Source organism: Mchenga conophoros, linkage group LG22 (genome assembly GCF_057382185.1).
Source record: "Mchenga conophoros isolate Kocher_MC1m ecotype Shallow Benthic linkage group LG22, M_conophoros_male_GT1.1, whole genome shotgun sequence".
Taxonomy (NCBI): Eukaryota; Metazoa; Chordata; class Actinopteri; order Cichliformes; family Cichlidae; genus Mchenga; species Mchenga conophoros.
The window spans coordinates 5,694,735-6,221,836 of record NC_140546.1 but is presented as its reverse complement, the minus strand read 5'-3'; the positions used below and the strand labels follow the sequence as shown (position 1 = coordinate 6,221,836).

At 40.3% G+C, this 527,102-nt stretch overlaps 5 protein-coding genes across 7 annotated transcripts; all 5 read left to right on the top strand.

Annotated features, from left to right (window-relative positions):
- The first annotated feature begins 25,375 nt into the window (after positions 1-25,375).
- shisa7b (shisa family member 7) lies at positions 25,376-76,685 on the top strand. Of its 2 annotated transcripts, XM_085261625.1 has the most exons (10): positions 25,376-25,763; positions 26,142-26,220; positions 46,598-49,678; positions 52,898-53,137; positions 53,780-53,896; positions 54,871-55,013; positions 58,307-58,375; positions 61,854-62,075; positions 70,317-70,698; positions 71,482-76,685. In XM_085261625.1, exons 3-10 carry the CDS (start codon positions 49,266-49,268, stop codon positions 71,915-71,917), a joined length of 2,022 nt encoding a protein of 673 aa, XP_085117751.1. In that variant the 5' UTR covers positions 25,376-25,763; positions 26,142-26,220; positions 46,598-49,265; the 3' UTR covers positions 71,918-76,685. The 2 variants fall into 2 exon arrangements, with proteins under 2 accessions (XP_085117751.1, XP_085117752.1); XM_085261626.1 differs by lacking the exon at positions 58,307-58,375.
- A 2,423-nt stretch (positions 76,686-79,108) lies between these two features.
- Positions 79,109-94,258, top strand: LOC146548637 (uncharacterized). Of its 2 annotated transcripts, XM_085262373.1 has the most exons (3): positions 79,109-79,686; positions 80,067-80,172; positions 87,944-94,258. In XM_085262373.1, the coding sequence occupies exon 3, from the start codon at positions 88,337-88,339 to the stop codon at positions 92,486-92,488; it is 4,152 nt and encodes a 1,383-aa protein (XP_085118499.1). In that variant the 5' UTR covers positions 79,109-79,686; positions 80,067-80,172; positions 87,944-88,336; the 3' UTR covers positions 92,489-94,258. The 2 variants fall into 2 exon arrangements, with proteins under 2 accessions (XP_085118499.1, XP_085118500.1); XM_085262374.1 differs by having other exon boundaries at positions 79,109-80,172.
- A 3,778-nt stretch (positions 94,259-98,036) lies between these two features.
- dbpa (D site albumin promoter binding protein a) lies at positions 98,037-139,313 on the top strand. The gene is made up of 5 exons (XM_085261892.1): positions 98,037-99,394; positions 105,668-105,936; positions 107,471-107,669; positions 131,767-132,020; positions 134,321-139,313. Exons 1-5 carry the CDS (start codon positions 99,199-99,201, stop codon positions 134,534-134,536), a joined length of 1,134 nt encoding a protein of 377 aa, XP_085118018.1. The 5' UTR covers positions 98,037-99,198; the 3' UTR covers positions 134,537-139,313.
- A 69,740-nt stretch (positions 139,314-209,053) lies between these two features.
- On the top strand, positions 209,054-210,362 carry LOC146548635 (uncharacterized). Its single transcript, XM_085263383.1, has 5 exons — positions 209,054-209,183; positions 209,328-209,610; positions 209,738-209,920; positions 210,008-210,120; positions 210,305-210,362. The coding sequence occupies exons 1-5, from the start codon at positions 209,092-209,094 to the stop codon at positions 210,360-210,362; spliced, it is 729 nt and encodes a 242-aa protein (XP_085119509.1). The 5' UTR covers positions 209,054-209,091.
- A 55,057-nt stretch (positions 210,363-265,419) lies between these two features.
- Positions 265,420-526,657, top strand: grin2da (glutamate receptor, ionotropic, N-methyl D-aspartate 2D, a). Its single transcript, XM_085263506.1, has 19 exons — positions 265,420-265,721; positions 362,268-362,896; positions 365,046-365,183; positions 376,190-376,456; positions 389,913-390,100; positions 397,447-397,587; positions 443,921-444,035; positions 455,263-455,468; positions 462,000-462,168; positions 468,753-468,906; positions 484,220-484,345; positions 486,837-486,949; positions 491,091-491,207; positions 492,091-492,251; positions 496,319-496,388; positions 497,034-497,151; positions 510,833-510,894; positions 512,195-512,365; positions 518,434-526,657. Exons 2-19 carry the CDS (start codon positions 362,447-362,449, stop codon positions 521,599-521,601), a joined length of 5,934 nt encoding a protein of 1,977 aa, XP_085119632.1. The 5' UTR covers positions 265,420-265,721; positions 362,268-362,446; the 3' UTR covers positions 521,602-526,657.
- Positions 526,658-527,102: the final 445 nt, after the last annotated feature.

Here is a 527,102-nt window from a genome sequence, read left to right as displayed (position 1 = left end):
TAAAGAAGTCCAGACGCTTTTCTTTCCAAGCTCCTTAGACTACGATGACCTGGATGACTGAGAACCTTCACAGACACATGCAAGTAATTCTGTCCTCATGCACGCTAGTCGTCTTTTATGTTTCCATTTTGGTTTTGTTTTTGGCCTCCTCTGCTTCCATCAGCATCTGTTTGAACCTCATATTGACATCCTGTGAGCAGCTACCAAATCTGAACAACAGCAATCAACTCCATGGTTGTCACTCCAGCTGTGATCTTGTTACTTCTGGGACCTGACAGGTGATAAACGGCAGTGCATTACATCATCTGCCAGGACCTTTCATGGCAGGCTTATGTGATAAGAGCATCACGCTTTACCATTTCTGATTGTGACTGTATAATGTGGTGCCGTATGGAATCAAAAAGCTGCATGTGCTGCTTGTTCTCTGCATTTGTTTCAAGGATAATGTTAGAATCCTTTATTCATATGTTCTTTGTTGCTCATGGTTCTGTTTCTGCACCCAGAGGTCTTCTGTCTGCACGGGGAAAAAGCTCTTTACTTTTTCATTTACATTCATGTACAGTTAGGAGAAGCTTTTTCCATTTTGTGCAACACTTTTACTCATAAATGGCATTTCTCTACATTTATGGATGGTTGCATGTGGATTATTGTTCTGTTCTTTTACTTTGTTCCCTTTGTTAAATGGATGTAGGTACTGCTTATTTCATAGATAAAAAATGTATCTACTATATACTGTATCAAGTATTTATAATCACTTCCACTCAGACCTGCTGCGGCATTAAAATCTCTGGATGCTGTATGTTAAAGACTGTTTTACACTCGGATTTCTTTTTAGCATTAAGTCAGTTCATTTTTCTTGAAGTACTGAGTGTAGAATATCAAACCGGCCCACACGAACATCACATGACTCCACCGCTTTCAGCTTCACCTGGACGTCAGGTGAAAACGTTAACTGTTTATTGTCATACTTTGTTTTAGGACTAATGTGGGAGAGAACTTCTGTACAAAGGCAGTAATCACAGATAACATAAAGAATAAAAAATGTGAATCATATTTACAGAGATTTAAATAAGAGCACTCAGGTATTTGCACTGTTTAGGCATTTTGCCTGTTGTAAGAGCCGTCCTTGATTTGCCCCTGACTTCAGCGCCCCGAGTCCCCTGACAGACGGCGGCAGCTTAAACAGCCGGTGTCCCGGGTGTGTGCAGCCCCTCGAGATGCTGCGTGCCCTTTTGAGACAGCAGGTGGTGTAGGGGTCCTTCAGAGAGGGAAGGGGGGCGGCCAATCATTTTCAGGGCGATGTTAATGACCCTTTGTAGTGCCTTCTTGTGTGCCATGACGAGCTTGAGGCCCACACAAAGTTGCACTCCATGCACACACAGTCAGCAGATGCTTCTATATTTCTATTTAAAATCTGTTTATCTCCGCTCTTCTCTTTTTTTTTTTGCTGTTTTTCTATGTATGTTATTGAGCTACGTTGTTTTGTTTTTCATCTTTTAGCAGCAATTTGTCAACTCTCCAACAGGTGACAGATTAAAGGAAAAAAACAGTGTAATATATGCTGGTAATGCACTGAGCTACCATGTGCTGCCAGGTCTTTAATCTATCAAATTTGTGGACATCAACATTAATCCAAATGATCTTCTTTCTTTCAGTGTTTTGATGAAGATGACTGAGCTGACTGTCATTGGTTAAACTCGACTGCAGGGTTCAGATCTGGTGGATCTGAAGGTGATTACACTGATTCACATCATGTTTACGCACAAACCTTTTAGTGAACTGATTTTTTTTTTTAAATATTGCTCAGAATATTGATCAGAAATAAATACATTGTGCTTATCATCTCATGTGAACTCTGTGAGTTCATGGAGTTTAAAAAGTGGCAGGCAATAAAACGATAAAGGTTTTTGCTGATACTGTGTGTTGCTGAGTTTTGACCTCTTGAAGTTGTGTTAGGAAGGCTGACTGTGTTTCTACAACTCTGTTTACTGACATTTTCCCCACAGATCCAAATGCAGATGTCACTGAAGTCTCTGTTCCTCTCCAGACTTGAGCCAGCTGAGCAGTCTGACTGAGCACAGACCATCTGTGTTCAGACATTAAGCCCTCCTCCTCAAAGTCATTAAGATCTCAGCGTTTTTTCCTACAAGCATGATCAGATTATTACCGTTGAATCGTATCCTGCTGCTCAGCTGTCCACAAGCAACTGTGTTTATTGTTTTCGTGCTCTTCTGTTCTGGTTGTTTTTCCTTTAATTTCTCTGGATATTCAACAGAATAACAGGTATAAAAATCCAAAAGCCAACCACACACGCTCACATGGAACAGGGTTCATGCAGAGAGTGCAGACCATAAAACCTGGAGTACATCCAGCCATCATCCTTCCACAGAATCATCTGCACTTAAAGCAGCCTCATCATTATCATCACCTACCACTTTGATAAGAAACTGACTCATCCCGAGCGTTTGTGATGGAGACTTTTTACATCGTGCACCAGCTGCAGCCATGACCGCTCATGCTAGCAACAGCTCATTTCTACAAAATATAAAACCGAACTTCATGAACTAGACACTCGGAGTTTAACAGGAGCTCAGCTATGTCCTCACATCTTTGGGTTAATTTTATTTTACTGATGCTTAAACACGTTCTTATTATAAAGTGTGAAACGCTGTGGATTTGTCAGATGGCATCTACACCTCACCAGTGTGCACAAAGGACCCTTTGGTGACACTCTGTGACACAGTGACGCCAGCAAATAATGGTCCTGCAGATCAAAGAGAGTCATAGAGGTTGGAGGGATGGAGGCAACATGAGTCACAGGATTATCAACCAGGAGACTGTCCCTGATGTCCCATTTGGACCTTTGGGTTCTTCACTTGCTGAGTTGATTGATTCACTTTCTTCTTTAACTTGGTTAGCTTTAGGTAAAAAATTGTGTTTTGGATTTAATGGCACCATTTTCCAACAATAACGCTGTGCATTGTAATGGGTAATGTAACCCTGGGACAACTGTAATGGGTTTATACGTGATGAATAGCTCACTATTCCCATAACCCCGTGCTCCAAAAGACGCCTTAGGCTTGACTGCCAGTATACCAGCGGCAGTGACACATCTTTGATATCCTGGGAATAGGAAGGGTCTGGATTCAGATAACAGTCGAACTGTGGCTGTGGCTTAACTATTTTCTGTACTGAGCTGAACTGTTGATCATATTCATATTTTTCCATGAGCATCGGACTCAAACGTGCCTCTTATCCCCCAAAACCTCACAGTATGCAGTTCGATATTGAAAGTATGCAGAAAAACATTTCAGAGATCAAAAATCTGTGACAGTCACTGCTGTGGACACACTTCATAGTTTTTAACAGCCAGTTTCATTTTGTTCTTCTTCACAGCTGGTTAATGGACACACAGCAGTAGCCCATACACTGGTTGCTTGCGACACTGCCCCCTTGTGACAATATGTAAACAATGCTCTCCAAAGCTGTCCATAAGCCAGGACCGCTTCAGTCATGTTTCTGCCTCCAGTCAAATAGAGATCATCTAGATTGGCCACACCCTGGCAAAGTCTGGACATGCAGGAAAAATGTACATTTCCTGACTGGAGTGTCCTTGTGATCGCTTTGATCATTAGCAGATTGAAACAGTCACCAACATTTGCACATTTTGTACCCCATATCATATCCCTGCTATTTCCCCTGGCAACTGGCAGCAACCTCCCAACCACTTGCCACCTGATCAAGGAATACACAATTTTCCCTAGAAATTGGCTGTAACTGGGAGCTCGCTTAGCAGTCTCTAGGGTTGCATGAGTGGAAGTTAGCAATCAATTTCCAAGCAACTGTCCGCAGGCTTCAACAACTGCTTCTAACCAATCAGGGAATTCACATTTTTCTCTAGAATCCACTGGTTATCTGTTCGTCACCAACCAGTCTCTACCTGGGTGACTGGGTGACCACTAGTCATTGGGTGGTGGAAACCAGTGGGTCCCCAAACTCTACTTTGAGAACCAACTCTGAAGCATTTAAATTGTTATTATAAATACGCCTAATTCTCTACTTAATGAGCACAAGCTGCCCTGTGTCCTCTGACTGGTGGACTGATGCTGACATCCATGATGTTTACAAAAAACAAAAACAAGTACACATTTAAACAGTTTGAGTGCCGAACATTATGAAGTGTGACTAGTTTAAATTCATTTCCATGTGAGGACAGTAACAATAGATGTCTGTTGGCCTGATCTATTATCAGTGGAAATACATGGAACTGGTTTAGACTGGGCAAAGTAATGAAGCATTTGATCCCACGCTGAGCACAATGTTCAAAGGGAAAACCCAAATGCAGACAAAAACCAGGTCGGACTTCAAAGGGCACTTTAGTCACTAAAGTGCATTAGGCGCTGCACATTGATGACAGGAAAAATCTAAAAAGGGCAAACAGGACAAATACAAGCAGGAAGCCAACAAAAGAGGAGCAGGAACTGGAGGGAGAAATGATGACCAGCACAGACACTCATTAAATACACATCAGGGAGAGAACGATAATAAGGAACAAGCAAACTCAGTCAGGAGGAGAGCAAAGGGGAAAGAGGAGAATAAGTACAAACATAAACAACAATTATAAACCGTCCGTCAAAATAAAACAGGAAGTGATTGACAATGATATTATAAAATGCTGAAAACGTTAACTCATAAAGACAGTGAGATAAAGTCATTTAAGAGCCAGATAGAAAACAAGAAAAAAACAGCAAAGATTAAATTTAATATCATTCAATTTTACCCCACAAAATTATCCTGTTACTTTGCTAAACTGCTGGGTGATTAAAATATCTAATTCTTTTCTTCAACATTTAACTGTTAAACGTTTAAACACATCCTAACACACCCCGATGCCTCAAGAACCTTTACTGCACATTCAAATCTGTCATTTCTGAGGCTCAAACAAGTTAGACATATAACTGAAAAGGCCCAACGACGTGACATCCTGGTGTTTGAGAAGTCAAGACAATAACACCAAACATTCTCATTTCCAAATGTGACTCAGGATCTTTGCTGCATTTTCTTCCCCATCTAAAGCTTCTCTCCCCTTTTTTAAATATGTGTCCAAAAATGTATAAAGCTGTCATTTTCATCAAATTCATTAATTAATTCAATTCAGTTTTATTTGTACAGGCAGACCCTACACAACACAGGTACGCAGAGTGTTCCTAAAGTGCACCTCAGCAGTAAGTTGGTTCCACCCACACATACACCCACCCACACCCATTGCCTCCATCCTGTCCGTCACCTCTGGGCAACCGCTGCCCCACTTATTTACACTCTCTGTGCTTTCATGTGCCTGAGCGATGTTTGTTTACTCCTCACACGGTGCAAACCGCAGCACGACATATGGAGATGTGACTCCATATGTCCCTGTTTTGCTGTTTGCCAGCGTGACGGCTGCAGAGACTCGCTATCTCCTTCTTCTTCCTTGGCCATGTGCGCTACATTTTAACACGACTTAACCGAGGTCAAAGCCTGCAGATGTGTTCCCTGTTTTTTTGAACATTTCTCTTTACAAGTTGTGATGTCTCAAGTCCTTTTTTCTGAAGCTTATGTGTGAAAAGATTTGAGTTTGTGCAAGCAGTCGTGTGTGTGTGAGGAACATAATATGAGTGTTGAGCTGTGTGCATGCAACCATATGTCACTATCTGGTACTTCTAATGCGGCACATTTTTTAATTTGTATTTTTATTATGTAATTGAACATTGTAGTCTCATAAAATGTGAACTTACATAAAAAAACAGTAAAGGAAAATCCTCTGAGATGTACTCCCTGAAACCCTGTTTAATTAAATTTATCCAGTAGGTCTTCTTAGGCCTCAGTCATGCAGGCCTAGAGAGTGGTTGGTGACTCAGCGGCAACCACTTCCATTATTCCCCAACCAGTTGGCATGTGGTTGCTGGCTGTTGCTAGGTCACATGGTCCTGCATCAAAACCCTCTGTGTGATTGCTTTGGTTATCACCACATTGCCACAGACGCACATAGTTTTCATGAAAGACGCCAACTTATCTGCAAATATTTGTTAACAACTTGCCGAGCAGAAACTTACGCGATACACAATCTAATGTTTGGTAGCAAGTCAACATCTTCCAGGTCAGCAACCTGCTGGTTTTTCTGTGAATTATAAAATCATAATGATGATGATGAGGTCTGCAGTTCTTTAGATGTTGGTCTGGGTTCTATTTTTGATGAGCTCTGGAGATATTTTAATATGCCAGCCATCCGGGGCAGTTTTCTAAATTAGTGGATAACAATTATTTTTTTCCACTGAGGGCCAGGTGGGTTGGGATAGCTTTTCCCCCCTCTCTTTATAAATTAAATCATCATTTAAAAAAACTGCATTTTGTATTTTCTCAGGTTATAATATGCACAAAAAGAAGAATAAGAAGAAAGAAATCAGGAAGGAGGAAGATATTAAACAGAGACAGAAAAAGCTGCAAATAACACAAAAAATATAAAAAGTGAAGAAAATGAGACCAAAGTCAGAGAGATGCTGATTCACACTGCACTAAAATCAGGGGCAAGGGTACCTAGACCCGGTTCGTAGAGTACGCTTGGGGAGTGTGATCGTGTGTACAGCGTCTCTTTATGTCTGTCTCCACGTTGGTTGAGTGTGGAGTGAGTGCATATGAGAGCATGAGGGTGGGAATGGATGTTTGTATCTGTGTGTGCCTGTATGTCTGTGTCTATATGTCAGGTTGGGTATCAGACGCCACCTCTCTGGGAACACCTCAGGCCCTCCAAGGTTTGGAGGCCTATCTCCACCTACCACCACTTCCCCTGCCGGTGGCGGACTCCCTCAGGTGTCGGTGCGTTGGTGGTTCTTTGTGTCTGGGGGTGGGCGTCCAGGTACACACCGGCTCACTCCTTGGCGGCCGCTTATCGGGGCCTGGGGCTCGCTCGGGCCCCTTCGGGGGTGGGGTGCCCCCGGCCTCTCGGCCTGGGGCTCGGTCACTCAGGCACAGCTGGCGGCCGGCGGAGCTCACGGGCGCGTCACTGCAACTCCCCCTGGCTTCTGCTCCGCGGCTGCTGAGTGAACCCTCATCTGGGACTCTCCTCAGCTCTTGCTGGGACAGTGGCGCAGCTGCCCCTCTGTTGGTCTTCCATGGTCTCTTGTGTTCTGGGGGCCTCTGGATGTCTGGAGTTTTGATCTCCTCCATACCTGCTTCACACCCTGGAGGACGGGGCTGTGGCCCCCCCACACTCCCTAGCAGATCGTTACATGGAGAAACCTTTGGAATACAAGCGCGCTGATCCACACAGGTATGCACACGGGTGTTCACTGCTCGTAGACCCAAATTACACCTTTCTTGGCTGCTACTTCGAAGCACATCTGTCCTGCGTGCTGCACAACAACATTGAATATTTAGTATTTACTGCTGTTTACACTTAGCTAGATTAATGTGATGGTGTTGTGTTTAGTATGTTGCTTTTTTTTTTTTTTTGTCTTTTTTTGCTTGTTTTCTATTTTTCTCTCAACAGGTGATCCAGGAGATTTTTATTTTTTTTCTCCCCCCCTTTCTCACTGTCCCTCTCCCCTTCTGTTTTTCCTTTCCTTCCTCTTTCTTTCTCCCTTTCCTATCTCTCACTCATGTCTGTCCCGTCTGTAACATCTGAAAATAAAATATAATAAATAATAAAAACAAAGATCGACCAAATGGACCAATACGGCAATGCCACGATGATCCATTTGGCAAAATAAATCCATTGGGTATCCTTGTTGGTCTTCAGACAACAATTCTGATGGCTAAAGAACCAAATGGGACAGGCAAAAAAAACAAAAAAAAAAAACAAAAAAAAAACTAAAATCATCAGTAAACTCTCTGTTTGGTAGATTATGGTTGGTTATTCAAAGTGGAATTTTTATTCCATAAATTACTGAAATTGCAGATTCACCCAAGATTAATATTACAGGCAATTTTGGAAATTATTGCAAATTAGTAGAAGTCTCCAGGTAACACCAGTAATATGAAAATTAGGCTTTAGTGAGAATTCCCACCGATGTGAGTTTATTAAACACCTCCAGCTTCACAGCATTAGCTGGATGACCTATATTTGGGCCTCCTGGGCACACATTTAGGCACTTGGCTCAAATTTGTGCAACTAATCATTATGCCCAACCTAACAACACTTTAAAGTCTGTACTTTTCCCCCACCTCATGATCCTGGTGAAGCCAAAAGGAAAAACAATCAAGTTTTTTAGTTGTTTGCTACACAACGGCTGTCCTCAAACTGAGCTCCGTCACTACTCTCTCTTTTTCTTTTTATCTGCCTGTTTGTAAAAGTCTGATCTGGTTATGAACTAAAGAAAATACGTAGCCTTGTCAGCTTGATGTTTTTTTGTTTTCTTTTCCTTCTTAAACTCAGAGTCATTATTTGCAGAAGTGATTTTTCTAACATTACTGTGCACAGGGACGTTTTCAGTACCATTACCATTCAGTTCCGTTCAGTTCAATTTTATCTATTTAGCCACAAATCACAGCAACAGTCACCTTAATGCACTCAACATTTGAAGGTAAAAACCCTACAATAAATACAACTATGGCCACAGGTTGCCTGGTAACAAAGAAAGCATCGTTCACTGTGCCATAAGCTCCTGTAGCAGAATCGTCATGTTTATAAGAATCATAAACTAGCATCAGACATTTTCCAACGATACAAAGAGTCGCCTCTGGATGATAATTAATAATTATTTGAGTTATTATTGTGCTCCACCACTTCAGGCTTCACAGGAGAGACAATTTTCCCCTTCAAATTCACCGTGGCATTTCTCCCTCGGGTAAATTACTAAAGCCGACTGTTTTCTCAAACACGTCTGGTATCAAACAGCTACACAATAGCAAACCACCGATTTCACTTTAACTGATACAGCTTTACCCAACAAAAGAACACAAGAGTGGTATCAGTGAGCTCACTGCAGGAAAACGGAGTAGCACTCTGGGCACGTAGGCTACACCTCCACCTCCTTCAGCTGCTCCAATCTATTTATCATTAGAAAAAAATAATGTATTACCAATCCAGAAAAATCCAGAACATTTTTCTGTCTGAACGTGTTACAAAAGCTATAAACTCAAGAACAAGTGTTGGCAAAATTTATTTTTTATGAAAACATTTCAGATCTCTGGGATTCAAACTCCAAATGGACTCCAGTTACACTAAAATGTATTTCTCTTATCTACAGCTGAAGCTTAGATAATTTAGTCAACAGAAATATTTCAGACTTTTAGGTGAAGCTGAACAGAAAAGCTCATTTTTGGTCTCTAAAGCTGATATTTTAGACACAACCAGCACCTTAGCATACAAGTTATACAAGTTTGTGTGTTTCTGTGTGTTTCTGTGTGTGTGTTTGGTCATGTGTGCGGGTGACGCACTCACTGCTGGCCAGAGGACACTTTGACTCATTCCTGTCTGTTGACTGTACTGAGGTCTGGCAGGTCCACCACTGAGAGCAGCCCTGCGACGACTGTAGCGTCAAACATCACCCCCGCCCCAATCTGCCGCCTCCCACCCCCCTGCTGCCCTGGAGGAAGTGATGTAAAGGCTGAACACAATCAAAACACAAGTAGAAAACCAGGGGAATGGAAACAAAGAGAAAGAGATGAGCTCTCTGTGCACATTTAGAGGAAACCTGGTGACCCTTCACACTCCTGAAGGATTTTATTTTACATTTAAATAGTGAAAAGTGAACCAAAAACCTGAAATCTACATTTAAAAACCTAAAAAAGATTCCTCTCAGGTTCCCGAATACCTCGCAGCATGCAGGCATTCAAGCAAACGCCATCTTTGCGGTGACCTACATTTTACCGTCTTGACGCTCATCTGTTCAAACATGTTACTGCAGAGATGACTGTTGGAGGTGGTGGTGCTGAAGCAGATATTGGAAAATGCCCCAAGAAAGTTTCCCTGCCACGCTATCAGATCCTGAAGTGCCCGAGGCTCGGAAACAGCTGCTAACTGCAAAAACCACAGCTTCAAAAATCGCTCAGCCTCCTCCCTAACAGACACGCTGCTCTCAGAGCAGATCTTTCCCAACGTGGAGATGGGAGAGAAGAATAGGATGCGACACAGGTCGGGAGTCAGTGTGCACCTCGCATTAGGTTATTCCAGTCCACAGTCACTGATTGGAGAGTGACGTGAAAACAGCCTGCGGGGGAAACTAAACTATGACTCAATGACAGAACATCGCATCAGAGCAGGACAGCAGAAGAAAGCAACAAGCTGTCCCACAATCAACAGTCTTCACACCAAACAAGGCTGTAACAAGTTCAAGAGCAAAAATGTCCACAGAGGACTAAAGACTGGATACACTTATTTTATTATAAGATAAATAAGATATGGGGGCAACTTTAAGCTTATTCTTTAAAAAAAAAAACACCCACCTAAATTCTCAAAAAATTAATCAAAGATGTTATAACTTAGCCTGAACATAGATATTTATACTCATGTATCCGTCTAATTGAAAAATTGTTACTACTTGGCTACGATGTTAACCACCGAAGGTGAGAACACGTGGAAACCCTTGGGACTAAAGAAATGAAGCCAGTGCCAAAGACACAAAAGTTCAGTTCCTCTGATGGTCACTTGGACTGGTTAACACGTGGGTTCATCTTCATAGACTCCCAGATTAAAATGCACAAATGTACCATTACAGAGGAAATAAACATGATTAAAGCAAAAACAGTTCTCTAATGATAGTTTCCCCATTAACTACATGTTAGGTGACGGATTTTTGGAAAGCTCTTTGTTTGGATGCTTGTAAGGCTTAAAGTCAGGGCTGCAGCTGCTTTGATAGACTCACCTCTGCTAACTCACTCAGTCATCTGACAAAGCTCCACTTTGTCTTTGCTGTTTGTGCTTTTTAGAGCCTTTTAATGGAACAATCTGACCATCAACAAAGTTTGTGCTTCAGTTTGTGTTCAGCACTTCTCACTCTCTTCCAAATATGGTCACTTCCTCCTCTTCTTCTTCATCTTCTTTCAGTTGCTCCCTTTAGGGGTCACCATAGCAAACCATCTACCTCCATCTCACCCTATCCTGAGCATCCACCTCTGTCACACCAACCCTCTGCCTATCCTCCTTCACTACATCCATGAATCTCTTTGGTCTTCCTCTTTTCCTCCTGCCTGGTAGCTCCATATTCAATATCATTTGTCCAATATATCTACTCTTCCTCAGGCATACACATTCAAACCATCTGAAAATTATCTCCAAATGATCCTTTATGGCTCCAAAATACGAACATAGTGGGAGTCAAAGTGGGTGCAGAGTCTAAAACCAATGCACTTGCTTTCTCCAGTATTTTTTACAATGTGAACATACTTATCCATTAAAAAAAATCAAATCTAGGTAAAATTGCGATTGTACTGGGTTTTTTTTTTGTTTTGCTTTTGACCAATTGCAAGTAGGTGAAGCAACCTTTAGGCCACATGTGTCGAACTCCAGGCCTCGAGGGCCAGTGTCCTGCAGGTTTTAGATGTGTCCTTGATCCAACACAGCTGATTTAAAAGGCTAAATGACCTCCTCAACATGTCTTGAAGTTCTCCAGAGGCCTGGTAACGAGCTAATCATTTTATTCAGGTGTGTTGACCCAGGGTGCGATCTAAAACCTGCAGGACACCGGCCCTCGAGGCCTGGAGTCCGACACCCCTGCTTTAGGCAAACCACTTTTAATCACAGGGCAGCTGCACAGCTCCCCTGGATGGAAGCAACCTGTCACCAAACAATCACAGGCCAACTCTGACTGACTGATAAAGATTCTGATTTAATTTATAACCACAGCAAGAATCCTAACATGTTTCAATCGGTGTGAGTAAGTCTGCATCAAAGAGCGTGACAGGGGGCTCGACTGAACCGGTTGTATTCTGATTATATTTCTATATAAAAGAAAAATAGGACATTTGTTGAATTGGATAAATGGAAAAAGGCGAATAGTTGGATGGATATCAACAGATTTGTGTTTTTGGCTTATTTATCACAGTGAATCATATTATAAGATCAACCACTGCCAGCTTGACCCTCTTCAGCTGCTAACTTTGACTCTGTAAAATTACTGCAACCATTTCAAAGGCAACACGACAGCGATTTCATTGAACACCGTCAGAGTAATTTTGGTTGTGCTGCAGTCTCCAACCACTAGTGTGACTGTAGCATATAGCAGCTCTTCATAGGCGTTGCTATATTGGTCAAAACAGTCGCTACATTGACATTTTAACATTTTTGTTGTCTTGAATAAATTCAAAAAGAGCATCAATTTGTGAGATTTAGAGGTGTTGGTAGATTATTTTAACCCTACAAACACAGAGGACAGAGGCAGGCCAGCTGTTCTCTTTTACTTCTTATCTTTTTGCTATTTGGATTTTTAATGAACATACACTCATAACAGTGAGATTAATCGTATCACATCCCTCTCTGTACGATAGTTTTTATGCATATTTCCCCCAAATTTCAAATAAATAGCAGATTATCAGTGTGGGTCTGACTTTTGGCTATCTTGACCATCCTTTCAGCTTAGTGAATGTAATTGTGTCTGCATAATGCCTCTTACATCACCTGATACTTCACACTCATCTGTGACCTCATAAGTTATGTCGCAGGTCTTATGCTTGCTTTGTGACTTCAGTGATGTCACTCTGACATCTCCCTCTGCTGATGTTAATGTGTGTGACACAGTGAGCACAGCACTCGTTATTTTAAAACGTGTGAACATATTTTGGTTGCTGCCATCCCTACCCGACATAACCCTGCCTTTAACTTGTATAAGGAAATACAAGAACAGCTCTAGAAAAACTGGGACAACGGTGTAAAATGTAAATATTATATGTTTAAACATTTTACAATTTCATGAAAAATGTTAGATCATTTTGAATTCTGATGGCAGTAAGACGCCGCAAAAGATTTGGGACGGAAGGGTCGAAAAGTATGTTAAGTAAGTGTTACTAAAACAACAGATGGAGGAACATCTTTCAACTAATTAGGTTAACTGGCAACAAGACACAAGAAAATAAAAGACATCTCAGAGAGGCAGAGTTTCTCAGACATAAAGGTGGACAGAGGTTCACCAGCCTGCAAAAAGGTGCATCTACAAGTCGTGGAACAATTATAAATGTTCCTAAATGTTAAGGTTTTGAACACTTTAAAATCTCATCATCTACAGTTAGTAATATCCAAATATTTATCTGGATAAATCTCTGCGTGTGAGCGACAGGGCTTAAAATCAATTTTGCATGTGAAGCGATTGCATGTGCGAGTCAGGAGAGAAAAAGGACAAATGCAGCCTAAGTGAAAACTTATGGATCTGTGACATTTCAGGAGTATCAGAACAGCTGAGATGCATTTTATTTAAACACTGCTGGGTCAAAAATTGGTCACCTTCAAAGATCTGCTTCCTTTGACGAGACCTAACTCGTCATGTCAGGACTTTGCAGTCTATTTACACCTACAGGCCATGCACACTCTTTCAATGATGAGGATGTACAATTTGAGCAGGGAGTCAAGGAGGCCATTTACACGAGGAGGGGGCTGTCACCATCTTACAATGCTGTGATTGCAGCCATTCTCCAACTCTCTGTGAATGGTACTCATGGCCATCGATCAGTTTTCGCTGATCAATGGTCTTTGATCAGTGGTTATTGATCAATAGTCATGACAGTTTGCATAGTAATGATCAAGAAAGTGACCTGTTTAAAAGGTTGGGGGAACCAGCATTCAGCTGAGACAGCTGAAGAAATCGATTGGATGAGTGGATGAGAGATTTCCTTACCTGGACGAGCATGCATCAAACCATGCGCGTTACATTGTACTATTATTTTTTTTAAATTTACAAATAAAATGCCACAAAAATCAAAATATCTCATCGTACCAGTTTATCATTGTTTCCATCAACGGCAGTCGTTTTGCCTGTTTTATTATTTTCCTTATATGTGACTTTCATGTTATGTAGTTCTCATGTTGGACCACCCATTCAGTGTTATCACCATGTATTCCTTACCCATGCTAGATGGTAATGTGGGAATAATATGCAAATGTATATATTTTTAATGAGAGTTGATATTCTTGTGTTTTCATCCCCTACATGAGTCTTTCTCCTGTTCTGTGGTGCAGCCATACACTAATTGTAGAAGCCCTCAGGGTGGAGTTACTGATTTCCTGTCCGGGGGGTGGAAGGAGTGGGGGAAGTTGTAGAAAATGATGCTGTGCCGTCAGCTGCATGAGAGCTGAGATTTTGACCTTCTTCGTATAATCTGAACAGCGGCGTCCCTCCTCGTCTTCTGCTGTCAGTCTGACTGAATCCCCAAGACGATCATTAAAGGTTCATTTCTTCAAGAAATACCTCACATCACGCTGCCCCCTCTGAATCATATCTGCTCAGCCAAATCCTCCTCCTCCACATGCTCTAATTTTGCTCTTGAAAAAACATCTCTCTCTCTCTTTTTCCAGCTTTCTGTTGTTACATTTTCATCCAGAGCTCACAAAAAGAAAATCTTCTGTCTTTGAACCTCAGCTCTTTGCTGATGATCTACAAGGTCCACTCAGAATAGTTTTTTTTTTTATATTTTCTAAGGTGTTAACCTAAAGGAGGGGCTCTCCTGCTTTGTGGGCCATATGTTACTGATTACCTGACTGTTATTTGAGGATTTTCTGGAGTGATGTCCAGAAAAATACATAAATCCAACAAAGAATTGTGAGTGATTTTACCTCATTCTCACCTTATAACGAATCAGCGGCTCTTTTTGATTAATATTCTATTTTTAACAAGATGTTTACATTCAGCTCTAAAAAGTGAACAACTGTCCCTTTTGTTTATATCAGAGTTTTCTAAAGTTCTCCTCTGGGTGCCTAAGGCTGGCTCCAACTGCATTCACACACTGATTTAGCCGTTCTACATTTAATTCAAGTTAATTAGATACATTTTGGTTCTTTCAGGCTCACTTACCTGTGTGGTCTCACCTGTTGGCACTTGGCTAATTATTTAAAAAGGGCTTGGTGCAGACATTCTTGTGCTCTTCTCTCCAGCAGGTAGGGGTGCTGTTTGTTTGGCTTTGGTTAAAGAACATGTGTTTCAGGGTTGGCTGTAGCTCAGATGGAAGAGCAGGTCATCCACTAATTAGGAGGTTGATGGTTTGATCCCTGTCTGCTTCAGTCTGTGTGCCAAACTATCCTTGGACAAGATACTGAACCCTTAGTTGCTCTCTGATGCATTCATTGGGGTATGAATGTGTGTGAATATTGAATTGAAAGCACTTAGGCATAGGAAAAAAGTGCTTGTGTGACTGGTTGAATAAGGCATGCTGTATAACGTGCTTGGAGTTCTCCAGTGGGATAGAAAAGTCCTTTTATAAGAAACAGTCCATTCACCAGTTCTGCTGAGTGAAATTCTAGTATTTTATTAGTTTGCTACCTAGTGTTGATTAACCATTATCTGTATTCGTATGCTGCACACCTACAGTTATGAATGCAACTTGCCAAACAAACTAATGCTTGCTGGTAATTGAACACCCCTCCCTCTAATCCATATGAGGTGATTTCAGGCTCCAAAAAATAATCGTTTCAAAATGACGAGTCCAAAACCAATAGGTGCTGTAACTGCAGCCATGTCCATCTTTGGCACCATCGCTTGACTTCCAGTTCTGTAGAAGTCTCTTAGAAACACCTCAGTAAAAACTTTCCCGATTAGTTGATGAGCTCAAGTAATATTTTACACAGCATGAATACAGTTTTGTGAATTATGGTCCTCAGAGTCATGCAAGTGGATAATCCAGGGTGTGCTTGTTACTGACAGTAGTACAGTAGAATTATTTTCTTCAGTAATGCACTAACATGTGTTACTATAATAAATTCAATAATTACATTACAGTTATGATTATTAGCAAAAAAACATGCCTTTTTCCTTTCTGTGCACTTGCACTACAGTCAGCTTATTTCAGTAAAATATTGGAGCAGTCTACAGTAGAGATATGGACATTACTTTTATTTTTAAAAGGACAAGAGCTCAACGGTAAAATCCAAACTGCAGCCATGACAGAAAAAAACACATACTGCTAACAGAACATCAGCTCTTTGCTAGCACATGCACAGACAGCATGCTAACACAAAGCTAGACAAGAACCCAGAGTTATGATACAGCTGAGTGCCTGCTGAGCCGAGTCTAGCAGCCAGAGTGTGAGGGTAGAGTCCATGTGCTTTGTCTATTGATTCTGCATATTCCAGTGATGCTTGTCTAGTGAAATCTAAAACTAGAAATCAATTAAAATGCACCAAAGTAATGTAATCACTTTCCTTTAATCTCAGCATTCTATCATAAAGCTTTCATAACTGTTTGCATCCATCTTTCACATTAATGCCATCTTGTGGCTGCAGCTGGCTTTTGTCTCTAGAAGCAGGAATGACTCCGCTTGATTACATGCTACTGTAATCTTTATGGGTGTTCTCATGGGCGTGTCCATGACATCACCCACTACTAACATTATTTACTGTATCTTTTGAAAAAATACAGCAATTTTAACAGCACAATACTTAAGAATATTTAACAGGAGCAGGTTTCATTCTTCCCTGGTTTTATTATCACACTGTTCATCAAAACGGCAGCAAACCTTCACCATCTTATCCAGGAGGGTCACCTCTTCACCTTCACATGGAAGAAGTAATCTAATTGGCATGGTGGTATGTTTGCAGCAGGTCCCTTGTGTAGCACTGGAACCCAGTCACGATGTTTCATCCATTTCATAGGCTGGTTTGCTGCAATAATGCCAAATAATTAGCATCTCTATAGATAGAAGGTAGTTCTGCAAAATCACTCAGTAGGATGTTTGTTCTAATTTGCTATGACCTCAGAGCGCATCGAAAATAAAACTAATAGGCTATAAAGAGAGATATGAACATATTTAGAACTTACCGGAATGAAAATGTCTGGAGCACCAACAGATATCTGGAGATGGAAGAGAACTGCACGTCAGCTCGTCTCACAGCTGCTATCCAGGCTAGACGCCTTCGTTTGGTAACATCAATACACGAGCTGCCTCATGTTGCTTCCAGGTTGGGAAAGAATGAAAAGATAAACCATTTTCAACCTTATTCTCTTGCCGGTGTTGTGTGTGACTTCGCTCCCTTTTCACTTGCGCTAGACCCCCAAAATGGCGGATCGGGCCAAAATCCTTTCCACGCCCACCCCCCGTGACATCACGCTCCAAAGCCCTATAATGCAAAGAGCTTGACAAGCAGCCAGGCCAGCAGCTTTCTTTTTTTTTTATGGCTATTTGCACATGCGCATTGTGGATAAACTGGTGTTTGACAGGAAACGGATACGAGACTGGACAAGATGCCAAAGGCTCTGCTTTCACTTTTCTGAAATCAGTTACCATTTGTAGTTTGTGTGGAAATCTTTCTCTAAACTCAGATGCAGACAGTGTTGGGAAGGTTACTTTTAAAATGTATTCCATTACAGAATACAGAATACATGCCCCAAAATGTATTCTGTAACGTATTCCGTTACGTTACTCAATGACAGTAACGTATTCTGAATACTTTAGATTACTTAATATATTATCATGCTTTTTACAACAACGTGAATGTACTATTGCTGTGTGATTTATTACTGTTACTGAAGGTCCGCGACTCTGAACTGTAGTAAAGGGACCTCTGACTAATACGGCGGGGTCCCTGTCGGCTCGTAGCCGAAAAATAGCTTTACTTTGTTGTGTGGGTCAACTTTTCTTGCGAGAGACAGAGAGAGGCGTTGAAAGGCTGCTCCAACGGAACTTATTGTTTTCGGAGGAAAACACGAATACTGTGTACAGTCGAGTCTTAATAGCTTACTTACAATTGGGCTCGTCAGGCACTCTTCTTGGCTGCAGTGGTTATTATTATATTTACATGCTTCCAGCTCCCGTTTTTCCTCGATGACAACTCGTACCTTTCCACTCGCCTTTTTCTCCCTCCTCGCGCTCACAGACCCATAACGTGTATGGCAGTCCATTCTCCCTGCAACACGGACTACACTGCCCATGATGCTACATTCTTTAGAGCTTGTTTTTTTTTTTTTTCTCCCCATATCAGCATTTAATGGATACTCCTCTGTTCTGACTCTAATGACTGTAATTTGCAAGGTGGACTTCATGATTTGCTCAATAGGACATAAAACTAGTGATTGAGCCCATAAACTCACTAATAAAGTGCTTCCCATTGGTTTTTGCAACAGAAGAGTCGACCCCTGCTGGGTCTTAGAAAAAAAAATGCCGGTTTAAGATAATTTATACACAGAGAAAACCATTGGGCTTCAGGTTTGTTGAGCTCCTGTGACTTGGTGGATTGTGTGTTTATTGACATGTTATGTGTTTAGAGTCGTTCGGTCCTCTTGGAGATCTGAGTTGTTTTAACACGTTTCTTTTATGATTTCTGTTTGTGTTGATGCTTCACTCTGCCATTTTCAGGTCACGCTCATAAAACCGTTTTTAATCTCCATGAGGCCCCATGATGAAATAAAGATTTAGCTGATGCATTTATGTTGTTCTCCAGTACCTGATTCATATTATTCCCCTCGGGTGGTAAACTGCCACATAATCAACATTTTTAGGGTTATCTCAGAGTTTTAAAATCAGATTTTCTTTTAGTCACATTGAGGTTTGGGGACAAGTTTGTTTAAACACAATCAAATTGAGCAATTAAATTCTGTGTAAATAACGTTGATCTAATTTCTCTGTGTAGATATGGTGTAGCACAGTCTTAGCTGATGCAGAACACACACATACAAACACATGCACAAAGAAATCCATCACATTAGCATGCTGCACAGAATTGATCTCCAGCTGCGCATCGATGGCAACTTTAGTGAAGGTATTGATCTATTGATAGTTTAAGCTCTTGTTATGAAAACTCTCTGCAGGCAAGCCAATCCTAAATCACTGCCATCCTGAAATAACTACAGGGAGCCATGACGGTAATAGTAATATTTTGCCTACTACTCTCATAATCTGTGTAATGTCTTTTTTCTCCCTGTGAGCTGTGATATGTGCCTAATGCTTTGAATATACATATGAGAGGGTTACAAGAGTCATCTTTGGTGAGGGAACAGCTGGCAAACGCTCGGGCTGATCTGTGCCAACTCCTCTGGCTATTTCTGCAGAGACCAACATGTAGCTTTTCCATCTGCGGTTCCTCCACAGGATTTCTGTTGAACTCAGGTCAGCGACGCTCGTTCCACTGAAGCCTACAGACTTGGAAATAAAATATTCATCTGCATGAAAATGGATGATAACTTCAAGGCAGCTGGCAGGAATCTGAGTGAGGAGATTCATTACAAAACAGCAGATTGGAAGAGCAGGATTTCAGAGAAGATGCAGTGATTTAAACTGTGTGAGGTCACCTACTTTTCAGGGTGATAGCAGTGATATTTTCCAAAAGGAAATGGCATAATGTAAACATAAGAACAACTATAGTGATAATAATATTTCTACACTGAAGTCTGATTATTTGTTCCAAAAAATGTTTAGGGTGGGAAAAAAAGACGTCTAAAGGTAACGAGGACGTTTCTGTGCATACTCAGACCTGCGAGTGGAACAGACTGCCAGCATCTTTGATGAATATTTATGTAAACTTCTATTTTTTATACATTTAAAATTATATATAATTTTATTAAATATGTCTAAAAACTATGCAATAAAATACTAAATGTGTAAGACTGCTGTCTGGTCATTCTTATACGAAACCTGAAATGTGTTCCACTTCAAGTATTTTTCCTTTTTTCCTTTTTAACATTACATTAGTGTTTTTGTATTTGTAAAATCCCAGCTATCCTCCAGTTGCACTTATTCATCTGTGAGAGCGACTCTGGGACATGTTCTGTCTTTAAATAAAGTATTCGTTTGCATGAACATGAATAAATTAAAGGCTCAATGGGAATTTGATTCCATGTAACCTTGTTTATGTCAAATGAGAACAGAATCATAGATATTTCAGTTAAAATGGGGCAGATTTTATTGTTTATTTTCTGTATAATTGAACAAACACCAGCCACATCACAGCAACTTAATGCATTTAGGTGTGTAGATATGGTCAAGATGGCCTACTGAAGTTTAAGTTATCTTGAGCATCACAATGGGGATAAAAAGGATATTTATGTGACTTTTGTGGCATGGTTGTTAGTGCCAGCCAGCGTGGTGTGAATATTTCAGAAACTGCTGATCTACTGGGATTTTTCCCACACAACCATCTCTAGGGTTTGCAGCGAATGGTCCAAAAATGATAAAATATCTGGAAAGTGGCGGTTCTCTGAGAGAATGCCAGAGGTCAAGGGAGACCGTTTCAAGCAACTCAAATAATCACTCGATACAAGCAAAACATCTGAGAGAGCCCAACACCTTGAAGTGAAAGAGAGGAAGCAGGAGAAGACTACACTAGGTCCACTTCTGTCAGCTAAGAACTGGAAACAGAGGCCACAATTTGCAAGGACTCATCAGATGTGAATAGAGAGTCTGAGGAGTTTTTTGGCTGTAATACTTCAATGTTCAGCTCAGAATTTGGCATAAACAACATGAACTCGTGGATCTTTCTATCAGGGGTTCAGGCTGCTGCTGGTGGTGTAATGGTGTGGGGGAAATTTTCTTGGTGCACACTGAACCCCTAAGTATCAGCTGAGCATTGTTTAAACGCCATAGCCTACCTGAGTATAGCTGCTGACCATGTCCATTCATTTAAGATCACAGTGTACCCGTGTTTTAATGGCTGCTTCCAGCAGGATAACGCGACATGACAAGAAGCTCAAATCATCTCCAAATGGTTGCTTGAACATGACACGGTACTCAAATGGCCCCCAGATCTCAAGCCAAAAAAACCTTTTGGGATGTGCTTGAAAAGGAGATTTGCATCACACATGTGCAGCCATGTGTGTTAATATGGAACAAACTCTCTGAAGGCAAAAAGGGTCCAACCTGGTGCTAGGAAGGTGCAATTAAAGTGTCTGGTAAATGTGATTGGATGCAAATGATGAAAGCAAGTGAGCAAAACTGTGGAAGAATAATGTTCTGCACAAAGCTGCAAACACTTTGTAGACTGTGTAAATTAAATTAATAGACATATGCATAGAGTCATATGTCTCAAAAGTCAATTTCTTGAGAGAAATAGAAATTCAGTAAAATAATATCAAAAAGCAACAACCAGCAAAAAAAGATAAAATTAAGACCAATAAAATAAGTAAAAACCTCATTTAAAAAATGAGGAAAAACCTAAAACCATCAGAAATGAAATCAAATGTAGATTAAGTGTGAGCCTGATATACATAAGTTTGCTATTCCAGCAAGATAGAGCCTGAAAGCTTGACTGATTCAGTCGTACTCATGTAGCAGTGAGAGGGTCAAGTCTCCTTTTTGTATAAAAAGCAGTTGTAATGATTTATAAGAGCCTTTAACAAAGTCTCTTGTGTATTACATGATGTTTATCATCCAGTAATCAATGTTATCAAATCTGATATGTGACATCCTAAGAAACAGAAGAATAATCACATTTTATCTTCATTTTAGCTTTTAAACCTTATTGGAATTTTGCATGCAATTTTACAGCCTAAACCCATAACATTAACAAATAGTAATAGTTTGTAAGATAAATATCTAAATGTGAGCCTTATGAATGAGCTTCCACATAGCCATGAAATCACAGCGTTGAACCGGCTGCAGCACTGACAGGACTCTGCTTATTTACTGCCCGCTGACCTGCTGGGTCACTTATTTAATCAGTTATTTTCCGCTAACATGCCCGTGTGCAAGTTACAAAACTGACCCGCCTGCTGCATGCTACTGAAATTTCAACTCTCCATGGATGCTGCAGGGTTAAGAGCATGCTGCCTGCAGCGTTTCCACGAGCACTACCTATTTATTGCAGAGCAATATAAGCCTGGGCTTGAGGCAGAGTTGCTGTGGAGATTTGCATATTATATTTCACCCTTGTTGTTGGAGTCAGCAGTGAGTGATGGAGGCAAAAAACCCCGAGCTGCACAGGCCAGGCCAAGAACAGGGAACAAGCCTCTGCTAATTTCCTGGCAAAAAATTCATAATTAACACGTTTGATGTAGAGGCTGCAGTTGTCAAGGTAACTGATGACACCACATTATCACTTGGCGCTTCTGCACCCTCCATCCTCCCTCTTTCCTCCCATTCATCAAGCAGCCATTGAACAGCTCTTAGCAGGGAGGAATGGGGAGGGTAACCCCAGCTAAACTCATATCAAGCACGTATTTATTCACAGAAGCAAGTTCAGGCACCTTTATTAGTCTGGTATTAATCTCGTAAAGTCAATTACCATAATAGATGATTATGAATTACAATGGGGAGTGCAGGGCCAGGTAAACTATGAATAATAATTGCACATCACAGGGCTGCACAATTTATTTTCTTTAAAAGGCTCACTTCACTCACATTATAAAAACCTGTGACCTCACTTACCTCTAACCTCCACATTCAAAGCGTGCAGACAGCCATGGGTATTCTGAGAGTAGAATTACTTTAAATACTTGGTGCTGGTGCTTTTCATACAGACTATTTCTTATAGTTGCAGTGAAAACTCGTTTAATGTGAAGGGCAGTCCTTTAAAAATATGATGTTTTATAAGTGTATTATTCCACCGTATTTTACAGATGTAAGTGCTTGATAGTATTTACATTTTATGCACATTTGTATTCAGGTAGATCTAATTAACTTAATTTTAGGTTATTTGCACGCTCATTGCACATTGCTTTGAAGCTGATGGTTGGTCTCTAGTCGACATTGCTCTCAATGAGAAGTGGGCAGGACCTGAAATCAACTTTGCTTACCTTCAACATGAATGATGATACAACTGCCAATAACAATGCTGAATAATGAGTTGGTAGTAAATATGTTAAAGGGATGCCTAAGCATCTAGTGCATGGAAAGTCGTAGTGATCTGCTAAGTGAATCACTTCCTGGAAGCAATAACCACTGTGACATAAGGTGGGAGGGAGTTCTTAAAGTGACTACAGTTGGAATGAAGAATACCTGTAATTAGGGATGGGAATTTAACGATTATTAATATCACTTAGCAATTTGATTCCTTATCAATTCTCTTACTGATTCTCATTGAATCTGCTTTGAGTCGCCATCATCAGCAAGCAGCATATCAGAGATATTACATTCCTGCAAATTAATTCCATGTTTTTGCATGTTAGAGGTATTTCCTCTCTTTGTTGCAATGAGTGTTGGGGTCGTTACTCAAGGAAACTGATGTATTATAATTACACAAACATACGTTCCTATAAGTAATACAGTAGATTACTTAAGTAATTCCAGGAGACAGTAACTCGTTACATTACTTATTACATTACTTTCATGTTTTTTTTGTAAAATGACCTGAAACAAATTGTCTTGTAATTACTATTTAACAATATAAACCTATAGACTACACTCCCACATGACACACAAATCCCCATCCTAGAGGAGACACATATGATCTTTCTCTTGGCATTTAGGTTTGAACACAAAGTCGACAGCACAGAGCACAGATAGAAAACCAGCACAGAGACTTTGAGGCGATCGTCACGGTGATTCTACAATAGAAAAATGAACAGGTAGAAACGGAAGCTGCAGCCTGACTGCTCATCGCTGCTTTTGTTACCTGTTGAAGTTCAGGGTCTGACTGCTGGGTTTTGGTCAGCATTCACTCAGCTTTAATATCACTTGGCTCGTGGCTAGCTTAGCATTAGCACGCTGTCTGTGCAGATGCTTGCAAAGAGCTGAAGTTGTGTTAGCATCATAAAGCTGTTGTTTTTGTTCTGGATCCAGTTTGCACTTTACCATTGTGCTTTTATCCTGTTGCACAATAAAAACAAAAGTAATGTCCATATCCAGACTGCGCCACTATTTTCCTCCTCCAGCACATGAACTAAAATCAGCCAATTGCAACCACAAGTGGAATCAATCGGCAGGCAGACTAACAATTCAAAGGAATTGGATTACTGGCAGCTGGTTCTTTACAAGAACCTATTCCTATCCCTACCTGTGATTGACATATGACCTGCAACCAAATATGCTAAAGGAAACGAGAGACCTCAGTTTTAAAGTGTGCTACAGTTACCAGGTAACTTTCCAACTTGCAGTACTTTAGATATAACATAATGTCATATGGCAGTGTGAGGCATTCTTCACTCTCATTGGTAGTCGCTTCAGTCACTCAGCTGGAAGTTGAGAAAAGCTTATCTCGAGTTCCCAGCTTCCCACTGCCAGCAGTTAATTACGTCCTGGAATGTCATTCGCTTTCTGTGGTCTCTGGTCACTGCCTTTCTTGTGTGAATACATAAAACATTAAATGAATATTCATGCTCTGTTTTCATACAGGTGAGTTGTGATATGCCTGCAGTGCTACGCTCTACAAACGCACATATGCTATGATCGTTATAGTTAATGTTAACTGTTAGAAGGGCTGAAAGTTCATCAGTGCTTTGGAACCTCATTTCAACCAGTCACACCATTAGAAGTCAGCGCATTAATATGCTGCTACAATGGTCTGGGCTTTAGTTAATGTGCTTTTAGTAGGAACTCATAAGATTCACTGATTATTTCCCCTAACTTAGAAATGTAATTGTGCGCAAGCCCCTCATTCTCCAATCGATCACTTGACCGTTGGCACAGCAGACCAAGCAACTAAAAAACAGTAAATTCTATTAGCCCTGTTAGCACTTAGGAGCTAACGGTTAATAATTAAGGCTTGTGCAAGCAATGATTAGACCTGTGTGCATAAATACGTTTAGTCAGATTAAAAACACAAGACATCCATGCTTCGGGTAAGGATGTTATTGGTTTACAGTGTTTGTATTAATAAGAACTCTATATTTTAATGTGTTGCTACACTGTTGGTTATTGCATTATTACCTACAGTTGCTGTAAGTCTTAATAGATTTACAAGTGTTCCATTCTAACTTAGAATAAATTAAACCTGTGCTACCATGTGAGTCAGATATTAACAAGCCTATGACACAAAGTCATGTTTCCAGTAAAGCCTTTAAGTTAAGCTACATCAATGTAGCTTACATTAACTGTAAACAGCAGCGGGTGGTGGAATTTACCTTTTGGAACCCAGTCAGCCAAAGAAAAAAAGAGTATAAGAACTCAGAACATTAATATGTTGCTACATTAACGACCAGCGCATTAATATTTACATTAACTAAGTAGTCACAGGTGCGCGTGTTCCAGGAACTTACCGACGATTTCGAACAGGACACAGCCAATCAGATGTAGGCATCCGCTACAGGATTGGTCGATCATTTGCAGTACTTTAGAAAGGCGAACGTGGGCTAGTGCCATATTGTCCAATCAATGAGTTGGGCGCAGAGAGCAGCGGACCTCTGTGAGAGCAGTTTTTGTCAGAGAGGCAGAGACGCCGAAGCAGCATCAGCGCCGGGCGTACGTGGAGCCTTGGAGCATCACTGGGGAGAGCGCACACATCCACCACAAAGAGCAGGCTGAAATAACGCGACGACACTTGAACGATTATTTTATAAACGCGTCCTCTTACTGATTTTTATTTTTATTATCTTTGTGTTGGTTTTATTTTCATTCTTATACTGGAGGAGGCGAAAAAACAACCGAGCAAAGCTTCACTGCGGCTAATCAATTTCCTTTTTCCAGACCTGGGAATTACAATGAAACATGTAGGTGACACATTTCCATTCACTATCCGCGAATCACAATAGGGATCCCAGCGGAGGCGACAAAGAAGGAAGCAGGTAAAAAATCTATTTCATTCTGAGCACTGCTGCTTTGAGAGGCATGAAAATTGTGAACCGGAGTGGCATGCGATGCTTTTAATCATGCGTAACTTCAAAGCTGTAGTCACATTTTGGGTTTGCGAGTGTCGGAGTTTACATTAAGACATCTTTAACCCACAATTTGTTTTTGTTTTTTTATTGTTGTAAAATACGATTGAAATTAACTTAAAAGGCATCAGCAGTGCCACATTTTCCCTACTAGGGCGCATGTGTGGCATTGCAATCTTTGCGCTTCATTGGAGAGCCTGTGTTTATTTACTGATGGGGACAAAACTGCATTTTACTTCAATTTACACGTTGCTGTGCACACTGTTGTTTTTTCCTCTCTCTTCAAAGGGGAAAATGGTGACGGGTGCCGCATCTATAGGATCAGCATCCTCCTCTCCGTGGAGCCCCTGCGTAAAAGAAAAATCAGGTATTTGCCCTCTTTATTGTGTCGGTACTGCAGTGTGGTAGACAGGCGAACAGGTTTTTATCATGAGGCTCGTCTGCAGCCATTCATGCATACAATGCAGGAACGCCTCAGCATAATGCAACAAAACCCTCCCATTTTATGTCTTACTGTGATGCCCTGAATGCAGCTGCAGCATCAGCCATACATGGAGACACTAGCTGCATAAAAAGAGAGATGATTGTGTGCTTTTTGTCTGCATCTGCGACCACATTATAAGGGGGGAAAGAGGGCTGGAACACACACGCACACGCATGACTGGATAAAATATTGCAGAAATCCTGCAAACTAACTGCCCTTCTCTGCGCTGCACAGGTGTTGAGTAGCATTCACCTAACTTAGTGTGTGCCTGTGTGAATTTGCGATGGGTATGCATGCGTGTAGGTGTCTGTGTAGGTGCATGTTTGTGGATGATATCACCTTGCATATATATGGTTGCAGGGCCATGTGTGTGGTTGAGGATGTGTTTTAACCAGGATTTTTTAGAGCTGCACACCTACACCTGCCTCACCGGGTTACTGAAACCGAGGGTACATTAGAGAAGAGCTTCCCCTACCTCCATTATTTACGCACTTAGATTTGGCCTGTTAGGCCACATAAAAATAGTGGTGTGATACTTCACCAGCAGCAGAGTGACTAATTGAAACTTCAAATTAAATCCAGCCTGAAAACACTTTACATATATAAAACAGAAAGAAAAAGGCTTCTGGCAGTGCACCCTGCATTTCTAACCTCTTTGTTCTGTCATTACAGTATAATTGTAAACAATGACACATCTGCATATCAAATGCCACTATTTTTGGAATCATTAATTATCATTTAGGGCCATCTTGTTATGAGGCCACCATGCTATAATGCTACCATCCACTCTGACTTACCATCCAAGTCAAAGGTGTGGCCTGAGGGCCTGAACTGGCCTAGAAAACGTGTCCAATGTGGCTAACTTAATGGATTAACAAAGTGTGAAACTTGCTGTGAAGTCGGTAATTGCTTCAGGTTTTCATTAAAATGCACAGCTGTCCATCAAGCGATGATGATGCTAGCTTTATTACACAGGAGTGAACATGTGTGAGAAGTTAAAAGTATGTGGATCTTGAAGAAAGAATATGCTTTAGTTTAATTAGCATCAAATTCTACATGTAAAAATGTTGTGTTTTTTCCGCTGTGATCTCTGAGGTGTAATGTGCGAATGAACGAGTTTCAAATCTTCAACCAAGCCAAACAGCTACAAGATTACAGTAAAAAAAAAAAATTAATTTGGATGAAAAAATAAAGGAAAAACAGGGCAGAGGCACAAGACTGAGTACATAATGGCTTAAAACAGTGAAGGAACTACTCATCCCATAATGCCAATCCCAGATTCCACAGCAGCCAATTTCCAACCTGATCAAAGTGAATACTTCTATATATATTTAGCTTGTATTGTTTGAATGTGTAATAAAGCATTGCCTTAGTTATGGTACAGTTACTGCTCACAGTTTCTGAAGTTCTTTCACTAAGCAACCTGACATTTGCAGGTTTATACATTTCCATGGTAACTGCAACCTCCACCAACCGGAGACGTCGCTGTTTCAGTTTAGGATTGCAGGCAGAGTAGTTTTTTTTTTCTTGCACTGGATTGCTAATAAAATGTGTTTTTGCTAAAACGAGGTTGAGTCTGAAGGTTGTTTCTGCAGAAGCAAATAATGTTGCTCATAGTAAGTCATGATCGGAAGGTCGGGGGTTCGATTCCCCTGAACAGCTACCCTGAGGTACCCCTGAGCAAGGTACCGTCCCTACACATTGCTCCCCGGGCGCCCAATGGCTGCCCACTGCTTCACTGAGTGAATGGGTTAAATGCAGAGAGGGATTTTCCCCACGGGGACCAATAAAGTACACCTTCTTCTTCTTCGTCTAATTTGGATTGTTGCCACGTTGTGGCTCATAATCAAAATCCCCATAATCAAAAATGGGATTTTTTTTGCTCAATGTTAACGTTAGTAGAAAAAATACAAAACAACCAATCATATGCATCCATAGTCTGCCAATGAGGCACAAACTAGCATTTGTTCATGGGATTTAAAGTCAGTCAATGTCTCTGCAACAGAGGCTCCACTTATCTTGGGTGGCACCTTAAATTTTATAGTACCGAATATAAACTGGAAAAGTGCAGCTGAGGGTTGGTATATAAGTTTTCACCCAGTATCACTGAAATCCACTTAATAAGACACTTTTAAAAATGAATAAAGAAATAAAAATGTAGTTTTACTGGAGCAGTTATCGTAGCTACAACCAATCACTAACGCTAACAAGGCGATATTCATGAGATCGTAGCAGCGATATAATGAAATTTAGACACTTTCAGCAATGAGGGGTGAAATACCTGCTTCATTTTTTCTTAGACTTATTGTCATATTGAGGTGATAGCGTGTGGTGTAAAAGATTTCCTGTATCTGTCCATTTGGCAGCAGCATGGAATCAGTCTGTTGGATAAACTGTCCCGCTGCTTGTCCAGTAAGTGGTACAGAGGGATGAAAGTAGGAGAACATGCCTCAGTGTCTCGCTGGGGAAAAGAGAAGCGGTAGATCAACAGATTAATGGGTACAGGTCTGCCGTAGTAAACGGAGAGCTGAGTGTACTGGTTGATTTACTGGTTTGTGCTAACCTCACCTTCGACCACACACTGTGGGTAGTGACTGAAAGAATGAATTCATGGATACGAGCAGCAGAAATCGGCTTTCTCTGAACGATGTCTGGGCTCTGTGTTAGAGATAGCACGAGGGGCTCAGAGTACAGTCGCTACTCCTCTGCATCAAAAGAAGCCAGCTGAGGTGGTTCAGCATCTGATTAAGATGCCTCTTGGACAGCTCCTGAGGTGTTTCTGTTCAGCTGGAAGGAGATCCTGGGAAGACCACACTGAAAGGATTATTCTTCTTGGAATAATAATATTTTTTATTATAGTCCAGGTGATTGTTCTTTTGAGGGTGCCAAAATTTCTCATTAACAGAAAAACCCTTATCTTTAAATTCAGATGTTTCTAGCAACCTGTCTTGTTTCTGAGGTGTTTGAATATATTTTTCAGAAAACTATTGAACAGAAGTTGAATTATTAAACCAGGATAAGTGACGCATATATAGACTCGTTTCTGTTTCTGCTTCCTTGCAATCAGCTCTTTTACACCAACATGTTGTATTAACAGGGGGTAAAAGCCCCATGAGAGCTCACTGTGTACACCCACAGTGGCCTCGGTGGAGCTGAATGCAGTGTAGCTACAGGACACATCTGAGGAAGGGGCTGCAGATATAGATGTGAATAACCCCACAGCTTTCAAGCTGCATGTGTACCTATACACGCCTACCTGCCTCTGAGTGAAACCAACATGCTCCCGCCCACTCTCTGCGAGCTGTTGAAGGGCATTCTGGGAAAAGCAGGGAATCACAGATTGAAGTGGAAGCTGGGGAGAACGTGGGGATAGCAGCCTGATGACAAAATAGTTACACATCACAGAGGGATGATATAAGAGTTTGAGACTATCAGAGGGAGGGTGTTCGTAAAATGTGGTTTATTTTGGGCAGAGTTGCAGAGTTTAATGTCATAAAAGGCTCTAAGTTGCTGTCCTTTGTCGCATGGCTGTTGACTTCAGCGTGCTAGTGCACGTTGGGTCTGGCAGCACATTCCAAGTGCGGTGGAGGAGGTGGATCGTCTGCAGCTTCGCCATTAATCATGGTTGTTTCATGAGTCAGCGGTGATTAATCTGGTTGATGGTGGTCATGCCTTCAGTGGCCCCCTCCTCAGAGGGGGATGGTTGACCTTGAGCCCAACCCCGGATGTTCACCGGCAGCTTGTGTGCAGTCTCAGGTGTTCACGTCATCACTGGAGACGTGGGAACAAATGACTGATGGTATTCTGAGCTTGCAGCAACCTTCAGGAAGGAACAAGTTCTTTTGTGCTCTGCAGTGACTCGACCGGATCCAACACCTGTAGGTGTATTTTTAAAAGGATGATCTCAAGTTGAGCACACTCATACCAAAACATGTGCTATTTAAACCCAAAGATTTATTATACATTTTAAAATTTTGACTTTTCTTATTAGATTTATTTGTATTTTCCCTTTAGTTTCAGTTCATTTTAAGAGGAGGTATGCTCATTTAGTTTAGGTTTTATTGTTTTATTTATAAGACAAAAGACTAAAATTTGAATGTTACACAATAACATTTTAGTTAGTCTAGATTATTTTTATTTCAGTTAGCTAAAATTAGTTTAAACTAGTGCTGTGGGGCTGCATGGCGTCAACGCTTTGGCGCGGTTAGCGCGTTAGCAGCCCCTCGCACTGGGCGATCCATGCTAAGTCGCTAACGGAGACTTGCTGCTTTAATGCGGTTATGGCGTTAACGTCATTTTAACGAGATTAACGCTGACAGCGCTAGTTTAAACACATATTTTTAGTTTTAAGCTGAGTGATATTTAACTGTATCATTCTTGGCTATTGTATATTTCATATAATACTCTTCATTAGTTTTATCTGAAAAAATGGTGCAAAGCAGACGTCTTAATTAACAGTGTGAATGCTGACATGTGTCTGTCCTGGTTGGGCTCTGTGCTGGCTGATCCCGTATCAGCTGGGACCGACAGTGGAGCAGACTCAGTGTCTGTGGAGGTTATTTGGAGTCATTCACATCCCTTATGCAATGGCAAAGTAGAACAAAGCCTGTTATTCACACTTTGATGGATTTAAGTGACTTTCTGTTTTTTTTTCTAATATTTTTAGATGAGATGACTAATGGATGAAAGCTGCAGAGCTTCAGAGTGTGTGCACCTTATTTTCATCTGGCATATTGTCCTTGCATGAGTGGCTCAAGGTTTCTGTGAATTAGAGTAACCGCCTCCAACATAATAGATCGTGGTGAGATGCTAGTGGCTGGACTGTAAATCAGATTCAGTGAATCACTGACATTATCAATCTTCCACTAAATGAAATATCACATTTCCTCAAATAAAAACCCGTAGTCAGTTAAAAGCTGGGTTGCTGATAATGGCCAAAGGTGTGAGCGACTTTAACAGATTTCCCGAGCCCATTACAGGCTGGGAAATAAAACTATACCACCCAGCTGTTGTTGTTGGAGAGGGTATGCTTGAAAAGTAGAGCTGGTGCACTCTGGTGGTTTGACAGTAATCGATGGGAATATGCAAAGCTTCAGTGGGCAGAGCGGAGTCTGACAAAATCACCTTACGCATTAAAGATAATGTCTGTGCTGTGATATCAGCTATACTAATGAGTAAAATGAGCACTCAGAGTGAAAGTTAGAAGACATCCAAGGTTATGCCCACAATCCTTTCCCAACATTTTGAGGCTGCCACAGTTATAATTGGCTAGTGTAGACATATCAGACACACGGTCAGGATGGAGTTATGAAAAAGTGTGACTTCATTATTATAAAGTGGAGATTTTAGGTCATATTATCCATTTCTATTTGACTGTGTGTGGTTCATTTAATATTCCCCTACATCAAAAGAACTGAGAAGGTCTCCATGATATTTACCATCTAATACAGTTTGTGTTTTTGTGTGGGAGAATATGACTTTGTTCTAAATTAAGCAGTTGTTGTCAACAAAGAGACTTCCTTGCTAGATTTAATGAGGTTTCTGATGTCCTCTGTAATCGACGTGTAAATGCATTTCCTGGAAAAATGTCTTATTTTGCAGACAGTGACAGGAAAATGAAAAAAACATGGATACTAGGGCTGTTCGATATAACGATATATATCGGATGACGATATAAAAACGTATAAAATCATTTTACGCTATCGATTGTTTTGTGGTGTCGCAAAATAAACTGTTTACGGCAATATTTTTTTATCGTTTTGATGGTCACTGTAGTGACTATATTCATTTCTTAAAGTTCTCTCTTTCTCTTATATTTAATATAACCACACTACGGACGGACAAGCGCCTGTTTTTTATGGGTTGTCGTTAGCAACAACGACGGTAAAACCATCGCATGTTCACTTGTTTATTTTCCACATAAACCTTTCACAATAAAGCTCAAGATCCTGTTGAGACTTTTCAAAATAAACGGAATCATGTGAAAAAGTATTATTGACGGATGAGAAGCAAAAAAAGAGTCATCAGGTGCTAAAAAATAAACGTTAGAACAGGCTTTTCCCCAGAACACGCCGTGTAATCAATACTCACAAAGAAAACGGCGGCCGTTACAACTTATGTCTAAAAATGTATCGTTTCATGCATCGGTTAAAACACTCGACTCCAGGTACACGACGCCCAGCTAGAAACACTTCACCTACCCAAGATTCACAGAATTTACAGAAAATATTAAATTTTTTGTGTTTTATATCGTTATCGGACGATAGATGTTTTATATCGGGATATGAGATTTTGGTCATATCGCACAGCCCTAATGGATCCAATACTAAATAATTTTCTTAACTTATTAAGCTTTAACAGCCTCTCTTTGTTTTTTACAGGAGCTATGCCCACGATAATGAAGAGTTATTTAAAATATATTTGTTTATAGGCTTTGATGTTATTGTAGTTGCACTTCAGATCACTAGATTAAGTTTTGCAGTGATCTATGGATTACAAGCTGAAAGTACTCTGCAGAAAAAGCTTTTGTGTTTATGCACAATATTTAAAACATCAAATATCCATAAAATGTTTTTTAACTGATTTAAACAGCACTGTATATTCATTTTAATTTGCTGTTAATAAAAGTATTACAGAGTGACCAGGGCATCTATATTTTGGTGTTAACATGATGTGAACATGCTGTAATTCAAACATACCTTGTTTGTAAAAAGTAACACATGACGATTGTCTTGTTTGTATAATTTGTGGTTGTCAAAAAAAATTATTGAAAACCAAAATTAATAAATCATAGGTAAAGGAATCAGTGTGTGTATAATACAAGCAAAAGGAGCCGTTAAAAGATTCGGTGATACTGAAGAACTAGTCCATGCATTTATTACTCCTACAGTGGACTGTTGTAATTCATCATGTAAAAAACAAATTCCTAAAAACTCCTTGAAAACCCTCCAGTTAATCCAGAATATAAGGTCTTGAATCCCCATCTCATTTTACCTCTACTTTATCTCTTTTTGATACAATATGGGCATAATTGGCTCCAATAGCTAATTTCGCTCGGTTGCTTGGGGGTTAACCACAGTGCCTTCCACACAGAGAAACTCTCAAATTGTATCCATGTATTGACTTTCTCTGGTATCTTCCCACAACATCGGGTCTGAGACTCTTGGCAGAAGTGATTGTTGTTGCAGAGTGTCTGTTGACTTGTTTTGTCAGAGCTGCTTGCCAGTGTCACTGTTTGAGCTGCTCAAACTGAAATTATTTACCAAGAGGTTAGTCATCGCACTCAGGCCTCGAGTTGTGTACGACGGGCTAAATGAGAACTGAAAAAGCCAGTCGCTGCGCCGACACCTTTCAGTTGGCTGTGAGGGAGGTGCAGCTCCGTGCGGCCATTTTAAAAAAAAAAAATCATTCATTTCTTTTTTTCACCAAGTCCTATCCATCACCTTCAGCAGATGGGCGTGCGTGGCAAACATCCCACTGCTGCATGTACGTGACAGCAAAACATTATGTTTAATTTACGCCTTCTGAAACCGTCGCAGCAAAAACTGCACCTCTGTTCCCATGGCGCAGGAATGGAGATCGTCGAGATCCAACTGACTAATTATGCTCGATAATCTTTTGAGGAAAATATTCAGAGCGGTTTCGCAGGTCTGCAGCTTTGGGAGTAACAAGCGGATAAATCTGAGAGATATCTGTGAGATGTCTCACTATTCTCCTCATTCACAGTGGCTGTCACTGTCTGCTTCACAGTTATGAGCAGAGCATATGGTGCAATAAACTGAGTGCATCATGTAAAAAAGAACTTTTGCATACGGCATCCCATAATAATAACTGTTATACTTTTATTATTATTATTATTAATAATAATAATAATAATAATAATAATAATAATAATAGTAACAACAGTTTAATATCCCTTATAATTATATTTAAATATTATAATTAATTATATATCCTTAAAATTAATATTATCAAGCAACATTCTTCTATTTTTTCCTATAAGGTGGCTTTAAAATCAAAAGGTACTTATAGATGAGCAACAACAGGTACGTCTTATGCCTCTGAAAGTTCTTATCGCTATCAGATATCATGATTTTATCATGTTGCCTAGCAACCACCTACCATTGGGCTAAAATGACCCATTTGCAGCCTTCAAGCATCTATAACACCTTGTAAAACCATCGTAGCCAATTTCAGTTTTACAAAATAAAAACTTTAAAACTTGAATTGTGCATGATATAGTATGTGAGTGAAGCCTGTCACTGCTAGTGGCAACAATAAACCAGACCATGAGCGTGTCTTTGGCCAAGTACCTAGGTGTCTACAACACCGGTACCATAATAAAGCTATACCAAAATCTGAGGGACTCAGGATACATACCAGGCGTGGATAGGCTGTGGAGGTTGATAGAATAGAATAGTTCTTAAAAATGGAGAAACTGCCAAAAATCCAAAGGGAAGAGGAACACAGTAATAACAACTTGTACTACAGTGTTGCTACCCTGGATGCTTGAGGAGACCTCGGGCCAAAGCAAAGACAAAGAGGGCTGAATAGATCATTTCAGCCTTGTACAGAAATGGTGTTATGAAAGCCCGTGGTAGATTGACTACCAGGGCTGCCATGCCCATCACACCAAACCAAATGGTGACTGTGTGTATGATGGTACAAATAGTCTTGGTACTCTATGCGGGTGTGTACTCATTGGGAGTTAAGAGTTCCTACTGGAAAAAGTAACTCTTAAGGACAGGAGGAGTCCAGAAAGGATCTGAAAGACAAGTCAAGTCGTGCTTGAGGAGGTTGATCCCTGAAAGCTAGAAGCTAAAAGGAAGGTGAAGCGAATATTCTAGGAAACTAATAAGAACATGTATGAACTGAAAAGCTGACATCAAGGTCCTGGAAGAAATAACTTATTACAAATACCTTACATCTAGCAACCACCTAACAAATATACAGATCAAACAATACTGGGCTAATCTAAATGAAACATATTGGAATGTAAAAATCAGAACAATAATAAAAATAAGATGATTTTTGAAATAGGATAAATTCCAATCAAAAATCTGAATGTAGTAAAATTAAGTGTGTCATTAAAGTAAAATAGCTCAATAAATTCAGTAAAGCAAAATAGAATAAATAAAAGTAAAAATGTCTAAAATGTTCTTCGTCAAAGACTAAACAATGAATCAGTTAATCAAGAAAACAACAGGAATATTATTTCCATCTACATCTCATTTGGTTTATTCAGCATTAACTACTCAAAAAGGCAGGATTTTATCTCTGCTGCATTGATTTTGTGTCTTGCAGGACCTTCGCTTGATAAGCATGCAATGCATTTTTCAAGGTTCTGTTGGAATTAATCCAAATACTGTGCAAAAAAAGAGAAAAGGGAAATGCTATATGGCTCTAAAGGCTTATCCAACAGGTGCTCTAACACCAGCTACGAATTTAAAACATGTAAAAAATAAATGTATACCTCAAGCAATTCAGCAAGCAAGACAAACCAACACGTATCAAGTCTTTATCAGCGTCTCAGGCCCTGATGAAAATCGTTTATCCTGGATGGAGTGCCTCAGAAACTCCCAAACACTGTGAGCTAGTCCCTTTATGTTAGGATGTGGCATTTTCATGGTGTGTGTCCCGAGGAACTGGGACACGAAGATATACAGCGACTCTGTGAAAGTAGGCCAGATGGACCACAGTGAATGAACAGGATTTGTGTTCCTGTGCAGAACTTTAGAAATGAATGAATTTCACCAAATATCACTTAAAGTGAGACAAAGGAAATCATTTAGACTTTATGATTCATAGATCAGGTTTTCCTAATGCTAAAATGTATCTTTGTGGAGTGACTGACACACATGTAGGCTTGATTGATTGTTCCACATATAGTTATCACAATAAGTCCATGTCCCCTTACCTAAATGGACTCAATGCATTTCCTGTTGTTTATGTTTTTTACTCCTCTTACATGCTGCGGCACAGAAAGAGAGAAACACTTCTCTTTGTAACAACGGTGAGGAGAATAAAATATTTAAAAGTTGGAAACACGTCCCTAGAGTCAGCGCTGACAGTGTTTTGCATGTAAATATGGAAACGCAAATGTCCATAAGACAGAGAGAAACACAGTAGTTCATCTCTCTGTGCCAGGTGTGCTAGTCATTATAGCAGCATAAGCCCACACACAGAGGCGACTTAATTATATATAAATGGCTTAATGATTGTAAGTATCTATTAGGCAGCTGATTGTTTAGCTGTAGGAACTGTCAGTCACAAGTTCCTGTTCAGAGCAGGGGTGGATTTAGTGATTAGCTTTTAATTCAATGCAGTTCTGTTGAAGTTTGTTGCTCAAGAACGTTAATTTGTATACAGCACGTATGAGAAATGCAATCAATATAGATTGCATTTTTCCTCTTAAAAAATATAGAATAATGAAAAGTAAAGTTCTGATACGCCCGATGAGACTTTTCCATTGCTAGTTTGTAAAGTGACGTTTAAATGTTTGGCTGCTCTTGTCTGAGGGGGAGTTGATCCGGTCATAGAGAAGTTTTAGGATACTTGAATGTATAACACGCCCACAACGAAGATGCATTTGGAAACTGAGTCATGATCATCACAGCCTTTGGTCGGGTGTTTCCGAACTCAAGGACTCTCTAAATGCAGCGCTTTAGTCACGGTAGTTTTGAAAAAGAATTGGATAACAGTGCAGCTGGGCTAACAGTCGCACTACAAAGGCTGAAGTTTCAGGCAAAAAACAAAAGTGACAAAGGCAATTTTCACATCATCCGTACAGGCATGTTTTCTTCTTGGAAATGAAGCTGTGAGCTGTAGTTTGTAATAAGCAATACATTTCCTGATTGTAATAGCGTGTGCTAATAGCGCTAATAGCGTGTTCTTTTACAGTTCAAAATGGTTCCTTCCTTCAGTTCATTCTCTAAAACTCTAAGTTTTAGCTCCTCCCCTTTAAGCCAGCTGTCTTCTGATAGGATGCCCCTCATAAACAGCAGCTGTGTGGGGAGTGTTTGAAGCTGATTCCTGGAGTCAAATGCGAGAAGTTAAATAAAGTTTCATTAAAGCTATGTGCTGCCTGTAAAATGAAACTAAATCTCACAGTTATCGACCCGAGTGTGCTCTGTTTGTATTTTGCAGGTCTAAATATGCTTTGTTAAACTGTGTTGTAGTGGATCAGCCCACCAAACACCAGATTACTCAGCTCTGAAATAAATCATTATAACATTATGTTGTTTCATTGCGATGAGAGTTAATGGAAGCATGAGTCTCTCATAATACTCCCGACTCCGTGTTATCATCTGAAAACTAGGCTACATTAATGGATTTTATTTTTAAACCAGTTTTATTCCACTGCTGCATCACAAGGGCAGTGCACTGACCTTTATGGCCCGAGTTCACTGCAGCGACGGCTCTGCCAGCTTCGCCCCGGCCCACATTGCGATACTGAGCCATATTGCTCCTGTTTCTGCTGCATGCCCTCATGCACTGGAACTTTTCCCATCAGGCTTCAGAGAGACGGAAGTGTAGTGAATGGTGGGAGGAAAGGGAGAAGAATGGGGGGGGGGGGGGCAGAGGAGTTAAAGGGAGATGGTGTAAAAAAGGGAACGAGAATGATTTGAAACTAGTGAAGATGGATGGGAGAAGAGGAGGGAGGAGGAGGTGGAGGAGGAAGACAGTGAATGAGAAAAAGGAATCATGTATATATATTTATAAAAAAAACTCCTGAGAGATGACAGCCGACCGACATGGTTGATACGGACGCAAGTCAGCGGAACTGACTGAAACCGTTGCAGAAAACACACAAAAAAGACGATCCAGATAATAACAGGAACAAAAGTCGTTATTTTTCTTCTTCTTCTTCTTGTCCTCTTGTTTTTTTCTTTTTCTTGCTTTCTCTCTTTTCAATGCTGCAGTGCTATTCTGAGAGAGATGCTTCAGCCCACGCTCTGTCGGAGAGGGAGGGAGTGAATGGATGGAGGGATGAAGAGGAGAGATGGAGTGTGTGCACATGTGTGTGTTATGGGGAGGTGGAGCGGGGGTCTGCTGCACTAACTCGTTGCCTGTCAGGGAGCGTCTGTGTCTTTAAAGCTTGTGTGTTTCTGTAAAGGAGGAAGTCAGGCAGGCATGAAGCAGCGGGACAGACATACAGGGACATATACACACATACTGTAAGCTGGAGGCAGCCATCAGTGCTTAAGTATTTGTGTGTGTTGATACATAACACAAAATGATATGCTTATAACTATCGCTGTCTCACAGTAGATCATGAAATTCCCACAACTTTCAATCTATTGATTTCTGTTTCTGGATGCAAGTTTTCCATGTTTTCCGTGTTCTTGGATCTGATTTTTTTTTTTATCTGATCGATCTCAGTGTGGTGGCTCAGTGGTTATCAGTGTTGCCTCACAGCAGGCGGGTCCTGCTTGCAAACCGTGGCTCGTTTTTGTAGAGTTTGTATGGCTTCTATTCATGAGTCTATTTTCTTGCCTGGGTTTTTGCTAATTTTTTGCCACTGCAGGAAATCAGGGCAGGAATGGAACAGCCCTTGTAATTGGTTCTTGGAGCCTGTGTGCAGTGTGTGAACCACCAGATGGATGCCCCAGTCCCCACTGACATGCTCGTTTAGCTCATCCTATAACATAAGTACCAAAATGAGGGAATTCAGTTGTTTCAAGATGGCTCTTGGATTGTTTGACTTTGGATGAAGTGATATTTTACAACAGCTTTGATTAAGACGTCTGTTCTAAGTTAGAACAACAACTGAGGGAACATTGGTTACATATCATAACCTCCGATTATGTTTATAGCTGATGGTTTCAGGCTGTAGGGATGCTATCTATCTACATCTATTCTTCTGTCCTATTAATTTGTTCTTATTACTTGCTTCAAACTTGAGATTGGTTTAACTCAGCTCCCTGCTCCCTTTTTTGTTCAGGGCTGCTCAGGAGGTAAATGTTCTCCTACAGGGCTGGTTTCTGCAGTCAGAACACACAGAAAGCTGCAGGTATCTAAAACAGCTCACAGTATCCTTTGGCAAAGTGATGCTCATGACAGAGTTTGGGCCAAGTGGCTAATATCAGTGTTTAAAATGACAGCCAGTAGCAAATACTGTCAGGTTTGTTTTGTTTGGGTTGTTTTTCTGTTGCTGAGCAGATGAACCATCAATATAAAGTGTGGTGCTTGCATGTCTTTGCTCTATTCTGCACATTTAGCCAGCACGAAATCAATGTGGCACCAAAGTTTAACATCAGCAGGTTAAATGTCATCTCATTTCCTGATTTTTGTCCAGAAAACATCCAACTGATATCTTACTGCAGCTCTGATATGATCACTTTCAACAATTGTCCATGTCTGAATGCATCCTGTAAAGATTCAAAAGGAAAATACAAATGCCTGGATTCATTTTTTAAAATAAATTTTGGCTGTTTGAGAATGACTTTGTTCTCCTGTGAGGGCTGGAGACCTCATATCTCCCTGTGACCGGGGATTAAGTGCTCCATATGTGCCTACTGAACTATAGGTTATCTGGTTCATGGTAAATGAAGCACAATATGGCCGAGAGTCGACAGACTGGCACCACGCCTCTGAATGTTTGCATCACTCAGGGAGGCATTACTCATACATTTAGGTTTTGTAACACAGGGTGCTTAAAATAACTGCATTTTGAAGTACATTTTCCTCAGGATTACAGCAGTTGGCATAAATTACTGTAGATAATGTTCATTGAAATTACTGAATTTCCCAGAGGAACCCACCTGAGGGATTAATAACGTTTCATCTAATCTATTGGAAAAGATTAGAGTAGAATATTAAAGATTCTGATAGATTATTATAGTACTTTACTAAAACTAAATTCTAAGTCGAAGGTAAAATTCACTACTTCATATTAATGCCAAACCAGTTACACTTGACGGTACTTTTCTCTTGTATTTATGAGTCTAATATCGATGTACAATAGTTTCCCATAATTCACTGCATGAAGGAAATAAAGGAGCTACTGAAGGGCGCTTAAAACAGCAAGATTAATTAAAAACATTGCCTTTGAGAATCAGAAATCATTCCCTGCTAGCACAATACAATAGGGATGGAGTCCCTCGTTAGAGAATCACATTCTATCTAATAACGTTTATATCGCAGCTTCAGTTTATTTCAGATCTTAAAAGATAAAAATTTGGGGGATAATTTACCAAACCGGCATCCTGATAGGAATTTAAAGCTTAAGCTGCAGGTGATGTTCCTCCCTGCTTCCTGTCATATCACCCACTGCTGCTAAACAGTGCACTGCATCCACATAGAAACGGTTATATAAATTATACATACTGCATATTTTAGTGTGCAGGATGTAAATGGGACACAGCTGTACTACACCATCCACTATGTTAGTATTCTGGCGCGCACTCTTGGCAGGGAGGCAGTGCTGCAGGTATACAGGCAGCAGGACAAATCCATACATGTGTGCACCACACACAGCAAGACGAATGGCCGAGATCAGCAGGAGGACAGGAAAAGCAGGGAGACCAGCAGGGGTCTATGCAGATGGACAGATTCGCACACAGAGGCAGGTAGAACAAGAGCAGCTCGGGCACATGCAGGAAGATAGGAAGACACGGTGGGCAGAGAGGTCGCCGCGTGGCTGGAAGATGGAACAAAGGTCCTAATTTTTTAATAGCGTGTGTGTTTGGCTGCCTTAATGCCGCTCTGATTTCCTGTTTGGAATCGTTTATCTGCCGTGTATTGTAGGAAATGTTTCATTAGGAGGTTTAAACAGGGCACACAGGACATTTTGGAGCCATTTCCTTATGTTGCATTATATTCCTGACCGCTCTTTCACTGCAAATTTGACCCTTAATCACAGATTAATGCACAATAACAAGCAGCATATCCTTTGATAAACACGCTCGCAATGAATTTAAAATCCCCTCACTTTGACTTCCCAGAGAAGAGCGCAGTGTTAACCCCGCCATGTTAATCCATGAAGTCTGGACATCTTTATTTCTGTGCACGTTTTCACAGATTTTGATTTTTTATTATTGAATTAATACTCTTACTGCCTAGAAAGCCAGTGGAAGTCAAACTATTTGTCAGCGGAGGCTTCTTAATTACAACATCTGAGGAAGCGAGTCGGAAAAGCCCCCGGAGGGTCGAGGCACGCTGATGTGAAGCCAGGCTGTCAGGGCAGCAGAGCGCCCAGAACTTTCCAGCAGAGAGGACCGCGTTATTGAGGTTACTGTGACTCAAGAAATAGTTCCTGTCAGCTCTAACCCTAACCCTGGAACATTCTGTTCTCTTATACTCTTCTCTTCAACCTTTTATATTTAATAATTAATTCTGTTTTTCCTCTTCTTCTTTTTTCACTGTTGCTTGTTTTGCCTTTGGAGCTTTTGTTGGCTGTAGGTATTGTTGTTTCTCTGGGGACTGATTCTTGTCCTGCTGCTGATCTCATTTTTCTTTGCTCCAGAAAGAAGCAACAGTCAGATGTAGAAATAAAACAATGGAGGTATTTTCACAGAGTTTGAATTAAGAGAGTAACCTAAAAATGAGTTAGGTCAGGACTTTTGTGTTTAGTTATTTCCCGCAAACCCGTCTGAACCCTGTGGCATACCCTACTCTGGAACCCACGTGCTCCACAATTGTAACTACATGTCAGGTCCACGACACCCGAGCAGTCTGATCATGATGTTTATGTCACTCAGGCTTGCAGTGGTACAATCCTGGCTTGACTCCTTTTTTCTAACCACTTTATCTCAGACGTTGTGTTTTCAGTAGAAGAAACATTTTGTCACTCATCCAAGTCAGAATCAACTTTCTGGGATTTTCTTACCTGGATGATTGAGCATCAAAATGTGATCAAATGTCATGAGGTGATGGAAGGGTGTGAAGGAGGACAGTAAAATAAATTGTATTTTCTAATTTTTTCCTTCCAGAGATGTGATCCAGTGTAATTCTTTTTCTCTTCCATGTTTAGGATTTCAGTGACTGAACTAAAATTCCCTCCATCCATCGTTTCTCCAAGCTGACCCAAAGTAAAAATTAAATCATGATGGTCTTAACAGCTGTAATCCATGAATGGCTATTACTAATGGAAACTGAATTATACACCTTAAACCTTAAACACACTTTGTTAAACTCACATGTGGAACTTAAATCTATCCTCTTCACACAACGTGACATCTCAATAAAAGGCAGGTTTGATTTCAGCCGAGTTCAGCTGAGGGTTTAACAGCCTGTTAGTGAAGTCTAAAACATATCTGCAGGTTATGGCATGAAGTGCAAATGCATCTATAAGTAGCATGTACATGATTTGTCCCACTTTTTTATTTGTTCTTTCTGGTCAGAGGGTGTGCTGTTATTATGGAATTTAATTATCTCCTTTCCATCTCATGAACGATGCTCCAGTGTATCCTCTGCTAAAGGAGGTAATAGACGTGTGGAAGAACATTTCTTTAATGTTTGGAGAACTGATTATTCAGTTCTGCTTCCTGTTTTATTCTGAAGTCTTGTTTTTCTTACACTTCCGTGGGTTGGATTAGTGTCCTCAGTATTCACACCTGCAGATGTTCTCCTTTCTTTGCTCTTTTTTGTTACTCAAGCTTTGCAGCCAGCTTTCATGTTTCCTCGTGTGCAACCTTCTGAAGTGTTTACTGCACTTTTGCCTGTTTCTCTATTGGATTGTTCATCCTGCAAATTAATGTGGAGTCTGTCTTCCTCAAAAACTGTTCATTTGGATTTTTAACTGGCAGTCAGAACATCTGACTTGTTCCTCAATGGAGACTTATTACAGGGAAGATCACAAAGTAGCCTATTACAAATATAGTCTCAGAGTCAGTTATCTAACTGTAAAAGGCAAATCATTAATGAAGCTTCTCCAGAAGGGAGGGAATTGATTCTACTACTTGACTCTACAAATTAAAAGTTGGCGTCCTGGTTAGTCAGCAGCTAACTATTGAAATAAAGATGTTTTAGTAGTTAGCAAGACCTCTTTTCTATTATACACCGATTTTTTTTAACCCAATTTTAAGTGTTCACACTTTTGGACTAGTCAGCTAGATATTTTCCTCTCTCATTTAACCGTGCTGCACAGCAGTGTACGTTTTCATTGTGAGGCATGTAGTGGCATATGTCAGGCGAAGCGCCAGGATTTTGATTTTGGAGGTGCCAGAGTAATTTGGGGCTTCTAATTACAGAAGTTAAGGTTTGTATTCTAAGCTGCATTATAAACAAGAGTTCGCCACAGCAAATAGTTATTAATATGCTGGAATTGTTCCTGGTGTGACCCCAGAGTGATTTTTCTTTATTACAGATGGATACACGCACGTGTATAAATTAAGAAAACAATACCTGATCTGTTATTATTTTTTCTGTGGATTATGAAGACTAATATTTGCTGTCCATTCACGTAAACACTGAGATCCAAAATATATTTAGATCCTTTCCTAGTGGAATAACTGTAGATAGCAGCACACTGGGTTATAAATGAATGAACTGATTAGAATAAAAGCTGCCTTTGCTTTCAAGGAGAAAATAAAACTGGATGAAATTTTCTATTTTAACTCTTGTTTTGTTTGTTCTATCAGTTTTTTTTCAATATTTTGCTCCCTTCCTGTAATAGAAAATGTTGTTGCATCATTGAGTGACTCCATTCTTCTTCTAACCCCTGAGTTGCATCCAGTGCAGCCAGACACTGACCCAGTGAAGAAAAACCCTTAATACTCTTTCTTTCTTTCTTTCTTTCTTTCTTTCTTTCTTTCTTTCTTTCTTTCTTTCTTTCTTTCTTCTTGTTCTTCTTCTTGTTCTTCTTCTTGTTCTTGTTCTTCTTCTTGTTCTTGTTCTTCTTCTTGTTCTTGTTCTTCTTCTTGTTCTTCTTCTTCTTGTTGTTGTTGTTCTTCTTGTTCTTCTTCTTCTTGTTCTTCTTCTTCTTCTTCTTGTTCTTCTTCTTCTTCTTCTTGTTCTTCTTCTGAAAGTAAAACACATTTAGGCTTTAGTTGATTTAAATACTTTAAACACTTTGATAACTTAAAATAAAACCTAAGAAAATACTTCTCAGGGACAATTTGGCCATTAAGCTCCTCATCCACAGCCCCGTAGAGACATTTAATTCTCCATCTTCATTTCTGCTCTCTGCTCCTGCTCTGACAGTTATATGAAGTAGGATAATATAATGATCCCCGATTCCCAGATCAGAGATTTGTTACATGTGCATATGAAGAATAGCTGATGCATTGAATAACCTAAATAATATCTGTTTGTTTGTTGCTTTACATTAGTTTGTCACTGCATTATAATGCCATGTTTTTTATGAAACTTGCATGTTTTTTTAAACAAGATGACTGTAGACTTTGTGATGTCACAGGAAATAAATGTCAGTCAGAGCAGATTTAAGTGTAAACTGCAAGCATTAATTAAGAGCAAGAAAATGAGGGTGCGTTAGATTTTTTTTTCCTGAGAGCGCTCTTATGCATGCCTCCCACTCCCAACACTGGAGGCCTCATTTTGCAAACAGAACACACACACACAAACACACAGACACACATCTGTGGTCTGTCTTTCCTCTGTCCTTCTGTCAAATGAGTCCATATGGCATCTGTCATGTCGTCTGCTCTCTTTTTTATCAAAGTCACATCACAGCTGCTCCCATCTCCTCTGTCAGCTGATGTTTTTTGTGTATGTTTGTGTGCTGTAGCTCCTTCAGCTGAGCACAGTTTCAGTGTCAAGAAGCTGTACTCAATGCAAGAGTAGTATAGGAAATTACCACCAGCCTCCTGGCTTGTTTCGCAGTTGCCCTAATAACGGATTTCCTGCCTAAATTCAATCTCAACTTAAATTCTAGGGTTTTGTTTCTTGACACAGGAAGTAACAAAGCCAGTCTCAAAATCTCCTTGTGAACAGAAGAAAAAGGTGTGCAGCATTAACCCCTCCATCGTGTAAACATTTCAGACCAGGAGTGGTCATTTTAAATGAGCTGTGGCCTTGTTTTGACAATATAGAATAGAATAGAATAGAATAGAATAGAATGCCTTTATTGTCACTATACAGTTGTTCAGTGAGATACAGAGCATCTCCAACAGTTCTGCAGCACTATATACATATGAGCAGTATTAACAGAAACAAAATATATGAAATGTAAAAATATACAATCTGATGTAAAAAAGTAAATATGTAAATAAATAGTGTGATGTATATACAGTTCGGGTTATTGCACATAGAACATGGTATTGCACAGTGGTGGTTTATAGGGGGAAATGGGAAAATGGAGGGATGGGACTGTGTTATCGGTAAGTGTATGAGTTAAGGGTGGTTATGGCCTTTGGGAAGAAACTGTTCTTGAGTCTGTGGGTCTTTGTGTTGATGCACCTGTAGCGCTTCCCTGAGGGAAGCAGGCTGAACAGGTTAAAACCAGGGTGGGAGCTGTCTTTGATGATGTTTGCTGCTCTGCTGAGGCAGCGGGAAGAATAAATGCCCATCAGGGAGGGAAGAGAGCAGCCGATGATCTTCTGTGCTGCCTTGACTACACGCTGAAGTCTCGCTCTGTCCGCCTTAGTGCAGCTGCCGTACCATACTTTGATACAGCATGTTGGCAGGCTTTTTTTGGGGGGGGGGCTAAAAGCTTTTTTCCGCCTGTTCCCAGTGTTGTCTTTCGCTCTGTGTAGGGGGAGGAGCTTATGCACATGGTGAAACAGAGAGCAAAGCAGAGGAGACAAGCTAGCACAACCAAAAAGAAAAAATGCTTTGCTCGGTGCACACACCTCACAAGTATAACAGCAAATTCTGGTTGGAAACAGACACATTTTAAACATGCCACCAAACCCTAATATTACTAATATAGTTAATAATATAGTAATATTAGTTCAGCCACTAATAAATACATAGATGAAGTGCCTCTCTCTTGCTGTGTTAACCTGCTGCCACGTTGCTGCTGTGCTGCTGTGGTCAGATTGCAGAAGTAGTTCTTGTTTTGCAGTGAAGGTCATCCTAACCAGAACTTGCAGCGGGTGGAGCGCTGGTTCATGTGGCAAGGCTGCAGAGCAGAGCGAGGACTGCCAGCTGCAGTCTATGAATGTGGAATGCAACTTGATTAGCTTGGCCATTTATTTATTAAGCACAAACAACTTGGTTTAATTCTGAAAGCATCCTTTCACAGCATGCCCATCCCCCACCATAAGTTGAGTATATCTCTGTGGAGACGCTGCACCAATAACAGCCATCTCAGCAAAACGTCTTACAACACCCTGTGTTTCCTGTTCTTATGTTGCAGTGTGAAAGCCGGTGAAGAAGTGGACGCGAACCTGTGAGAGACGGGAAGACTTGAAGAAACAGAGTAAAGGATCTGATCCGGACCGTCCCTGTGCCAAGTGGAGGTTTTCCTGGAGGACTTTCTCAGCTGTTTTCAGAGCCGAGGCTCTGAACACTTCCTGCTCCTTTTCCACTCTTTTTATTTTTATGTGGTTGGAATCACAATTTCTGACTGCTCTTTTGTTCCAATCACAACCAAAACCAGGTGCCAAACCGACTGTGTCAAGAGAAGAAGCAAAAAAATCTACAACTCTTCATATAAAGAGTTTATTTAGTCACCCAGCTTTGGATACATCACCCACAAATACATTAAAACATCCAACGTCCCATTAAAACCACATTGAATTTCAAGATAACGTCTGTAAAAGTTTATATATCCATTCCGTTTGGTCGATGTTTGCTGCTTTTAATGTTAGAACTTCGTGATTTTTCTCACTGGGGCGGCGATCAGTGCATTATTGGTTCAAAGTGCTTTATAGACAAATCCTCCAGCTGTCGGTCTGCTCATGGTTATGCATAGCAGAGGAGGCGTGTGGTAAGCTGTGATAACTCTGACGGCGTTTGACTGACAGGCAACACGAGCCACGTCAAACAGATAAACAGAGGCAACACCACCGCCACCGCTGCTGCTATCTCAAAGGCTCGGAGGTACGCCGTCGTTTCAGTCTGCGCTGTGAAACACTGTTGACACTTTGCCTATCTCCTTCTTCCAGTCGCTTCTACGAGAGAGGCCTCTCGCCCTTTTGTCGTCTTCTGTTTCTTCCACACGTGGCTCTTGATTACGCCGCGCCGAACAACCTAAAAAGCCCCCTTTATCTACTCCCAGTGACCTCTTACACCTTTTTTGCGTTCTTCCTTTTATTCTATTAAAAACGTGCAATTTAAAACCTTTCACTGTACTTTCATTTTTTGTGGAAGGAAATCAAATTTGTAAAGATATTTAAAAATAACAAAAAAGAACATAACCTAAAGCCATACTGAACACCAGCCATACGAATACATTTACAGAGCTCACGATGTTGAAGGTCTCTACAACAAAGTGATCCTCAGTCACGTCGGTGCACGCACACACACATTCAGGGAGTCGATGAAGAAACTGCTAGTGACCCGAAATTTCATTCCTTTGGATGAAAGAGCGGCTTTGTAAGTTTTTTCTACCTGCGTGTTTTTAGATCGCACAGCCTGTGGTGTCAAGCGTGGCAGTGGTCGTGTCGAGTTCCCATCATCACCCTGCGTTCCTCTGTCTTGACGGATGAATCCGGACAGTTTCATGTCTGTTCTGTGGGCAGAACCTCGCTGCCCTGCTAGAACCGGGCCCAAGCCCTCCTTCGTCCTCTTCTGCTGGGCCAAGCTAAATTCAGAGCAAAGACACTCGCGCGAGGGTATCAAACGCACATAGATCCTCGCTTTGTTCTGTCGTCTCTTCCTGTAATTCATCCACCAGATCCTCGCCATCGATCACTCTTTTGTGAATGCCTTGACACGCTCGCTTAATGAACTGATGTCTGTCCTCCGGTAGCTGCTGGAAGGACTTCTTTCTTATAGATTTGATGCTGCTTAATGCCGTCAGTGATAGTACCTTTATTAGTTGCGCTCACAGCCCACGACTCATAAATTCACCGTTCCATTGTTCGAAACCAAAATTTCAAGCATACTGACCTTTACTGCTCCTCTTCCTCTAAATTCTTTGAAAGGGAGATTTGGTTTATTGGGCAAACTGTGAGCGTGGCGTAAGAGAAGTTTAAGTAACAGCTTGTGCCAAATTTACACGGACTTCCTCGCAGCTTGTTCACCAAACAGAGCTGAGATCTCTAAAGCTGCCAGCACTGTTGTTTACAGACACGAGACACACGGAGCTCGATGTTTAATTTGATTTCATTTCCATGTATAATTTTCACACATTAGTTCTCCACCCAGGACAACAGAAGTGCCAAACTCCGAGAAGAATACACCCAGCGTCTGTGAGAGCTCATTGAATACAAAGTTTACATTCAGCACTAAATGTTTACAGACCACAGTTTTCATTGCAGTTTCTTACATGACTTTTGTGCCATAAACAGCTCCCAGAACACCCTGCATTCAGAGACATAGGACTCTTCTTCTGGACGAGTCATTATACGACGAGTTTACAGTTTTTCATACTCATTTTGTTTACAGAAAACGTCTCAATACTGCCTGTTTTGAAGATTTTAGGCCAACGGACTGTAAAACGGCACTTTGTCGACCGACAGACCAAAATTAAACATTTAATACCTGCTGCCATAAAACAAACCCACATTATTCTCTATTTCTAATCAATTTTAAGTTAGATTACTTTAGGTCTACAGCCATTGTACAGACACATCGCATAGGGCCTAAAAAACTCTAAAAGACCTCAATGTTTACAAACGCTGCTTATGGGAAGGATTTGTATTCAGACGGAAATGTTTACATTCAGATGACGGAGTGACACGCCAAACGCATTCATGAAACACTGCTCGAACAACGTGAATCTGCTGAAATCCAACCCAAGGGATTAGTTCATCAGACTGCAGATAAAACTTTTCGTAATGGAGGGTTTTTTTGGAGGATCTCGCTGACATTTGAAGCTGTTTGTGACTTTTTTGGCTCGAGAACTTTGTGATAAAACAATGACGTCTAAAATATTAAAGGGGATGCTTTGCTTATCCCTTATCCTCTTGCTTTTCTCCTGCCTCGCTGTTTCCACTGTAACCATCACCACTCGGCGACGCGCTGTCGATGGTGATATCAGGACTCTGACCGGCAGGGGCGGCTCTGCTGCTTCTGGTAAAACGAGTACCACCTTGTTCCTCCTGACGGGCTACAAGCCGCCACTCCCACGGCTGCCTGCCGGACCCAAAGTGCCGCCAAAAGCGGCAGAGGTGGAGGACGGGGATGATCCACCGGTCATGGCTGAGCTGCCACCAAAGCCCCTCCCTCAGTCCATGTTGCCAAGGAACGTAACGGCAGCACTGAAGCCTCCCCTCGGTGCGGCCCAGGTGGCTCCAGCCCCGAGACAGCTGGTGGATGTGGACCTGTGCAAGTAATGTTGTCAGAAATTCTGTGTAGTGTTTATCACTGTTTTTGTTAAGTCTTAAAAGCTAATGGAACATGTTTCTGTATGTGGGCTCTTTTAGTTGTGAGAACTTTTAACTAATATCCATAAAATGAATATTAAAGATGAACAAAGTCGAGGCGTTTTAAACAGAAAGCCGATGCAATGGCGGCGCTTTAAACCTGCATTGTCTTAGCTCCAGCAGGGGGAGACTCTTGTAACTGCAGAGAGAAGTTAGCTGTTGTAAAAATCTATGGAAAAATTACTCGCTTGATTTTTAACTAGTTAGTAAATGAGTTTATAATCTCATTTTCTAGCTTTAAGTGTTTTTTTTATTGCATGGCCATTTAAATTATTGTCCCATGTTAGAGTCACTTGAACAGTAAAGAAGGCTGTGCTTTATGAGTCAGGTAACAGTTTTCTCAGGAGTTCTTAATAATTTGGAAAAAGTATACGGCCACATTTTGAACTACTCAGCTGAAACATGATGAATGTTGTGCTGAATTGTGCTAAACTCCATAAGTTTTAGTAGAATGGTTCCAAATTTGAAAAATCTTAGTGACTTTTATACGTCTATGTTGGCTTTATTTTTCAGACTAGGAAGCTGCATTCACATTTTACACTCTCTCTAATCAAATAGGAACGGAATGGGGTTGAGCCCATGTGTGCTGTATGAGCATGCAGTGTCCTTAGTCAGAATTATCCCTTGACTGTAATGTCTTTATTTGAAAGCAGACACTGACGGTCAAAAAACTGAACTCAAAGCTTCAGTACGGGACTTCACCAACCACTGAGTCATATCACAATGCCCACATCCATCCTTTATATACAGTCTATAATTATGTCAAAGAAATGTTACTGGATGAGACATCAGTATGAGCTAACTAGAATTACAGGACACGTAAAAACATCTTTTATTGTTTGAGCAGGAAAGGAGGATAAGTGCTAAATTATTAAGGTAACCTAAAATGAAATCTTTGGACATGGAAACACATTTTTGTCAGCTAAAATCATTCCAAATATCTATATACATTTTATATTAGATACATTTTTGTAACTGTTCCAGAGTTGAAAATTGTGGATGCAACAGTGTGGCCAATCTGTGGGGCTGAAGCCAAGGTCTCGATAATGTATCAGAGCACAAAAGCTTGGATCAGTGTAGCTCTAATCCAAACTATTTTAATCTGTTTTGAAAAACTATACTCCATTAGGAATAGCAGGTCAGCAGAGTGAGCTGTTAAAGCATCAACATGTGTTTTGTCATGGTACCAAGAGAAGCATCCAATTCTTCTACAGCTGACATAACTCATATTCCACAATCGGGTCAGAAATTAAATTCTTAGCAGCTGTTCAGGCATTTTTAGTTCTGGGGTTAAGTTGACATACAAAATGTGAATTAAAAAAAGTAAATTCTAGACAGAAACATCAGATTACATGAACGTAAATGGCTTTTAATAAAAATGTAGTTGAAATATCACGATTTTCCTTGTTTTATATCTTCCGCTGTGCTGAAGTTTTGCTTGTCGTCGAAGGCCTGCGGATCTTTTTATCGCCCTAATTTACATCCATCAATGTGATGGCTTGATCACTCTGGATGCCATAAAAGCGAGGCACATCATGATTCCCCTCCTTCAGCTCGGATCTTCATCTCACAGAAGCTCATATTTTTCACTGAGAGGCGTCTTGCTGTTGCTAAGCAACGTATAATCAGCTCTAAGTCAGATGTGTGTTGGCGAGCCACACGCTACGACTATCAACAGCAGCTACATTCAGGCACAAGAAAGCAGCACGAAGCGCTGCAGTGAAGACAGAGCTCCGTTCTACGTTTTCCTTTGCGCTACTCTGCGAGCCCAAAAAGCTCTCCGCAGAACAAATGCAGGATTTACCTAAAACATTTATCGCCTTTGAGACGACGAGTTTTAGCTCGGAGTGCTCAGAGAGGTCCTGCAACAATAAAGGTAATATCTCAGTCAGGGGAAGTCCATGAAAGGCTTCAAAGCCAGTTCAAAAGCAGTAACAAAAACCTCCCACTGCTGCATCCACACCTAATGTAGAGCCACATAACCCTAATGTGACTGTTATGTTGCCACTCTCCTCCCAGCAAATGACAAGGCAAGACAACAGTGATGTCACATCCTCTGCTTTGGTGGTGTTGTGCTCAGTTGTGCACCTCTCAGTTTTTGTAACCTCACACGGTTTGTGCCGGTACCATCACAGTTTGAAAAAAGGAGACTTTGGACAAAAATGTGATTTCTTTGCTTCAGCTTTTGACTTTTTCTCCTCCTACATCAGCACTGATGTGGAGGTTTTGTCTGAGTGGCGACAATAGCACCCTACATGCAGGCATAAATGCTACAGAGCTTTGGCGATGGCACTGTATAATGGGGCCCCAAAGCCTGAGGCTAGGGCCTAGCCTGGGATGCACCTACGTAAAACTTCAACTACACAATACAGCAACTGCAGGATTATACTGCAACTGCAAATATACCCGAGTAGAATTAAAATAAGCTTGATCACAGTTTTGAAAAAAATGTCCAGTATTTGACCAGTTGATCCATTAAATGGACCCAGCATGACCCTTGACAGTTGTCCTAAATCTAGAGTTTAAAACAGTGACATAAATCTCTGGTCAGACAGCACAGCAGGCAGCTAAACATAAGATCATATAGTGGATAAAGTCTGCAGAAACTGTCGAATAAGCATGATTTTAACACTGAGGAGCAGTAATGTCATATAAACAGTATACTACACATATGCAACACAAAGGCAGCTCACTCAGTTGTTTGCTGGGTATTGCATTCCTGAGATATGGAGTATCACAAACACTTAAAAGAGGCTCAGGACTGGCAGTAAATTTACAAATGGCTTTCAGATTTCACTAATATTTCAAGCTCCAGATCACAGCACTAGGCATCACACCTCTACCAGTTTGTGGACATTCACTCTATTCTGTTATTATTTTTTCACCAGTGTTTTAGTGAAAATAACCATTCTTTTTTTTTTTTAAGAGTTCTGTCTTTAATGTACTTTAATGTAGCGTCAGGAGGTAAAGATGTGGGAGAAGATTGTATTGGCAGAAATCGAAATTATGATGCATGCCAAACGCTCACATCCTGTGAACTTTCAGGGTCAAAGAAGAACCTTAAGCAGCAGAGGCGCGGTACACGACGGCATTAATGGTACGTTTTTACCAACTTTACTCCGCAGGGGTTACTATGATGTGATGGGGCAATTTGACAACTCGTTCAACTGCTCCCAGGGCAGTTACATCTACTGCTGCGGCACCTGCCACTACCGGTTCTGCTGCGAGCACCAGAGGAACCAGCTAGATCAGGATTCCTGCACCAACTACAAGTCCCCCGACTGGGCTGACCCGCAGGTCCCCGTCACTGTGCCCGCGGTGAAAACAGACCCCGACTTTGAGACGTTTCCGCAGCAGAGCAGCAGGTCAGAGTCTGGATGTGTCAGTCACAGAGCCATCAGAGGAAAAGTACAATATATTAGAATCATCTCGAAAGCAAAGATAAATAAAGAGCAGCATAATTTGTCAAAATAACCTCCCGATCTTGACAGAAACAAGTTAATTTAATGAGTAATATTTGCATTAAATGTTTTTAAAAAATAATGTGTTTGCATATTTATTATTTACAGATGAATTTCAGGGGTATAGAGTTGGTATTCTTTTGGATTTTTCATTTTGAGCACATTTTTAAGAAATCAAGGGTAAAAACAAGTTGAAGTAATTGCATAAGCACTAAAATCTTTCTAAAAATTTGTAACACTTTCTGTAAACGCTATTTGTAAAAATAAAAAGTTTGTGCTGTGTGTTAAAAAATTGCTTGAAGAGGAGCTAAAAACTTTTAACAATGAAACAGAGTTCTTGTTTGATCCTGCAACAATGAGGAAAAATAGTATCACCTATGAATTTCTATTGATGCACCCCTAATTGTACTTGAAGTACAATATTATTTCCAATTAAGGCTAGAGACATGAATCGTACTGAAAATTTACTATAAAATGAAAAAGAAGCTGAAAAGCGTGTAGTTTTTCCTGCTGAGTGCCCTGATGTAATTTCTTTTCTATAAACAGCACGGCCTATGTGATCGGAGGTGTGATCTCCTTCACTGTGGTGGTGGCCGTGGGCGTCAGGATTGCCTTCAGCAAGGTGGCTCGTCGACCCCGAAACCGAGACATCAACATGCCCAGGTGAGACTGCTGGACGGGTGCTTGGCTTCTCAGTTTAGACGTACAGCAAAGACACGAAACCCGATGCTATCCACGAGGAGCACAGACGGTGAAGCCAGATTCTGCCAGGCATTAAACGCTGCTAAGAAAAGACCATTCAGAGAAAAAAGTTAAATTGAAATGTCTTTCTAAAAATTCAAATGCAAAACGTATGCTTATGATCAATAAATATCTGTGAAATGTCTGCATATAAAGATGGGTGAAGTCCTAGTTTGAAGAGAATCATCTTAGTCACCTGTAGAGGTGCATATGGCCAACTTGTCAATCACAAGTCATTTCTGCCCTAAAAGGTACTTTAAGTAAGCCATACTATAACTTATAAAATACGCTTGTTGTATTAAACAAGAAACTAGTGACTGAGCCCCTAAACTAGTCAGGAAGGTGTTTACTGAGGTCATAAATCAGGTGACCGGTGGGCTCTTTTTTTCATAGACTTCAATGAACCTGGAAAAGCAGAGGGAGTCTCCCCCTGCTGGCCATTGGAAACAATGCAAGTTTAAGACTTTCAGTTACAGAAATTGTGTCTATGAAACCAATTATTCATGTCTCCTTTTAATCTAGTTGTTGCTATCTTGGTAAATGATTATATATTACACATGCGATTATATTAATATTAATAATAATAATAATAATAATGATCTTCAGCCAGAGGTGAGGTGTTAAAACGTCTCAGTTTGCAGCGGAACATGAAAACTTTTAAGACATGTGAGACTGAGGTTTTAGAAGATTTACAAACAGATCAAAGTGAAACGTAACTGCATTATTTTCAATGATAGGATTGCTTTGGACACATTTGGAAAGTGCTCTGAAGTATAACTGACTGAGAAAATGTTTCCTCCACATGATCTTTTCTCACTATTCTCCTCACATCTGTTGTTCCTCTTGTCTTTCTGCCCTCGTGCTTCTCTCCCTCCGTCCTCCCGCTGCTGCGTCAGATCACTGGTGGATATCTTGCGTCACCAGTCGAGCCCCGTGCAGCAGGGCGAGAGGAACAACAGCACAGTGCTGACGACCACCTCAGACGGACGCACATCCAAAAACCTGTACACCCCCATCCTGCAGATCAAAGACAACCGCAGTGAGTGACGATTATTATATTCAGGTTAAACGAGCATTCGAATGAGGCCAGCTTGTCTCGTCCCCAGTGGAAAAGGTGGTAATTGTCGCTGCTCTTGTTTCAAATATCAGCAACACACTTCTTACTTCAGGTGGAATACATTTGTTGTGAGTGAATTGTTGCCAGATGTTGTTTCATTTAAAAAAGCCCCCTGAGATTATTGTTTAACATCAGTAATCTCAGAGGGTCTTTTGAAATGAAACAACATGGATTCAGACTTTTAAAGGGTTGGCTTCCTGTCTGGATTCACCTTCTGCTCTTTATTACTCAAGTGATCTTGCAAAAATGTATTCATCTGAATTAAAACATAAAAGTATGCATTGAATTTAACAGTTTTTAAATCTGAAAAATAAAATGTTTAGAGATGTGTTTTATTTTTTTAAAGGTTAATTCTCATTCAGCTTTCTATATTTCTGCACAAACATGACCTGCACACAGATGAGCTGAAACATTTTGACCACTCACAGATGAAGGAAATAACTTTGCTTAAATTTGCCCATTGGGAGGATGAGGATACTTCCTGGTCTAACCACTCGCTCAATAGGACACCAAACTCCTTGCAACCAGGAAAATCTTGGTTGTCCAGTGATTGCACTTGGTTTTTTTTCCCAGTCTACAAATGATTGCAGCTAGTTGTTGTTGCAATCAAGCTGGTTACTTTCCACTTTCAATTGTTTTGCAATTGTAGAAGCCACCTGGTGAGCGTCAGTTTGTCTCCAAACAATCGAGGTCCAACTCGGACTGAATGCAGTCACTGACAGACAGACTGGAGAAGGTCTGCAAATAATTGGTGTAATGTTCAAACTCAGACAGACTGCAGAAATGTTGCAAACTTGTCTCCGACACATCTGTTTGCAATCAAGGATCTGATTCACTGGCTGCCATTTAGTTGTTCTCTGCTTATGTTTCTATATAAAAGAAAGGTTATGTCATTTTGCAATCAACTATGTCACTATTTGTGGAGGACCATCTGAGTTTCTATTTAATATGTATGAGCTTCTGGCTGGACTCTGACTGTAAGTAGTTAATATGAAGTTTTCTTAAATTAGGTTTTCCGTGTGTGTAGCTCAGCAACAGATTTGTGATTTTTAACATTTTACCAAAGTTAACTGTGGTTTATCATAAACAGCTTAACTGACATTCAATTGCAAACACACTCACTCCCTTTTATAAATAATTTAAGCCTTTGTGAAGATGACAAGATCATTGGACACAGTTACAATCCTTTTGGTTGTGCCGTCTCCAGCCAGTGTTTTCCGCAGGGTGAGTGTAGCATTTGGGGGACTTTGGCCTGCTATTAATTTGAGCAGTGACTCAGTCACGGTCACCTTTATACCACAGCATGCCAGCACTCTTTTCTCTGCAAAGCACGGGATGGAAACCTGCTTCTGCTGCAGCAGGTACTCCGATTGTTGCAACTTCATAATGTTAGCTTATCCTGAAACACAGACTGTGCAGCTCATCTGTATAACAAGACAAACAGATTTCAACCTTAAGGGAGTTTCCATATACCTACTAGTATCACAGATAACTTTAATAATTATATCCTAAAAAAGCTGTAAGTTATGTATGCACACTCTCTCCACCCTCCCTTCACTCTTCTATTGATTGTAATTTACAGCCAAAATGAGACACAAACATATCATGAAAGTGAATTCTTTTTATCACTCAGGAGAAACAAGATATGTTGCTTAAATAACACATATGGTTAGACTAAGTAGCCTGGGATAGAGTCAAATTCTCACCCTGAATAATTGTTTCAGTCTGCACGAACAGCCAGCTTTGCAGGGTATTATGTCAGGTATGGGAGAAATGAGCACCTTAAGCTGGTTTAGGCACACAGAAAGTACTAACAGGTTAATAGACTGGTGGTCCCAATGTTTTGGCTCATCAGTGTTTTAAAAAGTGTCTTTTAAAGGTTCCTTTATGTTGACTGTCACTTTTTTCTAAATAGTGCTACCACAGGGGGATGTGTTTTATATTTTGTATGAAATGTTCAGGTTGAATCTCATGATTTAAGCTTTAATATAAGAAAAACCTCCACTCCTATTTAGATGCTTATGTTGCCCACACACAGAGGAGCTTTGTGTTGAATCTGCTGAGGAAAAATGCTGCAAACACTAGAACACTAAAGTCAACACGATCATAGAATTAAACGCAGCGTTTGTGTGATTTCACAAAGTTTTTCCTCTCTGGTGATTATCAGAAGGACATGAATGTTTCTGTTTTCTCACACAGGAAAATCACAGAAATGAAACACACACACATTTCTCTCTTTACCTCTGCTTTATCTCTCTGTCGCTCTGTCTCGTCTTTCACTAAACCAGCTCTCTCTTCTTTCAGCCTCTCTAGGAATTCGATTGTTCTCTGACTCTGCAAATAAGGTTGGAAAATTGCAAATTCCAGCCAAGAAAAGATGAAAAATGTGCCAAGTATAGTGGATTTTTTAAATTATTTATTTAGCTGCTCTTGATTCTCTTGAGGTAAAAATGGTAAGAGCGCCTTGTAGTACCAAAGCTTCACATTTTAGCAACTGCAGAAATTATGAAACTAGATTTTTTGTGTAGTTTACAGACAGGAGCTGAGAAATCTTTTTTTTTTATTGTTGAATAACAATTCAGCTTTTGAATTGCTAGAAAACGGCAGTGTCTTTTCAGTCTCTTGTGTCCAACGGTTACTCTAAAGCTCAGCTTGCAATCATAAAAAGGGAAAGACGGTGAAAATCTGCACTTTAAAGAGTTGGAACTTTGCTTTAAAAGGACCCACTGTGCATGTTTCCAACTCTAGAGGTGCTTTGTATGAGTCACAGTTCAAAATAATTGTTATTTGTAACATTTGAAAAACCTTTATTCTCATTGGCTGCCACTTGCAAAGAGACTTTAATAGCAGGTGGGTGTGGCTTCTACACCTGAGATGACCGTTTAAGGATATTCGTGTGCTGCTTCACAATGCAAAGTAAAAACCAAACGACCTCACTTTTGCCAGTGTTGCATAAAAGATTTAATCTGGGGGTTGCCAGTTCGATTCAGTTAATTGCGACAACCTTTGTCATTTAAATAAGAAATGCAAAAGTCAGCTCATTCCTGGAGGGACTGAGTCTGTCTCTTTTCTGTCCTCCCCTCTCACTGTCCTGTCTCACCCACTGTCTCTCTCTCTCTCTCTGTCTCTTTACTGACACAAATGCTTACTCGACATGCCTCCCGTGTCTCTCGAGTGGCTGTCCCATCAGTTTGTCGGCTCTGCTCTCTTTGCAGCTGGGAACTTGCACCATCATTTTAACCAGCAGGGGTCTGCTTCCAGCCCCAAACACTCTGCTACCATCGGTAAGCCTCGTGGTTAGCAGCCCAGTGAGCCGGACTCGCGGCCTCACCTCCACCACTGTCTGTCTGTCTCGATGTCAGTATGACGGCCTGTTGTGCTGCGCTCTTAAAACAGCTGTGCCATTGTCAACCCCACCCTGTGGCTACGCGCAGATTTGTGCTCGAAATCACAGCGTGCTGTACGTTTCCAGTGATTTCCCCCGTCACACGGTTGTGTTGAATCTGACAGATCTTTCATAAGAGTGTGAGCTTAAACTTGTCTGGCCTGCCCTTTGCTTAATGCAAGCCCGTCTTCCCTATTCACTCACTCCCCCCCACAAGCCTGCTTCCAGATGTGCTTGTTCGTCCTTCCTCCTCTCTCTGTGCAGCAGTGATGTGCAAGTGTGATACCAAACTTCGAAGGAGGTCACCGCTTTAACCCGAGTCTGTTTTCGCAGGCTTTACACGAAGAAAACAGAAAAGCAATGCTAGCGCGAGTGATTCATCTCCACCAAAGGTCATTGTGCTGCACCCAGGAAACACATGAACTCCTACTGCAAGTCAGATAATTATCTGCGAAGGCTGATTTTATGCCTCTAACATGACTCTGACAGGATACAGGATAAGGTTGCCATGGAAATATGATGGTGTTGATGGAGATGAGCATGATTTCCATTTAACTTTTTAAGTTGTTTCAGTGCCAGTTTTTGCAAGCTATTACACCTACATGTGCCCCTCATGCAGCGGATTACACAAGAAGGCAACAGCAAAGAGTAAAACCGGCTGAGAGGACAGCAAATATTAACCAGCAAGTACAATTACATCATCATTTTCAACTTAATTCATCTAAGGAGCGACACTACGGGGCAAAAAGTGTAAACATTTTGTATTATTACATAAAACTAGTCAGTGACTTACATTAAAGATAAAGTTTTCTGGTCCTAGAAACACAGAGAGCACAGAAAAATTGAAAAGCAGCATATGCAAAAGACACTAATGTCTCTATTGGTGTATCTAAATATGCATGAGTTTTATTGCATAGATTTCAAGAGTAGAAATCTGAATATCAGATAAAGGCAGATTTTATTGGAGGAGTTAAAGGTGCAGTTAGAAATGTGTTTGTCTTCATCACTTTCTAAATCAAAACCGTCAATAGACAAAATAAAACATATTTTTAGGAGTAAATTGGTCTATAAATGAGCCGGTTTACACATCTTGGGGTTTTGATGATGACTGTGATTAACCATTAAGCTAAACCTGCCAATCATAAGGTAGGTAAACCCCAAGACATTTCCTACCTTATGCAAAAACCCGACACAGTCAAAAAAAACCTAAACAACACGGTTTTTGCTTTTTATGTCTTTCCTTACAAAGAAACTATTAAATATATAATTTAGCGTTTGCTGTATTTAATCTAAATTCAGCCATTTTGTGCAGCGCTGTGTGATTTAACAGGTCTAATACATCACAAGGTTGTTATAAAACTATGTGACATTTTAGGTATGTGATTGAGGGCCGCACAAGAAAATGCACGCGCCTTTAGGTTTGGAGTAATAGCTTATGTGGGTAATTATTGTTTTCTGTGCCGGTTTATAGTTTTAAACCATTAGTGAGGTGACATTTGTTGACACCAGCTGTGCTTTTCAGTGTTAGGAAGGTTTAGTCAGCTGTGATGACTAAAGAGAAATGTTCCCTTGGTTTGCTTCTGCACTGTTATATCATCAAGTGGATGAATAAAATGTACAGATTTAGTGTATTTGTTACGTTCACGTGCCTCACTGCTCCCCCGTGAACTGCATTTTGTCAACCCCCGGTCTAAGGGGGCATTACTTGTTAATGCAAATTATGGGGAATCGTCTTGGGCCAGGAAACAACCAGACACACAGGCACAAATTAGGAAGTACAAACCTAAAATTAACAAAATAAAAATAAACTGTAGGCTGTTGGATAAAGGAGATGCCCTTCACTTCAAGTCTTTGATATATTTGAACTTTCAGTCCCAAGAATTTTGATGATTTTACTTCAGTTGTGCCGGTTTGTACTCAATATTTTTGATTCTAAAGGTGAGATTTTAGACTTTAGAACCTCCTTTGCATCACTTGTCTGGTTCCCTCCTGTGTTAAAGTTACCAGCCTCCTGGTACAACACAATCACAAACCCCTCAACTCTCTGAGTCACATACTCGGCTCACACTGAGCAAAGTTCATTTTTCCCGGACACCATTACCAAACCTCTGTCAGCCATCGTAGGTGTTCAAAAAAAAAAAAAAAAAAATCAATTACCTCTCACTCATGGAAATTACCAGGCTAATTTAGCATGGTGGCACAAAAACACAGAGCAATTGGTAGGACATTTGATGCTTTCTACCTTTTATTTCCTCCACAGCCTGCATCCTGCTGCTCAGCTCCTGCTTTACAGCCATATGATCTCAGAGCTCAGAGCTAGCATTGCTTTTTCCCCACCGTGTGTGTGTATGTGTGAGTGTATGTAGAATTCACGGTACAGAAGTCGATGTGGCGTGTGTTCCCTGGGTGGCACTTAACAGAGACAACATTGGCCATTATTGCCCATTACTGTCAATGGTCAATGACCAGTATATGTCCTGCAGTTATCTTAACAAGATCGCAGCCCATAGCTGTTACCGCCCCGAATGGACTCACCATTGATTATATCTGCGTCTAAGACAGGAAGCAGCAGCAAATGGCCACAGTTACGCAAGCTTTAATCGCTGCTTCATAGTTTTTCCTCACATTTCTAACCTTTCAAACATCCTCTGCTGACATTTAGCAGTCAATCGAGCTTCTCAGATTCCTCTGTAATGCTAATCCAGCGATGGCTGGCATGTGTTTGTCCACTGCAGATGTGTCCCTCTGTCCTCTGTTTGAATGTACAGATCCGACACATGTCAGGTGACCTGTGCGCACCTACATGTTGGGTCATTTCCACTGCTGTTTGTTTGCTGTTTGGAAACTATGAATGTACTTGTACACCTTATGATGTAATGGATATGAGTATACGTGCCGCAAAACAGACACCCCTGCCCCTCCCCCATACCGCAAACCTTACATAAGACAAATCATTTTTTATGTCTATTGATCGCTGTGCTGCTTTTGCACTTTGCATAAATGTGAATATGTGCGTGTGCTTGAGTGTGTAGATTCCTGAAGCTATCAGTGTATTTCTGTGTATTTACATGTGGCTGATACGTTCGTCTTATTGAGCCTCAGATGAACAGCACAGAGTTGTATTAATAGATGGTCTCCATGGAGCTCAGAGACACTTCCTGTTTACTGATAGTTAACCAGCTTGTATAATCTTCTCTTGTTCTCTCTTTCACTTCTTCTTTTCCTTCTCTTTGTTCTTTTACACTTACACATCATTCCTTTCATCCTCCAAACCTTCTCTCTCCTTCATTCTCCTTTCTCCCCCTCATCTCCTCCTCACTTCTCCATCTATCTCTTCTTTCCTTTTTCCACCTCTTTCTGTCTTTCTCTCTCTCAAGAGCGTGGATCCCGCATGAACAACACCCCCCAGCTCACTTCCGGGCCCACCCTGATTTCTGGTAGCAGCAAAGGTGCGGGAGGCGGCGGCGGCAGCGTCTTGAGACACAACAGCAGCCACCCGTCTTTTTCGCACTCCTTCCACAACCTGGCTCAGCTGCCACCGTCCTACGATGCAAACATGAAACCTGAGATCAACCGCTACAGCTCGCTGAAGAGGCTGGGTGAGTCGCTGGGGGAGATAAAGGGATGGAAAAGGAGGAAAAAGGGAAACCGGAGTGAGGGATGAAGTGGGACTGATTGAGCGTTCAGGACCACTGGGAGCTTTCAAGTGAAACAACGCACACAAGGCCTCAGCTGTGTCTGATTGGTTCTTAAGTGTTGATGATTACACTACAAATTTTCAAAGAAATCATTACTTTTTATTATGAAAAAAAGCAAATGTAGTCATACAAAGATAAATTAAAAGTTTATACTTTGAGACTTTATAGGACGTAGTTGTGAATCACAAAAAAGAGCAACTATAGCAGATTGATTTGGAAGTTTCAAAAAAGACCAAGTTTGGCCAGAAGGCAAAGAAGGGGCTGTAACACCGGCCCCGCAAAACACAGAAGATAACAGTTTTCTGTGTTCAGAAAACTGCTGATTAATCTTCACAGCACCTACGATGAGGACAGAGCATACACAAAAACATTATCTGCATCTGTTTGTCATAAAGTGAGGACTAGTAAGCCGATGATGGACTCTCAAAACTTCGATCGCTACACTTTTATTCACTTTATGGCATCTTTCATTTGACCCTGCCTGCAGGAGAATTCCTCCATCTTTTAGTGTAAAATCCATCCATGTTCTTAGCAGCTTGTCCAAATAAGATTACAGAATGGCTGGAGTCTGTCCCAGCTAACATTGAGCAACAAGTGTTGTACACACTGGGCAGGTTGCCAGTAAACTAGAAGTGTGCAATTCCTGGAGAAATTGCAATAAAACATATATTCTATTAATGCAAATGTCTTTAAACTGACATTTAAATCTAAAATATCTCATAAAAACCAGAAAATGCCGTGCTCTCCTTTAAACTCAACCCTGCAGGTATCACAGGCAGAGAGAGGACGGCTGCTGTCAGCCTGCAGCAAAGTTTAAAAGAAATGCACCAAATTTAAAGTAGAAAGCTAAACAAGCAGTTTGTCAGTGTGACAGTGGAGCTGTCACGCCTTCCCCCTTTTCACTGTGCCCAATTCCCAGATATTGTCAGTGGAGTGTGTCATCACTGATCACGTGTGTTTCTGTTTTTGGTGTATTTTGGTAGCTGAATTCAACCAGACTTAATTCGTTTAATTGTTTTGCCTCTGATGAGTCCTCAGTGTTCCTGGGACTCAGCTGGTAACCAGTGGGAGTGAAGACATGTTTGATTAGGTCCAGAGCAGAGAGTGACTGGGGCAGAAGCAGGGGAACGTGAGAGAGTGATTTCTGTAGTATTTTAGTATTTTCTTTAGTTTTATTTTAGTTTCCTTGATTGATTTTTTTTTCTTTTGCTGTTAATTACCATGTTTTCGCACATACTCCTGCCTAAAGATTGACTTCTTCTGCATCCCTTTAAAACTTTTTGGTGTCAAACACAAACTGCCCGTCATCTGGGGTCTCTGCATAACAGTGACACACACTTTTGTGTTTGTTTCCTCTTGATTATACTGTGCTGCTGCTATGCTGATCAACCTGGGGGCAGACGAAGTAGGTGAAAATTGGCTTTTCTTGACGTTTAAAGTTACTGAACAGCTGAACAGGGGTTTGATTTTGATTAAACTAATTGCACGGGTGTTTACTTGAAAATGTTATGTTTCACTCAACCTGGATTGACTGTTTCAGTCGTGTCGCCTCCTCCTCTTTGCCGCTCACTGTCAGAGAGTCCTGATCACTGATGTCGTATTATTAACCTGTTGAGGAAAAACTGAGACTGATTGCGCTGATTCTCATTAAAGTGGCTGTAAATACATTTTAGTCCTCGCAGATCTGTTTTTAGTTACAGACGCGAGTGAAATGGTGTTACTGCACCGTCAGCTTTACTCTTTCCCATATTCACGACTTCACTTTCTTTATAAGTTCCCTTTAATGTGAAAATACTGACTGCATGAAGAAAGTATTTGCTAGGGAGGGTTCAGTTCAGCTGGTTTGCTATACGGATGAACTCATAACTGAGGTCGATAGAAATAGTTGGTTACGTTACTGTTTGATTTTTGGTCATCCAAATCCCAAATCATGTCTCTGCCAACTAAACTGTGAGCAGGTTTTATTCATATAAACTGGCCATGACTGTGTTTGCATTTTTGTGGCCTGGTTAGTAAAATTTCAGGCTGCTGATTCTGCAGGGAACCTAAATGATGGTACCAGGCATGGCCACCTGAGTTTGTGACAAATAATCATCTCAGTGTGTTGTCTGAATGTGTAAACTGCTTCTGCTAAACAGCCAAAGACATGGAGAAGAAGATGGAGTTAGATGGATGATGAGATGAGGGAGAATTGAGGAAACAGTGGGGGAAAAGAGGATATTAAAGAAGAAAGAAGGAAGGGAGGAGGAGAGGAAAGATAAATGAAGTTGAAGGAGATGGGAAGGCAGCATGGTAACATGAGGCAGGGTGAGGGTAGAGAAGCAGGTTTGTTAACCAGAAGAGGAAAATCAGGGGAAGGCTGGCTGGGTGAATAAGGATGCAGCATTAATGGGGGAAAAGAGATGGTAAGGAAGATGGAGATGCTGTGAGCTCGAGTGAGCAGACTGAGAAGAAAGGAGAGAGAGGCAGTGAAAGAAAGGAAGAAGGGATTTGAAGGAAAAAGAGATGTGGAGGCAGGGGGAGGGGCGTTGGCTGGCTGGTCCGCAGGGGCCTGGCTGCCTTCGACGGAGAAGAAAAGACGTTGGAGAGGCAGTGGCTGGTCGCCTCTCTCGCCCTGTGATTGCCGAAGACTGCAGGGGGAGGGGAGTCGCCTCTGCAGGCTGAGTGATGGATTGTTACTACGTGGGGGGTCATATGTGTGCGTGTGTAAGCGGTGTGGCGCTTCGTGAACATGGAAGCATTAATGAGGTGGAAGAAGAGTCCAGATGAGATTCTTTACTATTTCAATTCAATCAAAATAAGGAAACACTTCAACAGATAAAAAGGCTTCCTCACATCAGAGAACAGAAACCTTCATATTCATGAATGAGCATCTCGGTCGATGTCCTGCAGCCTTTTTAAGGAAATTTCGAAAAATCCCAGAGAGAAGCAGATGCCATTCCCATAATTCACCTCTTTATTTTCTCCTTTTTCTTCTTCTGTTTGGTCACCATGTTTTTTCTCTCTCTTTTGTTGTCCCTCCTTCATATAATTGCACTTCCTCAAATGACTGAGCACATTAATTTATATTGCAGGCGGCCGTGTTCCTGCAGCATGAATGAGCACTGCATTTTGTTTGATAATTAGAAATCACCTCTAGATAATGAAGAAAAAACCAAGGAAAACATTTGCAGTAGAGCTGTAGCATGCACTTCACTTTGACAGAGTGTTTTCTGAGGTTTGTGTGCAGGTGGCTCTGTTTTCTCTCTCTGCTCCATGACTGAGAGACGATGCGAGGGAATACGTGCAGGAGTTTAGAAAAACTGCATATTTTTAATTTTAAGTGAAACTTGCTGATTTTGTTTTGTCCTTTTTTCACACTCTAACCAATCGTGGTAGATGGCTGCCCCTCCCTGAGTCTGAATCTACTCAGAGATTTGTCTGATTGACTTCTTCCTCTGATAACGTAGGATCTTTTATTTAAAATATAACGCACTTATGGGTAGCTGTTGTTAACTGGTGCTGTATAAACAAATTGAATTTAACAGAATAGCTGGAACCAGGAAATGTACAGGGTTGGTGTGTTTTATGGAGGAAATTTCAAACTCACAATGACAATCAAAGAAGTGAAATTCAAACTTCCAATGAGCAAATTAGTTACTGATAACCTACACAGATCAGCTGGCTGTGTGTGAAAACGTCTCAGCCCATACCCACATGAGAAAAGAAAAAGGAAAAACACTATGATACACTAATGTAATGCTGAAAAGCTGACTACATGGAGTTACATGAACTGACTACATGAACAGAAGAAGCTCCACAGGTTGCATATACACGCGCACACACACACAGCTTAGCTAATCGTAAACAGGTGTGGCAGATTCAACAGAGGTGGAAGTGTTGCGGGAGAAGCAGACAGTTGGAGAAGAGGGATCACTAACAGAGACAGGAAGTAACAGTAACAGCAGGAAATGACTTAAACGTAAACATGAACAAAATCCCCCAAAAATGATGCAGTCAAAGACGATTTTTCATGGCAGTGTTTCCTAACTGAGAGAAGCGACCCGGAAGCATCCGTGTAGAGCTGGTCAGATTCTCCAAATACTGAGGAAAGGTGCACCAGTGCTTCCTGTGTTACCTCGTTTAGCAGTGGACTGGAGCATCCTTTATGAAAGGACTCGAGCTATTTCCATCCCAACGTTCATACCAACACACCATCTGACACATAAACTGATGCAGATTGTAGAAATGTTACTTGTAGTTTTCCAGTTCATGCCAGAGCTGAACTCAAAACTTCTGTAGTAACCTCTTTATTTACGCCTCATGTGAAGAAAGTGGATTTATATAAACTCTCTAAATCCAGAGTATGAGTTATGTTAATTAATCAAAGTGCATTTAAGGTCCAGGCTGCATTGGTAATGTCTGTTCTCCATTCAGGATTATCGTGAATGAACTTTCACTTCAATCAGCTGGAAAAAGTGGGGTAATATGCTGATTTAGTACTCTGAGGTTCAGGTCCTTCTAAAATCACATTTACCTTTTCTTCACCTGATGTTTTCCACTAATGACAAGAAAGAAGAAAAGGAGGTAGGAGCTATTTTTTTAGACTAACTTCACCCCAAATGCTGAAGTGCCCAAAATCTGCTTTTTTTCTAATGGCCAGCAGGGGGCGACTCCTCTGGCTTTGAAAGGAAGTGCAATGAGAAATGTACAGGAAAAACCGGAAACACTCTACCTTTCAAATTTCAAGTCATATGAGCGTGCAGTGTTTCTTTTGGTCCGTTGTCTTTTACCAGGTTTGATTTCAAAATGCTCAGCTAGAAGCTTTACATCACGATGTCGCAGCCAGTCATTGTGGCTACGTTTAACTTCAGTCAATGTTGCTCTTAAGTTTCAGACATCCCAAAGATAACTTGCCTTAAGCTGTAGCTCACGTTTGACATTATACTACTGAATCTACTAAGGACTGTAGGATCTGACTACACCAGACTTGCAGTGATGGCAGCGAGCACTTTAAACATGAAGCAGTCACTTTGTCTGTGCTGGATGATTTTATTTCCCAGACACTGATCGCTTTCACAGAGGAATGTAAAACCCTTTGTTAAGCAGATTCAGGCTGAATCATTCATTCACTTCTACTTGTCTGATTATTAGATTCCTGCTTTTTCAAAGAAAACCACCCTGAATGTCAGTTTTGGTGAAACACTCCTTCAAATGGAGAATAAAAAGTTGTCATTGTGACACATAAAGAGGGAATATGGCCTCCCGTCAGCCTTTCTCTGAAACGTGATCCTTTTGATGCCGTTCCCCAGACGGCGCTGCAGAAAGGACACTGATAAAGGCTTCTTTGTCTAAGGAGGGCAGCCAGGGAGAAACCTTGAGATAATTTAGCCTTATTGGAGGGGAGTAAACAGAGAGCGTGAGGGAGAGTGAGGAGAAAGACTGAGAGGAGGGAGAGGTTGAGGACAGAGAGAGGAAAGAGAAGCAGAGAGAAAAGCCTGAACAGCGAGGAGAAGGTGAAAAAGCAACAACAACTAGACTGAAAAAAAGAAAAGTGTGGAGAATAGTGAAGACAAAGAGGCAAACAGAAGGAGGGGAAGAGACCTGAGAGGGAGAGCAAAGAAAAGGAAAGAGGGAATGCAGAGGTAGAGAGAGGTGGCTGGTTAAAGGTCAGCTTTAAATTGGCTCTTGGGGAGCTGCTTCCATGGAAATGCTTTGAAGATTAAAGTGGGCTCGGGCTACGCACAGAAGCACTGCTTCTCACTGTTAGTGAAACTGACTAACTGCTTCCCTCTCCGTCATTCCTTTCTTCTGTCTTTACGTTGTCCCTCGACTTCTTTGTTTTCACATCATTTATGCTGTGAAACATCTTCTTTCGCCGCCTTTAAAGCCTATTTTCACCTCACGTCCTCTCTGTCTTTGGCCTTGAGCTTGTCTTCTACCTTTATTCTTTTATGCCTCATGCAATATACAGCGTATCTCTCCTTTTGCATTATCCATTTGTGCCTTCTGTCTTTGTCCTCCTGTGACAAAATGTCTTTCTCACTTTTTCATTTCCTCCTTTCTCTCTTGGATTCTTCTTTCTTCTCTTTCAAGACATTTAAGGTCAGTTTCTTGCTACACAAGACATTTCTTGCTCTAATTTGTTCGCCCTTTCTGATATTATATTTTCTTTCATTTTCACCTGCTTCTCCCTTTTTATTGCTCCACTCTTTATCTGATTCTCACAGTCTCACAAGACCATTTAGTAGCTTTATAGCTTTATTATGTCAGTGAATTTGAGCTCTTTGCATGATCTTCATGAGCAGGTCTTTGATACTTTTTTCCTGCACGGACGCATTAAAATTTTTAGTAAACGATTTTAATTTCAACATCTCTTGATGTTGATGAAGATCATAATATTTTATTACTGCTGCTCTCCAGCTACTAAATGGACCTCTCAAGATGTGTTTTCTCTAAATCTCTTGTCTTCCTTATTTTAACTGAAGCCATATTCACACATGAGTAACTAACAGTACCACCGAGCCACATTTTTGGGATCTGCAGTTGTCCTTTCTCACATGTAGCAGACAGCAGGGGATCGTTTGCTGCCTCTCGTGACTAGAAATACTGTTTTCATGAGGATGGAGCATGTAGGAGTCATGACACATGACGCCCACTTGCACACTTGTGAATTCACAGGACAGTTACTTGCACCATTGTCACATGTGCACAGTCGGACATTAAAACAGAGACATTATTTAAGGAGGCATTCAAAGATCTATGGGAAAATAGATGGCAAAGAGGCCATTAGGTAGCTGTTCTACTGACGGATGCCCTCATTAACAATTTAAATGTCATTGCTGTAGTAAACATGAATGTAAATGCAGTTTTTTAACCTTTTTAAACAAAGGCTTAAAAATATTGTATTGGAATTAGCACGATGTTTGAACTGAGTCATTAGGGACACCATAACGGTGTGAATCTGTACTTGAATCTTGTATCTTCCCCTCTCTGAGCCTGCTTCTGCCATAGGTTTCTTCCTGTTAAGAGTTTTTCCTTCCCACTGTCACCCAGTGCTTTTTCATAGCGTGCCATCTGATTGTTGGGGGTTTCTCTCTATTTTTGTAGCCTATTTACCTGACAATATAAAGCGTCAGGAGTAGACTGTTTTGATTTGATGCTATATACATTTTTCCGGACATCACTAAACTTTTGAAGCGGATTCAATACAAATGGGGTTTTGAACTGCACATAGATTGAGATTGAGCCGCACATACATACGGCTCACTCGCACGTCATATATCAAACACAGCCTCTCAGTTTAAGCTGCCACATTTCCCATCTCTCTTTCAGACCTGATGGAGTCGGTGCTGCCCTGCATGCTCTTTCAACACCTCCACCACACCAGCATCCACCTCCAGTGACATATTTAATTATCACTTCCTCCTAGCATATTTGTGCTTTGTCCTTTGTCTCAGTCATCCAGGTCATAGTAATCTTAAGTGTTCAGTCAAAGGCTTTTTGAAGAGGTTTCACCTCTCATCTGAAAGGCTTCATCATTTCTAAAAGCTGGGTGGATTCCTTTAGTTTTCCCTTATACTTTCTGTTTTCTTGGCCGGTTGAGTTTTTACAGTGAGTGATGACAATGGACCCTGGATGCAAAACTAATGGGATACCTCATATATGTGTACAGTAGTAAAAGATGCATGATACTGCCAATGTAGCCAGCAAGCTTAGATTATACATGAAGGCATTTCAAACCTAAACCTGTATTTTTTCTTAAGACTTGCAGGGGGTGTTGTATAAAAGAGAGACCCTTTCCTGATGAGTTCATGGCCTCTACCTTGATTAATACAACATGAGCAAATTGTGGTCCCCCTCTTTTTTCACAGCAAGCTTGTGGAGTAATGTGTTGTCCATGTTATCTCCAGTCCCATAAAGGCAACAACTTCTGATTCTGTGAAAGTTTTGTTCAGTAATCAAACTTTAAATTTGTAACAATGTATCTTTATGTTAATTCCAGAGACTTACCTGAGAATGACTACAGTGATTACACCTTTCCTATCAAACCAAACAATCAGCTGTATATAATCATCAATAATTATCATTCTGTGTTAATCATCAACATACAAAATAGCTTTTTACATATTACACATTTCTCTTTGTGTTTTTGTGAATCAGAGAAAGAACTTGATGAGTATTCCAGCTACTACAACTCCAAGCGCCGCTCCAACAACGCTCCGCCCTCCTTCTACTCCTCTCAGCACCACCTGCCCTTTGGAGGGGACTACACGCTGGGATCCAGAGGCACGCTACCACTCCATGGCTCTCGGCCCCACCTCCACATGCCGCCCTCCACCCCCAACCCATACCCGCTCCCCTCCCAGACACATTACACCAGCTCCAGCTTCGATAGGCCACCACGCCGTGTCCGTTCCCAGGACCAGCTGCTGGCATTTGGGGAAGGCAACACTCTGTCCCGCCTGTCCAAGAACCAGCAACACCAGTACTACAAAGCCATGATGAGCACCAGCAGGAGCTCTACATCACAGACGCTCCGCAGGTGAGATCGGGGATAAGAGGTGAGGTGTGATCAGATAGGACAAAGAGAAGCAGCAGATGAAATACTAAAGACAAAGGAGTCAGATCAGAGAAGAGGAAGACAAGAGAAAAGAAGGGATCATAGAGATATGAGATGACATGAGAAGATGGAGGTGAGATGAGTCAAATCCCATTAAGAAAACACAAGAACAAAGGGAATCAGGGTGTAATATTTAATCAGTATCAAGAGTGGGACAGTTTCATCAAAGTTTATAGAGTCTGGCAAAGTGAGGGTTCACGCTATTAAATTTAGGTAACAAAAATTCTGTTTGGGATATATTAGAGGTCCCATATTATACCTTATTTAACTAGTTAAAATCGTATACGTCCTAAAAGTAATCTTTAAAGTTTGAGCTTGACACAGTGTAGCTCATCCATCCTTCAAAACACAGCTTTGATTTTAGTGCTTTTCCTAACAGGCTGTCTCGTTGTCGGTACTCTTAAATAAAATGAATTCCAGCTGTGCCTTTCTGCCATTTCCATGAATACCCATAGACTAACCATTATCATCATGCAAAGCTACTCTAATAAATAAAAACATGGAGCTGAAAAAGTGCATTATACTTCAAATTTCCACAATTTAAGATGGTCCCCCTTAGAGTTGTCGTGATACTAGAACTTTGAATTCAATTCCAATACCCAGGAAAGTACTCTATACCATTTTCAAATCATAAAGCTTCCAGTAAAATTAATATTCAAATATTGTAATACTTTTATGACACTGACAAGAAGTCTGTGTTTCCAGGTCCCATGAGCGGCTCCTGGTCTCCCCTGACCGTCTGGAGGACCGGCTGATGACGATGGGTCTGCTGCCGGGAACGAGTGAGCGAGGGGGAGGAACCGGGATGGTTCCCACCATGGGCCGGCTCAGCCACCACCAGAAGGCTCAGTCACAGCAGAACATTTGTGTCACGCCATCCATGGACCGCCACCACATGATCAAGATGAACTCCCACCCCACATCAGGCCACGAGCACGACCGCAGCACCACGACCATGTCCGGCATGGGCATGCACGGTGGCTGGGACTCCCACGGCGGCACAGGTGGAGGCCACCCCAACGCCCGACGTATGGCTTTCGCCAGCAAGAGGCAGAACACGATTGAACAGCTGCACTTCATCCCCGGAGGAGGTGGAGGCCAGGGACTCCGGACTGGGAGTAAGAATGAGGTGACAGTGTGAGAGGAAGAGTGGTGGAGAAGAGGTGCAGATGAAAAGAAGCTGAAGACCAGATGAAGAGAGGGAAGCAGCGAGGTTTTTAGTGTGAAGATATGAGCAGGAAATGGCAAAGAAACAAGCAAGTGGTTTGATATCAGCTGGCTCCCTCACAGGGCTGCTCTCAGCTGCACACAGCCCCCTTCATAAAATAAAAAGTGGTGGATGGCAACATTAGTGAGTAAAGCCAATTGATTCTCTCTTTGTCACTTGTGTATTGGAAAAGAGAAATTTCACCTATTCTTTGTGAAGAGAAGACAAATGCCCAAGTAAAGAGCAAAAAAAAAAAAAGAAAAGAAAAAAGCAGTTAAAGGCTGCTGGGTATTCGCTGTGACTTTTATTGAAGGATATCCACTGAGTCAAATTTGTTGAATTGTCCTTGAGTTTTGTTGCGCTGTCCTCTGAGTCCTCGAGTGCTCCGACAGAAATTCATCCATCTTTGAATCCACTGTGGATGTCAGAGCGCCGAGGCAGAGGCAGACGGGTTTGCTTGTCAGTGTATTTATACAAGTATTTAAAACCAAACAAGTTGCTTTTGTATGAAATTAACCTGATACTATTACTACTACTAATAATAATAATAATATTAGCATAACTGAGCCCTGTAGGATTTTGTGTATACTTAGTTGAAAACATATTTATCCTTTAGCTATCAAAAGTAAAACTGCTGAAATAATGCAGCAGTTAACTCTCATTTGATTTCTTTATAGCTCGATTCACTCAAGCTAAAGATAAATAAATAAAATGAGCCGTTTAGAGACGAAAAGCAAGTCAAAGCGCTGCCATAAAGGCCCAGTCACACCAGCATTTCACGAAAACTCCCAAGAACTAAGTGCCAGTTAATGATAAAGGGAAGGATAAAAATAAAGAAGGTTGAGGAGCTATTGTGAATTTCTCAAGTTGCTACTTCTAAAACATTTTGAATCCAGATGTTCGCCTGTGTTTCTGGTGTGACCGGGCTTTACAAGTGAAGTCCACTTTGCAGTATGATTTTAGCTGACTATGCTCTTGTACAGTGAAATCTAGTGGGTGTATATCATCTATGAAACATTGTGTAATTCGTAGGCTAAGAAAGTTTTGAACTGAGCCAATCTCATACATTGACTGACTGACCAAACATTCTTCAGCAACTGTAGGGTTTCCGCCAGTCTACCATAGACTTAGCAGCTTTTTAATTGACCACCTCCCACACTTTTATAAACAAAAGCTACATTTGTAACGTTAGCTAATGTATCTTATTATCCTGTTTTTATTGTTACCCATTTTTCAGATCAGCTAATAGTACAATAATTTAAAAAAGAAAATAGAAAACAATGTTAAACTTAAAGCATTAGCTTTGGTGGACATCTACTATTTACAAATGACAGTAAGCTACATGATTCCTAGCCATAAGTGAACAACTATAACCATATTGTGGGCTCTGTGGGTGGTATAGCACAGTAAAGTGGGAAAAAACACTCAATTTGTATCCAGAGATATAAAGTGAGAGCTAACTGCATATTAAGTCTGACATCATTGGGCATTTCTGGGTCCCAAAAGAAAAGAGTCATTGAGGAAACTTTGAGAGTTAAAAAATTCCAAATTCCAAGCTTGAATAAAAGGATCTGTGCGCTCGTTCTCCCAGTAAAGTTTAACATTCCAGCAATCATGGAAAAGAAGGTTTACTAAGCTGGAGTTAGAATTAGGTTAGTTGATCTTGTCAAGTGAAGCTAAGCTAGTTGACATATAACTGGTGCCATTTGCCATATAGAGCTATGTTTAGTCTAAAACAAACTAATATAAAGTCCAAGTTGAGGTTTCTCGCTGAGACCGATGTCTTCATTGAATCAGACCAAGAAGCCAAGTCCATCTTTTGTTTCCTATGATTTCATTGACCGGAAGAAGGTAATAAAAATGGAACGCACTTCACCTAAGATAACATCTGAGCCTCATCCATGACACAAGGTTATGAAAAATGTAAAAAGTCCTGAGCCTAAGTTGACTGCTTACACTGAAATCTTAGTCGGCACGCTAAATATTTTGTGTCTGAGACACCGTTAGCTCATGGCTAGGATAGCTAGCTTTGGAGGAAAACATTTTAATAGTTTCTGATTTTTGGTAAAGTGATTTTGGATGGCAGTTATTAAGATTTCAGATGGAGCTGCAATCATTTTCAAAAACCAAAAATCCCATTTTAACACCATTAATTTTACATTTGGACCCAGAAACAGGGTTGTTTTGTTATCGCTCAACAAAATGGCCAAAATGTTTCTGCTATAGGTGCAACATCAGCAATGTTAAATGGTGGCTGGGGTCGACAACTTCTCTGGCGGAAACCCTGAACTGTTCAAAACTTTTCATGGCAAGCTTGTAGAGGGGTCGAGGGCTTTGTTTCTGCCGCCGATTGGTATTAAACCAACCCTCCTGTACGTCTACAGCACCACACGTTTTCCTGCAAGTTCAGCTGCTCACCTCGTACGAAGGGGAAGGGTGGCAAATGGGTTTTAGGCGGTGGGGGGGGACAATGGACACTTCACACCAAGGGCTAAAATGAATTATCTTTGTGTGTCTATGCTCTGTACAGTCTCTGCTTCTCATTTTCATTTTTTCCTGTGAGTCGGGAGGCATGCTCGTGCATATTTTTCACAGATATTTTTATTTTTATTCTTCTTGCTTAGAGAGAAAAAAAATTTAAATGCAAGGAAATTGTGCAAAGCAAAAGAACTTTTGTGTACCATGTAAAGACACATAACCATTTTAAAAAGCTGCGGGAGAAGCGTTGACCATAATGATGTCATATTTTGTACATTTTTTTGGTTTTCTGGCTGTGAGATGGACCTTCTGGCCACGCTGGCTGGATATACCCTTTCTGGGGTTTCAAGAGAGGCCTTGTTTAAGGTTCCACTCTCGGGTTGTATTTCGATAAAGACAGACATGATTGATTACTGCGTGAAGCTTCCTGCCAGCCAGTTTTAGTGTTTTAATACATGTGCTCACGTGTTAATGGTTTATGTAGAAGTTCCCCCTCAATGACACTATGAACGCTATCATCATGAGCTCTCTTTCTTTCTCTTCTACTTAAACATGTATTTATTTTTTTAATCTCTGTGAGTTTTAATGTATAATCCTGGATTTTCAGTATTAAAAACTTTCTAGTGGAATTAAAAAAAAAAGAATAGAAGAAGAAAAACCCTTTGTATACACAAGAACAAAAAAGAGCTGATGCAATCATAGAGAAAAGAAGAAACGCATGACGGTGTCAGAAGCCAGTGTTGGTGATGTCATAGTGCTGACTTATGATGTCACGGCGTGTATGTGCGTACATGTACATGCGTCTGTTTTAGTTTGTGTGCCCGTGCGTGTAACTTTCTGTGTCTTCTTATTCTTCTTAGGAATGCTGAACCTCATTATTATTTATTTTTCTTCTTTTTGTTTGGACCAAACTCGGAGTACGTCTTCAGCACTCGAGTCACTGCGTGTTCATATCAAGCTGTAATGACATTTTGAAAGCCTGTCGTTCTTTTAAAAATTCATTTTTTTAAAGGGACATCATTCAGTTAGCTTTTCTTGTCGAGCTATGTTCATCAAAGTGAGGACTTTTCAGACATTTGAAAATGTAACTTACTGAAGGCTTATATTGTGTCAGGTTTTGGTGTTTTAATAGAAGCTGAGTGCTTTAATTTATTGGTGTTTAAGTTTGTGTCACTGAAATTTGAGTTTAAAGGTACTTTTTGTAAACTTTGATGTTTAAAAATTATTTAAAATGTTCCAAAATAAACAAAACTATGAAAAAGAAATGTGAAGAAACAACCACTGTGACTTTATATTTAAAACATGCACTGTTTGGGTGCATCAAGTGAAGCTGGAATGGGGTGCAAATAGTCTTACCTTTATTTGTCAAAAACAGCACATTTTTATTTATGACCAACCAACAGTTCGACTGCCTTGTCTTGATCAACAAATAGGTCCAAAATTATCAGACGTAACCACCGTGACGTCGCCCACTAGATGAACATTTTCAGTATCTGACCTGACTGAAAACCTCAATCAAATTCTCCCAAGGGTAATTACAAAAAGTACCTTTAATATATGTCCACAAAAGCTGTTTGTCTTTTAAAAGAAATGTTTTCATCTGAGAAAATTTTAAAGGCACAGAAGGTATAAAAAGCAGCTTTTTTTAGGTTGCAATACGGCCGAAAGAGGAGAACGTTAATTGCATTTAAAGGTTGTTTTTCTGTGGAGAGCAGTTGTTGCCGATGTGGAGCAGAATGTAAAGTGACCTGATTTGGCTGATTTTAGAACCATAAAAGAGCACGAGGCATAAAAATAAGAAGGGAGGGTGGATGTAAATGACGTGGGAATTCAGTTATATTTTTAATGTCTCGCTCATTTTTCCTCATACCTTCAAAAGTCTGATGCAGATGTTATAATCCATGTTCAGTTAATTGGTCCTCTGATCAAACTCTGTGTGTGTGTGTGTGTGTGTGTGTGTGTGTGTGTGTGTGTGTGTGTGTGTGTGCTAACCACTGGGGGGGTGTTGGCAGGCTTGGGCATATTTGTATTCTCGAAGCTACTCTGCATACCTCAAATTGTATAATACATTTATTTATTACATCCCCTTACATGTCTATTTCCAAGAATATCCAGACAAAGGTCTCACAGATGTGCAACCCTTTTGTTATTGGTGATCGATTCTTGCGTTTGTAGAAATCATACTGTTTAATTGATAATAACAATAAAATTAAATACCACTAAACTTTGTTTTTCTGTGTGGTGTGATTAAATATTACTTTTTTAATATTTAGGTCACATTTTTATGTTTAGAACTTTTTATTAATATATTTAATGTTGATCCTGACTCCCTCTGCTTTTTACAATTTTTTTTTTTTTTAGTAGATTTCATTTTTCCCCCTTTTTTTTTCTCCCAGAGTCACAGGCCCTCTGAATAAATGAAGTTGGAATGAAAATTTCCCCTTTTTTTCCAGAATTATTGACCCTTCATAAATTCCTAAGTATGGAGACATCGACATGAGATGTTCAGGGTTAAGAAAAAAACTCCACAAAAATGCATTTGAACTCTGCTAAAAGTTACAGATCGATTTTACATCAACTATCTACATACATTTAAATTGTTAAGGAAAACTTCAGAAAGTACATTTTGGTTACATTTTTCAAGGGCCATCTATAACTGATATATAGCTGACACAGGCTATTGCATATCTTCTCTTCTACCTAAATCAAACCTACACCCTTGTTTCTATGGCATGTCTTCTTTCAACCTACATTGAGGGGCTCTCTATTAAAGCCACATTTTAACATTCTGAATATAACTCACAGTGTGAAATTAAGGAAAAAAAGAGCCAAACAAGTTCTATATAATAGTTTGGACACAGTACATTTTCTCTTTTATATGGAATATTAAAACCTTAAATGATCTCATCCAGTCTTCATTAAAGGTCTACTGCGTAGAATTCAAGAGGCTCTACAAGTATAAATAAAATATTCACAATTATGTGTTTATTTTATTAAGTTTTAATAAAGTGACAATGAACGCTAATATACCAGCACACTTACAAAACCTTTTCCATACAGTGTCCTTTGTGTCTAAAGTAAAGCAAACACTGAATCTATGGACTGCCTTCAGCAGTTTCACCCACTAACACTGGTTCTCCTATTCACATGCAAAGGGGGATTTTATGATGGGTATTTATTTGACTGTGGTTTCCAACCGTGCATCTAGAGGCCACAATGTACTGCACTTTTAAACATGTATGCAGTGTTTACACTGACAGAATTTAAACAAAGTTTGGATGCACAGTCTAAGTTTGAAATGACTGACCCATGAATAACAGTATATGTATTTATATACAGTTGTACAAAGCATTAACCCCTTCCTATTGTGCAAAAGTGATGAAAAATATGGTGTAAATGGGCACTACCATATAAAACTGCTGACTTGTGAATCTATTCAATAGTGACTGGCGTTTAGAGATCCTTTCTGTAGAGGACCACAAGGGTCACAGAAAAGGTAATAAAGCATTTCTTTAAGTATTAATATGAATATTACAACTATGCAATAATGCCTTGATTTATAAATAAGGAATTAATCTGGAAACAGACTAAAATATAAAAATGTACTTCATAAATATAGTCATGTGAGTTAGAACGTTTTCACAGGACTCTCTGCAGCTGTGTGAAAAACTATGCTCACCCCACAATTCAAGAGCTTGTAGAACCACCTTCAGCAGCAATAATTTTTTTTGCTTGGATTTATGAGTCTGTCACATCGTTTTGGAGGAATATTACCCATTCTTCTTTACAGTGTTGCCACATTGTGTAAATTGGTTGTAATCATAATCTGTGAACATCATAGTCCATGAAGACTGCTGTCTGACCTCATCTGACCAGACCTGTCCATCGCCAGTCCAAAAAAAAGTGTCTCAGAGCCGATTCCTGATGTAATCACACACCAAGAACTGAATTAAACGGGGGGGCGGATTACTGACTGAAAAGATGTAAGCTGAAGCTTTAACTTGCTACGCCTTCTTTTTTTCATGCCAAAAACACTTTTACAACATGGTTTCACCATAAACAAACAAATACAATAGCAACCAGGTGACAAAAACAAAATGTTGATAATCACGCCCCTTTTACAGATGCAGATTCGCAAGAAACCTCAGGAAAGTTTTCTGAATATTTAATAAGGCGAGTAGCGTTTGACTTCCTTCAGCTGCTTTCTAAATCAAACCTACACCCTTGCCCACAATGTGAGTGTGCAAACAAATCCATGTGCCCACAACACGAGCAGCGCAGCAGAGTAAACACACAGTCAAACACACCCACACAGGCAATAGGCAAGAATAATACACTATAATAATAACTTTAATTGAATGCAAATGAGGCACCAGGCACACAGCAGCACTTCCATGACGCGCGCACACACACACATGTTGTAATGTTATGCAGCATGCACCCTAATGATATCTTTAATTGACTAATTAACATTTCACACACTTGGTGTGAAAACACACACATTCACACACACAGTGACACGCAAGGGACTTGATGGCTTACGGTGTTTGAAGGCAGTTTTTTTAATGGAGTGTAAAGCGTATGCATGCACGCGCACGTACACGAACGCTCTCGCGCTCACATACACACGCGCGCGCTTTATTTATTCTTGAGCATCATGCTGGATAGGATACGGATTTTGGGCAAGAGGTGGATGTGAGCGTGGTGGCGGTGGTGTGCTGGATGTGGTCGCGGCCGGACAGACTAAAACCTGCGCCTGGCTCTACCCGGAACCATTATGCAGACAGGAAACAACCATTTTAAGGCCAGGAGCATCCGAGGAGCCGTCGTCTACAGAGGGGGGGACACCTAAAGCTGACACGGGGCGGAGAGCAACCAGCCGGGGAGAAAAGAGGGAATAACACGACGGGAACAAAACAAAGGCTCCGTGTGAGGGAAGAGGAGCAGTGAGCCACTCCAGCTGCATGACTCTACTGTCACACAGACAATGGACTTATCGGGGCAGGCCAGCGGAAACAGTTTTTGTTAGCGAGAGAAAAGCAGCCCTCCCGGGCCGATGGAGAGCCAGGCCTCTCACTCCGCTTTTCCCTGGATGAAGAAAAAGGCCCCGCTGACAGGCTTTAGGGACCCCGTTCTCGCGGTGCACAGCCACCTTCGTGTGTTCACATTTTTACTTCCTTGGTTCTGAGTCTGTTTTTTCGCACCCAGACGTCGCATGCTACGAGGTAAAAACAAAAACAAAAGCCGTTCTCAGCAGGACTGTGTCGCCTAACGAGCTAGCTGCCGAGCTAACGGTCCGAGCTAAGCTTTAGCATTGCTAGTTGTTGGCTAGACAACCAGGGGACCTCATTTAGCATCACCTTAACCTACTTTAAGTAGTGTTTTTTAATAATTAAAACTATCGTAATTAAAAAATTAATTTAACTATGTATATGTTAAAATGCGAGTAAAACAGCGAGACAATGTTGTTGTTTTTTAACGATTAGAGCAGGATCACTAGTTAGCTAGCTGAGGGATTGACGGATGCTAGCAGAGTCTGGCGAGTGGCTGGAAACGATTATTTCCATCAGTCTGACCCACTCGGTCATCGGTTCATCTATTCCAGATTGTGGACCTGAAGTCACCGGTTTTCCCCGGACTGTCCTCCCCCCTCATTCAGCGCCGTGGTCCAGCCAGCAGGGTGCTCCAGATACAGACCTGTGGATCAGCCGGTAAGATGCAAGCAGCATGCAGCCACCCCGCTCTCAATTAAGGCTCTATAGTCTTATTCTTGTGTCAGCTACATTAAAAATTGATACGTTAAAGGAGATCAAAGTAATTTAAACTCTGCAAAAAATCTGAATAATCTTTGCATGCTTTTTTTGGTGCAAATTCTGGTGCTCGGTTTGCAACTTAGAATAATTACGCGTTTCTGCAGCGATTTATTTCCTATAACTGGATTTAAATCTTAAAAACAAAGTGTTTGCTGCCATGACATTTAATAAAATAGGTTTCATAAAAATATTAGGATGCTAGCCTCCCTGGTACTTAACGTTGCAAATTTCTCCATAATGAAAAAGTTAAAAAAAAAAAAAAAAAAAAAAAAAAAAAAAATATATATATATATATATATATATATATATATATATATATATATATATATATATATATATATATATATATAAGAGAGAGAGAGAGAGAGAGAGAGAGAGAGAGAGATAGATAGAGAGAGATATATTAGGGCTGCCACGATTAGTCGACTAGTCACGATTATGTCGACTATTAAAATCGTCGACGACTAATTTAATAGTCGACGCATCGTTTGAAGCTTTGTAAGATCACAAAGGACGCAGGAATGAGTAGTAGGATTTAAGAGTGTAATAACGGACTGAAACAGAAGATGGCAGCACTGCATGTACAAGGATGCCAGCTGCCATTAAACCCCGAAGAAGAAGAAGCTGTGTCCCAGAATTCATAGCGCAGCCCAGCGCAGTTGTCAACAATGGCGGCAGCTAGTTAGTTTTAACTTTACTCTTATTATTCTTTCTGGGTCACAAAATAAACCTTTAACATATTTTCAGGCGAGAATGTAGCTGTGTAAACCTCAAATATCTGCTCAGTTTATCAAGACACCACGTATTTTCAAAAGCGCTCCGACGTTTTCGGAGACGTCTGTTACCCACTAGCTCGTTAGCTAGGCGGGGGCAAGGCTAACTAGAGCCGTGAGAACACCGGACTCCCGGCAAATCGTTTTCAAACCCACCGCCATCTTTCGCTAGTCAGGTTAAACATATATATATATATATATATATATATATATATATATATATATATATATATATATATATATATATATATATATATATATATATATATATATATATATATATAAGTCACTTAGATAACTTAAAAATTTTATTGTTTGGCTTTCTTTAGTATTTTATTTGTTCCTGAGTAAATCGGTTTGGCTGAGATTAAAGTTATAGTTTTTGCACAGCTAAAACTGTCAAGCAGACAGCTGATTATCAGAAGCTGGAGAATATACTCCGGTGTCCTGTTATATTTTAGAAAGCAAGGAGTTTATTAAACTTCACCGAAACAATCTGCAAATTTCATTAAAAATTAATAAACTACCATCTTGTCTTTATTTTTAGTTAGCACAAACACTTCAAGCTGTAAGCTAATGATAGTTGTATAAGACCAGATGCTGCTGGTGCAATAAGCTGTACGCTGTACCTCCAATGGATGATGATCTGATTAGTCGACTAATCGCAAAAATAATCGGTGACTAGTCGACTATCAAAATAATCGTTTGTGGCAGCCCTAATATATATATAAATAAAAATAAATAAATAAGGCAGTAGCAGCTCCTAGTGTCCTTTAAACAACTGATGCTCGTGGAAAGAAACACCCACTGTAATAATGCTTTTTATTACTTGTTTATATCCATTATGAATAACTGGACCTGGATTTTTTTTTTTTTTTTTAATGCTTCTTTTTTTCTATCCACCATCTTTCCTTTTACCTCCTAACAGAAGTGTACTTTGGATGCATATTTTTGTTCAATATCTAATGTTAATCTATTTGCTTGAATTTTTGTTTAATTGGGTATAAAGGGAGACAAAACTTAAGAAGTAAAAAAACAAACAAAACAAAACCATTAAATTTTAAACATTAGAAATGGCTTAAATTGCTGCTATTACTGCTGTTTCTTACCGCATTATAAGTATTGTGGTTTTGGGGCTGCTGGATGACAAAATTAACCTTTTAATGACAGCTCCTGCTGTGAGATGTTTGTGATGATATTTTCCAGAAGACATTTTCTAAATGCTTTCCTTCAGCAGACATTATTGGTAATAAATGCACTCAGTTGAGCTCTTCCTTAGTAATGCCACCTGATGATAGACGAAGCAGTGCAGTCTACTTTGCATTGTCACGGGAATTTGCATGTATTGACCCAGTGAAGCAGAAAACATGTAAATATGATTTTTTTTTTTTTAATCCTAATGTTCCACCAAATCTGTTTTACTTTTCTGGAGATAAATATTTAACTTTACCAGTTCACAAATTTTAAGATTTTCTGGTGTTGTGGTTGCTGTTGCATTTTTTATTTTTATTTTATTTTTGCAGCACCATTATGGCATTTTATGCTTTACATTGTTTATAGCTCTCTATTGTATGTTCCTCTGAGTTTTGTGCAGAATAAGAGTGAAATGAGCGTCCACCACAAGTGCACAGAGCCTGGAAAGCCTGTGTTGACATACAAATCTGATAACCACCAGTGGGATACCTGTTATCTCTGACCTGGGTTTTAGCTGTTGTTGAACCAAATAACAGAGAAATCCTGACTACGTTGAGCTTGCTTCATAGTATTCACCCCAGATACAGGCAGTTTTTTAAATATTTTAGTGTAACATAACTGATTGAGTGGAGCCACTAAAGCATGTTGCTCAAGTTCTTACATTCAGTAAGAATTTGTCCTTATGAATGTAAAAGGCCTTCATCAAACCACCTGTGTGCATAGTTAAAATGTGAAAGAAAATGGTATATTCTCTGCTCCTATTAACCAGAGGTTTGTTTTTATTTTGAACAAAATATAAATTGACTAATGAACACTATAAGCTAATGTGGATTTAGAAATCTTTATTTAAAGTAAGTAAACTAGCTTTTCCTATTTATTTTGGGGAGCAGTGTGTAGGGACGGTACCTCAGGGTAGCCGTTCAGTGGATTCGAACCCTCGACCTTCCGATCATGGGGCCACCACTCTACCTACTGAGCTATCCCTGCCCCAAGTGCCTGTTATTTTCCATAAATGGATAAAACAGGATTTTGTTTTGTTAATGGTCAGTGTGACATTTAAACATTGCTGCTGTTGCTAGTTGGTGTCCAAAATACTAGTTGGTTAAACCTATTATTTTATTTACGACACCATTGTGGTTGCAGCTCACTTAGACATCTGTCCCTTGTTTCTGTCATTTATATGACTAGTAAATTAGTTACCAGGAACATTCTCAACTCCGACCCTTGCCTCTGGCTGGATACTGAGTGGGGTGACAGTAAAAATCAAATTGAGCGTACAAGTGGCTGAAATGCATGCCGACACTTTTAGCCACCCAATTACAGTCTTCAAAAAGAAATGGCACACACTTATGCCTGGATTGTGGACACTGCATTGGTTGTGCTGCACACCAACTGTTGTTACAACAGTTTTATCACAATTTATACTGACAAGCAACGCTTGCTGGATTTGCTATTTTATTTATGTATTTAATTTTAACTGGATGCTCTCATCTTTTCAAATTGTTGCAGCTCTGAATCTGAGCTCCTGCAATGATATATCACTGAAATTAGGGGTGGGGGGGAAAAAAATCGATACTGTGTAGTATTGTGATATTTTGTTTGCTAATAATGTATCGATACAGGGACAGCAGAAATCGATATTTTGTTACAAAAAAAGTTTTTGTGGACTGGAACTCTGACTTCAGAGCATGTTGATCCTTTTTCTGAGCAAGAATCCTTCACTGTCCAAATGTGTTTAACTTTTTTTGGCAGCAATAAACATGTTTTATTTTAAGTTTTAAACTTTTTTTATTTAATGTAAAATTATATTTTGTTTTAATTTACTTTCAAATTCTTCAGTTGCTGAATGGGCTGCATAGTTTTCATAAATTGCATAGTTCAGAATAGCTATAATTGTACCAGATGGTTGCATTCAGTTAAGTTGGACTAGACTGTAATACAAACCGTTCAGTTTGTCAACAATAAAACTGACTGAAATGAGAGACTGAGTGTGAGACTTTGATATTAGATAAAATGAATATTGATAAAGTTTACCTTTATGTACAGAATCTGAATATCGCAAAGTATTTTTTTTTTTAAAATTGCAATAATATCGTATCGTGGGATGTATGGTGATTCCCACCTCTAACTGAAATGATGGTAAAGACCAAAACAACTGTATACTCTTGCCTGCAACCCAGGGTTGAATTGCTGTAGTTTTTTACATTGCTATCATTTGCATAGCTTGCAGCTGGGTAATCTTCATATATTGTGCTGAACACAGAAACCCAAAGACCATCGGCCCAGTTTCTGTTTGGGTGGGGAGGCAAGATTAGGGTTTAACAAAGAGCCTCCCTTTGGGAGAGTGATCGCTACCAAAAACATTTTAAGGACCAAAATTAGATTTATTTTACTAATAAGTCTCATTATTGTTTGTAGCCTGGCTGGAGACACAGAGCATTTGGAAATTATGCTTTGTGTGATATTTTCCACTGTTGTAAATACATTGAGCATGTTTTTGAATTTCATCGTATTTGTTGTGCATTCTAGGCTTTATGTGAACTGGCATGGGATTGGAATTGGCTTTGTTATGTGTTCCTTAGCTGTGAGAACCCCCCCCCCCCCCCCCCCCCCCCCCGGTATTTGATTGAGTTTTGCTATAATCGAGCAGACCTACGTCGGTGCTTCTTTTTTTTTTTTTTTTCTTTTTTTTTTTTGGCTTAGACTGTTAATGACTGTTTTCTTAATTTCACAATTTGCATGCAGCTAAACTGAATGCATGATCATTATGCTTTGTCTGTACAGACAACATACAAAATCCTTCCTGGTTTTATATCTGACTGTACACAGATGTGACAGCGCATATAAAGACGTTTGGCTTCTGTGGTTTCTGGAGTCTCATTCACATCGAGCGCTCACTGCAGAGCTAGAAAAAGGTCAGAAATAAAAGCAGATTTGACCCTAGTTTTAAAACCCCCCAAAACAAAACGAAGTATTGGACAGAAAATGCGATGCTGACACAGGAGAAGTAGCGACTTGAATTATTTAGGCTGATGTTTTGGAGAGGTTGAAATGATGGCGGGTTGTTGCATGCAGTGAACGCGAGAAGCATCATTAGTTAAATTAAAGAGGGTTTCATTATTGTTAGATTATGACAGGAGTGTCATTTTGCTGATGTTTTTGGCAGTATTAAGTTGAAGAATGAAGAAAACTGGTGTTTCAAACGATACAGCCTCAAATATTTTCATTTGTGTTTTTTGAGATAAATGAATATGAGCGAGTGCACTTTGTCCTCTTCCTTTGTTTTTATGGAGCTAAAATATGTTTTCTCCTTTTTAAAGGAAAGCATATCAGTAGGTTATTGATTTATTTGCTGTAATTTACTTCAAGTCAAGTGCTTCTTTTAGGCTGTCATGTTGCACATGCAAAATTCAAATATCAGACAAGTGCTTGCTTGGTTCATTTTCAGTCTATCTCTCCTTCTCCCTTGTTGTAAATCAAGCCCCCATCCCCCTTTTTGCATCAGTGCCCACCCTAAAACCTCAAACTCACTCACAGTTTAGATCAGAGTGAACTAAGATATGATGGAAACTAAATCCATCTAGAAGAAGTGAAAGTTGTAAAAGCTTTCTGAAGGTGAGGCTGTGGAAGGATCTTTGACTCTTCTTTGCAGATGCCTTTGTCTCCAAGGGTCTCTAATCCAGTCTGCTTCTGGAAATGTTGTTAGATTATTGACTTCGGCTCTCTGTTTCTATCCCTGTGGCTTCCATGCAAATGTCTAGAGTTCAGTGGTGCCTGGGCCTCTCTTCACTCCCTGTTTGAACCCACAAACATCCCACAGCTCTGGGCCTACAAGGACTGGCAGTCGTCCTTGCCAGACAGATTTCACAATCAAAAATGCTCACTAGCCTGAGCATAACCTATCGGACAACACTGTCTTCCACTACCTTCATATCTTTTTGTATATGTTTTCATTTTGAGTTGTATTTAATGTGAGAGGAAATCTGCTTTAACAAGACAGAAATCACACTAAATAATGTCACAAAATAATTAGGATTGCAATTTTTGTTATAATGGAGCAGTTCTAGTCTGAATTGTACAGTACTATGTTGTGTATGTTGTGACGTATTGCATTCCTTAAGAGTTTACAGTATCACATCAGTATCACGTCACTCCATACAGAGAGAGAGAGAGAGAGATGGGCGTTTTGTGTGTGTGCATTTGTATGTGTTGGAAGTCATTTTATCCAGCAAGAGGTGGACAGGAGCCATCTCTGAATTCCCAGTGAGTCCCAGTAAGGGTGACAATTCAGGGAATTTGTCACCCTTACTGGTGTCTCTAAATTGCGAAATGGTACGGTTCCTCTTATAGTATTAAATTTTATTTTAAAAAAAATTGCAGGCTGACACACATAACTGGAATATGTCCTAATATTTGATTGAAGTAAATATTACTGTGTCTAGGCAGAATTATTAATTCATATTACGGTTTTAAGGGTTTTTGTATTACATTTTCTCTTAACACACATACTTACACTGTCACAAACAGAAGAGAGAGGAAGTAGAAGTTAACAATGCTGAGGCAGGAAAAGAGATGCAAGACTGAGAAACTTTTAAAAGTACATCAACAGGAATTGAAGCAGCAAGTCACATAAGAATTGATTTCTGAAACAAAATGCTCATAATCAGCTCCTGTTGACCCACAAGTGATATTTTGGAACATGTAAACACATTTACTTCTGGTAATTTGCTCTTGTTCTGTGAAAATGTTTAGGTCTTAAAGTTTGAATAGGGAATGATGTGACTCTTTGTCTACGTGATCTTATTTTTATTTTTATATTTAGCTCAAATAGAGAAGACTCTGCTTCAACCAGACAAAGGCTTTGAGTTCTTGATTAATAAATAATTGGAATGGTCAGTAATCAAAATGGCTTCTTGTTCATTTCCTCTCCGATTTCAGTTGTAATGCTGATTATTTGACTGTAATGTTTATCTGCAACACAGACAGGAACCATTGAGGATTGATGATTTCTATCCTGCTTACATTTATTTCTCTGGATTTCCATGTTTGGCTTATCGCTTTTCTGCCTGCCAGTAATGATTTTTTTTTTTTTTAACTAAACACTGTGATTGGAACTGCTTTCTCACACTACAACAGAAACAAATTACAATCTGGTTTCACAGCTTGGCCACAACAAGGATTTAAAGGAAATCATCTCCTGAGAAACTCAAAGTTACAGCAGCTGCGGAGCTTTAGGTTCACTGGGTTCGAGCTTGATGAGATTAGAAAACCAGCTGAAGAAAAGTTTACCTGGTTGAATAAACATTGAATGCAGTACGCTTTCCAAGATTTCCAGAGTTGTGCAAAAATAATTGTAGAACAGCTGCTTTGATCCTCTTGAGTGGATAAAACAGGAAGCCAGTGACCTGGTTTTTACACAGTAAAATCAGTCTGCTTTTCTAAAAACACTAAAAACTAGAGCTACAGAAACAAACAGGTCATCTCTTCACTGCCAAAAAACTATCATCAGGGTAACATGAGTGCAAATAATCAGTTCTGAAGCAAGAGACTGATACCTGCGAAAATTTGTTTGTCCTAGCTGTATCAAGTTCCACACTGTAATTGCTAAGGGAGAGGCACTGAGGGCAGGAAAAACAATATGTTGTTATTGTTTAATTTATACAGAATTACTGACATTATTCTTTTTGATTGTTTTTGTTCAGGCTCCTCGAAGATCTCCTTGACTGGATGGAAGGCCAGTGAAACAATGGTTCAGCCTGCACAGAAATAACGGACACACTCCACTTTATGGGACTGCTATGGAACATTCTAAAGAAACACTACAGACTCTGTTTTCTTTTTTATTATAGTTTAGTATATTTATGACATTTTTTTTTCTTTTTTTTTTTAAAGAAGCATTTGACGCTTCGCTCTTTAGCGACACATTCATGTAAGGAAAATCAGGCTCTCGGTGGATTATCGTGGCCTGTTGGACGTTAGCAGGACTACTTGTGAAAATCAGACCGCCGCAGGTTTGATAAGGGCTCACTGCTGTTTCCAGCAGCTGCAAACGGGTTGTGCCACCCCTGAGTGCATTGTCACAGCTGCATTGGGAGATGTTTCAGTTCAGCAAGTACCCCATGGACATTTTAGAAATGCTAAGTGGACACCAAGCCCACCAGTTCAAAGGCCTTGGATTAGAACGACAACTGAGCCACCAACAGCAAGTGCAGCTGCAGCACCAGCAGCAGCTGCAACAACAACACCAACCCTGTGGTGACACATCTGGAAGCCTCTTGTCGGGCCTCGGCCTTGGGTCCCTCCAAACCTCACGGAGCAATGCTTTTGCAGACTCCTCATCATTGTTTGCCAAAATGAGTGCTCCTCCTCCATCCATCTCCCACCAGAGCCAGTCGTCCACGTCGTCTCACAGCTCCAGGAAGTCGAGTAAGATGAGCAGCAGTAGCAGCAGTGGCAGCGGGAGCTCCTCGTCGGGGTACCCCCAGTTTCTGCGGCCTTTTCACCCTGCTGAGGCAGCGCTGGCTCAGGAGCAGCTCCACTCTGGGATGGGACGTTTCGACTTTGGTGGGAGCAGCAGTGGAGGAAGCGCAGGAGTCATTGGGGGGGTTGTCACACCTGCACCCCCGCCTCCCCCGCTCCATCCAGGTCTCTCTGTGCCCCAGCCCTCTTCTGGCCCTTCTTCCTCCTCACCCTCACCCTCCACCTCTGCTTCCGGCTCCAACAACCCCTCTGGTAGCACTGCGGTCCCCTTAGTTGGCCAGTCCGATCCTCGCAGTCTCCACCAGCAGTTCAGCTGCATGCTTGCTGCTAATCAGTACTTCCTGTCTGGTGTTCCCACCAGCAGCAGCCTAGAGCAGTTCCTCGTCCAGCAGGGCACTCACAACCACCTAGGTTTGGGCCTCGGGCAAGGCGCCTCAGAGTCAAACTCAGCACTGGCTGCCCCTCCTGCACTCCACTCCTCCCACAGCCACACAGCTCCACAGCCTCAGCAGCAACAGCAGCAACTCACCCCACACGCCTTATCTCATCCACACAGCCACACTCACCACCCGCACCCTCTTCACCCAGCCCCGCAGCCGGCCCCACTGGGCGGTTTTGATTTCCAAGGCATTCCTGTCCTCTCCTCTAACCAGATAGCATCGCTAATGCAGCAAGAGGCTGGCCTCCCCCTCCCGCTGCCCCTGCACCTGTCCCTCTCTAAAGATGATGGAGCAAAGTCTGTAGACAGCTCGTCTACGTCAGGATCGAGTGGGGGTAGCAGGAGAAAGAAGGCAATGGCGGGTTATCTGCCCCAGAGGAAAACGGACAGTAGCAGCCACAGTCACAGCAGCAGTAGTGTTAGCAACTGCCACAACAGCAGCTCGAGTGGGCACAGTCAGAGCTCCTCATCGGGCCTCGTAGGAGGAGGAGGGTCTGGGGGCGTCAGGCTAAGTGGAATCGGAAGTGAACCGCAGCATTCCTCTCTCCTCTCACCGTCCTCGCAGCAGCAACAGTCATCCTCCACTGTGTCCTCCTCCTCATCTGTTCCCACCTCCTCAAATCCCACCTCTGTGCTCGTTGCCAACGGAAACCAACAGCTGTCAAAATCCCAAGAAAATCATAACAGCATCTCATCAGGCCAGACAGAACCAGAACCCCTTTACCACTGTGGTGAGTGTGGTAAAACCTTCACCCACCTTTCGAGCCTACGAAGGCATCTCCGCAGCCATGGGTTGACACCAGAAAGCCAAAGCAGGAAGTCAGACTGTAACTCTCCCAGCCCGGAGAGGATATTCTGTTGCGGCGAGTGTGGGAAGAGATTTAAAAAGAGAGGTCACCTCATCCAGCACAGTGTCACCCATTCAGAAAACCGGCCTTTTGTCTGCAGCATCTGCCAAAAGTCCTTCAACCGTCGAGAGTCACTTACGAGACATGAGAAGATCCACGACGAGAAACCTTTCCGCTGCCCGGCATGTGGGCGTTGTTTTCGTGAGAGCACCTCTCTCCTGAACCATGCCGCTTCAGGTGCTTGTGGCAAACCTCCACGCAGTTCAAAAAACAGGGCCAGCAGTGCAGGGAGTGCATCTTCCAACCCTAGCAGCAGTAAAATGGAAAGTAGAAGTGACAGCGTAGGGATTTCAAGTGATGGGGCAGCGATGGCCAGTGACAAATATGCAACAGATTATTCCAGAAATCGCTACCAGAGCCAGTCGTCCTACAACAGCAGCGGTGTCGACGACTACAGACGATCCCAGCCTTCATCTCTGTATCCCCCAGAAAGCACATTAGCCAATGAAATGACCAACCAGACCCTCCGGAAGGCCCCTTTAGCCCCAACTCTTCACCCCCACCCACAAAGTCAGCAACATCACCACCATCAACAGCAACAACAGCCGCACCTTCCACTCTCTTCCCTATTGGATGATTCAGAAGATGAGGTCACCAGCAGTGCAATGTCAGCCATCGCTGCTGCAGCCGCCGCCTCGTGCGATATAAACACAGAAAGCCGGGAAGGAGAGAGGAGGGATATCATTGGAGGCCTATTGGGGGGGTTGGGGTTTGGTAACCTAGGTGGACCGTCATCCACCTCCACCCTGAATGGTTCCACCATGCCGCTGACCCACCCCAGCCAGCCGCACACAAAGCCCAGGAGGCCGCGGAAGCCCAGAGAGAAAAGGGATCCCAATACCATCGTCAGGAGGAGGAGGAGCCCAGCACCGCCAGGCGACGGATCGGAAAGGCCGTACGGATGTCAGATATGTGGCAAACGCTTCAGGAGGGCGGAGACTCTGAGGCGCCACAACCGTGTCCACACAGGGGAAAAGCCTCACGCGTGTGACGTCTGTGGCAAGATGTTCCGTGAGCCTTTCCACCTCACCAAGCATCTGACTGTACACTCGGGTCAAAAGAACTACAAGTGCAATCTTTGCGGGAAGATGTTCGCCTACGCTCAGAGCCTCGTGAGACACGGGAAGCTGCACAGAAGAGGAGAAATCGACAACCAGGGGAGGAGAATAAAAGGTGCTGCTGCCGCCATCAGCCAAGTCGCCAACACAGGGAACTCTGACTTCTTCTCCTCCTGCTCTCAAGGAGAAAAGTCTCCAACGTCTGGCACGCCATCACAGAGGCTTTACACCTGCACCGTTTGCTGGAAATCCTTCCGTCACTATTTCCACCTGACAGCACATCAGCAGACTGTCCATGGCGGTAGGGTGGGGCTGGAGAAGTCTTTTCGCTGTGAAGTGTGTGGCAAAGCCTTTGCTTATTCTAACAGCTTAGTGCGGCACAAGCTGTCTCAGCATGGCATTGACCGCAACGGTCAGCGCGTGAATCAGAACCAACCCTCTGGATACTCCCCGCTCTTCTACGATTCTAATTCAGCTCCCAACTACGCTGCTTCCTCCCACATGCCACAGGGGACATCCGGACAACAACCAAACCCACAACAACAACAACAACAACCGCCGCCGCCGCCACCACCACCACCTCCTCCTCCGCCACCCCCACCACAACAGCAGCAGCAGCAACAACAACAACAGCAGCAACACCCGCACCCTTTTTACTACCGCCCAAAAAACTACCAAAAGCGTCATGGGCAGACAAGAAAGCACCGGAAGAAAAAACGGCGAGTAGTGATCCACAGCATCATGAGGGACGGAAAGCTGGTGGGCGTGCCCCTGAGTAAAGACACGCGCAGGAAGCTGATGATTCTGAGAAAGAAGAGGGGCAGACTACAGGCTCAGCTCAACAAAAAAAAGCTCCTGGCACAGTTGAGGATAAAGGGCAGTGTAATGAAGGTGAAGTCATGGTGCGGTGGCGCCGTCAGGGTCACGGGGCTTACATCGATGGACGTCCCCATCAAACGCTTCCCCTGCCCCATCTGCCCAAGCACCATGTATGCCAAGCAGGGTTCTCTGCTGGTCCATCACGCCATTAGGCACCCACCTAGGAACTCAGGCCGCCATGCCCGTCTGCGGTGCCAGGTGTGTGAGAGGCGCACCAGTTCGTTATACAAAGCCTTGAAACACAGGGGCCAGCATCTTAAACAAGCTGCATTCCAATGCCACAAATGCCGACACAGTTTTTGGAACCCGCGGCTACTCGCCCGCCACAAGTTCTGCTGCCGGGCGACCACCAGCAGTGGGGGTGGGAGCTGGGGACTGATGAGATCTCCATCGTCAGATGATGAACATTCACCAGTCCAGCTGCCAGTCCCAGGTCTGGTCCAGCCTGAGAGATCAACGGTTCTGACTGACTACAGTCAGTAAACAATTTTTTTTTTTTTTTTTTTTTTTTTTTTTTTAAGATTAGATTAGATTGTTTTTGATGTTTATTTTTTTTAAATAATCCAAGAAGCAAGCAAGAGCTAGCAAGTTTTTAACAAAAAAGAAAAAAAAAAAGGTGGAAGTATGGGGTTTAGTGTAACTACAGTAATAACCTCGAGCCTTCCTCCTGTGTACAATCCTAACTTACCACAGCAACGGTGGTCGATAAATTAAAGTGGACTTCAAAAGGCCCAAAATCAGAACCACCATCACAGGCTGTTTCCTCTTCCCCAAAGGTGAAGGAACTCAAGACCACATGACTTTAGTAGCATCTGTTATTAAAAACAGATTCGGCTTCCTGTCCATCATGTTTCTGTTTTTTTTTTTTTTTTTTTTTTTTCTTTTTTTTAAATCCCCGGTCATCAGTGTTTGGGCATAAATGTGGATTGGATGCCTTTTGTAGAGGGGATGTATCTCCGGTAGTAGGGATGCACCGATATTAAACAATTTGACCAAAAGAAATGCAGATTTATACCTATATATATTTTAGTGTTTATTTTTATTTATTACACAGCTCAACTATGAAACAAAAGTTTATTTTTATTTTTTCCCCTGTAATTATGTTCTGCCAGGTTTGACCACCAGGGGGCACAGTTTTATCGGTTGGTGTTTTCAGTTAACTTTTGATATTTTCTCAAGTGGAGGGATGGGTGGATGTTTGTAATGAGTTGCCAGGTTACATGGACTCACTGCACCATCTTGTGGCGATAGAGGAAAGTACTAAAAGCCACTTTAATAACTTTAATAAGTGGCTTTTAGATATAAAATCTTTTAGATATACAATCACTTTTTTATTTATTACATTTTGGAAAGTTTCAAATTGTTTTTCCAACAGAGATTTGCATAAAGTTCCGTTAAAGTCTTCTGTTCTTCATCACACTCAGGCAGCACAAAAGTAACGCAACACAACACACAAATATCAGTAAATGCCTTCTTGTGTACTGATATCCCTCCAAATATCGGTGCATCTCTATTTTTTTAGTTCTAGTTTGCGTTCACATTATTCACCGGTAAACAGTAGCGTGTCTGTCTCTTGGTCTGTGTTTATTTGTTGCCCCTGTGGAAGAACTCTCTTTTTATACTGAGATGAAATTTGCCCTCAAGATAAATTTATCTTTAATGGAAAAAAGAAATCCTGATGTGACACTATTGTCATTTTTAATGAGCTTCTTGGGACAATAAAGGGTTTGTTTGTCTAAAGAGACTGAAGGGAGACAGTTGGGACAAACAAAGTGTTGATCTTGTTTTTAATGTACACTACTTTATGATGTTTTTGAAGAAGCGTGAACAGAGAGTGAGAACAGGAGCTGTTAGTGTGTTCAGGATTTGAAAAGGAAGAAGAGAAATAACCGAAGTGTACTGTACAATTCGTATTATATTTTATTATATATTGATTTTTTTTTTTTTTTTCTTACACCGAGTATCATTTCTTTTATCATTGTTGCTAATGTTTGGGTGGGAGGGAACGAGTCAGGGTCTGACTTTGTAAAACAGCGGGATGAGTATATGTATCGATGTGATATCCTCCCCCCTCCTCCTTGAGCCCCCTTTTACCTACTCCCTCATTGCCACACTTGATGCCCCATTTTTGTAACAGAAGCGTGTACACATAGTTCATTACTTAGGTCCTGTCCAGATGTGTGTTTTCTTTTACCTGTAAAACTAAAACATGTAATATTATTACTAAATTACTATCCTTTTCATTGCCTAAAAGTGAGTTGTTGAAAACCCTCAAATCAAATTAAAAAAAAAAAAATCTGAAACATTGATTGTTGTCTTAAATCTTCTGTTTCATGCACTCATCTCTTTTTAGTGTATATTTTAAATGTTCCTGAAATGTTGGTTATTTGATAGTAAATGGAGCATAAAGGAAAGTGCATCATTTTACATGATTAACTGATCTCCCTCAGATGACAACATTGTACTGATAAAACTGAGCTTTCAACATCTTTCAACAAGTTTACCTGCAGTTGAATCCAAATGAAGTTGGAGAGATGTAGATAGCATTGAGGAAACTGTTAGTTACATGAGAAGACATTCACTGCCATGGTTTCCCCCAAAACATGACAATGGTGTTTTAATTAGTCACATCTTTGAACCATGAAGTCCACAACTGAAAACATACACTCTACAGTCACTTCATTAGTTGCACTTTTACTGTACTGGGCTGGACCCTTGTTTTGCCTTCAGAACTGCCTTAATTCTTCATAGCATAGATTCATCAAGGAAACATTCAAGAGATTTTTTTGTCCACAGTAACATGATAGCATCGCACAGCTGCACATCTACAATGAGAATTTGCAGTTCCAATACATCCCAAAGGTACTGCTGGATTGAGATCTAGTAGCTGTGGTTGTTCAAGAAACAGAGATTATTTAAGCTTTGTGGTATGGCATTTTATCTTAAATTAACTTCATATGTGCAATAGTGAAATTACATAACTGACAGTGAATATATCTAAAATAACTTTCCTCTTCTTTTTTCTTTTAGAGTAATATTCCACAACTTAAAACATGCTGTTAAAGTTTGTTTTTCCAGCAGTAAATATGTCACAGTTGCCATTAAACTTCTCAGCTATAACCCTAACCCCACGCTCAAGGTCCAGCATAGGACTTAAGTGGGTGTCCATCATGTTTCTCGCACAAAGACAAAAAAAACTTCCATCCCCTCAAAGTTTGTTTTAGACAATTAGCGGATTAAGGATATTTTTATCCACACTTTCTTCCTGCAGGGACCGTGAAGTGGTATCTCTCTCATGCTGCCTGTGAGAAAACACTATGAAAACAGCCTGGCACAAGCTGAGCACCCGACTCACATACAGCTGTGACAAAGCTAGCCTTAAACACCCGAAACACGCAGACAGGTGTGCTCTTTCATGCACACTCAGCTGATCTTCCCGCTCTCAAATCCTCTGCACGTCACAAAATCTTAGAATGAATTATTAGGTGTAAACCCTTAAAAAAAAACACCCCACTTCCCACTGGTGTTTTTTTAAGTTGTTGCAATACCAACAACCAGTCACTAGATGGCAGCATTTAAATATCCTTTAAAACATGGCTGAGTCCCAAGTGTTGGAGGAAGGGATGAGAGGAAAATAATTTTGATTCGAAACGCCTCATGAAACTCAGATCACACATTAGTGGAGTCAAGCTGTTGTTTCACACTTTTTGCTGATCCGTGCCAGCGTGCACGCACTCAGCTGCTCTGTGTGTGTCTGTGTGTGAGGCAGATTATTTTGGCTTCTTACTATTCACACATTCCTGTCATGTATGTGTAACATCACTATATCATCATAACATAAGATGTGTAGGCGCTTCCAGGAACCATGAATGACAGCAGCAGAAGTCACGTTTTAAACCAGTTGCATTTTTCGTTCATTTACAGGATGTTGTAATAATGACTTCTGCTAGTTTGGTTTGCAATGCTAGCGTATGGCTAACATTTAAACAGAAATGACTTTGTTTTAGAAGACAAAATAAAGTACACCAGTATTTTGAGGTATGTTTCACATCGAAAAGAGCTCTTTAATAGCAATAATAGTATTATTATAGCCCGCTTTTTATGTAGTTTATTATAATGATTTAATGCTTGCCAAAACACTTGGGTTCTTTTCTAAAGGCCAAAATCACACATATGGTTTTTTTTAATTGTTACGTGTCTGCTAACTTGACTTTTGCCTGGATAAAAAAAGAAGATGATAATAAAAATGTTTTTGCTTCTTTCACACTAAAGACAGGAAGCCAAGTTGCAGGTGGTATCTTAAGTGGAGTTAAGAACAAGTTAGCTTTAGAGGTTTGGAGACAAAGTTAGTGAAGTGAGTCTGAGATGGTTCGGACATGTGCAGAGGAGAGATAGTGGAAATACTGGACAACAAGGTGTTGACAAAGACCACAGAGGAGGTTCATGGATCTAGTGGAGGACATGCAGATGTGCTGGTGTGACAGAGGAGAACTATAGGGGTGGGGTGGGGTGAGATAGAGACAGATGATCGAAGAATAAGAAAAATTAAGAATTTCATACAGACTGGTATGAAATCCACTGATGTAGATTTAGAACTCAACTTTATCTGTCTGGTAACATAGGAAAAAAGTTCAAACATGTAACTAAAAAGCATACAAAACAAAACACTCAAAATATGACGGAAATATTAATAATTAATAATCAGCAAAAATACTTCATTGTAGTAAAAAATCACTGAAATGCTAAAAATGGTTTTAAAGTGTAAACAAAATTAAGAGCTTTTGGATCATTTATTGTTTATTTGCTGTTTATCCGTTTTATTAACGTTGTCTTTGTTTTATGAAGTCCTTGCTGTATTTTTTGTTTACTTTGCCTTAGTTTGTCTGTGCCTTCGGAACATTTACGATGAAAAGGTAAATATGATCTTTAATGGATCCTTCAGAAGTGAAACATAAACACCCCCCTCCTTCCCTCCAACCGTGCTCTCACGCGGCCATGGCATGGGGAAATCTGTGGGCGGAGACTGTGACCTATTTTTAGCCAATAGAGCGCTGAGAGCCGCAGCGAGTGACCTAGATTCAGCCAATAGCAGCGCTGCACAGTCGCCGGTAGGCAACAGTCGGCGCGTGCCGGGTCCATGTGCTTGTTGTTGAGAGCGCGAGAGTCAGATGGGGACATCCAACAGGGAGAAAACAGACGAGGTGCCGCTCCTCGGGTGGTTTTATCAGATTTGAGACAATTCAATGACTTTTATTCTATTATTTTGAAGCCTCGCAGCAAAAAGTTTATGTATGAGTTAAAACATACTCACAATATTCAAGGAAACAGTTATAAATTAATGGTTTCGGTGTACTGCCAGTATAATAGAGCGGGCCTTTATTTAAGTGTCTCTTTTGTTAAAAAGAATAGCGTGTATATGTTTTTAGTGTGGAGGAAATGGTAAGACCGTTTGTGTTTGTTCGCGTTTGAACTCGGGGTAAAAGTAATCGTATTTTCCCTTATTGCTCAGATAAGGAAGTGGAAAAGGTAAACATCCTGACGTTTCAGGAGCTGCATCTCATTTTAGTACACACACACACGCGGCGGGCTCTGCTTTCGCTGTTTAAGTGACAGCGTGAGAGAAGAGGGGCGGGGCGAGGCGTGTTCACGGGCCATCCAGGAATTATCACATGCGGCCGCTATTGGCTGAAACTTCATGGAGGCGTCACGTTTTAGTGTCAATGTGTGTTGCATTCACGAGAAGCGGTAGCGTTTTAGTAATCTTGTAATTTTACATTTTTATAACATTATTTTCTTGTTCTTTTTATTAAATAAATGTTATTTTGCTTAATTTTTTAATAACATTTACCATATTTTTTATCTGTTGTTTTCATACTTTTATGAAATTTAACATATTTTCTTCCATAAAAGTTTATTTTATATTATATTTTCTAGCTGCCATCGTTTTAGCTTGTGTTTTATTTTATGCATTTACATTGTTAGGCCTTCATGTTTTATGTTTGCACTTTAACTTAATTGTTTTGCGTTTTTCCCTTTTTTTTGGTTTATTTTGTTCAGCTTGAATCTAGCATGTATTGTAAGCTGATAGCAAAATAATATAATTTATCCTTGAGCTGCATCCTTGCTTTTTAACATTTTTAACATTGTGTGATCGTTTAATCAGAAACATTTTCAACATTTCTTAATTAGTAACCACATTAACTGTCAGTCATAGACATTCATTTAATTTCTTGACTGCAGTCCCAATAGTTTTTTGTTTTTGGACGACCAGAAGGACCTCTATTATACATGGGAATGTCAACATCGGGTACAGGACTTATTTTTTGTCATGAGATTAAACGTTTTGTTCAGTTTCCCTGAAAAAAAACAAAGGAGAAAGAGCAAAATAATTTGAAGTTCACATTTACCAAATTTTAAACTAGTCATAAATGCAGCGCCGAGACTCTGAGTACACGGGAGGGAGAGGCGTGGTCAATTGGGCTGTGTGGGCGTTGCCGCTGTATGCAAACGATCCACGCCCCCAAGCGCCTTTCCCCCGTGAGCGGTGACGTCACACGAGCGGCCCGTGTTGGTTCCAGCTGACTGGCAGAGAGGGAGAGAGAGGGAGAGAGAGGAAAATAAGAGCCATCAGCCCCATCTATCCGTCTCTCATACTACTGGATATTATTATTTTTTCCGGGGGATCTCTTTATTTCCGTCATCTTGTCATTTTTTCGCCCCTCTTTTTGTTCTTCGCTCTTTTCTGTCTTGGAGACTTCCCACCGCCGCGACTCGACTGTACTCCGCTGTTTCTACTGCCTTTATTTCTGCTCTCTTAATATTGTTTATAGCTCCCTCTGGACTCACCGAGCGATCGACCGACCAACTAACCGACTGACAGCTACTCCTGGAGGATGAATTAGACTCGGTCAACATGGTGCCATTTTGGATATAAATCCTCCCTCTTTTTTCTTTTTTGTTTCGTTTTTTTTCTTTCGCACATTTTCTTGCATGGGACTGGCGACAATCAGGTGGACACCCTGAGCGCACACGCGTCACCTGTCCGCGCACCTTTTGAAGGCGCGCCCGTCAATTAGCATCACTAAGTGGATTATTTTGATCTTACGGTCTCTTGCAGGTTGCCCCACTCCACTTCCTCCTACCCTCACCTCCTCCTGTCCTCCTCCTCCTCCTCTTATTCCCCCCGAGAAGTTATGTCAAGGCCTCTCACCCAGCTCCTACCACCGGATCTCCCTGCCGGGGCCACAAGCCCTCAGTTTGGGGCCAGCAACCCGGCTGGAAGCGGCCCCCAAGGTGGACACCTGACCTCTATGACCAACCTGAAGTCTCTGCTTCAGGTGCCAATCAAGGCAGACCAGAGAGGCCCCAAGGACTGTTGCGAGATGAAAGGTGAGTGTGGGCACGTGTACCCGTGTGAGTAAGGGATCCAATAGGAACAAACTCCTTAAAGGGCCACTAGGGAAATACCTCAGCCTTACAGAGGCCAATTTCATTGTATTGCAAGCGCAGTATAGGCCTGTATTATGTATGTGTGATGCATATAGGAAATGTCCACATTAAGTGTACTAAAGGAGAGTAAAGATAAACTTTATTTACAAAGCTTTTCGCACACATTTGCAAAATTTATCTGTAAATTTGTGATTAAGGACTTATTGGGCCACGTTTTCAATCCCTTTACTCAACTGAAAAAGCCAGATTTGGCCTTTGTTCCCAACATTTTCATATGTGGAAAAATGGCTGCTTGATTTTAAGCTGATTATATTAGGGTTTTGGACACATTACCAGCTGCTGTCATGAGGATTAAAAAAGAAGAAGAAGATAATTAAGAGATATTGAAAGAAATAAAGGGCTGCAGCTCTGATTTGAAAAACAAACAATAAACAGTAGCTTATATTCTTTGCAGAAATGTCACAGGGATTATTCATGAGTGTGTGAACGTGTGTGTGTGCATGTGACTGAGTGGGTAGGTGTGATTGTAAAACACAGAGGAGGCCCTGCTTATCCAACACACACTCACATGGACATTGTTTTCTTTGCAAGCTTTCCTCCTTCTGGCCTGCTGCATTTTTATATTAAACGCTTCCCTTTTGCATTTGGTGGTGGTGAAGTGAAATGATCTAGATGAGGAGGAGGAGGAGGAAGAGGAGGAGGGAAGAAGAGGGTGTAAAAAAAGAAACACAATCTGGAGTGGATGCCATCAAAAATCCAGCCAAAGCAGCAGAAGCAGCAGTCGTTTGGTTTGTTTAAATAAAGGTTACTGAGTGGGATTGAGTTATTTCCCATCCTCCAGCTGCCACAACAAATATTAACCAGCCTGCTTCTCCTTCCTCTCTCTTGCTGTGGGGATATTATAACTCCCAGTCAGCTGCTGTCACACGCATACGCACACTTGCGAGGCAGCGATTTGCATTGATTCTCTTCCGCTGAGTACCAGTAAATTAAGTTAAACCTCAATTAAAACACATTTATTTAACACGAAGAGATAAAAAACATGTCCTCACAAGAACAGAAGGTTGTCAAGAGTCAGTGCCTCATGAGTGTGGATACAACTGAACACACACATTCACAGAGAGGGGTCGGGGGGCAAAGGAATGGCACTGTCCAGTGGCTCCCTGCATGTTGTTGGCCCCTGGTGGCTTTTTGGTGCCACTACAGCTCCTTTCTGTGGAGCAGGAAGAGGAGGAGGAGATGATGGTGAACACAGTTGACAGTCTCTCCATGGAGTCAGAAAGCAGCTCAGTACAGTATCCTCCTAATGAGAGGAGAGGCATTCAGGGGCATAAAGAAGATGTTTTTGCCCCTGATTTAGCTGCTGTTCCCCTTCCACAATGCAGCCCTTTGCCTTGCCCCCCCGGCTAGCTTTGTTTGACGCCTTCACAAACACCCACTCTATCTAGCACATCTCCCTCCCTCTCTCTCTCTCGCTCTCTGTATTGCATGTCTTTGAGTTTTCCCTCTCACACTTTCCTGTCTTGCTCTCTTCTCGTCTTCCACTCGCTTCACACAGCGGTCCCTCCGCTGATTTATATTTTCTCAGGTTTTTGTCTCCCTTCCTCTCTGTCTTCATCTTTTACTCTCATCACCCAGACTTATTTTTTTTCCAAAGCCATTTATTTGCATCCCTCTCCTCTTCCTCCCCTTGTAAATCTCTCTCTCTCTCTTCTTTTTGCACATTTCACTCCTATTTGCATGGATCATCTCTTCTTCCAAGCCTCCACTGCCACGTTTCCTCTCCTCTCTGCTGTGCTGCGGGTCAGTTCGCAGTCTGTCAGATTTTAATGACTTGTCCACTTGAGTTCAAAGTGTCACTTTGATTAAGCTGTGTCACTTCCACTTATTCCTCCCATCCATTCGCCCTCTGGTCCTCCTCACGCTGCTTTACAGAAAAGGGATTTCCCCATGTCTTTTAATGACTTTGCCCTCTGTTGCTTTTAGATTATCTTTTCATTTTCCTTTGCACTTGAATTACTTCACTTAAGCTCCTGTGATATCTTAGAAGTGTCTGCTCGACACTGTGGCTAGTTTGACTCAGCTGAACTGAGTATATACTTGAGAGTATACCATGTTTATTTTAATGCAAGAAAAAGATCTGCTGCTACCACCTTTATGTGTTTTTGCAATGCTTTCATGTGCTAGATACTGTCTGTCACAATGCCTGATAGTCACTGCAAACCTTAAAGCTTATGCATTGTTGCATATTGTATGCTCAAGTTGGATGGTTGCTTTGCCCTTTTATTTCTTATTAGGAAGCTCTCGGCCTGCTCCAATCTCACTTACTGACCTATATCTGTCAAAAAAGTATAAGAAGTCATTGAATTTGATCCCAAGACTTTTTTTCTTTTGTCTGTCCCTAAAGCTTGGATTAGATTTGGAAAAAGGACATTCCAATTTGCTTCTCCGTCGGCTTTAGATCAGTTGCAAAATCAACTAACTGTAAAGGAGCTGCTTTTCCTGGAAAAATTTAAGTGACCTGGAGGCATTTAGGCCGGATTCTCATTTATTTTGAATGACAATATGTACCGCCAAATAGAATTGTGAGTTCTTTCCTTCACGTTGGTCGCCCTGAAAAGTTGAGAAAAGTTCAACTTTGCAATTACCGACACCACTGCTACCAGTCACATCATCCATCCATTCATCTCATTTTCTTAACTGCTTATCCACTTCAGAGTTGTGCTGGCATGCAGCCTATCCCAGCTGTCACAGGGCGTGAGGCAGGGTACACAGTGGACAAGTCACCAGACTATCACAGGGCTAACACACACAGACTAGTCAAATCAGGTCAAGTAAATATACAGAGAGCGTGAGGTGGCTGCTTTTGCAGTTTGGCATCAACACGTTGGAGAAATCGATCATTGTGGTGAATAATCAGCCCGCTATCTACGAACAAATTTCACAACAGGCAGGCCGATGAAAACTCGCTTAGCTTGCCTTGTTAGTGATTGGTTGTTGTTGCTATGGTGATTGCACCACCAAACGTAAGGAATAGCCATAAATCAGGCTGCAAATGTTCCACCTGAATGTTGTTTCTGGGATACTTCACTTATTTGTCTTCTTGGACAAATAGGCTGGAGAAACTGATCAGGAAGGCTAGCTCTGTGGTCGGCATGAAGCTGGACACTCTGGTGACAGTGGCAGAGAAAAGGACACTAAAGAAACTGATGGACATTATGGACAATGCTGGGCATCCTCTGCACACGGCCATAAACAATCAGAAGAGTCTGTTCAGTGACAGGTTGCTTCTCCCCAAGACAAGAACTAACAGACTTAAAAACTCCTTTGTCCCACACGCCATCAAACTGTTTAACTCCTCTCTGGAGGGGAGAGGGAGGGGAAACAGGAGGACAAAGGAGGGGGGAACAACTAAGCTGCAGTGCCTCTGCACCTCACTGTACAATACCTTGTGCAATACTTTTTGTAAATAGTCAACAGTGCAATAGACTCAATACTTGAAATGTGCAATTCACTTGTATTTTTATTTTTTATTCCTATTTATTCTATTTATCCCCTTTGTATATTTTATTTATATTTGTCTCTGTATTTATATATATGTGTGTGTGTGTGTGTGTGTGTGTGTGTGTGTGTGTGTGTGTGTGTGTGTGTGTGTGTGTGTGTGTGTGTGTGTGTGTGTGTGTATATATATATATAACAGTTCTGTAACTGTAACTTCGGTCGTTGCTGTGCTTTTTTTGGAAGTCGAATTTCCCAGAGGAACCCACCCGAGGGATTAATAAAGTTCTATCTTATCTTATCTTATCTTATCTTATCTTCTTCTTAAGTTTATTTTGCATCTCTCTTTTTTTGCTCTTTTTATTTTAAAATCACGAACATTAGCTTTGAAGCATCTTAAACTACAGAACCAAACAGTCTCCAGAAAGCAAAGATTGTGAGTTTTGTGCTCTGGTTGTAGCTAAACTTACTACACTGGCAGCCAGATGATTAAGATACTGCCAGAGACAGATTATTTTCTACTCCTCCCACCTTCTGAGTACCTATCTGTCCATCCACTGCTGTGATCTCTCACGTCTTTATATACTTTAATCCGTTTAAATATAAGTTTCCAGCCTCACTGATACTCTCTCCAGCCTCTCACTTTTCTTCACAACTCACAGTCTGTCTCTGTGTCATTCCAGCCCTGTTAAATATGCTCTTTTAGTGCTGTTTTATGGGGCTTTATTCTTCAGCGTGCCACTTCCTCAATATGGGCTTTTGGCAATGTAATCCTTTTGAACAATATAACCAAAGGGGCAGAGTACAAAGCTATCATTGTCTATATTTCCATGAAGTGCTTCCCTTTATTTCCTGTTCTTTTAACAATCCCTTTTTTTCTGGTGATGGTTTATTGATGGTTAATCTTTCCATCGGACTTTCACGATGAGGTCAGAGTGCAAGGTCGCTCAATTTATTTATAGGTGCCTTTTAATGATTGTGGCTAAGTGCTTTATAGGGTGATAAGGACATGTGTGCCAGGCAGTGGCACAAGCCTTTGTTGGATCTTTGTTGGCTTGTGTGGCTTCTCTTTTTAAAATTATTTTCATGCTTTGTGAAGCAAAAGTCATGTCAGTCTGATCCTCTTTGAGCCGCAGTGAGCTGAATTGCACAAGAAACCAACCTCAGGCTGTATATCGATCAGATGTTACTTCAAATTCTCAAAGGATTCTTTTGAAATAAGCATGAAGCCATTGCTTTGTAGCTGACGGCAGGTCACCAGGGGTGTAGGTGACGCTATCATGTGTTTTTCAGCCAGTCATATCAACTTTATCTTTCGCTCCCAGACATTGACATTCAGTGATACATCCATGCTAGTCTCTTCCTGTGTGGACACCCCTTAATACTACCTGTATCCATGTTAAACTGTTTAGGATGCAGTGTTCAGCTCAGGATAAGCGATTCTTATCTTAAAGAAACCATTCTGATGTTTCCTCAGAAGCTGCCAGCTGGAGCACGTGACATTGTTGCTCTGAACTGGATGATACCACTTATGGTAGAGAGAGAGACGGGTCTTTAAACCAGGAAACTGTGGGTGGTGTTAGGGATTTTTGCATTTTGCAGTTTTGGTTGGTTTTCTGCTTACTTTTGCTGTCACTTGTGTTTGATTAACCTCTTAACATCCATTCGATCACCAGTGACTTGGTTAGGGTTAAGTTCAGGCTCCCAGTGGTCCATCTGTATGGATTTGTTTTCACCTCTTTTACCTCTCAGATGGAAATCATATAAAAGACGTTAAATGCATGGAAGATAATGTTGTCTAGTTTCTGAAATTAGTCTTTAAAAACACGTAGCTGAAGTACAGCCTAACCCTACCCCTCAGTGGTTTGTCAGTGATACAGTGGCTGGCAGGAGGTTAACCTCGATTGTGTTTTGTGTTCTGGGAAGTTTCCTGGGTTTTGTTCGGAGACTTTTTGTAGTCCGATTGACCAGACATATTTGAGCAGGCTTTGGTTGTATGCATTTAAAAGGTCTATGTGGCGAACAAAAGAGGGCTGGTAATTACTGAATTGCATTGAATAACCAATGCATGATGACGATTCAGTGTTTTTCTAAAGATTCATCTGCATTCACAAACAATGTCTGGCAGATAGAAATAGAAGATGTGGCCTGAACATCTGCTAGCGACAGTGGAAATCCAGAAAATCTGTCAGAGTCCCCCAAAGGAAAAACCAGTAGTTTCCCAGATTCTTGTTTGCTTACATTAAGGAACTGAAAGCAGTGTTTTAGGTTATGAACCTTCACAGCTGCACTAGTAAAAACGATGCTTAGGGGTCCTGAGCTCTATTGCCATTGCTGAGTCATCATGGGAAGAACATGATAAGTTTGTGCAGATGCACAAACCTATCTGTGCATCTGCAAAATAGCACATGCACAGATAAGTTTTTAGGTGTCTAATATATAGAGTTCTTTGTGATTCAGATTCCACCAAAGGACTGCAATTAAACTACATAAATATGTGGATGAGAACTTTAGGGTTTTATAGTTTGAGCCATTTTTGAAAGAAAACACTGAAAATGTTTGTTGTCTGATGCTGAACGAATATGAGTTATCGTTGCAAACACTTGAAAAAGAAGGATGAATGAGTTTCATTGCATACTTTAGTCAGAGCAGACGAAACAACAGAACTAATGTTAGCAGCTTAATGGAAGATATCTCACTCTCTTCTCTCTTCAGACAAAGACAAGCCTCTGGACTCCGATGAAGACTCTCTGGGTGTCAGTGCCGGTGGAGCAAATGGGGTGGGAGGAACCCCGGGCTCTGGCGCACTGCGACCCAACTCACAGTCAGCCTTCCTGGGCCCGCTGCTGTGGGAGAGGACCCTGCCGTGTGATGGAGGCCTGTTCCAGCTGCAGTACATGGACTTGGAGGAGTTCCTGACTGAGAATGGGATGGGGATGCACAGCAATGGGCCCAGCTCTGCTACTGCCCAGATCCCCTCGCAGGTAAAATAGATGGAGATCAAAAACCACAGGTTTATGAATCATACCTCAATTTTGCCAAACCAAAAGACGTTATAGTGGAAGAAGACAATTTAATGTTTATTCAGCACAGATGTTAATGAAACAGTTGCAGGAACATCATCATTTCCTCAAGAGAAAACCTCAGATGAGTGAGCTAATGCTAAACTGTGCTAGTTTACCAGTTATCTGGCCAGTCATCGTTTAGTCTTCATTGTCACAAAAGGAGCCAGCTGATTCTTCAATGCTTGCAGTGCAGGAGTGTTTCCAGGATTTTTTAATAAGGTGGAAATGCTCTTGTTACAATGCGGCTTCAGTTTCAAGATAAACATTCTTAGCTCGCTGTAACCCTTCAGTGTTAATTTGTTGTCAGCAGCCAAGGTGGCAAATGGAGCAGTTCAGTCTCTCACTACTCTTATCATATATATTTTTTTACCTGAAAAACATCTTTGGCGTTCTGCAACTCATTCTGGTGGGAACTGCAGAGACTTGTGTTGATAAACTGAAACGACCTTCACTACGATCACTGGAAGTCAATTAACTGCAATTCAGATGTTTTTTGGAGATTTCAACGGTTATGTTTTTTTAAAACTACGTACGCTTTCCCGTTTATTTATTTTTTAGCTACTCGCAGTGTTCACTTGCAGTGCAGGCTCTGCATGCATTGCCATCCACCTCTTCTTATTTGAATTTGCAATAGTCTGAGCAGTAACCATATTATAGCCACGGATTCACTAGCAGCTGCAGCTGCTCACAGCCTGCGGCTGCATCCAAAGGAGGAATGAGCGAAATAAAATACATCATGTAAAGAGCGACATCATCTCTGCTTTCTGTGGCATCTGTAGAGCATTTTTCTTAAACCTTGTAATATATTAGAACTCTACTGGAATAACATAGAAACAGTCCAACAGACTAGCAAGGAATGTAAAAAATATTGAAATGCAATGTAAAAGTAGGAAAAGATCCTGCTGTGAGCGTTTGGACGCACTTTGTAATTCAGATAATTAATGAATATTTCAAATATGAAGCATGATTTTAAAGTTGAAATCATGCTGGCATGATGTAAGCGCACCTTTAACCTTTCTCTGCACAGCTTGCTAGCTGCTTAGTTTGCTGGCTAATGTCTATCAGTCCCATTGTTTCTTCTGAATTGTGAATAAGTCACGATCATAGGGCCATGCACTACACTGTGAGATTAATCTTTGGACTTTAAGCTAACCTTATACTGCCATTGCTCTGTTATAAGCTAATGAACTATTTTAATTTGAAGAAATCCTTAAAGCACTAATGAGATTTCAAAAGAACCATTCCTGGACACTGCTGGAGCAGCACTGCATGATTCATCATTGAAAATAGTACTTTCATATCACATACTTTCATTTCACATTCATCTTATCCTGTGTATTTGTGTAGCACCTCTGTTCATCTTCTATTTGACACAAGCTGTTTTAGCTCCTCCCGCTTTAAGCCAAATTTCTTCTGATTACAATTTCTGCTTTTGTTTGTGTTCTCCTCCCAGAGCTCCCAGTCTGCGGTGCCTAACCAGAGTTCTCAGTGTCCTCCCACGTCTCCTCCGCCCTGCTCCTCCTCTTCCTCCTCCATGTCCTCCTCATCCTCTTCTTCTTCACTGCTTGGACTGGAGACCGTCCAACCACAACCACAGCCGCCACCACCTCAACAGCAGCAAAGCATGATGGGAGGACCTGAGTGTCTACATGGTGAGTGATTGGGAATTTTAAAACAGTCCTTACATTTAGTTAATTCTTGTGTGAGAATTGTATGTTATTTATTTTTTATAGTGTGATGGTAAACTGAATATTTTGTGGTTTTGTTTGTTGTGGTCAGGCATAAAATAGACATTTGAAGGTTCTCAGTTGGTCCTTGGAAAGTAGTTTCTGTGACATTATTGAAAAATGAGCTACAAAGTTATTTACAGGCTCATCTATAACACAGTTTTATTGAATGTGATGTTGCTGCTGAGCAGTTTTATACATTTTTGACCCATTAAAATGGGCATTATGGGAAATTAATATAATGCTGCCTGCTAGTTCAGCACTATCTCAGCTATCTCAGCACTCAGTAGCTCTGTAACTTTGAGGTCTGCCACTTCATGGCTGAGTTGTTGTGCTTCTAAATGCTTCCACTTTGCAATAATAGCAGTACGAGTTGATCATTTATAATCTAGAAGGAAAGAAATGTTCACAAACTGACTTGTTGTAACAGTGGAGTCTTACAGTACCAGTTCAAATCCAGTGAGCTCGGCTCTTTCTTTCACAAATGTTTATAAAGGCAGATTGCATGGCTAGGTGCTCGATGTTCAATTCAATTCAATTCAATTTTATTTATATAGCGCCAAATCACAACAAAGGTGTCAATGGGAGTAAAATCACCGAAATTTAAAGCTACTAATTAGATATAATTAAGTTACTAATTATGTTACTAATTAAATAACATACTAATAACATACTATTATCTAATGAGCCACAGCTAGAGAGCAGACTTCTTGAATCAGCTGTTGTGAAAAATTAACCAGATATCAAGTCATGTAATTTTGAAGATAATTGCATTAAAATGCTTCAAAAGGCACGACAAACTGTTCAGAGCTGCAGTTAAGGGTCAACCCTGTTCCTAATGTTAAGTCTGGAAAAAACTTAAAGGTTGAAATTTCAAAATTTCAACCCTTGTACAGTTGTTATGAAGGCCAAACACCATCCACAGACACTAAAAGCATTTTCCACCTGGCCGCAAACATTTTTACTTCTGTTGTAAAGCAGGACTTTTTATCGTGGGTGTCCATGAGGACTGGCTTGCTTTGGAGCCTGCCTCAAGTGGCCACTAGAGGTATTGCAATTTTTGGCAAGCTGCTTGTTAATCCATTTAGCTCTTTTATTTTATTTTATTTTATTTTTTAGTCTATTTAGCTTGTCAGATATTGTTTACCATGTATAATGGTTAGCTGAATTTTGCCCTCCTGGTCAGAAAAAGGGAGACTTTCATTACCTCTGGATGGATGATTTTCATGACTAAGAAAGTCATATTTTATTTATTTATTTTTTTTACCAATTTTCACAAATTAATATGTTGTCCAGAGGTTATTTACTTAAACTACCAGTCAAAATACTACTAACCAGAATGTATGGAGCCCCGCAGGGGACATGGGAGAAAAAAAAAATTAAGACGGACTTTTGCGAGATCTCGCAAAACAAACTCAGGATCTCGCAAAACGAACACGGGATCTCGCAAAACTTTTGCAAGATCTCGCAAAAGTTTTAGCCGCATTCTTCGGCCTTCGACCTCCTGTTAGCTCGAAGCTAACGGTGGGTCGAGACCTACTACAGCCGGGAGGAACACCGCTTTCCTGGCACATCGTGCCTCGACCTCCCGGTCGGCTTCGAGCTGGTGTCCGAAGAATGCAGCCAAAACTTTTGCGAGATCCCGAGTTTGTTTTGCGAGATCTCGCAAAACCTTTGCGAGATCTCGCAAAAGTCCGTCTTAATTTTTTTTCTCCCATGTCCCCTGCGGGGCTCCGTAAGAATGAGGTTATAAGGGGAAATATTTAAAAATATATATTTTTAAGATTGTTATGAATCTTTTTAATGATTAACAATCTTAAAAATGAGCAAGCTTTTCTTTTTCTGCAGTGAGTTTAAAACATCTTCATGTGAGAAGGCAGCATTTGTGCTGCAACTAATGCCTTCAGACATATATGAAGCTGTATGTGCAAGAGGCCTCGATGTGATCTGGCACTAATGAGCATCGAGGCCCACAATGCATTATATTAACTCGCACAACTCAAGCGTTCGGTGCCTCTAACAATAACCAGATCAGGATTCTCTCTAATTATATCTCAGCGCGATGAATGGCTGACACCCTGTTCTCTGGCCCTCCTCGGTTCTCTCCACCAGGCTGTTATCATCCGTTATATATTCATAATTTATTGTTTCCTCTCTCTGCTGCATTTGATGTGAACCAGAACTGCCAGAACATCAGAACAACCTTTCTGTCCATCTGTCTTTTTCTTTTTTTCGCTTTCCTTTTTGAGATTTCACAAGCCTGACAACTTCCAGTTTTGACTAATTGAAACCACAAAGCCGTTCTTTCTAACGCTGACCGTCATGTTTTTTTGTCCCGCGAGCCATCCAGTGATTCATCACAGCTAATTTTATGGTGATTTATTGACAACAGACTGCCACATTCTTTGTAAACGTTCAGGCATTATACGATAATGATTGTATGAGCATGTTAAGATGTGTGGAGACGGAACAAGAGAGCCTAATTTTGTTTGTGTTATCTATGCTACAATTATTTTAGCATTTTTTTACTCATTTGTGAAGCTTCGTCTTGTCGTCAAAATGTCACCGGTTAGACAAAGAGCGAAGCTGGGTCTAATCTGTGAGATCATAAATGAAGGCAAAAAGTGTTTGTCTTCGTCTTTGCATACAGCACCCTGTGGATTGGACGGTTTGCCATATCTGTACCTAAAAATATGCATAAATGCTCTTCTGCAAAGGCCAAGCACAGTCATATAACAATCTCTCATGTGTCTGCTGTATCAAGAAGACTTAAGGCTTTAACTCAATGCGTTTATACCATATGCCAGCATAGTCTCTTTCTTTGCTCTTGCTCCATAATCTATAAGCTTTGTAGATGGGTATGAATATGACATATCACCAAACAGTTGTTTATTTGTACATCCAGGTGATACAGAGCAGCATTAGCTTTCATTTGAAGATGCATTTCTGTACACCATATTAATGTAAGTCCACTACTCACTCTTCTTTTAGCTCCTCTGTGGTCTACAGCTCCTGGGGGAAATATCTACCTCTTTATCTGCTTAACTCCACTGTTTTCAAAAGCCAGTTGTTCACAGCTTGCAGCTAAATTTTTGTTTTTGTCTCTGCCTACAGTGGATGAAAACAGCTCTAATATTAGCTGTAACCACAGTAACGATGATGTAATAATTATACCAAAACAATGAGCTCAAAGATGCTAAAATGTTTTGTAGCTGAAACGCATGGTTATTATTTGCAGGTTCATCTCCTTCACATTACACATAATCCTCTGAACCAGTGTTTATGTTTAAAATCACAACTTTTCAGAGCTAAAGATTCAGATGTGCAAATAACTGCAGTTCCTCTTTTGTCCACTTGAGGCTGACTGTAAAAGCGAGTCAGTCCCCATAGACTCCCATTTTAAAATGTCAGCAGAAACAAACCTGTTTACAGCCTGCTTTAAAATGTAGCTGTGTATGTAAGATTTCCTCCTTCATTCTTGTACAGGTATTTTTTTTCTCAGTCACAAATTTGAACTTTGTTAAGGGTTTAAATAAGACGTTCTTGGATCATTGAAATGGTTCTCTCGACCACATTTGTGGTGTTCGTGCCTTTTGGTGAATTTCAAATGCAATAATCAGACAGATTATACAGCTTTTGGGGTGCTTAAGGGTATTTTCACAGTTTGTAATTTTGTAGCTTTTTCATGGCTTGGTTTCTTTTAATCCAGAGAAAACTACAAGCAAATTTCAAGTGAAAGAAAATGCGTCACTATGTGACAATGTTGAGTCCACTTACTTGCTAGTTGTGTCTGGTGTGGGAGCAGCACACACAAACACAGGACAAAGATGCTGTGTTCTTGACTGGTGGATAACACAGAGACTTTATTTAACATTCATATTTATCTGGACAATTTCATTCATTTTACAGGAAGTTGCTACATTTTACCCACACAGATGCAACACTGCTTTTATTAGTTACAGCAGCAGAAAATTAACCTTGTGGAGCTCATGAAAAGCTAAGCCACCATGATGGAATTTCAAAATCGTGACCTCTAGCTTTATAATCCTTGTCTTACTCTCCTGAACGATCTGCCCAGCACACTGTTAGCATTAGCTGTTATCTTTTCACTCCACTCTCTTGTCCAAATACACTCAAAAACCAAGGTGGTTGGAGCTCAAATTCTAAATGGATGGGGCTTTACAAACTTATAGCCAAGCACAGTGGCTATTTTTTAAATAGCCCAGCCTTAAAAAACCTAGCTAACTACTGATGCACATGCACAACTACATAGGATAAAAATGAAATTACCTTAACACATAATGAGATTTGAAGCTGTCCAAACATGCCTGTTTAACCCTCTTCATGTTCTTCTGTGAATACACTCGCTGATTGCTTTTGTATTCGATACAAAGTGCAGAGAGTTAACTGGAGTGAACAAAAAGGATGGAAAACACAGTATATATATTTGGGAGGAAATGAAATCGTTCTCCCACACACTTTATGACAGTATCTCATATATTTTCTATCAGCTTGTTGCAGCTGCTCATTGAAGCTTTGCATCACTTTTATTACCATGCACTCAGAATTCAGCCTGACACATAATGTCAGCTCCCAGAGAATTTAAAAATAATATTCTGCAGGTCTGAACAGTGAATCTGAAAACATTGGACCCACCTGTGGGCGTTGCGAGGTTTGAATTTGCTCATATCGGGTACTGCTCCTCACGTTCCCTTTTGTTTAGAAAATGCCGCCATGATCAGATCATTTTGAGGGAAGGTTGCGTAGCTTCCCCCCGTGTTTTATTTATACTAGAATCGAATGCTCTGAGTATGCAGAAAGAGGGTTTGGATACAGGAAAGAGGGGAAAACAGAGCGATGAGGTGCCCAGCAGGATCAGATTCTCAGAAATCTGCCTGGGACATTGTGTTTGTTCTTTCATTCTGAGTCATAAACAATAAGACAGGAGATGTTTCTCTGTGCAAACAAGCTGCAGATACTGTGAGAGAGAACAATTGGAAAATGAGATACAGAGAAAGAGATTCACAAGGTTCAGCCAGGATAGAGCTGCAGCTACAGAGGAGAGAAAACCACTGCTGCAAATCTTCATATCTGCCCTGAGTGCTTCTGTGCGAGTCTATGAATACACACCATTAGTGTGTGTGTGTGTGTGTACATGCATGCCTTTAGTCTTTCCACCTTTTGGTGTGTGTATGTACAGTATGCTGAGCTTCACACATGCATATGAGAATGCCGTCTGTTTTGGCATTTGCATGCAACTATGTGGGCTTTAATGTGAATATGCTTTCATCTATTTGTGTGTGTGTGTGTGTGTGTGTGTGTGTGTGTGTGTGTGTGTGTGTGTGTGTGTGTGTGTGTGTGTGTGTGTGTGTGTGTGTGTGTGCGCGCGCGCTCGTGCTTTTTATTCTGAATTATAAACACGTGACTGGGTTGAGGATGATGCATCCATCCAGAAATCCCTGAGGTTGTTGTGGAGCTGAAGTATTACTACAGAGCTGCAAAGAGAGGGGGAGAGAGAATCAGCAAGAGAAATAGATGGAAAATAGACTGGAAATAATAATCTCATCCACATGCACATGTTTTACTTTGATTTTAATTCATTCTGGGCAAAAAGGAGAACAGTTCAGAGGGAGGGGAAAACACAAAAATATGGATACAGCTGGGGTTTTACAAGCAGCTCTGGTGACATTTTTCACCTGTTTCCTCTTTAAAATGCTGTAAATCTGAAATATTCATACTGGGGTTCTTTGTGGCACACATAAAACTGCACCTGTGATCAGGAAACTGTGGGACGTGGACACAATTAAGCTCCAGAATGCAATGTTGTTTATTTCATCTCCTCCCTAAAATCAGCCTCAAATCTCGCAGGCTCATTTTTTGATTCGAGATCTTAGCCCGAAAACCGTCCGCTGAGCCTCAGCTGAGCCTCGGAGCAAGACCAAACAGCATTTTGATGTCTATCGCCATCTTCCTTCCCCAAAAAAAGAACGAAAGAAAAGAACAAATTCTTCTGAATAAAACTGTGATTGTTAGGTTTAACTGACTTCCACTTGATTTTGTGTAGTTGCAAGAAATCACCATAGTTTGCTGTGCACATGGTCCTCTGGGGACGCCTCACAGTTCAGCTGCTGAAGGAGGAAAGCCTTTGATCGTGTCCTTTAAGGCTTTATTATGTTTGTGGTGGAAACAGTATTTTTGTCCAATTGGTTTGTTTCAGTGTTTAAAATGAAAGCAAAAGAAAATAGAGTTCTCCTCATTATGTAGAAATCATAGTGTTACATAGAAAATGAAATATGATGGGTTCTCAGGAAGGTGGGGGCGCTGGTTGTATTTATTTATTGTCTTCTGTCTCCTGTGATAAATGACTTCAATCACTCACTCATGCTGTTTGGATGAATGTAACAACCCACAGTTTTCCTGTTTGGCATGTTTGGCTGAGAAAATCACCCAATCAGCAAGTGCATTCCTGTAGCCGTCTGCTGTTCAAAACCTTAATAACTACCTGCATGTTTACGGGACGTCTGCAAATGTCCTCTGCACGGGTACCTCACTAGCTTAGGTTTATGAAACGAATCAGACTCAGAGAAACTGAGATATGGATGGAGATGTATATTTTATGTGGCGGCTCAGAGAATAGGTCTACTTCAACCTTGATTTAATGCCTGCAGTGTGATTCTGATTTCCACTCATGGCTGATGCTTCACAAAAGCAGGAAATTCTCATTTCAGTGCAATTATTAGAAAAAAACTATAAGAAGTGAAAGACAGACCACCAGGGTACTTATCATGCTGCAGTGCTGCTCCGCCTTTTTTTCTGTTTAAAGAGCTGTCCTTTGCCTCATAGCTTCAAGTAAATAATCATGACTCACCTTTGCTTGTATTTTAAATCAGGCTGCAGCTTTACTTCAACACTTCCAGGTCAGTTCACTCTGAAGATGCATGAACTTGTTGAACTGCAACGCGAAAGCGTCTAGCGCACATGTTTTCTCAGCTAAGGTGTTTTGTAATGAACTTTTTTGCTTTTGAGAATTTTGACAAATAAACATCTGACTCGCTGATGTCAACTTGTCACAACAGACAGTTTAACACACGTGGAGGAAGGATAACACGAGACGCTTGGGAAGAAATGTGAAGATGAAAATCAGAATAACCACCCACATCTAATCAGATGTTCTTTTGCCTGAGGCTGATCTGTCAACCAGACTTCATGGGAATCTGTTCAGTTTTTAAATCCTGCTGACAGACAGACAGACGGACGCATGAGGAGAGCAACACTGAAAGCAGAAGTGGTGAAGCTTGAGTGGGAAGTGCAGATAAAAGCAAACATGGGAATATGGCTTTAATGCATCTAAAGAAACTTAAACAGGCAAATAAGCTAGCACCTAAACTGGCAACTTTGATTTGATTTGATTTATTTGTGGACTAGACTTGAAGTTTGAGGAGTCTACATTTAATTATGCTTCATCCTTATGTGGAAACGCAGTAGAACTCTATTTATTAGATGGGTAGTTGCCTTCAAATTTCTCTTACTGTGCGTAATAACGTAAAATTAACCCAAATGAGGCACTGCTCAATCACTGTCTGGCTTGGGAGGTAAAAGCCACAACGTGCATGGCCTCACAAGTCAGTGTGGTACCTATTTCAGGGTGTTTTTAATACTGAAATAAGGCACCACTATACAGAGAGTGGTGGATCAGAGAGAAGCTCTCTTCTAAAAGATAAGCAGGTATAGTTAATGGATGGATGATGAATCCTAGCTGAAGGCTTTTCTTTAGCTTTTAACCTCATCGCCGAGTCTTCATCAGCAGATGGAGTTTGGATCTGTTCACATTAAAGCTCGGCGGCTTTAAGCCAACACATGCACTTCTGAAAATTCCTCAAAGCGCTGCAGCTGAAGGCGTCGACAGTTGAACAAACACCGTCCTCTGATGAGGACCATGTGATGTTGTTGAACGTAGAGCCGATGCTGGATATTTGTGGCGCTGTTGACAGTCGGAGTGTTTTTTTTCCTTTTCCACTGTAGGTGGGAGTGAATGACTTTGAAAAATATGGAGTGGAACTAAGTTGAGGGAATATGATTTTTCTTTGGAAATTAAATGGAAGGTTCAGCTGATGTTATCATGCCAAACTGTGATTTTTGTAAAATAAAACTGGGGCTCTTTTGTGCTGTTGATGGCTGATTTTAAAAAAAGTAGGGTGTTTTTGTACTTTTGGTCCAGGAAATTGAGAATCACTGCTCTGAAGCCAGTTTTGGCCTCTGCTCTCAGGATCAGACCCTCTGGGGCCCATGGGTGGGTGGTCTTAGGTGCTTGCCAACAACCTGAGTATTCAGTCCTGTTTTTCTAATCAATAGACATAAGTAGAATTACATTTAGTACAGCCCCTCACCATTTCACATGCTCAGTGTTGCTCTGTCAAGTGCAAGATGGCCTGACACCTTCTCCAGCACAATAAGGTGGTGAGACATGGAGGAGCACTGGACTGCAGCTGCAGTCGGCTATGAAGAGCGAGCTGGGTGTGAAGGTGAGACTATCCCACCTGATTTGGTTCCCTACATTTGGCTGTTGGTAGTGACTGAGGGAATAAGGAAATTATCTTCCTCTGAAAGGTGACTGGACGCGCATACAGATCTGTACCAATTGAAAACTATTTGATTTTCCCAAATAATTTAGTTGAATCAGTTGAGATTCTACCATAGACTGTCGACTATGTTGAATCCACTGGCAGTCAGAAATCGAGGATAAGCTTGTTGTCCATGTTTGTGTGCAGAGTGATGTTTGATTCTTGAAGAAAAAAAGGAAAACTGTCAGACTTTGGTGTAAGTTCTGAAAATTTCTTCTTCTTCCTGTAGTCGTTCCTTTTAGGGTTTCCATCGTGTATCATCTTCCTCAATCTCACTCTATCCCAGACATCCTCCTCTGCCACACATCCTCTTTCACCACATTCATGATGCTCCTCTGAGGAGTTCCCGGTTTCCTCCATCCTGGCAGTTCCATATCCACTGTCCTTTGTCTAATGTATTCCAGTGTATGTGCTATCCCTCCTCTGCACATGCTCAGACCATCTCAGCCTCGCCTCTCTAACTGTGTGTCCAAACTACTCAACCTGAGCTGTCCCTCTGATGAATGCTTCTGTTACATAATTCCAGCTATTGATCGTGCTATGGAAGGAAACAGCAATCCCATTGGCTGTCAGAGCAGAGTATTTGGCAGATGTGAAATGGACCAGAAACACTGGCTATATTTGCAAAAGTAGCAAGAGGTGAAATGCATTTGGTGTAAAATACCTTCAGAGTAAGGAGAAGACCCCGGGAAAGGCAAAGGACACACTGGAGTGATTATGTCTATTAACAAGGCTGGAAAAACTTGTGTCCTCTGGAAAAGCTGTAGGTGTTAGTCAGGCATAAGCAGTAGAAGCTGGATCAGGGGTGGGGAATTAACTTTCCCAAGGGGCCACATGAGAAACTGGGATTGTTGTGGAGGATGGCACCAGTAAGCTGCACTCTCTCCTTATAAGCTTGGAGAAATTGACTGGATGGATATTATTTTTTGTCAAACTTAAAACAACCACGCTGATGAGATTCAACCTGAGTGGAGCATTTTACATGAGAGAAATCAGCTTATGTGATGAAGCCATTATTTCTAAATTACCGCTGTGCTGCAGTTTTTTGTAACTCGATGCAGTAACTCATGTTAAAAGTTCTGAAAGGGAAGGAAGTGGTGCTTGAGATGGGGTGGTTTCAGTAGAGTAGTGTTTCCAAAATCAAAACTTTTATAGAGTCAAGATCTCAAGACAATATCATATAAAATCGCTGTCTTTTTAGCAACAACATCAGTCTAGCTTAAGCAGATTTACATGCGACTTTTTATTTATTTGCAATGATTGGTCAACAGCTTGAATAAGAACAATTATTTTACAGCATTTTGCATTTTGAAATAAATGTAAGTGCATTTTATCTATAGTTCTTATAGCCAATCTGAATATGTTGCTAACAGTCTGCAGTCCAGCCACTGCAGCACATATTTCTGCATTCACTTTCCCTCAGAGAGACAAGCTAAGCACTGATTAGGTCATCCCTGGCCTTCAGAACAATATATATAAATAAGAGTTGTAATCTGCTTTTAACTAGAGAGCTGTCTAACTTCAAGCTGAAACCAAATACCAGCATCTAGACTGGCAGAATCCAAGATAAACCCCTCAGAAATCATCACCAGTCAAATGAAATGTCTAATTCTAGATGATAAATTATGAATTTGAATAGAATATGAGCCGGGGAAAGAGTGAAAGAAATGGGCTCCTGTGCCTTTAAAAAAGAAGGAACGAGAGAGAGAATGCAGGATAACACCAGGCTGAGGCATCAGGCGGTTTAACATTCAGGATTGTGATTAATCCTGGCGACAGAAGGGTTAAAACCAGACACTGACTCTGCACAGAGAGAGGGAGAGAGAGCGAGTGAGGAGTGCTGGAGGGGGAGAGCGAGCACTCAGTCAGGAGAGTTGCTTTGCATGTTTTGAAATCTCTCTCTCTCGCTCGCTCTCTCTCTCTCAGTCTCTCACACGCTCAGGCCATGTGCGGCCGCCACGTCACGTGCCGCTGCAGAAAGCATCAGAGCGAGAGAGGCAGGAGAGCTGTAGAGGGAGAAAGAGTAAGAAGGGAAGGGAGGGGTTGGAGGAGGAAAGAGAGAGGTATGAGGAGAGCGGTGGGAGAGGAAACAGTGAAGATTACAGAACGAATAAACACTGAGGACAAAGCAAAGCAGAGATGAGGAGGTTTGGAAAGAGAGAGTTTAAGGGCAGCAGAGCTAACGCAGATTCATGAAGCAGTGCATGTATGATTTTTTAAAAAGGCTAAAGATGATAGAGTCACATTTCTGTCTTATTACAATGCCCAGATAATGTTTCCCCATCTAGACGATAAGAATTTAGCACTCCAAAGAAACCAAGAAACAAACCCTTCCATCAAAACGAGTTTGGCTCTGATTCCAAATCCTCTGTTTGTGCGTTCACCAAAGTGCGAATGACCTTTAAAAACACACGACCCCTTTTTTTCTTGGTCGTCCTCTTCTGTGGGTAAAAGCTGCACACACCGGTGACAACCATCCGCCTCCTCTTTCCCCTCAATGAGATGAAGAGGCTAATCACATACTGCACATGCAAGCTTTTCTTAAACAGTGTTATTATTCTTTACTATCTGAGCTTAGGAGGGAGAAGGACTGAGCCATGAGAAAACGTTTTGTTAGTCACGCACCTTTGTTCACAATCTGCTCTTTTCCATCTGAACATCTGGCTAGCACTGGTTATGTCTGATCTGATCACTTTCATACTGCATGTGTCCAGCTCCAGTGTGAACTGGAGTGCTGCCTGAATTGTATGCCGTTTGGTTTGAGTAGTGGCGGCCCAACAAGTCGGAAACTTCCAGTGATCCTGGTCGCTGTTGTTGGTGTTCTCCGTGTTTATTTTTACTGAGCTTTGAGGTCCGAACACTTAATGATTTATTATGATGTTCTGATAAAGCTGGACATCGCATGAGAATCACATCAAGCATGTGAAAGAGGCTCAGATCTGACATGGATTGTTGCAAATAGTCTGCTTCGGACACATTGAAACTCCTGCGTAGGCAGAGGAGCTCTCTGCACGCTTGCTAGCGGTAAATGAACCATACTATTATATGAACTGCTCATAAATTAGAGCAAATTTGTGCAAGGGAGCAGTTAGTTCAGAAGTGAGCTAATGTCCTATTTTAGTTTGTCAGACATTGTTATTCTGACATGCACTTTGTCAGGTGACAGCTGCTGTGTGATATAATTTAGTAAAATCAGAAATAGAATAAAAATCCTCAACACTTTTAATGTTTCATAGCAGCAACAAGATTTGTCAATCAGCTGATCACACCAGGGTTACATTGTTCTCATTCGTGGGTGCTCGAGCGGCTGAATTTACCTTCAAACATTGACCACAAGGCTCCTTTTGAAAGTCTGGGTTCTCTTCAGTTTGTTATGGTAGCTTTTCTGCCAAGCAACTACAATGCAGGGATGCCTACTGTGCATACTTCCTCCACGCCAATTAGAAGTCAGTATATTACGAACAATGAAAAGCCTTAGAGAGGACAGTCAGTATCTGCACAGCCACATGGAAAACATTTTTATTCTCTGCTGTTCTCTATTCTCCTGTCGTCAAAAGAATATCGTGGGTCTCCTCATACAGAGCCGCATGTCCCAGCATTAATATGTTTTGATTTATTTTCTTTGTGGCACAGCTGTACAAAGCATATTTATGTTCACTTCAGTGGATTTGAGTCCTGTTGTAGTTTGCATAATATTTATGGCAAGCCTTTTTGTGCATGTGTCTTTAAAGGAAACTCTGGCACAGAAAACCTCTCTTCATCTCAAGCACGAAGCATGACGGCAGATGCTGTTTTCAATCAACAGCCGCTCTTCAGGGTTACGGGGAACCTGCAAAATCCCGTGCCACATGGGGGTCTTTCTACATGTCTAGTCATGTCCTGTGCTCAGTGTGCCATAATCAGATCTGACCATTGGCAGAGCACGAGCAGTGATTTGGAAAGAGAGCAGAAGAGGAGGTCACCGTTATAGCCAAACTGCTGTGACATAACTCCCAGCCAGTGTGTTGACAATAGGAACAAGACTCCCGGGGTGTGTCACCTGGACTCAATTGTCTCTGGCATGTGTGTTTAGGTGTGTGTTGCGTTTCTTCGCCCTCGTGAACGTGCACGTGGTCGGCTCTGTTTGTTTGTGCGTGCAGCGGCGAGTCCGAGCCTGTCTGGGTGTGTATGTGGGCGTCGGTGTGAGTTCAGAAGTTGACAGTGAAGTGAGACACAGAGACAAAAGCCAGATGCACAAGAATCAGTGAGTGGAGACAAAAATAAGATCTGAATCATGGGACACTCGCAAAAATCGCTCCAAGTTAAAACGCCTAGGTCTGTTTATTTCTTTTACCTGCAATTAATTTAATTTAATTTGTAGTTTTGAAATCTTTTTTAAAAATACAAACATGAAACATGAAAATGCAAATTATAAGACTACAAATTTAAAAAAATTATAAAAAAATTAATTCCAAACTATAATTGAAAAGAGTGCATCAAAATTTTCATTAACATTATCATAAAAAACATGCGAGTGTCCAAAGCCTGCCGAATTTTAATTTGATAACTACTCAATTCTGACTCTTTAGAAAGTGGAACCAACAAAAAGTGAGAAAAGTTATTTAACTATCAAAACTGATTATTGATTATTGCAGTAATTTACTGATTTAACCTCCTAGGACCTGGCGTCCACATATGTGGACATCACATTTTGGGTTATTTAGACCAAAATATTCAGTTTTGCTCTACAAGGGCCTGATATCCACTTACGAGGACATAATACTGCTACTGTTCTATCAAAATTTTAAACAAATATCCTCATATGTGGCTCTTATTTTTCTTAAAAACTAAAATAATGTAAAAAAAATAATCTGGTAATTCTTTGTTTTTGCATTCATCGGGCCCCAATATGCCCAAATATCAAAGAGAAATAAAAAATGCTGCTGTGGAAGAGTTCGGGTCTTAGGAGGTTAAATTAAATTCATATCCGGCTCTAGCACAAAATTTATAATTTGGATAAATTAATTCAATTTTAAGCATTGACTTCCATTAAAGATGGAGGTAACTTTTGGGTCTGTAAACGGAAGCTAAGGGAAGTGCCTTAAGCCTGCATTATCTCACTTCCTGTGTGACCACAGAAAACTCTGGATGGCTTTTGTTAGCCTCAGTTGCTAGTGTAGCTCTTATTTAATGCAACAAGATGATTATTTTATGAATGATGGTTTCATTTAGCATAAAATAGACGTTTTATGCTAAATGAAAAGGTCTTGTAATCAACAAGCTGCTACCCTGTGATCACCTTAGTCTAAGTGAGGATGAAACTGCTCAGCTTGAGGCTTCAAAACAGGTCTTTACTAATCAGTGGGTCGCTGTCACTGGGAGCACGTCCGTCTTTTATATCCCATCTGTGCTTTTACATAAATGTGAAGTTTTATTTCTCCTTGAACTCTGATTAATATTCAAACTTGTGTTTTAGTAGCCATTGTTTTTGCTATTGTAAATTTATCGACCAGGCAAATACGTCCTATTATTAAAGTACGTTAGCTGCAGCCCTGTGTGAGTGTCAAGCAGCCATATCTGTAAATTACGTGAAAGATAAACCTTGCAGTTAGTTGTATAGATTCCCTGATGTGTTTAACCCAGATGGGCAAAAGTTAAACTTGGCAGCAGACAGCAGCAGCGATGAGGAGTGTGAATAGTTGCCTCAGCGTTTACATTGCAGGGAGGGGATCCCGCTTTATGTAACGCACTTCCTCGTCTGTATTGCGTTGCCAGCTAATGCTCTTGAGTTAAAAACAGCTGCTGGCAGAGCTCACAGTTCATGTCCGTGTCATCTGTGACAGAAGCAAACCAAACAGGAAATGAATCGCTGCTCTGGACCTTTATCTCATTACTGCTCCCAACTGGAGGAACACACTTGCTGTATCTCATAGTTTGTTTCCACTACTGCTTTTACATCTGCTACCACACCTTTTACTGGCTGGACTCTTCGATTGTTATCATAACTTGCTGAGTAAAAGGAAAGGAGCAGAAGAACACGTCGTTCCTGTACAAACAATAAAGTTAAACCAAGCAGAAACAGGACGAACGCTAACATTAAATGAGACCACCAACCATCTAACTGCACCCTCAATGTGGAGTTTAATGGCTGAGTGTTGTTTGTGATAAATTTCTTTCACTGGTGTATCTGCTCTGAATTATTCTAAGTTGTTTTTCATAACTGATGTGAAAAACAGCTGGTGTGCAATAACAGGAAAGGTTCATCTGATATAGTAACAAAAACGAACAAATAGAGGTTACAGTAAAACTAGTAAACTCTATCATAACTGTGCGTGCGAACACGAGTCTTTCACTGAAAAAACTCCCAAAAAACAACAACAACAAACCAAATAAGAGAGAAAGTATCGGCGTTTTATTACTGCCTGTGGAAATCGTGTACATCACTCCTCTCTGTTTGCTGCAGCTAAGTGGCCATCTATGTATGTTTGCAGACTTTTCTACTGGTTGGTTTCTATATATAATTCTCCGCTGAGGCTGGTTCCCTCTTATCTGTGTACATACAGTGTATGTGTAGCAAATATAACCAGTCTGGCCTATGCCATCACAATATTTTACAAATATTTGTCCCCAAAGTCAGAACAGAATAAGAGAAAAAAGCTCATAAATATGCAGCTGGGGTAATCTACAGAAGAGACTGAAACTGTCAAAAGTGGCTGTTGAGGAAAAATCAGGTTTAAAGGGTTGGAAAAATAGTTCCAATGCTCAATGTCACTGCTATGAATTCATTTGAAACTGTGACTTTATTTTTATCTCCCTGCACAAGGTCTGGCTGTTGTGTTCACTTGCCTGTACCTGCAAAGATTCAGTGCTTGCTCTCAGGGGATTTTCTCACTGTTGGGGATTTTTTGGTGATATTCTACGGTCTTTACCTTGAAATATAAAGCGCCTTGTTGCGTTGTTGTTGTGATGCTATAAAAATCTAATTGAATCAAATTGAAAAGAGAAGCATAAATTAAGCTTTGCACCTAACAGCCAGTCTGATGAAGAGGAGTGCAACTGATAGCTGGAGTCAAGTTACAGTAACATAGTCTCTGAACTTAAGAAGTTCTACAGTTTCACTCCGAGCCGTCTCCAGTTTTTCCTCTCTCTGTATATAGGCAGAGTTTAACTAGCAGCACTGGCCGCCCTCGAACAGTGTTGGAGAGCTCCTCCTCTGTTTCTGATTGTCGGTTGCATCAGTAGAGTCCCAGCTGATGTGTTTTGCGACACAGCATGAGGCAAATTTTTGACTAAAGTTGAAATATTTTGACTCGTATTAACATGAATTTGCATCACATGCCGTGAATTTGCCGCATTGCATAGAGTGTGTATGTAAGCACCATGACCGTGTTGGTAATTAAGCTAATATATCCTGTGTCATTTCAGAAGTCATTTGCATTTAGCCTGTTCTATTGTGCAGTTTGAGAACAAGTCATGAAAACTGAGACACACAAGAGAGGGCGACTGGGTTGCAGCAATAAAATGCCATGTAGGATCACTTCGGTGCTGGGAAAACCAACAATAACGACTACAAAAAAAACTTTAGCAATGTGTCTTTGTCATATAAAGCTAAAAGTAACAGCAGAGTAACAGCTAAAGCAAAATCTGTGCACAGGACACATGCGAGTCAGAGTTAGCAGAGCTTGTAATTGCAGTTTAACTACAATGCCGTATTTCACTGTAATGAAAACTCGCCGAGGATGAAAAACCGATGAAAGCGTACACAAAAATCGACTCAATTACAGTGATTGCAATAGATGTTAATTGTTACCTCCATCCTTGTATAATTAGCATAATTACTATTCTCCTGGTAATTGCTTTGTTTCCCTTTATTACACAAGAAGCTGCTGAAACAGGAGAAGATTGAAAGGGAAAAAGTTCTGCGTCAGAGAGCAGAAGTTGCCGCCGCCGCTGTCGACGATGCGTGCACGAGGAGGATTTTGTGCCGTACTAACAGATTTTGTTCCGCCTGTTAAGCTTTCCTACATTTCCCAAAATGCCTCTTCCACACAGAGCAGCTCTTAGTTTGTTGCATTCCACTTTACGTGTAGGTGGACCCGGTGAAAGTAAAGTTAGATCAAACAAGAGATTAGTCAAGAGGAAGCGTTGCTCACCTGACTCTCAAACCTCAACCTGTCTATTTTCTGCTGCTGTGGGCGTCTCTGCCCACGACAGCTGATTCCTCCCGGTACGATTTCTGAACATCCAAGCAGCTCAAGGACAGAATCTAAAACACTTTTCCTCAATTTTTTTAAGATCATTGATGTTGAAAATTCTGTTTGACTGTGAAAATAAAAAAAAACCCCATCTTAGCTGTCTTAGAAGAGGACCAAAATGTTTTTGATGTTTTTAAAGTTAAAATACATCACCCAGATTCATCAGTATGCCTCGGTACGCTCCATCCGAGGATCAGCTCTTCACGTCCTGAGGCGATTCCTGTGATGGAGCTTTCACACGATGGAGAAGCTGTTTTAAAACGAGGCATTTTTCTTGATTTGACGACAACATGAATAAGAAATGAAAGGGCTAATCTTAAACCTTGAATTTCATGAAATGGGACCTTCAGAGACCTTGAAAAGTCTTGACTGTGTCGGAGTTAATGTAATAACTTTCTTGTTGGTCCTCAGGTAGAAACGTCGGATTTAAATGTGATATTTGTGGAGTTTTAGCAAATCTTTTGGGTACAACTTGCTTCAATCCAAAACCACTTCAGTTGAACTCCTTGTCCGGAGCTGGAGGATGACAGATTGACAGGCAGTGACATGCAGAGAGAGGAAAACGCATAATCTCAGCTAAATTAATGAAAGCAGAGAGGGAATCCGCGAGTCAGTGGCTGCTTCCTCCAAATGGCTCCCGCTCTCAGACAGGAAATGAAGCCAGACGAATCCTCGCTTGGCAAGTGTTTACCCAGCAGCAGCGGGAGTCGTGTTCTTGGAGCAGTTTCAACTTTTTGCCCAAAATGGTTGTTATTAGGACGGGGCTTTGGGCAGACTTATCCAGGATCAGCTCCGTCCAGCTGCCAGAGACACAGATCAAGCCAACAGCACTTTATTTGATGGTCTCACTGCTTCCTGGGCAAACAGATGGATCAGAGGATAGAAGAGATTGGAATATACAGTATGGTGCATTGCATTTAGAAATGATGAGGGTTTGCAACTGTGCAAGAAGAACCGTACAGCTTATAGCGAAGGGATGTTTTCACTGTAATTCAAATCTTTTCTGTATTTTAATATTTTATTGGGCATTTTTTAAGTTGTTGCTGTTATTTTGGAAAAAAATCCAAATAGAAAAATAATTATCATTTTTTAAATGCCATTTCCTGTGGCCAAACTGCAAATAAGAAAATATGAGTTTGGTGTAGCATGGAGACCCTCACAGCAAGAAGGTCCTGGGTTCGACTCCAATCCTAAATTGGATATTTGGAGAAAACAGTTGGATGGATATGAGCTTAAAAACAGACATAAAGAATGCCTTGTCAAAATAATGAACAGTAAGGTCTATGCAGAGCAAATCACCATGTTAAAACCACACTCCTTTTGTAGGTGTTTGTTGACCTGTTGAGGCCCAGGTGTGGCTACTTTTGTCTGGCATCAGATATAGGTAGTGTATCCTTTGGGTCCTTTGGGTGAGGAGCCTCCGTGGATCAGACCTTTTCTCGCTCTTCCTACAGCAGCGGTCCCCAGCCTTTTTTGCGCCACGGACCAGTTTATACAGATAAATACAACAAAATAAAACTAGTACCGGTACCAAAAAAAAAAAGATTTATTCATAACACACGTGAAAAGACCCAGGAAAACCGAGTTAACGATAAAAAACGATAACAAAATAACGCTGAAAACCGATAAAAACCCTGAAAACCATACATTTCAGACCTGAGCCTCAACTCTCGGGGCCCGGTACCAAACGACTCACGGACCGGTACCGGTCCGAGGCCCGGGGGTTGGGGACCGCTGTCCTACGGTGTTCAGTTGCAGAGGGATCTGGTTAGTTTGGAGGACTGGTGACACTTTGGGCTCTTTGTTTTGTTGATCCAGCGGTTCCTGAGCAGTTTTTGTGAGTTTGAGTGTGGAAGGATCCACTGTGGATGGTACAAGTCAAAGGAACCAAGTCAAAGGAATGCATTTTAACAATATGATCAGTTCTATTCACTTTACCCGTCATCAGTTTTGTGTTGGGCTCATTTTTAAATCTACGGGTTCCAAATAGAGACAGAAACGCCTCAAATGCTGCTTTGATTGAGAAATCCAATTTGAATATGTTTACTGATGGTGCCTGTGATTCAAGTTTGATTAACAAATCACAAAGGTAGAGGCCATGCTTTTGATTTCCAGCGAAGGCCACAGTAGGAGGAAGACTGGGATCTTTTGCATTAAATTTCTTTTTCGTGAAACACTTTAAGAGAAAGTTTACACAGCCACACACTTTGTGCACAGAATTTGTTAGCATGTGTCCCATTTCACTAAAAACAAATATTGCGTTACTATAGCTGTGTTTTCCTCCACAGAGGTATTACTGTCAACAGATACATTAATAATTACTTATATGGATTCAAAGCTGTATCTTTTATAAGATTCTGTTTGCTTATTCCATGCTTTATTTACTTTCTTCGTCTACTTTCTGACCCTCACTTTTACAACTAAAGATGTTTCAACAATGAGAAATTAGTAAACAGTTTTATAACTGTAAGTTTCCATCTGGATTTTTCCATCTGTTGTTTATGCCTTCAGATTCTACACTAAGATCATGAATGTTTGCAGGGATTTATTTGCAGCTTGTGCAGGTCAGTTCTGTCATTCATGTATTTAGGAGATGACAGTGGTGTCATTGGGTTACGGCGCAGATATGGGTGAAATTCAGTTTGGAGCTCAAGTCGCATTTTGTCTCCTCTGCCAAAGTGTCAAACTCTGCAGGGTGACATGTCGCCTACCCTCGATCCAGTAAACAAACCACTGGGTCTGTGGGCCCATGTGACTTTTGTATACAAACCTTGGTTTGATTGCTATTGGGCACTGGAAAACCAAAATAACCAAATACACAAAAAAGTCATCTTTTCCACTCAGGCTTGGAACAAAGAATAGCAGCTCTGAAGAATAACAGCTGCAGAGGGCAGAGCATAGTGATGCATGCGTGTCACACCGGACGCTTATGTAAATCCAGCCTCTCATTTCAGATAAAACAAAAAAAAAAAGAACCAAACAAACAACAACTGTGGGATGTTTTGGCAACAAGTTGTGTAAAAGTGGAGGCGAATGTCAGATCGACATCGTGGAGTCATGATTGGATGTAAACAGTCGTAAGACTTTTTTTTTTTTATCTCCGAGTTCAGCGCAAGTTGAAACCTGAAAAAAGCCACCATTCAGAAAGTTTACATACCCACAGCCTCCCACTCGCCACGCTCAGCGTGTAGTCAAGTGTTTTCAGCTGGATTTTATTGGGAGAACACGGTGTGGCGATTTGACCCTTCGCTTACCTCACATGTCCCGCCTCCTGCCTGTCATAAAGCCTGACTTCCCAGAGCCCGTGGAGGATTTGGTTGTGGTATTGTGGCTGACATGAAAACATGAGGGACTGCTCACAGCAGCAGTTTGAGTAGAAAATCAGTGTCAGTCCTGCCGCTCTGACCGACATGTCTTTCCCACGTTTCAAAAAAAGGGAAAGAAATGCTTCAGAAGCACAAAGGCTGCGACAGCTGAGGGCTTTTAGAGGTTTTCTGTCATATGACAAAATTATGTCATTCTATTAATGCTAAATCTTCACAATCTCTCCTCACTCTTCCTGCCTCCTATCTCTTCTCTGCTTCATTTGCTCAAGTGTCTGAAATCTTTCCACGGCTGTTTTGGTTGATTTTGGTCACCAGCTTTGAAGTTATTTATAATCTGTGGCGCCGAGCCTGGAGCTCCAAAAAAGCATCTTACAAATGTCGCCACAGTGGAGGTCTGAGTAGTGGCGGATGATTGCTCAACTAGCATTTTTATGCCTCTATTCCAAGGAAGAAACATTTGCGGGGGGGAATATGTTTTTTCAATCAGAAACGGGAAAGAAATGAAGCAGCCGGCTGAAAATAGAGCCGCTCTTCTATTATAATGTTACATTCAGAAATATAGCTGCAGGGAAAAAGCTTCACTGCCACACAGTTTAATATCCGCATCCAGGAATCGCTTCCACAGATTTTGCCCCCTCCCCCACTCTGCCACACTTCCACTTCCCAACATTTAAATAATTGTGTTCATTCTTAATTATTTGAACCCCCTTTTAGTGCTTTGGTAGCTCATGTAAAAGTGGCGTTTGAGTAAAGCCAGCTGGAGTCAACACAGGGGGAAAAAAGTCCACTGCAGCACCATCTCTGAATCATCTGCTCTCTTCAAATAGTTTTTTTCTTTCCTTTCTAACCACATTTGTCTAAATGTGTGGCTCATGCATAATCATTCTAAATCTTTAGCCAGCACTAGGATGTTCTTTTAAATATCAGACACTGCAAAGGGTTAAAGAAAAAAGCTCCTCTCTTCTGCATGTCGTAAATCGAGTATGACACGTTCCTGGCTCGATGGTGACACTTGGTGGTGACTTGGCATCACTACGGAGAGACAAGATGCTTCTTGTCGTCGAAATTTGAAGTCGAATGTGAAGAATTAAGCGCGTTGTTAAAGGTGTAGAAGAAACGGTGATATGTTCAGGTTTAATGGGGAAAAGCATTTGAATATATTGTCCACTGTGTATGGGATAATCCTACTTATCTCAGTGGGAATCATTCCTGGCTCTCTGCTGCTCTCTGGATAAAGGATGAGAGGCAGAGTGTGCAGCACATGTGACTCTGCAGCCAGCGGCCTCTAGAGTCCAACAGCAAACACTAAAGCTGGAGGGGTTTGACCTGAGTGGGATTTAAACACTGAGACAAAAACGTCTCCCCGTGCTTTGCTGCTTTTTCCCAAAACCTTTTTTTTATGATCTTGAACATACTTGAATTAGATATTTTCATCGCCTAAAAGAGTTATAAGTGCATATCTTTGTATATTCAGTCCTACCAGAGGTCCTGTCATGTTTAGCACAACACTGGACATCAAAACCTCAATTATTGAATTTAAATAAAATTTTATCTTGATTTTATTTGCTTGTAGGCAGAGCTCTCTAAAGCTTCTGTCTCACCTTCAGATTTAGATATTTAGAATTCAGTGACGCTGATTCAGTTTTATCTAGCTGAAGGACCGATGCATCTGTCCGTCCAATGAAAGAGTCGCTACTCCTCTCAGGATATTGGTCCAATTTTAGTGAAGTGAGATACATTTGACTTTGATGTCACTGTTAGTGTAAAGCTGCTTCTCAAAAATCATTTGTCATTGTCACTGGATTTGAACTTTCATTAGTTTGTGCAAAACAGCCCAGAAGGCAAGAAAAGATCCCCCCCCCCCCCTCGTACAGGCACATTACAATAACCTGTGAACTGTGATGGATCATGATCAGAATCAGAATACTTTATTGATCCCTGGGGGAAATTATTTGAAGTAACACGTCACTGACATATTGTAAAAATGAGTATTTTTAGATGCATCTGTTTCTTGTTTAGTTATTAAAATGAAGATCATACATAGACTTGGAGAGGCTGTTACCTTTTTGCATGCAGAGTGGTCAGAAATCACCCACAGGCAGAGGGGCTGTTTATTTTTCATCCCATAAAAACAATAAATTATTAAAATATTCTGAGTTCAGAAAGTTTGATCTACACTATAAGTCAAAGTTTGCAGAAGTCATTGCAGTTCAGATGGATAAAAGCTGAATATAAGACAAAACAAACGATATTAAAACATAACCAAAAATATACAATAATAAGCTCTTTAAAATAAATTCAAAGGACATAACATCAAATAAATGACAGTGAAATATCAGCTCTACAAGTAGAAAAGAAGTAGAGTGAAATAAATTGAGAACAATCAGAGCGTACTGGAAATAATAAACTAAAAACACATCAATAAATAAAATAAATGTATAAGGATAATAAAAACATAAAATAAAATAAAAGGTACCGTCATCCAAAATGTCAGTAAATAAATATAAAGCAATAAAAAATGCTGGTTAAAAACAGTTTAAAGTTGAAAAGTCTGTCGCCTGGTGTTTCATAGGGCAGACATGTCAGGCTGTATTCAGAGTGTAGTCATGTTTGTACATCAGCTAAAACTAATAAATTCACTGTAACTATCGAGAACAAATGTAAGTGTGTAAATGAATCTAAATGTAATTACATTGTTACTCCTTTAAATATAATACAATTTAACAGAGTGTTTTTCCAGTGTCCTGATTGGTGGGGATTGTTTCATGTCGTCATCTTCAGTTCGCATCTCTGTGGCGTGCGACCGTCCTCGGTCAGGGCAGATGGGCTCTAATCTGCAGATAAAACTAGATGCTGATGATTGGACAGCTAAACGAGTAATTAAGCTGCTGATTTTGGACTGTAGTGCAGATTATTGTTCACTGGAAAGACAATTAACAAGCGCTCGTATTCTTTCTCTCTGCTCCCTTCTTGCCTCTTTTTTAGTTTATTCACACAACAAGTGTCACATATTGCCAACAAAAAAATTTAATTAAACTGGCAAAAGTAACACATGAACAATTAACGAATGGCACCATAAAAATGTTGCACTGGCAGGGATTCTAATAACTGATAACAAATTAAGAGGCAGTATGATTTTTAGTTATGTAATAAGATCTAATATAAATATCTGAGACACAAAAAAGGAAGTTCAGAGAAAAAGCATCTCTGAAGAACTCAAATAGTCTGCTTCATCTGGAAGTTTACATTGTGATAAACGCTACCATGAAAACATCATCAGTGCTCATGTCATGTTTGTGTATCTGTGTCCTGTCCACACTTTAACGTGGCGAGAACAGCCTGCAGGCTAATGTCACAGTCCGCTGTCAGTAGCTGTTTAATGATCCTGGTGCTGTGACTCATCTTAATCTCAGTGTGCGACCCTCTGTTTTATATGTTACACACAAAAAAAATGATTTTCATGTCAGTTTTCCGGGTGGCACGAGCAAATTTACATGTGAGAAAGAGTTCTGATGGCAAATGTTGTACTTTAATTCTCATGAGCTTTTTATTTCCAGTATGATGATTAAGACAATTTTTAAGGGATGCCAGAATATAGCTGACATTACTGAAACTTGATTTATTTTGTAAGGAACCGTGTGGATTCATGTATATTATATATAACATGTTCCTGCAACTAGAAGCTCACTAACTCACTAATCTGTCCAGGTACTCCACTTCTCATCCTGTAGAAACTGTGATGGGCTTCAGCTGATAACTGGAAGATTGATTATAGATGGGTATCTTAGCTGACAAGCTAATCATTTGATCTGAGATAACCAACATTTTCTTTCGCTTCCAGGTGGTCAGGCAGTGCCTCAGGACCCGTCACCCCCTTCTACCTGCCCTCCGGCCCCCCCTGGACCTCCAGCCGGCACCAACGGCAACAGCGACATCATGGTGAACTTTGACCCTGACCCGGCGGACCTAGCGTTGTCCAGCGTGCCAGGCCAGGAGGCATTTGACCCACGGCGGCACCGCTTCACGGAGGACGAGCTGAAACCTCAGCCGATGATCAAGAAGGCCCGCAAGATGCTGGTTCCTGACGAGCAGAAGGTACTACATCTCCCACAATCCTTTTGTTTCCTTTACGTCCAAATTCACTACAGGAAAGGATTTTTAAAGCTATTTGGGGAAAGAAAATGCTCCGCTGCTTGCTGTGTTTCTAATTTAATGGCTAGTAAAATATATATATATCCATAATGGACCAGTTTCCCGTTTTAAATTTAGTTGTAGAGTCTACTTTTTAAAAATCTACTTGCAATTTCAAAATTGTTTTTGCAGCACAAGAACACAATTTTAATTGTATTCAAAAATAGAGTTTGGGATAAATTATTTTATAAGATGAAATGAGTAAAATCAAATTAAATACTTAAAATAAAATAAAATAAAAATTAAAAATAAGGCCCACTAGTAAATCTCAGGTGTTGTAAAGGTACCTAAAGATAAAACCTGCATAAAGATTCACATATAGCTCAGCAGAAGGTCACATTTTCCTTTAGTATCTGTCTTAAATAGAAGCCACAGCCACGTTGTTTCATTTTAAACTCTAAACTTCATCATAACAAAAGGCCACGGCTCTGACAGCTCCTGTGCGGAGTGGAAAAAAAAAACGAAGGGAGCGTGACGCCCACTGGTATTGATGCCTCCTGACGGGAATCCTGAAATATTTTGTACTCAGCTCATTGCACACTAGGAAAGTCTCTGATCAATGGCTCGTGCTTTCATAGTTCAGTGCGGAGCAGCTGCAGCTCCCGAGGCGTTTATAATTTATGGAGAGATGGAGGCGCTCACCTTGCTCTGTTCAGCCATTGCCGGTTTTATAAATCATATATAGGAAGGTTGGAAAAATGATCTCCGGCCAGAGTTAAAGATGAAGTTGAGAACGGCTTCTCATAAACGAGCTTTAATATTCCGCTCTACGGTTAAGATTTATCTGCTCTCATGAGCAGGAAAGTCTGGCTTGGATTAAAAGTTATGAAATAATCCAGGATCTAATTAGTGTTTATATTTACACAAATCAGAAAGCAGCAATATTCCCAAGATCTCTTTAAAAATGTTGCAGAGGGATACAATAATAGCTGTGTTTAATTGTGGAATGATGCTAACTTTAACCAGATGTTAAAGATCCTTATTAAAGCTCTCCATGAAGGCAGTGAAGCATGTGGGCTTGCTTCCCGGCATAAATCTTTCAGATAGATATCTCTACGAGGTTGTATTCTCAGATTGACCTCCTATTTTGCTCTATGGGTCCCAAAGTTTAACACAACATCAGGGCTGCTTCCAGTCTTCTTCTTGTGAGACTTTCATTGGCCAACAAATTCCTTTCCTGGCAAAAAGTCCCCAAAGTAACGTTGCAGGCTTTTGTGGGGCCAGAGGTCATGTCCGCGGCGTATTTATTCATTCGGCTGAGGCGCTCGGCAGGTCAGAAGAGAGCTGCATTAGGAATGACATGCCTCATAAAAAGTTATTGATAATGTTTTCACAAGCACTTACTGGTGTTTTCCGTCAAACTGATTCCTTTTGTAGTCATTGCAAGATGAATATTATTGGTCTTTTGTGTATGCAGATCAGTATATTGCTAGATGTCTATGCGTCTATGTGTGAAAAGGTGTTTTAATATAAGAAATTAAGAGTTAGAGTAGCTTATCTTACACCGTGACCTGCAGGCAATAAAAAGCACAGAAAAGCTGTTGTTGGTAATTCTAACTGCAGTTTAAAGGAGTATTTCATATATATATATATATATATATATATATATATATATATATATATATATATATATATATATATATATATATATATATATATATATATATATATATATATATATATATATATATGTGTGTGTGTGTGTATATAAACCACAGCTATCCTAAACTACTTTCTTCACTCTGTAAATCTGTTTAATGAATGTTCATCTTCTCTAAGCTGCCATAGCAAACATTTACTGCTGAGAAGCAGTAAATGCTAACCCCTGAAACATTTTAATTTATCTAGTGCAGCTACAAGCTTTAGGATAAGAAGTATAGCACTTTTTATGTGGTATACGTCACACCTGTGTTTGGGATGTTTTATGCTTTTGAATCCAACCACAGTCTGCTGCTCATAACTGAGTGTCATCATGGTGACGTTATAAAAATGGCAGTCATAGTTTTGTTATTTTGTACCTGTGACTATTCAGCTGTTTCCACCTTTCGTTCCTTTCTCCCATTTTTGACACCCTCATCAAATGACTGAACCTTCTCATCCCACTCTCTCCTCTTCTTTTGTTTTTTTGTTTTTTTTTCTTCTTCTCTCCTCCCTCCACCTTCCTCCCCACACACCCCAACATACCACACCGCCGCCGCCGACAGGATGAGAAATACTGGAGCCGGCGAGTGAAAAACAACGAGGCAGCGAAGCGCTCGCGGGACGCCCGGCGACTGAAGGAGAACCAGATCTCAGTGCGCGCGGCCTTCCTGGAGCGAGAGAACGCCGCCCTTCGCCAGGAGGTGGCTGACATGAGGAAAGAGCTGGGCCGCTGCAGGAACATCATCAACAAGTACGAGAGCCGGCACGGAGACTTGTGAGGAGACGGACGGAGGCGGAAAAGGCGGGAGGGGCATCGGAGATGAGACAAGGGTACAAGGCAACCCAGCAACAGCAGCACTTTAGTTGAAGTGGCGAGTCGGGGGTGGGGGGAGGCTGACGTAGATCTGCAGTAAGCACCGTGCGACACCGGGCGCAAACGCCACAAGCGTCTTTTAGCGCGCGCGCTGTGCTTCAGGATGTCATGACAGGAAAGCACAGCGGCGACACAGTTTATTTTCCGAGTTTGACTCTGTAGATGCTGCTTTGCTGAATCCACACACCGTACTGTATCACCACCTCGTGACACCTCGGCAGCTTTACCCTTGGTGCTGTGCTTACGCCCGGTGCCGCATGGCGTTTTTGCAGGTAGTGCGTTTCCATCCGCCGCTCTGGCCAGTTCAAACAGGGTGTTGAATTCACAATATGCCAGTGAAATCTCACTTTTTAAGCTCAAGGCATGGACACAAGCCAGAAGAGGTCAGATGTGTAATTTTTTGTTTTCTATAAATAGGAAAAAAAGAAAACATGTATATTTTTGAACTGGGCAGGAAAGCAAGACTAGTCCAGCAAAGAGGAGGACGGGGGGAGGAAGAAGAGCAGGGCTTTCGTCAATAACGCAAAGAGATTTTGACATAGGATTATTGTATATTTTTCTATTAGCAGAGGTATTTAGGAGGAGGATTTTGGAGATAATCTTTTGTATATTTTATATATGGGGCGGGAGGGGCTGTTAGCTGGACAGTCACGGGGCCACATAAAGCGCTTTTCCTCCCAGCTGTTTATTGCTAAACAACAAATAATCTATTTTCAAATTTACAGAGCTGGTTAGTCAGAGGAAGAGGTGTAACAGAGAATGTATCACGGTCGAATCAGGTATTTCACACAGCGTGAGACAAGGCGAGGTATTTTAGACTGTTTTCGGCGCTGAAGGGGGGAGGAGGAGGGTGGGCGGAGGCAGGAAGAAGGCAAAACAACAAAAAAATTGTATAGTTTAAAGAAAATCTTTGTGTTTGTTTTCTCTGTGAGCTCGTTCAAGCACTTCAGTTTTTATCTTCTATTTGATTCCGTGTCTGATTCTGACATAAATCGAGGGGCTTTTATTTTTCTTTTTGAAGCTGAAGGAGGAAATAATAATTAGCCATCCGAACAGCTGGATGTGAGCAGATGTGCGAGGATAAGTATAAGGGGAGATTTTCGCTGGCGGGTTTGCGTTTTATTTCGGTGAATGTGTCTTGCTCACATGTAAACGCACACACACTGACAAACACTTTTAACCATCACGCAACATGATTGCTTTCGGTTTCTTTACTCATCAATCATGTCTAGGTGCAAAAATTGAATACTAACTGGTTTAAGGTTGATCTGCCCAGATCGAACAGTGACTGAAACCTTCAGCCACACACACACACACACACACACACACACACACACACACACACACACACACACACACAGTCCTCACCAAGGTTTTAACCCTTATTGTTGTTGTTGTTGATGTTGTTAAGGACTTTTATGGTGCTGATCTAATCTGATCCTCGACCTCACACACACACACACACACACACACACACACACACACACACACACACACACACACACACACACACACACACACACACCTTCTCAAACACAGTACTGAACTGCCTATACCCTTTCTTTGTCTTTATTCCTTATTCTTTATTTTTTCTCTCTTTTTGTTGCATATTGTATTGATGAATCATATATTTAGATTTTTCACACACATACTTGTCTATACCTCTCCTTCAAACTTTACCCAATGAGAAAGAGAAATGCACCCTACTGCTACTGTACCATACAACTGTACTATTGACTATTAAACTATTCTCTCACTAGATATATATGTGTATATGATATATGCTTGAATTATGTGATTATAGTTGTAATATACATAATTGAATATATTTCAGAGAAAACTCATTGGAATCATTTTGTCAGTTTTTTCTCAGGTGTTGTCTGAGGTATTAAATATGCATATTAAAAAATAAGAAACACTAAAAAAATCTTTGATCCGATCACAGGATTTGTGGATTGGTTTGTTATTATTATTTTTATTTTTTTGGTTGTATTTTACGTTTGCTGTATGAATTTATTGTTATGATTCCGTTTTAGCCCGTTTTTGTTACTAAGTCACCAGCATGGGATAGAAACTCCACAGACTAACTGTAGTTGGCTAAGCCTCGCTCCCCTGTTGCTACGCCTGTCACACTTTGCATTCTACAGTAAAGTTTAACCGAGGGGGTTTTGCATAAAACCTTCTGGTTTCAGAGAGTTATTTTGACACCACCATCTAAATACATATGAGAGGTCCATAACTGTAAGTGGTAGAAACTCCAGTCCAATCCAAAAAGAACTGCTTCAAAAGACTGGTGACTACCACCCAAAATAGGGTTAAAAACACTATTTTTCCTCCACAGTCATAGACGGTATAAAAGAGTAACGTAGCTACTCAGATATCATCAATATATACTGTTGTGTGAAGCCTCCTGATGAGTGTTTTCGCCATCTTGGTGCTTTGTAACCAGGTGTGATGACAAGATGCCGATTGCAGTCTAAAACTGCCGGTCAGTCACAAGCCAGTAGCCAATGAGTGTGCCCCATGTAGTCATTTCAAAAACACATTGTGATTAAAATTAACAGAATTTAAAAAAAACAAAAACATTTTATTCTCCATAACTGAGTGGTAAACTTTAGAGAGATGTTTTCCTGTAGACTTTAATCGGACCAAAGCTATTGCCATCTAGTGGCCTTTAGATAGAATGCAGGATTTTGGATAATTCTGCATTAGCTACTTTTTCCAACATGGAAGCTACATCCGTCTTATATAATGTCTATGCACACAGCAAAAGAAGTTCTGAAACTGTGTTTCGAATGCCATTTAATTAAATGTAATACATTTCTGAACACCATGTTTCCTCCCTGTAAAATTAAAGCAGAAAAACTTAAATTCTGGGAGATTAATTAGCTGTAGCTATTATCAACCTAGCTAACAGCTTGTTAACATTAAAACGAAGCTGAAATGAAACTGGTACTTCTGGAAACTTCTTTTTCAGGGGTAAGAAAACCTAAAATCCCAGTCTGACAGTTTTAACTATAAAATAGGTCAAACTAACTGAAACTAAAAACAATACAAATTTACCCAAGTGTAGGCCTGTGACATTAGCTGATTTAATGTTCGCCTCCTACTATACAAAAGATTACTGTTGTAATACTGGAATGTGTCCAGTGAAAAGTTTGAGACGCTAATGTGCAGCCATCACCTTGAAAATAGACAACAGCACCAAGTAATTAACTTGAATTAAAATGTTTTTCTTTCTTTATGAGCTAAATGCCAAGATTAATGATTTTTAGCAGGATTATACTCTGGTTTTATTCGTAAATATTTTTATAGAATTTTATCACCATTTTCTCATCATCTGATGACATCTGATCAGAGTGGGCAGGACTCATAAGGGATCATTTTGTGCAGATGAAAAATCATATGACCTGCAAAATGCCCATTTTGAGCCTGGAGCAGGAAGTCAATAACCTTATTGTGATGGCTGTTATATCCGACTGAAGCTTTAGGTTTTGCTGAGCCAGATAACGCAACAAACCCTGGATGTGTTGAACTCTAGTTCCTAGTTCCTCCCTCCTGTTTAGACCAAATATGAGCACACACCCCTTGAAATTCAAGTAGCCCAGCCAGTCTGGACTATTTTAGTGTGTCTAAAAAAAAACCCCACAGCATCTGCTAATTTCCTCCATATTTAATTTAATCCCTCAAAGGCAATTAAAAACTCTTCAAATGTTTGTTTCACTATACTAAGAACTCAAAAATTTGACAGGCTGAATTCGCTACATGTGCTAGGCTGTGATTGGACAGTGACTGAATGGGGGAGGGGCTTAGCTGACTGTTATATAGAACTGTTTAAATTTACAGAGAGCACTGAAACCTTAGCTCTTGTTACCTGCTATACAGTCACACTTGCAAGTATTATGATTGTTCTTGATATTTCTTTTGTTGTTTTATGCAACAGCTTTTTTTCCTTCAGGTGATTTTAGCCTGACATAACTATATTTTCATTCCCAAGGCCGACTTTCACATATCCCATGAGCCTGTTTGCTGCTGGCCTCATCCACAAAGACTTAATCAAGCCACAGGTGTATAATGGGAGTTGTAGGTCTAGCTTTGATATACAGTATGTACTGTATGTTTTCCTTTCCCTTGTCTTCTTTTTTGGGGGGAACATGTTTAAACCTGAGACACAAACTTTTGAATTTAGATCCCTGGAAGAAACTCAGAGCTTCTTACACTTCCATCAGTTGTTGGAAGAAGGAAGTCATCTTTTTTTCTTTTGATATCTTGGATTTGGGGATTTCTTCACAGACCTTTCTGAAACTTTTTGACAGTGCTATTTTTCTATGTAACTGTGTTGTTTTGCGTGGTACAACTTTTTCTGGCGGGTGTTTGAGGCCTGCTCTTCATGTGGCAGCAGTGACAGTCTGCTGCTGTGTGATAAAACGGCATTGCGGGTAATAATGACAACAATAACGATGATGATAACAATAATGTACACAGCCTTGTTATTTCTTCTTCAACTTTGTGGATTCTCAGCTAACTTCCTCTTGTTGTGACTGACTGTTATAAACTGCAAATCCCATGAGCTCGACACTACCCCGGCTCCTCACCAGTATTGTGTGCTGTCCACAGGGATGATGGCATATGTGGTCTTTTTCCCCCTCCAAACACGAATAAAGGCTAATCCTTATTCACCAATAGCGATCTTCTGGTGTCTTGCTGTACGATCTAAAAAGCATGTACAAACCAGCTAGCAACCATGTTAGCAGTAGTTGATGGTCATGTGTGAAGTGACAGCATCTGAAGGGTCGCCACCTGCTGTACAAAACATTGCTGTGGAAGAAACCCTATAGGAGTATTCAAAGGAATTATTAGTTCCTGGTAGCTGACACTTTTTTTTTTTAAATTTACAGTGTGTTTATTGGTTTTAAATGTAAAAAAATTATATGATTCTTTTTGATAGAAAATCTTCATAATCAACAATCAAATGAACCAGCTAGCCATCAATCCACCTTACACCAACTTTCCTTAAGTGTCAAATGTAGATGAATCCACCCCACCAACCACCACCAAAAAAAGAGCATGTATTATTCTTGATCTTCATTAGGAACGCCAACCACTGACTAAATGAGGAAGGTATGAAAGTGGCCTCCCCCAGATAGGTTGTATATAGTAAAGACATGTACTTGTATAATAAAATCTGCTGGAGACACCTTTTACATGTGGTGGACTTCAAAATTCTTGACATAAAAAAAATGAAGCTCTGTAATGTTTTACATTGTAAGAAGGTGCATTTTAAACCCAAACTAACTTTTTACCTTTGAACAAACATTCTGCTTGACAAGCTTGTTTTGATGTTCATGACTTAAAAGTAGAATCACTCTCTTTATATTTCAGGAGGGCTTATGCGGCTTGTATCTGAAGGTAGGAACAATCAACCAGTGTGATCACTTAGATGGAGCACTTGATGAAAGTTAAAGATATCGAGACACACGCCGACTCTTGTGTTTTGAACTTTTCGTGGCATTTGTTCATAATGGAAGAATATAATTGAAGAGTTCCTCTGCTTTAAAACACCCACCAAATAATATCAACTCTCCAGTCTAAGTGCTGTATTTTTAAAAACAAATGTGTTTTGCCTTGTAGAGTAAACTCTCATGGTGGAAAAGCTGGAAAGGGGTGAGAAACAGTATTGGCTTAGTCTCTTCATGGTATTATTTATTTTCTAATATTTTTTTACATGATAACAAAAGCTTTAAATCAGGGCTGTCCAACTCCAGTCCTCTAGAGCTACCATCCTGCAGCTTTTAGAAGCATCCTTGTTCCGACACACCTGAATCAAATGAATGGCTTGTTACCAGGCCATTGCCTAAATTGATGGCTGAAGAGGTAATCCAAACATTTGATTCAGCTGTGTTCGAGTAGGGATGCATCTAGAAGCTGCAGGACAGTAGCTCTGGAGGACTGGAGTTGGAGACACCTGCTTTAAATATTGCCTTGATTGCTGTCAACCATTTTGGTCAAATGTCAAACTGCTAAAAGTGAGGTGGTGTACAGGATAATTCAGAAATCAGGTAACTTCACTGCAGTGTCCATGCTCTTCTATAGTGTAGTGAAACGCTTCTTTCAAGACATCTTTGACTCAGTTTTGTCTGGCTAGTTATGTAGAAGAGTCTAGAAAAGTCAGTTTTGTTAAAACCTCTGGGCAGTTATTTTGAAGCCTTCATTAAAGTGAACTTTAGTTTCAGTCTTCACAAACCTGCATGCTTATGTTCACTAGCTGAATCTGACTAAAGGCTTAAAAGTATTCCACAAAGTACAGTTTTAAAGTCTTATACTGTATTGGTAAGCTTTGCACTACATATGCAGCTCTCCTGCAATCCAGGACTTTAATGGTATGTCTCTTTCTAACAGTGTCTTTGACGAAGTCTCCATATTTGTGATGGAAGCATGAACGTGTATGTCTAAAAGGCTGGATTCTGTAGGACTGCGCTGCGTTTCCAATTCCATTTTGTGTAGATTATCTAAATGTAAATGCAGGACCTCAAAATGATGCTATTATTGTGCCCTCTTCTGCCTGTTTGTGTGTGACACTGAATTACAAAATAAATGCTGTAAACAGAAAGTGCAGCAGCAGACCATTGGGAGGCACTCGGACCCTTCTGACAGCTTCTCTTTCCAAACATCACAAACAGATCTGTGTGTGTTTGTTTTTTTTATGTGCATTCATAGTACCTGTGTGTTTTCATCCAAGCTATTGTGTGTTTCCATGACTACTTCTGTGAATTGTGGGTGTCCTAGAGATTCATCTGTAAAGCCCGTCAACTTCAGTTACATAACAGACACACACACGCTCACTCAGACGAGCAGTTTGAGTGCCCTGTGTACACGCGTGTATGCATGTGTGGGATTGGATCGCTGCACCACCTGTATGTTGTGGGTTGTTTCAGCTGTTCGCCGGCGTTTGCGTCACCAGCGCTCCTTCATCACGCCGCAGACCATCTGCCAAGGCTGGTGTCGATACTCCAAGCCAAAGCGTGCTACGTCGCCCCACTGTGCCAAGCTGCGCCAGGCCACGAAACCCTGCTGCTGCTTCACAATCAGCTCAGGGAGTTCCAGCAAATAGACGTTTGGAATAATTTCATAAAAAGCAGATGCCTTTTTTGTTTTGTTGTTGGTGAGGATTATGAGGTAAATCCATGGTGATTTTGTGATGTTTTTCTCTGTTAGGGTCTTGCTTGAAGTTTGTATGCGTGGAAACGTGTTTTATGAGGTGAGTGCTGTGGGATGATGGGACACCTTTATTTACCTTTTAAAATTAACATTTAGCAACAACATTGTACCTTTAAGGACTCACTATTTACTCACCATTTCCTTTCATAAGAGCCAGTGGAGAAATGATTGGGCATTGCGTATTAACTATATTGATAAGAACAATGACAACTGATTGATCAGAAATCCATAAATCCTAATATAATTGAACTAAAAGTAGTCCAATACAAATAAACTCCAGGTTTTGTAAACCACATTTTATTTTCAGTCGTGACCTGTCAAGTTTTTGTGAAACTTTTAGAAGAAGAAACAGAGCGAGAAGCCAATTATTGATATTTATTGCTACATAAAAACATTAATCTGGATTTGCGGTTGAAATGTAGCAGCATATAGGTGAAATCACAAAGAAAGAAGCGATCCACACTTGTGTGAGGCATCTTTTTGTGTAATCACTCTGATCAAAACAAAGCAAAGAAACAGACTGAGCCTGAAAAACAGTTTGATCACTGCATCTGCCTCCCTGTAGCCATTAAATTTCCTACTGCTCAGGAGACTTTTATGTACTAATAAAGAAAATACAGGTGGAGGGGCAGGGTTATGAGTAACAAGGGGATGATTGATTGTGTGTCTCAGAGAAAAGAATAAATCCACCGAAACAAACGCACAGGGGGAAAGAATGAGAGAAATATCTAAAATTTAGAGTCTGTGCAGGAAGTACAGGAACATGTGTAGAATTGATGTGACTGTTTCGTGTGTCCACCTGTGTGTTTGTGAGTGGTGTCGTCTTCAGACCCAGAAGAGCAGTGGGTGAGAGGTGAGTTCGATGCTCCAACTCAAGTCTCAGAGGAAACCAGATGTTGTCTGACCAAAAAATGCAACCTTTGAAACCTTACTTTGAGGGAAACAAAATGGCACAGAAAAAATTCAGACACCTGAAATACACATCCCACCGTTCAGTTGATCCATCTGTTCATAGAAGCGTCATCAGAAATGGTCTCCGTGGACGGGTGGCTGTCAAGAAGCCTTTCTCAATGAAAGAACCATCAGATTTTAATTTATGGTGCAAATAGGAAAAAAAGGCTGAGTAATGGCAAATTACACAAGAACTGAACTGGATATCAGTGGTAACGGGTCTCGAATCCAAATAAGAAAATTTGTATTCAAATAGTCGTCGACACTTGTAGAGGACAGAAAACAGGCACATTTGTCATGATTTAGAGCTGCATTTCTGTCAGTGTTCTGGAGATCTTAAAAAAATGGAATAATCAAACCAGAAAAGAACCATCAGATTTTAATTCATGGTGCAATGCCATTTGAAAAGTATCTGATTGGCAATGCCTTCATTTTTTAGCATGGCACTACCGGTGCAGTAAAAGCATGCCTAGATGTTAAAATTACACAACTCTCCCAAGAGAGTTCAGGTTGTAAATGGTAAATGGCCTGTATTTGTATAGCACTTTACACATTCAGTCATCCACCCATCCACACACACATTCACACACTTTTATTGTGTTGAACAATAAAAGTGTTTTCCATGCACCTATTGCACCATTTCCCAGCAAAAAAGAGAGGGATGGCTCAAAAGTTTTGCACAAATATTGTATTTCCAGTTCTATACCAGCATAGAAACATGCCTGGATGTAATGAACACTGAAGTGATGATGGAGGCAGCTACAGTGCCTTGTGGTTGCTGACTGTGCTGCTGTGGTTAGCTGTCAACTGACAGCATGAAGGTTTTGGATTTAGAGATATGTTTATTTTGGCATTTGAGAGCCTTTGTTTCTGGTCCAGCTGTTGAGGGAAATATTTGTCTTTAGCAGTTAAAGTTTATGTACCTGTTTCAGTCTCAATTCATGAGCCAGTTTACTGACACAGGTCAGTGTTATTGGTCATGTTTTGAGGCCATATGACTTTAAGGTAAACTATTAAATTAGAATCAAATTAAGTAGTAAGTGTGACATTATTTGGCGCTCGGTTCAATCAAACATTATCCCTGTAAACAGTGAGGTGAAGCAGAAAACAAATCTGAGTTCTTTAAATTGTCTCCAGTTCTGACTCACTTGTAGAAGAAACTGAAGGACTTCTGCTGATATTAAAGGTCTTGTTTTGTTGCGACCTGGTAGAGTGACTTTACATTTTGTAGGTGGCAATAGGAACAGGAAATGAGTCAGGTTTACAGAGCACTTTTAGAGAAGGCTGAGGTAATGTGAGGCACACCCGGGGCCATCTTTTCAGTGAGACTGTTTTTCTTAGACACAAAGTCTGCAAGGTTGCTTTTCAGTGTGTTCTGTGCTTTTATCTGTCAAACACAGGGAGCGAGGGAAAGTGGCATTCACGGACATTATCAAACGTACCGCAGTCATTTAGTTGACCTTATGCATATTTGTGTGTGTGTGTGTGTGTGTGTGTGTGTGTGTGTGTGTGTGTGTGTGTGTGTGTGTGTGTGTGTGAGTGGACAGCAGGTTAGACCGGGGTTTAACTGTCACATCTGTTGCCGTGTCGCTCTCCGCCGTGCTGTGAGGATGTCACTCTAAATGTCTCTCTAAGGCTCCGTTTGCCCTCAAAAACCTTCAACAGCAGCAGCTCCACCTGATCCCAGCCAGCTGTCAATCATCACACTGCCTTCTCTGGCCCTGTGAGGTCCATGCAGGCAGGGGGGGGGTTCACGTAGGTGTGGGTACAAAATGGTGTATTAAGGCACAAAGTAGTCGTTTTTTTGATATTCCTGTTGAATCTGGAGAGTATTGCTGCCTGTTCGTCTGACACAGCCAGGATGCTGTTTGACATCTTTCACATCAGAAGAGCTGGTTAGCATTCAGAGGCAAGTGCAGGATGGATCACGCTGTTCCAGAGTATCTAATGCACTCAATATTTAGTAAACAGCCTTTTGTCTCGGGGGGGAATAACCTCTCTGCAGATTTTGTGTCACCGTTTTGCCAGAGATTGATGGGCGCTCCCTAAAACATTGGAGTCTTTTACCGAGTCTAACAGTAATGCTTTTTGCTGCAAATGGTCAATTCGTTGATATGTATCTGACTGAAATTGATGTTAATAGCATCAGCAGCCTTTGCAGCCTGTCACAGCAAATGGCTTTTCACATTAGTTGAACCCACAAGCCTCACAAACCACAATAATCCTGATCCTGTTTTCATAAAGCTGCCTACATACTTGTTTAAGTCAAAGTTGGTTTTCATTCTAATAAATTATGCTTTCCTGTCCTCTCTCCTTACACGGACAAGAAAGCATTTCACCTTCTCCAATATGAAGGATTTTATAGTAGCATATGAACACATATGTGAAACACAAAAACTCAGACAACCAATCAAACTTGCATCTACAGTCAATTTAGAATTATCACTTAACCTAACCCCGCTATCTGCATGTCTTTGGACTGTGGGAGGAAGCCGAGGTACCCGGACAGAACGTACGCAGACCCGGGGAGAACATGCAAACTCCACACAGAACTGGCTAAAATCTATTTTCATAATACAATGGACTTAGTAATTCCTTTTTGAAAGATGAAGCGTTTGGTGAACATTATGTACTCTGCTCCCAAACCATTGTTAGTGCCGCTGATAGACCAAAAGTGAAGTAGAGACTTCTTGGCCAAAAAAAACATGTTATTTGTCAGATAATTACATTAAAAATGCTCCAAAAGGAACCAAGTCAACAAATCCACTTCACTGAACTGAATAAGCTGAGGTGAGATAGCTGCCAGCTTGAGCCCTGTGGGTCAACTCTATGGCAGTCATGCCTTCGAGCTGTAAGCTGTAATAAAGTTAAATCATTGAGTTACAGAAAAACTTGCTCTTCTGTTACAAAGAGAGAAACTGCCCGTCTCTTTGGAGTGTCTTCTTGTACAACCAAACTCTGAACAAGATCAAACAACATATAGATTTCAAACAGTGTACAAATGTAACCTTTAATGTAAAGTCATTTAATGTGAACATTAAACAACCATCTATGTCTGTCTTTGTTCACCTGGCAATATTGTCCCTATTAGAAACACCTATTGGACTATTTGTAACTCCTGATTATCAAGCAGTTCTACTTCCCTCTACTCCCTGTTAAATACAAACTTAAATCATTATCCTCACATAAATCCTCTTGAATGATGATCTTAAAAGGTTCAAACTATCCCAGTAGAGCACTTTGCTCTCAGACTGCAGGCTTACTTGTAGTTCATCGTGCTTCCAGAAGTGGGAAGGGAGGCAGAGCCCTAAGCTATCACAGTCCTCTCCTGTGGAATCAACTCCCAGTTTGGATTCAGGACACAGACCCCCGCTCTGTTTTTAAGATTAGTCTTCAAACTTTCCTTTTTGATAAAGCCTATAGTGCATCAGGGACCTCCACCAGGTCTCTGAACATATAGAAGCATAACTAAGGTATACTTCAGGATCATCTGATCCAGCCCTGGGCATTTCTCCTCTTTTCCCTCCCCAGGTGTTGATATGTAACTACTGCATGTTATTTTGCCTGTGGTTTATAGTTTCTGTATGTGGATGGTCTCTCTGTGCTCTTGTTTTCCTCTTCTCTTTCCCCTCACGCCCAGTTGTGCTAATTATCTATGGCTGAGGGTAATGCGATTACTCTGAAAACTATAGTCTGTGCTCTGAAGACAAAGAAGAAAACTTTGGCTAATAGTGGAAGAGGTTTGTGCTGGCTGTTGATCAATAGGAGCAGCATCAGCCAGCCTTGTGGTCCATCAGCACTATACTGGGAACTGTGAAGGGTGACGGGAAGAAATGGGACTCGCTGTAGGCTCATGACAAGAAAAACTGACACCTTTCATGGGCAATTTCAATCTATTAACAATAAAACACACTTAACCTGCAACAGTCAATGTCTAACCCCCCTCAGCCTCTCCACATGCACACCTCCCTTCATACCTGCCAGGTCTGATGTGTTTGTGTGACAATGAGGCAGGCAGTGAAAAGTCAGCGGCAGCATACTGATGAGAGAATCAGGCAGTCTGATCTAATTGTCTCCAGGCTGCTCCTGTCGGGCTCCCCGGGGCTCAATCAGACAGAAATGCATAGTTGGACTTCGATCACTGAGATCTCTGCAAGCTTTTCACACCAGTATCTCTCTGATGAATGCCGCCTCATGTGCCCAGTTAGAGGCTGATTGATGTAATGTGAGTGCGTGCGCTCACCTACATACACAACATGTAGGTTGCTGCTGATGTGTATGTTTACGCTGCTGCTGTTTTATAAAAGCCTTCCAACTCTGTTTTTGAATTACTTTTACATTTAAGGACAGCATTTTGGAGGTAAATGCCTTAAATACGGCTTTACTCGTTCTCTGTGGTTAACTGCAATCCAGGTGTGTGAGGACATTATGTCAGGTTGATGAGTTGCTGTTAAATAAGTGGTTTTATATAGTTTGTGTTTGTGGATTTTGTCTGTGTAAATAATTACATGGCACCATCAGAAATGTAATTTTGCCTCTCCATAAAACTGGAAAAGCTTGGCACTGAACAACATCATCCCAGAGGTCCTCCACTCCAAACTCACTGTATCAGCTCCCATCTGTCAGTGGATCACAAATTTTCTGGCAGCAGGTGAGACTATCAAATTTATAACCAGCACCTGAGAAACCAGCGCTGCCCCCAGGCATGTGTCTTCTCCCTCCTTCTCTTCTTTCTTGATGTACCTCATGAAAAGTTGGGAAGTTTGCAGACCACTTGATGGTCACCAAGCTCATGAAAGACGGTGATGAGTCTGCCTATACACAAGAGGTTGAACAGGTTGCATTGTGGTGTGGTCAGAATAACCTGGAGTTTAATATGCTCAAAACTGCAGAGATGACAGACTTCAGGCTGAGCGTCCCTGCGTTGCCTCCTCTTATCTTATTCAACAGCACTGTGTCTGCTGTGGAAACCTTCACGTTTCTGGGATCCATTATGTTCTAGGACATAAACTGTGCATCCAAACCAGACACGGCTGTCAAACAAGCCCCGGAGGAGCTGTCGATTCAGTTCTTCTCTACAATAACCCAATCTGATCTCACGACACAAAAACATCCAAACATCTGCTCCTGTTTGTGTGGCAAAGTATTCCTGGGCAAGACACTGAACCCTGAGCTGCTCCCGGTGATTTTTTCTGAGTGTGAATGTGCGTGAATGTTACACAGAAAGCACTTAGACATTGAAAAAGTGCTTGTGTGAATGAGTCGGCACTTTAAGTGCTCAAGTACATATATAAGAACCAGCCCATTTAATTGTCCTGCATTTACGGCTTGTACATATCCATGTTCAGGACACAGTGATGCACACCCATCACACCTCATCTGACTCCTGCACTCTGGTATGTACTACACACACATACATGCAGTTTCTTCATCACTCTGAAGAACAGTTACACACACACACACACACACACACACACACACACACTGTGTGGGACACAAATACTTGTGCAATAAAACCTGTCAGCACTAAATATTTACTGTACCTACAAAGTGAATCAAAGCAGGCTGCATAAACACTGTCTGCTGTTCATGTCTAGATACTGTCAAGTTCACATGAATATATTATAACCAGTTATCAATTCCATATTTATTCCATCGTCTTTGAACTTTGAACTCTTGTGTATTTAAATCTGTACTTATGCTACACATATTTTTCCTGTATATGTTTATTCTATTAAGCACATCAACAGTAATGAAAAACCAGAGTCCTTGTATGTTTGCACCTACTCATTCAATAAAGCTGATTTGAATTATGGTGCTATGAGTTGCCTCCAGAACTGAGGGAACCAGCCTATTGCACAAAAAAACCCCCAACACATCCCCTATAGTAACCTCCACTGCACTCCAAATCAACCTCCAGACTCTAAGGAGGGAGCCTGTTTATAAGGTGTCATTAGTCAGGGAGCTTGATGTTAATTAATTAGTATAGCCTACCTTCCCTGTGCCCATGCTACATGCTCCTGGGGAGCCCACAGAGTTTTACCCCAGAAGCCTTGAAGGGGCCAGAACTGAGCACGAAATGGATGAAGGGAGAACTAATAATATAAGAAAAACAAAACAAGAACAAGGTGGTGATGCAGAGGGAGGAGGGATGGCTTGAATAGCTGGGCTAATAACGATAACAGCAGTTATCACTATTGTGTGACACTTTGGATTCTGAAGTGCAGGATGGAGAAAGCAGAGCTAACTACAAAACTGAGCCTTCAAATCAAATCAAATCAAATCAAATCACTTTTATTGTCACATCACATGTGCAGGCACACTGGCACAGCACATGCGAGTGAAATTCTTGTGTGCGAGCCCCACAAGCAACAGAGATGTGCAAACACAACAACACAAACGAGCAAAATACAAGAATGGCCAACCTGAAACTAATAAATATATGTACAATATATAATAGTGCAAAGACCAAGTTCAGTGTCCAAAACGGAGACGCAAAAGGACAAAAAATATTAAAGAGTTAAAACATTTCATAGAGCAATATAAAGTACACTACTTTTCTAGTCTTACTGATCAATCAAATCATTCATTAAACACACACTGACACAGCGCTTTCTTTATATTTCAAGCACTTTCTCTGCCTCGCTTTAATGCCCAATTTATAATCAGCAATTATCCCAACATGTATGTCTTTGGATCACATCAGCTGATGGCTCTGCTGGTATCCTTCTAAATATAGAAGTGATAAATCTCTTAAAGGGAGTGATATTTAACTCGCTTTAGCCTGCCTACTAGAAGGCAGCAAGAAGGTCCTGGGTTCATGTCCACCAGCCAGATGGAGCCCTTCGTTGTGCAGTTGGCATGTTCTCCCTATGACTGTGTGGGTTCTCTCCAAGTAGTCCAAGTTTCTCAGAATGTCCAAAACAAGCATGTTTAGGTTAAATGGTGATTCTAAATGGACTGTAGGTGTAAATGTGGGAGTGAATGGTTGTCTGTCTCTCTGGATTATCCCTGCAACAGACTGGTGATTTGTACCCAGCTTGGGAACAGTTAATAATCACACAAACCGACTGTGCCAGCACTTTATATTATACAGCCATAAACTCTACAAGTACTATGAGAAATAGTACTTATAGTCATAGCAGTATTTCTGCAACATCCTCAGCACACCTTTTTCTCACTGTAGCAGTTTGTGTTTTCCCTTCCAAATAAATTAGTCTGACCTTTTCTGATCCGTCTGATTAAATTCTGCTTGTGTTTTTGCCTTTTTCAGATTCTCTTTTGATGTTGCCTCACACTCACATTTCAGCAAATTAGTGTAATTTTACTATAGCTGAGCGTGGCTTTGGCTCTGTTGTGTAATTACAATAAATTCAATGTGTACTGTAATAAATTAAAATTATTTTTGAACATTGGGGCGCAAACACATAAGCTTGAACCTGTCTGAGTGAAACCTTAATTCTAAAGAAGCTGTAATAACATGTGATTCGGGTCCTCGACTCCGCAGTGCCGATGTGGCCTAGCCTGGGCCTTTTGACATTTCCTGGAGGCACCGGAGGCTCTAAAAGGACGAGAGTTAACAGAAAGGTGAAGCGTGATTAATGAGAAGATGGACAGAGAAAGACAGCAGAGGGAGAGATGAAGGATGAGGACGGAGGGAGGCGGGAGAGGGGGAGGGAAGGAGCAGAAACAGCAGGGTGTCGGTGCTGAAGTCAGAGGAGACAGACGTGATCTCGGTGGTTTGCTTTGACAGAGCAGCATGAAGTGCACTTATTCTTAAGCTAGAGTGATACTATTAACTCTAATTTCACACCGCAGGCCTTCGTTCTCAATTCTGAGTCAAACTGTTATCCAAGTTTGTTAAAAATTTCGATGTAATTCCCAAAATTGTTTGGTTTGTTCTTTGCAGTTTTTTTTCTGACTTAAACGTTGGAAAGTTTAAATGCCTTTATTTATTTACTGGGCTAACCCCCATCCATCCATCCATCCATCCCATGCTTGACATGGTGCTGGAGACTATTCCAGCTTTCATAGTTGGGTACTCCTTAGACAGGTGGCCAGTTTGTCACAAGCGTAACATAGAGAGACAAACAACCACACACTTTCACATCCAAATATCACATTCAAACATGTTAAAATATAATTGGATCCGAGAGGCCCGTGCTTAGCCCAGATAAGTTCGATAAGGTGATTTGCTCCATTTTTGCTCTTTTATTTTCACTGTGACTTTGATTTTCCCACCTGTCAAAACTGCCTCGTTCATAATTTCAGTCACTACGCTCTTGTCTAATGATCTATCTGCCCATGTCCTCTGAGACAATCAACTCCCTCTTTCAGGCCATTTGTCATGTATTCCTCCTCCTCCCCATTTCCACCTCATCTAGCTTTTCCAGGGGGTCTCATTTAAAGTCTCCATCAGCCACCTGCTTACACCAGTGTCTAAACTTCAGGGGGTCTAGTTATGTACTATCTCCTACCTCACCGACAATGTTGCTTTTCTTTGGAGTCTAACTACCAAAAATCCCTCCATTTCAAAGTTTTGCATCTTCCCCAAATGATCTGTCCTCGCTGAGCCGGTGTTATGACTCTGTGACATGCAGTGCAATGAGTTTACATTTTCACACATGAACTGCAGCCCTGAACCTTTCTTCACATCACTCTAGGGAGGTACACATGAGGGCATAAATGTCTGATACAGCTGGATTGGATAATAAATGGTCTTTAACCTGCCAGCTCTCTTTTCCAAAGTCCGTGTGACATTCGATTGTGGCCAAGTGAGAATAACACTGAAAATTAGCTTTTGAATTCCCAGTGAGCAAACAGATTCCTGTATCATCTACCTGGACAACACCCTTAGATAGAAAAAGAGGAGAGACAAAGTAATGACAACATATCTGAAACAGACTGTTTTGTGTAGAGATGGACCGATCCGATATTACGTATCGGTATCGGTCCGATACTGACCTAAATGACTGGATCGGATATCGGAGAAAAATAAAAAATGTAATCCGATCCATTAAATATCACGAAAGCACCTCACAAAACTTGCAACACGCCGTAACTCACCTCAGAACGTTAGCAGTCGGAGCAGTATGCATCACGTGATAGAGCGGCTGTGGCATGCAGGACCTGTGGTCTGGATAGCATTTGGAGCTTCGCTAGCAACCTGGCATTTCATCTCCGACAAAGTTATCCCCGAGAGAAGTAAAGCAAGTGTGTAAGTCCATCTCTGAATGTTTGTAAAGCATTCCTGCGTTAAGCTTAACGAGCGACTGCCTCTCGCTCTCCGGCTGCTACTTCAATCGTGAAACTGCTTAAATGATCAGCTGATCGGCTTTTCTGTCGCGAGTCCGTCTTTGTTTTTGGCCCACTTTGCACCAGAAAGAGGAAACCAGCGGCTGAACAACAGCAGCACGTTTAAGCTTGATCAGCTGTTGTTAGAATTTATTTAATATTACTTTCTACTCCAGGATCTTTTTCTACGTAGCTGACGCTGGTAACTGTGCAGGGGCGGATCTAGCAAAGTTTAGCCAGGGGGGCCGATAGGGCATGAACAGGGAAAAGGGGGCACAAAGACATACTTTTCTTTCTTATTCTCATTTAAAATGTCTAGCTTTTAATAAATAATTATCTGACACACAAAGTTTTAATTTGATGTAAAATGAATAGAAGTCAATTACTGTATATAGTGACTATTAAGTCTAATATATATACCCTAGTAAGCTATAGTACTTTTTCCTTTGGGAAGGTACCATCTGTGCAGTCTGCAATTTTGTTGAAGAAAGATGTTGAATCTATTTAATATTTCTTGAAAAATAATTGATTTCTGTGCATTTTTTTTCACACTGCATCAAATTAAGGTTGATTACGTCGATTAAGCATCATGAGGTGGCGCGTGAGGGGTGGTTCCCTATTTTTTATTTATTTATTTTTGTTGTTGCTGGGAGTTGGAACCCTATTAGTTAGGTTGCTTAATATTTACGCTAAGTACTCTTTAAAATACCAGAATAGGGAGGATGGTGTAGGTCTAAGTTTATTAGATTGATCAGTATTGCTGAACTATGAAATATTTTTTTTGTATACAGGTATAACAGAATAGCTTTAGTGTAGTTGTTGTTTTAAACTTGAGTATGAACTTGCAGACTTGCAAAATGCAGCAAGATATTTTAAAAAACAAGTTTTGTTGATTAAAAAACACTATATCGGATTCATATCGGTATCGGCAGATATCCAAATTTATGATATCGGTATCGGTATCGGACATAAAAAAGTGGTATCGTGCCATCTCTAGTTTTGTGCTGCGTTACATGTAAGAAAGAACAAGTTTGGCCCAGGCCTCATTCTCAACATTGTCAGCTGTTATTGTGTAAAAATGTCTATTAAATGCAAGACATCAGTGATGTTCACATTGTGTTGTATCTTTTTTCTTTTACCTCGGTTTCTACAGCTTCTACGGCTGCAGCTCCCCCATCCCCAAACTGAGGAGTAAAGGCAGTTTCTTCTCACAGCAAATGGAAGAATGAGTCACAGAGCAGAGATACAATATATGGTGAATGCACTGCAACACAGCAGAATGTGCTGGTTTGGCCTTTTAGTTACTGTAGTTTCTATTAGCAATCGCTGAATTCTTCTTTTAATGCCATTATAAAGAAGAACAAGTCACAAACTTTAACATGATTTTTATTTTTCGTCTGCACTGACTAGAACACAGTGAAGGAAGACAGAGAAAAACTGACTTTAGGCTATCTCAGCTGCAGTCTAGCTGTCTTATATGGCTTAGCCCAGGGTTGTCAGTGTTCTCCCCTTACAGTAGGTCATAAAGTTTTACTGATGTAGGCAGCACCACCCTCAAGGCTAGAAAGTGTGAGTGTGAAAGTTTAAATGGCTATACATTTCACATTTTGCAGCAGTTTTTCTCAAGTTCAGCTTTGTCAGCTTGTCTTCAGGTCATGATTTAATTAAACTGAACCACAGGGATCTAAACTGCTTCACCTACTTGACTCCGGATTTCCCATTATCAACAATTTTGAAATCGCACCGTTTCTGTCAGTTATTTACTGAAGGAAAAAACTGCAGATAAATACATGAAGGGAAAGGATTTAATGACTGTGGAAAGTTTATAGACCAACATATCCAAATGTTTACGCCACAGATCAAAAAACATTGAGTTAATAAAATTTTTAAAAACTCAAAGATGAAAAACTGCATTAATAAAAGAACATATCCACGTTCTCCGAAAAACAGGTGGTGAGATGTGCTCTGATCTCTGTATTGGCAGCAAATATATACAACATGCACATGAAAAGCAATAGTTGATGTTCATCCTCTCAACTGGAAGACGTTTCAGTGAACGCACATTTAATGCGATTGAAGTGAAGATCTCACTTTCTTTGTATTTTAACCCTTTTACTTAAAATATATAGATGATATATGATTGAAAGCAATCTTAAATTTGTCATTGGAGATCTGACAGATTAAAACAAATTCTTAATAAATGCAAATCTTCATGTTTTTGGATGCTGCATGTGGTGTGGTTTTGTCAGGAAGCTGCAGAACAATCCATCCAGAAACTGTCGTTTTATGTCAAAGAATCATTAGAGGAGCACTGGTTGCTTAGGTCCAGCGGCTGTAATAATTATGCAAATTGTGCATAATCAATGCACATAAATTATGATTTTGCATTATGATTAGCAGTTTGTATCCTTACATGAATACAGTCCTATGCCCAGTTTGCTTCCCCAAATGCTGCATGCGCATGTTTTACAGTGAGCTGGCTTACATCCCAGCACAGCAGAGGATACCATGTGGATTTAACCTCAGTCAGCAGTGAGTTTGCTTGCAAGAAAAAAGAGAAACGATGAAGTTTAAGCGAAACCATGCCTGTAAAGTGTGCAGATATCCAAAATTGGATTATTCTATATTTTCCTGAATATATAATAATCCACTGCTCATTAAGGCTCCAGCTGACACTATCCATACATTCATTCAGTTGTCCCCCATTATTGCCTTTTCATGTGACCACAGATAAGTCAGCTGTGCTTCTCTCCTGCACTCCAACATTTGCCCCTGAGTCTCATAACAACAGTGACTTGGTTTGGAGGCGGCTAACGATGTGATGGAGCGCTGGCTTCTGTGCTTCTGTGGGAGGCTGTATTCTGCTTGATTTATCCTCATTAGGTGCAGTGCTGAAAGATAGCAGCTGAGAATGCTCCAAACACGCGGTGAAAAGTGCCAATACAGGATGTCAACAAAAATTATGACACAGGGGAAAATGGGTAAATCAAGCACAGCTAAGTGCAAGTGTACAAATGACCAGCAGAGAGAGTTCTTTAATTAGTTTGTTTTCACTAATAGAGTGCATTAAATTAAAGCTGATTCAAGCTGCACGCAGTATAATAAAACACTATAATATGCGAGTGCTACTCTAATGTAAAATGCAAGCAATTTTGTAAGCTTTCAGGCATAACAACATTTAGAGAAAATTAAAATCATGAAAACTGGGTCTTTGTGTGAAAGGCAACGCAGCCGTGATGTAAACTTTTAAAAGCTGATATGCTCAACTTGGAATAAAATAAATGTACTTTCAGTTTAGCTCTCATTTATACCGACTAAATAGATTAATACAGCATCTACAGTAATACCAATCTGTTATGTTAAAGAGAGCTGAGCGTGAAGGCATTTTCCTGCCCTAATCTTGGCTACAAGGTGTGGGTAGTGAGCAAAACAATCATAGTGGCAGAAAAGAGATTCTTCTGGAGGGTGTGCGGGCTCTCCCTTGGAGAAAGGCTAATCCCACTTGTCAGTCGTTTGGGAGGGTGTCCGAGCGCAATTACTACACCAACCATATCAAAAGGGAGCCAACTCAGGTGATTCTGCATCTGACTAAGAAGCCTCCTGCATGCCTTGTAGGCGATGTGTTTCTGGCATGTCCAACTGGGAGGTGACCCAGGAACAAACCCAGAGTACAGCTCTTGGCTGGCTGGGGAACATCATGTGGCTGGGAAGAGGCATCTCCACAACCTGGAGTGGGATTAGTGGTAGCAGGCAGATGGGTGGATGGACTACAGGTTGACAATAGGTGGCATCCCAGTTTCATAACAAAATCTGTGATAAGTGGGTTCACAACACAAAAGATATTAGTTTACCAGTAAAGGCCCTTCCACTGTTGACGTGCGGTATTCTTTCATTCTGGCCTTCAACCTTACTTGACTATTAAGATAGATGAAATCTTAGCCTGCTAAAAGATGACTGGTCAAGACAACTGAGAATAAAAATGTTAAAACTAGTTTCCTTTCCTCATTAATATTCATAGATTATTTGACTGTCAACTTGCTCTTTGCAGCTTTCCAGGATTCCCATTCCTAAAATATGCTCAGAAAAAATATCTGAAAAGACTTGGCTGTGCTATAAACGGTTGAACCTTGTTATTATTGATGCTGTGTATTTGGAGCTGACTCCATTTGTTGAGCTGCTACAGTGTTGTTTGCAAAGCCCTCATAGTGTTGAGGCCCATTGGAGCCTTTTCAAGCTTGATCACCTGACATGGTGAAACAGATAAGTTTTCCCTTTTGTTTTGCTTCTACGGATGCATCGAGGACAACATAGCTGACTGCAGGGCAGAAATTCTGCAGAAGGCTGAATTTCCATACTAGAACAGTCATATCTGCTATAACATGTTCCCCTCTCTCTACTAAATGAAAGAGCAGCATGGCAGCTTGGTGTTTTGCACTGTTGCCTGACATTAAGAGGAACCTGGGTTGAGATGCATATAGGACCCATGCTGTGTTTTTGTAGATTTGCTTTCAGTGCTTTGGTTTGTCCTCTCATTGAACAACATGCTACGGTATTACTGTGTATTTAGGCCCGAGGCACTTTAGCAGAAAAGATTCCTAATCAGGAGTTTCACTTCCTGGTAAAATGAACGTTAAAAAAATAAAGGTTTGTATACTTTATAAATCTACATTCACTGCAAGATTATTTCTGGATGATGTTTAACTTGATCCCACCAATACTCCATAACAAATCCACCATTAAACTTTGTAGTGGTTCATGGATCATTACCCTGGTAATACAGTGCAAAGTGGTGCGATCGTATCTAAAAGTGCTCTCATTTATTTATATATGATGACTGGCCGAACATGTCCAAAATAGATTTCAGAGTTAAAACTCAAAGATTGTAAACTCTTACGAGGATAGGCGAACATTTCCTGTGGCGATTATAGATCTAACACGCATCCGTGATAGTTTGTTTACCACATCTGTAGAATTTTAGTTCAGCCTGACCAATTTCAGAGCACAGCTCCCTGGGAAACAATTCAGCACTGAGTGGATTATCCTGCGGTCAAATAAAGCGAAAGTAAATGGGACCAGAGGGAACACTGTAAGCAGAGAGTTAGGATACGCCCCGACTTCATCTAATTGGTCCGCAGGGAGCAGCTAAGGGTGCCTTACTGTGAAACAGAGACCTCTGAACAAGGAAACAGGGCAACTTCAAACATCATTTAAAATACTGGCCTATATTAACTTTCAGAGTCTGATTTGTTTTGAGGGCAGAGAGTCGACACCCACCAGTGTGAGCGTGGCTTCAGTCTCAGTTTGTGTGCAGTTCAGTGTCATTTTTTATCCAGGCTGTAGCAAACCGGGGTCATGGGAGCTATTTTGTTCACAAATGTGAGACAGGTGTGTTTTAGCTAATGAGCTGAGAGACAGCACACAGTTTCATTTGATGCATAGATTATTATTTTTTTCTCCTTTGACTTTTATTCATGTTTTTGGAACTACAAACATCCAAACTACAAACTTCACTGTGTTGATGTTGATTTATCTTTATCTTTTATCAACAAACAAATAACAGTTTATGAAAAACAAGTACGCTTTATAAATATTTTAAAGGGTGAGATGGTGAGTTTTCTTTTTGACTAAGTGCCAGACAATAAAAAATTAATTTAAAACCTATTCATATTTAAATATTTATATTTAAACACAGTTTTTGATAAAATCCATGGGCGCTAAAACCAAACTTAACAGGTAAATTCTATCTTTGCCCTTTTAAGGCAAGGTGAAGTCTGCTAATCCAAAAGAAAGCCTTTCTTCTTGTGTCCACCAGCGGTGTGTGTTGGATATGAGAATGTATTCCAGACCACCTGCACAAAATGACCCAGAACAGAAGAGTTTATGGATAGAAAGTGATGGATTATTGATCCCTGAATCCATACGAGAGCCAAGAAGAATGAAATGAAATCTTGCTTGGAGCAAAACCATATTTAGCTACCCTGAAACATACGATGTGTTAGTCCATCTATCAAAACTTTTCAATTTTACTTCTGTGTGTGCGAGCCAGAAAGTTTTGGCTTCTAGCTCACAACTAAACACTCAGTAATTTACTAATAACAGATGGTCAGTATGGTTTGTTTAAAATCTTATCTAAACAGTAAATGGCCTGTATTTGTATAGCGCTTTTCTAGTCCCTAAGGACCCCAAAGCGCTTTACACTACATCCAGTCATCCACCCATTCATTCACACACTGGTGATGGCAAGCTACATTGTAGCTACAGGGGTGCACTGACAGAGGCGAGGCTGCCGGACACTGGCGCCACCTTGCCCTCTGGCCACCACCAGCAGTACGCATTGGGTGAAGTGTCTTGCCCAAGGACACAACGACCGAGACTGTCCAAGACGGGGCTCGAACCAGCAACCTTCCGATTACAAGGCGAACTCCCAACTCTTGAGCCACGATCGCCACACAGTAGACAACTGAATTTTTCTGGATTGTTTTCAGCAGTTTGTTAATACAGGTTTGCTTTTAAAATGACTACTTTCCACAGCAAACTAAATACGCAGGGGTTGAAGTGGGATTTGGCAGGTGGGAGAACCTGGGGTTGGGTGTAGTGGTGAGGACAAGAATTACTCAAGAAACAAACTCATGTGAACTCATGATTTTTCATTACACACAGGCTGTGATCAACAAGACATTACCAGATTACCATATACATAAATTTCATTGTACTTCTATAGATAGATACCTTAATGTAGTGCATCACTGTAAACTTTATCATAGTACTGCAAACTATGCAACCTCTGAATAACTAGTTTAGCATGAACCTCCACAAAAACATAATTAAACCACAAATCTTCTAAGTTATGAATCCAATGAACTGATTTAAAAATTCTAAGATGAATTAGGCAATTACCTAGAAAATTTAAATTCCCAGTTCATTTTTTTTTTATATAATTTTCCACTCGCTGAGGGGTCAAAAATAATCCCTTTCTCTCTTCTTAAAAATATATTTTTCTCCATCTCTCAGTGCGGCACATTAATATTTGTTTCTCTACCGTAGGAACACAGCAGCTGTACTTTAAGCTCACGGACACATTTTGTGACAAATTGTGCAGAAACATTTTGTCTGTTTGAAGATATTTGTTTGCAATAAAAGTTACCTGCCACTTAAAAAAAGTGCTACTTCATGCTTTAGTAGCCAACTAGATGCTTCAACTTTACCATGAACTTGCATGAGAGAGACAGAGGGATGTGTTACAAAATGCTCAAAGCTTCTAAACCAGGATTTCACAAACCACTGGGTGATGCCTGTTGCTGTGGCATCCTTTGGTTAGGATGCATCACTGGTTAATTTGACCTGTTGAGACTTGTTGCCTCAACTTTTAATTGAATATGAACCACAGCGAGCAAACGACGTGCCATTCACAGCTGAATGTAGCGTTTAAATTAAATGTGACACAATGACGAATCACCAAAACTATGTTTACAAGCCCTGATTCATTTTAAATTAGGCAGTAATTAGACTAACAAGCCCAACAAAATAAATGTTTCCTCTCAGCAAAACAAAGACAACAAAACTGTGTGATTGCACCATAAAAAGTCTCTATCCGGGGGTCCTCAGCATGATAAAAAGAGAAAAGTTTGTAAACTGCGGTTCTAACGCAAAGTGGAGGTATTCGTTTCACACAGTGTTTGATAGATTTTCAAATTAAATTGGTGACTTAGGAATAAGGCGGTGATGTGAAGTGCGCAGAGGCTCAGTGATCCGGCGTTACACCAAGTGTTCCTCCGCTAATGACTGTTTATGGAAGGCTGCCTGCGTGAATCAATGTTAATGACTTTCTGGGAAAAAGCTTTTTGAAGAAGCTGTCGCCCTCAACGAATATGAGGACTTTCTTGCAAGAGCTCACACACATCTATGTACACACACTAGCGCGCGCACACACACACACACACACACACCACAATTTAAAGAAACTCAGTTCACATCGACACGACTGCAAAAGCACCAGATCTTCAAGTAAGAAAAATATTGCATGTGACAGCTTGTGTGGTTGTGAATATACGGTTTTAGAAAAAGTATCGTTGCCTGTCAGACTTCCACAACACGAGTAAACCACAAATGTATTCATCTACATATGCAAGTGAATATACACGTACAGATGCTGTGTGTGTGTCCTCTTCATCCAGTTTGCAATGCCCCATTTGCCATCTCATTTGCTCACTGAACCACATCTCTTTGTGTATTGCATTGTTTTCTTTCCCCCACCATCTCTAATTAATGTTGCCTCTGAGAGAGTCGTTTGCCTCTACATCACCGCTGCATGCTCTTTGGCTAATTACAGCATGGTACAGGGAGATAAATGAGGAGTGATGCAGGTCAGAGGCTTTGTAGTTAAAAAAGATCTCCAAATCTCACTTTCACGTCTCTGCTGCTGCAGTGAAAACATTTGCTCGTCAAAATATCACACAGAGAGTAAAAGCAAAGTTCCTTTGCATTGCTCACTTTGAGATATAATTACCTGTACTGGAGTAGTTTTGTGATGATTCTCACATCATTTTTCATCTGAGTATTTATTATATAGTAGACAATGAGTTCACCATTTTGTAGCTGTGTAGAAAGAATGGTGGTGCATTGGTTAGCATGGCTGTGTCGACTCTGGCTGGGGCCTTTCTGTGTGGACTTTGCAGGTCTTCCCCGTGTTTGCATGGGTGCTTTCCTTGTACTCTGGCTTCCACCCACAGTTCACAGACATGCAGTTAGTGGGGTTAGGTTAATTGGTGTGCATGTGAGTGCAAATGGTTGTCTGCGTTAGCCCTGTGTCAGATTGGGTATTCTCCAGACTTTGAGGGCCGGTGTCCTGCAGGTTTTAGATGTGTCCTTGATCCAACACAGCTGATTTAAATGGCTAAATTACCTCCTCAACATGTCTCAAAGTTCTCCAGAGGGCTGGCAATGAACTAAACATTTGATTCAGGTGTGTTGACCCAGGGTGAGATCTAAAACCTGCAGGACACCAAGTATGCAGGGTCAGACTGCTCTTCCTATTAAGTTGCAATAAGTCACTTTTTCCCCTCCTTATTTACCTTCATCTTGATTATGAGTATTGACACACTTGTATGTGTCAGGTGACGGCAGAGAGAGCACCCAAATACACAGGCTATGTACTATAAAGCAGGATGTATGGATTATCCAGGTAACTTCAGCCTACTGGGGTACATCACTATGGTAATTTGTGCTGGAGACCTAACCAACCCGGGAGTCACTGCAACATTTAAGACTGATAGATACTCAAGCACAACTTTATTCCTCTATTTTTTTTCTTTTTGCCTGCAAACAATTACTCAACAATTCCACTTGTAAATTGATTAATATATGATCCTGAAGCAGGCCAGCTATTTGTTGATCTTATATCAACTTTGCACAGCCGATGCCTACATTTGAATTGTATTTACACATTTAATCTTTAGTTGCTGTCAGACTAAACTCCACAGAGGCCGCAGCTGAAATAATAAAAACTAAAACTGTCTCACGCCCGTCTAAACATTCATTTAATGGAATAGCAATTGCAATCCAGATTTTCCCGTTTCTTAATGACAGAGCTGTGAGAAGTCCATTAACACACACAGTGTAAATCTTTGTTGGCTTCAAATAGGCTAGATTTACTATTAATATAGCAGGCCTCTTTCAGTCTCATGGACCAAAGATTCAAGCTCACACACACTCACACAGTGCTTTCAATACTATACTACTGTTCAGTGCATTTCCCGTCACATACACTCATACCACCGATTCATCTGCAGTTGTGTTGCTTTCAGTCTGTTTCATGTGTTTAACTTCTTCATATTTTTCTGATATCTTCTTTTTATCTTCCTTTGGAAGATCAGTCTGCTGCCAGTAGACCCGTCCATGTTTGTGATTGGCTGCTGACTCTGAAACTTTCAGGTAAATCTGCTCATAGCTAGATGTGACGAGACTCTGGGTTAACTCATTGCATTGATGGCTACCTTTGTTTGACCTCTTACTGCACAGGTCTCAAACTCCAGTCCTCGAGGGCCAGTGTTTGAAACTTTTCCATGTGTCCCTGCTGAAACACACCTGAATACAATTAGTAGGTCATTAGCAAGAACCCAGCAAGAACTGCATGCTGAGGTAGCAATTTAGCTCACAAATGAATGAACATGGTGCAGTAAAAGTACTTTTAGAAATACTTTTTTTCCCTCTTTTTAAAAACAAACAAAAAAACAAACAAACAAACAACTTAAAATTGTATTTAAATTTACTTGAGTGGGGTTAGGGGTTGCCACCTCGACATGCTGTCAAGTCTTCCTAATGACCTACAAATTTTATTCAGCTGTGTTGCAGGAGGGACATGCAAAAGTGTCAGGACACCTGCCTTCGAGGACTGGAGTTCGACACCCCTGATATCAGGCTAAGTGAAGCCAGATTATAGAAATATAACCTGGGTATTTCAAACTTGCTTCACTGTGCAGGGCCAGGTCTCAAACTCAAGAAAAATGAACAAGAAATGAGCCTCTATCAGAGATGCAGACACAGGTGGAAACAAGCAAACAACAAATACCAAAATAAAACAGAAAACTGAAAGATGAAGAAACCAGCAGAGAGAACTGTAACTGTAATAGTTACATGTATATTCTTAATTTGTTAATTTTTTACAGGGAGGCACAGTAACAAAACCTAAGAACTAGAAATCAGGAAACACAAAGGACTGTACCATTAGAAAGACAACATTAAAGAATACTGATAAGTCAAACTAGATCATCAGGCTCAGGTACCCTAACAATGCTTTGGTGTGACCCAGCGAGTATGTAGAAATGAAGGAATCTATTACTATAATAAAGATTTTCAAATGCCACAGTGTAATTTATATACTGTATTTTTTGGAGTTCATTTTGGAACATTTGGCTGTACTCTTCATTATTTCTACACTCTGAGTGTAGAAGACGCTGTCACATCACCTGAGTTTCGACTTCTCTCCACTGGCTTTACGTACGTCTTAGAATTGATGTGGAGATTCTACTGAAGCCCAAAGCTGCAGAGCAGAAATGTTGACCTCTTATATGCCAGTTTGAAGCTCTGGATCCTCAGGTGGATCCTTGTGGCTTCTCCCCTTGCAGAACTTGCAATTGTCAAATAATTGGGATCATGTTTTAATGTGTGAATAAAGACACAATTTGGACCCATGTTTCAATAATGATTTTCTCATGTTTTGATTGAATTGCTTCCTATTTTTGATTAATTCATATGAATGATTTACACGCACATAGTGATTCAGCACACCGCAGCAGCCTGTGGTATGCCTACAGGCACATTATTCTAAATGATGGTTTCTAAAACCCTGACAGTATGCTAAACTACAACGCAACATTTTATCTCTGCATTTTAACACATATCTCTATTTTGTAGTCCATACATTTTCAAAACAGGCCCTTTGCTTTAGGACATTTGAACAAAAACACATTAAAGCCACCACTGAATGAAGAGGCAGGAAATTATATCATTTATAGCACTACGCAGGGGTTACAGTGTGTCAGAACAATCCCAAACAGTGTTTTTGGTGCAGAGCCATATGGAAAAGAAATAGTAAAAACTTATATGATTTACTCATGAAAGTGGCCACTTTCTCATTACTTTCATATATTGTTTTAGTAAGTATCCAAAACATACAAGTTTCATTATATAATTTTTCAAGGGATCTTATGTGTTTTCACTCTTGTATGCTTTTCATACAAGTTTCACACAAGACAGATACAACTTTATAAGATTTATATATATATATCTTTTCCATATGGGTATGTACAAGTTGTAGTCATGCTAGCAGAACAGGGATGAGTATAAAGGCAGTAACATTTTTAAGTGGCAGGTAATTTCAAATCTATCATCTCTAAGAGCTCAACAAGAGGTTATTTTTAAAGGTAGGGACTGCAGTTACATGTGATTAATCTGATTAAAGCTTACAAGTAACATTCTCATTGCTTTATTAAAACACATATTAGATCTACACAGATTTTTTTTAATGTTTCATTTACATTGGACTGGTTCTTAAATCTCACTTTTCTACAGGTTGACTGTGGTTCATCTACAACTCAGCCGCAAAATGTTGAAAGTCCTGGGAAACAAACTGAAGTATACTAACTGTCTTATTCAAACGTTGCATGAAAACACTGGATAGCTTAGTGGTTTAAACTCGTCTGGGTAGTTTGTAGTATTTGGTCAAGTTTACAGGAATGTTGGAGTGATGCAGAGCAGCTGTGTTGTTCATGGTCAGTGTTAGATTTCATCAAGCGTAGCAGATATCATGTGAAATTTTAGGGTGATGATACTGATGTGATTCACTCGCTGAATTTCAACTTTAGTCCTGATAGCTGATGTGACATCAGCTTACAGCTTGTTGAATTCTGTTGGCTCAATCCACATAAAAGAAGGAACACAGGTGAAGTGATAAGAGCCTGTATGCAAATTCTACAGAAGCTCACAACAGAAATGATAATGACTTTTTCTGAGTGGTTTTTTTTCCCTGCCCCACTAAAACTGATTTTATAATTCCCCGACCGAGCTTAACTCCTGACACTGCTTATTTTCCTGTTTAAACGTGGAAGCAAATCATCCATCTCCACTGTAGGCAAGAGCAAATACAACTTGTTTGTGTTTTACATAACAGATACTCAAGCAGACCAAATTCATTAGAATTTATTTTTTATTTAATTATGGTTAAAAAAAAAGAATTTAAGCTGAATTAAGGTATTCTCATGTCTTAATATTATTTTAGTGTGATATTAATATGACGTGAGGTTCAGCTACTTTTTGCTTTAATACTTTAATTAGATTTCAGGGTGAATACGTTTTCACTTTTTCTTGAGTAAAGATGTTGTATCAGTCCTTCAACTTTCATCAGACTCTTTTTTCCAACCCAGATATCTGTACTCCTACGTAAGTGAACAATGTCTGTAATTTTACCACTTCTCTCAGGCTTGCTCCACTCTAGAAAGTGGAGTGAGCCTGACAGAAGTGGCTTTGCTCTTTCTCGAAACTGGCTTGCGGATTGGATGTAGTCATAGAAACTGCCGCTGGAGGGGTGTTGTTGCTGTTTGGGGGGGATTGGGGGTTGGGGTGGGCAGCTCTCGTCCTGCACAATTGGCATCAGGTGATGCTCTGTCCTGCACAGGCAGGTGCGTGAAGGTTTAAGTGCATGTTTGCACTGCGTGAGCTTGTAAAACTTTGGTGTACTTGGTGTGTGGGTCTGTGTGTGCATTCATGTAATGATGCATGGACAATGGATTTCTCACAATGTGTATGTGAAAGAAAGATCTTCTTGTATCATCACCTTGCAAAACAAGTGCGTGGGCCTTTTCTGGATGCAGAGTTGTGTGTGTGTGTGTGTGTGTGTGTGTGTGTTTACCATATTTGACAGCCATATCCCTTTACATTAGCATTCTGTTCTAGCCTGTGTGTGCATGATGCAGGGTTTTTGTGGCCACAGTGTTGTGCGGTTTTGTGTGTGTGTGTGTGTGTGTGTGTGTGTGTGTCAGCAACCCGTCTGTTATCACATCAGTATGCTGAATTTGCACCAGGTCATACATTCTGCATGCCTGTGTGTGTGAGTGTGTGTGTCCATCTGTGTGTGGGTGGTATTAGCTAAAGGCAAGATGAGCTTAGACTCACACTTAAGCCGCTTCTCCACATCAGGGAGCAGCTCACCTGGAGCTCAGTGTTTTGTGTGTGTGTGTGTGTGTGTGTGTGTGTGTGTGTGTGTGTGTGCGCGCAGAGCTGTCCTTAGCTGTCACAGAAGGACCAGATGTAGAACAAGGTGATGATTTGACAAAAAACAAGCTTGGACAGACAGAAAATGTAAATCTAACTAAGAGAGCATGAAAGCTGCGCTCGTGCTTTCTGCTAGACTAAAAACAACATTTAAGAGCAGCGCTACAACAGCAACAACAAAAACATCCTTAATCCTTAAATTAAGGAGCCATCTATTCAGAACAAACACAACAAAACGCTGAAAAACCTTATTGCGTGGAATTTCTTTTTAATGCAGTCAGAGAACATATTGAAATATTAATAATACAAAAACTCAGTAAAGTGGAACCATTATGAATGATAATAGAACAGGATGTCCTGGAGGTAAAAGAGTAAACCAATCCTCCAACACTGTGAAATATTTAGATTAACTTTATTGTTCCCCTGAGGGAACAGTGGTCCCGGAAACTGTGAAGTACAGTAGAGATAAAAACAGTAGAAATTGGAGTTGAAGTGGTGATTCGGATCTTGTTTCCGTCGATCTTTACTGCCTGTGATGGACTCCTAAAAACACGCATGAAGGGCCACAGTGCTTACAGTTACCGTTTAAAAAGGTGGTATTCAGAATACAGTTACTTTTTTGAAACAAAGGGATTACACGGCGGTATTTTCCTGTTTCGTATGTTAGGCTATGCCCTCTCTATTTTTGGTAATTCCACGCCGGTGGAAACCCAAACAAAACATACATTAAGAGGCTCTAACGCCTGTGTCTCAGTCTCGCCGCCCATGTCACCTCTACTTGCATAATAATAACATAAAGAAATATCATTAAAAATTATTATTCAAAAAAGTATTTAATATGAAGGTAATAGCTTATGAGTCGAAAAAGTACGAGTTGTCACCAACCAGAAACGGGAGATGGAAGCATGTAAATATAATAATAACCACTGCAGCCAAGAAGAGTGCCTGACGAGCCCAGTTGTAAGTAAGCTGTTAAGACTCGACTGTACACTGTGTTCGTGTTTTCCTCCAAAACAATAAGTTTCGTTGGAGCAGCCTTTCAACGCCTCTCTCTGTCTCTCGCTAGCAAAGTTGACCCAGACAGCAAAGTAAAGCTAGTTTTCAGCTACGAGCCTGACACGAACCCGACGTATTAGCCAGAGGTCCCTTTACTACGGTTTGGAGCCATAGTAAAGGGACTCATTTTATATTAAGATTTAAAAATCTAGTTGGTATTGGTATGCCGAGTAACCTTCAGTAATAGTAATAAATCACACAGCAATAGGACATTCATGTAGTAGTAAAAAGCATGACATCATATTAAGTAATCCAAAGTATTAAGAATACGTTACTCTCACTGAGTAACGGAACGGAATACGTTACAAACCTTCACAGACAAATACGTTACAAAATACATTTTGGGGCATGTATTCTGTAATCTTTAGTGGAATACATTTTAAAAGTAACCTTCCCAACACCGACTATCAGTGTCCTAAAATAGGGTTTAGAAATGATTCATACAGTTGGAATTCGGACAAATTGCCCTATCCATTGCCCATGCATGATAAAAAACACATTGACATTCTGAAAAAACTAAACTTTTACCAAGTACGTTGAATTTAAAATAAATCTCATGTGAGTGCAATAAGTACTGAGGTGTGTTCAGCCTGAGAAAAAAAATATTAGAAAAAGGCTAGAATGGCACGCTCCCAAGTTAAAAAACCCCCCCACAAAAAAAGAGATCACAATCTTCATAGCAGACTGTTAGGCTGTATCTCATTAGGTAAATTGCTTTCGGATATGAAAATGTCCAGTCATCCATCTGGACTTAGAGCACTTTGTGGCTGAGCAGGTTGATCTCTCTATTGGGTGTAATTTTTCATTATCTTCCGTGCAATTGCAGGGAATACCCAAGCCATCTGGAAATTAAAAAACACTATGAAAGACAAAGAATGCACGAACCAGACTGGCTTTCTTTGATAATACCATATCAGAGTGTTTGTAAGCGCCACAGTTAATTGACTTCAGCAGGTTCATGTGCTCACCAAGCCTCCAGCTGAGACTTCCTAATGAGGTGTCCAAATCATCCTGTGTGAAGAATGGGCGAGTCTACTCTGAGCCCTTGGTAGAGCTCTTCGCAAACATGCATACTAAAATGGTCCGATGCAAGTACGTTGCATTTATGATCTGTCTGAACTGCATGTAGAGTGCATGCAGCATTGCAAACCCCTTCTCTGTCAAATTTCAAACGTCTCTAAGCGAGAGCAAACCACTGTTACTTTACGTATTTAGGATTCCAAGATTTCTTGAAGTTATAAACATTTTTGGATATCGGTGATTTCTCCCACACCCCTACAACAACAAAACACCCAAATGTTCCCAAATATAGGAATCACACACAAGCTCATTCATGGCCCGGTTGTTCCATTTTCCTCCCACTTTCTCTCATAACTGCTTGTTTGGGGGTGGGGATATGTTGTTGGTGCTGGTTGCATGCTTCATTAAATTGCTGTGTAAAGTGCCAGACTGCTCTGTTAGCATCTAAATTTAGTTCATGGAAAATAAAAAAAGAAACATATTTTAAACTAAGCCTCAGTGAACTCTTTCAGCTGCCTGCCTTCACCCTCCTTCTCTCGCTCTTCTCATGTTTTTTTTTTGTCTCAGTGGGGAATCAATGAGCGATTAGAGGGAGGTGAAGTTTCATATCTTGTTTGGTCTCAGCGGAGCAGGCGCATCATCACTGCCATCATCGTTATTATGAACAGCAGTGGTGTAGCATGAGGCTGCTGGGGTTTAATTGGCTGCTCCGCTACATGAGGTTAGCCTCATTTGCGGGCCTTGTTATCTGGTTGAGTCTGTGTGAGAATGTTTGCGTGTGTGTGTGTGTTATGTCATCGAGGTGAAGCTGTAACAAGGTTTGCTGTTAAAGACAGAACAAACTTTAGCCATCTGGCTGCTTTGGCATCATGGTGAATTACAAGTTAACGCATGACTGACTCACAGGATAGTTCAAGACCTTTACAGAGAGATGCTGTTTTCAATTAGTGACTCTTAAAGAAATAAAACATAACCAGACTGCAGCCGATCAGCATGTTCGACTGTGTTTGTTTGAGCTGGATTAGCATGCAAGGCAGGCAAACGTGTTTAGTAACATGCAGAGTTAAAGTTCCCATGTTATTGAGGCATGCATGATTTCAAAGCTCAAATTAACAGCAGGACCAAGTGCAAAAACGTATTTCTAAGACTCACACCGGGCTAAACCGTGCTCACATGCATGTTGCTAAATAAAGTGCTTAATTAAATCGTCCCCTGTTATTCAATAAAAAGAAGCCCAGCAGGTAGCACTTTATTGACAAATTGGATTATCTATCACAGGGCTCAAATACTCAGTTGTGTGTATGGTACTTCATGAAATATGCAAGTGATGAGATACTTGCAGGTTGGGAGCAGTCAAAGGGGATGAAACAACAAATCTTTCACGCCCAATTCACTCACAGCAAGAAACAATGCAAGCATGGTTAGATTATGGGAATTGATTAAACACATTTTAATAACTTCTGAATGTTTTTCTGTGTTGAGAACAGGTCGCTCGATCTGAAAGTCACGTGCTGGGAAGAGTGAAGCCAAAGATTGAAGACTGTTTTACGCAGCATTCACAATAGTATGGACACCGTACCCGTCTGTTGTGGTGAAGGGTTAGGGTTATGACGATGTTTGCCACACCCTCTCCTCTTCCTTCAATTTGTGTCCTCATACACTCATCATAGGCGGAAGAACAAGTAGTTCCAACCATTCATTCAGACAATCCCAGTAATCGAGTTTCCTTCCACTGTGTTCCTGTTAATCATAAACTACAAATTTACCCCAAATAACTAAAATATCAGTATTTTAATTTTAGAATTGATTCTAGAATCTGTATTTCAGTAGCTGAGAGTGAAGCAAGGCAGTTAATTTTTAGTGGTTGGATCCGACCCTTACCTATGGCCATGAGCTGTGAGTTAGCAGATGTTCACACACACACACACACACACACACACACACACACACACACACACTTGTAACTTTCGCCTTGTCTCCCTCATGTACAATAGTACCAAATGCAATTTTTCCAACTATAATAAAGCATTTTATTCTATTTTGTATAGTATGTTATCCTGTTCTATTGTGTTTTTCTTTATTTTTACTGCTCTTAACTTTCTGTTGTGACCAAAACATTTCCCATGTGTGGGACTAATAAAGGTTTAACTCATCTCTTATCTTACTGAAAGAATAGGATAGTAGAGGCAGTAGAAACAAGCTTCCTTTATTTCTGGCTTAGTTTAAGAGAAAGGGTGAAAGCCTTCGTCATTAAACACCTCTAAAAAGGTCAGTTTAAGTGGTTCAGGTAACTGATTTAAATCTGTCCAGGACGCGTCCTAGGTGAGGTGTTTTTGAGGCCCCTACATGTACGTTGCATGTAGGTTGAAGCTGTAGTTATAAGACATTGTTATATAGTTGAACCCATTCTTGAACCCAGCATGCCTGTTAGTGCTGTTGTGGTTCACCTCCAGCTCTCTGACGCCTGTGCCCTGATGTTCTGGGTTATGGCAACAGTGAGGCCAACTCCTGACTTCTGAGTGAGAGAAAAAGATGAGTAAAAAACACACACACATAAATAAATAAATAAATAAATAATGAAAATAGTAATACTAATAATAATTAATATTACAAAAAAGTAAAGATGAAAAACATACAAGGGTCCCAGTGACACTTGAATCAGAGTCTCTTGGCAGCTTCAGTCATCGTGACCCTTCAAGCCTCCTGTTTTGTACATGAACATTATTTCCCAACAGAAATGAAAAAGGGATTGGACAAAACAACACATTATGTTCCAGGATAGGAACACTCTGCTGTTATCAAATACAACTCCCATGGTAATTTAATAGTTAATATGAGATTTCAGTCTGGACTAACAAGCTGATCAACAGTGCCATTCATAATCGTTGTATTAATCTGGTTTGTAAAGCCCAACTGCTGGTGGGACCATTATTTTTCCTCCATATTATATTAAAATCATATTTCTTGTTGTGTTGCCTCAGAAATAACTGTGTCTTGCAGACTCGTGCAACAAGAACATTACTTCTAGAGCTTGGTAGGAACATTTGGGGATTTAGGTAAGACTGTGGGTGTCTGGCTGTATGGACGACTGGGTGACTGGCTGGGCGACTAGCTGTGTGTGTGCTCTTGTTGTGCTTCCGCTCAGAGCCGATTATGGTAATAAGACCATCATGGGATTTGGAATATGGAGAGAGGATACAGTTGCAGTGAGCTGAGCCACAATGCTGCTGGTTTCAGAGGGGATTTATGCGTCTGTACGCTTTCAGGGTGAAGGCACGAGCTGTGTGTGTGTGTGTGTTTGTAGATTTCCTCTCCGCTTTCACTCCATCTTACTACACTCTCCTCTTGTTGTGATCTTCAAAATGCCACCCGTCTTTAAGTGTTTCTGCTTTCCTTCATGATTTTGCCATTTTCTTTCATTCACTCTCCACTTAAGATGAGTCATCACTCTTTCCATCTCCTCTCATCATGTTGCCTCATTAGCCTTCATCTTGCACCTCCGGCCTCCTAAAACACTCTTTCACCTCCCCCCATCCCCCCACTGCATTTTCTCTTTCTCTTCATCATCCCTTTGGCTATATTACTCCCTTCAGCTTGCATCTGTCCACTGCAGGATTTCTGATGTGGATTTCAGTGAGTAGAGCTGGTAGTGAGAGAGAAGGAAGGATGGGAGGAATGCCAGAGCAGAGGAAGAGGAAGGGAGGCAGAGTGAAGAGCAGAGGATTCATCGGAGAAACCCAGTGCCAGATGAGACATTGAGGGGGAAGTTTGGAGGGCTTTGCCCATCATTGCCAGATGTCAAACATGTTTCAGATGCTCATTACCCATGAATGAGTAGGTTTTTTTTCTCTCTTTATCTTTCTCTCTGTCTCTTTTACACACACACACACACACACACACACACACACACACACACACACACACACACACACACACACACATTTGAACAAACATCTGTGTTACCACAGTAGATTTCCTAACACCCATTTTGCCTGAATCTAGTGGTAGAAACAGTACAGGATGTTCTGTTCAAGCAATGCAGCATGAAAGGAGTGCATTTCCCAAAGTTAGCATCTCCTCATCTTTACATGAAGGCTGCAAAGAGATTACAGAGCAGCACAGTGTCTGCACACACTGAGAAATTAAGAAAAAAAAATTGCCGCTTCAGGGACTACACATAGTGTTAATGGGCGACTCATATTATGACACTTACGGCCCAAGAAATAGCTGGGTTAGCATGCTAATAGTTGTATTAATTGAACTAGAAGTCTTACTAGACAGTGGTGCTTTGAGCTAACTACAAAATGACCATAAATCCTAAAGATTACAGCGTGAGGATGCTGTTATTTAGCAGGTATAATGCCCGCAGTGTTTACCATCATTGGGTTTTAATTGGCAATAAGCTGAATGTCATTGAATATCATTTTGGGAAATGCAGCACTTTGCATGTTTAGATTCTTATCAGTCACAGAGGGTCATCAGGTAGGCATAAAATCCATTTTAGTTTCCTTCTGCAGGAGGACAGAAAGCCCAAACACAGAGAGTAAATGCATCCAGTGACAAGAAGAGGGAGTCTGTTAATGTGCTAGCTCTCCCAGAATGATTCCCTGATCTTAACGTCAGGAAGTCCTTCTAAGACAGCAGGTCTTACTTTTTCTGACAGATCCCATTTATATGCTGAGTCAGCTACTCGTGTTGCTGAAAAGCCAAGACTTTGCAAAAGTTGTTAGAATTCATTGTTTGCGTGAATATGAATGCATAAAACAAATTCAACTTAAGACAAAGCCACATTGGTGGTTTCTAGTCTTTATACTAAACATCCTAAAAAAATGTATTTGGTCAACACAAGAAATTTTTTTTACTTTTTCTCCAACTTTTTAAAACTACTCCAAATAGTAACAAAAATGGGAACAATGACAGGTCCTATCAGGCAGATTTGTGCTCTCTGCATTCACCTTTACCTCTCCATACTTGGCCAGTTCCTAGTTCCTGTCTGTCATCCATCCATTTTCTTCTGCTTGCTGAGCACTGATGGTAAGCAGGGTATTCCTGGCATATTTTCCAGTTCCTCCTGGGGCATCCTGAGACACTGCCAGGACAAATGAGATGCATAATCCCTCCAGTGAGTTCTCGGTCTACCCCAGGGAGTGTTGGATTTACATAAGGGAGCTCCGGTTCTAGCTTGTGGGACTTGAAAAACTAAAATGCACATAGAAAGGGGATTTCTGAAACTTGTGTTTCCTCTTCCAGATCTTCAGATTTGTCCACTTTGAGAATTAGCCAGCTGTGTGAAGACATAGACTTAGACATAGAATGACTGCTGGCATACATCCAGTCATCCACACAGCCATGGAAAGAGGTCAACATTTTGAAAAGATCATTTGCATTTTGTCCTACTTTCTTATTTTTTTTTATTCATTCTTCTTCCAATCATGGCCATTTTTTCCTTTTTTTCATCAAGACGCAAAAGACAAATTATTCCAATCTTCTTCTTTGCTTCTATTTTCTCTTCATCCCCTGCTTGATTTCACACAAATGCAGAATAATCCCTTACATATAGGTCTATTATGATGTTTCGCCACTTTCTCTACATCTTTGCTGCATTCAGCGGAAATGGAAATGTGGGTAATGGGAGTTCAACTCATATGTGATATGGAAATAACAGGAGAGCTATGTGGAGGTCAATGTGAGCTCAACTGGCAGACAGGACCCATTGTTCAGGGATTTCAAAAGGAAATACCTCACAAGTGAAGATTTCATTTCCTGTATTGTTGCTTTGTAATTTTTTAATTTATTTTTTTGTTCTTATGAGTTTTATTTTGAAATAATCAGCTCTGAATTCTCCATAAACAAACAGTGTAATTTTTAATTTTGCAGTTTGCACACAGTATACGTATGCATACTGTATAAGTTAGCTAATGTTGGTGTTATCACAGTGTTCAGTAACTAAAGTAGCAAAGCTGAAAATCTATGTGCAAAGTAGCTTGTGTGCAACTTGAATTAATTTAGTCGTAGTCCAAACCACTCAGTAAAGACAGATTTCCATCTAAAGCTACAACTTCATGCATCAGTGAGATGTAATGTATTACTTAGAGAAGTGCTGGTAGGCAGCTTTTACTGCCTTTGGAGCCAATTTCCCCTATTTTGAGTTTTTGTCATGGTCCCTGGGTTTTGTGTTGCTTTTTTAAGTTTTGGATTCCAGTTTTGATTTCATTATTATTCAACTCCATAGACTGTATAAAAGATGGATGTAGCTTCTGGGTCTGAAAAGTGAAGTCAACGGAGAGACTCAGTGAACCTGCATTCTTTTTAGTGGCATTACCTGTGGGTGCAGAAAGATTTCCCATCCAATAGAAATCTGTGTAAATTGCCATCTTATTGATTCCTGATGAGCTCTGGACTCAGTCACCCATTTCAGATGATACCGAATAAAACTAAACGTGCATTTTGTAAATGTTGGTGATTCTAAGTGTGAAAAAAGAGGATTATCTAGGGCAACGGTCCCCAACCTTTTTTGCGCCATGGACCGGTTTATGTCTGAAAATATTTGTAAATGCTGATAAGTAGTGTTCTGTGTAGAGTTCATGATGTCGATGATTGATTCATAATGGGTTACATAATTTCATGACTATATATTTAGTGTTAAAAATGTCTTTATTTGAAATGTAAAGTGTAAGAGCTGATGTTTCGTGAGACACAAGCAGATGTCTCTCATGAAGCGCGTTAAACTAAAGGTTATTGAAAGAAAAGCAAGAAAAGGACTTAAAGACACACAGGATCAGACCCAGGGAAACTTTAAGTTAACGATAAAAACGATAAAAAAAATAACGTTAAAAGCCAATAAAACCCCTGAAAACCATGAATTTCACACCTGAGCCTTAACTCTCGCTGCCCGGTACCAAACGACTATCGGTCCGTGGCCCACGGGTTGGTGACCGCTGATCTAGGGCAGTCATTCTCAAACTGTGACTCCCTCTAGTGGTACGCAGGGAAGTCTCCCAAAAAAAGTTATCACTTCCGACATAAAAGAAGATAGAAAACCAAACAGCAGTGACGTTTGTAGGGTTACTGAAGTTGGACTAGCTAGTATATAATGACGTGCTATGTGGTGGCTAGCTACTCAGCTATGTTAGCATAATATAAACACAGTGAAGCTGGAGGATGAATACTAACTTTTTTCCGCTCGATAAAAGTTAACGTGAGAGTTTCTGGCAGTTAGGGAGAAATGTAATCGCATAGCAGGATGCTGTAACTGGACCAAACTTCAGTCAACTGAGATAATCCATCCACAATACGAGGCCCAGCAGACTATGTATGTTTTTTTGGTTTCTTTTCAGTTTGTCCTACAGACACTTGATAAATGTACTTTAAACTTAAATCTGAAGCACCACCGATATGCAATATCACTAAAAAGTGATGTTGGCGTTGAGTGTAACATACCTGCAGCTGTCAGATTTGATTAAATATCCACTGTAAAGCAGTGTCAGTGCTTTGTTTTTGTTGTTTTTTTTTTCTAAGTTATCGTTTGCTGTTTCATCTTTTATGGCTGTTTATTTTCTGCCTTCTTTTCATCTGCTTCATTTCATCCTTTCTTATCTTTCTCCATATGAGAGTTTGTTATTACCGAAATTAAACTGTCTTCATATCTCAGCACTTTTGTCACACATTATTTTCGAGAGACATTATAATTTGATTGTGATGAGAGTGTTTTGATTGTGCTGCAGAGTCCTCCTCAGTACATCTCCATGCATCCATCTCTCCCGCTTTCCTTCTGACATGCAGTCTACACAATTTACTCTGTCTTCTTTATGCTGCAACCATCATAATTTCCCAGGCTCCTCTCTGCATAAATTCTCTCTCCCATTTGCTTGCTAATACGCAGCCCCAGCCTGCACATAATTGTACTCATTTAAGCTTTTCAGAAGCTAAGCTTTCTTCCATCCTTCCATCGCTGGAGTGCCTCTGTCTCTTAGAGATTTCATATTTCTGTGCGCTGAAATAATCTACATGTCGACAATGGGGAACATTTTAGCATGTAAATGATACCCCCCTCTCTGTCTCATAAGCTCCTGCTTACCCTCCTTATTTGCATTACTAACTGCATCTGAATAAACGTGCGATGAGAGTGTCAGTGGGTTTGTCATTTCAAAGCCATTAGCCAGCCGCTAACACAGTGATTGAAAAGGAGATGAAGGTGCTTCTGTCCCCCTCATGGCCTCCGTTGATCTGTTGGTCTGTTTGTCCCTCCATCCTGCTGCTCTTCACATTCAAAATGTGGTCACTTCAGGTTACATCAGATATGCTTTTAACTAGAGCAGGGCGATATGGCCAAAAATATTTATCACGATATATATTTGAAAATTTGCGATAACGATATAACCGACGATATAATTGATGCGAGACAAAATACAACTCCACAACATTACTAGTGCAAAAAGACAACCTTCCATTTATTTTCACTTAAACAAGAAGCTGGTTTTTATGTACATTAAAGCTTTATAAAAATGTAACAGTGCAAATGCAAATTCCTTGCTGAAAGTTTAACCAAAAGGCATTTCTGGCTGACATATCCTGAGCATAACCATGTATAATATCCACTGAAGTTAAAAAGAGGTGCTTTGCAACATTAAACTGCAGTGTGCAGTACACATTTTTCGGACCATAAGGTGCACAGGATTATAAGGCACATTAAGCGAAACAAAGCAGTCAGATAAATCAAACTTTATTAAACTCATTCTTCTTGCTTCCTCCACTTCTGTAACATTGATTCATTAATGTTGAATTCTCTGCAGCTGCTCTATTCCCATGTTGTTGCAGTATATTAATAACTAACCTCGTATTGTGGATGGATTATCTCAGTTGTTCTCCTGACTGAAGTTTGGTCCGTTTACAGCATCCTGCCATGCGATTGCATTTGTCTCTAACCATGAAGAACCTTCACATTAACTTTTATAAGTGGAAAAGTGTTAGTGTTCGTCCTCCAGCTTCACTGCTTATGTTATGCTAACATAGCTGTGTCGCTAGCGATCACGTAGCACATCATTATATACCAGCTAGCCCAACTTCAGTAACCCTACAAACGTCACTGCTGTTTAGTTTCCTGTCTTCATTTATGTTGGAAGTGATAGCAGAGCTGTACGTTTGATTTTTTTTCAGAAATCTCTCAGTCAGAACATGCTATATCATGCTTAGGTAACTAGCGAAACTAGCGAGCTAACTTCCGCTAGCTTCCTGCTAACTTCTAACTCCGTTAAATGTAATAACTTTTGTTTTCATGGATGCCTGGAAGTTAAACTTTATAGTTACACCTGTTAAAGCAGCAATGCTGATCGTTTTATTAAAGATGAAAGAATTTAGACAGTTTTTAACTCTCAGTGATGCTGCAGAGTTGTTTGACATGAAGCATACGGAGCTTAGGACCCAGATTACTCCCAGATTTAAGAGCATCTTAGTCCGACAAATACGACAATAACGACGGCCGCTTGCATGTTCTGCAAAAAAATGTGCTTTGTTGTGTATCTGACGGACAAACACCAAACCAGTTCCACATCACTGAAGTTGCACCATTTTTACAAACCAATTCTGGTTCATCTGTTTCACTCAACGACCGGCCATGTGCGTATGAAAACAAAGGCACTGCGCATGCGCGTTTTACTCCCATTCTATCGCGATATTTCATTTTCCTATCGTTGCCTAACATTATACCGGTATTATCGTGAACGGTATAATATGGCCCAGCCCTACTTTTAACAATATTTCTTTTCAGCAGCAGTTTTTTTTTTTACTAGCAGCATTGTAGAGTGAGTGAGTGAGTGAGTGAGTGTGTGTGTGTGTGTGTGTGTGTGTGTGTGTGTGTTATTTTATCTACACGTATATCAAAACGTCAAGATTATCTACATCGCATTTTTTGAGATAATCCAGTGTGAATTAAACTATAACAGGGAAAGAAAAGCTATTTTTTCTGATTATTTTTGAATTGGGACTGTTTTTTCATTCAAAACTAAATGGCAAAACGATGACATTTTTTGGAGTTGGTATAGAAATTATGTAGCAACCTGTTACTGAAGCCTGCAATAACTTATTCTTGGCTGTCCAGGCGCAGTAGAGAAATACTATGAATATAGAATCTACATATTAGCTATAAGCTTTTCTGCTGGGTGGGGAAAAATACCAAATGCATTTCAGTAAGAAGTTTGCATAAGAGAAGGACATGTCTGATGTTTGGGGTGGGATCTTTGCTGGTGGTGGTCATTACAGGGCAAACTAAAGCCCTTTTTCCATTAGTACCTACTATCGATTCGACAAGGATTCAGCTCGACTCGTTTTCAATTCTATTCGAGTACTGTCTGATGCACATAGGTTCGTTATAGAAACGCAGTGAACATCCCGTGACATCATTTTTACCCGACACAAACGGCGATGTGTTGAGGCGATGTTCTACCTGCTGCTCAGTCTGTAGCTTTTTGTCAGACTCGGGGACCACAGGGTTGCTTCTGTGTGGAAATTTCCCTCGTTGTCGGGTTTCAAAAATGGTGGTTTTGAATTTTGTGAAGGAGACGCTCTCACGACTCATCAAGTGACACCACTGAGTAGCCAATCGTTAGCTTGTAGTCTGTTGCAGTCACATTTTTGGATCGCGCTGAATCGCTTGCAACCCTGGTCTAAATAAGCCTTTTTTTAAGAGTATTGACTTACTAAGTACGCTCTCTTTTATTTGCTCTAACTCTAATAACCTGCATTTGACATTCACTTTATCTTCTTGAGCTGTAAATATACAACTGAATTGCTCTGTTGCATGCCAGTCCAAGAAGACCCATAAGGAAAAGATATATATAAATCTTATAAAGTTTGTATCTGTCTTGTGTGAAACTTCTATGAAAAGCATACAAGAGTGAAGCATCCTAGGTGCTAAACCTGCCTTAGTGGATATTATACATAGAAATTAAAATTACCAAACAAATTTGCAGTTGATCAAATTACAAAAAGTAAAGCAGAAACTTCTGGGACCGCTACAAGGCTACCAGGATATACTGTCCCATTCTTTCTTCTCTCTTTTAAAGTTTCCTCTTCCATATGTGTCATTCTCCTCCTTGATTCCTCCACTTTCACCCTCCATCTGTCCGCTCTGTGTTTTTCATCATGACTATAATGCATCTGGGACCTTCTGGACCCTCAGCACCAGCAGTAAACATCAAACAACTCCCTCCGTCTCATTTCTCCCCACACTCTTTCTCCTACCTCCCATGTCTCTTAATCTTTATCTTCTTCTTCATAAGGAAATAGTTGTTTTTCCTTCCTTTCTATTAGACTAAATTAGAAACTGTAGCTTTGGCAGCAAGGATCATCCACTAGTTATGAGCCAGTAGATCTGGCAAAATTAAATCATCGCTATTAAATGTTAATGCTGGAACTGAAAAACCACATGATAACACACTGGGAAAAGTATTTTAAAGGCATAAAAGCTAATCTAGAAAGTCCTTTATTATCATTAAGGTGCCACATTGGTGGTCTCCAACAGCATTTTACTGTTGTCACGAAGAGATGGTTTCCTAATTGAATCTGTCACCTCTTGCTGTTTTGGAGGTGCCAACATGAGGAGATCATTTTCTTCTTCATTTCACTTTTCTCTCACTTTAATATGTTTGTGATTTAATGGCTGTTCCTGGTCTTCATGGAAATACAATCAAAATGTAACAAGTTCTGAAGTGAATGAATGAAAAAGTTAAAGTGTGAATGAATGGAGTTGGAATGGTGGATGTTATTAAATACATTTAAAAGCACCACAACAGGTGGTGCCTTACCTTTGTATTTTAAGGGCCCATCACTCAGTCGACTTGCTGGCTCCTGTCCGTCCATTTGACCACACCACTGGACATCAGCCTCCCTCGTCCAAACGACCAAACAATGTCCCTCCTCAATCCGGGTACACGGCACCAAAAAACTGTCCCGACTCGTGATTGAGGTGTGAGACAAATGACTACTGGTCCAAGTGCGTCAAAACAATGATTTTATTAAACACATGTGTGGAAAGATACAGCTCTATATTGTCAATGCAGATCTTCCGTCAAAACATACTTTCAGCATGGTTTTATTATGTCAGGGTTCACGCCCCTTCTCACGTCAGAAAAAAACATCACATGTATAGGTTATAATTAACGACAGTTCAACAAGTTTCTGTGTTCAACAGCATTTTCTCCTTATGTGGTTGTCTGGCCCCCCAGATGTTTCCTGTGGACCCTGGATCACTAGTTGCTAAGCAGAGACAAAGCTAGATGTCTTTCACCTTTACCCTACAAATTATACTTCATATCTATGTGTATGTAAGCGTGTTAGGCCTTCATTCACAGCATACAGGTCATTTCATCAATATATCAGTTCAGTCATAGCGCTGAACAACGCTTTTAACCTTCCTTAGACTATATGCTCAACTCTATCATAAGCACAAATGCAATGTGTAATAACCTGATTGAAACTGTATGTTTAATAAATGGAATAAATGTTTAATCAAATGACTCTGCTCAAAGCTAAATAAAAAGATATAAAAGAATCAACCTGATATAAAATGATATAATCCCCACAATGTTTTATAGCATTTCTGACATTACCGACTAAACTCGCTCTTTGTTATGCTAAAATGTATTGATTGAGAATAAAAATGATTATCATCACTGTCTGTGAGCCATACCAAAAAACAAAAAAGCTAAGCTACTGTACTCTCAAAGTCACAGCTGATTATTAGAAAATCACATAGATTCATTTTTCCTGTGAAAACACATCCATAACAGATCTTCAGACGGCACATGCTCCTTAAAAAAATCTACTATAAAGACTAAAAATGTCTAGAAAAAGTTTTACAAAGAATAACTAAAGAAATTTTCCTGAAGTGGAGATAAAGCACAAGAGATGGTGACCCTTTTCAAAGTGTCGATGAATTATATATGAAATAGTATGAAGGATTCAGACACGATCGCGGTTGGAGGATTTTCATATTCATCTGCACGATTAAAAGAAGGTGCTTAAAGCTGCACATCATGTTTAATTTTAAGGATGAATTCAGGGAACTTCACAACTTGTAAAATGACTGTACACTCTGTCCTGTGTATAGGTAAGTTAATGGGCTCATATACTGCAGTTTAATCAAACTTCAGTAAGTTGCACAAAGTCTATGTTTACACTTTAGGTGTTTTAAAGGTGATTTTAAGCAACTGGTGTGAAAAATACAAAGTTCAATTACAACAAGCTGTTGCCTCCTTGTGTTCTTCTACAAAAAGCATCAAGCCTGTTCGAGTGTCTGCTCAGTACTAAGACATCTGAAAGACAGACCTGACTTTTCTATTAGTCTTACAATAATAATAATAACAGACCTTTATATCCATTAATACATGCATGGTATTATGCATGGCCATTTTCTTAAAGGCAGATTCAGGTGCGTCAAATCATTGTGGGCTCATTACTGCCCCTGGTGGCCAGAATACTTTAGCAAGCTGCAGAATAAAAGAGGTTTTTAAACCATGTTCAGATTGTAAGGATGATGACAAAGAGGTTGATTTAACAAGCCTGTCTGAACGCCACCTCTGGCAAAGCTAGCTGCAGCTTCTATGGGAAGTACAGAGGGAGCAAACTGGGTATGAGCCTCCAAGCTTTCAAACAAGCTTAAACCATATGAAATAGTTTTATGACCACCTTCTCCCTCTGCTCTTGTCACACCTTTGATCTCTTTTTCTATTCTCCTGCTATTCCCTTGTTGTGCACCCTCCACGCTGTCTTTCTCCTGTTTGTCACCTCAGATTGTCAGGCTTCAGCTTGGATGCTGAATTTGGCAACGGCCCCATCCCATCTGTTAGAGGCAAGGTAGCTGACAGAGAGATATATAGCGAGAAAGGTGTGTAAGTGCGTGGGTGGGTGTGTGCATTGTGATGGCGTCTTGGTGTCAGTTTGTTGCCACGGTACATCTAATGTGTCACAGTGTAAAGATGCACTCATGGTGTGTGTGTGAGTGAGTGAGTGAGTGAGTGAGTGAGTGAGTGAGTGAGAGAGAGAGAGAGAGAGACATGGGAACACACTGCCTGTAGCATTTCAGTCCTGCAGGAGGCCCTCACAGGGTGTTTTATTGTATTCATGTATATGCTAAACATGCTCTCTTTGTCTATGTAAATAAATATGTATGAATGGAGGTGCAGGAGCTGTATCATAGCCACACATACCCAGAATAGACTACAGACATCACACATGCACAAGCACACACACAAGAATAAATAACTGTGCGTGGTGTCTGAGTTTGTGAAACAAAACATGGACTGAAGGTGTGAACAGTGAGAGTGCAAAGTTACCTCTGCTATTATATAACTTTGTGTAATGTTTACAATATTTCTGTAGTGTATGTGGCTCCTGAACGCACGCACGCACGCACACACACACACACACACACACACACGATCATCTTTTAAACTGATCAAACTTGAGGAAATGTCAACCATGCATCCTTTATCATGTTGCTCTGTAGCACAGTGCTGCCACTCTCTGGTGACTTCTAACCACTGCAGAAACACTTGGATGTATAGAACCGCTATTATTAATCCTCTTTTAATAATACACTGTCATTTCACGCGCCCCTTACAATCTATTTGCTTTTAATCTTTATGTATGTTTTTTTTTCTAGCAAATGAAACAAATTTATTAAGATAATTTTAAAAGTTTTAAACTGTGTTGTCTTATACTGAAGACATTCATTTCTAGAAATATTGTGAGACATTTATAATGCACTGACATTTTTTCCCGCTTGTTCTCACGCCTTTGAGAGATTCTTGTATCTGCTCAAACTCACACACCATCCAAATTCAGTTTGCACTATCCTAAGAGGACTTTTAAGAAGAATTTTATTATTTAGATGCACAATGAAAAATGTAAAAATTCAAAGGATTACTGGAATGCAAATTTATTACTGACCATTTTCTACTGTTGCTGGCAGCCTCCAAAAATCAGTCACCAGATCAGAGAAGACACTGAAAAATCTACTGTATCAAAGAAACAGTAGATAAATCCCCAGATTTCATTTTCTCCATCCCAGTGATGCTGTTCTGGGTTCATATACAGCATTTTCTGTTACAGTAAGATCATATTAATGAGCCCCATGTCCCCGGTACCGGGGGCAAAAAGGAGGAGATCACGTTTAATCGGTTATAACACGGGGTAAGAAATATAAGTCCAGACATGTGTGGTATCCACAGAAACCTCTGAATCTCAGCTAAAGTGTCATATAAACCATTTCTACAACCACCAAACACATCAAAAATAAGCTGTGATTAAACGAGCAGTTACGGAAATGCACAAAAGTCCGCTAAACAAACAAAACCGAACAAGAAATTCTGCAGACTTCATGTAACCGGCTAAAGAAAGGCTGGTTATCTTCCAGAGCTATTACTGACTCCACACACCAAGTTTCACCACGATCAGACCAAAATTCACTGAATGAACCGCAAAAGAAGACCACAAAAACACATTGCGGTGCAAATGCGCTAAGACAGAAATTGGCTTATCATCCCGATTTCCTCTTTATTTTCGCAGGTAGCCGGTAGCCACGTGATTTTCAGCAGTTACCACGGGTACCTAGCTGCATCAGAGCTGTTTTCCGTCAACAACCTCCATTTAGACCCACCTATAGACACGTGACTGGACAGATGTCACATGCAGTAAATTTGGGCCCACGTTGAAATGACATGAACGTGGCATTGTTACTGTGATCCTATTGGCTCAAACAATTAAAAAGCGGTGTCAATCATGCAAATTGACCAAAAGAAACCAAAGTTGCAGCCCCTCAGAGTTTAAAGTTTAAATCTGTGGTTAATTCTTCAAAAATATATATATTAAAAAAAGTATTTTTAGGCCTGTTAATAAAATTAATTAACTTCTGCTCTTTAATACCTAAAAATTCCAATTCCAGTCCAATTGTGTGCCAAAATTGGACATTTTTGTACAATGTGTGGATATGTATTGACAGTGCTGTAATTTTTCACCGTTTGGCATTAGAAACAAATATTTGCAAATAAATATTTTTAAAAGGGTTATATGCTAAAAAGTAAAAAACAAAAAACAAAAGGCAAGGATAAAATCTACTTACTTTTTCTGTGTTCCAGTCTCAGTAACTTTGACACAGTAATATCTGCTTCAGTATTTACACCTCTGATGAAATTTCACAAGTGTTAGCTTTATTTTGATACCAAGATTGTAAGCACAGAGTTTGTAATTGCAGAGAAATAATCAATTACATTTGGGCATTTCATTTTTGAGCAGGAAGCTCAGAAACCCCTTTGGGGCTTAAGAGGTTAACTGTACGACAGCCTCTGTGTTTCTCCTATGAAAATTTATTACCAGTGTGACCACCCTGACTCTCTAAAGAAAACCCTTTCTCCAGTCCAGAGTAATTTTTGGGGGGTGATGTAATATTGATGTAAGGCATAATATTATGATCTCGGAGGTCTTAGAAAAATGTGTGCTGTCCTGATTTAAAACAGCACCTGCTTGGGGCTTAGGATGGACCTGTTTTAAACTTTGTTCTTTAAAAACATCTGCTGTGAGCCAGATTAGACTCTCTGCAGTTAGTCAATGGTGCACGGAGGAGGACATGCAGGAAGACACCATAGTGAAACATGACTTTGCTTCAGAGACAAAGTATTTTTGCAGCTAAATGAGGGGTCCAGTAAAGAATTAATAATAAAAGGCTATGGGTGCTCAGGGATCCTTTATTATGCACTTTATTTTTTTTTGCTCTGCGATCTAAAACCCAGTACACGGTGTTCCAGCTATAAGAGACTCTAAACAATTCATGGAACTATATCAACTGCCTTAATTCTTTGTGGCTTTCATTCAACAAGCTGTTAGAAACATTCCTCAGACATGACGTTGACATGATAGCATCACACACTTGCAGCAGATTGGGCCAATGCTGCATATCCATGATGTGAATCTCCTGTTTAACCACATCCCAAAGGCGTGGAGGCCATTTGAGTACAGTGAACTCGTCTTCATGTCAAAGAAACCAGTTTGAGACTAAATGAGCTTTGTGACATGGTGTTTTACCCTGCTGGAACCAGCCATCATAAAGGGTAGGACACGGTGAGTAGCGATAGACACGATGTGGCATTTAAACAATGCTGAGGTGCTACTAAGGGGTCAAAAGTGAGAACTGTCTCTTGCTGGATATTTTCTTTATTTTGCACCATTTTCTGTAAACACTACAGATGGCTGTTTGGGAAAATCCCTGTAGATTAACAGTTTCTATAATACTCAGATCGGCCCATCTGGTACCAACAACCATGTTCAAAGTCAACGTTCTTCCTCATTCTGATGCAACTCTCAGTTTGAAGTTCAGCATGTTGCCTGGACCTTGTCTAGATGACTACAAAAAGTGTGAAAAGGTATACCTAATAAAGTGTCTGGTGATGATTTTTTACACACACACACACACACACACACACACACACACACACACACACACACACACACACACACACACACACACACACACACACACACAATCAGTGGACCGAAGAACAGACCACAGCAACAAATGGCCAAATTACCAAAGCTTGGATCTGATTTCCCTTAACATGAATACTTGAATACTTAGCCCTGTACAAGTCTAACAGTACATTCATAACGTTAATCAGGACGTCAGTGTGGATGAAAACACCAGAGTGCAACCTCAGTGCTATTGCACAAATTAAGTGCAGAATGTACCAAGGTAATGCACTGTCCCCACTGCTGATCTGCACATGGGGGTTGGGACCTTTGCAGCTCATCACTAAGAACTGTTTCAAATATAGTTTCAGAAATGGAGCAACCATCACCACTTCCGCTACAAAGATGATATCAAGCTATATGCCAAGAGTGAGCGAGATATTGACAGGATGCAGTGAGGACGCAATGTCATTTGAACTGGATAAATGTGGCAGAACATTCCAAAGAGAGGGAAGTGGATCCATCCTAAAGGGGTGTAATGCAGAATAACAAATATACAGGACAGCTACAAGTACCTGGGCATCCCCAACAGGAACCATGTTGAACATGCAAGAAGATCACCCACAGCCAAATACCTCCAGAATGTAAGACAGATACTAAGAAGCCAGCTCAGGGATAGGAATAAGATCTGAGCCATCAATACAAACTGGTCATCAGATACCCAACTGGAAGAATAAGTGAACCACAGTAGGAGATACATGACACTGATGTCAAAACACGGAAACCTCAAAAGCAACAGAAAGAGGGACGAGCAGGATTTGTGAGTTTCAGAGCCACAGTTCAGGAGGAAATATGGATAATCTACTCGGATGGCCCTCCGAGATTAGCTCTCAAAGACTGACTCGGGCAGTTCAAGTCAGCCATTGATAGGGAACAGAAGGAGACATTATCATGGAAGATCCAGTACTTGCATGGGATGTACCATTGACAAATAGAGGAAGTGGGTGAGAAATCCTACCAGCCTAAAGGACATCACAGAGCTGTGATCCTGGCAGCACAACAATAGGCCCTAAGCATCGAAGTCACAACAGTGCTAAGGTCCTGTGATCCTTCTAATTCCAGACAAACAAGCAGCTGCATAGTGATTTGTGAATAGTTTAGGACAGGATTTTCCAACTCCAGGCCTCTGGGGCCGGTGTCTTGCATATTTTAGATCTCACCCTGGGTCAACACACCTGAATCAAATGATTAGTTCATTACCAGGCCTCTGGAGAACTTCAAGACATGTTGAGGAGGTCATTTAGCCTTTTAAATCAGCTGGAGTTGGACACCCCTGGTTTAAGATCTATAATAGGAAATCTTTCATTGTATTAAAAAAAGGCAAAAAGAAGGAAAAAAAAAATGACTTAGCTACTGTATTTGCATAATAATAAAATTCCCTACAAAACAATGCTTGTGCTTGCAAAAGATATTTTTATATAATGAAACTGCAACTGCATATGCAGGAATGAATGATATAGCTCCATAATGTTGTGTAAATTTACCATCATGTTTAAAATTGGCAGCATGCCCCCTCAATCACATCAACTCCCATATTTAAAGGCATACATTTTCAGGCACTGTACATTCATTTACACATGCACTGCAGAGTGCAAGTGTAAATGTTTGTCAATGTGAAACAATGCAGTGCTGAAAATAAGGGCACTGCTGGCTTACCTTGCCTGCATGCTGAAGGTGGAAACAGAATTGCACACAGTCGATAATGTAGAATCAGATAGCGTTTGGAAAAGCAACCTTAATTCCCCAAAGGAGGTTTTATTTTTTTCATAGCACTCTTTTCGCTTGATCACATAATCACTGCCTGATTAATATCAGATATGAACAGGTCAACAGGCTGCTAATGGGAGATGATAGCTTGTTTACCAGACAACCGCAGTCTGGGAATATGTGCAAGTGGGTGTATGAGGTTTCCTTTTTGAGTTAGATAAAGAATAGTGTGTGTTTGGTGCTAATGTGTTGAGGTGCACATAACTTTTGGACCACATGATTCATATAATTATCTTCACTTTTGTCTGCGAGCAGAACATGCCAAAATGTTATACTTTGGGCATCAGCGGTACCCAGTTGTTTTTTGTTTTTTAAATCCAGTTTGATTGTTTAAATATTTAACAATTTCAAATTTATCTGCTTTTAAAATTTCCCTCAGTTCAGACCAGAAATAGTGGATAAAAAATAAATCTGTGTACATCTGTGGTGCGAGGTCCTCCCAGAGGCGTGGTTCCTCACTGGCTCCAGCTGGAGCGCTGGCTGGCACACCTGTGTTTTATTAACTAATAACTCACCTGCTGCATTTCAGGATGGGCCCAGCTATCCACTCCTTGTCTGGTCATTTCAGCTGAGAGCATGTTAGCATGTCTTTGTTTGATTTGGTCTTTCTGGTACTTTCCCTTTAGTGGCTAAGACAGGTGGCAAAAGTACAGCCATTGTTCACTTAAAGTTGCAGTGTGTAAAATCTCCCCACTAGATATCAGTAGATTGCAGTCAGTGAGATTGTGTCTTCTTACCCCTCCCAATCAAGAGTGTAATCCTAGCTACAGTATCTGCTGTAGAGAAGCAAACTCGGTTGTGTTTACTCTGAAGGAGACCGTAAAACCTCATGAATGGAGTCTGACACAAGTTGAAATGCCAGTGAAACTCACATCTGTCTAATGATAGTGACACTGTGCTGTGCTGTTAAGGACATCCTAAACCTTTCTGTCATTTTTGCCGCTGCTAGCTGGCAATGGGGAAGTAGATGTAACATTGCTAGAGTCAGACACTTATAAATAACACTTGTGAATAACCCCTTGATGTAAGAAATTCTTCAACATCTAGGACTAGCTAGATATTGAAGTATTGTCACTATAATTTATGGACATCTGCATCAAAAATGCATTTCTGGCTTCTTCTCACTTAGACTCCTGAGTGTAGTGCTGTAAATGATGCATAAATTATGCTAGTCTGCCTTTTTGTTTTAGCCTCTGTGTGTGAAAAGACATGCTCTTTTCCACCATGTGGAGAGAAGTTTAAAAAATGGTAATGATGAGATGATAACGAATGAAGGACACACAAACCAGGGAAGAGGAATTCAAAATAATAAGATAAAATCTCACATTTCAAAATAGCAGTAATGCAGTATTCCATGTCCATATCTCCAAAACCAAATCCTCAAATCATTGCAGCATTTTTTTTTCTCAAAAATCCAATGCCAGTTTCACCAATGCAGCTTCATGGCTAATCTCAGGTTTCCTTGATTTCTGTTCATTTTGCTGCTTTCCTGTAGCTCTGTTGAATCTCCGTGTGGTCTGGTGTATTGATCCTGCTGTGCCCACAACTGTGCTGGCCTTCTGTCTCCTTTTATACCAGGTGACTGAGCCGGTGCAGTTCATTTCATATTTTTAGCACAAAATCACAACAGTCACCTTTAAAGCACTTTATATTGTAAGGTAAAGAACCTACAATGAAATGAACCCCTCTTAGTAAGCATTTGGCGAAAGTGGAAAGACTCCTTTTTAAACAGGAAGAACCAGGTAAATTTTCAAAATAAAATGCAAATAGAAAACTATTTTGTACATAAAATATTAAAATTGGTTGAGCCCTACAACACATTAAGAATGGTAATGGATACACCATTACAACCTGTGTGCACTGATACAAAAAAAAAAAAAAGGGGGGGGGGGGGTTAAAATCGAGTTCTCAAGCAGGTAGAAAAGAGGAAGGGTATTAGTTATAAAGAAGGCAGGAGGTGGATGCTAGGGAATGGACACAAAATACTGTGGGAACCCCAAAGGGAGGAACCGAAAGAACAAAGTGTGAAACTTTACTGTCTGATATTATCTTGACTGTTCAGATGCAGTTCTTTAAAATGGGAGCGACTGAATACAGATGTATCAAAGAAAACAAAAATGACTACACATTTAGCTAACATGGGCTGGTGGCAGATATTGTGGATTAAAGTTTTTGGATTCTCTGTCATTTACTGTACATAGCAGATTCAAGTCTCTTTAACCCTGGAGAACCCATGGGGTCAAATTTGACCCCATGGTTTCCCCAGTAAACCAATGGGGTCGGCTCTGACCCCATTGGTTCTCCAGGGTTAAATTTAAGACCTAAGTACAGGTTGCTATAATAGCTTGCACAAACAACCTGTGTTGGTTGTGGTTGTTTTCTGGGGGATTGTCTCCTCACCTGTTGCCATGGAAAATAACCAGTCTAAAAACATGCACAGTAGCTGCAATGCTGTCATTAAAATTATATTCATACACAAATTTCAACTAAAACTTTTATAACAATGGGTTTTTGCACCCCCCTCCCCCCTCCTTATGTGCAGTCCTGCAGATAATACTTGTACAGGATGGCTATAATTATTTTAACATGCTGTATATTACAGCACACTGGTAAGTTTTCCATTTTAGGTGAAATTATGCCAAATAGTTGCTGGCCTGTCAGCTCAGCCCTCAGGTTTAACAGATAGATGGGGAGAGGGTGAGTCATGTACGAAGGAGTAAATTCATCCCACGGACTGAAAACCTGTCAGTATCACCGTGTACTCTGCCTAAATTGGCCAAAATGTCATCATCTTCCAGTTTGAGAACTTCTGTGCTCAAAATATAGTTCATTAAAAATGTTTCTGGAAGCTAGATGTTGCAGACTGCAGTTTAAGGTCCACTTTCTATCACAGTGGTCCCTTAGTATAGATATTACCATCTATGGTAACATGTCTGTGAAGGTTCTCAGACACAAGCTATGGTAACAGCAAGCTTTCTCAGGAAATCAGTGGACTTCAAGTAATTCCACTAATGGGAGAGAAATTTCCAGCAGGAGTCTCTGTTGCATGGAAATGTGAAGTGGAAAATCAATCTTCCAGTTCAATTGAATTGAAAAGTAGCTGCAGGAGTAGCAAATTGGGACCCTTAGCTAACCTTTGGAAATTAATTTCACAGGCATTTCAGATGTACATTTCAAAAAGCGCTTAATGAAAGCCCTACAGTCTCACAGGCATGTCCACGCATGCTTGAATCCACATTAACGAAAGTACAGTAACACTTTAGCCACAGAATGAATTGGAGCCTGCAGTGTTACAGTCTTGCTTCACCTATTTGGCTACAGAGGACACCTTGATAAATTGCTCCTGAGATAATCTCCCACAAGCAGTCATGACATGCTGTCAGCAAACAATCGCCCAACCTCATTAGCATTGTGTATTGACATCAGTGTAAATCTCAGTTGAGAACATTAGCATGCTGCGGAGTATTGATGTCCTTGTAAATCAACATTGGTGGTAAATACAGCAGGTAGGACAAGGACTCGAAGCATGACTCACTTCCACAAGCTAACATGGATACTGGAAAAAGCAGGCTTTTCAAGGATCACACTGGTGGTTTTGAGAGTTTTCTGTACAGAAAAATAACAGCTGATGATGTATTTTCTCTGTGGGCTACATTCCTGGAATTACCCATGAATGTGAAAGTCATCACTTCTGTGCAAGATGAGTGGGAATGGATATTTTAAACCACTTCATTAAAATCAATCTCACCTTTTGTGTTGCTTGTGAAAGTAAGTTTTCCATTTGGCACCATCTTCATTTGAGCATGCTGCCAATCTGTATTGCGCTTATTACAGACCGAGGGGCAAAACACATGCTTAGATCTTTGAGAGATTTCCCCCCAGCCATAAGGGGCAACAACAAACCCAATTTCACACTCAAAAACAAACTTGGAAAAGCCCAAGGAGAAGAGATTTATCTTTTTGTTTTCAAATGGCATTTTTCAGCTGTAATGAAACTAGATGCTTCAAGGATAAAAGGCTGTTATTTCTCTAATTTGAGCTTTCTTGTCTCCTCTGTCCTCTTGCCTCAAATCAATCTCAGTATGGCTTGTTGAAGGATGTCTCAATTCCTAAAATCCATCTGGAGGTTGGAGGAAAGAGGAGGGTAGCCGGAGGAGATAATGGAGGAAGCACAGGTGTATCCTTTGTGGAAGTGTTTTTACATTCAGTGTATACCCAGCAACAGTGCCTCGAGGCATCTGCTGTTGTGACTTAACACTATATAAATAAAATTTAACTGAATTAAAGTGTTGTGCTACATGCTGACTCCTCAGCGAACTCGTATGTCCTATTCATAAGTTGATTCCGTTATATAAGATGATCAACCACCTGATTAAATTCCTTCACAGGACCAGGTTTATGTTGTTATACTGCAACATGCTGTAAATCCAAGTAATTAGATTAAATCAAATATGAAAAGACCTCATGAGCACCCCTACACCTGAGAGCATAACACACGGCTGTAGGTGGTCCATAATGAACAATTGTCGTGTAATTTTGCCACATGTCAAATTTAATCGACATTCCTTTAAGCTCAGAGGCGAGGATGTTTCATTCCTGTTAAATACCTGTTGCCTCAACTCCTTTCTCTGCCACTCACATCCTTGGTGAAAGAGACTGAGACATGAGGGGAAGAGTTGAGGAAAGGAACTAAAGTACAAACAGAGAAATGGAAAAGGGGGTTTGGTAAATAGCTAGCCAATTACTTAAGCTTTTCTAAATGGAATAGAGCGCTTTATTGTCATTGTACGTGTATGACAAAATTGTTGGTGCTCCACACCAACTGCGCTGGAATAAATTATGAAAAGGCAGCAGGAATAAATAGCAAACAGGAGAAATATATACAAAAAACAAGAGAGAGGCACATATTAGAGAACAAGTTGCAAAGTACTTGGAAGTAGTGCAAAGAAAAAGACTATACAGGGCCTGAGTGATGTGGGGGTTACTGTGGCTCAAATGTCGTGGATGAAAATCAATTGCTATAAATACTTGTACCATAATTCTTTATGGCAGAAATCAGTCACAATGCTTTTAACATTCCTCAGAGAATTTGGTCATATTGACACAATAGCATCACATAGCTGCTTTAGAATTGTCATGATGCAAAACTCCAATTCCTCTGCGTTTCAAAGGTGCTTTATTGGATTGAAGTTGTTAAGGTTCAAAATATTGGGGATGGAGACAAGAGAAAAAACCACAATAACAACACTGGTCCGGCCGGGTTGAGTCAAACGATGATTTAATGATCACACACGTGGGAGATGGACACTGATGCAGACAGCCTCAAAATCTCAAAATGGTGGAGCATTGCTCAAACTTTTATAACCTCTGGTGCCTCCACCTTATCATAAAAAGCCTAAACATTCACATGCTCTCTCTCACACAGCGCCTAAGCTACGACCTTGGCTCCCTGTTTATCTGCTCCTGCTGAAATGGGGCAGAAAACTCCAGTATATTCTGTTCTCTTCTACTCAGACAAATTAGACAATAACCTTCTGCGAACAGTATTTCTTATAACTCAGCAATATAATGCATCATAAAACAATATCATTCATTCACAACAAGTCAGCAATTTAATGTAATGCAAATCAGTTTAACTAATGCAATAGTTATCAGCTTCTTCTAATTCAGGAGAATAATGCAAACTAAAACTACATAATAATTCACAATCTTTAATTAGGGGTCTAACATGGCATAAAATAATATCATAATTTTACAAAGTCTAGTAATGGTTGTTCAAGGAACTAGTTTGAGTGTTGTGAAGCGAGCCACCAGAAGATGGGTACACTGTGTTCAAAACAGGATGGGCATAATCACAACAACACACAGGTAATCAGCTGTGACATTTAGAATATGTTTAGTTGGCATTCAGAATCCAAATACTTTATCAAATCAAATCAAATCAAATCACTTTTTATTGTCACATCACATGTGCAGGCACACTGGCACAGCACATGCGAGTGAAATTCTTGTGTGCGAGCCCCACAAGCAACAGAGATGTGCAAACACAACAACACAAACGAGCAAAATACAAGAATGGCCAACCTGAAACTAATAAATATATGTACAATATATAATAGTGTATGCATTTCTGGATGTGTATACTAAATATTTTCCTACGTGTGTGTGTGTGTGTGTGTGTGTGTGTGTGTGTGTGTGTGTGTGTGTGTGTGTATACACATTTTTACAAATTAAATAGTAAAATAAAATAATAATAATAATAATAATAATAATAATAATAATAATAATAATAATAATAATAAAAAAATATACAGAGTTGAATATGTGCAAAACAAGTGGCATTTATATACAGTGTGGAGTGCATAATGTTGAAATGTTGTTTATTAATCCCTAAGGAAATTATGCAGTTTATTGTGTATCAGGTTATTAAATCCGTTGGCATCTGTGACCCTTGAGGGGCCCAACGTATGGCATAGAAATATTTCTAAGCCACCAGCCTGAGCTGTTAATACAAGGCAATCAGTTTGCTGTTTTTAGCTGACACGAGCGGCACTCCTGCTGCTGGAGCCCATCTACCTCAAGGTCCAACGTGTTCCAACAACAGGTTATTTGAGTCACAGTTGCCTATCAGGATGAGCCAGTCTGGCTATTCTCCTCTGACGTCTGACATCAACAAGACATTTTCACCCAGAGAACGGCTGCCCACTGGATATTTTCTCATTTTGGAACATTTTCTGCAAACCTAGAGATGGAAAATCCCGTATAATTACATTGTTACATGTGCAACTGCAGCTCTTAACTGTTCTAGGGCTTAATCGATAGTTTGAGCGGGCCAAATCTTCTTTTTATGCTTTGAAAAATAGTTGATGATAGTTTATATAGTGAAGAATATATATGCTTTGTAGTTCCCAGGTTGGATGGTATAGAAAACCTTGTTTCAAACAGGAGACCTGCTGTAGCGTTCCTAAACAAAAAGCAAATCTTCCGCTCTGCAAAGAAGACAAGGAAAAAAATCTAATTTAAAATGTGACATTTATTAAGTGTATTTCAATATCTTCACCTAATTCTGTTTAGTTTTCAAAAGTAGAGCTAGTGGAGCTGACTGCTTCACATATGCTGTGTTGCATCGTGAACTTGTTTAACATAAATTTACAAATGTGTACAGAACGAGTAAAGCGCTCATGCTAATCCGAACGACAGATGTCTTCTTTTGCAACAAAACTCTTCATTAGTTGAGCTTGCCATATAAAATGATTTTGATTGTGTTGTTGGTTCCTCTGGGCTCAGGGCCCGGGGCAGCTGCAGTCATTACCACACACACACACACACACACACACACACACACACACACACACACACACACACACACACACACACACACAGGCGTGGACACCTGCCCACTGCTTCTCCACTATAAGTGCACCATTTCAACATTTATAGCACGTTTCAGGGGATTTAGGGAAGTCCCCTCTGAGGCATTTTCTCTTTATCACACCTCTGCAGAGCTTTTAAGTCACCTGGTGGACACAAAACACTCATTCTCAAAAAAATGAGTTAATTCTCATCAACATTCATAAAAGAGCAATGAGTAAGAGTTAAAGTAACCCTCAGCTAAAGACAAATTTAATTACCATATCCATCTGTTGTGGTGGAATTCTTGACCAGTGGAAATGCTTTAACATGATGCTCGTTTTGGAATCGGCTCCTTTATCCAGCTGGAAGATTTAATGATGGAAAATAGGTTTTATCTTTATTATTCATTGCTTTGTATTATATATTCCAAGTTTTTACTGCCTTTTTAAATGTCCCGACTCTTTTCTCACAGGTTACAAATTTTGTTTGTCTGTAATGCTCAACATAAGCTTGCATTCAATTTCTTTGAGTTAACATCTCAACACTGATCAGATTTGAGACAACATTTCTGCTTTAGGTGAAAAAAAAAAAAAAAGTTCAGAGGCCTGAAGTAGGAGGAAAACGCAGATGATAAAATAGTTATATATTCTTTTATATGGGTTAGTGATTTATTTACTAGTCATTCCTCTAAATTGCAACTGCACTCTTCTCGCTTTAGAAAATGGGGTTTTCAATTAATGGTTGGCACATAGCTGGAGGGAAACAGAGCTGTGAGATAAAGGGCCTGCATCAGTGACTTTACTGTATCATCACACACTCAGACCTCAGTGATGTTTGGAGCAAATGAGATAAAAGAAGCTGTGCCCAGCTATATGAGGTTTTCATATCACTTAGATTGCCAAAAAAGAATTGGGGGGGTATTAATCAGTTTACTTTCTTAACCGTGTGCCCAATTCAGGGTCACCTGGAAGCTGGGGCATATCCCAACCATCATAGTGTGAGAGCTGGAATAAAATCTGGACAACCACACATATTCACATCAGTACTGAATCCCCTTCAACATCATCTCCTCCAGTTTCCCCACAGCCACTCACATGGTGGCTATTTTTAGATCTTTTCCTGGAAATCTTGCCTAGTTGCATTAAGCACTGTGTGGATTCGCCCTGAACCTCAAACCTGTGCGAAGAGCAAACATCAGGTTCTCTTTAAAATTGACCTGACTACTGACTAACTGAATTGTCTCTTTGGTGAGAGCATGATCTCCTGCTACAACCGAGCAGTTTTCAATTCAAGAGTTTCCACATCCAAAGACTGGGAGCATGTTCGCATTCTTTTCAGCATTCACGGGGTTGTGCACCATGAATTCTCACCTAGGGTAAGAATGATAATGTGGAGTTGTACTCTAACTTCCTGAGGGATCTGAGGGTGAACATTCAGGGGAAATTACCTGAATTGTGTGCAATCCAGTGCCGAGCCACTGCACATTGAAACCACATGTGTTCTTTTCACCACATAAACATAACCTTCACTCACTGATGACCCACTCGGCAAATCTGTCCTTCTGCAACTTCAGCGACATCCCAGAAATGAAAATGAGGTGGAAGGGTACAGAAGAGGGTACAGGTTGAAGAGGCATACGTATAAGAAGACATTACGGTACTTGCAGAGACAATCTGAAAATAGCAGGTACACTAGAAGCTTGTATGGATGATCTTAACGTAAAATTGGCCAATTACAATTCAAGGAAGGGTTTTCATTCATTTCATTCAATGCATTCATATAATAAACCAGCATTAAAAAAACAAAACAAAAAAAAAAAACCAATACAAGGCCCAAAATATTTCCCACATAAAAGCTGAGTATTTTAATAAGTAATTTCGATGGCTGTACCCAGCAGCTTTTACCCTTGAACACACTTAAGGGGAAAAAAAAAATCCTGAAACAGATCCTTCAGATACCAGGGTCTCTTGATGTCCGGGATTCATTTTGGTCTCCATATCAGCTCGCTCTTTCTGTTTCTCTCACCAGATTAAATATGGGCTGTGTACAGGAATGTGTCTCATTTGGTTTACCTCTGCCCATAAGAAGTAATAATGGGCTCCTGGATGCACAGCAAATGAGAGATTTTTATCCTCCTGTAGAACGCCACAAAGCAGCCGTGTGTGTGTACGTGTGCGTGTGCGCGTGTATATGCATGTGTTGAACTCATATTTTGAAAAATGGACAAAAGAATGACGTTTTATTCTCAGGAAATTCTTAAGAGAATTTTTCTTGAGTCTCCTTTCATCCGAGGAGTGCAAACCTCTGCACAATCCTGTTACAGTTTTTGCCCACTGCTTGAACACATTTTGCAAAACTCCGCTCTCTGTGCCAAAACTGTACACACAAGTACACATGACACAACACTGGGAAATATACCATTCACATCTGTGCCAAATTGAAACTCTACTCCCAAAACCTAAACTCTGCTGTCAAAACCTAACATTCCTTTGTCAAAATGTAACTCTGTTGACAAAATGACACATACTTGCGTCATATGCAAACACTTACAGATCAGGGGGAACACACTAGTCTCCTTTACATAAAACACTGCAGTCCTTGATTTCCATTGTTTATTCAGAAGGCACATTTACAGGAGACACATTTCCAAACAACCAAAAACGCAAATAGACCTACCCAATGTTGTACATTGCAGTACCATGAATTCAGATAAAGCAAAAAAAACAACAACAACACAATAATACTGCAATAGAAAAAACACTATACTGTAAACACAAAAAACCATGACAATTGTGCATAAGTGGGCTCATGGATCCCGCCGTCTGTTGGGGTCTGGCCACAGGACCTCATCAACATCGCAAGCAATGTCCTCTCCTGCTAGGCACCGGGGAAAATATCCTCCTGCATGTCGAAACCATCCATGGATTGCTGTCACCTGAATGTCGCCGCAGACCTGTTCCATTGCCTGCAGAAGAGGCATGCGGGCATGTGGTTGGCGGTCATATACTCGCCATCTCCAAGCCGAAAAAAATTCCTCTATAGGGTATAAAAATGGTGAGTAAGGGGTATACCACTTCAAATTGATTGTGGTTGGAGAACCAGGCCTGGACCAGAGCAGCCCGATGGAAACTGACATTATCCCATATCACCACAAACCTGGGCTGATCTGGTCTGTTCTGTACAACTATATCATGGAGAGCATCTAGAAATGTGAGTATGTGTTGGCTATTGTATGGACCTAGTGTTGCATGATGGTGCAGAAGCCCTCGAAGGCATATGGCGGCACATAATGTGATGTTTCCCCCGCGCTGCCCTGGGACGTGCACAATTGCCCTTTGGCCAATTACATTACGACCCCGTCGTCTTGTTTTGCTCAGGTCGAATCCAGCTTCATCAGTGAAAATGTATTCATGAGGCTGTGCAGCTCCATCCATGGCCGAGATTCTCTGAAAAAAAGGGGAACATATCACTGTACTACAGTGCTACACATGCAGCACCCTCACCCCATCACACAGGTACCTGTGTAGCTCTCAGGATAGATCCATGTGGTACTGATATGGTACATATTCAGCTGCTACTGGACTTCACCAATACTCTATTGTAAATGTAAGGGACAGTTACACGTACCCGTACATATTCAGCTCGAAGTCCTTTGACCCCGTCACTGTTCCTCTCGAATGGGACTCTGTAGAGCTGCTTCATGGTGATGCTGTGTTTACCCAAGATGCGTCTGATGGTGGTGATGCTCACATGGTCTATGTTGCTGAACACTCGCCTGTCTGCAAGTATTTTCCGTCATAGCTGGTGGAGACGGATGGCATTGTCTGCCCTCACTAGGTCCACAATGGCAAGTTCCTGCTGTTGTGTGAACAGGCGTTGGCGTCCTCCCCCAGAAGGTCTTCGAGTCATTCTAGAGAAATACAACCACATATTGTCATCGGTTTGCTTATTTTTCTTACAGTACTTTACTGTATGTACTGTGTCATCCACTGTACAACACTGTACTTCAATATAAGGAATCAGCCACTTTGGCTGCAAAAGGAGCATTAGCACCCCGTACACTTGATATGGTAATGTGATATACTGTAGAACAGTGCTATAAAACCATCTGAGTAGAGCAGAAGGTATGGAGGTGCAGACATACCTGTTTTCTAGTCGGAATGTTCGTATTACAGATGTCACTGTGAAGCGGCTTAGATGTGGGTGGACTCTCTGCCCAGCTTCCCTCATAGTCAGGCCATGGTTGATGACATGGTCCACCAAAGTTGCTCTTATTTCATCAGAAATATGGGTCCGTGCATGGCCTCTTCGGCCTCCTCCTCCTCTTCCTCTTCCTCTTCCTCTTGCTCTCCCTCCATCCATGCTTGCAAAGTTCTTGAAATGGCTACGCTGAGGGCTTTTTGTAGTTGGCTAATTGGTGTTTGGTTTTGCAAGTAAGTGCCTTCAGGTGTGTATTTGAGTGGTTGCAATTACCCGATGTGTTTTGTATTTTGGATACATGTGTTTTCCGAATGGCACCCTGAAATTTCATTTTGTGAACGAAGTGTCTTATGTATGAAATGGAGTGTAGCATGCAGGACCATGTGTGTTGCATAAAGGAGTAGGTGTGTTGCATAATTGGAACTGGGGTGCAAAGCAGCGCTTTTGTTTAAGGTAGGGGTACATGTGTTTGAGGTATGGTAACAAAAGCTTCAAGTTGTGTTACTTTAGTCTAGGCATGGGTTCATGGTGTTCAAGCAACGGGCAAAAACTGTAATCTCCAGATATATCTGTGCTGTCAGTTTGGCGATGGTGTTGCCATGTTTTTTTGTATATGTTGTATAATGTATTAGGTGGAGGCTAAAGGGGAAAAACGTACCTGCTGCTCTGCGTTCTTAGCTGACACCATGCCTGTAACCTGGACAAGCAGCTTTAAAAATAGATGAACAATGGAGAGATTTGTTACAGTGGTGCCATGTGTATACTGGAGCAAAATGTGCTGCCTCTTGTCTTGTGTTGTCTCAATATTCTCACATTACTTGTTTTCATCACACAAAATCAAGTCAATTTGTTTTTTTTATACCATCTATTAAAAGCTGTGGCCTCAAAATAATCAGCTGGCATTTTTGAAAAAATAAAGAGACCAAGCTACAAGGTCTTTGTGCCCACGTCTGTGCCCATGTCTTAAAGTGTCTGTGATGACTTCATTGCAATCAATCATTCTGGGCACAGGTGTCAAATGTGTTCCTCATTATTCCAAGAAAAGCCTCAAACAAACCTGCTAATTAAACTGACCCTGAGGAGAAAAGAGAACATGACTTTATATGTAAATTATGCAGCTTCTGTGAAAGCTGACAAAAAAAACATTGTTAATGAAATGCAACTTTAAAGCCCCAGTGTGCCACTTTTATAAAGGATATTTTGCATGTCAAAGTTCTCTTTTGCTGTCAGAGAAACCGCCCCCCAAAAAACAAAAATCATATACAGATGCAGTAGGGACAACAGCAGAATATATTCTTAATGAAACTTACTGCTGAAGTCATGATCAACTCACTTTCTGCAAGTGTGCCCCAGACCTGTGGCTGCAAAACAAGCCCACATCATCAACACTCCACTGCTGACAGTTGGTGTGAGATATGTGTTGATATGTGTGTTTGGTTTGTGGCAAACATAGCGTTGGTGCATTATGGTCAAACATCTCCACTTTGTCTCGTCTGTCTAATTGTTCCAAAAGTCTTGTGGCTTGTTCAACTTTGTAAACCTAAGCTGTGCTGCCATGTACTTTTTTTTTTTTTTTAGAGAGACAAGAGTTTCACCTGGAAAAGCCATACTTGTTCAGTCTGATTTTTTTTTTTTTTTTTTTTTTTTTTAAATTGCACTGTCGTGAACTTTTTAGAGTCTGAGATGTAGCTCTTGTTATTTTTTATTCAGTTTCTCTGAGCACTGCATGATCTGGCCTTGGTGGATTGTGACACCTTAATTATAGTGTGTTGTTTTACAGGAATGCAGGAGGACAAAAACAAGGATGAGGCCAAAATTAGACTTATATGACATAACAAAGGTGACACAGGTAGATCTTATTGGTTTCCACCTATCTATAAGGAGGGAAAGAAATCAAGGCAGGAAATAAAAACAAAACCCCCCAAACTAATATTCAAAAAGCTCAAAATAACTGTAATAAGCGAATAATTCAAACATTAGGTCAAAGAAAGGGAAGAACAAGAGAACGCAGAGGGCTCGAGGAATCTGAGATGCTAGAAATGCAAAGAACTACAACAACCCTGACTGTTACAGGGTCCATGGCATCACATGAGCACAAACTATTGGCTTTTGCTTGAGCCTGAATGAATGGGACAGGCCAATTGGATGTATCACCCCATTCACTCTGCTTTATTGATTAATTTATTACTGTAGCTAAACTACCTATAAATGTTCTTTTAGTATTGGATGCATAGAAAATGTTAGCAGTAACCCAGTTCAGTTCAATTTACTTTATTTATATAGCACCAATTCACAACAACAATCATCTGAAGGTCCTTTTCTAAGAAAAGATTCTGTAATATTTGTGAGGTTATTATACTATCTTATGCCACCTTTTATACTTCTAATCAAAGAATTGTTGAATCATTATATATATATATATATATATATATATATATATATATATATATATATGAGGCCACCTTGGAATAAAGATTGTGAAATCATTACACTGTTTTATGATGCATTATACTGTTTTTTTAGAGAATCATGGCCTTATTTGTCTGATTAGAAAGAACAGAACATACTGCACAGGAAGCCAACGTCATAACTTCGGCTCACTGAGAGAGAGAAAGAAAGTGGATGTTTAGGTTTTAAGACTTTGGAGGGTGTCTGCCAGACACTTCGAAATCTGGCGAACACCCTCCTGTCCACATCTCCCGTCCGGACGTTTATACTCAAAGTGTTGTATGGAATAATGAGAATTGTATGGAATAAAGAGATTGTTGATTGAGTATTTATACTCCGAGTGTTGTTCTTGCTTCAGCCCAAAGATCAAAGAATTGGGATATTTAACATATTAGAAAGAAAATCCAAACAATCAGATGACATCTCAGGGTCAAGCATGAGATGTTGTTGTTGTTCTTGTTGTGGTCCAGAGGTGATGGGGCAAGATTTTGTATGTGAGACTGATTTTAAATTCAACTTAATGAGGAGGTGGGGTGCCCCCGGCCTCTCGGCCTGGGGCTCGGTCACTCAGGCGCAGCTGGGGGCCGGCGGAGCTCACGGGCGCGTCACTGCAACTCCCCCTGACTTCTGCTCCGCGGCTGCTGGGCGAGCCCTCATCTGGGACTCTCCTCAGCTCTTACTGGAACAGTGGCGCGGCTGCCCCTCTGTTGGTCTTCCATGGTCTCTTGTGTTCTGGGGGCCTCTGGATGTCTGGAGTTTTGATCTCCTCCATACCCACTTCACACCCTGGAGGACGGGGCTGTGGCCCCCCCACACTCCCTAGCAGATCATTACATGGAGAAACCTTTGGAATGCAAGCATGCTGATCCACACAGGTATGCACACATGGGTATTCACAGACGCGGACTAAAGCTTTCTTGGCTGCTGCCTCAAAGCACACTGTGCGCTGTCTATCTTGCGTGCTGCACAATATCGTTTATTACTTAGTAAATACTGATATCTATGACTAGCTAGTTTATTGTGATGGTGCTTTGTTTTCTCTATTATTATGTTGCTCTTTGTTGTTTGCTGTCTCCTCTGTTTGTTTGTTTGTTTGTTTGTTTGTTTTTTCTCCATACAGGTGACCCAGGAGTTCTTTTTTTTTTTTTTTTCTCTCTCTCTCTTCCCCCCCCCTTCTCACCGTCTCTTCTCCCCTTTGGTTTTCTTTCTTTCTCTCCCCCTCTTTCTCTCATTCATTCCCCCTGTCCTATTTATTAAAAAAAAAAAAAAAAAAAAAATGACAAAGGATGAACTGAAGCTCTGCCATCACGTAATGTCGCATACTGCTGTTTCTGATGTCATTTAAAAAAAAAAAAAAAAAAAAAAATTCAACTTAATTTAACCTAGAAGCTAATATGGGAGAATTTTGGGCTGTTTCTAGTCTGTTAGTATTCTCATTGCAGTATTTTCGCTCAACTGAAGACTTTAAGATAGCGAGTTAGAATAATCCAAGCATGAAGTCACAACTAATAATGACTTTAACTGGTAAGTCAATGAATGCCATAACCTAACCACCACCCTGCAACTCTGCACCATCATTTTACAAAAATATTAATAGTAGCACTAAATACATTTTGCATCTCAGCTCATTAAAAGTTGGTGAGTGGGTGGAAATGTGACCTAATGACATTGAGCTCTTCCAAAACATCAACTTCTTCACAGAATTGTTGCATTTTGCATGTTTAAATATATTTACCGGTACATGCAATTTTTCATAGTTTTTACAAATCTGTGGTTCCACCTTTTTTGTGTGTCTATGAAACAGAAACTATCACCGTTCTCATATCTCCCTCTTTGGGGTGTTTTCGCCTGCTCATTCTGGGGTAGAACCTTTTCTGCACAGGAGGAATTTTTAGGTGACAAATTGTTGCAGAACCTGTTTATATCATATTTTTAAAAAAAGCAATAACAGTCAGCAGGTGCTATGCTGGTTCAAAGCTTTTGCTGGCAATACTGCTTGCCTTCCTACCTTTGGTATCCACAGATAGTGAAACAATGTAAAACAAACTTAAAGCAAGTTCATAAGAAAGTAAAAAAAATAACAGTCTTTGCACCATGTCACAAAGTTAGCCCCCTCTTCCCTGTTGGGCAGCTTGCAGCCATTGGCCTGCAAAAAATGTGGTCTCACAGTCTGTGGGCAGACCGTATGGAGCGTGAGTGGAGGACCCAAATGCAGACAGAGAACAAAAGGTGAGCTTGAACAAAAGGTGAGGCTTTATTGGGCTGATACAAGAGAAACATAAATACAAGGCAAGATAAACATAAGCTGTGATGAGACTGGAAAACTGGGAAACAACTATGAACACTTTAATACCTATGAAACTATGAGAACTACAACACGAGGTACACGACTAGACAAGAAGAACAGACATCCTGACAAAGACTAAATACACACAGGTGATACTTGGGGGCAGTGGAAACACATGGGGAAAACAGCTGACACTCAGCTAAATCCTAACTGATAATGGCAACACAAGAACTAACATTATATTCAATATAATATAAGAACTCAAGATGAACTCTAAATGCTGAGTCACAGACCCAGCCCCTGACATATGGCTTAAAGCCTGAGTTGGAAATGTGAATCCAAACCGACACGGTCTATGAGACATGGAGATCTCACCTCAGTGGCCAGGTATCTTAACTCATTCACTGCCATTGACGTCTATAGCCGTCAATTGCAGTGAATGAGTCAATGGGTTTAACTCATTCACTGCCAATGGCTGGCAGTGAATGAGTTAAGGGAGACCCTCGCACTCTTTGGTCCAAAAGAGATGGGGGGTTGTGGTCTCTGACACAAAGCAGCTGAACAGTAAAATCAAACTGGTTTTCATCTCCAGTTGGTGCATTTATTACACTTGCCTGCCTTTCCGCTACATGGACCTGCTAATATCACTCCAGTCCTTTAGAAGCTGCCAGCAGGTCTGTTTGAGAGTTGCTCTGCAGCTGCCAGTAACTTGACCTGTTTACCTTGCCTACCTGGCCGCTGTCTGTTTACACTAATGGATGTGTCCATGGACTAAAAATCTAAAACTCTCAGCTCTCTTTGTCTTCTCGAGCGTCCTTGAGCAATTTTAACTTGCATTCAGTCATTATCAGTCATCCAGGACGAAAGTGGTAGCTAAAAGCTTAAAAATTTTATTCTTTATGCCATTTAAATGCTACCTGTCATTCCTCTAAGTGAAATTCACAAAATGCAGACCTGAGGAACAACTGTGCTTTTTAATAAATTCTAACACAACTACACAATAACATGACAAATAGTAATGAGTTTTCTTTTTCTTCCAGATGTTCTTTTCTCTGAGTTTCAGAGCAGAGTTTTGTTTTCCCATGACATACATGTTAAGAGGCTTTTTCACTCTGACAGGAATACTGTTCTGGGAAAACAGTCACGTCTATCAACATCTGTGTCGAAAAACTGCCTGACTTTCTTCACATTTCTGCAAGAAAATAACACATGGTGCCAAAACACAAGTGCTGGCAACTTTAATTAAAAAAAGCAGCCAGTGCACGTCGGTCTTAGAGCAGCTTTGAGCACATCTAACCATTTTCTCTGCCTAGGATGACTAAACACTTTTCTTCCTATGACTTAAATAGATGTGTGATTACTTCTTGGCCTGTCTTTCTCTGTACTTTCCCTCTTTTTATCCTTCGCCCGGGGGAATTGATGGAGATGTGTCGGGGGTCCAGAACCACAGGTGTTAGGACCTAGCCAGTAATGAATGGCTTCCAGCTGAATGTTAATCATGATTAACGAGTGAGAATGGCCAGGAGGCAGCGGGGCCTGACGACAGGGAGCTGACAGGGTGTAGCAAACAGTGCACACAGAGCGGCGCAGCAGGGGGGCAGTTTGGCCAGCCAAGGACAGACATGTTGACACTCTCCCGCATTTCACGAATCTTGGATCGTCGCTTTATAGGGCACAAATCTGTTTTCCAATGAAGGTAGTGGTATGGCAAACTTTATTTTTGAGATGAGATGAAATATGAGTAATGCAATGCCTGTCAATTAATTTTAAATATGTAATATAGAACAAAATTCCACTCTTTTCATAAGAGTACAGTCTATTTTGACGTAATATTTGTGCTCAGAACAGTTCTTATCTGTGTCTGCAGCAACAACACCACAGTGGAAATGGGAAGATTGGTTTCTTGTGGCTCTGATTAAAAAAATAATCCCCACTGTACTCCCTGCAAAAGTTGTTTACATGCCAGAGGAATCACTTCAGCCTCACTGCAAAGAAAGAGGGAAAAACACGGTGAGAGAAAAAAGAAGAAATGAGCTAAAACGATTTGGTATTTTCAAAAACTTTAATGAGTGCACCTCGTCTTATGTGTTACACATGATAAGATGTATTTGCAAAACCAGCGACAAAACACAGCTGCTAAACCATTTCCATCAAGACAGAAAGATATATTCAGCTTACTGTGCACAACAGGAAAGGTTGCAGAGGTATTTGGCAAGTCCATGTTGGGACTCCTTTTTAAGGTATGTATCCCATACACTGAATATTCATGCAGAAGGAAGTCTTTACGCTACTGCTACTGAATGGGGTAAAGGGTATTTGTTGCAGATGTGATGTGAAGTAGGACTCCTGATGAGCTCAGTGGAAGCAGCCAGGGAAGCAGGTCCTGATGAAAAGTGCATGAGGGTCACATTTATCTGACACCGACGGCAGCAGAGAAAGGAACACTTTGAAAGTTTCACTGCAATGACATGTTTGGCTCAGACAGTGTAGCAGAGTCCGACTGTGTCATGCTTTCAGCTGAATCACTCAGTCAGATGAGTAGGAATATACAACCAGCGTGATGATCTCAGTGTTTTTGCTCACCTTTCATTCTGTGTCTTTATTCTAGATGTAACAGTTTGTCCTCTCTCTGCCATATATATGGGTTTACTCCTGTATGCCTACCTTATTATAGAATTTATGTCTCACTCTAAGCATAATCGGGTAACAACACTGACAGAGGTTCAACTCTTAGCTGTTGTAATGTGCCGTAAACAAGCTGCAACAACAACATCAGCTAGTGTTCCCATGGCTGTTTATAGGAAGTATTTTCCTATGTTGCTCCCAACATTACAGCTGGAATAACTTCAGTATTCTCCACTAATTAGCAGCTGTCAGTGTCTGAGTTGCAGTCATACACTCTATCCCTCCAACTTGTTAACCCAGTAATCTACTGTTAACTTAATAACATAAGAGGAATGCAAAGTCAGCAGACATGATGCTAAAGTTAAGGTTTTATGTTCTTCTATTTATTTAATTGATGAACTGTTGAAGGACTTATGTTAATATTTTGGTTCATTTTTTTTTAAATCTTCTAACCTTGTACTCTGTACTTAAGCCCTACTTCAAGTATTGTGTTACTATCGTGACAGACAGTGTACATCTCTTTTCATACATGAGGGGAAAACCACTCTTAATAGGAGAGAAATGCAAAGTGTACAACTTCTAGTGACCTTTTTAAAAAAAATACTTCCACTACAAAAATGTCATCTGTGGTTCTCAGAAATGCTACTTTAATTTCATGTATAATACTCGATGCCTGGGCTCCTATTTATAAGCTGTGGATAGCCTCTGGGGAGTCTTATTTCAAAAATGTCAGTTTTATCTGTCATGATGGTAATTGCATTTTAATTGCTTAATTGTTTTGTGAATAATCTTGTGAATTGAATTTAACTGAACTGATGTCATTGTGGCTACATGTTTTATCTACCAGAATGTTGTTCTCAGGTGAGCTTAGGTGGTATAATTTCTGATTTGTTGCCATCATAGAAATGATGCATGCAGTATATGTAGAGATATGCAGCATCAGGCTGCCCATCTACATTGTTTTCTTTTCCTTTGTCCCATGTGGGTTTGAGATTGTGCTCTGTGGTTATGTGATATAAAAGCGAAGGAGCCTCTCTGAATGATAATTTGCTGTCAAAGTGATTGGATCAAAACTGAAAAGAATGACTTTTCCCCATTTTGCATAGAACAAGCATACTTGAAAAGGCAAACTATCCAACTCTGTGACATGATAGCGCATAAAAAAACAAGCAGCAAACGGAATGAGAGAAAAATTTCAGGTCGACTGTGCAGATCATACTCCCAGAGGCATTCATGCATTGTTTATTTTTCCCTTCATAGGAGCCCTGAGGGAGGAGGAAATTACCTTGTCGCTCATCAGCGTGCTGCTATAATAGCTCTGTGTATTGGCCGTATGGCAGCAGTAAACATGGATGCTGGAGCGTGTGCAGCTGTAGGCGGGCGGGACAGGTGCTCGTATGAATCAAGTGGGAGAGTGTGTGTATGTTCAGGTAAGTCAGCGCTTGTGTGTCGCTGAACCATCTGGGCACACTTTGCTCCAAATGTGAGGATGGCAGAATTTCTGTGTGTGTGTGTGTGTTTGTGTGTGTGTATCTGTTAACGTTTCTACTTCTATGCAACTCTGCATCTGTTAGTGGAGAATCAGCACGTGTTAATGAGGGAGATTACACTTCCACGCTGCATTAGACACCATCACTCAGCCACAGTCAAAGGTCAGCTGATGTATTTTGTGAGGGTAGTTCATTGTGGCGGTCGATGACATTGACTAGTCTCATAGGTCAAATCCCAAATTAGCCTTCTGACCTCTCCACTTTGACGTTTACTCATGAACATTGACTGTAAGCGTGTCTGACTTACACTTTTCTGTTTTTTGTTCCTCTAGTTCTGTTTTTGTCAGCTAACTCAAAATCACGGTTTTTAAGGTGCCACTTTGACTTATTTTTCCTCACTTGCAGTTGGTTATGATTACAACCAATACTTATATGTGTCAGAATTTCAGAAGTCTGTCTATATTTGTTCATATGAGCATATTTTAATGCAATCTTCTTTACTAAAGGCAGGTTCAAACACCGGAATTGGTAAAATTAGGGTAAGTCTATGAGCGTCTTGACAACATAAACTCAATATTATCTGTTGTTTGGTTTTTCTATTGTATGTGAGTAAACATCTGAAGAAAAAGACAGAAGAAGCTTTTGAGAGTGCAGTCTCACAGTTTAACCAAAATTTATAGATAAAATGTCAATCAGGATCATCAGTATCTAAATCAAATAGCAGATGAAGAATAAGGCCAAACTAATTTGGCAAGCTAAATCTGTTTACAGTTTTTCTCGATTGCTTAAACACTATAACCAGGCCTCTAAACTAAAATTTCAAAACCGTAACGCTATTGTTCAAAAAGCTCACCCATTTCCCTGAACTATAAACACTATTCCCTGCTTTGACACATGACTCAAATTTGGTGAACTGTTACTGCAAAACTCTACACACAAATCCCTACATTTTACAGTGCTTACACCATGTAGTCATTTAGAAAGCACTAGCATGCAATAATGTTAACTTAAGTCAGCATAGCTTGAGCTCAATTAGCACACAATTAACCAGGTGGAAACACTAGGAGTCAAAATTTAGCACACACCAATCAGAACCTGCGATGGATAGATAAAAGGGCCAAAGTCAGCTCATTCAGGTTTGAAACAATGGATCCAAAGAGATGCAAAGGAAGAGGACGTGGTGGAGAAAGAGGACATGGTGAAAGAGGAGGACGTGGTGGAAGAGGAGGAGGAGGTGGTGAAGGAGGAGGACGTGGTGGAGGAAGAGGACATGGTGAAAGAGGAGGACGTGGTGAAAGAGGAGGAGGTGGTGGTCTAGGACAACAGGGAGGAGGGAGAGGTGGAGGAGGACGTGGTGAAGGAGGTGGAGAACGACGGCGACAAGGAAGGGGAAGAGCAAGGGCAACAAGACAGTCAGTCTCGGATGAAATTCGAGCCACTTTAGTTGACCATGTCCTTGTCCATGGGATGACTATGAGGGAGGCTGGGCAACGAGTACAACCAAATTTGAGTCGCTTCACTGTTGCCTCCATCATCAGAACCTTCAGGGAGGAAAACAGGTAGGTGTACTTGCAGTAAGACTGCTTTGTACAGTAACGTTTAAGTTACTGAACTTATGTGTCTTGAGTTTCAGTATGTTTCCATTATTTGCCTGTAAAATGAATGTGTGACAGTTACAGTAATGAGTGCTTCTATTTTTGTAGGACACAGAGACGACCACCTGGTGGAGGCAGGTTAAGGCTTTTGTCGGAGGAGCAAGAGAGGGAACTTGTAAACATGGTAATTGCAAATAATGTAATCCGCCTGCAAGAGATTCAAAGGAGAGTGATTGAGGATGATCATCTTTTTCGAGGCATACATGCCATCAGCCTCTCCACAATTGACCGCATCCTCCGAAAGAATCAATTCCGGATGAAACAGGCATACCGAGTCCCTTTCGAACGAAACTCTGACAGAGTGAAAAACCAACGTGTGGAATATGTTCAGGTATGAGTTTTGATACTGTATAAAGTATTGTGTACCATCACAGCATGGCAGTTTATGCTGCCATTTCAGCACTCTTGAACTGTGGTTCAGGGTACCGATTGACTCTACTGTGTTATGTGTTTTGCAGAGAATCTTTGAGATTGAAGGACGGCCTGTTCCCCATGAAATAATCTTTGTGGATGAGGCAGGTTTTAACCTGACCAAAAGAAGGAAAAGGGGGAGGAACATAATTGGCCATCGGGCTATTGTAAATGTCCCTGATCAGCGTGGGGGGAATGTCACTATGTGCGCAGCCATCAGCCAACGAGGGGTACTCCACCGCCATGCCGTACTAGGACCCTATAACACTATGCTTCTCCTTGCTTTTCTTGATGGTTTAAGACAACATATGTTCCAGCTGGACTACAGGGAACCAGCACAGCCAGAGCAGCCTCACTACGTTGTTGTGTGGGATAACGTCAGCTTCCATCGCGCTGCTCTGGTTCGTGACTGGTTTACCAATAACCCAAGGTTTTCTAATATCTTTCTGCCTGCATACTCTCCCTTTCTAAACTCGATAGAGGAGTTATTTTCGGCATGGCGGTGGAAAGTGACCGAGAACCTTATGTCCATGTTCACCTCCTTCAGGCCATGGAAGAGGCCTGCCTAGACATATCAAGTTTTTCCTTATGCTACCTTAATTCTTGCATGCCAGGGGTGGATCAGGCATGCAAGAGGATTTTACCCCCGCTGCCTGGCTGGGGCCAATATAGCCTGTGATGTGGATGAGATTCTCTGGCCTGACCCAGACCAAAGACAAGATGCTGAGGTGGGATAATGTTTCTGGTGTGTGTTGTACTGTATAGTACATGAATGACAATGTGCCACTGTACATACATTGGTTGCGTCTTTTGTGTTTATCATGTGACAAGGGTTTTGAAGGGGAGAACCATAAGCAACCTATTTGTTTTGGAACTATTGTTTTGAATTAATTGTACCAGTGTGCAAAACTCTGTTGTAGTGTGTGTGTTTTTGAGGGCTTGTGTTTGATGTCTGTGGGCAAAGTTTGGTTTTTCAGCAGGAGTGAATAGTTTTGGGTGTAGAGCTTCATTTTGACCTGGAAATAGGATGTTTGGGAAATTGAGTGAGATGTTATGGATTTGTGTTTACTGTTGTGAGGATATGAGGCGTAGTTTCAGGAAATGTGTTTTAGCAATCGAGAAAAACTGTAATATTTGCTGTACCTATGTAAGGATCAGGATTAGAATCTATACTTTTACTATAATCTCCTGGCACCATGCATGAGAGCAGAGTGTAGGTAGTGCTTATGACTCCAGCATCAGCATATATTTTTCCAGTCTTGCTTTTAGTTACTCAGTAACAAAGATTGTATATAAAAGCTGGACATAGTTGAAATGAGGTCAGTCCCTGCTCAGTGAAGTCCTGTTGCAAAACCATCACCATCCTGTTGTTTTTGAAACTGCATATGAAGAGTGAGGCATGACTCTGACTGTGAAATTGAGGGATAGTGGCTCACTGAGGATTTGTTAGACAACCAGAAGTCATTTTCCATTTAGAGGTGTCGCCCGCTGCTGGTCAGTCTAATGTAGTCTAGAAATGTAATTTTAGCCATGTCACCTTCACAGTTTGGTTTTTTCTGTCACACGTGTTGACTGTATGTTACCGAGATAGCAGTAAAAACATATATTCAGCAATTTGCTTTCATCAGTTAAAGCAGCATTAGATCAGACATGATGATCTAATAAGCCAGTTTAACATGCTTCATTTGCAACAAACAACACCAGCGATGAGCTACGTACAAACCCTGACCAAGAGGATAAATGATGAATGGTATGGATACTGAAAGGAAATCTTTTCTGCCTGCACCAATAGAATCAAGGCTTATGAGCAAAATAGAATCTCAACAGCAGCAATCACAGACTTCTGTTTTCTTTTCCTATCTTGTGGTTCCTTTAAGTATCACAGACCCGAGCTGCAGAACACGAGGCTGCTTTGTGGAGTTTAGTGACATCGGTTTACCAACCCAGAACAACTGTGGGTGACACCTACTGAGATTACCAAGTGCAGCTTTAAAACACCTGGTGTGGATAAACGTCACAATCAGTATGATTTTTCTTCATGTACATACAAAATATGATTTACTGGGGTAGTATTTGTGGAGACTTGTTGACAAGCAGATCACTGACACATTTGGTTCCTGGGAAACAAAACCTCGCACTCTCAATGGGGAAAACAATAAAAACTCGGAAAATTTCAAACTGTTCCTCAGCTACATCTAGACTAAAAGATGTGTCAGCACTCAGAAATCACAGATGCGTGTCCTCTTCCTCACGAGGAGTGCAGAGTTCTGTCAGATGCAATTGCCTTTTGTTGTTTTCTGATAACTTGAAGTAAGGAATGAAAAAGAATGACACTTCATACAGTGTGAAGCTGAGTAAACATAAAGGCGTACACACTCGGTTTCTCTCTATTGAGAGTCACAGACTAACACAGATACAGTGCTGTGAAATGCGAATACTTTCTTCCTGTTTTCTTAGTTGTTTTGCACATTTGTCACACTTAAATATTTCAGGTCATCAGGTAAATTTTAATATTAAAGATTTTCAGAGTCAATAAAAAATATAGTTTTTGCAGGAATCACTTTCCTTGGTTAAGTTGAGTTTAAATGGAACACAAAGGCTCATCTCCTCTTTCAAAAAACATGTTGATGATCCCCAAGAAAATATTCTTTTTTGGAAGGTCTGAGTCCTGTTGCATAAAACTAGCACAAAATTTCATGAATAAATGATGCCAACAGTCAAATGGTGGTGGAGGTGTGATGGTCTAGGTCTACTTTGCTGCTTCAGGACCTGGATGACTTGCTGTAATTAATAGAGCCATGAATTCTGCTCTCTACCAGAAAATCCTGAAGGAGAGAATCCGGCCATCAGTTTGTGGCCTGAAGTGAACTAGGGTTATGCAGCAGGACAGTGACCTGAAACACAGCAGCTAGTCCACCTCTGGATGGTCCCAAAAAACGAAAACATAGGAAAAGTAAATGTACTGTGTTTAAATATTAAACCTAAATTATAAAAATAAATCCATCCTGTATTAACATTTATTAACAATACCTTTTTGCTTTTTACTAAAGTGACTAAAACTGCAAAAGACTGTGTGATTGCCTTTTACATCCATGAGTGTTTGCAGACACTAAATATGAGTTACAATTGAAAGAAGATCGTTATTTCCATCCACACTAATTAAATTTGCCATTATTGCTCTGTTCTGGATGCTCTTTGCCCTTCCATGGTTTTGCACAGCAAGCAGAAGGTGGCAGCCAGACCCTCCTGTACAGAACAGAGCCAGCATCAATGACACTAATTAAGGGTGTACTCATGCTGGAATATCTGTAATGTGCCTGAGTGCGCCGAACTGCCAAAGTTCAGTTTGTTTGACTAGTTCAATCGCTGTGTGCTTTGTCTGGGCACGGTTACGTGAACCTGCTCTGCTTGAAAATGTGGGTCTGCTCGGATAGCGCCATCATTGTCCCCGAATGACAGCTGCCTCTGTAAAATGGCTTAATTGAAAAATATGTTCCGGGACAATGCGTTATCACGTTTCCAATTAAACTACAAAATGGATAAAATCATTTACTTTTCAAAGGTGTGTTGAGGGGTGTAGGGGATGGGAGGGGGTGATGATGTGATAAATGGATGTGTATTTTGGCCTGGATTGCTTTTTGGTTGAACCTGATACCAGGCAGCTGATTCTACTGCACGTTAGATACAGCATGGCGAGGAGGAGCTGGAGTAGAGTTGTGTTGCAAAGCAGCTTGTAGATGTACATTCATTTGCACTGGAAACTAGTGCATCAGAGGAAAACCACACCCATCCATCCATCTCCTTAACAATTTATCCATTTTAGGGTTGAGGAGTGTTTGGGTCTATCCAGCTGTCAGAGGGCAAAACGTGGGGTTACACCCTGGCTAGAACGCCAACCTATCCCAGTGGCTAATACAGTGAGAGAAACAATCATAGTGGATCACATATCTTCTACCCTTTTTTGGAAGATTATTATGGGGTTTTTAAGAGGAGAAAAAATAGACACTGTTATTAGAGCTTGCATTTGCATTGCGTTTATAGAACAAGCTCTTATCATGACTGCAACTTAAATGTTTCCAGGTCATCTAACTCAGTTAAGAAGCTTCCTAAGCAAGAAAGAGTATTCCACCACAACCTGGAGTGAATTTTCCACCGCACTGGCTGCCTAGCATCAGTTTGTCAATGACTTTGTTGATACTAAATTGAATGGGAAGAACTTCCAGGTGCGATATATTGTTGGATGGCATTGCTTAGCTCAGTCTTCCCACTTTTCATCGTTTTCCTCATCGTTGTCACCTGCTCTTTTTCTTGTTTCTCTGCCAAATATGAGATAACATCCTATATATCCCGTCTAAATTTATGCCTCACATCTAGTAACGATGTTGATGTGGGGTTTTAGTTGTTATGACAACACCAGAGTGTCGTGCGGCATGGCTGCAGCAGGATTGTGTGTTGAATGTCCAGCAGTGCGTTGAGCCACCGTCTCTCTGCTTGTTTGTCTGTCCCTGCCATCCTGTCTCCCCCCTCTGTCTCCCTGTCCATGTGTCTGCCCGTTTGCCCTTCCTAATTGTCCCCCGGGGACAATAAAGATTGAACTGAACTCTGTGATCTGTGAGTGACTGATCAGCTGTTCGTTGCTGGGCTAACGCAATCTCACTGTATGAGAACCTGTCGACCTTCGCAGCTGTCTATCTGCCCGCCCGTCCGTCCGTCCTTCTCCTCGAGTCTGTCAATCAGTCCCGCCGCCCCACCCCCACTCCCCATGACTCCATCGTCTGGCTGTCGTCGTGCCGGTTTTCCCATCTCCCCGTTTAATGTCTTCCCATCTCTGCTGCCTGCCTGTCTGTCTGCCCACATCTCCAGTTACATCTCCAGCTTGTCAGTCACTTCTTTAGCCCAGCCGCCTGCCTACATGGCAGGCTTTGTTCATATTTAATTCACAAACTCCTGGGTTGTTCACAGCTGCAATTTGAATTTGTTTGCTTTTTTATCACAGGCCATCAGAGAGGGAGAGTGTAGAAAGCGATTAATCAGGAGCCAGAGCTTCTATTACTGAATGGGGATCCTAGAAAAAGGCTTTCCAGCTTATCACTGGCTGATAGTAGATCTGAGATCAGGAGGTTTGGAAAATTACATTTTCACATGGCAGCTTTGCCAGCTGGAAGATTTTCTGAATGAAAAGAAATGATGTTTCCACAGGCTGTGGTGTGCACGCTGCCATAATACTGTGTCAAACGCTCCGTAAGCCTCGTTTGGTGCTTGTTGGCATGACATGAATCTATTATCACTATTGTAATCTTGAGCGTTTTTCACAGTTTACAGCAGTGTTGAATTGAAATTTTACTTGGATTTCAAACATTAGCGCCACATTATTCCTCAAACATTTGTATCTGCTCCTCTTCTCCATTAGTAATGCAGTATTAGAGAGCGACATGCAGACAGAGGCTATTTGGAAATTGGATTATTGCACCATTAGAGGAATTACTCCATTACACCAAAACACATGAACATTTCCTGCAGACTCATGCCTTCTTGTTTTCTATGCTTAGCGTTTCTGAAGATCAAATCATCTTTCTCCACATTTCATTATAAACGTGGCATCATAATGGGCCAGGTTCAGATTAAAGCTAAGGTGTTCTTTTTGTGAGCGTGTGTGTTTTTCCTCCTTTTCCATTGTTATTAATGATGAAAGATAAAACATGTGAACTCTAATGTGAAGGGAAATGCAGTACCATGAGGTGCTACAGCTGTGGTACTGGAGCTGGCTTATATTAGGTTGTAATTAGTTTTAATTCATCTTGAGTTTTTTCCAATTTAGTTTTACCCTCTTCAGCTCAAATCATCACAGCTGCACATTGGGCTTTATTAACTTTTCTTATTCTAACTCTGGTTTCAAAAGGTTTGATTTCAAAAATGTTAGATTAGATTAGATTAGACTTGGAACAGAGGGAAAGAGTATAGTCTAGTCTTGCCAAAAGTAAACAAAACCTTCAAACCAGGTGAGTCTTCTTGGATTTTTATTCAGACTAACAAGTGTGAAAACTTGGCAACTTTCAAAATGTGTTGTTAAAATGTGAAAACTAGACAGAAATCAGGGCTGTTTGCAGCAAAGTAAGCTTTTTCTTATTACGTCTCCCTTCAAGACACTGTGGATACAAAGACATGAAATGCAGAACTTCACATCCTGTCGTCCGTGAAGTAGCTTTGATGTCACTTTGTTAAGTTTTCCTGGCCATTTTAATGTACTTCAAAACAGCCATCCATCTCAAGAGCCCTCATTATTTCAAAGACGAACTATATTTCATTGAAATTTACTTTAATTGGCAAATTAAGAGTCTGTTTATCTACTGTAGTCTTCAAGTGATATCTGCATATTTAAATCTGGGTTAGATTACCACACTTTACAGTAATCCCCTTACAGCTTGGGTACAGTGAGAGCAAATGTGTTATTTTTAATAAACTTTACATATGTGGAAATCTTGCCTTGTGACAGTCTTCAAAAAGCCAAAGGTTGTGTCTGCATTAGCACTGAGAGAACCACTAGTAGCTGCTGTTATTTGTACATCAAAGGTTGTCAAATAATTTTAAAACTCCCTTTCTTTTAAAGATGTGGCTTTAAGAAACTCATAAGTAAGTCAAAGGCATCTGTTCATTATCAGAGAAAAGCACACAGACGCTGCACACTTAGACACACATTTTCTATCCATTAAGCTCCAGTAAATGTCGTGGGAGAGCTTGTTAAGGCCGTTGAGTGCCTCAATGTGCTGGGGGACGAGATGAGTGATGGAATAAAACAAAGGGAGGGTTGGCATTGTGCCTTTCATCCTCCTGTGTCTTTAGCAGCAGACATGTTATTAGTTTGTACTCTGATTAGACACAGGACTTGTCTAAATGCCCAAGAGTCACTCATTCTATTAGTCCTCACTATCCAGTATGCTTTATTCAATCACTACCTTCTTCACTACTAACCTTCTCCCTTTTTTCCCCCTTTGAGTCACTTTTGATTACTCTGCAGATTACAGTGATTGCTTTATTGATTAAATGAATATTAATTTTTAACCTCAGCCTTTTCTGTACAGCGGCATTGTTTGTGCAATGTGTTATGAAGAGACTGGTGCACAGATAACACTGAACCTGTGCTATTGGATTAACTCAGTAACAACTTCTTTATATCAGTGTGTCCCAACCTTATTGTTTCACATTAGAAAAATCACACGGCACATCACCAAATAAAAATGTTGCAGAAAGTATATTGAGAATTTTTCCCTGCACACCAGGTATTGGCTCGGTTTGTCCCCAGTATACCTGACCACACCTGATCATTTCTCACAGCACATAGTGGTTGGAAAACACTGCTTTAGCAGATGATTATTTATTCATTTATTATGACCACATTAAAAAAAAAAAATAAAGATGTGACATTAGACCAGGGGTCTCAAACTCCAGTCCTCAAGGGCCGGTGTCCTTTTCCATGTGTCCCTGTAGCAACACACCTGAATACAATTAGTAGGCCCTCGAGGACAGGAGTTTGAGACCCCTGCATTAGACTGTACAGGGTGGGCCATTTATATGGATACACCGTTGGATATTACATCACCAACAATTCTTCCTATTGAAATCTGCTGCAATGACCCGGTTACTGCGTTCACCAGATATCAACACAATTTTGATCCGCTCCTCACGTGTTAACCTCTTCGACATGTCAATGGCTGTGAACAAAGAGAAACTTGTAAATAACTCATGAAAGAATAAAGTTACGTTGAAACCAAGCACACCATTGTTTTTCTTGTGACATTACCAATAAGTTTGATGTGTCACATGGCCCTCTTCCTATGGAAAAAAACAAAAGTTGTATCCAAGATGACCGACTTCTAAATGGCCACCATGGTCACCACCCAGTTTGCCCCCTCACATATACTAATGAGCCACAAACAGGACTTTAATATCACCAACCATTTCCATGTTATTACGGTGTATCCATATAAATGGCCCACCCTGTATATTATTAGATCAATGATGAGCTGACAAAAGAAAAGTTGATTATTGTAGTGTGTCACATGAATAAAGTTTAATATATACAGTGAGTGTGTGTATATCTGAGTGTGTATTTCTGTTAAATTTTGTGTTTACTGAACATGAAAGTGTGCCTCATGTTTTAGTGTTGACCAAACAATCAATACCCAGATGCCTAGGTCTACATCTGATCGATTAAAAAGGGCATTACCTCAGGAAAAGCCTCATTCCTTTGTGGCCACAGATTACTACAGATCAGACCATTGGATTACTAGTACGAGCTGTCATACTGATCAATTCTGACAGAAAAATAAGGACAATTCTGTGCTTTCAATTTAGGGCATTAGGTGTTTCAGTGCATACCTCTTTCATATCTCATATCATAAAAGTTGACACAAACGTCATCCTACTGCGGCCATTATGTGTTCAGCAGAATCTTGATGAATTTATATTGAATTCAGCTCAGTGGTACCCCAGCACAGACTGCCATCTCATTTTAAAAGAAAGCAGGTCACACCGCAGCAGCTTCTGATTCTTAAAGATTCTGACAGCTACACTGCTATCAGCATCTAAAACTACACTATCGTTGTAGCACATTGTCAATTGTGCTTGTTTTAAGCAGTTTGACACAGTATTTGAAACGACGTCGATATATGCCACATGCGTAGACATCCTTTTGTGCACATTTGACATTTTCCTCACAAAGGCAGCTTTTTTCACTCTGAACTCTGTGCCTGCAGCTACCTGGTGATGAAGTGAAAATAAATAAATAAATAAACATAAAAATAAATAAAGCAAAATTGAATGTGAGATGTGTTTAAAGACATGTCATAGAACCAGAAGATAATGTCACTCCTGTCACGTCTGAGACGAGGGCAGTGCGGCAAGACCAACACTTGTCAAGACCAAATGCTGTAGTGCTAATATGGGTTAAGGTGGGATTTTTATTTTTTATTTATTTTTTGCTATGTTATGTAGTTACGTTGATAAAGTCTGACAACTCAAAATCTACAAGCTGTCAACGACTTACTTAGAGACTTAGAGTTGCTTGATGTTACTTTGCAGTAACATCAGTATGCTCAGAGATTTCTTTTTTAGATTTATGGTCAGACAATGATTATTTCAGACACAGCATGAAAAGTGTAGCTGGTGTGTTAGTGGGCTAAAAGATGTACAGACACTAAAGCCTCAGTCACACAGGCCTAGATACTGGTTGCAACATCCTGGCAAGCTCTGGTCGCTAATAAAACATTTGTATTCCCCAAATGGCTCGGGAGTGGTTGTTAAAAGTTTCGGGCCGTTGCTAGGTGAAACTGGCGGTAAGGAGGGAGCTACTCCAAAAAAATCCTTGTGATCACTTTAATCACTCACCCGTTGCCGCAGTTACCCATAGTTTGCATGGAAGATGATGATTTGTCTGCAGGCAGCCTAAAGCAGCTTAAACATCAGATTTTGTAACTTCATGATCAGTTAAAACTGGAAAGGTTTTCATTTGTGCCAATTGTTCTTACTAACTCTGGGTCTCGTGTTTGAATACATTGCTGTCCTATAGTATCCAGTCCCACGTTTGGGTCACAAACCGCAAAGGAAGCTGAAATAACAAAAATAATAATAAAATAAAAATATATGTCCATCCAATACCATTCTTGTACAAATATACTGATCAAAAATGGCATGTTGGACCTGTTTGAGAATGAACTTGTGCTTTTTTCACAGTGCAGTAAATGTTCATCTGCTCTGTCTGCTAAATCACTTTTGTCATTGCCAGCTTACCTGACATTGTGAGAAAAGTCCTGCTGTGCTAAACACCGCCTACCTCCTGAGATGATGACAAACTAAATGTTAAGAAGCATAATCAAAATAGCATTTAAGAGTAGAAAGGGTGGCCTCGGAGGTAGGGAACAGGAAGCTATAGGGTTTAATCTCTAATATCACACTGTACACCCAGCAGCAGTGCCATTAACAGTAGCTGACCACTGACTGACTCATGCTGTGACTGAAGGTTCCTTTACATTCACACAGCTTTACATCATCCACTCAAACAGAAGATGTTTTCCTCTTCAGGGTTACTGAGACTCTTTCATTTCTCTTTTATCATCATACCTGCACGTAAATCCACACAGAGCTGTGGGCAAACAGGATCACACTGGAGTGTCAAATTTATTCATGTTACATGAATATTTAGCTTTAGTGAGGAAAAAAGAAAAAGACAGCTTTACATCCTAAAATAAAGGTTACATAACAATGACTTGGTAAGGTTGGTAAAGTTTAAAGATGATGATCTTCTGTAATGTGGCGAGTTTCATTCAGCCCTGGTCTCCTCACTGCATAGATGTTTGCCACTTTCTAATAACATCACTTCACTTTTTTTCTTTATAATAAATATTGTCATTTTGTGGCATTTTTTTATTCACTTATTTAAACAGGACAGTCATGATAGTTTATGATTTATTGCTATGGTGTCTAGCACTAACAAAAGAAAAATGGAATATGCACTCTTAGAAAAGTATAATTGTTATATAATACACTCCCATCCTATAGCCTACCTTAAACCTTATTTATTTCTCTGACTTGCTGCTTAATAATAAAGTGCTGTCTGCCTACACCAATGCTTTATAGAGTACTTATTGAAATACTCAAACTCAAAACTTCATTTGTCTCTACTTAACTTATTCCAGTGTTTTTAGTAAAATTATGTGTTCACACGCTTGCACGTAACCTGCAGCTTTGCAGTGCACTACCATAATCCAGCACTTATTGCACTCAAAAAAATGAGTTTGTACATTATTTTGTTTAGATGTTGGACCACAAGAAAGTCTTCTGCCAGCAGCAGAATGCATACATTCCCAGTGCTGATGGTGCTGTCAGTGATTTGTGTTTTTACCAATATATCTACATATATGTTATAAGTAAGGATGCAAATTCATAAGAACTTAGTGATTCCAATTCCATTATTAAAATAACAGTTTGTCTCTTTATCAAGTCTCATTGGGTTCTTATTGGCTCTGCTTTCAGTGTCACCAGTATCGCTAAGCAGCATATCAAATTAACTGCATGCTTTGTGGTCAAATATTTGTGCTTATTGAGGGTGTGTTTGCATTTTCTCCCAATACAACCGTGGAGGGAACAACCAAACTCCAGAGTAAGAGCACAACTTGCACTGCTCATGTTCTACGACTCGCATATAGTGCAAAGTGTTCTGCAGCATGTGCACTAATGTGAGTATTCTGATTGAGGGAACGTACTCTTGTTCTCATTTTTAAAACTTTTTCCTGAAACCAAAGTTATATATTTGTTGTACAGAGTGGACAATAATTGGTCTATAGGGGTCCTGGAGTGGTTTGAGGAGACAGTAAAAGTAGCTTACAAGTTGGCAGCTCCAGGTGGCAGTAAGAAGATTCTGTTTGAAAATGTGAACTTCAAAACCCCCAAATCCAGTGTAGTCCATTTTTGATGCCTCATATCAAAGGGAAGTGAACACACGAGAGAGGCAGCGAGATCTAATGTTGGTGGATGGAAAACTCTCTGTCTGGGCTTCTTTTCAGCTGGTCAGAAATGTGAGGAAAACAACCACCAGACATTAAACTGAGCAACTGATCTAGATGGCCTTGGTTAAGAGAAAGATGACCTATTTATAAACTATTTAATGACACAATAAATGTCTTTTTTTGTACAACATGTTTGAGCCCTGAACTGACAGCAGGCTGCTGAAAACAAGACTTCCTCTAAAGAGCAGCCGCTCCTTCAGTAATCTCCCCTTTATTCACCACTAATTGCGATCATTATTCCACAGAGGCGGTGAGTGATTCCATTATAGCCATCTCTCCAGTCGAGGCTTCTCCATTTCGGTTGCTCTCGCCTGAATCTCCCCATGGCTGTCAGATCCCCTCAGATTTCCTCAGATCTATAAACATCCTGAGCAGCAGCATCAGGGGAGCGGGCGACAAAAGACTGGAAAAGAGAACAGTGCTGGGTATTGCTTTTTTTCAAGAGCGGGAACCGAGAGAAACTGCAGGAGAAAAATGGCTGAGACACACGTACCTCAGGGGGAATTCAGTCATCTTGCACAGTCTCTCCTTCTTGTTCATCTCTGTGACAACTTTATAAAGATGAATTGCACAGAGGTTAAAGAGGTGAACTTATGACTGAAAGGAGTCTGTTTGAGCCCCAGAGAGGCTATGAGGATATGCTGTAGTTCCACTGAGCAGGAAAATGGACCCAGCTTGCTAAAAATAATAGTCTGTGATTTAAAAGTGCCATAAGAATCAAGTCGAACTCAATTAAATCAAAGTGGTGCTAATGAAGTAGTCACATCATTTTCTGAGGATATATAAAACCTCTGTATGACCTGACTTAAGTTGCTCATAATACTACGCAGCAGGAGATGGAGAAGGCTCACGAGGCAGATAAGACTTAAATATAGTGTACACTGCATATAGAACCTGTTCTCTATTCTTAGTAAAGCGGGCAGAATTTCCTTTCACTGCTCTGCTTTGAAGAAAATATAGTCAGTTTTATCAAAGTTGGATATAAATATGTGAACAGAGCTCAAAATAAATCTGCTGTGACTAAAATGGATATTGAAGTGGAGTCATTATGTTCACTCCAAACTCCATATTTGTGTTTGTAGACTGATAGTAGCTTCATATGCATCAGCGTGACTTTGTGCTGAACATGGGGGGTCAAGATCTCTGTCTAAATAAATAAATCTGGGTAAATTTCAAGATGATTAAACATGCAACTATTTTGTTGGTAATAACTGAAATGAGTAAAGAAAATCAACAGCCATTTTATGCAAGATAATTCATAATTTTATTGGGGGGGGGGGGGGTTATTGGTTGGGTCTGATTTTTGGAGGGTCATGACCCCCCTAAACCCTTGGAAATTATGCCCCTGTTCATATGATTTTCACAATAATTATAATCACAATAAACGATATTTATACAGAAGCTTTAAAAACAGGGTAACATTATGTTGCTTTAATCTTATTCTGGGCCTATACTGGGTGCACTTCATCCACTGTCACCCCTCCTTTGAAGGCTCCTCCTCATTTACAATAACTTTCTTCTGACTGGCTGCCCATGGCAAACAGAAGATTTTAACATTAGATCGATGGGACTGTTGTATTTATACTGGATTCCATTAACCTTGGAAGTCAGATTTTGGAATTGAGAGTGAAGTCACTCCTGAGTTGAGTTGGACAGGCAAAGAAAAGCACGATATGTTTAGCGATGCGCTTGCTGTTGCATCATGCTCATGGATAGAGTCTGTGTATGGCTTATTTAGTGAGTCGCACACACACATTAGCAGCAGCAGCAGCAAAGATTACAAGTTTCACAGTTTTCCTACTTTTTACTTTTACTGTTGGATTGTTAAGTCGTGGGGACTCCGCATGTTCAAGTTAGAAATCGGACTTGAGGGGATGTTCCAGATGAAAATTACAAGTGTTGAATTCAAAAGGTGATCAAAGGGTGCTACCTTTGATGCTGCCTCATTATTTGAAACCTTTGCCATATACATGAAGTCGGTGAGTGACTAAGAAAAAGGGAAAATAAGGAAAAGTGGCTTCCCTGAAGCTGTATCCTGCATTTTTAACATTTCACTGTAGAGTAATGTCAAATGGTAAACACAGTTGTTAGTAGGACACTGAGTATCTATGGGGTGTTTTCAAGTAATATAGTAGTGAATTGATCACGCTTGTGAATGATCCCTAGAATCACTCATCATAAATAATTTAAAGATTTTAAGCTTCAAAGCTGCCCCGTTTTCAGTAACCATCACTCCTTTGCCCCAGTGATACATGATGTTACGTGATGACTGTTAATTATGTTAAAAGCCTGATTTATCATTAGAAAAAAACAAACAAAAAAAACAAACAACTCTTTTTGAATAACACTGGTGCAGCTAAAAATGCTGTGCTGATTAAAGAAGTAATAAATGTGACTACTGGAGTGTCTGGAGCATCCGGCTCTGTGGGTTTGATTAGTTCAAAATGGTCAAAAACAAACAAAACAAACAGAAAAAAGTTCTGAAACTCAAGAATGATTGTTCTCAGAAATAAAGGCAATCCAGGAACTGACTCTAACTGGATGAGAAAGAAAAAAGTTGGTGATGTCACAAATGAATATGTTTAAGAAGCATTTTGAGACCCGAAAACACCGGTGCTCCAGACGGAGACTAGCTCAGATTTCTCCGTCTTTAACATTTTTCAGCTGAGCTTACGTGATCGATTAGACTTCTAACATGAAAAACTGTCACTGAGTAACTCAAAGTGTTACTGGAACACAAAAATAATGGTTGGTGAAAATTGCCCACTTCACACCTACACATATATTCCATTAAAAATCATGAATGATTTATAATTCCATTAAATGATTAATTGTCATTAAAAGGTTTCGATCAATCAATTTCATGTGATATTACTACAGAAATATCTATCTATCTCATTGATAAGAAAGGAACAGAAAGGCTATTTCTAATTTTTTTTTTGTCCTTTTTCAATAAATATAGTGAAGAGTGACAGGAAAACAGAGGAAGAGAGAGGGAAAGACAAAGGGCCACAGGTCGGATTTGAACCCGGGCTGGCTGCCATACAGCATATGGTCTCCTGCTCATCCTAGTAAGCTAAACCGGCGTCTTGACTCGTGTCTATTTCTATCACATAATTTGTACCATGGATGTATTGACACGCACGCAGTAGGCTGAATATGAATGATCTTTATAGTGAATAAATTGAAAAAAATTGCTGCATATGCTGCTCCTGAATGTGTCAAGCTTATAAAATATAAAAGAGGCTGACTGCACAATAAGCTAAAATATCTCCGTTGTACTACAAATACTTTAATTCATCTTGAGGTTAAGTTATATAATGCAAATTCAAAACAATATTTGAGCACAATTTAGTGATAAGTAATGAAAAAACCCCAATTATTCCATTATAATTGACTCTGATAGTGAGACGAAAAAATACCATTTTAACAGTAAGATGCCTGAGATAGAACCAGAATCAGTACAATACCTATAAGATAAAAGCAGAGTACAAAGAATCAGTAAGGACAAGTATCTGATATTTCATTAAGGAGAGATCAATTTGAAGGAACTGAGCATGATTTATTGAAGAGTGAGTAATAAAATATTTGGTGATTAGACTCTGACAAAGCTAGATAGCCGAGTCCAACAGTGGTAGGAAATAGGACAGGACCCCCTGGAGTGTAGGTACTCATGGTGGCAGAGATGAAGCAGGTGGAGGCTTGTACAACAATGTGTCTGACCAGGGTGACGTGGAGATGGGGAGAAGGCAGGCTGCATGAATGAGAAACTAAATGACAGAATAACGGAAGAGTGCTGAGATTTAAAGCACATGGGACAGAGGCTGATTGGTTCACAGAAGGTGGGAAAGAAAGTGATTGGGCCAGAGTGATGTCGACAAAATGAAGTTTGACAGCATGAGAAACAGAGTAGAACAAAGAGGAATTCAGGTACATGGGTAAGTACACACTGAGCTGTAACACAAGCACTGAGGTCGAGTGTAGAGGAAACTGACAAATGAAGAGCATAGAGAAAGAAATTTACAATACACACTCCACAGGTTGGTCGGTACATGTACACAGCTCCTACAGACACTGCAGAGAAGTAGGAAGAACAGGAATAGAAGCTACATTTTAAAAACCATTAGCCACATTAAGTCTGTTAAATTTAAAATGTGGACATTGGTTTATTATTAATATTTAATTGTACAAGAAACACTCTTATGCAAAATATTGTGTAAAATTTTAATAAAAACAGAATGCTGGGAAATATAAACTTCCTCTCCATTCACACAAGAACACTGAAAACATCCAATCCTGAAACCCTGTAAATCCTGAAAATGAAGGTTATTTTGAATTTGATGGCAGCAACGTAGCTTGAAAAAGTTGGCACATGGTCATGTTTTCCACTGTGTGGCATCTCCTCATCTTTTAACAACAGCCTGCAAGCAGCCGCTGGACTTGTGGGACAGGAATGTTGTCCCATTTCTGACTGATATTGGATTCTCGCTGCTCAACAGTCCTGAGTCTTTGTTGTATTTTTCATTTCATGATGGGCTGAATGTTTTCAGTTGATGAAAGGTCTGCACTGCAGGCAGGCCAGTTTAGCACCTGGGTTGTTCTGTTCCAACGTTGTTGGAATAGATGCGATACGTGATTGAGCATTCTCTTGTTGAAATATGTGAGGCCTTCCCTGAAAAACACGTGATCTAGATGGGAGCACGATTCAGCACGGATGATGTCTTTCCAGATCTACAAGCTGCCAACTCTATAGGCACTAACGCATCCCTGTACCATCAGAGATGCAGGCTTTTGAACTGAGAAATAACAACAAAACAGATTGGAGCCTGTCCTCTCTCGTCTGAAGGGTGCCTTCCAAAAAGAATTTTATATTTGAATTTGTCTGACCACAGAATGGTTTTCCACATCACCTTATTCCATTTAAAGTGAGCTTTGAAACAGAAGAGACGGCAGCATTTCTGGATCATGTTCAAATATGGCTTCTTCTTCGACTGGTAGAGCTGTAAACTGCATTTGTTGATAGTTTAGAGAACTGTTTTCATGGAGATCACTTCTTGAGCTTATGCAGTGACTTCCATGACACAATCATGTCCTTTTTTGATGCAGTGCCACCTGCAGGCCTGAAGATGATAGACATCCAATACTGATGTTTGCATTCATTTCTAGTCTGATTTCTCCAGATTCTCTGAATGTGTGATGATATTTAAAGCCTTCTCACTGTTATATTTGATTATTCTGAATTGTTCCACACAGTTTTGAACATTGTTGAACCTGTGGGTATTTTTACTTCTATAAAGTTCTGGTTCTCTGAGTTGCTCTGCGTATATCCAATCAGATATAGAGATGTGTTGCTGCCATCACACTAAAAACGAGCTGATATATATATATATATATATATATATATATATATATATATATATATATATATATATATATATATATATATTTTTTTTTTTTTTTTTTTTTTTTTTAAATCAGATATTGAAATATCTCTGTATAAACAACAAATTTGTCTTTGATTCACTGCTGTGAATAAAACATGACTTTGAGATTTTCAGATCATTGAATTCGGTTTTTATTTACATTTTACGGCACTTCCGGGCTTTTTTGGAATTGGGGTTGTATGCAACAGTGATGATGTAAAGTGTTTTATGCATGTTATATAAACCAAAAAGTTACATCCAGGTAAAAGTGGTGATTCTAACTGTTACTGACAAAGCAGAAAAAATCAGTTAAAACCAGATACAAAGGCTTGAAAACGAAAAGTTATCAGAATCAGAATACTTTATTGAATTTAGACTTTAATTATGCAAAGGCACCGTGAATCAATACAAGCAAAGCATCCCTAATACATTTTTTCCACTCTGTTCAACTCAAGCGCAGCTTCAAAAAGTGCACGTGTTGTCTTACAAGATAAGACAAATCAAGCTTGCTTCATGTTTTATTCAAAACGTATGCCAGTACATTTTCGCCCGAGTCTGAACTAGATCCACATCTGAGACCGTATCTTGGCCGAGTATTACAAAAAAGCATCAGCGCCAATCTGTCAGGGACATGACCACTTCATCGGAAATCAAATTCATCAGTCCTGACATTAGCTGGAGGGGAAATAGAGAGTTTCATTAAAGAAGAGGCAGCAATATTGGTTAAATGACAGACATTGATGGAGTTCGCTTGCAGCATAATTCTCAAACTGCCTCTTATTTTTGTAGCATCTCAGAAATACCCAAACAAATCTCAGTTTGTAATGTTATTTATATACTTAGGAGGACATTTATCCATTTATGCCTCGTACTATAAAGTTAATTGGCACTTTTATATGACATAAAGTCTGTTCACCTAACAACTGTCTGAACGTAACTGTAACCACTTACATTATATTCATAGAGGAAACTTTGTTTTGGCCCCCGGATGGATGCAACTATTTCATGTCCCTAAAACAAACTGTAAAAATGTCCTTGGACCCACTGATGTTGTGAAAACCAGACAGCTGGTCCTCTCTCTGAAATTTCAGCTCGAGCGGTGTGCAAGCTCTAAAATCAAAAGGCACTGGATTCCATTTTCAAATTTTCAAACTGCATCTTAATTGCCTGAATCCCATTTTTAATAAGTGCATGTTCATGTGCATACAAGACCATAAGTACACACACACAGACATGCAAACACATGCACACACATCGCATACAAATCCTCCTACTCGTAAGAAAGTAATTTACATATCACGTCTTTGTGTGGACCAAAGAGAAATGAATAAATTAGAAAACACGGAGCCGGGATAAATTTCTCACAGAGAGAAGATAGAGAGGGTGGATAGAGGGAATTATTAAGAAGAAAGGTAGAATTAGAAAGTCTAATGAAACCGGGAAGGAGAAAGAAGAGCGCCTTATTAAAAATTGAAAGAAGATGGGACAGAAGACACAATAAACAAAGTAAAATCTGACACTCATGTTGAATTTACAAAGTTGTCAGCCAGCTTACACAACACTCAGCATTTCTGCTTCAGGACCTTGTCATGTTCTGTGATTAAAGTAGCTTTGAGCCCCCTCCACATGGTGAAATCATAGTCAAGCTGGAGAGAGTTGTTGAAGCCATCTGCCTCATTAGGAACGCCTTGGCATGCGAGGCGTACGCACGCTACCTCCTCTGAGGCTGGGGATTTAGATGGCTTCCTGCAGTACCTGTGGCACGAAGGTTTAAAGTACAGCTCCAACTTTTCTGATCCTCAGAACCTTGAAATACTCATCACGAAATTTCAAAACACTCACAGGTGTCAGTAAGAGAAATGTGAATTCATGTAATTATACTTTCTTTAGATTTATGCTTTTTTATATTTCATTTGTGGAGACTTATTGTACCAGAATGGGCATGTTTCAAGAAATATAATGCCAAAATATTGATCTTTAGCATTGTGGTCACTGGTCCAAATAAAACAGGCTGAACAGGGAGTTTTCTCCTGGGTCTCACTGTACTGAAATTTGCTGATTATACCCAGATACTATAGCTGTAGACATGTTTATCATTCTTTTATCTAGAGAGGACTATCTGAGTATGTATGATTGATGAGTGAGCCTTTTACTGCTGAGGTCAGTACTTATCTCTCCCTGTGCTTGGTCTGTTGGCAGTCTTTATTGTTAGTCAAACTTAAGTGCTTTTTGATTCACACAGAGAAAATCCTGATTTGATGTTCATATGATAGGATGTATGTTGTAGTGAATGCTGAGCAAAAGTACAGTCTCTGAATTCAATTTCCTCTTTTCCCCTAAACACTGAGTGATTCTAACTACTGAGGATGAAATTCATTTAAATCATATTTCACATTCATTTCCCCTTTATAGCTTAACAAGTTTATATGATGGTGAACGATAGTGTTGGGGAAAACAAATTAAGGTGATAATCCAATTTTATTCACAGCTAATTCCCTTTTTTATTTTTAGCATTTTTATCTCACAAACAACTGAAAGAGTGTATCCAATTTGTTGGAAAATACCTAAAAAAAAAAAGAAGTTAAAACAGGGACTATATTTCTTGGTTTGAGGGGTTCAAACAGAAGAAAACTTGAATATAACAAAAGGCCAGCCATTTAATTAGGCTGATAAAAAGGTACAAAACAAAAAAGCAAATACACACTGGGGGTGGAAACTAAACGCTGAACCAAAACCTTGAACGTGGTAAAAACCTGAACATGGAAAACTCTGGAGACATGGAAACATGACGAGAACAACAGATGACCTGACACTGAACAAAGGGAATGAGGAGATGGGGGAACAGGTGGGAACACAGCTGGGACAAATCAGACCTAACAGACAAGGGGAAGCAAATCTGCACATAGGGCAGGGACTTTCACAATAAAACAGGAAACGGCATGGAACGCAGACACAACAATACAAACTTAACAACATGGACAAGAAGGCAAGAAACATAATTAAACTAAACTTGAGAAAACCAAATGATAATCCTGTTACTCAAAATTTAAAGGGATAACTTAAGAACTCAAAATGTAAACTGAAAACGCTGGGTCAGAGACCCAGAATCGTGACAATTTCTCCATTTCTAAAAGGGGGCACTCTATTGAGATTTGAATCCCCTAGGAAAACCACGGGCTTGTTAGCTCGGATTTTCCAGCCCTGCAACTTGCGGCTTATCCATGCTCGAAGGTACGTTGGCGTATGCAATCGCCCCACCCTCCGCTCATCTCGCACTTAATCCAAACTGCCCCGTCCACGCGTATCTGAGTTCATCAGCAGCTCCACTGCCTTCACTGTCATTACCACTCAGGTGGAAATTCACATTTAGATTAAAATAGTGGGGATATGTGTGTTCCAAAGAGTCATTACTCATATTGGCCGTTTGGTCCTGGTGTTGTGGGACCCCTATCGTCATTTCACCCACTTCTTTCCCTCCTTTTTGAGTGGTAGTTTTAATTTTTAACTGCTTTTGCTTTTTCGCTGTGGGCGGAAGGTTACCTTTCGCGTTCCTGAGGGAGGCCTCGGGATGTGACATTTTGTCGGTATGTTACGCGTTCGGAAGGAGAATGGTCTGGCTCCAAAGCATCATACTGCCTGCCAGGTGCCAAGTGTTCCCCAGATAAGTGACACTCATGCAGCCAGCCATCCTTGACAAGAAAAAAAAAAACACAAAAGTGTTTCACCAGATGAGACCACTTTCTTTATTGGCTTCGGCATTGTTGGCACTTTTGGTGGCGGACAGGGGTTAAAACGCCCTATGGAAGACATCCTGCATCGTCCCGGTCCCTAAAAGGAACCGGCCCAATGAGCTGAATGACTTCCGACCGGTGGCACTGATGTCACATCTTATGAAGACTCTAGAGCGGCTCTTCCTCAACCTCCTCCGACCACAGGTACAACATGCCCAGGACCCACTACAGTTTGCATACAAGGCGGGTGTCGGAGTGGAGGATGCCATCCTGTACCTCCTACACAGAGCCCACTCACACCTGGATGAGGGAAAAGGCACGGTCAGGATCCTGTTTCTTGACTTTTCCAGTGCCTTTAATACCATCCGGCCCTGTATGCTTCAAGAAAAACTGAACAGGATGGAGGTGGACCCCTGCCTGGTGGCTTGGATCTCCGACTACCTCACCGACAGACCACAGTACGTCAGGCTGAAGGACATCACGTGGTCAGCAGCACAGGAGCACCACAGGGAACTGTGCTGTCCCCTCTTCTCTTCACCCTGTACACCTCTGACTTCTGCTACAACTCTGAATTATGCCATATTCAGAAGTTTGCAGATGACACAGCCATCATGGGGTGTATCTGGGATGATCAGGAAGAGGAGTACAGAAGTCTGGTGAGGAACTTTGTCGCATGGAGTCACACAAACCACCTGCAACTCAACACCTCAAAGACTAAGGAACTGGTTGTGGACTTCGGGAGGTCTAGAGCAGGTCCACTGCCGGTTCAGATAGAGGGGGAGGAGGTGGAGGTGGTCAACAAGTACAAGTACCTCGGGCTGTGGGTGGACAATAAACTGGACTGGTCATGCAACACAGAGCACCTGTATAAAAAAGCCCAAAGCCGACTGTACTTCCTCAGGAGGCTGAGGTCTTTTAACATCTGCAGGAAGCTCCTGAGGATGTTTTACCAGTCGGTGGTTGCTGGAGTACTTTTCTATGCTGTGGTGTGCTGGGGGAGCAGCACAGCAAAGAAGGACTCATCCAGGCTGGAGAAACTGATCAGGAGGGCTAGCTCTGTGGTCGGCATGAAGCTGGACACTCTGGTGACAGTGGCAGAGAAAAGGACATTAAAGAAACTGCTGGACATTATGAACAATGCTAGGCATCCTCTGCACACGGCCATAAACAATCAGAAGAGTCTGTTCAGTGACAGGTTGCTTCTCCCCAAGACAAGAACTAACAGACTTAAAAACTCCTTTGTCCCACACGCCATCAAACTGTTTAACTCCTCTCTGGAGGGGAGAGGGAGGGGAGACAGGAGGACAAAGGAGGGGGGAACAACTGAGCTGTAGTGCCTCTTCACCTCACTGTACAATACCTTGTGCAATACTTTTTGTAAATAGTCAACAGTGCAATAGACTCAATACTTGAAATGTGCAATTCACTTGTATTTTTTATTTTTTATTCCTATTTATTCTATTTATCCCCTTCGTATATTTTATTTATATTTGTCTCTGTATTTATATATGTGTGTGTGTGTATGTATGTATGTATATATATATATATATATATATATATATATATATATATATATATATATGTATATATATTTTTTTTTTTATTTTTTTTATTTTTTTTTTTTTTTTGAATGTAAACTGACAAAGTGTAATGGGTGACCTAGCGTGACCATTTTTGACACATCAGGGATCACTTGGACTAAAGTGTCCAAAACGAATCCTTTTTTCGTTTTGGACAATAATTAGTCACATTTACCAATAAACTAACTACACGCTACATTATTACATGCTGTACATATGTTCAAGTTTTCACAGTAGCTTTCAGTTCTTGGAACACAAACACATAGTCTGAAAGAAACAGCAGTAAATCTACCTCGTCGATCAGCCATGGAAGTAATGTTACTTCTGATCTGGCATTTGAATCAGTCATTTCAACCTGGAAGGATGTGTGTTCTGCTCATAGTGTGTGGTGGCTTCATTTATTTAGTACCACCTGCACAGATTTGTACCATTATTATACTGACAAATGAAGCATTTACAACTCCAGAGTTCTTCTCTAAAACGTGGACTTAAAGCCATCTGCAGTGTGTTCTGTCTTTGCTCATTCAGTATTGAGTTACTCATCAGATGCAGACTTTGCAAACCAGTCTGCACAGCAACATGTGAAACAGAATATGAAATCTTCTCACCCTTTGATTTAAAATGAGAAAGCCACCAATCTGAAAAGCATGTTTTATTTGACTTTATATAAAACTGAAATAAATACATGAAAAGAAATAAAAGTTGACTTTTAAACTCCCACACTGTCTCCTTGGGGCACCACAACAGGCCGGTTTGCCCTTTTGCCTTGATTTGATTTCATAGGTCACACTTGTGCTGCTGATAATCACCTTGCTTTCAGTGGTGAGCAAGAGTCTCACATGATTGTCTCAGTTCAGAGACTTGATCCACTAAAACAAAATCACACACCTCAATTGTTCATCTGATTCAAAGGCCAGACTGGTGCTCAACAACTTGTTGAGATAAAGCTTATTTAAGATTTCAAACTTTAAAACCTAGTGGAAAGGTTTGTGATAACTGGGATTCCAGTTCTTATTGGGTGGTGGTGGCTCAACAGGGTCACCCACTAGAAGCTGGCTCTAGGTTTGATCCCACATTTCTCCAATCCACATTAAACTGAAATGTTCTTGCTTGTGATGTTTAGGCCTTTAAAAATCATTCAGTCTAACACAACAGCACTGCCATCAGTCCTTCATAAGTACCTGTTGTGTTATCAGCTGCAGTATAAATGCATGCATCTGCTTACATGAAAACACAGATAATCATTTTGACATTTACAAGATAAACGAGGAAGTCAAGAGTGTGAAAGGCTGCAAGTGAAAACTGCAGCGTCTCTGCTGAAGGAGGAGAAATAAAGTTCAATCCATCAAACGGCAACTAACTGCTACTCCTGTCAGTTTGATGACATTTCTATAGATCAGAGCTGTATGGGATTTGATCTGCCGAATAAGCATATTAGTGATGGTGGTATTCTTGGAGTTGCTCCCGTGGTGAGTTTTAAAGTGATTATGAAGGATCTTGAGGCAGACTTGATGAGAATTTGCCTGTGTTTGGTTTGGCTGGGACTTATTCCGGCTTCCTTCTGCTGCTATGCTGCTGCAGCTGACTCTCTGAACACTGACATGCTGTTTTCAAAAATGGCTTTTTGTCAGTGATTTCTCAGCCTGGGCTCTCCTGACAAACACATTCATACTCAGGGGAACCACCTAAAAGGAAGATAAATTGACCCTTGATATTCTTGTTGTTTGTCAGGATTTGGAAGCTCTGAATATTTAATTTAATTTCATATGTTTTTTAAGTTTAACTTTAATTTAAAATGACATTCTTATCTGAAAAAAGGGAGTGGTACTGCACTCCTTTTAGTATATTACTGATAAGAGTGAAATGAATGTACTGAAAGTTTGTAGGCAGCTTAATAACTTGTTAAACAAATAAAACAGACTCATGAGGCAAAATGACTACACTCAAAAATACATCTTATATAGACTGTTGTATAGTAAAGACCCTTTATTATTATTATTGGGGCGATCGTGGCTCAAGAGTTGGGAGTTCGCCTTGTAATCGGAAGGTTGCCGGTTCGAGCCCCGGCTTGGACAGTCTCGGTCGTTGTGTCCTTGGGCAAGACACCTCACCCGTTGCCTACTGGTGGTGGTCAGAGGGCCCGGTGGCGCCAGTGTCCGGCAGCCTCGCCTCTGTCAGTGTGCCCCAGGGTGGCTGTGGCTACAATGTAGCTTGCCATCACCAGTGTGTGAATGTGTGCGTGAATGGGTGGATGACTGGATATGTAAAGCGCTTTGGGGTCCTTAGGGACTAGTAAAGCGCTATATAAATACAGGCCATTTACCATTATTATTATTATTATTATTAATTCATAAAGCACTTCGAGGTTACTGCTGTTGTGATTTAGCACTATATTAATAAAACTGAACTAAAATTAAATATATACTATCAAATATGACATACTCAACATTTGGAGAGGTCAACCTTAGGATTTTTGTTTGAGTCCTCTCTGTATTGCTTTATTTTGAAACATGTTTCAAATATGTATTTTTGCTGCAAACCACTATGTACACAAATGCAAACTGTAACTAATATAACTCATTAGGTTAACTGATGATTCTAAATTGACTGGCTGTAGGTGTAAATATAAAACTGTTGATTGGAAACAACCATTCACAATCTTCTGTTGACTAATTTTGGTGAACCTGTGTGAGTTGTAGCCTCAGTTTCCCATGTTCAGCTGGGACCTGGTGTGGTCTCTTTAATGTTCAAGGTACTGCTGCTCGCAGGATTTTATTATATTTATTTTTTCATATCGTTCTCTTTGAACCTTAGAGATTGTTGTATCTTTCTAGGAGCAAACCTAGCCACCCTGTTGCCTTTGGAGCTCCTCTGTGGAGTTATTTAGGAGATACCAGATCAATATAAAAAAAAAAAAATGTGCAAGTTTAGAAACACCAGTCAAATCTAATCAAAAACATCTTCAGAAGATTAGAGACCAAAAAATAATAATCTAGGACATTTTCCATTCTTCTTTCTCAATGAGCTACTGTCACCGATGGCACACCACCTAATATGAAGGCTAATTCTATTAAAACAAGGTGCAGCAGCAGTAATAGCAGTGCAATAACTTGAACCACAAACGTAGCCTATGCAATTTTATCCTCTGGAAATTGTTTTAACAATAACTAAAGTGACTTAACCTTGTAACTTCAAGAACTCCATATTTTGTCACATAAAAAGTGAAACATGTTTTATACCTGGAATGTTGTCAAGCCTAACCAGCTGCTTTTCCAACACTAAACCGCATCAGTAAATTCCCTCGACTTTTGGCTCCTCCTTTCATATGAAGTGCAGCTAGTTAGTGGTCCAGTGACACTTGATGGAGTCATGTGTTTACATTTGGCTTGCACATGCTAGTATCACCTCCTCCGTAGCCTGGTTGTTTTCAGCGGTGTACATTTGCCTGAAGTGGTGAAACACATTGGATGCTTCCCATTTTGGTGGGAAAAGTTTTCTTGCAATTCTTTCTTAATTACTGTGCTTTGCTGGAGGTTTACGAAATAGCTTCAATTTAGGTACCAACTCACTGTAGGCCGATGTGCTGCTCTTGCTCCTAGAGTATTATTACAGATAATAGCATATGGCACAGCCGTAATACTCATGGATTCGGTTATTGCCATGACTTGGCTGTTATGTCTCTAGCCCCCTAACATTTTGGGAACAGCTCAATCATCTTATCTATGAAGGACTCTTTCTGGGCTCCTAGATATCTTGCCCATGCCTCATAATGTCTGGACTGTTACATAGCTTTTGTCTTAAGCACCTGGTTGCCTTTTTTGGCCCTTGTTCATGGCAGTGAGCTCATTGACTGATCAGAAGTACAGAAAAATGACAGCTTGATTCCTTTTGAAGACTTTCTGCTTTCCTAACAACTCTAAAAACTATTCTGTCTAATAAAAGCTAAGAGAGATTTGAGGAAATGACCTGGGGTGGAATTGAACCCAGATGCTCACAGTAGTCTTTGGCTTACAGGCCACCATCTCAACCATGTGAACTATAAAGGCACCGAGTCACTAACAGAGCAAATACAGGCTGCATAGTTTCTTCCATTATTCATTAAACTCTTTGCTGCCAACAGGGTTGGCAAACTGTAGAGTTACTGGAAACAGAAGGGCTTCTCCTTACAGTAACTTCAAATCAAATGAGCTTATTTTAGCAATCTCAGCAGCTGTGTAAGCAAATCTGAGAATTAAATTTGTAATTTAAAGTCAAAGAATTATGAAATCATAGTCTTACCAAGGATGGAAACGGATCATAAAACATTCCTGTAAACTGTAACTGTTTTTCTGTTAATTTTGAATACACTCAAACAACAAAGCTTATTATTTTTGATCACATGAGATGACACCACAGCTGTACCACATGCAACAATTTTACACCGAGCCCTTTTTAACTGAAGAAAACCAAAAATTCGAACACTGTTTTAATTTGTCAACTGTAATCCTCCCTGTAGACTGCAAATCCTTTAAAATGGACCAGAAAGGCGTTCATGTTTTCTTTGGCACACTTCCAAGGTAATTCATTTTCCTGTTAGTTCAATAGATTGTTTTGACTTTCATTTTGCTGGCTAAATTTTCAAGATGATAAATGTGCAGCTTTAGGATTAGCTTATGGTAATGCAACGTTTTTATTCATTAAGCACAGGCAACACACAGCTATACCCTCTGTATTTATTATGCTCTGATAAAGTCTTGTTTCTATGCTGTCAGTAAGGATTCAGACACTACTCATTACGTTTTTTCAGTAATTTAAAGTGATGTATGTAAGATTAGGTGACCTAAAGTTATGAACAGAATGACATAAGTCGTAATTGTTTATTCTTCACTGACAGTTTTGATGCTGTAGAAATATCTTCTGGGGTGAGAATGCTAACTTTAATAAAACAACTTTTTTCCTCATGAGGCAGCGACAACTCAGTGAAGGATCATGCATTCATCAATCCAACATGGCGGTGTATATTGCAATTTCTTTCACAATGTCAAAGTACAGGAACTGTGAGGATAAAACAGCAGGATAGTGCATATATAGTGCACTTCATGGTGACTGATTCGAAGTTGGCCTCCAGTGTTGTGCTCCATAGTCGCATTGCTAATGAATGTTATGAACACACTATTACCCACAGTGCCAAGCACTCCAGTATCCGTATGTGGTGCACTGAGTTGTAAGCTTTCTTGTAATCAGTGCAGGTGCTGCACAGGTTGATCTGTCTGGTCTCAGAGTCCTGGAGTCAGATTTACTGATGTGTTGCATTACTGCAAACTTGGTTTCTGCATTAAAAAAAAAAAAGAAAAGCACTGCTGGTATTTACAAAGACAGCCGAGTTGAAACATGAGAACTCAGAGATTTTTGCAACTCACCGTGTTGCAAATGTATTTCTAGGAGTTCCTTTCTCTAACAAAATATTTATAAATTTTAGGGAGGGAATCATTTAATAAAAACATGACACACATTTTTTTGCTGTGTTAAATATAGTTGCTATATTTTTTTGTACTTGACACCCAAATAAAGGCAAAGAGTAACATCCTTCTGGGCTTCTCTGTTTTTGTTTCCAACCTACTTTTCCACTTTCTCTGCATGCAGCCTTGTTTTTCTCTAGGATTACTGTGGCAGTAGCATAAATATGCTCACTGGTTTCAGCAGCACCGGTGGTGAGGATGGTTAGTAGAGCTGTGTGCAAGCACCTTCTCTGATGGGTGAGTGAGCTGAAGGAGTCATGCCCTTGGCTATGTGACTGTCTTGAGCCTGGCCACAATCTTTATACTCAGCTTAGTAGATTGATCTGTCAGTATAGGTGATTGTGCAACATCTAGCTCATTTAGCCTTTGGACCTCCAGCTTTGATAGTAGCTTTCTTTTAATGATGTTACAGCACTGAGCTATAAAGTGCATCTAGATCAGTGCAAATATTGGTCTTTTGTTGGCCCATAGTTCCTACATGCATTTTATTGAGTCCCTCATTGGACATTCTCAAAATAGCATCCAGTCACTTTCATGTTCTCTGTCCTCGTCCATGTAGCCCAGCTGCCAGTTCCTGACATGGATCTCTCCAAAGAAAAGAGAACTTCGGGGCCTTCTGTGATGATAAATAAAGAGCATTTTTGTTGCGAGATCGTAACAAGGTTAACATCTACATATCAACTTTGAATTAATGACAGCTAAGAGCAGGTGGATTTAGGGGTGAGACTCAGCAGGAACAGGTGTCTTGTAGACCAATTGCGGGGTTGGCAGTTCAGTCTGTCCACATTTTGAAATGTCATAAAGTAAACATCAGATTACTAGTGTTAGTCCAGCCAACATGTGTGAATAGGATACTCAAATATTAAAGTGTTTTAGAGACAGTAGAAGCAGCACAAAGGAGCACAAGAGTAAACAGGGCAGCAGAAGTACACTACCATCATTAAAAAGCAGTATTGGATTTATGTTGCAGAGAGAAGAGTATGCTATTCAGATGAACTGCATTTCAAGCATTGTTTCTCTGGCAAACATACTTGCTGCAGTCTCTTTCAGGTTCACTTGAGGTTCATGCAGGTGGTGTTTCTCTCTCTAGTGTAGTTGTGATGGATAGGGATAATCTACTGGCATTTCTTCCCCTGTTTGGAACCGTGTAATTTGATTTTGTTGTTTTTTATTTTATTGAAGTTATGTTTTTTGCATGGATTTGAACATTTCATTTACAAAGCTTTTTTTTTTTTTTTTTTTCTATAGAATTATTTTTCTTTTTGCTCTTTTTTTCCTTTTGAGGATGTGAATTGCTTTGTGTTGAATGCAAAGATTTTTCTTCTTTTTATTTCTATTTGTTTCCCTGTTTCTAATAAATTAAGATATTCTCTGAAAAACAAATCTACATTTGTGCAATGGCCTGGATGATAATGAAAATATTCTCTTTATGGAAGCTATTTGTACCTTTTGGCCACATAGGGCTAGATTTACTAAACAGGGCAAACTTGTGTGTAATCTCCAGAACTCTACAACTTGTGTTAACAGTATCAGCACAGGTTTTCTATAAGGGGATTTTGTGGGGGAGTCGTGTTTGTGTGTGTCACACAAACTGCACACAGCTGGATTTGTGTTGGTCCACCACTAAAAACAGTCAAACGTCAGAGCAAGAAAAAGGTTATTAAATCTTGCCCTTGATTCATATTGTTCCTGTCATTGACTCATTAATACGGAAATGAGTTATTTCTTGCAGGAGCTTTCCTCTCTTCAGGAACTCTCTCTGCAGGAGGGGGAGATACAGGAGAGGTGGAGGAAGATCTCAGCCTGGGCGTTTACTGTCTTATGTAGTCTGGAAGATGAGTGGATGGTGGGGTGGGTGCAGTTTTCTCTGTGGTGGGGTTGGGTGGACTGTCCCGGGCTCTGTGGGGCCGGGGGGCGCTGCTGCACTGGGCCCCGGTCTGGATGGGCCTGGGCCCCCTTTCCCTGGTGGGTCGCGGAGTATGGGGGTGCCTACTGGGGTCAGCGGGGGAGCTGGCCCCAGGGAGGGGTTACCTGCCCCTCCCTTCCTTCCCTCCCCATCTCCAGCTGCCTCCCTCTTCCCGCTCCACCACAACCACCCACACATGCAGGGCCTTGGAGTAGGGGTATGTCACCAGGGTGCAGAGGAGGCTACCCCCCCCCCCCCCCTCTGCCCCCTTCTGGCTGCCTCTGCCTCAATTTTAACCCACAACTTAGACATTCACATTATTCACACTCTCATTACACATACATATAGGATCTTGGGGGTGGGCACAATCACGGAGTCCAAATTACCATCAGGGTGTACACCTCACCCCTGGCGTCGTTGCCCACCTCTCAATTTTAAATACACTTAGACATTGAGGGCTAGCAGGAGGGACTATGCACTTACCTGCTGCTCTCTGGCAGGTAGCTCCATGCCCTCCTGGGTTTTAAATGCACCTTAGAACACACATGCATCAACATTACAATGAGCGGGTGGAGGGAGGTTTGGAGTCTTCTCCCACCCCCACTCTCTGCGACCTGCTGGAGCGGGGGGGCTAGGAGGAGGAGTTGGCCGTCCGACTGCGGTCTGGGGTGTGGGGCCTCCCTACTGCTGCGGAGTTGGGGCGGTCTGCCTCTCCCCACCGCAGGGAAAAGGGTAACACCACCTGGGTCTGGGTGCAGTTCCCCCCTCCAGGGGCAAGGGTACCTAGACCCGGTTTGTAGAGTACGCTTGGGGAGTGTGATCGTGTGTACAGCGTCTCTTTATGTCTGTCTCCACGTTGGTTGAGTGTGGAGTGAGTGCATATGAGAGCATGAGGGTGGGAATGGATGTTTGTATCTGTGTGTGCCTGTATGTCTGTGTCTATATGTCAGGCTGGGTATCAGACGCCACCTCTCTGGGGACATCTCAGGCCCTCCAAGGTTTGGAGGCCTATCTCCACCCACCACCACTTCCCCTGCAAGTGGCGGACTCCCTCAGGTGTCGGTGCGTTGGTGGTTCTTTGTGTCTGGGGGTGGGCGTCCAGGTACACACCGGCTCACTCCTTGGCGGCCGCTTATCAGGGCCTGGAGCCTGGGGCTCGCTTGGGCCCCTTCGGAGGTGGGGTGCCCCCGGCCTCTCGGCCTGGGGCTCGGTCACTCAGGCACAGCTGGGGGCTGACGGAGCTCATGGGCGCGTCACTGCAACTCCCCCTGGCTTCTGCTCCGCGGCTGCTGAGTGAACCCTCATCTGGGACTCTCCTCAGCTCTTACTGGAACAGTGGCGCGGCTGCCCCTCTGTTGGTCTTCCATGGTCTCTTGTGTTCTGGGGGCCTCTGGATGTCTGGAGTTTTGATCTCCTCCATACCCGCTTCACACCCCGGAGGACGGGGCTGTGGCCCCCCCACACTCCCTAGCAGATCGTTACATGGAGAAACCTTTGGAATACAAGCGCGCTGATCCACACAGGTATGCACACGGGTGTTCACTGCTCGTAGACCCAAATTACACCTTTCTTGGCTGCTACTTCGAAGCACATCTGTCCTGCGTGCTGCACAACAACATTGAATATTTAGTATTTACTGCTGTTTAGACTTAGCTAGATTAATGCGATGGTGTTGTGTTTAGTATGTTGCTTTGTTTTTTTTTGCTTGTTTTCTATTCTTCTCTCAACAGGTGATCCAGGAGATTTTTATTTTTTTTCTCCCCCCCTTTCTCACTGTCCCTCTCCCCTTCTGTTTTTCCTTTCCTTCCTCTTTCTTTCTCCCTTTCCTATCCCTCACTCATGTCTGTCCCGTCTGTAACAACTGAAAATAAAATATAATAAATAATAAAAACAAAGATCGACCAAATGGACCAATATGGCAATGCCACGATGATCCATTTGGCAAAGTAAATCCATTGGGTATCCTTGTTGGTCTTCAGACAACAATTCTGATGGCTAAAGAACCAAATGGGACAGGCAAAAAAAAAAAAAAAAGAAAGGAAATGAGTTATTTTGCTATTCAACACATGACCAGTCCAACACCAAGACAAAAAATAAATAATAGCTTGTTTTTGTGCTTTCACATTCAAAGAGCCACGTACTGAATGAGATTTAAAATGTTATTCTGTTTGTTGACATGAGCAGGAACTGTATTAATTAATTTATTAACAGTTCCTTTTGCTGTGTATAACTGGATGTACTGGGAACTCTCTCTGGATTACTTTAAAATGAAAAACCTGAAGGATTCTCAGACAAGTTTTGTGTTTCCATACATGCCAGTACATCCATATGAGCTGTAAGTTCACTCTTTTTTTTCTTTTTTTAAAATTTTTTTTTACCAAATTGTAGACAGTTGGCAGACATTAGATTCTAATACACACTTCATCCCACTATACGTCCTGTGATACGTTGTATGGACTGGGCTGTTTATACATTACATTATACAGGACCTGCTTGGCATTAGAAACTCATGGCACGGAGTCTCCAGTGCACAGTTTTTGTTATGTTAACAGCTTTGGCTGTTGGTATATATTCAGAAATACAAATTTAATGTAATTTAATACATTTTTAATATTTATCAGTATATGTCCCTACCCTCATGTCAAGGTCACGAGCTCTGGAAAGTGACCAAAAGAATGAGATCAGAAATGGCAGAGGCAGAAATATGATTTCTCCCAAGGGTGGTCGGCCTTTCCCTTAGAGATGGGGTGAGGAGTTCAGTCATTCGAGAGGAGCTCAGAGTAGAGCCGTTGCTCCTCCAACCCCAAGGAGCCAGTCGAGGTGGTTCGGGCATCAGATTCGGATGCCTCCTGGGCGCTTCCTGGGTGAGGTGTTTCAGGCATGTCCCTCTCAAGGAGGCCCTGGGGCAGACCCAGGATACAATGGAGAGATTATCATCTGGGAACATCTTGGTGTTTCCACGGATAAGATCGAAGAGGTAGTTGGGGAATGGGAGGTACTGTATTTGCCTCTCTGCTTAGGCTGCTGCCCCCAAGACCCAGCCCCAGATAAATTGAACGAAGTGGATGGATGGATAGATACAGTCTTATTTTAGATTAAAGTGAAAGTTGTGGCTGGAAGCTGCTGTCATTTACAGTCACAGTAGTTTTTCCCTTTTCCTTTTCACATACAGGTGTGGAGCTGACAGAAGACAACGGGTTTGAGTTTAAACACATTAAGAATAGCCTGTTCTGTTATCATAATTATAATAAAAGCTTAGCAACAACTAGCATCCTTCTAGCTTCTTAAAGTCTCTGACTAAATAGGATGAAAGTGAACGGGTAAGACAGAGAAAAGATCCTCATCACTGGCACTCATGTCAACTCTGGTCAAACATGCAGTTACAAGCTGTTGGTGTTGCAGCGTAAAATGCCTCCAAACTGCTGTCCCTTTACTGTCAGACTCCTCCATGCTACGTAGTGAACCATGGCTCAGTTCACGGTCACTGGTATACATCCCAGCTTTTGGATCAGTATTGGACTGATATTCGATCCAAATGCCGGTTTGGTAGAACCGTACTGTGTGCATCACCACTTGATACCCCCGCTCTCCAATTTTACATTTGTAAAAGCAGACTGCATGAGGGACTTGAATTTATATATATCTGTGGGAATACGACTGAAAACACCTGAGCTCAAAGATTAAAGGTTTTTAAGGGGTTTATCATACTTAGCAGACAAGAAAACTTCAGAACCAGTGATTGAGAAACTCCTGCTGTTTTAAGACACAAAATGCAACTTGCTGCTTACCTGAGCTTATTGCCCAGAGCATTACTCTATAATATCCTAGCACATTAGTGCTATAAAAGTTGGTTATGCCACAATGTCGACACCTTATACAAAGAACACATCGATATTAATATGGCTTGGTGACATTTATTGGAAATTTAACTTCTGTCACCTATATTTACCTACTGAGAGCACAAGGAATAATAAAAAAAGTATCCCGAATCATAATTTCCCCTATGTTGACATTTCAGTGCCTTTCATTTTGTCCGTTACGTGTTAACATCTTTCATCAAAATCCATTGTTAATCAGGCCGACTCGAGCACCATTCAGTGAGTCTGATCCTGATTAAAACTCCAATTACAGATATTGTTTCATACACCTTAGCCTTTCTGTTTCTTCCCCCCCGCTGACATTTCACAAACTGCTCAGACATCTTGTCACTACTGGCAGTAATATTGAAGTTGCTACTCAGACTTGTATCCCAGACTTTTCGTGCTGTAAGTCGATTCCTATAACGTTAATTTCTTCCTCACTTCATTTTACTTTGCCCTTGGCTAAACTGACAAGCTTCTAAATGTCATAGTAAGTTTTGGTGGAGCTGGAAGGTGGTCCGTGTCCACTTGTTTAACACAATGGTTTCACAAGTTAGATTTCCAGTCTAAAAATAGAAAATAAATATAAAATGAATTAAATGAGACTCGACCTGATCGAGCCGTAGGGAACAACAGCCAGGCCTGACCTGATGGTTTTGGGCTACGATTCAAAATTTAAATATCTATCCTCAAATCCTCTTACACTGTTATGTCATCAGTCTGTAGGGTTCAGTGAATTCTTGTCATGTTTATGAAATGTTGTTCTTCTCAGTGAATATTTTTTCCTCAACCTAACCACCTTCGACATTTACCTATGTGCCTTTTTTCCTGAGAGAAATGCTCGAACATGTTGTGCTCTGTTTCGTATATACTGTATGTGTATCAGAGGAATAAAAGACTTCGCTGTGTATTAAAATCTCAACACTCACACAAATCAAAGAACTAGTTATGTTAATTGTATTCTAGGATACATTAGTTGCTTTCATCATGGTATAATGTTTCTTTGCTTCTCTTACTCATGCCTCATTCTTTCATCTTAGCTCTTGAGAGACAGACACAGAGAAAGAAAGATAAGCCTAGATCCTTGCTGGGAGCTCATCTCAAAGATTCATCTCTCCTTGCACCTCTCCTCCTTGAGGACCAGTTTAAAGAACTAGAAGATCCTCTGTGATTGCAGAGCAGAAACAGAGTAGTGGGAGGAGAGAGGATGTGAATGAGCATAATGGTGTTTATAGACCGAGAGCTAAGCAAAAGTTTTTGTGCGGCATATAAAGTCTTTGCAATGACACGAACTGCCTAAAAATTGTACAGGGTGATGCAGACAAGGATGAATAAGCCTTCCTGAATTGTAAGTATTTCAAATTTGTCAGAAAATTCACTTGACTGAGGCTACGTCCATGGGTATTTTTGAAAAACGCAGCTTTTTCTTTGTGTTTGGGTCGTTTGTCCTCACGTAAACGGCGTTTTGGGTCACTGAAAACAGAATTTAAAAAACTCTTGCCAGGGTGGACATTTGCAAAAACTTTGTTTTAGTGTTTACGTGTGGACGACGCAAACGGAGATTTATTCACGCAACGTCAAAGGTGTGCGCTGTTTTTGACGTCACGTTGTGTGTGCACTATTGTTTATATGAGATTGATTTCTACAATGGTGGTTAGAGGCAAAAGATTGTTGCTGTTAATCTTACTATCTGCAGTTTTTTTTTACACACTTACACACACAGTTACTGTTCCTCCATTTACAAAGACAGAGGTGTCAGAGTGAACTTCAGACATGGCTTCCAAATTCAACACACACTCTCACAACCCAAATCCTGACGCCAGCGTCACTGTCAGTTTTGAATACATAAAATAAAATTAAATGTATGCATTTTGTCCACTCCTAAGTTGTGAGTCTACACCAGCCAAAATAAAATTTTAGTAATTAACATTTGAAATGTTAATTGAAAAGTAACACAAAATTAGCTGCCTTAATATTTAAGGTTTTGTGAGGGCACAAATCCCCGTTTACTCTTTCCCCCCCCAGGCTTCTAGACTTCTGATCGGCAAACATTTCTACATGGTTAAGATTTGTCATGTTCTTGAGAGTTTGACTTTGTTTTTGGCGTTTACATGTGGATGGAGATATTTTTTTTTCAACACTGAACATGTGGACGGGATTTAAAAAACAAAACAAACAAACAAACAAAAAAAAAGCCGAAAACGGGAAATCTCAGTTTTCAAAAATACCCGTGTACGTGTGGACGTGGCCTGAGATTCTTCTTATAAGAAATGGAAGATGGGATACTTAGCACTTCTGTTTGTGAGCAGTTGGAACAACATTGTGATTCACCTTCTCGGGGAGCCGGGGGGGAGGAACAGGTAAGTTCTGAAAATGTGCTACTGTTACTTTGAGCCCTTCCTGCTTTTTTTCTTTAAATATTTGTCTCAGCTAAATGTTTCCAATTATCCAACAAATTTCAATATTAGACAATGGCAAGTTAGCTTTTAAAAGAGTGCCAGGTGTTGTAGGGTTTGTAAACCTTTATTTATTTAATAAATAAAATAATGGTTTAAAAACTGATAAGTAAAAAATCCCAGCACTCCAGCTATGCATTTTGCATCTTGGAAGAAAGAGTCTGTCTTTCTCCATCTCTACACGATAAAACACCACGAGCCAACAGAATTAAAGCACCTGTTATCCACCTTGTGCGCAAACCTTGAAGGTCTGTTTGAATGTTCACAGCCTTTAATTCCAACATGTCCAAAGTTTATCAAGTAAATAATATTTTATCCATGTTTATCAAGTAAGATTTGAACTTGCAACAAACAAACTTCAACAAACTTATTTTCACATATATTATATCTGTGCTGGAGGAATACTTTCACACTCACTGACTCTCATGAGTCATAGGGTTTCTCTGCAAAATAGGTAGAATTTATCCATTTGTTGCTCATGAAACCCCGGTGCAAAGATTTCTGTTCTCCTACTCTTTGCCTTTTGTGCTGTTGGTATTTCACCACTGAATGTCAAAAAAGAAATAGTTACTCTAAAAATAGTGAAGTGACTATTTCTGGGCCCGTTTGGCCAAAGTGTGACTTAAAAGGGAAATAGCTATTTTCTTAAATGGCACCTATTTCTGACAGAAATTCAATATGATAATGTTTTAATAACAACAGGTGATGTTTGAAATAAATGGTAACCACGTGTAGGCCAATATAACCCCTCATGTCTAGACATTAAGGATATCAACCAAGGGCACCAGATCCATTTCAAACATCGGGAAGCCTGTGTGTGTGTGTGTGTGTGTGTGTGTGTGTGTGTGTGTGTGTGTGTGTGTGTGTTATGAATAAGGCTCTAGATAGCATTGCAATAGAAATTGTTGGTGGTAGACTGCGGGTGGACAACAAAACATTTGCTTGTTATAATCAGCACTGGTCTTTTTAAGCACTGAGCCTTTAGTCCAGCTGTTTTTTTATTTTAAGTAGAAGATTAAAAAGTGTCTCAGTGACAGTGTTTACCAAGGTCTCAGTTCCATTAATTGTAGTTTCACAGTTGGGAAATTTTATATGTTACAAGTGTGACATCAACAGGTTGTTCTCTGCAGCAAAACTATGCTGTTTGTCATGTTGTCTGTCTGCCTTTATCTTCATCGTCTGTATTTTGTCTCCTGTTTGAGCTGGCTCCTTGTCTGTGGTTTGTAGTTTCCAATAGAATTGTTCACAATCATACTAGAAACAGTTGAGACTGTACTCATGACTGTCCCCAGGGTAATCCAGCATTTAATTTGCATTGTCAGATGAGCTTGTCACACACAAGTAAGATGGCATGTTCAAATGAATATGCAGCTGATTTAGTCACCCAGTATCCCGACTTAATAATGTGGGAAAGCTTTTCAAAGCTACAGAAATGTTTCAATTGTAGAATTCACTTCGGTTGGTACAAAAATCTAAGTGCATGTTAGTTCATTTAGCAGCATGAAACCTACCTTTTTATCAAAGTTTTCTTATGTTTGCTGAGCACAAATTCAGATATGTAGAAGTGGCAAAAACCATCTGCAGAATTAGAGCGGTACACTGTTGGAAGAAGGTCCTAGGTTCAAATCCATCATCCGGCCCTGTTCTCCCCATGTCTGCTTGGGTTCTCTAAAGGGACTCTCTTCCTCCCATTGCCCAAAGACATGTAGTTAGCGTGAGTGTAAGTGTAAATGGTTGTCTGTCTCTATGTTTTAAGCCTGGATTATACTCTGCATCCATTTTAACGGTTAAACAATATTCAGCTCCTCCCTCATTTCAGCCCGAACCTTGCTCCTCACTCCCGTGGAAAGACTTTAAAGAGATGGGGCATTTCCAGGCTTCCTCTTTGGACACTATTGATTCAGTTTCTTCTGTTTGACTGCCACAACATCTTCAGCTGTTTTCCACTTCATCATGACATAAATATTTCCTTACACAGAGAAATGGGATGTAACAGTATGCAGACTGCAGGTTCATGAGGACAATGGTTCACTAACACATGCACAGTGTCTTCTGGCTGACAAATCTTTTTCTCCGGCAATACCTCTGAGGTTTAACAGAGCCTATGAACTCTTAATTTTGAGTCACAATTTTAGCTTTGGCTCCAAAGACAGAGCAGTGTAACACACCTGAAGACAGGCACTACAGTCAAACGGACCCTTTCCAAATACTGATCCTTTCCCAGTTCTGTATTAGCAGTCCTTCTTTATCAGCACAGTAGCTCCCTCACGATATCCCCTCCTGATTCACTTCACTGCTTCTGTCATGGTCGGCTGTGTGGCAGGCAGGATGAGGACCCAATTGCAAAACTCACGGACTCGAGGGATGAACTCAAAAGGCAGCTTTATTGCTGACAAGATGACAGGAAAATACAAAACTTAAACTGGGCACAAGAAACTAATACTTGGAGAGAGACACAGGGAAATCCACGCAGCATGAGGGAGACTACAACACAGAACTGAGGGAGACGCAGACATAAATACACAGAGGGTTAACGAGGGAAGTGGGAGCACACGGGGAACACAGCTGACACAGATAATCATAACGAGACAGGGCAGGAGTGAACACAACATGACGCATACTGACGAGAGACTGTCAAAGTAAAACAGGAAGTACAGAGGTTCAGACAGGAGGAGAGAGCACGGGGAGAACACAGACATAACAGGCTGGGGAAAACATGGAATAAAACACGAAAGGGGACAAGGGCTCATGAATACATAGAGGGGCACACAGGGGGTGAGAGTCACAAAGGGAAAGCACACAGGGAACCACATAACAGGGCAACTCAGGAAACAGAACCTAAACAGGGAACTGAATACAAAAATACAAGAGAACTAAGAATACTGGGCCAACACGGCCCAGGACCATGACATCACCCCCCCCTTAAGGGCTGGCTCCAGACAGCCCAAACACAGGAAAACAAAAAACCAAACAGAAAACGACCCAGGGCGGGCGGCGGGGGCCCAGGACGGAGGGCACGGAACAGAAAACAAAGGAGCACAGCAAACACCGGAGCCCAAGAAAAACAACCCAAAACACAGTGCAGTTCAGGGGGCCGACCATGCGGACGGGAACGGTGGAGACGTGGAAACAGTTCAGGGGGCCGGCCGTGCGGAAGGCAACGGCGACGACGGAGCAGTTCAGGAGGCCGGCCGCGCGGAAGGCAGCGGCGGCGGCGAAGGAGACGACGGAGCAGTTCAGGAGGCCGGCCGCGCGGAAGGCAGCGGCGGCGGCGAAGGAGACGGAGCCGTTCAGGAGGCCGGCCGCGCGGAAGGCAGCGGCGGCGGCGAAGGAGACGGAGCCGTTCAGGGGGCCGGCTGCATGGAATGCAGCGGCGGCTCTCCAGTGTTAGGCATGCTGGCCGTGGCCTGGTGGGCACAGGACCAGACGAGGCAGGACCAGACGAGGCAGGACCAGACGAGGCTGAAGCAGAGGCAGGACCAGGCGACGCTGAAGCAGAGGCACAGGCTGGCCCAGGCGTAGCAGAAGCACAGGCAGAGGCTGGCCCAGGCGTAGCAGAAGCACAGGCAGAGGCTGGCCCAGGCGTAGCAGAAGCACAGGCGGATGCAGCCGGACCAGGCGTAGCAGAAGCACAGGCGGATGCAGCCGGACCAGGCGACGACGAGGCGGTCGCAGGTGGCGGCTGGACAGGCTCCTCGGGCCCTCCAGCTGATGCGGCGTGAGGCTGAACGGGCCCCTCGGACCCTCCAGCGGAGACAGGAGGCTGAACGGGCCCCTCGGACCCTCCAGCTGACGAGGCGTGAGGCTGGACAGGCCCCTCGGACCCTCCAGCGGAGACAGGTGGCTGAACGGACGCTAACTGTAGCTGCACAGGGCACGCAGTCTGCTTAGGATGCAACGGCTGGGGCTGTGCAGGGCAAACAGTCTGTCCAAAGTTTGTCAGCACCACGCAGTCCTCAGCTGGCGGAGAAAGCTCACAAAGGCTTCCAGCTGAGGTTGGCAGTGTCTGAGCGGGTTGCTGTGCTATGAACTGAGCTGGTGACAGAGGTAATGACAGAGCTAATAATGACTGAGCCGTTAACTGAACAGGCAATGGAGTAAGACACTGAGGTGGTAACAGAGCGGATGACTGAGTGGGTAATGGAGCCGTTAACTGTGCTAAAGACTGAACTGGTGACAAAACAGGAAACTGTGCTAATAACTGAGCCACTGACTGAGTTATGGACAGCAAAGCCAGTTGTAGTGGGAGTTGCGCTTGTGGTAGATTAGGTGTCTGGCTCTGGGCTGCTCTCCTCCGGGGAACAGGAATGGGTGCTGGGCCTGGCCGAACACCAGCCATCCCCACCCGAGGAACAGATACGGGTGCAGGGACGAGCTGGGCTCTGGCTGCCTTTACCCTGGGGGCTGGTGTAGGTGCAGGAGCTAGCTGGACCTCTGTCGCTCCCACCCGAGGAACTGAGACGGGTGCAGGAGTCGGCAGGGTCACGGCTGACCTCACCCGGGGAACCGGAACAGGAGCAGGCAAAGTCTGGGTGTCCATCAACCCCACCCGAGGAGCAGGTACGGGTGCCGGGATGATAGGAGCCTCTGCCAGTCTGGGAACAGAAGCAGGGACCAGCTGGACCTCAGCTACCCTCTCCCGAAGAACTGATACGGGAGCTAGGGAAGGCTGGGCCCACGCTGCCTTGGTTACAGAAACTGAAGCGGGAGAGCTGAGCTCAGGAGCAGAAACAGACACAGGGAAAACAGAGTTAGTGGAGCTAGAAACAGTGTTAGCGAACAGAGATTCATGGCGGGCCACTCCTAGCGACTCTGTAGGCCTTAAGCTGTCCATCTTAGGAGTAGCAGTCTCTAAAACAGTCATTGCACAGGAAGATCCAGGTTTAGCAGAGTCAGAGTCTGTAATACCGGGCACAAAGGGATCCGTTATGGACACAGGAGCATTCACACAGACCGTTTCTAAATATACAGGTTGGGGAGCAGCATAGTCCAGGAGTGGAGACACACCACTCACAGTCTCACACTCAGCAGGTACAGAGACCGCAGAACTGTTAACTTCACAGTGCTGTTCACAAGTATGCGGCTCAAAAACAGTCTTTTGCTTCTCTACGGTGAAATAATCTGTCTGTGAGTTAATTGCTGCTGACCTGGGAGGAGCACAGGAAACATAGTCGCTCTCAAACACGGGCGTGAGGGTAGGCACTGCAGGACCAGAATTAACAGACCCAGAGTTAATGGCCTCAGGGATGACGCGCACGGGGCTTATAGTGCCAGGATTCTTTAATTTAGCATGAACAGCAGTCTCTAGAGTGGTGATGAAGTCAGTCTCGTGCGTAATAGAAGCGGAGGCGAACGTAGAAACAGTATGAGGCCTAGAAACACAGTCATATTCAACCTCTTTGTTCTTCTCTGGTGAGTTACGGACGTGAAAAACAGCGGACTCAGAAAACGAATACTGTCCGAGACGGTCGGGCTTGGAACTCGCATGGAAAGAGCAGTCAGATTCGCTCACCACCGGAGCTTGCTCAGTAGCTTTAGCGTGGCGACGGCGTGAGCGTCGTGTTTTCCCGGGAACTGTGCCGTGAGTTCCCGAGGCAGTGGGCGCAGGCACTTCGGTGATGTCGGCTGGCTGAGCCGATGACGAACCAGGCTGCGCCGGAGAGACAGGGAGCTTGTGCAGCTCTGAGCGCGGAAGTCCCAGGTAGAGCGCAAAAGACTGCACGAAATCTCTCCTCGGCCGCTGAGTAACCCTCTTCTTTGCGCAGGACGTGGGCGGCGACTGGGGAGGTGAACCGGAAGTTGAGAAGGCCGGAGGAGTTGTGGCAGGCGATAGGCTGAATCCTCCAACTCTTATCACCGTGGGACGATGTGGGGAAAAGGCAGCAGCGTTTGCAGTTTGGAGGCTGCGCGGCCCATTTCACTTTAGTCAGAGCACTAGATTGGACAGTACATTTACTAATAACAAGCTAGCTGCAAACCACTCTGAAGCCAGCACGTTTACTCCTCGCCTGTCTGGAACTCCTGGTATCTTGGGATGTGTGTCACAAAAAAACCCATACAGGTCTGTAAGAAACTGTTTAGTAACAGTTGAAGTCAGCCATGATCTCTCTTTTTGGTGGTATAAAGCAGGTTGTAGTCATGCTACGACATCTTTCTTGCTCCTTGCTATTCAGTTCTTTGAATGATATAATTAAGGACAGACAAGGATAAGTAGCTTTTAGTAACAATGATAAGCATCCTGCTATTTGAAATCACCAGAGCTGCACTGAGGAAATACATCTTTGTAATGGCATCAGCTTTGACCATTTATCAAACCAGGGTTTCGATCTATGTGCAGGTCATGGGAGCACCGTTTACCAGACCTTTTTCTCTGCCAACAAATGCAGATGTATCATCATCTGAGAAGGCATTACACTGCACATTATACAGGATGTTATTACAAAGCCATTCGGCAGGTTAAAGGGAGAGCTATTTCCAGACTGAAGTGCTCACCCATCAACATCCACAAGTGTCAGAGAAAGTGAGGACACACACATATTATTATATGGTTAGCATCCAGCCTCCAGACACCCCCTGACAGATTCATGAGTATTTCCTCTGTTGTGTCCTGCGGACTCTGTTTTAGTTCACCACGTGTGGTAACGGCGCTTCTAGTCTTACTAAGATGCTGCTATTGAAATACTTTAATGATTCCAATCTGCACCTCTTCTCATATGTATCATCTACTAAGTCAAATATGATTTATGCTCACAGCTGTGGTTGTAATTTCTCACAGTTGTAGCCCACAACTGCTGAATGACACAAATGCACACAAGCGTGTGCACACACTCGAACACACTTTCTCACTCTGCAAGCTAGAGACATGACCCAATTTATCAAAGCTTCAACTTGTTGAATGTTGTTAAGACTGTAGCAAACCTGCTTTGGATCAGTATCCCAACTTAGCTGGAATGTGTGCAGCTTCCATGTTTTTTGGGATGCAGAATTATTTTGGATTTTGTGTGGAAAATGAATCTGAATTGTACCGTTAATAAGCTTTCCTCCAGTCTATCTGTGTCATGACATTTTTAACATTACATGTTTTATATGGACAGTGGATCAAATATTTTAAGAATGAATAAAGCAGTGTATACATGTAGCAAATTAGAGTAAGAGGGAGGTGGCTGAGGTGGACAGTAATTCTGAGTCGACTGGCAGATTTAAACCAACCAACCAACCAACAAACAAGAGGGAGAACCTATACATGTGACTCACAAAAATGTGAGTTGAGTGATCCACTATATTATAGCTGCAACTTTATTTAATTGAAATGCATTGTACTTGCTTGCTCATGGTACTGTTTTAAAGAGTGAAATGCACGTAGCAGGCAAGGAGCATCACAGGTTTCCTAAACTGCGATTTTGTGTCTCCTTGTTTGACTTTTTGATTTGTCTCTCTTCACACACAGCTGGGTTTGTTTTAGGCACCAAAAACCACTGGGTTGTATTTGGGTATCAGTAATTACTTAGATTTAAATGAATCAATTGTGGTTTGGGTTAGGATGTGATTGGTTCTGATGGGTCTATTTGTGAGTGAAACTCTTATCATTATTGCCATGACCAAGTATATTATGGCACCTGTGCCAAAAGACACTTTCTACACATCTCTGAGATGTCAGAGGGGCTGTTAAAAATGAGAACAAACTGGAGTGTCTGACATTATGAGTTATTTTTTCCTGGACTGTTTTTTTTTCCGGTAGTTTGAAAGTGTCAGTGTTTTGATAAAAGAAGAAATTATACAGTTTTTCTCAAATGCTAAAACACATTTCACAAACGTTACCACCAGGTCCCCCAATGTCCAAACACAACACCCTTCTCTAAAGCTACATAAACACAACCACACCTTCCCACTGCAAAACTCAAACTCCCACACCAAGAGAGCAGCTCGAAGCTGTCAAAACTATAAACACTATACACAGCATTACACACTACAGCAAAACAATTGAAAACACAATGCTCAATTTGTGAGAAGGTTCTTTGTTTCATAACTGCCAATGCATATTTTAGAAACTATACAGTAACGGATCGTCGTAGATCTCTGCAGAGGATTAGGCATTTAGATTTGTGAGTTTCATATGAGTAGTATAAATCTATAGAAAATCCTGCATGTACGTACACTACTGTAACACAACTCAATGCAAAAACAGAATCTATTGCACACAACAGTAATCTTGAAAACATGAACAGGGTGTGAAGTTTTTTTATTTACGTTATTCACACCACATACACACCACAATCACTGTGCGGCATCATGTCGCTGAGCTGTTGCTCGCATCTCGTCCGTAATGATGGTGCGAGGTTGTCTTGCTCTCCCTCCTGGACCTTCTCTCCCATGTTGGCCTTCTCCTCTTCCTCGTTGGTTGCTCCTCTTCCTCCTCTCATTTGAACTCCTCTTCCTCATTGGCCTGCTCCTCTTCTTCCAGGGCCAGCTCTTCTCCCTCCTCTGCATCAAATTCCTCTTCCCCTGACTCTGCCTTCATCCATTGTGTTTGTTTGGAACCTTCAGCATACTGTGCACTCTGAACTTGCTTTTACATGTGGGTACAGCATTAGCAACAAGTGTCTTCAATTTTGAGTCATTGTGTGTAGTGAACAGAGATGGGCAGTAACGCGTTACTTGTAACGCGTTACTGTAATCTGATTACTTTTTTCAAGTAACGAGTAAAGTAAGGGATTACTATTGCAAAATCGGTAATTAGATTACCGTTACTTTCCCGTAGGAACACTGCGTTACTAAAACCGTGATTTTTTTTGCGAGAATGTCTCATGACAGTGACGTAAGCAAGTGCGACGTTGGTGACAGCAGCTGTGTGCAGATCAACAATGGATAATATATCGAGTGCAGAGAGAGTATGAGCGTGCAGCGTTTAAAGTGTGGAAGTACTGACCTTACTTTGAGTTTGATTCCATAAAAAGTGACAAAAACATTAGCGTCCATCGTGCGTGGGAAGAAAACTTCTTTTTACAGCGAAAAAAACCCCTAAACTTCCGAGCAAGCACCGAGTAGCTACGACGTGATGGGAAACTCACAGAGACACTCGCGCGGATTCTTCAACTGACCGCAGCACACCTACACCAGGGTAACCCTCCGCCTACCCTGCTCCTGCTTTACAGGTGAAAATAGAGCAAAAGGACCGCTGAGTCTTTGACTTTATTTATTTTCTGCTGTGTTTTACTTGCATCTGTTTGAAAGAGTGAGTGAAAACACAAAAAATATTTTATTTTATGTGCTGGAATGTGTAGAAAATAGGTTTAAATGTTAAACTAATTTATTCAAGTCAGAGAATGTTGCATATAATTAAATGTTTTGCTTGATGCATAAAGTTAAAAGATTAAAACTGATAAAACAAGTTAAAAAAAGAGACTTTTCCATTTGATTACATTTTGTATGATGGATTATGTAGAAAAAGTAGAATTGGGCTGAAAGATCTATCACTTTATCACCTCTTCAGGTTGTAAATCGTGTTTTTAAAAAGTAACTAAGTAACTAAGTAATTAATTACTTTTGAAAATAAGTAATCAGTAAAGTAACGGGATTACTTTTTGGGGGGAGTAATCAGTAATTAGTTACTGATTACTTTTTTCAAGTAACTTGACCAACACTGGTAGTGAATGACGCCAGGTGTGTTCCCTGTGTTCAAAGATTGGTGACTGTGGCAAGCATTTTGCATCACATGGGCTTTCATTTGAGGATATGAGCAGAGTTGTTTTGCAACATGTGTTTTAGCAAGGAAAAATGTGTTTAGATTTATGAGTACAGAGGGTTGTGTTTTGTGAATTGTGTCTTCATGTGACATGTGTTTATGGTACTGGAATATGGTGGCTACATTTAGTAAATGTGTTTAGACTACTGGTCATTTGGGTTACAGGATTGCCTTTTGTGTTTTAACATTTGAGAAAAACTGTAAAGTGTTTTTCTCCTTTCAGTGATGTGCCTGGACATCTATGTCTAAACTGGCTTTATATAGTTGACAGGTGAATGTTTGTGCACTATATTGGAAAGTGGAGCACATCTGACAAGCTGCAGCACACATACTGAAATGCCACTGAAACAGCAGACAACTCCTTATTAACATTATGGGTAATTTGTTATTTAGGAAGTCAGTTTTAATCATTTAAACCATATATACTGTTTAAACATAAGACCACAGAGCAGTCTGTGACATCACAGTGATCCCAGGCCCATTGCAGACAATGGTAATTAAAGGCGACTCAACTACTGCTTGTTGGCTTGTTATTTTTTTGATTTACACTAAGACAGTGTCACAAGAATGCTCTAATAAACTGCAGCTTCACTGTCTAAAAGAAATTACTTTTTACCAAAGTTAGGCCTTATTTTTAAAGAGATGTCTAGACTTGTTTTGACCTTAAGATGCCTAATGAGATGCTGAGTCCAGTTGTGGACCAGCTGTGCAGCGATAGGAGGGAGACGTGGTGATATTAATGCCAGGTGTTCTATTTTAGTACTTGTTCGAGGTAGTAAACTTTATTATCACTTTATTTCATTTATTTAGTAGTTTATTTGTGAAGAAAAAGAACAAGAAAGCAGTGCATACATAGATTTATACATAGATGTAGAGTAATATTACAGAGTCATTTGTTTCATGCTGTTCAATTGTGCAGAAAGATTAGTATCTATAAGCTGCTGGTGGAAAAATAGTGGCAGGAAAAATCCAAAATAAAACAACTGATCACTGAACATTTCTAGAGTTCATGTACACAACTAGCTAATGTTGTTTTTGCATTTGTGGCCAGATTTTAACCAGGACTTGACTGTTTTACAGAAAGTTTAAAATCCTGACTTTGGCTTAAACTCACAGTTTGGAAGTTCCAAATTTTTCTCCTTAATTAAGAATGAAATTTGTGCAAAGGAAGGCTGCGTTGTCTAAATCTATTTATGATGTATTTCATGTGACTAGTATGGTATAGAGACGTCAGCACTGACAGCACCTAATGATGAAGAACTGTAAATCACACGAGTGACTGATTAAGGTAATGAATAAACGGATCAAAACTGAGAAAACTGCATATTTTTATTAAAAATTTAGAAAGTTGAAATATGTTTGGGAACATAGGTATGAAAAATTAGATTATGTGAGCTCTTTGAAATGGTGAGCAGGGTCTGATTTGCTTAAGTTTGAAGATTGGCCCTAATTTTACAACAATGTTGTTCATAGATAATTCCAATTTTCTGTATTCCTTTATTTTTGTCATCTCTCATTCATTACCTTTAATCTCATATTACAGTGTTTATATGTGGGACTTTTTTGATTAAGAACCACATAAACAAAAAAACCCTTCTGGTTTCTTCCATTTCATTACATTTTAAAGAATCAATATAATACATACGCTTAACAGGATGAGCTTAAAAGATGCAATTTTCTGCAAGCTTGACAACCCATTAGCAAAGTAGTTAAAAGCAGATGAACAAACATTAAAATAATGCTTAAATATGAGTGCAATTAAAACAAAAAACATAACAGTTGCCCCTAATGAGTGTTTTCACTTTTGATATTTAAAGTAGATATTTTGCTAATAATTCAGTGCTTTGAATGCAGCTTCTCTTATCAAACGCTAATGATCTAGATACTAATGACAGGTTAACATCTATTTGACTCGAAAAACAAAAATGGATGAGTAATGGAGCTAGTGTCATCCCAAGAGGGGGATTAGTCATTAGAAATAGTTGTGAAATGCTTGCATGAGTGAGCGCCTGCATGTGACAGTGTGTATTTTGTCTATTTGCCGATGCACAAGTGTGCGTACGTGCCATCTTAATCTGTAAAGTGTGTGTATTTGAGTGTTACCCTCTTTGTATTTTGCCCACCAGTCTCTCTCCACTTTATTTGTACTCTGGCAGGCAGGCGGGCTTTTTCGTTTCGAGCCCAGAAGTCGATTCCCGGAGTCCAATTTACAACAGCACCGCAGCGTAAACAAGAACCAAGATGGCCGCCTGTCTGTCCGCCTGAGCCTTCATCTGATGATTAGGGCCTATTTTTAAATGTCTGCGAACCGGCTGACTGGCCGGGCGACCGGCTGCTGCTTGTCTTTTCTATATTTATGCCAAGAAGACAACATGTACTGTGGCAGCCATGGAAAGAGCAAGTGTTGGGAGGAAAAAGAATGAAAACACACACACACGAACAACAACAATATCTCTTTCTGTCTTTCTTTCTTTCTCTCTCTCTCTCTCTCACACACACACACACACACACACACACACACACACACACACACACACACACACACACACACACACACTCGCTCAGGCACAGGTCCATTAGCGATGATGGGCTGGAAGATAACAGTAAGGCTGTGGGATCATTCATTTCTTACTCTCTGCTGCTGTGTAATAGTTTCAGTCCAGATAAGGCAGAAAAAAGCTAATTTTTCACCTTTTAGCGCTGAATGTACTGCAGACTTTACAATGAGGTTGAAGCTAAAAATAAACCCCGCGCACTCACAATTACAAGCATCTTACAATGAAACGGCTTTCGAGCATTTGATGATCAGTCAAAGTGATAACAAGGACGCAGTTTTCATGCAAATATCTTGTGGTGGGAACATTTTGTAGTAATTACACGTGAATGAGAGTCATTCTGACAACTGAGGAAGGTAGTGATTTACAGAGATACAAGCGATGTTAAATTAAGCTAATTGGCTAAAGATTTTTCTCATTTTGACGGCTAAATCTGAAACTGCAAGCCGGTGAATGTGACAGGAATCTGTTAAAGAGAGAAGAGCAAGCGGGGAACTTGTAAAGAATAAACCACAGCAGCAGTCGCTTTCTCCGCTCTGGACGGGAGAGAAAGCAGCCGTGAGAAAGAACTCTGGTTCCACAATTAGAAGATAAAACGGCAAAATGTCAAGTACATGTTTTTCATCACACCTCATTAATTATGTTTATAAGCAGCGAATGCTGATTCAAAATCAGAATATAAAATGAGAAATGCATTGTTTCACATTCATAACAGCAGAGTCCAGAATAACAACTCGATTTGAGAAACAAGTGAAATGAAAGAAGTGTGAGGTGAAGAGGAGGCAAACAAAAGCCGGAAAAACTAACAAAGCCTGGTGTTTTTTGCTTATCTGTGTGTTCCTTTTTACACAGCGTATATATATATATATATATATATATATATATATATATATATATATATATATATATATATATATATTATGGAATGCCCTTTAGGAAAATATTATATATATATATATATTCCAACCAAAGTCTGAATATATAGAATGAAACTTGAATATATAGAATGATCTTCTGAATATATAGAATGAAGCTTGAATATATAGAATGATCTTTTGAATATATAGAATGAAACTTGAATATATAGAATGATCTTTTGAATATATAGAATGAAACTTGAATATATAGAATGATCTTTTGAATATATAGAATGAAACTTGAATATATAGAATGATCTTTTGAATATATAGAATGAAACTTGAATATATAGAATGAAACTTGAATATATAGAATGAAGCTTGAATATATAGAATGAAACTTGAATATATAGAATGAAACTTGAATATATAGAATGATCTTTTGAATATATAGAATGAAACTTGAATATATAGAATGATCTTTTGAATATATAGAATGAAACTTGAATATATAGAATGAAACTTGAATATATAGAATGAAGCTTGAATATATAGAATGAAACTTGAATATATAGAATGATCTTTTGAATATATAGAATGATCTTTTGAATATATAGAATGAAACTTGAATATATAGAATGATCTTTTGAATATATAGAATGAAACTTGAATATATAGAATGAAACTTGAATATATAGAATGATCTTCTGAATATATAGAATGAAACTTGAATATATAGAATGATCTTTTGAATATATAGAATGAAACTTGAATATATAGAATGAAGCTTGAATATATAGAATGAAGCTTGAATATATAGAATGAAACTTGAATATATAGAATGAAACTTGAATATATAGAATGATCTTTTGAATATATAGAATGAAACTTGAATATATAGAATGATCTTTTGAATATATAGAATGAAACTTGAATATATAGAATGAAACTTGAATATATAGAATGAAGCTTGAATATATAGAATGAAGCTTGAATATATAGAATGAAACTTGAATATATAGAATGAAACTTGAATATATAGAATGATCTTTTGAATATATAGAATGAAACTTGAATATATAGAATGAAACTTGAATATATAGAATGATCTTTTGAATATATAGAATGAAACTTGAATATATAGAATGAAACTTGAATATATAGAATGAAACTTGAATATATAGAATGATCTTTTGAATATATAGAATGAAACTTGAATATATAGAATGATCTTTTGAATATATAGAATGAAGCTTGAATATATAGAATGAAACTTGAATATATAGAATGAAACTTGAATATATAGAATGATCTTTTGAATATATAGAATGAAACTTGAATATATAGAATGAAACTTGAATATATAGAATGATCTTTTGAATATATAGAATGAAGCTTGAATATATAGAATGAAACTTGAATATATAGAATGAAACTTGAATATATAGAATGATCTTTTGAATATATAGAATGAAACTTGAATATATAGAATGAAACTTGAATATATAGAATGATCTTTTGAATATATAGAATGAAACTTGAATATATAGAATGAAACTTGAATATATAGAATGAAACTTGAATATATAGAATGAAACTTGAATATATAGAATGATCTTTTGAATATATAGAATGAAACTTGAATATATAGAATGAAACTTGAATATATAGAATGATCTTTTGAATATATAGAATGAAGCTTGAATATATAGAATGAAACTTGAATATATAGAATGAAACTTGAATATATAGAATGATCTTTTGAATATATAGAATGAAACTTGAATATATAGAATGAAACTTGAATATATAGAATGATCTTTTGAATATATAGAATGAAACTTGAATATATAGAATGAAACTTGAATATATAGAATGAAACTTGAATATATAGAATGATCTTTTGAATATATAGAATGAAACTTGAATATATAGAATGAAGCTTGAATATATAGAATGAAACTTGAATATATAGAATGAAACTTGAATATATAGAATGATCTTTTGAATATATAGAATGAAACTTGAATATATAGAATGAAACTTGAATATATAGAATGAAACTTGAATATATAGAATGAAACTTGAATATATAGAATGAAACTTGAATATATAGAATGATCTTTTGAATATATAGAATGAAACTTGAATATATAGAATGAAACTTGAATATATAGAATGAAGCTTGAATATATAGAATGAAACTTGAATATATAGAATGAAACTTGAATATATAGAATGAAACTTGAATATATAGAATGAAACTTGAATATATATAGAATGAAACTTGACTATATAGAATGTATGAACCTCTTTTTTAGAGATGATGTGTTTCTGAATTCTCTGCCTTTACAAAATGGCATCAGCTGAACTATTTCAGTACTTTTTAGAGCTTGACAACTGTTTTGCGACAGCTGTTCAAATTGCAAATTTCCATAGTCCACTAGTTGTATCCTGTGGTTCTCCAGTGTACATTTACTGACAACATTTGAGATATGGCCATCCAACTAAACCCCAAGTCTCGCATGTCAGTCAGCTGAGTAGCTGGTATGTTGTACCTAAAAGAGTTAGAAACAAAAGAAGAAATATGTTAACTTCTTTCTTATTTCTTGCATTCATTATCTTGTTTGCCATCTCTTGACTCTTTCAAGTGCCATACACATTATGAATGAATTTGTTTCCATTTTTATCACTTACCTTGACCTTCCTCTTTGAGATGTAGAATGATATAATGAGCCCATAACATGTGCTTCAGCTTCTGCTCGAAGTGTTAGCTCAGTTGACATCTCCATCAGTGATTGATAAATTCCCTCAAGAAGTGTGCATAATCTTCTCCCAGAAACATTTTGTTGAACATTATTCATGAGCACTAGAAATGTTGCAATAATGAAAACGTGTTCTTCAAGGTGACGTAGTATAAATTCAAATTATTTCTACCATTTGCAGTTTGAACAGCTGTCGCAAAACAGTTGTCAAGCTCTAAAAAGTACTGAAATAGTTCAGCTGATGCCATTTTGTAAAGGCAGAGAATTCAGAAACACATCATCTCTAAAAATGAGATTCATACATTCTATATATTCAAGTTTCATTCTATATATTCAAGTTTCATTCTATATATTCAAGTTTCATTCTATATATTCAAAAGATCATTCTATATATTCAAGTTTCATTCTATATATTCAAGTTTCATTCTATATATTCAAGCTTCATTCTATATATTCAAAAGATCATTCTATATATTCAAGTTTCATTCTATATATTCAAAAGATCATTCTATATATTCAAAAGATCATTCTATATATTCAAGTTTCATTCTATATATTCAAGCTTCATTCTATATATTCAAGTTTCATTCTATATATTCAAGTTTCATTCTATATTTTCAAAAGATCATTCTATATATTCAAGTTTCATTCTATATATTCAAAAGATCATTCTATATATTCAAGCTTCATTCTATATATTCAAAAGATCATTCTATATATTCAAGTTTCATTCTATATATTCAAGCTTCATTCTATATATTCAAAAGATCATTCTATATATTCAGACTTTGGTTGGAATATATATATATATATATATATATATATATATATATATATATACATTTAGAAAAAAAAAAAAAAGGAATATATATATATAATATTTTCCTAAAGGGCATTCCATAATATATATATATATATATATATATATATATATATATATATATATATATATATATATATATATATCTCCAATAAATCAACTTTAAAAACTACCAACCTACAAATCCCCATTTTTATATCACTAAACTCCTTATTTTTCTTAGCTTAGAGATTGAAATAGTTTATACATTCAGTATCTTTTTTAATTAAAAAATCAGCCTTGAACTTCAGCTATTTTCTATTGTACTGAGTTAGACGCTATTAGTACAGCTTCATCATATTCTGCAAGCTGTGTATTAATTATCTTATATGAATTATGTCTATTTAGTAGATTAAAGAGTTCTAAACTACATAGCAATAAAGGAGCATGAAATAAAAATACTTGAGCAATATGAAGAGAAATGATATCTGATTTATACACGTCACCCTTCTAACTTTAATCACTGTGTTTTTAATCATTAGTTATTATTTCTGTCTGGCTCTCTTCCACAGCGTGTCCTCACATCACCTGGTGGCTGTAGCTCAGGTGGTAGAGCAGATACTGCCTGGAAAGTTGGTGGTTTGATCCCAGTCTGCTCCAGTCTACATGCCAAATATCCTTGGGCAAGATACTAACCCCCTGTTTCTCTGTGATGCATCCATCGAGTATGGATGATGTGTGAATGTTAGTTAGGAAGCACTTAGGAAAAACACTTTAGGAAAAAGTGCTTGTGCGAATGGGTGTGATTTGGTGAATGAACAAGTTGTTTAAAGCACTTTGAGTGTTCAGATGAGTAGAAAAGCGCTATATAAGAAACAGTCCATTTACCTCCATCCGGTCACAGCAGATGGCTGATTGAGCCGGAGGTGTCTTCCTGTAGAAAGGGAGTTTTTCCTCCCCACTTTAACTAAGTGCTTGTTCAAAAGGGGTTTGATTGTTGGGGTTTTCTCTGTATTATTGTAGGGACTTAAGGTTGCAGTTGTTGTCATTGACTTGAACTGAACTATGTGGTGCAAATCAGCACTTCTCTACAAAGCAGTAGTTGTTAGACTTTGGGGAAGACCACAGTGGTGGGAAACAGAACCACTGCAGACAGGGATGCTGACCACCAGGAAATTAGGGTTTAAACTATTAGGAATGTTTATTTCTGTAGAAAAAATATGGTTTATTTTCTGTAGGGAAGACAAACCAAAAGGAATTTGTGATGATTATTACTTTTTTTTTTTCAGAAATTCCTCTTTGATTCTCATTTTTCTGTTTTGCTTGTATGCAGAATATAGGTTGTGATCTTTTTTTAAGCTTCTGAAGCTGGGCATGCCAGAAAAGGACTTCTGAGCTGTGTTTGAGGAGGCTTATACTGGAAGCAGGTAAACAGTTAATGTGAAGAGCAAAAAGAGGATTTCAAAACCACCACCGTATTAATTTTTTTGTATGCATGTACATCAGGTAGCAATGACTGGAAGACAGAACAAGTCTTAGCGCTGATAGCGCTGATACCCACATGCTACACTGTAAGCGCTGAAAACTGGATTACATTTGATAATTTACCAACTTTTTCATTTACAGAACCTAGGGACTTAACATATTTATATTCTGCTGGGTTATACAGCATCAGCAGAGCTGTGTTGTACATATTGAGGCAAAAATCCCTGAAAAAATGACTCTCACTTTAAGACCATGAGTCAGTATTAGTTATGTTTAATGATTGCATCTTACATAACTCAGTTCATATAAACTGAAACTTTGTGGTGGACCCAGGTGCTGATGGTGCTGATGAGGACTGCAAAAATACATCAAAATGAGTTTGCTATGATCATTAATCATCATGAAATTAAGCTTTAACCCCTATTTTTCTATGTTTGATTGACATTGATTGATTGATATTTGTTGTTACAAAAAGTTTGAGAAGTGCCACTAAACTGATACCTAAATGTTTCCATCTGTAGTCCAGTACGACTGACCAATCATGTTTGAACAGATTTTTGTTGGATGCTTGTAAAAAGTTAATGTGGAGAGAAACTGACAGATTTCAACTCTAAGATATTTATTAAAAACAAAAAAAACAAGCAGACATGAAAACATTGACAATCATCTTTTAATAAGTGTCATTTTATTATTTTGTTAAATGCCTCATCATGAATGATGACTGATAGACAGATCAAGAACAAAAATCCTGGTTCTATTATCGCCACTGGAGGCCATGAAAAACTGGCTTTTGCCCCCAGAGTCTAAATCAGCACACTAGCCGTTGGCTTCCCAAATTATAAACATCTGATTATGCAATTATGTAAAAATACTATCTGGATGAAAGCAATAACAAAGGCCAGCCAAAGTTCTGTTCTAGGCTAATGAGCTGCCTCTCTATTTCTTAATTTCCATAAACAGTGATTACCAAAAAACAATCTGTGTGCTGCACTCAGCAAGTGCACTTCTAAAATACATATTCAGTCATCAGAATAAGAAATATACTAGTGTAGATAGATACAAGGTTAAACTGAATTGCATAAAACATATTTGGATTTTTACCTTTTTTTTCTGTACATATGTTTGTGTCCCTCAAATTTTAGTGTGGACTGAAAATAGGAAGATCCGCACGAAAACACAGGTATAAAAAAGACGTTTGAGTGAATTGGTGAAAAATAAAGGAAGAGGAAAAGCATCCCTGGGGAGTGATGGAGAGACAGAGGTGGAGGATGAAGGAGAGGATGAGGTCTATGGTGGGGTAGGGAGAGAGATTAGTGATGAAGGCTACAGGAAAGAAGAAACAAATATTTAGGTGAAGTTAAAATAAAACAGTTTACATCGGACAACTTAGTTTAGCATTCAACACGTGTCGTGAGGAAGTAATGAGGACCCAGAGAGGTGGATGGGAGAGAGAGGGAGGTAGAGAGACGTTGCTAGGTGACGGAGCGTACATACTGAATTTTAACAAAATAACGGGAGAGGAGAGAGTGAGTGAGAGGGACAGAGAGGTAGCAGTCAGCAACATGTAGCCTCGCCGAGTGGAGGAAAGGTCGAAACTGTGCGTGCGCGCGATTCTTTGCTATTTTCTTTTTTGTCGGGAGGGGTGAGCTGTTTCGCTTTCATCCCGAGGACATTATCCCGCAACATTAGAATCGATCAGGCTCTATGCCGCAGGAAATGTCCAGCGGAGGGATGGACGGATGGATTGTGGTGCACGGAGAGAAGACGCGGAGAGCAAAAAGAGAAGAAAAAGAGTGCGGGGCTCCTGAAAACAGTGAGTAGATTCTTGTCATGTCTCAATTTGGACCCTCTTCTCTTCCACCTTTTGCTTTCTTGTCTTTTACGCTGAAGGTGAAAATGTTGCGCCGTGTCTCAGACAACTGTCTCTGGCTTTGCCCTTCACATTCCGGCTGTTAGATGTGAGATGTTCTGCTGCATTTCTACGGGGCTCGTTGTGCACGTATGTGAATCCCGAGATACTTTCTACTGGCTCGTGCTGTCACGGCTAGGACGCAGCCTGCCGGTGCGCGAGGCTTTGACCCCTCTGTCATTGATGCGCGTGCTTGGCTACATGGCCGTGCGTGTCTGTCTTTCACCCGGACGCGCACACACGTAAGGACCGGTGCGCAATCCTTCCATCCCTCCTCAATCAGCCTGTCACGCGTGAAGTCAGAGCGCAAGTTGCTGCCAGTGACAGACAGATGAAAGCAGCTGTGATTCAGATGTGACATTTCTAAAAAACCGCATACATGCCTTTTCGCGTCCTCACCATACAGGCATTTGCATTCTGCAATTTTCCAACCGGTTGTTGCGCATATGTGCGTTTTGCCCTCTCCAGCTTCTGTCTTACTGCACCTCAGGGCTCTCACATATCTGTTACCCTCCACCCACTGTTTACCCCACCAAACCTCGTCTTTCTCACCCCTTTTGCTCTCCCTGCTTCAGTATTATTAGCTGTAGGGCAGCTATCAGATCCGGGATCATTCGTCTGTGTGTGCGCGCGCGCATCAGCAGCTGGTGCACCAGCAAGCAGCAGGCTGTGTGCGTGAAGATCACTCCCCAGGACAGACAGGGGAAATTGGGATTCAGAGCTAGGAGAATGAACCCCTCCCTGCTCCCTTCTCCTCCTCCTGCTCCTTCACTCCAACCAACACACACACACACACACACACACACACACACACACACACACACACACACACACACACACACACACACACTTCCTTAAAACATAATAAGATAAAACACTTCTGGCACTGATGATGATTTAGTTCCAGCAGTGTGTGCGTGTGGCTGATTCAACAGTTTGGATATACGCTTGGCTTGAGCCCACTGTGAATTGAATTTCTAGTCATGTAGTATAAACACACTATTCATCCCGTCTATTTCTATACAGCAGACTGTATGAGTGTGGCTGAGTCTGTAATTGAGTTACATGGCAGAGTGGGAGTTGATGGTCAGTGTGACATTAACAGTAAAGACTCCCATTTTCTATTCCCAGGGAAATAGAAGCCTTTCAGATGCGTGAAACAACTAGATAGGAGTGTGGATATGGATTCCTTTCTTACTTATATGCTCATAGGTATTGTTTACTGCCTTTCACTATAAGCTTCAAACTGAGATGAATGGATATATGTTGGCATGGTTCCTTTTTAATTTCATGGTTTCAGAAACTAGAAGTGCTGGAGCTATTGAGGGTCTATACCCAAGCTGAGAGCAACAGTATCAACATTTCTGTCTTATATTCAATCACGATTGACATCTTGGACATGTTTGTGTGACCTTATGCCCCTCGTAGTAGAGGAAAAACATCTTGGCTGTGCTGATCTCCTGCTTCCACCGTTCAACTGCTGAGGCAGCAGAGTTTTTTTATGCTGTTTCTGACGCCAGCGGGCTGTTTGGCCCGATCCAGGCGTTTTATCTCTTGTTAGGTACTTAAGCTGGACAAGGTGTGATGGATAAGGATGGTAGCTTTTTGGCTCAGACTATCACACACCGCAAGTCTTATTCCATATTCATCCCCCCCCCCCCCCCCCCCCCCTTCCTTTTGTGAAGCCCTCAACTTGCCAAAACATCATGTGAGTCTGAGGTCATACACGCAGCATGACTTCAAAGGTGATGAGGATAAGGCGGCCTTTTGTCATGTCAGGGACCTTGAAATGAAACAAGAGAATAAATGGGGCAACTGCAGTTGCTGTCAGATTCACTGGAGGTTAGACCATGACAGATAATGGTCCAACAGCAGAAAAGGTGATAAAAAAAACCCAGAGACTACAAATATTCCACTTTATAGGGCAAACACTTGTGATGTTAATTAAGTTTAAAATATACAGCTGCAGTTAAAAAGTTGACAAAAAGGGCACCATTTCTTCTTCTAAATGTACAAACTGTCCTTTTTCCATGACAGCCAGTAAGACTTAGAAACTTACTGTATATATATATATATATATATATATATATATATATATATATATATATATATATATATATATATATGTGTGTGTGTGTATATATGCATCACATATGTTTACATCTGTAATTCATCCCCTCAGAAGATTTTCAAGCTGAAAAACTGACCTCTGACACAACTGATAATCGCTGTATTTTAACCCATCCATCCATCCATTCGCGTCTGCTTATCCTTTTCAGGGTCGCGGGGGGCGCTGGAGCCTATCCCAGCTGTCATAGGGGGAGAGGCGGGGTACACCCTGGACAGGTCGCCAGTCTGTCGCAGGGCCAACACACAGAGACAGACAACCATTCGCACTCACATATTCACACCTATGGGCAATTTGGATTAACCAATTAACCTATCTCCACTAAGTGCATGTCTTTGGACAGTGGGAGGAAGCCAGAGTACCCGGAGAGAACCCACACAAACACGGGGAGAACATGCAAACTCCTATATTTTAACCCAAAGTGTGATATTTTCCTAATGCTAAAAAAATCCCTGATCTTCAGTGATCCATTTGAAATAACTAATGTTTCTTGTAGTGATCTGTAATGAAAGTACCGTATTACTATAATGACTTCTACCGTAGTTAGCATGTGCATTAAAAAGAAAACACTGAATGTTTGTGAAACACTGAATGCCTGCAAAAGTCTGGCAATAACCAAATAGGAGCTGAGCAAAATTGGAATTAATTGGTGGTTGAGCTGCACAAGAAAACAGAAGGTGAAACTGCTCTCTAATCTCCAGTGTGCACTGCTATCCAGTGGTCTTTATTGCCTTGTAGGTTCTACACCAAGGAGTACTGAAATCAGTGTAAACACTGCTTACATTTTGCTATTTTTAAGGGATTTTTGTCGAAGCAAGAAATTTTTTTTAGGAGCTTAAACATATTTAACTTTTTAAAAGACACAAGCAGTCTGTGGCTGTAGACCAGTTGCCTCTAATTCTTAGCAGGGGGAAAAAAGGGACAAATCAGGTCTGAAGCTGCAACTAGCAGCCTTTAGTTTCAAGAACAGCAGGATCATTATAGCTGCTCTACACCACAGAGCCATGATCTCCTGCACTAACAAATTAGCACAATCATTCATTCTTACAATATTCATACTTTTTCCACAATGTTACTGCACCAGAGCACGAGATTTAAAGTAGATGTCTACAGGTAGAGGAATCTGTGGGCTACGAAGTGGTGCATGTTTAAGCGAAAGGAAGAATTGCAGACTGTACTGTACTGTATTGAATTCATTATTTGTGAGGATGATGTTCTGGGGATGTTTTCAGAAAATGTGTTTTATAAAGCCTGGTTGCCCTGCTGACATTACTCATTTCTCATGAAGGAGATATAGACACGAGGGCAGATATAAACTCTGCACAGCTATGCGCAGATGCAGCCTCTGCACACATTAGCATACTTTAAACAAAAACTCAGGATTCAGTGATTGCAAGGCCAGTTATTGTTGTACATTTTAATTATACTGGGAAATATAACAGCAGACATCAATGCAAATTTTGATGTGTAACACCACCTGCACATGTTCACAGAGGCCCAGTGTGATGGATACCCACAGCTTCTGGGGGATTACATCTGTCAGTGCATAATTCTGGTTTATTACAGTGTTTTACACACCAGAGATGATGATCAGACAGGTTGTAAACAAGACAAGAGATTAGCCAAATTTACTTGGTGAACTGTGAAATTACTATCCAGTGCTTGCCCTAGGTTGAATGCTTTAGGGATGCGGGTGGTTCACCATACTCATGGGCAATGAGTATGCTCTCTGTTGACATTTCAGATGCACATACTGTACTTTAAAGATTATCAGTACATAATTTGCTTTATGCAGTTCTTATACCTGCATTGCAGTCCCAAACCTTTGAAGGCATTAACCAAAAGAGCTGAATGTGAGAACGCAAATGTGTAGTTCAGTCAAATTGTCCATCAAATGTCTTTTTCCTGCCAGCTTCCTCGTACAAAGTTCCATATGCACAAAAAACAGCTGAAGTAAATGTGTGTTCTTCATGTGTCCCACATCCTGAACATTTAAACATGGAGGACCAAAGTATTTCCAGACACGAGGCTGTCTGGTAAGCGGGCTGCCTTCTGCTATGTGTTATATTCGTGAAAGAGCAACTTCAGTCGATGTCTTGAGAAGCCTCAAGTTTGTTAGTTTGTTTGCAGTCTGCTGTTTTGGGCAGCAGGCTTCAGAAGTGTTTCTGTGAGCCTGAATGTTGAGGGCTGACTTTCAGTACAGCAGACATTTTACACTGGTGCAGGGAAAACAAGTGAAATTAACCAGGACTCACTACACTGTGACAGTGAACCATCATGCAAAAAAGGATGGGCCCATCTAAGTGGAACTGAGCAATACCTGTACCTTCCTTTGGGACAAGGCCAGGTGTCTGCTATGGAAAAGGTCTTTTGTGAGTGCAGTGTTAGAAACAATAGTTAAAGCCATTAAAATAAGAAATATTTCTTATCTGTAATTTTCTTTTAACTTGCCTTGAAGCCACTTAGACTTCCAGGTTACCGAGCGAACAGACTGTAAAATTAGTTTTAAAAATTGTGAGGCCAACAGAGTTTAACAGCATCTGGTAGCTTGTTAGCTACAGCTGTCGGGATGCTGGTAAGGCTAAACCGTGTGACTGCTGCCACCACCTGTAAAGTAAACGAAGAAAGAACGAAATAAGAAAATCTAAGGAGTAGGAGGAGAAAGGGAGGAAAGAACGGGTCAAGAAAGAAAAGGGGCTACAGAAGCAAACTGACAAGGAGAGAGATATGACTCAAACCCCCCACTTAGTGTGCAGAGGTGCCTCTCTGAAGTTGCCACCTGGTCTGCTGTGTCTCTGTGTATGAATACAGCAGTAGAAGTTGTCATGTGTCATCACTTCCCACAATCCATCACAGCATAGTGGTGGCAAAGCAGAGCGAGTGGCAGACAGACAGAGCGACCGAAGGTTGACGCTGCCCGTCTGTGTGTGTGTCTCTTTCACTGTTCGCTGTCAGTCTTCCTCTCTCGTTCTCCGTCTCTTTGCCAAAATCACACACATTTAATTGTGACACTAAGCTGTCTGAATACTTCATTTCAGTCACATAATCCCCAAGTGTTGTTGAAACACATTTACACACACACGAGAGTGGGAGAGAGAGCGCAGGAGTGAGTGTGTGGCAATGACATCATATCCACTGAAGGGCTGCGACAGGCTAAATGAGTTCAGCCATTTTGGGTCATTTTCAGGAGTCGGATAGACTTTATTCAGTTTTTGCTTTATTGATTAACTTTGTTTTTTCTTGTTTTACCTTTTTTTTCTTTCCCTGTCTTTTCTGTTTTCCTGCTGTTGTATTCTTTCTCTCCCTCATTCATTCCTACCTCTCTTCCAATATCTTTGTCATTTTTATACTTTTTGTTCCTCTTCTCCTAACTTTGTTTATTTTTTCTTCTTGCTTTTTGTGTGTTCATTATGCTGATTATTTCTGTTCATCTTTGGTCTCTGATTATACTGCCACCATCATGCCTTTCATTCTTCCTTCCTTCTATCCTTCACTCCATCCTTTTAGTACTCGTTCCTCTATTTCGTCTTTCATTTTCTTCTTCTTTCCTTTGTCCATTATCTTCCTTCAGTTCTTCATTTTTGTCTTCTTTCCTTTTTCTTCTTTTTTCCCCATTTCCTGCGTGATATTCCTGAATTACCTGTGGAACATTTCTGTTATTTTGTGGCATTAAAGGAAGGTTGGTGTAAGGGTCAGGTCTAGGTTGTCCTTAATTGAAACCACATCCTTAAAATGTATTGTGATTGCATGCAGTGGTTCATATTTCATGCTACTCGTCTTCTATTTGCTTTGACCTTTGACCTTTTCTTCCTTCCGTTGCTCCACATTTTATGCTTACTTCAGTTCCTTTTGCATCTCTCTCTACTCCTTTTCAATAAATCTCTCCACTTCTTTTCCCCCATTCTCCCCATCCCTCATCCATGTTTTTTTCCTTCACCTCAGTACTTTTCCCTCACATCCTTCATTCATTCCATTTTAGACTACTTGTTGTCTACTTGTTCCTCGCTCCTCTGTTCCCTCCTACTCACAGTCAGACCGTTCATGTTTGCTGATTTTATTTTCTTCATCCTTTTTTATCAGTGCGCTCCATCAGCCTTTGTGAATGGATGCCTGAGAGCAAGGAGATGAATGGACCTGCATTCATCTCTAGGTGTGTTTCATCATACACTGACATGACTTCCCTTGTCCTCCATTGCCCCTAACACACACACACACACACACACACACACACACACACACACACACACACACACACACTCTTTGAGCATATCTGATTCAGAACCTGTGCCACTGTCAACAGTGTAGAGAGGGAACTAAGTAAACCTGCAGTGCCAAATCAAGAGAGATTGGCATGGAGGTGGGAGGTGAAGGAGGAGAAAGAGAAGGAAAGGCAAAAAAGAGATGATGACAGGACGTTGGAAGATTAAAGGACGTACTGTACTGTGGAAAAGTCTGGAGTCATCCCTCATGTCTTTAGATTTTGCAGGGGAAAATGGATGCAACAGTTATGTGTGAATATAGTTGAACCTTTCAAATGAATTAAGCATACTTCAGTCTTTTTGTTTCTCCCTGTTTTCTTTCTTAAAGAATGGCTTCTTGATACCCACCCTTCCACTGAGGTTTCTCATGAGGCTTGGCAAACAGTAGTGGATCTGTTGAAGGGCCTCTAATGTCCTCTAATCTTATATGTATGTAAATGGAAAAAAAAAAACAACTAATGTCAAAAAACCTTTGGTTCTCCAGGCTTTCCCAAGAACATTCATAGTTCAAAACCACTTCAGAAATTACAAGAAAGTCTGGGTTCTTGGAGACAAAATAAAGAAATGAGGGGTGGCTCCAAACTGTTACACAGTACCGTAAACAGTATGGGGGCAAGAAGAAAAGAAAAGGCAAGGAAAAATGCAGAATTGTAGCAGAGGAAGCAAGGAAGCACTGAAGTTAAGTGAAAGAGGAAAATTGATAAGGTCTGATGGGATGGCAGAGGAGGGAGGAAAAAAGGAATACTGTGATAGAAGAAGGATGGTAGGAGTAGGACAGAAGTGATGAAATGAATGAGAAATAAAGGAATACTATTAGAAAGAAGTGGTTGCAAAAGCAAGAAGAGGTGAAGAAAAGAAAGGTGATGAAGAAGGGAAGGAAGAGAAATGGAAGGGATAAAAGACTGACGTGAAAGGAAGGACTGTCAGTAAGCAAAGGTAGGAAGAATGTAAAAAAAGGAAATGAATGATCTGCAAAGGGGGAGGGAAGGAAAAAGAGGGAAGAGATAACAGTGGATTGAAAACTGGATGAAAAAGAAAATGAAAAAAGTAAATTATGTAGGGAGACAGGAAGAAGGGAATTAAGTTGTGGGGAGGGAGGAAATAGAAAGAATAGGAAGAGTGAAGGTAGACCAATAAGGTGATAGATGACAGGTAGAGGAGATGGTGGGCACACTGTGAGACAGGTGTTACAGGGTCAAAGTTAATTGATGCACACCAAGTTAACATATCCCATTTGTGGACATGTTGTCAGGAATGTGTGTGTTTCTGGTTGGCTTGGCATGAAACAGTGGGTGAGGAAAAAAAAAAAGGACAACAGAAAACATCTATTGTACCAGAGTCACCAAAGACTGATGTGACACTTAATGACATAAATTTATGAGGTGTAGATTAAATTAGAGCCAAATTAAATTTGCTCTCTATCTTGATGATGATGATGATGGCACCATATGTTGGCAGGAGAGGAGGAAGGACAGGAGGGAGGATGCCTGATTCATGTCGTCCTGATTCATGACTAACAGCAGATTTCTGGTTGTCCCAGATGAAAGTTTGTGAAATGGTCACAGTGGAGACAGGTATTTGTGGCAATCCACAGCTCTCTATCAGTGTGACTCTTCATTAACCAATATGCATCATAATTATTAGGAAATGTAGCGAAAATCAGACATTCAGGGGCGGCTCTGGCTCTAGAGGCAGACTGGTTGCTCACCAACTGAGGTTTATGGTTCATTCTCTGGCTTCTCCAGTACACAGGATGATGTATCTTTGGGTAAATAACCCCACATTGTCCCTGATATATCCAGTGATGTATATGTGTGATAGATAAAGCAATTAGAATACAAAATAAAATACTGTATTATTGTGTGGGTGAATGCACCTTATAATGTGAAAGTGCCCAGAGTGGTCGGGAAGGCTTAAAAGAACTATTTCACTATTAGATTATTTGCCATTGGTTATGGAGACCAACTGTTCTGCTAATTCAGTGAGGGAAGATGAATTGGTGGTGTGAATATAGCTAGTTACCTCTACGCTGAAACAGCAAGTGCTGTCAACCACAAGAAAAAAGAAATCTTAAGTAACTTTTAGCTAACCACCTTCCTCAGCTGTAAGACTTTGGAATATTTACTGCATTCTTACCAACCAAGAAGAAGCAGGGAAACCATGTGTTTGGGTTATAACCCCAGGTCTGTCCTGTCTTTCCACTACTAGTATTTTATCCCCTCATATTACAGAGCAAAACCCCAAAGCTCGACCCTTTTTTAACTTCTGTATGGAGGGGAATGACCTCTTGCCATTAATCCTGATGTGCTATGATCTTTAGGGCCACATTTACTGACATATTGTTAGTATGTTAGTAAATGCCTTATTTTTTGTACTTGATAATGTAATGAAATGACCTTGTTTAATCTTAACTTAGTTTATAATGGCGGGACAGGGATATGTGTATGATTTTGGTTCTGTCCAAAATATCTCCCCCCAAATTGTTTATGTTCTAACGTGAATTGTGCCTTTTGAAACACACCAGAATTTACTTCACATAGACTTTGAACACTGCTGTAACTACCTAGGTTGTAATGTTAAGAGATTCTTTCTAGTTTAAGCATCTCGAACAACCAAGGCATGAACTGATTTGTGCAGCAGCCCCAAAACCTCTGTGGCTGCATTGAATCCATCCCTGCACATATTAATCAATACATAGGTCATCTTCAAAACCACTGACAGGTGAAGTGAGTAACATTGATCACCTTGTTACAATGTAACGTTCAACTGGGAAATCTTGGGTCTTGGCATTTGTGTTGAAGTTACTTACATACCTAATCATTATTTAAGATTCAATGAACCAGTGGTAACAGCACCTGTGAAGAGAAGATGACACCCTCCACCGTCCTTCACTCATCCAGGGTATTTTCACCTTTCTGCACTGATTTCTGCTGAAGAATTGTAAAACGTTATTACCTCTATAGTTATCTACTGCATATTAACTATTAGCTGAAAACTGCAGAGGAGTTTTTTTTTTTTGACCACTCCTATATCAAGTAGCTCCCTTTAGGATTAAACTAGTGATCGGTCACTGTTAGATAAAACTGTCTATTACTACACTATGGAACCACTATTGGCAAACTGTCCAAAGATCTCTACTATAAGAAGCATTAATGACGAATAAAGGTGGTGTATTAAAACAGCTGGTTAAAGTGATTACTCAGAGACACTAATCTAAAAGTGTTGGTGACACCTGCACCAGTTCAACTTGTCTGTTTTTTTTTCTTAAATTAAAACTACACATAGTAAGAGCTAACACCTCCTCTCTGTTGTCAGTGCTTTCTTTGCTGATTCCACTACAGCACAGATTTTGACCAAGGTGGTTAGTTAGAGAAAGAATAAGTGTTATGATGATAAATCATAAGATGATAATTCACTTTCTAAGGCTAGCTGTTTCAACATAGAGTGCAGATGTTAAATGATCTCAGATCAGTGAAAGCAGAGCTTGTCTAGCACACTAAGTACCATAAATCTCTTGTCGAAGACCAGAGGGTTATCTACAATATCCATGAGTCTTTCAACTTGACAAGCTCCAGCTCTTGTTAACAGGACACAGTTATCTATGAAATCTAGTGCGCTTGATTCCAGTAAAGTTGGGGGCAAGTAGTGTTAATCCTGCTTCCAGAGACAAAAGCCAACTGCAGCCACAAGATGTCAGTAATACAAAACATGGATGCAGACAGATGGGAGAACAAGTTGTTTGTTTTGTTACACATACAGCCTTGCTTACTTACCTTCTTATTCTTTAATGCATATATTTTCTATTAAATTTACTTTTTTTTTCTCTTCTGGCCACTTGGGCATATGCAGTATAACATGGGAAACTTTACTCAGCCGCAGATACATACCCAATTTGATAGTGTGTTTAACCACGTGTGAACTAGGTCTCCCTGATTTTGCCCCCCTCAAAAAACAAAAAACAAAAACAACTCTGAGCCTTTAGCAACTTTTGGGAGTTCCTGTATTTGTCACTGAGACATGTGGATAAGGCCTTTGGAGATCAGGTACACAGGAGCTTCATCAGATTTGAACCTTGGGAATTTGGACTTAGGATCAAAGCCTTGTTTTCTTTATCATGTTCCTCGAGTTATGCCCTGGCAGCATCGTCCTGCTGCTGGAGGCTTCTACCAGTAGGCAGCTCCATTTCCATGGGGTACTAACCATTCCGAAATAACATCCATATAACCATCTGGGCACAAGGGCTCTGAGGGGAACATTGCATTGGGGTGATTACCGTTTCACATTTAACTTAACAGATTGCTGTTTTCAATTGTTAAATTCTTTTTATGAGTTTAATTGACAAAAATATATAGTATATACAAATAATAGTTTATAGAATACTATATTGTAGTATATCGTTTTCTAGTAGTTTCTGGAGTTAACATCTAAATCCAGTAAAACATCTAAGTGTTTTCTGTTTTACTGCAAATAATACACATTGAATAAACCCATTGTGCCAGCAGCAGCCTATTCTGCTAAAAATTGGTATCAGATTATTTAATTAACCATCCTCTCTGTATATTTTCCTACATGACACAAATATGTGGGCATGTCAATATTTAGCAACCTTACAATTTTCTCAGATTGCTTTGCAGCTGCTGATGTGCTCATTTTGCCTTTTGAAAATTACCAAATCATTAATAACTATTGTACAGCTGACCATTATTAGATGTTGTACTACAGGTTTTAAATTTGACCAGCTGTTATAAATATACTCTTTTTACACTTACGGGCAAGAACGATGCTGTGCTTTTCTAATAAATATATTTATTTTTTCAGCTTTCTTTTATTTTGTAAAACATTTCAAGGTAAAAAGAGAGTGAAGGATAAGGAAGCAATTCAAGTGGATGTCATGCAGTAACATTTCTGGGAGGGATTTAAAACCAGGCCATCACATTTGCACAGTGCATTATGCACCTTAACCAACAGACCCAAACTTTATTACCAAAAAAATCATGAAAGCAATGACACTTTTCTGTATAAAATCTAAGACTATTGGTGGTTGTTGCCTCTCAGCAAGCATTAATTCACCTTCTTTCCATCAAAAGATATAATGGCAATAAGACTGAATACGTGTGCAGAGTGAGCTGCTCTTCATCTTTGGTTTTACTTACTGACTGGGTCAGGTGTCGCACTAATCCTTCACTTGGGATTAGCCAAGCAGCTACATGAAATATTTGAAAGAAATTTGTCAAAAGCATCAGTAGCAATGAGAAAAAGGCACAACAGCTTGTGGAACATGAGAAAGGCATCTTGAGCAGAGGAGGAGGAGGAAAGACCAGGGTAAAAAACAAAAGGACACTCAGAAGAACATTCTAGAATTGAAGAGAACTAACCAGGGGCTCACCGGGCCGGCCTGTCGCTGTAAATCTACATCACTGGATTAATGTGGCTTGAGCCAGCTGAGGAGAGAGTTGGGGAGGAGGGAGGTGAGGGATTTGTTCGTTGCACCTGTAACCCCACCTGATGTAGCTCTCAGAGACAAGGGCAGCAGGGAATAACAGAGGGCGAGTGGTGAGAAAAAGAATGAAGGATGAAGGGAAAAGAAAGCGACTGAGCATACTGAGGTGAGGGTGAAACCTGCACCTGTAGCATTGCATCAGCTGAGGATTAGCAGTCTTTCTCTGTCTCTTACTTCACCTCATTTTTGTTCATCGCTTTCCCTCTCCATGTCATCCTATATTTCCTTGGCCTTTCTTTCCTTTCTTCCTGCTCATGTCTCCCTTTCGATCCCTCTCCTACCAGCCTTATTTCCTTTTCAGCCATTCAGTCAGCTCAGCCGCGGCTGCCTATTAGCCTGCAGCCACTGTGCATTTTTGACTTTGTAGGCTATTAGCCCACAGCCAGCCTGAATACCCTTCTCTCCCAAAATCAGAGCTGAATATTGTTAGAGGAGCTTTGGAGAGGGAGGCAATTTTTGATGTGTTGTTGAGAAAATGCCTGCGTGACTCTTCCCAGTGTCAGAGGCTTAGGGTGCAGTTTAGATGAGATCCTTGCCTCACGCCACATCTCAAGGTTGCAGTGACTACAGTGCAGTGAATGCAATGTAGTCAATTAGACAGGGTTCGAATCCTTGCACAGGCGCGGTGGGGAAAGCTGAATGAATGATACTTTCACCTTGCTTAAAGACTCCTACCCAAGTGCAGGCACGCAAGGCACTTAGCCTCCAGCTGGTTTTTGGCTAACAGAGGACAACTGGGGTTCGTCCAGCCAAAAATGAGTGAACTGCATTCGAAGTGGGTCAGTGGTGGAAGAAAGTCTGCAATATAACCAGTGATGATGCTAAACGTGGATGATTTCTTTTAATATATTTGGTTTTATTATAAAAAATGCTTTTCAGATTTAAATCTGTTTGTTTTTGCTACTTTAATGGGCCTGGGTGCATTGATCTGTCTCTCCATTTTAACATCATTGCTGTCATTTTGTCAGTGCTACCATAAACACATGCCAGCAAGTGTCTCCATTAACACAAAAAGCAAACTGCACTACAGGCTCTCTGAGTTAACTTTTCAAGCCTGATCAATTTATAAGTCTGAAAAATGTGGAAAGAAAAAAAGAATCTACAGCCAACAATACACTGTTAGATAGATATATAATTTTTGTCAACCCAAAGCTAATTGTTCATTTATGTTGGTAAAATTAATGTTTTAAATTAACATTGACATGCCCGCTCCATTAGAAAAAAATATACAGCTCTTAAAACGCTCACCCTGTGCAAAAATATTGATAGAAACAAATACATGAAAACTCTGTTAATTCAAGCCATTCATTTACTGTTTGTAGTCATTACTACATCTTTTAGGCCTGGCAATAACAATATTTGATGAGGAGGAATTGAATTTGTTAAAAAATGCTTTAGTTTTAATACAAGCATGTTCCCTCAGGTTTCATGTGAGTGCTCTGTTTGATACAATTCATTACACAAATGTCTTTCTAAATATTAAATTGCGTGTTCTACTTTATGATTTTCTAAGTGGAACACATTCACAAAGCTTCTGTGAACTTCTGTAAATAAATTTCATTCATATAGTCAAATGAAAAAGAAAGTTGTCGGAGGACTTTGTAGAGTCCTGTGGAAGATAAGTGCAGCGACGCTTGCACAGAAATTAACCAGCTGCTGCTAATAAAATGCACTTGAATAATTGATCATCAGGAAGTGTGACAGTTTCATTCGGGTGTGTTTTAACATTACAGTGGACATGAACAATTATCAGAAAAACTAACACCCCCCTCCAAGAGACTCTGCAGCCCTCAGTTAGTATTTTAAATATTAAAGTTCGTCCTACTAAAATTAGAAAGACAGACTGAACAAGTATGGCTTATTTGGAACAGAGAAAGCCTTTTGTCTCGCTCTAAACGACTGAAAATTTGATTTTGGGTTTCGAAGTAAGCCGCGTTCAGAAAGCTTCCATTTACATCTTTGCATAATTTTCACTTGTGCACGATTTAAATGTTTAACATAAATTCAAAGTTATGCTGATGACACGTGTCTAATTTTTTGCAGAGCCAAATGGCATGCATGGTTTGAGTGCAGCTATAATTCTTTTCCAAGCAAAAAAGTCAGGAAAACTCTTTTAAAGTTCAGCAAAGACAAAACAGAAAGTCCTGGCCTCCGGGTGAAAAAGAGATGCACCATCCAGGGATTTGGAATTGGTGGTTTCTTGGGTTCGATCAAAAGCTATGAGCCTTTGTGTTATCTTTGACTCTGATTTGAGATTAAAGTGATCAACCTAACATCTTGAAAGTATGCCGATGGTCTAATCCACATTTCGATCTCATGCATTTGAACTCCACTGGCTCTCAGTGTCTTTTGGTTGGTTTTAGTGTCTTAGTGATGGCTTATACAATAAAGCTCTAAATGACCTGTAGCCTAGATAAACTGCAACCATTCTGCTGTTCTATGCAAAGAACCACAGTCTTAAAAAAGCCCAACGGGGAGACTTTTTTTTAAGTCTGTGCTCACAAGGCTTTTGGTGTGATAACTTCATGAGATACTTGATTCACATTTGTTTTATATTGTTCTGACTTGTAGTCTGAAGCTGTAGTTTTGTTCCTGTGCTTTTCCTGTTTGACTGTTGGGAACATAAAAAGGAAAGATTAGTCACAAAAAATTAAAGGCCCTACTGTTGTAATGAATGTGGTTTTTAAATTAGAGAGTATTAGAGTGATTAAAAACTGAATAGTTAATACACATTTTTAAAAACCTACTTTTGCATATGCATGTAGATAAGAATTTTGTTTTGGTTTTGTTTGGGTTTTTTTGGTTTTTTTTTTTACCAGAATATGTATCTAAAGATTGGAATCTAGAGTTATAAAATTGAATATACAGTTAATTTATTGTAGGGTTTAGTCCCAGTTGCTAGTGTCCACTGAAAAGCCTTTTTTTGCGTATAATTTAATTAAGGTGGCTTTAATTAAAGATGGATTTGGCACAAATTATTGAACATAATCAATAAATTGTGGACTGGAAACTGTCACATATCATTCAGTTTGACAGGTATTCATTATGAGTGATTGAATTCTATTATGGAGGGAGTAATGAACTGACTTCTCTGTAAGATATTGTGATGAGGTGGATAAACAACACTCAGACTGATTGATAATCACAGCATAGCAGCACATGCAAATAATAACTCTGGAAAAAAAGTAGGTTTCTTCCATTGCCAAACAGGCAGCATGTGGCATTTGTGTGAGCAGATGAGGAAAAATCACTTTGGCATTTAGAGCACATAAATAGCTTTGGTGCAACACAAACAGAGACTATAGGAAAAGATCAGGTATGTTCAAGCACATGACCTCCAAACAGCGAGCGTATCATCAGCCTGCGGGATAAGCAATGGTGAAGCAGCTCTGCAGCAATGTTTCATTTGGGTCTTTAGTTAAAATGAGTTTCTGTAGACATCACTGACTGTAACTGTAATTTAATTTCACCCAATGTCTTCTTCTGCAGCTCCAGAGCTTTTTGCCCAAAGCAGTTTCTGCCCCCTAGCTGCCCACAGTCCAGCCGGCTAATAAGATGATAAGCACCATTTGCTTGAGAAGATCTCTTTAGTTCTACCTAAATCCCTTCTAATTTGCTCATTTACCCACTTTAGTAACAACCTTTGTTCACTTTGGGCAGAGATGAAAATGCTATTGCACAATCAATCAGCTGTGCACAATTGACGATTACATTCAGACAGACTTTTGTGCCTCTTACTTTCTGTATTTCCTGGTGTTTCTATCATTGTGTGGAAAACGGATAAGGAACTTTTTTTTTTCTTTGCTTTCCCTGAAGCTGATGTGACCTGTGCATTCTTGAATAACTGCCTCCTTGTAATATTAGTGAATTATAAGCTTATTATAATCGCTGCCGGGTGTTTTGGATGACTGTGTCGGCTATATCCATGAACCCAAAAAGCGACGTTCCCATCTTATTTGCTCCAAGCTCTGCTTGTGACAGGTATTAAACTCGTCTGCTTCCTTTAAATCCTTTGTTTACACACAAAAGATTTGCTGAACATTTTTTTTGTTTTGTTTTCAACAAAGTATTAAATCTCACACAGTTTATAGTGTCTATAATTTTCTAGCAAAACATTTAGGATTCAGCGTTTTGTTCAAAGGCACGCTGGCAGCAGTTGTTAAAAACATGGAGCTCTTAAACTGTGATTCATGTAAAAAATAATTTGTTCACTAGACTCTATGCAGTCCCACCATTACTGCTTCCATAGAAATTAGTAGTATATGTAGCCGCTAAGTGCTTGTATTTAAATATGCTTAAATAATTGACAATCAGCATGTCTGACACCATAAAAGCTGAAGTTTTATTGATTTGCTGTTCCTTTCTGAGCAGAAACCAATTCAATTCAATTTTTTGTACACCAAAATCTCCCCCAAAGTAGATTGAACAAGTATGGTTTGTTTGGAAGGACTGACCTGAAAAAAAGACTTTCCTCTCAAACAAGAATATGGTAACACAGCTTAGATTTGCAAAACTGTATCTGAACAAACCACAAGCCTCCTGGAGTAATATCCTTTGTACACACCAAAAGACCAAAGTCATGATATTTGCATGTGATGCGGTGGTGTGTTCAGAGAAAATCAAATACAGCATATTTCCTCATACAAACTATTATGCACAGCCTTAGAACCTGGGCACTTTGCAGTCATTTAGTTGACCACCAACTCTTCTGCATATCAATGTATTTTAAAGGCCATCTGTATAAAAATATAGCTTGATAAAACTAGATCTTGGTAGAGGACAATGATCCCCTGCACATCAACAACTCAGAATGGCCAAAAACGAAGATAGATAAGGTGTTGCTGTGGTGAAGTACATGTCCAGACCTCAGCCTGATTGAAATGCTGTGATGGGACCTTAAAAGAACTGTACATAAAACACATGCTTGGAAAGCTCAATCAACTGAATGGGCATTGGAAGCAAGGAAGTAAGAAACACAGAAAGTCATATAGAAAATTATTATTTTTCTCAGTTCAATTCAATTTTATTTATACAGCACCAAATCACAACAAGTTGGCTTAAGGCGCTTTATATTGCAAGGAAGACCCTAGATTAATGCATACAGAGAAAAATCCAACAATCATAGGACCACCTAAGAGCAAGCACTTTGGCGACAGTGGGAAGGGAAAAACTCCCTTTCAACAGGAAGAAACCTCCGGCAGAACCAGGCTCAGGGAGGGGCGGGGCCATCTGCTGCGACCAGTTGGGGTGAGAGGAAGAAGACAGGATAAAGACATGCTGTGGAAGAGAGCCAGAGATTAGTACACACAAGTCTATGAAAACTTTCTTCTTCACGTCTAAAAAATAAGACATGCTTGCAGGGTGTCGGCTAAAATGTGAGGGCTACTGTTTTTCTTTTTTTCTTTCTTTCTTTTTCTATTTTTAATTAAAACTCGTGATTACATGAAATGATAATATGAGTTTACTTCAATGCAGGGATGCATGGCTGTCATGGCTCCAGACAGGGAGCAGTTTTATCACATTCACTTGCAACAGTGCTACCTTTTTGCCATTCTGCCCGTGTGAACTGGAGACGTCATCTGATAATGTTCTGACCTGATTATCCCAACATTGTCAGGATTTCATGTGTGAAAATGGATTTTGAGTTGCAGTAGTTACTAACAAAAGGTTCTTTTAAGCAGTGACTAACAGCCAGATTCTCCCAACTCTGATTCAAACTGGTCATTACCCCAGTCGATTCTCTGGAGTTATAAAGGTCAAAATCGCTGTTTTCTATGTAAGACCATTTACTGGTGGCAACTACTATCCTATTTTCCGCATTAAGCAATTTTATCACATTTGCCTGACATGTCCTTTACTAATGGACATTTGATGCCATCTAAATTATTTGTGTTAACTCATAAATGATACAGAGCTTACAGGTAAAAATGAATCAGCTTGTTCTCTCAGACTCTCAGCTTGTGAGCAGGCAGGTCAAGCTCAATCACAAAGAAGGTTCTTCTATCCACGAGCAATCAAGTGTATGGATAAAAGGCTGTTAAAAAGTAAAAGTAAAACTCGAGGCAGTCAAGGCTAGAGGAGGTAAATGTTGTGTCAGCTCCACTGCTGTAGATGCAGATGAGTCACAATATGAAAGTGCCGTTGCCTTATCCAGACTCGTAATGGTTATGAAGCGCATTCTCTAGATAGCTATCCGAGCTCTGTGGTTCTCAAATATTTTTGACATGAGGCCACATCATTACTTATAATTACACCTGTGTAAATCATAACTAAGGCTAATTACAAAGTGCACCTGGGCATCATCTAAAGGCACATTTTAACTTAAATAGACCAGAATAGTGCATTCATATTTGATTTTTGCATACTTTGATGCTGTCTTTGAATACTATCTATATTCAAACAAATTGCTAAAAAAATTTATTAATTAAAAAATGAATTATATTTTATGATTTAAACATTACCCTGCAAAATGGGGAATCTGGTGAGATTTTGGGTGGCATATGTTGACTGCATCCTTTTAATGACCAGGACTGAAGAGAGGAGGAATAAAAGGCACGGGGGATGAGGAGTGTGAAAGACGGATGAAATGGAGCTGCTGGAGAGGTGACGAAGAGGACAGTATCAGACAGATAGGACACAGAGTTAACAGTTTGTCACAGATCAAATTTGTCACAGTCAAAAAGGAGCCCTTGTAACATAATAGAAGCACGAGGTATGAAACCAAGGCTGGTCGGCTTTCAGAACCGAACAAGGTATTGACACCATACTATCTGAGGGGACTTATAATTTTCTTAGCATTTTTTTTGCCTGCTGATGAATGCAATAATAACATGAATCACTTTCCATTCAAACACAAATTTGCAGTAAAAATCATGTAAAGTGCTTCTGGACTCATGTAAAGGTTCAAAGTTGTTTCGGCAGCAGAGGTGGGTGGGGGGTGGCGCCATGCAATATAAGGTAGGTGGTGATGTTATGTGTCATCGGTGTATCAAAAATCTTTCACCAATTCATAAGACATAAATATTGGTGCCACCAATAAGCCTGTGAAATGCACATATCAATAAACAGTATTCACTCTCCCATCCAAATCATTGAATTCAGGCGTTCCAGTCAAGTCCAGGGCCACAGGTGACGACAAATCTGCAGAGTCAGAAAGTTTGGTGGAGAGGGGGATTATGGTGTGGGGATGTTGTTCCAGGAGTTGACCTCGGCCACTTAGTTCCAGTGAAATGAACTCTTAATGCTTCAGCATACCAAAATGTTTTGGACAATTTCATGCTCTCAGCTTTGTAGCAAGAGCTTGGAGACGACCCCCTTCAATTCCGTCATGACCGTGCATCAGTGCACGAAGTAGTTCCATAAAGACATGGATGAGTGAATTTGGTGTGGAACAACTTGACCGGCCTGCACAGAGTCCTGACCTCAACCCGACAGAACACCTTTGGGATGAATCAGAAACTCCGAGCCAGACCTTCTCGTCCAACATCAGTGCCTGACCTCACAAATGCACTTCTTGAAGAATGGTCAAAAATTCCCATAAACACACTCCTTTTTTTTTTTTAATTTATTTTATTTTCACTTACTGAATACGGGACAGACTTGACTGGGGGAAAGAAGGGGAGAAAGAAAGAGGGAAAGAGAAACAGCTGAGAAGAGGGACGGGGGAGAAGGGCAAAAGACAAAAACCAACAGAACGGGCAGAGAAAAAAAATGCATATATCGATCACCTGGATCACCTGCTGAGAAAGAAAAAAGAAAGCAAGCAGAAGAGAACAAGAGTAATAGAATAAACAACATCACAATGATATATGGGAATATGACAGTAAATACTAAATGTTAAACATTATTGTGCAGCACATAAGATCAACAGAACACAGTGTGCTTTGAGGTAGGAGCCAAAAAGGGTGTAGTTTGTGGGTGTGATCACCCGTGTGTACACCTGTGAGCATGGACGCGCTTGTTTTTTGTTTTTTAAAAGGTTCCTTCATGTAATAATCTGCTAGAGGGTGTGGGGGGGCCACAGCCCCGTCCTCCAGGGCATGAAGCAGGTATGGAGGAGATCAAAACTCCAGACATCCAGAGGCCCCCAGAACACAAGAGACCAAGGAAGACCAACAGAGGGGCAGCTGCGCCACTGTCCCAGAAAGAGCTGAGGAGAGTCCCAGATGAGGGCTCACTCAGCAGCCGCGGAGCAGAAGCCAGGGGGAGTTGCAGTGACGCGCCCGTGAGCTCCGCCGGCAGCCAGCTGCGCCTGAGTGACCGAGCCCCAGGCCGAGAGGCCGGGGGCACCCCACCTCCGAAGTGGCCCGAGCGAGCCCCAGGATCCAGGCCCCGATAAGCGGCCGCCAAGGAGTGAGCCGGTGTGTACCTGGACGCCCATCCCCGGACACAAAGAACCACCAACGCACCGATGTCTGAGGGGGTCCGCCACTGGCAGGGGAAGTGGTGGTGGGTGGAGATAGGCCTCCAAACCTTGGAGGGCCTGAGATGTCCCCAGAGAGGTGGCGCCTGACACCCAACCTGACATATAGACACAGACATACAGGCACACACATATACAAACATCCATTCCCACCCTCATGCTCTCATATGCACTTACTCCACACTCAACCAACGTGGAGACAGACATAAAGAGACGCTGTACACACGATCACACTCCCCAAGCGTACTCTACAAACCGGGTCTAGGTGCCCCCGCCCCTGGAGGGGGGAATTGCACCCAGACCCAGGTGGTGCCATAAACACACTCCTAAACCTTATGAAAAGCCCTCCCCGAGGAGCTGAGGCTGATAAAGCAGCAAACTGTGGGCCAACATGATATGAAATCCTTTGAAGGCAGACCAGTGAACACTTTTGGCAATATAGTGCAAATATTAAAATTTTAATAGAAGTGAAATTAAGTCAGTATGGCCATTATTTTACAACTGACCAAATTTTAACAGACTTTCCAAATATGCAGCTGCTAACTCGGCAGAGACTTGTCTTCATTTTCTCTTTCTGAAGACTTAAATGACACACGTCTCTCTCGACACTTTGTGGCTTGTTTCACCAACTTAACTCCTTTTCACACTTCACAGTTCAGCACCATTGCAGCATATAATTTGCTATTAATCTTATGTATATGAGTGTTTTTAATCATATCACTAAGCACTGCCCACCATGTGCCCTGGCAGGAGTTTAATTGGAGACTAATCATCTATTATCATTCTTTCGCAAAGTGAGTCATCCACTCTGAGGTAAAGCTGCCAAAAGCCTGCAGACTCTTGGCCTTCCGAGGTTTGTAGTCAGCTACACCTGCTTCGGTGGGCTTGGTCAGGGATTTGGGAGATGCTTCGTGGGCGGGTGATTAAATACGGTGATGGGCCACAAAAGGAAACTTGACAGCTGCCAGTTAGTGAGCCAGTGAAACGTGAGAGGTGTTTAAAAAACAAAAACAAAAGCTGTTTTTAAATTCTCGTTTAAGCGACGAGCACAGAAACAAAGCTACAAAAGAATGACAAAGATGGGAAATTCCAGAAAACAATGTGTGGTTATAAATAAATTTAGAAGCTTAACCTCGGCCACACACATTTCACAGTGATGTATAAACATTTTTCTGTATTACTGAAACATAAATCAAAGGTTTCCAGTGCTCCTTCTCTTAAGGCTTCCTTTTTTGTTTGCTTTTGTTTGTTTTCAAGGCTCCTGAGCTGACAGCTTCTATTCTTTAACCTGAGATAAAAATGACCTTGTGAGTTTGTGCACATCCACGACGTGTCCTGTTTGCTAATTTGTGAAGAACCAGTCTGATTATCTGGTGTCTGAGGTAAATAATTCACATGTTTTCACTCTGCATGGCCACTCCTTCGTGACTATGTATTGTGTATGAGAATTTATAAATATGGACCAAAGCAGTGTTCTGTAATGATATTCTAATCTTCTGACTGCTGTAAACAGTTGGTGTACATCAAAAGATACAAATACACTGCATGAAAGGAGGGGGGGAGGGGGTTATCAGGCGTATGCTATATTTAATATACATGCCGTGAAGCAACTTGAACGATTTTAAAACAAGTAAATATGTCAAAAATGGTATTATGCTATATCTGTGGTACACCATGAATTATGTGAACAAATATTAATCAACAAAACTTAAATAAATTTTGCCTTAAGTGCTCTTTTCCATCTATATTAACCATGAAAGCATCATAAAATCCAGTTAAGGTAATATGCAGGTCATAGCAAAGACACCATCTCTACACCTGTGAAATGCTGGTATTTGCTATCTGATATTTATCTTCCAGGTGGTATATTGTCTGTGTTCAGTGCTGAGTTTTGCCAGATACAGTTTAGGGCTGCGCCCTATTTTTCTGAGACTCGTTTTTCAAATCTTGTCTTCTTTTGGTTCGCCTCCTTTGCTCTTTATTCCTTCTCTTTTCTGACAGCGAAAGACTCTGAGTGACAACAACAGACACCGTGGAGCAGATCTCAGTCCCTAAATCACCCATGGCAAATCTTTTTTCTGCCTTCACCTGTCTTTCTCTTTTCCAACTTTGTGTGAGCTTCCTTGTTCGTGTCTGAGATTGTCATTCTCTTGGTCTGTCTTTCAGTCTTTATTTATCCAGCCTTGGGTTTTGCTGAGCTTGCAGCTCTTTTATTAATTCAAGGTCCTCATTCACATCTCTACAGTTGCACACGTCATGGGTAGGAGCTGAATGTTTCAATGTTTTAAGTCTTTTTGTCCACTAAGGATGTAATACCAGTGACTTAAGCATGTGTTTGCCATTTCAGTTGCTAGGCGTCTGTCAGTTAAAACGAAAACAGATATTTATGAATGAATTCAATACATTCATAAATATCAATTCATGCTACATTTAGTCATATATGCTCAAGTAATTTCACTCAAATGCATTAACTGCAAATAGATAGCCCTTTATTTGTCACGTGCATATGCAATGAAATTAGACCCCTTCCGACATTACTTACATTTCATGTACATCACATTGGGAAAACAGGTCGGAGAGAGGTAGGATGGAAACAATGAAATATGAGGAGGAGAAAAAGGAGCTCCACCCAGACTGAGCTCCTACAGGAAGACTGTTTGAGAACAGGAAAAACCACGTCAGCACAGAGAGCTCATGAAGCTTCACACAACATAAAGGACGTGCAGTCATTTGTATGTGATCAACTGAAGAGAGTCTACCTGTGGTCAAACTAACAACTTAATCAATGAAAAAATTATTTTCAAATTGTTGTATTATTATCCAGTGTTAATTGTTTAGAGCATATTGCCATTTACAAGCAGCCTAAATTTTATCCACTTTATTTAATTGTATTAATTGATTTCTGAACTTACTTATACTATGTTTCTAACACTGATATGTATGAAATTTCCAGGGGGAAAAAAAATCACACATTATGTTTAAATTAAACTTGTGCACTTGTGTTAACTAAACCCACCACACTGTACAGGCCACAGCACTATTCTCAATACAGAGTTTGCAGCTTATAAAAGGTTACGGGTTCTTTTTTGACCTCGTTTCCTGCTCACCTTAAACATCCCCGTTTATTGACTCTGCCTTAAAAAAATAGGCCTTGTGAGTTGCACCTGTGGCCCTTGATTTTCATCAAATAAAGCTGTGTTAGCAAAAAAACAAGGAGGAAAAAGTCCTTAAGAAACGGTGTCTGGTGCTGAAGAAAAAAAAAGCAACTATAATTCAAAATGTCATCTCTATACCTCTCTAGTCTCTGTTGTGAGTAATGGTGCAGAAAAAAAAATCTTCCTGACCTTCAAACTTTAAACTCTGTATTATTCCTCTAAGTTAGGTTTTTTTTTTCCCATCACTTCTTTTCTCTTACTCCATCTCTTCCTTTCCACTCAGATAATTTTTTCTTCAGAGTTTGTTGATTGTTCTAAAACTACCTTCCCTAAATTTAACTTAAGGATCTCAATCATGTTTTCACACACAAATGGAGCAGGATGGAAACTTTGGTGTCTTGAGGCGGACTATGTAAAGATGTACAGCAGTTTGTTCTACAGAAAGAGGAAAACAGGAAAGTGTCTGAGGACATTTTAAGGATTAAAAATGCTCAAAATATTCTGCAATACATTCACTGTTTGAATGATTGTTTTTTCGCCTCACATAACTGAAACATAGTCCCTCATTTCATTTTAATAGATGTGACCTTCTGGGGGACGCACTGTTTGGCCTTGGCAAAAGGTCAGAATCTTGATAGTGAATTAAAACATTTTAAAAAATGCAGTAATACAAGATTCACAGTAGGGAAAAATGGTTTGAGACCATGACTGATCAAAATTATGAACAAATGTTTTATCACTTTGTTGTGATCATGTCGTCTTCAAAATGTTTGCTGTGTTTGCGAACACTTTGGTGCATCAAGACAACAGTGAAACAGCAATACGATGGAGTCAGTTGTTGTTTGAATTCGGTCAAATTGGCACACAAATGCATAGAAATTCATTTTAAACAGAAATTTACATAAACTAGTTATAGTCAGAGTCCAGCCGAAATCTCAAAGAAATGAAAAAGAAATTTCAGAAAATCTCTTCTTGCAAGACAAGTTAGATTCATCAGTGCAGACTGAGTGTGAATGATTGCAATGTTTTGGCAGTCTGTATTAGAGATGGACCGATCCGATATTACGTATCGGTATCGGTCCGATACTGGCCTAAATTACTGGATCGGATATCGGAGAAAAATAAAAAATGTAATCCGATCCATTAAATATCACGAAAGCACCTCACAAAACTTGCAACACGCCGTAACTCACCTCAGAACGTTAGCACTCAGAGCAGTATGCATCACGTGATAGAGCGGCTGTGGCATGCGGGAACTGTCGGTGGTCTGGATAGCATTTGGAGCTTCACTAGCAACCCGGCATTTCATCTCCGACAAAGTTATCCCCGAGAGAAGTAAAGCAAGTGTGTAAGTCCATCTCTGAATGTTTGTAAAGCATTCCTGCGTTAAGCTTACCAAACGATATATGGAGCGACTGCCTCTTCTGGCTGCTACTTCAATCATGAAACTGCTTAATGATCAGCTGATCGGCTTTTCTGTCGCGAGTCCGTCTCTCTGGTTTGTTTTTGGCCCACTTTGCACCAGAAAGAGGAAACCAGCAGCTGAACAACAGCAGCACGTTTAAGCTTGATCAGCTGTTGTTAGAATTTATTTAATATTACTTTCTACACCAGGATCTTTTTCTAAGTAGCTGACGGCTGGTAACTGTGCAGGGGCGGATCTAGCAAAGTTTAGCCAGGGGGGCCGATAGGGCATTAACAGGGAAAAGGGGGCACAAAGACATACTTTTCTTTCTTATTCTCATTTAAAATGTCTAGCTTTTAATAAATAATTATCTGACACCCAAAGTTTTAATTTGATGTAAAAGGAATAGAAGTCAATTACTGTATATAGTGACTATTAAGTCTAATATATATACCCTAGTAAGCTATAGTACTTTTTCCTTTGGGAAGGTACTATCTGTGCAGTCTGCAATTTTGTTGAAGAAAGATGTTGAATCTATTTAATATTTCTTGAAAAATAATTGATTTCTGTGCATTTTTTTTCACACTGCATCAAATTAAGGTTGATTACGTCGATTAAGCATCATGAGGTGGCGCGTGAGGGGTGGTTCCCTATTTTTTATTTTTGTTGTTGCTGGGAGTTGGAACCCTATTAGTTAGGTTGCTTAATATTTACGCTAAGTACTCTTTAAAATACCAGAATAGGGAGGATGGTGTAGGTTTAAGTTTATTAGATTGATCAGTATTGCTGAACTATTAAATATTTTTTTTGTACACAGGTATAACAGAATAGCTTTAGTGTAGTTGTTGTTTTAAACTTGAGTATGAACTTGCAGACTTGCAAAATGCAGCAAGATATTTTAAAAAACAGTTTTGTTGATTAAAAAACACTATATCGGATTCATATCGGTATCGGCAGATATCCAAATTTATGATATCGGTATCGGACATAAAAAAGTGGTATCGTGCCATCTCTAGTCTGTATGCACTTATACATTAAATGTCAATTATTTCTAAGTTGAACAAAACATTTTTTTGGAGACAGACTGACCTGCAAGCAGATGCTGAATGCAAAAACCTAAATCACCAAACAACCACTGATTTTTAATATTTTCAAGCAGCTTGTTTTTTGTAAATTATGAATCGGAATTTCAAGAGCGGCACCACGCCTCCAAACACGCTCCTTCCGGTTGTCATCTATATAGGTTTCACCAGTTCATTCTCACTTACGTGCCCCACCCTCCCTCCTTGTTTTCAATTATTTAACTTCTTCACTTCTATTTAGTACACAGGGATCTGCCAGGCCCGGGAGCCATCGCCAGTCCCCTTCGAGGTCTTCCCCAAACTGCAGCTCAAATCATGTCCAAATATTCACTTTTACCTACTAAAATGCTGTCAAACCTAAAATGAGGACGTGGTCCCAGCTAGTGCATTTGTACTTTTTTTTTAAACACCAGTGGAACTAAGCACTGGGAATAAGAAAAGATCACTGAAGAAAGATGAAGACAATTAATTGAAGCAAAGAGTGCGATGATTAAACTAGACTCCAGTGAAACTAATTAGCAGAGCGGAGGCCCAACAATGGTAGGAACCAGGATGCACCTCCACCTCATTCCCCTGAGAGCCACACATTTGCCGTGGTGAAGATGAAGTAGGTGGAAACGTGGATGAGGGTCTCTTGAACAGGTTTAGGTGGAAATGACGAGGATTCAGGTCACACAAATAAGAGCCTGGATGGCAGAATGAACAGAGGCTGATTGGTTTGCCAAAGGAGGGCAAGAAAATTATTGGACCAGAGTGATGATAACAGAATTGAGTTTGACAGCGTGTGAAAGTGGAAGTGATGTAAATAGTAGTCTAGCAGGCCAAAATGCAGATCTCCCTTACCAAACTTAAGTATAAGCTTCATTATGTGACTTTTAAAAAGAAAGACAAACTTTGTTTTGTGTGGTGGCCTTCTGGAGATTTTCTAATTTTGAAGATTGCTTTATAAAGATCACATACTTCTCTGTGGTTCAAAACAATGTCACATGTACCCTATAAGTAAAAAATGAGGAGTCAGCAGCTCTGTTCATTCCTGACCTTTAAAAAGGAAAAAATATTCCTAATTTTGTTTGTGGATTAATGAGATGTAGGTGGAAGAAAACAGAAAGTGGGCTTTGAGTTTCATTATGAAATCATTTCAAGGTCAGCAATGAATTGGAATGATTACTAAAGCAGAGAAGTGCTTTAAGTGCTACGAAACTTAATAAAGGTATTGTTTGCTTCATTTGAGACCTTATTTGGAGACTTATGGAATGACAAATAAAAAAAGCATAAACTATCTGCTGGGGAGGATTTTTAGCCTTCTTTCTGAAGTAAAATACTAGACAATGTTCAGCTGCAACTAGCCTCTTTAAAATTCAATGAAGGTTGGCGGCATCCAGCTACAAGGTCACACAAAAAATAAATAAGTAAAAGGACATTACTTGATTGCCAGAGACAGAGTAATTTGCCCGGCCTTGTCCTTGCATCCGATGCCCAGACCTCTACTTTAACATTCCCCCAAGTGCAAGTAAAAAATGACTTATTTGGACTTCATATATGTAGCTGCATAATACCAGAAAAATCCTTAGTGTTTCCTGTTTAATTTAATGTTGCAAAGGGGCTTGTGGTTTATTTCTTGTTTCTGTCCTTGTTTTGGCCCCAGTCTAATGCAGGATGCAGTTCTAAAACTCTTTGTTTTTTATGTTACATCATAATGAAAATAGTCATTTCAAACATTATGATCCAGCCTACGTTTGCTTTACTGGGAAATTATCCTCAATTATACCATCATATTGTTAATTTGACATTCTCAGCGAGGAAATGAGGGGGATGCCAATGACATATTGGACTAGACTCTTTCAGTACATACAGAGGAAAGCTGATGTAAAAGGCTTCTGTCTGGAAGCAGTCAAAATGTGCCATTATTCAACTAATGACAAGTTTCCAGACTCATGCTCAACTCAAGGACGTAAAAGTTAATATGTGCGCCGTTCTGTGAGTCAATAGCCAAGGCAATATTTTTTCCACTATCTGAATTAACAAATGCAGCAGGTTTTAATCGCTACCATTTCTCAGCCTTAGGTCAGAGCAGAGTGACATTAAAATATGTTTAACGATAATTACACCGTCAGTAATTGTTCAGGTGTTGTACCAGCTCTTTTTCTTCAAGGAAGGTTTTGCAGGGTGAACATAATGTCTAACAGTTGTGCCCTGCTTCACCATGTTCACATCTGTACGGCCCTCTTTTACTGAGCAAAAAGCTGTTTCACAAGAGAAGCTGAGGGTTTACTGCATTGCTCAAGGGTACATCAGCGCAGTACCAGCTGACTGAAGATACTGCTACACAAGCAGTCTTGCTGTTCAAACCTTAGAGCTCTAAAAGCATTTTTTTTTTCACATTTAAAAGGATTATATATAGTAATTTTGAGAATTTGGGCATTTGGGAATCTACTGTTATCTTCCAGATATCCCATGAGAGTTGAGTTTGTGTTTATGTTTTGGAGGTGCTGTATTCTCAGAGTTAAATCATGTGGGGTATTTCCATCTACCAGTTGACTAAATATAGAAAGCCTTGATATTCTCTTTGGTAGGGTTTCCAACTTTAAAGCAGCAGATTTTTTTTTACCTTTATTTTTCTCTGCACTTGGAGGCAGAAAAGAAAACAGAATAAAAGAAGAATGAAATAAAAACTTGGCATAACACAGTCTAGCACCTTTGAATTAATAAGAATGTGTTTGGCCACATTTGCCTGTTAACACATTCCACCTCATCATCACTGACTTGTTTCCGTTGGCCCAACAGTTGGGCTACAGCTCCAATATTCACTCGTCTTTAATGCGTGGTTTGGCCTTTATCAGTGTCTGACAGGGAACTACTCCCTGCATTGAACAGGCTGGCACTAACCTTTTTTGCCATTGGGCAGTGCCAAGAAAAGAGATCAATTTAACCTCTATAATGTCACCTACTGGTTTTTAAACTTGTGTTTTTAGTAAGGCTGTTGCTTTTTTTTCTTATTATTATTATTATTCAGTTCAGTTCAATTCAAAACACCCTAACACAGAGAAAACAGAAAAAAAAAAGCCAAACAATCATATGACCTCCTATGATCAAGTGCTTTGGTGACAGTGGGAAGGGAAAAATTCCCTTTTAACAGGAAGAAACGTCTGGCAGAATCAGGATCAGGGAGAGGAAGCCGTTTGACGTGACTGGCCAGGGTGAGGGAAGGAAGGCAAGAAAGCGACATGCTGTGGAAGAGAGACAGAAATTAATAATAACTAATGATTAAATGCAGAGTGGTGTATAAAGAGGGGTGCACATAAGTGGTCCGCAGGTGCGCATTCGCTGTCAAAATAAGACACGCACCAGATAAGGAGTTGCAACGCCCGTTTGCAGACATAAGACTTTTAGTTCTGATGGAATTCCAGTGGTTCCAGTGTTCATGAACAAATTCTAAAAGAAGATTTTGAGCTACTAAATGTTTGATTATGTTCATCAGGTAGTTTCTAAAATGATCAGTTGTTTATTACTGGGCGGGCGGCCTGTGGGTGCCAAAAGTTAGTAAGATCGGAGTGTTGAGAGTCATTTTGTTGAGCACCAAAACAAAAAAGTGTCATCACTCATCCTTCTCTGTTTGTTCTTTTTGCTTCTCACCTCTCCTCAAACGTGTTTTGGGGCTCTTTTGTAGTTGTTAATTTTCCCATTGCAATTTTAAGTGTTCCTGTAGTTTTGACCACTACCTACTGAAATCTACGTCTGTTCTTGTAGTGATGTAACTGTCGGAACTTCCACTGTAACCGTCTGAATATGTAATCTTGTAAGAAAGTTCCTACTCTGCAGGCCTTTGAGGACGTGCTCAGAAAGCTTTTGAAGCAAGAAATTGTTTCCCCCAATGTTGCTACTCTTTTACAACCTTTTGCAATGACAGAGTAGATAAGAATCCCAAGCCATTGTTGTGTTATTTTGTTAATTGCCTTGGCTGCATAAGTCCCCACCAGCGTTTGTGGTCTCTTTGTGAACGTCAAGCACAAATCAGACCAGTTTCAGTGTGGTTTCCTAATTAGTGGAAAGGTGGTGCAAATCAATGGATGTTTGTATAGCAGGAAAGCAATTTATTTCCAGTGTGATATCAGGAGGGAATTAAAAAACTGTTACTGAAAATGACTGGGGCAATTTTAAGCCAAAGACAATTTACACTTTGTTTCCCTGTTGCTTAGGCCACATTATTCACGTTGTTTTTGAGTAAGGAGACCAATAACCATTTGATAATTGTTTGGGGTTTGTTTACCAGTCCCTTTGTTGCTGTTGACAACACTCTAGGCTTTTGTGCTGCCTTTACTTGCACAGGGCCAACATTAGTGGCACACTAAAAGCCCTACAGCAGAGAAACTAATTCTAATACACCAGTGTTCCACAGACATTTATTGAGAGACAGTGAAATATGAACTATATCCAGTTTTATCTACTTTATATCCTTCAGTCTCTTAAAAAAGTTCTTTATTTTCTTTCAAAAAGGGGGAGACAGTGCTTTGCTGGTGAGATTTTGGGTTTCTTTTCCCTAAATGGAAAGTTCTGTACAAATCAGTGTAAAGCTTTTTCGGAGAGATATCCTTTATCCAATGATGAAACAGTTCTATCCTGATGGGAGTGTACTCTTTCATAATGAAAAGGGCCCAAACATAGGGTAGAAAGAATAATTTGGTAGGTGAATAAGTTTTGTGAATCTTAAGTTTTGGACTTTTCAGTCATCTGTTCTCAACCCTGTTGAACACGAAGGTTTTGGATTCTGTGTTTATAAGGTGGGGGGCCAAAAGTCCCACCCCACCCCACCCGAGTTTTATAGTGGCATCTGAGTGCCTCATCAAATCAGTTCAGTTTCAATCCACTATTTTTATTTTTTTTTTGTGAAAATTGGGTTTGTCTTGACCGTGGTCATAATAAAAAAATAATGTAAGCTTTTGGTCTGAAGTCTCTTATACCTGAATTATTTTCCTGTTATTCATCTGCAATATTTTGTGACTGCAAATGAATAACTGGAGACTTTACATTACAATGTACCAAGCCCATATGTGCCTCAGTTTACAGACTTGCAAAAGCTTAAACAGGAATAACTACTCAACAATGGTGTCCAGGCTGTTCATATCAGTGTCTGCAACAGCAAATAAATCAATAACGTGGTACTCTTCTGCTGGGACAAGTGCATTCCTTTGAGAAGTAAGTGGTCCAATCTAGGACCAGTCTGTGAAGGATTTAACACAACTGGACCCCTAGTTTTTCCTTCCCCAACTTATCTCGCATATGGCTTGAACTCCTGTCACAGTGAGTGATGGGTCCATGTTGTTTTTGTCTTTTTTTGAAAAGAGCCTGAGTAGGCCACCGTATATTTGCATTCAGGACTGAGTGCTGTAGCTCCCTTTCCACCAGTTTGTTTTGCTACTGTCCTTCCCCCTCCTGTAACCAGTTTGTATTGACAGACATTACCAGGACACAAGAATCCATGGTGGGTCTTCAGACAGGTGAAAAAAAGTTCACTGACAAACAATTTGAAAAAGCAAACTATTAATATAATTTGGCTGGTCCTTCAAAGTGGACATCATGGTGGAGTTCTCTAAAATTCTTTACAAAAATGTCCAAATGTGAGCCAGTAGCAATTGGACAGAACACAGATCACTGGGGAGTTTAGGCCACCAGAAATCCAGGGCAGCAGCGGACTTCAAAGAGTTCAGCTTTCGCTGTGGATTCCCCACCACCCCCATCCACCACCTCCCATGGCTTCTCTGTAATATCAAAGCTGTTGACAGCTTTGGCTCTTGTTCACACAGACCTTTAAAGTATAATGATACATGTTGCCTCCTGAATTAATGTCCTGTTAAATTTTAACACCTATGTTTGGAATAAACTTCTACCCCCCTAGAGTAAACTCCATCTCACATGAATGTGCTCTTATCAGTGCTTTGGTTACGATGTGAAATAAAAACCTTCACATACTTCAGACGGTCACATTAATAATCCGAACACACTTTGATGACCTGTCATTCTGACAGTTTACAGAAGTCTGTGGGAGAAGGTAAGTAAAATCAGTTACCTTTCCTGTAACTGACCTCTTCTAGAGTGTACAGTATAATACTGACAAAAGTATTTCAGTGTGAGCAGTAGATTACACAGTAATCCACAGATACTCACTGACATACACACACACACATGCAGACACAATCACAAACCAGGAAGAATCAGTCCTAATAGCAAACAAATGTCTTTTTGCTGTTAGTGACAAAGAAGTTAGAAATGATTCTTAAACCATTTACAAACAAATTAAGCTCATCACATTAGATTGTTCCCATAAGTTTAAAACATATATGGTCGATGTGAGCATTGTATTTTGTGTATACTAAAGCTGATGTTTGGCATCAGTTGGCTGTGACCGTCAGAGATGGGCAGTAACGCGTTACTTGTGACAACAGCTGTGTGCAGATCAACAATGGATCACATATCGATTGTGGGAGAGAGTATGAGCATGCAGCGTTTAAAGCGTGGAAGTACTGACCTTACTTTGAGTTTGATTCCATAAAAAGTGACAAAAACATTAGTGTCCGTTGTGCGTGGGAAGAAAACTTCTTTTTACAGCGAAAAAAAACCCTAAACTTCCAAGCAAGCCCGAGTGCGCAATGACGTAATGGGAAACTCACAGAGAAACTCGCGGATTCTTCAACTGACCACGGCACACCTGCACCAGGGTAAACCTCCGCCTACCGCAGTCCTGCTTTACAGGTGAAAATAGAGCAACAGGACCGCTGAGTCTTTGACTTTATTTATTTTCTGCTGTGTTTTACTTGCATCTATTTGAAAGACTGAGTGTAAACACAAAAAATATTTTATTTTATGTGCTGGAATGTGTAGAAAATAGGTTTAAATGTTAAACTAATTTATTCAAGTCAGAGAATGTTGCAGATAATTAAATTTTTGCTTGATGCATAAAGTTAAAAGATTAAAACTGATAAAACAAGTTAAAAAAAGAGACTTTTCCATTTGATTACATTTTGTATGATGGATTATATAGAAAAAGTAGAATTGGGCTGAAAGATCTATCACTTTATCACCTATTCAGGTTGTAAATCGTGTTTTTAAAAAGTAACTAAGTAACTAAGTAATTAATTACTTTTGAAAATAAGTAATCAGTAAAGTAACGGGATTACTTTTGGGGGGAAGTAATCAGTAATTAGTTACTGATTACTTTTTTCAAGTAACTTGACCAACACTGGTGACCATGTCACTTTCTGAAAGGATACTCCAGCATGGTACAGTGGAGATTAAGGAGTAATGACAATAACTTCCAATCTACTGTGCAGGTGGATGCAAGTGGTGAAGTGGGCCATCTGAAATGTTGTTAAGGACAATGGCAGCAGTGTTTGTAGCTGGTACAGCAGTTTCAAGCCAGCAGAATGACAGTACGTACAGCTAGCAACGGTTGTTTTTGGTGTTGAGGTCCTAGCACATCTCAGAAAATTTACAACATTCAGCTCTATACCTCATCTTAAAAAGGAATCCAAATTCATTTGGCTTCATTACAGACCATTCATCCATCCATCGTCAGGCTAGAAGGCTAAGAAGAATATCCCACTTGCTTTTCAGCAATATGTTTCCAGTTCCTCCCAATCTCCAAATTCTAAAGCCTTCCCACTCCAGTTGAGATATATCTTTTCAGCAAAATGCAGATCTACCCTGAAGTTTCGTCCAAGTTGTGTGTCCCTAGAAAACCTCCAAGAGAAGGCGGCAGCAGTTATAATCTGAGCTTTTCCAGATGTACAACACTACAAGGCTGAGGCCAGAAACTCTACAGAAGCAAATGCTAACTGTTAGCTCTTTGGGGTTTTTTTTCTCTTTTGCCAATGTAGTAAAAGCACACCTGGTTAGAAAACCACACGATGGAACGCTATCAGTCATGGATTGGCCTCCCCAGAGAGTTATTTTTTTGTTAGCTCATTCTTTAGGTCAGTACATGCATCATGTTTGCTTCTCTCCCTTTAAGTTGGCTTTTTTTTTTTTAAAAGATTGGATTCCCCTCACAAATAGCTAATTTGAACAGTAGGTAGATTCTACTTCTACAGTGTGCCTGAGATGACCCACTAAGGATACCCCACCCCTCCACACCCACTGACATCATACAGAGCCAAAGTATAAAAAAAATTGTTAAAAACAAAGCATTTAAAGCAGCCAGACATCTGACCTTCTGGATCACAGGGAGTACCTGACCTGATATTATATGACAGAAAATAGGGAAATGCTTGAATGGGAAAATAAAGGACCAAAAATAAAGGATCAGTCACTGTGGAGAAGACTTTAGCAACTATTGATGTTTAGTGTGAAAGCATTTTAGAGCATTGAGATGTGCATACAACATGGCATTCAGTAAAGTATATCACCATAAAAATACCAGAACAAAGCATGCTAGTATTACTACTGTTTAAAACAATATTTCTAACTGCTCAGAAAAAGGCAATTTTCACTTTGGTCAGCAGGGGCTCCGCTGTATTATCATACCTGCAGTCAGTCACACGTGCAGGATCCTTTTTCAATGCAATCAGTGCAATCAGCTGAGCTGCTGTGGCCAGTGTCACTTGGCAGTGAGAGAGCGACATGTCCCAGGCTCAGATTAACTCTGCAAATGCATTGCGAGTACCTCGAGCTGTTTTTCTGTGTTGTCTTATCCTTTCTCCAGTCCTTTGACAGGCTCGTAAATAATGTAGGACGACTTTGCAATGATAACAAGCTTGGAGGCAAAGCAGGCACACACAACAACAACATGCTCACACACTTTGTTTTTTATAGGTCTCCCCATATCACTTTCTCTTGCTCCAGGAGTTTAGCTCATTTTAACAGTGATTAAATTTACACACTGACAGTGTTCTCACTCTTTTTCCTTATACTCAGTTTGTTATATTTACAGTTCACACCTTTGTTATTGCCCTGCTTATAGACCTAAAGGAGAACCAGGTTCTCTGTAGTCCAGTGGAGCATCGTGGTTATGGCTATTTCAGTCAGGTCACACACATATAATCATGGCGTGGAGTTTTGCAGTTGGATTCTATGTTCACATGTGCATTAATTAAAAATACTTGCTTTTTTTTTTTTTTTAGCTTTATAGTGAAGTTGAGCTCGCTGCCTGGCAGTGCATGCAGGCCTCTATCCAGAACCAGAGCGAATAACCTTGCAGCTTATTGATTTTTGCTCTTGTTTTTTTCAAATCCTGTGCAAACACCTGGATGGGAGCTCTTTGTAGTGTGCTGAGAGAGATATTACACTGAGACAGGGAAGGGTCCATAGAGGCCATCAGGAGGACTCTCACAAGTGAAGGAGTAAAAACAGCTACGGTTCCTATGGATTAGGATGTTCTTAATAGAGCATCTTAATCCTGATATTTAGTTTCATTGTTGCTTTGTTATAATAATGCTAATATAAAATTGATTCATTTCTGAATAAAACTCACTCATCTGTCCTTGTTATTATCTGATATTTACATTATTACATTTCAGGTATGACGGCAGCTACAAACTTTTGTTGACAAGAGAAAGCAACCATGAAGTCCTTAAGCAGGAATCCACAAACACCTCAGTGCCCAGCATGCAACTATTTTGTTAAAAACAAAGGCATCATTGTTGAAAATGAGCGTGTGTAACAAACTTAACAAAAAAGGGAAAAGACAGTTTGCTATTATGATGACACTTTCGTAAAAAAGATTAATTGGTTCCACATAGTAAACTAGAATCACAATAACAATATTACAGACACGTGTCAATGAAACAGAATGAACGCGGTCTTAATAGAGGCATTTTGAATTGAATATTCCAGGTGACCTGACTGAAATAGCCATAACCATGATGCTCCACGGACTATGGACAACCTGGTTTCTCCTCCAGGTCTATGTGTGGCGTTAGACCGCTGACTTTTACAGATTTATTTTAAACAGCATAAAACATAAATAGCATAAAACTGAGGAAGCACACTAAATAATAATGAATAACTGGTGAAAAGGACTCGCGTTCTGGTAAAATATTAAAAAGTTGCTGCTGCTGGTTTCCAGAAAAATGATGGCATTCAGTGACTGTAACTGTTCAAATGTGGTAACATTTGTGAAGGAACAGCCAGAAAGAAGTGGGGAAAAAAAAAATTTAAGAAGAGATAAGCCAATGGAGAAGTTTTGGCAACATAGATTGTAAATGGTAGAAAGAAATTGGAGATCGTATGGGTTCAAACATGCTCCTCTACTTGGGTCTTTGTGTTTGGATCTTCCAGGTTCTCACTGTGCCTGTGGGGGTGTCCTCCAGTTGCTCCAGCTCTGTCCACAGTCAACAGACATCCATGTTAGGTTAACAAGTGACGCTGAAGTGTCTGGTTCTCTTTCCGTTAGCCTTTGTGATGAAATGGTCACTTGTTCAACGTATACCCGATTCAGTGTCATCTGGTATAGCCTCTACCACTTAGCTGTATGAATTGTTAAGAAAATGGGGACTTCATTGATGGATCAGCGGCAGTGGTGAAGTGAGGAGTAGCCAGATCACAGCAAGACGTTTTTGTGAAACTTGTGTGTCAACACAGGTTTTATGTGGATGCTCCAGCTTCTTCTGAGAGTCAAAAAAAACATGTGTCCACAATGAACCTAAATCTCCCACAGGTGTGTAAAGTAGACAAAGTGTTAGAATAAAGTGCTGCATTAAGAAAGGGGATGTGGTTTTAGTGTGAAGCATTTGAAGATGTCTGTAAGACCAGAAAAGTGCTATTTGAATGCCAGTTTATTCCATTTCATAGATGGAAACCTTCTCAGCACATTTTTATATCAGCTGACCTGACCAAATTGGTCCCATCACTCTTCACTACCAAATCGTCCATAATTGGCTCACCAGTTTTATTCTCTGTTCCTGCCGTAAGGCAGAATGCTGCAGTTTCTTGAAAAAGGGGACTTGTAATGGAATCATTTTTAAATTAACTCTCTGTTTAGACGATTTCTTACACTTGTCTTAGAAAAAGAAGACATTTGGGACTCAGTAACAGAGAAAATTAACTTGATAAGATAAAATTTTGCAGTATTGTTTACCCTTTTGCACTTTGACTTCATTATTAAAACAAATAAGCAGAAGATAGATGAGAACATGTCAAAGTGGTAGATAACCATATTTACAGCCGAACACAGCTGCAGAATGTGTGTTATCCCTCTTTTGTTACTTTTCAGCCTATGTGTGGAAGATTACTGCATTTAGGTAGCTGTAGGCAGATGATGTATGTGTCTTTATAGCCACATTAAATTTCTCTCAACACGACAGATTGTTTCGGTATGAGACACCAGCTTTCCCAGCAAAAACACGACATTCAATCTGTGTATTAAAAAAAAGAAAAAACTAAAGGAGCATATTTTCACAAAGCTACACACATTCAGAAACCCACACATAGCATAATCCCCTTTGGCACCTTGTCTTCACCTTTACCATCTGGTTCAGCTGTGTTGATGAGGTAGCTCCACAGCTGTTAATGCAGTATCAGTACAGTGTTCAGTGCTTGGGTTGATATCGTCTGTAAGTGCTTATGGCTATTAGGGAAAGAAAACAAGTCTGTGTCTGGTTTTTACCAGATTCTTTCATATTGCTGGCCCCCGATAGAGCGAGAAATAACCTTAATACCCCCCCCAAAAAAATTATATGTCTGACCTAGCTGGCGTAGAAGCTACTGTGTTTCAAGTGTTTACACAAAACAGATGCAGTCCAGATTGCTGCATATCTTTTGTACTGCTCTAAATCTGCACCTTTATGTTTCTTCAGTTGGTCAGTCAGTAAAGAAAGTATATTCAAATAGAGCTGTGCATATTAGTCCACTACTTTTTTTGCATTTGCTGACTTGTAAAAGCCTATATGACATTTTTTATTTCACCATTCATTAACCGCACAGTGAAGCCATCGTTTAACTATGTTAAACTTTTGTTTAAGCAAACAGTATTATTTAAGTTTTTTATGACTGGGCCAAGTGTCCTCTACTTTGGAAATCAAAATATGGTCACCCTAGCTAAGCTAGAAGTTGAAACTTTTGATGCATTGGTTGTTCAAAGTTGGAACCCTAACCTATGCTCATTAGCTCTTGGTAATGACCTAAAAATTAGCTAACAGTTAAAATGAGTTTCCTCTGTAGGGTATCTGGGCTCAGCCTTAGGAAGTAGATTAAGGAGTTGTGCTACTGCCCCAATGCAATGAAACGGTACCAGATGATTTGTTTCCAGCATCTAATCAGGAAGTTATCATTTTTTGAAGGTTTTCCAGGCACACACAACTGGAAGATGACTCCAAAGTAGAAACTAAACCCACTGAAAATATACTTCAAATACTTTTTGCCCCCTTTCTTTTGCATTTTTCTCACACCTAGATTTTCGGATCACAAAACAAATGTTAATATTAGACAAAGGTAAACTGAATGCATACGAAATGCAGTGCTTTCAAAGGCAAAATAAGGTATTCAAACCTGCCTGGCCTTGTCTGAAAAAGTATTTAACCCACCACTCCCTGTTAAATGATGGATTAGCTGCAATTAATCACGTTGTTTGGAATGCTAAGTGCAATTTCCACATCTAGACCTGATTACTGTCAGAACCTTTGTGACCCGTGTGCTGAAGTAGTCTTAAAAATCTCCAAAGCAGCACATCATGCCACAAACTAAAGAACCAGCTGAGAACAAAGTCATTGACATGGGAGTTGGAGAGCTATTATCCAGAAACAGAGAAAACTTGCAACAAGTGGCCAGGTCACAAAAAAATCCCAGAACAACATCTAAAGAGCTGCAGGGTTTACTTGCCTGAGTTAAGGTCAGCGTTCATTATTCAACAATATGAACGAGACTGTGCAAAAATAACACATGTGGGAGAGTTGCAAGGTGAAAACCACTGCTGACCCCAAAGGAAACACAAAGGCTCATTTCTCATTTGCCAACAATGTCATGATGATCCCCATGACTTCTGGGAAAGTTAAGAGAAAACGTTGAACATTTTGGAAAGTTTGTGTTCCATTACATCTGGTGTGAAAACTGACAGAATTTTCCAGAAAATGAACATCAGGCAAACGAACATGATGGTGATTGGGTGATTATCTGGGACTGCTTGGTGCTTCAGGATCTGGACGACTTGCTGTAACTGAAGGAACCATTGATTCCAATTTGTACCACAAAATCCTGAAGCAGTAATTAGTCATTATAAGAAGCGTTTGTGAACTAAAAGTAAAGAATGTGGGATACTGTTTGTCTGTGGTTTGCACTGCCCAGCGCATTCTCCCGAAGCAGGGGAAACAAATTCTGCCGGGGAGACCTACCTTGGCACTGCTGTTGTGCAGGTGGAGCCAAAGGCAAGATCAACACATTCTCATCCCAGCTGGTAACATACTGATGCTATTTAATGCAAATCATCGGTTACGCCGACGATTTGCATGTTACGCATTCGGAGGCATGAATGAATCTATACATGTAAATGTGCTCTGATATGGCTGTATTAAAATAAAAGTGTGACCAATATGCAAAAACCTAAGAAATCAGGATGGGTACAGGTACTTTTTCACGCTATACTTGTAATCTCGTCTGGTCTTTTTTTTTTTAGCTTTTTAAACAATGAGTAATGTTTCGCTCATATTTTTTCTCTGGGCACGCTGGAATCAACAAGTCTTTTGTTGAGTCCATTTGGAGTTTGGTGGGTAAATGCTTTGCTTATCTGAAGAAACCAAAGAAGATTGCTTATTTACAACCTTAAGTCCACTTTGCTTTCATTTCTAATCATGCATGAATAGACAGTACTGCATCTTTGCTTTCTATGCTCAACTTCTTCAGGAGATTCATTCCAGCAGTGTTACCAGTGCTTACCCTTATGCCCCGTGGATCAACAAAACTGTGCAATAACCAACTGCTCCTATTCACACAATCAACCTGAAGTTGTTCATCCCTCCAAGATACTGTCAGCGTACGGACTGCAATGGGCCTGTTCTGACACATGTGAACATAAGAGGGCTCGAGAGTGGTGAGCAGATGGCTCCCCTCCACTGTTTAAATACTGTGTTTTAATAAAGGGCCATAAATGGCCTAGCTGTGCCACAGTTTGAACATTTGGCTAAAGGTGCTAATTGTAAATACCCCTCCCACACTCCTCCAGTGTTTCTCTTCCCAAATGTACGAAGCCTTTTCTATGGCACACTTACCATCTTCTGCCTCTGCCAAAGTCATTAAATGGCACAGGCAGAAGATGGTGACTGATAGTCGAGACAGAGAGAGAGAAAAAGCATCACTTTCTGCAGGCAGATTCTCTTGTTTGACATGACCTTCTGCAAAGTGTTACCACAGCCGTCTCATCACTCTTCCTCTCACCGCTTCCCAAATCAACTGTCCGTTTCCTCAGACATGACGAAGTTGGTGGGGGTGGGGGGTGTTGTGGCAGGCCAGATTCTCTTTTTCCCCTCTATCGAGTGCCAGGTGGTTTATTGGCTGCTTGTTTTTTGACTGGCATCCTTGTGGGCAAATCTGACAGCAGGACGATGAATAGTGTTGAATGATGAATCAGTCTGTTTCCAAAAGGTTTTCTCCTTTCTGCTCAACCTGAAAGATGGACGAGCTGGTGGAAAAAACCCACTGCAAAATGAAGGGGATGTGCAGGAGGAGAGCGAGATGCCAGAGAGGAGCTAGGCAGCAACTGTGCTGACTGTATTAAAGATACTGAAATTACAAAACTGCGATTTTCCCCTCAGGATTATTTTTGTTTTTCCCCTTCATCCATTATCTTTGTCACACCTTCCTCCTCCTTTCACCCTGTCATTCTGTTTATGCTTCCTTCTTGTTCCTACATGATCTCCTCTTCCCTTACTTGATTACTATTCTCCTTTCCCCTCCTCTCCATCATTTTTTCTTCCATCCTGTGTTTCCTACCATCCAAATTTCTTTTTTATCCTCAATTTAATTTTCCTCCTTTCCTTCTCTCACCTACAGTGACTCATCTTTCCCTCTCTTTTTCTTACTCATCCCTCCTCCTGATTATGTTTGTACTTTTTCTTACTTGCTGTCTCCATCTTTGTCATCTGACTTTTTCTCTGTTCAAGGTGGCTACAAATTATATGAGAAATGGGGAGAACTAAAACAGTCTTATTATTGGATTTAGGCAACTAGATGCTGACTAACACATATCATAATACAAAAAGTGTTGGTGCCAGTTTTGTGCGTCAGACCTTTTGTTTTGTACCAGAAGTGACAAATGAAGTCCTGAAGGTATAACGATTGTTTATCTTTTTAACTTGGAATTTTTTGCAGTTTTCCCCCTGTAATACTACGCCATACTGGATTTTAAAATAAAAAATCTAGATGTGACTGAAATGCAGAGTTTCACTTTCAGTTCAAGGGGTTTAACAAAACCATTGCATAAACTATTTAGGAACTGTCGGGGCTTTTAGAGACAAAGCCAAGCCAGCAGAAAATATTTCTTAAAGACTTCTTCATAATCCTAACTCTAATTATGTTTGTTTGAGCTCTGAGTCACTTGACATTGTTTCAAGATTTCAACAATTCATTGTACTTGCCAGCTAGCTAATAAGGCTAAGCCTAACCAAGCTACCCAGCAGCAGCAGGAATATTTTGTTACACCATAAGAATTAGTGATTTCCTAAGCAACTGATGTGACGGGTTACAATCATGAGTATTTGTCAAAGATCATTAAAACAAACTCTTGCATTAAAACACAAAACAAACACCCCCAACAAACTGGAACTGTTTTTTAACAACTTCGGGAATTTTTGAAAGCAGAAGACTAAAAATGTTTTCCCAGTTTCTTAAAAGAAAAAAACATTTCTTCAGTGGACTGTTAAAATGTGTTTGTGTGCCTTTCTCCTGAAACCAAACAAACACGAATTTAAATTAAATACATTAAAATGTTACCTGATTTAATTATTAAAATATAGTGGATGTGATAAATGTCATGTAGAAAACTACAAAACACATACTACAGCTAAAGGTGACACAGTCACACTAATAAAACACTAATTGTAAAATAATTAGGTTTGGTAGTTACTGTATATGGACTCCTGTAGAGTTCAATAAGAGTCCGCCCTCCAGAGGAAGTGGACTGTCAAAGTAATTTAAACCACGACCACAAATAAACACACACACACGCACGCGCACACACACACACACATCAGTCCTTGAGACCTGTAATCTTGGCTCCCCTGAGGTTCAAGTTTAGCATCCTGAGCTGCACAAACACCGAGTCATTAAGTAAACAGACAGAGCCAGAGAGAGATGCACCTCTCTCACACTCTCTTTATCCTGCACATGAAGTGGTTTATGTTTACTCACCTTGACTTTGCTTCAACACCCATCCTCCACCCCCACCCCACCCCACCGATCCACCATTTCTCAAATTACAATTAAGGTAACGACCGTTAAAAATGGCATCTGTAAGGTCACTGATGAGCTTTTCGTAATTACTTTGAAGACGCTTCAGCAGAGAGAAGCACCCGTCAACATCATCTTTCTTTCTGTGCATGCTGTTTTACTGCATACTTATGCATGTCTTTGCTTTTATCACCCCAAGTTTTTCTCGGTTATGAATGGGTTTTTAACAAGATGCTGTGCAAAAATACAAAGAGACAGAAAAAAATCCTCCTCACACATTTGAACTAATACTTTCCTTTTCTACTTTTATTTCAATCAACATTTACAAACACAGTTATTTCAATTATAAAACTGTGTAGCATCAAAACACATTTTGTTAATTAGAGACATTTCTCAAAATTAGTTGACAAAGTAGAGAAAAAAATCCAATGTATGAACGATGGAGAAAAAGATGACACAACAAAATTAACATCTTCACAGTATGTAGAATAATTTGGTCTGATCCTAAGTGGTGCTATTAGTTTTTCTTAGCTACTTTCTTTAATTCCTACTTCACGTGGAGGTTGGAGCACCCATTGTAATTGTTTTCATGTCATTCATCTGTTATTCCTTGTCAGCCATCATCAGACACTGCTACAGCACTGAAATCATCAGTCATCATGCACAGTGAGGTGCTGGAGAGGCTTCACGATACTGGCTTTCTGCAGGCACTAGACCTCAGTGTTGCCTGATGCCAGTGCTCGTTCATTGTTTTATTCAATGACTGTTGGTCCATCGATATGACTGACAAGATGTCAGAACTTTAGACTCTGTAAAAATGTTGGACTCAGTAATTCCACACTCACTAGTGGTTGGATACCCAGTGGTCTGATAGTGTGGGATGACCAGAATTATTTCAACCAGTAAACTTTTCATACTGATGCCTTTTAAGCGGTTGCTTTAGAGGCAGAGACCACTTGCAGTAAGTTAAAGTTGCCATCTTCAAAGTGATTTTGGTTCATCAAAGTGTTGATGAAACAGCAATAAGACAGATTCACTCCAATCAGACTGGCGTTAGCAGTCACATGCAGTACACTGTATGATTAATCTGAGATGAACTGTGACAAATCAGCAAGAATTGCTGCATAATGACATGGGCACTTTGCTTTTATATGGGTATATACAACCAGTTGACCACCAGTTCAGTCTTTCTTTGTTTCTTATTTGTTGCTAGATATTTGGATCATTGCTCTTTAAAACACCAGGTCTTATCCAAGAATGAAAATAATTTCAGCATAATCAATAAAAAACACAATTGGACCAATAATTGTATACAAATGGAGTAATCATAGACAAACCAGAAATAGAACAGCATCCCCCTCTTTGTAGGGTATTGCTTGCGCTCTACCAACTCTCTGGATTGTGTTAAAAAATAGCATACTGTGAATGTGCTTGTTTATGCAGGTACATTTTCTAGTCTTAGTTTGAGAGCTGAATATGTGCACAAAAGACACCCATTTGTTTGCTTTTCATGATTTGTGCAAATGCTCGATTGTGCATCCTTTTCAAGTTGCTTAGAATCATTGAGCTCCCATCACCCAGGCAGCCTTGTTCTCTGTGAACCACAAAAGAAAGGATTTCACATTGGCCTGCATGGTCATCCATACATTTGTTTGTGATAGATCCTAACACATTGGTCTGCATGCACAGCTTTGGCTCTCTGACACCATTTCCAATGCCAAAATTGCTTTCATACAAAGATGGTGAAACACAACGATGTGGATCCAGCTACATGAGAAAAATAATAATCTGAAATCAGAATATGAAATAAGCAGAAGAGTTTAAGCCAGTGGGTGAAACGTCTGCAGAGATCCTCAGCCTATAAACTAATGTTTGCCTGTCATTAAGATTAATTAGCATGACATTTATGTTCAGATGGCTTAAAGAACCAATCTGCATTGCAGTCCTTGGTGCACGAGAAGATTTAAATCATGTGAATGAATTAAAGATTAGACTGGCTCATCTCTGCGACTTTACCAGAGTTTAGATCTTTTTTTTTTTCAAACCTCCGGTTTGTAAAAAGTTAGACTGAAAGAGGACACAATACACTGAATGAGAAAATGTGAGCTTCTCTTGACTACAACGTTTGACAGCTAGGCAGTGATTATAAACATGGGAATGAAGACATACAGTAGCAGGATGTCTTCATTACCATCTTCAAACTGAAGATGGATCACTAGAAGGCAAGTGTTAAAAAAAGAAAGAAAAACTAAACTTACTTGAATTCACATTCATGTCACAACTACAATAAAGTGAACAGAGTGTGTTTGTGTTTCAGTTTGTTCTGGTGTGTTGATGCTGTGGTTGTTGCAAAAGTCCAAACCCACAGAAGTACCAAAGGCACTTTGTTAAATATTCACCAGATGTTAATGTAAGCCACAGTGTGCAGCAGCAACTCATGTTTCATAATCAGTTTTACTTGCTGCAACATGCTGTCCTCAGGCTACCTATTTATTTGAAAACATAAGGAATGAGAGGTTGCTCTGAACCACACGAGAAGCACTCATGATAATTATAACTTCATATCATGAAGAAACTGAACATTACGTGTTTTGCAAACATTCCACAGGAGGTTTGTTTCTCTTTAAAAAGTTTTTAATTCAAGTAGCAGTGCAACCAGTGGAGATGGAAATAGTACAGGAGATGTTTTTGCCCAAAGTTGTTATATAAAACTAATAAAAATAAATCTAGATTTTAGAGAAAGTGTTTTAAAAAACGATAGCATGTCAAAGTAGTCGGGAGCAAATGCATGAGGAGGCTTTAGTGAATGTTTATCAACCCTCTTCCATCAAATGTTGGTGTTTTGTAGTAGAATATTCAGGAAATCTGAATACTGTAATGAAACAAACACTGAAATAGTGGCTTCCCTGTTTTTCTGTATCACTTATAGAAGAGAGGTGGAAGTTGTTTCTTAAACAAAAACAAGCAAGTCACAAACAAACATCTCCTTTTTTAATTCATTTGCACGTAATTTTCATATGAACGTAAACTTCAGGTTTCTGTTGTGATGTAGGCAACAAACATATGTTAATTAGCTTTCATAGAAAGTTTAGATCAGAAGGATCTATGATGAAGTGAAGTCTGGCTTAAAATCACCTTTTCAGGGATCTGAATCTAATTAAACATATACAGTAAGTAACACGTGTTAATACAAGTAAAAAACAAATGAAACTGCATCACTGAATACACAGTCCCTTGTTATATTAGCAGATACATACTTATATATTAACAACTAACTTTAATATGTCAGTATATACAATTGTAGTATATAATAGAGATGGACCGATCCGATATTACGTATCGGTCCGATACTCACCTAAATTACTGGATCGGATATCGGAGAAAAATAAAAAATGTAATCCGATCCATTAAATATCACGAAAACACCTCACAAAACTTGCAACACGCTGTAACTCACCTCAGAACGTTAGCACGTCGGAGCAGTATGCATCACGTGATAGAGCGGCTGTGGCATGCGGGAACTGTCGGTGGTCTGGATAGCATGTGGAGCTTCGCTAGCAACCCGGCATTTCATCTCCGACAAAGTTATCCCCGAGAGAAGTAAAGCAAGTGTGTAAGTCCATCTCTGAATGTTTGTAAAGCATTCCTGCGTTAAGCTTACCAAACGATATATGGAGCGACTGCCTCTTCTGGCTGCTACTTCAATCATGAAACTGCTTAATGATCAGCTGATCGGCTTTTCTGTCGCGAGTCCGTCTCTCTGGTTTGCTTTTGGCCCACTTTGCACCAGAAAGAGGAAACCAGCGGCTGAACAACAGCAGCACGTTTAAGCTTGATCAGCTGTTGTTAGAATGTATTTAATATTACTTTCTACACCAGGATCTTTTTCTACGTAGCTGACGGCTGGTAACTGTGCAGGGGCGGATCTAGCAAAGTTTAGCCAGGGGGGCCGATAGGGCATTAACAGGGAAAAGGGGGCACAAAGACATACTTTTCTTTCTTATTCTCATTTAAAATGTCTAGCTTTTAATAAATAATTATCTGACACCCAAAGTTTTAATTTGATGTAAAAGGAATAGAAGTCAATTACTGTATATAGTGACTATTAAGTCTAATATATATACCCTAGTAAGCTATAGTACTTTTTCCTTTGGGAAGGTACCATCTGTGCAGTCTGCAATTTTGTTGAAGAAAGATGTTGAATCTATTTAATATTTCTTGAAAAATAATTGATTTCTGTGCATTTTTTTTCACACTGCATCAAATTAAGGTTGATTACGTTGATTAAGCATCATGAGGTGGAGCGTGAGGGGTGGTTCCCTATTTTTTATTTATTTATTTTTGTTGTTGCTGGGAGTTGGAACCCTATTAGTTAGGTTGCTTAATATTTACGCTAAGTACTCTTTAAAATACCAGAATAGGGAGGATGGTGTAGGTTTAAGTTTATTAGATTGATCAGTATTGCTGAACTATGAAATATTTTTTTTTTTGCATATAGGTATAACAGAATAGCTTTAGTGTATTTGTTGTTTTAAACTTGAGTATGAACTTATACAAAATGCAGCAAGATATTAAAAAACAGTTTTGTTGATTAAAAAACACTATCGGATTCATATCGGTATCGGCAGATATCCAAATTTATGATATCGGTATCGGTATCGGACATAAAAAAGTGGTATCGTGCCATCTCTAGTATATAATACAGTATTTTTTTTAAATGTAGCTCTCCTCTCAGCTCATAAGTGCACTTTCTGTCTGAAAGTGTTATTTTCTAATATTTTTTGTTAAGAGATTATTTCTGGCTCTGTGCATTATTTCACTGCTTTTACCTGATTCACACTTTTCAACATGTTGAACTTTACAAATAATAGGTTTGTGTGCAGTGGTCTTTTGTATGCTTTTGTATGTGTTACCTCATATCTCCACACAATAATTCAAGTAAGATAAAATCGCTGAACATTAGTAATGATTTCTGCTTCAGAATGTGCCTTTTTTCTCCAGCACTGTGATGCTCTCCATGTCTAACATGAGCAGATTTTATGGTCTAACATTACACCCAAAAATGTGTTCTCACACATTCTTTCTATACATACAGCTTCTACCATTATTTACTCAAACAAACCACTGTTTCAGTATATTCATTTCTGTTTTGTTTTCCTCTTTTAATAAAAGCTGTCGTAAACTCTCACTGGACAAAAAGATATTTGTATCATTCATGATTAATATGAAGTTCAGTGTTCTTGAGACTTTTCAGTAGTAATACCAAATGAAACCCAGATTTAAAGCTAATGCAAATACAGACTGGATGCCTGGCATTTGTGCACATTTATTTGCTGATGCAGAAAAATGTACGAGTGTTTTTATGAGTGATCTTAAACTGCTGCTCGGTCCATTTCACATTGTTGGAATCGCAGCTACACGAACACAGATTAACATTTTCAGTGTAGACTTTCATGTAGCTGTAGATTATTAATCACCAAGAATATTCAGTCAATAAAATTTATTTCACTTTGCTTTGGTGACAAACTAAAGTGTTTTTGGTGTCTCTTTTATCAGGCTATGAGAGACTGTCAGATGTGAACACACTGAGTAACGTTTAATGTTTAAAATTCACAGTTCTAATATGCAGTTGTCACAGTAGAAATAAACAGCATCACTGATAGTGCACTAAGTGGTAAAATAAATATTGTAGCTTGAGATAATGTTTCCTTTTTTCCCTGCTCGGCGTGCTTGCTATGACCATGAATTCATAAGATTAATGATTCTCTGTAGTATTTCTCTCATGTTTTAATTGCAGAACCAGTGTTGCATTTCACTGTTCCTCAGTTCAGCTATTCCTTTTAATTTTTCTCTGACCGAAATACCCTGTGCTTGGATCAAGTTTGTGGAAAAGAAGAGTCAAGTGGTGCATCAAACAACTCCTTTTGTACAAAGCAGAAAGTCGTTGAGGTTTTAGGCTCTGTCAGGCCAAGTTTGTGGAACTTGCTTCATAGTAAACCCTACTGGTTAAATAATCTTATACTTTTTACTGGATCATACTCAACACATCATCATCATCCAGACCTGAACTACTAAAAAACATGAAGTTCTCATGAGCTGATATTGTAGATAAATCTTGTATTTCTTACTGTAATAATTGTTTGTAAATGCATAATCTAGGACATAGGGTGGAGCAGAAACCTCCTCCTCCTTCTCATTATATAACAGGAGACTAATAACACATCATATTCAGCTAAAGATGTAGGTGAGCCACCCCAGGTTATTAACTGATGCGACAGAGAAGAAGACATCGGGTTCTTTATAAAAACCAAGGCTGAGTCAGTGTTGTCCCAGGTAATGAGCTCGAGTTTTTACAGGGTGATTGATGTTAAAAGCAGGCTTGTGTTCACTTTCCATCCATCTATGTCACATTGGTTTATTTTGAATTTTTTATGTGGCTATTATCTGCAGTGATGTCATTGGGTTTTTTATATTGACTTGCAAGCTTAACAAAATATTCTAAGTAAGTAAAGTTTATTTATAGAGCACTTTTCACAGACACAAAGTCACTAAGTGGGTTAGAATCACAATAACAGTTTAATAGAATGGAATAGAAAATTAAAACACAGTTAATAGAAGTGAAAAAACATGTTAAAACAGAATAATGTTCTACTGCTTTTTGAAGTTTGATTGATTTTTCACACTGGAAAAATCTTCTAAAAGACTCCACAGTTACAAATAGTTCTTTAGGTATATAAACAATCAATGCTGGATGCAGGCGAGAACACAAGTGGTGGAAAGTAACTTCATTTTAGAAAAGAAGTTGAAATTAAACTGCAGAAGATCTTCTCTGAATGTATTATTAAACAACATTCACTCTTTGAATGTCTCATTAAGAACCATCAGCTCTGCTCCGTCTGACAACTGTTTAAAACGGTTTCAGCATCACTTTGACTAATTTAAGATGTCGCAGCAGAGTTAGTCTTGTTCCCATCCTCATATAGCTGTCATCTCTCTCTCTCACTTCATGTTTCAATGTTTCCCCTCTGGACAGCTTTTGATGCATTTAGTAACAGGCCAGTCAGATAGGAAAATGGAGCTTTGTGGGGAAATTGGAGCTTCAGTTTTCAATCTTAGCCATCACTGTCAGGCACAATTTCAGTGATAGTATTAGTTTTAGTTTATTTGCAATATATCAACTCTGATCTATTTAGCAGAAACGGTTTGTCAAAACAGACCTCTATGTCTTAGAAGTTTATTTCTTGGGAGCCATGTTGCCTTTGCTACCACAGAGTGCTGTGATTTAGTGTAACTACAGCCATCACAAAAGGGCCCTGTCACATCTCTTTTTTGTGCTTGTGCCTGTGCTGCATTGAGTAAGGCATTGTTCTTTCTTCGATATTGCAAACTCAAATTCTTCCCAAATTGTTGGTTTCCATAGATTTCTGACTTGAGGTTTTTTGACTCGAACCTGCAAATAAAAGTCATTTCTTTGTAAACAGCAGATACAGAAACATGAAACAAGCTTGGTGGCTGCAATGATAAACTGAAAGATAACCTCACATCAAAGTGCTAATTACCTGCAGATAATTGTAGAAGCGGTATTTATGTGTGCAATCAGTGAGAGAGCTGCAGAGTTAGATGTTTTGTTGGACTGATGCATTTTGGAAGAAGACGTGGAAGATTTGAGAGCAGCAGATGTCAACTCTGCGTTAAAAGCCAAAAGCACTTTGTGGTAACTACTGTGAACTAAAAGCTGCATAAAACAAGAAGAAGTTAGAGTGGACATTAATGAAGATGGGACATGTTTTCACTGCTAAAAGCCTTTTTATGCCTTTTAGACCCGATGCTGTAGACTCGGACAGCAGTTTGACTGGAAACAGCTGAAGAAAGGAACAATGTTTTGTTTAAATGACAAAGATAAGATCTAATGTCTGTTCTTTCTGTATACAATATATCTTTGTGTTCAGTCCGTGTGGCTTTAACTGACACTTTTAACCTTGATTTGTTACAATTTTAGGAATATTTATATGCCCCTCATGACCTCATTTAGTTTGGTTTTAAGTTGTTTTAATTCTTTTTCCTAGGGTTTCACTCTCTATAGCAAGAGGGTAGATTTGTAGACATGCAAGATTCACTCTGATATTAGCCAGGAACATGACAGCACTCACAAATTAGTCAGAGTCTAATTCTGAGAAAGGATTACAGCCAAACTTTCAAGATATTACCCTGGAAAGCATCCAAAAGCAAAAGCAATTGACTTAGCCTGAATATATTAAAATGTAATAATGATAAAACAAAGCAGCACTGAATAAGTGTTTATAAATGTCTACACTGGAAGATCTAAAAGGACTGCTGTTGTGGAACTCCAACAACAATGGTCTGTTGTATCTTTGTACTCTTGATGCAAAGAAATATAAGAAAAAACAGACCCTCTCCCTCCTTTTTGTGCTTTTTTATGAAGCTATGCACATAAACGTTACAACAGTATTTGGGTGAAGAATGGACTGAGTAAAAACCTGACCTTACCACACTGGGTGGGGTGTAATCGGCTGAATGTGGCTTTCTGTTGGCAGACTGTAGGGAGCCACAGATACCCCGTCTGCTTCTATCTATGGCCAGATAGAGGCAGTGTCCAAAGTATGTGGTGTAATGGGCTGATCTGTGGACTACTCTTGCTTGTACTGTTGTTGGACCATCACCGAACTGCAGACGGAAGCAAAGTTAATGAAACCAAGTGTTAGAAACAATGTGTCCCAGTCTTCTGTTCCACTTGAAACAATGAACATTTAAATTACACACATAGGTCTCTGCTGAGCTACATGCTGTTGGGTTTTTTTGAGTACTGCACGGGAGCACATTTGTCAGGAGCCTTCTGCTGGCTCTGCAGGCAAATACTGAAGCAAATGGATGCAACTGGAGCACCACACAACAAGCATAACTCGTTGGGGCAACATGAATGTGTAGCACCCCACTGGTGAAGTTGTTACAGGGTAAAAGAAGCACAGATGTCTGTGTGCAACCTCCACAGGACAACTAAACACTTAACAGAGGCAAGGGCTAAAGTGGACTGGTAACTGGGCCTCAAAACTGGAACAAGCTAGTTAAAATATGAAGAATAAATCGAAGAAAAACACATTTTTAGGATGGATGTCTTTTTGAGAAAAACTATTATTTTTAGGACATACTCAACCTGTTGAAAAACGGCTCCAACACATAAGATGACAAGTAAAACTAAATCAGTCTGGTTTGCATAATGACTCAAGGGATAAATGTATCACAAACACTGTTTGTCATAATCGCTGGCACATCTATTAATTTCAGTTGCTGGTCTGCTATAACTTTCAGTTGATTGTTTATGAAGCTGAGCATTTGTCATTTTTGGATGTGATGGAAAATGAATGCGCTTGAGACTAAGCTGCTTGCTGATGCTGTTTGTGCTGTCGGGTGAAAACAAAAAATTAATAAAATTTTAAAGTTTCAAGGAATCTGGAGTTTTCTCATGAATTGTCAGACTCTCTACATATAGCACCCTGGTATCAATCACTTAGTATCACACATTTACTAGTTACCACATGCGTAACAGAATATGAGAACCAGTCAGTGATTCTGCACTGGGAGTTTTGAGCCCATACAGGTGGTAAATAGTTTTGAGTGGTCCAAAAAAACTTAATGAATGTGAGAAATTATAGTCCTAATATACCCTCATATCCTTCTGTGAAAAGATTACATTTGCTACTCAGATAATGAGGATTTATAGCCTACAGGACTATTCTAATAATGCATCAAATTAAGTTGTATGAAAATTGGAAAGAATGACTCATTTTTGGCTTCTCTTTTATTGTAGGGTTGTCATTAGGTTTGCATGCATTACTAACTAGAAGAAAAGTTAGTTTAATTTTGGTGGAACTAATGTAACAAATCATTGCAGAGACTTAATTCTGACTTTTACTTTCCAGGAGTCTCGAAATGTTCTCCTGGTATTTCAAAATTCTGAACTTTTTTTCTTCTAACATTTAGTTTTGTCAAAACTTACTTAATAACTCAAAGTCAATAAAAATAATTGGTGTATTATATTATGATAGTTGTAATAAAATAATTTTATTTAATTCAGTTTTACTAATAGAGCTCCAAATCACCACAACAGTTGCCTCAAGGTATTTCATATTGCAAGGTAAAGACCCCACATTACAATAATGCAGAAGAAAAATAAAACCTCTTTCTTTTTGTTCATTATTTAGTTTTCCATGAGCCGATCATCATGATGACCAAAAAACCTTGAAATAAATACATAACAATAAGATTTTAAAGCTACATGAAACAAACACTAAATGGCTCATATTATTGTATCTTCTCTTATTATTCATTAGCCATGACTTACATCCTCCGTCCTTGCCAGCTTCCCACACATAGAGAATATGGATTTTTTGGTTTTTGTCTTTAATATTTTTCATTATTTTCTCATGTTTGCCTGACTGAAGATGGACTGTAGTACTGATTTTCTGTTTTTTCTCTGTTTTTTATCAGCTTTGATGTCAAAATTATTTTTACTTGAGCAGCAGCAGGGGTCTCATATGAAGGTATTTAGTCATTCCGGTGCAGGGATCGCTCGTATAACATGATCACCACTTTCAGGATTTTACCCTATATGTCAGTGTGTTTCCACATGAAAAGAAATAGGACCGTGGCAGTAGACAGATCGGAGGTAGAAGGTGCAAGGCTGTTGATTCAAAATTGTTCTGATTCACTCAAACACGTATGATAGTAAGGACAAAATTGGCTGGTGCACACGTTTTATGAATCCAGAGGTGGTTTTGTTCATTTATTCTTTTGCAGGGTAAGAACATTTCCATGCACATATTGGTGAATGAGGATTGATAATAATAATAATAATGGATTGCATTTATGTAGCGCTTTTTGGGGCCCTCAAAGTGCTTTACAATTCCACTATCATTCACTCTCACATTCATACACTGGTGGAGGCAGCTACAGTTGTAGCCACAGCTGCCCTGGGGCAGACTGACAGAAGCAAGGCTGCCATATCGCGCCATCGGCCCCTCTGGCCATCACCAGTAGGCGGCAGGCGAAGTGTTTTGCCCAAGGACACAACGACCGAGATTTTCCAAGGTGGAAAATACGACATGAGAGAAGAAAAGCGTGTACGTTTTTTAGAAGAAATGGCAAATGAATGCAAAAATAAGTGGCTCAAGGTGGAGAGATGTTCACAGATCAGATAATTGGAGGCTGAACTTAATCAATGTATGTCGACGGGGTCAATGGAGGCTTTGCATTAGTATTTCAACTCTATGAATGACTCTATAGGAAAAGAGGACAAATAGACATTTTTTCTAGATTCCAAGACAAGTCCACACATCACCTTGTCTAAAATGTGAAAAGTAAAATGAAGCTTTTTGATGGCTTTTTGATTGACCTCTCTGTCTGTACATTGCAATTAGTGCAAAGGCTGGATGCAGAGCAGCTCTGGCAGACTCATTAGTAGTTTCTTTAGAGGTCTTATTAAGCAATCAAACACATCGAAGTGACAGAACCGATTTCAGTTATTGCGAACTAAGCAAGAAATACACCTACAGTTCCACAATGGTCCTTATACACTAGGCTTTTGGCTTGTAACTTGTCATGTAATCTAGGAATATCAATATTTTTGCATACAAATTGCAAGTAAAGGATTTGGATTCTTTAATCAGTGCACCTGCCCCTATAAAATATGCAGCAGCTACTTTAGCAGAGCATCGGAGAAAGCGTTGCTCAACACTTTATAGTCTATTAGTTGGGTAACATCGCTGCAGGCAACTGGTTTATTGAGCTGCCAGTTTACACATCAGCGGCACTATGAATAAAACAGCCTGTCTGGTCTAATTTCCTGCTCCTTGTGTCCATTTCAGTTCTTTATGGACTCAGAAAGGGAGCAGAGTGTCACTGAGTGTTCATGTGTCCAAGAATGATTATTTTTCTATTTGTAACAATAATAAAATCATAATAATCTAATTGCTATAAATTATAGGTAAAAATACAAATCTCTAGTCATGCTAATAGCTCTGATGCCGTACGTTGTCACAGTGAACCACACTACTGCTTATAACGGCTTCAGTTACATTTTAGCTGGTTTCACTTCCTTAGTTCAGCTGATCGTCATAACAAAACACATCATTGAGTATATTTGATGATGAAACAAATGAGTAAGATAAACTCGAAATTTTAAATCCAATTGATTAAGATTATTCCAATATATAGGACACAAATATTGGTGATAAATGTCAAAATCCATTTAATATCAGGTAAGACTTTTGGAGTCACAGCTGAGCAGATCACTAAAAACATTAACCAACACTGACCAGATATTTCTTCTGATGCTGAACCAGAGTTGTCATCCTTAGAGCTACAGCTAAAGAAATAACTCAAAGCCCTGTTTTCCATGAGTTCACTCTGTTGGTGTGCTTATTAAGCAGTGTCAAACACTAATGGGGTGATGAGATGAAGTTAAAACACGCAGGGTTAAAAGAAAGCCATTGGGGGAAAAACTGTGTCCAGGCATCACTTGATTAGCAAAGTCACGTGTGGACTAGAACCTCTAGATGAGTAAGATCTGCTGGCACTGGTTTTTACACTAATTAAGCTGCACAGTGTGTTAGGGTCAAAGAGCAGTGAGTCTGTCTCAATTACTTCATCACTGCGCTGCTAATGTGGCCAGAAATTTCCACAAAAAAGGCAAAGGGGGGGGGGGGCTTAATCTCAATGAAGACAACTATGGAAGTCTCACAAGCTTTAAACCAACAGGTGTGAAACTGGCAGAATTACAATAAATCTGTGTTATTTGGATTTTCAAAGTTGAACTAATCACAGACCAGTAGCCCCAGCTGACATTATTCCAATACGACAACAACGTTTTCACTGTTATCATTCACCAGAAGCCAGTGGTGGCCTTATCTAGGTTGTAAATGTCAAATGACCAGTCCAAATGATTAAGCATAGCGTTGGGCCTACAAACTGCAAGCCACTTTGGGACCCAGTGTACTGTAGAACCAAATATAAATGGCAGCCACTGGAAATAACAGTCTTCTTTTGACTGTGTCTTTCCTGGCAGAACTAACGTTTTCAACTAGTATTTAGGAAGACTTGAATGAATTGCTTGAAAAGTTTTCCTGTTTCTTTTGTCTATGAAATCTGAAATGGTTTGATTAAAAAAAGCATCAGCCCAAAGGTGAAGATGTGGGCTTGTCAGCAGGAAGATAGTAGTAATGTCTTTGTTATATTAGTTATACTGGTAAGAGTTGCAGGTGTGTCTTTGTGTGTGAAGGAGAGCGAAAAAGAGAGTGAGTAACACTGAGTGTGTAATGGATGTGTGACCTTCCACGTGTGCTATTATGTGCTATTGTGTTTCTGGGGGTGTGGCTGGTTTGGCGTTGTCTTGGTACATTATTAAGGAGGCGGGACTGTAGGAGGCTATTGGTGTTTAGGGGGTCATGGAACAGGATGATGGATTATTGAATGTGTTTCCTCTTTCGAACAGGCAGCTTCACAGCTGCCGTTCTCTGCACTGCTGTGGTTTCTGTGGTTTCAAAGCTAGTACATCTATTGTAGCCACCATATGTTTCCTCTATAAAGACTTTTTCAGCCAAACTCATCATGAAATGTGAGGAAAAATTCATTAGCAGATTTTAGCCTTTTAGTAAATAAAGCGGTATTAAGAACTGGACTTTCCCTGGTTGCTGTGAAACATTTAAACTTAAATTGTTTTCCTCATCTTCTCTGTCATATTTTGTGTTACGTGAAAAGACGTGTGATCTGTTTCCTTTTAGCTGTGTGATCGTCTAGCTTACCAGCCTTACCATAAAACACAGTCATGTGAAACAATTCAACAGAGGCCTCAGAGGTTTTCCTGCAAGTGCAGGTTGTCCAGTATGGCACTGTAGAGATCCAACGTCAATGCAACACACACATGCTTTTCTACTGTCCACCAACGTTCTGCCAACTAAAAGCCAAAGCTCGATTTTCAACAGAAAACAAAAGGAGCAGCCATATTTCTACTCTGCAAGACTGAAGCCTCCAATGCTAACCTTACATGTTTTTATAATGCAGTCAGTGTAGCCATAACAGTGTTTTTCTTCCTAAGATCTCTTTGGGCTGTTTTTCACAATCTTTGCTGTTGATTTCACCTGAAGAGTAAAACAAATACATCATGTGTCTCTGCTTATAGAGATGTATATGATTTAGTGTGAAGCCTGAGGTTTGCATTATTAACTGTTTTGTGACAAACAGACCTGTTGAAGAGAAATACAAAGGTAATGCAATAAATAGAGCTCAGAATGACCTTCTACAGCGAGTTAGTAAGCATCATAATGCAGCACTGTTTTGAACTCCAGCACTTTGAAAGACAAATATTTAACCTGCTTCTGAGTGTATTGCTCTTTGTGGATTTGACCAAATACATTCTACAATTTATAAGGACATGTTTCATGAGTCATCGTGGCTGCTTTCCAGCCTAGAGCCAGTGTAAAGCTGCTATGAAGGAGGAATTTGGAAAGTGTTACAAAAGAATATAAATGTGTTTAATTCAATTTGATTACTTCTGTGAGTTCTGTTTTTCTGTAGTGATACTGAAACACAGCTGAGGATTTATTTGGGCATTTATTTTAAACCTTAATCTAATTTAACTTTAAACTCAATATTCAACATTAAAAGCTGCATATTCAGAATATCCGTCTTCTAATATCCTTATAAAAGATGGTAATAGGTTTGCTGACTGTACACATGCGCTTTTTTATGTCTTATTATGTTTTCTGGACCTGACCTAGCAATGATTGTGGATACTACAGTCTGTACTGCATCAGTCCATCACTGTGAGCCGTACCACAACCCTGAAACTGACCCAGTTTAGCCTGCACTTTCTGTCCTGCATTTATGAATGAGAAGATATTATTATCATTTAAGGTTTTTGTTTTTTTTAATAAAAGACATTTTTCAATATGAAATAATCGGAACATCATGCACAGATTCGCTGTCTGATTAAAGAAGGCTAAGTGATTTTGGATATTACATGAAAGATGAGATGTCACTCACAGAGCGGTCGTTACCTTCAAAATGATCTCTTATCTTCACTCTCCTGTCATCTCTTTCTTAGAACTTTCTTCATCTCTGAGTTCAATTTTTTTATATTTGATGAAATTTTGGATTTAAAACGTACATAGTTCCCCATGTTATGCTCAGTCTTGTTCAGTAGAGCTGTCCAGATGCAGAAGTAGTTTAATGGGACTTTACTGACATCTGCATGCATGAACATATGACAGGGCCAAGAAGAAAATAAAGGATGTGTGCAGACAGGACCATGCAGTGACTTAACTGACTCTGTGGCATCTGCTGGAAGGACTGCCAGGCATGAACCAACCATGAAAAATGAACTTGCTGTACGGTATTTTGTTTTAAACAGCCTATCACATTCACATGCTCATTGAGTGCCAGAATGCCATTCTGTTCCACCCTACTGTACTTTGCCATTTGATGGAAGCTTATTTTTGACAATGTTAGAATTCTACAGTATGTCTTTTGCACCTGCATCTTTGTAACTACATGTCCTTGTTTAGGCAGACACCAACTGTGACAGTATGCGCACACGTTTTTACAGTGGTGTGCGTGCGTGCGTTAGCAGTCATGCAGACACCGAGACAGGCCAGACAGCTTTCTGTTGCTCTTTTCGATGAGAGCAGAGTGTGTTTCAACATGTCGACACGTTCGCTGGCAGAAATTCTGGATATAATCACAGCGTCTGGGCGCGTAGGCTCGCGGCTCAGAGTCGTGTCTCTTAGGCTGGCTAAGTGCCTACAGTACGTCCAGTATCTTTTGGACTGCAGCTTTGGGATGACCACAGTATTAGCCTTCTTATTTATTTATTTATTTATTTATTATTCTTTTATCCACTGCCCTCAGGGAGGAGGTCATCCTCAGAGTGAAATGTGGCATCTGGGTTTTGTTTTGTGAACAGCAATATTTTACATTTTACATGCAATATATTAATCCAGTTGACAGCTATGTGTAGAGTACAAAATCCTCCAGATGCCAATCTGTATGTGTGTATGTACTTGTATTTTCTCTGTGTGTGTGTGTGTGTGTGTGTGTGTGTGTGTGTGTGTGTGTGTGTGTGTGTGTGTGTGTGTGTGTATCTGCACTGTAGCCTTCCTGAGTGGTGCCTGTGTGAGCCAGTGACGTTGCCATTATCGTAGACGGAGATGGATAGCCATGCAGCAGTGAAGGGTCAAGGATACAGCTGGCTCTTCCCCTGTGCACCAGCCGCACAAACACACCGAGGACAAGTCTTTTCCTTGTATTTAAAAAAAAAAAGGAATCAAGATTCAAATAGATTCATATGCAACAATATGTATGAAAAAGATGAAATATTTTGTTTCTGCTATTAGCCAAGATGGATGTAGTGCCATGTTAAGCCAGTGCAGACTCTGGAGACAAGGTTAAGAAGGATGATTACACGAGACATTGGTTCACATTTAATCACCTGACAAAAATTATTATTTACTGCAATTACTTTTTTCTAACCTCCACCAAATGGTTTAAGGTTCTTACAATTTACAAGACCTGAGGATGCAGTTTGCAGATCATAAGATACCTGTTATTTTTGGAATGGTCACCAAGGTGTTTGAAGTTAGACCCAAAGTTTAAAGAATTCTCGAACCTTCTTTAATAGCAACAAACTCCAACACTCATGATAAGGAACAATTTTGGAGGATTACAAAACAATTTCAGTTCGTGACGTATCATGTCAGCTGAGTTATTTCCAGGATTCTGGCAATCTTTTTTTTTCCTTTACATATAATAATGTTTGCCAAAAGGTTGACACATGAACTAAGATTGTTGTGCTTTTGGTGTGATGTAGGATGTCTACTGAACTGTGGAGAGTAGCCACAGTTATTGTGCAATGTTGGACACCCAAGCATTTAGAAATGCTTTGGGGCTTTTTCCAGCTTCTTTAGAAAGATGCTGGGATTGAACCAGCATTCACACCACCCAGTCTTTTATGAGGACAGCGGACTTTGTCAGTAACCAAACTTTGTATGCTTTTATTTAGGGTAGGAGCACCTCCACAACCCACATCGAGTAATCCTCTCCATTATTGAATTATATGTCTTAGAATAGGATTTGGTCTCCTCTGCTCTGTTGACTTTCCTTTTTTAGCTTTAATTACAACTCATTACAAAGCACTTTGTTAAACATTTTTTCATCTAACAACATTTGAAAAGATTTTAGGAGTATTAACAACATACAAACTTTGTAATAATGTCTAAAGTCCTTATAAATGTTTAGAAATAGTCATGCAGTGTAGCTCAATCTAGCAAATGTCTGAGTGCAGATTTTAAGCTTCAGCAACAAATAAACAGGTGAGCTGCAAAAAGAACAAAAGAAAACATGAATGATATATGAATGTGATCCGGACACTAGGCTGTAAATGTGTTCATTCCAGCGGTTAACATGAAAACCTGGAGATCTACTTGATTTTGGAGAAACTAAAGTGACCATTCAAAGAACTGCAGTTTTTAGCACTTTTCAGTTTTACCCTTAGTGGTTGCAGTTTGTTACAACATCATATAAAGTCCCTTTATTTAAGCTCCAAGTGTATAATTGGTTCCAAAAAATGTGAATCCTATATTTAAAAAGTTTTCTACTTTTCATTAAGGTACAAAGGGAGTCGCCAAATCATCCCGAGTGACAGAAGTAAGATATGCAAAGACCACAAAGATATTTCCTATTATCCATGCTTAAAGTGACGTTGATCCCTCAGTGTGAAATAGCACTGAGCACCTTCATGTGAATAGTGTAGACAACTTCCATCTTACACACACACACAACACTTTATTTTTTTTTTCATTTTTTAAACCCAGTCCAAACAAATAACTTATCTGTAGGTTTCCTTAATTGCCTTTATGTGTCCTGACCTCTTTTGTTCCTTACAAATGTCATGAAATTGTCTCTTTCATTCAGCTTTCAGTTAAGGAATGTGTCCAACCATAAAAATAATGTGTTCCTCAGAGGATTTAATATTGAACTGTCACGCAAGATCAGTTTCCCAAACAACAGCCGATCCCCCTCTTCCCTTGCCAATAAACAAATGCACAAAATGATAAATCTGTTATGGCCTGGAGGCTGGTTTCCAAGTTCTTTTTTTGGGGGGTGGAATTCAAATGAGACTATTGAGAGAAGAGACTTGAGAATTAAAATTAGGTGAAACTATTTAAGGTAGGAGTCAGGGAGACAAAGTTGGTTTTGCACTGCAGTGCACGAACCAGCAGCAGCTATTCATTCTTTTTATGTTCTCTTGTTTCTCAGTCCCTTCACTTTAATGCAGTTTAATCAAACTGTCAATATCTATCACGGGTTAAAATGGAAATTGATTTCCATACGTCTTTTACAGGATGTGAGGACATTTCTCACGAGCACTTCATAAGGATGAGGGGTCAAGGGTCCAGGCACACACACACACACACACACACACACACGTTTTATTGTTTTGTCAATAGCATAAAATCTCGCTTATAGCTTTGCCGCTGTCATATATATCTACACATAGACACACATGCAGATAAGGAAACAGCTGCCTCAGCGTATGGTGCAGGCCAGGCTGCTTGCTAAGCCATAATCCAATCTGCTGCTGCTGGATATGTTCAGTTTATTGCCAGGGAGTGGTCCTTCAGGGACTCTGGGACTGTCACATTTGTTTGTGTGAATGTGTTTGTGTGAGTGTTTCTAGAATTTAGCTAACAGAAGTGTTCAGCTATGTGGTTGTTTGTAAAAACCTGCTATGACTTTAGGTTTGTGTGTGTGCGTGTGCGTGTTTGATGATTTAGTGTGTCGAGTGAAGAATTTCCTGCTTTCTCTTGGGTGTAAGTGTGTTGAACTTCACATGACCGCACAGCTGTTTTGTTAAGTTAGTTGTTGTCGCTGCCAGCCTGTTGAAGCTCAAATGGCTGATACTGAGCAGATTAACTCAGGCTACACAAACTACCCACGAGCAAATCCATGTAGTGGTCAATATTTGGGTCCCAGCTTGGTCTGGTGGTTACAGATATAGTCCTGTAACCAGACCAGCATGGGCTGGATCTGCAGAGCAGTCACCGAGACCTGCAGCGAAGAATTTCACAAGGCACCAAATGCCGGCTATGACTGCAAGAGTTATTTATGCAAGCTCCATTCAGTTTTAATCACGTAACATCGTTCACAACAACAATCATCTCAGAGCACTTTATATGTAAAATAAACCAACAATATCACAGTAGATTTTTTTAGAGCAAGTGTTTGGTAGACATTTACTAGAGTTATAGAGCACACACCATAGGGGAGCGAGAAGGTGTAGTTAATTAAATATGCTGGTGACTTATGCATGCATGGGGAGTAAAACCATTAAAACCATTGGGAGGGAGAAGTGCTCAGTGCATCATAGGAGGTCCCTCAGCACCTTTACCCTATGGTAGCTCAACTATATACATTAAGATTTCAGGCTAATCCTAAGAGTCTCTTCTAAGAGCTTCTAATTATCAGTCGTCACTTGAGACAAGAGACAGAAACGTGATAGCTAGAGGCTATACCTCCCAGACTACTCTTGGGGTAGGGGTCCTGTATTAGGATAATATGACACTATAGGGTTTTTAAGATATGATTACATCTGATCAAATTTAAGAGGAGCCAATGAAGAGAAGCTAGTGTGGGGGAAAATGATCTCTGTCTTATTCCTGTCTGTACCGTCACTGCAGGGTTTTGGATCAGCTTGAATGTCAAACATTTTGGGTGTAACAGAGATCTTTGGTGGTTAGTAAATTAGAGAGTCCCACGTGCAGGTAAAAGATAGAAGACTGCAGAGTTTAGTAAAGAAGAGTAAACAAATGGCTGAAGAAAAGTTTGCTTCACTCCATAGACATTACAAAACATCAGCTGGTGATGCAGAGAAGGATCACTGCAGATTAGATCTGAAAGTGTGCACCTGTCCTCACCCACAAGGGTGTTTCATGTGAATTTTTATTATGACCTATAAGTGCATATAGAATAGAATAGAATAGAAAAGAATACTCCTTTATTGTTAATGTACATATACAACAAAATTGAAGATGCTCCACCTCAACTGTGCTGGAGTAAAATATTAATAGTAGACAGCAGGAATAAATAGCCAACAGGAGAACTATATACAGTCTTGAGGGATATATACAAAAGAAGAGAAATATATACAAAAATAAAATAAAACATGCTGGAACAAAATAGTCGCTGAGTGCTCAGAGGTAAAATAGTGCTCAGAGATAGAGCAAAGAAAAGACTTGGTCTGAAAAGTGTCACGGTTTGCGGGGCAAGCCGTGTGGAGTGTAGAAAAGGACCCAAAAGGCGGCAGCTCTGGTGCAGGTGAATATTTATTTACAATGGTGGGCACAAAACAGCACTGGTGGAAAAACAAGAAACCGGAAACCTAAACTGGATAAGCTAATAACACAAACCAGAAACGAGGATGCAGGGAGATCCGGGGAAATACACAAGAAGAGCCGCAGGGAGACCGAGGGGAAACAACACAGACGAACCAGCGATTACTAAGACAGAAAATACAACTTAAATACACTCAGAACACAGGGAGATTACACACAGGTGGGAGACACAGCTGGGAGTGATTAACATGACGAGACCAGGGAGGCAAACTGAAAACACTCACATAAGACGCAGACCTTCACAATAAAACAGGAACACACGGGGGGAACAGGGTAAACACCAATTAGAGAACAGAACCAAAATCGCGAAGAGAAAACACAAAACGCTGGGTCAAAAGGACCCAGGATCATGACAGAAAGAGTGTGTGAGTGTCATGACTGATGAAGGTTACTATCACATAGGGTTTGCTGAGAGCCCAAATGGCCCAGGGAAAGAGGCTATTTGTGAGTCTGGAGGTGTGGGATCTGATTGACCTCTGCCCCATCCATCTGAGATGAGCCCGTCCATGGTGGTTTAATTGGCAATGATGTTGATTGGGTGGGTTGGTGTGCAGTCATAAGTTTACTGGGCATACAGCAGGTGCTTGAGAATGCAGGATGTGCTGAGCAAAGAAGGTGTTGAGCTCCTCTGCGAGTTTCAGGCTGCTGTCGAGGGTTGGGGGGCTCTGGCCTTTGCAGTAGGTGAGGGCTTGGATTTCTCTCCACACCTGATGAGGGTTGTTATCAGTGAGGAAGCCCTCTATCCTCCTCCGATAGGCCTCCTTGGCCTGTTTGATGCCTCTCCTGAGGTTGGCTCTGGCAGTGCTTTACAGGGAAATGTCCCTCAGCCTGAAGGTTGAGTTACAATTTCTCATCAGAGCTTGAACTTTGCCTGTTGTCCAAGGTTTTCGGTTAGGAAAAGCCCAGATGAGTTTGGTCGCTGTCACATTAATGTAGAAAAGGACAGATTGAGCGAAGGTCTCCAGTTCCTGCTGTTTATAGATGGATCAGTCTATCAGATCAAAACAGTAACCGATAGAAGAGTATCATCTGGCAATGTTTTAATAACCTGGGTGCTTGGAGGTGAGAATGAGCCTCCTAATATGCACTTTCTCAGTGTTGTGAGTTGGAAGGCTCGGTACATGTTGCTTCGGGAATGGTTACATAGGTCTTAACTGTGGAAGACCTATAGAACATAATGCTGGGAGTTATTAGAGCTGTCCTGAGTGTACCCTGCCTCTCGCCCTATTGCAGCTGCATGGCAACAGGCTCCAGCCTCCCACCCCTGCACAACCCTGAATTTGATACCTGTTAAAGGATGGATGGATGGATGGATGGATGGATGGATGGATGGATGGATGGACTACTGTTATCTGTTACAGTTCTGTTTCAAACCGTGATGCAACATGACGTTGCATGGTGTATATTTCTGAAATGTAAAGATATTTGGGTTAAATTAAATTTCAAGCTTAAGTACTTCATTTTCACATATGAACAAAGGTGAAAAAAATGCATTTTCTCAACGGGGTTGTTGTATCCCTGCAGCACTCACTAACACCAACAGGACTAAAAAGTCACAGACCTCTTCAAAACGAATGCTGAATTAGTGCCTCTAAGTGAAACTCAGTAAAAAAAAAAAAAAACCAAGAGTTCAAAGAGTCAAATGGAAAATATTAAAACCCTTCATAAATATTTAATTTCTTTTGTATTTGTGATTGTAAAGAAAGTATAATTAATGAACAAAGTGTATAATGACCTGCAGGAAACAGCTGACAAAGCGAAACATAAATACACACTGCAGGCTTTCAGCCTGCTGTTTATTTTATGTAGTAAATAAACACAATTTATAGAATCTGGTTTTCAGGTTTCTCCAAACAAATGGGGTGTATTGTAAAGACAGTTGGAGAGCTGCTGCAAAGACTGCCAACTCATGATTTGAAATGACATTTAAAAGTTTGAAAAGGCAAACAGAGGATAATGCCTAATTTCTGACAGAGCTCTGACATTTTATTTTTTTAATGTCAGCTAGTGGAAAAAAGCCTAGTGTGTTTTTTTTTTTTAAATAGCCAGTAAAAAGTGACTACAGTTGTATGAGGCTGCATTAAGAAGGTAAGAGACAAATATAATGGACATCTGGTGTTTATCTTTGTTTTTACATCCGCATAATTGCTTAAGTTGATTAATGCTGAATCTCAGGAAACTCTCAGCAGCTTTCTGAATGAGCTGCACTCAGTGACAGTGTGTTTTCACATTCCAATAATTCATCCTGGTTGCGATAAAAGCATGCATTAGTCCTTCAGTGGCCTCGGGAGAATGGAAAAGTCTGAACTTTCCAATCTCTCCAAGGTAAAAGTATGTTTCTACACCTTTAATGTATTGCTAACATTTCAGGTCAGCAGAGGCAATGTCACGAGAAAGTCCAAAGAATTTCTCTTACCAGGGGTAGAAAAGCACAGTAATTCACTCAGTAGTGTTATAAAAGGGAGGTATTCACTTGTTAGTGTTGCACTCTGTTTATTTTTAATTGCTTTGGTAAATTAAACCAGATGACTACACTGCAAAATAACTAAAAACTACTGAGTTTGACCCCAAAGTCATTGATTGAAATCCTGTGCATGACCGCCATCTTTAGGCTTTATTTTTGACTTTCCATCTTCAGAAACTGTTTGTAAAAGCAACTTGGCTTGGACTGGTGAAGAATCCCAAAACAAATCCATCAGTAGAAAATATTTGGCTACGTTCTCATGCTGCCTATATTTCCAGTGTTCAGGGGCTTACACAGAAACGCTCCATGTTGAAAAACACTTTCTCTGAAAGTCTAAATCAAGCAGACCTGCCCTTATGCCACGAGTTGGGAGTAACACCACACCCAGTTTTTTCTGATAAATAGACTGATTTACTCATTTCCTGTCCCAGGAATTGAACCTACAATCTTCCCTCCACAGACTTGATGGCAAAAAGCTTAAATTGTAATTAAAGCCTTTTCTGATATGATCTCTAGCTGCTTTTCCCATTGATCAGCCCTGAAGAGAACATCTGATTATTGGCTGCAGAATATCAAGCTGAATGTATTAGACTCAACATACTGTGATCATTAGTATTAACTGTGATTATCCATCTCAGTGAATCAGCTAAAATTGCTCTATTATGCTAATCTTGACTTTTTTTTTCAACCACAGCTGCTGTGAGTCAAGTGAAATGTCATTTAATGCATGATGCGATATGATGCAGAATTCTGCAATTACCAATTATGCTAACTTAACACGCACTGTCCATTTTTACAAATCAATTGTGCAGCTCTGTGGCAAATGAAATGTATAATGTTGGCATTCATCAGCACAAAATGTATTCATAATCCTAAAATGCAGGCTGCCAGAGCCGGGAGCCAGACATCTGGCAAGATATTGGCAAGATATCTCAGCTGTCACTGGCAGGCCGGCAGAGCCAAGGAGATACTGAGAACCATAACCAAAAGGGTAATTGTAACATCTGACAGAGTGGGTGTTGTGTGAGTGTCTACAGAAAATCCAAATGAGAACATGTTGTTTTTTGGGGACAGTTGTATCAAGGTGTAATCAGAAACAGTTAGTTTAATTAGTCATGACGATTTGCTGGGGTGGATTTATGTCTTTAAAACCGTAACATGCATGATGAGGTTTGAGGAAGACCACACATAGTCTTCTTAGTTATTTAGATAGCCGCAGTTTGCATCTACAAAGTGTGTCTGGAAGGCTTCATTTAAAGTCATATTCAATGCAAACCACATCCAGAGTTTGCAGACTTTACTCTAAGCTGCAATTTTTATTTTAGTTTTTTTCTGAAATCTGTACTTCTTCCATGATTTTTGCTGCTTGTAAAAAATTCCCATCGATCTCAGTTCCGGAGTCTTTGCATGCCATCTCCCTTGTGTCCTCTACTGCCTGTCAGCAAGTCAGTATGAGTAAATGGTTAGTGCATGTGTGAGCATGTGGATGTGTGGCACCAAGTGCACATTAATAGTCAGTCAGTCAACCGACCAGTGGAAAAGATCTCACAGGGCTGCTTTATAACCTCTTGAGCTCGAGTAACAGCAAGAGGCCTGCCCAAAGACTGTCAAGATACCTAGCATGCTGATTGAACTGCTAACAGGGTGTAAAACAGCATGTGTGCTCAGCTAACCTCTGCAGTGTAGTAAAATACATTTCTAAATATGGCCAACGGTTGGGGCTTTAGTCCGTTTTTTCCAATAACAATCCAATTTTGGATTACTGGCTGCTTTGCCAGAAACTGCTAATTCCTAATTTTTGTAAACAAAACTCAGAGTACAGTTTCAGACAGTGAGCAGCTGCTGCAGCCAGCAGCATTAGTCTTCTGTTCTTTGTATCAACAGCAGCACAGCACTACTTTTAGCTGGCTCTGTTCACCATAGCCAGTATGCCATGCTAATGCAGGGAAATCAGCTCATGTATTGTCTACCTCACTATGGTTTCTTTAGTTTCCATGGTCACATAGTGTGCTGTGATGGAGTTGAAATTTGTAAAGTCTGCTTCCAGAGGCACAGAGTCTTGCACGCTCACTTGCCTGCAAATCAGTTAGAGGGTCCAGCAGCACTGAAGCGCTGGCATGGAAATACAGTATAATCTCTGAAGCACGTTCTGGGTATGCCCTGGTGTCTCTTGTTTGAACAACCCTAGAAAAGCATCCTGAACTACCTCAAGCATTTTCTTTGAACACATTCTGTGGAGTTTTTTCCCCCAACCCATCTTCAAAAGGAGAGAGTGAAGAGGTTTACACCCCCTCTGTGACCCCAAGAGCTATGTGACCTAAAGCAATAGCTACTCATGGTTGCTTCCAAGACAAAATCTTCATAGGAGAAGAATGACTCACAGGCCTTCATTTAAAGACAATTGTTATGAATGAAAGGCAGAAACTGAGTTAAGCTGGTGAAAAGGGGCCACTGATGCCTGTCAGAGCTGGCAGCATGTTGCCAAAAAACAAAGTTGAAATGATGTGCAGCTCCATTGTTTTGTGAAGCACTTCCAGCTTAGTGGTAATAGATGGGTAAGACCCTTACCAATGTTACCAACATGGCAAAGCCTGGAATTGACTGGCTTATGATTTTAATCAACATTTTATGTATTGAAGTTTTGTTTGAATGAATAACAACACTGGCTGCAATCTAGATACTTTTTCTATTTTTCTGCTTTTTTTAAACAAAGTTCTCTGCATTGGCATTGATGGAATGGGTCCATTAAACTGAACGAGGGAACTAGAATCATGTGGCCTAAAGCTCTTACAGTAATCAGGAAGAAATCCCAGCGTACAATGTCTCGTGGGAAATCTTCTCAGAGGACTGAGGGCTGTCACAGAAGCAGACTATTATATTACCTGTGGTTTTGGAACACAACACATAGGTGTAGTGTTTGTGTGCCCTTTGACTTATCTTTCTATATTTGCAATGCAGTTCATTTACTCCTTCAGTGGGTTTCAGGGAATTTTAGAATTGCTTTAAAAATGTTATTAATCATATACAAAGCACAAAGCATTGACAGGCCAGTGCTTACAGGATCCACCAGTCAGTCTTTCCAATCATCTGATCAATACCTTTTCATTGTTTCATGTTCTTATTTTAAACCTAGCCAAGGTTGTGGGCAATATAACGGCCCATTGATTAGCACTGTTACCTATAATGTCCAAATTCACCAAGTGGCTGACTGGGGGCTTTCTTTATGGAGTTTTGTAGAGTGGCATTTTCTCTCCATGTTAGCTTGGGATTTCTCCTGAGTACTCCAGCTTTCACAGTCCAAAGACTTGCAAAAAATCTAAATTGGTGATTCAGAGCATGAGTGGTTAACAGTTGATCTTGTTTCTCTGTGTTAGCCCCGTAATAGACGGTGATAGACTAGGGACCTGTCCAGGAAGGAAACGGATTGATGGTATATTTAAATGTCTGCTTTGCTTCACGTCTGGCTACAGCATACGTTCTTTCACGAGCATGTCTGAGCGCTTGAAAAGACACGTGCTTTAAAGTGTTTCTTTACTGTGAGAATTCTGAAGCACGGTGTCAGAATTTGTCTTTAAAAATGCCATCATTTTAAATTATTATTATATATTATCACTGCATAGAGTACAGTAATGAAAAAGGAAGATTTTCATTTTTATTTAAATTCCTTGCTTGATTGTTATTCTGCTCTCAAGCAAGTATAAGTACCTCTTATTAACTGCTGTTAAGTAGAGTCCAGCCTTGGTGGTGGTGGAATGAATAGTAAATATGGCAGTACTGCAGTGTATGTGGACAGTAGTCAATGAAAAACACCAGTGCTGATTCAGGCAGACCACAAAGTCAATCTCATCTCAGCCGATGGTCTTAGTTTATACTTCTCTGTACTTTAATGCTGCTTTCAACTGTTCACAATGGGTCGCCACAGCGAGTAGCACCACATGTTTGAATTGGAAGATTGTAAAACAATCTCTCTGATGCAACCTCCAAGGAATTTCTGTCTCCTCTAGGGATCAAACTCTACACTTATAATTTATCTACTGGTGACTTTAACCTCTCTGTAGTTCCTGCACATGGGTAAAGAAGACCTCCGGTGTTGGCAGTTCCCTGAACATTGCAACTCCCTTTTTCGAACCAAAACAAAACATGCATTAAATTCACAAGTGCACATTATGCACACAGGGTTCACCGCAGGCACAGATCTCTTCTCTCACAATCCAGAGCCTATAAAGCAGAAACTTCTCAGTCACACACTTATACACAATCACCAGCCTGGGAGCCAGAATGCCGTTTCTCACAAACAGGAATGCCCCCCTTCAGCATCTCATCACACTAGCAAGTCATGGGGAAACCTCACAGTAAAAGTGGATAGCAGTTGACAGCCAGCAGGAGACCAGTGACTGGCTGTTTTTGTTTTGGGGGATGGGGGGGATGGAGTGGGTTAATGGTGCACTGCAGGGCGTCAGGGAAGGAAGAATGGTGGAATGAATCAGAATGCGTGGAAGGTTGGTAAATTGGAAAGGAAAGTCATAGATTCACTGTTTATTTCCACTGCTGACATTGCTTTAAAGGCTGCATTAAGTGCATTCCAGGAGCAATGGATCTTCCACGTTTTTTCCATTCTGCCTGCTGATCTGGGTCAGTTTTTCCTAAAATTCAAAGAAATGATTTTGACCCAATTAAACTTTCCATCAGTTTTCTCATATTGTTTGTGTTCTTACCACACTTGTGGCGCTAACGAGGTTTCAGTGAGAAGCAGAAGTCTCCTGTGACTGAAAAGATGAGTTGAATTATAACTGACAGACATATCACTACAGACAAATATTAGAATCAGCAGTTATGATACAGTGGAGCAAGTATGCTTGAGCAAAGGCTGAATTCATCTGAGGATCTTATTTAATATCAGTGCAAGGTACTAGAAACTGTCCTGTTTAATTCACAGGAAATGAATCGCACATACAAGCTCTGTTTATATGTCTAAAAAGCAACTTCACACTCTGATTTACATATGATTTTTATTAAGTAAGTTTCCACTGCTGGCATATGTTGACATGACTTAACCGGATCTGTCTGTAACATCTAAAAACATGTTATTTTTTTGCCACCTTGAGACTTGAGAATGAACAGTTACCAGCTCCCAAACAGATTAAGTGGTTTATACCACAGCATTGTCCAGCTTTACTAGCACTATCATCAGGGATGGACTGGTATATTGGGCATTTTCCTGGTGGGCTGATGCACTTTTGTGTGCCTGGACCAGCCTGAAGGTCCCCTGTGCACAGGCCCTACAAACACTTCTCTCGGTTACTGGCTAAGTGGTGAAATTTTTTAGCTGGAAAGATGAGAGAAAACAATAAAAAGAAACAAATAATAGATGCAACAAAATGTGTCAAATTAACCGACATGTTGGGTCTGCAGCACCGTGAATAGTAGTACCAGCAACAACTAGGCCGCAAGGCTGCTGCTGTTAGCACCAGCTGTGGAGGAGTGAGGAAGAGAAGGAGGAAGATGAAATTAAAAAAAAGTCCCAAAAAAGCACCACACAATTTCTGTCAGTAGCTGCTCACACAGCAAATTTCCCAAAGGTTTGTGTTGATCACAGCAAAATACTAATTTTTCTTGTTGGCTGAAGTGAAATGAACAGATACCTCAGTAGACCATGCAACAAATGGATAAGACTTGATTACTATAATCTCAAAAGAAATTAATTTACATAAAACATTTCAGACACCCAACTTCATCTTCTACAGCCTGAGCGTTAGCACAGTCAATAAAGGCTGTCTTTATATGGAAATGGGGTTTCTGTCATGTTTAATTCAGGCTTCTGTGTGATATCTAGTCATCCCTGTGGAGAAGCAAAGCCTCCTCTCTCTGCTTTGAAGACAACCACCAGAGAATGAGCTGATGTCATCAGTCAGGACTCACTGAAGCCATCTGGGTGGCCTGTGTTAGCCTATTAAAAACCCTTTATGTTGGGCTTTTCAGCATTTTGGCAGGTACATCTATCGTGCTTTTATTGGCCTAAGGGATGCTGCTGTATTGATTAGCTGGCCTACTTCCCTTTTTTGAGCCAGCAGGATAACCCAGAAAAGTTTGGAGCAGCTACTGGCATGTCAGTGATAGTTATCATGATAGGTAACTATAGTTGAAATATTTTTTTCCATTTTCGAAGACAAAAAGGTTGTTTTGACCTCTATGAAACACATTTCCAACACAGCAACTCCTGAACTGATCACAAAATGTTACATATTTGATGTTAGTTTGTGTTACTCATGTTTGCAGACGCAGTTTCTTGCAGCATAGAAATGGAAGTTTGTTAAATTGTTATAAATGTATCAATTCATGATCATGGGCACGTATTGCTGTGCCTCCAGTTGAGCTGCACAGTCAATTGAATTTTAATGGCAATCATTATTTTTGGCGTCCACAATTAAAGTAATATAATTAACGAGTACTGAAAATGCAAAGAATAAGCAAATCTTATGCCTGTGCGTGCATGAGGCAACCAAAGCTGCACCCTGCACCCATGAAGTTTCTTGAACGTATTCTGGACAAGTAACATGACATTAAAAGGCAGATACAAATCAAATGTCTGGCACAGCATAAGGAGAAGAGCCTGTCCCTCCAAGTAAATCATCCTCTGTTGTTTAGAAATCCTTTGGATTTAGCACAAGTGATGTTAATCAAGAACAAATCATATGCAAAGAGTGATGTAGTAACTGCGCTGCAAAGCAAACAACCAAATTATTCAACCGCCTGAAAAAACACTACAGGCTGCAGTATGATGAATGGATGAAGGTCAAGAAAAACAATGCAATGGTTGCTAATAGAAAGTGGCAAACATCTCCCCAGCACACCTATGTAACATATCATCGTTACACACTGAAATCACCGACCAGCGGCACTTAGCCGAAGATCTGTGTCTAATAAACACAGTGACTAATGGAGGCTTCAAAAAAATGTTCAACATACTGAACAAAAGATGCTAACTCGATGTGCACTCGTTTTTCCAAAGCTATAAACACCAAGGCCCTAAGCTTGTTCTACATAGTGTGGTCTTTTTGTGACAGTGTAACAAAACAGTCTGAATAATAATGATTAATTAGTGTGATCTTAATACTGATTAACAAAAAATGTTCTAAATATTTTGGCCATAAACTGTTTTCCAGCTTGAACAAGCTGAAAGTTCCTCTTTGGTGGCAAAATGTGGTGGAGGTGAAATAATCCTAAATTTGAAAAAAATAAATAAAAAATAAACGAGACAGTTTGAATCCCACAAAGGGTCAGTCACTTTATTTTTACTGTTTCAATTTTTTAAAGCACCACAGTATTTGTATTGCTTCTCTACACTGACAGGCTGGTAGCGTTTCTTTGGCTTCTCTCTCCTGTGATAGTATAGCTAAACATCGCATAAATCCTATTTTACATCAGTGATTTCTGTGTGGAAGAGAACAAGATGCATTGCTTCTGATACAGAACTGAACCAAAGTCTGGAAAATCTGTAATTTTGCAGCTTTGCAACTTTAAAATATAATATTAAAAAAGTAGACTTTGAATGCCCCTACCTAATAAAAATAACAACTATATTAGTGCTATCACTTTTGTTTTATTGAAAACTTCAATATATTCGCAAACGTTTCATAGTTTCACTTTCTGTGTGTGTGTTTGTAGAAACAGGGCAGCCATCCGGCTTATCCAGTCCAGCACCAACCAAAAATTAATCCTGTCAGGCTGTTGTTCCAAATGGTGTGATTGCAAATTCTGCATAACAGAATCATTGTTATTAAATGAAGGCTTTCTTTTCACTGACATGAGTGAATTAACTTGGGAATGGTCACACGAAGTCTTCAGGTTGTATCGCAGTATCCCAGCCTGGCATGTCCGGTAAGTCAAGCAAAACTGAAATGTGCAATGTGTTAGTAGATGCAGATGATTGCGAGTGGATTAACGTGCAGCTCCTTGTTAAAAATAAAGTGATAGGTTTGCTCGCGGAAGGTTTTCCAATCTAATATGCTAGTCAGTGTTTGTTATGCTGTAATAAGTATGAGGCAGTAACTTAAACTGAGCAAATAGAAGTGTATCAGAGGTAATCAATTCATCCTGTGGAACAGTGGGGCACAGGAATGAAAGCCTGCTTGAAGTGTACGCCCGGCTCCCTTCTGCTCCTAAACTAAATCAATGTGCCGGTCGCTGTTTGAGGAAATGATGTAATATGACAGCACTCTCCTGCAGTTTCAAGCCTGATTAGATTTAGTGTGTAATTTTATTTTGTTTTACTTTATTTTACACGTGTAAATACATTCTGAGTTAAATTAAAGACAATAAATAGAGAAGATCTAATTTAAATAAAGTAAACAAATTAAACTATGTTCATGAGCTAACTGTTTACATTATTTCATATTATTTTGTGGCACTGTGTTTGGATCTGATTAAACTCTGACCCATGAAATCCAGTGACCTATTTTTCCGATGCTCAGCTGGTTTAACAGAAGGGGGAAAGTCACTTTTCAAAAGCGTGTGAAAAGGGACCTAACAAGGGTAAGAACAGTTCAGTGATGTTTCTGGTGTCCCGATATGCAGTATCTGTACACACCTGTAGTGTAACAGACACAGGTATTCTCTGTGGCTGTGGAGCAAACAGCAATTACAGTCTTTCTGCTTGTTCTTCACTGTTTGCAGTTGCTCTTCAGTGAGTAGGGTCAGTGCAAGAAGTGTGGAGTAAAAATGGCCACAGAGTTAAATATTTTACACAACTTACATGACGCTGGAAACAATCTGGGAAGATTGGAGCTCTGGGAGAGATGGATTTTAGAAAGACAAGAAATAAACTATGGGCTCTATCAGCCAAGATGGTTCTGCATAATTAAGTTGTTTTTTAACAACAGATGATGGTACATTTATGACAGTTATGATGAAGATGATGATGATGATGATGATGATGATGATGATGACAAGATTATAGACAAATCTAAGGATCTTAGAAAGAAAAGTGACTAGACTTCTTTAAGTTTCCTGAAGATGTTTCACCTCCCATCAGTTCTAAGAGCAAACGGTGGAGACTCCCAGGTATTTAAGCCCTAGTGGGATACCTGGCTTTTCTTTCCAAGCTCCTTACATTATCATGACCTGTATGACTGAGAGTGTACACAGACATTAAAGACAAAGTTATCTACTAGCCCAAGTGATGTATCCTTTTCATCATTAAAAGCAAACACCGATTTGTACTTTCCTGTCGATGTGGCCTCTATTTCCAGGTGTGTATTGTACAATTATTTTCTAAATTTCATTTTGAGTTGGAATTGGGAGCATCCCCTTCATAGCCAGCAACAAGCTTGTTTATCTCCAGCTTTTGCCAAAAGAAACCCACTGAACATGTTCTTTTTGTTTGTTTGTTTTGTGGCAACTGAAGGAAAGATCTAATTACTCTAAAATTATTTCTGTAATCGATCAGATATCTGAAAGAGGAACTAAGAAATCGATTTCTCATGACAAACCAAACGTTTTCTGAGCAGATCAACGAGTCTCTTTGTAACGACAGTCTTTGTAACTTTGTAACTACATTATATTTTTGTCTTTTACAATGATCACTGTGACAAATTGGGCAATTGTAGTCTTAAACTCTCACCTTTTCATCCCTGAGAGATGGAAAACTATAATAATATAACATACTTCAGTGTATGATGTTTTTAAGACATGAACAAAAAAAGAGCTTTTTCCAGGAAAAGGGTGTAAACAAAGACAGAAAGTAGCCATTTCTAGTAGCCTAGTAACTTAAAGTAGCCAATAACCTGCTGGAAATGCTCTGAATATCATCCAGGTCAGGCTCATATCAGTTACACCCAGTTCTGCTCATTGTTCACCCTGTTAAATATTTTTCATGACAGTTAGTACTGTGCAAAAGTCTTGAGCCCCCTCTCATTTCTTTATATTGTTCATCCACAGTAAAGACTTTCTTCTAATATGTTAAGTGGTCTTCACAGTTCTCCAGCTTCTGAAAGGTCTTTCAAAGTTTGTCTTTGGACATTGACTACTTTTGATTTATTTTTCAGTCCAGACCTTGTATCTGACCATTTTCAGAGGAATGCATTTTCTTTATTTGTTTATTTGTTATTCAGGCTACTTAACACTGACCTGTGAATCATTCAAGCATTTTAAGCACCCAACTCAAAGAATGAGCCAGTATTGTGTCATCTACAAATAACAGATTAGCAATGAAACAATCTATTTTTTTATTTAGGCAGTTTGTTTAAGCGTTTTTCCATCAGCAGCCTGCTGGAAAAACACATTATTTGCTCCCATTTCTTAGCTGTATCTGTGAAAAATGCCTAAGATATGGAGATATCTCAGCATGGTGTGCTGTGTGTCAGACATTAGAAGGATAAAAGGGAGGCCTGAAAGCTTTTAATGCAAAGAAAAAGTGAAAAAAACAAACAAAAAACAGGGGACGTGAGAGATGCATCTGCCCTTCAGCTGATCCATTAACTGTTCAGTGAAGCCTCATCAGAAATGGTGACAGTGGAAGAGTGGCAAACCTTTTTAAAGGAAGAGAGTAATGGCTGTTACGTTACTCTACAAACGTGTCGCGATCCTGATGTTTCTAAACAAGAAACGTAAGAAACTTTGATTATGGGTTCATCCTCACAAAAAGGTAACAGCAGAGAGAATTTCATGGTTCGATACAAGAATTTAAGCTATATCCCGACTGCTTTTGTGCATATTATGGGATGTCTGTGGGACAGTTTGAACTCTTGTTAGTAGAGTTAGGGCCACATCTGAGGAGGCAATTGACCTGGATCACCATCCAGCTGTGTGTCTGAGGTAAAATAGTACCATTTAACTATTTACATCTCATTGTGTAAATGAATTGTTTGACTTGTGATCAAACTTGTTGACAAATGAAATGGTCTGATTGGTGAGATTTGTTTATTCGGATCAGAAAAATCAAGCTTGGTTCGAAAAAATAAACGGCCCAACCTCCGTCCAGTAAAATGATGTGGTCGGTTTGAACAACTGCATTAAAAATATAAACACAAAATCATAACTTTAAGTGGAAATGGGTCTTATGGAGTAACAAATCTAAAATATTCCTTTTTTTTTTGTTCAAGTAGGTCAGTAGAGAGGTACAACAGTGACTGTCGACAGCCGTCAGTAAAATACAGCGTAGGCTCTGTCTTGGTATGAGGCTCCATTTCAGCCAATGGCTTCAGGTCAAAACTGAGGGAATTATGAACACAGAAAAATACCATCAGATTTTCATCCAGCATGCTGTACCATCTAAAAGCATCCGATTAACAATGGCTTCATTTTTCAGCATGAGCCCCAACTATGCAGTAAAAGCATGCCTGAATAGAAAAGCACACAATAAAAGGTTCAAGATGGCGCCGAGTATGGCAGCCTCGTCGCGAGCCCCCCCAAGCAACGGCTTTCTTCTGTGTTTAATTTTACTTTTCCTTTATTTTTTCACGAGCAGCACTTGTCTCCTTGTGTACGACCGACAAACCTTACTGGACATAAAAGACGGTCTTTCTTATAACTTTCCGGAGTTCAAGTTTTGCAACACGGACGCTCCGTTTGCAGACCCCCCATTCATCTCACCTGAGACGCCTTTGTTCTCTGGCCCTGGAGGCCGCAAACGCCGACGCAGAGGGAGAAGATCTGGCGTTCTGGTTCGACTGAGACGGCGCACTTACAGACCACCGTTACCCAGTTTATTACTGGCTAATATGCAGTCTCTGGAGAACAAGCTGTGCGAGCTTCGGGCACGGATCTCATTCCAGCGAGAGATGCGGGACTGCTGCGTGATCTGCCTCACAGAAACCTGGCTATCGGACAAAGTACCGGACTCCGCAATACAACTGCCGGGGTTCTCTGTGCACCGCGCGGACAGGTCACAGGATCTTACTGGGAAAAGCAGAGGCGGTGGTGTGTGTTTCATGATCAACAACAGCTGGTGTGATTATGCGAACGTGCACCCGGTCAAATCCTTCTGCTCACCGGACCTGGAGTACCTGATGATTAAGTGCCGGCCATTCTGGCTACCGAGGGAATTTACAGCAGTGATTATTACGGCTGTTTACATTCCCCCACAAGCCGACACTGACCGAGCACTCAGGGAACTGTACAGCGCGATCAGCAGCGAGGAAACCGCACACCCAGAGGCAGCGTTTATCACAGCCGGAGACTTTAATAAGGGAAACCTGAAGAAAGTCTCACCAAAACTCCATCAACACATCCTTTTCAACACACGTGGAGACTGGCTACTCGACCACTGTTACACCTCTTTCCGGGATGCGTATAAAGCCCTCCCCCGCGCCCCATTCGGCCAATCAGATCACTGCTCCATCCTGCTCCTGCCCGCCTACAGGCAGAAGCTGAAACAGGAAGCTCCAACCCGGAGGGCGGTGCACTGTTGGACGGACCAATCGGAGTCTGCGCTGCGGGACTGTTTTGATCACGCGGACTGGGAAATGTTTCACGTGGCCGCCAGAGACATTGATGAATACACAGACTCAGTCTGTGGATTTATCAGGAAATGCGTGGAAGATGTCGTCCCATCCAGAACAGTCAAATCCTTCCCAAATCAAAAACCCTGGATTAACGGAGATGTTCGCGCAGCACTGGCAGCACGGAACACCGCCTTTGCCTCTCCTGTACTCACTCTACACCTACGACTGCACAGCCACTAACAGCTCCAACATCATTGTGAAGTTTGCGGACGACACTACAGTGGTGGGTCTTATCACCAACGGTGATGAGACGGCTTACAGGGAGGAGGTCAGCGCCCTGACCCACTGGTGTCAAGACAACCATCTCACCCTCAACGTCGCAAAGACAAAGGAGTTGATAGTGGACTTCCAGAGGTGCAGAGAAGTACACACCCCCATCACCATCAACGGCGCTGCTGTGGAGAGAGTGAGCAGCTTCCGGTTCCTTGGAGTACATCTGGCTGAGGATCTTACGTGGTCAGTACACACAAACAAAACAGTGAAGAAGGCGCAGCAGCGCCTCTTCTTTCTCAGGAGACTGAAAAGATTCGGCATGAGCCCCCGCATCCTCAGGACCTTCTATCACTGTGCCATTGAGAGCATCCTCACTGGATGCATCACCACCTGGTATGGCAACAGCACCGCCTACAACTGCAAAGCTCTCCAGCGAGTAGTGCGGTGCTCTGAACGGATAATTGGAGGTGAGCTTCCCTCCCTCCAAGACATCTACAGGAAGCGGTGCCTGAGGAAAGCGGGGAGGATCATCAAGGACTCCAGTCACCCCAGCCATAAACTGTTCAGACTGCTTCCATCAGGAAGGAGGTTCTGCAGCATCCGGTCCCGTACCAGCAGACTGAGAGACAGCTTCTTCCATCAGGCCATCAGACTGCGAGCACGTCATAGACACCTCAGCTTCACTACTGGAACTTCAACATTATGCACTCCACACTGTATATAAATGCCACTTGTTTTGCACATATTCAACTCTGTATATTTTATTATTATTATTATTTTTTTTTTTTTTTTTTTATTATTATTATTTTTTTACTATTTAATTTGTAAAAATGTGTATACACAGACACACACACACACACACACACACACACACACACAGACACACACACACACACACACACACGTAGGAAAATATTTAGTATACACATCCAGAAATGCATACACTATTATATATTGTACATATATTTATTAGTTTCAGGTTGGCCATTCTTGTATTTTGCTCGTTTGTGTTGTTGTGTTTGCACATCTCTGTTGCTTGTGGGGCTCGCACACAAGAATTTCACTCGCATGTGCTGTGCCAGTGTGCCTGCACATGTGATGTGACAATAAAAGTGATTTGATTTGATTTGATTTGATTTGACAATAGACTCCTCCCCACAGCCTGGACCTCCTGAAGACTATTTAAAGAAATTAGAAGCAAACTTGGCTAAGAGAGTTCAGTATGTGTTTAAATACTGAGTTTAAAGCTTGTTAGAACTGTACAAACTCAGCTAATATCTGCGTCTCATTATGTCACATTACCTAGCAAAATATAACAAAAATCAGGTGTGGCACAATATTTTTTACAGTACTGTAAACTGAGATGATGCTTTGTGTAATTTGAGTTCTCGAAAGTTCAAAGTGTTCTTCTGTATAAGACTGTCTGGTAAGCATTAGGTACCAAACAAGTGTAATGACCTGAAGTGAAATGAAAGAAGAGGCCTAAAAATGCAGCGTTGGCTTTACTCTACAAGGTGATGTTTCCTGAGCTCTTTTTCTTATATGCTGTCTAATGAACACTGAGCTACAATATTTCTGCAGCATAATCACAAAGCAACACGCTTACAATGAAACACTTCAACTTTGTGGATGAAACGCTCTGAGGTAAAAATTGAAAATTATGTTCGTAAATTGGTTCAGCTCGGAACAACGGTATTTTTGCGAGTTGAGGAATAACAGCTCCCCTATTTTCTCACATACAGACTCAAACACATCCATTATTGCCATCTCCTCCCATCGTGACCAACGGCTGTGTGAGTCCTTTAATATCTGCCTGAATAATGCAAAGGCATTTCACAAACCAGGAGTCGTTCCTCGCCTTATTCCAGGCCTCGCCGCTCGGCACAGCCTCGGCGAGAGATATCAGGAATATTTCTTTTTCTCCTGTCTCCTTAATATCTCTTTTCTCCCTTTTCCCTCCCTGCCTTCCATTTCCTGTATCTCACTCTTCTCCCCCTGCTGCTCTCCTCATTATATGCTGCACTTACTGTAGTTTATTGCTCCAACCGTCTTCTTTCTGCTCTTGGGCTCGCTCGTCCTCTCTGCAAAGCAAGTGAGTGAAAATGTGTTCATGTGAACATGCTCGCCATTGCTCTGATTTCTTCAATCAGTCACCCTCTCTGTCTTGGCTAAAGCATATCTTAACCATTCTTTATTAGATTTTCCCCAAAGCTACAGTACTTGTTTCATCATCTGTTGCGGTTAGTGCTCTTAATTTCCAAAATGAGAAGTTTTCATCACCTTAATCCCTGTGTCCCATCTGTTTCTTCACTCTTAAGGCTCCTCACAGACTGGAAAAGCCAGGATAAGGGATGCAGAAATGGAATTAAGGGGAGAAAACAGGAGGAGAGAGGTTGGAGAGTTGAAAAGGAGAAAGATGAGAAAGTGAGGGAGGCAGACTTTGTCAAGAAGCCTGCTTGTTCAAAGCAATAAGTGATGTTTGGAAAACAGCCAATATGGGAGAAGGTGACAGTTATGGATTGTGTGTGTGATTGTGTGTTTGCAGCCAGAGGAGTGTGTTTGAGTGTACATACACTTGTGTGCTTTTCAGTAAGCACACATTGTATATACTATATACTTTTAACTTCAGTTTAAACTTACACTTAGAAAAAAATATATAATATTATAATATTATATTCGTGATATTCGTGATATCAATGAAACATTAAAAAAAAAAAACTAGGATAGGCTCTAATTATACCTGTGACACAGAATTGGATAAGCATTTAAGAAAATGCATGGATGGGCATGCGTGCACTGACCCTTAAGAGGCAAAGCCATAAATATGTGTGTTTGAGTCTAATATCAAAAGTTACATCTATCTTCATGAAGTTGATGAAAAACGCTTTATTTTACCAAGTTAGTGCGTTTCTCGCTGTTACACGCATTTGAATGGAGTTCTCGCCCAGCACAAAGTATAGGTTTTTATTTTGTGAATAACTTGAAAATCTTAGCTCAAACCGCTGCAAAACCTATTTCCTCAGCACGGGGATGCTAAGGAAAATGTAACATCTGTTGCATGTGGACTTTTTTACAATGACGCTTTTTTGTGTATTTGTTTATTTATTCATAAGCACAACGTAACTGAAGTGCACATGTTCAGCTTTAATTCCAGGGGTTTAAGGAAAAGCATGCACTGTTTAGCAATTACATATCCTTTGCAGTCAGTGACTGCTGTGTTCATGCTGCAGCCACCTTCAGTTGCTGCTTGTTTGTGGGTCTTTCTGTATTAAATGTTAAAGATGCTCTACTGGGCTGATTGGGATAATTTTTGATCAATCTCTGTCTTTTGATGCTCATATCAAATCTGTGACCCGCTCCTGTTTTTCTCATTTAAGAAATATTGCTAAACGTAGGACTGTTGTCTCCAAAGGTGAACTGGAGATGCTTGTCCATGCCTTCATCTCCTCCTGGTTACACTATTGTAACGCACTCTTTTCCTGTCTGTATAGGGCTTCCTTAAATCACCTTCAAGCGGTCCAAAATGCCGCAGCAAGGCTTTTAACCCACAGTAATATATTCTCCCATAATGTGAATGTGTAATGTGATCGTTTATATCAGGATAAAAGACCATGCCTTCACTATAAGGACTAATATCAGGATAGTAAATCTGTGGCTCCTGTTGCAGATTACATTCATCTAAGATATATACTTGTATGGTGCAAAGTTTGTGCTGTGTCTGTAGAAGTGCTATTTCATAAGGGAAATGCATTTCAGTGCTTTGGAATACTTCTGTGCTAGCCTGAAGGGAAAACTAGGAAGGAGGGGGGTTAATTAAAGAAAGTGACTGGAATAAGGGAGTGTGTAACAGATTGTAATGAAGGTAATAAGAAAGAAAGATGGAGGATGTGTGTAGGTGATGTTTAAAAAGCGTGTGTGCGTGAAGATGATACATCGACGAGTACTGCTTATGTCTCAAGTTCTAGTACACCCAGTCAGCCTCTCAGTTAACTCGCTTCCAGCCTCATAAATCATTCACATACTGAGACAGATGTAAGTACAAATGCATACACATATATAAACACCACCTGGAAACACATACACAACATTAACATTACTGTGTTTCTGCTGGCTGATTCGACCTGTGCTCAGTGAACCTACATTTGTAAGTTATGTGTACTTATGCTGTCCAGTAAAGTGCAAAGTTACTGATTATTTTATGATATTAGTGGGATTTTCATAAATGAAATGTAGTGGTAATATAGGCTGTGTATAATAAATAGCATAGTACCTCAAACCTGCATTCAGTTTATTGGCTGCCAGGAACCAGCGACTCTACCGGTTACTCTTTTGGTAATTTTTGCTCATGTTCACTTCGCGTTCACTGTTTTTATTTGCTGATTTGTTTCATTTTCATTCAGTTTTTACTTTTCTTTTTAACTCTGCTCAAGTTTGGCAGCAAAAAACACTTGGTTGTGTTTAGTGAAAGGTGATGGCTTGAGCTGAACCTTTTACCTTCAAAACATTATCCCTGGATGTTGGGAAACTCAGTAAGCATGCAAAACAACAACAACAACAACAACAACAACAACAACAATTCTCTTTGTTCTGGAACTGAAACACTGAATGCCCAGCTATGACATGTCAGAGTGTCCTCCTGTGAAAATGGATGGGCATAAAGGACCGTTTCAGAGAGGAAAAGTCAGAGAAATTGTTGCAAATCCTGAATTTCAGTTTCCCACTGCTGAAATGTGTGGTAGTAGGTGCCTCAACAGTCTCTAGATACAGTTACAGACATAACTTTGTTGAATAGTGATTCAGGTTTGTATTTGTACCTTCCCTTCAACCTTTATTATTCGAGCATGGAGGAATGGAGATGCCCCAGAACAGTGCCAGACTGTCAAAGAAGGAAATGTCAATAATCATTATAGTCTCTTGACTATATTTTATTATAGTGGTCCTGAATAAACTTCATAAGCTTTGTTTAGCACGTGCAGGAAAATGTCAAAATATTTGCTACTTTAGGTTGCATGAAGTCAACAACAGGCCCTTTCCACAGCAGTGGAAAACCACAGGTGTTATTTGGTGAATAAATAACAGTGAGCCAGCATCCATAATGCTGGGACCCTGCAACCAAAGCATCGAAACACATTTCAATCAGAATCAGTTTCTCTTTATACCTCGGTGTCTTTTCCCTACTTCCCTACCCCCCCAAAAAGCAAAAACCTCTGCTGCATCAGCTATTCCACCACCTCAGGCAAAGCATTGGTATGAATTGCGCAGCACAGTAACCTGTAATATGATGTTACATGTCAGCTGGTAGCCAAGACACTGATGAACGAGGCCCTGATGGATAAGCATGAATGAAGCATTTGATCCTGCATCACTGATCCATGCACAAATGTAATGCTCTGTCTGAATGCATTAATCCTTCACAATCATAAATAGTTCATGTCAAGAAACAAAGCTAAAAATGAGAGAGAAATGCATGTTACTGAATCATCTTGAATGTACTGAAACTCTCATGCATCCTTTTCTTATTTTTAATACTTAAACAGCATCGTGAAAGAGGGCAAAAATGCTGCTAGTACAGACAGAACCTACAACTTACCTAGTAATGGAATCATACTTGATTTCTCTCTCACGCATTAAATTGTGCAATTTTCACTGTGACTCTATGCACAGAGTATCTACACAGTTAAGAGACCTCAAGTCCCCCTGCTTGTCATGAAGCTGGAAGAGGAGTTTCCTGCACATGTGCAGAGCTGGATGCTCAGCAGGTTGCTGCCTGTGATGGTCTGCAGGACGAAGGCTGCGCGCTCTGCTGATGAGCCAGTGCGATGTGCATGTGTAACTGCATGCTGTGTGTAATAGTGAGAGGACATGTCCATGCACTAAGTTCATTTAGCCATGTCTTTGATATGCTGATAAGTATGCATGCAGTGTCGTTTTTGTGACACGGTGCGTGTTTGTGCGCATGTGTCTCTCAGTAGTGTGTAGATTTATAGGCATGCCTCCATGCTCTCCAATGATGTGGGACTGAGCCATGAATCAGCTCAGCCTGTAATGAATTCTGATGGCCCACAGGAGAGAAAGGGGAGGAAGAGAGGAGGAAGATGAAGAGGAGGCAGTGTAGGAGGGAGAGGAAGGGAGATGTAAAGAAAGGAGAGAATATGTGGAAATGACAGGAAAAGTGATAATGGGAAGAAAAAGAATGTAAGGAAAAAATGAGGAAGGTTGCCACGTATGTGTGGGTTTAGTCAATTTGGTCCTCACATTTAAAAAAAAAAAACGGACAATAGTACTGTATAAGCTCTTCCATCGTCAAAGTGAGCAGTTATTTTATTGCTTGTTTTTTTTTGTTTGGTTGTTGTTTTTGACAGTTACATACATGCACCGTCCACTTTGTTTGGTACATCTATTCAAAAGGTTGTTAACACAACTGTATAATCAGCCAATCACACGCCATGTCTACATGACTTTGAACTAGGCATGCTTGATTGTGCCAGCTGGGCTGGTATGAGTTTTTCAGAAACTGCTGATCTACTGGGATTTTCCTGCACAACCATCACTAGGAGAAGACAAACTAAAAAGTCAAAATAGTCACACACTCAGCAATATCCTTTAATTGCTATGTTGTATTGCTGTAATTGCTATTCTATTGAACATCAAATCTGTCTAATTTCTAATTATTTTTTATTACTAATTTGACTTCAACAAAAAAAAAAGTCACAATTTGTACTAAAGTGCTATCACGCATAGATCTTGTGGCGGTAAATTAAATCACTGTTAAATTAAATCTATTGTGTTTTTTTCTTATTATCTTATTACGGTCACAGTGGCAGGTGCAATATTTTATTGAGTGTAGAACAGCAACATTAGAGTGCTCTAAATACTGTTTCAAACAGGGGTTTTTTAAAATCCGTTTTTCTGTATAATGTCAAAAAAGTGGAAAACCCACACTAACTGTGAGTAAAACGGCCCCGCCCACCTCTTGTTCAAATCTTCTTTTTGCACAGTACAGCCAATTAGAAGCGGAAAAAAAAGGGGGTGGGGGGTTAAAGCAGCATGTTGCAGTCAGAGGATGAAGTGAGGTTTATGGGATAAGATAAGAGTAAGATAGAGTCCAAAAATAAAACATATATAAACAAGCATAATAGGCCCCTTTAATGATCCTAGTCATTGTTGTTTGGTACATCATATTGCACTAGTGAGAATGCCTCTTACTGTAGCAGCATGGTTATAAAAATAAAGGGTAGATTTTTTTAATCTCCTGCTTTTAATAACTTACTCTTTCAATTTCAATCAAAACTCCCATTGCTAACTTTCCTTGTTCTTCTTTATATCTAACGTTGTGCCCTACACACATTCTTCACATTCTTTACAAAGCAAGCAAAGAAGCAATTATTGAAACGTTCTGTCAATCAGCTTCTCCCATTCTGTATCATTTTGTATTGCTCTAAGCACACAATTACAGCACAAGTCCATTCTGCCTCTTTGCAGAACATGAAAGCCCAAATCAGACAATACAGCACCAAGCAAAACATTTATTTTCACATCAGAGAGCATATACTGGTCCACATCAAATCATCACGAGTGATTAAATAATTAGTGATTGATTCGTTTTTAAAGTAATTAAAGTCCACACTGATCTCATAACACAGTAAGCAACTATGGTAAAAAAAAAAAAAAGTTTATTTTTTAAATAAATAAATCATCCACACACATACATAATCTTTTTGTCACAGTTTATTACAAATTATTATAATTATTTGTAATTAATAATAATAATAATAATGAAAGTCTTTCTGCTACTTAAAGTAACCACATGTGGGACCCTAGTGTCTAATGTCTTAGCTAAGGTGTGACACTGAGATTACCAGAACAAATAAACAAACAAAACTACAAAATATAATTTCTTTATTTGTTTCCTCAAATAAATAAAATACTGGAATACTGGCAAAGAGAATCCAATTTCCTTAGCGTGATGTATCTATGAAAAGTTCTCATAATTAGCATTAGCTAAAAATGTAGGCAGAGTGCAGTAAAGTTAATTAATTTTGTAGCAGCACTCGGTGGAATGAGAGTGATTGGCTCTACTGCCAGCATGAGAGCAGTATGTTCTATAAGAAATGCAGCAAAAGAGAAAAATGAAAAGGAACATGAAACCCGTGGGTGCCATAAGTAGCCATAATCAATACACAGGGGAGTGGCCACGCTCGCTCTGCCCTCAGAGCCGGAGGTTCGTAGCTCCTAAGGAAACACACTGTACTCCACTTTGTGAGTATGCTGACATAAAGTGATGTTGATTGATCGTTGCGTACATTGCCAGCCGCTCCTCCCCCCACCCCTTGTCTGCCTTCCCCCTCTGCAGACGCAGTTGCCACTGCATTTCTGCATATCCTCTTTACACCTTTTCTCTGTCTGTGTGGTTTCTTTTTGGTTCTTGCTGAACATCTTCATCTTTCTTTTAGTAGTCATTATTTCTGTGCACACATAATCATACTCACACACTCACACACACCTCAACCTGCAGATCGTTGTTTGAGCACAGCTGTTGTGTTGGTCATACAGGGAATTTAAAAAATTTAAACATATATGGTTTGACACGTACAGGATTTGGTGTCTGCTTTCACAGCTCCAGTTGTTCCAATGCTTCTGGTGCATCCCACGGTTTCTAAGGCAGCAGAATACTGATTGATAATCAATCATATATTAGCAGCCTTCACACAGGCACAGAAAAACATCCATCTCTCCAGCACTGCAATGTGCTAAATGCACAATGTGCTCTAGCATCTTTCCCACAAGCCGCCGCTTTGACATTTCTTGTTCTCATCCCTCCGGAGAGTGTTTGTGTAGGATGCAATTTGTTTTTCCAACAACAGCTTAATTTGCATCCAGGTTTTGACACATTTACTGCCACCACAGCTGTTCACTTCAGATTTTTCATGCCTTTTTTTTTTTTTACATATTTTTTTTTTAATTAAGCCTATTAAATGTCAATTCCGGTAGCATCAACAAAAGCACATTCAATAAAAAAGGAATAATTAACAATCCTAATTCCACAAACAAGGTTTTCCTTTTTTTTTTAATCAGAGGTGCTTTTTCATATTATTTATATCAAGATTTTCAACAAAAAGGTTCATTTGCAACTATTTTTTTACTATTTTAAATCGATATAGGACCTGTTAGAATCAGCTAAGTTCTTAACAGAGGCCAAGTAAATTAGCATAAATATTCTTGAATAAGTCTCAGATTTGGTAAACTTTCACACAAAATTTAAAATGTAACCACAACATTGGCAGAACACTTACATGTATTGGACTGGTCAATCTTCTGGTCATTTTCCCTTCCAGAAGGGAAAATGAGATGGTTCACAGTCAGATATAAGATAGGCGTGGTGTTAAAAATGTGTAACTTGAAAAACTGGCATGAACTTTCTATCTTACTGTTTATATAAGTACCCTTTTCAGGATTTTTGATGTGTCTGAATCAACCTTTGATGTGTGGCTATCCGCAATGGCGACAGACAAGTTTCAGGAGCTTCCGGGCTTCTTATTCTTCTATGGCTTCCTGTGCCACCCATCAGTCATAATTTATGCATAATCACCTAAAACAGGGTAACATATAGCTAATTTGGCAGCAGGTAATAGTAATAATTGCTTTTCATGGGAAAAACCTGCTATCTACCTACCTTTGGTAACCTACCTAGTTACCAAACATAGTTTTCCTTGCTTATAATTTTTGTTTTGTCCATTCTTCTTTTATTGTGCTGCCATTGTCTTTCCTGTTCAAGTCAACTTTGCAACCAATGCGTGCCATCATTGCCATCGGGCTACTTCCTGTTGGCTCATTGAAGAACTGTGCACAGCTGTGTGGTTTAGCCCTGGTAGGTCTAATTCAGGTGAATTTCCAGTTTTACAGACACCAACACAGGACCATGAATACTGCATGACTTGCATGTGTTGTTTGCTGCTCTGTGTGCCAAGTAGTAGATACTGCCTCTAGGTTAAAGCCATATGCTTACACTGCTCTCACTGCAGAGGCCAATCAGTAAACCTCGATGCATCAGAAAACTGTAGCCACTGTATCTCCGGCTTTCTAGCACTCTCTTTTCTGCCTTTCATTCGTCCTTTCTTTCTTTGCTATAACCATGTAGACTATGACTAAAAGAGAAGTAATTTCCTCCAAAGTTTGAAACCTTTCAGCATTTCTTTTATTGCATTTGACAAGTGCGCAATGATCCACGTCATTTCATGTATATTTGCAGGAGTCAAGAACAATTTGATTCGCGGTAGAATATGTGGTAGTGTACTGTTTGGATTCGAGGTTAAATTACTGTATTTTTACCATTCACAACTCCAGAACAGCTCATCAAGTAGTTGATGTCACTTTGAAGGCAGGCTTAAGGCTGCGGAAGTCAAAATTCCTGCTACATGTACAGGATGCTAAATGATTTTCAGTTCCACACTTCTCTTTACACAACTGCCCTGTGGCACACGTTAACTTTAATCGATACAATGAAGATTATCTTGTCCTCTAAAAAGATAACACAACATAGAACAAGATGAAGTTTTAACGATGCCGATGGGAAAGTGGGTCACTGCAGCAGCAAAGAGCAATATTGAAGAAAATATAACAGCTACAACACAGTGAAGATTGGAGAAAAGATAACAAGCGACCTTTATCATCATTAATCAAATCACTGATCAGACTCAGCCAAAAATAGCTTCAAAGTATTTCCTTTCTTAACAGACTCTGTATGTGCAAAGACACAGCTTTTCTACATAAATTGCATAAAGTAGCACAGGTGACTTTGCTGCATCCACGTGTGCCACATGATGAAGTGTGTCCCTAAGATGTGCAGGCAAGAAAAGAAAATAAAATAAATTAAATGGACATGTTTGGTTCAAGCATTTACCATTTACTTTAAATAAACAGACAGTCACTGAAAGCTGTGATAATGCTGGTGTCTTGACAGCTTTGTGCGTCTGCTGTTTGGCAGCCTGCAGTCCTCATACTGCTTCCCTTTCTCCGTGTATTTAAGTCTGATAAGTGTCAACAGCTTGAGCCTGTATATACAGTATAGCCAAGGCCAACAGCATGACTAATGACTGGTATTAAGACTATGTAGCATAACAGGTATGATTCACATGCAGTCTCTCTGTATGCTCTTCAGCATTCATTACATTTTAAGCAGAGCGACTCTGATGGTTCACACAGAAAAATGTTACCTTACTGCTTTATTTTTCATACACTTGCAAGAAAATTTGAGCAACTTTTTCAGTTCTGAAAAAAACACCTAAATCCAAAAGAAAGTCATAAACATTCAATCAAGCCACTCATGTCTGACTGCTAAACGTTTCATTATAAAACCATTTGCATTGGTCTGCTCTTATAAAGCACCTCCAGTTTTCAGGCTTCAGGTATTTCACAAATCTTTGCTTTGTGGCTGAATAAATTTTGAGATTGCACTCGTGAGGTAGGATGATAAGACCTATGGTCAGGCTTATGTCTCAGTATTACACCAAGCTTTCAGGACTTAGTGTTTTACCAACTTTTTGCCAACGTCTTTTGGAAGAAAGTCAAGTCTCGTCACACACCTGCTCTCTATTTTCTGTTTTCCATATTACTATGTGACGGTGTCAATGTCACACTCGGTCTGGTGTTCATCAGGCTGAGTTTTAGGCTTTTTACGATCTAATGAACAACAACATTTTAATGTATCTTTGTAATGTTCAAACATGAGCACATCATTTTAATGTTTTTTAAATGCACGTCAATTTAACACATTATGAAGATGATCTTGCTAAAATAAAACATACACTTTTTATTTTATTGAACAATTTGTATGCTATGAAACACTAATCCTCATGGAAGAAACAAAGCCTCTGTCATGTGAAGAATTTTAAAGTGGCTACTAAAGAACATGTTCATAGGCTCGTTTCGTTTTTGCTTTTAATAAATTAAAAGCAGAAAATTAAAAATTTGCATTTAAAGGAGAGCTAAACTCCATATTTTATATTTGTGGACCCTACTTTCATATAGTGCAGCTCATTGCATGTGAAGACATTAAGTTCACAGTATGAAACAAACCATTTTAGAACCTGATATGATCATATTAATGACATTCTCAGTCAACATCATAAATACGTTGGGCTGCTTATTGGTAATTTGGACCATCAGCGCTATAAAAATATGTAAGTGGCAGAATATATTAAAGCATAATAGGTTTACTTTAATAAAGGCAATTATATCTTTCTTCATATCATTAATTTAATTCACCAGCTATGAAATGCTAAAAAGAAAGTAGAGTTTGGAGACAATATGGAACCACAGCGTAATATATACTTTATATCCTCACATTCACTGTAATGCTTAGAAAAAGCTTCTGTTTGCCGGACTGCTCTTGGCAGTATATTACACAGCACTCAGGCCGAAGGGACATGTTTAAAGCTTTGTTTTGTGCTGTGCATTGCAGTCCCGTCAGTATATTGCGGAATGTTCACAGGAACAGTTGCAGTAAACGCACGCAATCCCATGAATATTGTATATCTTAAATACAGTTGAAGGTACTACATTTCACATCCACATATTCACATATTGTAAAATGACTCCTGCTGCTGTTTCTTGATCCATTTGGGAACGACACATGGCCCTTTATGAAACTGTAATATAAATCCATGATCCCCTAAAATCCAGCCTTTTCCTTCACTGGCAGCATTGCACAAGAATCAGGATTTACTTTAGTGGCAGAGATCACATTTTTTCCCCCTTTCAGTCAGTTACATTCGATTTAACTCCAATTTTGACCCTAAAGCTAAAAACAGATAATGTTGTTACTGAAAAGAGGTTATCTGAGGGGACACCCAAAAAGAAAATTACAACACTTATCAACTTCTGGAATGTACTGAAGTGTGTGACTGATGGTGTTTGACAGCGTAAGAGAAACTAAAGCTGGATTTTTATGTGAAAGATACAACTGGGGTCTCTCTGTCCTCACCCGGGAAATCAGTTCTTGCAGACATTTTAGCAACCTAGTAATGCACTAATGTAGAGTAGATAAGTGATGTCTTAATATCTTATCCACTAGAGGATAGTACTGATAATGCACACTGCTCACATTAACATTTATTAATAGGAGGTGGTGTAACTAGGTCACAGTGCTCTGTACTGTAATATATACAATATATGCAAATTCTTGATTAAATTAAATCTCTGTGTACAATTATGAACTCTGAGACAACAGAGTTAGGAAATGCACGTAGCTGCCACTTTATTAAGCCTTAATTCTTTGAGGCATTGATTCAAAGAGCTGTTGGAAACGTTCCTCGTTGATTTTGGTCGAGACTGTGATGACAGTGTGACATAGTTGCTGCAGATTCATGATGTGAATCTCCTGTTCCACCACATCCCAAAGGTGCTCTGAACTGCAATCTCCACAGTCCATGGAGGTCATAGACACTATGACACCAACCTCACTGTCATATTCAAAAAACTGGTTTGGGATGATTTGAGCTTTGTCACATGGCACGATATCCTGCTAGATGCAGACGTCAGAAGAGGGTACAGTGTGGTCATAAAGAGATGGACGTGGTCAGCTGCAATAGTCAGTCTGTCGGGTTTAATTAATGCTTATTTGGAATTAAGGGACACGAAGAAAAAAAGCCCACACCATTACAGCACCACCAGCTTGAGTCACTGAGAGAAAGCAGGATGGATCCGTGCTTTTATGTTGTTTATTCTGATTCTACCCTCCAAAATGTAGAAATCAGAATAAAGACACATCAGGCCAGGCAACATTTTCTACAGCATTTTGGTGTCTAATTTCAGAGAGGCTGTAAGCTGTAACCTTAATTTCTTACCTGACAGCAGTGACACCTGGTGTGGTCTTCTGCTGCCGTAACCTTCAAAGGTCAATGTGTTGTGTGTGTGGAGATGTTCTTCTGCATATCTTAGTGATAACAAGTGATTATTTGAGTTACTGTTACCTTAGATCATAACAGTCAGACTGTTCTCTGACCTCTGGCTGCAACAAGGAATTCTGTTACAGAGAACTGCTGCTCACTGATATTTTCCCTTTTTCAGACCTTTCACTGTAAACTCTTCAAACTCCACTAGCTCAGCAGTTTCTGAAATATTCAGACCAGCCCATCTGGCACCAGCAAACATCACATTCACAGACACTTGAATCACCTTTGTAATCTTAGTCGCGTCTGTTTAATGTAAATTTTTGATTCACTTTCTTGTAGCAACCATGTCCCACTACGTTCGCTACCTTTTTGCCACGTTTTGCTTAGTGGGATTTCTCCACAAAGCAGCTGTCTTCTTTACGTAAATGAAACAATGAGAGTGACAGTAAACAAAACCAAGTGAAGTAAAGGCACAGCTGTAACAATAAACTAAAACTCGCTGTAAGCTATAGAGCCAAGGAGAGCCGTGGCTTCATGATTTCTCTGTAGGTGTATCTCTATGTACTCACATCACTCTTTGTATTTAATACAAGTCTGTTTATAATATCTTTAATTATTTTCTATGTTCAGTATGTGATTAATAAGGGATCAGTTCACAGTAGAATATGCTGCTTGAATTATTTTACCCAATAGTTGTATTTTTACGGTGGTAATGATTCTGTAATATGATTGTGTTCCAGCCTCACGGGTCTCTAAGCTAATGTTTTATTTTATCATGCTGTTTAGATGCTTCATCTTCATCCACATATTATTGTGTCAGCTGTCCTGATCAAATCTCTGATCTCTACATTTTTCCTTTGGTAAAAAGTGGAAATAAAATAGTGTCAGAATCAGCCTGTTAGTCTTCTACCTATTTCAACTAGACAGTGAGAGGGGAGGAAATGTCTGTGGTGCCTCGGTCAGGCAGACTTACATGTTAACCTGCTGCAGGATAGTGTTGTTACCTCTTTTAGCTCTTACATGGACATCTTTAGTAGAGCTGAGCACAGTGTACAGAGTCTTATCAAACTATTGTAAAATTTAATCTGTGTCTGAAAAACCATCTTTCTTGACTCCCTCAGCAATTACAGTTGAGGTGCCCTCGAGCAAGTTGTTTAACCCGGAACAACTAAGTCGATATGTTTGTGTGTGTGTGTGTGTGTGTGTGTTGGGCACTTCCTAGATGTGTGAACGTGTGCAACGCTTAAGGGCGATGCAGCCAACAAACAGTAAATGGTAAATGGCCTGTATTTATATAGAGCTTTACTAGTCCCTAAGGACCCCAAAGCGCTTTACACATCCAGTCATCCACCCATTCACACACACATTCACACACTGGTGATGGCAAGCTACATTGTAGCCACAGCCACCCTGGGGCGCACTGACAGAGGCGAGGCTGCCGGACACTGGCGCCACCGGGCCCTCTGACCACCACCAGTAGGCAACGGGTGAAGTGTCTTGCCCAAGGACACAACGACCGAGACTGTCCAAGCCGGGGCTCGAACCGGCAACCTTCCGATTACAAGGCAAACGCCCAACTCTTGAGCCATGATCGCCCCAGGTTCCTCGTCAGCTGTTGAATTGTGGCTTCTTTTTTTATTATTATCATCATCAAGTGGTCAAAGTGCACAACAGGCAGCAGAAAGGTGTACATGACTGTCAGGTGGGATACCTGATGATTAACCTGACACAACAGATGGTTTGTTACACAGAGCCATCTGGGAAATTGTCCTTGGAACCTGTATGGGCAAGGGTAGGCACACGAATAGTTGCTTTTCATTTTGTGATTGGACAAGCAGTTTGTTTCACCATCTACCATGAGCCAACGTCAACCAACCAAAAGGACACTGAGAGAAAAAGCAAGCTGCAGTGGTGCATATTAGTATATTGTTAAGGCTTATCTTTAGTTGATTTATCCAAATGGGTATTTCTAAGAGCCCATGAATGCCTACCTACACATATTTGCAACGACGAATCCTTGTCAGACTGATTATTTTATGACTGCAGACCTAAGACATATATACAGGGATCTGGGTAACCTCATGATGGTAATAATTTTGTTTAATGTGTAACGCGTATAAAGATAGGCAGCAATCATGGGACTTATAAGATCAGACAACTGATGAAGTATGAAATCTAGATCATTAAAAAAAAATTACAGACTTAGACTTTTAAAATTCACTCAAATAGAATAATTTTCATGAAATAAATTAAAGATCACCTGCTCACCAAAGACTACTGCATTTTAAGGATTTGAATTATTACAGTATTTCAATATTGGATAATTTTAATTATATTACAGTTAATGTTGTCAAGTTGCAAAGGAGACAAGTGTCAGATTTTTCATTTTTGTCAGAGTAAAAGTCAACATGTTTTCATTCATTGCAACTATGCAAGCAGGTAGTCCTCCTGGCAGAAGCGTAGCTTAGACTGTAGTATACAGAAACTTCAAAGTGTGCATTTGCATAATCAACATCTTAAGCAACTAGTAGTGGGAAATATGAGGAAAATAATCATTACTTCCCCCGAGGATTCCTCTGGAAAACCATCAACTACAGTGCCAAAGGGTAGCTCTGGAGAGAATTTGCAGCAGAGTCTTTATTGTGATTGCCTTTTCTGTGCATTTCAGCTTAGCTGGAACATTTGGACTTTGGTCATAATGTTAGATCATGCACAAATTATTATTATTATTATTTTATAGGTAGAAATCATTATATACAGTAGTATGCAGCTCATTGCAGTCATATTGTGATTGTGGCTCAAGAGTTGGCAGTTCGTCTTGTAATTGAAAGGTTGCCGGTTCGAGCCCCGGCTCGGAGAGTCTCGGTTGTTGTGTCCTTGGGCAAAACACTTCACCTACCGCCTACTGGTGGTGGTCAGAGGGCCCGGTGGCGCCTGTGTCCGGCAGCCTCACCTCTGTCAGTGCGCCCCAGGGCAGCTGTGGCTACAATGTAGCTGCCATCACCAGTGTGTGAATGTGTGGATGACTGAACGTGTAAAGCGCTTTGGGGTCCTTAGGGACTAAGTAAAGCGCTATACAAATACAGGCCATTTACCATATTGCCCATCTACTGATGCACTGGTTGGCCCTTCTTTATCTGTCTTTTGCACCTACTTATATGTACACACCAGTGCTCTGTGCATATTCCTAACATTCCTTCCTTTCCACTTTCATAAATCCACAGAGGTCTCGCTGTTCACCCTTTTGCTCTCCTTTACAAACACAAACGGCATGTTCTCTCTGCAGCTGAATCTACACTCCTCTATCTGAGGCTCTTCTACTCCTTTCATGCCTCAGTTCATCTTTTATACCATTGTCACCTGCAGGTTTTTCTTTGTTTCTTTATTCCAGTTGTTCTCTCCATTTATTATCTGTGGTCTTGCTCCTGCTTGTTCCTTTGGGCTCATCCCCACAACGCCATGCTCCAACTCACTTCTCTGTCTCTGCTTAAAGGTGCAAAAAACAAACCCCGAAAAACAATCCAAATTTGTTAGAGATAGAAAGTTCAGAAGACAGGTTTTTATCTCGGAGGAAATGACCTGACCTGCTTACTGTGCTTTTTTCCTCCACTTCTAGTTTCACTTTGGCTGGATTCCACACTAAACACTGCAATGGTTCTTTTCAGGATTATTCATCATTTATTCACACAAATCATGACAAAGAGGACATAAGGTGCAGACGAGTTGCAAAGCTGGTAGCAGATGTGCAGCAACATGAGTGAGGCTATAGCCACTTAAATGGTGGTGTGTCATTTTGTGACATGCATGTGTGATTTGCAAATGGGATGGGCAGAAGGGCAGGTGACATGAGCTGGCACTGAGACCAGTGAAATAACACTAAACTGCTGAGTTTAGACATGTTTTGTTACTTGAATAAAAGGACTTCAGATGCAACGTTGGCCTGATAAATATAAAGGAAACAAGGCACCCGGTGTTTTCTTATTGGTCCATAGACAGAGAGGATTTGATGGTTTTGCTTAATGAGATTTTTCTGGTTTAATTCTGTTGCTCCATTATGAATGCAAGAATAAAAGCCACTATCCTCTCCAGACTTCAGCCCCATGTTGTATTTGGAATAAGAATTAATCCACGAGATCCTCGTTTTGATATGGCACCTTTGATGATAAAGTCACTGGAGTTTTTGCACTGCACTCTGACAAATGTGAATCTTTTAACTTTTATGTGCTGTCCTATTTAATCTGAAATGTCAGCAGAATTTTGCTGTTAGGGATGCAAGCGGTGTTAAGAAAATTAGCAGCTTCTGCCTGCCTGAATCCTTCCTTTGTTTACAGACTTGCAGGATGTCGGAACAGAAGCATTAAATTCAAGGATGAGTAGGTGTACTGTGTCATTTATGTACATTGTTTACTGGAGAATAAGTGTTTCACAACGCCTACATAAATCAGCCGTCCCACTTGAGATAATGCATAAATGCATACTTGATATATAACAAAGAAAAATAAGTGACTGTTTGAAATGCGTGTTATGGTTAGAGAAGCTGTATGACAGCAGGTCAGCTGCAGTTCTTCATTCAAACACGCTCTTCTCTCTGTTCCCTCTCCAGGGTCTCTTCTCCTCATCAGGTGAAGCACTGTGAACCGCCGACCCCCTCACCACCCTCCCTCCTCTCCTCCTCCCCTCTTTCCCTAGAGGCACCACCCACTACCCTTAAATCCCCAAACCCCACCTGCCAACACCTGCCAAACTCCCTCCGACAGCTGCAACTGGCCCCCCTTTTACCCCATGGTGGCCCCAAGGCCCGCCCTCTCACTGCTATTGGCTGTCCTGGCCTGTACGGGGCCCGCGCGCCCCTCGCCCCCCCTGCTTCTCCGGCCCCGGGAGAGAGAGAGGGACTCAGGTGGTGTCAACATCGCCGTGGTCCACTCGGGCTCCTCCCTGCTCCCGGAGACGCCGGTGGCGGGAGGTGCGGGGGTCGGGGAGCCGGGGCCCGGTCCGGGAAACGGTCCGGGAGGAGGGGGAGGAAGGGGAGTAACAGAGACAGCTTCATTAGCTGAAGTGGCCGAGATGACTTCATTTTCCTCCTCGTCACACCTGTCGCTGGCCGCGCTCGTGGGGGAGACGGTGATGACGCCCTCGGGTCAGGCCAACGTCATCTACCTGGCTGTGAATGAGAGCAGTCCCGGGACCCTGCTGCTGCAGCTGTGTGAGCTGCTGGCCACAACACCACTGCAGGTAGACAAACAAGTACACAAACCTACTGTTACATTCCCAAAGACTGTAAGAGAGAAACTGTTAACATCGCCAAAATTGGAACAAAATCATCATAAATAGTGATAAAAAATTTTTTTTTTAAAAAAGTTCCCTTCAGGTCAAAATGTGATAATGGCTGGATGTCAAGATCCAATGTGGTTACTCTTAAACATCTTATATATGATAATGTACATGACTTTTTGTCCCCTATAAATCATTTTTTGAGACAAATTTAGTTCAAGACAAGTTTAGAGGCAGAGCGATAAAGACAGCAAAGCACTAACAAATGCAACAACAGTTCAAATGTAGAAATACTGATGTAAACAATGCTGGTCTTCAAGAAAATTAATTGACTTTGAAAATATTTTTTAAAGATAAGAAAGATTAAGATTATATGCAGTGTGTTTGGTTCAGACTGAATGTAATCTGAGTAGCCTTAATCGGTTTTGGAATGGCTCTTCAGTACTATGATAATCATCATCTGTATGACGTACAAAGGATTCTGTATCACTGCAGCTTTTGTAATTATCACTATTAGATTTAATGAGGATTCATTTAATTGAAATTACCAGTTGGTCACAGTGATGCACTCTGACAAAAGGTGTTACGGAGGAAGAATAAAAGGAGAACTCCAAATCCTGCATAATTACTCACATCTGCACAGTTGGCCAGTCTCAGTATGAAGCGCTGTGACTGTCAGATGGACTTTGTTGGAAAGCATGCGTGAGGTTCTTTTCATTTACCTTCTTGATAGGTCATGTGGCTTTAAATGAATCAGTGAATGCTTTTTCATGCATGGGACCATGTATGTGATAATTCAGGTACTCTTACTGTGACGCGTCACAGAGGTTTCTAGTAGAGAAATGCATGTGTTAGGTCGTTAGGGAAGTGTCGTGGTTTGGTGTTTTGTGCTTTTATTCTATTCATCCATGTTCACTGTTCATCTATTCACTCATTCATTCATAGTATGACTCTTGTGGATGGGAACAGATCTGAGTTTGCAACTTGAGAGCTGCTTGTGACCATACAGAGAGGTAATAAATGTGCTGCATACTATACTGCTGATTTATTTACTCGGCCATATATTAATCCATCCATTCATCAACAGAAAAATACATTATGCATGCATGTATCCAATCTGTGTCTCTGTCTGTTTTCATGTTAGCAGAGTGAAGGGTCTTGTTATGAATGTCTTCGATCAAGTATGATATTAACTATTAAGTAACACTTGCCACCCTATCTCCAGGTCCTGTTTATAAGCTATTTGCATATCAAATGCTTCCCTTTGAGAATTGAGCTGTCATCTACACTTAACTTCAATCCACTTCCCCGAATCGCTACAAGAAAACAAGCATTAAGTCATCAAGCCAACCTCAAATCACAATAGCTCCACCTCATATTATTATGTAAAGCAATAGCCTCACCAGAAGTTCATGCATTTTTCATGATTTTATTTATAATGCGACAGGGATTTCTAGAAAAAAATTGTCACACAAAACACCATTAGCAACACAGATTTCAATAAGAAATCATATATATCGAGAGAGAGACAGAGATTTTGCAGAAATAGTTCAGCATGCATGCAACAGCCACACCTAGCAGGCCCTTCAGGAGCTGAGGTGGCCCATAAGCCAGGAGCTTATCTGTTGTTTCTGTGGTGTGAAGCAGCTTAAGCAGCACAGGTACAACACACCCCATTGTCCTGACAGGATGCCAGTCCACTGCAGGGATTTAACTCTGATTATATCTCTGAACACTGATTGCCAAGCAGAGAAGCAAAGCCCAACATCTGATAGATGTTTCATGACTTCATTAAATTTCGGAAAGTCTTTGGAGAGATTCAGTTTCTGAGCAGGATAAGAAAATACAGTCTTCATTAGAATGAAGTGCTCTCAGGAATTTTGTGAACAGCATGTGAATGTACTTATTGTTCCATTAACTTTTGCTCACTTGGTTAGTCTTTGAATTATTCTCGGGGTTCGGCGCGCCACGATTAAAAAAAAAAATAATAATGGCTTTGATGAATATAATTCTGGTGAGATGATTATGAAATTGCTTCTCAATGAAGCTGATGTAATGTCTTCCGTCTGATGTGCCAGGTTTCAATGTGCAACCTTTGTTTTACTTCCAGGGTTTAGTGTTTGAGGAAGAGAGACCGCCACCGCCGAACCGCGCCCCTCTGGCCCCGATGCTGGAGTTCGTTTCTGCCCAGACAGGGGTTCCCGTTGTTGCCGTTGGGGGAGGAGCCAGTCTGGGAAGAGAGCCACAGGTAAAAATGGATTACCTATCATTGCATCACCAACCCAGTTAATTTCATTTGAACTAAACCAAGAACTTTCTGTGGCTTGGAAGATGAAACACTTTAAGAAATAAGCCAAGTGATAATTGCCTCCTCACCTCCTCAGACCATTTGAAGGGGGCCAGGAAACAGTTTTTGGTATTTTTAATTGAAAGTTATATTTTATAGTTAATATTTAGTGAAACCAAAATTAGAACCAATGAAAATGTTTAGTGATCTGCATGAAAAGAAGTTCAAATTGTGCCTTTTAGACCTGGTAGTATCGTGCAATCATGTCATGTTTTCTCCAATGCTCATTTCCACTTCCATCAGCCATTTTTATTCCTGTCTGTTTAAGGGCTCCCCTCCCTGAGTTTCATCTGATTGGCTGCCTTGTCTGCTTTTACGTTCACCTCTTGCTGTAGTATAGAGTTTTTTTTATTACTAAGACAAAGTTTACACACCGATGTAAACACTGGAGTCCGTTCACCAGTGAAATAAATGGCTGGTATGTCCTTTTTCTAGTTAGCATTTAGGCTTCCACTGTTTTGTGCTTTTGTATTTTGCCTTCTGTTTGCTGTTGTTCTACAGTTGGAGTTTTGTTTTTGTGGAGCTTTTGGGTCCCTGTTCTGATTCTGGCATATTGTGAGTCTTAATTCATGTGATTTTCAATCTTTCAAGCTTGATGTTACCATATGGTTATTTGGTCGAGATGTTTCCAGTGTCATGGTTCATGTTTAGTTGTTTTAGGCCTTTCTGGCTCATCTTTCTGTGCCTTTTCCATTTTCTCTGTTGTCATGTCGAGCAGGATTCCTCTTGATTCAGAGCTTTGTTTTATTCCTGTTTTACTTTGAAGGACAGTTTTCCTTTCATGGCTTCATGATACCAGTTTTACTTCCTCTTCATGTGTGTAATCACTTTCACCTGTGTCTCGTTTTCTAATCAGCCAAGGTTTTTAAAAAAAGTAGTCTGACATGGATGAAGTGGATAACCTCGAAAGATGCATTTTTACTGGGACAAAGTTCCTGTTTTTGTTGGAGCTTAACAGAGAAATGTGGGCTACAGAAAAGCAAAGCAGGGATTGTGTCTATATTTGGATGTGACTGCTTTAAAATTCACTTGTGAAAACATGAATCTATCCATTAACTTAAAGCATATTTATGGTTGAGTAATGGCTAAAGCTCTACTTGCCATTTTTGTTTGCACTGTCTTTTAATTAGATTATGTACGATCACTAAATTACTGGCACATTTGTTCATTTCTGCTTTTGCTTCTGATTAAGTGGGTGAAGAATCACACCTTCTGCGATCTGACACTGGATAAGAATGCTTTCCTAATGAGCTTTTTCTTCATGAAAATTACATTATTGACTTGGCAGATTAGTTTTTAAACATTTACTTTGATAAATAATTAAAAATGCGATTTCAAGCAAGAAAATTAATGTTTTGCCCTCAAAGCTGAAACTTCATCAAATATTATTTTTTAATTGAATTGAATTTTTTTTGCCACCTGAATGATGTCACTCCACTTTGTGTCTCAAGGAGCTGGGAAATATCAGTCCATTAGCTCCTAAAACCTCTAAGTTCGCACTGCCAGCCCGACTTAGTGTCTGCTGTTTGGTGCTGGGCAGGTGGTGTATAATAGGTTTATTGGAAGTCTTTTGATGGCTGCCTGCTGTGGTGGAAAATGAGTTTAATAAAAGCAGTGAGACTAAACCAGAAATTTGTGAACTGCAAAACCAAAACGAAGAAGCTCAAAACCTTAATGAACGGTACTGCGGCGTTGTGATCACTCTCTGCAGGTTTGGCACTGTGAGGGATGGCAACTATTGTGATTTGATTGATTGTTAATATAAGAATATAAATTAGAGCAGCATGGCACCTTTTATGTAGATGAGCCAGACATGAAATCTGAGAAGTTATTAAAAGTGTACAGTTTCTCCTCCCTTCTTTTCTCCACCTTGGTCTCAGCATACTGTAGAAGCAGGGCTGGCGCAGACTTGATTCAGAGCTCATAACTCTTTTAGAAAGAAAAAAAAAAGCTTTAGAGTTGACAGATTATCTAGGCGTGTGAGTAATATGGATGTAACTCTCTCTATATGAAAAAGTCGGGTGTATGTCATACTTCCGGTAGCAAAAAATAGAGCTGGTGAGAAATATGTAACTTCTATCCTACGAGTCTCTCGTAGGAGGCAGTTATTTTCTAAATACTTTAAAAAGTCAGAAAACTGCTCCTCTGATCTCCTTGGTAAGCATGATGAAGAGAAAGCAAATGTCTGCTCGAGCTGCTCCACTTTTGTTGGTGCTGCTGCTGAGCTCGTCAGCATCAGCAGTTTCACAGTGAAGAAAAATGTGTTGGATTTTTGACATTAGAAGCAGACTGTGTGAGTAACAATGCAATCCACTATCGTACAGCTGGGAAGTGGTGGATTAGTAATTGCAGTAACTGTGTTTTTATTTTTATTTCTTTTTCCCCACCACTGATGTATTGATCACCATTTTAGTGGCAAAATTCGTGAAGCTGTTAGTAACCATGACTGTGGCATCTTCTTTAAAACGATTCTTGCTTTGTTCATTGTTGTAGGCCAATTATTTGGTGTTTGCTCTCCAGCTAGTTAATCTGAGTGTGGCAAGAAGGTAATGCCTTCTGACGGTGATTAGCGATAAGCAGCTCAAGCTAACAAAGCAGTTCACTGCGACAGGTGTGATGTGAAATAAGTGGGCCAATTTATTTTAAGTGGATCATCTTGACAATACGATGTGGTTATTGTGATTTTTACATAAATGAACTTCAGTTGCAGTTCTGTGAGTAGATGAATATAAATACTGGTTGATGATACACGTTCAGGCACTGAACTGTCGGCATATTCGTAATCAAAAGCAACTTTGTTTCTAGAAGGCTGTGAGGTTCCTTTGAAGTAGCACAAGGTACAGAATCATTACAGAGCCAGCAAAGACTCCATATGTTTATGCCGCTAATTCAAATATGGACGCTTGGGTTTTTACAAAGTCTAATATGTATTTTACCTTTTAAATAATCTTATCTGTAGACTCAGTGACCTGAGGTTTTTAAATCTGTGGTCTTGCAATCAAAGAAGAGGAGCTGCTGCAAACCTCTGCCAGTTGATAAAATGAGATAAGAAGAGACTTTATTCATCGCCAGGAATCATGGTTCTGACTCTCTTCTTCTTTCACTCTGTTCTACTTTGTAAATGTTGTTTGTCGTGCGCTTCAGTTCATCATACATCTGCCCTTTGTTCCGTTTCCTGTCAATTATATGACACAGCTGTGCTCAATCAGTAGGGGTGCAACGATATTCGTATCGATATTGAACCGTTCGATACAGTGCTTTCGGTTCGGTAAGCATATGTATCGAACAATACAATTTTTTTCAATTTTTTTTTTTTTTTTTTGTGTGTCCCGTTTGGATCTATAGCCATCAGAATTGTTGTCTTGAGGCCAAGAAAGATGCCAAGAGGATTTATTTTAAGTGGATCATCATATTGGTCCATTTGATTGACCTTTATTATAATTATGAATTTATTTTATTTTCAGTTGCAAACGGGACAGACATGACTGTGGGATAGGACAGGGGGAAAGAATGAAAGAAAGAGGGGGAGAGAAAGAAAGAAAACCAAAGGGGAGAAAAAAAAAAAGAACAATACAAAATTTGTAATATATTTTATCAACTTTCCTTCTGACCATGCTGTCTGTGTTGAGCGCTCAGTGAATCTGCATTTGACTACTCCGCCTAGGCTGCACTCTCGAGCCTAGGCGGAGTAGTCGAACGCAGATTCACTGAGCGCTCAACACAGACAGCATCGTCAGAAGGAAGAGCGCAGGGCAAGCTAGCAAGACAGAAGTGGACCTCCCCACCCTCATTCAGATCTGGCGTTTGGAATTATTTTGGTTTTCATGTGACGTATGACCCTGAAGGTAAGTGAGTCATGGACTAAAGTAAAACAGTATGTTGGATGTGCCGTGCAATGCTCAATTACATGGGTGGGAGCTAGTGTGTTAGCGCAGTTAGCTCGTTAACGTGTTGGCCGTCTAGCCCCTCTGTATAGGGTAGCTCGTTAACGGAGATTTGCCGTGTTGTGGCGTTAAGGTTATTTCAACGAGATTAACCTGAAAGCACTAGTGGGAACACAACGAATATGACTGCACATTTACACCGACATCATCCTAGTGCAAAGACAAAAACAACAAGCATGCATGCTACAAACTTTAGCCGAGTCATTTAGACAGCTGTTAGCACAGGATTCTCCTTATGGAGACCTGATATGTTTAATATGCTGCTGAGAATATAGCCCAGAAGAAGCGGATAGTATAGCTTTTATTTTGGAAAGAGGCATTTCTCTGTAATAAACTCTCTTTTCCAAAGATGAGTGATTCCTCAATCAGATACAGGGCTCGCAATATCGCTAGCCCTACGTCCCGGGGCTATCTCTGCCCTGCCTGTCGGGCTATTGTAGGAAGGAAAAATATATGTCAATGCTTTTGCATTCTTTCAGAAATGTAGCTGGGTAATTATGTCATTGGGTGAGCCACTGTCAATATGTGACATATTGAAATCGTGTTTGAATTTGCGCTTGTTTTTTGCTTTCACTTTGCAATCGCGCGAACTGTGTATAGAGAGCGACAGCACTGATCTGTGAGTGATGATAATTTGTGCACCAATTCCTCTGACATCGTCTTATTAATCGTTAGCTTACTATGCAAACATGACAAGTGAAATCTCCCGCAGCTTAAACATGTGAGAGGTTGATCGCGCAGAGAATCGCTGAGCTTATGTGAGTGCAGCAGGATATATATTTCACTACGATGACCTGGATGACTGAGAACCTTCACAGACAGATATATATTTTAGTTCTGCTGAGCCAAATAAGACAGGTCAGGGTGAAGAAGTGACAGCCAAAGAAAAGCTTACCACAAAACGGAGAAGTTATGACAAATCAGACTGTAAGGCAAAAAGAAAGTGCAGCTTTATGGTTTCATGGACAAAAGAATTTCTGTGGCTGCAATATGACGAGCTAAAAAACAACACGCACAAGGGTTAGGATTAAATTTAAAAACTGTACTTTTGTGTTAAAATATATATTTATAATTTTAATAAATGACAAATTAAAAAGGCATGAACATTTTTTTTTGTATCGAAAAAATATCGAACCGTGACACCAAAGTATCGAACCGAACCGAACCGTGAATTTTGTGTATCGTTGCACCCCTATCAATCAGCTAATCAGTCACTCATATATACGCTGCAGCTTTCCCTTATTCAGATCCAGATTGTCTTTTACTTCCTGTAATCAACCAGCAGCCATGTTCAATTGTTGTTTATTTTCATTCATGTTTAGTGCTCCATGTGAATTATCGTGTTGGCTGCTCACTGATGGCATTTTCTGCTAACGGTATTCTTACTCCTGTTCTATAGTGGAAAGGTTAAAGTTCAAGGTTACTTTATTTATACCCATAGCTAAATTTGCTTTACAGAAACATGATAGCATTTGGCATCACTTCACAAAACACACTCCTATATAAACCTGACAGATATACATTTGGTATTTAGACAAGCTGAGTCAGATTAAAAGAAAAAAAGTTCCTATTAAGTTTAGTGATGGCAGCAGGGTTAAGTCAAGGCTGCAGGTTGTAGATATGACCCTGGGTCAACACACCTGAATCAAATGATTAGTTCATTACCAGGCCTCCTGAGAACGCCACAACATGTTGAGGAGGTCATTTAGCCATTTAAATCAGCTGTGATGGATCAAGGAACCATCTAAAACCTGCAGGACACCGGCCCTTGAGGCCTGGAGTTCCCCATCCCTGCTGTAGAGGAACCATTATTAAGAATTGATAAATCAATCAGTGTAACTGTTTGGGGTACAGGGAGGCTAAACAAGGCTGTGACTCGACTGGACCATCTCACTATCTGATTCAGTGAGCTTTTCTCTGTGATGGAGGTCTGACCGAACCATGCCACAAAACAAAAAGATAAAACAGACTCAATAAAAGAATGATAAAACAAAATAGGTTAATGAGTTGGAAAGTTATTTTGAATGCAAAGTCAGAGCTTTTAGCCTAATAAAGACAGTTCTCTCTTAAAATGGCTATCCCTGTGATGGACTGGTGACCTGTTCAGGGTGTACCCTGCATTTCCTAAGTTGTTTAACCCTTTAAAACCGGTCGGAGCGGACACGCTCCGTTTTGCGTAACTATTTTTAAATCCTTGTAAACCGGAACAACGTCAGCTAGCGCAATGATTATTATTATTATTATTTTTATTTTTTTTTGTATATGAAACCGGAAGAGTTGTACTTACATCTTGTGCCATAAGTTTGCCCTAGGTCACAGTTTCCTTCCACATATGGCTTTGCAAAAACTGCATAAAAAGCACTTGCAGCAACAAAAACACGCTTTGCCGATCAAAAACTGTTTGCTGTTCAAAACACTTCCTGTTTGACTTTATGCTTTTCTGAATAGTTTCTGGGATGCTTAAAACTCAAATTGCACTGCTGGAAATAGTTTCTTTTGATGCATATGGTGGAGTTTTTTTTTGGATTATAATATTTATTTTCATTTTTCCTGCAGTATATAAAAACTGGTGCATCTCAAATAAATTTTGTGTTTGAAACTATTTTGTGCAACATTTTTGTGGGACAAACCTCTTAAATTTCTCTAACTAGAAATATATGGAACAAAAACAAATTTCAATTTGTTTGTACTTAATTGCACTTTTTTGCAATTTATGTAGTTACTATGGACTTAATGCATATAAAATTTGGGCTATAATGGTTGTATTGATGTATAGTATAGTCCCCAAAATGGCACTACATGTAAAAATACAAGATAAGATGAGCTCTGGCGGACTTGGTTCTATGGTAGGTCTTAAAGGGTTAAGTAAGAAAGCATATGGATCATCATTGCAACTTAATATGCACACCTAACCTGCTCTGGAGGTTATGTTAATATTTTCAGTTTAAAACCTGCTGAAAGTTCCAGCTTTTCATGACATTATGCTCTCCATTTGCACTATTTGCCTATTTGCACTACTCTGCCTGGTTTACACCCAATGTCATTTACCCATTATATTGTATATTGTATAGCTTTCTTGTTATATGCAAAATTGTATTGTATTTATTTAAATGTTTACTTTTTAATTATTTTACCTGCATTTTTTAATCACTCTTATATTTAAATGTTCATTTGCTATTTTATCTAGGGATTGAGAGTAACGTAGTTTCTATTCTCTGTATGTCCTGTACATGTGGCAGAATTGACAATAAAGTTGACTTTGACTTTGACTAAGAGTGAAATAGATTCTTAGCTGAGAGAATGTGTCATATGCTGTGTGCTATGTGAGCACACAAAACTTAAAGCAAATAGTTTTGATTGACAAGCAGGGTGATACCACATCGTTGAGCTCATCTTTTGGGGGATTTTGTTGAGCTACCTGACACAAAGAAAGCATCATTATGTTCAGTGGTGCACATAAGTGGTCCGCAGGTGCGCATGCGCTGTCAAAATAAAAGACGCGCACCAGATAAGAAGTTGCAAAGTGCGTTTGCGTACATATAAAAGGCACTGTTTTTGTCTGCTAGAGTGGAATTTTCACAGCATCATTTGTTTGAAGCCAGCTCACCTCCTGCAACCACTTGTACGAGAATACGCGCTTCTTTTGTGGTTCTGAACACTGTTGTGGAAATTTATTAACAAAGCCTGCAGACACGATGAGCAGTTAAAACCCAACACTTTATTTCCCATGCATGAGGAGAGACATCAGTCAGGGGGCACTGAGAGTTGTCTCTGACAATGAACAGTTCAGGTTCCTTTTAAACACAGTCACAGAACAAAAGGCTTTTACAGTTGAGGTTCACACCTTGGCTCTAAACAGAAAACCCTCTATCACCTGTGAGACTCTCCCCCACTGTGGGGCCAAGCCTTCCTGTGTGAGCTTCTGTCTCCTGGGAGACATTCACCAGGTCCTCACCGTCTGTTTCCCAGCGTGAGTGAGGCGTGAACCAGACATACTAAACTAAGTAACATCAAAGCATTTCATCAAGACAATACATTAAAGAGAAATCCCACAACAACACCAAAGTAATTGCTTAAAGGAGATTGCTTCTTCGACATCTTTAACAGTTCTAAACAAATGTCTGTCCTCCTCCAGAAAATCTTATGTACGCAAACACTCGTTGCAACTTCTTATCTGGTGCACGTCTGCGGACTACTTATGTGCACCCCTGGTTATGTTGAACATCCCTCTGAATTTTCATGTCTTGGATGAACTTTAGTTCTTGATTTTCTGCGAGGCAACCAGGCAGAGCCCATGGGGCAATTTAAGGTGGTGCATTTAAGGGCCTAGAGACTTAACCTGGCATGTTGCTTCTAATAGTTTGCTGGTATATTGAGATGTTAAGTTCCCTATGAATATAAGTAAGAATCTATCTAGTTCTGGGAACCTAATTGGCAGTTTGTGTATCAAAACAGACTTTAAAACGGTATACAGCATACATTTAGTTTAAGTGACAGCATCTGTGCTTGTAGAAGCATGCTGGTTGGAACTTGAGAAATCAGTAAGGCTAATTTAACAAGAGTACATTGCAGTTTACTAGCACTGTACTAGGATTTAGCTTATGTCTTGCCTTTTCCACTGTGACTGATTTAAATGTTATCTAGAAAAGCCACGATTGTTTGACCCCGCCAATTGAGGTTTAACACAACAAATGGGTATTTTTACCTCCAGAGTATAGCTTTGCATTTGAGAAATGTCTGATAAGTAAACTCTAATCAGTTCTTAATTGCCTTCGGGACGCTGAGTCAAACATGTTTCCTAATACGCTTTAAGAATTAATCAACCTTGTGTCACAAGTGCTTCTACAGCTGTGATTTGGGACACTACGTCAGTCATTCATTGTTTCTGGTGAGTGTTTAAATTACAAGAGTGCAAGTTTTCTTTCTTCTCTTTTGCTCCAGCTTCCAAGGGGACACATGTGCTTTGATTTTTGTTTCATACACCCTCACCCAACTGCTCACTCGATGCACGTTCCCAGCACACTCTACTCTCAGCTGGGTTAAAGAAAGCAGACAAGCTTACATCATAAATCAGGCTGCTGGTTTGATATTTGACCTAGTTCAGTTTAGCGCAACCTGAGGTGAGCCCTGTCGACATGGATGGGTGGAAAGCTACGCCCTGAAGTTTCCTCTTTGATCATCCACATGTACCCGCAGATGCAGAGCCTTGATGATTAATTTAAACACATGTCCTCTACCTCTTTGTTTAATGTTGAGAAAGAGCCAAAATTAGTACAAGCTAAACCGATAAAAGCCTTGGACAGCAAAAGAGCGCTGGAATATGCACGCTGTCATGATACGTTTTTTACTATATATTCAGTGTTTAAGCTCACATTCATTCCAACTCTCAACCTTTATGGATTTTCCCATCCTGATACTTTGTTCTCATTTCAGCAAAAAATACAATGGCACAAAAGTCAATAGAAAAGAATTCACTGAGTAGCTCATCTGTCCAGATTAAGCATGAGTGGAGAAGCAGAGAGGACGGCCATCATTGTTTCCTTCATTGACACTGAAAGCCTTATTCAGAAACCAAGGACTTTTTTGACAGACTGTCTTATTCCTCTGAGTGCTCCCCTCTTAGGACTAAAGTCAGTCTCACACAAAGAAAAGGGCTAAGCTGGAAAAGAACTTGCTTAGACAGCTACTGTATGAATTTGCTCACTTTTACACACTTACAGTCCAGTATCACTGAATTACATCCAGAGCAGTTAAGCAGTGTGGATTTTAACTGCGGATCTTAGTGTTTAAAACAGGAAATTGTGTCAGTAGATGCACAGAAAGTAAGAACATGGTCATTCATTGTTGGCCATAAAATATCTAAGATGTGTTTTGAGTGCTTCGGGATAGGTTAATTGGAAACTCTAAATTTCCCATAGGTGTGAATCTGTCTGTGTTAACCTGTCCAGGGTGTACCCTGCTTCTCCCCCAAGACAGCTGGGATAGGCTCCAGCCCCCCCCCATGGCCCTAAAAAGGATAAGCAGCAGAGAATTGATGGTATATGAATGACTGATATTGTGTTTAACACGATATAGAAAAAGAGATAAAAAAAAAAAAAAAAAAAAAAAAAAAAATACAGAATCGCATGTCTCACGGCGGTGGTTCTACTGTCAGGAGAGTACAAACAAGACTTTCTTCTGGTCCAGCAGTTTACTGATTTGGTTTCATCTTGGATGTTTCCTGCTGCAGCAAACTGTTTTAATTTTTTAAAGAAAGCCCCAAAATCCCACTGTGCACTACCTCCTCAGCTCAGCAGTATGCAGGCACTGGTTTAGACTTCAGGAGTTGGTAGAGACCGTGTGTGTGTGTGTGTGTGTGTGTGTGTGTGTGTGTGTGTGTGTGTGTATGGATGGATGGATGCAGACTTGCCACTCATTTGTTGCCAGATTTAAAGCTTTTAACTTTTGCCGAACATGAACATTACAAGTAACACTGTATAATGTTGGCCTAACATCACTCATCTGTTCAGTTGGGTTGAGATCTGGTCACTGAGAAGGCCAGAGTGTATGATTGATATAATATTCACATTCAGACCATTCAGAGGGCAAACATTACATCTCATGCCTATGAATGGGTCGTCATCATCATAAAAATGATTTGAGATAAATGTGATGAGTCAACTTTGTATTAATTTGCAGAGGCCATTCCCTGAAAAGGACAAGTGGTGTCAATCCATGCCAGCAGAAATGTGTAAATGAAACACAAGATCCCCTTTAGTGTGGGGGGTCAAGGGTTTAGCTTTTCATTTAATTTGTCAGGTGTGTTTAAAGAAGATGCCATTTCCCGATTATGATGCTGACACTAAATGGACCTTTTAAAGCTATAATATTATTATTTAATTAACGGACATTTAATTCTGTGTTTGCTTTGTCCAAGTCCCCAAATAAATTTCTGTCTCATGGCGTCTCCTTCCTATCTTTTAGGAGAGCGGTTCCATCTACCTCCAGTTCACCTGCTCCACATTGCTCCAGCTTGAGGTTATCTTCGAGGTGCTTGAAGAGTATGACTGGACCTCCTTCTCTGTAGTGACCACTCGTCACCATGGCTATGAGGACTTCCTGGCCATGGTGGAGGGTATGACCGATGGCTCTTTCATTGGTTGGGAAAGGAAGAGTGTGGTGATTCTTAATGTAACGGACGACCCCGGTGGGGCACGGACGAAACGACTGCTCAAGGACAATGAAGCCCAGGTAAGGCTGGAAACACAAATGTCATTTCCTGCTGTACACATCCATGAAAAAGGTTTCATTTATCTTATGGTGAATAAAAAGGAAAAAAAAAATACAAAAATATATTTAACGAAAGATATCTGTACCACCTGCCACTCATTTTGATGAGCTGCCAACCTTGAAATCACTTCTGTAGCCCGAGGCTCAGGTGGGGGAGATCTGTGAAGGCTCCACAAGCCTTGAAGAAGCAGATGGTGATCTCGCCCTCAAAAATGATATTTTCCTCTATTGTTAATGTAACCTCATGCTTTCAGCTTCTAGGTTCATGTTGAAAGTCACAACCTTCAATGGTCTTGCCCCTAGACAGATAAAATGTCTCACACACTATAAGGCTGTACTGTTCGCTTAGGCCTTCAGCAGTTTTAAAAGTGCATTGCAGTATGTGAGGAAGATTTTAGCTACATACACAGCAATGGAGAGGTCTAGATTCTTCATCTAAAATCATCAGCCTTGACATTTGCAAAATACACTTTTGAAGTGTTCACATACTGCGGGTTCTTTATTTAGCTAACTAGCCTTCAACCCTTTAGCGTTCTGCTCAACCAATTGGTAGCACATTTTCAGGCCCTATATCTAACTGAGGCTTTCACTGAAATTGACCTACCTTGTTGAGTCTTTTTTACCAATTGGTTTACATCTGCAATGCCAAAAAAATCCTCCAGAAGGCACTGTGAATGGAAACTGTTGGGTCTTCTTATACCTCTCCAAACCAGGAAGTCAGAAACAAAAAAAACATCCAACATATTTTGAGTGTTTTTGATGAAACTAAGATAGGAAGATATAATTTTTTGATATATGATAGTGTTAGAGGACTTACTAAACAGATGTATGTCACTTGACAGCATTAAAAAAAGTCAAATTAAATGTTTAATAATTTTTTTAAAAAGTGGTCAACCAAACGGTTGATTTGTCCCTTTTATGGTGCTAATGCTAACATAACCTAAATGTTATCAAAATGTATTATTTGCCATAAAGTCAGACCACTAGACCCATGTTTATCCATTGCTATTGATAAATCACATTAAGTGTTAGCACAGCAAGAATATGTTGAAATAATTTCCTCAGTAAGTAATTTTTGTAACTTTCTGAGTTAATATTAGTAAATATTGTAAAAATCAAGAACAACATGTGGAAATCACAAATATCATGGGGATCTACATTCTTCAGTGCTCCCCTCAGTAAAAAGGAACAGAAGCGACCTCTAAGGGGCCAAAGTTGTAAAAAACACTATGCAAACCCATAAAAGAACCTCAGAAACCAATGGCTCTCAAAAGGTTTCCACCTGGCTGTGTCTGAACCAAGTTAACAAGCCAGCATCTAGAGTTGGACAACCATGATTCAGCTCTCCAAGACCACAGAATAAATGCTATAGACCCCAACGACCAAAACCACAAGCAGATGTGCTTGATTTGCACTGTTTTTTTATTTATTTATTTTTTTAAACAAAAATGATTTTGCACAGTAGCATTCAATCAGAAGTGGCCTGAATGTGAGTATTTTGTGCTGTAGCACATTTTTCACATTTGCAGATTAGAAAACTATGTATTTTGTTGCTTGAGATAATACTTTCCTTTGATGGAGTGAAAACAGCAATGTTCATCTGCATGCTACTAGAAATAAACTGTATCCAATGCTCTGGATAGTTTTTGTTATTAATTTAAATTTAATTTGGCCTTTTATTGATTTTTTTTTCAACTGTATTATCTAATGTACTTGTATTTTCATGACATTTCATACTTTTACCATTAAGTGACATCTCAACCGTTTGGTAGAGATCAATATTTTAAAAACTACAGGGTCTATTGAAAAATAAATATTGATTGTGATTATTACTCACCCAAATCAATAAGAAATGCAAACATTGCTTTTTTTCTTGCTGTGTACCTCAAAGTGATGTTTGTAGTGCAAAACAGCTAAGGTGAAACAAAACATTGAAGATCTAAACTAAAGATGGGGAGGAAGCGATTTTTTTATTTTTTATTTTTTTTGCATTGTGCCATTTGGAGGTCTGATTAAAATCATTCACACTGAAAATCTGTGGTCAGCTTTTTAAATGGGATGTGATTTAATACTAGCAACACTAATACTATTTGCATGAGTGTACACACACTTAGTTAGAATTGTGTGCAGTGCATTAAATGATGAATATGTCCCGCATTCGTCTCCTTCAACGACAAATACTCAGCTTACTTGGACACATGCATGATCAACTTCCTGACTGTTTAGTATGGTTTTGTGTTGCTTTTAATTTTTTAACAGTGCATATATATTATCACCGGAGGGGATGTTTAGTCGTAATCAGGGACAGGGTAGAACACCACAAAAGCCATTAGGGCTTATGATTTTATTTTTTGTGCCCTTGATGGGTTATATACTTTACCTCAGGTGCAGGTAGATTACGAGCTGTGGGTGGCCATTTACCATTTATTATAGATAGTGTTTCTCAGAGCCAGATGTAGACTTGGCTTCCCCTCTTGAACTGGCCCAGGGTACAGTTTCCTTAGCCGTGCCCAGGCATCAAATACTGGTCATGGATGAATGGAACTGTGGGTTAAATGCACTTTATGATATGGACCACTATTGTGAGTAAACCTTTAGTCGATAACAGCCTAGTTTACTGATACCCAAACTAACTGATGAATAAACGTATGAATAATAAGTAAGTAAAATTTACCTGAAGCGAGGATACGTTTTTTTTTTTTGTACCTGTGGTTGTGCTTGTGTCACACAAAATGTAACAAAATTTCCTTTATGGGTATTTAGTTTAAATAATCTATGGGTCGAGTTATTCTTCTTGTCTTTTTATAAAAATGGTTTCACAGCGTTGTGTGACTGAGGCATTTACTTTTTCTGTGATTATGATTGATAGAAATGCCAATCATAATATTAGGCTTCATGTAAATGTAGCCAATATGACAATCACCCACTCACATCACAGTGACAGTTACTTTATGTGAGGAATGTCGAATTCATTTTACATCATGGGCCAAATTGGGCTCACTTTTTTCCTAAATGGACCAGACCACTGAAACTCATCTTTGAGTCAAAGCTACATCGTACAGCTTTGTCTACATGATAGAAAATGCTGCTGTAGTAGATGAGAAAACATTTTCAGCATGACTCTTATGCTGTACAAAATGTTTAGAATTATATGAAAAGTGCTGGTAGCTTATTGGCCAGCCTGCTCTGTATTAATAAAACAAAGCTTTTGTTAATTTACAAAACATGTCCTTTTTTACTATAGATTTGTATTATTATTTCTGTAGTAAAGAGTAAAACACTTTGCCATTTTTTTAATAAGAATAGCTGTAAAACATATTTTCACAAAGTTACATTTGATTAAAACAAAAGTCCAACATTGATGTCCCCAGGTGTTATGTTTGACACCCTCGCTTTCTGTAATTATAGCTGTGAAAGAATTTTTTTTATTTCATTACTCGCATACATAAACGTGTGCCATGATCATACAAGTAAAACATACCCAAAGAAAAAATGAGTTTTCTTCTATAAGCTGCAGAAGGACATTTTTCTAAACAGAAATCCAGATTAATCAGCTTTTTCCCCCAGATCAGCATATCAGCAATAACTATGAAGTTGAAACACTGGCCCAGAACTTAGTTCTTTGAACATTTGTGAAGAAGGCTAAAGCATCGAGCCGTTTAAAATTGGCCCTTCACTTACAGTAAAAGCCCTATTTTGGGTCGACTGAGGATATGCTATTCATTTACTGTGATATCCTGGGGGTCCACTCACACCCACCTACACAGCATCTCCACAGATACATAGGAGCTTCGTAGTGTAACTACAACCTTTAGCTATTGCAGCTCTGCATTACTCTGCTCTTTTCACAGCTGGGATCATCGCTTTGCTAACTTCTGCATTGCTACTGTTTTACTCACTGAAAGGCTCGTGCACACAGCTCAGTGCAGAGGCTATTTCCAAATTCACTTTATATAGTGCCAAATCACAAATATAATTACCTCAGGGCACTTTATATTGTAACATAAATACCCTGCAATAACACAGGGGAAATCCATATGAGCAAGCACTTTGGTGATAGAAGGAAAAACTCCCTCTTAACAGGAAGAAACCTTAGGGAGGGGTCAGGGAGGGGCGGGCATCTGCTGGCGACTGGTTGGGGTATGGAGGAGACAGGACAAAGACACACTGTGAAAGAGAGCCAGAGAGGGAAATTCTCCTTCCTTCATTTGGAAAAGCAACACATTCCTGTTATATATTAAGCTAAATATTATGTCTTGGTTTGCAAACTTGAGCAAAATAGATTTGAGGAATTAGTCTGGTCATGTAGTAGGAGTGATGTTGTGCATTACTTTCAACCTTGAACAACATAAAAGGCCATGAATGGACTGCTGTTAAACATAAGTTGAAGAGCATAAACATCACCTACAGATAACTACAGAAAAATTAGAACAGACATCTTCTGAGTTGACCTTAGCTGTGGTTTAACACATCTGATAGGGGGAAATTAGTTTCTGTTTACCCAAGGATTGTTTCTTCCCACCATACTTCTCGTCTCTCACTGTATCCGGTTCATACATATTGATTCCTTGCTCTCATCTTTTTTACTGTTGTCAACTTCAATGACTTTTTGTCAAAATAAAGTCCATCAAAGGGAGGAAGAAATGTAGACGGGATGAGTGGACCAAAGAAAAAGGATGAACATGAGTGAACATGATGTAATCTAATGAAAGTGAGACGAAATTTTGAACAGCAAAGTAGCAGCGAATGGCCTTTAGATCTTCACATGTACATATTCTGAGTTATTTTATTTATTTATTTGCTTTTTGAGGAGATGACTGTATGTTTGAGGAATATTTTTAGAAATTGTGACAAAGTGTTTGTCAGTGTTTTTCAAAGCAAAAGCACTGAAATGTTTTTATATCTATGAACACCTGGTCAGCATTTCACCAGATTTGTGAAATGAGGCTTCTTAGTTCTGACAGAACTGTCAATGGCTGCCATTCATTTTAAACTTGACATCTCTTTGTTGATGTTGTTCATTTGTTTGTTTCTGTTGGATTTAAAGGTATTTTAAGAGCTTAAACTGGATACACAAACCACCTCAGTGCTAAAATTCAGATGTCAGTAAACAGTCGCTCCCCAAACTCCCTTCTCCCATTTCCTTAGTAAAGTCACTTCCATCTCAGCAATAGTAAATACGAACAGGGCTGTAATGGAAAGTTTGGGATTGTCTCCAAGGTCATGCATCTTTTTTTTTTTCTCTCTCTCTTACTTTCACTGAAATGTTGCCCTCTGAGGATTGTGTTCCCCAGTCCCAGGGTCAGTATCATCTATCTAAATTTTTTATTTTCAAAACAAATATGTGAGTGCACGTCCTTGGAAAAAGTAGCTTACTCCTGTTTTTACTGTCTTTCAGGGTGTTTTAGAAGCAGCCCAGTTAGTTTTTGGCTCATAGATGGTTTTTTTCAGTCTCCTCCTCCTTTTTTTTTTTTTTTTTTTTTTTTTTGTTTCTTGCTGCAACTGATCTGGTCTCTTTTACTATCAGCAGTATATTCTAATACGTGTCAGTCTGTTTTGGATTAGATGGAACTAACGTCCCCTTTGTTTTAAAGAACACTATTAAATGGGGTGTGCTGCCAGCAGTGTTGGGCAAGTTACTTTGAAAAAGTAATTAATTACAGTTACTTTTTGAAGAAGTAACTAGTAACTGAGTTAGTAACTGCATTACAAGATTCTAAAAGTAATTAATAACTTGAAAAGTAACTAAGATAAGATAAGATAAGATTCCTTTATCAGTCCCACAAGGGGAAATTTCATGTTAAGGCTGCCGACCTATTGCACGCAATGGCGGCGCCATCTTACCCTCCAACCATACATACATTACCCAAAAACATCACATGGGGAAGACAGGTCAGAGAGGTATAACATGGAAAATGCACCACATGAGGAAAGATAAGGAGAAAAAGATAACTCCCCCCAGACTGAGCTCCAACAGGGAGATCAGTTTGAGAACAGAAAAAAACACCTCTGCACATGAAAAAACTCTTAATACACCAAAGAAACACATGACAAGCAGCAGGGATGGGTAAAGGGTGAGAGACAGTGTAGACAGTACATCTGGGCCTGCAGCATAAGCGCTGGTCTCCTTGATCCACCGTCAGCATCGGAGGGGAATAAGCGTGGAAGGCATTTGGAGGGGGAGGGGGGATGAGTGTACATCTGCATGTGTGTATATATGTATGTGTGTGCGTGTGTGTATGTGTCCAGAGGTCAGCTGAGACAGTGTCCTAAGCAGTGTTGGTCAAGTTACTTGAAAAAAGTAATCAGTAACTAATTACTGATTACACCCCCCAAAAAAGTAATCCCGTTACTTTACTGATTACTTATTTTCAAAAGTAATTAATTACTTAGTTACTTAGTTACTTAGTTACTTTTTAAAAACACGATTTACAACCTGAAGAGGTGATAAAGTGATAGATCTTTCAGCCCAATTCTACTTTTTCTACATAATCCATCATACAAAATGTAATCAAATGGAAAAGTCTCTTTTTTTAACTTGTTTTATCAGTTTTAATCTTTTAACTTTATGCATCAAGCAAAACATTTAATTATATGCAACATTCTCTGACTTGAATAAATTAGTTTAACATTTAAACCTATTTTCTACACATTCCAGCACATAAAATAAAATATTTTTTGTGTTTACACTCAGTCTTTCAAATAGATGCAAGTAAAACACAGCAGAAAATAAATAAAGTCAAAGACTCAGCGGTCCTGTTGCTCTATTTTCACCTGTAAAGCCGGAGCAGGGTAGGCGGAGGGTTACCCTGGTGCAGGTGTGCTGCGGTCAGTTGAAGAATCCGCACGAGTGTCTCTGTGAGTTTCCCATCACGTCGTAGCTACTCGGTGCTTGCTCGGAAGTTTAGGGGTTTTTTTCGCTGTAAAAAGAAGTTTTCTTCCCACGCACGATGGACGCTAATGTTTTTGTCACTTTTTATGGAATCAAACTCAAAGTAAGGTCAGTACTTCCACACTTTAAACGCTGCACGCTCATACTCTCTCCCGCACTCGATATATTATCCATTGTTGATCTGCACACAGCTGCTGTCACCAACGTCGCACTTGCTTACGTCACTGTCATGAGACATTCTCGCAAAAAAAATCACGGTTTTAGTAACGCAGTAACGCAGCGTTCCTACGGGAAAGTAACGGTAATCTAATTACCGATTTTGCAATAGTAATCCCTTACTTTACTCGTTACTTGAAAAAAGTAATCAGATTACAGTAACGCGTTACAAGTAACGCGTTACTGCCCATCTCTGGTCCTAAGTAAACAGTCTTCCAGCCAACCCAGGTGGCCTTGCATAGAATGGGAAGAACAGTCTAAACACAGTCGTTATCAGGGTGTTGTTGTTCAGCTCCAGCATTGAGGCCGCAGCTGGCGCCGAAGTGGTAGCCGCATGAAGTGATGGTGCTTTTTACTTTAGTGGGAACAACTCATGAGAATTTCAAAGCAGTTCTAACAGTCCAACACTGGTCTCTCAATCTCCCGTGGGAGAGCCGTGAGCTTCTCCATGATGTTATCAAACTTACGCTCTGTGATGTTGTCATTCTTGTGCTCAAAGAGCCGATTCTGAGAACTCACGACCACAGTGAGCTGCTCCAAGATGTGATCCAATTTGCACTCAGAGGTCTTATTCTGAGTATTCACGGCACCCGTAAGCTTCTCCAAGATCTTATCCGTGCTGCACTCAATGAGCCCATTTTGAGAACTCACGCAGCCTTGTGGGGGTTTGAACAGCCGGTTCCGCTTTCGTAATTCTTCGATAAGCCAGGGCCAAGCCAGCTCCGATCAGCAAGAACCCTGTTATCATGGTTCCGAATAGGTAGATATTTTCAGCGTCTTCAATCGACAGTCCCGCCAGGCACACGACCCTTCAGTTATGCCACCCGTCCATCGTTCATCCGGCAGGGAAAGTACCTCCAGGACACTCAGGCTCACCCAAGCCCAGACTTCTCGCTGAGAAAAGGGTGTCAATAGCATTCAGAGACCAGTTGATCAAATCCATAATTCCTCTTTTAGGTTTTAGAGAACAGACTGTGAGAGAGTGTTCCAGGGAAAATGTAATAAAAAAAAACACGGGACTAGACAAGGACACAAGAGGCTAAGCAGGGAAGCTAAGGGAGAGGAGGAGGAGGAGAAAAGTGTGACCGCCTTCGTCAAGAGCAAAAGAAGAAGTCGAAACTATTGCATTACTTAAAAAAAAAAAAAGTTTAACCCTCTGGGGTCCAGGGTATAAATTGGCCATTTTTGACTACTTTCGATGTTTCCTCTACATTTCACCTTTAAAAACTATTTGTTTGCCTTGTTTGGTATCATTCTTTTCAGCACAACCTCACGTGTCTGAATTTACAGTTTTGTTTTCATTTTGTGATACTGTATTAACACAATTCATCTAAAATCAGACAAAAAACATCAAATCCCAGTAGAATGTTTTATTTTTACTGTAACAACCACAAACATGTTTAATGAATCATATTTCATAACTTTAAATGCAAATATAAATGGTCAATTTTAAAATCCTATGCACAAGTTTTGCAAACAACAAAATTATTTGCAGCCATTTACCTTTTTTTACCCTTTTTTTTAAATAACCATTTCAAACTATTTACAGAACAATCAGGTGTTCTGCATTCAATAAGATGCCACACAAATTATTTGTGCCACTCCAAAAATAATTTCTGTCCACTATAAAGGAGAACATCACAGCCTGATACCTGCAGGTCTGACAGCAGCAGGTGTATCACTCCTGTTTCTACCTGGAGACAGCAGTCACCACACAAAACTATCCACAACACTACACACTAACTACACAAGACAACACATCACCTACACACTCCAAACACGCTAAACGTCACAAATCTCTCACATCTCAAAACTCCCTCTCTCACCATCGCTCCTAAAACGTCCCCCTCTTCCTAAACAACCAAATGTCATGTTGCCATATCATTTTTGATTGGTTGACATGGTGCATTTATCCACCAACACAAACGGGCTCTTTTTTGTTTGCTCATAAGCAGAGAGTGCTTGCTGCGCTGTCCTTAGACAGCAAATGTGATGAAAATATTAAGGAAAAAACGCATATATATTGTTTATCATGACTCTGGTTTTACATGGCCTATCTGCACAATTTAAAAACTGGCACCTTGTTGCTTTGTCATCTTGAAGCAGTCATGTGATTGGCTTACCACGACTACTATATTCTTCCTCAGCCAAACAGCAGCACTCATGCAATCGTTTTGCCCCCTAGCTCCAGGTGTTGTGCCAAAAAGTGATCATCTGCCAGACAGTGATTGCCGTTTTCAGATCTTATGCCAACAGGCTGCACAGTAATTAATTCTCCACTATAGTAGGATACTTCCTAACGGGCAGTGTTGCTCAGACCTTGTCACCACCATCACTGGGCTGTTTCCAAATGCTGCTAGTGGGACTTGCATAATCCTCCCAAAATGTTCAATTCTTTGGTGGATATCCAAAAGGTTACTGTCTCATAATGTCTCTGTAGTGGTTTTGTAGTGCAGGTTTAGTACTGAATGGCATTTACAAAATGGTAAAAAAGACTGAGTGTCCAGTGAAGTACTCTACACAAACACACCTGATGCTACAATTATTGATTAAATTAGGTTAATCTTTACTGTGATGGTTCATAAACAACATATTCCCACTGAGGCTTTTATTACTGCTCTTCCTGGCTCCTGGTCCCCCTCTTTTTCTTTTTTTCTTCTGCTTGTTTCCCTCGCTGTTTCTCTCATCATACATTAACATGTCTCGCAAGCAGATGGTATCTGCATGTGAACAATCTGTATATCTTTAGACCTGTAATTAAAATTTGCCTCCAGTGCTTCCGGAGCATTCCACCACTCCCAAACATAAATATACCTCGGTGACCTGCCTTTAATCTTTCATTTTTCTTTTTTGTTTTTGTGATCTTTGAAGCTGTAGTACTGCATGGGTTATTGTTCACCTCAAAGCCGGCACATTAACATAACACAGGCATAAGATGAGGATTTGTGTCTCAATGACTGGTAAGTGAGACGGCAGGCTTGCTGTTTTTCTTCTGCATGCCTAATCATTACAAACCAAGCAGTGCACGAACAGAATGCAACGTGCAATGCTATTTTTAACTTTTCATTTATTATTATAATTATAACTTTCAAGGAACCAAATTACACTGTACACAAGAGTAGCAAAAATATTTTTTAAAAAAGTCTAGAGGTGAGTTTTGACAAGTTTCTTGAAGGACTCCAGTGACGGGGCATTGCGAAGCTCATATATGAGAGAGTTCTGGAGGGTGGGGGCCACCACACTGAAGGCCCAAAGGTTCTGATGTTGGTGCGAGGTACAGAAAACAGAGAAGGACCAATGCATCCGAGACTGTGTGTATGGTTTGCAGCAGGTCAGAGAGATACTGAGGTGCCAGGGCATTGAGAGATTTGTAAGTAAGAAAAATCTTGTGAGTAATGTGTGACTTGACCAGGAACCAGAGGAGATATTGGTATTAAAGTGTTACACCACAACTCAGACCATCTTCTGAGTTAGTTTCAGTGATTTAAAAATCCAAGTTCACTGCTTCTGATAAGTTTATATTGGCCCCTCTCTGATGTTCTAAAGTCTGCAATAACATGGACATCAATAATCTCTAGGTGATGCCTCCATTGTTATGGATCTATATTAGCATTTAATGGATCTGACTTTACATTGGGAACGGACAGAGATCAAGGGCTGATTGAATTTGATCAGTCATTAGCATTTGACGCTAGTTTTAAACATATCATTTGCAAAAAAAGTTTGAAAGTAAGTCAGTTCAAAGCCCAGATCTCAACAGCTGTAGATCTTGATGTTTACAGTGACATATTAGCGTTTGTTCACCTATAACTCCACAACATCCCAGTGAGCTCGTTACACAGCTGCTGGACAAATGTACCCTCTGAACAGCAGTAAACTACCACATTTGACTGTCTAACTCAGCTATGAGGCCAATGCAGTGCCAAACAGTCTGTCAAGTAAAATCACCTTTGCAAACATTTGTAAAAGAATGGGCTCAATGGATTCAAGCGTAGTGCAAGAAGTCAGTTTGCAATAATATCCCTTACTGCTGATCATTGATTATCAAGGTGTGAAGAAATTCAGCAAAGTGGAAGTGCTCCTAAGACTCACACCAGCTCACTGGAAAGTTATCCATCATTTTCAGTCACGTGACCGACTCACTGCCCTGGCAGACAAAGCAGTGCTCCACCTTTAAGCATAAACAGTAGATAGTACTGCTGGAGTAAAGTAGGGATTTTTTCACCTCTCCTTTTCACCTCATGAAGAAAAACCACAAATTTTGGGAACTGTGATCCATATTCTGCCCATCAGCTTTATTTAAATCCCTGGCGATGTCTTTCCCAGAGCTGGAGTTTAGTGACATCTACAGGTATCTTCTAGAGATTTGCTGACTTTACCTGCTGCCAGGATGAAGTTTTCACAGTATGGACAGCTCCATGTATTTTTAATCTGGATGGGTAAATAATGCCACTATGTTGGAGGTGAAGAACAAGGAATTGTTCTTCATTTATTAGTAAAGTAAAGCACTACATAGCTATCTTAAACGGGCTACCACACGTAAATTTTAGTTTTGTTGACTTGGACATTTACAGTGTCATAACAGTAAAGCTGACAGAGTATCAATCCTACAGTTTAATGAGCCGTCGCTGACAGCCAGGGTTGCTGTGGAGAAGCAATGATTGGCGTGATGAGTGTATCTGATAGGACAGCAACTATCAGGCATTTTGGTCAAGTTTAAACTTGAAGACGTTCAAAGGATGGCTGCAGAGCAAAGGACCAGAGCACTGTTTTTGTCTGCCAGGTGGGCGTGTCCCAGTAGCTTTGACGTCACCTGGAAACTCTGGCTAGAGCGGGGTTGTTGAGGGACAGTGTTGTGCTGACTGGACAACCTAACTCCAAACCTCCTCTAGCATTAACAACAGCAGAAGCATTGTGTGCTGGGAGCTTTGTGTCAGGGCTTTTCATAGCTGGACAGTTCCTGTAGGTGTAATGTGTAGAATATCCAGTGCACAGTGAGAGTAAAGAATGGTAAGAGCAACTGAAAAACCTAAACAATGAGCTGAAACCTGTTAAAATGTTGTATTTAACACAGAGGATTGTTACCGTAACTGTTTCATAATAAATAAAAGTGCATTGGGTCCTGCTAAGGTAGATGAAAGCTGTTTTTTATAATGGAAACTTTGACTGCTGAGATTATTAGTACGTAGGTAAGTCGTGTAATTACTCATACTAGCACTGCCAAAAAATATGATTATATGTGTGTGTGTGTATATATATATATACGCCATATATATGGTGTAAATTCACTATTTTTGTAGGGGACTTTCACTTCGACCTGGATGTTGACGCAGTTAAGCTCTGTCATGATAAAATATGACGACCCACAGGGATCTAAATGAAATGTTCTCTTCCAAAATGAGATGTCCAACATTTGAAAAATGAGTCACCTGTGCTAACAAAGTGATTGATGGGAGAAAATTATAACAAATTACATATTTTTGTGAGGGATGACAGCAAGCAGGGAAGCCAACTTCTTCCTTAGAAATCAGAGGAGGAGAACACTTTTAATTTCAGAGAAAGAGTGATAAAATTCGAGCTTGCAGATGCCATATGAAGGCTAAATATATGCTGACTGTTCAGAGGATGTGATTGATAGAGACTGAGTGTGAGCATGGACCTCATGCCGACTTTGATCCCATTTGCTGTCAACTGGGTAGGAGGGATCAGCGTCATCTCGCCATCCTCGGCGGTGAATGTGCAGCATGTGGCAGGATCCACACACTACTCGCCTGCTGCTCTCCCTGTGTGTTAGTAAAGCATTTCACATTTTGGTTTTGGCTAATTTCAGTTTTATAACCTCTTCAATTGTCTTACAAAACTGTGGCGCAAATTCTCCCAAAGTGCTTCCTGAGTAATCATCTGAAGTGCCCTCATCAACCACACACACAGCTGCTGTCCTCCGTCTCGCACTCCTCGAGTTTTGTGTTTTCTTACTCTCACTTTGTCTCTTTAATGTTGCCCCCCCTCCATTCAATTCCCCCTTTTTAATAATGTATGAAGAGAAAATGCAAGCAGGCATCATTTTTCAAGTGCAGTTCACTGTGTTCTGAAAAAATAAAGTGAAGTATGAATGTGTAAGTGTACCAAGTGCCTTGATTTATATTTGAATATAATCTATTTTAGTAAAGAAATCATGAAAGTGTATTATAGGACCACGCAGCAAGAAATGGGGAGGAAGAAAAATCTTTTTTTTCTGCCTCTTCTTTTCTCTTCCTTCTCTCATCCACCCACTGCAGTAACTGTCTTCCTCTTTTTCTCTTCCTCCAGGTCCGCCTTCTGTACTGCTCCCTGGAAGAGGCTGAGCTCATTTTCCGGGCAGCTTGGGCAGCGGGTCAGGCCGGGCCCAGCCATATGTGGTTTGCTGTGGGACCAGCCCTATCCGGGTTGGGTCTGGAGGGGCTTCCAAAGGCTTTGTTTGCCATCCGGCCACAGGGGTGGAGGGATGAGCCACGCAGGTACGAACCCAGGATTTAAAATATCAGGGGTTCACAGGCTGCGGGGGCTTCAAACAGGGCTTCTGCGGGTTCAATGAATCTGTGGATAAGGTTAAATGTGTTGCATTTGACTCTTAAGTGTTCTCATCCATGTCTGGCTCTGTAATACTAAAACACACAGCATACTTGCTGAAAGACAAATCTCTATGGGAATCATTGGCATGCCCTTAAACAGCCCTCATCATTAATTCATAAAGTTCAAATCTTAGCCAGTTTTAATTACTACTAATGATCTCCCGAGCCCCTCCTGTTTGTTGTCCATCTGCTATTGGCCATATAATCCATAAATATGTCATTTCCACTGCTATGTCGATGACACACAGCTCTACCTGGCATAGTTTGGCTTTGATTCATGTAAAACCAGGTCAGAACAGTACAAGATATTAATTTGTGTCAACTCTTCAACTGTTATGTGAAGTGCTAACACAAAGCCTGATTAAAGTCTTCTTTCACCCTCCATGGTGAAAGAAAAATTGACAAGACACTGAAGCCACATAAGGATGTGTCATATTTGTTGACAATGCTACTAGCTCAACCTAGTACCTGATTTGCATACTGAGATTTGATCAGATACTCCACTGAATCAAAGTAATTTGTATGCCTCTTATTACCAATGCCTCATGATTACATGACATTATCCAGACAACCCTTTTTAGAAACAGAATGAAAGTGAACACCAGATGCAGTGAGATCTGTCATATCCACTACACACCGGACACCAGACATCCATGCACTTTGTTTTGTGGGCTTGATCTGATTGGTCAGTCACAGTCTTTGAAGAAAGGAAAAAGAAAAATACATTTTATTATGTCTGGAAAATTAAAGATGGATAGTAATATTTTAAGGCTTTTACAGAGACCTGAATTTTACCTAACTTCAGTCATAGAGTCATGTTTACTCTTTTCTGTTTATTAGAGATCTAAAATACATCTAAATGGTAAACAACCACTGCGACTAAAATTGAATTAAATCTGGTTTGAAAGTGAAATTTAATAGATGTTTCAATTCTGTGTGAAATTGTTGTGATCTGCTGCACAACACTGACTCCAGATACACAGATTAATATTAAGCCTCAGTTGAAACCTATTGTCCCTATCCTGTTGGGGCTGTCCGTTAGTTGATGGAGTAGTGCTGGTTTACAACAAGAATAATCAAGAGGAGTGTTGACGAGGATGAAATGTCCTTTCAAACAAATTTTGATTAAAAAAAAAAAACAGCCTTTTTTTCCATACAGCTTTCCAATGACCTGAAAAGATGTCTTGTTTTTTTAATCTCAACATGTGGATATCCACCTGGATCTATGTTTTTATATTCGCAGTAAAACTTTAACATTTATGGTCTGCTCAGTTTGATGCTTTTTACGTGTTGCAGTGGAACAAGTGCAAAGCTTCACTCACGTAAAAAATTCTAGGTTTTTTTCTGTTTTATAACACATCCCATTCTAAGAGCATTCATGTCTATACTCTGTGAAAAACCTTTATTTTTGGTGTAATATGATTTTCCAAGCAGCTCATATGTGAAAATCCCCAAATCAGTAAAACCTTGAGTAAAATGACAAAATTGCTCAAATGTTAAAGCACATCAATTAGTGCTGCTACTGTACTGCTGATCCTTGTTAAAATGTTACATTTCTTTAATTAGGAATCTGTAGCTAAAGACTTTTACCTCATTTTGTGATCCTATATAAAGTATATGTTATGTTTCAGCAGACTGCTTCTAGTGCTGAAACTTTATGCATTATCAATTTTGTAGTTTCTTTTCTCTCTGCTGAATTGAGAATTCATTGAGTTTTTCTGTACGAAGCCTTGAAGATGGAGAAACCTTATGATTAAAAAATACATGAGAAGATAAATATTCTTCTCTTCATCCCTGAAAAGCACACTTTTTGCACATGAGTACACAGTTTAATTTTACAACCACCTGCATGTTCATCAATCAAAAAAAATCAATCAAAATTTATTTATATAGCACATTTTTTAGACCGAGGTACACCAAAGTGCTTTCCAGTAAAATCGCAGTACAAATAAAATCACAATAAAATATAAATTACAAATATATAAAATATAAGATAATTACATAATCTAAATACAGAGCCAGATGTAAATTACCCTAATTCGCCTTAAATGCCAGATCAAACAAATACGTTTTTAAACGTGATTTAAAAGACTGAATGGAATCTGACGCGTGAATATGAAGAGGGAGAGTATTCCATAGCCTGGGTGCAGCAACGGCAAAGGCACGGTCTCCTCTGGTCTTCAGCCGAGACCTAGGTTGCACCAAGAGCAGTTGGCCCGATGATCTTAGTGCTCTCTGAGGGCTGTACAGACAGAGGAGATCAGCTAAGTAGTCAGGTGCCATATTGTTTAAAATTTTATAAGTAAACAATAGAATTTTAAAATCAATTCGATATTTGATAGGAAGCCAGTGTAAATTTTTCAGAACAGGGGTGATAGAGTCAAACTTTCTAGTGCCGGTCAAGAGACGTGCTGCGGCATTCTGGACCAGCTGCAGACGCTGCAGAAGAGAAGATTGTAGACCCAAGTAGAGTGAGTTACAATAGTCCAGTCTTGACGTAATGAAAGCATGAATGAGTTTCTCCATATCTTTGTGTGGTATGTAGGGTTTAGCCTTAGAGATTAGGCGTAGTTGATGAAAGCTAGTTTTTACCACAGTAGAGACCTGTTTGTCAAATTTGAAGGAACTATCCATGAAAACTCCAAGATTCCTGGCAGTATCAGTAAGGTAGTTAGCAACAGGCCCCAATGTGCCAGTCAATTGTCCCAGAGGCATATTTCGGTCAAAAACAATAATTTCTGTCTTCTTTCCATTTAAAGTAAGAAAGTTACGTGATAACCAGTCCTTGACATCACTCAGACAGTCAAACAGAGGATGTGGTGAGGATAAAGCATCCCCAGTCAGGTGAAGGTAGATTTGAATATCATCAGCGTAACAGTGAAAAGAGACATTGTGTTTTTCAAAAATGATGATGATTCATGATGCACTCTCTGTAAGAATGACCTGATCTCTTCACTGGGATCATAACATTTACATCCAATCTAATCGAAATAAATTGACCGAGTGTATCCAGGTGAAAGATACAATTCTCTATTGATTTTTCTTTATTACCTTTAAACTCATGTCTGCCGCACCTCATAATGTGAAATGTGTGGTGGTTCTAACTCTTTATATAGTTCAATTATGCAAATATAAAATTTAGTTGCAACATAAATCCAAACAAGGTCAAAGAGATTTCCCTGGATACAAAACATTTTACACAACATGACGACACAGCCTTCAATGTGATTCCATATATCACCTGGAGAATGTTCACTTCACTCGCCATCTTTCTACCTTCACTGTCTACCAGTCATCTTGGCTCCTGTGAAATCCAGGATCCTTTTCTACCTTTTCAGTCAGTTTTTTTAATGTATCGTGTCACTGTCCTTGTAAAATGTACGCCCAGACTAGAAGGACAGTCCAAGTGAGCAGTTCACTTGTCACCACTTCCAGTGGCAGAGTTCATACTGAAACAGGTGCTGCATCCCAAGAACGTGGCTACATATGTTATAAGATGTACATGGAGTGGCTATTCTGACTGTCTAAATCCTATTAATCCATTCTCCAACATAAAGATTACAATGTAGAACGAATGTTTATAATTTCATTTCAACTAGTTACCACACATATTGCACTACAGTTACAGAGTTGAAAAGACAAGTGCATTAAGTTAAGGTTAACATGCACTTCACTCATATACACATGGCGAGGCTGCCATATCGGCCAGCACCAGTAGGGAGTAGATGAAGTGTCTTGCCCAAGGACACAACGACAGAGACTGTCCGAGCCGTGGCTCGAACCGGCGACCTTCCAATTACAAGGCGAACTCCCAACTCTTGAGCCACGATCAAGATTTACATTAAATATTGAAAACAGCTCCATACTAAACGAAGCCCATCTTCCTTGATATCTAGTGTGAGGTTTCTACCTGGATGGAGTGAGCAATCATCATGGTTTCCGCTCAGTGATTAGTAATTGAAGCCTGGAGCTGAGTGTTTACACTGTTGCCATGTTTCAATTATTGGATGCACTATATATGTCTTCTCCAGTTGTATATGGAATGAATCTGAAAAATAACCCCGTCACTATATCGGTGTTTATGCGTTTGATACTTTTGAGTGTTTTCCACACTTCTGCTGCTGCTTATGATGGATATTTCATAGAGCTTTTCTAAATACCAAAAGTATTATTTGATAATCCATTCAACAAAGAAATGTTATCATTGTACAACTCGCAAATCATGTAATTCATGGCCACAAAAAGCGCTGTCACTGTAGCTATGATATGGTTGACATTGCTGCAAAATTTAGAAAATTTAAACCCAAAAAAGAGATGACAGAAATGCAAAAATGGAGGACGTAAAAATCCTAATGACTGGGATGTGAGCAGAAGACCAACTGCACTGTCATTCTGTATTAGTCACAAAGGAATTTATTATATCAGCGCTGACAAGCAACTTAGGAAAATTATAAAAGTACTAAGAGGCTGTGAAGTACAGAGAAAGAGCAGCCACTGGCCCTGTGAAGGGTTCACTTCAAAGGGTGAGCCACAAAAGGATTTGTGGCTATTGTACGGATACTGAAGTTGTAAATTCTGTGAACTGTCCTTGATAACATTCTTGACTTTACATTAGCTCATCACAGCAACCTGTTTCACAGAAACCAAGAGCCGGACACTTTAGAGGTCATCCATCCTTCCAATTCAGGGTCGCAGGGAGCTGAAGCCTATCATATAGCAATGGGCAAGAGGCAGTGACTAGACAGGTCACCAGTCCATTACAGGGCTAACACAGAGAGCCAGTCATCCAAGGCCACCAATCACTAGTTAACTTAACTTGACATTTTTTGAATTGTGAGAGAAAGCCAGACTACGAGGAGAGAATCCACCCAGTCAGTGGGACAACTCCACACAGAAAGGCCCCAGCTGCTGTGAGGTGATGGTGTTAACCACTGCAACCTCTGCTGCCCTCAAAGGAGATGTATTGTTTTAAAATAATGTGTATTCCACATGTCACAGAGAAATACATTATTGCAGTCGGCACATGGACAAAAACTGTTGCTGGTTCAAAGCATTAAAAAAAATGTTAATTCTGAAATACAGTATGTCTCATAGATGAGAAGATTGTTTATGATATTTAACAGACCAGTGGGTGATTATTAAAGCCTACATTCTTTACCCCCCATGAGTGTGTTAGCCCCGAAAGGTCTAAAGCCATGACTCTCTGTTAGAGACGCGTACAGCTGGAGACTGTTGAGTAGTCACTCTTATACTTGTTTGAACTGTGCTTGAAATTTTCTGCCTCAGGTGCATGCATAATCAGTTCATGGTAATGTAAAGTCTATGTTGGCAAGTTTCTGTGGTCATATAAAAAATGAGCAGGCCGAGGCCCTAAGTCTTACAAAACTCACATCACAGGGTCATGGGAAGTTCAGGATGTGGAAAGTAAAATGAAGACCTGACCTAAAACATCGATAATAACTGCATATCAAAAATCTGACCCTGTCTTGAGGAAAAACAGGTTTTTAATGCAAATCATTTAAAAAAAAAAATAGCATAATAATAGAAAGTTAACACTTGGACCACATTAAAATTTTTAAACATATTTAAATCGTTAAAGAAAGAGTGATGGCTACAAAACTGTCCTGCTCACCAGCTTTTTTAAAGTGGTAATTTGCAGAATTATGGAAATGCTTTATGAAGCTGGCAGCATTCACATTTCGTGCTCAATTGGTAGAAGGCCTTGTCATCAAGACTAGAACAAGATGTACTGTTTATTTTACATAATATGTTGATGCATGCTCAATCATCCAGGTAAGGAACTCCCAAAAAGTTGATTCTGTTCATTTGGATGTAACATTTTCAGTAGGAGAAACGTTTCATCACTCTTTAAGTGACTTGTTCAGTCTGAAGTAGTCTTCATCAACTTTTGGGGATTTTCCATAATAAATAACAGCATTCTGTGTGATAGGATGTAAGACGTGGCAGTTGTTGTTTTTTAATGCAAGTTACAAATCAGTGTTGACTTTACAGCCACATTAAAAGCTGTGCCTTTTGCTGCAGGAAAGCTTCCAGCAGATCAAAGTCTGATCTATTATTAAATTTTCCTTAGACAAAGAGCGAGTCTGCTAATACTTATTAAGTCAAACTGAGAATACTTGACACACAAATAAATTTAGAAACTGGATATTCAGTTTTTTTATTGAAGTTGTGCTTGGATTGGCTTGTTATCAGCTGTTTTATTATGCCTTTCTGTCACTAGGACATTCATCAGCTGCTTGACTACAAACTGACTTACAATGTCCAGAGTGACATCCAAGCACATTTATAAAGTAGCCTTTATAACACTGCTTACCTCATTAAAGTTACGATCTCTATGATTCTACTGGAATTCAAGCTATGTAGGAGTAGAAAGATTTCCACTAGATGTAGGTTAGACACTTCAGACACCAAAAACAGAAATGCAGAGCTAAACAACGGCACTAAATGGCTACATTCCTTTGCCAAGGATGAAAATTCCCTTCATATGATGAGTGAACTGAGTGTGATAGTTGTGATAGTTTTCTGAGACCATCAAACAGGCTTATATTTTTTTTCTATTTCAGTGTATTTAAATAAGAAAAAAACCAGCACCTCTTGCTTGAACATGTGCAAAAGGATTCTAGAAGTTGAAATTTAAAAAAAAAAGAGTTCTTTATTATTTTGGAAGGTGTATATTTTCTCATGTCTACCTGATAAATATGTCATGGAATAATCTCTTTTGCCCTGGTAGCTTGATCTAATGTAATTCAATTAATCTGCAAAAGACTAAGAAACGAAATCTTTTCTGGTATGAGTAATATTTGTACACAATATAGGGTGGAGAAAGCAAATAAGTAAATAAAGTAAATAAAATAATCAAATAAATCTACTTAGTTATATTAGTCCAGTGGGATTACAATGGGTCATCAGGGAGGCTAATCATCTAGAGACAACCTGAACTGAATATTAAATGGTCAAATCAGCACAACTGTTTCCCACAATACTGAAAAAAACTGTACACATTCCAGCTTACCTAGTGGAGGAGTCATCTATTTTGTGAATTCACATTCATTATTTCAGGTTGTCATATGCATTTGAGTAGTTTTTCAAGCTTAAATCTCTGTCCTCTCCAGTATCTGTGCATTTCCTGGGACCCCATCAGGTAAAAAAAAAAGACCTTTAAAACGAATCTAGTCTCTCGGTCTCATGTTGTTCTCTTTGTAATCCTACAGGCGTATTGCCAAAGGTGTTTCTGTCCTCACCCATGGGGCAATGGCTCTGCGGAGGGACCAGGGAGCCACCAGCCGAGCGCAGTACGCTGGCAACTGTCAGAGCGACGGCAACCAGACCCATCGAGTGCCAGACAGAATCAAGTAAGTGGCAGGAAGCGCGAGGGACAGAGGGTGACTTTGAAGTTTGCTGTATGTGAGAATCTAATGTGACTGGCATCAGAGTGAACAAGCAAACAGTGCAACGGCATGGAAAGGCAAATAGTTGCCAACAGTTTTAATCAAATGTCCTCATTCAAAGCAAACCCAGAGAGCTGAGTCATTCTGGCCTGAAAACAGCTGCTTTGTTTTTATAGCAACATTTTACAGATGGATAAACTCCACATAGAAAATCCATGTTTTCACTGCTGGTTTCATTCTGCATTTGTTAATGCTAAAGATTTACTTCGCAAATCAGCCACAACATTAAAAACACTGACAAGTGAAGTGAATAATATTGATCATCTCATTACAATGCAATATGCTGCTGGGAAATCTTTGGCCCTGGCATTCATACTACTTTGACACATAAGATCTGTCTAATTGTCTGTTAGAGCTCAAGGACACTCATTCCAAAGACCACTCACTGACACTGGTGCCAGCAGCCTCCCCCAGCACGACAATGTGCACTGTCACACTACCAGAGCCACTGAGAAATAGCTCAGGGAACAGCACGAAGAACCCAAGGCATTTAGACGGCGTCCAAACTACCCAGAACCCAAAACCGATCAGGACCCGCCAAAATAAGACCAATCCACAGAGGCCCCAGACCGCAGCCCACACGACCCACAGGACTTGCTGACACTGTCACAGTGCCAAAAATCACAAGACACCCCCATGGATCATTTACCCATGCCCCAAAGAGTCAAAGGCTGACCTATTAGGTCTTTTAGTTTAGTGACTGATTGGAGTGCATTGCAATCATGCTGTCAAGCAAACATTGTTTTTGCTTTGCATTGACCATTAAATTGCATAATGAAGGAACGTGCAAATAGTTGACTGATTTAGCAACTGTGCAACATCGTTCTCAGTCTTAGTCCATTAGTGCTCCTTTATTCTGTATGACTGAATTGATGCAGTTGTTTATTTAAAAACGGGCTGTTTGTTTCAAGACAAAACTTAAATATGTGAGAGCTTCACTAATGTAAGAAAACAATTGATAGATTTGTGGGGAGTATTTTGAGTTGTGCACTGCTGATGTTGAAACTACTGCTTGGTGCTTAAAACACCAGCTAATAATGATATTAAAATACTGAAAACCTTTTCAGATGCTTTTAAAAGTCTGTTTATATGCAGATTAAAACCTAATATATTTTCTCCAGTGTTTAGTGGAAAGTCTTGACTCAGACTCAAGTTCGTTAAGTTCAGTCAGATGACTTCCATTTGAAATGGTTCATTACAGCAGCAGAGTATAGTTAGTTTGGTAGTTATAGAGAGTTTGGTTTATCACACGCAGATATGTTACAAATAACATTTGAGTGTGATGGTGGACGCTGATTGATGTCAGGCAGCAGATGCAGGGCAGCAGTAATACTTACATGTCCGATGGAGGAGGAGGAATGTTTTCAGCTTACACAGACTGCCATATTGATGTCTGTTTGGTATATTTTGTGAGGAGAGTGAGGTGTAGTATTGTACCCTGTGTCACACAAATGGCTGCATTTCTAGTTTGACTGTGAATATACTGACATTAGGTGCAATGGATGAGTTGACAAACTGGTTATAACCAAATTTACCATTTGCATTTAGGACAGTTTGCCCTTCACAATCAGGGAGACTTTAAATATGTGAAGCAAAGAAATAAAATAGCAGAAGTCCAACTTTTAACTACAAGCTTGTTTGACTGCTCCTGCTCTTTGGCACAGTTCCCTCTGGGAACTGTGTGGTGGAGTTGGGTTTTACTCTCAGCTGTGTCAGAGCTACAGAAACTGTCTGGTAACTACTGCTACTGTATGCTTGTTAATTGTGTGCAGCTGTATTGCATTCACAAATTAACTGCTATTAACTGTAACACTTAAAGACCTTCTCCATCTGTATAGTGTTCTTTCAAGGGCACAGACCATCATTTTGACCCTTACCATCTTTTACAACGTGGAGTTCCAGATGGTTCCATCTTTATAATGCCAAAAGAAAGTCATTTGTTCCGTCGGCTATTGGTTTTTAAACAGATTTTGAACATTTCCCCTCAAGGTTTATATACTGTTGTACACTTGGATCTAGTATTGTTTGTGGATGGATGAATGGGTGGATGGATGGTGTTGGTATGCTGTCTGCAAAGCCAAAGTCCCCAGAGTGCATTTAAATTGCATGCTAATCAAGACGAGTGAAATATATGCATGGAAAGCAGTTGGTGTAGTCATAAGTACAAAAACAATGTATTAATATTGTGTAAGTATTGAGCGAGAATACTAAATGAGTTGTGGCTGTGTCTTCATCACCAGCTGTTTCTCATATCTCGTGCCTCTGTCACAGCAAAATGTGTTGCTGGTATTAAATACTCCAAAGTTCATTTTTGGATAGTTTGTAAAAAAAAAAATTTTTATTATATTTTTTTTTCTCAACGCTGTAAAACTGCAAAAGATGCAGTTACAAACATTTACAGGTGTTTGAGATCAAAATGATGGTAACAATGGAATTTGTGACTCTGACACTTTGAGAATGGGTTTGTTTGTGGCTACCATTTTTAAGCTTTGAATTAGCATCATGGCATCAGGCATCTTGGGTTTTGTCCCCAGTGATGACTTTAATGGGTGCATTATTAAGTCATCAATTAATACTTGTTGGCTTACTGCAGATGCACTGAGCAGAAATAGCTCAGTGAAGGCATCTTGGTAGCAATACTTATACTGTTAACTGCACAGGAAGTCATATTTGTCAGATAATGTTTTAAAAGAAACACAGAAACACTGGATAGGCTCCAGTTCAACAACTCAAAATAGCTAAGCTGTTTATTTGTCCTGTGAAGTTGGGCATTTTTTCATGGACATTTACAGGAAACAACCTTTGCACCCAGCCACTAGTGGTCACTGGAGGAATGACAGTTTTGACACTTCTGAGTTTGCAGGTACAGGTGTCAAGGGGGGTATTAACCCCACCACTTTACTCCCACATTCTGTTTTTTTTTTTATATTTGTAACTGCCCATACGAGTTATCATCAATCCAGGTGGTAGCACAGAGCTTTGTAAGCCTTGTGCTCCTTGAGCAAGAAAATGAACTGACAAGTGAACAAAACAAAACAATTCTGCCACATTAACCCAGTGAAACACGAGGCAGGTTTAAGGAGAGACTCAACAATAAGTCTAAATTACAATACTTAACCACAAGAAAGAAAAAGCAGTTGTAGTTTGTACGTATATGACAGATTGATGACAATATCAGGGAAATCTTGCCTGCACAGACGAGCAGATCAACTGCAGATTGATGGTTACCACAGGTTGCCTGCCTGCACTCTTTAATGAAGTGAGCAGGTTCATTTTAAACTCGGCAAAACATTTCATGCCCTTCAGAATCTTGCTCTCCATCAGCAGCAGGGCTGTCTGTCACGCTGACGGGCGCAGAGGCTCATGGGACTCTCATCGAGTGGCAGTGATAGTCCTCGCTACAGCTGCATGAACGACACCTGTAACACATGAAGAGTTTTCCCCCCCCCGGGGAGATATACACCTTTCCAAAAATATCTCTGCTCTGACTGAAGTGGCACTGCGAAATAAAACGTAACCTGTTTTTAGCTGCTGTGTGGCCTTATTCACATGCAAACAACTTGGGAACACTTAATTGTGAATTAATAGTAATATATGAAAAGCCCACTGGAAATCTTGAAAGCTCAACTTGTCATTCATGGTTCAGGATTTAAACCATGAAATAAATTCATGCTATCTATGTTTTTATACAGAAGGAACCCTTAGCTTTGGGCTTATTAATGGATCTGCACAGCCAAGGTAGGGGAGGGGCTAATTGCATTAAGAGATTTGATTGGGCAATCCAGTGTCGGTAATGAAAATGATCGAATGGGCTGCTGTCAGCATTTGTACGACAGCTGCACAGGGGCCCTTAAAGCCAGCCCATTGGCCCAAAAGTGTGTCAGCCCACTGGGAAAACGGTATGCCAGATTCCCACTCCATGCATAAATTTCTTCTGTGTGGCTGCTGCATTCAGCCAACTCTCATCCTATGAAAAATCAGGTGGGGAAAAAGGATGTTTTTGAGCCGTTTTGCTTCATAACAATCTCCATTAGTCAGTCTTTCTACTCTTTGTTACTGACAAGTGAGTAAAACACATAATACACAACTATTGCTACAGAGCTGTGTTCATCCAAAAAAGTGAACAACCAGCTGCTTGTGTAGACAGACTTTGCCACACAAATATCAGGATGTGGAGAAAGAAGAAAAGGAGGGGACTGAAAGAAAGGGAACGTGTGAGATGGAAGTTTGGCAGGCAGAGCTGGAAGAGAGTCGAGAGGACGGATGGATGAGGGAAGAGAGAGAGAGTAAATTGAAGATGTAGATGACAGCAGACAAAGGCAGCGATAACGACGATGAGATGATGGTGATTTGGCTGTCTGCTTGGAAATCATTTTGCAGCTTCCAGCCATCAGATTGCAAACAACAGCAGCAGTGCAGAATGCGAACACGTACAGCACAACAGATCGAGCCATAACAATGACATTCAGTCAGTGCTGTAAACTCACTGGAATACAAAACTTATAAAAAGTTGAAATAAACTACATTTCAAAACATGCCGTGACAAGCAAGACTTTAGCTTTTATTCAAAGATGCGCATTTGTGATAAAGAGTATTAACAATGTCAAAAGATTTGTTTTTCAGCAACTTGAATTTATTCAGCTACAAAGGATTCCAAAAGTAAAAAAAATGGGTAAAAAAATGCCATTTTATTGTCAAACCACCTGCATGAATTTGACTTTAAGAGTTTTATCTGGACAGTCGTTGCACTACATTGGTGTAATCCATTAGGGGTCCATACAGAGCATTCAGATAAATGACAGCAAAGTGGACTTTCCTGGTAAAGTGGTTTGTGACATTTCTGTTAACGCTACAAGCCAAAAGATTCAGTTTACTTGATACCAAAGACTCTATGAAAGACTGTCTGAAATGTTAACCCTGTGCAGTCTTTCAACGCGGGTCGACCCTGCCTGTTGCAAAAAAAGTAACATCCCTGTCAAGGCAAACTGGAAGATAAGGAAAGGCATCTATGAGCTTGTGGGTACTTTGTGATTACTCCTGTATATGCATGCAATCAGGTGCACCCTTCACTCATCACTTCTGGCAACATCCAAAATGATCAAGTCGAGACATGTTTGTGGGTAAATTGTTGCTTCTCAACAGGATGATGATTCCAAAGTGCACATCTTACATCATTTACTTCACACATTCCTGAGAAAAAATTGCATCAACAGCCAAGAATTTCTACATTTTTAGTTTTTTTTTTTCTTCTGATAATTTTGACAAAGGATGCAATTTTTGGAAAAAGCTACCTCTGAGGATTGCAAACCAGTTTTCTTTAGATCACATGGAGCATGGAGGGCCAGCCAGGGTCCTGCTGAGCTAGTGTTTGGCTGGAGTGCAGCATTCCCTACTAACAGTGGGAAGTTACACAATTGTTCAGCCTGATGCCCCGTTTAACAATGTTTTTATTGTTATTTTTATTTCTTAATCTATTAAAATGTTAAAATTTGAGAAGATACTGACAAAGCAGATGCAATTAAACAGAAAGTGTGATGAGTAACTTTAACAGCACGATGGGGAGAACAAGTCATGTGTGAAATGCCAAGAAAACAATCTAGTATAGATTGTTTCCATTCATTTATTCACTGATTTATTGTCCCGACTAGGAAATTAGTTTTACAGAAAGGTCTCAAGAAATCGTCCATATATATATATTTTACAAAAATAAAAACAATACTAAATCATAAGACATAGTCCTGCAGTTATAAAAAACACATGACGGTAGGGTTCAGATTTAACATAAACTGATTTAACAAGTGGATGGGGAACAAAGTCTTTTTGGTCTTATTACACTTACTCATGGTGTTCTGTATCTGCAGCCTGAAGGAAGCAGCTGGGTGGGTCTGGCTCTGTGACTCTCCTCAGTCGCTCGGGTCTTTCTACCTGCAGCTCATATATTGCAGGTAGTGGATTCTGTGGGAGGCCTGTTACTTTGCTGCCTGTTGTGCTATCTTTGGTTCTAACATTTCCAAACCGAGCAATAGAGTCATCATTTCTCTACCTACATTAAATATGTGCAACTTACTCAATAATTACAGGCATTGATAGCGATTCTTGACAACTGCCTCCAGATTGGCATCAAATTATTATCAATGACCAATTCAAAGTATTTATATTATAAGATGTTCCACCGATTCAATATATCTACACTTCATATTGGTCTTCAATCGGGGGTGAGAGAACTTTTTGAACTTGATAACCATGTCCTTGGTGTTCTCAGTGTTTAGCCGTAGGTGGGTTTGGTCTCCACCACCGGCCGATGTTTATCTACATCAGTATTAAGCGTGATGATGAATGTGTTGTCTGCAGTTGTTGCTATTTCGAATAATAAAGAATAAAAACACTCAACACATTTTGGGTTAGAATATTTGGCTGATGGGAGTTTTCTAGTCTACTGTGAGTCCCTAAGCCCTCAAGGTGTGTCAAAAGGAGGTGAAGTAAAGTGATGCAAGCATCTTCTGCCCCCTCTCTTTGCTCAGCCTCAGCAGCTGTTGTTATAGTGCCTGACCATTGTACAGTCTTCTACTGCTGTGTCTGTTTTAAAGATACAGTACTGAGAAAATGCACCTGCAGGCTATGGGTTTGTTAATCAATTTACAAACAGTGCAGCGCTTAAACATTACCGTACTTAGTGCTGTAAACAGTACTGTAAGTGACAGTTACAGTGGTTTAAATGCTTTACTGAAGTATGAAGTTGCAATCTTTGTTTACTTAAGTTTCAAATCTTCAAATGATAGAGGCTTCTTTTCAATCTACTATTTTTATCAGTCAGACGCACTGAGCTATTTAACCAGATATACACTGATCAAACGTAACCTTATGAGTACTGACAAATGAAGTAAATAACACTGAAATTGGTAAGTGCAGAGATTTAAGCTTTAAGAGTTTGATGAGAGAAAAATTGTAACGGCTAGAAAACTGGGTCAGAGGATCTCCAAAACTGCAGCTCTTTTGGGGTGTTCCTGGTATTAAGTAATCAATATCTGGCAAAAGGAAGAATCTGGTCCAAGGAAGGAACAGTGGTGAACCACCAATGGGCTCACTGATGCACGTGGGGAGAAAAGGCTGGCCTATCCAGTCCCACACATGAGCCACTTTAGCTCCAAAAGCTGAAAAATGTGATGCTAATTCTGATAGAAAAGGTGTCAGAGTACACAGCGCATTGGAATTTTTTGTATATGGGGCTGCAAAGCTGCAGAACAGTCAGGGTGCCCACGCTCACCATTGTCCACTGTTAAAAGCACCAACGATGGCTGCAACAACAATGAACTTCAGACCTGGACCACGGAGCAATGTGGATAGCTGCGCATGTGCGTCGCCTACCTGGGGAACACTTGACACTAGGATGCACTATGGGAAGAGCTCAAGTTGGCAGAGGCAGTGTACTGCTGGGAAACCTTGGGTCCTGCCTTCCACGTTATGTTACTTTGACACGTAGTACCTTCCTAAGCATTGTTGCAGACCGTATATACCCTCTCATGGTGTTCCCTGATGGTTGTGGCCTTGCAGCAGGATAATGCGCACTGCCACAGAATGTAAATGGTTCACAAATGGATTGAAGAGCGCAACAGTGAGTTTGAGGTGTTGTCTTGGCTCACAAATTCCCTAAATCTCAATCCAATTAAGCATCTGTGGAATGTGCTGGACAAACAGTTTTAATCCATGAAGCCCCCACTTCGCAACTTACGGTACTCAAAGGATCTGTTACTAACATCTTGGTGGCAGATATCGCAGCACACCTTTGGGGACCTTGTGGAGTCAATGGGCCAGAGCACAATATTAACCCTCTCAGGCTCAAATTAAACTTTTTTTTGCTAATGCACAACCAAGTCCTGCAGTGGTACTTCTGAGTAAAAAAACCTCATAAAATATGTATGTGGGGTAATCAGGTTGTTAGTTTTTAACTGTTGCAAATCGGCAACACCTGCCTCGAGAGGGTTAAGCAGGTGGCCATAACAGCATACATTAGTACTGAATGAATTACTTGGAGATCTTAGGTTGAGACTATATAGAAGTATTATTGCACAAAAATTCCTTTTGCAATAACCGTATACTGTATATTTGGGGATTTGGAGCATTTCATTTTCATTATTTTTCTAATTTAGAGAGTTTGCTTATTGGTTGGATGAAGCAGAATTGCAGTCTTGGTGGGTTTTTTGGTTTTTGTACAGACCAAACCTGATACACAGCAGGTATACTGTATTTTCATCAATTACAAAAGCTAAATGCTGCTTTTATATTAATGCATGGGTAATACTAATATATCATAATCCTCACATGGGCTATTTTCCTTTGGGTACTTTTACTTAAAACATTCATTACAAGGGTGGATAGCACATATCAGCTATTTTACAGTTGTACATTTTCAAATGACTTGCTCAGACATGCCCTTAGAGAATCCTCAACTCAATCTGTGATGATAGTCGAGCTCTGTCCCTTGTCTTACTTGTACCCGAAGCAGTACATCGCCACCTGCTCAGCAACTTAATACCAATGAATTAGCCTAAACCTCACTTTATAAAGGCCTAAACTTAAAACTGTCACTTCACCTTTTCCAATAATCAGAATCCTTTTACCAGACTAATGAGGGGGAAAAAGCTACTTTAGCAGGACTGAAAGAAACACTAACTCCTGGCTTTTTAAAAACTCACCCAGGTGAATCCGGGTAAAAGCCAGTCATTCTGAGCATGGCGATTAAAGACACTTCATTCATCTGACATGCAGGGAAAGTAGGAAGGATTGGCTTAAAAAGGATTTAATGCCTTCAGACAGCTGAGACATGCAGTGCATTGTAACTGAATAAGTAAAATGCACAAGTGTGGACTGAGGGGGGGGTGTCTAGAGGAGGATCGGACAGAAGGGAGACAGTGAGTCGGGAGGACCAGAATAGGACAGCCAGGATGTGTTCTGTCTAATAAGAAAAATCACCGTAAAGGAGCACATCTTTTCCGTTTGACAGTTCTATTTGTGTTTTTCAAATTGCGTGTTGTAATTTTCACTAAATCAAAGCATTAGCTTAAATATAGAAACACAGACAAGCAGAATGTAGGCCATAACATGCAGGCAAGAAGGCAGAAGGGATGGAAGAAAATGGGTACTGTGTTATAAGTAGCTGCCGTTAATTGCAATATAGCGTATTGTTTCTCACTCAAATGATAAAGCTTAATGCAAAAACCTAATGAGATGAAGCCGAAGAGGAAGGTCAAAATAGGAAAAAAGTTGTAGATTAAAAAAAGGCTGAGAAAGGGAAAACTTAAAGCAGGGGAGGAAGCTGGAAAAAAGAGCATGAGGAAGAAATAAGGCAACGTGAAATACAAACAGGAGAGCAGGAAGAAGATGATGCCAAAAGTGGTGGGAGTAAAGGGAGACAGTGGAGGAGGAAGAGTCAGACTGAAGCTTATCCAGTCACCTCAAACCCTCAGGGGGACTGACTGCTCATCTGGAGCGGAGGAGTGTCATGCCACATGCTCGCTGTCCATCTCACTCTTTAATAACCACTCCACGTGAGCTTGATTAACCACAATCTTTCAGGATAACCGGAAAACCTGTCTAAACTCTCCCCCTGACTTCTGCAAGATTTCAGAAACTGCATCACTTTGTCCTTTAAATCTTCTTAGTTATTTTTTGATCATGCCATCACACAGCAGGTGAGCTTCTGATTACATTAACTAAAGCATTTCACTGTCCTTTTCAAAACTACAGTATATATTCATTTAACACTTAAACCTACAGTGCCAATAGCTAACAGTGGCATTTATGAAGTGTAAACAGTGTAAATAAATCTAAAAATATAGGTGACAAACATGTAGGTTGCTGTCAGATGTACCAGTGACTCACAGTGACTCAACTGAAACAGGAAATGTAATCAGATGAGATCTCTGGGAGCTGGAGGCCAAAGTTACTGTCAAATAAAATCCTAATTAGTGATGTGAGATGGGACTTGTTTGCACAGTTTATGTTGAGGATGAAATCTACACACATTTAATCTGATCAAACTGGTAAAATGTGACTTTATTGCTTTTGCTATCACATGATTTTGCAACCTTTATGCCTCTCAATAAAAAACAATTGCAATGAAAGACAGGAACTGTAATGGAGAAATATCGGGACTTTTCTCATCTGCCATTCCCTGCCTTTCCTTCCCTCCTTTTCACACCTTCTCTTGTTGCTCATCAAGATGTCGACTTGTCACCTTCCCATCTGTCGAGTTTCCTGGTCTCAATTTTGGCAAGGGCTCCCTCTCGTTCGCTCTCCTGGCTCACACATATATTCACTTTCTTTGTTTTTAATTATTGGGTGAGACACCTTTCCACCTTTTCCTCTCTGCTGGTTTTCTTTCCTGTTGCACTTTCTCAGCGCTTGTAGTTCCCTCTCTCTCTATATATATTTCTTTCCTTTATATTGATAGGTTAACACATATCTCAACAGTATCAGTCAGTATCAATAAATCTGAAATTGTCACTAAAAATGCTTCAATCTGAAGGTTACTGGGAGATTAGAGTCAGAACTAGACAAGAATACACCTGACAAAAGGTGGACCCGTTTAAACCCAAATAAATATCACTTAAAACTGTTTAAACATGAACATGCAACCTTGAACTCTTCTAGACATCAGACATCAAATAACATGGTGTATTTGCCTTAGTGCAAATTCATCTAAAGTGGACTATTTTGGTCCTGTGCTGGGGAATTCTCAGAAATATGTTCCTCGCCCGAGTAGTGCTTTTGAACACAGCATTAACCTTGATTCTTCCTTTAGCTCTCCATTCAGAGCTTGATTTTAAGGAACACCTGAAATCCATTGTTCAGTTTCTCTTGGTGTTGTTTCTCATTCTGGTTGCAGGTATGTGGAAAATGGAACTCTTGAACCATGTTTAGGGAGTTTTCTTTCTGTTGCAATCAGATCCTGGTGTTATAGCCCAGCTCTCTGTTTGGTTGACTAGTGCCTGGTAGTAAGACGAAGTCATCCTTAGCATGAAGTCCATATTGTTGGTTTGTCTGTTAGTTTGCAGTCTTTCATCCACAGTTTTTAAGATATCATGATCAGATTTTGTGTAATGGTAAAAAACAATAACAGCTTGAGTTTGTTGAATTTTGGTGAAAATCAGGTCAAAGTCAGGATGTGAAAATCAGTAAAAACATATCAACAGTTTTTATGGACTGTGTTCAAACTTGACAAGGATACACTAGAGGCCTTGGGGGATATGCGTACCTAGGTTTGCCAAGGATTCAAGTTTGATCTTCAATGTTAGTGCCTAAGATCAAAGTTGACCTTGGAAAAAATTACATTAAAACACAGAGTAAAATATCATATTATAGAAAAGGCATGGAGAGCTCAGTGTGACTCCATCCATCCATCCACACATCCATCCATCCATCCATCCATCGACAGATGGTGCTGTTTTAATTTTTGCCATATAATGTCACAGTGTTGCAAAATTACACCCTGCATGAATACATATTAAAATCTCAACTTTACTTATTAAAATGGTCTATTTGAGTATCTTTACCCATATGGTTGAAGCTTAATTGGCTGAAATCGCTTCTAGAAGCTGTAATGCTTCAAGGTCAAAGGTCAGGGTCACACAAATTAGAAAAAAGTTTAATTTCCATTGAATCATCAACAAACTTTAAAGCAACATATGAGTCACTTGGGGACACGAGTAGGGATGGGTATCGTTTAGGTTTTATCCGATACCAGCACCAAACCGGTACTTTTGAAACGGTGCCGGTGCTTAAACGGTGCTCGAACCGGTGCTTAAAGAATGGAGAACACAAACTTTGTCCAAAAACCTCTCATGTTTAGCTGTTTCCCACTTTTTCTTTGGTCATTTTAGCCTTTCTGGCCAGGGTGAAGGGAGCATCTGCCATCAAACAGGAAGACAGCCGCATTTAACTACGACGGTGTTTGCTAGTTCACCTTACATGCATTAATGTAATAACGTGGTTAGCTTACTCAACGTAAATTACACAGGAACAACATTAAGCTACTCACGCAGAGAAGAACGGCTGCTGCTGCATCATCATCCGTCATCATTTCTGCTACACTGGCAGGGCTAGGGGCCAGGACTCTCCTCTTCGGGTTTTTGGGGGATGTTGCTAACTCCGGGTCCGATAACAGGCACCACACCCGCAGTAGATGTGCTCGGTGTGAGGTCTCGCAGCAAGCTATCAGATACGGCGCATTTCTTGGTTTTTAAAAAAACGCTATGCGTTGCCAGGTGTTTCATCGGATTTGAGGTGTTACCTCCTTTGACAGTATCACAGTATCAGCTTAAAGCACTTGTTGCAGGCTGCTGAGTTTGCATCTTTTGCTGTGAAGTACAGCCAGACTTTGACCGCTTCGCCTTGGGCATTTTTAATCTGTAGCTCTGCTCTAAAAGAACGTACGTACCTGGGCCCGCCTACTATCCTCGGAAACGTAAAATGATTGGCTAGAATTCAAAGTGTATCACATCTCAGGAAAAAAACAAAAGCACTGAAATAAAGCACCGAAATGTGCGCTGCTTTTCGGTCTGTTTACTACAGTTTATGTCAGAATGGCACCGGATACCGGTACCCATCCCTAGACACGAGCACTTTCTGTCTTTCTTTAATCTCGTTATAACAGTTTTTTTATATACACTACTATATGACTTCACAATGACACAAAAACAGTAAATTTCAGTATCACCAACACTGACTTTAGCACAAATGATCTATGAAAACAATACTGATGCCTTCATTGGGGATTCCTATACTACCAATGCTAACATTAGCATAAATGATCTATAACAAACGTCGATGTCATCGTATTGTAATAAAAAAACAGGCTGACATCAGCACGTTGTAATGTAAACATCATAAAACATCAATGCTCTAGCATAGCCTTTGCCCCTAGGGGGTAGTTGCGCTCTCTGAGTGCTCTTGTGGAAGGATGGACTCTGGATATCAATTGTTTTTCTTTTTATTCATTTTTAACAGGTATTTCCTTCAGCTGTCTTGTTTTAGCCATTTTTAAATTGTGTTTTGGCTCTGAACTATTGCTTTAAATTCATTACATGTACAAGTGTTTGTATTTTCCCCTTTTTCTTCAGCCATTAATCTGCTTTGTTTAGTTTTTCCTCTTGCCGATGCTGCGGGCCACCTGTTACTGGTTTCCTTGGGTTCTAACTCATTTTCCTCTTTATGTAGGAGCTTCAGTATTATTTCTGACTCACTGGCTTATCTAAACTGTCTCTGCCTTGCCTGTAACAGGTCTGTATGCTTTTACTATGAGCTGGTAATATAACAAAGTTCATAGATGGCTGCAAAGGTTGTATAGTTCTCCTTCTCTTTTATCAAAAACAAGACTGTTTGTTGGGAACAAAAAAAGAGTTTAAATTATCTGAATTTGGAACAATCCCAGCATCTGTTAAGGAAACATGCCAGTTACAATTTAATAAGACAATCTTTTCCCTCATAAACTACAACAGCAGGTAGTGTGGGCTTTCTGTGGTGAGACACAAAGTAACTGGAGGTTGGGGTCACAGACAAGCAATTACCATTTGCCTTTTCATGGACAAGTAACTGAGCGTAGACTAATAATCCTGTTTTTCCTCCATTTTACGCCCTATTCAGATGGCCATACCTCACCACACTGCAGTGCGATCTTTTACCTGATTATACCAGTTTGTCAGAGCTGCTGGTGTCTTAACTTTTGTACAGGGCGGTGATTGTATGGTGATTCTCGTAAACCCAACAAAGCACGTTTTTTGTATTTAAACTTAACCAGTGAGTGAAATAAAAAAAAAATCAGAGCATGAATTATGAATGATGGTATCTAGGCATCCAGTATTGCCCAAGCCAGTAGCTCAATGCACCAGTTCCAGTGCACACTCTATGCCGTATTGGCATCTAACAGAACAGAAAATTCAACGCCTTAAAACAAATTCAACAGACGTGTACTGTTTTTATCCCAGGAATCTCTAAAACACTGTGTGACTTCTTTCCAAACCATACTGTGGAGCTTACGCTAATATTTTTGGGATAGTAGAAGTACATTAATATTTAGAGGTGTCTTTGTGCTCAGACATTCAGTGTCTACCGTAGCCCTGTGAAAGACTGCCAACCTGTCCAGGATGTTCCTTGCCTTACGTCCTACGACAGCCGGGATAAGCTCCATCCCTCCTGCGAGCTTGAATTGGATAAGCAGTTTGAAAAATTGATGGATGGATGCCATGTCTACCTTTACTGAGAAGTTTTTTTATATTTCCTTAGGACAGCACCAACAGTGTGGGTCTGAGCTTGCATTCAGCCCATGAAATCTGCCATACCTAACAGGGCTGCTGTAAAAGCATGAGAGGAGAGTAAAAGGATCTCCAGCATTTCAGCCTTTAACTCTCTTCAACTTTCTGCTCTTCTGAGCCTGTGGTTGCTTTTCTCTGTGTGTTGTTACCTTCTTCGCTTCTTACCTGCATAATTTTGAGTGTTAGTGCAAAATGTCTGCTTTGAAATTTGAAATTTGCTTTTGAATAACAAGTAGACTGATATGGCCTCAGGTCATGATATCTGTCCTTCTCCTCTACCCTCTGTCCTCCTCTGTGGCGTCTCTCTCTCTCGCTGTCAGCACTGACCTGTCATGTTCTGACTCTCTTCTTAAACATACATGAAGTGTGTCCCCGAGAGTCGAGTTAAAGTTACATGACTCGTGTCCGCGGCAGTCGGAATAATTTAGTGACATGGAATAACCAATGAGAGGGCAAGCTGAGAATGAGTTTGGTAAAGGGTGCTTAGGGGATTTTAAAGAGGAGGGTCAAATTTACTGCATAATTATACCAAGGGTTTGTTAATGGTTCTGCCTGGAGTAATGGTGGCTCTAATGTTATTTTGTTCTCTCCTCATCGTCTGACCAATTATGTGACAAGCCCTCAAAACACTGGCTCCATCTTCCCTTTAACCAACATCTCTCTAAAATACAGACAAAAAATAACACCACATTAGTAAATACACAGTGTTGTTAGACATTGTTAGACATTGTAGAAATTAGCACAGTGTTTTAAAAGTAGGCTTATTGGGTTATTGTTTTTAGGGCCTTTTTTGGGAACTTTCAATGTATTTTTTCTTTTTTTGAACTTGCTGTAGGTAAGCTGTTTTTAATTTATGGCCCTGGCACTGGGAAAACAATGCACACATAATAAGCACAGATGCCTACTAGGTTGTTCATTAAAAAATAAAAGCACATCCTTGTTCCAGGCTTCAGAGTTGCCCGTCTTACATTTTGTCTAAACAATATGAGCTTTTCCTTCTGTGTTTTCCCCATTGTTCATTAGACCGATTCACATTCCCTTTGTGTTTCTTCATTGCCCAAAACCCAATTTGCTTGACTCGCAGAAGTAAATGCCTTTGCCTTTGTCTTTTTACAATAATCTGGTGCATCAATTACATTTGTTATATATTTTTTTCTTCAGCAGAAAATTGTTTTTTTTTGGTGTTCTTTGTTCTTTGGTTATTGTGCTTCTTGGATTGAACCTGACTATTTGAATACTTGGTCAGGTGAGTTTTCAGTTTCAACATTTACACTTGTTCCAAATGAGACTTCAGCTCACCTCACTGTTTCATGAAACGTTGTTATTAGATTTGGTGATGTCTTGCGCTATAGTGGATACATATCTAGTGACTTTTTGAGCAAACAGTTGCAGTGCTGTCCTGGGAGTGGGGGTCTCATCCTTCAGTCCCTTCGCCGCAGGCGCACCCCCTTCGGTGTCTGCTCCGGTCAGTGAGCGGCACAGAGCAGCAGCAGTGAATGAGCTGTTTGCTCATACACAGTATCGTCTTGTGGTTTGTTACCCACACAGAGGTTGTGTACTCTGTACAGTGAAAGAAAAGAGTAACAAAGACATGTTGTCACTAACTTTTTCTTGCTGAAATCACGGAACAGCTGATCGCTGAACTTATTTTTACCTCGACTGGTTTCAGACAATATTATGGATAGGACTACCTTTTGGGGACAATAAACAATCTTATTATTGTACATAAAAAAAATAAACATTTAGAAAAATTACTTAGCTGTGGGTAATATTCAGGGTATGGGGTTAGACTGCATATCAGGAAAATCTTGCCTGGGGGTCAGAAACCGTCTCACCCCGACCCCTGACAGCCTTCAAGGAAAACAAACAGCCTCTAAGAGATCAATAGGAGGCAGCATTATGCTGAGAAGTTTCGAGGCACAAGCAGAGGAACTAAGTTAAGTAGCAGTAGGGACTGCCTGCAGTCAGTTACTCATGCAGTAGTGCATTTCAGCCTGCCGGCAAGAGCAGCTGGTTAGTTTATGTTGATGTAGAGTTTTATGTTTGCATTTTGTTCATTTTATATTTTTATCATTACTGTAAGGTGTTGTAACAATCTTTGGATTCAACTATGCAATTGTGCCCCTTTGTGGTAACACTTTATAATAAGTATTGTTAATTAATAATTAACTGATGATATCTGGAAGTCGTTGTTACTGCTCAGATTTTTTTTTTTAATGTTTATTAACAGTTTACTAGGTTTTATCGACATCAGTTGCAACTTTGAAATAGCAAGATTGTTACTGCTATGAAGTTCTTTGTAAACCATTTGTGAAGCATGGATTGTATTTACAATAAGAATTCATGCTAACTGGTTTACAAATAACCTTTAGACAATGAGACGTTTTATTTCAACAGAGCCTGTCTCATCTCTTGAAATCCAGTATTATCAAAACTAAAACATTTTGTAGCTGACGGTATGTAGTGGTGGATTTTTTTGTTTTATGATTTTTTTTTTGTGATTTCACAGAATTTTCTGATCTCTCTGATATTATATTTGGGTGGAAAATGAACTCCTCAGATTTAATTTCATTCATGGAATTTGTCGACTGATTTGAGTCTGTCATTCAACTGGTTTGCATCTTTCTCCATCATATTTTCTTCTGCTCCTCCATCTCTCCAGGTCTTATACAGATATGCCCTTTCTCTCTTCTTATACTCCTTTTAACTTTTGCCTTGTCTCTAATTTTTGTTAATGTCTTTTTTCATCTTTTTAGTTATTAAATTACCCCCCACCACCCCCTCCCCTCTGTCCAGCTTTCCTTCCATTCATCTATCTGTTCCTCTCTGACCATCTCTGCCCTCCATCTCAGCTCCTCTGAGAAACAAGTTCACAAAGACATCTGATGTGCCGCTTTTGCATGTAAATTGGATAATTGGATTTGGACACAATGCATAATGACGGCATGCAGGAAGAAAGGATGGAAAGAAGGAAATCTGGGATATGAGGAAACATGAAAAGAAGCAGGAGAAATGGAAGAGACGGGAAAAGTCAAAATGAGTGTTTTGTGCATTTGAATGAATCAACACACAAGTGAAGATGATGAATACAAAGTTAAAGACCATAACATGACGGAAAAACATATTTTATGTAAAGCACTCACTATCATTAGATTTTCAGGTAGTATTATCTTGTGGCTTCACTTCACGTTTACTTTGCAGCAGAGTGTGGGATGGGAAGTGTGAGGCTCTGGTTCTCAGCTGTAAAACGGTGGAGTGCCCACTCTAGGAGGAGAATGAGTTTCTGCCCCAAGTGGAGGAGTTCAAGTATTTCTGCGTGTTGTTCACACGGGGACGGGAGACTGCCTGACAAAGTGGTGCTGCATCGGCAGTGATGTGGAAGCTGTAGTGAAGAAAGAGCTGGTCAATCTGCATTCCTGCTTTCATCTATCGCCATGAACTGTGATGGCAGAAAGGATAAGATTGCTGATACAAGCAGTCAGCTGGAGTTCGGGCATAACTCAGATAATAGCTGTTACTACTACACATCAAAAGGAGCCAGTTAAGGTGGTGCTGGCATCGGACTAGCCCACCCTGTGAAAGCGCTGGAATAAGTTGCTGGGGAAAGGAAGCCTTGGCTATTTGATTTTACAGGATTTCTTAACTTATCTTTTCTTTATAGATGCTTGAGCCTAATTTAGGGGTAGTAATAAAAGCCCAACAAACAGCCTTTGCTCCAGGGCTCACTCAGAGGTTATTGTAATCGCAGTAATTCTTTTAAAAAATTTTTTATTAGAAGCTCCTCTGTTCTGTTTCCCTGTTGCCGTGTCTCGTATGTGTCATTATGAAATGGCTTTTTCCGCCATTTACACATCGCAGCATTTTTATGACCTCACACTGTATGCATATAATGATGGCCCGCCTGAGAACGAACGAGGACGAGAAGCCGCTAACAATCACATTACCTGAGATGTAATTTAATCAGTGAGGAATTGAAGGCCTCACTTAGACTCACCTTCTCGCCTCAGCTGAAGAGCACCGAGCAGATGCTGCTGATGTGCAGTTGACTCGGTGCATTTGCTGCATGTTAAATTACCAGTCGTCGGTAACGGGGAGCGGATCTCCTCTGGCCCTGTGACTTCCGCCTCCATCACCGTGAAAGCTGTCAAGTCTGTGAAACGCGTGCACACACTCTTACACATGATTGCACTCCCCTGTTATCCTTGCTGCGACCTGTGCTATCAGTGCTAATGAAGGTAGTGTGATGATGGCAGCGAAGCGCTAATATGAATGTGTGCCCTTCTGTTTTGTTTGTGTGTGTCCAATACAAGAGCTGCCACTCCTGCTTATAAACATGCAAATGAAGCTGTAAAAGGAACATTAAGTTCCTCCCGATGCTGTTTGATGTTGAAATAGCTACTCTTACTCCGCAGTCAGTGCTCTCTTTCCTCCCCTCCTCGTTCTTTCCTCCTCCCCCTCAGCATCTTTCTCTTCCCCATTAATTATCTTTCTGCTTCTCCCTGCCTCTCCATCACTTCATGTTTCCTCTGTCTGCTTCTCTTCAGCTGTTTCCTCTTTGCCCCTTAGCTCCTTGTGTCCTTCCCCTTCCTCCTTTTCTGTCCTCCTTCCCGGAGTTTCCTCCATCTCTCCTTAACTCTTTCCCTCTCTCTTTGCTCCAAACAGTTACTTCCTGTCTTCGTTCTCACCCTCTCTGTTTTGTTCACATTTCCCGGTACTCGCTCACTTTGACCTACTCTCCCTCCCAGACGCTGCTCCATTTCAAGCACTTTATTACATAATTATGCAAATTAAAACTAATTTAAAGACACTTTATTACACCGTTACAACCTGTTATTTAATGTTTTATTGATTGCATATTTTGACTTATTACTCCACCCTTAATTTGACATTTTAATATATAATATTTATGACTGAGTGTGGTAGCATGTAAGCCTCGACCTTCACAATGATGTGGCAAGGCCGTGGTGATGCAGGGAATTCGTGTGAGGGTTATCACAATGCCAGTTTACCAAAACACTACTACTATGATTCAGGTTAAACAGAACATATGATCAGTACAAATGCTTATATCTCAAACAGCCTCCACAAATGTATTACGTCCTTATTGCTGCTGCAAGGAAAGCTGATGAGGAGGCACGTTTGTGCGTTTCCTGCGCTTCCTCTTCACAGCAGACATTTTCACTTGTCACAGCAGAGAAAGCACAGGTACATTAGGTGTGTTAGATGAAAGCTGCATTTCACTTAGGGATGCCCACCTTTTCTGCACCCTGGTTCACTGTCATGGTTCACTATAAACCTCACGGCGCTTTTTTCTATTGTGCCAAGTCAGAGTGTCCTCCGTGAAACATGTTTATTGCATATCCTATATGCTTTAATGGGGACCTGCGCTGCTTTAGTGGATGCTCATATCAACTCTTACCCCCTCAGAGGTCTATTAGTAGAGTTGTTACATGCTGTCTTTGTGGAGGAAAGAGCTAAGCCTGGCAAAAGATTCAAGTAATAAAGTCAGAGTATGTACACATAATAGTAACTTGACACCCTAAGATGAGAACAAGCTGGTAGAACACCATGTTTTGTTAGGGACACGTAACATCTGTGGCATCCATTGTGTGCACATTTTGTGCTTTGGTAACACTTCGAACCAAATGACAGAAAATGCACACTTTTCCAAGGAAACGTGGTTTAACCCAGAATCCACACCAACCATATCATTTTTATGTTAAATATGCCTGGCTCAGTTCAGTCTTAGCTTTGTAATAGTTAAACTAAAACCACCTGAAATGAAAACCTACTTTACCACGAGAAAGCCCACTGGAACAAGCCAGTGATGGAACAAAAGATTAAGAGATGAAAGACAGAAATTGATAGACTTTGGTAGAGAATAGAACCAAGCAACTGGAGCATTATGAGATTTAAAGTGGGAGGAAGGGAAAGGAAAAGACAAACAGTTTAGAAGGGAAATGAGGGGTGAAAGACAAATAGAGGAGGAAGCAGTATGCAACAGAAAGGATGATTTGAGTTTCAGGTCAGAAATGGAATGGAATAACATGCTGAAGTGAGTGTTTCTAGTGATATATTGCCCATTTTCATCCTTGTTGAAAAAGCCAAATACTTTTGCATTTGGTGCACAGATGAATCAAAGGCCCGGCTGCATGAATAATTTCTTATTTGTCAGCAGGACTTTTTATTTTTATTTTTTTTTAAACCCGCATCTCAAAAGCACAAAATAATTATTCTGCTATGGACCACAGACCAAGGGCATAGTCCTTCCAGACAACATCTTGGTTTTTATTTGTTATCATTATTTATTTATTTCCCTGCTTACATTCTCTCTCATTCTTTTTTTTGACTGTTGCTTAGTGCTGCTCTTCCTCTCCAGTGACGGCTCGAGTGGTGAGCTGTGCACCGTGGAATATATTGATTATTTCTTATGATGTTTTTTTTTTTTGTTCACACTTTCGTTATCCAGCTCTCAGGGGCTCAAGATCCATCTGTTCATCATTTGTGTAGTGACAAATATACACAACTCAAATTTTTCAGTTTTTTTTTTCTGCAAAGGCTCGTTCAAGTCTGCAAAACTTTTTTTAATTAAAACTTTTTTTTAATCAATTTTATCTATGGTTCAGACATTTTGAACTAAATATTTATGAATTTTAGCAAAGGATGATAATCTCTGGCTCTCTTCCACAGCATGTCTTTATCCTGTCTTCCTTCTCTCACCCCAACCAGTCCCAGCAGATGGCCCCGCCCCTCCCTGAGCCTGGTTCAGCTGGAGGTTTCTTCCTGTTAAAAGGGAGTTTTTCCTTCTCACTGTCGCCAAAGTGCTTGCTCATAGGGGGTCATATGATTGTTGGGTTTTTCTCTGTATTGTTGTGCCGAATTGAGACGGTTGTTGCGATTTGGTGCTATATGAGTAAACTTGAATTGAACTGAATTGGAAACTGGAGGTGCCTGAGTCAGATGGTTCACATACAACTCACTTTCCAGGAACATTTTAACTATAAATTTAAATGAAACCATCACTACAAGTTCAGAAAACTACATACCTAACACAATTATATACAGATTTTGTCAAAAAACTTTTCGGGACCTCACAGGCTCCTCTGCAGAAACGCCACACTACAGTGTAAGCTAGGACACAAAAGCTGATCAAGGGGACTCTGACGAATTATTACAGAAATCACTTCAACTAGTTTCTACAACCAAATTATGGATGTAAGACAACATGTTAGACAACATTATTTCATATGTTACCAGAGTGCATAGCTCTGCTGAAAGTTGAAGGCTCTACTAAATACCACTTCAACAATACACGTGCACTGACAGACTGACTGGAATCTCCAGATTTACAGGAATCTCTGCCCTGAGAGATCCAATTATGAGCTAGTTAGTTTCATGCACATGCATCACACAGAGCGGTGCAGTCAAATAGCTGCACGCACACTTACAGCCACACACTAACCTTTTGTTGCACATAGGTGAGCAGCATGAAAATGTGAAATAAAGGTGGTTGTTCAGCAGCTTATTTTCAGCTCATTAGTTGGACCTCTTTACCGTAGCAGGACACTTTATTTTAACTTAGATGAGACACGATACTGTAACTTACTGCAGTTTGGGAGAAATTGTCAAGTTTACCAATTTACTCTGTTGTGAAAATACAATTGTGCAATGAGGAAAAGTTAATTTTTTGTATGCATATACTTTATATAGTTCTTAAAAATAAAATTGGAATAGGCAAAAACTGTGAATGGCAAGTCACACAGAAATGGCCAAAAAATTTACAATTACTGCATCTCTGTTGAACAAATCGTGAGTGGCCATTTTCTGGTGGAGGACAGTCTCCTTTAAGCCATTCTACTCATGTCTCCTCATTGACTTGCTGTTTAAATTCCAGCAATTCAGGCTTTGAGAGAATGGCTTTTGCAGAGCTTCTTCATGATGACATCTCTAGATGTCTCACAAAATATCCTGTAATGATTTATGAATATTACACGTAGCCCATTTAGTTCACACACCACATTCTGCGCTCCTGTAGTCTCCTTCACTGCAGAATCTGAATCACACAGGAGTCACGATAGCCTTTTCAGCTGTCAGGCCGCCTCTCCCTTTGGAGTTCATGGTCACAGGCCTTTCATTTGTGTTGTGTGATTCAACCCGAGCTTATTTCTACCTCTCATACACTGTGCGTGTGTGTGCGCGCGCGTGTGTGTGCACAACAGCATAAAATACAAGCAGTATTCTCCACACTGTAAGAGCAGAGACAGCTCTGCTGGTGCGTTCAAAACCAGAGGACAGGACTCTGGCCCATAGTGGCTCTGTCATGAAAAGTAATGAACTATGAATCATATCAGTCGATATGAGAAGGAGTGAATGAGTGAGAGAGTCCAAGAGAGAGCAGGAAGGAACAGGAAGGGGGGAGATACTGATAAAAAATCACATTGAATATTTGCTGCATAGGGCTAGCATTTCTTTCTTTATTAAATCTTCTCTTTATTCATTTTACTAACTGTTATGGCATGTCTAGGGTTGGCCAGACCACAACATGAGTGTGATCCATCCTCAGACCTCAAGCAGCCGCGGCAAACAGTTGGTACAATTTTACAACGATTTATTTGTAATATGTTATTTTACTTTGGATTTTAACACTTAGAAGGAGCTGAATGCAAGTTCACAGTGGACTTTATGCCAAAACAACAAACGCAAGGAAACTATCTGAATTATTTACCAAACATATCTAAAATGAATAAACCAGGTAACAATAAGGTGACTCCCTAACAAAGACAAACAGGAGAAAACTATGATCAGTCCACCCCTACAAACTCCTCGATGTAGCAAACAACATTAAAGGTTTTTAGAATATGCTTCACAGGTAAAGGTGTGGCTGTTTGGGATGAGCAGAGGATAAATGACTGGCCGCCCTCTATAGAGGGCCAGGAGTGACAAAATGAATTATTTAAATAGGTCATTAAATAATTTATTAAATTAAATTTACTAACTTGCTAACGGAGATTTGCCACGTTAATGCGGTTATGGTGTTAATGTCATTTTAACGAGATTAACGCTGACAGCACCACTATTTAGGTAACCAGTCTGTATCCCTCCATCTTCTGGGTCCACCAATCACAGAGAGGCACCTGTACACTTAGATTTGCATATTAAAAGCAGCACCTTACGACATCAGTCATAACTTAGCAGTTTTGTGATAATTTAAGGATTTAAAATAATGGAGAAAAAAAGTTAAATTGAGATTTAATTGGCGGTATCCTCTGTGTCAGCAATGGGAGGTAGGGCAAGTTAATTTGCTTGGTTCCCTTGAAAAACCATAAGTGCTTCTAGCATTACAAAATGCTGTTCAGTGTAAGGGCAACACCTAATTAGCACCAAAGTCCATCCAAAGAAAGCTAAAATAATATAGCACAATCCCATCATTGTAGCTGGGGAAAGGCTTGATCATGTGTAAAAGGTTGTCACACAACCAAGTAGTCCAACAAAGGCACACCTGACTACCATGAAATTAACTCTTATCTCCATAACTTACCTTGTAACTGTTTTGATGTGTTCACTGCTCTTACTGAGGCTACTGGCTTGTGGTTGGCTCTGAGTTCACTGAAGGTGACGGTAATTAGTGTCTGATTAGGTTTGTGGTTAGAAATGTTTTCACGGTGGACTCCTGCAGTTTACTTTGGCAAACTTTGTGTCTTTACTCACAGTGAGACGCTAAAGACATGTTAGTGTGTTGCTGTTGTGCGCCCTGTAGTTTGCTGGTCAATCACTGCAAGTCTTTTTGATTGATTGATCTATTTTTAGTTTGGTCAGTTTCTGTAGTTTTTCTTTTTTATTTCAGTAACAAACAATGATGCAACTGTTTTTTGAACACACTCCTGCATGGATACATCATTTCTCAACATCCATTTTAAAACTTCTTTGAAATGATAATTTATTCATGACAAATAAAGAAAATATTGTCGATTTGTTTCTTCGCTCTTTTCACAAAAAAAAAAGTACCTCTGTGGTCAAAGACTTTCATTTTCACCAACAACATTTTCTGCTTTTTTCCGACCACACTTCCCCAAGAGCCAGATGAGCAAGAGCAAAAGTTACAGCTTCCAGATGCACAGGCAGTGTTAGCAGGCTACATCAGCTTAATTATCCTCTATGAAAACTGGAAAACTTAGCTTTCCAACTGGATTAAGAGTATCAGCTGATTTTGGCATCACTAAGATCATCTCAAAATTCTACATACTTCATGATAATGAAGTGGAAAAAATGAAATTATTTTTTAGCTTTCTTATTAAAAATAAAAAAAAAGAATAATATGCACTTTGTTATCTGGTGTTTAGAATTTAGTCCATTTTGGAATAAAGCTGTAATATGACAAAATGTGGAACAAGTGAAGCACTGTGAGGTGAGGCGAGTGTCCAATTGAGCTTTTTACCTTCTTTCTTTGGGCATTCTTTTATTATTTTGCTTTTTAAAAAAAAAAAAAAAAAGTCACTATAATCCTGGGTGGGCATAACTTCCTTGTTGGGGCTAGGCAGTTCAGGGCGCCAGTTACCGACGTTTTTGCCTTTCAAGTTACTTCACGCCTAGCATGCTCCAGAAGATAATTAGGTGAAGTTTGGTGTGTTAGAGATAGGGTAAATTTGCATTTTCCACAGATAGTATTATGTTTAGACAGATGAAACCACGGGTAGTGGCAACTATCTCAAGCAAAAACCAAATACTGCTTATGCTGGACCCCCTTTTTCAGATCTTAGACAAGCCCCCACTCGTTATACTTATCTGACATTATTTTGTCAAACTGCCACAACCCACGTGTTTTATTTAATACTATTAACTCTGTTCTTAATGCACCATATACTGACTGTATTGAGCCCTCATCAGAAGCCTGTGAAAATTTTTTACACTTTTTTATCGAGAAGGTCTCCTCCACAAGGGCTCAAATCTCTCCTCATGCTCACGACCTCTCAGTCTGTTTCCTGCTCTGCTGTCTTTGACAGGTTTGAGCCTGTGACTCTATCCTTTTTAAAGGAGACTGTTGGTCATCTTAAGCCTGCAGGGTCTCCAAATGATGCTGTCCCTCCTCGACTTTTAAAAGAGGTGTTACCTACAGTTGGTCCTTTGGTGCTTGAGCTGGTAAACCATAGTCTGATGTCAGGTGTTGTCCCTAAAGATTTTAAACATGCAGTAGTCAAACCCCTGATTAAAAAACCTGCTCTTGATCCTATGGTTCTTGCAAATTACAGGCCTATCTCCAAACTACCTTTTCTTTCCAAAATTCTTGAAAAGGTAGTTTACAACAAAATAATGGCCTTCCTGGAAAAGCAAAATGTTTTAGAGGTTTTCCAATCTGGTTTTAAACCCTTTCATAGCACTGAATCAGCCCTTTTAAAAGTTTTTAATGACATATTTTTAGCGACTGATGCTGGGGACTGTGTTGTTCTTGTGCTTTTAGATTTGACAGCTGCGTTTGATACCGTGGATCATGCCATTTTATTCTCTCGTTTGGAGCACTGGGTGGGCATTAGGGGCACAGCACTGGAGTGGTTCAGGTCCTACTTGACGGGGCGAACTTTTTGTGTCAGCCTTGGTGATTATGCGTCGTCCTCCGCTCCCCTCTTGTGTGGTGTCCCACAGGGCTCAGTTCTAGGCCCCCTCCTCTTCTCTTTATATCTGCTTCCTCTTGGTTCTGTACTGAGAAAGCACGGCATTGCTTTCCACTTTTATGCTGATGACTGTCAGATCTATGTCCCTCTAAAGAAAAAAGGCAGATACCTTACACAGCCATTACTTCAGTGTCTCGATGACATTAAGGCTTGGATGTCTGTTAACTTTTTAAAATTCAATGATAAAAAGACAGAGGTGATGGTTTTTGGTAGCCCCACTGAGACCCCCAATGTGTATGTAGATTCCCTGGCCCAGTATGTTAAGCCAACTGTCACAAACCTGGGGGTCAAAGTGGACTGTGATCTAAAGTTTGATAATCAAATTAAGGCTGTGGTAAAATCTAGCTTCTTTCACCTCAGGCAGCTGGCAAAAATAAAGCCAATTCTTTCACGGCAGCACTTTGAGACAGTGATCCACGCCTTTGTTAGCACTCGGCTGGATTACTGTAATGCACTTTATATTGGGGTCAGTGCATTATATATTAGTCATCTACAGAGGGTGCAAAATGCCGCAGCTCGTCTTTTAACTGGCACTCGAAGGTTTGAGCACATTTCCCCTGTTTTAGCTTCACTTCACTGGCTGCCCATTTCTTTTAGGATTCATTTTAAAATTCTTTTATTTACTTTTAAAGCTCTCCATGGCCTAGCTCCATCTTATCTCTCTGAGCTGCTACAGCCTTATACACCCACCCGCTCTCTCAGGTCAGCTGATCAGCTGCTCCTGAAGATACCCAGGACTGGGCGTAAACTTAGAGGAGATCGTGCTTTTGCTGTAGCAGCTCCCAAACGGTGGAACGAGCTTCCTTTAGAGATTAGACAGGCCACTTCTTTATCTGTTTTTAAGTCACTCTTGAAAAGCCACCTCTTTACCTTGGCCTTTGACACCACGTGAGATGTTGGTTTTTTATTTTTATTTTAGTTGTTTTTAGGTGATTCGATGCTGTTTTATCTTGTTTTTGCTTTAACATAGGGCTGTTTTAATTTTATGTCTTATGTGTTTTATTTATTTAATTTGCTGTTTTTTGTTATTTTATTGTTTTAACTTATTTTCTGTACAGCACTTTGTTCCTGTGCTGGGTATTTTAAAGTGCTTTATAAATAAAATTGGATTGGATTGGAATTGGATATTCTCCTGAACTAATCCAGAGGATGTAGGGAAGCAACAAAAAGTGTCCAGGTAGAAAAAGGAGACTAAATGGTCAAAGCAGAGACTCTGTTCATAATTAAATTGAAAGAGACAGACAAGACACTATCACCATCATGAGAAATGAGACAAAACAAATCCCAGAAGCTGGTCAACCAAAGAGTAAGTTAAAAAGTCTGAATTACTAAACAACACCCTGTCTTGTCTTAACTACTGTGACCTAATTGCTGAGTAGAGTCAGCTGGACACGAGGGTGGCACCTAAGGTTGGAGACAGAACAGGACACACCTACTGGGTCACAGTATTTCCTGCTTTCTGACAGTAACAAGAAATATGATCCTGCCAACCCTGAACAAACCTTTCACTGAACTGTGTCATGTAGCCATGTGCTGTACTTGATTTAGATGTGATTTGTGAAAGAACAAAAAGTAAAAAAATAAAAACACAGAAGGACAAAGACTCTGATACCTGTTGGCGTGATTATTTAGTATAATTATTCTGTAGATAATAATAAATTTACAAAAGTATAAAGTTTCAATGTATACCCAGTACAAAATTAATGCCAGTATAAAAGCATAAATTTAGACAATAATCTCAGTGTCACGTGTTCTCTTGTAGACAGAGGGGATACAATCAAACATAATTAAAACAGTTAAATGCCATTTTAACAAGCCAGATTTTCATTCCCTTTCCAAATTGCATTACTCAACCTGGTGTGCCAACTTCAATATTTAATTTGAATTCTTACACAATAAACTGAATGTTTCAATCAAATACATAATTGATAATTTAGGCTACTGCCATGTTTTTCTGCTGGTCAGAATAAGAAAACAATCTGCTTCGTTGCAGTCTTTGTTTATGAAATCTGTGGAGCGATCATCATGCAAGAGTGGCTACTTTATTATAGCATCACCACCAACTGGAATAACTTACAATGGATAGGGGTAGATTCAGAATGGAAGAAATCCATTTCCAGTTGTATTGGTGTTTGCACTAAGTTGTTTCAAGTTTCAGTAGTAAATTTTAAAGATGAGTCGTCTGCATTTCTCTTTCAAAAATGCTGAATAATTATATCCATGGCCAAATGCATTCAAGATAAACTATCTGTAAACAAGGTTATTCCTATGTCAACATCCTAACAGACTTTTAATGTTTAGAGTTCTGGAACACTTGTGCAAGCTTTCAGTACAATATATTTTCTTTGAAAAGGTGGAAATCACAAAGCTATCTTCCTGTAATGCTTTGTTCATTTTTTTCTTTCCTCCTGAAAATATATTCAGGATTATGTAGCATCAACATGAGAGTGCAGATAAGAGGATATAAGATGAAGAGAGATGGTGAATAAATGCTGACAAATCTCTGACTTTCATTACACCGAGCATGAAATGATTCTTGATCATTCCAGCTAACTCTCTCTCCATTGCTGTTTTTCATCTTTCTCGTTAACTCTCCATCTTGCTCTCTACGCATCTCTTTTTTACTTTTGAATAAGTTGTCATGGTTACAAAGAAATCTTTTCTGCAACAGCCTGCAAAAAGGCTGAATGTTTTCACTGATGGAAAAAATCACACCAACCAGCTTTGGTGCTTATTAGGGCAGGACTATAAACCATTAGGACATCCGCCATATCAAACAGAGAGACAGGCAGTCTCTGTCATGGTCCTGGGCCATGTTGGCCCAGTGTTCTTAGTTTCCTTGTATGTTTGTATTTTATTCCATGCTTCCCCTGCCCGTTATGTCTAAGTTCTCCCCGTGCTCTCTCTTCCCCCTGTGTGCCCTCTATGTATTTATGAGCCCTCGTCCCCTTTCGTGTTTATTCCATGTCTCCCCTGCCTGTTACGTTGGTGTTCTACTCGTGCTCTCTCTCCTCCTGTACTTCCTGTTTCACCTCTCCCGTCAGTGTTCAGTTCACCCCGCCCTGTCTCGTTATGATTATCAGTGTCACCTGTGTTCCCCGTGTGTTCCCACTTCCCTCGTTAACCCTCTGTGTATTTCTGTCTGCGTCTCCCTCTGTTCAGTGTGACGTCGTCCCTCATGCCGTGTGTGGATCTCCCTGTGTCTCTCTGTGAGTTCTTAGTTTGTGGTTTCCCAGTTTGGTTTAGTTTGTATATTTGTTCTGCCAGCGAATAAAGCTGAGTTTTGAGTTCATTCCCTCGTGCCTGTGAGTCCTGCATTTTGGGTCCTACTCCTGCCTGCCGCACGGCGATTCATGACAGTACGACGTCACCAGATATGGACCCAGCAGCACTCAACCCACCTGAAGGACTGCGTCTGGACATTATCTACTCCGTGGAAAGACTCCTGCATCTGTGGCTCGAACATGAGGGAAAGGAATTTCGCCGTGCTGTGGAAATCAAACTACAGCGTTTAATCTCTGGTCTTCCCTGGCTACTCAGTGCGCTCCACCCACTCGAACAGGATTTAATCCGCAACGAGCTCCACCTTCATCCCCCAGCTGCTACTACCCACCTGCCTGAAGGGCCGGATGTGGAGCCGCTCGGCCCGTCAGAGCCATCATCAGAAAAGAAACGGCATTCACGCCGCCGACGCGCCACCCCACAGCCGGACATTCGGCCTTCTAATTCACCTGCTGTGCTACCAGAAGCTCCGTCGGCTCCCTCGCTGCTACTTCCAGCTCGGTCAGTTCCCTCGCAGCCCTTCACAGCTCAGTCAGCCCCCTCGCAGCCCTTCACAGCTCCGCTAGCTCCCTCGCAGCCCTTCACAGCTCCGCTAGCTCCCTCGCAGCCCTTCACAGCTCCGCTAGCTCCCTCGCAGCCCTTCACAGCTCCGCTAGCTCCCTCGCAGCCCTTCACAGCTCCGCTAGCTCCCTCGCAGCCCTTCACAGCTCCGCTAGCTCCCTCGCAGCCCTTCACAGCTCCGTTAGCTCCCTCGCAGCCCTTCACAGCTCCGCTAGCTCCCTCGCCGCCACCCTCAGTTCAGTCTCCTGTGTCCCCGCTAGCTCAGCCATTAACTCCACCACAAGCTCCATTTTCACTTCTACCATCGCTTCAGTCATCAGTTCGGTCTGCCACTCAGTCGCCCTTAGCTCCATCATCCACACTACCACCTGTTTCTCTTCCACCACAACCGTCACTACACCCAGCCACTCAGGCTGCTACTCAGTCAGTCATTCAACCCATAGCCCTGCCGTTAATATGCTCTGTAGCTGAGCCACTAGCCGCCCGACCCGCAGCCACTTCAGCCACTCCTCCACCCGTCACACCTCCACTACAACCATCACTGCAGTCTCTAGCGCAGTCACCTGCAGCTCTGCTTTCCCCAGTGCAGTCTCCAGTGTCCCCAGTGCAGTCTCCAGTGTCCCCAGTGCAGTCTCCAGTGTCCCCAGTGCAGTCTCCAGTGTCCCCAGTGCAGTCTCCCTTAGCACAGTCATCCACTCAATCACCAGCTCCACTTTCCCCTCAACTATCACTACCACCTCTAGCTCAGTCTCCTGTGCACTCACCTCTGGTTCATTCTCCTGTTAAGTCATCAACTCCCCTGCCTTCTCCACTCTCACCACCTCCGTTACAACAGACATCAGTTCAGTCCCCTGTGCCAGTGCAGACGCCCTCAGTTCAGTCTCCCGTGCAGTTATCTACTTCACCACCGTCAGTAGCTCAGCTCCCACTCTCACCCGTGTCTCCAGCTCAGCTCCCACTCTCACCCGTGTCTCCAGCAGCTCAGCTCCCACTCTCACCCGTGTCTCCAGCAGCTCAGCTCCCGCTCTCACCCGTGTCTCCAGCAGCTCAGCTCCCGCTCTCACCCGTGTCTCCAGCAGCTCAGCTCCCGCTCTCACCCGTGTCTCCAGTAACTCAGTTAGCTGCCCAGCAGCCACTCTCCGCTCAGTCTCCTGTGTCGCCAGTTTTGCTCATTCACTCCATGCAGAGAGGTAACTGGATTTCTACTCAGGGTACTTTCCATGGTTTAGCCGCCGTTGGCACAGTTTGCCACTCCAGGGCTTCCCCAGAGGCTAGGTCTCAGTCACCAGCTGATTCTGGACCCCTGAAGTTTAAGCAGCCCCCTAAGAACTGCACCATGTTCGCATTGCCTGGGCAGAGTCAGTGCTCAGTGCAGCGCCAGTTGTCCTCATGTCGGCCGAAGGACTTCATGCCTGTTGGCGTGGTTTTGGCCTCCGCTGGAGGGTCCGAGGGGCCCGTTCAGCCTCCCGTCTCCGCTGGAGGGTCCGAGGGGCCCGTTCAGCCTCCCGTCTCCGCTGGAGGGTCCGAGGGGCCCGTTCAGCCTCCCGTCTCCGCTGGAGGGTCCGAGGGGCCCGTTCAGCCTCACGCCGCATCAGCTGGAGGGCCCGAGGAGCCTGTCCAGCCTCACGCCGCATCAGCTGGAGGGCCCGAGGAGCCTGTCCAGCCTCACGCCGCATCAGCTGGAGGGCCCGAGGAGCCTGTCCAGCCGCCATCTGCGACCGCCTCGTCATCGCCTGGCCCGGCTACATCCGCCTGTGCTGCAGCTCCGCCTGGCCCGGCCTCAGCCTCTGCGTCCTCGCCTGGCCCGGCCTCCTCAGCCTCTGCGTCCTCGCCTGGCCCGGCCTCCTCAGCCTCTGCGTCCTCGCCTGGCCCGGCCTCCTCAGCCTCTGCGTCCTCGTCTGGCCCGGCCTCCTCAGCCTCTGCGTCCTCGTCTGGCCCGGCCGCCTCAGCCTGTGCTTCGCCTGGTCCCGCCTTGACTGGTCCCGTCTCGACTGGTCCTGTGCCCACCGGGCCTCGGCCAGTACGCCTGACACTGGAGAGCCGCCGCCGTCGCCTTCCGCACGGCCGGCCCCCGGACCCTCTTCTCCTGGGTGGCCGCCGTCGCCTTCCGCGCGGCCGGCCCCCGGACCCTCTTCTCCTGGGTGGCCGCCGTCGCCTTCCGCGCGGCCGGCCCCCGGACCAGCGCTGTCATCGTCGCCGCCGCCTCCCGCGCGGTCGGCCTCCTGAACTGCTCCGTCGTCTCCTTCACCGCCGCCGTTGCCTTGCGCACGGCCGGCCTCCTGAACTGTTTCCACGTCGCCGCCGTTGCCTTGCGCACGGCCGGCCTCCTGAACTGTTTCCACGTCTCCGCCGTTGCCTTCCGCATGGTCGGCCCCCTGAACTGCTCTGTGTTTGGGTTGTTTTCTTGGGCTCCGGTGTTTGCTGTACTCTTCTTTTGTTTTCTGTTCCGGGCCCTCCGTCCTGGGCCCCCGCCGCCCGCCCTGGGTTGTTTTCTGTTTGGTTTTGTTTTTCTGTGTTTGGGCTGTCTGGAGCCAGCCCTTGAGGGGGGGGTACTGTCATGGTCCTGGGCCATGTTGGCCCAGTGTTCTTAGTTTCCTTGTATGTTTGTATTTTATTCCATGCTTCCCCTGCCCGTTATGTCTAAGTTCTCCCCGTGCTCTCTCTTCCCCCTGTGTGCCCTCTATGTATTTATGAGCCCTCGTCCCCTTTCGTGTTTATTCCATGTCTCCCCTGCCTGTTACGTTGGTGTTCTACTCGTGCTCTCTCTCCTCCTGTACTTCCTGTTTCACCTCTCCCGTCAGTGTTCAGTTCACCCCGCCCTGTCTCGTTATGATTATCAGTGTCACCTGTGTTCCCCGTGTGTTCCCACTTCCCTCGTTAACCCTCTGTGTATTACCTGAAAAATAGGATCATGGCCAAGCTTGAAACCTGGATCCCCCGTAGCCGGTTACCAAGATTACGTGAAGTACCCTCAGAAGGTCTGCTAGATGATGTTAATGCAGCACTACGGGCAATACCTACAACCACGATTACCGACACTAACAAGCTGATCTACAATACGGCAGCAGTGATCAGTGAGATGCTTGGCTACAAGTTGAACAGCCACAAGGGGCAGTACCCTCCATGGAGAAGGAGGCTAGAGGGCAAGATCAAAGTAGCACGGAGGGAGGTTAGCCAACTAACGGAGTTGCAGAAAGGTGCGACAAATAAGGTGCCTAAGAAATACAGCAAGTTGTCCATACCTGAGGCCTTGGAAACTGCCAAGCAAAGACTCACAGCCTTGGCCAGCCGCTTGAGGAGGTACACCAGAGAGATAGAAGGCAGGAGAATAAACCAGCTGTTCTCCACAGAACCAGCAAAGGTGTACTCTCAGTGGCAAGGGAACAATAAGAGAACAGCACCACCAAGGCTGGAGACGGAGCAATACTGGAAGAGCATATGGGAGAAGGATGCAACCCATAACGGCAATGCTCAGTGGCTAGAGGATCTGAGGGCAGACCACAGCGACCTCCCTGAACAGGGTCCAGTAACCATCACAGTGGCAGATATCCAAGAAAGGGTCTCCAGTATGAAGAGTTGGACAGCACCAGGGCCCGACATGGTTCACGCCTACTGGCTGAAGAAGCTGACTGCACTCCACGAGCGTCTGGCAGCACAAATGAACCAGCTGCTAGTTAACGAAAGACACCCGGAATGGCTAACTGAAGGCCGGACGGTCCTGATCCCCAAGGACCCCAAGAAGGGACCGGTCCCCTCCAACTACCGACCAATAACCTGCCTCAGTACTACATGGAAGCTCCTGTCAGGCATCATATCGGCTAAGATGAACAGGCACATGGGTCAATACATGAGCGGGACACAGAAAGGAATTGGCAAGAATACCAGAGGTGCAAAACACCAGCTACTGGTAGACAGAACAATCAGCCGAGACTGCAAGACCAGACTGACCAACCTGTGCACTGCCTGGATTGATTACAAGAAGGCCTATGACTCAATGCCCCACAGCTGGATACTGGAATGCCTAGAATTGTACAAGATCAATGGGACCCTAAGAGCCTTCATCAGGAACTCAATGGGGATGTGGCGTACAACACTAGAGGCCAACTCCAAGCCCATAGCACAAGTTACCATCAAGTGCGGGATCTACCAAGGAGATGCTCTGTCCCCACTGCTGTTCTGCATAGGCCTGAACCCCCTCAGTGAGATCATTAACAAGACTGGCTACGGATACCGACTACGGAACGGAGCAGTTGTCAGCCACCTCCTGTACATGGATGACATCAAGCTGTATGCCAAGAGTGAACGAGACATCGATTCACTGATCCACACTACCAGGCTATACAGCAATGACATTGGAATGTCGTTCGGACTGGAGAAGTGTAGTCGGATGGTAACAAAGAGAGGGAAGGTAGTCAGAACTGAGGGGATTGAACTACCAGAAGGCAACATTGCAGACATAGAGGACAGTTACAAGTACCTGGGGATCCCGCAGGCAAATGGGAACCATGAAGAGGCCGCTAGAAAGGCTGCAACCACCAAGTACCTGCAGAGGGTCAGGCAAGTCCTGAGGAGTCAGCTGAATGGTAAGAACAAGATCCGGGCCATCAACACATACGCCCTGCCCGTGATCAGGTACCCTGCTGGGGTAATAAGCTGGCCAAAGGAGGAGATAGAAGCCACTGACATAAAGACAAGAAAGCTCCTGACCATGCATGGAGGGTTTCACCCCAAGTCCAGCACCCTGAGGCTGTACGCTAAGCGGAAGGAAGGGGGCCGGGGACTGGTGAGTGTCAGCACCACAGTCCAGGATGAGACAAGGAACATCCAAGAATACATTGGGAAGATGGCCCCAACTGACCGAGTGCTCAGTGAATACCTCAGGCAGCAGAAACCCAAGAAAGAGGAGGGAGACGAGGAACCATCATGGAAGGACAGGCCCCTGCACGGTATGTACCACCGGCAGATAGAGGAGGTGGCTGATATCCAGAAATCCTACCAGTGGCTGGACAAAGCTGGACTGAAAGACAGCACAGAGGCACTAATCATGGCAGCACAAGAACAAGCTCTGAGTACAAGATCCATAGAGGCTGGGGTCTATCACACCAGGCAAGACCCCAGGTGCAGGCTGTGTAAAGATGCCCCAGAGACTATCCAGCACATAACAGCAGGGTGCAAGATGCTAGCAGGCAAGGCATACATGGAACGCCATAACCAAGTGGCCGGCATAGTGTACAGGAACATCTGTGCCGAGTATAACCTAGAAGTCCCGAGGTCAAAATGGGAGATGCCCCCAAGGGTGGTGGAGAATGACCGAGCTAAGATCCTGTGGGACTTCCAGATACAGACGGACAAAATGGTGGTGGCTAACCAACCGGACATAGTGGTGGTAGACAAACAGAAGAAGACGGCCGTAGTGATCGATGTAGCGGTTCCCAATGACAGCAATATCAGGAAGAAGGAACACGAGAAGCTGGAGAAATACCAAGGGCTCAGAGAAGAGCTCGAGAGGATGTGGAGGGTGAAGGTAACGGTGGTCCCCGTGGTAATCGGAGCACTAGGTGCGGTGACTCCCAAGCTAGGCGAGTGGCTCCAGCAGATCCCGGGAAAAACATCGGAGATCTCTGTCCAGAAGAGCGCAGTCCTGGGAACAGCTAAGATACTGCGCAGGACCCTCAAGCTCCCAGGCCTCTGGTAGAGGACCCGAGCTTGAAGGATAAACCGCCCGCAGGGGCGTGCTGGGTGTTTTTTTTTATATATATATATATATCTATCTATATATATCTTTTTAATGTTTGATGGGTTCTCTAATTCCTTGATAACTTTTTTTTGTCAAAATGTAACCATTTTTTGCCTCTTTTTTGGCAAATTTTTCCACCTGTTTTTCCAGCATATTAGATGTGAGTTGCTGAATCTGAAATGAAACAGTATTGATTCATCATTTTCACCACAAGGACTCTGTGAATCTGTTACTTGCTTATTGTTTCTGTTGTGTAATTTGAAACAACTCCTGCCCTGACAGCTCCACTTGTAGTTGCCAAGCTGTTGAGAGTTTAGTGTGATTGGTTAGAAGAAACAACAGAGAGGTGAGTGTGGCCAATGATAGAACAGTGAGCTAAAGGTAACTGATAAACCAATAACCAAACATGAAGCATAATTATTCATAATCAGCATGGAATTAATATTCCTGTAAAGTTAAGACAAACAAACCAACAAAGACTTTTCTGCTAAAAGGAGCAGTTGAAACATGTGTTAGCCCCATCACCATGTACGAGGATCCTCACATCCACTGGCTACCATTTGGAATTTATTAACCTTTTATTGTTATGAAACATTTCTGTCTAAGCCTATTAAATACAATCAAAGGTTTCCCAGTCAACAAACTTGTACTTCATGATGCCCCTTCTATCTTCTCATGGTGACTTTGTTATCACATCACAGAAACAAAGTTTGACTTTAGTGGTAGATTAGGCTGTCTGCTAATCTGGAGGATCAGTGTGAAGTCCACATGGTGAGGAGTCCTTGGGCAGGATACTAAACATCCACTGCCCCTGATGGATCCATCAGAAATAGATTTTTTTTTTTTAAGTGCTTAAAGTGCATAGATTAAAGTGCTGTATGAATGTGTGCGTAAGTGGATGAATGTGGCTTGTGGTGTAGACGTGCTTTGAGTGCTCAGCAAGAGCAGAAAAGTGCTGAATAAATACCATTTTCTATTTTAAACAGGAGTATTACCCCCTTTTTGTCATGGCTGATGCATCGAGGCACAAGTGCCGAAAGCTTGTGTCTATTTCATGTTCTGAGATTAGAATAGGTTGTGTTTTTTTTTCTTTTTTCCCCCATTTATTTGATGTTAAACAACACAGTTTTTTATTTATTAAGCGACTGGTCAGTCAGTCTCTGGCCTTAGTGAATGATATACTGTAATGACTTTACCGTTAACTCACTTTTCTGCCATAGAACAATAGACTTGCTTGCCCCCTTTTTTGTGACAACTAACACAGTTATTATAAAAGAAGATGCTTTAAACAATAACAGAATTTAAACAATGTAAAAAAAACAAAAAACAATATGCATTCATTGTTGATGACATATAATTAGAACCAGCAAATTTGACCAAATATGTGGGCAGCCGCTGGCAAAATTCATGTCAGTGTCAAATCAGGAGAAGCCTTTGTGAATAGAAATAGAGGGTTTACCACAAGGTGCAAACCACTGGTTCCACTTTAGAACAACAAGAAGAGAATAGATTTAACCACAAAAGGCCTGCATAATTCTGAAAAAGAAAATGTTTGGACAGATGAAACCAGGATTTACTGGACAAGAAAAGTATGGAGAAGGAGAGAAACATGATCTGAAGGATCCCACATGATCTGCCAAACATAGTGCAGGCAATGATATGGTATATATGGGCACCTATGGCTCTCACTGGAATTGGGCCATTAATGTGTATTCATGATGTGAGTGCTAACATAAGTAGCAGGATGAATGTGAACTGTAGGACTATATACTCTCTGCTCAAAACTGATCATTTTTTCACAGTGCCAACAGATAATGGTCCAACACATACTGCAAAAGCAACCCAAGAGATTTTAAAGGTGAAGGGATTAGTTATTCTTTGATGGTCAAGTCAGTGTCAGTCCCCTGGTTTCGATTCAGTAGAGCATGGCTTTAGTTATCAAAGACAAAACCAAAGCCAAAAACACCCATGAGCAGCTGACGGTGGCTGTACTAAAGGCAGGAACTCCAGGCCTCAAGGGCCAGTGTCCTGCAGGTTTTAGATCTCACCCTGCGTCAACAGACCTGAATCAAATGTTTAGTTCATTACCAGGCCTCTGGAGAACTTCAAGACATGTTGAGGAGGTAATTTAGCCATTTAAATCAGCTCTGTTGGATCAAGGACACATCTAAAACCTGCAGGACACTGGCCCTCGATGCCTGGAGTTCCCCCCCCTCCATGGCCTAGGAGAATATCTCAAGGTAGACAACACAGAATTTAGCAATGTCCATTGGTCCTAGATGTCAGGCAGTATTAAAAAACATTTTTTAGCCTCTAAAAATAGTTAATGGATTTTGGGTGTAATACCTTGAATTAAAGCTGAAAAGGGGAGGGGCTGACGTTATCATGGTGGCAGTGGTTTATGGTGTACAGAGGCCAAATAAATTTTGGTTAATTTTCAGCTTCTGGCTAATGTTAAGGGAAAAATGGGAAAACATTGATTCTGACCTCAACATGCTTTCTGTGTTAATGGCACAGTTTTTCTAAAGTTAGCATCAGTATTGAATCAGATCTAAATACTTGACATCCAATTCATCCTACTGAAAATCAACGCTAAGATGAGCTTCTTTCTGTCTAGCCCAGGATTTCCACAATCTTTTGGCGAGCTTTTCTCTGCCCCTCTGTGAGCTGGAATAGATGTAGGCCTGGGTAAACTTTATTGCTACAAATGAAAAGGTGGATTAACCAGGGTGAGCCGAGTGTTATCCTCCACTGAATCCCTGAATTATTTCCTTTTCAACATTGATGGGTCTATTTCTTTCCCTGTCTTGCTTTTTTTCCCCTCCGCTGTCTTTCTGTTCTTTAATTTCTTCTTTTCAGCTGTAGCCCCATGATATTTATTTTTCTCTTGCCTCCCAGCTAGGATGCTCATAAAACGGGTACTAATTCCACTGGGAACGTTTCTTCCTCCACTGTTTGATGCACAGCAGTCACATGTCTCAGTAGCAAATTCATCGATTACATCAGGCTCCATCTGAGCTCAGCTGTTGTGTAGGTATAATGCATAGAGCCTGGTTTCCCGCTGAGAGTCTGTGAGAGTCTCCTGCTTCACTCTGTCATTCTTTTTTTCTCTCTTTTTTTTTCTTTTCTGTCTTCATGCGACTCTGCCTCCTTGGTCACAAAGTCACAAGTTGTTTGTGTTTTTTTTTTCAGGAAATCATGTTAATTTTATCACAGTCAACATTACTGATGTAAATATAATATTTACTAAAACTTATTTGCATTCACTTTTAAAACATATTGAATCTAAAAAATATGTATATCTGTTGACTTTTAATAGCTAAAGACCTCCTAGTGAATAAAGGGAAGTTGGCAAAACATTAAGAAATGGCTACTACAGCAGTGAAAAAGAACATGTAGAAGACACTAACAAAGCTGTGTAGGTGTTTTATGGATCAAGCTGCAATGAACTGCTCCTACAGAAGCTTCCTTGACAGATAAAAATTTGTGTCACTGGTTGGTCACTGTGTATCTAGCTAGCTTATGAAAATAAGATGGATATTTACACCCCTTTTTTAACAGAAATTTGCAAATATGAATAAAGTGTAAAACTACATAAATAAGGTGAACCAAAATATAAATTCCATCAGACTTCCATGTCAGTCCCATTAACCACTATCAAACCAAATCCACAGATATAAATCCATAATTTATCTTATCACATGGCTAGAGATATGACAGAAGAGAGAACGCTATTTATTTATTTTTTACAATTTGCATGATGAATTTTGGATAATTATCCCAACATTTATACAACCATAATATAAGAATATAAGATAATATAAGAATATAATAAGAATAAGAAGAAGGGGGTATTTGGATATTCATGCTTAACAGTGTGCAAAGTATAGTTAGCAGTTACCAGTGACCTTTATTCTTAATAAAGAATAAATCAAGTGATTTCTTTTAAATTTCAAATACTTGTATGAGGAGTGACATCAGAAGGTGAAAAAAACAAAACTGTGACAAAAATGTTTAATTATGTTTTTGTTTTTTTTTTAACAAAGGTGTTCCCTGAGGCTTCAGCAGATGTTTCTTTGGTACATGTAGAGGAAGATCTGGGCAGTTAGCATGAGCACTGGCAGCTCAGTACACAAACATTCACAGAAAAGGAACTCGCGGCTCGTCTGATTGACAAGTGGAACCTACAGGACAGAAAACACAAACAAAACCAAAGCTTTCCATTTAAGACGTCACACATTCAACAGCGATCTTGTAAGGGGTATAACAGAATAAACCATTGAGATGAAACCTTGCACTTACTGAAAGGTGACTCGTTACATCTTATCTCTGCCTTGAAAAGTAAAAATAATGAACTATTATGCTATTAACTATTCCTTTGATTTGACATTGTTGGGGAGAGGATTGGTTGTTAAATTTACATTGCGGGTTCAAGAGCTTCTTAAACTCATCTTTTGGATTTTTCCTGTAGCAGCTGCTGGTTCATACCGGTAGCCAGTGTTGGGAAGGTTACTTTTAAAATGTATTCCGTTACAGAATACATGCCCCAAAATGTATTCTGTAACGTGTTACGTTACTCAATGACAGTAACGTATTCTGAATACTTTGGATTACTTAATATATTATCATGCTTTTTACAACAACGTGAATGTACTATTGCTGTGTGATTTATTACTGTTACTGAAGGTCCGCAACTCCGAACTGTAGTAAAGGGACCTCTGACTAATACGGCGGGGTCCCTGCCGGCTCGTAGCCGAAAAATAGCTTTACTTTGTTGTGTGGGTCAACTTTTCTTGCGAGGGACAGAGAGAGGCGTTGAAAGACTGCTCCAACGGAACGTATTGTTTTCGGAGGAAAACACGAACACGGTGTACAGTCGAGTCTTAATAGCTTACTTACAACTGGGCTCATCAGGCACTCTTCTTGGCTGCAGTGGTTATTATTATATTTACATGCTTCCAGCTCCCGTTTTTCCTCGACGACAACTCGTACCTTTCCACTCCCCTTTTTCTCCCTCCTCGCGCTCACAGACACATAACGTGTATGGCAGTCCATTCTCCCTGCAACACGGACTATACTGCCCATGATGCTACATTCTTTAGAGCTATGCTGTCACGATCCTGGGTCTTATGACCCAGTGTTTTGAGTTTTAGTTCATTTTGATGTTTTAGTTTATGTAAGCCCTTCAGGTTCCTAAGTTCATTTGTTATCATGCTTAAGTGTTTCTAGTTCTTATTATTTCCCCCTCGTGTTTCCAACTATGGTAAATCTCCCCTGCTTTTCATGTGTTTCATGTCTGTGTCTTACATTGTGAAGTTTGGGTTGTCATGTCTACGTCTCATTATGTTTCCTGTTTTATTGTGAAGAGGTCTGGTGTTTCTGTGTTCATCGTGTTCAGTTTTACTCTTCCCCTGTGGCGTTGTTATGTTCATGTTGATCTACTGTGCCTTTCTGTTCCATGTTTCAGATCCCTATGTTCTGTCTCCCCCAGTCTGTTAAGTCCACATGTCTTGAGTTCCGTCAGTGTGTTTCCTGTTTTACTTTCACAGTCTGTTCTATGTTAATGTTTCTAGTTTTGCTTCCCTTGCCTCGTCCTGCTTAATTACTCTCAGCTGTGCTCTCCTCCTGTGGCTCATTCCCCCTCGTTATCCCTCAGTGTATTTAAGCCCCATGTTTCTCTTTGTCAGTGTTGCGTCCTCCATCATAGCTGTGTGATTTTTCCCTGTGGCTCCTTGTGCTTTAGTTTTTCCCAGTTTAGTTTATTTTGTATTGTTTTTCGTGTCCCACTCCACGCCAGCAATAAAGCTGTGTTTTTTGAGTTTAACTTTTGACTCTGTGAGTTTGCGTTTGGGTCCTACTCTTGCCTGCACACAGCCGTACTGTGACATATGCTTGTAGCTAGTGATGGGCAGATGAAGCCCCATGAAGCACTGAAGCTTTTCATCCAATTGGTTCACCCCAACGCGAAGCTTCATGAAGCTTCATTTGCTCTAGCAGGACACCTACTGGACGTAAAAATAATAGCTGGCATGAATTTGAAGAGTGTGGCATTTTGCACACAGCCTGTAAATGTCAACAACAAAAGGAGTGTGTAAAACATCTATATTGTAGTGATGGCAGTATACTGTGTATATTTATAGTGGCAGTATGGGAAATGATTATTTGGAAATGCTTGAAATGGAAATGATCATTTACTGTGAGGTGAGGTGTGGTTGGGGTGTGGACAGTAGTTGTGCTTTTGTAACGTTGAGGTATGGACAGCTACACACTGAGGCTTTGAGCCTCAGTCCTGCCTGTTCACATTTTATTCTGTAAAAACTAAATTTTCACTGCTTTTACGTCCTTTTTAGTGGGGAGAACATAGCTGGGATTTAATGATTTAACAAATCTTTTGAATCCTTTGTCCTCCACAATGCTAAATGGCTGTGAGTCCTCAATCACCATGCTGACCAGGTCTTCATCTATTTGAGATTGTTCTCCTGAGGAAAGACAATAAAGACAAAGCACAAATATAAATATCACACACGTAACTTATAACAGTTGTATAATATTGTTATATCATTTAGTAACATTACTGCATGCTATATTATCATTGCATTTGATGGCTCACCTGGTCTTGCTCCACAATCGGTGTTCCTCTTATTCTCATGCAAAGCTCTGTAGTGCCTAAGCATGGATGAGGTGTTGCTGTTATATCCCAGCTCCCTGGCACATAGCAAACACTTCACCTTGTACAAAAGTCAAGACAGCTCAACATAAATTGTATTGCACCATCAGTATCATGACAATACATCTTCTGTAGAAATTTACCTTGTTGGGAGGAATAAAATCAAAATGTTCCCACACAGGGGAGGACATCCTCCTCTTCTTAGCTGGCTCCATTCTCTCCTGACTTTCCTCACTCTCATAAACCTCCATACGGTCTCCAAACTCTCACTAACCGCAACTCTCCATCAAACACCCACATTTTTGAATGAAGTCTGAGGGGTTTATATCGCTGTCATATCTCGCGGCAAAGTTCGAACCACTTCATGAACCAGTCACGTGGTACAGCCGGGCAGCGAGGCTTCGGACGTCATCATTTTCAGCTCCTCCCATAAATGAAGCAAGCCTCGATACGCGCTTCGCGGAAACGCCCCCTCCATTACTCGACACACGCTCCGAAGCCTCGATACAGAACGTCCCATCACTACTTGTAGCATTCTGCCTGTTAGCTTAGCACAACAACAACAACAACAACGAAAAGGCGCTCTCTCACCCAGGAAACACACAGTCGCAGAAAGAGAGAGAGAGCGTCGCCCTGTAACCATGGCAACCGTAACGCTGCCGCCTGGAACAACAGAACGTAGCTGTCAAACAAAACCCAAACAGTCCTGACCCGCGACAATATGAAACAGGAAAGTACTGCAGTGTAATCCATTTATTTCAACAAAGTAACTGTATTCTGAATACCACCTTTTTAAACGGTAACTGTAACGGAATACAGTTACTCATATTTTGTATTTTAAATACGTAACGGCGGTACATGTATTCCGTTACTCCCCAACACTGCCGGTAGCAGACCTATTTGCTGGTACCCATTCTCAGTGAAGCACTTCAGTGAATCATGTTTCTGTGCCACGCAGCCCTCTTTGTCTTATTCTCTGTATTGCGTACACTCTCGCTGTCTGCATCTGTCTCCCTCTTCTGTTGCACTCTTCTTTCTCTTCGTCTCTCTCCCCGTCTCTTACTTTTATCCTAGTCACAGTTTCCAAGATGTTCTTTTTTTCCCTTCCACCTTATCTTTATTTCTCATGCTCTCTCTCAACCTCCTCCAGCTCCTGCTGCTCTTCCAGACTTTCTTGCTGCTGTCACTGCTGGTACCCTGCATCTCTGCGCTGTACTGTACCGTGTGTGTGTGTGTGTGGGGGGATCAAGAGAATTTGAGATGGTAGGGTGGAAGTAAGAAGCAGAGGCAAAGTAAAGGATAGTGGAAGTAAAAGGAAAAAAAAAAAGGGAGGTGAGGGTGGGAGATGTGACATTGTAGCCTACACTCAGCTGCAATCCAGCTTTACCTGGCAGAAGGGATGGAGACATTTCTTTCTCGTGCCACTGCGAGCCTCGAGGCAGACTTTTTCTCAGGTGTAAAAGCAGGTGAAACAGAAATACTGACGACCTCGGGGACCTGCCAGATGTCAGGCAACATCAGCTGCTTGTGGGCACAGCAGCGGGTTAGAAGCCTTCCATTTTCAGGAAAGTCAAACACTTTCCAGTCATGAAATAGGTACTCATGAATTCAGAGGCACATACACAAGTGGCTTCTTTTTGTAAAAATGCCATCAGAGGTGCGTGGTCTACGAGGTTACATCTGTAGCTGATGTGCCGAAGGTGTTCTCACTGTTTTGGCTGCTGAAGTTAATATCCATTAAATGAATTCTTCTGAATATTCAGAATGTGAAACAATTTGCAGTAGATTTGGCATTATTCAGTTTATTACGATAACTGGTGCTGAAAAAAGTGGGTTGATGCTTGTTTTATTATTTACAGGTATCTCTTCAATAATTATTCTGATCTTAGAGTTTCTGACTGGAGTATATTTGGAGTAGATTGTGCATTTGAGTTGCAGTTACATGTCAAAAAAAAAAAGGTAATGATGACTATGTCAAAAACATGAGAAGTTTGAAGTGTTTTCAACCAACCTACTTGCAAGGTCATGCAGTGTTGGCACTTTAACTTCACATCAAGAAGTTTCAAGGATTCTGGTCAGCTCAGGCCTTTCTGTTTGGAGTTTTCATGTGCTTTCTTTGGGTCCTCCAGCTCCTCCCACAGTCCAAAGACAGTGGCCATTGTAACTGTAGTACACTCAATAATTCCCTTGCTTGTGGAACCATCTTTATCAGCAATAACTTGAAGTAATCATTTTCTAGATGACTTTATCACTCTTTTTAAATCACTGTGGAAGAGTTTTGATCCACTCATCATAACAAGGGTGCTTCAGTTCAAGGTTTGCTGTCACTTGCAAGTTCCCATCACAACATTTGAATCCGGTTGAAGTCTGGACTTCGCACAATTGCATTACCTTGGTTCCTTTCTTTGTCAACCATTCTGGTGTGCACGGGATTGTTCTTCTGTTGCATAAACTTTTTTCAGCCAAGCTTTAGCTGTCGGACATTTAACTCTAGAATACTTTGGTATACAGAGATTTCATGATTGACGCATTGACTGCAAGGTGCCCAGGTTCTGTGGCTGCATTGGAAACCCATGCCATGAAGCTCCCTCTGGTGTTAACACCTTTGGCGTTAACACCAGAGGTGCTTTAGAGCTCTGCAAATACTGAGTCAACATGTCGTTTCCACCTCAGCACTCAGCAGCCTCACTCTTTAACTTGATGTTGTCCAACACTTTGTGGCTGAGATGCTGTGGTTTCAAAGTGCTTCCACTTTGTAATAATACCACTCTTTGCACTGTTGGTATCTAATTACAGTCCCATGCTGAAATTCAGTGAGCTCTTTAGAACAACCAAATCTTTCATAAATGTTTGCAGAGGTAGACTGATTTTATCCACCTGTGGCAATGGGCCCGCAAACATCTGAATTCATATTAATCAAATTCACCAAATTCAATTGAATTCTTTTCAGTATAGTCAGATGTTGGGCTGCTAATAGTTTAGTTACTACGGTATATCACTTTTTCATCTTGTTTCTGCAGTGTATATTTTTGTGTTTCCACGACTGATTACTGTTGATTAAGGGTTACTTGAGTTGTTAAGGCTTTCTTTCAGTGAGGTTGCTTGTTTTTGGGAACATGCAGGCTTCATTAGGATGCTTTGATGTGCTCTTTTCCAGGTGCTTTTAGGGTAGATGTTTCATTACAAAACATCAAAGGCAAAGCCTTCTCTTTCTCTCTCACTATCTGTTTTGCACCAATGCTACTTGCTTCTTTTCAAGTATTAAAAGTGCGCTCAAGACCTTCATGGCTTACACTCATATTGTTCTTCTGCAAGCCTCCCGCTGTTGTAGTTGAAGTCGGGGAAACATTTTAGCGAATTTACTGCTTTATCTTGCGTCCCCCTCCAAGCCTCACCTCATCTTGTCTTTGCTTCACCTCATGGTCTCAGCTCCTCAACAATGTCATTTCCTCTTAGAAATGTGTTTTGTCTTTAGCACAGAATCCCTGATGTTTGTTCCCTGCAGTGCAGGTCTCAGCCCTACCTTCACAGCTCTGATTACTTGATTCTTGTTTCTGGACTTTTTCTTTTTCCTTTTGCTTCTTTATTTCTTTCTAATAAAAAGAAGCAGAAATTGCTCAACGTTTCTGCTATTTTTAATTTCTATAAGAAGTAATAAGGTTGAAAATTGTGTGTTGCAGATTTCCTAGAACTTTTGCATTAGACACAGGATAACAAGGATAAGAATAGAGTAGAAGTGAGCAGAGCTTAATGCTGTGGGTTCATGGATGCACTCAGTAGACATCATGGAAATCCATCAGTGAAAAATAAGTTGGCAAAACAGACGCTTTTCTGGAAACAAAGAGAATTTTGTTGCAAATTAAATGAGACAAATTAATAACAAATTAATGCCTTAAAAACAGCAGAAACATATCATCATTCCCATTTTCTATTCCACTCAAATTGATTGATTTCATATTTGAGGTATATAGATTAAAGAAAAAAGAACTTATCTGCTCTCCAATCTCTGTTGCAGGTACTTCACCAATATATCCATAGGTGGACGGGACTACTCTTTCAACAGTGATGGCTACTTATCCAAACCGCTGCTTGATGTTATCTCCTATTCCAACGGGAGAGGCTGGGAGGAGGTCAGTACATATCTGTGTAAATTGGCACTAATTACCCAAACGTAGCAACTAGATAGGCTAACCACAATTTCACACACCATCAAACATGCTAACTCATCACTGCTCAATTTCACCTTTTATGCTCTCTCTGCCTGAAGCTCATCTCTTCTTCCTCCTTTCCTCTCTCCAATATTAGATCTCCCCTAGGCCCCCTCCTTTCCATCCTTCTACTCCTGTCTGTGTTTTTCAGCCTTGTTAGTAGGTGCTAATGCACAGTCCAATATCTTTGCCATCAGGAGCAGTTGTACAGTAATAGTACTAAATCCAAGGTCTTCCCTCTGTGGGTACTTTAAATTCCTCAAGCTTTCCTTCGACCTGAAGAAATAAGTAAACCTTTTTGTTCTTCCCACCCTGTTCCATTTGCTCCTGACCTTTTAAGACTCAATATGTTTACTGGCAAGTAGCAGACTCAAGGTCTCCCTAATTTTGAGAATGAAAACCTGAAAGGAAAAAAAATCAAAATTTTAAAGAAAAACATAAACACACACACACACACACACACACACACACACACACACACACACACACACACACACACACACACACACACACACACACAAGCACATTGTTTTAACTGCATAGCATCACAGTAAGTCCCTCATTGCTGTAGTGTGTTACCTGTCTACAGTCGCTCAACACTGACCTAAAAGTTCAGCACTATACAGCATTTAAGGAGTATTCATGTAAGAATCTGGACATTTAAAATGATTTAAGGAGCATTTAAAGAGAAGATAACACAAAATACTGCAAATATATATGTCTTTGAGGAACAAGAAGTACTGATATTTTTACAGCAAATTATAGTATGCAAACTAAAATAATATTAGAATCAAGTATTTTTGCAAATTACTTTTAACAGTAAGGAAATATTGTTTTGAACAAATCTGCCAAGACTGTAAATTTCAAAGGAAATTTCAATCACATGATTGTTTATGTTAATGTCTCTCACAGCAACACTTCTGTTTCTCATGTTGCTTCAGTTTATGAATTTTGGTTCATAAACTAAAATTTTGGTCGAGTCACTCAAAACTCTAATTATTGTCTTTTCCGCCATTCATTTGTAGATTTGAGTTGTGCTTGGGATCTTTGTCCTTTTGCATAACCCACTTTTGGCCAAGCTTTAGCTGTCAGACAGATGGCCTCACATTTGACTATAGAATACTTTGATGTACAGAGGAGTTTGTGACAGTGACAGCAAGGTGCCCAGTTCCTGTGGCTGCAAAAGCCCAAATTACCCCCCCCCGACCATCACTTTTGGCAATTAGTATGAAGTGTTTGAGCTATATTTTGTTTTCTGCAAATGTGCCGCTGTGCATTTTGTCCAAACATGTCCTCTTTGATCTTGTCTGTCCAAGGGACATTGTTCCAGAACTCCTGTGGGTTATGCAGATGCAACTTTGCAAGGCATTCTTTTTAGAAGTTGGATGCTTTACTCCTGGGAACCCTTCTAACCAGGCCACACTTATTCAGTGTTTTGTTTTTTCTTGCTTTCATGAACTTTCACATTTAGGATGGTAACTGTTTTTACCCTGCAGGCTTAAAAGCACAATGCGGTCACCCAGGTCCAAGATTGTGAATGCAATAACTCGAGAAAAGGATGATGTAGGAGTTTGAACTTTATACTATAGGTGCATCTGCTAAAAATCTTGGACAAGTTCGAATTTCAGTGACCTTGAGGACCTAAAGGTCGAAGTCAGAGGTCTTGTAAATGCAATAACTGAAGAATGATGTCACCTAGAATTTTGAAATTCTTTACCATATCGACTGAAAATTTCAGAAAATTTTAAATCTCAGTGGCCTTGACTTCAAGGTCGAGGTCAGATGTCAACTTTTTCTGAAAATCACCTAGAACTTCAAATTCATACCATAGGTGCATCTACTATAGGAGGCTGAGGCACCACTGGCACTCGCTGCCAGCATTTTTAGGCTTCTCAGAGCGTAGTACAATATGATTTAGGGGTGTATTTGCTGGGGGATACACGCCTGCAAAGATCAGCAAATAGCCAAAACATCTGCTTTTATAGAGGTGGCCACACTGCAATTGCAAGTTTGGTCCTCATTGTATTATGCTGATTATACAGCATATGATTATAGTGAACTAAACCATGAAATATGAACAATATATCAAAGAGACAGTAAGAAACTGTGGAAGTATTTGAGAGAACAAATGAAATGTTTTGCTCTGTTTGATGTCAGATTCAGTTGTACAATCTCATTTGGCCATTCTTTTGTCACCAGCTTCACTTCTTCTCTGTGTGTCATGGCAAATATATGATCTAAGAAGGCCTCTAAGATTCTCTCTTCACTTGCCCACATTCTTGATAAAACATATTAACTTGACAATGCTGCACTGCAATGCTTGCAGCATGCTGCAATGCTGGACTCTGAGGTTTAAAAAAAAAGTTATACTTAATGTTGGTGTGGTTTGAGGGTAGTGGTGGTGATGGTGGTGATTGTTTTGCAGCAGATAACAAGCCTCACATCAAGATTCAGATCAGTGATAATATTGACGATGCTTAGTGACTGCTGAACAACGGGCACTTATTTTGTAACGTCTCAGCTTTTTTAGTTATGTCTTTTCTCACCCGGTCTCGCTTTGCTTTTGAGCTCTGTATTTCTGCTGTATTTCTTCAGTCTTCTGGCAATAGTTAACCTTACACAAAAGCGACGATTTATAGTTCTGTCTGGTGCTAAGAGGCAGCAAACTGAAGTACTGCTCTATCAGTGGGAATCATAGTACAATCTTCAGCCCTTTTCTGAAGCATCTCACCTTTCCTGTATTGACTTTTTGCTGAATGAAGGCTGCAATATTGACAGAGGAGATAGGCTTCTGACTAGTTTTCCATACACTTGGGGTAGATAGAATTAAAAAAAAAACAAAAAAACAAAAAAAAAAACTGGCTGCAGCAAGCAGAAAAACTGAAAGATAAGAGGTTATGTTGCACCGTTGTGCTGCTCTTTTATATCTTATGCTCAGGTTATTTTGTAGAGAAATTCCCCAATAGAGAAGTTTACCCCAACTGTGTTGAGCATTTCAGCATTTAGCTCATCATCTTTGGTTTACCAGGCCACAACCACATCAAACAGCAGATTTAAAGAAATGCTAACTAGGTGTCAAACATATTGTACTTGGCATTTAGGGGTGAAAAAGCGCATTTATCAGCTTAAGGATGAGAAATGCAATGGAGATTAGAGATAAAAGAACAGTGTGTTTAAATTCATCATGGACAATTTCTAATGTTAGCTACAGAAGATTTTCTCAGTATTATTGTAGGGTCTTTACCTCTATCAGTCAACAAAATGCTGTGGATGAACAAAAGAGAAATGTAAATCAAATCAATATTTGCTGTGACCACCCTTTGCCTTCAAAACAGCATCAGTTCTTCTAGGTACACTTGCACACAGTTTTTGTAGGAACTCGGCTGGTAGGTTGTTCCAAATCTTGGAGATCTAACCACAGTGGATGTAGGCTTCCTCACATCCTTCTGTCTCTTCATGTAATCCCAGAGACACTCGATGATGTTGAGATCAGGACTCTGTGGGGGCCATACCATCACTTCCATTACTTCTTGTTCTTCTTTATGCTGAAGATAGTTCTTAATGACTTTGGCTGCATGTTTGGGGTCGTTGTCCTGCTGCAGAATACATTTGGGGCCAATAAACAATCATTTCTATTTCTGAAAGCATTCTTTGTTAACAGCATTTTTCACACCTGCCTGAAACTTTTGCACAGTACTGTAATATAAAAGTAATATTAAATAAAGAAAATGATATTGTTGCACACAGGCTTCCTTTTAGATCTCAAACAAGATGTGGAGGCTATAACTGAGACTGTTAGAACTTAATTTTTCATTTTGTTGTTTGCTGGATTGTTACTTGTTCAGACTTCTATTTGACTTATAAGCATGGCTTACATGGTTAAAATTTCTTTAACATTGTGCAAAAGTCTTGTGTGACCCTTAATTTCTCTGGTGTTTTGTATAAGAGAGACCAGGCTTTATGAAGGTTTTTCAGCTGCTTTTTAAATCATTTTCAGTTCAATTCTTGTACCTGAAGGAGAATATATTCTCAAAGTAGGTTTTAACTTTGCAAACATACAAATGAAGGTGTAGTATTGTCTGTATAAGACTCTTATTTCATAATCATTAGGAGGTGGTGATACTTTCAATGTAAAGTGCAGCAGCGGATCAACAAACACTAAATAAGAAAATAAAACATTTCTCATTTGAACTGAATCTGCTGTGATGCCGAGTGTTGGCTTTGGCCTTAAAATTACTGCAGAGATTTACCAGAAACGTGCAAAGCACAGAAGACTTTAAATAAAAAATACAGGTGGTTCACAACGGGCGATTTACTGCATTAAAATGATGCAATCCAAACATCAGTAAAACCACTGCTAAGACATCCACGTAATATATTTCACAAATCATGTTATTAAAGTTATGCTTCCATCATTAGGATTCAGACACTCCTCCAGTTTCCCATAGATTTTGGGAGGTTTATTCCCTACATTCAAGTTGAGGGGTCATATGATGACAATGATGCTTTGCTTCACAATCTCAAGAATGATATATCAGTTATATGAAATGGGTGTCAGCTGGTACTAATCTCTACATTGCATAGTTTAAAAAAAATTGTAGTCTGTGGGAGCAGGAAGCGTTGTTTGTAGTCACTCAATAGTGACTGTTAATTCTCTCCTCCATGTCAGAACATGCTCCATGCTCATAGGGAGATCATTTGTTGCTGGACTTTTCTGCTGGTCAATGTGAGCACAATAATCATATCATGTGATTTAAGGCCATATGTGCTGGACACCGTGTACATCAACAGGGATCTTGGTTCACATTGCTTGTTGGACTCTGCTGGGATGCTACTGATTCTAGTCCATACTTTTTAAGGGCCAAATTTTAGATGCAGCCAAGGGTGTAAAGTTCAGTCCTCTCAGGATCTTTTCTCTGCTTTTTGTAGATGACACAGTTCTGTTGGTTTTAAGTGATGGGGAACTGTGGCAGTGAATAGATGAATGGATTATAATGTTGTCTAATTTGTTGTAAGAATGTGCACTCCAATACAAATGATGCTGGAAATGAAAGGATTCTTGTTGATTTTTGATGTTCAGCTGTCAGCAAAGCCTTATTTCACATGAGGATTTGAAAATCTTGTTCTGTAAATTTTATGAAGTTGGCTGTTATGTGATGCAACACTACAGCAAGTCGTATTGCATTTGTTTGTTCTTTGAGAGAAGCGTAAACATTGGAGTTTACAGAGGATCAATGAGCAAATAAAATAAGAAAGATGACTACCTTTATAATCAATCTGATAAGAGACCTATAATCTTAAACCACACAAGTCCTAATCCAATTTCAGTTGAGTTTAAAAGTGTAATAAGAGTTTTACAACCTCACAACACAGAGGGATGTAAGTGCACTGTGGACTTGATAAGAGATGTGGATCGATTACAGTGATTCAGAAGGTACTTTGCGAGAGACCAGGCTTTCAGAGTGGACTTGTACACAGTGTACACTCCCAGCCACCTATAGAGGATAGGAAAATCAAATTAGGTTTTAAAAACGAATGCAAATTATTAAAATAATATGCAGACTAAGTGTGGCGACAATAAGAAAACCATTTAAAGCATTTTGGTTAGACTAACCAGTGATCGATAATGTCAGCACAGGTGATGCATGTATTAGATTGCATCACTAAAAAAGCTGCAATGTAGGTATGATTTTATCTAAGTTTAAAAACAACAACAACTCTACAGTTTTGGAGTTCACTGATTTTTTTTTTTTGTGCCATTGTTCCCCTTTAAAATCTCAAGGCGACAGCCTCAGAACTTTTCAAAGTCTCCACGTCTCTGCTCATCAATACTTACCTGTTCTTACCAAAAGCCTTTTTTCATATTTAATGAGAATTTAAAATACAGCAACTCCTGTTTGAGTCAGATATACACACAGACTTTTTATAGCCGGATCTAGAGACTGAATGCTCCCATCTTGATGTCTTGTTTTGATCTCTGTGTATCAGAATATATTTAATTAAATCACTCTTTACTCAAGCTTCATGATGTTGACACCATAATTTATAATGCTTTTAGAATTGTCTCTGCAGCTTTATGAGAGGTTTTGCTTGGAGAGCTTGATTACTACAATTTGCAGCTGTTGTGCACACATAACAGACCAGCAGAGTAAAATACAGCCAGACATCACTTAATAGTGGTTTTGAGGCCACTGTTGAAAAAAAGGTTGCATGTATTCTTACCGTTTTTGTTAGAAGGATTTTTGTCTTTGTGTGAAGAATCCATCTACATCTGCCTCTTTAAAACATTGGAGTAGGGTTTTAACTAACGCTAGCAGATGACTTTTTTTTAAGAAGTTTGGAAGTTTACATGACTGAGAAAGATCACTTGGAAAAGGAACAGAATTCAGGACAGTGACCATTTAACCAAAAATATAAACAATAATAAAACTGATGGTAGGACCAAAGAGTCAAAAATAACTTCCACAAATGAACTAAAACCTCATTTATTTATTGCCATATTTACTCATATTGATGTAAACTCATAGGCAGCTCTTATTTTAAGAATATTTATAGTCTTGTAATTGAATGTGCTTTGCTACTTAGTAAAAACTGACTGTTGTAACAGTGAGTTGGCCTGAAACAATCTTTGCAATTGCTACTCTCATCACTGAGCGTTTGAGTGTTTGGTCTTTGAATGAAAAGGTGCTCAGATAGTGATGTGTATTATCTTCGCAGCTGCAGCAGCAGTGGTTTGTTTTATAGTAAACAGAAGACACGCAGTGTTACAATGAGCTGTGTCTGTGTGTGTTTGTGTGTGTGTGTGAGAGTAAGCAGAAGTAAAAATATAAAGAAAATCAAATATTCTAAATATTGATTTTAAAAGCCTTTGTAAGAAGTGGTGGGATTATTGTCAAATTATTGACAAGAGAAGGGTCGAAAATCAATGTTCTGTATGATGATCGATCCTGCAAAGCATTTTGGGTGCAGTGACTGGTAGACATTGTCTGAAGAAATGTCTGAAGTGTTATGTTATGAAAAAGGTGTCTCAAACAGCGATGAGGAGGCGATGAAGTTGAGCAGGGCATAGTCACAATGGCAACTGTATGTGATGGTGTTATAAGTGCACATAATATAAGAGGACCCAATGAGGGCTGGAGCAATGTACCAACTACTGATATGGTGTAAGTGCAGGTTTTTCAAGTGTTTCTCTATGGAAAGGGTTCAGAAATTCAAATCAAAGACACAGATAACATTTTTGGTTTGTGATAAAAGGCCTGTTATTGACGAAATGAACTAACTTTGTCTTTGTTTATAAATGATCTGATTTGAAATATTATTTTTTTAAATTTAAAATTTTGTAATTTTGATATTGATATTGATAAAATCCCTATAAAAATCTCTGCTTTTCATCGCCAAGCTTTTTTTTTAGCATGGACTCTTATTTACAAGCATAACTTTAGTCCACACAGTTATTATATCTGGAATAACATTTAAAAGAAAATCTCTCTTCTTAGATAGTTGGTTTAGGAATAACATTATTTTAGTCAACCAATTATTTGATTCAAATGGTACGCTTTTCTCCTATGAAGAATTTTGTTTAATTTAGCTATAAATCGTCATGATTATACAAAAGTATTTGGCTCAATACCATCAGGGGTTTGTATGCTGTTTAAGAATCAACCTAATATCACTTCATTCCACAGGCCGTTGGCATCTCCCATACAAACTTTTGTTGGCAAGATTTGCTTTTCTAAGCAATCTAAAGACAACAATAAATCTATCAGATCTTTATTTCAGAGTACCATAACCACGCTACCATATGCCATTTTTTTTCTGGAACGAAGTTTGGAGACTCCCTAATCAGTTTTTAATTACCAACGAAATTAAAGATATTTCTTATAAATTAATACACAGAATTTATCCTTCTAAAGATTATCTTCAAAGCAAATTCAATTTAGACATTGATACAAGCTGTAGCTTTTGTAAAACTTCCAAGGAGAATAAAAAAGAAAAAAAAAAGTGTTTCTCTATGGAAAGGGTACAGAAATTCAAATCAGAGACACAGATAACATTTTTGGTTTGTGATAAAAGGCCCGTTATTGACAAAATGAACTAACTTTGTCTTTGTTTATAAATTATCTGATTTGAAATATTTTTTATTTGAAATGCTGCATTTAAAATATAGACACTGGGCTCACACACTCAATGGATTAGGGCTGTTCGATATAACGATATATATCGGATGACAATATAAAAACGTCTATCGTTTCATTTTATGCTGTCGTTTGTTTCATGGTGTCACAAAATAAACTGTTTACAGCAATATTTTTTCATCGTTTTGATGGTCACTGTAGTGGCTATATTAATTTTGAAGTTCTCTCTTTCTCTTATATTTAATATAACCACACTATGGACGGACAAGCGCCTGTTTTTATGTGTTGTGGTTAGCAACAACGACAAAAACACCATCGCGTGTCCGCTTGTTTATGTTCCACATAAACCTTTCACAATAAAGCTCAAGATCCTGTTGAGACTTTTCAAAATAAACTGAATCACGTGAAAGAGCAGATTATTTACAGATGAGAATTAAAAAAGAGCCGCCAGGTGCTAAAAAATAAACCTTAGACTCAAACGTTAGAACAGGCTTTTCCCCGCAGCACGCCGTGTAATAAATACTCACAAAGAAAACAGCGGCCATTACAACTTATGTCTAAAAATATATAGTTTCATGCATCTGTTAAAACACTCGACTCCACATGACACGCAGCTGGAAACACTTCCTGCAAGTCGAGCTGCCCGAGAGTCACAGAATTTACAGAAAATGTTACATTTTTGTGATTTATATCGTTGGTACGATAGAATTCTTATATGGATATGAGATTTTGGTCATAGCCTCACAGCCCTACAATGGATGCACACAGGATAGTAGCACGAATACAGTTTCAAACTCTGTTATAAAATTCAGTTCATAATGACAGCACAAATGTATACAAACACTATTCAACTGACTGCAAGTAACAACTCAACTAACATGAACAATGGCAGATAAGCACTAGCTACTTCTGAATAGCTACTTTGTGCATCCAAAGACTGGAGGGAAATATAATACATCGGACATGCCCTGATTTTTAAAACAGACTTTACTGTGTCATTCACACAAAGTCAGAAATGGTTGCATTTTGTCATAGATTACCTGTGTTTCCAGCTCTATTTGAACTACACAATAATCTTTAGAGATGGGATCTGAGAAAGTAAACGGTGTAAGCAGGGTGTCTGGTTTGAGAAGCTCTTCTTTTTGAATATGATGTTCTGTCGGCCTCCTCAACCTTCAGCTGACGCTCAGTTTCCATGTATGTGCGAATATACAAGGCAAAAGGAAAAACTGTGGAAAAGTGGGATTAACATTGGTTCTTGTTTACCAGAGACACTGTGGTAAAATAAAGCATGAGATGAAGAGGCTCATTTGATGCGGGGTCAGCACTAATGCTGGCAAAGAAGGAGCAAACCTGGAAGGCAAAGCTTTTCTCAATCAGTCCAAGCTTGAACTCTCAGTTTTTGTCATTAGCTGTAGCAGCGTCTTTATAATTACGCCTGTAGTGATGAAGTGCTTTGAGAGACTGGTCTGTCAGCACATCAGGGCCGGTCTGCCTCCCACTCTGGACCCCCACCAATTTGCCTACAGGACAAATCGTTCCACCGAGGACGCTATCACCATAGCGCTCCACACTGCGCTGAGTCACCTGGAGCACCGAGGAAGCTATGTGAGAATGCTCTTTCTGGACTTCAGCTCAGCATTCAATCATATCATCCCGGAGATCCTGGTCCAGAAACTGTCTCACCTGGGACTCTCCACCCCCATCTGCCTCTGGATCAAGGACTTCCTGACAAATAGACCACAGTCTGTCAGACTCGGCCCCCACCGGTCCAGCACCATCACACTCAGCACCGGATCTCCACAAGGATGTGTTTTGAGTCCCCTCCTGTTTACGCTCTACACATCCGACTGCTCCCCTACCCATCTCTCAAACACCATCATAAAGTTCGCGGATGACACCACAGTGGTTGGACTCATCTCAAGGGGGGATGAGTCGGACTACAGAGATGAGGTCAACAGACTGACTGAGTGGTGTTCAGTTAACAACCTCCAACTGAACACCACGAAAACTAAAGAACTCATCTTGGACTTCAGGAAGGGCAGAGCTTCCCCACTTTACATTCACGGGAGCTGTGTGGAGAGGGTACACTCCATGAGGTTTCTGGGCGTGCAGATATCTGATGACCTCTCCTGGACTGCAAATACTACAGCGGTGGTTAAAAAGGCCCAGCAGCGTCTCCACTTTCTGAGAGTGCTCAGGAGGAACAACCTGGAGGAGAGGCTGCTGGTGACATTTTACAGAGCCACCATAGAGAGCATCCTAACGTACGGCATAACAACATGGTATGCAGGGTGCTCAGCTGCGGACAGGAAAGTACTGCAGAGGGTCATCAACACAGCCCAGAAGATCACTGGCTGCTCTCTGCCCAGCCTGGAGGTCACTGCAAACTCTCGGTACCTCAGCAGAGCTGGCACTATCATCAAGGACCACTCTCACCCCAGCAACCAACTGTTTGAACTATTACCGTCAGGCCGACGGTACAGGTCACATAAAACCAGGACAAACAGATTCAGGGATAGCTTCTTTCCCAGAGCTATCACCGTAGTAAATAAGCACACAAACAATTGAACCTATTCCATACCGTCACTGTCATTATATTATGCTGCTATTCATACTGTCATTATATTAATGCTGCTATCCTGTATATATTGTACATACTATTGTTTGAGTACTTACGATTGTTTTTTTTGTACTTTTTATATTTTACATTTATATTTATTATTGAAACTTGCACCAAGGGAGTGGCACTCCAATTTCGTTGTACTCTGTACAATGACAATAAAGGCTATTCTATTCTATTCTATTCTATTCTATTCTATACCAGCTGCTTGAAATGAGTTTTCAACATAAGGCACCCAGTCTCAGTCTTAGAGATGACGTGAACAAGGAACTTAAACATTTTCTAATTATATTGCACTATATTTTAAACCAACATACAAATATAGAAGTGACCAGATGTTTGCAGCTACATGTCCTGAAATTAGCTGATTGTGGGTTTGAATGCTCTACAGGTTGGCTGGTGGGAGAATGGACACCTGCGACTACGGTATCACCCCTGGTCTCGCTATGGCTCTTTCTTGAAGCCCCTGGATGACTCCCAACATCTTCGAGTGGTCACATTGGAGGAGAGGCCCTTTGTCATAGTGGAACCTGCTGACCCAGGCACTGGCTCCTGCATCCGGGACTCTGTACCCTGCCGCATGCCCGTTAACTCCAGGTAATTCACAGCCACCACCCCTGGATGGACGAACAGAGAAGTGAAAACATCAAATAATCCATTCATTGCATTGCAAAAAAATATTCAATTATTCAAGTGTCTAGCTGTTTCCACACATCAACTCCACATGAGATCAGGAGAACATTTGGAATTGCCATTCCTCACAAGTAGAGGGAATACATACGACTCTGGGCTCAGTTTTCCTACTGGTAGCTAGGAATGAGGAAACATCAGATCACTGTGATTTTGTTAAAAAATGTAATGTGCTGTTCTCTCATGGGTATGAACAAGACATGCATAATTGCTCAGTTAAACACCATTTCATGTACAATCTGTCATTTACATTCTCATACGCTGCTCTAGCTGGTAATGTCAAAATGTTTGGGTTTCATGCATGTATAAAAACTGGTTGAGATGGTATTTTAGTTCATATGATTTATGTACAGAAAAGCAATCTTCTAAACAATAAACACAACTAAAAAACACTTCTAAAAACTCCACAAATTAAATGGTTATTCATAGCATCCAAAAATCCATCTTTAGCCTGAAAATGTGCACGTCTGTCTTCATCACTGCAGGGGTGAAACCTTTGGTTTGGCTCACAGAGAGAGATCATATATGGGATGTACGGTGGCCCTGAGACGTCAGGTGCACTGCAACTTACAACAACATCAGCAAATAGGAAAATATTGCAAAAGCATACAAAAAATAGAAGTTAAAAAGACAACAGCATCACAAAACAGCTGCAGAAGCTGAAACATGCAACAGATTGCACTTCAAAGAATGTTTGTTGGTGTTGTGAGCGAGAAAAAAAATGCAAGAATATTCTGTTCTTTTTGCATAATTCAAATAATACTGATGATATATGTTTGCAGTTAGTTTTTTCCCCATCATATTATTTTCTCCTCAAACTCACTTCTGTTGTGTTTACTGAGTCCTTTTGTTTATCCGTTTATTTATTTATTTTTAGCTTTTGATGTTTTTTTTTTCCCATTTGCTGGCTCTTGTTCTTGTTTGACCTCCAAGAACCACCATAGGTATACGCAAAAATATGAAAAACAAAGTAATTGCTATGAAAACAAATAGAAATAGTTGCAATATGTTTTTGTAACAATTTGAAATAGGTGGCAACGCAAGATGACCTGTTGTTTGGCCATAAGCTGAAAAAAACAGAAGACTAGATACCCCAATTTTCTATCAGCAAATACATCAAGATTGTTACAACAAGAGGTGCTTCAGTACATAATGTGTTTTCTCCTTGTGTTATTTTCTCTGAGCTCTTATCAGCTGGCAAACGGTAGTAGAGAGTGGGAAAGAAGTTTCAAAAAGTTGTTAGATAAAGACCATCCTGAAACCACAAGGACCTTTGCCTTAATCCATTGTAAAATTGAGCTGTCTGGCCACACATCAAAGAACAGGACAGTAAATCGTTATCGTTTCCAGGTGGAGTGTACATACAGAAAAAGGTTTAAAGAAAGGCTTACCTTCTGCGACCAGTAGATTAAAGAATAGAAAACAGCTGAATTATTTTGGCTGAATTTGAGAAAATACATTTGTGTCTCTGTCTCTCTGTGTGTGTGTATATGTATGAAGTTAGTTGACATCAGATTAAAACTAGAGATGGCACGATACCACTTTTTTATGTCCGATACCGATACCGATATCATAAATTTGGATATCTGCCGATACCGATATGAATCCGATATAGTGTTTTTTAATCAACAAAACTGTTTTTTAAAATATCTTGCTGCATTTTGCAAGTCTGCAAGTTCATACTCAAGTTTAAAACAACAACTACACTAAAGCTATTCTGTTATACCTGTATACAAAAAAAATATTTCATAGTTCAGCAATACTGATCAATCTAATAAACTTAGACCTACACCATCCTCCCTATTCTGGTATTTTAAAGAGTACTTAGCATAAATATTAAGCAACCTAACTAATAGGGTTCCAACTCCCAGCAACAACAAAAATAAATAAATAAAAAATAGGGAACCACCCCTCACGCTCCACCTCATGATGCTTAATCGACGTAATCAACCTTAATTTGATGCAGTGTGAAAAAAAATGCACAGAAATCAATTATTTTTCAAGAAATATTAAATAGATTCAACATCTTTCTTCAACAAAATTGCAGACTGCACAGATGGTACCTTCCCAAAGGAAAATGTACTATAGCTTACTAGGGTATATATTAGACTTAATAGTCACTATATACAGTAATTGACTTCTATTCATTTTACATCAAATTAAAACTTTGGGTGTCAGATAATTATTTATTAAAAGCTAGACATTTTAAATGAGAATAAGAAAGAAAAGTATGTCTTTGTGCCCCCTATTCCCTGTTAATGCCCTATCGGCCCCCCTGGCTAAACTTTGCTAGATCCGCCCCTGCACAGTTACCAGCGTCAGCTACGTAGAAAAAGATCCTGGTGTAGAAAGTAATATTAAATAAATTGTAACAACAGCTTATCAAGCTTAAACGTGCTGCTGTTGTTCAGCCGCTGGTTTCCTCTTTCTGGTGCAAAGTGGACCAAAAACAAACAAGAGAGACTCACAACAGAAAAGCCGATCAGCTGATCATTAGCAGTTTCACGATTGAAGTAGCAGCCGGAGAGCGAGAGGCAGTCGCTCGTTAAGCTTAACGTGGGAATGCTTTACAAACATTCAGAGATGGACTTACACACTTGCTTTACTTCTCTCGGGGATAACTTTGTCGGAGATGAAATGCCGGGTTGCTAGCAAAGCTCCAAATGCTATCCAGACCACGACAGGTCCCGCATGCCACAGCTGCTCTATCACGTGATGCCTACTGCTCCGACGTTCTGAGGTGAGTTACGGCGTGTTGCAAGTTTTGTGAGGTGCTTTCGTGATATTTAATGGATCGGATTACATTTTTTATTTTTCTCCGATATCCGATCCAGTAATTTAGGTCAGTATCGGACCGATACCGATACGTAATATCGGATCGGTCCATCTCTAATTAAAACGTGTTGAAAGAAACATGGATTTCTTACAGCTTTTTAATAGAAGAATGATGGAAGAAGCAAAGTAAAGGCAGGTTAATCTTTTCTTGTCCTGCAGAAATTGGGCATGTCTCTAACTGTGTGTGTGTGTGTGTGTGTGTGTGTGTGTGTGTGTGTGTGTGTGTGTGTGTGTTCTGCACCCCTTGTCTACCCCAGATAAGCTTCCTTCCTGCCAGTATATGACTTGGCCAACAAAGAGATAACAAGTTCATCCTCCATCAATTATTTTGGCTGAGAGTCAAGTTTGCTCCTTGTTAAGGTTCAAAATTGAGGAGGGAGAGTACAAACCACCCTTGGTCCAGAAGCTCTTGGTCAAACAATGATTTTAATGACTACACACGTGTGGGAAGACAACTCTGTACGCCGACAGCCAGTAGTCTTCAACTTAATCAAAGCATGAACAGATATTTTATAGCATCAGGGTTTGATTTACTGACGCCCCTTCATGCGTCACAGATACATTTTATACATAGATCAGATCAACACCACAATGACTTTTAACCCAGAAGATCATCTTCTATTTTCATGGCTGGTACTTTCCGTTCTTGTCTTAAAGTGAATTGTTCCTCTTTCTTGCCGAGACATGACTAATCTCTCCTCTAAATAAATCTAACTCATGTGTGTGTGTGTGTGTGTTGACCTCACATGCTCTCTGTGTCACCTCTTCACCTACTAACTGTCTGTGTCTCGTCCTCAAATGCTCTTTCTCAATTCACCTGTTGCACTTCTGACCTTTTACCAGAACAGAGGCTCATCCTTATGTGTTACAACCTAACTGAGACTATGTATATGTCCTCTACTAAATAAATGTTTTAACCAAGAACCTCTACTAAAACCTTAATATAAAATGACCTGATATAAGTGTTTTGTAAGCATGTATTGCAATTCCTTCTATGTTCTAGTTTTCCCTCAGCATGTATCACCTGAACAGTCACGTCAGTGAAGCTTAAGACCTTTAAAGAACCTGAACATCAACTCAAATAAGCACAGATATGCATTGTGTACACAATAGTTATAACTGCATCTAAAATACAAAATTAACATCATCATAAACATCTTAAGGCCATCTTAAAGCTATCTGTTACATTGTTAAAGCCTCGTCTTAGCCTGCTGCTCAAAATAACTTCCTGCTTCTGCAAACTCTCTGCAAGCCTGTTTCCTGTCAGCCTGTGACTTTTAGCCTTTCTGAAAGACACACACTGTTAAACCCCTGAATGCAATATAAACTCCAGATTATATTATTAATGCAATGGTAATAATGATGATTATTTAACAATAGCAGTAAAATAATTTCCCTGCTCCACATCCTTTACTAATCAACCCACTTCTTTTTATTACTTTCCATTATATGCATTTCTATACTTGCTTCTTACTCTCATTTTTCTTTTTTTAATTACACATATAAGCATTTTCTGTTTGGCTGATTTGCTATCGTTTTTCTTCACCTGTCACAGCACCCTTGATCTGCTGCACTGTGTTTGCGAAGTTGTTTTTCCTTTTATTTTCTCCTGTGATCACCACCAAGGTCACGGTTGTTTGCTCAGTTTTTAAAATAAACACACAAAAAATACCTGAGCACAAGCAGGCACTAAAATGCAACTGTATTTTTCTCAACACGTTACTTGTCCTTTTTCAGTGTCACATCGCTCCTGTAAAATGCCTTGAAAAATAACATGCACAAAAAATGAACTGTACTGTAAAAGGATCTTGAGCAACAGAACTGTAGATATTCAGTCATTGTACTTGACCAGAGGAACACTGACCAATGAATCACACAGCACAGAAAATATACAGCAGATGAACAGTGCCTGAATGTCATGTGTTTAAGAAATAGGGAAGAAAGATTCAACAAAGATCTGAGACAGGACCTAAGAAATGCATCTCGACATGATTCACATAGTAGCCTAATCAGAAATGGAAGGGTGATTGTCAAGAAGCCATTCATAAGCAAGGGTGAGGAATGCTGACACAAAATTACTGACCAAAAAAGTTTCAGTTCAAATTGTCAATTTGTTTTGGAGGAAGTTAGGAGAGAGATACAACTCTGAGTGTCTACAGCCAAGATCAAAACACACGGAGGCTCAATTATAGTTTGGAGCTACATTTCAGTCAGTGGTTTTGGGGATCTTGTAAAAATTGATGGAGTTATAAATGCAGAAAAGTGCCAGCAGATTTTGATCCGCCATGCAGGGCCATCTGGAAGGCATCTGATTGGCCACAGCTTGATTTTTCAGTATGACGATGATGCCAAAATGACTGCCAGTGCTTCAAACACATACCTGTATAGAAAAACACACACTATGAGCCATTGAATGGTCTCCCTAGAGCAGGGATGTCCACCTCCAGGCCTCAAGGGCCGGTGTCCTGCAGGTTTTAGATGTGTGCTTGATCCAACACAGCTGATTTAAATGGCTAAATGACCTCCTCAACATGTCTTGAAGTTCTCCAGAGGCCTGTAATGAACTAATCATTTGATTCAGGTCCGTTGACCCAGGGTGATGTCTAAAACCTGCAGGACACTGGCCCTCGAGACCTGGAGGTGGACATCCCTGCCCTAGAGCCAGGATCTCAACGTTATTGAAGCAATGTAGGGTCATTTTGACAGATAACAGGACAAACATTAGCAGTGTCCAAAGAAGAGCTTTAAATGTCCTTCCAGAAGCCTGAAGAACAATTCCTGAACAAAGCAATTATGTGAAAGTTTGCCTAAAAGAGCTCAGGAAGAGTTGAAGAGTAAAGACAATCATACCAAATACTGACTTTCTAAAAAAATAAACAAACAAAACCATTTAGATTTCACAAACATATTTTAACAGTTTCTTTAATAATAATGTTATAATCTATACAAACGTAAAGAGGAGTTAAATATTTCAATCTTGTGGGTTTGACCTTGTTTTGTCAGTTAAGACTGCCAAATGCACATTCTGCATTGTTAGAGAACAGAGCCAAGAGGGGGCCATAGCTAAGTGACTGAAGGACCATCAAATGGCCACGAGCTGTAAAGAGCTGATGGAGGGCACAGAAGCCACTTGACTGATAGTCATCTAAATGTGCTTTGGTAAAGTGTTTGCTGTATGAAGCAAGGGAGAAGGGAGACATTTGAAGGTCTTTGCAGGAAATTTGTTTCCTTAAATTAGAAAAAAATGAGTTTATTTCCATTTTAATAACGCAACACTTTTTCCTCCTGAACTGTCTGACCTGTCGAGCGTTGCTTCCCCTTACACAACAGCCAAACTGTCAGTATCGATCCACTCACAGTCCCTCGATAATAATTCACACCTTCCTCGCCTTCCTCAGCTTTTAGTTCTTCCTCCGTTATGAGCACCTCAGGGGGAGAACATATGCTCATTTTCTCACTCCCCAAGAACCTCACTTCTTTCATTTTCAATTTCTTTAACAGAAAAGAACCTTGTTTAGATCAAAGTGACCTGAAAAACAAACTTACAACATGTTTTTAAGAGAGTGTTTTAACTATGTCACCTTTCTCTCATCATCTCCTCAGTTTGGTGGTGGATGGTGTTAGACCCATGAAGCACTGCTGTAAAGGGTTCTGCATCGATGTACTAAAGCGCCTCGCCAAGATTGTAGGCTTCACCTATGACCTTTACCTGGTGACAAATGGGAGGCATGGGAAAAACATTGACGGGGAGTGGAACGGCATGGTAGGAGAGGTAAGCCTTCGAAACCTCTTGTATGCTGCCTGTTATTTGTAGGACCGGGGGGGATGTGGGCAATGTTGCGCTGCCGTTAAGTCGGCAGGAGATCTTTTCACAATGTTGGTTCGACATCTGTGTAAAAGGTGGAGCCAGCCTAGCAGGACAACAGGAAACAGGCACTGCTGTTGTAAATGTCTCTACATTTAGGAGACACCAAGGTTTTTATGGTCTAAGCAGAGGACTGACTCAACCAGCATATAGATGACATGCTTCTGATTACAGGGTGTTGACTAAAATTACACAGTGATAGACACTAGAATAGGCTGGCCCATCTATGCATTTATCCACTCATTTGTCCAGTCTCTTATTCAGGTTAGGACCACACTGCTACCTGTAATAGTAGGCATGATACTGAGTCAATAATCTTCATCGTGATAATTTAGGAGTTTTATATGTTGTTTCATAAGCATAAGAACCCGAGTTTTCTGAGTGACAGCTGTGTGCTTGGTTTCTCCTTGTTGAAATGAATAAATTTGATCCCTTATTTGTTTAAAACAAAGCATAATATTTTGTTTTGTTTAACTCTTGCATGAAAAAAGAAAAGTATAAATTTGTACTACATTTTTGCCATCAGTTCTTTTCCTTAGCAAAGCTATTTATGTTCTGTCCAAGGGTGTTTGTATTTAACGCACAAGTAAATAACTTGTATCTAACTCTTGTCACTCTCTGACAGAATGCAAATAGCAGCATGTGGGAGAGATAAAGTGAAAGTTTATAAAAATGTGTGCTCAGTAGCAAAAAGATCCAGCTTGCACACAGCATTTCCTCTGGGAGTGTGTTCTAAAATTTCGCAGCCCGGCTCACAAACACACCATGACCCTTTTTTGTGTGTCTCAGTAAGATATTGTAGTTATGTTTTTAATTCTCCGTTTTCCCAGTACAGAGTGCTGCTATCATTTTTCCTACTCTGTTTTTCTTTCTTTTGTTGTGTTTACAAAAAGGGCTTTGATTCGAGGGCTCTTGTGAAATTCTTTTTATCCTGCTTCAAACCTTTTAAAACGTGACCCATTGAGAGAGAGGATTGGACCTGAATCGAAGACGGAGCGAGGAAATATGGAGGGAGTCTGTCAGAAAGATTAGTGCTGGAGAAGTGTGTGTGTAAGTGTGAGTGTGCGAGAGAGAGAGAGAGAGAGAGAGAGAGAGAGAGGGAGAGGGACAATGCAGACTGTGAGATTGCTTGTACATGACCATGTGTGTCTTGGCAGATACCATGGTGTTTCTGTGATGCCAGTCCCCCCTGCGGCGGCTGGATTAATGAAGTTGGTTTAACATGGAGTTAAACATGGGAATGCAAATTATCACAGTCTATGTGTATTTGTGTGTGTGGACTTTGTGAGGGCAGTTTTATTTCATACAAATGAAGACAGTTTTGGAAAAAGTCATACGTTTCTGGTGGCTAAGGTTGAAGATTGCATGTCGTTTTGCATAAGCATTTACTCGACTTGGCATGAGCTCCACAAGTCTGTGCAGTACCTTGTAACATGTTATCCCATTTGACAACGTTCCAAAAACATTTGTGCATTGCCAGGACTATTTGGCTTTCCACATTTTCCAGTAATCGTTCGATGGGATGGAGATCAGGCGAGTGCAGAGTCCGTGGCACCTCCTTGATGGGCGACCTCAAACTACTGCAATGCTTTGTGGTTTGTTGGGTCTCATTTGTATGGTGGTGCACTGAATCCTTCTCAACAATGATTAATGTTTGACACTCCTGAGCTTCCAAAGTAATTTGCCCCTACCTTTGTTTACCATGGTCAAACCTACTCATGGTGTCTTCTTGAGACACTGAAGGCCTATTGACCATTGGATTACTCTGCAATGCTTTGGATATCCTGTAAGCATAATTTTTAAATATGCAACGTGGAGTCTACTGGTCCTGACAAAATATTATTATTATGTGATCACATTGTGAGGACAGACTGTGTATGCTGTGCTTCATTCTCAGATAGGCCTCAGAGATGCAGGTGGCCTTCTTTCTTGCATTACAGCTGCCTCTTGCTCAGCTTTGCTAAGTAACTCATTAAGCTGCCTAATTATCGCAGCAGACAAACACATGTGCACAGGGACAGCTCCGCCCACATGAACCCTCTTTTTTTTTTCTTTTACTTTACCTGTCATATGCACTTCTGTTGAAAATATGCAGCAGTGCACTGTTTTTATTTGTTTGTCCTTTTCCTCCTCTGTGCTGCTATTTCATCCTATTCCAACCAACTATCATATCCTGTCAAAGTTACATATCACCAAGACAAATGCGTATAATCCCTCAGACATCAGCAAACCAAGCAAACCAGCAAACCAAGATAAAGACAATGTTGGATAACACCTCCCACCCACTCCATGACATGCTGGTCAGTCACAGGAGCTCGTTCAGTGAGAGACTGAGATTACCGAAAAGCACCACTGAACGACACAGGAAATCATTCCTGCCTGTGGCCATCTCCCTGTACAACGCATCCACTTAACACACTGTTTGCTGCTACAACTACACATGTTTCTTTTCCAACTATTTATCTATGAGTGACTTATGTATGTATGTATGTATGTATATATATGTATATATTGTACTATTCTTAGTTAGCGTATTGTCTGTCTTGTCTTAATGTTGGTTTAAAATGGAGCACTGTAACAAAAAATAATTTCCCCCAGGGATCAATAAAGTATTCTGATTCTGATTCTGATTCTGAAACCTCAGTGACCTTGCTTCTCAAGTGAAAGACTTTATAGTTGGGCAGTTTTTCCTATTTTTCATCATTTCTATCAGAACCTATATTATTACCTTCTTCTCTGAATGCCTTCAATCAGCCAGTCATTTCCTACATTCTTAAAGTTATTTTTTTTTCTTCACCCTTTACAGTGAATCACCCTAGTATAATCATTTTTGTTCGCAGCTTGCAGCAGTGAAGCACTTCCTAAAGAGAAGTGTCACAGGTGTTGCTTTCAGACCTCGCTGTATTCAAAAATCTTGAAATTAACAAGTTGAATTAAGTGGGGTAATTACCATGGAATGATTGAGTTTGACAAGCAGAGAAGCAACTAATGACAGGTTATGAAAAGTGCGAAACCTGTGCGTTATCAGACTCTTAGAGAAGTTTATGGTCTCCAGAGGCTTCACAAACTATTTTTCCAATAAAAAAACTTTAGTGGTTGAACAGTTTCTGGCTGGATTTATTAGAAGAAGGTTGATTGATCTCATGCAGAGAGTGTTGACTTGCTCAGTATGTATATCATAGGCAATAAAGGGCATGAACATAGAGTTTTTCTTTTCTTTTCGGTCACTCTCATCTGTGCTTCTTTGAAGCTGTGAGGTTTATCTATTAACCAATAAGTATAAAGTAGCAAAAAAGAGAAGAGACAGAGTAATTCCAGTGCGACAGTTATAAACACTTGAATTCATTACATTTTATTTATTTGAATAGTCAGTCAACATCATTGTGATCAAGTGTATCTGCAGATTTTACTCCAAATAGTAGACTGTAAGATAGTGCTGTAAAAAAAACTGTCAAATACTTACACCAATATGCTTCCTGGGGTATATTTGCGCTCAGCAATACATTTTGAATACCATTACACTCTCGATGTTAAAAGTATTGGCTGTATCTCAAATAACTGAACCCACCATGTATTAAGCTGACTTTGGACTTTATTTTGAGGACTGTCCAATAATGTCCAGCAATGTTTTTCAAAAAAATTGGCAAGAGATAACAGTACATGGTAACTGATGAGTAATAGCTGGCAGTTGTTGTTATGTTGCCATCTGAGCTTGCTGGGTTGTAACTGACTTCAGTTAAAAAATACAACGTTTTTAAGTAGAATTGTAAGAAAAGACAGCTATATAATATAAATGTGTTGTTCATAAGCAAACAGAGGGGAAAAAGTGAAGGAATACAGCTGTGCACTGTAATTCAGAGCATGATATCATTTGAGTAGCATGAGATAGGAGAACAGTTGGAGAACTGTAATGCTAACCCACCGGCAGCATTGCTGCCAGTATTTTACTGATTATCTACACATAAATCTTTAACAGGGTGGATGTGGGAGTGAAAAAGGAACAGAAATAAAAAATAAAGATGTAACACTCTGCATCAATCAGATTTAACTGTATCACACAAACTTTCATTATTGCAGCTGCTGATTTGCTGCGTCTGTAGCAGTTATCATCTTTCACCATCTTTATAGGTGTAATTTACCATATTTAATCATTAGTGATTGCATTACAGACATATCTGAACAACATCAGTAACAAAACTGGAGGTAACTGTAAGATGCCATTTTACATGGGAGATAATCATCTATTACCAACACAGTCTCCTGAAACAACACTGATTATTATAATGCAATAAAGTTAAAGTTACTAGGTTAAAAAAAAACAATCAATGGATTGGAGTTTATTGTATGTAAATATCAACATTATTAATCTAAGTATAAAAAGATGAAATAGATAGTTTTTCATGTTGGTCCCTTTGCCAACCTAAAACCCTACCGTTCCACTGGCCTCTCTTGCAGCACCAGCCAGGAAATGAGCTGCTAAACTGTGACTGAAGTTGTCCAGTTGCAGGAGGTTAAAACAAATTAAAATCCTAATTAGAGGAATGTTGCTGCACTAACGAAAGTGGGAGTGTCAGAAGCAGCCAGTTAAACGCTCAGTATTTGGTCTTTTAATGTTTCTTGCAAAAAGTTAAAAGACCAAATACAAAGGATTTTTAATTATTTCAGCAATGCCTAGTTGGTGATTAGTGGTATAGTAGAAGTTGAGAATCCTTCATGGAAAAATGATGGAACAACTTTTCAGTCAATTGTCCAATTACTTTTCAGCCTTTGAAAATGGAAGACTGATTAAAAATGGCTGTACATGCAAATAGTTCATACAATGCTTTTTTCTCACAGTTGATAACTGTGTGAAACAATGTATCAATCAGTGCTTAAGATTTTAACAAATAAGGAGGAAGAACATTTTAGAGGCTACTTTATGAGCCTGATGAAAAGCATCTCCGTTGTGTCTGCTGAGAGACTGCAGAGCCTTTTGTCTTTCACAGACTTTTGGTGCCAGGCCAGACCTGACTAATGAACTTCTGGTCAGCAGCCAGCTCCTCTAACCTCCAAAGTCCCTCTGCTGCAGTCAAGTAACCTCTGCTTCCTGCCAGGCGAAACACCAACAGGGCTGTGAATCCCCTGACTTCGTCACCTTCTGTCCGCCTGAGCCTCGTTTACAGCTGCCTGAGGAGCTGTGAGGAGGACCACAGCACAGCTTCATGTTGCAAGTCATGGCAAAAGGATCCCTATGCTGTTTGTTCAAGGTCTTTTAGTTATAGATAGTTATAGAGCATAACATTGTAGCTCTATCCTACCAACTGCCAACCATTGAGACCAAAGAGGTATATTTTGGTTAGTGCTTTTTGAAAATACACATTTGCCAGAAGAAGAAGAGCTGGTCTGGCTACATTCCAAGAACTAATCCAAGAAGCGATCAAGAAAATTCCACCTGTTAATGTGACTGTCCAGTGCTTGGCTGGAAAACCTACATGATAAAGTGAGCATTGCATGAGGTAAAATTTATGTGCTATAACTGCCTATAGAGTCTGTTCATCTTGTTGCTTTCTTATTTTCTGATGAGAGTGAGAGGTTGGATCTTGCCAGGAAAAGTCAAGATTCTTCCTGGTGGGTTTTCGGTCTCCACCGGGAACGATCATTTCAAGAATTCTATTCATAATTTTTATGGACAAAATTTCTAGCAGTAGTCAGGGGATGGAGGGTGTCAGACTTGGTTGTCTCAGGAGCTCTGCTTTTTGCAGATGATGTGGTTCTCTCTGGGTGACCTGCAGCTTGGTTTGCAACTGAGTGCAAAGCATTAGCAGTTCCAAATCTGAGGCCATTGTTCTTAAAAGTAAAATGATAGAGTATCCACTGCAGATTAGAGATGAGTCGCTGCCCCCAACTAGAGGAGTTGAAGTATCCTGTAATCTTATTCACAAGTGAGGGGAGAGTGAATTAGGAAAACAACAAGCTGGTGAGGATGCTATTCTGGTCTGTTGTGGTGAATAGAAAGCTGGGCGGAAAGCAAAAACTGTCAGTTTACAAATTGATCTTTGTTTCTATCCTCAGCAGTCACAAGTTGGTAGTGACTGGAAAGTGACAGGTGTTGTTTGTGTGCCAACACAGTTTCTTTCCTCCAGGGTTTGGACTTCTTTCAGATTTGCCACAGGACATCAGCTTAAATCAGGTTTTCTTGGTGTGTAGTAGCTGTGAAAGTCATTAAAAGCACTTTGTTTGTTATAGTGTTGCTCATATAAATAGACACAACATGCTGATCTGAAATGATAGGTCTACACAGAACCAAGTTATGGCATTTCTCCTGCACAATGACTATGAGAAACTGTTGTTTCTGTCTATTCCTTTTTATCTGTATACAACAAAAATGTAAACATTATTTTTTTTTAAAATTGAATCAGCTTTGAGTGAATCTGTTTTTTCTTGGTTCTTTTTACCTTGTATATAATGTTTTATAGCTCTTTGTGTTTAACTTCAGATCTCCTGTTTTACAGGTGGTGTCCAACAGGGCAGACATGGCCATCGGCTCACTCACCATTAATGAAGAGAGGTCAGAGGTTGTTGAGTTTTCGGTTCCATTTGTGGAGACTGGCATCAGTGTCATGGTTTCGCGCAGTAACGGCACAGTATCACCTTCTGCTTTCCTTGGTAAGATGTTTTTAATAAGGTACACTTTAGCATTTTATAAGTCTGTCATTTCTCCAAGTCAAGCTTAGTACCTGTAACATGCCTGCCTACCTGCAGATGCAAGCTACTTTGCAACCCATCTCCACCCTAGCTCCTTTTCATTCTGTGTCATCTTGTGTCTTACTTACTGGGGTCAGGTTGTATATTTTCCCTTGCAATTGCTATCGGACAAATCTGAAGTTCTGGTGAAGTTTTTTAGTGAATTTATGATGAAATTACTCATTTTTTAATTTAGCTTTTTTCAGTCTTTTTTCCAATGAAGTATTTTAAACCATCAGGACAAATTGGCAAAAATGCTTAAATCAATACCTTATTTGCTTCTATAAGCTGTGTCTAAACATCTGATAGAACTCAATGAGCAGAGGCTCACCTACAATCCAAAAACAATAATTGACATTGCATTCGTAGTTTATGAGATTGCTGAATATGAAGTCTACGTAGGAATGTTTATTCTCCATGTTCAGCTTTAAAGTAGGGATCATAAACTCAGTAGTCTATTTGTATTCCACTAAATTCTGTATACACAACATTAAAATGGGATTTATAGATGTGCATGAAGCATCACAAACCCTTTTCAAGCTCTCTAATGCAAAATTAAATTCTACTCTAAATGGTGCCACATAAGAGGAAGGTAAGAATCCCTTTAAAAAGCAATTCAGGTCAGCTGTGGATGAAAGACGGGTGAAGAAAATATCGCTAAACTAAATTTAAATTTTAAATTTGTGCACTGCACAAAATGAAATACCGGGCTTATAATAGGCCCAGTAGAAAGCATAAAGAATATATACTTAGAAACACTCACATGTTATGCACTCTCTCTGTGCCCTACTTAGCTTGAAACAAACCAAAGGGGATTTTCGCTGTTTTGTTTTTGTCATCAGTCGGACTTTATTCCCTTCCACAGGTAAAGATGAGCTCATCAAAATAACTGAAATTTACATGTTGAAATACTTTTACTAAAAGACATCCTGACTGAGTGAGGTAGAGCTGTATGTAGTTATGTAGTGAGAGCTGTGTGGCAGTAGTTAGAGAGAGATTAGAAGAACAAACAGCTCTTAAAGTATTGACCAAATATCATTTTACCGCTAGTGTGGAACATCCTTCTAAATCCACCTCATTGGCCAAGTGTTTACACGAGGCCCTGAGGTCTTATTATACAGCAGGCTGGTACTCATGTAAAAGCAGAAGAGTTTTAACTTGGAGGCCTGACCCTCCTGTCTCGTGTTGAATTTAAAGTTTGTACTGAGTTTTTTTGCTTTTGGTTTGACTAGCACCGAAACCACTTTGATCAGGTTAAAGAAGAGAACACAGTTTGTGTTAAAATACACTTTCAAATCTCAGATTTCTACATTTCACACGTCTGCATGGAGTCGTCTATAGTCTGGGTTGCTTTTTGTTTATCAATGTTCAGAATGGATGATAACACATTTTCTATCTTACTAATAGGTGAAGGAGGCTGACTACATAGGAGGCACATATAGGACTGCAGTGAATAATAGCAGTGTGAACAGTTAACATTCAAAGCAGCTGGTTCAAGGAGACTGAATTAAATGATTGTTCAAGGGGTCATAATGCAAGACAGCCCTTGTTTTGGATATTTTCATTACATACTTTTTCCAAAACATACAAAAATGAAGGACGCATCCTTTAATGTTCAGCTGAACATCCAGAAAGTTGATTCTGACTTCATCTCAGCTCACTGCGGGTTTCCCAAACCTTATAAACACTCGTTTGCATAATGGTCAAAACTAGCACCGCTGACTAACAATGGGCTGTCAGAGCCATTGTTAGTCAGTCCGTTGCAGTTTCTCCTGCTGAAAACGCAATGTCCATGTGAACATAATCAACTTTGTGGGATTTCCTTACCTGGGCGATTTGTGTCAAGATGTTCAGCTGAACATTTTATAAACACATTATAAAACTATTGCTTGCTGCCCATCAAGAACACCATGCAAATGCTGCACAGTCCTATAATGGAGAGGACAGGTGTAACAGGGCATAACAATTCAAAATCAACCTGAATCAAAATTAATTTGATGAAACTGTGGGGTTATACGAGGTGCAAATGAAAATCTCAACTCAACTCCAGACAAAGACCATAGCTAAAACAAATTTAACGTAAGATGTATAAGACTTCAGCACTGCTGCTACCTGGAAGTGCCATCGTGTCCACATCCACCTGCGTTAGACTGTATCTCTTATACTGTGTCACAACAGTGACCCTGCAACCTGAGTTTTAGAGACGACAAAGTTGCAGGGAGTCGAGTAGAATGCAATGGCAGTCACCAATAATCTTGGTAGCCAAACAATTTTTTACAGTGTTGAGGTACACAATGGTACAGTACATATCAGAGTTTGTTTCCCACAGGACATTACTGTGCAGCTCTGACCCTGGGGTCCTATTCACAATGCATGATGTCCAAAAATAAAGCTTGAACATCTGAGACTCTTTCACACTTCCTGGAACATGGTTATCATTAAATCTGATATGGTTTTTGCTTTTTTATTAGCAAAGTCACATTTTATTTTTTAAATCACAACTACATGAGTCATCAAAAGAGGACCCAGATGCATAAGCTATTATTCACTAATGGACTTTACAATGCTTTCAAGTTTCCTTTAATCTTAAGGATTGTTGAAGGATTAATTAATTAATGTACTAAAACAGCCTTGATAGCTTACATAACGCTGTACAGTACTGTACATTCTTTCTAAATTATGTAAGTGGCCTTCATTTCTGATGTGAATTTTGTCTTTCAGTAGAAAAGGTTCAAACTCCCAGCTTTGCATCTCAAAGCACAGCTCAAAATGCACAGTTAGCTTTACTATTCTCAGCGTTCAAAGAAGCCCCCACAGCAATCCAAGCCAACTTTTTTTTCTCCAGTCATTTTAAAAAAAATATAGCTTATGCCTCAATCAAAGTTGGCCTCTCCTAAGATAACACCTCTTAATTTACCAATCTTCTTAGACTAATTCCACGCACTTCCAACCATGAAAAGATGGAATTTGAGAGAAGTAGAGAGTTGGAAGCAGAGAGAAATGACAACAAAGAAAGGGAGTGATGGATGAAGAATGTGCTTAGGAGAAAGAAATGGTGTTACAAAGAGAGAGAAAGTCCTGTCATGTACCACTATAAACCCAACACAAACGAGAGAGAGAGAGAGGTTGAGTGGCTTTGATAGAGAGACTGATAGAGCTGTGTCAGATGCTCACAGATATTTTAATCTGAGCAGCGGCTGGTTGACATGCTGCTGCACATTTGTGTGTGTGCGTGTCGTGCAGACCAGATGAGATCATACCCTGTAGCAAAAATGACTTGTTAACACAGAGCAGCGTCTCAGGCGACTACTTTTTAAACCCACCATCTGTGCTTAAAACCTGCCTGTGTGAATGAAGCGCATATTCTACTGCCACACATACTGTGTGCATGACGTTATAAATCAGACCTGCAGAACATCATACACTGTATGACGAATTATGTCATAAATAGTTTAAATAGTTCCTATCATATTGTCCTATACTGTCCGTTTCTCTATAGCCCTTAAAGCCCAGCCTGTAATAAAAGTACAATTTATTTATTTTTTTCATTTTTGCTTGTTTAATAACGACCAAGTCTGCTCTAAAAGTTCACTAATATTCCTCCATCATAGACCTGACTCCTTCGCAGGACTCCTTAAGGGATTGATTTCATACTGGCACAGCTGCAGTAGTACATCTATCCATCTGTCAGAGGAGATTTAAGAGACAATCTGAAACATGTCATGGTTGGACGGAGGTGCAAGGCTCCTAAGGCCATTTTGTCTAAAGTCTGCTGGGCCACAGGGCTGACAGCAAGTCCATACTGTTGCTTTGGCCGTTTGTGTGTGCGTATGTGTGTGTGTGTAAGGCAAGGCAAGGCAAGGCAAGTTTATTTGTATAGCACAATTCAACAACAAGGTGATTCAAAGTGCTTTACAGAGACATTAGAAACAAGAACAAATAAAAAGCATGATTTAAAATTGATTAAAACAAGCAAATAAACTAACTAACTAATTAACAAACAAACAAACAAACAAAACAGTATATAAAATCAAAACAGATAAAATCAGAACAGTAGATAAAATCAGTAGTTAAATGTAAGTTTTGAAATTTAAGCTTAAAGTGTGGATTTGGTGCTTTATTCAAATGCAGCTGAGAACAGGTGAGTCTTCAACCTGGATTTAAATAAACTGAGTGTTTCAGCTGATCTGAGGCTTTCTGGGAGTTTGTTCCAGATATAAGGAGCATAAAAGCTGAATGCAGCTTCTCCGTGTCTGGTTCTGACTCTGGGAACTGATAAAAGACCGGATCCAGATGACCTGAGGGATCTGGATGGTTCATACTGGGTCAGGAGGTCATTGATGTATTTTGGTCCTAAACCATTCAGAGCTTTATAGGCCAGCATCAGAACTTTAAAGTCTATCCTCTGACGGACAGGCAGCCAGTGTAAGAACCTCAGAGCTGGACTGATGTGGTCCACTTTTTTGGTCTTAGTGAGGACTCGAGCAGCAGAGTTCTGAATGAGCTGTAGTTGTCTGACTGAATTTTTAGGTAGACCTGTAAAGATGCTGTTACAGTAATCAAGCCTACTAAAGATGAATGCATGGACTAGTTTTTCCAGGTCCTGTTGAGACATCAGATCTTTTATCCTTGATATAGTCTTGAGGTGATAGTAAGCTGACTTTGTTATTGTCTTAATGTGTTTTTCTAAGTTTACGTCTGCATCCATCACTACACCCAAATTTCTCGCCTGGTTTGTGGTTTTTAGATGTATAGATTGAAGTTCTCTGGTGACCTGTAATCGTTTTTCTTTGGCGCCAAAGACTATTACCTCAGTTTTGTTTTTGTTTAGCTGGAGAAAATTGTGGCACAACCAGTCATTGATTTCCTCAATGCATTTACCAAGAGCCTGTACAGGGCCTCGGTCTCCTGGTGACATTGTGATATATATTTGTGTGTCATCTGCATAGCTGTGATAGTTTATTTTGTTGTTGTTTATAATCTGTGCCAGTGGGAGCATGTAGATGTTAAACAGAAGGGGTCCCAAGATGGAACCTTGGGGAACTCCACATGTGATACTTGTCTGCTCAGATGTGAAGTTACCTATTGATACAAAGTATTTCCTGTTTTCTAAGTATGTTTTGAACCAGTTTAGTACAGTTCCTGAAAGACCTGTCCAGTTCTCCAGTCGTTTGAGTAACATGTTGTGGTCAACTGTATCAAATGCTGCACTGAGATCCAGTAAAACTAGGACTGACATTTTTCCACTGTCTGTATTCAGACATATGTCATTAAACACTTTGGTCAGAGCGGTTTCAGTGCTGTGGTTCTGTCTAAAACCTGACTGGAAGGCATCGTAGCAATTATTCTGTTTTAAGAAGTAACTGAGCTGTTGAGAAACTGCTTTTTCAATGATCTTACTTAAAAACGGGAGATTTGAGATCGGCCTGTAGTTGTTCATTTGTGTCTTGTCAAGATTGTCCTTTTTCAGTATAGGTTTGATTACAGCAGTTTTTAGTGATTCTGGAAACACACCTGATAATAAAGAAAAGTTGACGATCTGTAACAGGTCTGACTCTAAAGTCTTTGAGACCTTTTTGAAAAAACTTGTTGGCAGGACATCTAAACAGCAGGAGGAGGAGTTCAGTTGACCTAAGATGTCCTCCAGGTCTTTGCTGTTAATAGGTTGAAACTGTTTCATGGTGTTTAAACAGTTTTTTGGTGGACACAGTACATATCCTGGATCTGCTGTTGATGTACCAATTGCTTGTCTAATTTTTTGGATTTTTTCAGTGAAGAATTTGGCAAAGTCATTGCAGGCCATGGTCGAATGAAGTTCAGCTGCCACTGACACAGGAGGGTTTGTTAGCCTGTCAACTGTAGAAAATAAGACCCGAGCATTATGGCTGTTTTTAGTGATGATGTCAGAGAAGTAGGACCTCCTTGCATTCCTCAGTTGTAAATTATAATTGTGAAGTTTCTCTTTATAAATGTCATAATGAACCTGGAGGTTTGTTTTTCTCCATCTGCGCTCAGCTTTCCTACACTCTCTTTTTTCATTTTTCACCAGTGTGGAGTTTCTCCATGGAGACTTTTTCCTTCCAGAGATAACCTTCACCTTAATGGGAGCAATAGTGTCCATTACATTTAACATGTTAGCATTGAAGCTATTGACGAGCTCATTGACTGACCCTCTGGGCAGGTCAGGTGTTAATGGGAAGACCTGGTTAAAAATTGCACTACTGTGTTCAGTTATACACCGTTTTGTGATCACTGTTGTTGATATATTTGTGTGGGCTGAGATTTTACTTTCAAATGTGTATGGGCACATGTGAACGCATGGAATATAAAAGAAAAAATTTGGGTCAAACAGAGGTAAGAGTGAGCACAAACACGTAAGGAAAGGTCAACGCTCAAGGAAATAATCAAGTGAGGAAGAAGTGCTCTGAGAGGCAGGGCAATCCTTTCTGACGGAGGAGTCTCAGAAAAGCCAGAGAATAATAACAAGAGGTGAAGAGGGAAACACGTGCAGGCCAACAAGAGGCCAACTGTGAGAAAGGCAGCTGCAATATGTGGACAAACCGCATGATGCTCAACTTGTTTAAAATGCACTTGCTGTTCGTTAGGCCTTGTAAAGAAAAATAGAATAAATGGTAATGAAACCTAGGAATCTGATACCATTGTGGTTGACACTGTGGTGTAGTGGTTAACATTGATGCTTTGCAGCAAAAAGATGAACGGTTTGAATCCACCAGTGAGCTGCTGTCAGTTTAATTAGTGGTTCTAAATTGAAGATAGGTTTAAATGTCACTTGATGGTCAAGGTGATGAGCTCGTGCACCTATGATAGGCTCCAAAACCTAGAATTGGACAAACAGTTAAGAAAATGTGTGTCATTTATAAAAGCTTTGGCTCTTTTTATTAGTTTTAGTTTCTTCTTTCAATGTGGAAGAAAAGGTCATTGGCCAGGGTTTTTATTATAACGACATTATCTTGATGATAAGAATCTCTGAAAATGTTAATGTATAAAATTAAAAGAGACATGCCGCATTCGAGTTATTTTTTTTTCTTCATATTTTTACATTTAAATGACAATACAGTAAATCTGTGAAAGTTCTCAGACATCCAGGTCATCGTGGTCTAAGGAGCTTGAAAAAAAAAAAGCATCTGGACTTCTTTAAGTTGCTCGAAGACTCGGCTGTCCAAACCTGACATCCTCTGAAGCAGCGTTTTCTCACTAAAACCTTGTTTGATGTCTCTGTTCTGGTCTTTCTCTGTACTTTTCTTTCATGGTAGCAAAACATGACATGAGAATGCATGCAGATACCTCCTGCACTTTGAACTGCACATGCTTGAACTTTTCCAAGGGTGCCCTCTGCATATTCCCAGACCATTCCCACATTAGGGAATGATCCATTAATAATAAGGAAGTAACTAATTTATCATGATTTGTTGTTACTCACATTTGATTGCATATCTGTTACTGTAACTAATGACTAATTAACAGATTTGAAATACCTAAACATTATTTATTGAGCAAGCTTCTCTCAGCATCAATGAGACAGATAAAATAAAAATGACTGTACAAGGATACTCAGAAAGAACTACATGCTTCCCCTGACCAGAGCAAAATGATCTTGATCCGCACATGAATGAATGCATTTCTTTCCTTTTACTCTTCGTCACCTTTCTACCAAGTTTAATGAAATTCAGCTTAGTAGTTTTTGTGTAGCCCTGCTGTCATAGAGATGAATAAAACCATGCCAAACGCATGCTGTACCACCGCCTCAACTCTCGCTTTTGGCAGAGGAATGGCTGACTCTGCAGTTTTTATTGTCCTGGTGCGTTTACTTGCCTGCAGCATGCATTAGTGCTTCTTTCAAAGCTGGGCTCAGTTTTCTAAAGATTTGTTCTCTTTGTTGTGCTACTGAATGAAAATTTATTATTTATTATTTCTCTGGTTTTTTTTCTTCCTTTACATAATATTTTCAAATCGCTACAATCTAAACTCAGAGTAATAATTGTGACGTATTTAATTCTCTAAAGTCTCAGTGACCTTTGTGAATGTGAAATAGACACAAAGGTCTTATTACAGACACAGAAACCCCAGGCTACAAAGCTGAGAGGGAGACAGGACACACACTCAAAGCCTGGATAATAACAAACACTTAAACTGTCAAGGGACCCAGTAAAGGGGGATGTGAAAATTGAGCGACTGAGGAGAAATAAAGGCAGAGGTGTGTGTGTGTGTGTGCGTGTGCGTGCGCTTTGTTTTGAAGAATGGTCAGCTGCAGTAGAAGGCCTGCCACTCATATTGGCATTTCAGAGGTAAAAGCTTTTATACACTAACAGTAAAACAAAACTCCCAAGTCATAATTTGTGAGGAGCTTCTTAAGAGTTTCTGTGAGCTTAGTGAATTCAGCTTCTCAAAAAAAATTCTGTGTGTGTGTGTTTGTGCTTCTATAAAAGTGAGTGATGAACTATGTTATCTAATGTTCAAAGAGTACTTCACTGATTTAGCATTGCATTCACTGCAGTGTTGTCTCCAGGTGGGCATCTTATGAGCAAACAGGTGAAATTAAGCTGTATTTATTTTTCAAATGCAAGTTTAAATTAAATATAATATTTCATATTCCAATATTTCACTTTTCCCAAATGTTTGTTATCATTCAATATTAAGAAAAAAAAATGATAAAGCAACAGTGTTACAGTTGTTAATATTACCTCCTATACAGGATTCAGTCATTGTATTGGTATTAATATTCCCTGAGACATTAAAATATATGAGGTAACTGTACTTCTATATGTGTGCCTCTGCACAGTTAAGCTTCAAATGCGTAATGGCAGGCAAACCTAATTGTACTTATCGTTTCCCTTGGCCTGCTGTATACGTAATGCAGATTAGCATACCATTTACTGAAGTACTCTGGTGGGATGAGGCAGAGAAGGTGATCGTAATTGTTTATGGCACTCTGGATTAAGCCGGTAATTATACCAAATCATTGTGGAACTTTGTGCACATGCTATAGAAGCAAATCAAATAACAACTACTTAAACTTGCGTTACAGCAATTCAGCTGTTTCTAATTGTGATACCATACCAACACCATGGCTACCTGTGCATGCTGACCCGGTATCAGTGTTGAACTAGTAAGCTGTATTCCTTATCATGAGCATTGGTGCATGAGGTAAAATCTCAAAATAAATTAAGCAGATGAACTTTATTTATGCACTTCATACTGTAATGACATTACTGTGTTAAATATGTCATAACTGTGTCCATGTCCTATGCTGTTCAGCTTCTAACTGCATCAGCACTCCGTTTTATAATGTTGTTATCATTCTCACTAAAACAGACTTATGACATAAGGCGACTTTTCTGGGTTATTCCTACTCTGGTTCTATAGAGAACTAGGGTCACCAGTTTGAATCTTTCTATTACTGCTGGGAACATACTGGCAACCAAATTGAATTAATAATATTGTCACTTTACTTAACAACCACTGCTAAAATACCCCTGAGCAAGGCCGCATAACCTTATTAACCCAACGCTAGGTTCTTGTACTCCAGTGGCTCTACTTGCTGGCACCAGTACCAGACTGTGGTTATACCTGGTGGCTTCCAGGTGTGAATATTAAAGAGGCCATCTTTGAAAAAGAACACGTGTTAATAGGAAAATTGTACTTAGTAGTCAGTATAATCTTTTAATGATATAAGTTGGCATATGGTAGAATGCTGCATGTAATCATTTGTGTGTAGAAGTATATAGTTGGTGGCATATTGAAAGAATGTCTCATCCTAGGAGGTCTGTAACATTCTAGGGTGTTCACCCCCACATCCTAGGAGCATGAGAGAGGTCGTACCTTGTCTTATTGTTTTACGGTAGGATTAACGTAGCTATATTTGTTCTAGTCTAAGTGCTTTTTGGTTTGATGAACTGCTGGACTTCGAGACCAGCAGGTTTAGGGAAGTCTTTATGGGGTCTCACACACACACACACACACACTGAAGTATAAATAAAGACCGGGGCAGTTTCTCAGTGCGAGTCTCAGTGCTGGAGGCTGCCCTTGCTAGCAAGAAGTTCTGTGTGTTTCTCTTCTCTGAGTCTTTACTGAAGAAGTGTTTTAGAGTATATTTCTTAACAACACGTGTCTTGAATTGACTTTCCCTGTTTAAATGCACTCCTCTGCAAAATGGTGATGTAGCTGCTGGAAACCAAACATCACTGAGAGAGTACATAACTCACTACAAAACCCAGCATACTCATGTCATCGATAAGTGAAAGTGAAGTAAACCTGATCAAGTTCAATTTTGATTCAACTACCCAAAGACACAAATACCTCCCGACACCTGCAGGTCAATAAATCCACTGCTGTGTCTAATCTGAACTCACAATTCCCCAAACTTTGCTTGTTCAGCGTTCGCTGCTGCTGAGTTTGAAAATGCCTTTACACCAAAAAATGTAATCAAACATATCGAATCACTTCCCTCAGAATATACTAAAGAGAAGCTCAGCACTGCTTCCGAAACTCTCACACGAAATGCTTTGAAATGGTTAAAGAAAAGAAATCATTTGAAATGTCTCACAGATACACAAAAATGACTTGCTACAAAATCGTCATTTGTATGATGCTTAATTGAAATTAAGTACAAGCCACAGAAATGTTGTTTGTAATTCTTTAAACCTACTCGAGCATTGCAACACTGCTGCAGTTGTGCTGCTATTGCCACACAAATTAGCTGCTTTACATTTTGCTATCAATTTATTTACGACCATGGCAGCATAATTCTGTCCAATGACGCTGCAATAAATCCTCTTTTGTGTGGGCACTTCAACAAGGACCGTATTGATTCTTCATTGGTGCTACGCCAGGCACGTGTACATTAACTCTGCTTGTACTTGTTTTGTTTCATTGCACTGTAGTCTGTCGTGCCTGTGAGGTGTTCCTAAAATTAGATATTACAAAGATTATTCTACTCAGTAGCATAATTTTCAACATTCTGTTAATGACTGTTATTATGTACGCTCTCCTCCACTATAATAATAGACACAGAAAACAAAACAGTCATTAAACCATTTTCTTTGTATAGGAAAAGTCATTCACAAAACAAGCAGGCAACCAGTATTTATTTATTGGCTTTTATTAAAAACGTCAGTGAGTGCCTTTCAAAAATCAGAACGCGTCATTCAAAACTAGATTTAGAACCTGAAAAGAAATAAATTAATATAAAAATTCAAAAGAAATTTGAAGAAAACATTTAAAGTGACCGTGGGCATCGGCTAGATTCAGCACAAATCCAGCAAACGTATCCATCCAGTCCAACTCTTGATTTAATTTAAAATCATTAGAAATGTATAATTCATTGACTCTTATGCAACGTTGATGTTGTTTTTGTGACACACAGTTTATTACATTATTAATCATCCATAATGTTGCATGGCAAACTTAAGAAGGTTTCACATATACTAAAATAAACTCAGCATTTATTTTCATTATAAAACTTTAATGCGGGTTGCAATGAATAATGTTTTATAATAAAAAAAACAAACTATTGTTCTGTAGTCATCCTTTTCCCCAAAAATGTTCTTTCTCTCTAAATGACATTTTAAGGTTGAAGTTACTTTATTGTCTCCCTAAATAAATAAATACATTTTTATTTATATAGCACCTTTCAAGACAGAATCACAAAGTGCTGCACATAAGATTACAAGTCATAAAAAGATTTAAAAAAGAGAAAATAAAACAGGCAAAAAATTAACCAAAGGAGAAAACTGTTTTGGATGAAAGGAACTGCTGCATGAAACCAGATATTACTAAACATCACAATAAAAACATATTAAATGGGTGCACATAAAAAAACAACATCTGAGCAAAGAAGCTGTTTGCACTGTCAACCTTAAACCGATGCAAACATGCACATCTTCATACATAAATTACAGGCACCAAAACCTCTCGCTTTACATGTTTAACAGCACACATGCAATTGGTAAAAACCGCAGTTTTTTTTAAAGTGTACTTTATTGGTCCCCGTGGGGAAAATCCCTCTCTGCATTTAACCCATTCACTCAGTGAAGCAGTGGGCAGCCACTGGGCGCCCGGGGACGGTACCTTGCTCAGGGGTACCTCAGGGTAGCTGTTCAGGGGAATCGAACCCCCAACCTTCCTATCATGGGGCCACCACTCTACCTACTGAGCTATCCCTGCCCTTATCTTATCTTGTTATTGTTATCTTGTTCTTTAATAAATGTAACTGTCAGGTGGACAGATTGTTTCCAACGATTGTGTTTAAACAGAGGAACCTTGTTCAGGATAGTCAAACAAAGATTTGTTTTCAAATATTAAACATTATCAATGTGCTGTAAACAACATGCATTATTCACCTATTCATACAAGCATTTCTTTCTGTGCCTAAGTGCTTTCTGTCAGTGCCTTGCCCAAGGATATTTGGCATGTCTATTGGAACGGCCAGAGATCAAACCACCAACCTTCCTGTTAGTAGATGACCCACAGCCACCCCACCTAAAGCACACCATCTGAAACTGATTAGGACAGATATAGCATGAAAAGGAGAAGCTGGTGTGGAGTTGGGTTGCAAAGTAGCTTGCAGATGCATAGCAACTTTAGGCAGACTAAAGCAGCTTAAACCACACTCCCAAATGGAATTTGTCACTTAAAGTTGTGTAATCTGACCCATCAGATGATATGGGCTGGCACTGGCATCAGCCCTCTTACTGTGATTTCAGCTGACTTTGTGCCTGCTTGTACGAGCATTAAGCTCGATTAAAATTCAGGTCTCCTTGTGACAGCCTCCTTGTGATTATGATGCATATCTAGTTTCATGCTTTTTCTGTTAAAAATGTATCCTCCATGCATGATTTTGAAAATGTTCCTACCAAAAATTTAATAAAAAGAAAATGATTATCATAAACAGAATGAAATGAAATTATTATTCAATTTAACAATGAAAACCTAGCTGAAATTATAATGCATCGTCGCAGTCCTTGTGGCACACGGGTTGGCAGCCCATGCAGCCTTAAAAGCATATTAACCCTGTCTGGCAGTAAGTTTAATGGATAATCCTGAGCCTCTCCACCTGCTCCCTCACTGTGTGTCTCTCTGCACGGGAGCCACAGCTAAAAGCCTCGTATATAAACGATGCTTGTTACTCTTTGGTATGTCAGCACACAGTCACATTTGATTTAGCATCTCATCCTGGAAGTAACACAAGGAGAGACTAAAGTGTTGATGAGGCGACCCAGTAGCTCAGCCCATCTCGCCAGTGCTGTTTGATTAGTGTTACATCTGCCAATGTCAGTCTAGGCAGCAAATCCCTCACTAATTTGGCAAATCTCAGGAGAATCTGCTTGTTTCCTCTGCCGGCAGTTAGACTAGCACCCATTACTTGATATGAGGAGAAACAATTTCCTCCTGTCTACATCCAGACATCTAACAATTTAATACAAGACTGCTCATTTGCTGTGTCATGCAGCTACACAGTGGCAGAAACAGAAAGTGTCAATGTGTAAATTATTCAGCACACATTTCTTTTCCTGAAATGTATAATACATGGATGCTCGCTCCATATTCATGGACATAATAACAACATTAAAATCAAATCCCTGACTCGGACTTAGATGTTTTATATTATTTTTCATTAAAATATTTACATCCCATTCAATGTTTCATCACTTCTGTGATGCCTCCTGCTTTGAGATATGTCTTTTCTCTCATTACAATTTTTGTTTTGGTTGAATTTACTATGAATCTGAGCTGACACAGAATAGAACCAACAACCTACAGTATCTAGCTTTGTTTTACTATCTTGGTTTCTATTTTTCTCTGTAATTTTCAAAATGTTCAAATGCAGTCTCCAAACAGTTGATTCTGTTCATCTGGACGTAGCATTTTGGGGGAGAAACGTTTCGTCACTCATCCAAGTGACTTCTTCAGTCTCAGCTGACTGCAGGTTTCCCCAAATCTTATAAACAGCACATTTGCATAATGACTGAAACCAGCCCACTGAAGGAACAATGGGCTGGGAGGTCAGTTCCTTAATCTTAATTATGCAAGTTCTCATGACCATTGATCAACAAGCACTGACCAAAACCCACTGATCAAAGACCACTGATCAATGGCCATTCACAGAGAGTTGGGGAATGGCTGCAATCACAGCATTGTAAGATTTCGCCATCTTCATCTTACCATTAAGACGTTCAAATGCAGTCTTTTTACAAAGACAAAAAAAAGCTCAGTTGTACCAGTGGTAAGGTCACGCTTGGAGCTTGACACTCTGCTGTGTCTGAGTATTTCAGGGTAAAAGGATCAAGCTCCTGTGTAAATTAATATGGAGCGAGCCATAACTGCAATTTCAATGGCTACTGGGATGTGAAAACTGTGTGTGCTGTATAGAATCAACCGCCAGAGTCGATAAAACCCTGTAAAAAGTTCAGTTACTTTGCACCAAAATATAGTTTAAAAAGTTGTTGTTGTTGTTTTTTATTTCACTTGCAGGTTGAAATAAAAAAAGTGATTTCACTTGCAGGTTGGGGCAGCACGGTGGTAAGCACTGTTACCTCAAAGCAAGAAGGTCCTGGCTTCAATTCCACTATCTGGCCAAACTGTGTGGAGTTTGCATGTTCTCATTTTCGTGGGTTCTCCCGGCTTCCTCCCACACTCCAAAGACACACTTAGTGGGGATAGGTTAATTGAAAACACTAAATTGCAACCATCCAGGGTGTACCCTGCCTCTCGCCCTAGGACAGTTGGGATAGGCTCCAGTGCGACCTGTGACCTTGAAAAGGATGGATGCAGGTTGTACTTGTACTACAGAGTGCTGACGCTATGATTGTGTGTAGCTCATCCCAGTAAACTATCAAACAACTTCTCTTTGTCGCTGCCTTACGATGCCTCTTGTTTAGATCAGGTTCACAGTGACATTGAGAAACGTGTAGCGAAAAGTTTTTGTTTGCTAGTTTAGAACAAGTGATTTAACCCTCTGTGGTCTAAGTAACCTTGTGTGCTAATTCTAACCCTCTGCATATTGGAGGAGCAGACTTTTTTTTATAACATCCACTGCACCAGAAACAGTTGGTGCATGGGATGACAAGGGTCTTCTCAAACCTATAGTTGTTAGGCATCAATCTTTGTTCACTGTCCACACAGATTCCCATTTTATGAAGGGGTAATTAGTAAATGTCAGGAAAACTTCCTAAAGTTTTCCTATTCGTTCTTGTGTGTGTGTGTTGGTGTATTGCAGAGCCCTACAGCCCAGCGGTGTGGGTGATGATGTTTGTGATGTGCCTGTCGGTCGTGGCTGTCACCGTCTTCATCTTTGAGTTCTTCAGCCCCGTGGGATACAACCGCAGCCTGCAGAGTGCTAAGAGTAAGTGACGGAGTCGCTCCAGTGTCTGCACGCCAATCAACCCACCACCACTGCTCATTTCACAACATTATTACCAACTTGTCACTTTGTCAGTTATGTAAGCGAGGGGGGGCTGATTTGAGGAGGGTGTTTGTCCAAATTATTATAATTAAGCGTTCCGCTTTTTTTTGACTTCACAGGATTCAAAACAATCACTTCACACCCACAATGTGGCTTATTTAATAATAATGAAACAAACACGGACTGCGTGGTGGTGGTTGATGTTGACGTCTTTACAGTACTTGTCACTTCACCATTATTGCAACTATTTACTGTGTGCGTCTCTGCCCCGACACATTTATTTTTAATTATAACCTGGAAAAGTTGTTCTTTATGTTTTAATAAACTGACACAAGTAGAAGTGAACTCATTTTATGTGACAGGTAGATGTCTGTGCACGCTCGTCATTTTTCTTTCTTCTGTATCAAACCGCTTCAACTTTCATCTCTCTTTATAAGCATGTTTAAATCTTATTCTTATCTTATTATATAATTGTTTCTATAGTTTATATCCTCACAAAAGTTGAACAAGCTAAAGTTTAAAGGTCTACTTACCAGTTTTTGGCAGTTGCATCTCTGTCGTCCTCTTTTTTTCCAACATTTCCAGGGTGTCAAATACTAGTGTTGTGTCAGAAGCTGCCAGCTTCCCAGAAATACAAAACCTTGAGACACTGACCATTGCAATGGTATATAGTATAATACTGACTATATAGCAGTCCTTTTTTTTCCAAGAGCATAAAGCTCATGGAAGGGTTTGGTAGCTAGAAGATGGTCCACTTTGGGATCTTTTAACATGCTTTCCCTTGCTACTTGGTCAGAGTTAATCACCAGATTTAGGAAAATATTATGGTCCCTACACATTAAACATTTAAAAGTACTGTTTGAGTTTAAGGAGGGTCTATATGTGATGAGTTCCCAACTTGTGCTCACACTTCAGTGGCTTTGACAAAATAGCAACATATTATCCATTCTATGACTTAAATACGTCAAATTAACTTCCACTTCACTCAAATATAATACACTTTAAAGTGTAAAGACACTATAAAGTGCCTTGTGTGCTTAATTTGTGCACTCATTACTTGAAGAAAAGGTACTTCAGATACTTCAAAGTAATCCTCCCACACATCTGCACCATATCTACATGCTGACTGTGTTTCCATAAACGTGCAGCTTCACCTTTAATGTTGAACAATGAGCTATAGTCAGTGTCTTTTTGTTCTTTTATTTCTCATCCTTCTGAGACTTCACAGCATAGTGATTCACAGCGTAATGACCTTACATTCAACACGAGGGTGTCTGCTGCCAGGTTTAATAACTTTAAATAAGTCCTCTTCTCAGTTATGTCTGTTTGAACTTTCAACATGAGACATTTCTTAGATCACTGCAGGGCAGCTGGTCCATACAATCACTGCAATTTAATGCATGTTAATGTTGTTAATGTTGACGTTCTGTATTGTCATAGCAACAGCGTCCACATGTCTAATTTCTACTTTTATTTCAAAGTCTGGGCTCTGTCCCTGTATTTCCAATTAAAAGTCTTAAAGCAACAGTGGACTGTGACTATTCAGATAACAACGTGCTTCTGTTCGCTAGCATTACCTGATTTCAGGCAGACTTGCAAATATTTCATTCACAATGTCACCAAGGCCACACAGTTATGCGCTGCTCTTTTATGGCGGTTAACCAAACTATTATAAAACCGACTAGTTTTTGTCTTTGAAGCATCTTGGAATTATTTTTTCAGAGTACAGAATACTTTCAATAGTGTTCTGTAACTTTTGAAATACTTTTCATATACGTTTTATATAAAACTGTTTCTTCTGCATCTCATTGTCTTGAAAATTCCTGTTGGATCAGTCCTGCCCCACAGAACCTCCACTACGTGTTACCTGTTGGCTTTGCTTTCTGTGAAACCACAAAAGACTAAATTTTACCCAGAATCATGAACCCGGACCTGGAACCTGGACCTCAGCAATGATCTTAAGTGACTAAAAGGAAATCTTTATGAATGAGTGAAAATATGGGAAATATTTCTACTACTATTACCATTGCTAGTAGTAGTTATAGAGGATGATAGTACATGCTATAGAATATTTCCTCTGTGGCAGCGGTGCTGAATCAGCCTGTTAGAGATGGTGCACCACTGCCTGCCAGTAAATGGTGCAAAGGGTACTCAGGATTATCCATCATGGATAACAGTTCAGTGGCCTTCTCCATATGGATGTGAGCAACATGTCACAAATCTTAATCTCTTTGTTGCTACTCAAAGAGTGATGCGTTTCTTCCTAAGAGCATAAATTTGGATATTTAAGTCATCTCTTAATATTTCTTTGAAAATAGTTTTTTTTCCCCCAACTCTGGCCATAATTCATCACCCAACACAATTTCCAGTAATGTCTTAAACAGGTATTACTTTCCTTCATAAACACACTGTCTGTCTGTCTGTTTCTCAGAGTCAGGGGGATCTAAGTTCACCATAGGGAAATCTGTCTGGCTGCTCTGGGCTCTGGTCTTCAATAACTCTGTGCCTGTGGAGAATCCCAGAGGAACCACCAGCAAGATCATGGTAAATTTAGTTGAATGGCTGTGTTTTTTATTTATTTTTTTATTTTTTTATTTATTAATTGTGTGAATGACTCATCAAACTAGAGCATCAATTACAGTCAACTCCAGGTTCAGTATTTATTGGTCAAAGATGCAATTTTAACCATTTTAATTGTTTTAATAGCAAAAACTTTAGCACTTTCCGAATCAATCATTTGGGACAATTCTTTAAAAAAATCCACTGACCAGCTCAGTAGGAGCAAACAGCTGGAATGACCACAGAAGAGCAATAAAATTCATGTCCATTAAATTTGTTCCATGTTTAAGAAAAATAGCTTCATAGCAAGAACATTCTCGAGGAGTAAGTTTTATCATCATCACGGTCTACAATGAGCAGGTGACTTCATATAATACAGAGGACTTACAACCAAGTGGAGTAGCACAGTTTTGCAGTGGTTGCCTCACAGCGAGAACGTCCTGGATTTGAATCCATGTTCTCCTCATACTTGGGTGGGTTTTCTCTGAGAGCTCCAGTTTTCTCCACATTACAAAGTTTGAGCTACTTGGCAATTCTAAATTAGTCATAGGTGTGAATGTGTCAGTGGTTGTTTATGTCTCTGTACATGGACTGCCAATCTGTCCAGGGTGTACCTGTGTGACAGCTGGGCTAGATTCCAGATCCTGAACTGGGTATGCAGAAGACAATTGATGGATACAACAATGTATAAATCACTAGTTACGCACAGGAACAAGAAGACCAGATTGCACTTTGCCAGAAAACACATAAAAGAGCCTGCAGAGTTCTGGAAAAGATTCTTTGGACAGATGAACCCACGATTAGAGATCAGAAAGGAAAGTAAGGAGAGAAAGAGCTCATGAGCCAAAACATAGCACGTCATCTGTCAGACACAGTGGAGGGAATGTTGTGCTGTTAGTCTTTATTGGCTGTAACTGCTAATAAAAGTAGCAGGATGAATTCTGAAGTGTACAGGGTTGTACTCCAAATGCTGGCAAACAGTGCAAATGGATAGTGAACCAAAGCATACTGGGAAAAGGAACCCAAGAGTTTCTTAAGGCAATGGAATGTGAGATGAGAAATCGGATTATAACCAAAGCGCTTAACCCTATTCAGTTTTATAAAACCAAAGGCCGACAGAGAAAGAGCAACTGAAGGTGAGTGCAGGGAAGGTCTTTACTGCAGCCACCCTCAGGAGGTAACACAGCGTTTGGAGATCGCCACAGGTTCTAAACTTTAGTGCGTCATTGAATAAAAAGGATTTTCATACTTGATTTTCATTAAGTATTAAAAACAATCATTTTTACTTAAAGTGATGTTAATTTGTGGTGGTCTACAGAAGCAAAATTATAAAACTTCTATCTATTAACAAGCCTAAATTAACAATTTTTGAGTCAAAAGTAGTTCAACTTTCAAATGACTACATTCTCACCATCAAGCGGATACCTGTGTGACATTAAACTGTAGTCATTAAAAATGTCATGTTTCAGTGTAATCTAGGTGTCTACAAGACAATTATTTAACAGACTGTTTAGTCACTTGTTTCACTGTGGTGGTCCTTTCAGTACCTGCTGTTACTTTGGGCTTGCAATCTCTAATGCAGAGTAAAGCCACAGGAGGGGAAAACTCGAGGTGTATTTTGTTCGACTGCTTGCCCAAGTGCTTTTCAACAAAACCCCAATCATCTTAAGAGCTCATTAGCTGCTTGATAGGCTTCACAAAAGGGGGTTAGAGCAGAGAAGATGATTATTCAACATCGTATGTGTGCTTTTTTTTTTAACCTGGATTTGAAGTTAGTTGTATTTCAGCCTGCAGGTAAGAGTTATTAATGGTTTTCTTGCCCATCGAACCATTTCCCATGTTCAATTTAAGATTAAAAAATCCACTGAAGAGAAAACTGTATATTTAAGGTTCCCCTTTAGCAGCACCAGCACTCTGTATCTGATATGTTTTTGCAACACTTGCCAGCCAAAATATTCTACGAGGCAACCACGTCTAATTAAAAGGAAAAAAGAAAGAATGATTACAAGATAAATCCAATTTTAATGGAGGTTTATTTGCCAAATGACTTCCACTTCATTTTTCATACCTGCCTAAGCCTATTCAGGGTTATCAGTAAGTACCCCACTATGCGCTGGATAATTGTCAACCATTTATTATTGATATTAACCATTTAAACAGATTTTACATCAGTCCACAGGTCGATAACTTCCCAAGCAGTCCGTCGTTCAAGCCTCCACTGAGTTTTATTTTTTAATTATGCTGATTTGCCACAGTTAGTAGGGGTGTGCATTTACTATCTTAATCACTAAGAAAATTATGCAAATTAACTTTTGGCATAAACAGAGTACTGTGGAAACAAATAGTCCTATTCACCACAGTGCAAATTTATTGCTCCGGCTAATCCACATCTCTGCTTCCTGGCTGAATGTCAGCATTCAACCATCTTATAGCAATAAAAGCAGCTCTTCTGTACGGCTAAATGTCTCCATCCCGAATTGCCTAAAAAACCTTTTGAAGAATCATATTAATTTGCTAAAGTAATTTGGGGTAGTTAATATATTTTGATTCCTTACTCAGACAGCAATACTACAATGTGAAAACAGCCATTATCTGGTGAAAATCTAGCGTTTAAATAATAAACAAACTGAAATATTAACCTCACTTGTTGCAGTTCTCTCATAAAAGTCATAATCTTTATCTGATTTAATGTGGCGTTCTTGCTCGTTAAGGGCTTCACTTCATGAAAACATACACACACACACACACACAAACTAACCCGATGCGACACCTTTAGGCCATGACAAACACTGCAAACTCTTCCTCTGAAGGCTGTTGTTTGGTTGTCGCTGGATTGTCGCTGAATATGATACCCAGTCATATGATCCCCACTAGTGATCCCCACAGTCATCAGGAGGAAATTTGCATCAGTTTGGCACAGAAGTTGATTACTCTTTAAGTAAACATCAAGAAGAAGAAGAACTCCTGAAGAAGACGGTGGCATTGACGTGCCAAAATAGGACCTCCAAGGAGCAATCTAAAAACTGCAGTGGTGCTGGAAGCACTCCAGAGGGGCGCAAATATGTAACCTTGAAGGAGTGCTTCAAGGTGATTTCAAATTTAAATGCAGTGGGGGTTTTTCTTCCTTTTTTAACAATTTTCGATTTCTCACCTTATGTTTGCGTTTCTCCAAAAACTATTAAAACAAATCAGTCAGCCACAGTTTTGTACTTGAGTCTCCAGGCCGTTCTCTAATCTGTCTTCTTCTTCAAATGGGAGTTTGTTTTTTTTATTTGTGCTGCAAAAGATAATCCACTTTGTTTATGCTGAATACATTTGAACACTTCTTTAACAATAAAATATTAATTTCTGCCAACGAGTATCTGTGCAAGAAAAGCAAGATTATGTAGCAAATAACCAATCAAATAGCTATAGGCTAACAGGCAATCAGCCCAAGCCTGAAATAAATTTGCACCATCTGTTTTCTGAGCTAAAGGCTATGTGAATGAAATAGCAGTTCAACTGCTTGAATGATGAAGGATGTAGCGCTTGAAGCTTGAATTATACAAAGCACTAAACATAACATATGTCACCAAGTTTCCCTCCTTTGTGGAGATGCAATATTAAATAACTTTTACACAATATATTTTTTTATTTGAAAAATACCTTTTAAATATAATTAATTACTTAAATCATGTATTTCAAAATTGTGCTTACATACTTAACCAAGTGCTTTGATTCAACTAGCATATTTGCATCAATGGTCCTAAATGAATTTTAAGGTGGGCAGAAGGTATTTTTATATCCACTGTGATGGACGTGATGATGTAAGGAGTGTATTGCATGAAAAAGGGGATTTTCAGGGGATTTTCTTTCTTCCCATATTTAAAAATATGCAACTAGTTTAATATTATTTACAATTTAAGTTCATTTAATTGTGCGACAGATTCCCTGTTGCAGCTTTAGGAGGCAGAAATGCCACGGTGGAAAGTATGAACCGGCCCTCCAGGCAAGACAGAGTTTCAGAGCTGTGAGTTTAGCGATGAAATGCCAGGGAGTGGAAATAGAGTCACCGGGATCCTAAAATACTTTCACACCTGTCAGGCTCAGTCCTCATTGATCTTACTCCACCACGTTCTACCTTCAGGTGCTGGTGTGGGCCTTTTTCGCTGTCATCTTCCTGGCCTCCTACACTGCCAACCTGGCTGCCTTCATGATCCAGGAGGAGTACATTGACACGGTGTCAGGGCTGTCAGATAAGAAGGTATGATATGGATGGATGGATGGATGGATGGATGGATGGATGGATAAGTGATTTACAAACAGGTGAATAGTCATATGATGGACTGAATGGTTAGCAAGAAATTCCACATATTTGATATTGAGAGAATCATGGGTATTTTACCTGATTTAAAACTTACAACACCAAAGTCTCCCAGACTCAGGGTCATCTTTCAAAATAAATACAACCCTGTTTCCAAAAACATGGATTGCTGTGTACAATGAAAAATAAATGAATAGAGAGAGATGCTAACACATTCTCCGGGTCAAAGGTCATTTTGGGTGGAATAAAGAAGCAGGGAGAAGCCGGAATCTCTTCACTGGGATCACAAATCCAAATTTTAATTCATCTTTGCACATCACAGAGAGTATATCACCCGTCTGTTATCGCCACAGACTAAAAGAAGCTACAGTTCCCTCCCCCTCATACCTTCAGCAAACCAACATCTTTTTGGAATCGGGGTTGTAAATACGATTATGCCACAAATATTGCACTCTCTCATGTCTGCCTTTAAGAGAGCACATCAGAATAGCTTAAGTTAACAGAAGTGGAAAACTGTGTACTTTCCTTTTTTTATTATTTTGATTTTTCCAGCGCAGTTTCACCACAACTCACAAAACTGTGTCCCGCTGCTTTGACACTTTAAAACCTCATCTGTTTTATCAGTCTCTCTCTGCTTCTGAGCTCTTTAGAAAAGTGTAGCACAGGGGCTCTTCTTTGAAAGTGAAGTCTTTGAATCTTTGCAGCTCTTCATCCCGCAGCACGGATCGGCTCCTCTCCCTCATTTCAGCTACCACTCTTTAACTTCCGTCCTTCCTCCTGTCACTTTAATCTCAGCCCACCTCCTCTTCTTCTTCTTGTGCAGTTTCAGCAGCCAGCAGACCAGTACCCACCACTGCGTTTCGGCACGGTGCCAAATGGCAGCACTGAGGAGAACATCCGCTCCAACTATCCCAACATGCACCAGTATATGATTCGCAACAACCAGAAGGGTGTAGAGGAAGCCATTGACAACCTCAAGACTGGGTAAGGATAGAAGAACTATTAGCAACCACTTGGAGTGTGGATTGAGTGTGGATTTGTCATGTGAAATAGAAGAAATTAAAGCCTACGTGTTCGGTTAGATACGAACAGAACAATATTGGAAGTAGATCGGGACTTGGAAGAGCATGAAGTAAAAAATGTCAGATATTGTTACGACCGAACGCAACCACACTCTGCCTGCACTAGACATCTCATTTCTACAAATATACTTCTGCTGTCATCCACTCTTTTAAACAGCACCCAGATTCAAGTTAAAGCTGCACATTTTTGACAGCAGCACTTACTTTAAACAGATACCGTGCCATCTCCCCTGGTTTTTATATATCTTTTATTTTTAACTTGAGGCGGTGTTGTCGTCCACGCTCGGTTCAATTACAGGAGCCGTTTTTGCCTGACTCACCCTGTTAGCGCATTGATCTGCCTTGCCTCGGGAGCCACAGCAAACTGTTGTAACCTGTGCAGCCCCATCAGGATCATGGCTACTAAATGCAGTTGGAGAGGAGGTGTGGAGGGCTGGAAACTTTTAAATAATACATGCTAGCAGCAACCGCAGTGCGGTGGGAAAATTGCGCCATCTCAGCACTGGCTGACACTCGGGCGCCTCTTGTCTTCAATGGGGGGGTTTATTATACGCCTGTGGGACTACAAAGTACACAAAGCACTTTCCATAAAATATACACTCGCTCATTGCGTTTGATGTGGAAGCGGGCGAGGTGGAGGGGAAAGGGGGGAGTGATGCAGATTAGGGTTCAAATGTTTAATGGGACAAGCAAGCACACACACACAAGCCAGCAAGTAGCGGGCGCAGTCTTTAGTAGATTTGACGTAGCGTGTTATTAAAACACAACGATGCATTCCTTTTTATCATACTCACTTGTCCTTCTTGCCCCTCTTACATTAATTTTCCACCTCTCTCTCTATCTCACTTCAATCAGTCTGTCCGTCGTCTCTTTCATTACACACTGTTTATCTACCTCTTCCTTATCCTTCCCTCTCATCCTGACATTATAAACAACCAAATATCCGTCGAGGCAAAGTGATATGAAGATTTCTGTTTGATTTGCCTGCCATGGCACTGAGCACCGCCTCTCCATCTCATCTTTTCTCCTCCTGTGCTTTCCTTTTCTTCTCATGATGATTTTTTTTCTGTCCTTTGACTGGTCTATTCCTCCCTCTCTCATTAACTCCTTGCTCCCAGTTCATCAACTCCTGTGTGCTTCCTTTGCCACCCAATAATAATATCTGAACTTCCCTTTTCTCTCCTTTTGCTGTCAGCCACCTCCTCCCCTCCTGCTTTGTGTACCCTCTTCGTCACCTTTTTTTAAAAAAATCTTCCACCCTTCAACTGAGCGCTTTCCCCCCAGTAACAATTTCGTGGATCTGTGCAGCTCCCTGAGTGTGAATATAAATGAATGTGAAGTAGAAGAGCAGGTGTAGTGACAAATCTATCATCCGCTTCTCAGATGTACATCACCAGTGTGAGCTGAGCTGTTACATTTAATCCATTACTTGATGATGAACTGTTGTAATTCACTTTTGATGTATATCCATTTTGCACTGCTTCTACTCCAGTAGCAGATTTCAAATGATTCATTTTTTCCCTATACTTTAATCTTGAGATTTTTTTTCTTTTTAATTATTACTGTTACTACTGGATCACTGGAGAAGATTCTTCCTGGAGTAATTTATATTTGGTGGTATGTCTCTGCCCTTGCATGTGCACAGATAGAAAGCCTGAGGTGAGAGAGCAGCATGCAGAAACAATCTGGCATCAGTGAGAAGTGATATAACAGTGATCAAATGAGATGTGGCATTAAAAGAAGAAGCTAGGACGGAGCTGGGTTTCAGATGTGCAGAAACCACGGGGAGGCTCGCTGTTATCAGCCGGTCTGTGAGGATTACAGTCTGAGCTTCAGTTCTTGTCTTGCCTGAATTAATGCTAGTCTCAATCTTTTAGATTATTATAACTAAGAATTTCCTCATTTTCCCAAAGAGTGAAACCACAGGCTGTGTAATTATCACACCATATGATGTAGTGTGTGAATTTAGGAAACCCTCCCATGACACCCTGGGAGTTGCAGTTTTGAGAATGGCACTTGGTCAGTTTCTAATTCCTAAGATATGTACAGCTGGATAATGTTGCAAAGAAAAAATGCATATAAATGCAACTGCATCACAGAAAACTCCTTATATCTGCAACATGATTCAGATATGAACCACATTATCCAAAGTAGCTACAAAACCACTGCTGTAGAAAATGAATTAAAGCTGGTTTGATTGATTGGTAATTTATTTCAACATGTGAACAATATACATTTAGAAGAGAAAAATAAGAGAGAAAAAAAAATACTGAGGCCCCGGGGCAATGTTTGGACTTTGCTTTAATTCCATATTCAGACTGTTCCACAGTTTCACTCCATGAACAGAAACACAAAAGCCTTTTCTTATAGTACTTACCTTCCGTGTTTTGAAGTTACAAAAACCCCTTAAATTATAACTTCCTTCTTTCAAAAAAAAAAAAACATACTCTGAATATTACCTGGCAGTTCTTTATTTTTTGCTTTGAATAGAATTTGTGCTGTTTGGAATTTCACTAGATTGTCAATTTTCAATATTTCAGACTGCAAAAATAGTGAGTTTGTATGTTCCTATAACCTGCATTGTGGATGATTCGAATTGCTTTTTTTGAAGAGTAAAAAGTGAATGTAATGTGGTTTTATAGTTATTGCCCCAGACCTCTGCACAATAGCTTAAGTATGGTGAATCCAGTGAACAGTATAGAATATGAAGTGATGTTCTGTCGAATACCTGTTTTGCCTTGTTTAGTACTGCAATGCTACGTGATACTTTGGAATGAATATATCTTACGTGAGCTCTATTATTACCCCCAGAAATTTATTTTCACTGACTCTTTCAATATCAACACCATTTATTTGAATCTTTGCATTTGTATTTAAACTACTATTTCCAAATAACATAAGTTTAGATTTATTCAAATCTAATGATACTTTGTTTTTATCAAACCAGAACTTCACTTTAGTTTTTTCATTTGATTGATTGAATATGTGTGATAACAGATCGTTTTTCACACACATCACCAATGAAACACCTTCCTCTACCTTCTGCCAGGCGCAGTAGGCTGTTATTCATTGTAATAAATGTAAAAGAATCTTTATTTTAAACCGTTATCTTCTCCTGAACATTACCAACTACCTTTTGAGCTTAAAAAGAAATCAAAGACCTTACAACGTAACAAAGGAAATGTCCAAAAGATGCTTTTACTGCTGTTTTAACCTAGAAACACACCTCGGGTCGCTGCTGTTCAGCAGGGTGAAATTACCACCACTAAGAGGTGCTGCTAGGGACTGATAACAACATATAATGGGCATTTGATGGGCTGATAAGATTTGAAACAGGTGGGTATGACTAATGCAGTCCAACAGCTTTGATAACAGCCTTTACATAACACATTTACAGACTGATCTGCCGTAAGATGAATTTCCTAGTTAGCTTTAAATATCATCATTCACAGTGATTTATGGTTTATTTCTTTTTCAGTTAGATTAAATATTGTCGCAATATACTAAGCCTTACCCAGTCATGTGGTGACTTTGAAAGAAACAAGGCTTTTGTAAACTTCCTGAACATTTATGTAAAAAAACTGCATTTTTTTGAGTAGCTGCAGTCAGAAATTACAACAACTGTTTGAATTTTTCCTTCTGAGCAAAAGTGAATTTCACATCCTTTGCTTAAATTACCCTCTCCCCTGTCGCTGCATTCAATTATGCTCTATTCAAGCTATTGTAGGAGGAGAATTGGCATCTCTTCCTCCATTTATGAATGTTTCACTGTGTGATTGTTGAAAGTTGGTGAAAAGCTGTTTAGAAAGAGCCCTCTGTTTGCTGATGTCTTTGTAGGGACATTGTCTCACTGCTGGTTTGTCCATCATATCTTGTCATTTTGTTCTCTAGTTGCTTTTGTCATTTAGATCCAGGTCAGTGATTTCCATTGCTTTGTTGTAATTTTCCTCCTTCATTTCTCCCCTGCAGAAAACTAGATGCCTTCATTTATGATGCTGCAGTGTTGAACTACATGGCCAGGAAGGACGAGGGCTGCAAGGTAGGAAATGCATCTGTGCACAGTGATTTCACACCTCTGCACAGTGACACTTTCGTGCATACGGGCAACCATTGCTCAAGTTTCTTTGTCCTATTACCATGTGCAAAAAAACAAAACAAAAAACATAACAAGCATGCTAAATGAGCACTTGTACAAGATGTACATCTGCATTAAATAAATCAAACACACCCAATGCATTTATATTTCCCCTTGCGGCCTGTAGCTAGTTAATATTGTCATTTCTGGTTGGCACTGGTGTTGATTTATTTATAAGTTTGAGTTTGATACGGCTCCCACAGCAAGAATGAAAATCCTTCCTGGTGATCATTTATAATAAGGTCTGTGGGAGGCCTGAGCTCCCAGCAGCCTCATACAACAGCCACTGCTGCAGTAATTATTACAACTGATGTGGATCTATATTAATTCCTCCACTGAAACAATATCCCACACTCTGGGATGTCGATATTAGAGCTCAGCCAACTGAATTTATGTGACCGTGACAGTACACAAAGAAATTACAGTTAAAATGAAACTAATTTATCTTTTGCTCATTGCCATCTGCGTCTTCATATCTGGCTCTCTGTGAATTAATGTGTTTGTGTGTATACGTGGATTTATGGACCTTTATGTGTTTAATTCAAAAAGGTTATGACCATCGGCTCTGGTAAGGTGTTTGCCACTACGGGTTACGGTATTGCACTGCACAAGAATTCCCGCTGGAAACGCCCACTGGACCTGGCTCTGCTGCAGTTAGTTGGAGATGGTAAGTTAAAAAGGGACCAGAAAGCAACACGTAAGATGCGCTAGCAGGAAGGACGAAGGAGAGAACAAGAAGCACATAGTTAATGCTCATCTTACCAACTTGAAAACCCCAATAAGTAATAATAAAAGAAAAAAATAGCATAAAGCCAATCACAACCTGGTTGTGTCCTTCGCCTGCTCCGGGGCCTCCTCTTGACAGGAGGAGCCCAAAACACCTCACCTAGAAGTTGCCCAGGAAGCATCCTAGTCAGATGCCGGTACCACCTCCAGTGGCTCCTTTCTGAGTCCATTCCAAATCACCATCTCATCACGTATCGCTAAAGGAGTCCAGACACACTTCAGAGGAAGCCCAGTTCTGCTTATCCACGATACCTTTACCACAAATAAAGTTAGGAAAGTAGATCAACCTATAAACAGAGTCATCTATTTCTTGACCACAACAGACCGGTAAAGAGTCCACATTACTGCAGATGCCACTTCAGTATGTTTGTCAATCTCTCCCTCTCACTCATGAACAAACTTAAACTCCTCTATCCGTTTCCAGCTGGGAACCATGGCCTCAGACTTGGAGGAGCTAATTGTCTCCCAGTGCAAGCTGGACGAAATGACTCAATGAAGTCATGATCTCCAGAACAGAACCTGAAATCTGAGACCATTGAACTGATACCCCCACCCACTGGGTGTGCCTGGACATTCTGTCCATAAATATTTTAAGCAGAATTGATGACAAAGGGACGGCCTGCCTGCGCAGTCTGACTTTTGTCTGCTGATACGAACCAAGCTCTCACTAGGGTTGTTTCAGAAAGAGCTAAAAGCGACTGAAGCTAGTCAGACACTTCAGGCACTGATAACACCCAATTTGCCTCATGCTTTGCTCCTGTTGGCCTGTAACAGGAGGAGGAACAGTTACTACCTTGCTGTCTATATTTCAGGAGCAAAGGTAATACTTTTGTCAAGTAGGTCTTCCAGCTGAGCATTAGACAGTCACATCAGGAGGTAGAGTTTTCCTGTCTCCTAGGAGAGTCATTGCTGCTCAGACTGGGGCTCTTTTTATATACAGCATGAGCATCACATGCCCCAGCTCTCAGGTGCATTTAATCCAGTCACATTCCCAACATTTGGATTACTGGGAAGTTCCTCATGTATATGATGAAGGTAATACTTTTTTTAAATGATTGACAGAGTTTTATTATTGTCACGTTATGTTGTATTTTACTTTAATTTTAGACTCATAGAATATATTAATTGATAGTTTAATTTATTAAAACTGTGTAGGGAGAAGTGGATCCTTCAGACCGGGATCCTCTGAGACCCCAAACCATTGTTCCTAAAAAAAAAAGCACCAAATTAAAGTATGAACAGAAAATAGTAATGTCAAATCATTAGCAACAACGTGACAAAGTCATAAAATATTGAAATGTAAAAAAAGTTCTGTGAGATCTTTGAGAGGTCTGTTCAACAAACAATGGTTAAAGGAGACCGATCACACCTTGGATTTGTATTTAAACTACTATTTCCTGGATTCTCATGCTAAACAGGGCCAAACTTTTAAGTAATGAGGTCAGTGTATCTATATGGTATAAGTAGCTGAAATGGCAGTGAATCAAAATCTACTCTAAACTCTGTGTTTCAGCCAGTTTTTGTTCCACTCTTGGCTCTGTATGATGTTAGTTCTTACTAAGAGCATGGAGGTCCCAGTCATCTGCTGTTGAAATCTTCTGTTGAGCAGAGCTAACTCATCAGACAACTGGATTAAACATACAGTCTCCTCAAAGCTAAACAGTGGATTTCAGTCAGTGGATATTTTATATATATACCTAAGAGAAATAAGGATTATGCTGAGCTACATGTCATGCAAAGCTACTCTGTTACAGCTCAGTTAGCTTATTAAGTTACTTGATTTCGATCGCCATTGTTGGTCGCCATTTTCTTTGCACTCCCACCGCATTTCATGTAATCTCCTTACTGCCCACCAGCAAACAGCACATTCAAAGGAAGAGTAGTCACATGTCCAAAACATTTATTACATTCATGTCTGTATTCATGACTGCAGTACTGAGGACTATATTAATTTTCCTTTTTAAATGATCCTTTCATTAATGCGTCCTAATTACTGTGCTAATTACTACAGAAGTAAAAGGTAATTCTGATACGCTACTTATGCCGTTTGTCCCTCTTACACCATAACCGCTCCACAAACCAAGACATGTCAAAAGCTTTGATTGAGAATTACTAAGGAATCTGCTCATTAGACCCCAAAATATGGAGTTAGCACCCAAGGTCACCAAGTTATGCGCCTCTGTAAACAAAATCAAAAACCTTGCAGAATCTAAACATGCTGTTCAACCTCACTGACATGGGTCGATTGGGAAGGTGACAACACTTTTAGTGAAAATGCAGCTAAAACTTACATTTTTAGGGTAACAGCAGGTTGACCAGGAGTCCTCTTTATGAAGATTATCCAAGTTTTATACATTTTAAAAATGGCTGGGTCATGATGTTCAGGAAGAGCGTGTACTGGAGAAAAAGGTTTTATTTATTTATTTAGTTATTTTTTTTAATGTTTCTAGTTCTTTAATTCCACTGCAAATGAATAATGATCAAAAAGTTTACACAGGTTTTGTGGTGATGGTTGAGTGTTATAGGAGGATAAAGTTTAAAGCTGGGGGTGAGGAAGAGAAAAGAGGGATGTGGATGGAGAAAGGTGTGATAGGTGAGGGTCAGTAGAGAAATTAAAGAGGTGGTGGTTGTGAGAGAGAGGAAGATCAATAGAGAAGGTCAGAGGGAGGAGGAGCAGAGAGGAAGAGGGAGGGTCGTGTGATCTCTGCTAAAGCTGTCAGATAACACGTACACACACTTGCACACACACATTTCTCTTTTTCTGGTTCATACACTCAGTAACACTTCCCATATTCTCTGTCTGACCTGATTATACACAAATACACATACTGCACAGCAGACTTCAGACAGACTTCACTCCTCTAAATATTTTACCCTCAAAGTTATTGTTTGGTTTGTTGCATACACATTTTGCCTGTTTTTTTTTCCCATCCTCTGACTTATAGTCTGATAGTAATTTCAGCCTCTTTGCATTTTCTTAGGTCTCTGTTGAATTTCAAGACTTCAGTTTTTGATTGTGTTGCTCATGATGACGTAAAAAGATCACAGAAACTGGATTTAAACACAGCTCTTCTCAGACTTTGTTCATGCTGCTATGACGATATCACATTTGGTGATCATGAACATTTCCAAGAACTCTGGCTATTTATGTGTTAATCACATTTTTATTTACATATTTGTCATTAGTAGCTCAGTAATGGCAAAGCGTCCAAAGAAGATTGATGAGTGGATCTGTTCAGCACAGAAAGAAACAGGAGACACAAGAGGTTTGGAAAAAAACACAGATCTGAGGAGCAGTGAAGGAGCTCAAAGCGCTCATTGGTACTACAGAGTACATTTAAACAGTGGTAATGTTAACCAGCCTGTTTCTCATTGTTTCAGTCCTGGTCTCTTAGCATGCAGCTGAAATACTGAATACTTGAACCTCTGGGTTGTTTGTTTTAAATAGTCTCCAATAAAGTTACAGCAAATCCTGCAGACAAGTGAACATGATCTGTGGCACCAATTCAACATGATGACACTGAAAACAAGAGAAGGTTCATAGAATTTTGTGGATTACAGCCAAAGGAAAACATGAGATAAATCTACATTTCCAGCTGTATTTGAACATCCATCCGTCTTTCACTTATCCAAGTTTAGGGTTCAGGGAGGCAGGAGTCTATTTCAGCGGCTTGCTGTCTTGTCAGAGGTCAGGAGGTACAGTGAGGAAGAGCCTGGACAGGTCACCAGTCTGTCGCAGTCACATTCGAACTTTCAAACTTTCCAAGTGTGACAAAATAAGAAACACGTACTAAATAAGTAGATACCCAGCTTTGGTCTTTTCTGATCATTTCTGGCAGCAGAGGTCGTTTTTATGAAAGCATTTGTCAAGTTTCTGCTGTGCCTATTTCTAACCAGATGAAATGTTCTGTTATTTTTCCTTTATGCGTCAGCACTGATTCTGAATACAAATGTATTAAAACTGCATTTGAACTATGAGAAAAAAGAATATCAGGAATGAATTTGTACCCAATGAACTACAAGGACTACAACATTCATTCAGATAAATTCTGGTGTTAGATATTTGTAGACTATGTTTCAAAAACATAGTTTAATATATTTTATAGAACCTGTAGGCTGTTGTCAGCTGGGCCAAAGACTTCCTGTTCAATGTACGAAGGAATTCAGTTATGCATTTAAAATTTTACACCTTTCAAAGCCTTAATTTGAAATACCGAAGGAAAACAGATGTTGTAAGGGATTTTTAAGGAGCATACAATTCTGCTGGTTCATAGAAAATTATAAATAACAATGCAAAAAAAAAAAAATGCTTAGACCACAGAGAGAAGGGATGAACGCAGGTCTGGAGTCTGTGTGTGTGAGAGTCGAGAGGGACACAGCAGGAAGATCATGACAGCCTGGTGGACGAAGCTGGATGGAAATTAGCTCCTAAACATTGTCAGATCCTGCCTGGATCTATGCAGTGTTATGATGTAACAAAAAATGCTTAAAGTTATCCAGTAAATGTCAGTATATTAATTAAACCATGTGACAATGCCAATAACCCCTAAACCACTGACAAACAGGAAAGTTGGAAAAGTCACAAAGACGATTAGCACACACATATCTGACAACAAAAGACATAAAATAAAACTATCCTTTAAAAACCAACGCCACACACATTCTTACTGGCTGTCCTTTCTCATACCAAAAATATTTGATATATTTATATACAAATATCTGATTACATGGCTTATAAGTCTTATCTGCAAAGCTGACATATGATTGGTTCCTATAGTATTTTATAGTGAAAAGCTAGAAAAGCCAAATTGAGCAGATGTCATTAAAATGCATCGGCCTTTAGGTAAAGTGGATTCCTCCTGATCTGAACAGATAATAGAGAGTAGAAGAAGTGGATAAAAATCTGAAAAGCACACCTGCATAAATAGGTAATGATGTTATTTATCCAGGGCTGTGAATAACATCCACGTTCTGTGTAATAATCCCAATTTGATTAAAAAACAATAATTGTGTGAACAGCACTAGAGGACCTCCTCAAACTGCATTTCACATATTTGGCTAATTGTGATAATTGCGCTCTTTAAAATCTCAACACCGAGCTACAGCAGTTTCATAACCAACCCCAAAGACATGACATGAATTCATCATGCACTGCACAAGCAGCGTGGCCCTTTAAGAGTCCTATAATGTTTCCTAGCAATGCATCTCTTTGTTAGAGTGCTGTCGTTTCCTTTCTTAGCACATGACTGGTCAGTCACCAAATTGCCTACTCTGGGGAGCAATTTAGCCTCTTCGCAATTAGAGAGAGCGAGAGGCGGGTGGAAAATGCCTCAGTGGCAGCGGTGACAGCAGCTCCCAGGGGAAGAGAACACTGGAGGCTGATGGTATGTGATACAAAATGTTCAAACAGAGATGTGTGAGTTTGTCCTTAAAATGAGATGTCTAGCTGTTTGGTTGGATGACAACCACGACTGCAAAGCTGTCGATGTAGAAAAAATAGAAGAAATTATTTTTAAACGCTGGGTCCTTAAACTTTTTAACATATTATTAAAAAGTTCAAGTTTCTTCTACTTTTGTTGTTTGTTTCCGGCTTCTGAGAGGATTTTAGTTCCCATTTGGTACCAATGTAGTATTGAGAAGTCATGTTTGATCAGGATTTGGTTGCATGCAGGTAAGCTAAAGCTAAAATCTAAACAATTTTGTTATTTAACACCTTTTTTAAATATTTTATGTGCATTTCTAAATAACAACTGTAGACAGAACAGGAAGTCTTAGCCTTAGACCCTTGTTGCAGCTCTGAAATACTGACTGATCAGTTCCCTCATCAATCTTCGTTGTGGGAACACGGGCAATTTCCCTACGAGTCTTGTAAACATTCTTGAACTAGCCTTCCTCAATTCAATCATTTATCGATTCCCTGATAAAGAATCGTGTCTTCTTTTAGCTACCATCTGTTACAGCAGCTACCACCTGTTGAACTCTGATTTTGTCGTGCTGCTGACCCTCATTTGCTAAAGTATAAAGAGGAAAATTCAAAACACAGCAGATGCACAGCAATACTTTTGATAAAGAAAACTGTTTGAAGATGAGGCATCTGTGTGTCAGGTCCCACGTGGCTGCAATGTATTTCCAAGAAATAAACTTTCTTCAAAGCGATGCCGAAAAGGACAGAGATCCAGGAATGTGCACTGTTAGAAATGCTGATGTTGCACCTGAGCTCAAATCCCACAGTAGCATGCATCCAAGGTTCGCCTCCATTCCACTTCCCCTTTGTGTCACTCACAGTGATTCATGCTGACTGAGCAAAGCCAATAAAAACACCTCACACACAAAAGAATGATAACAGGATGTGAATATGAACAGCTTTTGGCACTAAGGGTGGAACAAACTAGAGCAACACAGCTCACCCTGGGGAAATTGATTTCATTTTTTCTTGATGTTCTTTTTTTTTTTTGTATAAATGGCTTTGAGTCTTCAGAGACCCAGATGTTGATTTTCATTTTATAGATTCAGAACAGAGCCACAGATTTTTCTCTGAACCTGCAATTTTGTTTATAATCCTTTGTTTACTTTGCACAGCTGAACCAAAGCTGCAGATTGTTTGTGATCAGCATTTAAACATAAATGAATTAATGAACAAAGCACTAAAAATGGCAGAAAACGAATCCTAATCCCCGAAACAATACATTTTTATCTGTATAGAATTTTACCATCTTAAACTCAGCAAAGACATTTGATGCTGCTTTTTCCAGCGTACACTTTCATGTATACATGAAGAAAGTCTGAGGACAAAATGTGTACACTTAGCTGTTATTACACCAAGTGTCTTGCAGAAGTACCTTTAGGGGGGAAAAGGATCGGTTTAAGAGATCAATTAGACTTGACGACCTCCTCCACCCGATTCCCATCACTCTCGCCCAAAAAAACAGCCTTTGCCTCTCCATGTCCCAGTTCTTATTTGTACTTTTACATTTTGGCTGATGTCTGAACAAAGCAATTTCTTTCTGTGATGGAGGAACTGTATCTCCTATAATTTACTTCTGTCACTCACACGAAGCAGTTACAGTAACTTCAAATGATTTGCTTTTTTCCCAGCAGAGTTCTCTTTCGGTTATTTATATGCTAAATATTGCTGCTGTCCACAGTGTTACAAATAAAACTTAATCCAATCCAAATATTACTGATATCACATTAAATGTGATCCAAAATTGAAGAGACCAGGCCAAATGAACTATATGATCAAGCAGACTTGTTAACAAAAAACACTTGACTTCCTCTTTTAATAATTTCCAATATGCCCAAATCTGTCTTGGAAAAAATGGCTTTTAATCAGTATTGTATAAGGGAAATGATCACATGTTGGTGATTAAAGCTCTTTTTGTGAAGAATGGACGCCATGATCTCCATTTTTGCAGATCATCTGGTCAGTCAGGGTGCTTCTCCCCAGTTTTGGGGATTTTGAATGAAACTTTACACTTTTACTTGAAAAGGTTAGCAAATTATTGTTATTACACAATGACAGCATTAGCATTGATTTGGAAAAAGAAGTCTAGAGAAACTGAAAGCCAAACCGATATAGTTTTCCTGGCCTAAGCTCATGAAGAAAGGGAAGCATTTCTTCAGTGGTTTATAAAGAAATGATCAAAACTTATATTTGTGCTTCTCGTTTGTCACCTCTGTGCTTATGTGTGTTTAAGAGCCAACTAAACGTTATAGAGTGTGTCCACGTTTATGCTATTTATAGTTTTTATGCACACACAAACTTGGAATTGATCATATACACAGTTTTATATATTTGACTGCTTTAGAAGACATTGTAGGTGAAGTATAAAACTGCCCCAGGTCATAATACAATGTTCTTAATGCTATTTCTGCACAGATTGGATAAAGGGGATATTTATTATGCCCCTGAGAGGATTAAAGAATAAAGGAGCTTAATTCCTCACTGCACACCAACATAAAGCCATTGATGTTATAGAGGCACAGGTTAGAATATTAAGGAGTAGCATAAATTGAATTGTTCCCAAATCACAACAAAACTGCCAAAAATCAGCAGAATGAAACACAGATTCTATTTTATGGTCTGTCTTGGTTTGCACGCCTGCTCCTTTCATTTGTTGAGACGATTCTCCATCTTCACTCCGTGGCATTTTCCTCCTCAGCGCAGGTAAAGGAGGAAATTCTGCCTGTCTGTCAGCTCTTTGTAGGGAAGATTTCTCCCAAAGAGCAGCTTTATGCAGCCATGATTAACGTATTTACAGGGAGATAAAGGGAGCGAGGCAGAGAGCCGGGCAGAGGGAGAGAAATCAACTGAACATTCATTGAAACTTGATAAATTAGATTATGGGAGGGAGCCATATGCAGAATGAACATGCGTATTAGCCTTTATTGTGAGGATTTGCGCAGGAAGTGGGGTGAGAGGAAGAAGGGTCAATCGAGTTGAGCTCAGTTTAATTCAGCTGTCAGAGAACATTTGAATTCCTCCACGACTGTTGGCGAAGTGAAACGTGGCACACAATCCCCTCACGCTTGACCCAGATTTATTTTATTTTTTCTTTCAGATTTGATGTTTTAGTCAACACAGCGGAGACTAATCCATGTGGCAGGGCTTTATGGAAAGGTTTTCAGACAAGGTTAATTAACCCACAGGTCGATTAATATTGTAACAGTGAGGATTGGGAATTGGAACCTCCACATTCCAAGTGTATTTTCAAAACAGTGTGTGTGTGCTAGATTTAAAAGACCTCTGCACCCTGGTCACGCACATCTGTCTGCATGTGTGTGTGTGCATGGGAGGGAAAAGCATGATTTCTTCCCCGCTGCCTCCGTCTTTTTGATTAATGCATTAATAGCTAGCACTAAGACTCCCATTACACTGGAGCTCAAAGTGTGTATCACATGAGTGTGCACGTTTTTGATAGTTTGAACAGGAAGAGTAATGTTTGTGTGCATTTCCCCCTTTCATCTCCCATGTGCTGTCGCATCGCTCTGCCCTCGGTGTAGACACCAGGCCATTTCACAGCCCGCTTCAAAGGGCTCCTGTCTCTTGCAGTCACTGTCTCTAATTCCCAATTTCCCTTTTCGATCTCATAACTTTTGCTGCAAATCTTTTCCTAAATCCTTTAAATCTTTTTCTTGCTCCCTTTCCCTATTTCCTGAGCCTGTTCTTAGTGTTCGTGCATATTTTGCATTCATGTGCTTGCGTATTATACCAACTGTAGTACAACTTAAGTATACAGGTTTGTTGACTAGCTGTTTGTAAGATGTTCTATAGCATGTCAAATTTACATTGTGGTGATTAAAATCCCTTCTATCCTGCATTACATAAATATACAGATGTGCTCCAAAGTTTACTTGCACTTATCATGGGTGCAGATTTTCTCTAATCCAACATTATAAACACAGGGTCAAATATATACATGTACATCTCAGCGTTCTTAGTTTTCTTGTGTTGTTTTATTTTGTTAGTTCATTATTTATTTTATGGTTCCTAGGTTGTTCAGTTTCGTTTATTAGATTCCCCCGTGTGTCTCTGCCCTCTGTGTCTCCCTGTGTGTCTGTGTTTATATTGGGGTGTGAGTTCTTGTGCCGTGTTTCCCTTCGTGTTACGTTTTCCATCCTTCCTCAGCGCGTCATGTCTGTGCTCTCCCTTGTGTTCCCTCGCTCTCTCGTCTGCCTCTCCTCCACTCCCACATCATGATTCCCATTTTATTGCGAAGGTCCCGCGTTTGCATGTTCATTCTGTTCAGTCCAGCTTCCCCTGTCTTATTATGGTTATTCCTGTCAGCTGTGTTCCAGAGAATACACTAACTAAGAATAGCACAATATACTGTATAGAGGCATATATATACATAAAAGTCACTATTAATAAATAGCTGAAATAGAACATGTGCAAGAAGGGTGTAGCTGTAGCAGTAAACAGTGTGTTAAGTGGATGAGTTGTACAGGGAGCCACAGGCAGGAATGATTTCCTGTGTCGTTCAGTGGTGCTTTTCGGTAATCTCAGTCTCTCACTGAACGAGCTCCTGTGACTGACCAGCATGTCATGGAGTGGGTGAGAGGTGTTATCCAACATTGTCTTTATCTTGGACAACATCCGCCTCTCCGACACCACCTTGAGGGAGTCCAGCTCCATCCCCACAACATTGCTGGCCTTACGAATCAGTTTATCGAGTCTGTTGGCATCTGCGACCCTCAGCCTGCTCCCCCAGCATGCAACAGCATAGAGGATCGCACTGGCCACAACAGACTCATAGAAAATCCTCAGCATTTTCTGGCAGATGTTGAAGGACCTCAGTCGCCTCAAAAAATAGAGACGACTCTGGCCCTTCCTGTAAAGTGCTGTGGTGTTTTTAGCCCAGTCCAGTTTATTGTCAATGTGTACTCCAAGGTATTTATAGTCCTCCACAATGTCAACACTGACCCCCTGAATTGAAACAGGGGTCAAGTGTTTCCTGGTCTTCCTGAAGTCCACGATCAGTTCCTTGGTCTTTGCCACGTTGAGCTGCAGATGATTCTGCTCACACCACGTGACAAAGGAGTCGATCACAGCCCGGTACTCTGTCTCATCATCCCTGCTGATGCATCCAACCACCGCAGAGTCATCAGAAAACTTCTGAAGATGGCATGTCTCTGTGCAGTGGCTGAAGTCTGTGGTGTAGAGGGTGAAGAGGAAGGGGGAGAGGACAGTCCCCTGTGGTGCCCCTGTGTTGCTGATCACCTTGTCAGACACACACTGTGGGAGACGTACATATTGTGGTCTTCCTGTCAGGTAATCAACAATCCAGGACACCAGAGAAGCATCCACCTGCATCGCTGCTAACTTATCACCCAGGAGGGTCGGCCTGATGGTGTTGAAAGCACTGGAAAAGTCAAAAAACATGACCCTCACAGTGCTTGCCGGCTGGTCCAGATGGGTGTAGACACGATTGAGCAGGTAGATGATGGCGTCCTCAGTTCCGAGACGAGGCTGATAAGCGAACTGAAGGGGATCCAGGTGTGGTCTTACTATGGGTCGCAGCTGGTCCAGGATGAGCCTTTCCAGGGTCTTCATGATGTGGGAGGTCAATGCCACGGGCCTGTAATCCTGGGGGCCACTGGGACATGGCGTCTTTGGTATGGAGTCGGTGCAGAAAGTTATGTAGCCTGTGATACACTCAGTAAGCCCATTGATGTCCTTGGCGTGAGGCTCACAGAGTGTTTCCCAGTCGGTCACCTCGAAACAGCCCTGTAGTTCTGCTAAGTCCTCCTCTGACCACCTCCTAATGCTCCTCATGGTCACAGGTTATCTCCTCACAATTGGCACATAGCGGGGGGTGAGGTGAATCAGGTTATGATCTGACCTACCAAGTGGGGGAAGGGAGGAGGAGCTGTATGCATCCTTGACGTTAGCATACAGTAGGTCTAAAATTTTCTCTCCCCTGGTGGGACAGTCCACATATTGTCTGAATGTTGGTAGTGTATTGTCCAGTGATACATGGTTGAAGTCACCCGAGATCACAATAAAGGCACTCGGGTGCTGAGTCTGTAGCCGAGCTATGGCAGAGTGGATAGTGTCACATGCAGCTGTGGGGTTAGCAGAGGGAGGAACATAAACAGCCACCAAGATGACGTGAGAGAATTCCCTGGGTAAATAATACGGCCTGAGTCCAACAGCACACAGTTCAGTGTCCGGGCAACAAATCCTTTCTTTGATTGTTATGTTGGCAGGGTTACACCACCGGTTGTTAACTAAAACAGCAAGCCCACCTCCTTTCCGCTTACCGCTAGCGATGCTCTCCCTGTCCGCCCGAACAGTGTGGAAGCCTTCCACCGAAGCATTCTCGTCGGGAATGTCCTGGTGCATCCATGATTCAGTGAAACACATCAGGCTACACTCTCGGTATTCCCTCTGACTCCGTACCAGTGCTGAGAGCTCGTCGATTTTATTCGATAACGATCACACATTTCCCATTACGATAGACGGCAGACACGGTTTATACCTCTTCTGCGGGTCTGGCCAGTGAGCCGGCCGACATCAGGGCGATCAGCTGGTCTCTGGAGTAAACAGTCCGTGTCGCGGTCCCGTTCCTTGATAAAAGTAATAGTTCCACGGCCACCAGAAGAACAAAAACTCTCTCAATCCACATGATTGAGTGAAAGATAATAAACAGATGAAAATACAAGTAAGAAAACAGAGCTAAACGAAGAGTAAAAGCAGGAGTAACTGTAACAGGATGCATGCTGGTTGGCGCATGCGCACTGAATTTAGGTCAGCATCTCCCTGAGTCCTCTGTCGTGTCCTCCCTCATGCTATGTGTTCCCTTGTGTGCCTCTCAGTGGCGTTTAGTTTTTATTTTCCCTGCCTAGTTTAGTTTTGTATCATTTCCTTGAGTCAGCAAATAAAGCTACGTTTTGAGGTTATTCCCGTGTGTTGTGAGTCCTGCATTTTGGGTCCAAACTCCTGCCTGCCATACAGCGATTCATGACAGTACCAGCTGTCAAGCATGGAGGTGGTTGTATCATTATCTGGGGCTGTTTTGATATCAGTGGCTCCACAAAGAGAATGGAATAATGATGAAATAGGACTACTTCTGCATGCTTTAAGTTTAAATCAACAGCTAGACTAGACTTGGACAGAGCTGAGTGTTCTAGGAAGTCAGTGATCCCAAACACACATCTCAACTGGTTTTGGAATGGGTAAAATGGGCTAACCAAAACCTAGTCTCAACCCTATAGGACTAAGCTTTGAAGTTGGGTAAAGTACATGCTAGGAAACTCTATCAATTCTGCCAAGAAGTGTGCTCAAATAGTCGGAATTATGCAACAAGATTATAGATGGCTACCAAATACATTTAACCAAATCAAGTGGGGTGCATGTATATATCTGAAGCAATATGTATACCTTTACACCTGTGTGGATTAGAGAAAATCCTAAATAAATTCAAACTTTGTAACCAATCGTTGTTTTCTAAAGTGCTAAAAGTTATATGCTGTATTTCAAAAAGTCCAAAATTACCATGACATCCATGTCCATGGTGTCTATGTAAACATCTGACCACAGCTGTATATTTATTTATTTGGTTTGCTAACTCCAATCAGTCTCATCTGTCATTCCTATTTTAACAATATACAAACAAAGCTTCGCTTGCTCCTCTCATTTCTCTCTTCCACGCTATATTTCATCATCTCCTAACTCTATATTTTAGTTGTAACAATACACTCCTCCATTCCTCTCATCTCCTGTCTCTTCGCCTCTTCAGCTTTCCTTCTCTTGCCTCTTTCTTCCCTTGGGGGATCAAACACCTTGCTCTCATAACAAAGGGGTGGTAATCCTCTCTATATATTTTTTTCTCTTACTTTCCATTTTACACTCTTCTTTTTAAATCCTTCTTCCTAATTGTCTTTTTCCTTCTCTCATGATTCTTCCCCTTTCTACTATCTTCCTCACTTCCCCTTTCCCCGTTTTCGTCCCTGCTGTATGGCACTCTTCACTGAACCTTAAACCTCTTATTTTTCTTGTCTTTTCCCCACATTCCCTTCATTTTAATCTTCTTTTTCTCCCCTTACCCTTTCTCTTCCAGATGAGATTGATATGTTGGAGCGTCTCTGGTTGTCGGGCATCTGCCACAATGATAAGATTGAGGTATGATGTTTTACAACTTTTCTCCATTAACCTGATGAATATATATCCTCTTCAGCTATTTCAAAATGAGCTTCGCGTCAGTCCTCTTCATCAAACACCAAACCAGGGAATCACTGGTGTTTATTTATTTATTGTTGTTTATTTATTCCTCTTGGCAGAAAAGTATGTATGACAAAAATGGCTAAAATCACAGGACTAACTCAATCTCTCATAACTACTAGATGTGACCTCCTAAAAAAGCAGGAACCTTACCTTATTCAAAAATAGTCATTTCAATATAGTCGCCATGCTCTGCTTTCAGTGCTTCTGCAATCTTTAGTTTGCTTCTGTTCTGATTATGTTCACATGCACATAAATGTGCACTGTCAAAATGGCTTCAACTTGAATTTAATTTGGGGAAACAGGACAGGAAAGTGGTTCAGTTAGTGAGCGAACATTGTGTTGATGTGGAAAGAAAAAATGTCTCCACTGCTCCTCTTGGTTTTACAAGGGTTGAGATCATTTATATGGGATTTTTTCCCTAACATGCCCCAAAATGTTCCTATTCTTATCCCAATCAGTGTGTGGTAGTGGGACCACATTATGTTCCCTCAGTTTACCCCTATTTCGTGCCACATGCTGAGCCCGCCTCTAGATATAGCCCATCACTCGTATTTCCTCCAGGTGGTACAGGGTCTGCATGGCTTTCTTTCATGCCTCATAATGAGAAAGCAGAACTCAGTGTGGGAAGTTTGACCCTAAGACATTAAGAATAAAACCATGTTGTGTTTATCTTTTGATGGGCAGATTTGTAGAACTTTTTAGCCCTCAGATGAGATATTGTTGTCACCCTACCGGGCGGACAGCATGGACATTCGGGAATGAGGCAACGGAGGAGTGTCAAATTGATAGGATAGGTGTATCTGCTAAAAAGCTTGAACAAGTTTGAATCACAGTGACCTAAACCCAAAGGTCAGAGGTCAAGTTTTCAAAAAGATCGTATAAATGCAATAACTCAAGAATGCTGCATTTAGGGATTTTCCAATTGATAGCATATAATCTCTAAAAACCTCTGGTGAGTTTGAATCTCAGTGACTTCAACTTCAAGGTCAAGATCAGAGATCGAGGTTTTTTAAAGATTTTGTGAATAACTTGAAAACAAGTTGACGTACTGTAGGATTTTGAAACCAACACTATAGGCGAGTCTACCAGGAGACTGAGGGGTAGCACTGGCTGTTGTCAGTATTTTTGGTTCTTGTTGGTAATAAATACACTTTCCTGTCCTCCCATAACCTTTCCCCTTTCTCTCCTTGTCTGTCAGGTGATGAGCAGTAAACTGGACATTGACAACATGGCGGGGGTCTTTTATATGCTGCTGGTGGCAATGGGCCTCAGCCTCTTGGTGTTTGCCTGGGAGCATCTGGTGTATTGGAAACTACGGCACTGTGTTAAGCGATCGGGCGGGATGGACTTTCTCCTGGCTCTCAGCAGGGTAAGAGGGAAGACTCATTCAACAACAATAGTAATCAAACTGCTATCAGGCACATAAAAACTCTTGGATATTTAAATGTAAAATCATAGAAATTATGTAGAAGTAATAGAACATAGTCGGGATATTTTCTCTAAAGATACTAGTTATTGTGTAATTTCAATGAATACTTATCATTAATTGACAGATGTGTACCTTACATGCCCAATACAGAGCATTAAGTAAAGTTTGATTGATACACTATGCAAAATAACACAGTACTGTGCAGAAGTCTTGAGTCACCCCTTAATGGAAATAAGTGCAGCAATTTATGCAAACATAACTGATAATGTAGTATACAAGTCAAAAACAGTTTTTGTAGCCTAACCACTGAAAATCAGTATTTATGATTACCCTCGTTTTTCAACACAGCCTGAACCCTTAAGCAAGCTTTTTCCCCCTTTCTCTGTTAAGATGACCCCACACTGTTTTAATATTAATTTTGAGGTCTGAGTTCTGGAGAGACCAAACTGTGACCAATGGTGTTCCATTGTGTGCTTTTCTATCCAAGTATGAATCATTGGAAGTGTGTTTGGAATCATTGTCATGCTTTCAAATGAAGCTGTTGTCAATCTGAGGGTTTCCAGATACTGTTGCATGGTGGATAGATATCTAATGGTACTTTTTTGGATTCACTGACAAGATCCAAAACCACTGACTGAAATGAAGCTCCAAACCATGACAGAGCCAGTCACTGTGTTTTACAGATGCCTGTAGACACTCACTGTTATACATCCTTAGGTCCCGTGTCAGTGTTAGCTGGATTATTTCTTGAGAAAATAACAGATTCAGTTTAGGCCTGTTACGTCTTTTGTCTTCTATTTGTCTAGATCAACAGTCTCAAAGAACATACAGCACATGATACGCCAAGTTTCAGCTGATAGTTCTTTACAAATCAACTTCTTGGTACAATAATACTATTTTATGCTAAACATAACACTGGCTCATGTTTGAATGATGTGCTTTTTTGTTTAAATGGTTTAGTGTTAAGTGAATAAAGCAAAAAAGAAGAAGATAAAACCCTTAATGAGTGAAAAGGCAGCCAATATTGAAAGTCTAGCATACTAAGGGTTGGCTCAAGACTTTCACACAGCAGGATTAAATCTTTCTTCACTCAGGGAACGATTTGCTTGTTGCACTGATAGTTATTCACTGTTGAACTTTTCCTAATTGGTCACTCTCACTCATCTCAAAGTTGAGAATAGTTTTTTAGGACCCGCCCCCCTTTGTGCTGTCAGTAATGTTTTTTCAACTGTAATTACCTGGATTCAGCTTAACTTTTAGGAGACTTTTTAGGAGACTGATGAAAATGTTCCACACTGCAGTGCAGGACGTACCAGAATATATTGTGGTAAACCATGTGTTTTTCATATGCTCAGACTGACTACTTATTTTTGCTTTGGAGTCGATGCCAGATGAAAAGATTTCAGTGAAGGACTTGCTCACTCTTTTGCTACTTTGAAATAATATGCATGAATTTAAAACCAAAGATGCCTAACGATGGTTTGGATAAGTATAGTTTATCTCTGCCAGATGTAAAGAAAATGCTCAAAAGTACCAGTAAGAAGTGAGAAATAAGCACATGAATGTTTTCATTCATTTTGAGCCACAGTGAAGCAGCTGATCTCACTGATTTGTGCACTCTCACATGAGAAGGGAGAACTAATCAGTGCAATTTGTTAAAAATTCACAAAAGTGTGCTCAAGGAGAACTGGTAAATGATTTCTGCAGGCCTTATGTTGTGACAGACTCAAAGGTGAAGACATATTTGCTAATCTACTGTTCTTTTTTTTTTTTTTTTTGGCACAAACAACACAATGAATATCCATCAGTGCTTACAGCCTTGAGGTTCACTCAAAAGAGATAGAAGGTTAATAGACTGTTTTCAGACACAATCAAGATGTGGACTGTGCAGAATTGGATACCAATATCAGGACTTTTTTTCTTGCACTCAGCAGGGACAAGAGCAGACAGCCAAAAACGGGAACATCAGCAATCTTTATCCTTGGCATTGTTCCAGGGTTAACCCAAAGGTCCAGGGCAGAGTGATCACTTAGCTGTTGCACGTCTATTTTCTTTTACTGCCAGTACAGTTTTTGCAAGTTCAGCTTGGGGTCATGGAAATACTTTGTGCATATGTTGCAGTGAAAAACAGAAGAAAGAAGAAAGTGATGAGAGAAGAAATGACTAGAAAGATGAGAACTGGGAGTAAACAGGAGGTATCAAAAGGGATGAAAAGGGGATGGATGGTGTAGTGGGAGGGAGGAAGTGAGGAGAAGTGGAAAGGTAAGGGAGGGGAACTTTGAGATAAGAAAAGAGTTGGCTGAGGAGACAGCTGGAGGTTTGGATGGTGGAGGTAGTGGAGCATAACAGGAGTTGGACGGGGATGCCGGAAGGAGGTGGAGGAGGAAAAGAAAACACAGGGACAGATAGGAGGAGGAATGACAGAGGTGAGGTGGAGGGGAGGGTGAGACTGTTGAAGTGTGAAGCAGGCTTCATCGAGCACTGCAGAGATATTTTTATTTGTCAGAAGATGCTGTGATGCCTGATGTGTACCTGTGGCTGTAACTGTAATACCACCATGTTGGAAGGAAAACAAAAGATTGATTTATTAGCTCCTCCTGTGACACAATGCAGCAGAAATGGCTAATTTACACAGATGGGAACACTGGGGTGTTTATTTCTGACATTTGGGATCCATCATACTGTATGAGTAGACTACTCAAGTGCCACTAGAGTCTGAGTCTACTAAGTATTGCTTTTCCACTGTATAGTACGCATTCTTCTACAATAGATTTAGTGACGCAAATGTAGATTTGTAGGTCTGTGATACAACAGAATAGAACTTATTTGGAAAGCGTCATAAAAGGAAGGTCGAGATTTGATCATTGCATTGCACTGATTATGCACACCTGACTTTAAGGAATTTAACCTAAGTAAATTCAATGTTTAGCTTTTTTACGCTTTGATATAGTGAAATGTATCCATGTGGACTGTTTTAGTGATTTGCCTGATTTTGGTGAGATCTGCTGATGCGAGATGTCTCCTTTGTGTTTAGTATAATGGAACTAAAAAGCCCCGGCCTTATGGTACCAGAAAAAAATAATAATGAAAGGAAAAACTCAGCAGCACTGTTTCTTTCCAGAAGTCATGACTCAGACACAAAAACACCCACAAATCTTCTTGTTGCAGATTTTGTAGGAACTATTTTCTTCTTCGTCTCCATCCACCAGCCAAAGTAAGTGTGCAGATAGCTAGCAGTTGAGCTAAGCTTAAGGGGACCCCAGTAATAAAGGAGTATAATCTGGCAGAAATAAATACTTTAGATTAAATGTTTTTTTATAAACTAGAGGGAAAAGACTGTTCCTTTAATGTGCACGTACCACACACACATTAACTGTGGTTAAGTGTACTGCCTGGAGTGATCATTTAGGAGGCATGACACATAATGATCCAACTGCTTACTGAATTCAGCAGATAATTGTCTCACATAGACACAGTCATATATTACATGGAATTTGTACTGGGGATATGGAAGGGTAAAGATGCTTCCGTATCTGTTTTAAGTGATTCCTGACATTTTTATTCTCTCTGTTACTCTGTTAGCTATGTCAGGTAATATGTGTGTACAAGTGCATCTGTTGGTTCTGTGTGTAATGATACAAGAACCAAGTGTGATTTTCTGTATGCACTTATATTTGTTTTTACCATCTTGGTGAAAATCTATTGTGTTCTTTGGTATCTTTGATATCTATGCACGTATTCCCTGTTGGGCTTGCTGTCAGATCCTTTGGAGTGCACGTTAACCTTCCTTCATACATTCAGAACGTTTCAGGATTTTAGAAAACTCTAGTCTCTAGATCTCTAGACCTTAAGAATAAAAATATCACTTAGATGTAGAAGGCCCAGTTAGCTTCTACCTCCTGTGCTATATCCAATGCTTGCTGCAAAGTCTTTGCAGCTGGCCTGCTTTAACCCAGTCAGAGACTCCCAAGTTTCAATTTCACAGTGTACTGCGCCCCATGCTCTGGGGACTGCGATAGCACTTCTGCCACTAGGTTTGCTGATTCATGGGTCCAGAACGGCCATTATTACAGTCCCTCCATCAGATCTGGGTTCGGGTGAGGAGTGGAGATTCACAGGAAGTTCCACACATTTTATCATTGAGATCTGGCAGATATTGGTAGATCATATAAATCATTCTCACATGTGAGGAATAATGGAGTTGTTTTTTTTTTCCTTTCTTTCTTTGATTTACATAGCTATTTAGTAGTGCTAATGGATTACCATCTGTCTACAGTAAGCTGTAACAACACAAAGGCAGGAGAGAAAGAGCATCCAGACACAGCAGAGATGGAGTTGCTCACCTAAGACAAAGTTAGAATTGATTACTCCTGTTTGGGATTTAGAATTGCAAAAGTTTTAAAATGTTTAAAAATGTTATGATGCGCCAATAATTTACCCATCAGTCTGACTCACCCGTGTCATGTGTTATTCATAAGTTTTGCTGAAAGGTTGCTGAAGAGATGGAAAATACTTGACTGGTGATTTTAAAGTGCTCTCTCCAGTTTGGAGTAGTTCATTAAAACCAAGTAAGAACAATCTTTATTCTTTTTTTTCTGCTCAAATGACAGAAAATAACAACAGCAGTACATTTGAAAGTGAGCCTTTCTGTCCTGATATTTTCTAGCCAGAATGGAAGGTAGTCCAAAATATTTAATATGAGAAAAAAATATCAAGATTTAATTTTATATCCATGTTTAAGTATAAGTATAAGTACAAAAAAAATCTTTCTTTTTTGTTTTCTGGACAGTTTTTTTTACAATAACATGGCAGAAAAATTGAAATCTACACAAAGTTTTAGAAGCAGAATTGTTTTTGTTGCCACTGAAATCTCCTCTAGTTAAGATCAAAGAAAATATTTTAATCTTAATTTGTGCATTGGGAAAATAAGCAGTGTGAACACATGAAGCTTGTGTTTAGTTTCAGTTAAGTAACCAAACTGGCAGCTGGAAAGAAGAGCGGTTCAGTTAAATGAAGCTTCAGTCACCATTTGTTTTATTGCTCAGTGACAAAATAGTTTTTGTTGCTTCTGCTCTCCCCTTTGTTTTGACTCCTCTCCAGAAGCTGGATACTACTTGCACATAGCGCTCTCTTCAATTGATTTTCACAGTGCTTTTGGAGAAAACATAGTCCTGTTCCAACTGAGTGACACTTTGTTTGCTGAAAGCTTTGTTTGGTTTCATAGTGGGAAAATTGACAATCCCAGAAGCCTGGTAAACTCAGTCCAAAGTTGTGTTTGTTTTTTTCCCCAAAACTCATTAATATTTAATGGGCAGTACTCTTTGACTACTCTCTTCAGATGAGATATGACCGCGCAGAAAACAATAGGTAGTTGGAAACCACCTACAGCAAATTCCCACCATTCTGAGAGAAAGGAAAATTAGTTATTTACAGAATAGAATCCATTTGTTTTGAACCTGCTAAGCTACGGAGTCTGTGTTCTCAGTCTGAATAATATTCTGATAAAAAGTTACAATGCAGGCAATTTTAACTCATGCTCTGTGAGGTATCTGTAGCAGCTGCCTGAAAGAGACTTTCTTTATAACACTATGCAGTATCTCATTAACACTATTATTCTATTTTTATGGTCTGTAACGATACATTTACCATCAACAGAAGTGTGTTTATAAAAATGTGTCTCTCACACTTGTCGAATGTACAAAAACACATTGTTTAGTGTCAGTTGAAAATGGGTTGAAGAATGGATCTTGATTTTTAGAATGCTAGTAAAGGTTGAACTCATGGTCCTGCTGTACTGTATTTCATCCATACACAGTCTTCTGTGGATAGCTTTCACATGGTTTGTAAAGATATCAGATCAAAGCTGCTCTGTGGGTTTCCTTTTAAAAATTGGGGATGTCAGGCTCTCTGTGTCTCTCTGTCTCTGACACATAGACACACAGTTCTTTCTTATCATACTTGACAGCCTGCTGGTCTAATTACAATCTCTCTGTTATCTCTCCACCCAGGGGATGTACAGTTGCTGCCAGTTTGAGGATGAGACAACACCGGGAGGGAGCAAAAGCTCTTTGCCCCAGTACCACACCGTGACCAACATGCCTAGTGCACCCCAACAACACCTTGTTACAGCCACAGTAAACAACACAACTGCCATTGCCATGGTGCAGCAGCAACAACCGCAGAAGCACCACCAACAGCAACCAGGGCAGACCTATACCACTATGTTGCCTGGGTCTCCGCCAACTGCTGGACACTCAGCAATGGCTCTTGGTCCCTCAACTAGTCCCTTACTAGAGGGCCCCATGCCTTGCTCCACTTTCTTGCCTCGACATGACCGCAGACTGGCTGTGGTTGATCGCTGGAACAGGCCAAAGCCAGAAAAGGTTGTGAGCACAGGCAGTTCTGGAGGCATTGGTGTTGGAGGGATAGCTGGTGGGATCACTGAACTACAGGCCCAGCAGCAGTATCAACAAAACCTTGGGCAGCACTGGAGCCTGCAAGGAGGAGTTGCAGGTGGAGCAGTGGGAGTAGGTGACACAGGGCTAGATGAATATAAGCGTTACTATGGTCCTATTGATCCAGAGGGGCTAGGATCTAACTCGGACCAACAGGCAGGGGGCCCCCAGCAGACTCCCAAAGCCAATTCTCGAGGCCCCAAGGCCTCAGGTATGCCAAGGCTACCTCCTAAAGGCTCCCAACAAGGCCCGGGGCACCTAATCTCCAAGCCTCCTCCACCAATCCCATCTTCTCCACGAAGGCCTCCCTTCTGGCGACGAGGCAGCTTAGCTCAGACAAGAAGAAAAGGCTCAGGAGGTCCCCTGTATGAGAACATCCTCCCTCTGGGGAGGCGAGGAGGTGGGCGATATGGAGCAAGTGATGGAGGTGGAAGAAGAGGACGTCGTCCCCCTCCACCTCCACCTCTTCCTGCCCCTCTTTCTTCTCCAACACACACCCCTACCACTCCCTCGTCCCCATGCCATTTCTACTCGTCTTGTTCCAGTGCCTCGTCTTCTTCCTCTTCTTCCACATCATCCTCATCCTCTTCTTCATCCTCAGTGTCACTTTCTCGTTCAAACTCACCTTCTTCTTGCTCAAGTGACAGCTCCTACAACTCCTCGCTTAGTTTTCGGTATCGAGCAGGTGATCGGGATTTTATCGTAGATGATGAATATGACTCAGATCTCCTTACAGAGGAGTCCAGCCTCCTTCTTGGGAGGAAGAAAATTCGATCACGCCGAATGTCATCGCGCTCACTGCCGTGCAGCCCGCCACCTCCACCAGTACCACCACGCAAACCACGGCCCCAAAGAGATTATGGTAGAGAGAGGACTGGCAGCCAACTGGCCCAGTTACAGGAGTGGTGGGCATCATGGGGTGACAGAGACCGAGGGAGAAGTGGAGCAACAAGCCGAGGAGAAGGAGGAGTGGGTAGAGAGGAGAAGAGACACCACAAAGAGAGGGAGCGTGAAAAAAAGAGAAGGAAGAAAGGTCGAAAGAAAAAGAAGAGGGAGGAGAGAGAGAGAGAAAGGGAGCGAAAGCGGCGCAAAGCAAAGAAAAAGAGGAAGAAAGATGATAAGATGAGGAAGAGAGACCGGAAAAGGTCAGAGCAGGAAGGAGGGGATCCTGAAAAAAGAGAGGAACTCAAATCAGGAACACCAGACTTCCCATCTTACCCAGCACTGAGGCGAGAGTCCTTTCGGAAAAAAAGTGAGAGCTCAGTGAGAAGTTACGGATGGAACATCCCAGGTGAAGATGAGCGAAAAGAAAGAGAAGAGAAAACCAGGGATGATGGGGAAGACAGCAGAGGAAAGGAAAGACACCACCGGCGAAGAAACAGCAAGCACTATCACAGCTCGAGCAGCAAGCCTTCTACATCAGTCAAGTTCTGGGGAGGGGGCAACCCATCCTCTGATGCCATTCCATCTGCCTTCCTGCCCTTGTTGCCTGCCTCTTCTAAAAGGAGGAAGAGTAAAAGTTCAGACAGGGATGCTCTAGGAGTAGAAGGAGAGAGGAGGCCATTGTTGGGACGGAATGAAAGAGTGGAGGTGCACTCCAAGGAGGGGCTGTCCTTCCATGAGTGGGAATCTGAAGTGGATGATGAAGAAGAAGATTCGGAGCGTGACAGGAGGAAAACAGAGCATGTGAAGAGGCGTGGAGGAGGAAGGACAATGTCTGATGATGAGCGTGAACGTGATAAGGTAGTCGGGATATATTCTGATGATGACGGTTCTTCAGGGGAGTTTGGGAAATTTGAGAGGTACTGGGAAGATCACGAAGGTAGAGCAGTGGGAGGGATTGGAGGGGGAGGTTGGTTTTTCAGTACCTATCCTTCCCGGGAAAAAGCTGGCAGCATCAACAGCAGAGATGACCTGTTCCTGGAGCGAGGAGAGAGGTGGGGAACAGCGGAGAGTGGCTGGGGATCAGGGGGAGGTGGAGGTGGGGGAGGAGAGCGAGGGTGGGGATCAGGTTCGCACTGGCCCCCACCTCCTCTCACGCCGCCACCTCCTCGACGATACTGGTCAGTGGACAAGCTCCACATACAGGATGAGAAGAGGAGTAAGCGCAAATCAAAGGATAAGGGAAGAGGGCACACTGCTTGTTCCTCCTGTCACTCCCCGAGACACCACCCACACTCCCATTCCTCCAAATGGGCTCGCGTAACTTCACGAAGCCAGGAAGAGCTTTACCACCACTGCCAGAGCTTTAGTGGTCCCATGAAGTCGAAACATGACTCTTCATCTTCGTCCAAACCCGATCGGTCACAGAATCCATCAAAATCTGGCAGCCAGTCAAACCTCAGTATCCAGCAGCGCACACAGAGAACAGACAGGGATCGAGATCGAGGAAGACAGGCTTCCCCTCCTCCAACACTTATCCCTAACATGCCACCTCCGCTCCCTGCCCTTCCAGCTCCACCCTCCTCATCTCTTTCTATACATGTTCCTCCACCTACTCCTTCCTCTTCTGTATCTTCTCCTTCTGTGGTCTCATCAACACCAGGGGCACCCCAAGCCTCGTCCATGGCTTCGGCAAGTGCCAAACTGCAGTACCAGAGATTGCGCTCTGTACCCCAGCCCCAGAGATTTCCTCAGTCCCCTCATTTACCCCTCAAAACCAAGAGCCTTTGCTCCCGAAGGGGCTCTGCCCATTTCTCCAGTGTGGAGAGTGAGGTCTGAAGTTCAACAAGGTATCAAAAGTCATAAGAGAGAGCCCTTCGAGGCTAAAGCAGTTGAACTGGATTTGAATCTGCCCAGCAGCAAACATGCTGCCAAGCCAAGTCAGTACAGCATACGCACTGAGCCCTTTCCTAAAGTTCTGCACAAATAAACAAACCAGAAAGCCAAACAAACCCAATGGGGTAGGTCAAAGGAAAACATGAGCAATCTCTTGTTACTTCCTTTTATTCCTCTCAGTATGTGAAAGACTACAACCACAGTAACAACTTGCATTCTGAAGTAAGTTAACCAAGACACCGAAAGCAAATCAAACATCAAAAGTGGTACAAACGAAGGAGAATCCTTTGCTCTAGAAAGTAAAGGGCTTTGGATGTTGAAGCAGAGCAGTAGTTTGTATTCATAGGATTCTTAATGCTTACTGAGGGCTCAGGAACTTTGTAGTACTGTATACCTGCTGCTCTCAGAAGCCTTTAAAACAGAACACTTTCTTGCTTTTTGTTTTTGTGTTGTTTTTTTTCTTACACAAATCGCTTATCCCTTATTTCCCTATTTTTCGTTGTCCTTAACAAACTGTTTACACCCCCGCAGAACTGTGACGCCCATTTGAGGCACCTTTGTTGTGTATGATCAATACCTTCTTGCTTAGAAGAAGAGGAGGGTGGTAACCACCTTGTCTTTTCCGGTGTCCGCTGTTTTTCTTTAGTTTACACCACTGCCCCCTTTCCCCAATGTATTCTATCCCCTTTATTGTTATTGTTTTGTTCTATTCTTTCAATGTGTTTTCCAATTCCTTTCCCGCCTTATTCACATGTCTACCTTGTCATCTCTCCTGTCATCTCCTCTCCCGTCCTCCCCTCTTGGCTCTTCTCCTTGATGTGATTATTCTGTGTGTCTGTGCTTTTCTGTGTTTGTATTTTTGACAACAGGGTAAGTCAACTGTGACTGATATTCTACTGGCTTAATGAAAAGCTGAGTGCCAAACTTAAGTAGAGCTCAACATCAATCTGTACAACGTTAGCAGCTGTGTTTCCTTTTATCTTGCGGAGTATTCCATCATCTCCAAAATATGCACACATGCTAACACTCACACACACACACACACATACACGGACGCACACACACTCACATAAAGCTACATCCAATGACATGTGCAGCCTAAAAAGTCACTTCATCCAATCCTGGTTTTGAGCAATATCTTGTTCACCCTCTGTTCATGTCACAGCTTTATTCTTTAAAAAACCTTTACTTCTGTGTTGTAGTTGTTGTTGTTATTGATGGTGTTCTATATATCAAGACACGTATTAAATCAAATACAATGTAAGCACTGTGCCATACTACTCAAGCTTGGGTGCAAATGAAACATTCTCTCAACTACCTAACTGCGACAATGGAGTGTCTGTTTCCTCCCTGTATTCGACTGAATGTAAAGTCAGCCTCTAAACAAGTGTGCTGCAACAACAATTAAGACACTTTAAGAAGGAAACTGTAGCATCTCTGACAGTTTAGTGACAGAGCTCAGTTCCTGCTGACATAAACAACGCTGTACTAACCTGGTAAGGTAAGCTACTGAAAAAGCGAAGCTGCAATGGGTTATGGGTTAGAAATTACTTGATTTTTGTTTGCTTGTGTTAAACTTAGCAATCCAGGTTTTGCGTGGCACGATGGATCAGTCTAATACTTTACATGGGGCTACACGGATTGTTAGGCAAAGATGCAGGGAAATAAATACTTATAGCCTTATGCTAATTGCTCCTGCCATATGTTTTGTGTAAATTATGAAGTTTTAGTCAACATGTGTGGACAGGACGGTCAGGCAAGGATTCTATTGGAGCAAAATTAGACCTTGTACAAGTGCCGTTTTGATGTCAAAGAGATTATGGCTGTGTTGTTATGATAGCAGGGTTTGAGAAAGTGTTGGGTTTGAGTGTATAGAAGACACAGTAGAACCTCCTGTGATATTGTTTTTTTTGTTTGTTTTTAAGTATTTCTCACCTTGTAAATGTGTAACCAAGAGCTATAGCTTTTTAATCCATTACCGAGCTGACACCAGCAGTTACACTCCGATGTCAAGCACTTAGCAAGAGTAGTCTGTTAGAACCATCAACATTAGAATTCAGCATCAGGACACTGGACATCAGCGGAGTACAATTAAATAGGCAAGACCCGCCGGCACAATGCTGTTTGTGTTTTCATTTGGTCAAGGTGACTGAGCCAGCTTTCCCATTCGTCTGGTCAGCTCATGTCGTTTGCCTCTAACTGCATCTGAGCCATAATTTACTTCAGCTGAAGAAAACAAAAAAAGAACTTATGTTTTTAACATGAACTTGCTGTGTAGAGTTTGTCTGACTTTCTTTTAACTAAAAATCTAGATATATATATTATATATATATATTTGTGGCGGTGGGTAGCGTTAAATAAAATTGTTGTTTAGCATCTTAATATTTGGGGATATTGTTTCTCATTTCCACTTCATTATAATAAAAAAAAGTATATAATTACTTTGTGTTAATAATCTTCACAGACCACAGGGAAGTTCCTTACACCAGATTATAGATTTCCATTCTTCAAACGTGAGACTGTATTACATCAAGTTATAGAGTTCAGTACTTATTACAATCAGCAGCAACAACATAACTGAAGTGAAAGCTGGAAAAGCATGAAGTGTAATATGTTTCTGTGCATTCACATCGCAAGCAATTCATGTTTATTGCCAAAAATCACACTCAATACTTTAATCTTGTTTGGCGAGCACGCTTTCACTCCCAGCTCGTTTGATCAGAACTCTTTGAATGCATCATACTTGAATGCCCTGGCTATCCTTTAGCACAGGGGTGTCCAACTCCATTCCTGTCCTGCAGCTTTTAGACGCACCCTTGTTCCGACACACCTGAATCAAATGAAAGGCTTATTATCAGGCCTTTGCCAAATGTGATGGCTGAAGAGGTAATCCATCCATTTGATTCAGCTGTGTTGGAGCAGGGATGCATCTAAAAGCTGCAGGACAGTAGCTCTCGAAGACTGGAGTTGGACACCCCTGCTTTAGCGTAACTGTTCAGCCTGCAGGGTTAGCTTTGTCATCATGCATGCATATTTTGATCCAAACCACGATCTGTTCCCAAAAGCCAAATGATTTTTGTGCCTAAATGATGAATGACAAACCAAAAAGCAGTCAGTTAAAAAATAAAATTAGTTCACAAAACTCTAACACTGTATATGAAGCTCAGACAACTGGTCAAATGTCTGTTGATTGGTATCACCACTACCCTTTCTGCATGTCTTTTTTAGACTCTGTCACTTTTTCGAAAATGTTCGCACTCGGTGTTCAGTTTTGCCAGTGCAGTTGTGTAAATAGCACTGGTATTATTGATGCTAGGAATAAGAACATTAATTTGAGTGCAGAAGCCTTGTTGCTACACTCCTACACTAAAGTACTAGCTCAGTAACACAGCAGCTGCTAGCGGTGTGAATACAAAGCTTGGGTGTTTCATTAGAAAAATGAGCCACCGGCCTTTCCTTCTTTCCCCTTTCCTCTTTGTCCTCATGTCGATCCATTGCATCAGTGCGTGTCTGCCGCTGTAAAGCTGGTCTGTTTTTTAAAAGAAGAAGAGTATCTGTGGATATATTTATTTCATCAAAAAAGCATATCTAAATATATATATGACACTATTTCAAGATTAAAATCTATGTTATATAAGTTTGTCTACTAAATTTACGGTATTATCTCAATGAGTGTGTCTTTTTTGTCCGTTTGTCCGTCTCTCCTTGTCTTGAAACTCCTGCACCGCTCCTTAGCGCCCAGTGAAAACAGAGACCAGTATGTAACTGTGTTTTTGCTCACTTAAGACCAACCATCCACCTCCATTAGCTATGTACTGTAGCTAACATTTAAGGGTTCATCAAAGTGACAACATGGAGGGGTGCGTGAGTGTCTTACGACCGTGTCACTGTAGCAGTGGTGGCATGTGTTTGATTACCCAGAGGGGCCTTTATTTTTGGTTTGGGCTACAGATTAATGACTAATTAAACCTTTTATGGATACAGCAGCTTTTACCACAACTCTCACTTGTGTAGGCGGGGGTCACATTCTTGACCCTGTTTTGGGTTCTCCAGACCCATGACTTTATACCTTAGTGTAGAGTGAGGTGACCTCTTTAAAAAAAACAATGTAGCGAGCAGCACAGGCTTCTTTTTTTTCTCCTTTGCTCTTTTGCATCTCTTAGTAGCTGTATTGCTATACGAACCATGCACAGCTACCCCTGCCAACCAACCTATATGGTAAATACTGTATAAGGACTTTGATATCCATACATAGTGTGTTGTATCTGCCAAGCTGCTGTGCTATAAAACAAAACAAAAAAAAAGGAAAAAAATAGTTACACACAACAAACACAAAGTTTCTTTCTTAATTTTACAAAACTGGGGAAGCTAATACGACACATGTCAGGGGCAGAGCCAAATCTGCTAGTGTGGTTTCCACTAAGGCCAAAAATGGTCGAACCAGGGCTTTACTTTGATCATCATATTTTCAGACAACATAAACGATATCGCCACTTTTTGCCAACAAGAAAGTAAAGGCTCCAAATGTAGAACATCTTATACTTTTACATGTTTAAGATGCATTCAATGTATAGTATTCCTCTATGGACACTGATATATTCATATTCCAAAGTGTGTTTAAGTGTATTTAAAGCTTCTAACATTTATTGCATTTATTGTTCCTGAGCCCTGGCAAGCCCAGTTTTAGCCTGCAGTGGGAGGATGTCCACAATTTCTGCCTGTATGCCTCTGAACAATGTCTCAAGGCCTTGTAATAATACTGCTGTTTTGAGTGACTGTATGGGTTGATGGCTGGTGGTGCTGCACTTTATTGTCAGCACCTCACACACACGCAAAGACATGTGTACACACACAAACACAGACACACACCACACACACGCACAGATGTGGTTAGATGTTGCCATCCCTCTGCTTCAGCCACATCTACCACCAGTGGGGATAATGACAATACTGTGCTGTACTGCAAGCAGGACAAAAATAAAATGATTTTAATAAAGAACTGAAGCAATGGTCTGATTTTATTTTCAGCTTTATTTTTTCTTGACATTCGAGGATCTTGGCTGATGCTTGCCCCAGAACATGTAAGGGAAAAGACTTGTTCTTAGCCAGGTGAGGAAAGAAACAACACGATTTTTAGTATCATTTAAGTCATTTTAGTAACGAAATGATAAAAGTGGTGGGAAAATATGTTAGTCTACCATGGTGAATTTCTACCCTGACAACATGTTTAAAAAAATCATAAAGGTAGGTTAAATCTGAGGAATGATTTGTTAGATTCAGGTGGATTTTTGTGTGTGCGTGAGTTGTTTGAGATAAACTAGGAAGGCTAACTAGCCTGTCATGTGACATGTGTGTTTGTTTGAATTTTACATGTAAGAGGTCAGCATGGTAGAACTCTGCATAAGAGATACATGATGCTAGTGAAATGCACAGCAGTTTCTTGG

Coding starts and splice junctions, on each gene's coding strand:
- grin2da (XM_085263506.1), top strand. CDS start 362,447: ATGGTGGCCCCAAGGCCCGCCCTCTCACTGCTATTGGCTGTCCTGGCC. Junction 376,457..389,912: donor TCAAGGACAATGAAGCCCAG/GTAAGGCTGGAA, acceptor CTCTTCCTCCAG/GTCCGCCTTCTGTACTGCTC. Junction 397,588..443,920: donor CGAGTGCCAGACAGAATCAA/GTAAGTGGCAGG, acceptor TCTCTGTTGCAG/GTACTTCACCAATATATCCA.
- dbpa (XM_085261892.1), top strand. CDS start 99,199: ATGTCAAGGCCTCTCACCCAGCTCCTACCACCGGATCTCCCTGCCGGG. Junction 105,937..107,470: donor CTGCCCAGATCCCCTCGCAG/GTAAAATAGATG, acceptor TTCTCCTCCCAG/AGCTCCCAGTCTGCGGTGCC. Junction 132,021..134,320: donor TGGTTCCTGACGAGCAGAAG/GTACTACATCTC, acceptor CGCCGCCGACAG/GATGAGAAATACTGGAGCCG.
- LOC146548637 (XM_085262373.1), top strand. CDS start 88,337: ATGTTTCAGTTCAGCAAGTACCCCATGGACATTTTAGAAATGCTAAGT.
- LOC146548635 (XM_085263383.1), top strand. CDS start 209,092: ATGACTATGAGGGAGGCTGGGCAACGAGTACAACCAAATTTGAGTCGC. Junction 209,184..209,327: donor ACCTTCAGGGAGGAAAACAG/GTAGGTGTACTT, acceptor CTATTTTTGTAG/GACACAGAGACGACCACCTG. Junction 210,121..210,304: donor TGGTTTACCAATAACCCAAG/GTTTTCTAATAT, acceptor CTTGCATGCCAG/GGGTGGATCAGGCATGCAAG.
- shisa7b (XM_085261625.1), top strand. CDS start 49,266: ATGACGTCTAAAATATTAAAGGGGATGCTTTGCTTATCCCTTATCCTC. Junction 53,897..54,870: donor CGAGACATCAACATGCCCAG/GTGAGACTGCTG, acceptor CTGCTGCGTCAG/ATCACTGGTGGATATCTTGC. Junction 55,014..58,306: donor GCAGATCAAAGACAACCGCA/GTGAGTGACGAT, acceptor CTCTCTTTGCAG/CTGGGAACTTGCACCATCAT.